This window comes from Schistocerca nitens, chromosome 8, assembly GCF_023898315.1.
Source record: "Schistocerca nitens isolate TAMUIC-IGC-003100 chromosome 8, iqSchNite1.1, whole genome shotgun sequence".
Lineage (NCBI taxonomy): Eukaryota > Metazoa > Arthropoda > Insecta > Orthoptera > Acrididae > Schistocerca > Schistocerca nitens.
This window is the reverse complement of record NC_064621.1, coordinates 461,350,797-461,927,512: the sequence shown is the minus strand read 5'-3', so window position 1 is coordinate 461,927,512 and position 576,716 is coordinate 461,350,797. Positions and strand designations below refer to the sequence as shown.

The following is a 576,716-nucleotide window of genomic DNA, read 5'->3' as shown; positions in this document are numbered from 1 at the left end:
ATAATAATAATTATTATAAGGTGGCAATTTTATTTAAGCACTGCTTTTTACTCTTTCGATTGTTGCGAGTCAGCAATAGTACAATGCTGCTCGCTTTGGAGAATACACATTTTATAAGAATTATTTGGTCCAGGAAACACTTTTGCGATCACGGTTGCGATTTAGACGGTATTCATGTAATTGTACTGATTAAAAGTTATCGTTTCCGAAAGACGCAGGTTCGATTAAAGCTGTGTGCGCTTTTGCGCGTATAATGAAAATATTCATAACACGTCGCGTAACAAAAAGAAACATGCGAATTACAACCGTGGTCAAACGAAGAAAATATATGATGACATAAATGTTCTTCACTGTTATTCAGGACAGGCTCAGATTAGACCTTGCAATTTTTAGTTATAGGAAATGACAAGACGTTACACCTTCGAGATATTCGTTTTGAATAACTTGTATTTACCTTCTCTCTCTCTCTCTCTCTCTCTCTCTCTCTCTCTCTCTCTCTCTCCCCTTTTTACAGCCTTTATACCTTCACATCGATTAAGGAACTTTTCCTTCTCTACTGACCAGTACGAGAACAAAATTCAGACTCAACAAAATGTCTTACATCAAATTATTACATGCTTAACCCTTAACAATCATATATAGTTTCGTAGTACAAACAATGCTAATTTATTCCGTGCATTAGAGAGTCTTTGATACACTGAGCACAAAAATGAAAATAATAAAATTATAATTACATTTTTAATATCATGAATACTTCTTTAAATCATGAAAATAAGGTTTGACATCGTCGTAATATTGATTTTCATCGTTGTAGCACTACAAGATATGTGGGTCCTTCAGGGATGTGGAACAAGTCATAGTCTGCCTTAACAAAATACATTATTTTATTAACAGTCAACTATTTCTAAGTTACTTAATACTATTTGTTCTTATGTCTGCTGAATTCAAAGTAATTTATTATAAGGAAAGCCATTATTTTCAAAAGAGCTGTTACTTCCTCAGTCATATTAATTATCTTCTGTTGGTAGAAGATATAATATTTACTTGATTACAGTGGTATTTTTGAAAGAAAATAATGGTAAGAACAGAGGTTATTTACAATACACTACTACTTGCCATTTGAGTAACTAACAGGAATTTTTTAATTCTTAAATCTACATAATCTGTATAACTGGCTGATCAGGTACATTTTTAATTTTCTTTTAAGTTTCTGTGGATTCCGTATTTCTTGCTTTATGTTGAGCTGGGAACCTTTAACATCTTTCCACCACAGTGTTTAACTCCACTCTGACCCACAGAAAAGGAGGCAAAGTCCAAAGGAGAATTAATTTTCTATCGTATATTGTGATTGCCCAGTTCACAGTTTAGCTGAAACTAATTTTCATTAGCATCAAAAACAATCGAGGAGTAAATGTTGTGGAAAGTGAGTGAAAGAATTCAAAGACACTTCTTAAAAGAAGTGCATGTAATATATACATTCTCACTGCCGCTGGAGCCAGACAAACATGGTATTTACTTTAGGTGCATCCGATAAGAAGATAACAACATGATACAGAAATGAGTGAAGGTATGCCGTAACATCTGTCTTTAGATCAACACAATGAAAAATACTTTAGAATGAAACACATTAAACAGATCTTCTTGTTTACTTTATTTATGTGTTGACTCCATTAAAACTTACCCAGATGGATTCTGAAGGATTTCTACATAGTGTTTCATTTAGTGTATGAATATTGTCTATTTCTGATGCTAGTAGATTTTATTTGTTTGAAACTGAATATTTATTTATTTAAATTGATCTCTCTTAAACTGGACCAGGGTTACACACACACACACACACACACACACACACAGTATTGTTACACCATAGTTACATAATAAAATGACAATTTTAATATGATTGAATGTCTGAAGTGGCAGTACTGACCATGAACTAACAAAGTTAATACTGCAATTACTTCCACTACTGCAGCTGCAGCCATTAATAATAATAGTAATAATAATGATTATAATATTAATGTTAATAATAATGACAGTAACTGTGCATTAGTAACAATAATGATAGAGGCAGATAAGAGAAGAATTTACAGGTCTACAAAATAGATGTTCTCTGATGTAGTGAGTTCTGGGAAAAGAAAATTTAAGGAGATGACCTCAGCTAAGAGTACTGATGAATGAAGAAGATAAGTTGGAAAGACGGATTTACAAGGGTAACAGGTGTGGACAGGAACAATGGCAATCTTATTGTTGTTTTAGTAGTTATGTGATTACGCGTCTTCTGAAACTGGAGATGTTATTTAGTTCTCTGATACAAGGCAGGAGCTTGCCCTAGAGCCGAGTTCCTGCTGCTGACAAGGTCTTCTAGAAGATTGCTGAACAATGGAGTGAAACAGAAAGGATTTTGCTGTGATGGGAACAGTTGTTTTGCCATGTTGTTCAGACAAGAGTGTTAAGATGGACCAATTTGAGGGACAGTATTTCTTGATAAGATAGTAGAGAAGATAGAGGGTATGGAAATTTTTGTGCTTGTCTGTGTGCAGCCAGGATAGCTGTGAAAATTTGATTCCGTATTTCTAGATTTCTGGAATGCATTTGACACGGTGCCCCATTGCAGGCTGTTAACATAGGTACAAGCATATGGAATAAGTTCAGAGATATGCGAGTGGCTCGAAGACTTCTTAAATAATAGAACTCAATACGTTGTCCCTGACGGCGAGTGTTCATCAGAGACGAAGGTATCATCAGGAGTGCCCCAGGGAAGTGTGATAGCACTGCTGTTGTTCTCTAGATACATAAATGATTTGGCAGATAGGATGGGCAGCAGTGTGTGGTTGTTTGCTGATGACGCCATGGTGCACGGTAAGGTGTAGAAGTTGAGTGACTGCAGGAAGATACAAGACGACTTAGACAAAATTTTCAGTTTTTGTGATGAATGGCAGCTAGCCCTAAATGTGGAAAAATTTAAGTTAATGCGAATGAGTTGGAAGGACAAACCTGTAATGTTCGGATTCAGTATTACAAGTGTTCAGTGTGACACAGCCTAGTTGATTAAATATCTGGGCATAATGTTTCAGAGCGATATAAGGTGGGACGAGCATGTGAAAACTGTAGTAGGCAAGGCAAATGATTGACTTTGGTTTATTGGGAGGCTTTTAGGAAAGAGTGTTTCACCTGTAAATATACGTAAGACACTGGTGCAACCTGTTCTTGAGTACTATTCGAGTGTTTGGGAACCAGTTCGAGCAAAACTTAGGTGTTACAGAGATGCTTCGGGAACTCAAATGGGAATCCCAGGAGGGAAGGAGGCATTTATTTTGGGAAACATTGTTGAGAAAATTTAGATAACCAGCATTTGAAGCTGACTGCCGAACATTTCTGCTCCCACCAGCATACAGCGTACATAAGGACCACGAAGATAAGATACAAGAAATTAGGGCCCATAAGGAGGCATATGGACAGTCGTTTTTCTGTCGCTCTGTCTGTGAATGGAACAGGAGGGGAAGTGACAAGTAGTTGTACATGGTACCCTCTACCACACCCCTTACAGTGGCTGGCAGAGTATGTATGTAGATGTATAAGTAGATCAAAGAATCAGACATCATAGATATAACGAAGACAGGCATTCATAACTATTTCCAGGTACTGTGAGCTTTCCTGAAAAAGGCCCTGTAGGATAACATCGCTGTAATCAATAATGGGAAGTATAAGTGTTTGTACAAGGTTTCCCCCCCCCCCAGATCAAGTCACCATGTTCCATAGATCCAATGAAGGAGAACCTTCAAAAATACAGACTGAATCAAGGTATTATTAACAAAAGATAAACAAATAGCAACAATATATACACTGCATTTACAATAATCTGTTATATACGGCATTTGATTTCAGGACATAAATGTAACCTAGTACATTCAAAGGAAAGCTGCTGCTGCTTCCTTAGTCAAACATCAGTTTTTAACCATTTTTTCAAAGTAATTGGATGGTCATTTGTATAGGATAGCACTATATATGCACATGATCATGGCCATTGCCGAACTGTGCTCATGGGCCAACTAGCCAGAGAAAATTTGAATCTCGTAACAAATAAATACCCCACTCATACGGTTATAGTTGGTGGGGACTTCAACCTTCCCTCGATATGTTGGCAAAAATACTTGTTCAAAACCGGTGGTAGGCAGAAAACATCTTCCGAGATTGTCCTAAATGCTTTCTCCGAAAATTATTTCGAGCAGTTAGTCCATGAACCCATGTGAATTGTAAATGGTTGCGAAAACACACTTGACCTCTTAGCCACAAACAATCCAGAGCTAATAGAGAACATCATGACTGATAAAGGGATTAGTGATCACAAGGTCGTTGTAGCTAGGCTCAATACCGTTTCTTCCAAATCCACCAGAAACAAACACAAAATAATTTTATTTAAAAAAGCGGATAAAGTGTCACTAGAAGCCTTCCTAAGAGACAATCTCCATTCCTTCCGAACTGACTATGCAAATGTAGACGAGATGTGGCTCAAATTCAAAGATATAGTAGCAACAGCAGTTGAGAGATTCATACCTCATAAATTGGTAAGAGATGGAACTGATCCCCCATGGTACACAAAACAGGTCCGAACGCTGTTGCAGAGGCAACGGAAAAAGCATGCAAAGTTCAGAAGAACGTGAAATCCAGAAGATTGGCTAAAATTTACAGACGCACGAAATTTGGCACGGACTTCAATGCGAGATGTCTTTAATAGGTTCCACAACGAAACATTGTCTCGAAATTTGAGAAAATCCGAAGAAATTCTGGTCGTATGTAAAGTACACAAGCGGCAAGACGCAGTCAATACCTTCGCTGCGCAGTGCCGTTGGTACTGTTACCGATGACTGTGCTGCTAAAGTGGAGTTATTGAATGCAGTTTTCTGAAATTCCTTCACCAGGGAAGACGAATGGAATATTCCAGAATTTGAAACACGAACAGCTGCTAGGATGAGTTTCTTCGAAGTAGATACCTTAGGGGTTGTGAAGCAACTCAAATCGCTTGATATGGGCAAGTCTTCAGGTCCAGATTGTATACCGATTAGGTTCCTTTCAGATTACGCTGATACAATCGCTCCCTACTTAGAAATCATATACAACTGCTCTCTCACCAATAGATATGTACCTACAGTTTGGAAAATTGCGCAGGTCACACCAGTGTTTAAGAAGGGTAGTAGGACAGACCTATATCATTGACGTCGGTTTGCAGTAGGGTTTTGGAGCATATACTGTATTCAAACATTATGAATCACCTCGAAGGGAACGATCTATTGATACGTAATGAGCATGGTTTCAGAAAACATCGTTCTTGTGCAATGCAGCTAGCTCTTTATTCGCACAAAGTAATGGCCGCTATCGACAGGAGATCTCAAGTTGATTCCGTATTTCTAGATTTCCGGAAAGCTTTTGACACTGTTTCTCACAAGCGACTTCTAATCAAGTTGCGGGCCTATGGGGTATCGTCTCAGTTGTGCGACTGGATTCGTGATTTCCTGTCAGGAAGGTTGCAGTTCGTAGTAATAGACGGCAAATCATCGAGTAAAACTGAAGTGATATCAGGTGTTCCCCAGGGAAGCGTCCTGGGACCTCTGCTGTTCCTGATCTATATAAATGACCTGGGTGACAATCTGAGCAGTTCTCTTAGGTTGTTTGCAGATGATGCTGTAATTTACCATCTAGTAAGGTCATCCGAAGACCAGTATCAGTTGCAAAGCGATTTAGAAAAGATTGCTGTATGGTGTGGCAGGTGGCAGTTGACACTAAATAACGAAAAGTGTGAGGTGATCCACATGAGTTCCAAAAGAAATGTGTTGGAATTCGATTACTCGATAAATAGTACAATTCTCAAGGCTGTCAATTCAACTAAGTACCTGGGTGTAAAAATTACGAACAACTTCAGTTGGAAAGACCACATAGATAATATTGTGGGGAAGGCGAGCCAAAGGTTGTGTTTCATTGGCAGTACACTTAGAAGATGCAACAAGTCCACTAAAGAGACAGCTTACACTACACTCGTTCGTCCTCTGTTAGAATATTGCTGCGCGTTGTGGGATCCTTACCAGGTGGGATTGACGGAGGACATCGAAAGGGTGCAAAAAAGGGCAGCTCGTTTTGTATTATCACGTAATAGGGGAGAGAGTGTGGCAGATATGATACACGATTTGGGATGGAAGTCATTAAAGCATAGACGTTTTTCGTCGCGACGAGATTTATGAAATTTCGGTCACCAAATTTCACTTCCGAATGCGAAAATATTTTGTTGAGCCCAACCTACATAGGTAGGAATGATCATCAAAATAAAATAAGAGAAATCAGAGCTCGAACAGAAAGGTTTAGGTGTTCATTTTTCCCGCGCGCTGTTCGGGAGTGGAATGGTAGGGAGATAGTATGATTGTGGTTCGATGAACCCTCTGCCAAGCACTTAAATGTGGATTGCAGAGTAATCATGTAGATGTAGATTGCAGAGTATACTGTGGTTGACTTCAGTGGTTGCTTCACAAATCCATGGCATTTCAATCAACTTTTCCAAAACTGCTCTTTTGATTTGCTCAAGAGGCAACTCAGCCCTCAGCCTTGCAACATATCCCTTGTTCGCACCACCCTCCCCCTCCCCCCATGTTAAACTCTACCACTACTTCTCTTCCAACTGCATTCCCTCTCACTCCTTTCCTTTCCCCTTTGATCCCATTTACCCCCCCCCCCCCCCCCCCCCCGTCTCCCCCATCCCACCATTTTTACTTTTGTTTTCCACCCCAGCTCCATTAGTGGAACTTCTCTTTACCCTTCTCTGGGTCCTCAACCTTCTCCTTTACTTCTCTCGATATAGGCCCAGCAGACCCCTAACTTGTCCCTGCAAGCAACTATCTGTTACACAATAGGATAATACCTGCATCTGTAGCCAAGGTCTCTAACACATGTCTGTGCAGTGGCAATGACACATCAGAGGTAAGTCGGTTCAAATCCTGTTTGTGGATAGCATTTTCACTGCCAGTATTTCGTTGGCAAGGGAAGGACAGGTGATGGTGTAAAGTTACTGTCACCAGTCCTTGCACCAATGTCCTGGATTAAATTCCAAACTTTTCTGCAGCTTCTCATGAAGTGTCACTGTACTTGGTGATCCGTCCATCAGGTAGGCCCCCTTGATGCTATTCGAGGAGTAGGCTATGTGCTGGCACTGGGTTTCACCCTGTCTCTTCCGGGTTTCACTCTTTCCCTTCGTCATCATCATCATCTTCCTAAAATACTGCACTATGCATTTATACATCAATTCACTCATCTACACTCTTCAAATAGACATATGACACAACTCACACACGTCTACAAGGAAAGAAGTCAATGTGCACAGAGACGTCCTTTCTGCTCGGTGGCTGAACCCACCCCGTGGGATATCCCAGCTAACTATGTCATAAGACATTTAAATTTAATTTCTACATGCACAATCTATCATGGCCTTCTTCAGTCTATTCCCCCCTTTCACCATTCCATATCCATTTTATTTACCTGGTAAAGACCATTATTCAGAGTCACAGCATTGGGAAATATAATGGCTGTGTATGTATATGATGGTCTTAATGAAGGACTCTGTTTCAAAGCTGAACAATTTCCCTTTTGTTACTCCATTCCTGTGTAATGCATTGTGCTGCCACCTTTATTTTGTGAGCGATAGTCTGTCCCCTGATACAAACTGAGTAGGATGGTTTGTTCCATTAGAATATGCGCCTTGTGTGAAACCCAAATTTTGCAGCATACAGTTAGAGTAGACAAAATATCTAAACAGCCTCGGAAAAGTAGTATATTTTGTTTACTGTTTTAAAGCAGCTTCTGTTCTAGTTAATTCGCTACAGAGACTTAAGTCTGAATCGTCCACTTGAGATCCCAATAAATCTGGCTGCTCCTCAGAATTCTACGTATGGCCATCTGCACGATCTAAAACACTGCAGGGTGTAGAGGAAGTGTTGTATACTCTAGAGGTCTTGCAGTAAATGTCTCACAATGCACAAAAGATCACAAATTTGAGTCCATACCTTCCTTTTACTTTTTAAACTGTATTTCAGCTGCTGCCAAAGGACTCTGTCTGATGGAATATCAAATATAGTCTGTTTCAGTTTCTAACCCACTAGTAAAAGCAAAAGCTTCTGCCAAAGAACTCATGGGTATGTCAAGATCAGAACAGTTTATGTTCGAGTTTCATCGCTCTGTGCTGAATAACTACCACTGGGCGCCATGGCACCAGCTGCTGTCCAACCAGTAGATCGCAGTACAGCACACAAAAAGACGTTTCTGCTCTTTCATTTTTATCACAAATTGTATCTTATTGTAGTTTGATTTTCTGCACAAAGTAACTTTGCTAAACAGAGTGAATACCGTGCAGTTACACAAGATCCATAGGTTGCTATGAATGTATTTATCAAGTCTCAATTTCTTATTTGAACTTCTAGTATTTGTTGTCCTGTTACGTCCTGGATTTTGCACAATTCTGTCGTATGAAAGTTGTTTAATTGTTATAAAACGAAGTCACATGAAGAAAAATGTCTTAACATTTGTGAATGGTCTCTCATTGCTGTAGTAGTTGCTAAGGCAGATATCTCACAAAGTAAAAGATGAGAGAGATCATAATTCACTCATGAAGTAACCTTCCTGCAGTTGAATTTAGGACTGTCACTTATTATGCAAGAATTGTTCAGAATATGCCATCAAAATTCAAAGTAAATATCTAATGAACTTAATAGGAGAAATTAGCTCCAGCACTGTAAGTCTGTAGACTATCACTAAGTTCACAAAACCAGAGAAGGAAAGTTGCTGCTCACCATACAGCGGAGATGCTGAGTCACGATAGGCATAATAAAGATTCACACAATCATAGCTTTTGGCCATTAAGGCTTTTGTCAGCAGTACACACACACACACACAACTGCAGTCTCAGAGAGCTGATACTACTCTGTGAGCAGCAGCACCAGTGCATGATGGGAGTGGCAACTGGGTGGGGGTAAGGAGGAGGCTGGGGCGGGGAGGGGGAGGGATAATATGGTGGGAGTGGCGAACAGTGAAGTGTTGCAGTTTAGGCGGAGGGCAGGAGAGAAGGTGCGGAGGGGGCAGGGGGTAAGTAGCGGAAACGAGAGAAATAAAAAGAAATTAAAAGACTGGATGTGGCGGTGAAATGACAGCTGTGTAGTGCTGGAATGGGAACAGGGAGGGGCTGGAAGGGTGAGGTCAGTGACTATCGAAGGTTGAGGCCGGGAGGGTTACAGGAACATAGGATGTATTGCAGGGAAAGTTCCAACCTGCACAATTCAGAAAAGCTGGTGTTGGTGGGAAGGATCCATATAGCACAGGCTGTGGAGCAGTCATTGACATGAGGGGTATCATGTTTGGCAGCGTGTTCAGCAACAGGGTGGTCCACTTTTTTTTGGCCACAGTTTGTCGGTGGCCATTCATGCTGACAGACAGCTTGTTGGTTATCATGCCTACATAGAATGCAGCACAGCGGTTGCAGCTTAGCTTGTAAATCACATGACTGGTTTCACAGGTAGCCCTGCCTTTGATAGGATAGGTGATGTTAGTGACCGGACTGGAGTAGGTGGTGGTAGGAGGATGTATGGGACAGGTCTTGCATCTAGGTCTATTACAGGGGTTTGAGCCATGAGGTAAGGGATTGGGAGCAGGGGTTGTGTAAGGATGTACGAGTATTTTGTGTAGGTTCAGTGGACGGCGGAATACCATGGTAGGAGGGGTGGGAAGGATAGTGGGTAGGACATTTCTCATATCAGGGCACGATGAGAGGTGATCGAAACCCTGGCGGAGAATGCAATTCAGTTGCTCCAGTCCCGGATGGTACTGAGTTATGATGGGAACGCTCGTCTGTGGCTGGACTGTGGGACTTTGGGAGGTGGTGGGAGACTGGAAAGATAAGGCACGGAAGATTTGTTTTTGTACAAGGATGGGAGGATAGCTATGATCAGTGAAGGCTTCAGTGAGACCCTCGGTATATTTAGAGGAGGACTGCTCGTCACTGCAGATGTGACGACCATGGGTGACTAGGCTGTCGAAGTGAAGGTACTGCTGGTGGTTAGTAGGTTTGATATGGATGGAGGTACTGATGTAGCCATCTCTGAGGTGGAGGTCAACATCTAGGAAAGTGGCTTGTTGGGTTGAGTAGGACCAGGTGAAGCAAATGGGGGAGAAGTTGTTGAGGTTCTGGAGGAATGTGAATAAGGTGCCCTCACCTTCAATCCAAATAGCAAAGATGTCATCAGTGAATCTGAACCAGGTGAGGGGTTTAGGAATCTGGGTTTTTAGGAAGGATTCCTCTAGGTGGCCCACAAATAGGTTAGCATAAGGTGGTGCCATGCGGGTGCCCATAGCCGTACCGCGGATTTGTTTGTAGGTAATCCCTTCAAAGGAGAAATAATTGTTGGTGAGGATATAGTTGCTCATGGAGACTAGGAAGAAGGTTGTTGGTTTGGAATCCACAGGGCGTCTGGAAAGGTAGTGTTCGATAGCAGTAAGGCTATGGGCATTAGGAATGTTAGTGTACAGGGAGGTGGCATCAATAGTGACGAGCAGGGCACCGAGTGGTAAAGGGAAAGGAACTGTGGAGAGTTGGTCGAGGAAATGGTTGGTATCTTTTATACAGGAGGGTAGGTTCTGGGTAATAAGTTGAAGGTGTTGGTCTATGAGAGCAGAGATTCTCTCAGTGGGGGCACGGTAACCGGCCACAATGTGGCATCCTGGGTGGTTGGGTTTATGGACTTCAGGAAGCATGTAGAAGGTGGGAGTGCGGAGAGTGGTAGGGGTAAGTAGAGAGATGGACTCTGGGCAGAGGTTCTGGGATGGGCCTCAGGATTTGAGTAGTGACTGGATATCCTGCTGGATTGCTGGAATGGGATCACTGTGGCATGGTTTGTATGTGGAAGTATCTGACAGCTGACGGAGTCCTTCTGCCACGTAATCCTTACGGTCCAAAACAACGGTGGTGGGGCCTTTGTCTGCAGGTAGGATTATAAGATCGGGATCAATTTTTAGATGGTGGACTGCGGTTCTTTCTGCGGATGTAAGGTTAGTATGTGATTTACGAGTTAAGCTGCAACCACTGTGCTGCATTCTATGTAGGCATGACAACCAACAAGCTGTCTGTCCGCATGAACGGCCACTGACAAACTGTGGCCAAAAAACAAGTGGACCACCCTGTTGCTGAACACGCTGCCAAACATGATTCCCCTCATGTCAATGACTGCTTCACAGCCTGTGCCATATGGATCCTTCCCACCAACACCAGCTTTTCTGAATTGTGCAGGTTGGAACTTTCCCTGCAATACATCCTATGTTCCCGTAACCCTCCCGGCCTCAACCTTCGTTAGTCACTGTCCTCGCCCTTCCAGCCCCTCCCTGTTCCCATTCCAGCACTACACGCTGTCATTTCACTGCCACACCCAGTCTTTTAATTTCTGTTCTTTCCACTACTTACCCTTTCCCCCCTCCGCACCTTCTCTCCTGCCCTCTGTCTAAACTGTAACACTTCACTGTCCGCCACTCCCATCATACTATCCCTCCCCCTCCCCGGCCCAGCCTCCTCCTTACCCCCACCCAGTCGCCACTCCCATCATGCACTGGTGCTGCTGCTCGCAGTGTAGTATCAGCTCTCCGAGACTGCAGACGTGTGTGTGAAAGTTGTGTTTGCATGAGTTTGTGTGTGCTTGTGCGTATGTGTGTCTACTGCTGACAAAGGCCTTAGTGGCCGAAAGCTGATGAATGATTGTGTGAATCTTTTTATTGTGCTTATCGCAACTCAGCATCTCCGCTATATGGTGAGTAGCAACTTTCCTTCTCTGGTATTGTTACATTCCATCCTGGATTTCCCATTGTTTGACTAAGTTGACAAACATTTTTACATATGGCTTCAAAGGTGTCGTTTCCTTGGTCATTGTTTTGTGATGGCACCAAGACATGCCAAGTGCATGAGTATCGGATGGTAGCACCTATATATTCAAATAACTAATGGTCTATGTATCTCAGAGTAGTGGAAGTATGTGTAGTTACTATCATTTCAGTTGGATAGCAGATGTTAATAGTTGTTATGCAGTTATCTGCAGAATTAATATAATTAAAACAATGGACTTTGCAGTCATTTTTGTATCATTATCAGCTAATAAATTGAGGACTATTTTTGTTCATACCCAACTCCTTGTGCCTGCTGAGAGTCCCCTGTTCTAATATGTTTGTTGCAGTGTGTATTCTGGTACTGTGCATTAATTTGTATTTCTTGATTGATTTGATACTGGTGTACATGAAATTGGGTACAATATCTTGTTTGATGTTTTGACCTTTGCTCTTTGCAACTTTACACACCAACTGAAGATGTTGTTGTTGTTGTTGTTGTGGTCTTCAGTCCTGAGACTGGTTTGATGCAGCTCTCCATGCTACTCTACCCTGTGCAAGCTTCTTCATCTCCCAGTACCTACTGCAACCTACATCCTTCTGAATCTGCTTAGTGTATTCATCTCTTGGTCTCCCCCTACGATTTTTACCCTCCACGCTGCCCTCCAATGCTAAATTTGTGATCCCTTGATGCCTCAAAACATGTCCTACCAACCGATCCCTTCTTCTAGTCAAGTTGTGCCACAAACTTCTCTTCTCCCCAATCCTATTCAATACCTCCTCATTAGTTACGTGATCTACCCACCTTATCTTCAGCATTCTTCTGTAGCACCACATTTCGAAAGCTTCTATTCTCTTCTTGTCCAAACTGGTTATCGTCCATGTTTCACTTCCATACATGGCTACACTCCATACAAATACTTTCAGAAACGACTTCCTGACACTTAAATCTATACTCAATGTTAACAAATTCCTCTTCTTCAGAAATGCTTTCCTTGCCATTGCCAGTCTACATTTTATATCCTCTCTACTTCGACCATCATCAGTTATTTTGCTCCCCAAATAGCAAAACTCCTTTACTACTTTAAATGTCTCATTTCCTAATCTAATTCCCTCAGCATCATCTGAGTTAATTCGACTACATTCCATTATCCTTGTTTTGCTTTTGTTGATGTTCATCTTATATCCTCCTTTCAAGACACGGTCCATTCCGTTCAACTGCTCTTCCAAGTCCTTTGCTGTCTCTGACAGAATTACAATGTCATCGGCGAACCTCAAAGTTTTTACTACTTCTCCATGAATTTTAATACCTACTCCGAATTTTTCTTTTGTTTCCTTTACTGCTTGCTCAATATACAGATTGAATAACATCGGGGAGAGGCTACAACCCTGTCTCACTCCTTTCCCAACCACTGCTTCCCTTTCATGCCCCTTGACTCTTATAACTGCCATCTGGTTTCTGTACAAATTGTAAATAGCCTTTCGCTCCCTGTATTTTACCCCTGCCACCTTCAGAATTTGAAAGAGAGTATTCCAGTTAACGTTGTCAAAAGCTTTCTCTAAGTCTACAAATGCTAGAAACGTAGGTTTGCCTTTTCTTAATCTTTCTTCTAAGATAAGTCGTAAGGTTAGTATTGCCTCACGTGTTCCAACATTTCTACGGAATCCAAACTGATCTTTCCCGAGGTCCGCTTGTAGCAGTTTTTCCATTCATCTGTAAAGAATTCGCGTTAGTATTTTGCAGCTGTGACTTATTAAACTGATAGTTCGGTAATTTTCACATCTGTCAACATATACTGCACCAAAGTGGAGCATGTGGCTGCCAGCGAACAGACGGCATTAGGCATGAACCCTTCCCGTGTCTGCTGATGGCCTCACAGCAGTCAACGTGTTAAGTCAGATCACTCAAATAGATACCAGATAAAAGAGGTGGTGTTTTGAAATTGATCTTGAGGTGTGTTTGATAAACAGAGGCACATGATTTAATGGCGAAGTTTCACCTGTCATATAGTATGTAAAAATATTATTTACAAACAAGATGCATAAAGAAACATTACGCATGGAAAAATAACAGTGAGATAAAATGCGAAGCAAGCTGTGTTGAGTAGTATTATTTACAGTAATAACTAATTTCATGAAAAACTGCAGATACTATTTGTGATTATGCATTTGATTAAGCTACAGCATAAATATATGTTGCAGCTACATAGTGTAAATTTCACTTCATTTTATACCGGAAAGCTAAAATAAAGATGTCATGGAAGTTTTATCTGCAATTTCTCAGAAATTAACAAACAACAGTTTGCATCATTACATTTCCCCAATGAAAAGTGCTCGAAGATTGTTTTCAATGGACGTGTTGATATGGATTTTTTCAGCCTAATGAATCTTATGTTATTTTACTAATTGTGATATGGGGACCAGACAGCACAGAACAGGTATCTCATACAACAAAGAAGATCTTTGCACTGACTGTCAGCTGCTACAACACTTTACAAAATTCATGAGACAGGCAACACAACAGTCAGATCAGTTCAGAAATCATTCAGTAAGTCATCAGGAGATGGACTGGAATTCAAATTAATATTGCTTTCACAGAAATATTGGATTGAAAATGGAGTACTACTTAGGGTATTAGTGTTCTCGAAATTGTATGTGGATACTTCCCAGACAAACTTTCTGATAGCCTAAAGAACTGTTAGAGTGAAACTATTAGAACTATATTAAGATCACAGTGCAAGAGCTCAAGGAAGCAGGTAAATACTCCTCCCTTTGCTGAGTTTGGTTAATCTATTATTGTTATTTGGAATTCTCTCTGCTAAGGTGTACTGAAAATAATAAACCTTATGCACAAGGCACATTGTGCATTCCACTTTTCTTGGCAAACTGTCAGCAGCACCTATATTTTAATCATTGTGAGTAGATGATATTAGTGCATAAGTTCATAGCCTTTTATGTTTTGCATGTTGGTATTCTTGTTGCTGTGGGTTTATTTATTAATTCCTATTTTTTACTTGTAGTTCAGTGTTGCTATTTGAGTTTACATATGGCCATTTGGAGGTACTGAGTGGAGCTGTGGACACTAGAAAACTGAGTGCTAGGTGGAGAAATTGGAACATTTCTGGCATTATCTGTCTGAGTTCAGCAGAAGTGTGACAGCAGCAGAGGCAGCCAGAAACATTTGCACTATGTATAGGGAAAATGCAATTGGACAGGGCACGGCATCGTTTTGATATTAGTTACTCTCCACCTTCGGGGGTTTGATTGAATATCGTTTAAACATATTAATCCACAATGGTCCACTCAGTGTACTTAAGAATTGGCAAATGTGATGAACTGTGACCATTCTATCGTGCAACACTTGCATGTAAATGGGGACGGTTCCAAAATCGAGTGTATGGGTACTGCATGCTCTAAGCTAAAATCACAAAAATCAGTAATTGGCCCTGTGTGCATCTCTGCATCAACAATTGGCTTGTGAACAACACCAACCATTCCCCTATCCTGTATCACTATTGGCAATTAGAAATGGTGTCTTTGTGCTAGCATAAGGAAAAGAAACGAATGGTTCAGCCCAAACAAAGCAGCAACTCCCCGTACAAAGACCTGTGCACGTTCACAAACGATAATGTTTTGCATGTGGTGGAACAGTGATGGTGTGATTTACTACAAATTGCTTTCTTGGGGTTTAACCATCACTGCTGACATTTATTGTCAACAACTGAGACATCTTGCAGATGCAATCCAAGAACAACTACCAGGAAGATTGCATGAAGTGATGCTACTCCATGATAGTGCCTTCCCGCATTCTGCTTGACTGACAAAACAAGCTATACAGTAGGTTGGCTGGGAAGTCATTCACCTACCTTACTCACCTGATCTTGACGCCTCAGATTTTTACCTTTTCTTCTCTCTTTAAGGAATTTCCATTCTGGATGAAAATGTACTCCGAACATGGAAAAGTTCTTTGCCTCAAAACCAAGTGATTTCTACAGTAGTGGAATCAAAAAGTTACCACAGCTTCGGGAGACTGTTGAAGACTAGAAGTCTGTTATATGTATCTGTTGTGTTTCTTAAACTTATGGAAAAACACTACAAACTTATGCACCAACCCAATACCAATAACTGCATAGCACCACCACTATTTTTGGATGTTACTGCAGAAACAAGCAACTCAGCTGCAGCAGTTGAAGAGGCAGGCAGCTGGCGGGTACTATGGTGTCAGCATGCTGGTGCAGCAACTGGGTTGTTACGCATTGCGAGGCAGGCTAGGCTAAGCACCACTATCCTAACAACATAGTGGTATGACTGGGCTCTTCCAGGTCCATGGATTTCTGGTCCCGAACAAGGCTGGGAGCAGCGTGTCAGCACAGCAAGTGCGCCTTATAAATAAGTCAATTTTAGCAGAGGTATCAGCAGTCTGCAGTGCCTACTATGATGATAGGGCTACACTGGGTGCCTGAGCAATGCAGGGCAGCAAGCGACCATCATTAAATTGGGCATCTAATGCCACACCGTGTTCTAGCATCAAGTGCTCCTTCCTGCTGCAGGGCAGCAGATCAAGACTGGGTCAGTACAGCCACTCACCCTTCTGGGCTGGTATGGGCACCTTGTGCCAAGCGCCACCACCCTCAGGGGCAAGCTCAAACACCAGAGCCTGGCATCCCCTGCAAATATTCTGGCAGTCTTCCATGCCACTGCACCACCCATGAGCAACTGAGGTGCACGCTACTGGGTGAGTTCCTGGTGCCAGCACTTCTGGACACAAAGGCAAAGGCCCACTGGCCACCACCGCATACCACACTCCATCCTCATCACATGCCGAGTGGGGATGTGGTTGTTGTGTGTGATGCTACAAACGTAACTTCATGAGTTTTATTAAAATCATTAACTTTTGATGTTAATGTAAGAAAAGACAGGTTGCTACTTACGATAAAGAGACATGTTAACCTGCTGACAGGCACAATTGAAAGACACTCACGCATAAGCTTTCGGCCACAGCCTTCATCAGTAAAAGAAAGGGAAACACACATTATTCATTACCACAAGCAAGCACACCTCATGCACACATGACTGCAAACTCCAGCAGCCTACCTGGAGTTTCCATTGTTTGATTTTAACTTTTGACATTGTTTATCTGAGCTGGCATTGACCTGCATTCTCACCACAACTCAATACTGCATTGCAACCCAACCCTGTACATAATTGGTCTTGTCTACTTCAGCTAATGTCAGAAAATTCAACCTCCTCACTGCACGATGTCACAATGGCAGCTCGCACTGTCATCAAAAAGTGAGAGAATGAACATACTGTTTGATTCTACTTTCATGTGCAGAGGAGATGGGTTCTAAGTGGCAGATTCATCTGAATTGCTGGGCACATTAATAAAGCTGTTAGAACTTGGTGATGTGTTACAATTTCACGGAAATATCAGGGAACAGTGTTTTGAAAATTAGTGGCAGTGGTGTGTCTCATGCATGGGGTCGAGATGGATAATGAGGCATAAAATATAAGTTACATATTGTAACTGTGTGAGAGCTGGTGTGAATTGATAGTGTTTATGCTTTTGTGTATTGGGATAAAGGTTCCACAATGACAGAGACCAGGACACAGGGTTTTGTCCAGCAGGGTGTGGTGCAGCTTTCACTTAATGAGATAGCACAGTTGAGAGCAAACAAGATGGTGTTACTATGATGAATTGTGATTAAAGATGAGCAGTTAATATTAGTCGGGCAGCCTGATTCTCAGATAGATCCAGCTGCCATCAACTTAATTACTCTCTTTTGTTTCTGGTAAGGCAGCTGAGAACATGATGCCTTTTTTTGATGACCTGTTGTCATCAGCAAAGGCGGGTAGTTGGTCGATGATCAGTTACTGCAGGTAATGAAATTATGGTTGGCTTGGGGATTGAAGGTGATTGTTAGGTTTATAGCAAATCAGTGTCTGGATTTCAAGAGAGTTGTCCTACTGAGAATGCCACTTACATGTTCACTCACCAAATTTTATGTGGATTAAGACATTTGACTGTGTGCCTCACAACATTCTCTTATATAAATTGAAATTTTATGGGATTAATGGTATAGCCAGCCAATTGACAATGTCATATCTATCCAAAAGGATGTGGACTTTTTACTTGGTGATTCAACCATTGTAGTCCAAGGACATAATGCTGACTGGTGAGAAATTATGTATGGGGTTCCCCAAGGCTCAATCTTTGGTCCACTATTTTCCTCATGTATGTAAATGATCTTCCATCTAACATACAATCACAATTAGTTCTCTTTGCAGATGACACTAATAATGTAACAAATCCAAGCAAGCGTAAGAAGAAATAGTAAACAAGCTCCTTAAAAGTATCATTGACTGGTTTTCTGTGAATGGTCTCACCATCAAATTCACAAAGACTACTGCACAACTAAAGGTACTACACCAGTGATAAGTGTAACACATAGGGAGGAAATAATAAACAGGGTGGAGACCAAAATTCTTAGGTGTCCATATTGATGAGAACTGAGATTGGAAAAAGCAAACTTTGGAACTCCTAAAATAACTTAGTTTAGCCATATTTGCACATAGAATCATTGCAAATATTAAGAAGAGACAAATCACTAAGTTGACATATTTTCATTCAATAATGTTGTGTGAAATAATCTTTAAGAAAGAAAACCTGCATTGCTCAAATTATGCTGTAAGAATAATATGTGGTGCTTGTCCATGATCAGCTTGCACACTTCTGTTTAAGGAGTTGGGCAATCTGACTACTGCTTCATGTATATTTATTCCCTCATGAAGTTTGCTGTAAATAATCCACTGCAGTTCAAGCCATAGTTAAAAATAATGAGGATGCTGGGTTCAACAGGTGCAGAAATGTATCTTAAAGGAAAAGCTTTTATGGTGTTATAGGTATTTTCAATAGAATACTAATAAAATATGCCTTGACTGAAATGTGTATTGCATTTTGCATTCCTAGCTCATGCCATTCTTCCATCAACAATAAAACGCTCCAATTTCTAATACTTATGTAAGAAAGATTATAGAGAGAACATCAACAATTACTCACTTGGTTAACTGAATAACCTGTCATCATCTACAGAAGGTATATCAAAGACTCCAACAGTATCATCATGTTAAGACTCTATTGCAATATTTGCCTTGGGACAGTGTTTACAATGATTGTTGCTATTATTTGGCTTAATTTCATGATTGTTGCTATTATTTAGCTTAATTTCATGATATCAACATTAACTTGCTACCAAAACAAGTCAACATACAACATGGAGTTAGGAACACAAAGAGTATTATGCCAAACTAAGAGATTTCTGGATTATCAAACTGATATTAATGGTATTCTAGTTACCACAGTTAGCTTAAGATCCTCCCTAAAGTTATCTCTGAGGTAAAACAACTAGCAATCAAACCCAATGTTTATAAAAGCATTGTGGATTCTCTTCAGACACTAAAAATTACATTCTTTCTACACTAATGGTTAATGTATAATAATTGTGGTGTGTATTGTGTACTGAACCAGGGACGTAGAAACAACGGAGAGGCTTTGTCTCGCCATAGCCTTCAGTGGTTCACAACCCCACAACAGTTCACCCACCCGCCTGCTGCCCCACACTGAACCCAGGGTTATTGTGCAGTTCAGCCCCCCAGTGGACCCCCCGTCCCCCCTTGGGAAAATGAACAATGGCCTGGGTTTTGTAGTTGAATCCATCTCACACATTTCGTTTGTCAGAGAAAAAAAGAAATAAGTGTACTTGATACATTTTTCCTGTAAACTTTTCAGGTATTTATACAGACAGAACAATTTTTGTCCACAAGTGATCATGTGGATGACTAATATAACTGGTGCAGCTAGTTATGAAGAAAAATTCTAAAGTAAACTCTGAGCTTGGAAGGAAAGGGCCTTAAATCCAAAAAAGTAATTTTGAGAAAATTGATTTTAAAGTTTGAATGAGTATGACAAATATTTTTTTTTTCTTTTTCCTTTAAACTCATTCGAAGATTTTTATTAAATAATTCATGTATTAAGTTACAACCTATCACTAAAAAAAACGCTACTCAGTTTCTCACAGTCGTCCACAGAATCATTAACTGCGCTTTCTCCCACAGCAGGTTCTGGAATCTTGTCAACTGAAACATCAGATACTGACAGACTGTTCACCAGCCACATAGATCTTCAGGACTAATAATGTCTCACCAGTGTTTAAGGAAGTCATCCTTTTTTGTGTGTGGGTTTATTAGCAATGGATATAAGTTGGTGGAAGTTGCTTTGGAGTAACAGGTGGCCATCCTTTCACATGAATTGTGATTTCCCGGAATTATGCTTACAATTGTTCTGCATCAGCCAAGTGGTTTACTTTGTGTTACTGAAAGATTTCACTTTGATCCAATTAAGTCACCACTATTCTTATTTTTTTTATCCCTTTTTTTGTCAGTTGTTGAAGATTGAAGAAGTCTGAATATTTCAAGTCCTGTACTATGTAAGGCATGGTTTTCATATTTCACAGCTACTTTTATCTGGCAATTTGAAATATTGCCAGCCACTCCTGCATGCTAAACAGAGGGACAAATTTTTTGGCATTTTCAATTGCTCTGTGTGTTGAATTCACCTCCATGTGTCTGTGGTGATATCACCTTCTCACTGTCCTCATGTCCCACTCTCTTTGTGTGCTGCCCTCTGCTAAGATATCCACCCCTTTCCTGTTCCTCTCCTTTGTCAGCCCCACACCACCTGCACCCTGCCCCACAGCCTCCCAAAGCTACACCTGTTGGCAGTATACTCTCTGCACACTCCACCAGACAGCGCACTCTTCTCTCCCCCAACCCGTAACCTGCTATCCCTTCCCCGCCCCCTCCAGACTTCTGCTTCCATTCTACGTGACAACTGCATTCTGTATGAGCTGCCAAATATGGTGGTCAAATGTGTATGAGGTGTGCTTCCTAGTGTGAATGAATGTGCATGTGTTTCCTTTTCTGACGAAGGCTAGTGTGCAAGTGTCTTTTCGTTGTGCCTGTCTGCAACTTAATGTGTCAGCTTTATGGTAACTATCAATCTATCTTTTGCTTATATTGTTAATAAGTAAAATTTGGCATAGTAAGCTCATACACTGTCAAATTGTGGACACGTTTTCTCTGCTGTAGTACAATTGACTCACATCACAACATGGTATTTCCAGAGCTGACTGTAAGTCAAAAGTAGCAAACATACAACCAGGATATATTCAAATCCATTGCCAATAAGCCCTAAAAATCTCTACAACTGGTATTATTCCGCAGGAGCTGCATGGCTGGTACAACATCTGATGATTTAGTTGGCAAGATTCCAGAACTTTCTGTAGGGTTCAGTACAAGTGATGATTTTGACAATGTCTGTTAAAATATAGTAGTACTTCTTTACTTGTTAATTGTAGCTTAATACATGTACTACCTAATAAAAATCTTAGAAAGAGTTGAAATCCAAAACCAGATTCTCTATAAATACTTGTACATTAAAACTGATTTATCTCAAAATTATTTTCTGGACTTAATACTTATTCCTTGTAAGCCTGTAATTTTTCCCTTCCAACATGTGTAGATCAAGTAGTTATTGTAGATGGCATTAGCAAACATAAGGAACTCATTCAAATCCAATACAGCAACTACAACATTACACATGCAACCATAATAAACAAACTGTAATAAACACACAACAGTAATTTACTCGTAATAGAAATACTCAAAATAATTAAAAACCAACAAGTACCCAACATTATACACTACTGGCCATTAAAATTGCTACACCAAGAAGAAATGCAGATGATAAATGTGTATTCATTGGACAAATATATTATACTAGAACTGACATGTGATTACATTTTCACGCAATTTGAGTGCATAGATCCTGATAAATCGGTACTCAGAACCACCACCTCTGGCCATAATAACGGCCTTGATATGCCTGGGCATTGAGTCAAACAGAGCTTGGATGGCATGTACAGGTACAGCTGCCCATGCAGCTTCAACACGATACCACAGTTCATCAAGAGTAGTGACTGGCGTATTGTGATGAGCCAGTTGCTCGGCCACCGTTGACCAGATGTTTTCAGTTGGTGAGAGATCTGGAGAATGTGCTGACCAAGGCAGCAGTCGAACATTTTCTGTATCCAGAAAGGCCCGTACAGGACCTGCAACATGCGGTCGTGCATTATCCTGCTGAAATGTAGGGTTTTGCAGGGATCGAATGAAGGGTAGAGCCATGGGTCATAACACATCTGAAATGTAACATCCACTGTTCAAAGTGCCGTCAATGCGAACAAGAGGTGACCGAGACGTGTAAACAAAGGCACCCCATACCATCACCAGTACGGCGATGACGAATACACGCTTCCAATGTGTGTTCACTGCGATGTCACCAAACACGAATGCGACCACCATGATGCTGTAAACAGAACCTGGATTCATCTGAAAAAATGACATTTTGCCATTCGTGCACTCAGGTTCGTCGTTGAGTACACCATCACAGGCGCTCCTGTCTGTGATGCAGCGTCAAGGGTAACTACAGTCGTGGTCTCCGAGCTGATAGTCCATGCTGCTGCAAACGTTGTCGAATTGTTTGTGCAGATGGTTATTGTGTTACAAACGTTGACTCAGGCATCGAGACGTGGCTGCACGATCCGTTACAGTCATGCGGATAAGATGCCTGTCATCTCGACTGCTAGTGATACGAGGCCCTTGGGATCCAGCGCGGCATTCCATATTACCCTCCTGAACCCACTGATTCCATATTCTACCAACAGTCATTGGATATCGACAAACGTGAGCAGCAAACAACGTTTCACCAGGCAAGGCCGGTCAACTGCTGTTTGTGTATGAGAAATCGGTTGGAAACTTTCCTCATGTCAGCACGTTGTAGGTGTAGCCACCAGCGCCAACCTTGTGTGAATGCTCTGAGAAGCTAACCATTTGCATATCACAGCATCTTCTTCCTGTCAGTTAAATTTCGCGCCTGTAGCACATCATCTTCGTGGTGTAGCAATTTTAATGGCCAGTAGTGTATGTGTGAGAAGATGGGGTGCTTGGACAGGAACAAACCATTCACTTGCACTAACCAATTACAAATTAACAACAAAAAAATCATTAACCTCAAATTAAATAAAACCTCCAAAATTCACATAAAACTGTTATCATTAAGCTCACTTAACCTGCTATATGATACCCACAATCAGCAAAACATAAAAGAAACCCAACACAAAACTGGTATTATTATCTACAATCAACCACAAAGAAAGCAATATAGAGGGAAAAATTTTTTACACAGTACCCATATCTTTATCTTCAACTAACGAGTACAGCTAAATGTAGCAACCACGAAATGACAAAATTAAAATAAAAGCACCAACAAGCCAATTTGAATGTATAGCTGGTAGAGTTAACTTCCATTAACATATATAGCTAAAATAAACCACAAAATAAATTCACCACAAAATTCCAAGGACTTAGTAAAAAATTATAAACCCATAAATATCTTTTGCAAGTGCCTTCATACAAAAAATTCAAGAGCTGGCTGGCTCTGAGCACTATGGGACTTAACAGCTATGGTCATCAGTCCCCTAGAACTTAGAACTACTTAAACCTAACTAACCTAAGGACAACACACAACACCCAGTCATCACGAGGCAGAGAAAATCTCTGACCCCGCCGGGAATCGAACCCGGGACCCCGTGCTCGGGAAGCGAGAACGCTACCGCGAGACCACGAGCTGCGGACTTCAAGAGCTGCACAGAAGAAAAACAGAAGATGAAACACCATTCTATATGCAAATCAGTGTCATAAAAAATTAGTACAACAAAATTAAATGTGTACCCTACCTGCCTCCCCCAATCACCACTCCAAACTATTACTTGCAAAATATCAATTTACCTGCAATAAACACACTCTCAACCAAATAAAAACCAATTTACAACCATGAGCTCATTAACCCTCTGCTCATGTGCAGAGAACCAAACAGGAGAACAACATTAATTTTTTAAAAAAATAGGGCAACAAAACAATATCGTGAATGGTATCCTCAATTTTCCAAATCATACACCCCTGCGAATCGACCTACATACTGTCTTCCCGATAGCACTACATGAATTCACTTCTGTTACAGTTAGTAGAAACTTTTATCATATTCATAGCTTTTCTGCATTTATGAGATTTAACATAATCAGCCAACATACAGTTTTGCCAGAAACCATGTTAGTCATACATTTCCTCATTCAACATGTGGCTACTGTACTTCACAGTAGGGTGCATGGGAATTACACAACTAGCTCTAAATACAATTTATAATTAATAATGTACCCCACAACTTTCCACATGTTAAAATTTTTTACAAGAGAGAACCACAACATACAAAACCTACATAAAAATGCCCTCTTCTCATACATCAACTTTTAAATCATATGTCACAACATCATTACTCCATGAGTCAAGTCAAATTCTGGGTACTAAATGCTTCAGTCGACCAGATAAAGTGCTGAATAAGATCCTCTGTCATACCTTTGGAGTATGCAATCTGAGGTGTAAACTGATAACCACCAGAACCATATATCTGCTCTCATCAACTCATTCGTTATGACACTCCTTCCTGGGGGTATTAAGCAAAAAATAATTTTAAGGACCACGATACGATTGCCACCCCAGACATATACAAAGCCAGTTTTCAAAGAACTGAGAATAATTATTACTCCCATGCATTTACATTTTTGGTTCATGAAATTCAAACCAAGGAAAGTTCAGGTTGGAAAAGTAACAATATTATGACAAGACTAGATTGCTACTCGCCATAAAGAAGACACATTGAGTTGCAGACAGGCATGATTCTGGCTGCAGCGGCTGAAGATAATAGTCGTGTGTATGAGCTGTGCTTGCATGTGTGAATTCATGTTTGCTTTCCTTTCTGTGGAAGGATTTGAACAAAAGCACAAATGTGGAACAGTCTTTTCATTGTGCCTATTTGCAACTCAACATGTCATGTCTACAGCATGTAACAATCTATCCTTTTCATAATATTACTGATTCACTAACTTCATCATTAGAGACAGTTTAATCTGTAAATAAGAATGCCCATCTATTTCAATTTCATAAAAACGCACATGTGTCACCATTACAGCCCTACAACATGGTTACATTCATTCAACAAGCTGGTGAATGACTAAATTTCATGACAATGTGAGGACTATAGTCAGCATATTGCATAATTGTCAGGATCAGGAGTGGGGGATAAAGAAGGATACTGGCTCGGTATTGTTTATCTTCAGTTGTTGAATTTATGGAGATCAATATATGTTGAAACTGTGATTACAATGCTGACAATGCTTGTTAACTTAAAATTAATTCTTATCACTATAAACTACCCTGCAATATGTACACTGTCTTTATTAATACGTGCAACATGTAATTGCAATGATAATACAACATTTGTGATAGCACATGATTCATACTATGAAATAATCTAGCAGATAATGTAACAAGTCATTGTTTTATGCGGCATTTAACAATATGACTACAGTAAGCTGCATTAAATAATTCCACTAATGCAGATAAGTCTGTTTTTGTTTCTAGTCTCTGCCAACCTTAGGAATCACACAATACTATGTTCAATAACAACTTTATAGCCTTTGCAGTCACTATGTTCTTGTGGTTAAATGAGTGGAGGAATATTTTCTGGTGCATGGCAGGTGAAATCTTTGATTACTTTTCAGAAAGGGAAAGTTACCATATCACAAGCACACAGATAATAGTCACTGAACTGAATGAAGCAAGTGGAGCTTGCTCTCTCCACACTGACCCTCTACTCACAGCAGGGACAGGTCTAATTTCTTCCACTCCTCGCGCTACTAAGGTTCAAGAAATAGTTGACAAATAGTGTACTACCTTGGATACATGTCATTATCCTCATGTTTGGCTCAAATCAGATGAAATGATGGTAGGGTCAAATCCATCTCTATGTATCAATCTACTTTACTTAAACATACTAAGTACACAAACTAATAAGTCTGTTCAGCCTTCATCAGACTGCATACTTGTACAGCATTTAAAAAACGACGCTTTGCGTATAGGAAAGAACATGTATGTACAATTTTTGTTTTAACGCAAAATACTAAGCCCTCTCACTGCCCACTTACAGAGAACTTAATTTCATCGCTGATAAACGTAAAGCTTTAGGGAAAAGTGTATTCTTGTATTTAACGAAATAAAAATCATTTCAGAAATGCAGTGAGAGGACCAAGTTTGCCTAACAGGGAAGTTACTGATGTGAAATTCTCGCATCATTAGGAAACTTTTATCATCAAATGTAGGCAATAATTACTCCTTGCTCCAACTAAATGCTGGATTGTTCTTTTGGAGAGAATTTCTCTGAAAAAATTAGGATTGTTATTGTGCAAATAACTTTGTTAAAAGTGAGCAGTTCTGTGGATAGGCTCTAAATCTAGTTATAAATCTATTACTCATTTGTCGCAACTGTATGGAAAATTTTATAATGGGTTATAAATAAATAAAATTACTATTCTAGAAGTAGGGTAAAAACTGTTCTTGACAGGGAAGGAATACATCTGATTTTATTTGTATATACCTATTCGCTTCAAATTCTTTACACATCAGTTTAAAGTAATAAAAACTGTCACATCTATGAAATTAAATAAGCAACCTATTTGATTTCTTTGAACAATTAATATTTATAGAAATATGATTTTAACTGAAGTGTACCGATACAACCAGGCATCAGCTACCAAGATAAATTCAAATGAATATTATAAATTGAATCAGGAATAGCACAAAATAATCTCTTCAAATGGCAAATGGAGCTTAAGTGTACAAGATGTGTAAAATACTTCAAATCACTATATTTGCATACTAAATTTTATGTTTACACAATGCAATTATATAACATACTTATTAACTCCAACATGCAAGGGAAAATATTCAATACTAACAATCCTGTTTGTACCAACTGAAGCAGTCTCAGAATCACGTGAGATCTGTTCGAAAAGATAAGAGACTGTAGAAGCAATTAGAGGGCTCCAAACAAAACAGATTCCAATCTATTGAATGACCATACTTGTCAGCCTGAAATAGAAAAAGCTGAGGCTTTGGAGCCAAATTCAGCCAGCAAAACTAAGAGTGCTAAAATACAATCATATGTACTATGACTACCAACTCTCACTTAACGAAAATATCTCCATATATTGAAAGTGATGATAAATGACATAAATAGATTGCAATGTTCAAAGTGGAAAACAGGAAAATATTTATTGTAATTTATATGTATATCAAGGTAATGTTGAAAGGGTGAAATTCAGGTGACGTGCCTTACAATGTGTGGTCAGCAAGCTACCGCAACAAAGATAAGAACAATATTGCTTTCTTCCTGAACGGGCAACGAAAATATTATGTATCATTTATGAAGTGTTATGAGTATTTGTTGTAATTTCTCCTTCTATAAAACAGATTTCAAAATGTCTACATTAAAAGCGGCATTCATGTTCTGTGGTGTAAGTTATCACTTTTGGTAAAGTGGAGTGTTACCAAATGTCTACTTAGCCAACAAATGATGATCACCACAGTGATAGTATTCTTATCAGCTAATTATGGGGTTTTGAAGTTTTTCATTGTTTGTGTATGTACACTGATACGCAGGGATTCCACCATCTTCAAGGTGGGACAACAATGGCAATTTTGACACACACTGCAGTACCTGTTGGCTGGAGGTTATTCTGTGCTATGACATCCCAGATCTGAGAAGTCGGGTGCACCACCCAATAAATCAGGCGTCTTGACAATGGTGCTGATGCTACAGAGGACGTAAGACTACTCGTTCGTTGCCAGATCTAAGAAACTATTATTAATGTCATATAGAATGGATTTAAGATCATACTACACGTATGAACATGAACATTTTATGAAGTGTTGCAGTATTGTAACAAAACTAACAACATTGTATTTCAGAAGAAGTGCTTTCTATTATTCAGTAGAAAGTTGAAGACATATTAAAAACTTCTAGATTATAGTACAGGAACAGCTGCGATGGTGAAGAAGGCCACATTAAGAAGAAAATGCATGGTTTGTTTCAACAATTAATCAAGAATCAGAAATTCAAAATTTTAGAGTATCGGCACTTGTAATGTGAACAAACACTATTTCAGACACAGTTACATTTCAGTTGCTGCATGAAAATTTAAAGACATGATGTTACTCATTTTTTTGCATGCTTCACACACCCACAAGAAATACTGATTATAGCACTCAGATTATTAAAATGTTATAAATGTCATTCATATTGAAAAATGTAATTTCTGTTTTACTTCTACATGTTGTAAAAAGTTTCTAGTATATTACAAACTTAGTGCAATTACCTATTCAGTTTAACAGGCAACTGAAGTCATCAGAAACTGGAAAAGTGTGGCTCATCAGTTGTAACAAAACAACTCTGAAATACTTAGCAGCTTACAACCAAACCTAGATCTCGCACTACACAACAAATCAGTCTGTCACGGCAACCAACATTTCAGGTGGGGGGAACCATCACAAACTCACTTTTGTCTGTGAATTCTGTGGTGGGAAAACTGTTGCACCACCCAATAAATCAGGCGTCTTGACAATGGTGCTGATGCTACAGAGGACGTAAGACTACTCGTTCGTTGCCAGATCTAAGAAACTATCATTAATGTCATATAGAATGGATTTAAGATCATACCACACGTATGAACATGAACATTTTATGAAGTGTTGCAGTATTGCAACAAAACTAACAACATTGTATTTCAGAAGAAGTGCTTTCTATTATTCAGTAGAAAGTTGAAGACATATTAAAAACTTCTAGATTATAGTACAGGAACAGCTGCGATGGTGAAGAAGGCCACATTTTCAGCTGCTTCTTTCTGAAACTTAATTTTAAGTCTGAAGGCTGCTGCTTTAGCTTGCTCGGTATCTTCATACTCTGTACCATCTTTCTGTTTCCCACTAGCGGTCTGGAAATAAATATGTGTGTAACTACAGTCAGATTAAGAACAATATGTAGGGCACCTATGTTATGATGTGAATAAAAAACAATTTTACACCTTCATTTAAATATAAATAAATGTCACCTTGCACCCTGCACAATTCTCAAGTCTCTTTGGGCAATTTCTGAATAATTAACAATTCACAAATGTACCAGTTCCTTAAATGTAGGGCATGTTCACGACATCCATAGCTCCAAGTTACGCTTATAACACTCTAAACTACAAAGTGGTACTTTCGTTTTTGAACAAGAATATTTCTTGATATTTTTACAACCTGAAACGCCGCAGTACTTCATAACAGGCACTGCTGGAGCTTTCTGAGGTTTGATAGGAAAGTCTGCACCAGGCGGCATTGCTAGTACTACACCCAACGTTCCATTATAATAGGTCTCACATGGCCCTTGCTGACGTTCTGTCCTGTGCTTGATAGTTGCTTTTCCCGATTTTGATTCCTGCTTCTTCAATAATCGTTCCATTGTCTTTTTCTTATCTTTCTCGCGCTTCTCGTTTGCTAACTGCTTTCGTTTTTTCGATTTTAATGCTGCCTTTTCAATAGCTTCTGCTGTCATTACCTTTTCTTTATATCCAGAAGGCAACGCCAACAGCTGTTCAGATTCAGGCCCACATTCTTTATCGGTTTTCCGCTCGAACATAGCCCTCTGTCTTGCAGTCATCAACTTGGGATCCTTCGGCTTAATTTTCTTCAGTTCGTCATCAACTTCTTCCAGCTTACCAGATTCTATTGCGTCTAACCACCTCTCCTCTTCACTCGACGTTCCACTTTCCTTTCCTTTGACTCTCTTCTTTTTTGATGCTTTCGGCGAAGACCCTTGCTTTTCGACAGGTTTCGTAGGAGACGACTTATCTTTAGACTTTTCTTGCACATTCGTTGCATTCTTTTCAGCTGCTTCTTTCTGAAACTTAATTTTAAGTCTGAAGGCTGCTGCTTTAGCTTGCTCGGTATCTTCATACTCTGTACCATCTTCTGCAGTTTTGCGTTTCTTATGCCTCTTATGCTTGTGTTTCTTGTGCTTCTTTATTGGTGTATTGTCAATTACACCTTCATCGTCGGAACTGCTTTCTTTCCTTTTCCCCATCTCTCGCAAGTGTGAGGAAAATATTGCCTCCGAAAAGATGCAGTAGAGACACTTTCACACAATGCTGCCACGATTCCACTGCATCTGTTGCTTCCTATCCAAGCGTTAACTAACTTTGGTAAACATACTGATGTTTAGTAAATATTTACAGTTTTCCAGAGCAACTCTCGCCAAAGATATGTCACTTCACCATAATGTAGATCCAAGTTTAACAAGTTCTGTAGACTCTGCTGGCATGGCTGTGAATCAAAGAGAGACATAATTAATCTCTTCGGTTATACCCTAGAAACAGAGTCACTATGAGGTTTCGGCTGATCGACGTTTAGGGCGATATATTGTTCACTTGACGGAACGTCAAAACACTTGGCGCTACATCTGAGATGACGCAGGCTGTCAACGCAACCGAACGTCAAAGTTTCCTGGGAAGAATTATTTGACATCGATGTTGATATGGAAACGGAGGCTTAGTCTCCTAACATTGACATGCTAATTCACATTATCGTAGTGAATTTGGTGCTTATTTGATGTGTTGTGACACACTCCAAAAGTTCCATGACGATTTTTCCCTTGACTGTTCTCCTACAAGCGAGGTAAGATACCTCAATCCGAAAAAAATATTTATGTATCTGACTATGTATGCGCACAGAGAAAAATCCTACACCATGGTGCACAAACAATAACATAAGTCGATTAAACAGTTTTCATTAAATAATGATTTTTTCCCTTTTATGAACCACGGAACTTGCTGAGGTGCGTTGAATTCACTGCCTTAGTGATACAACATTGGTGCGACCACGATAAAGGAGAATATGTCGAGAAACCAACGAACGTGATTCCTTAACAGGGACAGCACACTCTCCAGTGGTTTCAGAGCAACAGCCTGGATAACCGACTGATCTGGCCATGTAACGTTAGTTATTGTGACCGGGAGTACTGGGACTGTGACTAACTAAAAACTAGAGCTGTTATTTTTCCAGAAGCCATACAGCTCTTCTCTATGGTTAAATGATGATTGCATCCTCTTGCGTAAAATTGCTTCCCCATTTAACTCTCTGGATAGAGAATACTCAGGTGGATATCGTCATTAGGAAGAACAAAATTGACATTCTACAGACAGAATATTGGATGTTAGATCCCTTAATAGGGTAAAGGGGAGGGTAATGGGTAACTTGAAGATAGACGTCGTGAACATTGGTGAAGTGCAGTGGCAGGAAGGCCAGGACTTCTGATCAGGTGACTACAGGGCTATAAATACAGGATGTAATAGGGGTAATGTAGGAGTGGATCGGATAATGAAAAAGGAAACAGAAGTGTGGGTAAACTACTATGTTCAGAATAGTGAACGGATTACCATAGCCAAGACACATACAAAACCTAGCGCCCATCACAGTACTACAACTTTCTATACCAACTAGCTTTGCAGATGTAGAATCGATGAAACAATGTATGATGAGATAAAGAAACTATTCAGAGAGTAGAAAAAGGAAGAGAAGCAAAAATAGTAGCAGAATATGGACTGGTGGAAAGGAATGAGACAACTCTCTGGTAGAATTTTTCAAAGAAATTAATTTAATATCACAAAATTTATATATTTAATCATGTACACTCCTGGAAATGGAAAAAAGAACACATTGACACCGGTGTGTCAGACCCACCATACTTGCTCCGGACACTGCAAGAGGGCTGTACAAGCAATGATCACACGCACGGCACAGCGGACACACCAGGAACCGCGGTGTTGGCCGTCGAATGGCGCTAGCTGCGCAGCATTTGTGCACCGCCGCCGTCAGTGTCAGCCAGTTTGCCGTGGCATACGGAGCTCCATCGCAGTTTTTAACACTGGTAGCATGCCGCGACAGCGTGGACGTGAACCGTATGTGCAGTTGACGGACTTTGAGCGAGGGCGTATAGTGGGCATGCGGGAGGCTGGGTGGACGTACCGCCGAATTGCTCAACACGTGGGGCGTGAGGTCTCCACAGTACATCGATGTTGTCGCCAGTGGTCGGCGGAAGGTGCACGTGCCCGTCGACCTGGGACCGGACCGCAGCGACGCACGGATGCACGCCAAGACCGTAGGATCCCACGCAGTGCTGTAGGGGACCGCACCGCCACTTCCCAACAAATTAGGGACACTGTTGCTCCTGGGGTATCGGCGAGTACCATTCGCAACCGCCTCCATGAAGCTGGGCTACGGTCCCGCACACCGTTAGGCCGTCTTCCACTCACGCCCCAACATCGTGCAGCCCGCCTCCAGTGGTGTCGCGACAGGCGTGAATGGAGGGACGAATGGAGACGTGTCGTCTTCAGCGATGAGAGTCGCTTCTGCCTTGGTGCCAATGATGGTCGTATGCGTGTTTGGCGCCGTGCAGGTGAGCGCCACAATCAGGACTGCATACGACCGGGGCACACAGGGCCAACACCCGGCATCATGGTGTGGGGAGCGATCTCCTACACTGGCCGTACACCACTGGTGATCGTCGAGGGGACACTGAATAGTACACGGTACATCCAAACCGTCATCGAACCCATCGTTCTACCATTCCTAGACCGGCAAGGGAACTTGCTGTTCCAACAGGACAATGCACGTCCGCATGTATCCCGTGCCACCCAATGTGCTCTAGAAGGTGTAAGTCAACTACCCTGGCCAGCAAGATCTCCTGATCTGTCCCCCATTGAGTATGTTTGGGACTGGATGAAGCGTCGTCTCACGCGGTCTGCACGTCCAGCACGAACGCTGGTCCAACTGAGGCGCCAGGTGGAAATGGCATGGCAAGCCGTTCCACAGGACTACATCCAGCATCTCTACGATCGTCTCCATGGGAGAATAGCAGCCTGCATTGCTGCGAAAGGTGGATATACACTGTACTAGTGCCGACATTGTGCATGCTCTGTTGCCTGTGACTATGTGCCTGTGGTTCTGTCAGTGTGATCATATGATGTATCTGACCCCAGGAATGTGTCAATAAAGTTTCCCCTTCCTGGGACAATGAATTCACGGTGTTCTTATTTCAATTTCCAGGAGTGTATATAACTTCAATGTTTTCTGTGACTTGTCCTGTACTTACATCTAATAACATAGCAAGTTTCTGGAATAAATAAAAATCAAACTGAATAAACATTAAAATCGAGCAATAATTGCCAAGAGAAGGATTAATAATCATGTGAGCAAGATGTATATGTGGAAGATATTTGGAGACACAGGAAGTTTTCAGATTTATTTCACAATGGTAATGGAGAAATTTTGAAAAAAGATTTTAAACGAGGCAATTACAGGGGACCCGGACCACTATTTATTGGTTATGAACTGTAAGTTAAAATTTAAAAAATTGCAAAAAGATAGGAAATTAAAGAGATGGGAACTGGCTAAACTGAGAGAACGAAACACTATTGAAAGTCTCAGGCAATATTTGACTGATTCAGTGGGAGGCGATTAAATAGGCGAAAAGATAAGGGTTACTACAAATACACTCCTGGAAATTGAAATAAGAACACCGTGAATTCATTGTCCCAGGAAGGGGAAACTTTATTGACACATTCCTGGGGTCAGATACATCACATGATCACACCGACAGAACCACAGGCACATAGACACAGGCAACAGAGCATGCACAATGTCGGCACTAGTACAGTGTATATCCACCTTTCGCAGCAATGCAGGCTGCTATTCTCCCATGGAGACGATCGTAGAGATGCTGGATGTAGTCCTGTGGAACGGCTTGCCATGCCATTTCCACCTGGCGCCTCAGTTGGACCAGCGTTCGTGCTGGACGTGCAGACCGCGTGAGACGACACTTCATCCAGTCCCAAACATGCTCAATGGGCGACAGATCCGGAGATCTTGCTGGCCAGGGTAGTTGACTTACACCTTCTAGAGCACGTTGGGTGGCACGGGATACATGCGGACGTGCATTGTCCTGTTGGAACAGCAAGTTCCCTTGCCGGTCTAGGAATGGTAGAACGATGGGTTCGAAGACGGTTTGGATGTACCGTACACTATTCAGTGTCCCCTCGACGATCACCAGTGGTGTACGGCCAGTGTAGGAGATCGCTCCCCACACCATGATGCCGGGTGTTAGCCCTGTGTGCCTCGGTCGTATGCAGTCCCGATTGTGGCGCTCACCTGCACGGCGCCAAACACGCATACGACCATCATTGGCACCAAGGCAGAAGCGACTCTCATCGCTGAAGACGACACGTCTCCATTCGTCCCTCCATTCACGCCTGTCGCGACACCACTGGAGGCGGGCTGCACGATGTTGGGGCGTGAGCGGAAGACGGCCTAACGGTGTGCGGGACCGTAGCCCAGCTTCATGGAGACGGTTGCGAATGTTCCTCGCCGATACCCCAGGAGCAACAGTGTCCCTAATTTGCTGGGAAGTGGCGGTGCGGTCCCCTACGGCACTGCGTGGGATCCTACGGTCTTGGCGTGCATCCGTGCGTCGCTGCAGTCCGGTCCCAGGTCGACGGGCACGTGCACCTTCCGCCGACCACTGGCGACAACATCGATGTACTGTAGAGACCTCACGCCCCACGTGTTGAGCAATTCGGCAGTACGTCCACCCGGCCTCCCGCATGCCCACTATACGCCCTCGCTCAAAGTCCGTCAACTGCACATACAGTTCACGTCCACTCTGTCGCGGCATGCTACCGGTGTTAAAGACTGCGATGGAGCTCCGTATGCCACGGCAAACTGGCTGACACTGACGGCGGCGGTGCACAAATGCTGCGCAGCTAGCGCCATTCGACGGCCAACACCGCGGTTCCTGGTGTGTCCACTGTGCCGTGCGTGTGACCATTGCTTGTACAGCCCTCTCGCAGTGTCCGGAGCAAGTATGGTGGGTCTGACACACCGGTGTCAATGTGTTCTTTTTCCATTTCCAGGAGTGTACATGCATAATGCATAGGATGTTGAATTTAACTGACAAAAAGAGAAAATATAAAAATGAAGCAGGCGAAAGGGAGTACTGTTGTCTAAAAATGAGATAGACAAGAAGTGTGTAATGTCTAAGCAGCAGTGGTCAAATACAAGGATGTAGAAGCATGTATAAATAGAGGAAATATATATATATCGATTATAAGGTGATTTGGAGAAAAGAAGAGCCACGGTAGGAGTATCAAGAGCCCTGACGGAAATCAACTACTACACAAAGAGGACGAACAAACTTTTAATAGCCAAGATTGAATTAAATAATATTTATTATTAATGACCAGTCTTGACTGTTGAAACTCTCATCATCCAATCTCCAAAAAAGTTTTTGCTTTAAATAGAGTTCCATGATAATGATGACATACCATGAGTGATAAACTCTAAATGGAACACAGTTTATACCCAAAAAAATTTTAAGATGAGAAGAGAACAATTTCAGCTGCTGAAACCGATAGTCAATAGAAATATTAATTAACGCTATAATGTCTATATAAAGTTTTTTCGAGTTAAATATAAGTTACTTCTTCCATTTTGTCAGTATGAGAAACTTTAATCGAAGAAGAGAAAGCTGGAAGATGCATGGAATATACAGAGAGGTAGTACAAGAGGAATTAACTTGAAGAGAATGTTATACAAAGGGAAGAGGAAGCATATGAAGAGGAAATGAAGTATACGATACTTTAAGAGGAACTGACAGAACATCGAAAGATCTAAGTCAAAACATGGAGTAGACGACATTCCCTCAGAATTATTGCGATCCTTGAGAGTTCCATAAGTGATAAAATTATCCCACCTGGTACGCAAGATATGTAAGAGAGTAGAAATATCCTCAGACTTCAGGAAGAACGTAATAATTCCAAATAAAGCAGTTGCTCAGAGGTGTGAATATTACTGAACCATCAGTGTAATAAGACATGGTTGCAAATTACTGACATGTTTTATTTACAGAAGAACGGAGAACTGGTAGAAACCAATCTTGAGAAAAATCACATTAGGTTTCAGAGAAATGTACGAATGTGCAAGGCAATACAAATCCAATGACTTATCTTAGAAAACAGGACAAAGAAAGGCAAATCTATATTTTCAGCAGTTGTGGAGTTAGAGAAAACCTTTGACAGCGTTCTGTTCGGAGATGATACTTCTGTGTTAGTTGAAAATTAGTAAGCAGAAAAAGTTTTCGATTTGATCAGTATCATCAATGCTTGAAACTTGATTTCAGCTAAATGGGTTTAAATTAAAAATATCTGAAACTCACATGATTTAATTTAAAAGCAAGGAGCAGAATAAGATTGTTTAAACAACTAAGACATTGAAGAAATCCGAATGTTTTTATTCATTCACTGCTGTTATGGTCACTGGGTACAAATTTACTCATCTGATGTTCAGCAGTTCAACTTTATTTACAGTACGAGAAAACTCATCTTTGTTACACAGTTATTTAAAACAGTTACAAATAATAAAATCACAAATGTTGAAACAACACACATCAAAATAAACATATCAATAGAGCTAAAGGGCTTCATAGACTCTGAATGGTGTCATGTAGAAGAGACCAAATTCAGACTCCAACTGAGCAACAAAATTTAGCATTCCGTACAAGGCAACGAAAATGGCCATGAAGCATGGATGGTAATTCAATGTAGCATTGAAGCCGTTTGACAGATGAAATAGATACAAAAGTTTAAAAAACAAAGCATATTAAAAAGGAAGTGATACAACAAAGATTATTACAAATATGCTAAAACAAGAGAATAACGATGAACATAAACCAAAATCGAAAGTAAAGTGTAGGGGTGGGGGAGTTGGCAGAGGAAATTGGGTGGCACAGCAGTCTTATGTCATATTACATAAAACTGAAAATCAGTATGTATTACATTTTACAAAAGAAAGAAAATTATAAATTTAGTCTAGTAAAATAAAGTACAAATATCTAAAATTAAGAGAAGGAGAAAAGGGGAAACAAAGTGGCATAAACTTTATTTATTGATGTAATCATTTACAGTAAATAGGGTAATGTAGTACACAATTAAAATATATACATTTTTACAATGAGTAACAAGAATAAGAATGTAAAGATATCAGTATATAGGGTAATATTGCTCAACTGGTGCACCCAAGGGAGAACTGCGGTATTTGGTAGGTTTATCCAAATAACACAATTTGTTTTGCACACACTAACTCTTTATTTTTTAAGTTATCAACCAGTTTCAACACAAATAAAAAAACTTTTTTCAAAATGGGTTTTCAACCTTTTTTCAAAACTATCTTTGGTACTATTAAGGTAAATCGTTTCCTAATCTGTACCCCATATAGCCAATTCATACTTAGAATACGAATTCAGCAATGACATAATAAATACATGGAATAATGTAACAAAATGACACAATATAATGTAAAAATGGAATGTTACTTCCATAATTACACTTGAGGAAATTATGCATAGGAAAAAAATAGAAATTCTTAATAAATTAAACTGCTTAGATTAGCGTATCGAAAATCAGTTTGTTTGAACACAGATAGCACTGAAATATTTCTTAATTTTACTTTTCATGAGAGCACACAGGTCATATGTCAAACCTTTAAATTTCATACACAGAGTCAAATCTACTTCTCGTTATTCCTTACACAGCTGACATAAGTAGTTCACTCTATCATGTCTTCAATTTTTTATTCTTGTTAAACTTTTCACTTAGCTTTCACTTTTTATAGGTTTGTGCACAGGTTTCTTCTTTCTGCTTGCCTTTTCTCTGGCTTCTGTTTCCTTTCTGTAAAGACCTGATATCATTCCACTTTTTGTTAGATCATTTCGTATCTTTCTTGATAAATTATTCATCAGATACAAGATAACACTTTAACTGTTGACTGTTAATTTCCGCAACTGTTGCAATATTGTATTCATTCCACACACACATGTTGTAAGACCCTTTTCTCCACTTTTCATTGCACTCACTTAGTGTTTTTGGGCAGTTACTTTACATGGTATGTGAACTGAGGATAGTGCGGTTTCATGCACGTCATATACAGAGCGGTCCATTGGTAGTGACTGGGCCAAATATCTCACGAAATAAGCAGCAAACAAATGAACTACAAAGAACGAAAATCGTCTAGTTCGAAAGGGGGAAACCAAATGGCGCTATAGTTGGCCCTCTAGATGGCGCTGCCGTAGGTCAAACGGATATCAACTGCGTTTTTTTAAAATTGGAACCCCCATTTTTTATAACATAGTAGTACGTAAAGGAATATGAATGTTTTAGTTGGACCACTTTTTTCGCTGTGTGATAGACGGCGTGGTAATAGTCACAAACGTATAAGTACGTGGTATCACGTAACATTCCACCAGTGCAGACGGTATTTGCTTCGTGATACATTACCCGTGCTAAAATGGACCGTTTACCAATTGCGGAAAAGATCGATATCATGTTGATGTATGGCTAACGTTGTCAAAATGCCCCACGCGCGTGTGCTATGTATGCTGCTCGGTATCCTGGACGACATCATCCAAGTGTCCGGACCGTTCGCGGGATAGTTACGTTATTTAAGGAAACAGGAAGTGTTCAGCCACATGTGAAACGTCAACCACCACCCGCAACTCTCGAAACGTTGGTGTTGAGAATGCTACATCAACATCGATTGCATCTGTACCATATTTTCATGCACCAGGAATTGCATGGCGATGACTCTGAATGTCGTGTACAGTTCTGCCACTGAGCACAAGAGAAATTATGGGACGATGACAGATTTTCTGCATGCGTTCTATTTAGCGACGAAGCGTCATTCACCAACGGCGGTAACGTAAACCGGCATAATATGCACTATTGGGCAACGGAAAAATCCACGATGGCTGCAACAAGTGTAACATCAGCGACCTTGGCGAGTTAATGTACGGTGCGGCATTATGGGAGGAAGGATAAATTGGCCCCCATTTTATCAATGGCAATCTAAATGGTGCAACGTATACTGATTTCCTACGTAATGTTCTACCGATGTTACTACAAGATGTTTCACTGCATGACAGAATGGCGATGTACTTCCAACATGATGGATGTCCAGCACACAGCTCGCATGCAGTTGAAGCATATTTCATGACAGGTGGATTGGTCATCGAAGCACCATACCACGGCCCGCATGTTCACCGGATCTGACGTCCCTGGATTTCTATCTGTGGGGAAAGTTGAAGGATACGTGATGTCGTGATCCACCAATAACGCCTGACAACATGCGTCAGCGCATTGTCAATGCACGTGCAAACATTACGGAAGGCGAACTACTCGCTGTTGAGAAGAATGTCGTTACATGTATTGCCAAATGCATTGAGGTTCACGGACATAATTTTGAGCATTTATTGCATTAATGTGGTATTTACAGGTAATCACGCTGTAACAGCATGCGTTCTCAGAAATGATAAGTTCACAAAGGTACATGTATCACATTGGAACAACCGAAGTAAAATGTTCAAACGTACCTACTTTCTGTATTTTAATTTAAAAAACCTACCTGTTACCAACTGTTTGTCTAAAATTGTGGACCATATGTTTGTGACTATTACAGCGCCATCTACCACAAAGCAAAAAAAGTGGTCCAACTAAAACATTCATATTTCTTTACATACTACACGATTATGTAATAAAAAATGGGGGTTCCTATTTTAAAAAAACGCAGTTGATATGCGTTTGACCTATGGCAGCGCCATCTAGTGGGCCAACCATATCGCTATCTGGTTTGCCCCTCCAAGCTAGGCGAGTTTCGTTCTTTGTAGTTGTTTCGTTTGATGCTTATTTCGTGAGATATTTGGCCGGGTCACGATCAGTGGACCACCCTGTATATATGATCAGCAGTAAACTAATGTTCATTTAGTGTTTCCTCACATTTATCAAAAATTTTATTAACAGGCTCTTTATTAAACCCCTTCCATCGTGCCATTGAAATTGCATGGGGAAATCGCAAGGACAGAGAGGATTGATTTTTCATAAACCTGCAATACCTTATTACCTGTAATACCAAATTTTACTAGCTAAAATTTTTCTTCTTGTTGAAGTGATGCAGTACATGGTACTTCCCAGCAAGCTGTTAGCCAAATTTCCTTAATTCAGTAATAGTTACTCCAAAGAAATTAGACTCTAAATTACTTATATGCTGTGCTAATTCATCTTCCATATCTGCTGCCATATCATTAGGTCTACCAAATTTTTATATTTTACCCCTTATATTAAACCCTTCAAAGATGATGCAGTGTGGGCTATGGTATATTATAACTTCTACATGTTTCATTAAATTCAACTTCAACATTCCGATGCCTAAGTAAAGCTTGGTCCATATCCTCCTGCTTCCATTTACTGCACAGTTTGTTCTTGATTGTGATCAGCTGAAACAAACAGTTTGTAATTGGTATATAATTTCCATCAACGCCTAAATGATACTGGTACGATTAACACACCCTTCACACGTACAACTTTGGCAGTAAAGCCTTCACCGTTTCAAACCAGAACTATAGGCATAGAGTCAAAGTTTTCTACCTTTGATTATACTTAAATGAAAGGCAGAGTACCACGAAAAAAGCCATGATACAAAACAACTACTTTAGCATCACATTCTTCTCCAAAATTGCTTACAAATAAGCGAGAGAACGTAATAAAAACAGTCAAACAAATTTAATTAGTAATTATTTTCCCGTCACCACAGCCAGCTGTCATCTCACTTGTTCTTACTTATTCACAGGCCGATTTAGTTCAATTTTACACCACGTGAAGTCGAATTTCATAAACGTGCGATCAAGTACAGCTAAAGTATGACTTAGGCTGTAGTACAACAAACACAGGCTTACCTTAAAACTACATTATGAAAGTTGAGGAGGCAAAAACTGTTCACATTAGCGTTTATGCATGCCAAAATTAGAATAAGGCAAAATGTTGACAAAGTGTTGAAGGACGTAAAAAGCATACACATCAACAAAATGATAAAAGAAAATGTAGTCTAAATTAGATTTACACATTTATGAATGCTGATGATGATGAAGTCCCATACTCCTTCACAAAGTGTAAGGGATGATGCGGGAGACCCACACCACTGTACTAGGAGGGGGATTAGTGGAGGTGGTTTGCCATTGTGTTCTTCTGACCATAACGGGGATGAATGATGATGATGAACACGACACAACAACACCCAGTCATCTCGAGGCAGGTGAAAATCCTTGACCCCGCCGGGAATCGAACCTGGGACCCCGTGCTCGGGAAGCAAGAACGCTACCGTGAGGCCACGAGCTGTGGACATTTATGAATGCTAAGTATCTCGATAACAAGTAAACATAAAGAGGGGGATGATGGGGGTAGGGGTAAAAAGCTGTAGAAAGAACGCCAAGAGGAGGGTGTGAGATTGATGGAATACAAAAAGTAAAAATGGTGAAAGACTTAAACAGGCACAAGAACCATACATGAGGGAATGAACCTAAGCAGGAAAAAGTGTAAGCATGGTATATACACTCCTGGAAATTGAAATAAGAACACCGTGAATTCATTGTCCCAGGAAGGGGAAACTTTATTGACACATTCCTGGGGTCAGATACATCACATTATCACACTGACAGAACCACAGGCACATAGACACAGGCAACAGAGCATGCACAATGTCGGCACTAGTACAGTGTATATCCACCTTTCGCAGCAATGCAGGCTGCTATTCTCCCATGGAGACGATCGTAGAGATGCTGGATGTAGTCCTGTGGAACGGCTTGCCATGCCATTTCCACCTGGCGCCTCAGTTGGACCAGCGTTCGTGCTGGACGTGCAGACCGCGTGAGACGACGCTTCATCCAGTCCCAAACATGCTCAATGGGGGACAGATCCGGAGATCTTGCTGGCCAGGGTAGTTGACTTACACCTTCTAGAGCACGTTGGGTGGCACGGGATACATGCGGACGTGCATTGTCCTGTTGGAACAGCAAGTTCCCTTGCCGGTCTAGGAATGGTAGAACGATGGGTTCGATGACGGTTTGGATGTACCGTGTACTATTCAGTGTCCCCTCGACGATCACCAGTGGTGTACGGCCAGTGTAGGAGATCGCTCCCCACACCATGATGCCGGGTGTTGGCCCTGTGTGCCTCGGTCGTATGCAGTCCCGATTGTGGCGCTCACCTGCACGGCGCCAAACACGCATACGACCATCATTGGCACCAAGGCAGAAGCGACTCTCATCGCTGAAGACGACACGTCTCCATTCGTCCCTCCATTCACGCCTGTCGCGACACCACTGGAGGCGGGCTGCACGATGTTGGGGCGTGAGCGGAAGACGGCCTAACGGTGTGCGGGACCGTAGCCCAGCTTCATGGAGACGTTTGCGAATGGTCCTCGCCGATACCCCAGGAGCAACAGTGTCCCTAATTTGCTGGGAAGTGGCGGTGCGGTCCCCTACGGCACTGCGTAGGATCCTACGGTCTTGGCGTGCATCCGTGCGTCGCTGCGGTCCGGTCCCAGGTCGACGGGCACGTGCACCTTCCGCCGACCACTGGCGACAATATCGATGTACTGTGGAGACCTCACGCCCCACGTGTTGAGCAATTCGGCGGTACGTCCACCCAGCCTCCCGCATGCCCACTATACGCCCTCGCTCAAAGTCCGTCAACTGCACATACGGTTCACGTCCACGCTGTCGCGGCATGCTACCAGTGTTAAAGACTGCGATGGAGCTCCGTATGCCACGGCAAACTGGCTGACACTGACGGCGGCGGTGCACAAATGCTGCGCAGCTAGCGCCATTCGACGGCCAACACCGCGGTTCCTGGTGTGTCCGCTGTGCCGTGCGTGTGATCATTGCTTGTACAGCCCTCTCGCAGTGTCCGGAGCAAGTATGGTGGGTCTGACACACCGGTGTCAATGTGTTCTTTTTTCCATTTCCAGGAGTGTAGTTCAATATGGATCTCATCTATGTAAGCAATTGGCCATCAAAATAAATTGAAAAAACATAGACAAATTGACCCTGTTTGTTCGCTACCCACTTCTGATGGACCATTGGAACGATGAATCTAAATTTCAAGCTCCTCTAGAATCTGCAGATCCCATCGTTTAGGCTCAATATGAAAGATTTCCATGTTGTCATTAATTAAAGATTGTACCTGACCGTTTTTTAAACGTGAACTGTGGGCACTGTTGTTCTTGTAAGTGTGTTCCCTAAAATGCCTGTCAAAGTTCCTTCTAGTCTTCCCTATGTAAATGCTATCGCACAAGCTACAGTTAATTTTGTAAACTCCAGGTTTTTAAAGTTTGTTTGTTCTGCTATTAAGGCTGTGGCATAAAAATAAACAAAGTCTTTTCATACAAACATATTTTTACGTTGACCTTCGTAATAGTATGGCGTATCTTATCACAGTCAGGGTCAAAAGAAGAGAAGGAAGCAAATTTAGTTTTTTCAACAAAAGTTAGGACAGATGGATATTTCTGATTGAGAACTTTATCCCCCATTACTCGAATGAAGTTTTTGGCATGTCCATTAGCCATTCGAAGTTGAGTGATAATATAATTTTTTTTCTAATCGCACCATCCTTAAGCTGTAGTTTGGCAAGCTTAACAAACATAGAAATGAAATATGTCCCTTATGAGCGAAGGGATTATTTGAGTCCATATCAGTGATTATATTAGTGGTTGTTGGTTTATGATAAATATCTTTAAGCAGTTATTGACATAGCCAAAATATTTAAATGACGTTGATCTTATACGTCAACAGTAAACTAGATTTTAGAATGCATGTGACTGTAGGCAAGGGCAAATTACTAATATTGTCTTTGCTACCTAGATCGAGCACACAAATGTAGTAGTAGTAGTAGTAGTAGCAGTAGCTTCATTCATCCATAGATCTGTTTTCACAAGGATAGCCCACAGGACATGTCAAAGTATTTACAAGTTTAGATCAATTTAAAATAAGCTAATTCATATACATATATATTTACAAAATTCTAGTTAGAGACAATCATTAGGTTTACTCGTGGTATACAATACTTTTCTTACAAATAACTTATTAAATAATGTAATGCCACACTGTTCACTCATATCTCACTATCAGTCACTGCACACACTATACACACATTGTTTCATAACACTTCACTAACTACTCACTACATACACACACACACACACACACACACACACACACACACACACATACATACACAAACACACACACACACACACTGGTGATCTCTGGGCCATTTTCTGTACCACAAATTCCCATTTGCTATCCTGAAAAAACTGAGTCAGTATCCCTCCATAATGATTGAGATGTTGTACTCAGAAATAATAAGAGGTGTTAGTATTGTGCTATGCATAGCTTGGGGGTAAGTATTTCTAGAAAGGAAAGAAGAAGGAAAAAAACATAAAGTGAAGGTGTTATGTGGAATGTTGGCTGTTTTATAAGCATTATTATTATTATTTGTTTGTATAACTTTTTTTAATCAAACCCCTTCTCTGTTTTATCTGAGTAATCCTTCAATGTATAAAATGTATTGCATAACTGGTACTTTTTAGCTGCCTTTTTAAATAAGTGTATTTATGCAATTTCTCTAACCTGTTTTGGAAATTTACTGTAAAGTTTTATTCCTTGGTAGAAAATGCTGTTTTGAGTCTTATGTCCTTTTTTTTTGTAAATGTATATCGAGTCTATCTCTTGTTGCATGGTCATGGACAGAGCTGTTTTTCCAGTAATGTCATCTACGAATCTGTGATAAAGTGTTATATTCCTGGCAATGTCAGGGTGAACGCTAGAAAAGTATATTTTTCTCATCACTAATTAAATTATTCACTATGATACCTGAAAGGGAACAGCCCATGGCCAGTCCTATCGTGGTTGTAAATCTTACCTTTGAAAGTGAAGTAATTGAAGGATAAAGACAGCCATATTAATTTCAAAAGTTCGATAGCTTCACGAAAAATTAATTTTGTTATACCTGACAAGATTGTCTCTCATAGCCTCAAGCATGTCGTCGATGTGGATATTAATGTATACATAAGTGATGCTGAGAGAGGTAATAAGTGCATCTCCTGCAACAATGTCCCTAATAACTATTGACATTTCGTAACTGTTTTTTATAGTATAGGTTTGAGCTATCATAAAATCATCCATAAGCTTTCTATTACAAAAGTTATTTACCTCAACGTTTAGAGGTTGACGACCACTAACAATGAGACTGATAGGAAAAGTAATCTTATGAAGCTTAATTTGAAAGTGGAGTTCTGGTAACGGCAGATACATAACCAGAAGCTGTTCTTTACTAATAGCAGAATCAAGCAGAAAAGGGGATGCATTCACACGGTTTTTCAGGTCTAAGTGAAATTGTTGAAGACTATCCTTCTTTATCTCAATAATCTCATTTACATCAAAAGAATCGAGAGTTTCAGAAATGGAATCATAATCGGAAAAAAGGGCAAATGAATTTCCCTTTTCTTCTTTTGTGACAAGAATATAGTTTTCGTGCTGTTTAACCCTAAAAATCACTCCAAAGGGATGCATATAATATGGAATATTTTGTTGTTTTTCTAAAACTTAAAAGTTTTCACAGCAATATCTGACTGCAAAAGTTTAGAAATTTTAGCATGCTGACAAGCACTTCTGACATTAGTAATAACTACTGTTAATTTTTGAAGGCAGATTAAATCCTATACTTTATCTTAATGAATTCTATTTATCAACCGAAAATGAAACATTGGTGAAGTTAACCACTCTTTCGACAAACACATGTTTACCGGCATGACAGGCGTTTTTCGTGTTTACATGTACTTCAGGTGCAATAAGGAAGTGCAATTTATGATGGTTTTTGACTTGAATAAACGATTTTTTCTCAATAAGACGTCATTTTCAAATTGGAAAGTAGTCAAGCGATTTGGAAGATGATCCCACAGGGCTAAAGATAAGCGACTTGCAATATCCTTTTCCTTATAGGCTACCCTGACTTCATTCTTCAACCACATTAGTTCGAACTTATTTTTAATTCACTGTGTGCTCATCGACTTATTACAAACCTTTCAGGTCGCATATTTTGATGCAACCTTGTTTGATGGCCATGACTTTTTGAAGCATATTTTTAACTGCTTAGCCATATTCTTCCTTTTGACTAGTAAAATTGTGTCCACTCTTCAGCAGCACAGGTAGGCACTACGACATTTGGTGTGACATAAAGTCTCATAAGACGCATGAAACGATTTTTTAAATTTGATTTTTTTACTTGTATACTGCTGTCATTCTCAATGGGGAAAATTTTGTCACTTGATGTCCAGCAACGCAACTTTATTGAGACATTTTTAGTAATCTCATCTTAAGATTACCTGCAGATAAGATACAAAATCATGAGTAAAATGGTAATTTAAAATAGTTGTCAAATAATAAATTGACAATAGTTTATAAGAACATACATGAAAATGAACATACGAAAGGAAATATGGGGTTTCATACACATTATATGGCATCATGTTGAAGTACCCAATTTCAGAGTACAGTTGAATAACCAAACTTGACATTACATACAAGGTAACAAAAATGTTCATGAGAAGGCGTCGATGGTAGGACAATGTAGCACTGAAGGAGTTTGACAGATCAAAGATACAAAAAGTTAAAAAAACAAAGCATTTTAAAAAGGAAGGAATACAAAAAAGACCATAAAATATATTATTACAAATATGCCAAAACAAGAAAATTACAATGAAAATAAAAACGAAATGTAAGGTTCCAGAAAGTGGTGGGGTAAAAGTAGAGGAAACCGATTGGTCCAGGAGTTATATATCATATTGTATAAAACTAAAAATCGATATGCACTACATTTTACAAAAAAATGAATATTACAAAGTTGGTTCAGCAAAATGGAGTCCATATGGCTAGAATTATGAGTAGGAGAAAAGGTGGTACAAAGACACATATTGATAAATTTTATTTATTATGTGCACTCATAGACAGTGAATGGAGTAATATAGCATATAATTAAAATGAATACCGTTTTATTACTAAGGAACAAGAATAAGAAGCAGAAAGGAATCAGTATAGAGTATTAAACTGTAAAACAGAGATAGACGTAAGTATTTACATTATCATTTGTGAATGCGAATATTTGAATGAAAATGAAACGTTTACAAAGTGGTGAAGGATACAAAATGCACGTACATTAATAAAATGATAATAGTAAATGTAATGGATATAGTTGTTGTTTTGGTCTTCAGTCCAGGGGCTGGTTTGATGCCACTCTCCATGATACTCTATGCTGTGCAAGCTTCTTCATCTCTGAGTAACTACTGCAACCTACGTCCTTCTGAATCTGCTTAGTGTATTCATCTCTTGGTCTACCTCTACGATTTTTACCCACCACAATTGGCTCCAATAGTAAATTGGCGATTCCTTGATGCCTGAGAATGTGTCCTACCAATTGGTCCCTTAGTCGGGTTGTGCTACAGTTTCCTCTTCCCCCCAGTTCTGTTCAGTACCTCCTCATCAGTTACATTATCTACCCATCTAATCTTCAGCATTCTTCTGTAGCACCACATTACGAAAGCTTCTATTCTCTTCTTCTCTAAACTATTTATCGTCCATGTTTCGCTTCCATACATGGTTACACTCCATACAAATACTTTTAGAAAAGACTTCCTGACTCTTAAATCTATACTCGATGTTAACAAAATAGTTTTCTTCAGAAATGCTTTCTTACTCTTAGTCAGTCTACATTTTATATAGTCCCTACTTTGACCGTCATCAGTTATTTGCTCCCCAAATAGCAAAACTCATCTACTACTTAAAGTGTCTCATTTCCTAGTCTAATTCCCTCATCATTACCTGATTTCATTCAACTACATTATCTTAGTTTTGCTTTTGTTGATGTTTATCTTAGTCGACATTGGATTCATGCATTTATGAATGTTAACTATCTCGATAACAAGCAAGGATAAAAAGGGGGATAGGGTAAAATGTTGTAGAAAAAACACCAAGAGGAGGGCATAAAATAGCTGGCATACAGAAAGTAAAAAAGGAGTGAAACAGTCACAAGAACCATATATGGAGGTATGAACACATGCAGGAAAAAGAGTAAGTATGATATACAGTGGAACCTCGAAATTTTCTATGTAAGCAATAGGGCATCAAATACATTGAAAAACCATTACTGAACTGACCTTGTCTGTTTGCTACCCACTCCTGAAGGATTATTAGAACGATAAGTATAAATTTCAAGTTCCTATAGAACCTATAAATCCTATCCTTCAGGCTCAATATGAAAAATTTCACATGGTCATTACTTAAAGATTGTACCTGACCGTTTTTTAAATGTGAACTGATGGCAAAGTTGTTCTTATAAGTGTGTTCCTTAAAATGCCCATCACAATTCTTTCCAGTGTGCCCTATATAAACGCTGTCATACAAGTGACCATTAATTTTTTATACTCCAGGTTCTCTTTAAAATTTGTTTGTTCTGCTATAAAGGCTGTACTGAAAAAATAACCCAAGTCTTCTTTATGCAAACATATGTTTACATTGGCCTTCATAAAATAATGGTCATTTTTAACACAGTCAGGGCCAAGGTAAGATAAGAAAGCAAATTTAGTTTCTTCAATAGAAAGTTTAACAGACGATTATCCGTTTTTCTCTTTTTAATGCATCTTCTGTTAAACTTTTGTTATTTCATAACTATTTCAGATAGATGTGGTACTCATGAATTTTCTAACTTTTCGCCAGATACTTTGAAGATGAATCTACTCGAAAAAATTAAATAAAGATGAGCTGCTGAAGATAAAGGGTTTAAATTCTTGTTCAGTGATCATAATAACAGTGTATAAATGAAAAGTTTCAAATTTGTAACATGGTCACATGGCTGTTATGTAACTTTATGTCACACCTTAAATTCATAGTGCCTATCTGGGCAACTGAAGAAGTGAAATGATTTTATTCTGCCGGTAGGAAGATCATGGCTAATCAGTTTAAAACATGGTTCAACAAGTCATGCCTATTCAACAAGGTTACACCAATGTATGCAAATTTAAAGGTTTGTTATAAATCAATGAATGGTCGGTGACTTAAAAATAAGTTTGAACTGATGTGGTTGAAGTGTGAATTCAGGGCAGCCTATAAGGCAAAGGATATTGCAAGTCACTTAGCTCCAGCGCTGGTCACTTAGCTTCAGAGCTACAGGATCATCTTTCATATGAGTTGACATTTTTCTATTTGGAAATGTATCTGCTTTGGTTGATGGCGTGTCGTTGTGGGAAAAATCATTTACTTAGGTCAAACATCAGCATAAACTGCACTTCTTTGTTGCACACAGAGTACACATAAACACAAACAATGCCTTTCATACCAGGAAACATATGTTTTCTGAAAGAGTGACTAACTTTCGAATGTTGCTTTATTTGTTGATGAATAGAATTTATTAAGGTAAGGCCTAGCATTTAATGAATGTGCAAAAATTAACAATAGTGTTATAAAAATTCTATTACTAATGCCAGAAGTGCTGGTGAGCAATCTAAAATTTTTAAACTGTTGTTGTCAGACATTTTTGTGAAAATCATTAAACATTTGAAAAAAAGAAATACTCCATATACTAAGCATTCCCTTGAGATGACCACCAAAAAATTTAATGTTAAGTTGAGTGTAAATAATATTCTTGTAACAAGAGTAGATAAGGGAAATTTAGTCATCCCATTTCTAAAATTCTCGATCTTTTTATGCAAATGAGTTTATTGAGGTAAAGAAGAACAGTCTTCAACATGTTCACTTCTGAAAAATCGAGTGAATGCATCCACCTTTATACTTGATTCTACACTAACTGAAGAATGGCTCGTAACTATGTATCTGCACTTACTAAATCTCCTCTTTCAAATTAGACTTCATAAGATTAATTTTCCTGTCATACCAATTGTTAGTGGTCGTCAAGCTCTAAATGTTGAGGCAAATAGTGTTTGTAATGGAAAACGTAAGGAGGCTTTTATGTTTGCTCAAATCTATACTGTAAAAACCAGTTACATAATGTCAATGGTTATTAGAGACTTAGTTGTTGTAGGAGATGCACTTCTGGCTTCTCTCAACATCATCAACTTGTATACTAACATTCACATTGACAACATAGTTATGGTATGGTAGATAGTCTCAGAAGTTCCATGCGGCTTTTCGCGGATGATGCTGTAGTATACAGAGAAGTTGCAGCATTAGAAAATTGTAGCGAAATGCAGGAAGATCTGCAGCGGATAGGCACTTGGTGCAGGGAGTGGCAACTGACCCTTAACATAGACAAATGTAATGTATTGTGAATACATAGAAAGAAGGATCCTTTATTGTATGATTATATGATAGCGGAACAAACACTGGTAGCAGTTACTTCTGTAAAATATCTGTGAGTATGTGTGCAGAACGATTTGAAGTGGAATGATCATATAAAATTAATTGTTGGTAAGGTGGGTACCAGGTTGAGATTCATTGGGAGAGTCCTTAGAAAATGTAGTCCATCAACAAAGGAGGTGGCTTAAAAAACACTCATTCGACCTATACTTGAGTATTGCTCTTCAGTGTGGGATCCGTACCAGATCGGGTTGACGGAGGAGATAGAGAAGATCCAAAAAAGAGCGGCGCGTTTCGTCACAGGATTATTTGGTAACTGTGATAGCGTTACGGAGATGTTTAGCAAACTCAAGTGGCAGACTCTGCAAGAGAGGCGCTCTGCATCGCGGTGTAGCTTGCTCGCCAGGTTTCGAGAGGGTGCGTTTCTGGATGAGGTATCGAATATATTGCTTCCCCCTACTTATACCTCCCAAGGAGATCACAAATGTAAAATTAGAGAGATTCGAGAGCGGACGGAGGCTTTCAGACAGTCGTTCTTCCCGCGAACCATACACGACTGGAACAGAAAAGGGAGGTAATGACAGTGGCACGTAAAGTGCCCTCCGCCACACACCGTTGGGTGGCTTGCGGAGTATAAATGTAGATGTAGATGTGGATGTAGAAAAAATTGCCAAGCATGAAAAGTTAATTTTGGAAGAACGTATGTACTTTTGGAACCAATATGATTAGTTTTATCCTTGAAGTACTTCACCTTCAATGGTAAGATTTACCACCACAAGAAACAGACTGGCCATGGGCTGCTCTCTTTCAGGAATCGTTGTGGATGTTTTAATTAATGATTTGAAAAAACAAACTTTTTTTAGTTTTTACCCCAATATAGGCAAGAATATGGCACTTTATCGCAGGTACTTAGATGACATTTGTGTGCTCTATTGAGGTAGCAAAGACAGTGTTAGGAAATTAGCCTTTGCATTCAATGAGATGCACGATAAAATCCAGTTTACTGCTGTGTTGGGAGACCAATATAGATTAATTTTTTGATTTCACAGTCACTAGGGACAGTACCAATCTTCTAACAGATATTTATCATAAGCACACAACCACTGACATGAACTCAAATCATTCCATCACTCATAAGCGGAGACATTCCGTTTCTATGTACAATAGGCTTCCAAATTGCAACTTAACAATATCCTATTAGAAACGAAATTAATATTATCGTTCAAGTTGGAATGGCTAATGGATATGACTAAAAGTTCATTCAAGCAATGGGGGATAAAATTCTCTACAAGAAAACACCAACTGCTATACCTCCTATTGAAAAAATAAATTTGCTTCCTTATGTTATTTTGGCCTTGGCTGTGATAAAATAGACCATGCTTTTAAGAAGACCACGATACAAACATTTTTGTGTAAAAAAAGTTTGGGTTATTTTTACCCCATAGCCTTAATGACAGGACATACAAATTTAAGAAACCTGCAGTATACAAAATTAACTGTAGCTTGTCTGACAACGTTCACATAGGGAAGATTGGAAGGAAATTTTGAAGACATTTTAGGGGATACACCTGTCCAAAAAGAACAGTACCTTCAGTTCACATTTAGGAAGCAAAGTCCAGGTACTATCTTTGATCAATGACAACAAGGAAATCTTTCACATTGAACCTAAAGGACGGGATTTTTACATTCTTTGGATCTTGAAATTTATATTCGTCGATCGCAGAGTTCTTCAAAAGTTGTTAGCGAACGAACATGGTTAGTTCGCCAGTTGTTTTCAATGTATTTGATGGTCTATTGGTTACACAGAAAATTTCTGTATTGTGCTACGTTTACTGCTTACTCTTTTTCCTGCATAGGTTCGTTACTCCATGTACGCTTCGTGAACCTGTTTCAGTCTTCCCCCTCTTTTGCGTTTTGTATTCTATCTATGCCACATTCTCCTTTTCGAGTTTTTTCTACATCTTTTTACAACTACCTCCATCCCCCTTCTTTATCTTTGCTTGTTACTGAGATATTTTTCATTCATAAATATGTGAATACAATCTAGACTATATTTTCTATTACTATTTTGTTAATGTATATGCATTTTAAATTCTTCATCACTTTGTCAACATTTTAACTTCACTCAAATTTCGGCATACACAAATCCTAATGTTAACAATTTTTGTCTGTTTAAGTCTTGCAATGTAGTTATATATATCCCGATTTGTTTATGCTTCTTATTTTTTTACTTATTGTGAAAGATAGTATTCATTTTAATTATATGCCATATTACTCTATTCATGGCCTATGAGGACATATAGTAAATAAAGTTTGTCAGTGTGTACCATTGCCCCCTTTTTTCCTACTCTTAGTGTTAGCTACACATATTCCTTTTTGCTTGACTCATTTTATAATATTCTTTCTTTTGTAAAATGTAATGCATATTGATTTTCAGTTTTATGTAATATGACATATTACTACTGTGCCACCCAGCTCCCTCTGGTTTCTCACTCGCCCCTATCCTTTACCTTAGCTCTCAATTTTATATTCATTGTAATTCTCTTGTTTTGGCATATTTATAACAATATATTTTATGATCTTTCTTCGATTACTTCCTTTTTAATATGTGTTTTTTCGTATCGATATTTGATCTATTGAATACTTTCAGTGCTACAGTGTGCTACCATATGAACCACCTCGTAGGGTCATTTTTGTTACCTTGTACGTAATGTCAAATTTGGTTTCTCAGTTGTACTCTGAAACTGGTTACTTCAACACGATGCCATTCAGTGTGTATGAAGCTGCTTACTTCCTTTAGCATCTTCCTGTTTATGCATAGTATTTTAAACTTTTGACAACAATTTTAAATTGTCTCATTACTCATTACTTTTGTACCATCTCTGCAGATATTCTGCAGTTGAGTTTACTCAAAACATGCAAATAAATTTTGATTGTTGAACATCAAGTGAATAAATTTTCCTTCCATGGCCACAGCAGCAGTCTACAAATAAAAAAATTCAAATTTAACTAATGGTTGCATTCTCTTATGTGACTTTATGTTAAATCTCAAAAAGTAAGAAAGTTCACTCAATAAAATTCTTAGGATTAAATTTGGATAAAAATTTTAGCTAGCAAGCATGCATTGAGAACCTAGATAACAAACTGAGCAGCTTTGCATTTACAACGCAGATATTATCAGCTGCTACTGACATGGACACACAAAAATTTGTACATACAAGTTACTTTAATTCTACTATTAGTTATGGCATTGTTTTTTGGGGAAGCTCACACACCAGGCAGCTATAATTAAACTTTTCCTCTTTAACACATTATAATACAGAAAGTAATTACTATATGAGTATCAAACTTGGTAGCGTTCATGTCCAGAGTTTGGGGTGCATGATCTCCATGTGTCACAGCGCCACTGTCCAGTTCCAACTATGGCCACCAGCTGCCATGATCAGTCATCATGATTCAAACCTCACACACCTGACCAGCAACAGCACAGTGCACTTGTTTATGTGTCAACAAAAGCTTGGACTAAAGGAGCAGGGCATTGTTAGTGAAGTTCTGTTATCAAAACAATAGTAATACTGAAACTTCCTGGCAGATTAAAACTGTGTGCCGGACCAAGGCTCGAACTCGGGACCTTTGCCTTGTAGAGCACTTACCCGCGAAACTCAAAGGTCCCGAGTTCGAGTCTCGGTCTGGAACACAGTTTTAATCTGCCAGGAAGTTTCATATCAGCGTACACTCCACTGCAGAGTGAAAATCTCATTCTGGGAACAATAATGCTGCAGCTCCACTTCGAGAAAATCGTCGGTTGAAAGCATTACGAAAGGGTTCTCCACCTGCTGTGTGGAGCATGATGTAGGAGTTCAAATCAACTGGAGAAAAGGGCTACGCTCTGGGAAGAGGCCGGCGACCGGTTGCACCACAGGTGGTTGATGAAATCACTGTTGCTATGGCAGACAACACTGAGCGCAATTGGCATTCATCAGGCGGTGCACATACTGTGTCATATGAGTTGAACATCCATGGTCCACTCTATAGAAGGTGCTTCGAACCATTCTCAAATAGTATCCATACAAGACCCATATTGTACAGCAGCTTCCACCACAGGACGCACAACGACGTGTTTACTTCGCTCTCCACTTTCTCGCAAGGATTGAAGTTGATGAGGACTGGCTCTGGACCATATTATGGACAGACAAAGCTCATTTTTCTCTGACAGGTGAGGTGAACACACTGAAATGCCGAGTGTGGGGATCTTCACCTCCAGTCTCTGTGCATGAAATTCCTCTGTATGGTGAACGTGTTACTGTATGGTGTGCCTTCATGGCTATGTCCATCATTTGCCCATTCTTTTTTGAACAGGTTGGCGCTCAAGGACGAAAGACGTGCAGTGTGTCTAGCCAGCGTTACTGCGATATGCATCATCAGCATGTCATACCTGCCCTACAGGAGAGAGACTCACTGAACTCAAGAGTTTTCATGCAAGATGGGTCCCCACCACACATCGCTTGTGAAGTCCACCTGCTTCTCCGAAACACTTCTGGAAACTATCGAATTATCAGCCGATCGTTTTCAAATGCTTGGCTGGCATGATCATCTGGTCTCGCTCCCTGTGAGTTTTCGTTGTGGGATTACCTGAAGGACAGGGTTTACCAGGGGAACATTAACACATGTGCTGATGTGAAGTGCAGCATACCAAGAGAGGTAGCCAGCATACCTATGGTCATGCTTTGATTTGCTGTGCAGTATGCAATCCTGTACCTTCAGACTCCTCTGGACGCTGATGAGCGCCATATTGAGCCCCTTTTGTAGCAATAATTGTACTGGTATCTAATGGTGTGGTGTACCGCAGCAGTCTTTTAATTGAATTGATTCTGCATTATTTCTCTTCCCTATGTCCTTGACGTTAATGCCACCAGGTTTGGTCTTCATATAGTAATTAGTTTCTGTGTTATAATGTGTTAAATAGGGAATGTTTAACTATAACCCCACAGTAGAGTGGATACTAAAGGGACAGGAGAAACCAATTCGCAATATTTGCACTTTATGTAATAAAGAATCATATCATCCATTATTAAGAAAATTTCAAATATTGCTTTTCCTTCCCTGCATAGTTATGAGATTTTTATCCATTTCTACGTATATCAAAAAGCAATTATTTGAGGGAAACCATTAAGTTCACACACATGGCACAAGAACATTCTCAGTAAATGGGAAGAAAAAGTTATAACAAATTGAAAGAGAACAAGATAATGGAGATGAATTTGGGTCCATTAAAAAGAAATTTATATGAGACATGGACACTGAAATGCTACAGAGTAAAACAAACTCCATCGTCATACTTTCAGAGTTTGTTCTAGGATGAATTCTAACTATTTTAGTGTAAGATACTCTCTGTCTCAGGTAGCTCATTACAGAGTTATTCCATGACGTTTGCTTTGTTGCCCCATTTAGGTTTGTATCTGTGTTGCACTGAAAATAGTGCACGACAGCATGGATGTTGACAACACGTATTGTTCATTTTTACTTATAATACATGGCATATCAAAATCCTCAATATCTACATATTGTCTTTTACCTTGTTCAATATAAGAAATGTGTTCCACAGCAGCGAAGATGAGCAAGTGCTCATAGCTATTAAGATATGGATTTAGAGCCTACGTTTACCGGACTTTTTTTCTTATTTTGGTCCGTACTACCTCCTCTCAGAATATAGAAAGCGAAGAGCTTACATTAGAAGAGATGTGTTTCACAGTTCCAAGATGAACAAGTGCTCATAGCTTTTAAGGTATGCATCGGTACCAAACGTTCTACATCGATAATCAACCAAAATTCCGACTTAATTCGAACTATGTGTTGTCATCCAGCAGAACTGGCGTAAACGTTAATTAAAAGTAACACCAGAACTATGGAGCACAGGAAAAGCATAACTGTGATAGCTAAAATGTGTAGTTTTCGTTAGATCGTTGTTTCAAGGGTCCTGGATTCCAAGCTCAAGGATGAATTTCTTTTACTGTATTATGCCTGAAAGTGTTATATGGGACTGTTAATACTTCTGCACGTGTGATGCAATTCTTTCTTAGTTCTACTGTTCTAATGGTCTACTTTGTCCTGTGAAAATACAAAGGCTCTAGTTGCTTCCTCACGAGTGGTGCCTGTTCTGTTGCACATACCCAACAGAACACACCTGCCTATACAAATTTACTCTATAGGTTTGTTACTTTCAACTAACGAAACGAAAGCAGACTTCCAAAAGAATATTGCTAAAAACTTCGAAAAGTCCTTTTACATACCAGGTAAATATTATCCTATATAACAGTTCAATGCATAAACAGTTGAAATATGTTGTCTTCAATGTGTTTTTAAAACACATCCGACCAACTCACCCACGTGATATCTACAAACCTATCCCTCACTGATATACTTTACCTGTCCTCTGTCATTCTCATGTTCTTTTAATAAACGTTTACTCCTGTTCTACTGGACGACAGCATGTAGCACGAACTAAATCTGAGTTTTAGTTTATATATTATCGAATACAACATTTGGTACCGATCTGATTGTCAGACATGTCGGGGTCTGGGTGTAAGCTTATTATTTGTACACACACATGCACAACAACATGGGCTGATCCCAGTGGAGGTTCGAGTCCTCCCTCGGGCATGGGTGTGTGTGTTTGTCCTTAGGATAATTTAGGTTAAGTAGTGTGTAAGCTTAGGGACTGATGACCTTAGCAGTTAAGTCCCATAAGATTTCACACACATTTGAACATTTTTTGAACAACATGGTTATTAGTTTCTCTACAATGTGCATAGATCATTTCCAGATTCTCAATGCGTCTGTAGTCTTCTGTTTCTGGCTGGGACTGAGAGACTGCGCATATGCACTGGCTTTGACTAAAGCTGCATTTTTTCATTAGTGTCATTTCTTGTTCATCTGAAATGTTTTTGCTCTTGATAATGTATTGCACTGGTTATCTTCCGGAGTAAAACATTCTTGAGACATATACTGTTGTCCATTACTTTATATTTTAGGTCGAAATCAACACCAATTCTGAAACTATGACGCAATCCTTCAATTTCCAGTTTTTTAACTGCAGAACTTTTGTATCACAGGAAAGCGTTTTTTAAGGAGTTGTATTGTATTGTATTGTATTGAACTGGGGACCTAGAAACGACAGAGAGGCTTCGTCCCTGCTGTAGCCTCAGTGGTTCACAACCACACAACAGGCTACAGCAGCCCACTCACCCCACCTCCGCCCCACACCGAACACAGGGCTCTTGTGTGGTTCAGCCCCCAGTGGACCTCCCCAGGAACGTCTCACACCAGATGAGTGTAACCCCAGTGTTTGCGTGGCAGAGTAAATTATGATGTACGTTTACGTGGAGAAAATGTTTGTGCAGCAGTTGCCTACATAGTGTAACTGAGGCGGAACAAGGGGAACCAGCCCACATTCGCCGAGGCAGGTAGATATCCACCTTAATAACCATCCACAGAATGACCAGCACACCGGACCTCGACACTAATCTGCCAGGGTCTTCGTGGCGAGGACTGGCATGTCTTCCTGCCTGGAAAGCAGTGCGTTAGACTGCACAGCTAACACGGTGGGCTTTAAGAAGTTAGTGACAGTTAAATCTGTAGTACCACCTCTTAGTTTGCAAAGCTGGAATCATGGTCTTTTATCATTACACAACATTCCATTTTCGTCACTGGTTCCTATTATGACTTTACTTTTGTATTTAATAGTGGCACGTCCAAACCTTTGGATAATAGACTTCAAAGTATACTATTCACTAGATTTTTCAATTTGTTAATACAAACTTGCATAACAGTTCATTTCCTTTCACTCTGTCTGCAGTGTCTTACACTAGTATATCTTCTGTCTCACCACTCATTGTTCACTGCATGCCAGTCTGTATTTAGGCCTTCTGGAAAGTTTTTGTCGATCAGCTTGTATTTTTTTTTCAATAATGCACTTTATTTTACTGACGCAATCATTGTTTATACTTGAGCTGGATACTGCAGCGATTTTAGGATCTTCATCAACGTTATGTCCCATTGCAAAATTATCACCTCCTGGTTTTGCAGGCTTTTTACCACTGTTGAGATTGGTGATAGTGGTGCATGGTGCTTCTTTGATTCATTCCAGTTTTGTATTTGGAATTTGCCTTGGATGGAGTGATGTTTGCCTGTTCAGTTTTGGCCATATTACCTGGTACATCAAATTCCAAAGTATCTATACATTGTCTTTCCACATGTCTTAATGATTATAATGCTTCTTTACTTTGTTTTGTTGAGTCTGGTGAGAACCTCTTTAACCTGTAATTTGTATGAATCACAGTACCTAATTATCCTTTTGTTTATTTAGACGACTCAGCCATCGATTACCTAAGCAAACTCGTTTGTCAGTGGGGCAGGCTCCCCTACTGCACTACACTATGTACGTCCATGCTCTTGTGCGCTCAGCAATATCGATAAGCAAAGTCTATATTAACCACATTGCTGTCTACATTAGTTACTGCAAGCAGCCCCACCCAGATTCTCCTCACACTGGTGACCCTGACATGATTTTAACACACAAGCTCCGCCATCGACCAAGTCACCTGATTATTTGAAACCATGCCATTCTCTGACGTCATGGCAGAAGTATTTGTTCAGTTACGGATTTCCCATTTTGGATGTCCTGTCTCTATCACGACTGATGAAGGCCACCATACTCTTCACTGAACTGTGCAACATGGTTGGTATTCAGCACTTCTGAAACACAACATATGACCCTCAAAGAAATTGTTTAGTGGAGCACTGGCACCACATATCCAAAGTAGTGTTCATTTGTCCAGTGGCAATTGGATGGAATCCCTGCCATATGTAATCTTAGACATGCATTCAGCGTATATTGAAGACCTCCAGGGTCCCCTTAGCAGGGGACCTATACAGTGAACCTCTCATACTATTGACAAGCTTTGTATCACCAAAACAACTGACTACAGAAAATTAACTCCCTACTCTTACCTGCATGGTCAAGCAGCTCATCACACACCTCAGGATACCACCCTCCACTCCCCTGGCCACATGAATGACACAAAATATTTTTATGCATAAACCTTGAGGATTGTGATTATATCATGCTAAGGAGTGCCACACTCTGCTCTGCCTTGACCACCTTATTCCAGCCCCCACAGTGTGATAAAACGAGACAACACAACATTCAGAATTCAACTCCATGGACAATGAAAACTGTTACAGTGAATTGTCTCAAGCCTGCGTGAATCCTACACGATGCGACCGGTGCAGCTGACGATGGTACCACCTACAGAAACGCCAATTTGCACACTGCCCAAGAGAACGTCAGTGCATCGGATATATAAGACGAGAACTAGAGGATGTTTCAGTGAAACTAGTCCATCCCTTCCTCGTTGTCGAAGGACAGTACAGGGAAAGGCAGGCTGACAGAGGGTATCTTCCTAGACAGTTCAATCACAGCTGCAAACTCCCCACTGACATTGACTCTGTCGTGTTTATGTCCTGTTACCCCACTGATAATGCAACCATGCCTTGTGCAAGCAGCCAGGCATAGCACCACTGGTTACATGTGCCTGTGCGTAGCTCAAGTAAACCGAGAGCTCCACACTTCTGCAGACAAACTCTGGTCAGTGTGCCACTGTGCTGTTCACATGTTACCAGAATACTGTAAATAAAGTGCACATTATCTGACTTGCTGCCTACATTATCCAGCATCGAAGCATACTAGTGTTGAGTTTGTCTCTTTTCTTGGGCGCCATGACCGACCTCACTTGAACTTTTCAGTCAAGAGAGTTAATTTGGAGTTGGAATGGTCGCTTATGTCAGGTGCAGGGTCACGCATTGGTGTGGTTCCTGTTGATTCTCTCAATAGGTGGGATTATACTAGGCCCAGCCTTCACCTCAACAGGAAGGGGAAGGGTAAACTGGCTGGGAAAATAGCGGGAAAGTTAAAGGGGGGAGGCACTGTCATGAGTGATAAAATAGCAGTGGTTATAGGGTTCAGAAAAGACCCTCTTTTAGGGTAGTGGGGACACAAAGAAACCAAATTTTAAGAGACGTTAGGATTAAGACAAACCTTCAGTTCGAGAAAGAAACCAAAAACCTAATGCTAGCTTATTACATCAACATAAACAGCCATTGGTTAAGAATTTTGAACAGTCAGCAGATATTTTAACTCTACCCAATTTTAACTCAGTCAATGTGAAATGTCAGCTATCTTTATTGCATCAAAATATTCGAGGACTGAGAAATAAAATTAATGAATTTATTATCTGCATAGATGAATTAGAGTCTTGAAACCCAGCTGATATAATCTGCCTCTCTGAACATCATGTGACCACTGATATAGAACTTTTAAGTGTTACAGGGTTTAGGTTAGCATCTCACTTTTGTAGATCAGAAATGGAGAAAGGAGGAGTTGCCACATTCATTGGGAACTGTCATAAATGTAAGAACATAGACTTTCATAAATTTTGCCCAGAACAGCGTATGGAAGCATGTGCAACAGAAGTAGAATTTCACAAAAGATCCTTCATAATATTAAGTGTATATCGAGCACCTGCAGGTAACTTTAATCCGTTCGTAAACCACCTTGAAGCTGTACTGGCCCATTTATCAACCAAAACCAAAGAAATAGTGGTTGCTGGTGATTTCAATGTAGATTGCCTTAAAGAATCTCCCAATAAGAACTTATTTGAGTTAGTAACACTATCATTCAACTTAATTCCCACTGTAAAGTTCCCCACTAGGGAAGCGAATTGCTCACAAATAGCCATTGATAATATCTTTATAGAAAAGTACAATGAACAAAATTATATTACAAAACCAATAGTCAATGGCATCTCAGATCCTTTAATGGAGTTCCTTCTGTTAAATGTTAACACTGAACAGGAGATAAAATCTGTTAAATCTGAAGTCAAGAGAGTAATCAGTAACCCAAAAATTGATTATTTTAGGAACTCGTCAGAGACATTCACTGGACAGATATATACAGTGCTCATGGCATGAATGAAAAATATAACACTTTTGCTAATAAAGTGCTTACCTTATTCGAACACTGTTTTCCCCAAAAACTTACCAAGGTTAGAGCAAAGTCTACAAAGAAACCATGGATTACTCAAGGAATAGGGGTATCTTGTAAAACAAAGAGAAAACTGTATCTGTCAATCCGAAACAGTTCTGATGTTGATGCTATAGCACATTACAAGAAATACTGCAAAATATTTAAAACTGTAATACGGACATCAAAGCAAATATATTACAAGGAAATGATAATCATATCAGATAACAAAATAAAGACAATATGGGATATAGTGAAGGAGGAGACTGGTAGAACCAGACATGAAGAGGGACAAATAGCATTAAGAGTAAATGATACATTGGTGACAGATGTGTATAGTGTTGCAGAACTTTTTAATAAGCAATTCATAACTGTTAATGAAAATATGGGGTTGTCAGGTTCTGTAGATGCTGCTATGGAATACCTCAGACCAGACATTTCAAGTAACTTCCATAATATGAATTTGACCCTCACTACCCCAGCAGAAATAATGTCCATCATAAAATCTTTAAAATCAAAAGTAACATATTAAGCTATCTGTGTAACCAATCGTTTATCAGTGGAATATTTCCTGAATGGTTAAAATATGCTGAAGTTAAGCCACTGTTTAAGAAGGGATATAAAGAAATAACATCAAATTTCCATCCTATTACACTTCTGCCAGCATTCTCAAAAATTTTAGAAAAAGTAATGCACAATCGGCTTTATAACCATCTTTTCTCAAATAACATACTGTCAAAGTCACAGTTCGGATTTCTAATGGGTTCTCATGTTGAGAAGGCTATCTACACTTACAATGAAAATGTGCTTAATTAATTAGATAAAAAATTGCTGGCAACTGGTATGTTTTGTGATCTCTCAAAGGCATTTGACTGTGTAAATCATAATATCCTTTTAAGCAAATTAGAATATTACAGTGTAACAGGAAATACTGCAAAATGGTTCAAATCTTATATCTCTGGCAGGAAACAAAGGGTGTTATTAGGAAAGAGACATGTATCAAGCAATCAGGCATCATCCAACTGGGAACTAATTACATGTGAGGTCCCACAAGGTTCCATTTTAGGCCCTTACTTTTTGTATATATATATCAGTAACCTTTCATCAGTAACATTACCAGATGCCAAGTTTGTTTTGGTTGCCGATGATACAAACATTGCAATAAATAGCAAATCAAGTGTAGTCTTAGGAAGATCAGCTAATAAAATATTTGTGTACATTAATCACTGGTTCCTAGCCAATTCCTTGTCACTAAACATTGAAAAAAACACACTGCATGCAGTTCAGAACTTGTAAGGGGTGTCCCACAAGTATATGCCTAACATATGATGACAAGCAGATAGAAGAAGTGGACGACAGTGTTAAAATCTTGGGATAACAGCTTGATAATAAATTCAACTGGGAAAAGCACACCACAGAACTGCTGAATCATCTTAACAAATCTCTATTTGCAACGCGAATTGTGTCAGACATAGGGGATATAAAAATGAAAAAGCTGGCATACTGTGCTTACTTTCATTCCATAATGTCATATGGTATTATTTTTGGAGTAATTCATCAAGCCAAGCTAAAGTTTTCTGGGCACAAAACGTGCAGTAAGAGTTATATGTGGTGTTAACTCAAGAACATCCTGCAGAAGGCTGTTTAGGGAACTAGGGATACTGAATACTGCTTCCCAATATATTTATTCTTTAATGAAATTTGTCATTAAAAATATATCACTTTTTCAAACTAACAGCTCAATTCATGGAATCAATACTAGAAATAAGAATAATCTTCACAAGGATTTAAAGCCACTTAGTCTTGTACAAAAAGGTGTGCATTTTCAGGAGCACACATTTTCATTAACTTGCCAGCAGACATAAAAAGCTTAACAACGAATGAAATTCAGTTTAAGAGAAGCCTAAAGGATTTATTGGTGGCCAACTCCTTCTACTCCATTGATGAATTTCTCCTGCACCATTTCAGTGCAGTAATGTGTTCATTGTAAATAAGTATTATAGTAGTTTTATTACACGTTAATATTTGTAAAATGCATCTTTCATATAGTGTTCATTAAAAAATGACGATCATTCCACTTGGGTCCTGTGGAATGGTACATTAGCTTATTTGTTTGAGTTGTAAATATTTGTCATGTATTGTTGTTTTTCTGACATGTTCTACATCCTGGAAGACCTCCTCACTACAGATCAATTGGAATGAAAGTAAATCTAATCTAATCTAAAAAGACGAGCATCCCAGTCTGGATCCTCCCCACATATTTGTTATCACTGGAAAGTTCTTTGTCTGCTTTAGTAAGATTATTCACTAAGTCAACGAAATCAACATCACTTTGCTGCCCAAAGTCTTAAGTTCGTTCATGTTTTACTGCATGTTTACAATGCAATCTTCTCTGTTGCTGATACACATTCAGTGTGAGATATTTTCCCATATCAGAGACCGCAATAAGATCCATCGTCTTTTTTTGTTTTTCTCGTATTTAGCAAAAAACATGCCCTTATTGTGCGCCATCTTGAAAATACTTATGGATCGATCCAGGCAAATATTTTCTTAAGCCTCTATACAGTGTCTATACATTGACATTATTTCCAAAATGGCTTCTGCTGAAATGAAAATTGGATGACCATTAATTTTATAGCGCAAGTCACGCCATAAGAGCTTAGACAAGACTTAAATACAGGAGAAACTAAGTACAAATGTTGAATCCAAAAATGTATTCCTATGCCAAGCCAACCAAAATCTGCCGCATAAATATCATCTGCAGATGCACCACTTCAGAGGTTTTAAAACTGTACTGCATTCATTAATATAGGCATTCCAAGTCTTTACTTTCACAGCTGCCACACCATACTTAGAGGCTATTTTCTGCATGCAATCGACAATTTTTATAGTTCTTGTCTTCTCAAACAATGATGTCTATACAATTCACTTTCTTTTGGTTCCATATTAAGTTTGTTTATTTACTCATCCAAAAATCTTTCAAGTTTTGAGGGCTCATTATTCGTTTGTAAATACTGTGTATGAACACACACACACGCACACACACACACACACACACACACACACACACACACTGTTACAGAAAATTTAACAGTTATATCAGGTTGTTCTTCCGGAAAATGGGTAAGTGTACCTGTTGACCACTGTTCTAACATTTCTTATGTAAGAAAATGAAAAACAGAAATTGAACAGAGTACAGTAGGAACTCTTCCACAATAGCTACGATGTATTGATGATGTTTCAAAATACAGCCACCAGTGAGCAACCGAATGATGCTATTTCAAAATGGTTCAAATGGCTCTAAGCACTATGGGACTTAACATCTGAGGTCATCAGTCCCCTAGACTTAGAACTACTTAAACCTAACTAACCTAAGGAAAACACGCACATCCATGCCTGAGGCAGCATTTGAGCCTGCGACCATAGCAGTAGTGCGGTTCTGGGCTAAAGCGCTTAGGACCGCTCGGCCACATCGGCCGGCATGAGGCTATTTGGTGATGGAGTGTGGAAAGTAGCGTCCCAAAGGAGAATTGAGTTGAACTTTTTGTGTCACTTGAGTGATGCACCTGAAAACTGAGTGGTCACTCATGCAACTGCAGTGCTACTGCAGTGGGGCAGGGGCATCATTTTAGCTGCTGTGTGAACCTGTCTTTAGTCCATCAATATTGCTTGATTTTTGCATATTGGTTTACATAAGCTATCTGTTGCTGTATGGCCATTGTATATGACAATACTTCTTACTATGTTTTATACAGATTGCTTTCTTCTAAGTGTTCAGTGTAGCATCGTTATAAATGCTGCATCTTTATATGTGGTGGGACAGTATGATAAGTTGTCTGTTATGTCGCCTTATGTGTATTTCCTGTATATGCTGAGAGTACGTTTTTGTTGGAAGTTTGTGATTCTGAGCTCAAGGAACTTTATGCTTTTATTTTTTTCATGCTCTACCGTGAATTTTGTGTTTTTGTGGAGAATTGATTATATATAAGGAGTTCTTCAACCTCCTCTTTCGTGCCATCATATAGCAGGAATGTGTCATCAACATTTCTCCAATGATAAACTCTTTTCCTTTGGAGCCTATTGTTTTCTTAAAAATGTTATTTTTGAAATGATTGAGAAATATGTCTGCCAAAAAAACGAATAGTAGAAGCGTCGAATCATCTACAGCCACACAAAGAAGGACTGAAAAGTTTGTTATGTCTTTTTTTGTGCACATATGACACACAATACTTCTACTATTCGGTGAGTAGTCTTCTTTAAGTCCAGTGCACATTGTCCATTAAACATTCCAGAATGCATTTCAAATAGCAGCTTTCACATAGGCTGTCATCAGACCAATATGTGATATCACATTGAAGTTTATCGGAAAGAAAATTTTGATGATGTAGTCCTCTGCTATCATTGGAAGTTAACCTATTTTCGTCGCACTTGCTCATGTTATAATAGTTTTTCCTTACTCTTTATTTTATTATTCCGCTTTGTTTTCATTGTAAATTGCAAACATTCATGGTGACTTGGATATTTTTTTCCACTGATTGCTCTACCACAAGGGAGGCCAGATATCGGAAAGTGAATAATTCTTTAGATTTTATAGCAACAGGACAGAGCTTGAAAATAAATGTCAATGTTCTAAAATGTTGCTTCACTTACCAGCACTTTACCACAAGAAACTGATCAGAACATATGTTATGAAATTTGCTTTGTTCATTAATAAATTTTACTGTTGTTAGTTCCTCACTTCCAACACTAAACTCTGACTTTTTGTGTTAGTGATGGTAACTTATAATGTCACTTTCACTGTTTATTACTGGACTAAGTGAAATGACATGGCATTCAGTGTGAATAAACCTTAAAGGTGGCATGATGTAACATAGTGTGATATGACACTCTAGTGTGAATGCATTTGCTCCTAAGTTATTTGCCTTGTGCTAGAACTTTCTGTACGATATTTATATCTGGCAGGAAAGTAATAATCTACTGCCTATGCAAGACCCATTTTCTGCTGGTAAACTTCTCCATTAAAGGTAAAGTAATTATGTGATAATATTAATTGCAATATATCAGTGACTTCTGATATTTCTGAGATTGATAACTTTTTATGTTTTACTACACTTTCAAAATTATCTTTGTTTTTCCTGAGTTGGTACATTTGTTAGTTACATTGAAAGAAGCAAAACTAGCATCTCCAGGATTTCTATAGCATTAATTTTAGTTTTTAAATCACTTTTGTTCTTTACTGAGCATAAATTATCAAAGGTAAGTACAACTTCAGAATGTCACTCACCAACTGAGAATTTTTCCAGGAAAGTGTACTTTTAGAATTAACAATAGGTCTTATTGAAATATAAGTTGTATTAATTCTGGATTGAGTTCTCAATCTTGGGGCGATGAGATTCATAGATGTGTTTGCTTGTTGTTCTGTGAATATGAAACTGAATTCATTAATTATCTTGTTACAAAAACTCTCTATAGACAAGATAAAATAAATACCTTTACTATTTTCAACAAACGTTTCCGACAGACTTTGCTGTAATCCCCTGGTCTTCAAGAATTTTTATTCAAGAAGACAGCAGCAAAGTCTGTCGAAACCGTTTGTCGAAATAAAGAAGTATTTTTGTGATCTTATAGATAGAAAGCTTTTCACCAAGTAAAACAGATCGCTTCTTCTCATTTTTCAACATGGGAAAATTTAATTGTATGAACTATCATTGCGATTTTTCTCTTTGTCTTGTTTAAGCTTAGTTCTGATGTTTTAAGAAAAGAAATTCATTCTCTTGACGATGTAATAATCTTTATTCCTAATTAGTACAGAGATTCTTTTTTCTCCTTTACAACAAGGGTGTTACTAGTAACCGAGTGAGGTGGGGCACTGGTAGCACACTGGACTCGCATTCAGGAGGACGACGGTTCAATCTCGCGTCCGGCCATCCTGATTTAGGTTTTTAATGATTTCCCTAAATCTCTCCAGGCGGATGCTGGGATGGTTTCTCTGAAAGGGCATGGCTGACTTCCTTCCCCATCCTTCCATAATCTGATGAGACCGATGACCTCGCTGTTTGGTCTCTTCCCCCAAATAATCCAAAAAATGTTATTAGTACTGAGTCTCATATTTATGCTGTTTTCGAGTTTTTTGTCTTCATAAACTACTTTGAAGTGTCCTTAATAGTTACTTGTGTCCTTCTGAATGATTTTATGTATGTTGCCTGCTGAATCTCTTATGAGTTCTAAATGTGTTAAGATAAAATATCACTTATACCCTTTAAGAATTGATGCAATTACTATGCAAAATGAGATTTCTATCAAGGCGACAGAAACCAGTGATGCAGTTAGTAATTTCCTGAAACTTTTTTGAGATTATAGTCGCCAACAAACTTGAAAAAAGTGTTCTTTTACAATATATACAGACAATATGCATTCCTGCTGAAATGAAAAACTAAACATATCATGATATGTTACTTATAATAATACTGCTCATTGATTCCATTTAGTCCTTAGTCCAGTAAGTAGTAACGAAATCCACATTCACAATATCGACAGCAACACAGATTGCCATAATTATTTACTTTGTGATAATTGTAAGACAAATCAAATATGAAAACTAACAAACAACTACTGTACAAGGTGTCACCAAAATATATATATAGTTGTTTGCAACACCACACCGAATTCCTGAGATGTTAATGAATTAATTCGTAAAGTCTTATGATTTAGTATCACCACTGACACTTAATCTTTGAAGTGCCTCCATCAAAAAATCAGGGTGTGATCTGTTGCTACTGATCGACAGCAAGCTTAACTTCCTTGCAATAATTAGCGAACGAATATAGAGGTTCCTCTCACTGATGCATTTTGTTCAAGCTGGTGCAAACCATTCTGAACCAGTGCAATGACACCTCTGTTGTGACAGAACTCACTTATTGATTTTCCACTTTAAAACAAAATTGACAGAGTAATCACTGAATGTATATTGATTCTTGTGCTGCTATTGACAAGGCCATGTGTTTGCACTCGAGAATGAGCATATCCTACAAGACCAGGAACTTGATTTGCATAAAACCAAGTATTATTCTCGTCATCAAGTATAATACACACTTGCTTCTTATTGTATACAAGTCTGCTGTTGACAAAATCTGTAATCGACTCCATATGTATAGAATAAAGATATACTATAGAAAATATTTTTAGGCAAATTATGTAGTAGGTTCAGCCAAAATTTCATCATAAATATTTTTCCTCTTCTCATTTATTTCATCAACAACGTCACTGGACTGGCCACAAGACTGTTGAAGTGAATATTGTACATTTCCTTACTTTTGTTCGCTCTATGTACACCAGAATGAATATTAAGCACATGTTCTATAACTGACAGTGTGTAAATTCATATTTTCTGGCAAAATATTATTACCAGATAATCTTTCTGAAACATGATTTTTCTACAATACATCACCAACTTTAAATAATTTTTCTAGGCATACTGCTTAGAAGTGGCAATGTAAATAATTATGTTCTTTCGTTTCTCTACTACATCATCTACTATTACTTTTAAATATAGACATTCCTTTTCCTTTTCTTGTAGTTGTATAGCAAGTTATTTTTCTTTTCATTCTATTTTTAGTTTATTTTCGAAATCAGGGTTTGTTGTTCTTTGTGTTTGTCTTCTTGAACTATAGTCTTATATCACATTTTCTTATTAAAGGTAAAACATCATGTGCAACCCAGTTCTTGGGTAGTCTGGCTTCTTTTTTTATTTAAAAGTTAGTGAGGACAAGCTAGCTTCATTGATAAACATGGTTTTTATGTCGACTTCTGAGGGTCTCTCCTGGATATCTTGGGTAAATATCTAAATTGCACCTTATCAATATCAAAGTTTTTATAAAACCTTATTTTCTACTATCATACTCCAAAATTTTAGCCACATCTTTAGCTTTAAAACAGGGATTATTATTTTCATCAATTACTAACAAGACTTGATTATTATTATATAAAAGCATTTCTTATTCTGACAAATGTTTACCATAGATACTTCTCAAATACAACCTGATGTAGTTGGGGTGAAGTCCATCTGCTATATTTTAAATTTTGTTAGTTAAATTTGAATATTAGCTTGTATAGTCCACATTCTTTGGTAAGTATATTTCATTTTTTGACCCACCTCAGCAACATGCCAGGAAATTTTCTCATTATTTATTTAGATTATTTTTTAATAATCTAGTTTTGTAATTTTATTAAGAGAGTGTGTAAAACTGTTTCATTATATATCTGAATTTATTTTCCATGAAATGTCTATTTTACCAATATCTCACAAATTGAATAATTAAACATAGTAGAAATGCTAGTGACAGAAAAAAATTAAGAGGGTAAATATTTAATCGATACAGTTATCTAGTGCACAGTAACAATAAAGGGGTTCATTTATTAATATAAATTATATTTAGTATAGGGAAAAAAGAAACTAGTGCATATTTTTACTTAAATCGAATAAAAATTGTTTCTGAAAAATGTTAAAAATGTGAAGTGGAGAAGTCTGTTAATAATTTTTATTCACACATGTACACATGGGATAAACTCTCACATCTTTGTAAGTAATGTGACAAAAAACTGTCACGAAAATATCTCTAATTATAAACAAGTTCTTTGTGTATATGGAAAATATGTTCCAGCTATCTATTACAAGAAGGATTTAAAAATAATTTCCAATGATGAACATGCTAGACTACTGTTATCTATGTAAAATGATGGGTGCGTTAATTCAACCAAGAAATGAATTAAATGTCAAGAAGTTAAAGAGTTTGGTTGTTTTTACGTAACTCCTCCATCTTGGGTCAACTCTCAAGTAGATGTAAAATTTGTCAACGTCAGGATAGGAATAAAAAATGGTGTGTAAATGTGGAAAAGAAATAATTAAAAATGATCTCAAAAAATTTTATTGTCAACCAAATATATACAATTAACTGAAATTTAAATTTAAATTATCCCTTCATTTCGCTGTTTTATGAAGCTAACGTTTTTCAAAAATCTTATAAAATTTTGTCTACATAAATAGAGTGCTTACTGAGACAACTTACGCTCACTCAGCTTCATGATAACTGTAGAAGAAATAATTTAATTAGATTAGTGGGTTAATAAAAGATGATTTAATTAATTTAATTATATCACATGATTTACCTACATGAAATCTCAGTAGTACAAATGTTATTGAGCTCAAACCTTTACCTAAAATTCTTGGTATTAGAATCTACCGCAAATTAATGAAATCAGAATTAATTAATTCAATTGGGTTCTAGAATTTCTTTCAAAATTTTTCCTAAAGTTCGAATCATGTGCCTAACATAATTTAATTTTACAGATTTGATGATTACATCTTTGAAAAAACTCGATCACTTAAGCAAGCAAAAATAGTTCAACTGGACCAAATTTACCCATTCAGTAATAAAGTATGAGCAGCAAAAGGAGGAAAACCACCTAAAAAGGATTTGTTTGAGATTAAAGAAATAATATCCAAAAAAAGTTCAAAGCTTGGTCTGTTGATTATAAAATCATCTTTAACGAAGCTAATGTTAGTAAACGCAACGCCAACAGTGAGAAATAAGATCATGTAACAAAATAATTCAATTTCATGGTACAAGCAACTAAGGAGAGAACTAATTAGAAAAGGGAATATGCCGAACATAACTGTCACAAATCCTAAGATGTTTCATCCGATTTCTACAGGGTATAAGGCATTAGAAAATACTAAACAATTTCTTCGTGTTTTGTGCTACACAATCGCAGATATACTATCACTGACAAGTTTATTGAAATAGCAGATACCACATTTAACATTCAAGTACCAGTACCTCGAGGCAGAGGCAGTAGAAGTATAAAACAACAAATTTAGCTGACAATAAAGACTAGAAGGCACATCATAAGAGTTACTAATAATGACAATCTGTGCTGTCCTAGAACAATAACAGTGGCATTAACATATTGGACAAATATTATTATAGGATGAGAACTAACTACAAACAAAATTAAGAAAATTAGAGAATAAGGAGATAAACACACATTACAAAAATAGCTAAACAGAATATTATGTAACCAATTAGGTGAATACAACGAAGAAAGATATACTCTAAATGACATTAATAAAGTCAAGTAATTGCTAGATATCCAATTAAATATTGTACGTGCTGAGAATTTCAATACACTTATCGATCGTGGTCCTGAGAAGGCAATAAAGATATATGTGTATGAAAATGACAACCATATTGATGTAATTAACAGTATGTCAGCATTCTTCTGATCATCATATTACTGCAGGATATGTAATAAACCATATAACAACAAGAACAATCTCAGCTGTACAATAGAGAAAAATCGGTACACTATGCAAAGGTACAGAGCACAGTACTGCAGAAAGTAAGTTATATCGTTAAAACTGTAATAGACTGTAACAATGAGGAATGCTTAAAGAATCCCCAAGAAGTTTATGATACAGATTATAAATATAAAGAATGTAAGCACATCTACTTGAGATCTAAAGAACGTAAATGTGGCTTTGACTTACATTGAAATTCAAAACATATAGTAAACATTAAAAATCACAAATGTACCATGCAATATATATTTAAAAGAGGTGATATTTGTGAAAGAAAATTGCTGAGGATTTTATAGTCAGTGGTCGTCAAAATTGTAATAAAGGTGGTTGTTTTATTAATGGAGAATTGAAAGATTATTAACGTTCTAGTGCTTGGTATGGTATAAATAGTTATAGGAAAACAGTTCAAATGTTGTGAAAATGTAACATAAGAGAGAGTTCCTTGTACTTGTACAGAAAGATGCATGTGGTTTGATTATGAACCTCATCAAGAAACTGGTATACATGTTCTAAATCTACTAATAGTTCACAGTTTTTATGGTGATGCTGTTTATAAATTTAGGACAAATTATGAATTTTGTAGATACATGATATGTGATAAATGTTATAATTACACATTTATAACTCATTACACTAAATGTTACGATTCACATTTCATTCTGAATTATTGTGTTGAAAATACAATAAGAGCATATACTGTCCACACTGGAACTAAACTGATATTTTTGGAGATAAAGCGCTTAGAAGTAAAAATTATATATAGCAGCAATTTTGTACAAGGCCTCTTAGTAGTTTCTCAAAAACATTTGATTTGAAAGATTTATTCAGTATATAGGAAAATGAAAATTACGTACAACCAATCCCTGGTATTGAATATTATTGTGTTGACACTATGAAACCAAATGAAAGATAAATATTTCTCAAATGGTGGTTTAGTCAAAAAATTAAGGAAAATTATGTGATCAATATGAGGAAAGAATTTACCGAATATTGTAATTCTGTAGATATTCTTAGAAGAAGTTGTTTAGAGAAAAGGAAACAATTCCTATAGATAGCTAATATTGATCCATTCCATTATTTAATAATTTCTGTAGTTTGTATGGGTATATACAGATCTAAATACTTGCCCAAAAGGAAGGACTACTGTACTGGGTAAAGAACAAAAAGAAAAATTGTAGTAAAGAATCCATAGCTTGGTAAAGTAGTTTAAACAATAATAGCATGTTCTTAATGCTGGTGAAGTAAATGTTGTTGGGGCTAAAGCAGATGGAATTAATAAAGAAACCAATATTGTTTATCAATATATGGTATGGCTGTAGAAAATGTTTTAAAGGTGAGACAGTTAACAACAGAACAAAAGAAACAGTTATGACCTATATCAAAAGACTTTAATAAGAAGTGCTGAAATATAAAATGCCGGATGTATTTTAGTAAAGATGTGGGACTGTGATTCGCTTAACTCAGAAGTGTATAAAAAACTTAGAGACATTGAAACAGTGACCTGAAGTTGTCAAACCATTCAATCAAAGAGAAGCTTCTTATGGTAGCAGAACTAACAAAGTAAGAGTAAGAGCCAAAGCAGGTGGTGTTACAACACAAAACTAAAATATATCGATGTACATAGTCTTTATCTGGCTGTGCAATATTATGATTATTACTCTAAGTGACACCCTTAGAAAAATATATAGAGTGAGATATTATATGAGAAATCGTATGGGTTTATAAAATCCTTGAGGCATGTATCACCTTGTTTTGCCAGTACGAATAATGATCAACAAAAATGAAAAACTGTTGTTTCCTTTGTGTCAAATGTAGAGAAGAGAAAATAAATAAATGTGATCAGATCGTTGATAGAATAAGATTTATTGGAATTAAGACAAGTGAAGAAGTAAAAAAGCTATAAAAATATACAATTTTTAGATATCTGTGAAGTGTGGGATTTAGAAATAAGAGCAACATTATTTTTAAAAATTATCTGGAAGCCTTTATGAAAATAACATTATAAACCAGTCCCTACGAGTTAGAAACTAATGAAATGTGCAGGGTGATTATAATTAAATTTATACTTTCAAAACGCTGTAGAAATAACACCACCGGTCAGAATGACATCAAATTGCAACAGAATATTATCCGAGAAGAGGGAAAATGTATGGCAGAAGAGAAAAAGTTGTGTGAATATTGATCAATAGATGGTGCTGTATATGTTAGAATACATAAGTGAAAACATCTGTCATGCACACGATCCATTGAAGTTGGTATAAACACGGCAGGTACACAGCTTTTCCTCCTTTCACGTCTGCGACGTTCGCCATGACTGTCTCAGAGCAGGATCGCACTCTGATTGTAAAGCTGTGTTACAAGAATGATGACTGTGCACACCTCGCTCTGCAAGAGTTCCGGCACTGAAGGGTTTGAAAAAAGGCGTTGGTCTAATGATTGCGGTGAGTCTCGAGAAAATGATTCATAAATTCGAAAAGACGGGTGCTTTTGGTGTGCAACCTGGTAAAGGGAGGAAACGAATTGCTTCGACGTCAGCGGAAGCAGTGGCCACAGCAATGCGGGAGCAGACGAGTGGTAGTGTGCAAACATGTAGTGCGTGGAGAAGTGCCTGAACATTGGACATACCAGTGAGCACGGTGCGTAAGATCCTACGAAACACCCTTCTTTGCTATCCACTCAAAATTACCCATGTACACGAGTTATTTCCTGTTGACCTGGCAGCAAGAGAGACCTTTGGTTTAGAATTTCTTGCTCACATGGAAGTGGACAATGATTGGTCGTGGACGATTTTGTGGAGATGAAGTCCACTTCTGTCTGACAGGATATGTCAATACAAAGAATTGTTGAAATTGGGCAACAGAAAATCTACATGCAAATCAACCAGTATCACTTCATCCTGAAAAGTTCACTGTGTGGTGCAGGTTTACAACATCATTTATCATATATTTTTTCGAAAGACAGTTGCTTCCAGTCGTGTTACCTGTACCATCACTGGTAACTGCTAAGAGTGTCTTTTGTGCGACTACGTCATTCCAGCTCTCTAACAGCGTGGATGTGTGGATGGGATCATTTTTATGCAAGATGGCGCACCTCCACACATTGCAAATACAGTTAAGCAGCTGCTGAAGCACCATTTCGTGATGCTAGAATTATCAGCCGCCATTTCCTACAGTCTGGCTGTCCTGATCACCTGATCATAATTGGTGTGACTTCTGGCAGTGGGGCTATCTGAAAGATGTTGTGTTCAGCGTTACAGTTGTTAACTTAGCTGCATTAGAGGAACACATTGCGCATCACGATCTGAACATGACACCGTGCCGGCCGTTGTGGCCGAGTGGTTCTAGGCGCTTCAGTCAGGAACTGTGTGACTGCTATGGTCGTAGGTTCGAATCCTGCCTCGGGCATGGATGTGTGTGATGTCCTTAGGTTAGTTAGGTTTAAGTAGTTCTAAGTTCAAGGGGACTGATGACCTCAGATGTTTAGTCCCATAGTGCTTAGAGCCATTTGAAGCATTTTGAACGATGACACCGTAAACACTTCGATCAGTTGTGAAACATGGTGTTTCTCGAATTCAACTTGTTGCAGAAAACGATGGACAGCATATTGAACATGTTTTGCACCAGTCACACAGAAATTAATAATCCGATTTGATTTTGATTGATACTTTTTATGCGGTTTTTGGCCTCCAGACAATTAAAAATTGATGTGATTGATGCTTTTTATGAGGTTTTTGGCCTCAGGACAAATGGGATTTTTGGCCTCAGGACAATTAAAAACGGATTTTTCCCACCCAATGTCCTATGACCTTGCCATGGTGGATGGGCCTACATAACTAACAATATCACACCTGTACACCCAAGCACACTGAGTGATAAATTTTGTTTAAAGTCAAACATACACCTTAGGGATTGTTGTATGATTCATTAGCCATTTGTAGTCGACCACTACTGAGTTATGATGCTTACAGTGCCACCTATTACTACATTTTGTAACTATTTATTTTTCTTCTGCCATACGTTTTCCCCTTTCTCCGATATTATTCCGTTGCAATTTGGCGTCATTCTGACCAGCAGTGTTATTTCTACAGTGGTTTGAAAGCTTAACTTTAATTATAATCACCCTGTATATAAAATATGTTAAAGATAAAATAGGTACTGACTGAGATGTTGATAGAATAAAAGTAAACCCAAGAAAACGAGCTGTTGCTAAGATATATCTAAATTTATTATGATGAAAATTTGGGCAAAGGCAAAATATGAGTCAATTAAGTATATAACAGATTTACAAAAAAATTATCAGATACTACTGAATGATTGATCAGATAATATAGATATAAATTTTATTAATGAGCATATGGTATGGATGAAGTACAATTTCAAGGATCATTATGTAGAAAATAACACAGCTACAAATACTTTTATAGCAGCATTCACCATATCAAATGCAAGGCCAGGTTTATATGGTATGTTAGAGAAGCTAGGAAAAGCTGAGGTATGTTTTGATGTGGATGGTGTAGTATATATTGATATGGTGAAAATACTGTGGGAACAGGTTGTATACTAGGAGAATGGACTGATGAGTTAGGAAATAACTGGATTATAGATTAGCCTTCAACTGGACCTACAAGTCATTATTTTGAGAAAAACGATAAGCACACAGATATTGAAGTAAAGAGTTTCACATTAAACCATAAAAATATTCAAAAGTTGAATGGCAAATCTATGAAAAAATTGACTGAGAGTGAAGTGAAGGAAAAGATACAATTAGGGTACAATCACATAACAAGTAATGTAGACACTAAAAGTTTAATAAACATACAAGTTAAGGAAGAACTCTCATTTCAGTATGACAAAAGAGTAGTTATAGAAAATTAATTTAATTTACCATTTAATAGCTTTTAATAAATTAAAGTAATTTTTCTGCATCTTCCAATGTAAAAATAAAATCTATATTTGCTGTTTCATTATAACAATGGAATAAATTTATTAGTCGCATTCTCTGTTTTATACATCTCTAGATTTAGATTTTTTGGTTACTGAATAAGAAACTTTTAAAAATAACATATAAAGTTTAGTACAATTTTTTAATAATTTAGGTGAATTATTTGTTGATAAATGAAAATCAATATGCTGATAATTCATTAGTTTTACAGTTATAAAAAGGAGAGGATGTGACTTGTCTATTTCTTCCCATTTTTCTACATCTGTTTTCTCAAATCTCTCTTCTTCTCGATAAGCATTATATTTCATACTTCTCAAATGTTCCATAACTGAAGATGGTTTAAAACAATATTTGCAAATATTGCATTTAACTTGTTTCTCTTTTGGTTTAATATTTCTTTCAACAAAATGTTTAAATTCATCCCACACATTAGTCATATTTGTCCTTGTTTGGAAGGTTAATCGTTGTTAATCAAATAAAATTTTACTCTATATAAATGGAAGCTCTATTAAAGAAGCTCAGTAACACATTTGTTTAAGAAAATTGCTGAGTTAGAATTAAATAATTTATGTTTCATTACTGGCTGTGAACATTTAAGAACTAGATATTGTGAAAACATTTGTATAGACCTTGATAATAAATTTATAATTGTTTTGCCAAACAGATATGAATTTGTGGTTGGGATTTTATATTTTTTAAAGGTGATATAAGGGAACGAGGGTGCTTACACATAATGATAATCAATGTATTGATACTGAGTTTTTAATTTAATTTTTTTCAATTTTTATTTATATTTTCTGATCCTTTTTGGTTTTGTATGTGCTTGAGTAGAATAGCAACGAAATAACCTCCAAGTGCAGATGCCAACTTAGTAGTGAGATCAGTATCAGCTAGCCTTGTGAAAAACGTTTCGCCTCTGTGGCCAAAATGTGCAAACATTGCAGGGCGTCTGATGCTATGATGTAAGGATAGCTGTCGCAATTTTTTGGGGTCATTAGGCACACAACCGAGACTACCTCTCATGGGTGTTACTACTGGAAGCCCGTTCAGTGGTGTGAGATGTGTTAGGATTGGAGTAATGGATTTTGCTCGTCTCCTGGAGGAAGGCTGTAGAGTATACTGGGGTATATCTAATTGGTGTATGTGAACGCTACCATTTTCAGTTGGTGATTCTTAGCTTTTTGGTCCATACTTCACATGGAGTGTTCTGTGATCTTCAGTGAAGTGTGAGGAAGGTTCGATTCGGTTTGTGACCATGAACGGTAGAGATTGATTTGGGCTCCCACTGTGAAGGAGGAAGGCCAATTTGGTCTGCTGACGTGAAGGGAACAGTTCTTAATTTCCTCAATGGCGGAAAACGAGAAGAGATGGTTTTTCGCTTCAATATCTGGATAGACGGTGGGTCCAGATGAAAGAGGGAGATGGAGGTTCACCATTCGACAAAACACAAAGGTGCACTGGTTCACTGCATTCAACATTGCAACATGCATATGCTGAGCATATTGCAGCAGTGGCATTATGAATATTTTAGGTGAATTTCGCCACTATAACATGCTCTTACAGCCCTAGCAGTCACTCACAGATATAAGCATTTCTGGTAGTTTTCAGCAGCAGTTCATGACCACTGCCAGTCATATTATATACAGCCAGATCGCTTTAACTGGTATTAAAGTCAGAGTTAAAGGCAATCAACATTGTCAGGCAAGTGTTTCCAGTGGCCCAAAGAAGCCACCAGCAGCGAGACCAGAGCACCATCAAGACCATCAACGACTCCACATCTCTCCCCTCGAGCGAGCATCCAGATGAAGAAGTCATGCTCAAAGATGATTTAGTAACGCTGCTCACAATGGTCCTGGTGGACCTCTTAAAGGATCGCCGTGTTGAAGTCATAAAATCAATAGACAGAGCTTCTAAACGACTCCTAGAGAGGGTAATGATTTCCACACAAGGCAGAAACACAGTTAACATAACATTAACTGATGGGTGGGGTCCAGAGGCCCAGCTGTGTACGACTCAAAAGAATACGCCCACACCCCTCACCCAATGACACTGCACGACATTCCACACCATACTCAACAAACACACCACAAAGAGCACACACAACAGGAAGCCAACCCCTCCTACCCCTCCACCCTCAAACCAGCACCAACCACAGACAACAAAACAGGATCTAACGATCTGAATCTCCTCTCCACAAACATGGGGGGGAATCAGGAACAAATAATCACTATTCACCCATATGTTCGATAGGAAAAACGTTCCCATAGCCACTGTAGCGAAAAACTGGCTCAAGGCCAGATTAAAATGTGATTTACTCAAGATTCCCAATTTCAGGAAGGACTTACAAAATGACTGGGTAGGTGTGGCCATCTGCGCCTGCGGCATTATCACAACAAGGTAGATCACCTTTCCCGCCACCTTCGACATCATAGAAGTCCTTGCAGTCCAAATAACAGGTAGGAACAGGAGGTGCTTATATAACTCTCCTGGGACAGTGCTGTATACCCAATTTATTCGATACATCGCGTCATTTGACCGCACCTTACTACTAGTGGATTTCAGTGTTAGACACAACAGGCTAGGGGACAAATGGAAAATGGCAACGGTCGCAGGCTTTTCGATCTTCTGACTACCGATCCGATCCTACGATTACTACTTTACGGAGTGACATTCATAGGTCATAATAGTACATCAGCCCCACACCATGTCCTGTTCAGTCCTGATCAAGACGACACTATGCATCTTCCCAGAATAGCCGACTCAGTACCAACCAACCACCTTCCAATATTATTTCTGCGTCCGCTAACCGCCCTCTCCCCCACACCCCAACAGACAAACTAACCTAATACATGCCAGTGAAAACTAGAACAAATACCAGGAATTACTGACTGAAGAAAAATCCATCGTCTTGACCATCACTGACGACAATGACTTGCAGAAAACGACCAGCAGAATCGAAACTGCAACCAAAAAAGCATCACAAGAAGCAATCCCGACAAAACTAGAGAAAACTGGAGAAAACTGGAGATCATCATTCGTCCAAGCAGCACTAGTCCTCATACGACAAAGTATACGACTACAAAGACAAATGAGACCAAATGACAGCCTTGACTTAAAAAGACAATGGAAAAGACTCAACGGCAGAATAAAAAGAATAATTTCTGAACATAGACAATGACAATGGGACGACGTTTGCAGCAGACTTGACTACAAAAACGGGGGGAAATTGTTGAGGCGATTCAAAGCACTAACAGGGTGACACCAGGCAGCCACCAAAGCCCTAATCGTAACAACGAACCCACAACAGACCCCCTCGAACAGGCAGAAGCCTTTAAGCAAGTCCTACAGAAAGTCCTTCCCCGCCCAAATGATAATAAATTCGACTATCGGTTTAGGCTGCAAGCAGACACCCAGCTGCCACTCTTATTGGATAAAAAAATGGTTCAAACGGCTCTAAGCACTATGGGACTTAACAGCTGAGGTCATCAGTCCCCTAAACTACTTGAACCTAACTAACCTAAGGACATCACACACATCCATGCCCGACGCAGGATTCGAACTTGTGACTGTAGCAGCAGCGTGGTTTCGGACTGAAGCGCCTAGAACCGCTAGGCCACGGCGGCCGGATCTTACTGGATACCCCCACAATTTAAACAGAAGAACAGAAAACCCTCACCAGTAATATCAGACACAGAAACTGAAGACGCAATGTACTCTGGACGCAACTCAGCCCCAGGACCAAACAATATTAGTTGCATACATCTTCAAAAAGCCCCCTCTCACATCCTAATTCCTTTCCTGTCGCTCATTTTCAACTATCGTTTACATAACGAGCAATACTGACCAACTGGAAGACCAGCCAGACAATCATGATAATCAAACCAGACAAACCTAAGACTGACCTTAAATCCTACAGACCAATATCCCTACTAGACATAAAAGGGCAAGATTTACAAATGGATACTAACCAACTGCCTAAGGAATTCTAACTACCTAAGAACATATATCGAAAACCAAGGACTATCCTCCTCTTGCAGGCAGGTTTCGGACACAACCATTCAACAAGTGACCCACTCCTCAAACTGGCTGACAGAATAACCATAGGATTCCATCAGTGACACTGCACCCTTGCAGTATCCCTTGATATCGAACGAGCAATCGAAGAACTTTGGCGCAAGGGCTTGCTATTCAAACTGGTCAACATGGGTATCCCACCTAAAATGGATAGACTGATAAGAACATATATCACTGAGTGGACCTGCAGACTGTATGTAACAAACCAATCTTCTGAAGTGTTCACGTCACATTCTGGTTTCCCTCAGGGTGGCATCTGGTCCCTCTATATGCAACTGACTTATGTACCGTAACACCTCAAAATGGTACAGCAGATGGTAGGCTGATGGTAGGCTGATGACACAGCCTACTGGGTCCCTGAGCTATGAACAACAACCATACAATGCAAGACGCAATCGTACCACCAACTACTAGAAGTGTAGATGGCGAAATGGAGAGTATGATCAAACCTGCTGAAGACTCAAACAGTCCTTTCCAGGCATAGGCATCTTACAAAAAAAGTCAACAAGATGAAGACATCAGACTCCCATATCGGACACTCCCTTAAGGCTCAGTGATACAGCCAGGTACGTTGGGATCTTTCTGCATAAACACCTCAACTGGAGACCCCACTTGACACACCTCCTGAACAAAACCTGACTAAGAGAGAACCCAATCCGCCAGGTACAAGATCGCATCCAACGTTGCAGCACACAAACTGCAGTCCACACCTTCGAAACCTTCGCAAGACCAATTCTGGAGTATGCAGTAGCCTACCTGGGAAGCATACACTCCCAAATAGCAAACAGATTATACAGCACAGAGAAGTACAAGGTCGCATCCATGGCTGCAGCACACAAACTGCAGCCAACACCTTTAAAACTTTCATACCACTGGTTCTGGAGTATGCAGTAACCACATGGGAAGCATAAACGCCCAAATAGCAAACAGATTATATAACAACGAGAGGAGACATCTGTGCAGTATTGCTAAACTCTCCTACATCACGCCAAGCAACGAAGTCTAACTAACAATCAAGGTGGAACCACTCCAAACCAGGCTGTTCAAGCTTCAAGCACAATGCAGTAGACACATACTGAACAAAAGGACCAACACTGAAGACCTCACCTCCACCAATTATAGAACCCAATGAAAGCCAAAATTCAGATACATCACCCTTCCAGTACAATAGCCCTGAATACTGCCAAAACATACCTAGACTTAGCTCCTTTCCTGGAACCACCTCACCTAGACGAGAGCACAGATAATTGAAACACATACACACACACACACACACACACACACACACACACACATATATGTATCCCCCCACGCCTCCAACATACAGACACACATACACACACACCACCACAACAAACATATGAGTGTGAAGCTCTCAAGGAGCTGAAATCAGTTCTAAGAAAGTCAACATTATACATAGAAATTGTAAATACCAACTAAGACTCTACACTTCAATCTGTAAAATTCATCCTCCATTAAGCATAAGTTTACCCCAACCCACCCCACTCCTATCGCTTTCCCTACTTCTTTTGAAGGGTTATTTATTGTATATTTGTCAATATATGGGAGAATTTATGAGTAGTGGTCAATTCCATTCCAGTTGAAAATAGCCGGCCTTTGGTGGCCGAGCGGTTCTAGGCGCTTCAGTCTGGAACCGCGCGACCGCTACGGTCGCAGGTTCGAATCCTGCCTCAGGCATGGATGTGTGTGTTGTCCTTAGGTTAGTTAGGTTTAAGTAGTTCTAAGTTCTAGAGGACTGATGACCTGAGATGTTAAGTCCCATAGTGCTCAGAGCCATTTTGAAAATAATGAGATGTTAGCGCATTACATGAATGATAACGAGAAGCAAGACATGGATTGATTGTGACGAGAGAAGGAACAGAGATTTCGGTATGAATCAAGTTCAGAATAGGGGGGTAGACAAGTCTAATGGTGACCTCACCAACTTTTGTGTGGAACAGTCAGATAGTAAGGAGAAGGCATCGTCTGATTATCAGGAACTGAATGGTGCTTTTTCTGACAGTGAGGATGAAGGGGAATAGGTTCACAATATTTGATGCTGTAATCATCATACAAAACGCGACTGCATGAGATAGTGAGAGATCGGTTTCACCACCAAAGAGATGTAGTGAAATGAGTTTACGCACGTCTACTCCAGAATTAGTGCAAGGGAAGATACACAGATTGATGAACCTTTCGAATTTTTAAGGCAAACGAAAGAAAAAAGGTGGAAGGAAGTAAAGCAAATACAGAATTTTTTAAGACATGCAGAGAAAAAAGGCAGAAGGAAAATAAAGACAAGAAGAAAAGAAAAGACAGGGATTAGAGAAAGAACTGAAGAAAGATATAGGCGATATCAAAGACACGGTGACGAATATTCAGACGATGCTGACAGAGTCAAAGCATATCGCAAATGACTCGAGGAAAGGCGCAAGGGTTGCTCGCATTGAAGCATTATGAGCAAGGAAATAGGCGCTAGAAGTGAAGAGTTACGTGAAGCAACCGAAAAAAGCAGTTTGTCAAAGGAAGAATGTGCTAGCCACACTACTGGAACATGGGAAGAAAATAATAAAAGAAACACAGGAAGAAATATAGAAAAATTCGGAGAGTATAAGTCAGCTGGAACAGCAGCAGGAAGGATTGACAGGAGTATGGGAGGATCACCCATATATTAGGGAACAGTCGGGCGAAATTATCAAAGAATTTAAAGAGATGCAGGATCTCGTAAAACTCACTGGGAGCTGATCCATTAAAAAACTGATGAAGAACAGCTAACGCAAAATGCGAATGAAATAGGAGGAGAATACAGGAGGAGCAGATTCAGATATAACGAAACATTTCCATAGAACAGATCACCAGTGTTATGTTAAGCTGTTACGTATCCACCACAAAGAGGTGCACCACGAGCCATGAGCCGTGACATCACCTCTGAATCATCGCATAATTGTGTCCCTATACGGAGATTGTATCATAAAAGAGTGACGAAAACAGTGCAGGAAGATACAAGAATCACTTGGAAAAGGTACCACACACCACATTGAAGAAATACAAGTCTCTGAACAAGAGAAAGAACGATCATAAATAATAATATGGTCTTCTACCATGAACATTTTATATCAATTCAAAATTTTCAAAACAAACGGGACACCCCAACTCTTGGATTGCACAGTTTGATGGATTGATGTCCCCTTCCTGGTTATTATGAGACAAATTGGAATTTTTCTGTGGACATATGGAAGAACCGGTAGCCGAAAAGGTGCATGGTATTGCAGCTACCTGCACATCTTCCCAAGAATTCATGGATGCTTTCCTCGCCAGGCATCGGTTACAGGAGACTCAATACAGGATAAAACAGGAAGTCATGATGTGCCAAAACCTAGAATAATCGGTATTCAAGAGCCCTGTGAAAAATTTCGAATCATTTGATCAGGCAGTATAGCGCCAGTGAAATTATTCATTCCTATTACATGAATCTGCAGTTCAGTTACCATAAGTACCTGCTGGAAGATGTTCAGAAAATATTGAAGCATTTGAAAGCATTCTCTAAGAGCTGTAAATAGCATATCAAATGCACAACGTGAGAGAAAGAGGAACAGTTACGACGGAAACTTCCGCGTACCTCAAAATAGGAATAATGTTATAAGTATAATAATAGAAACGTAGCATCAGGAAGAAACTGTTGTGGGCGACAGCAAGCCGAGGTACCCCTGAGGATAGACGAAATAATTGGAACCATTGTCGCGAAGGGAATCGTAACCAGCATTTTGAACGAAATTGGATGGCAACGGGCAGGAGACAACAACAGGTCGAGATTGTCGAGGTGGAGCCTTGTAATGTGAAAAAAATGATTTAATAAATAGAGTTGAATGTAGTTGCTTTATTAAAATATCTGTGCTTATTTTAATTTTTCTTGGCGATCGGACTTCGCTGACCTAGTTGAAGCTGCAGGCGGCAGCGCAGTCGGGAACACCGGTGCTTGTCGTAATCACGAAAATCCTCTTCCTTTAGTTATACTCTTCACTTCAGTAAATAAAATGCTTGATACTGTTTTTTTAACACCATATTATTCACGCACACATATGATACATCGAGATCGCAATGCTTCACATCTAAAATCGCACATCCTTGTTGTCCTTCTACATACGAGAGAGTCTTAGTGTGTCTGTCTAAAATAAAAAACTGTACAAAAGAAAAGGCTTTTCATTTGTCTGCGCCTTACCGCGCATTTTTAATGAAAATCTTTGCTAATGCTCCTGTTCTATCGGTGTTTCATTTTTGTTTTGTTCTTAAATAAATATTATCTTATACAACCTTCTAAACCTTCTAACAATCATCATAATGGGAACCTACCTCACAACTGAAGGGATGTAAACGTGGAACAGGCCCAAAAAGTGCCTGTGGTGGCAATCAGAACGAGCCGAGTAAACTTATTAAAGCATGAGGACTTGGCCAGTTACTGTTAGAGGAGAAAGAATAAAATACAAGGTAAGATATGCACCCTATTGAGCAGGTTACAGCAGCAGATTTAAAGCTGAAAGATATTTCTGACAGAGGTAGCTATATCACACCACATCAGAATCAGCATGTTGGAGGTATTCTGAAAATCATTTTTGGTTGGTTCTGTTTCTTAAGAAGGTGAGAATAAAAGGCGCATTATCAGGGAAACCTGCAGACATATAATGCCAGACGCAACTAGAATCCAAGTACCCGGGACACACATTGGAGACAAACTTCTTGGTTGCATTGAATTTGGCAATTAGCTTCATTGTTGGCATGGATTTCTTTAATATAAAGGTAAGTGAGAAGTCGTACTACAGAAAGAAGTAGGCATTCAGGTACGATTCGAAGAGAATGCTATTAGAGCACAAATTCCCGGCACTTGCCTTAAGCTGAGCTATGCAATTAGGGAAGATGTGGAAGAATGCTATAACCAAGAAACACGCGACCAAGACGAAAAAGAGATGAGGGAAGTTGCACAATTTGTTATTTTGGATTAAACACATGAACTCCAGAACATTACAGACGAAAAGAGAGGAGAATTATGTAACATTTTGATAGCGAATGCAAAAGTATTTTTACCAAAAGTCAGTACAATAAACAACACTGAATACACGTTCATCATACAGGAGCACAAGACATTCCTTGTACCACTGTGTCCAATTTAATGCAAACAGGTACAAAGTGTTTTGGAGATTAGGAAAATGCTAGCTGATGTTATGTATGAGCTTGCTACATCAACTTACAATAGCCCATTCAGGGGGCTGAGGAAAAGATGGATCTGTAAGACTTGTCCTCGACACACGCCAAATTAACACAATCAACTAGCCAGAAACTGACAGACCAGAGAAATTAGAGGAACTTCTACGACATTTTCATGGAGTGACTATATTTTCGGCGGTCGATTTGCACTCTAGTTTCTGGCAGGTAGCCCTACATCCCAATTGTGGAAAATACACAGCATTTCTGGCATTCAGCAGATGCTATGAATTTAGGCACTTTCTATTTGGATTGAACGTATCTTTTTTTGCCTTCATATGTGGTCTGGACAGCATTTTGAGTGTTTCTCTGAGACAGAATGTGGCCACTTATGTGGATGATCTCCTGGTAGCAGAAGCGTCGTAGGATGAACATAATAAATGTTAAGCCTGATACTACAGACTTTTAGGTTGCATAGAGTGTCCGCAAACATAATTAAGCTATGTTTCAGAACTTCACAGTTCAAATTTCTTGGACACATTATGATGGCGGAAGCCATATCTCTCATCCCAAAAAGATGGAACTCACTGAGGAATTTGTGACAACAACTACAATTATGTTAATGTGACTACATTAACATCACCACGAGTCTGACAACTTATGGGCAAGAATAAATAATTTTAGTCATTAAAATTAGCATTGATGAAAGCACCGATATTGTCTCAAACAATTTGTTGGAAGAATTATGTATAGCCACATTCATACAAGCACAGAATTGGATATCTTGTTATTCCAACAATGTGAACAGAAAGGAAATGTAGTCCACAAGATAGCTGGATTTGGGAGCTAAGCTTTATCTAAAAGCAAAAAGAACTACTCTGTCACCAGCTGGAGGCTCTGGCCGTCATTTGGGGGTTAAAAAATTCAGCTTCTCTGGGAGAAAAATGAAGATCTTCATGGACCATAAGGCCCTCGAATTCTTATTAACTGCAAAACTCACTCACAAAAGATTAGCACAACAGGTGCAACGCCTCCAGGAATTCGATTTCACCATTATGCACACACCAAGCAAGACTAACAATATGCGGATTCATTGTCACACTCACCGGTTGGTTTAATGGAATGTGCGGATTAGGAACTTAAAGAAAACCATTTCTAAATGTGGAAAGCAGCTTTTGAAAGGTATTAGGAAAGAGCAGGACAGGGATCCTGCACAACTTACTCTGAAAAGACAGTGGAAAGATCGAATCCAGGGAGCCATTAGGCGATTCTGTCTACTGAGAAGAGGAGTTTTGTTCTACTGGGGCAGTGTAGGGGATTCAGTTGGTGGCTGTTCATACCAGAGGAACTGATCAACAATGTTATATGACATAAACATCTGAGTATACTCACTTTGGACCCAGGAAACGTTTCTTGAAGTTGTGTACACTTGCTATTTCACAAATATGGAGAGAGGAGGATTAGAGGGGTCCTGACTGTTTGTAAGCACTATGGGAAGGCAAAACATTCCACATTAACAATGCAGGCACCCCGCCTATGCACATATTGTGGTTTTTGTTGTATTGTGATGGTTTTTGAACTGACTTCGAAACCTGTGACACTTTCGCCATTGAAGGAAGATATGACTTCACAGTTTCAAGAGTGCTCTGCAGAGCCTTCTTGTTACAGGTTGCCATGTAGACCTTGTAATTTCGAATAACGGTCTGCAATATAGATTAGAGAGGTGGAAGGCTACATTGAGTAGATCCAGAATTAAGCTTATGTACATGTTGTCTCTGCACATGGCCTCGAACCCCTTGGAATGTGGTGTGAAACACCTAGGGAACTTGTGTAGGATCTACAGCGTGAAACAGCACTCCTTGTGAGACATAATCCTCCAAGAATTCCAGGACATGTTGAATGAGATGCTTCATCGTATTATGATGTTGGCTCTAGTCTCTGTGTTACAAAACTATCAACCGATAGACGTCATCCTAGAAGTAACTGACTTTCCGCCCAGGACACGAGAACTAGTGGAGCAGGCACTCTGCAAGATTCAGTATGCAGCAAGGAAATGGACGGGGCACTCCAACAAGAAACTATGAGTGTCCAAATTTCGTGAGGGTCAGAATATCCTTGTGAAGTGTTTTAGGCTGTCAAATAAATAAAAGCAGATTTGGCACAAATTCTTCTTGGTCTATAGTGGACCAGTGCAGATCTGCAGAATCGCACACGCCAATGTGGTAGAGCTGGAAATCATTAAGATGAAGTTGTCTCTGGAAGGCCATCACATTTATAACGTCAAGGCTTTGCTGCGTAGGAGAAGATGGTATAGATGCAAATTAGGCTACGATTACTTTATTTTAGTTTAGATTTTTGTTTAATAAGAAGTGGGTCTTTCTAGGTGAGTACCTTCCACTGACGGCTTGTGTCTTCCCAGGGTAGCAAGAGTTACTGTGAATGTCTTTCAGCTCAACTGAACCAAAGTGAGATGCATATATTCATGTTTTTTTCTTTTGTGACTGCTGTGTTCAGAAAGAAAATGGGAAACTGTGATGCAGACTCAAACTAAGCAAAATTTTTGCTATATATAGTACATATAAGACTTTGCAGAGGTGTGCTCCCCTGTTTTCTGTCTTTTTTTCTGTCTGACAGAATCAGAAAGTTTCATCATTTTACACCAAGTGTGAAGTATTTGTGTTGTTTTTTTGTCCTGAACTTGATCTTCTACTCACTTGTTGTTTACCTTGTTGCGGTTGTTTATGTCACTGTAACTGGGCTACACAGGAACTGCGTGTTTGCCTTTGCTTTCTCTGGAGTATTAATTGTAACCACACTGTAGACGGGTATTTAATGTGATGTCAACAGTGTAGTGTAGACAGTCCTTCATTGAGTGTCTTGTGAATACCACTTGTCACAGTATATGTGCGAGGTGATTCATTTGTACAGCGACGAATTACACAGCACCAAATTATTGGGTAAACCAAAGTAGGAATCTTACAAACTGCCCGGGCACGACAGAAGTTTATGTTTTATGTGGACCAATGGTTGTAAACCTGAGAACACCATATTACAATTGTTGTGTGCAGCTTGTATTATGACATTAATGCACAACCATGAGTTGCAGGAAGCAGGAGATGTGTTGAGAATTATACTGAATATGACCAAGTACGATATTTACCGCAAAGAAACTGAACGACGACATCTGCCAAACAAACTGAGCTGATCGTCGCCAGTGTAATCTAGCGATGTGGAGTACTTGACATTATGAAAATCCTCATTTGATCATAATAAGTCTTTTTAATCAATAGCAATATTTAGTGTGACTGAGACCACTTGTTATATGTTTATGTAAGCTCGATAATAAATTACAATTTTTGCTATCATTTTTGTTGTTTGTGTGTGAGATTGTCAACAGGTTGCACTGCTGTTGTACAGCAACATACATCACAGATAACATTTTAATCAAGTTTTTGAGTAGTCTAGTAGAATATGTGCACAGATATGCTGTAATTTTGTAATGTTATCTATTGTCAAGAGCATGTTAGAATAAGAAAAACGGTGCTTAGCGGTGGAGTGAATAATTAGTCGTAATCTTGAGAAGTAATCGGTTATAGGTGAAGGGATTTAACTGCATGCATGCACACCGTCACAAGGTAAAAAACAGGATTTGGTAGTCTACTATGAATTCTCTGCACCAAGGAGAATCACACCAACTACACATTGACGCCATCATGTATATATTATAAATAGTTGATGAGTATTCTGTTGATATTCATTTAATTATTAAACATTTAGGAATTCATGTTTTGTATGGATATATTCATTGTACTTCTTTTACTGTCACTAACAGATTGGTTCAAATGGCTCTGAGCACTATGGGACTTAACAGCTATGGTCATCAGTCCCCTAGAACTTAGAATTACTTAAACCTAACTAATCTAAGGACAGCACACAACACCCAGTCATCGCGTGGCAGAGAAAATCCCTGACCCCGCCGAGAATCGCACCCGGGAACCCGGGCGCGGGAAGCGAGAACGCTACCGCACGACCCGAGCTGCGGACCACTAATAGATCACTGGTGGCATGTATGAGGTGTACAGACTTGAGCCTAGCACATGATGGCATAGACACATGATGCAACAAGTCAGCTTGGTGCAACTGGGGAGGCACGTTGGCAACTACCCAGTGGGCAGCTAGGCCCAGCTGATGGCAGACAGCTGACCATCATTCTGGGCAGCTCCTGGCAGCCTTTGACACAGCAAGAATTCAGAGGTGTGTGGCCTCGAGAAACTGTGTAGAAGCAGTTACGGAGAGCAAGAGTAATGATGTGCATGCCAGGCGCATGGCCCTGGTGTTGGCAAACACTGATCAGAGCAGACAGCATGGCGCTTGGGGCAGCGTAAACACAAAGGGCTTTCCTTGGACACAACTAAGTCTGGAGGAATTCCAGAAAGATTAACTCCACTTTGACAGACCATTTACCATGATCCATTACAGCGACATCTTGCTGTATTAACATCCCACACCCTTTACCGATTCCTTATTCACAGTTGAGTTCCTGAGATTCATTTCTTTTCCCAAGTTGTAACCAAAAGCAGTTCTGCATTGTTAGAGTAGCTACAACATATATCTATTTTTCTCCTAGGGAGGAACGTCACCTCCTATCACCATGAAAACAGAATCGATCAGGACCAACTCATATCAATAATTGGCATTTGGATAGTGATAACATGCCTATTGTGTTACTTCTTTTCTCCGTGTATACCTTGCTCACCATAGAGACACGTTTTGTGAGCTGCTCAAGAACAGGATGACCAATTAAAAGGAAATCATCATTGATGTTGTGTCAGAGAACGCTTTACTGGAACCATTACGACTGTCTACCCAGACTGTCACGACTGCCTGTTCTTGACACTACATTGCCAATAGGTCAATGAGAGTACACTGTCCCATACCATGCTGTCTTCGACAGGAAGAAAGAATGTCCTGTGATGCACGCAGCTGACCCTTAATGATGGACACTAGTGCAATGAGATCCTTGTCACTGCCCATGAAGCCTTATACAATATGCCTGCCCAACAACTTCAGCCATAATTCTCCATTCAGTCTGAAGTGATAGTGTCAAGCAAAGTGAAATGAAAGGTTCTTGTGGAGTCGTGTGACCCTTTCAGTGCTACAGTTGCTAGAATGTGAGGTTGTTAAACGTTCCTCATCTCACTCACATGCAATCGTCGTAACTTTGTGCTGTATTTGTCAACTATTTTCTGTGTAACTATTTGTATTATTTCTAGTAATAACTTATTCTTAATTTTAATGTTCTAACACTTTACACTGTTTTAGGTTTACACTTGATGACCACATTTGACACAAATTCTCTTTGTATTTATTTTTTTGACCATGTGGCCACTCATGTCATGCATTTGTTGTAGCTGTCCCCATGCGTATTTAATATTTGCAGTTAACACATACACTATTTCTTATGTTTATCATTACAAAACTAATATGTTTCAATTCAGTGATATCATTTGCTATCACACATGCTTCTCACATCTAGTTGTTTGCCTATATTTGCAAGATTCACGTTTAGCCTTCTGTTTTTACAGTTACTCAATTGTGCATTTACGCTAATTAGTGTCACGTTCGATACTCATTTCATATTCGATTATTTTCGTGTTCATTAACGTATAATAGTCCAATTTACACCAATATTTGTTGTTGTTGTTGTGGTCTTCAGTCCTGAGACTGGTTTGATGCAGCTCTCCATGCTACTCTATCCTGTGCAAGCTTCTTCATCTCCCAGTACCTACTGCAACCTACATCCTTCTGAATCTGTTTAGTGTATTCATCTCTTGGTCTCCCTCTACGATTTTTACCCTCCACGCTGCCCTCCAATGCTAAATTTGTGATCCCTTGATGCCTCAAAACATGTCCTACCAACCGATCCCTACCAATATTTATCCTATGTTATTACACATTTCTTCTTATTAGTATTACTTACACATGTCACACAGCACTTGTCACAGATGTTATCGCATTTGTCATGAGTGAAGAATTTTGGCAAGAGGAAATTATTGACTGCTTGGGCCTTACATCAAATTAAAGTTCCATTTCTTTGGCTTTCATCGGGGAGACCATTTTTCTGTGGAGTTACAGAGATTCTTCAATACTCTGAATTTTTAGGATAATTGTTCTCTAGCCTCAGTAAAAGTGTTGGGTTTTTGCCTCACTGAATACTTTCCATCTGTGTTTACTATTGTTTAACTGTGACTGTGTTGCCTGCAGAAACCAAACGGTTCTATAAAATGTCAGCAACGTCCAGCATGGCCATCAGCCCCATATTCAGCAGTAAAGTAAATATATGGATATCTGTTAAGCTCACTGTGCGTGACTGTGTGTTGGATGTTGGTTCATTATGTTTCATCTTTGTCATAGTTGGCAAAGTTGACCCCCTTCCCATTTTCTTATTTATTCAGATTAATTGTTACGTGAATTATAGTAATGTTGAGATTTTTGCTTGTCCATGCCCCACTATCATGATTTAAGTGAAACATGCCCCAATGCAAAAAATTGCTATGAATGGAATGTTATGAAAGATGGCAAGTTTTTTGGACACACTTTTTCTCCACTGTGCTCATTTACTCAGAAGGACACATGTAACTAGGGTACTTTCATTAGGTTAGGAAATCTCTGTGGTCAAAGAAGCTTACAAACAAAGGTGGACAATGGTTGTCGTACTGAGTTCAATAATAGCTAGTTGCATAAAGTAATCAGAGGTGGTGGAACTGAATGCATGTTTTTTGGACAGTCAGCATTCATCATGCTACTCCAGACAAGTGTAAAATGAATGTGCGCAACGGCAAATAATAAAGGCAAAAAATGAAGATTTGGCCCTGTCTGACTACCCCCTGAAGCAGGTCTTATCTCTTAATTCCATAAATTACAATCTAAACATAAACGAATAATGAAGGCAACTAATCCTACTAAATGATAAACGTTGTTCCTTCTTATATATTTATTGTCGATAAAAGAACATTTAGATTACAAGGTTTACATTTCGTAAGTAAAATTACTAATCAATTACCTAACTCTGCCCCTTACTATGACTGCGCTGTCTAATATCAATAATGCGAAATGACTGACATCATCTACATACCAAACACTAGAAGACACTACTTTCAAAAATGATCTACGGTGGTGTGGAACTTCAGTGGAAATAAACTAACGTGATCACAGCTGATTAGCTTTTATAGCCCTAATAAGACGAAGCAATCTGCGATATCACCGTATGTACTGCATCCGGTACGTCGAAGTGATGGTTCTCGTACTCGTCTGCGACGATGGAAGAATTCCAGCCACAAATAAACTCTTTCAAACACTAGGAGGGCAGAAGACGGTCCTCTGCCTTATATACTCTAATACTGTCTTCTCCTCTCTGTGTTCTAGAGACGAGAAACTTGAACTCCCAACCACAAGGATGGAGTTCAGATAACGTCTCAACATAAGTATAGGCAGAAGAAGTGCTCTCAATTACTGAATGATGCGTACTCAACGACGACTTACAACCTGGATGTGAAGTCCGGAATCGTATAGGTTCGCAACAGAACAGTTCCTAACTGTTCTAACTATAAACTCTACTGAGAGCGAAGTCAGCAAGTCAGTCTGTACCAACAAAAGCTGATATCGAGCGACCGTCTCACACAGGCACTCACAAAGAAAGACCCCATCTCTCCAGTGCTGACTTCCCAGCAAGGCTCGGCTCCCCACCATCGTAATTCCGAAAACGAATCGTATTCCCGAAACCACGGAATATTCTCCCTCTCTACAGATTCTTCCGAACGCTGACCAACCATATTTTAGTCTTTTGTCGTCCAGCTCGGACAGTTTGCGAGGAAAAACCTATACTCATACAATGGTATGCTTCTGAGTAAAAATCCTTGGAAATAACCCAGCCTGCGTGGTTTCCGAGGTGCCACTATTTCGTTCCTCTCACCTGCGTCCAAGATTTTCAGCGTTCGGAAGAATTATCCGGTAATCCTTCAGGTCCCTACTACAATAGCGGCCAGCCGTCACCCTATTGTGCACCAGAGCTCTGGTGCCATGATGTCCATCAAGCTAATTCCTGCGTTTAAGCAGGACCAACACCTGTGCAGGCCTTCCACCCAGAGCTTGAGTTCTGCCTGTCGTTTCATCTCCACTGGCGTCCCAACCTCTACTAGTATAGGCAATCATTTATTACGCCGTTTTTATAATAAAGACACTCCGTCACCTTTCATGCAATAAGCATTAACAATTATTTACAAGGTATATGTAACAATGTCAGTCTCCTTTATATATTCATATCTACGATGTACAACCTATCACATGATACCCAATTGTGGTTGTAGATCACGGCAAAGTATGTGGATGAGTTCTTGTAAGGTGCGAAATTATAGCCACCTTAGAACCACCGCTGCTGGGCCAGAGCTTTTTCTTTTTATTTATTGGGATTTTCCTGTATACAAAGGTTTTTCTCCGACATAACAAATACCAGGAAATTATATACCTGTTACGATCTTAACTTATCTCCTTGGGATGTCCCACCACATCCATTTGTACTGCCTGCAGTTTTTTATATGTTTCAGATTAGTAGTCCATGTCTCCACTCCATACATAGCTATGCTCTCTAGTATCGATTTATATGTGATTCTTCTGGTTCAGTTTATTACATTTCTGCTCCATAAGATTGAGCTAAGCATCCCAATTGTCTTCCTTCCACTGATAATTCTTTTATTAATATGAAACCTCTGAGTTTTCCCTCCATCTCTAAAATGGATCCCAAATAACAGGGAGTATCAACCTTCTTAGTACTCTTTCTCTCTATGTATATATCATCTGGATCATTAGTGAGCTATTCTGTTTTCTGGCAATTGGTCTCCAATCCCATTTTCTGTATTCCATTGCAAACTGATTACATATATAAATTGCCTTCTCCCCACCTTTTGCTATAAGTACTTGATCATCAGCAAATAGTAGGTGATGTAAATAAACTCAATCTTCAATTTCTAGCTCCATCTCATTGTCTTTATAAGAATAAGTTTTAAGACTTATGTCCATATAGATTTTAATTAATGTTGGTAACATGAGACAGCCAACTAACATATCCTTGTTTGTTCTAAATTTCAATGGAAGTGTTATCAGTTTTCACTTGGCATATGTCATCTTTATATATATCTTGTATTATTTTAATTAAAGTAGCCTTTATGTTTTTGTCATACATAGTGCTCTCCAAAGTAGTTTTTTCACTACAGTATTATTTCCTTTTTCTAAATATATGAAAATTAATCCTATGTTTTTTCATTTTTTCCCTATGTTTCTATAAGATCTGTCATGATGTTAAAATTGATCTATGCATGATCTACCAGTTGTGAAGCCAAATCGTTCTTCTTGGGTTTTAAAATTTACTTCTAGCTTATTTTTAATTATTTTCCCAAATTTTTTTATTAACATGTTTATAATACAGTTTACTCGTTAGCTGTTCATGCTTTTGCTGAATTACCAATTGCTCTGTTTCCTGCAGAGATCTTCATGATGTTTCCTGTGGATTTTTCTATGAATCACTCTCAGTCAGGCCTGGGAAAACGATTTTGCCTAAGTGGCCGAAATGAGCCAGCACTCAGGGTCGCTGACGCTTCGTCGTCAGAATAACTGTTGCGGTTTTTTTTTTTGGTGCGGGGGGGGGGGGTGTCATGTAGGAACCCAAGCCATGCTGATTCCCATGGGTGCAAAATAACAGTGTTTTGATAGGTGATAGGGTCGCCGGCTGTGACACTTGGTAGTGTAGCAGTGGATACTTATTCAATGCTGTGAGTTGTTTTAGTATTAGAGGAACGGATTTTAATAGTCTTCTGGAGGGAGACTGTAGGGTACACAGAGAGATATGCAATTGGTACACATGACCACAAACATTTTAAGTGGTGATTCCTACCTTTTTGGCACATACTCCACCTGGAATGTTTTGGGTGCTTGAGTGAAGTTTGAGGAAGCTTAGATTCAGTTGGAGGACATAAAGGAGAAGGTCGGTTTGGGCTTTCACAGTGAAGGAGAGAGGTCGATTTGGTCTTTCACTGTGAAGGAGGAAGGCCGATTTCGTATGCCACCATGAAGGGATGAGTTCGTTTTTCATGCAGTGGCCGCTGTCGAGGAGAGATTGTTTTTCATTTCGACACCTGGTCGTGAAAGTGGATCCAGATGGGAGAAGGAGAAGGAGGTCCACAGATCGACCCAAGGCAGAGTCCCATCGGCTCCCCACAGTCAAGATTGCAACCATCATATGGTGAACATATTGCAAGATTGGCATTAGGCATCTCTACAGTGAATATCATCGTTGCAATGTGCTCTTACAGCAGCAGCAGTTACAGTCCGATATAAGAACATTGTCGTAGTTTTCAGTGGCACTGTACAACCACTGTCAATAATATTACCTGCAGAAGATCACGTTAGGTGGTATTAAAATGAAGAGTAATTTGTGCCCCCCCCCTCATATATAACTTTGTCAACTGTATACCAGCACAATTCATTTTATGAAACAAGAGTGTGAATGTATTTGATGTGATATGTTGATGTATGTTCCATGTCACTCATTTTTATGCCATAATACTGAATACAATTTGTTGCTCAATTGGCCAACTTTCCTTTGATCAATTGTTAGTGTCATTAGTATGTATCTAGAATAATAGGAGTAGTCATGGAATAAATACATTATGTTAACTTCAGTTTTACTACACAGCGCCAAGCAATTTGACATTTGCATTTAGATTCTGTTGTGTATAAATTGTACAGTAATGTAACTGGGGGTTGTTCTGTGTTTTAGGGGTCTTCAGACGCAGAAGTTCATCAGGACATCTCATAACTTCTTATTATTTAGAACAATCATTATGATTCATTGCTTCTTTATCTGAAATTGGCTCAGAAACACTAGCAAAACAAGCAAAATCAGCATTAAAATATTTGGTTTTCTTTCACATGATGATTTTCTAGTTTCTGACAGCACAGGATCTGTATCTGATTGATCAGTGCCAGTATCTACATTGCCATTCAACGTCTGCTCAGTGTCAATTCAAGATAAACGACATTTCTATGAAAATCAGCAGGTTGTGTTGGGTCCAATACTTTTTCTGATTTTTTTTCTATGTGTTAGGTACTATTGCTGGCTGAGTCTTTTCCATACCATTATTATCAACTGGATTACTGTTCGTGATGCTGTTCCCACAAATGCATTTTGAATTTTCAATTAATGGCACATCACAGGCCTTCACAATTGTCTTTGGTGAATTTGTTTTATTAGATGATATACTTTAGAATCGTTTCAGTATCCAACAAAATATGTTTTTTGAATCTGTCTTCTAACTTTGTTAGTTTATCTATTGATTCATGTACAAATGTTCAACATCCATAGATTCGAAAGTGACTCATATTTACGTCATGACCACCCCATAATTCTTAAGGAGTGACAATTTGAGCAAATTGTTTTGCAGATCGGTTCTTCAGATAAATCACTGTGTTAGCAGCTTCAGCCCAGAACTGTTTGTCTCTAAAAAGTACGAATTCTGCAGGGGTTGATAATATATCTAGTAATTTATTGAAATATTCTTGTGTGTGGATAAGGGACATTCTCTGTCATATTTTCAATGCTTCCCTTCAGAAAGGTGTTGTTCCCAGTAGACTTAAGTATGCCATTGTGAAGCCCCTGTACAAAAAGGGTGATAAAGCTGAACTATCGACCTATCTCTTTGCTGACAGCTTTCTCCAAAATTCTAGAAAAGCTAATACATGTAAGAATTACTGTTCATCTCATGAAGAACGAAGTTCTCAGTAAGAGCCAGTTTGGCTTTCAAAAGGGCCGTTCAACAGAAGATGCAGTCTACGCACTTGCAAATGAAGTCCTAGAAACTCTTAATGAAAAAATGCTAGCACTTGGTGTCTTCTGTGATTTATCCAAAGCGTTTGACTGTGTTGATCACCAGATTCTCTTGCAAAAAGCAAAATTAGTAGGAATAAGTGGTGTTGCAGGCAATTGGCTACAGTCGTACCTCCAAGACAGAAAACAAAAAGTTGTGTTGAATAGCTCGGGTGGAGTATGTGACACTTCCTCAGATTCTGAATGGAGTACCATTACATGTGGAGCGCCCCAGGGCTCAATTCTTGGGCCACTATTATTCCTAATTTTTATAAATGATCTACCATCATGTACAAGCCTGCCGTGTAAATTTACATTATTTGCTGATGATACCACAATTTTTATGAGCAGTAGAACAGACAACAATCTTGAGGAACTCATTAATCACATACTCTCAGATATGGTTAATTGGTTCAAGGTGAATGGGCTCTCATTAAATTCCAGTAAGACCAGCTTTATTCAATTCTGTACAAAAACAGAAAAAGAGAGAGAGATAAGTGTGACATGTGGTAATCAACCAATAGTTAGAATGGAAACAACAAAATTTCTTGGAGTGCACATTGACAAGAAAATGAACTGGTCTTCACATATTATTGACCTCTGTAAGAGGCTTAGCTCTGCTACCTATGCTTTACGGGTTGTCACTACATGTGTTGAACCTAACACTGCAAAAGTGGGATATTATGGCTATTTTCATTGTCTCATTGAGTACGGAATTATTTTTTGGGGCAACCAGCCATTAGCAAGGAAAGTGTTCATTGCACAGAAGCGAGCTTTAAGAATTATATGTGGATTGCGCCCAAGAGACTCTTGTAGAAATAGTTTTCGTAATCTTAAAATATACACAACTACATGCCAATATATTTTTTCTCTCATGTGTTTTGTTTGTAAAAATATAGAGATATTTCAACCAAACAGTAATTATCACGAGCATAACACACGGAGGAAGAATGACATACACAGTGAACTCAGAAATTTGAGCTTGGCACAAAAGGGTGTCCACTACACTGGAGCAAAACTCTTCAATGCTCTTCCTCCCAAAATAAAGACAGAGATTCATAACAAGAGTGAGTTTAAGAAAGCACTAAAAATATTTTTGCTAGAAAAAGCTTTTTACAGTCTAGATGAATTTTTAACTAAATAAATTGTAATATTTTAATATTATATAATACAAGTTGACATAATGCCACTATGAATTTTATTTAACCTGAGCTCTGTAACTGTGTGTGCTCCATATCTGTGTTCTGTAGTGTTTTAATGATTCTAAGAAAATATGTATTTTCTTTTTCTGTATTGCTGCCCAAAGAATTTACTGTATAAATTTTTATATAATTATGTACTCAAATTTCTGTATATGCTATTAGATTATCAGATTGTATTTGTAAAAAACTGACTCGTTCCACGTCCTTGTGTATCCAACACAGTTGGACCTATGGAACACGAAATAAATCAAATCAAATCAAATCAAATCACTCCTGTAGATGACATCAGTCTTGCTTTTCTCATGATTGTTGATTCATGTGTTTTGCAACTCTGATTTGTTCTGGTGATTAAGGAATTGTCATTTCATGTCGAATTCCATTCGCCTTAGAGACTAGCTTCAAACGCTGGTTGACAAACTCTTTCTGTTATCTGTTCGAAGTATTTTAATTTTTCAACCAGTTTCATTTTCTACCTGCACTTTGAGCTTAACGAAAGTATTGCTGACTTAGTTTGTTGATTTTTATTGTGGTACTCTCTTAAATTCTTGCTATATCGTCTGTAAAAGTCCACAAACATCAGAATGTAGTAAGGAGATCTTTCGCTCTTGTGTTTGATGTTTTAGGAACAGACTGTGGAGTCTTGAGGGTATTTTTGTTCCGCCATTGCAATGCGTATTTTTTTCACGAGATGTGTTTTGCTTTATTGAGGTAATGCATTATCAATGGTCTTTAATTAAGTTATTTAGATTTGTATTTGCTTTAAGATCGAAAAACAGTTCGTTAACAATATGTTGATTTTTTCTTACGGTGATTTCTGTTTGTTTTCGCGCTTACATCAGGAAATGCCATCTGCTAGTATATATTTGATGTTATTGTACTTTAGAGATTGATATTTGTGATCTAATTCTTAGCTTCCCTGCAACACTATGCATTTTTTATATTTTACAGAGCACACTTTTTCGCACATCACTGTCTTCTGTTTGTTTTTATACTTCTAAGTATGTATTGTGGTTTGTGCCTTGTAATATTGCCAACACAACCTTGCCATTAATTTGTCTTTGTCCTACAGTTTTTTTTAGTTTATTGTATCTGTGTAATTCTATTTGATTGAGTTGCTGTGTATTTACATACTCTGTAAGGGTAGGAAAGGAATAATGATACTCTTACAGAGTATATAAATACACAACAAAATAATTAAATAGAATTATACACATAGAATAAACTAAAGAAAAGAGTATAGCTCAACATTACAAAACATAAACCACAATACATACTTAGAAGTTTATTTGTTTGTTTACTGTCCATATAAAAATCAGTTTTTGGACTTTATCACAGATTTTAGTTCACATATACAATGGTTTAGTTAACATACATAAGTGCACATGTTAACGCAAATAGTGAAGGTCAGAAATTATCATTTTTGGGGTGTTACAAAAAGAAACTTCTGCTATATACACTGTTTTTACACAAAGACTTGGAATAAAATTGCATATGTTAATATAGTGTGTGAAAATCAGAAATTATCATTTTTATGTTGCAAAAACAAACTTATGCTAAATACACTGTTTTACAAAGGGAAGTTACAACTTGAAATATTCTAATGAATAACAGCTTCCTCTATAAATAAATGTTTCATTTTTTTCTTTAAAATGTTTAAATTAGCTGTCTTGAGGTCAGATGGAAGTCTGTTATAAAAGATGGTTCCTATTGTATGTGGACTATGGTCCGCAGCCACTGTTTTTTACTTGTAATTCTGTGTCCATTACTGTTTGTTACATTCTGTTCTAGATTTTGTTTCACAAACATTATTGCCTGTAGTATGTACAAGAGTAGATGGTTAGTATTTTAAATTTTCTGAAGCTTTCTCTGCAAGGCTCTCTCCTGTTTACTTTTTCTACCACTCCCACTGCCTTTTTTGTGGTCTGAAGAGCCTATCTGTATAGACAGTTAGTGCGCAACCTCATGTCTCAATACCATACTGAAGATGTGGATGTATCACTCTGAAACACATTTGTCTGAAGTTATCATGATCCAGGAAGGCTGAGACCCTTTGCAGTAAATATATAATTGTACTGATTTTCTTACAAATATGGTCTCTATGTTTCCAGAATGAGATTTTCACTCTGCAGTGGTGTGTGCACAGATATGAAACATCCTGGCAGATTAAAACTGTGTGCCGGACCAAGACTCGAAATCGGGACCTTTACCTTTTGTGGGCAAGTGCTCTACCAACTGAGCTACCCAAGCACAACTCACACCCCGTCCTCACAGCTTCACTTCCGCCAGTACCTCGTCTCCTACCAATTGGAAGGTAGGAGTCGAGGTACTGGCATAAGTGAAGCTGTGAGGATGGGGTGTGAGTTGTGCTTGGGTAGCTCAGTTGGTAGAGCACTTGCCCATGAAAGGCAAAGGTAGTTTTAATCTGCCAGGAAGTTTCATGGTCTATATGTTATTTTATGAGAGGTGTTCATCAACCGAAAATTTGTGTAGCTAAGAGCCAGTGGAGGTGCAGATGGAGTTCTACTTATGTTCTGGCTATAGCTAAGTATAAATAGCATTGTCACTGTCTTCTCTTTATTTACGAGTACCTTACTTGTAGTAGGATAAATTGACAGAAAATTATAATTAATTTCACTACTGTCTGTAGTAGTTTGAGTATCATGACTCCAATTGACAAAAGATGTGTCATCAGCATAACTTGCAGCCTTGCAGTTTTCGTGTTCAGTTAAATCATTTATGTACATAAGAAATAGAAAAGGGTCCAATATACTTCCTTGGGGTCCACAACATTGAAGTTTCATATGGGTTGATTTCGTTGTTACCACTGTTAATTCTGTTTACAAGTTACTCGACATACTGTTTCATGTCTTTCAAATAGGAGGTAAATAGTTGTAAGGCTACCCCTGTCATACCATACGCTTCTAATTTATTCCCAGTATCAAAAGTATTACTCATATCCAGGAAGATGCCTGTTATCTTGTCTCCTTCATTGCTACTGCTGTTACAGTAGATCTTCCTATTCTAAAACCATGTTGTACATTGTTAAATAGGTTATCTTTTATGAAATGTGCCTCAAATTTGTTGTAATATTACTTTCTCTCATAACTTCCCAAGCTCTGGAATTAATGATTTTGGCCTGTACTGTTTCATGTCAGAACAAAAAAAAAAAAAAACAGAAAACAGTAGTGTGTGAAGAAGTGTGATGTGTGCAACACAAAAAAAAATACATAGTGCTGCAGAGCAACTAAAAATTAGACCACAAATATCAGTGTTTAAAGAAGGAAAACATTAACAATATGGTAGGAGACGGCATTCCCGATGTAGGTGAGAATTCAAGCAGAAATCACCATAAGTAAAAGCCAACATGTTGTTAACGAACTGTTTTTCAGTCTTTAAGCAAATCGAAATATAAATAACTTCATTACAGACCACTGACCGCAGACTACTGACACTCAATAAAACGAAATGTGTCTGGTGAAAAAAAACCCTCTTTCTTGTAGTTGCAGCGACAGAACGAAAATATCCTCAACCAATTATAAAACAACTACAGACAATATGGCAACAAAAATGAAGAAATGATTGTCGAGTCTGTTTATACAAGAAATACATGGATTTAAATTGATATCCGTCCAGTTCAGTCCATCAGTCATTTTTCCTTTTAATAAATACATGCTTACCCAGTTCAAATGCTCCAATCTTCGCTGTCACAGATTATAACTTCGCGTAAAATATTCTGAAATTAGAATCAAGAACAGCTACCAGCATAAGTAACTTAGAAGTAGAGTTCCTCAGTGTAGTGAAGCAGCTTAAATCACTTAATAAAGGGTCCTCCAGATTGTACACCAGTTAGATTTCTTTCAGAGTATGCTGATACAATAGCCCCATACTTAGCAGTCATATACAACCGCTTGCTCAATGGAAGATCTACTTCTAAGGATTGGAAAGTTGCACAGGTCACACCAGTAGCCAAGAAAGGAGAGAAGAGTAATCTGCTGAAATACAGACCCATATCACTGACATCAATTTGTAGTAGGATTTTGGAACGTATACTGTGTTCAGTCATTATGAATTACATCAAAGAAAACAATCTATTGACAAATAGGCAGTGCAGATTCAGGGAGTATCGTTTCTTTAAAACGTAGCTGGCTCTTTGTCCACACAAAGTAATGAATACCATTCACAAGGAATCTCAAATTGTTTTCTTGATTCCATATTTATAAATCTGCAGATGGTTTGGACACCACTCATCATAAGAGAATTTTAACGAAACTGTGTATCTACAGAGTATAGGATTAGATTAGTGATTTCCTGTCAGGAAGGTCTCAGTTAGTAACAATTGATAGAAAGTCATCAAGCAAAACAGAAATGATATTTTAAAGTGCAGTGTTTGCAGATGATGCTCTCATTTCTCTTCTTGTAAAATCATCAGAGGATCAAAACCAATTGCAAAAGGATTTGGACACAATATCTGTATGGTGCAAAAAGTGGCGACTGACTCTAAACAATAAAAATCTGAAGTCACCTAGACAACAACTAAAAGGAACCGCTAAATTTCGGTTATACAATAAATCACATAAATATAAATGCTGTCAGTTCAATCAAATACTTAGTGACTGCAATTACTAATAATTTAAATTGGCACAAACAAATAGATAACGCTGTGGGAAAGTGTACAATTAGAAGATGCAACAGACCCACTAAGAAGACTGCCTAGCTATGCTTATCTACCTTGTTCTGGAGATATTGGTGTATGGTATTGGACCCACAACAGGTAGGATTGACAGAGGACATCGAAAAATTGCACAAAAGGGCACCTTGTCTTGTATTATTGCAAAACAGGGGAGAGAGTATCACAGATATGACATGTGAGTTGAGAGTGGCAATCAGTAAAGTAAAGACGTTAATTATACGGCAACACATTCCCATGAAAATTCGATCACCAACATTCTCCTCCAGATTCGAAAATATTTTGTCTTGCCCACATATATAGGCAGAAATGATCATCCTTGCTATATAACAAAAATCAGAGTATACACAGAGAGACCTTAGTGTTCATATTTCCCATGCGCTGTTCAAGAGGGGAAAAGTAGGGAAATAGCTTGAAAATTGTTGAGTGAACCCTCTGCCAGGCACTTAATTGTGAATTGCAGCTAATCAAGTAGATGTGGATGTCAATGTACCTGATAAATGTCATGAATTTGTGCTGCAGTTGCTATTGGAGGTCCAAAGGATCATTATTAAATCATTTTTGTTGTATATGCCATGCTGTACATTAACAAGTAATGTGCAAAATCCATGTCTTGTTGTTTGACTGACCGACAATAAGATGTATCTGACCCCTGCAACTTATGTAGCATCGTTCATAGTTATATCTGTATTCTTATCATTAGCGGTAACTTCTAGATAAATGTTGCTTAAGTAACCTGTTCCATTACTGATCAGACTGATCAGGTAATGCGATAATATGATGGTGATTGCGTATGCGTAATGGACTTGATTTTGGATGAGGCTGATTAGTGGAGGGAAGAGTACAAGTCGTTCTAAAGAACAACCTATTCTACTCCTGCATTTTGTACTTATTTGCATTTTGTTTGGTACTTAAAGCAGTGCAACACTCACACGAGATACGAAACGAAAAGGGCTACAACATGACTCAAAGAGTTAACAACAAAATTAATTGAAATAATACAGAAATACCCCCACATGAACCATGGACCTTGCAGTTGGTGGGGAGGCTTGCGTGCCTCAGCGATACAGATAGCCGTACCTTAGGTGCAACCACAACGGAGGGGTATCTGTTGAGAGTTCAGACAAACGTGTGGTTCCTGAAGAGGGGCAGCAGACTTTTCAGTAGTTGCAGGGGCAACAGTCTGCATGATTGACTGATCTGGCCTTGTAACACAAACCAAAACGGTCTTGCTGTGCTGGTACTGCGAATGGCTGAAAGCAAGGGGAAACTACAGCCGAAATTTTTCCCGAGGGCATGCAGCTTTACCGTATGGTTAAATGATGATGACGTCCTCATGGGTAAAATATTCTGGAGGTAAAATAGTCCCCCATTCGGATCTCCAGGCGGGGACTACTCGAGAGGACGTCGTTATCAGGAGAAAGAAAACTGGCGTTCTACGGATCGGAGCATGGAATGTCAGATCCCTTAATCGGGCAGGTAGGTTAGAAAATTTAAAAAGGGAAATGGATAGGTTAAAGTTAGATATAGTGGGAATTAGTGAAGTTCGATGGCAGGAGGAACAAGACTTTTGGTCAGGCGAATACAGGGTTATAAATAGAAAATCAAATAGGGGTAACGCAGGAGTAGGTTTAACAATGAATAAAAAAATAGGAATGCGGGTAAGCTACTACAAAAAGCATAGTGAACGCATTATTGCGGCCAAGATAGACACGCAGCCCACGCCTACTACAGTAGTACAAGTTTATATGCCAACTAGCTCTGCAGATGACGAAGAAATTGAAGAAATGTATGACGAGATAAAAGAAATTATTCAGATAGTGAAGCGAGACGAAAATTTAATAGTCATCGGTGACTGGAATTCGGTAGTAGGAAAAGGGACAGAAGGAAACATAGTAGGTGAATATGGGCTGGGGGGAAGAAATGAAAGAGGAAGCCGCCTGGTAGAATTTTGCACAGAGCACAACTTAGTCATAGCTAACACTTGGTTCAAGAATGATAAAAGAAGGCTGTATACATGGAAGAAACCTGGAGATACTGACAGGTTTCAGATAGATTATATAATGGTAAGACAGAGATTTAGGAACCAGGTTTTAAATTGTAAGACATTTCCAGGGGCAGATGTAGACTCTGACCACAATCTATTGGTTATGATCTGCAGATTAAAACTGAAGAAACTGAAAGAAGGTGGAAATTTAAGAAGATGGGACCTGGATAATCTGACTAAACCAGAGGTTGTACAGAGTTTCAGGGAGAGCATAAGGGAACAATTGACAGGAATGGGGGAAAGAAAAACAGTAGATGTAGAATGGGTAGCTTTGAGGGATGGAGTAGTGAAGGCAGCAGAGGATAAAGTAGGTAAAAAGACGAGTGTTACTAGAAATCCTTGGGTAACAGAAGAAATATTGAACTTAATTGATGAAAGGAGAAAATATAAAAATGCAGTAAGTGAAGCAGGCAAAAAGGAATACGAACGTCTCAAAAATGAGATTGACAGGAAGTGCAAAAATGGCTAAGCAGGCATGGCTAGAGGACAAATGTAAGGATGTAGAGGCTTATCTCACTAGGGGTAAGATAGATACTGCCTACTGGAAAATTAAAGAGGACTTTGGAGAAAAGAGAACAACTTGTATGAATATCAAGAGCTCAGATGGAAACCCAGTTCTAAGCAAAGAAGGGAAAGCAGAAAGGTGGAAGGAGTGTATAGAGGGCCTATACAAGGACGATATACTTGAGGACAATATTATGGAAATGGAAGAGGATGTAGATGAAATGGGAGATACGATACTGCATGAAGAGTTTGACAGAGCACTGAAAGACCTGAGTCGAAACAAGGTCCTGGGAGTAGACAACATTCCATTAGAACTACTGACAACCTTGGGAAAGCCAGTCCTGACAAAACTCTACCATCTGGTGAGCAAGATATATGAGACAGGCGAAATTCCCTCAGACTTCAAGAAGAATATAATAATTCCAATCCCAAAGAAAGCAGGTGTTGACAGATGCGAAAATTATCGAACTATCAGTTTAATAAGTCACAGCTGCAAAGTACTAACGCGAATTGTTTACAGACGAATGGAAAAACTAGTGGAAACCGACCTCGGGGAAGATCAGTTTGGATTCCGTAGAAATATTGGAACACGTGAGGCAATACTGACCCTACGACCTATCTTAGAAGCTAGATTAAGGAAAGGCAAACCTACGTTTCTAGCAGTTGTACGAAATAATTCGAAACATATCCGATGATTACGAGTTCTTTGACATCAGCTGTGTTAGATATAGGTGTACTACTTATTAGTGACGTATAACGGGAGTACGGTGGTAACAAGATTGGTCTGGACTCCTCGTAGTCTCATTCTCCCTGGCGCGGGAATCTGGTTACTCGTAACGATGTTGACGAGCATTAGGTATTACATATAATAAACTGTGGCATAAGGATGTAGACAATGTGATATGTGGAGGTTTGGGTCAGTCCGGGGAACGCGCATGGGTAGCTGAAATGGTGACAGCGATCACTCACGATAAGTGGGAAATCCACGTTCAAGTTCCAGTCATGTCACTAATAGTACATCTGCACCTAATGCAACTGATCTCACAGAATTCGCAATTTATTTCGTATAGCTGTGGATCGGCAATAAAGACTTTTCTTTCGGACATGCAAGCAAGGCTCACTCCCATTGTTCAGCTACATCGTATCGCTCGCATCCTTCTCGCTTGCCATTTAAAGGACGATCCACACCGAAAGTCAACGCAACGAACAGAAGGCAACAAAAACTAAGTCCCGATGGAACCTTCACTAAATGTGACGAAAACAAAAGCAAACAATAAAATAAAGATTTAGAAGCCCCAAAGTTTGCTATTACAACAACGGGGCGATGGCACTCTGCTGGACGAAAGTCGAAGCCAACACTTCCTAGCAGATAATTGTTGAAGTGCCCTCCCGTTCAGCCTGTGTGAATTCCGGTATTTGAAATGCATTGGGCTATGTTTTGGCGTTGCGTTGCCGTCAGGGCCAACGAGATGAAGCGGTTGCCTTTCCGTGAAGTCATGAGTGAACCGACCCCCATTCATTCTCTATTTGGTATATTTAAGAGCAGTCGCTACATTGATATATTATCAGATTTCGCTTCAAGTTTACCTAATACATCCGCAGAGTTTGAAAGTTTATAGAATTTATAACAATGTTGTCAAATACCGTGCCACGCAACCGCATCAATTCACTGTCTAGACAGTACACTGTGATGTTTGTAATTTGTGACATGACGATGGCTGCCCTGAAACGCCAGTAATTTGTTTTCGTCAAAGTGCTGTAGGTTGCCATACTAGTAAGTCCCGGCAGTAGATACGAAAGTTATTGATGTGTGTTGGAAATCAGTTTGTTAGTGTTTATATGTGAGTATTGTGAAACACCGATACTGTGGAACATTTCGTCCTCGAAATTTATAATGAAAGTCGCTGATTGTGTACGGCGTGAAGATTGGATGGTAATGGAAACAGCCAGAGTATGTTCTACAGAAAGTAGTGGTGATTTCGTTTTTGCTTAGATGTTGTTATGGAATTTGCAGGGATATGATCAACAGAAACAGTCTCCAGGCTGCCTGTGAAGCTGCAGCCCGTGTAAACGCTGTTCTATTTGCGAAAGGGAAACTGAAACAAGCGGCGCCACAGTTGCCTAAGGTAACGCGTACTGTAACTGCATAGATCATTGTTGTAATACCCTCAAAAGTTTGCTGAATGCTGCCAGAACTGTACATAGTTGACGAGTTGCTGCTACATTCAGTATCGCTTCTTACAGCGATGCGAATTGTGTTACAAGGGTAGGCCTATAGAATCGAAGAAAAGAATTTGAAAGCTTTAGGAGCCCGCAGTCATGGATCTAAGTAACTCTTAACCCTGTTCACTAGTAAATTTCCCGTCTTCGGCTTGTTATCGGTGGATTTCACACTAACTTTGATGGTTAAGAAAGTATTAGGCTTAGGCCTACATCTGATTTCATAGTAGTAAACCTGCTAGAAGTCATTTCGGAGTTATTAATGAGTGAATTATGTGAAATAATTGTACTGCGTTTTTTTGTGAAGTGTCTAAGGTTACACTTTCACAGTTCAAACTGTCACCTGAGTTGCATTTTTATGGGTTCATGATGACTTGTTGATGGAATGATAATGACTTGTTTAAGTAATTTTCAGGAAAAATTGTGAAAAAATTCCTCAGTAATACATCTTGGGAGGACAGTAAGTGTAAGCTCTCTGGAGCATTGATTCGGGGAATGAGAGCTAAATGACCATATTTACCTTTCAAATCTGTGTTGTGTTGTCAGTGACAGTTTACAAGGTTGAAAAAGCTAAGCCACACTTGCTATTCTTTCTATGATAACAGACGTTCCATCTCTATCTGCTGGACTTTCAACAGGGATAGTTCCATAGATTATTAATTTCCTAATGGCATGCCCAATTGATTTCATAATGCCATGACTGACTCTGTCATTTTGATTGGAAGAGTTTATCTGTCTCTCCTGATACTATTAACAAATCACTAAACACACCAGGTGTAGAACAGTAGAGCACTGTATGAAAAGGACTTCAGGATGTCATATGTGTAATTTTTGGGGAAACACATCATCAAGCGATTGTGGCCAGCTTTTTTAAATTGATGTATCTCAGATGCATGTATTACATGTTAATCAGTTGGGACGTTGTTATTACGCCCTCAGCAGTTTTTTACATGTTTTAATACTCACTTAACAGCTCAGTATCAGAATGATATTCCAGAATCTTTGAAGTCAGTCCTGATTTTTTTTCCCAGTAGTTACTTTGTAGCATGTGAATGGTTCAGCTTTACCAGATTGCAGCAGTTTTAATTAAAATTGCTTGAAAGTACCAGTCAGTGAGCCCACAAGTGATCAGTGACCTCTACATCTTCATCTATACTCGGCAAACCCCCATGAGGTGCATGACAGAGGGTAACCTCATATCAACACTTAGTGTAACTACAGAGTGAAGGCTTTTGACATTCACAAGTTGGCTGAGCTGTAAACATTTTTGTGTTCTTTCAGCCATTTTTGCCTTGCAACTGATGTATCAGCGTGGTCATACGAATGTAACATTGTATGGTGTTTGTCAGAGAAGCAGAGTATATTAAAAAGGGAAATTCATTCCAGTTTTGTCGATGCACTGTACAAGTGTCTACTATTTTACCCACGCCAGTCTCATTGACATTTTTCTTTACAATCTTTGGCTTACATTCTTTAATTTTCTGATTGCATCTGATATGGTCTTATTATTTCACATTATTCATTCAGTTATACTGGTTGCATTAGTTCCTGGCAGACATCATGCTTCTGTGGGGTTGGAATGCTGTGTGTGTCAATCCATAAACAGTTACCACTCTCAATGGGATACATGTTCCATCTGAACTAACAATGTCCGTTCAGTCTGGATGGTTTTAGGTAGCCCTACTATTGATAGAGTTTTGATTTTTGGCCTTTTAAAATTAAGGATAGAAGGCAAAGGCTTAGAAAGTATTCCTGGAAGTTTTGATTAGAATAATGGTACAGAGCTGTTCTTTTGACTTCTCTTTTAGAAGTAAGGAGGGAGGGATTCTTGCTGAAGGGTGAGATGTAAAAAATATGAATTCGGATTTGCTTTATGGATTGAAATTGGACTGAGACTCGAGCCCAGTACATTCTGGGTTTGTGCCCTTGTCTGGTACACAGTTTTAATCCCCCAGGAATTTCAGATCACTGCACACTTTGCTACAAAAAGAAAAAAAAAATTAATTTAGAAGAATAATTTGGCCGATTCTGATCGGCAGAATTAGCTACCAACCAATAGGAGAATTTTGATTTTGTTCATTAAGTGCTTTTTTTTATGTGAATTGTAATATGTAAGACTTGCCAATGACTGCATCATGTGCTGGTAACAGAGAACTGTAGTTTTTGATTTCAGACTGTTTTTGAAACATTAAAAAAAATGACGTTTAACTAAGTTTGCAAAACTGGTTATTAATTCATTTTGTTACCGAGCGAGGTGGCGCAGTGGTTAGCACACTGGACTCGCATTCGGGAGGACGACGGTTCAATCCCGTCTCCGGCCATCCTGATTTAGGTTTTCCGTGATTTCCCTAAATCGCTTCAGGCAAATGCCGGGATGGTTCCTTTGAAAGGGCACGGCCGATTTCCTTCCCCATCCTTCCCTCACCCGAGCTTGCCCTCCGTCTCTAATGACCTCGTTGTCGACGGGACGTTAAACACTAATCTCTTCTTCTAATTCATTTTGTTGTCAGTGTGAAACTTTTGAAGGCTACCGCATGGTTTTCTCAATCATTTACTCACATTTGGTGTATCGTTAAAATAAACATAGGAATGAGATCATAAAAGCATAACAGGCATGCATATGTAAACAGAACAGTGTAGTTGATGCCTAAATTCCTCAGTATTTTATAGCTGTTTGCATACTGCAGAAAGATACCATGTATAATGTGTGCGGCAAACAACATTTGTTGTTATAGGCCTATACAAAATTTGACAAATATCAAATGTCAAGGAATGAATGTTAGTTAAGGAATGTTAGATTTCTTACATTTAAATTTTGGGTAGTTTCATAAGTAGTATGTAACCGGTGAAAAAGTCTTATATTAGTATTACTTATGCTGTTGTCACTGCTTTCTTGCCTTTCTTTTTTGCATGAAATTTGAAATCTAAATACAATGATACGGACATGGCGTGTATCAATTACACTGTACAGGGTGAACTAGAACTCCACTAACAAACTTTCAGAGACACCTTTTGAATATTTTAATGTTAGGAACCCACAGTTCTTGGCAGCTCTTTGTAGAGTTACTGCCTCTCATGTGATATCAGTTAGCAGTTAGTTTTGTATCTATATTTCACTGAAAATAATGCTCAACAGTGCAAATGTTGACAGTATCACTACGGACAGGTTTACTGGCGAAGAGTTGGCCAATATGCACCTCATTGCATGAAGTGGAAGATTGGCACAATGCTGAGCTTTTCCTGCGCCAACAGCAACTGCTTCACAGAGTACTTTGTCATCTGTCAGAAGATTGTTGCACTCCTTGTCAAAATACAATAATATTACTACACACTCAGCATAATACACTGCTTGAAAAAAAATTAGTTCACCCTTTTAGAGGTTTCCAATTCACTCAAGATTTATTGTTGCAACAGTGCATAAGGAGTAATGCAGACACTGACTCAAGCAACCAGTTGATCATACAGATGGCAAGTACTGTTCTGGGATACATTATTCCGTACCTACTTGATCTGTTTATGTTGTTTTGTAAGAATTGTTAGTTGATGAGTCACTTCTCATCCCATCGTATACTATATGTGCCAATTGGAGACAAGTCCAGAGATCATGCTGGCCAGGGAGGTTCCTGCACATTTTGCAAAGCATGTCGAGTTTCATGGGCAGTTTGTGGATGAGCATTATCCAGTTGGAACAATACATCTCTTTCAGGTTGCAATGGCAAAAGAATGGGTTTAACAACATTCTGCATGTTCTAAGTGCTGGTTAGCATCCCGTCCAGAAACGTGAAAGGTTACCGCACCCCAGACCTTAAGGCCCAGGATGGTGCTAATGTGTATTGGATGAATGCACTTGACACAGCTCACCAGTCTATGTCGTACATGCAAACAATCATCTCTTGCATTCAGGCAGAAACTGCTTTCATTGCTGAAGACCATGGCATGCCAGTCCATCTTCCAAGTGATCCTCTGAAGGCTCCAGTCGAGCCATGCACAGCAATGTGTGGCTTTTAGCTAACAAGTGGTGCGCAACAGTTCATGTTGACATGTCTGAGCTAACAAGCCATCTTATGTGTGCCATAGTAGATGTACAATCTGCCACTGCTGCCCTTATAATACGATGATCCTGCCACACGTCTGTGCTGTGTGGACGTCCGATCTATGGGTGTGAGAATGTTCACGTGACCACCGATACCAGCATTGTTACACAACTGGCGCAGCATGTCTAACTTGTGTGACAATTCTCTGAAAGGACCATCCTGCCACTCAGAAGGCCACAGTGTGACCCTTTCAAACTTGCTCATTTGGCTGTACAGTGTGTATGGTAAGAGAAGAGCTCTGACAGTTGATGTGGCCGTGGCACGTCACATCGTGAGCTTTTGTTTATGTTACTGTAGTAATGCCCCAGTATTGCCATAGTGCTGGGTGACCACTACTGACTTGCTGTCCATCTGTGTCAAATACTGGCAACTGTGCAGCCATCTGTCTGAGCTCTTCTCTCGTCGTACGGAGTATAGGAATCATGAGTGGGTCTCTTTGGCATGGATGATTGCTTGCCTCACATGTTTGCACCCCACTACTGAGCCTTCTGGTTGTGAGCATTGTCTATTAAAGGGTAGAGACAGATGGCATTCTGATAGATATACTGCCAGGCCATATGTTGACAGACAATCCTGAAACCATTATCAGTACATCCAGGTGGCATATGCTGTCATCGGATCAAAATCGACAGTTACTTTCCAGGTGTACTAATTTCTTTCTGGCAGTGTATATTGTGATTCTGCCTCTGTATTAAATGAGCATTTATGAAAAAAGTTTAAAAAGAAAACTTTTAATGTGATCACTTAATAAACCTTGTTGCCTGAGAAGCTTGATTTCTATACTAGTAAATGGTTTGCTTCAGCTAATTTCTCTTATATTTTGTTAAGAAATGCTACTCTGAAATTCTGATTTGTTTCCTGAAGCTTTGATTGCTGCTATACCAGGAGCAATTAAATGCCTCTTTGTTGCTGTTAGTAAATGCAGAGGATGAAAACTTGATTTTATCCTTCTCTGTGGTTCTCTCCGTGTTCCTTGCAACAATCGTCCACCACATCATAGGGACTCAAGATCTGCAACTTGCTTTAAATGTTCAGTAATGTGAATTTGTGCTTTTCACAAAAAAAATGTAGTATCAATGAGTCATATTTGGAATCTATCAGCTCGTACAGATACCTTGGTGTAACAATATGAAATGGAACAATCACGTAGTTTCAGTTGTAGGTCAAGCAAGTGACAGACTGCAGTTAAGTGGTAAAGTATTAGGGAAAAAGGGCCACACTACAAAGGAGATCGCATGCTAAACACTCTTATTACCCATCCTAGAATGTTAATGATGTGCGAGACCTGTATTAGGGAAAAAGAGCCACACTACAAAGGAGATCGCATGCTAAACACTCTTGTGACCCATCCTAGAATGATGAATGGAACAGGAAAAGCCTAATAATTGTTATTTGGGTACGTACCCTCTGCCGTGCACTTCACAGTGATATGTAGAGTATGGATATAGATTTAAAAGTAGGTATGTTCACCCTGAGGGTTTCTTGGTGAAACTATTATTATGTTTATGAATTTTTATCACTTTCCTGTAAAAACGGGTGTGGTAGTCCTTCACAGGGAGAACCCGGCTTTCAGTGAATTTTATAATGTGGTTGGCTCCCAGAAGCAACCTGCTCTTATTGCATAACACTCTGTACGCTGTCACGAGACTTGGGTTGGTGAACCAGGCCGGGATTGAATCCGCATGGTGGATTAATGATTGTGGACTGGCATACCAGCCAGCCTGATAGTTTTTAGGCAGTTTCCCATGTTTCTTAAGGCAAATGATGTACTGGTCTCCATATTCTGCCACAGAGTAGACATACAGATATGGCATAAAAATGAAATACTTCACATACACAATAAACTCTACCAAAGTAATGACTGTTTCTTTATACAAAAATGTCACAGTAATAAATCACACTAATGCTACATGAAAACAGCTCTCTCTCTCTCTCTCTCTCTCTCTCTCTCTCTCTCTCTCGTGCACACACACACACACACACACACACACACACACACACACACACACACACACACACACCAGCGGCAAAATGCCCCTCTCTGAGCTCAGCAATGATGAATCTGCTCATGTTTATTAAAAGATTGAGTGATTAGTGGGGTAACAGCTGTCTCATTTTATGTTTCTTGGCACTTAAAAATTTTCCCAAAAATTTTGCTGTGTAAATGTATTCATACTCTTTTTAACATGCGACTCACTCCTCACTCCCACAAGCTCCCCTAACTGTAACTTACTCACAGCCACTATTCCATCACTGTAAGTTGCTTATACCCATATATATAATTAAACAAAATTGATTGTACTGTGGACACATTTTTATTTTTATGAATGTTTTGCAGCAAATAAATTGTTTTCCACTTTTGAGCCAGTGGTGTTGTGAACTTATGTCTGGTGCCCTTGGGTATATTCATCTTCTTCCGCCATAAGTATTTATCTCTTGACCGTGTATATAACAGTCTTTAATCGGGCTTCTTCTTCCGATGCAGGCTGCTTGTTGACCTGACATTGAGTTGATGTGCCGAAGAAAAGAAAACTTTCGTGGTTTTGCACAAAAACGAATTTTTAGACTTGATATTTTCATAGGATTATTATTCAGACAGCACATTGATTCACACGAAAAACGTCTTCTCTCCACAAGAACTAAAGACAGAGTCTCTATTAATTGACAAAAAATTGAATGAGGTTTCCCTCATTTGTTACCACCTTCTGTCATACTTAAATACATCTTTTGCTGAAGTTTACAGCGGTCGCACTAATGTTTTTTGTCAATGCTTTCCTTATGTACCAATACACCATCCACTTCTACTTGCCGATTCTGATTCACTCATTTAGCCCAATTCATTGTCATTGTTTCTTTGTGTCTCAGTCAAGTCTCTTGTCTCACAGCCAAAGTCTCCATTGTTCTGTCCTCCTCCTCCTCCTCCTCCTCCTCCTACTACTACTACTACTATTATGGTCTCTCTATCTAATTCAGTTCTTTCCATAGCTGCTGTCTCTTTTCACTGTCACTATCTCTCTCTATCTTGTTCTTACTTTCATAGACTTTGTGTCTCATTATCACTCTCTCTCTCTCTCTCTCTCTCTCTCTCTCTCTCTCTCTCTCTCTCTCTCTCCCCCTCCCACTTGCATTTTCTTCTGTTTTTTGTTCTTTTTTTCTCACTGGCCTTGTGTCCTTCACTCTTTTCCTTGCACTGTTCTATTACTGTCAGCTATATTCCACTGCCACTTCTTCCTTCTGTTTCTCTCACACTGTCTCTCTCTCTCATTCACTCTTTCTATAACACAACCACTGTCTATTATCTTCTAGTATTTATTACTTTTCTGTCTCTTTTCCTCTGCCACTGCCTCCTCCTCTCTCAGCATAAAAAGTGCAAATGAGTTCACATGCGAAAATTTTTGCGAACTTTTAAAAGGTGCTGAGGAAAGTAAAATGAGGCTGCTGGTACCCCACTTTTCATTTATAGTCTTTTAAACAAAAGTATTGGCCTTTGTTGTGCTCCGATTGGAGTATTTTTCCTCTTGTTCCCTTCTTTTCCTGCAATAGCAGGGCAGTCATTTGTGTGAAAAGAACTTCATCCATCAGTAAAATTTTGGTAGTTTACTTACGTAAAATTGAAATAATGCAATACTAGTTTTAAAGCCCAAAATGGATTTTAAGTGCATAAAAGTTTTGCGTGTGCTTCAGTACTACATGGGGTTTCCAGAACCCTTCTGATGATAACAGAGACACTTTACAGCATATTTCTTGTTGCTACATCATTTTATAAACTATGTTTTCGCCTTGTACCACATTTTACATGTGTATTTTACATGTAGACGTGGGGTAACTGTGAACCTATGTATCTCAGAAACAGATAAAGATGTCAAGAAAAATTTTCAAGATAGGGACATTAGGAATGTATTGTAAAAATTTCAACTGTATGATGTGGATAACCATATTGGAATCCGTGGCTTGGTTTTATTACCCAAAAACCATGTTGGTTTTTATTGGTTTCTAAGGAACCATGAACTACATGGTGCCTCCATGAGCTCTTTAAGGCACACCATAGACTACATCTAACACAAAAAGAACCAACTGATTTGCTCCAGTTGTCTAAGCTGGAAGAAGTTTGTTATTTTCAAACTTTGACCCTGTACTGTATCACAGTTAAAGTAAGATGATTCTTTCGTAGGGTGCACAAGGGCTATCCAGTATACTTGACTCTACCTTGCTATCATCAATAGCACCGGAAGTATGAGCCCTGGAAAAATCCCGTTTTTATGCACAGTGTGTTATAACATATTTGGCAGCAAATGCTGTCACATGTGTGCCAATAATTACAGTTCAGAAATTCTTCTATGAAGTTGAAGGAGTTCTCAAGAAGATATGATTTCAGTTTTTGTGTGAACTTAATTTTACCGTCCATTAAATTCTATATGTCACTTTGTAGATATTCAAATATTTATAACTGAATAACTTGCCACTCTCTGTGCCATACGACGGCAGAGTGATCAATGCAGCAAGTCATTTCTCCTTCCATCATTACATTTGGAATATTACTGTTGTTTTGAGCTACGCTTGATTGTTGATAACAAACTGTATAAAATAATAAGTGTTCGTTGATGCTGTTGTGACAACACCCAACTGTTTAAAGAGCTGTCTGTAGGATGATGTAGAATGAGCACAACGTGTCATCCTTATTACTTTGTTGTTAAGTGCCAGTAACCCACACACCCCTGTGAGAAAGCTCACCTCTTTCTGAATGGCGAGTTACCTCAGAATATGGTGCCAGAGACATTAGTGAATGAAAAAAGTCAACTTTTTTACATTTCATCTCCAAAATCTGATATCCAACACAAAATTTGCAGAACGTAGATGTTTTGGAAGATCTGAAACATATGACTTCCACTGAAGGTTCTTATCAATACAAACACTAAAAGCTTAGAATACTCTCTGTCACTTAAAGTTTCATCCTTGTGTGTAATTTCTGATGGTTTAGTCAGGCCTTGCGCACTACAGAATTGCATGTATCATGCAGGTGACAGTACTTTTGCAGAGAAACAGTTATCAATTTCCAACAAAATGTGATTCACATTTCAAGTGTTCAGTTTTCTCCATTAGGCTTCATTACAATACTTACAATATCAGCAATTAGTACTACTACTGCTTCTGGAGTTGACAGCCCTGCAGCCAGGCAGATGCGCATGTACGAAGCTCTCACTAAGTTAAGCGATTAATATTGAAATAAGAGGCATTTAGTTAATATTACATTTTAGACTAGGGCATTTACCTCTTATCTAATCTATCTATTGAAGGTTTCGCTTTTTTAAACGTAATTACATCGAAAAGGAAGTATTTTGTAAAGGCTGACAGTTGCAAGATTGTTTATATACTTAGGCGTAAATTTCGTACGAGCGTAGATATTTGTTTTTGAATAGACTTAGCGCTTCAAAGCTAAATAATTCGTGTCTCTCATCCAGAATTCGTGTGGTTAATTTAAAGTTTCTGAAGCAAGTGTATAAGTTTGTTTACATTAGTGTTTAGTTACATATTAGTACAGGTTATGAAACTATTGCGTTGTTGAAGTTATTTTCTGCTTTTGTGTTACGTTTTACTATCAAACCATGTGTGACAAGTGTGGTGGTTGCCATAGAAATTTGAAAGAGGGTATGTTCTATATAGACTGTAGGTTGTGGTTTCATTGGGGCGAGTGCAGTGGAGAGGAAACGAGGGTAGATAAAGAGGCTCTTCCATGGCATTGTAGGGTATGTAGAAAGGACAGAAAAATCGCAGAACAGGAGGCAAAGATTTGTGCCCTTAAGGCTGAATTAGAAATCGCGAATTTGGAATTATGTAAGCTAAGGGAGGAAAAGGACTCTGGGCGCTGGGAAAAGGTAGCAAGCAAAGGGCAAGAAAGGGAAACAATTAATAAAACTTCTGAAATTCAGTTAGCAAATCAGTTTGGCTTGCTATCTGAAGTAGTGGAGCAAGGGCCTCATTCAGATGTAGTTGAATGTAGGTTGAAGCAGAATACTAGCTTAAAGAAAAAAGACAAGTCGGAATCAAACCAGAATAGGAAAAGAAAAATTCTGCTTATAGGTAGCAGTCATGGGAGGGGTATGGGCCAACAGCTTCAGGAGAAATTAGGGACAGAGTACCAGGTACAAGTTTTGTGAAACCAAGTGCTAGCATTAGCCAGGTGACAGAAAACTTAGGTCAGCTATGCAAGGACTTTGAGAAGGAAGCGCCATGATCAGCCCTGGGTAAACACTGCTGTAAGGCGTATTAACACAGATGAACGGGATGCTCCAGACACCGGCAAAGTCCCACATGAGTGTTGTTCCAGCTGATGCTATTGGTAGGTGGGGTTACACTACACATGGCCTGCACCTTAATAGTAAGGGGAAAGATAAGTTAGCTTCTCTATTAGCAGATACTGTAAGGGGGGCCACAGTCACACAAAGGGTGATCCCTGTGGTTATTGGGGCCAGGCAGACAGGTTTTTTAGGTTAAAGCCAAATTCCTGACAGGCAACAACCAAGGAAAATAGAAGAAAAGAAACTTCATGCACAGCAAATAGGGGAATAATAAGTAAAGTAGATGAGCTGATAATGTGTCTAGATGATCTCAAAAATAAGAATAAGATTGATATACTTTGTTTGTCTGAGCACCATGTATCTGTGGGGATTGAAAATGTCAGTATAAATGATTATAATTTAGCATCTTACACTTGTAGATCTAGTATGGATAAAGGAGGAGTTGCAATTTTCATAAAACAAGGGTATAAGTACAGAACTGTTGAAGTAAGCAAATTTTGTGTTGATCAGCACTTTGAGGTTTGTGCATGTGAGCTTCAGCTAGATAATGTTGTGTTTATATTAGGAACAGTGTACAGGTCTCCACTAAGAGATTGGGAGCTATTCATGAAAAAGTTTGACTCCCTATTATGCTGTCTGTCAGACAAAAAGAAGTAGTTATTAATTTGTGGTGATTTCAGCGTTAACTTTCTAAGCAATTCTAATAGGAAAAGTGAACTAGAAGTGTTGTTAACAACACATAACTTAGAATCAGTGATCAATTTCCCTACACGTATAGCTCAGGACAGTAGTACTCTAATAGATAATGTATTTGTACAGCAAGAGGATGTAGAACAAACACATGCTTTCCCTGTGGTAAATGGATTATCTGACCATGATGCACAACTGATTAACTTACAAAACCTAACAGGGCGTACACTACAGAAACCATTAAGTAAAAGTGTGAGGATGCTGAACCTGGTATCTATAGATCACTTCAGAGAAAGTTTAGGAAATGTAAACTGGGAAGATGTATATAATGAGCCCAATGCTAATGATAAATGTAGCATATTTCTTGATAAATTTATATCCCATTTTGAACATTATTTTCCAAAGAAAATTACTAAATGTAACACCACAAACTTTTCAAAGAAACCTTGGATTAATATAGGTATTAAAGTGTCTTCAGAAAGAAAAAGAAAACTGTATGAGACAGCAAGAACTAGTAAAGATCCAGAAGTAGTTTTGCACTATAAAAATTATTGTAACATGCTGAGAAAAGTTGTAAGGAAATCAAGAAAAATGTATGTTAGAGAAGAAATTAACAACCCCAGCTATAAAATCAAATCAATATGGAATGTTGTTAGAAGGGAGACAGAAAAAGTAACCACTGGGATAGGTAGTATTACTGTTAAAGAGAATGAGACCATATTAACCAACAGTACACAGGTAGCCAATGTATTTAACAATCACTTCTTAAGTGTAGGAGAAAAAATTGGTGAGAATAGTTCAAAAGAAAAAGCCAGGCAGTACATGGAAGAGTCAGTTAAAAAAAAAAAATATAGATTAAGTTTCATCTAACAACCTCTTGTGAAATAAGGAAAATTATTAAATATTTGAAAAATAAATGTTCTGTTGGAGTAGATTACATCTCTAACAAGTTATTAAAGCAATGTGGAGCAATTACAGCTGATACTTTGAGTCACATGTGTAATGCAGACAGGTTAGAATATGCCATTGTCAGGCCTCTCTGCAAAAAGGGGGAAACCACAGATGTCAATAATTACCGGCCAGTATCCTTGCTTACAGCATTTTCAAAAAATTTTGAGAAAGTAATGTACTCAAGACTGGTTAGCCATCTCAACAGTAATGGGATACTTAGTAAATCACAGTTCGGATTTCATAAATGCTGTTCCACTGAGAGTGCAATATACAATTTCACTGTCCACATAATAGAGTCTTTAAATAGTAAAATGTCACCAGTGGGAATATTCTGTGACTTACCCAAAGCATTTGATTGTGTGAACCACGACATTATTTTAGAGAAATTACAATTCTGTGGTATAAATGAAACAGCATATGAGTGGTTTAAGTCATATCTATGGAACAGGAAGCAAAAAGTCTCTTTATATGCTTCAAGTAATTCAAAGGAGTTTGCCACTTCATCTAACTGGGGTGAAATTACATTAGGTGTCCCACAAGGTTCAATTATGGGTCCCCTCCTGTTCTTGGTATATGTGAATGACCTCCCTTCTTATGTGAAACAAGATGCTGAACTGACACTGTTTGCTGATGATACAAGCATAATTATTAATCCAGTAAAAGAAAGTCCGATAGAAAATGATAGAAATAAGGTCTTTGGAAAAGTCATTAATTGGTTTTCTGCGAATGGGTTTGCTCTGAACTTTGAAAAAGCACAGTACATCCAATTTTCTGCTGCAAAAGTATAATTCCTTCAATAAACATAACACACCAAAAGAAGTCAGCCAGAGTAGAGCATACTAAGTTTTTGGGTGTACATATAGATGAGAATCTTAATTGGAAAAGTCATATTTTGGATCTCCTGAAGTGACTAGTTTCAGCAACTTTTGCAATCAGGATGATTGCCAATTTTGAGGCTGTAGAAATTAGTAAGCTAACATACTTTGCATACTTCCATTCTCTGATGTCATATGGATTAATATTCTGGGGCAACTCAACACTTAGGCAAAAGGTATTCACTGCTCAAAAGAAAGTAGTTAGAATAATGTGTGGGCTTCATAGTCTCAAATCTTGTAGGCATCTGTTTAAAAGGTTAGGAATTCTTACAACTGCTTCACATTACATTTACTCAGTAATGAAATTTTTTCTCAACAACATGGACCAGTTTAAAATCAACAGCAACATTCATGATTACAATACCAGAAAAAAGAAAGACCTGCACTGTCCTTTACTTAACCTAGCTTTGGCGCAGAAAGGGGTAAAATATGCTGCTGTAAAACTTTTTGATAAATTACCAGATGAAATAAAATGTCTGACAGAAAGCAGTAATAGTTTCAAAAACGAACGGAAATCATACCTCCTTGACAACTCCTATTCCATAGATGATTTCTTGAATATGAGTAAATAAATCTGGAGATATAATATACACATTTTGTGCCATTTAAGGGAATGGGATAGATAATAGAAATATATAGGTGTAACATAAATAAAAACCCCTTGTTTCCTGTGTGCATTTCTTGTGCATTTGATACGTTCCACATCATAACGGTTTTTCCGTGCTATTGATCAATGGAACACGTAACTAACTAACTTTTATTTGAAATGGCAGAGCCTTCACTTCATTTATCAAACCGGTTACAACAAAGCAGTTGCCAAGTATTTAAGATTTTGGAGTTCTTAGATATTTATGTACCCACATATTTTTGTATTTATACTTTTTACTCTTTTTATTTATTTTCAGTTGTTGATTTGTAACAGTTTTAATATTTTGGGCATAGTCCACATCAATTCAGGCAAGCTAGGAAAAAATCTTCCCATCATAGTCTCAGATGTTATTGATTTAGCATGTGTTAAAATGAAGGACTAAGTAAGGAACACGTATTTTCTTGTTTTCTAAAAAAAAAAATAAAAAATAAAAAAAAAATAATAATTGTGCTCCAGATACAGCCCTCCGAAGATGACACTGTGCATACCATTTTGAAGATGCGAATTTTGGAAAAAATTTTAAAATGCTCTGTCTCTGGAACAGTTGTAGATAATTTTTTTTAAATATAATTGCTTTATGATTACAAAGAAATCCTCCATTTGGACTTAACTGTCAAAGTTCTTTTACTATTGTGTTCTGAACTTTTTTTATAATCTATGGATTTTTTTTCTTTCAAAAAGGCTAATCTATAGAATTCTGATATATTTTATTTTATTTTTTTTTTTTTTCTGTTGATTAGTACCAAATAGTTCTACATTCCCTGAAAATGAGAGCTTCCACCTTTAGGTTAAAAGGTTTTATAAACAATTGAAATATTTTTGCCATACATAAAACCTGTTTTATTACCACATTATCACATAACAGGCTCATAAAAATCAAAACCTAGCCTTATTTAACATAATTTTAGTTTTGAAAGATGAGTAAGAAACTCATTTTTGAAGCATTTTAAATGGTTCCAAAATTTACGTGAAAGGTCCAAAGACTTAAAGGTTTCAATTTATTCAACTTCTGTGCACTCTGTGTTTTTTTGAAATTAGCCAATCTATGAACTAACAATGTGTTCCTCCACAGCTTCAGTATCTTCCTTTGATATAGAGTGATGCCTTACTGTTAAACCAATAGGAACTGGAGAACTTACAATCTTCAAAACATTGTGAACAAGAAGTGAGTGCTGATGGTGTTACTGGTCTCCTTCAAGTGGAAATCTATATCCAGCAGTTGGTCCATGTGGTAGCATAAAGTTCATTACAGTTTCGTTTAACTCATAACTGGTGTCTATAATCACTGCAATCCACCAGTCACGGTCATGCGCACATGCCACAAACATCCCCCTTCTCAGGTTGTGTATCTGAATATTATCCTGCTGTTTCTGAAGTGTTGGCCGAACAAACAAAATTTCTTCTTTTTTGCTCATAAAATTGCGTGCAGTATGAGTTCGGCCATCCCTTTGACTCCAAAAATGTGTCTTCTGAATTCCTTTCATGGGAATAGTTTGTTTAGACCATTCTTCTTTTTTCTGCTCACGGAATTCTTCGATTTCCTCTTTGGACAAAATAATGAGGGCTGTGGGTGTGTAAGATTACACGATTCTTGTAAAATCCTCAGCATTCTGAATCGCAGCTGTATTTGGTCCGGAAAGATTATAGTTTGTAGCATGGTGCTTCAGCAGGCCTCACACACCATGACAAGGCCCCTTCCCATGACCAGTAGCACTGTATAGCCAGTCAGTTGGCACAAGCGACTTAACTCAATTCAAACTGCCGGTAACGATTTTTAAAATGATTAGGAGCATCATCATAAGTCATGATGATCTTCTCTGCCCCTGTTTGCAGTTGAACTTTGCGCATTGCTAGCAAAGCATGTGCTGAGTCACGACTTGTGTCATAACTGCAACACTTGTGGTCTTGTTCTGAAAATACGTCACGCCTGTAAAAATTGAAACCTGGTCATTACTCCAATGACACCCTTGTAATTCGTGTATGAGAATTACAGACCAGTTCTCAGCAAAATCACAGTGAAGCACTAAACATACTTCTTCAGCCTGTACACACCCTTTCACGTCTGCAATGCGTTATTGTTTAAGTTCTTCAGATGCTGGTGTGTTACTGCTTTCACTGACCATTTACCAAGTTCATCAATGAAAGTGTCAAAGATGACAGTTTTCTTAATTAGTTTATTTACTTCCCATGTTGCATATGTAATTTCTGCAGAGTTATCTGCTACGTCTTCCAGGCCAAGTGTCTGTAAAGACAGTCCTCCCTTTCCAGGGCAGTCACCACATTCTTGAAACAAACAAGTCTCTCGCTCTACGTCACAGACTACTAATGACTTCACATGCTCAACCAAGGTGTCATATGTCACGCGCTCCAGTAAGTTTTTCAAAGTTACCACACACAGTTCAAAATTCGCACAGTACACACATAAACAGACACTGGTGAGTGTGGAACTACCCACTTAGGTCATAGTGCATAAAATTTTGATCTTCCAGTATGTGAATTTGTATAGTTGTTTTTATAAGTATAAATATAGTAAATATAAATCTTCCAATATGTGAAGTTGTATAGTTGTTCCTATAAATTGCAGAAGTGTCTTTAATACTGCGAGTCATGTTCCGCTTCACTTTCACGACTTTTTGACCTTCAACTGTTACAGTTATAGTGTCTTTTTTGTTGGCACTCTGGTGAGAGCAGTCCCATTTATCTTCCAGATAAAATGACTGCACTATTTGAACTTGAGCTGCTTCTACAGAATGACCATAATAGGGATCTGGTCTTTCAAAGACTCCTTTTACAGACCTCACATTTCTTGATTTCTCTACCATGTACTTTGATACTGATGGAACGTGGTTTAACCCATTAAGTCCCAAATTAATTTTTTTTAAAAACTGAATATTTTATTCCTTAATTATAATGCACATAGTGTAAGAACCACAATAAGTACAAAAACAGCCAAAGAATATTTATACATACTGATATAATGGCCATCCTCAAAATAGGACACTGGGATCTAACAGTATCGTATACCATACTAAACTGTATTCAAGTCTTAACTATTTATTTCTTGTGAAATGGTACAAAACACTTCACACACAGTGTTATACGGCATTTAACACAATATGGTTTTGGTTTCCCGTTGCATTTAGCTCTTACACGTCTTCTTTGCATGCTTCTTTCGTCAATCATATGACCAATTCCATCAAACCTGATGTCTGGTATCATTCTCAACTGACTTCTACATCTACATCTACATCCATACTCCGCAAGCCACCTGACGGTGTGTGGCGGGGGGTACCCTGAGTACCTCTATCGGTTCTCCCTTCTATTCCAATCTCGTATTGTTCGTGGAAAGAAGGATTGTCGGTATGCTTCTGTGTGGGCTCTAATCTCTCTGATTTTATCCTCATGGTCTCTTTGCGAGATATACGTAGGAGGGAGCAATATACTGCTTGACTCTTCAGTGAAGGTATGTTCTCGAAACTTTTAACAAAAGCCCGTACCGAGCTACTGATCGTCTCTCCTGCAGAGTCTTCCACTGGAGTTGTATCTATCATCTCCGTAGCGCTTTGGCGATCACTAAATGATCCTGTAACGAAGCGCGCTGCTCTCCGTTGGATCTTCTCTATCTCTTCTATCAACCCTATCTGGTACGGATCCCACACTGTTGAGCAGTATTCAAGCAGTGGGTGAACAAGCGTACTGTAACCTACTTCCTTTGTTTTTGGATTGCATTTCCTTAGGATTCTTCCAATGAAACTCAGTCTGGCATCTGCTTTACCGACGATCCTATCTGGATTCCGGCGGCTATCTGATGTGGTGAAGACTGCCAGTCTCGCTAGTGGGATGAAAGCAGAGCTCACCATCTGCAGCATCGTCGACAGGACTGACTGCGGACCTTTGGTACAGAGCCGAGTGGAGGGTCTGAATCAGAGACTGAGACGGTTCTGCGACCATGTGGGCTGCAGATTCCTCGACTTGCGCCATAGGGTGGTGGGGTTTCGGGTTCCGCTGGATAGGTCAGGAGTCCACTACACGCAGCAAGCGACTACACGGGTAGCAGGGGTTGTGTGTCGTGGACTGGGCGGTTTTTTTAGGTTAGATGGCCTCGGGCAAGTACAGAAAGGGCAGCAGCCTCAAAGGGTGCGGGGCAAAGTCAGGACATGCGGGGGCCAAGCAGCAATCGGTATTGTAATTGTAAACTGTCGAAGCTGCATTGGTAAAGTACCGGAACTTCAAGCGCTGATAGAAAGCACCGAAGCTGAAATCGTTATAGGTACAGAAAGCTGGCTGAAGCCAGAGATAAATTCTGCCGAAATTTTTACAAAGGCACAGACGGTGTTTAGAAAGGATAGACTGCATGCAACCGGTGGTGGCGTGTTTGTCGCTGTTAGTAGTAGTTTATCCTGTAGTGAAGTAGAAGTGAATAGTTCCTGTGAATTATTATGGGTGGCGGTTACACTCAACAACCGAGCTAGGTTAATAGTTGGCTCCTTTTACCGACCTCCTGACTCAGCAGCATTAGTGGCAGAACAACTGAGAGAAAATTTGGAATACATTTCACGTAAATTTTCTCAGCATGTTATAGTCTTAGGTGGAGATTTCAATTTACCAGATATAGACTGGGACACTCAGATGTTTAGGACGGGTGGTAGGGACAGAGCATCGAGTGACATTATACTGAGTGCACTATCCGAAAATTACCTTGAGCAATTAAACAGTGAACCGACTCATGGAGATAACATCTTGGACCTACTGATAACAAACAGACCCAAACTTTTCGACTCTGTAAGTGCAGAACAGGGAATCAGTGATCATAAGGCCGTTGCAGCATTCCTGAACATGGAAGTTAATAGGAATATAAAAAAAAGGGAGGAAGGTTTATCTGTTTAGCAAGAGTAATAGAAGGCAGATTTCAGACTACCTAACAGATCAAAATGAAAATTTCTGCTCCGACACTGACAATGTTGAGTGTTTATGGAAAAAGTTCAAGGCAATTGTCAAATGCGTTTCAGACAGGTACGTGCCGAGTAAAACTGTGAGGGACAGGAAAAACCCACCGTGGTTCAACAACAAAGTTAGGAAACTACTGCGAAAGCAAAGAGAGCTTCACTCCAAGTGTAAATGCAGCCAAAACCTCTCAGACAAACAGAAGCTAAACTATGTCAAAGTTAGCGTAAGGAGGGCTATGCGTGAAGCGTTCAGTGAATTCGAAAGTAAATACCGACTTGACAGAAAATCCTAGGAAGTTCTGGTCTTACGTTAAATCAGTAAGTGGCTCGAAACAGCATATCCAGACACTCCAGGATGATGATGGCATTGAAACAGGATGACACGCGTAAAGCTGAAATACTAAACACCTTTTTCCAAAGCTGTTTCACAGAGGAAGACCGCACTGCAGTTCCTTCTCTAAATCCTCGCACAAACGAAAAAATGGCTGACATCGAAATAAGTGTCCAAGGAATAGAAAAGCAACTGGAATCACTCAACAGAGGAAAGTCCACTGGACCTGACAGGATACCAATTCGATTCTACACAGAGTACGCGAAAGAACTTGCCCCCCTTCTAACAGCCGTGTACCGCAAGTCTCTAGAGGAACAGAAGGTTCCAAATGATTGGAAAAGAGCACAGGTAGTCCCAGTCTTCAAGAAAGGTCGTCGAGCAGATGCGCAAAACTATAGACCTATATCTCTGACATCGATCTGTTGTAGAATTTTAGAATATGTTTTTTGCTCGTGTATCATGTCGTTTTTGGAAACCCAGAATCTACTCTGTAGGAATCAACATGGATTTCGGAAACAGCGATCGTGTGAGACCCAACTCGCTTTATTTGTTCATGAGACCCAGAAAATATTAGATACAGGCTCCCAGGTAGATGCTATTTTCCTTGACTTCCGGAAGGCGTTCGATACAGTTCCGCACTGTCGCCTGATAAACAAAGTAAGAGCCTATGGAATATCAGACCAGCTGTGTGGCTGAATTGAGTTTTTAGCAAACAGAACACAGCATGTTGTTATCAATGGAGAGACATCTACAGACGTTAAAGTAACCTCTGGCGTGCCACAGGGGAGTGTTATGGGACCATTGCTTTTCACAATATATGTAAATGACCTAGTAGATAGTGTCGGAAGTTCCATGCGGCTTTTCGCGGATGATGCTGTAGTATACAGAGAAGTTGCAGCATTAGAAAATTGTAGCGAAATGTAGGAAGATCTGCAGCGGATAGGCACTTGGTGCAGGGACTGGCAACTGACCCTTAACATAGACAAACGTAATGTATTGCGAATACATAGAAAGAAGGATCCTTTATTGTATGATTATATGATAGCAGAACAAACACTGGTAGCAGTTACTTCTGTAAAATACCTGGGAGTATGTGTGCGGAACAATTTGAAGTGGAATGATCATATAAAATTAATTGTTGGTAAGGCGGGTACCAGGTTGAGATTCATTGGGAGAGTCCTTAGAAAATGTAGTCCATCAACAAAGGAGGTGGCTTACAAAACACTCGTTCGACCTATACTTGAGTATTGCTCTTCAGTGTGGGATCCGTACCAGATCGGGTTGACGGAGGAGATAGAGAAGATCCAAAGAAGAGCGGTGCGTTTCGTCACAGGGTTATTTGGTAACCGTGATAGGATTACGGAGATGTTTAGCAAACTCAAGTGGCAGACTCTACAAGAGAGGCGCTCTGCATCGCAGTGTAGCTTGCTCGCCAGGTTTCGAGAGGGTGCTTTTCTGGATGAGGTATCGAATGTATTGCTTCCCCCTACTTATACCTCCCGAGGAGATCGCGAATGTAAAATTAGAGAGATTCAAGCGCGCGTGGAGGCTTTCAGACAGTCGTTCTTCCCGCGAACCATACACGACTGGAACAGAAAAGGGAGGTAATGACAGTGGCACGTAAAGTGCCCTCCGCCACACACTGTTGGGTGGCTTGCGGAGTATAAATGTAGATGTAGATCAACTTTATATGATCATTCCATTTTAAATCACTCCTAATGCGTATTCCCAGATGATTTATGGAATTAACCACTTCCACTTGCTGACCTGCTATTTTGTAGCTAAATGAAAATGGAACTATCTTCATATGTATTCGCAGCACATTACACTTGTCTACATTGGGATTCAATTGCCATTCCCTGCAACGTGCGTCAATTCGCTGCAGATCCTCCTGCATTTCAGTACAATTTTCCATTGTTACAACCTCTCGATACACCACAGCATCATCTGCAAAAAGCCTCAGTGAACTTCCGATGTCATCCTCAAGATCATTTATGTATATTCTGAATAGCAACGGTCCTATGACACTCCCCTGCGGCACACCTGAAATCACTTACTTCGGAAGACTTCGCTCCATTGAGAATGACATGCTGCGTTCTGTTATCTAGGAACTCTTCAATCCAATCACACAATTGGTCTGATAGTCCATATGCTCTTACTTTGTTTATTTAATGACTGTGGGGAACTGTATCGAACGCCTTGCGGAAGTCAAGATACACGGCATCTACCTGTGAACCCGTGTCTATGGCCCTCTGCGTCTCGTGGACAAAGAGCGCGAGCTGGGTTTCACACAACCGTCTTTTTCGAAACCCATGCTGATTCCTAGAGAGTAGATTTCTAGTCTCCAGAAAAGTCATTATACTCGAACATAATACGTGTTCCAAAATTCTACAACTGATCGATGGAGATATAGGTCTATAGTTCTGCACATCTGTTCGACGTCCCTTCTTGAAAACGGGGATGACCTGTGCCCTTTCCCAATCCTTTGGAACGCTACGCTCTTCTAGAGACCTACGGTGCACCGCTGCAAGAAGGGGGACAAGTCCCTCCGCGTACTCTGTGTAAAATCGAACTGGTATCCCATCAGGTCCAGCGGCCTTTCCTCTTTTGAGCGGTTTTAATTGTTTTCTATCCCTCTGTCGTCTATTTCGATATCTACCATTTTGTCATCTGTGCGACAATATAGAGAAGGAACTACAGTGCAGTCTTCCTCTGTGAAACAGCTTTGGAAAAAGACATTTAGTATTTCGGCCTTTAGTCTGTCATCCTCTTGTTTCAGTACCATTTTGGTCACAGAGTGTCTGGACATTTTGTTTTGATCCACCTACCGCTTTGACATAAGACCAAAATTTCTTAGGATTTTCTGCCTAGTCAGTACATAGAACTTTACTTTCGAATTCATTGAACGCCTCTCGCATAGCCCTCCTCACACTACATTTCGCTTCGCGTAATTTTTGTTTGTCTGCATGGCTTTGGCTATGTTTATGTTTGCTGTGAAGTTCCCTTTGCTTCCGCAGCAGTTTCCTAACTCGGTTGTTGTACCACGGTGGCTCTTTTCCATCTCTTACGATCTTGCTTGGCACATACTCGTCTAACGCATATTGTAAGATGGTTTTGAACTTTGTCCACAGATCCTCAACACTATCTGTACTTGAGACAAAACTTTTGTGTTGAGCCATCAGGTAATCTGTAATCTGCTTTTTGTCACTTTTGCTAAACAGAAAAATCTTCCTACCTTTTTTAATATTTCTATTTACGGCTGAAATCATCGATGCAGTAACCGCTTTATGATCGTTGATTCCCTGTTCTGCGTTAACTGTTTCAAATAGTTCGGGTCTGTTTGTCACCAGAAGGTCTAATATGTTATCGCCATGAGTTGGTTCTCTGTTTAACTGCTCAAGGTAGTTTTCAGATAAAGCACTTAAAAAAATTTCACTGGATTCTTTGTCCCTGCCAACCATTATGAACGTTTGAGTCTCCCAGTCTATATCCAGCAAATTAAAATCTCCACCCAGAACTATAACATGGTGGGGAAATCTACTCGAAATATTTTCCAAATTATCCTTCAGGTGCTCAGCCACAACAGCTGCTGAGCCAGTGGGCCTATAGAGACATCCAATTACCATGTCTGAGCCTGCTTTAACCGTGACCTTCGCCCAAATTATTTCACATTTCGGATCTCCGTCAATTTCCTTCGATACTATTGCACTTCTTATCGCTATAAACACACCTCCCCCTTCACTGTCCAGCCTGTCTCTGCGGTATACATTCCAATCTGAGTTTAGGATTTCCTTACTGTTTACGTCTGGTTTCAGCCAACTTTCTGTCCCTAGTACTATATGGGCGTTGTGACCGTGTATTAATGAGAGCAGTTCTGGGACCTTTCTATAGATGCTCCTTCAGTTTACTATTAGTACATTAATATTGTTATTCCCTGTTACATTTTGCCTACTCCTACCTTGCTGTGTCTCAGGAGGCGTCTTGTCGGGCCTAGGGAGGGAATTCTCTAACCTAAAAAACCCACATGTGCACTCCACACGTACTCCGCTACCCTTGTAGCCGCTTCCGGCGTGTAGTGCACGCGTGACCTATTCAGGGGGACCCTACATTTCTCCACCCGATAGCGGAGGTTGAGAAATTTGCACCCCAGATCTCCGAAGAATCGTCTGAGCCTCTGGTTTAAGCCTTCCACTCGGCTCCAAACCAGAGGACCGCGACCGGTTCTGCGAACAATACTACAAATAGTTAGCTCTGATTCCATCCTGCGAGCGAGGCTTTCTGCCTTCACCAATTCCGCCAACCGCCTGTACGAACAGAGGATGACCTCTGACCCCAGACTTGATGGGTATTCCATTGGACGTCCAATATTCGGTCTTCCAAGTGTCCAATTTCAGGTATGTAACCATAACAGCATATCTGAAATCCAGTAAATCCTGTGCATTTTTCCCATGTACTAGTCTGTAGAAGAGTCAGACATTTACGAGGGCCATTTCCAGCAAACGTGTAATAGGACCCAGTACCATTTTTTCCCTCTAATTACCGCCGCATATTTTACAACTAACCAGTCATGGTGGTCAACACCTCCCATGTACGCGTTATACAACTTCAAAACGGCAGGTTGTTGCACTTGTGCCTTCTTACTTGCTTGTCTACTGTACTGCGTAGCTGCTCCCAAAGGTTCAACTTGGTCAAAATGTGTACCAGTTGAAAGGCATCTGTTGTCGTGCCATCGAGCAAATAAGACTTCACCATTCCTGTCAAACTGGTAGTCATAGTTTCCTCGAAATGTCTTTTTTAGTTCTTTGCTGCTCAGTAGTGGACAGTCATCAACTCGATTCTCTCTGACAGTCCCAGTTGCTCGAAAACCCAAATTTCTCAGATGAATCAGAAGATCTGTACTAGTGAAGAAATTGTCAAAGTACACGCAATGATTCTCGGTTTTTTCAATGCAGTCCAACATGTTTAGCACTACTCTTGATCCCAATAGTAGGTCATCCCTTGCAGTATCTTCTAGATCCTTTCCACAGTATAAATCAAATTTGAAACAGTAGCCACTTGCTCCACAAAGAGACCACAACTTAGAGCCAAATCTAATAGACTTGCCTCGGATAAACTGTCCATCTGGAACTGTATTATGTACTAATGAGTAACATATTCAAAATATACTTACATAATACACAGTAAATTTCAAAGTAACTTTATATATATATATATATATATATATATATATATATATATATATATATATATATATATATATATATATAATAGAGGGAAACATTCCACGTGGGAAAAATATATCAAAAAACAAAGATGGTGTGACTTACCAAACGAAAGCGCTGGCAGGTTGATAGACACACAAACATACACACAAAATTCAAGCTTTCGCAACCAACGGTTGCTTCATCAGAAAAGAGGGAAGGAGAGGGAAAGACGAAAGGATGTGGGTTTTAAGGGAGAGGGCAAGGAGTCATTCCAATCCCAGGAGCGGAAAGACTTATCTTACGGGGAAAACAGGACAGGTATACACTCGCATACACACACATATCCATCTGCACAAACACAGACACAAGCAGACGTTTGTAAAGGCAAAGAGTTTGATATATATAAAATTCAAAGGCCTTAGGATACGTCTGCTTGTGTCTGTAAATGTGTGGATGGATATGTGTGTGTGTGTGCGAGTGTATACCCGTCCTTTTTTCCCCCTAAGGTAAGTCTTTCCGCTCCCGGGATTGGAATGACTCCTTACCCTCTCCCTTAAAACCCACATCCTTTTGTCTTTCCCTCTCCTTCCCTCTTTCCTGACGAAGCAACCGTTGGTTGCGAAAGCTAGAATTTTGTGTGTATGTTTGTGTTTGTGTGTCTATCGACCTGCCAGCGCTTTTGTTTGGTAGGTCTCATTATCTTTGTATATATATATATATATATATATATATATATATATATATATATATATATATAAACAAAGATGATGTGACTTACCAAATGAAAGTGCTGGCAGGTCGACAGACACACAAACATACACACAGAATTCAAGCTTTTGCAACAAACTGTTGCCTCATCGGGAAAGAGGGAAGGAGAGGGAAAGACGAAAGGATGTGGGTTTTAAGGGAGAGGGTAAGGAGTCATTCCAATCCCGGGAGCGGAAAGACTTACTTAGGGGGAAAAAAGGACGGGTATACACTCGCGCACACACACACACATATCCATCCACACATATACAGACACAAGCAGACATATTTAAAGACAAAGAGTTTGGGCAGAGATGTCAGTCGAGGCAGAAGTGCAGAGACAAAGATGTTGAATGACAGGTGGGGTATGAGTGGCAGCAACTTGAAATTAGCGGAGATTGAGGCCTGGTGGATAACGGGAAGAGAGGATATATTGAAGAGCAAGTTCCCATCTCCGGAGTTCGGATAGGTTGGTGTTAGTGGGAAGTATCCAGATAACCCGGACGGTGTAACACTGTGCCAAGATGTGCTGGCCGTGCACCAAGGCATGTTTAGTCACAGGGTGATCCTCATTACCAACAAACACTGTCTGCCTGTGTCCATTCATGCGAATGGACAGTTTGTTGCTGGTCATTCCCACATAGAATGCGTCACAGTGTAGGCAGGTCGGTTGGTAAATCACGTGGGTGCTTTCACACGTGGCTCTGCCTTTGATCGTGTACACCTTCCGGGTTACAGGACTGGAGTAGGTGGTGGTGGGAGGGTGCATGGGACAGGTTTTACACCGGGGGCGGTTACAAGGGTAGGAGCCAGAGGGTAGAGAAGGTGGTTTGGGGATTTCATAGGGATGAACTAAGAGGTTACGATGGTTAGGCGGACGGCAGAAAGACACTCTTGGTGGAGTGGGGAGGATTTCATGAAGGATAGATCTCATTTCAGGGCAGGATTTGAGGAAGTCTTATCCCTGCTGGAGAGCCACATTCAGAATCTGATCCAGTCCTGGAAAGTATCCTGTCACAAGTGGGGCACTTTTGTGGTTCTTCTGTGGGAGGTTCTGGGTTTGAGAGGATGAGGAAGTGGCTCTGGTTATTTGCTTCTGTACCAGGTCGGGAGGGTAGTTGCGGGATGCGAAAGCTGTTGTCAGGTTGTTGGTGTAATGCTTCAGGGATTCCGGACTGGAGCAGATTCGTTTGCCACGAAGACCTAGGCTGTAGGGAAGGGACCGTTTGATGTGGAATGGGTGGCAGCTGTCGTAATGGAGGTACTGTTGCTTGTTGGTGGGTTTGATGTGGACGGACGTGTGAAGCTGGCCATTGGACAGGTGGAGGTCAACATCAAGGAAAGTGGCGTGGGATTTGGAGTAGGACCAGGTGAATCTGATGAAACCAAAGGAGTTGAGGTTGGAGGGGAAATTCTGGAGTTCTTCTTCACTGTGAGTCCAGATCATGAAGATGTCATCAATAAATCTGTACCAAACTTTGGGTTGGCAGGCCTGGGTAACCAAGAAGGCTTCCTCTAAGCGACCCATGAATAGGTTGGCGTACGAAGGGGCCATCCTGGTACCCATGGCTGTTCCCTTTAATTGTTGGTATGTCTGGTCTTCAAAAGTGAAGAAGTTGTGGGTCAGGATGAAGCTGGCTAAGGTAATGAGGAAAGAGGTTTTAGGTAGGGTGGCAGGTGATCGGCGTGAAAGGAAGTGCTCCTTCACAGCGAGGCCCTGGATGTGCGGGATATTTGTGTATAAGGAAGTGGCATCAATGGTTACAAGGATGGTTTCTGGGGGTAATGGATTGGGTAAGGATTCCAGGCGTTCGAGAAAGTGGTTGGTGTCTTTGATGAAGGATGGGAGACTGCATGTAATGGGTTGAAGGTGTTGATCTACGTAGGCAGAGATACGTTCTGTGGGGACTTGGTAACCAGCTACAATGGGGCGGCCGGGATGATTGGGTTTGTGAATTTTAGGAAGAAGGTAGAAGGTAGGGGTGCGGGGTGTCGGTGGGGTCAGGAGGTTGATGGAGTCAGGTGAAAGGTTTTGTAGGGGGCCTAAGGTTCTGAGGATTCCTTGAAGCTCTGCCTGGACATCAGGAATGGGATTACCTTGGCAAACTTTGTATGTGGTGTTGTCTGAAAGCTGACGCAGTCCCTCAGCCACATACTCCCGACGATCAAGTACCACGGTCGTGGAACCCTTGTCCGCCGGAAGAATGACGATGGACCGGTCAGCCTTCAGATCACGGATAGCCTGGGCTTCAGCAGTGGTAATGTTGGGAGTAGGATTAAGGTTTTTTAAGAAGGATTGAGAGGCAAGGCTGGAAGTCAGAAATTCCTGGAAGGTTTGGAGAGGGTGATTTTGAGGAAGAGGAGGTGGGTCCCGCTGTGACGGAGGACGGAACTGTTCCAGGTAGGGTTCAATTTGGATAGTGTCTTGGGGAGTTGGATCATTAGGGGTAGGATTAGGATCATTTTTCTTCGTGGCAAAGTGATACTTCCAGCAGAGAGTACGAGTGTAGGACGTAAATCTTTGACGAGGGCTGTTTGGTTGAATCTGGGAGTGGGGCTGAAGGTGAGGCCTTTGGATAGGACAGAGGTTTCGGATTGGGAGAGGGGTTTGGAGGAAAGGTTAACTACTGAATTAAGGTGTTGTGGTACCAGATTGTGTTGATTGGAATTTTGAGGTTTTGGAGGGAGTGGAGCTGGAAGTGGGAGATTGAGTAGATGGGAGAGACTGGGTTTGTGTGCAATGAGAGGTGGTTGAGGTTTGCTGGAAAGGTTGTGAAGGGTGAGTGAGTTGCCTTTCCGGAGGTGGGAAACCAGGAGATTGGATAGTTTTTTGAGGTGAAGGGTGGCATGCTGTTCTAATTTGCGGTTGGCCTGTAGGAGGATGCTCTGAATAGCCGGTGTGGATGTGGGAGAGGAAAGATTGAGGACTTTTATTAATGATAGGAGTTGACGGGTGTGTTCATTGGCTGAGTTGATGTGTAGGTGAAGGATTAGGTGGGTGAGGGCAATGGATTGTTCAGTTTGGAACTGGTATAGGGACTGATGGAAAGAAGGGTTGCAGCCAGAGATGGGAACTTTAAGTGTGAGGCCTTTGGGGGTTATGCCAAATGTCAGACAAGCCTGAGAAAACAAAACAGATTACACTTGTGACAGGATACTTTCCGGGACTGGATCAGATTCTGAATGTGGCTCTCCAGCAGGGATACGACTTCCTCAAATCCTGCCCTGAAATGAGATCTATCCTTCATGAAATCCTCCCCACTCCACCAAGAGTGTCTTTCCGCCGTCCGCCTAACCTTCGTAACCTCTTAGTTCATCCCTATGAAATCCCCAAACCACCTTCCCTACCCTCTGGCTCCTACCCTTGTAACCGCCCCCGGTGTAAAACCTGTCCCATGCACCCTCCCACCACCACCTACTCCAGTCCTGTAACCCGGAAGGTGTACACGATCAAAGGCAGAGCCACGTGTGAAAGCACCCACGTGATTTACCAACTGACCTGCCTACACTGTGACGCATTCTATGTGGGAATGACCAGCAACAAACTGTCCATTCGCATGAATGGACACAGGCAGACAGTGTTTGTTGGTAATGAGGATCACCCTGTGGCTAAACATGCCTTGGTGCATGGCCAGCACATCTTGGCACAGTGTTACACCGTCCGGGTTATCTGGATACTTCCCACTAACACCAACCTATCCGAACTCCGGAGATGGGAACTTACTCTTCAATATATCCTCTCTTCCCGTTATCCACCAGGCCTCAATCTCCGCTAATTTCAAGTTGCCGCCACTCATACCCCACCTGTCATTCAACATCTTTGTCTCTGCACTTCTGCCTCGACTGACATCTCTGCCCAAACTCTTTGTCTTTAAATATGTCTGCTTGTGTCTGTATATGTGTGGATGGATATGTGTGTGTGTGCGCGAGTGTATACCCGTCCTTTTTTCCCCCTAAGTAAGTCTTTCCGCTCCCGGGATTGGAATGACTCCTTACCCTCTCCCTTAAAACCCACATCCTTTCGTCTTTCCCTCTCCTTCCCTCTTTCCCGATGAGGCAACAGTTTGTTGCAAAAGCTTGAATTCTGTGTGTATGTTTGTGTGTCTGTCGACCTGCCAGCACTTTCATTTGGTAAGTCACATCATCTTTGTTTTTAGATATATTTTTCCTACGTGGAGTGTCCCCCCCCCCCCCCCCCCCCCCCTCTCTCTCTCTCTCTCTCTATATATATATATATATATATATATATATATATATATATATATATATATATATATATATATATATATAAGCAACAAAATCTGGTAAAATTACAATGTTCTAAAAAGAAAATACATCAGCAGTAGCAGAGTTTCATATTGCAACGTGCAGCAATACAAATAACTGAAACAATAACACCAAGTCCCAGTGTCCTATTTCGAGTACACCAAATTTTATAGCAATGGAAAACAATGAATATAGCTCCAATTGAGCTAACAATGCAAGTAGTTTAAAAGACATATTGTTGACTGTAAATAATCGCAAAAAGATCTTTGCCACATATTTCAAATATTACTAAATTGTCGATAAAGTAAATACCTGTAATAACGAAAAATGTGCCTTAGTATTCAATAATCAATTAATGGTAGGATTTATTGCTTTTAATTTCCTCTAAGCATACATTTGTTATAAAAAGCATCAACAAATGACGTAGAACAGTAATAGATGCAAATTAATAATTTATTGTGTGTTTATAAATAAATATGTGCTCTGTCCTCAAAATAGGACACTGGTACTTAATGGGTTAAAATTGTTTTCTTTGAAAATGTCTCTGGAATAATAGTTAAAACTTGCACAATATTCAAAATCTGAATTGATATTTGTGTAAAATTCCTGGCAAGAGGTGCAAGAGTGCTTTGGTTCGTTTTCTTCTGAAAGTGAAATTTCTGCTTTGAAGAGTGTGGTCAGTTTTGCTGTATTGTATTAATCCCTAGCTTTTGTAATTTCTCTGCGCTTTCTTGATGCATAGAGCTTATGACTCGACTTACCGACCACAGTTTCTTAACAGGGCTAACACCTACCTCTGTAGTTGACTGATTCAGGGTATTTAATTCTTCCTCTATTGATGCAAGATCTGCATCATCTGGAAAGTTGTCACTGGAAACATCTTCACTTTGAAACAGAGTCTTCAAATGAGAACACTTATTCCCAACCTGAACAAAGTTTTTTTTTGAGTATCACTCTTTTATGGATATGCAAGTAGTCAGCATTTCACAAAACACACAGCAACTGTGTCAACTAGCAAATGCCTTACGAAAACACAGAACTCACTAGATGGTCTCGGATTTCTTAGACGCCTCTTTTGTAAACAAATTAACACTGAACAACCACAACAAAGAAACTGACAAGAAACTGTAACAAACTGTAAGAAATATCTGCAACAATGAAAGTGAAAAGAAATAACTGCAACAAAGAAAGTAAGTAGAAATAAACATTGTAACAAAGAAATTAGTAAGAAACAACTTCAGTGAAGACATACATTACCCTTGAAAATTAAAAAAAAGAAAGATTTTTTAAAAATAAAACCTGTCCAACTTAAAAGTGGAAGCTCTCATTTGCAGAGAATATATTACTACATGCTACCAATCAACAGAAAAAAATCTAACTTTTCTGGATTGGCATTTTTGGAAAAAAAAATCTGTAAATTACAAAAAAAAAATTCAAAAGGTGGCACTAAAAGAACATTGACAGAGATGTCCAAATGGAGGATACCATTGTAATAATAAAGCAATTATCTCTCAAATAAAAAAAAATTCTAACAAAATATCTAGAACTGTTACAGAAATACAGCATTTATCTGAAATTCGCATCTTCAGAATGTGTTTGCAGTGTCATCTTTGGAGGCCTGTATCTTGGGGCAGGAAATTTTTTTGAGAAAACAGAAAGTACATGGTTCTTACTTACTCCTGAATTTTAACATATACTAAATTCAATAACATCTGAGACTATGAAGGTAAGCCCCTGCCTTAAGTGTTGATTTACTTACTGGATGTAAATTGTGATGGCAAACTAATTTACAGTGTAGCCCAAAATCTAGGTTGGGTGGAGAGGTGCAATTTGGTTGTGAGTTGGTGAAGCCAATGGATTGTATATCATGGGGAGTGAACTGTAATTGTTGTTGTGACACATATTTTATGCACATTGGGTTTTGGTGATTGGTTTATATGTATCATTTTTATGACACGAGTCAAAGGAGATGGAAGGTATTGGCAGGTTAAATATTTCCAACATTTTCTTTAATCTCCCTTCTCACTATGACTTTCACTATTTTAAAATTTCATCTGTTGTGGGCACTTGTTGTCGAGTTCCGCCCTTTTATGCTGGATCTTAACGTGGTGTTTTGTCCTTCGCCATTCATTAGCAGTCACCATTTTTTCTTATCATGACTGAAGGATTAACAATAATGAAAATTCATTGAAGGAACAATACAAAAATTAAGGGGCAGACAACCATTTGCCTATAGTAGACTGATGTGCAGCACATAGACACATGTAACAGGCAACAGTATTCACTATATTTCGAGCTCTGGCTCTTTTTTTAGCAAAAGTACACACACACCACTGCAGGCTCCTGCAGCTACAGTGAGACTGATTGTGCATTTGGACGTCTGTGTGCATGTGTGTACTTTTGCTAGAAAAGAAGCCAGCACTCGAAAGCTATTGAATAATGTTGTGTGTTACGTGTGTCTATTCCCAGTACATCAGTTTGCTGTAGGTGAGTTGTTGTCTTTCCCTTATTTTATGTGTAATTTAATGATTGGAACTGTCTGTAGTTGAAAAGAATTCTCAGTAACAATGCGTAAATTTTTATAAATGGTTGTTAGACAGACATTGATGGCATGTGGATTGAAATATTAAACCTTGACATCTAAATAAAGATATGGACCCTGCTAATCTCAATTCTGTTTTCACATGTGCATCTCGTAACATGATATTGTTAAAATTTGCTGTCTTCCTACATTTTGATTTTCTGTCATAGTTACTGCCAGAAGCTTGAGATTCACTGCCATCTCTTGTATGCTGCAGCTGGTTGAAACACAAGTCTTCAAAGATTTTTAGTGAATGTAGCCATTGTGTGTCAAGTTCAGTTTGTAGTAAATATAGTAATGAAAGTTCTGGCAGAATGTGAGTAATTTATGAGTAAAGGAGACCATTCACAGAACAGCACAAGCCTTGAGTCATCAACAGGCATGCACAAAAGAGAATCCGGTGTCCCTACATTGTGCCAGCTAGACACACAATGTTGGAATTGCAGTTTGGTAGGTGGACGAGGTGGTTGGTTGGTTGTTGGGATGTTTAAGGGGGACTTAACAGCTAAGGTCATCAGTCCCCCAGGACGAGGTGGGGTGGGGGTTGTGGGGAGGGGTGGATTCAAAATAACTCATTTTCTATAATAATGTTTGTATCTGGTTAGCAGTGACAGTCCTTGTTTTTCTCAGTATATTTTTCCACTGACTTTTGTACCATGTGAAATGCATACCAGTGTATAATGATGTATCAAGAAAAATATTAGCCTCCAATAAAGCTTCCCGATGAATATGTTGACAATGAATTACATTACTTCTTTGGATCACACAGGTGCATGATCAGCATGGTAATCTAGCAGCCATGAAAAATTGGGGCTGACTATCATCTTACAAATATATCCTGCAATTTGAGTTTGGTGCCCAAACGACAGAAGCCAAAACCTATATTAATAGATGAGTTTTCAACTGCCCTCTGAAACCAAAAGTAGTTTCCTGAGGCTATATTTGAAATTTAACCAAGACTGTCACTTTTCAGGTGTCCTTAGATGTTTATCTTCCATAAGTTTTTACTTGTGCATTTGCATTTGGCTTCTTTGCTAATTTCAAAATGTTCAGATATAAATGTATTAAATAAACAAAGAATAAATTATAAAAATGCGAATTATTCACTGCCGCTCTATGTTGTTATTCTTGGCAAATGACTGCAGAAAGTATTTCCATGAACCTTTAATGAGTTTCATGGCATATATTAAGCCAATTGTGAACAAATATTCTGTGGATGCTGTGTTCAGTTTCACAAGAAGGTACTGTGGTTTTTCTGCACCCCTTCTCATCACTGCATATTGTTTTATTTTCTACCATTCTCTCTTTATATCATTCCTTTGTACAGTGGTTTTATTTTCTGGTTTTGTATCATTAAATGTACAAACAAAACAGGACAGAACAGTTAAAAGAATTACGACAGCAAAGTTTCATGTAGATCTATTTTTATACTCTACAAATTGGTGTGCAAAGTGTGCGCAGGGTATTTTTTATTGTAACGTATGTTGGTTTTCATGCTCCATTCACAGATGTGGTGCAGTATGAAAATTGCTTAAATGCCTCAGTGTGAGCATTTATTGATCTTAGTTTATCCTCGCAGTACCTGCAAGCAACATAAGAAGTGTGTGATAAGAGAAATGAGACTGATTTTTTTATCTACCAATTTTTTTATATGTTTTTTCAAACAATATTGTCCCCTTCATAGTAGATTCATTTGGCAGCTATACAGTGGTGACATCATTGTTCCCATCTTGGTAGGAGTTTCGAAAGATTTCAACTGGTAGGTCCTGTACCAAGTCAGCCACAATCTTTTGAATGTTCTCCAGAATCCCAAAATGATGCCCTTATATATAAATATATATATTTCAATTTTGGGAAAAGAAAGAAGTCACAAGCACAGAGATCAGGTGATTAGGGGGCTGAAGAGCAACAGAAATGACTTTTGAGGTAAAAAATTCCATGATGGAAGTGGCCGTGTGACATGAGGCATTATCATGATGAAACATCCACTTATCTGCAATCTCTGATCTCTGTTGATTCACCCTTTTCCTGAGCCTTTCTGTGTAAAATACCTGGTTGGCAGTTTGTCCTGGAGATTTGATCTCACAAAGTTGAAGGTCCCCCTGAACAAGATTAATCTTAAACGTGTTCTCGGCCTCCCAAAAATGATTTGCGCTAGTAAAAAACTTGTGCTCTTCATAAGGAATGTTCCCCAAAGGCCTCTTTAAACAAGGTCACACTCGTGGATCCACCAGGTTTAATACACAGGGACTGAGCATCTGGAAGGGAAGAATATAACAGTCTACACAAGTAGAACAGCTTTGCCAGATCACTTGTGGTGTTGTCAGTCTCCTTACTTTTCTGAGTCACCTTGTATATGGGGGATTCATTTATATTTTTTAGATGAAAACTATTTTTATTATTTTATAAATGTGGTTTCAAGAGAGATGAAGCCTCCTTGTTTGAGTTTTTCCCTGTTCAGTGTTTGGAGCTTTATGATTCATCATCCTGGTGGTCAAAATCTGTATACGCACTTCTTTATGTGCTCTAGATGTTTTGTTTCAGCCCAACCTGCTGAGGATCCCACATGCTTGAGCTGTACTGCAGTATTGTTCTTTAACGTTTCTCGCAAGTGAGTGTTTGTGGTGTTCCATTCGGTGTCCTCATTGTTATTGCAAGTTATTTGTATAGAGCGTGCCTCATTCTAATTATTATTCATTATTTGTTTAAGAAAAAGCCTGTAATATTTTTATCTGGTGAAGAGAACAACATCTATAGATCAGATGTAATTAAATTTTCCTTTGACATTTTAAATTTTCCTTTGACATTTGAGTCTCAACTTTATCTGTGATAATGATAGAAGCTGAAGAAATGAATTAAAATTTGTGCCAAGGCTAGGACTTGAGTCCAGGTCTCCTTGCTTACTAGACAGGTGTGCTAATCCATTACACTACTGTAGCAATACAGGTAACACAGCTGCACAGATTACACTAGTCCAATGCCCTCCCTAACACAAACTTCAGTTCACATCTTTGGCTTATTTTCCCTTTCTTAAATCATCACTATTGCTGAGGGCATTGGACTAGGGCAGTCTGTGCCTCTGTGTTACAAATACTGCTATGGTAGTGTAATGGCTAGCACACCTGCCTAGTACATGGTTTCAAGTCCAGGCCATGGCTCAAATTTTAAATCATTTCTTCGGCTTCTATCATTATTGTAGAACAACTTCTCTCTGTTAAGAGCTTGATGTCAATATTTACAATAGGCTGATACATTATCACCTCTTTTTTTTTTTAAATTGGGTAACACTACTTCCTAAATAACGATGTGACTTATGACATAACTTGAAACTCCAGAGCACATCTGAAGCTAATCATTTATTTATGGGTGGCTTTCCACCCATAATATAATAATAATAATAATAATAATAAACAAATAGAACACGAAGTGACACACATGTTAGATATAGAAGAAAAATTTCAGCTAACATATATAGAATACAAAGACACAAATACAGACGTTAGACCATTCTTGCATAGACCACCAAATAACCCGCAAGTCGAAACAACAATAAAAACTATCAACACAGTCATACACAACAAAATAAATGAAAACACAACTATGGAAGAGTTACAACTACTGGTTTATATAGGAACACTCATTACACTAAATATACACACTAGGCAGAGATCAGAACCAACCAACACACAGAAGAAACCCACAAAACCAGCATGGCAACACAGGCTACAGATCAGAATAGAAAAACTGAGAAAAGACATCGGACAGCTAACACAATTTATAAGAAATGAAATGTCGGAAAAAAAAACGAAAAAGGTTAGGTAAAATCTCACAACAAGAAGCGATAGAGCAATTAGATGAAAAGAAGCGGAAATTACAAGCTTTGGCCAAACGACTTAGAAGATACAAAAAAAGTGAAAATAGGACTTAGAAGATACAAAAAAAGTGAAAATAGAAGGAAACAAAACCAAACATTCAACACAAACCAAAAGAAATTTTACCAGACAATAGATAACACACATTAAAATAGACAATCCACCAAACATAACAGACATGGAACACTTCTGGAGCAACATATGGTCAAACCCAGTACAACATAACAGACATGCACGGTGGATACAAGCAGAAACAGACACATTCAAGATGATACCACAAATGCCTGAAGTGATAATTTTGCAACATGAAGTCACCCAAGCAATTAATTCTACTCACAATTGGAAAGCCCCTGGAAAAGGTAAAATAGCAAATTTCTGGCTACAGAAGTTCACCTCAACACATTCACATCTAACTAAATTATTTAACAATATGATTATAATAGAGGGAAACATTCCACGTAGGAAAAATACATCTAAAAAGACAGGGCTTGAATTTTGTGTGTGTGTTTGTTTGTATGTCTGTCGCCTGCCGGCACTTTCGTTTGGTGGGTCGCATCATCTTTGTTTTTAGATAAATTATTTAACAGTTATATTGCAGACCCATACACATCCCTTATACACTTACACAAGGAATAACTTATCTGAAACCTAAAGATCAAGCAGACACAGCAAACCCAGCTAAATATCGCCCCATAACATGCCTACCAACAATATACAAAATATTAACGTCAGTCATTAAACAGAAATTAATGACACATACAACACAGAACAAAATTATAAATGAAGAACAAATCAACAACTCAACCAATTACTAAAGATAACAGACGTATTCAGCAATGATATAAATATGGCTTTTGGAACAGACAAATTTAAGAAAAATATCAGTCAAGAGAAAACACACTAAACAAGAAGATTGCATATTGGATAACCACAGCGACTGCACAGAAGCGATGGAAAAAACAGATGCCTATAAATATCTAGGATAAAGACAAAAAATAGGAATAGATAATACAAATATTAAAGAAGAACTAAAAGAAAAATATAGATAAAGACTAACAAAAATACTGAAAACAGAATTGACAGAAAGAAACAAGAGAAACGCTATAAATACTTATGCTATACCAATATTGACCTACACATTTGGAGTAGTGAAATGGAGTAACACAGACCTAGAAGCACTCAATACACTTACACGATCACAATGCCACAAATATAGAATACATCACATACATTCAGCAACAGGAAGATTCACATTAAGCAGAAAGGAAGGAGGAAGGGGATTTATCGACATAAAAAACGTACATTATGGACAGGTAGACAATTTAAGAAAATTCTTTCTAGAACGAGCAGAAACTAGCAAAATACACAAAGCAATCACTCATATAAATACATCGACTACACCACTACAGTTTCATAACCACCTCTACAACCCTTTAGATCACATAACATCAACAGATACGAAGAAAGTAAATTGGGAAAAGAAAACATTACATGGCAAGCACCCGTATCATCTAACACAGCCACACATCGATCAAGACGCATCCAACACATGGCTAAGAAAAGGCAATATATACAGTGAGACGGAAGGATTCATGATTGCAATACAGGATCAAACAATAAACACCAGATATTTCAGCAGGCATATTATTAAAGATCCCAATACCACAACAGATAAATGCAGACTTTGCAAACAACAAATAGAAACAGTAGATCACATCACAAGCGGATGTACAATACTAGCAAATACAGAATACCCCAGAAGATGTGACAATGTCGCAAAAATAATACATCAACAGCTTGCCTTACAACATAAACTTTTAAAACAACAAGTTCCTACATACAAGTATGCACCACAAAATGTACTAGAGAATGATGAATACAAATTATACTGGAACAGAACCATTATAACAGATAAAACAACGCCACATAACAAACCTGACATCATGCTCACCAATAAAAAGAAGAAATTAACACAACTAATCGAAATATCCATACCCAATACAACAAATATACAAAAGAAAACAGGAGAAAAAATTGAAAAATACATCCAACTGTCTGAGGAAGTCAAAGACATGTGGCATCAGGATAAAGTTGACATCATACCAATTATACTATCAACTACAGGAGTCATACCACACAATATCCACCAGTACATCAATGCAATACAGCTACATCCAAACATATATATACAACTACAGAAATCCGTAATTATTGATACATGTTCAATTACCCGAACGTTCCTAAATGCAATATAACACATACCGTACAGTTAATAGGAAGTGATGCTTGATCAAGGTCCGCGTCACTTTCCATTCTTAACCAGACTTAACGTCTGAGAAAGTAAAGAAATAATAATAAGCCCCGTGGAGGCCCGGGAAAAGAATAGGCCTCCGGTATGTTCTGCCAGTCGTAAAAGGCGACGAAAAGAACAAACCACTAATAGGGCTAACCCCCCTTTTAGTGTGATTAGTTGGTTCAGGACAGAACTAAAGAAGCCTCGGACAAGCGCCGTCATGGTCGGGGACGACGCTTGAACCCTATGCCCGCCCACAATGGTAACGACACTGCTAGCCAACTGGAAAATGATTTAAATCCAAATAGAGGTGTTTTGCAGGATATGCTTCCTGCAACCACCCTAGAAGGAAAACAAAGACAGAGGATGAGATGGTCAGGTGAAGTTAATCGACACCTCATGTTCTGTTATTACCAAGCAACAAACCTAGGAACCAACACAACTGGATACAGATCACAAGTATACACAACATTTATTACCAGATACCCAGAATTAAAATTTTTAACAGAACAACGACTAGCTGATCAGATCCGTGTAATAATCAAAAATAACAGGATACCCCAGTCAGAATTAGAAAACATCAAACAACAAGTACAACAAATACTGGAACAAAATAATGTGCAATCAGAAGAAGAAGAAAATACAGTAATGGACTCAAAACATCCCGGAGCAAACAAACAAAGAACAACACGCACCAATTAAACAATCAGAGGAAAGCGAAATCTTAAGACAGCCACCAGAACAAGCACAAATAGAACACGAAGTGACACAGATGTTAGATATAGAAGAAAAATTTCAGCTAACATATATAGAATACAAAGACACAAATACAGACGTTAGACCATTCTTGCATAGACCACCAAATAACCCACAAGTCGAAACAACAATAAAAACTATCAACACAATCATACACAACAAAATAAATGAAAACACAACTATGGAAGAGTTACAACTACTGGTTTATATAGGAGCACTCACTACACTTAATATACACACTAGGCAGAGATCAGAACCAACCAACACACAGAAGAAACCCACAAAACCAGCATGGCAACACAGGCTACAGATCAAAATAGAAAAACTGAGAAAAGACATCGGACAGCTAACACAATTTATAAGAAATGAAATCTTGGAAAAAAAACAAAAAAGGTTAGGTAAAATCTCACAACAAGAAGCGACAGAGCAATTAGACGAAAAGAAGCAGAAATTACAAGCATTAGCCAAACGACTCAGAAGATACAAAAAAAGTGAAAATAGAAGGAAACAAAACCAAACATTCAACACAAACCAAAAGAAATTTTACCAGACAATAGATAACACACACATTAAAATAAACAATCCACCAAACATAACAGACATGGAACACTTCTGGAGCAACATATGGTCAAACCCGGTACAACATAACAGGCATGCACGGTGGATACAAGCAGAAACACACTCTTACAAGATGATACCACAAATGCCTGAAGTGATAATTTTGCAACATGAAGTCACCCAAGCAATTAATTCTACTCACAATTGGAAAGCCCCTGGAAATGATAAAATAGCAAATTTCTGGTTAAAGAAGTTCACCTCAACACATTCACATCTAACTAAATTATTTAACAGTTACATTGCAGACCCATACACATTCCCTGATACACTCACACATGGAATAACTTATCTGAAACCTAAAGATCAAGCAGACACAGCGAACCCAGCTAAATATCGCCCCATAACATGCCTACCAACAATATACAAAATATTAACTTCAGTCATTAAACAGAAATTAATGACACATACAACACAGAACAAAATTATAAATGAAGAACAAAAAGGCTGTTGCAAAGGAGCACGAGGATGTAAAGAGCAACTGATAATAGATGCAGAGGTGACATATCAAGCTAAAACTAAACAAAGGTCGCTACACTATGCATACATTGATTACCAAAAAGCTTTTGATAGTGTACCCCACTCATGGTTACTAGAAATATTGGAAATATACAAAGTAGATCCTAAATTGATACAGTTCCTAAACATAGTAATGAAAAATTGGAAAACCACACTTAATATCCAAACAAATTCAAATAATATCACATCACAGCCAATACAGATTAAGCGTGGAATATACCAAGGAGACTCATTAAGTCCTTTCTGGTTCTGCCTTGCTCTGAACCCACTATCCAACATGCTAAATAATAAAAATTATGGATACAATATTACTGGAACATACCCACACAAAATCACACATTTGCTATACATGGATGATCTAAAACTACTGGCAGCAACAAATCAACAACTCAACCAATTACTAAAGATAACAGAAGTATTCAGCAATGATATAAGTATGGCTTTTGGAACAGACAAATGTAAGAAAAATAGCATAGTCAAGGGAGAACACACTAATCAAGAAGATTACATATTGGATAACCACAGCGACTGCATAGAAGCGATGGAAAAAACGGATGCCTATAAATATCTAGGATACAGACAAAAAATAGGAATAGATAATACAAATATTAAAGAAGAGCTAAAAGAAAAATATAGACAAAGACTAACAAAAATACTGAAAACAGAATTGACAGCAAGAAACAGGACAAAAGCTATAAATACTTATGCCATACTAATATTGACCTACTCATTTGGAGTAGTGAAATGGAGTAACACAGACCTAGAAGCACTCAATACACTTACACGATCACAATGCCACAAATATAGAATACATCACATACATTCAGCAACAGAAAGATTCACATTAAGCAGAAAGGAAGGAGGAAGGGGATTTATTGACATAAAAAACGTACATTATGGACAGGTAGACAATTTAAGAAAATTCTTTCTAGAACGAGCAGAAACTAGCAAAATACACAAGGCAATCACTCATATAAATACATCGGCTACACCACTACAATTTCATAACCACTTCTACAACCCTTTAGATCACATAACATCAACAGATACGAAGAAAGTAAATTGGGAAAAGAAAACATTACATGGCAAGCACCCGTATCATCTAACACAGCCACACATCGATCAAGACGCATTCAACACATGGCTAAGAAAAGGCAATATATACAGTGAGACAGAAGGATTCATGATTGCAATACAGGATCAAACAATAAACACCAGGTATTACAGCAAGCATATTGTTAAAGATCCCAATACCACAACAGATAAATGCAGACTTTGTAAACAACAAATAGAAACAGTAGATCACATCACAAGCGGATGTACAATACTAGCAAATACAGAATACCCCAGAAGATGTGACAATGTCGCAAAAATAATACATCAACAGCTTGCCTTACAACATAAACTTTTAAAACAACAAGTTCCTACATACAAGTATGCACCACAAAATGTACTAGAGAATGATGAATACAAATTATACTGGAACAGAACCATTATAACAGATAAAACAACGCCACATAACAAACCTGACATCATGCTCACCAATAAAAAGAAGAAATTAACACAACTAATCGAAATATCCATACCCAATACAACAAATATACAAAAGAAAACAGGAGAAAAAATTGAAAAATACATCCAACTGTCTGAGGAAGTCAAAGACATGTGGCATCAGGATAAAGTTGACATCATACCAATTATACTATCAACTACAGGAGTCATACCACACAATATCCACCAGTACATCAATGCAATACAGCTACATCCAAACATATATATACAACTACAGAAATCCGTAATTATTGATACATGTTCAATTACCCGAAAGTTCCTAAATGCAATATAACACATACCGTACAGTTAATAGGAAGTGACGCTTGATCAAGGTCCGCGTCACTTTCCATTCTTAACCAGACTTAACGTCTGAGAAAGTAATGAAATAATAATAATAATAATAATTATTATTATTATTTCATGTGATGCAGTGGCTGATTGCAAGTCGTTTACTTGAACACCTTATTGTTCAACTGGGGAAAAAGGACCTACAGTTTAACATGGATACTGAACCATGTAGTGTTCCTGGTGACTCCTCACATCATTGAGAGGCGAAGATTAGATTGAAAGCAGACTGAAAATTTCTGTGGTCCAACCGGGATTCGATCCCAAGACCTCTTGATTTCTAGATATGCGCTTTACCACTAGACAATCAGGCCGAACTCCACTCTTGCTAAAATGGTCATCATCATCATCATCATCTTGGATAGTTTCCAGCCTTTTCCAGGTCTGTTTGGAACAAAAGCCTCTCCATCATCTTCTGTCTTGCCACCATCTCTCCGTCTTCACCTTGGTCCAATCTTCACCTTTCTTTTGGACGCATTCCCCTACTCCTTTCAGCCATCTGTCTCTTGGTCTTCCTCTTGGTCTCTTTCTATCCAGTTTCATCTTGTGTATCCTCCTGGGTATCCTCTTCCCCATTCACTTAACATGCCCATACCATCTCATCCTTGATGTCTCTATCTCCTCCTGTAATGATTTCAACTTCATTAACTCTCTGATTCTCCCATTACTTAACCCGTCTATCTTTGTAACTCCCAATACTGTTCCTCATGAATTTCGTCTCACTAGCTTGTAATTTGCTTTTCTCTCTTCCTTTCATAACCCAGGTTTTTTGATGCCTATGTCAGGATCAGGACATAGTATGACTGGTGTGTAACCTTTTTTCTGATTTGGGGTACATCCTTGCCCCATATCAGGCTTCTGACACACGTCCGAAATGCTGCTGCTTTTCTCCTGCACTCGTTTATTTCTCTGTTGTCTTTTCCATCTTCCTGTATCAGGTACTTGAAACTCTCCACTCTCCTCAATCGTTCCCCACCAACTGTTATTCCAGTTGTTCCTCTCTCCTTTGTTCTTGTTGTGTTAATCTTCTTACTCTTACTTCTACTAAATTTCATTCCATATTCTTGTACTATTCGTTCCCATAGATTCAACTGCTCTTGAACTTCCACCTCCTTATTCCCCCAGATCATCTGCAAACACCGTAGCTTTCATCTTTACTTTACCAATTACTTGTGCTACTGTACTTATTATATCATCCATCACTACAATGAAGAGTGATGGTGAAAGTGCACTTCTCTGCCTCAAGCCATTCTTCTGTTCAATCCAAGCTGATCTCTCTCCTCCAACTTTCACACAGCTCACACTTCCATGGTACATTTTCCTTATTCTCCAAATAATCTGTTTTGCTACTCCTCCATTATCCAGGCCTTTCCACACTTTGCTTCTATGTAGACTATCAAACACTTCTTCAATGTCCAGGAAGGTCATTAGTAGATCTATTCCATATTCAAAGTGAAGTTCCTGCAGCTGTCTTACAGCAAAAGTTAGATCCACTGTGGATCGTCCTGTTCTGAAGCCATGTTGCTCTTCTTTCATCCTTCCTAATTTTGCCCGAATTTGTGCTTCCAAAATGTTTTCAAAAATCTTTGCATAATGACTCATCAGTGTTATCCCCCGATAGTTCTTGCACTCTTTTCTATTTCCCTTCTTAAAGATCGGGATGGTTAGTCCCTTCTTTCAGTCTTCTGGGATCATCTTCTGTCTCCACACAATTTTCATTACTCAGTATAGCCATTGTATCCCCACCTCTCCTGCTGCTCTCACCATATCTATACTTAGCTCATCCAGGCCTTGTGACGTTCCTCCCTTCATTTTGCCCAATGCCTCTTCCACTTCTCCCCATGTAAGGTCTTGTTCTATTTGCTGTTCCCCCTCTTCTTTTCTGCTGGCTTGTTCCTCCTCATCCGGGTCTCCATTCAGGTTCAGGAGTTGTTCAAAATACTTCTTCCACATATTCTTGAGTTCCTCGTTATTATTTACATCTTGACTACTTTTGTTCACCACTCAGGAATAATCTGTTGTACCGGTCTTCCTCTTACTTTTAATCATCCCATATACCACATTTTTGAACCTTCCCTATCCTCCTTATCATTCTGGTCCACTGTTCAATCCACTTTCTTCTCTCCTCCACCACCCCTCTTTTTGCTTCTTTCTTTCTTTCTTGCTTGATACTCTTCTCTTCTCTCCACTGTTCTCTTCTGGAACCATGCCCTAAAAGCTCTGTTCTTCTTCTGTACTATATCCTTTGCTTTATCATTCCATCAGGGTGTTCCTTTCCATCTCTTTTTGTTGCTTTTCCTCCCACATATTGCTTCTACCGCACTTACTAATGTTCCCTTGAATCTACCTAATCTTCTTCTACTGTTTTTGGTTCATCCTTTGCGATGCTTTCCTGTACTACTTGTAGGTATTGTAGCCTGCTTTCTTCCTCCTCCAACTTCCATATCCTAGTTTTCTGTCTCTTTATTATCCTTATCCCTTTCAGGTTCGTTACCGGCAAATGGTGGTCACTATCCAAGGCCTCTAGTGGTATTACCTTAATGTCAATGATGGTTCTATTCATTTCTCTATTGTACAGGGAGTAGTAAACTATTGATTCTCTTTAAGTCTTAGCTATACCAAGTAATCTTGTGGCTCTCTCTTTCCCTGAACCAAGAGTTCCCAACCAGCAAGCCATTCCATTGACAGAACTCCAATAGTCTTTCACCTTCCTCATTTCGCCAGTCCGAACCCTCTAACGTTCTGACAACTTAAAGTTGGAGTGTGGATCAGGGTTATATCAGCTTATTCCCCCAAACCACCTTCCACTTCTTTACGAGATGACTTACTTGGAATTTGCAGCCACTCTTCTTTACGGAGAAGCTGGCTGCTGGAAACTCTCTTGACTTCTTCTCCGTCGAATAACGCTAGGTACAGAAATTTTTAGACTCTTTCTACCTGTGAAATAAGTAGACATACAAACTTTACTTTTTGTTAACTAACCATGTATTTGACCTCCTTACACAATAAAAATCTCACTTTCCAAATTAATATGTAACTTTCTGCAAGTCTCTTGTACAGTCGGACGTTAGAAACAAATTGAGTTACAGTTAAAAGGAAGTTGGGTTTGATACCACGACCTTTCTTAACATGAATCATAAAATGAGTCTTGCCTCTAACAAGGTTACGTCAAGAGTCTACAAGAGTACTTTTTCAACTGTTCTTGTTCTAATGACAATAGTCAGTGACAGTAAGCACAGAGCTGCATATAAACTCCATGGTTCTTCCTTATATACTCACTAAAACATATATGGATTGCCCGACAGGTAATTGACGGTGCCGTCCGACCGCTCCGTCTACTTTCTTCCCGCGACTGATTTTAAATCTGCACACACAAACACGCAACACGCTGTAGGTAGGATTCTACCATCCCACACTCATTGGATCTCGACCAACGCAAGCAGCATTGTCGTGATACGATAAACTGCAATCGCAATATGCTACGATCCAACCTTTATCAAAGTCGGAAACATTATGGTACGCATTTCTCCTTCTTACATGAGGCATCACAACAACGTTTCACCAGACAACGCCGGTCAACTGCTGTTTGTGTATGAGAAATCAGTTGGAAACTTTCCTCATGTCAGCACGTTGTAGGTGTCGCCACCGGCGCCAACCTTGTGTGAATGCTCTGAGAAGCTAATCATTTGCATATCACAGCATCTTCTTCCTGTCGGTTAAATTTCGCATCTGTAGCACGTCATCTTCGTGGTGTAGCAATTTTAATGGCCAGTAGTGTACATATGTTTATACATATCTTTCCTTTCCATAACTATTCTCTGTCCTCTCTTGAACAATCTTTCGCTTACTGTTTCTCTACCCTTTTTTATTTTACTTTGTTATTAAGATATGAGCATTTACTTGTGGTTTTAGTCAGCTTTACTGATATTTAGGAATTGTGAGGACTCTTTTTCTTTTCTTTATTTCCTTTTTTTTCCCCTCCAGTCGTAAACTTCAGGTGGTTATGACTTATGAGTAATCTATTTTCTATTCCTATATTTTGTACTACCTTTTTCCTAGTATGTACTATTTTCATTATTTGTAGCTTGGAAGGACTCTGGACGAAATGGAAGTGTTCTTTCAACGCTCATTTATTTCCACGAAACATAATAATGCTAGTCGTTCGTAGAATTCACACTTCCCAGAATACTTCCTATAAAATTTGTGTCTTACACTGTCCCCTTCTCCTAGGATCAGCACCTATTCCTTGCTTGTGGGTTGACCTTATGAGAGCACTTCCTCTTTCCATTCTGGTAGGTACGCCCCTTACAAAACATCCCTGTTCTTTTGCCCACAGATCGTCCTATCTCCACGTAGGTACGCCTGCCCTTTATACTTAGTGAATGCCGGGTACGCCCCCCTTATCCTTTCTGAGTAGGCCTCACAGTTCATTACCCTAGTACACATTTCTATGTATACCATAATTAAGTATCTTCTGGTAAAGAGATAATCTACTTAAACTTCACATTCATTCTTTAATATGTCATTTACCCCCTAGTGTCATCCTCTACTTATCATCTTCTATATTTTCAGTAGATACTCTGTCAACATATACTATTTACATCCCACTATCCTTCAGTTCATCACAGTATTCATTACACTGACGTTTCTTAATGATCAACCTGACTAATTCTACCCCTACTTTCGTTTTGTTTCTTCGCTCATGCCTCTCTTATTTATTCATTACCCATTACTACTTTGTAGTTGTTCGTTATGTATGTGCGCCTATTTTGGAAGGAACATCGAAGACAACTTGGGATCTGACAGTCATTACTCTGCCCGTTAACTCAGAATGTTAATGTCCCTGGGGGATATACAATTTTACACCCTTTACTTTGTCTTGGATGAGCTTAATTTCTCTCCACAGGTCGTCCATACCCTTCCTGGTATCACTAAGTTCGGAAGAAGGAATAGGCGATACGTTTCCGGATATTATTCTCTCAATAACCTTTCGATCTATAATTTCTCCAAATTGTTCCTCCAAACTAAATACATATATAATATCAGAGTTAGCTATTTTCTCTTTGAAATTTATTACTATATTATCTACCCTTGTATTGACACCTATAATTTGCAATTGAAAAATTGGCGTTAATTCATTATGCGTATCTACACTGTCTTTCAAAGTATTCATGCCCTGTCTTACATCATTATATTTAATAGTGTACACATTTTCAAAAGATCCTGTTGTTGTTGTGGTCTTCAGTCCTGAGACTGGTTTCATGCAGCTCTCCATGCTACTCTATCCTGTGCAAGCTTCTTCATCTCCCAGTACCTACTGCAACCTACATCCTTCTGAATCTGCTTAGTGTATTGATCTTTTGGTCTCCCTCTACGATTTTTACCCTCCACGCTGCCCTCCAATGCTAAATTTGTGATCCCTTGATGCCTCAAAACATGTCCTACCAACCGATCCCTTCTTCTAGTCAAGTTGTGCCACAAACTTCTCTTCTCCCCAATCCTATTCAATACCTCCTCATTAGTTACGTGATCTACCCACCTTATCTTCAGCATTCTTCTGTAGCACCACATTTCGAAAGCTTCTATTCTCTTCTTGTCCAAACTGGTTATCGTCCATGTTTCACTTCCATACATGGCTACACTCCATACAAATACTTTCAGAAACGACTTCCTGACACTTAAATCTATACTCGATGTTAACAAATTTCTCTTCTTCAGAAACGATTTCCTTGCCATTGCCAGTCTACATTTTATATCCTCTCTACTTCGACCATCATCAGTTATTTTGCTCCCTAAATAGCAAAACTCCTTTACTACTTTAAGTGTCTCATTTCCTAATCTAATCCCCTCAGCATCACCCGATTTAATTTGATTACATTCCATTATCCTCGTTTTGCTTTTGTTGATGTTCATCTTATATCCTCCTTTCAAGACACTGTCCATTCCGTTCAACTGCTCTTCCAAGTCCTTTGCTGTCTCTGACAGAATTACAATGTCATCGGCGAACCTCAAAGTTTTTACTTCTTCTCCATGGATTTTAATACCTACTCCAAATTTTTCTTTTGTTTCCTTTACTGCTTGCTCAACATACAGATTGAATAACATCAGGGAGAGGCTACAACCCTGTCTCACTCCTTTCCCAACCACTGCTTCCCTTTCATGCCCCTCGACTCTTATAACTGCCATCTGGTTTCTGTACAAATTGTAAATAGCCTTTCGCTCCCTGTATTTTACCCCTGCCACCTTCAGAATTTGAAAGAGAGTATTCCAGTTAACGTTGTCAAAAGCTTTCTCTAAGTCTACAAATGCTAGAAACGTAGGTTTGCCTTTTCTTAATCTTTCTTCTAAGATAAGTCGTAAGGTTAGTATTGCCTCACGTGTTCCAACATTTCTACGGAATCCAAACTGATCTTCCCCGAGGTCCGCTTCTACCAGTTTTTCCATTCGTCTGTAAAGAATTCGCATTAGTATTTTGCAGCTGTGACTTATTAAACTGATAGTTCGGTAATTTTCACATATGTCAACACCTGCTTTCTTTGGGATTGGAATTATTATATTCTTCTTGAAGTCTGTGGGTATTTCGCCTGTCTCATACATCTTGCTCACCAGATGGTAGAGTTTTGTCATGACTGGCTCTCCCAAGGCCATCAGTAGTTCTAATGGAACGTTGTCTACTCCCGGGGCCTTGTCTCGACTCAGGTCTTTCAGTGCTGTGTCAAACTCTTCACGCTGTATCTTATCTCCCATTTCATCCTCATCTACATCCTCTTCCATTTCAATAATATTGTCCTCAAGTACATCGCCCTTGTATAAACCCTCTATATACTCCTTCCACCTTTCTGCCTTCCCTTCTTTGCTTAGAACTGGGTTGCCATCTGAGCTCTTGATATTCATACAAGTGATTCTCTTCTCTCCAAAGGTCTCTTTAATTTTCCTGTAGGCAGTATCTATCTTACCCCTAGTGAGACAAGCCTCTACATCCTTACATTTGTCCTTTAGCCATCCCTGCTTAGCCATTTTGCACTTCCTGTTGATCTCATTTTTGAGACGTTTGTATTCCTTTTTGCCTGCTTCATTTACTGCATTTTTATATTTTCTCCTTTCATCAATTAAATTCAATATTTCTTCTGTTACCCAAGGATTTCTATTAGCCCTCGTCTTTTTACCTACTTGATCCTGTATTTCTTTCCCCCATTCCTGTCAATTGTTCCCTTATGCTCCCCCTGAAACTCTCTACAACCTCTGGTTCTTTCAGTTTATCCAGGTCCCATCTCCTTAAATTCCCACCTTTTTGCAGTTTCTTCAGTTTCAATCTGCAGTTCATAACCAATAGATTGTGGTCAGAATCAACATCTGCCCCTGGAAATGTCTTACAATTTAAAACCTGGTTCCTAAATCTCTGTCTTACCATTATATAATCTATCTGATACCTTTTAGTATCTCCAGGATGCTTCCAGGTATACAACCTTCTTTTATGATTCTTGAACGAAGTGTTAGCTATGATTAAGTTATGCTCTGTGCAAAATTCTACCAGGCGGCTTCCTCTTTCATTTCTTCCCCCCCAATCCATATTCACCTACTATGTTTCCTCCTCTCCCTTTTCCTACTGACGAATTCCAGTCACCCATGACTATTAAATTTTCGTCTCCCTTCACTACCTGAATAATTTCTTTTATCTCGTCATACATTTCATCAATTTCTTCATCATCTGCAGAGCTAGTTGGCATATAAACTTGTACTACTGTAGTACTACTGTAGTACTACTGTAGCCCCCCCATGAACCATGGACCTTGCCGTTGGTGGGGAGGCTTGCGTGCCTCAGCGATACAGATGGCCGTACCGTAGGTGTAACCACAACGGAGGGGTATCTGTTGAGAGGCCAGACAAACATGTGGTTCCTGAAGAGGGGCAGCAGCCTTTTCAGTAGTTGCAGGGGCAACAGTCTGGATGATTGACTGATCTGGCCTTGTAACATTAACCAAAACGGCCTTGCTGTGCTGGTACTGCGAACGGCTGAAAGCAAGGGGAAACTACAGCCGTAATTTTTCCCGAGGACATGCAGCTCTACTGTATGATTAAATGATGATGGCGTCCTCTTGGGTAAAATATTCCGGAGGTAAAATAGTCCCCCATTCGGATCTCCGGGCGGGGACTACTCAAGAGGACGTCGTTATCAGGAGAAAGAAAACTGGCGTTCTACGGATCGGAGCGTGGAATGTCAGATCACTTAATCGGGCAGGTAGGTTAGAAAATTTGAAAAGGGAAATGGATAGGTTAAAGTTAGATATAGTGGGAATTAGTGAAGTTCGGTGGCAGGAGGAACAAGACTTTCGGTCAGGTGATTACAGGGTTATAAATACAAAATAAAATAGGGGTAATGCAGGAGTAGGTTTAATAATGAACAAAAAAATAGGAGTGCGGGTTAGCTACTACAAACAGCATAGTGAACGCATTATTGTGGCCAAGATAGACACAAAGCCCATGCCTACTACAGTAGTACAAGTTTATATGCCAACTAGCTCTGCAGATGATGAAGAAATAGATGAAATGTATGACGAGATAAAAGAAATTATTCAGGTAGTGAAGGGAGACGAAAATTTAATAGTCATGGGTGACTGGAATTCGTCAGTAGGAAAAGGGAGAGAAGGAAACATAGTAGGTGAATATGGATTGGGGGGAAGGAATGAAAGAGGAAGCCGCCTTGTAGAATTTTGCACAGAGCATAACTTAATCATAGCTAACACTTGGTTCAAGAATCATGAAAGGAGGCTGTATACATGGAAGAAGCCAGGAGATACTGACAGGTTTCAGATAGATTATATAATGGTAAGACAGAGATTTAGGAACCAGGTTTTAAATTGTAAGACATTTCCTGGGGCAGATGTGGATTCTGACCACAATCTATTGGTTATGAACTGCAGATTGAAACTGAAGAAACTGCAAAAAGGTGGGAATTTAAGGAGATGGGACCTGGATAAACTGAAAGAACCAGAGGTTGTAGAGAGTTTCAGGGAGAGCATAAGGGGACAATTGACAGGAATGGGGGAAAGAAATACAGTAGAAGAAGAATGGGTAGCTCTGAGGGATGAAGTGGTGAAGGCAGCAGACGATCAAGTAGGTAAAAAAACGAGGGCTAATAGAAATCCTTGGGTAACAGAAGAAATATTGAATTTAATTGATGAAAGGAGAAAATATAAAAATGCAGTAAATGAAGCAGGCAAAAAGGAATACAAACGTCTCAAAAATGAAATCGACAGGAAGTGCAAAATGGCTAAGCAGGGATGGCTAGAGGACAAATGTAAGGATGTAGAGGCTTATCTCACTAGGGGTAAGATAGATACTGCCTACAGGAAAATTAAAGAGACCTTTGGAGAGAAGAGAACCACTTGTATGAATATCAAGAGCTCAGATGGAAACCCAGTTCTAAGCAAAGAAGGGAGGGCAGAAAGGTGGAAGGAGTATATAGAGGGTTTATACAAGGGAGATGTACTCGAGGACAATATTATGGAAATGGAAGAGGATGTAGATGAAGACGAAATGGGAGATAAGATACTGCGTGAAGAGTTTGACAGAGCACTGAAAGACCTGAGTCGAAACAAGGCCCCGGGAGTAGACAACATTCCACTAGAACTACTGATGGCCTCGGGAGAGCCAGTCATGACAAAACTCTACCATCTAGTGAGCACGATGTATGAGACAGGTGAAATACCCTCAGACTTCAAGAAGAATATAATAATTCCAATCCCAAAGAGAGCAGGTGTTGACAGATGTGAAAATTACCGAACTATCACTTTAATAAGTCACAGCTGCAAAATACTAACGCGAATTCTTTACAGACGAATGGAAAAACTGGTAGAAGCGGACCTCGGGGAAGATCAGTTTGGATTCCGTAGAAATGTTGGAACACGTGAGGCAATACTGACCTTACGACTTATCTTGGAAGAAAGATTAAGAAAAGGCAAACCTACGTTTCTAGCATTTGTAGACTTAGAGAAAGCTTTTGACAATGTTGACTGGAATACTCTCTTTCAAATTCTGAAGGTGGCAGGGGTAAAATACAGGGAGCGAAAGGCTATTTACAATTTGTACAGAAACCAGATGGCAGTTATAAGAGTCGAGGGGCATGAAAGGGAAGCAGTGGTTGGGAAAGGAGTGAGACAGGGTTGTAGCCTCTCCCCGATGTTATTCAATCTGTATATTGAGCAAGCAGTAAAGGAAACAAAAGAAAAGTTCGGAGTAGGTATTAAAATTCATGGAGAAGAAGTAAAAACTTTGAGGTTCGCCGATGACATTGTAATTCTGTCAGAGACAGCAAAGGACTTGGAAGAGCAGTTGAACGGAATGGACAATGTCTTGAAAGGAGGATATAAGATGAACATCAACAAAAGCAAAACGAGGATAATGGAATGTAATCAAATTAAGTCGGGTGATGCTGAGGGAATTAGATTAGGAAATGAGACACTTAAAGTAGTAAAGGAGTTTTGCTATTTAGGGAGTAAAATAACCGATGATGGTCGAAGTAGAGAGGATATAAAATGTAGACTGGCAATGGCAAGGAAAGCGTTTCTCAAGAAGAGAAATTTGTTAACATCGAGTATAGATTTAGGTGTCAGGAAGTCGTTTCTGAAAGTATTTGTATGGAGTGTAGCCATGTATGGAAGTGAGACATGGACGATAACTAGTTTGGACAAGAAGAGAATAGAAGCTTTCGAAATGTGGTGCTACAGAAGAATGCTGAAGATAAGGTGGGTAGATCACGTAACTAATGAGGAGGTATTGAATAGGATTGGGGAGAAGAGAAGTTTGTGGCACAACTTGACTAAAAGAAGGGATCGGTTGATAGGACATGTTTTGAGGCATCAAGGGATCACAACTTTAGCATTGGAGGGCAGCGTGGAGGGTAAAAATCGTAGAGGGAGACCAAGAGATCAATACACTAAGCAGATTCAGAAGGATGTAGGTTGCAGTAGGTACTGGGAGATGAAGAAGCTTGCACAGGATAGAGTAGCATGGAGAGCTGCATCAAACCAGTCTCAGGACTGAAGACCACAACAACAACAACTGTAGTAGGCATGGGCTTTGTGTCTATCTTGGCCACACTATGCTGTTTGTAGTAGCTAACCCGCACTCCTATTTTTTTATTCATTATTAAACCTACTCCTGCATTACCCCTATTTGATTTTGTATTTATAACCCTGTAATCACCTGACCAAAAGTCTTGTTCCTCCTGCCACCGAACTTCACTAATTCCCACTATATCTAACTTTAACCTATCCATTTCCCTTTTTAAATTTTCTAACCTACCTGCCCGATTAAGGGATCTGACATTCCACACTCCGATCCGTAGAATGCCAGTTTTCTTTCTCCTGATAACGACGTCCTCTTGAGTAGTCCCCGCCCGGAGATCCGAATAGGGGACTATTTTACCTCCGGAATATTTTACCCAAGAGGACGCCATCATCATTTAATCATACAGTAAAGCTGCATGTCCTCGGGAAACATTACGGCTGTAGTTTCCCCTTGCTTTCAGCCGTTCGCAGTACCAGCACAGCAAGGCCGCTTTGGTTAATGTTACAAGGCCAGATCAGTCAATCATCCAGACTGTTGCCCCTGCAACTACTGAAAAGGCTGCTGCCCCTCTTCAGGAACCACATGTTTGTCTGGCCTCTCAACAGATACCCCTCCGTTGTGGTTGCACCTATGGTACGGCCATCTGTATCGCTGAGGCACGCAAGCCTCCCCACCAACGGCAAGGTCCATGGTTCATAGGGGGGCAAAAGATCCTAACTTTACAATAAGTTCTGATTCTACATTTTACATTTATTATCAATGTCAAGTTCTAATATTTTCGATAAATCTTGAAAAGTGTCATTCTGTTTCTGACTAAGGTTAGTAAACATATCATTTATGAGTGGTCAAAGAATTTGTCAACTCGTTCTTTAAATCTACTTTTAAATTCTCTACTTTATTACTTACGGCGTCGAATTCAGTCTTCAGAGCAGCCATGTCTTCGCATAGATTACTAAATTCTTTGCTTTGATAGTTGACGTTGGTGTTTAACAAACGTAAATTTGTCATTTGAATATTTAGAGTTTCACTCTGAGCTTTTAATTGAGAATGTACTAAGTCTAGTTCTTTACTTAGACTTGTACTCTGAGCATTTAAAGCTTCACACTGGGTATTTAATAGAGAACTTAATGAGTTTAATTTAAGACTCTGAGCTGTGATTAAATTTATCAAATCAGCCCAGTCAGACACTTTGTTGCTAATCTTCATGGCCTTACCTTGGTCTTGAGTTTCCCCAACCTGTTGTATATTTTCCATACTTTTATATGCCTTAACTCTTCTAAGCATTTAAAACTAACTATAAATATGATAATTACACAATAACAATTCACTCAACTGTATCTTGTTCCACTTCGTACTAAAGTAATCAAGTTTTGTTTCATGCTCACTCGGTGTAGAATTGGTGTTCTGTAGGTGAGCGGATGTGGAGACAGATCAGCACCGGTGAACAACAGCTGGTGTCGGCGGCGTCGGGTGTATGTTGGTTTCCGCGTATGTGTGAGAGCAGTATACTCCCCGCACTGGATCTTCTTGGTTGAAGCATTCTATGCGTATTTCTTCTTAGGCAAATATGTTGAAATCTTCTTTGCTGTTTTATCATTGTGAATTTTTCATTTCTTCACCTTTTTTCCATTTAAATTTTGCTCCATTGGATACTTGATCATATTCAAATTTCTCGAAGTAATTTCCTTGTCTTATTATGTTTGGTTGGTATGGCAACACGAAACAGTTTCTTCTCATGATTTTGACTTAAAATTCCTGTTTTCTTGGTCCTTTCACACAGGTCGCCACGTTCTAACCTGCTGTGATGACTTAGAAAAGCCGGCTGTTGGAAACCCTCTTGACTTCTTCTTTGTTGAATAACGCTAGATACAGGAAATAAATCAAACAATGGAAAATCTAGGATGGAATGTAACAACCAACTCTCCACAGTTCCTGTCCCTTTATCACACGGTGCCCTGCTCGTCACTATTGATGCCACCTCCCTGTACACTAATATTCCTAATGCCCATGGCCTTACTGCTATCAAACACTACCTTTCCAGACGCCCTATGGATTCCAAACCAACAACCTCCTTCCTAGTCTCCATGACCAACTATATCCTCGCCCACAATTACTTCTCCTTTGAAGGCATTACCTACAAACAAATCCGCAGTACCACTATGGGCACCCGCATGGCACCATCCTATGCTAACCTATTCATGGGCTATCTAGAGGAATCCTTCCTAAAAACCCAGGATCCTAAACCCCTCACCTGGATCAGATTCATTGATGACATCTTTGCTATCTGGATTGAAGGCAAGGACACCTTATTCACATTCCTCCAGAACCTCAACAATTTCTCCCCCATCTGCTTCACCTGGTCCTACTCAACCCGACAAGCCACCTTCCTAGATGTTTACCATCACCTCAGAGATGGCTACATCAGTACCTCCGTCCATATCAAACCTACCTCCACTTCGACAGCTGCCACCCATTCCATACCAAGAAGTCCCTTCACACCTACAGCCTAGCCACCCGTGGTCGTCGCATCTACAGTGACAAGCAGTCCCTCTCTAAATATACTGAGGGTCTCACTGAAGCCTTCACTGACCGTAATTATCCTCACATCCTTGTAGAAAAACAAATCTCCCGTGCCTTATTTTCCCAGACTCCCACCACCTCCCAAAGTCCCACAGTCCAGCCACAAAGGAGCATACCCCTTGTAACTCAGTAGTAACATCTGGGACTGGAGCAACTGAATTAAATTCTCCGCCAGGGTTTCGATTACCTCTCTTTGTACCCTGAAATGAGAAATGTCCTGCCCACTATCTTTCCCACCCCTCCTACCGTGGTATTCTGTCGTCCACTGAACCTACACAATATACTCATCCATCCTTACACAACCCCTGCTCCCAACCCCTTACCTCATGGCTCATACCCCTGTAATAGACCTAGATGCAAGACCTGTCCCATACGCCCTCCTACCACCACCTACTCCAGTCCGGTCACTAACATCACCTATCCCATCAAAGGCCGGGCTACCTGTGAAACCAGTCATGTGATTTACAAGCTAAGCTGCAACCTCTGTGCTGCATTCTATGTAGGCATGACAACCAACAAGCTGTCTGTCCGCATGAACGGCCACCGACGAACTGTGGCCAAAAAACAAGTGGACCACCCTGTTGCTGAACATGCTGCCAAACATATCATCTCTCATCTCAATGACTGCTTCACAACCTGTGCCATATGGATCCTTCCCAACAACACTAGCTTTTCTGAATTGTGCAGGTGGGAAATTTCCCTGCAATACATCCTACGTTCTCATAACCCTCCTGGCCTCAACCTTAGTCAGTCACTGTCCTCACCCATCCAGCCTCCTCCCTGTTCCCATTCCAGCACTACATAGCTGTCATTTCATCGCCACACCCAGTCTTTTAATTGCTTTTTATTTCTTTTATTTTTCTCCTTTCTGCTACTTACCCCCTAGCCCCTCCACACCTTCTCTCCTGCCCTCCGTCTAAACTGCAACACTTCACTGTCTGCCACTCCCACCATACTATCCCTCCCCCTCCCCGCCACAGCCTCCTCCTTACGTCCACCCAGTCGCCACTCCCACCATGCACTGGTGCTGCTGTTTGCAGTGTGGTTTCAGCTCTCTGAGACTGCAGGTGTGTGTGCAAGTTGCGTTTAAGAGCGTGCGTGCGCACGCGCGCGAATGTATGTGTGTCTACTGCTGACAAAGGCCTTAATGGCCGAAAGCTTTAATTGTGTGAATCTTTTTGTTGTGCCTATCACGACTCAGCATCTCCGCTATATAGGTACAGGAATTTTTAGACTCTTTCTACTTATGAAATAAGTAGATATACAAACTTTACTTTTCGTCAACTAACGATGTATTTGACCTCCTTACACAATAAAAATCTCTCTTTCCACATTAATATGTAACTTCCTGCCAGTCTCTCATACAGTCGGGTGTTAGAAATTGAGTTACAGTTAAAAGAAAGTTGGCTTGGATACCACGACCTTTCTTAACTTGAATCATAAAATGAGTCTTGCCTCTAACACAGTTTTGTGAAGAGTCTGCAAGAGTACTTGTTCAACTGTTCTTGTTTTAATAACAATAGTCAATGATACAGTAAGCACAGAGCTGCATATAAACTCCATGGTTCTTCCTTACACTAAAAAATCTATGGAATGCGTGACAGGTACTTGTCGGTGCCGTCCGACCGCCGCGTCTACTTTCTTCCCACGACTGATATTAAATCTGCACACACAAACATGTGAGGCACAGTAGGCAGGATTCTACCATCCCACACTCATATTCAGAATATCGTGTGTTCGAGACGTTAGAAGGCCAAGTGGTTCTAGAATTTACACAGAAATTATCAAATCACTACAACCCTCTTATCCAAGCACACTTTTGAAGCCTTGTCTTTCTCTTCCAACGTGTGTGTTTAAATCCCTCATAACTATCACATTCTTCCTTCCCATCTGCTTCTCTATTTTCTCTTCAAACTCTTGCTTCTCCTAAGAAGTGCAACTCGCAACCCACCTGCGGTGCATACACTTGTATTGCCTCTGTAGTCGTCCCCTTGAATGATATTTTGATCTTCATCATCCTATCACATATTCTCTTAACTTCTTCTTTTAATCCGTCTCTTACTACTATTCCCACACCATTTCTCCTTCCCTCCTCATTTCCACTCCAGTACAGTCGGTAGTCTTTCCTCAGTTCTCACCTTCCTTCTCCTTTCAGCTAACTCCAGTATGTCTAACTTCCTTCTTTCCATCATTTCTACAATCTCCTCCACCTATCCAGTCAATTTTTGTATATTTAATGTCCCAAATTTTAGTCCTTGTTTATAGCCTGTTCATTGTTGATTAAATCCATCCTTTGCGATGCCTGTTCTATTTTTGAAAGCAAAAATCATAATCCACAATTGGCTTACTAGGCCTATTGTAGCTTCTCCAGAGCCCTGTTAGCCATCACTTTTCAGAGTTCCTGTAGGACCTTCACAGCTACCGTAGCGGTCGCGGGGCACACACAGTCCCCACTGTACCTCACTCATACAGACAATCCCCTACTTCATGGCGTTGCCCATCTCCCACGACTTGGACAAGGGGTTGGACTCGTGGGAGGCTAAAATGGTACCACTCAAAAAGTTCTTTGCACTGTTCTTTTGTATTTTTCTTTTTGGTTTTGATTGACTACATTGCAATTAACATTTTTAGTACAAATGGCAGCAGTTTTGGAAGTGTGCTTGCCAACAAATTTAATATATAACAAAATGTAAATTTAGACTAAATCTACAATGTGGGAAATGATAGATTGTTACTTACCATAAAGAAGACACGTTAAGTTGCAGACAGGCACAATTAAAAGACACTTACACAAAGCTTTCAGTCACAGCCTTCATCGGCAAAAGAGAAGCAGAAAAACACACACCATTCATACAACAAAGACCTTTCTCAAATTTTTTCATTCAAGTACTAACAGGATTCACCCTTATGGGGCTCAAGGGGGATGTGCATGAAATTGACTAAATAATGCCAACTTAAAATTTATTTTCTGTTTATTACTAGACCTCGTGGACAGTAAGTCCCCAGAGTTTCAGTGGTGAAATCGCACCTGCAGTGCCTGAAAAATAATCAAATGTGTGACACGATCTTCTCGCCACACCCACTTATTGAAGCATCACTTTCAATACTAGCACGATGAACAATAGGTCTGTAGAGTACTTTCAAGTAAACTTGTATGGGGTAAATCTAGAAGGCTATGACATATAATCTTTGGTTTTATCATCTGTTACTGTTCCGTATCTCAGAAACAATAACACACTAACAGCTTTGTTTATGAAGTACCGACTCTTGTTTTTCCTTGTGCTACTGACGGAGAATTATGCATATGTTAGATTCTTTCGTCATTTAATAATGCCTTGGTCACAAAGATTGTATAGAAAACTGGGTAAACTTCATTTGCAGAAGTTACTGAATGCAAAACATGAGAAACAGCTACAAACCAACTTTCAGGTTAGGTCCAAAGTAAAACATTTGCAGAAAATCGAGGGACAACAAACCCTACATTCACAAGAGGCTTCCAGATCGTATCCTGGATGGTGTCAAGCCCACTTACAGATTTATGGCCAATCCTGAACTTCTAAAAAAGTGTATTCGAGCCAAAATCCAGATTGCAAATGAGTCTCTAATTTCACTCGTATGAAAACAATGCCTTAAAACCACATTTTCATCTGCTGCAGCTGTCAGAATTGCAACTTGCAATGCAGTTATTGTATTTGATGATGGAAACATGGGGAGGATGAATGTATAAGAGAGAATTGGCTTTAAGATAGGAAATTTCACTAAAGAATCTAGAGAAAGATTTACAGCACCTCTCTGCAGCTGAAAAGTAAGTTGAAGATTTGGTAAGGGAAAGAAGGGAGAAAACAAGAAACAAAAAGAGAAGCCTTGAAGGGAAAGAGGACTCTAACTGCAAACCCAGGGCCTTCAGAAGAGGTGACAAGAAAAAACAGGTTGAACTTTAAATGGAATTTCCCAAAAATTAAGTTTCTTAAAGTTTATGTACCTTTTTCTCAGAATCTATGAGTGCCATAGTTATGAAATTTTGTACACTTGATTCTGTAAACCCAGTAAATGTTGTCTCAAGAGTAAATTTTGAAATTCGAAGTGAAATCTGAAATATGGGGCAAAGTGCTTGGAATTTTGCATAATTTTTAATTATACTTATGTAATTATAATTAAAGAATTATTAAAATTGTCCTGTTATATATATTCAATAAAACCTCATGGGGGAAGCTAACTGTAAGCAAAGAGATGTCTATTACTTTTTGAAAACAGAAGTTTAAATTCCACAAAAAAGTGAAATATATCTAATCCAAGGAACTTTAACAGTAAATGTGTTAATTTCATGTAAAGCACGGTATAAAATTTCATTGCTGTATATTCAAAATTTTGGATTTGGTGCCTCTTTTAAATAGTGTACCTTTTTTCACCTTAAGGTTTCTCTACCATGTACAGCCACTGAAATTGTAAATGCATTTTATACCTTATTTTTCATTTTGCAAAAGAACTTAGGAATAATCAGCTGTATTATTTCCAACATTAAGGAGTGGTTGTTGAACCAATTGCCCAGCCACTTAGTTTTCTACCTTCTCCCTGTTGATTTTTAGGCAAAGATTGATTTCATTATGGGCTAGGTCCTCAGGTCTCCAACATCTCCATCGGCATTTCTCTCATTGCCAGCTATTTCTCAGTTTCTTGAGCATTGTGCCGACAGTATGGACGAGGTATCATCATCTTGTTGGAAATACATATGTTATAAAAAATTGGACCACCCTTATTTTAAATGTCTCATTTCATGTGAGAAAGGGATGTTTCATGAAATTTCAGTAAATATCAGCCTGGAAGAATGTCTTCTCTGTCAAATTGACAAAGCAAATCTGTTAACTGAAAAATACTAATAATTTGAAGTTTGTTACATGTCAAAAGTGATGCAGTAAATGGCTTTCAGAACTGGAAACAAATTGCTGTTATCCAAAAGCTTTTTATACATCATTTCTTCATTTATAATTCATTGAAACATATTTGTAAAAGTTAATGTATATATACTAAGATGGTATCTGTTCTTTCGGACATGTCCGCGAGTAATGAGTAAAATGGGCGGGGGGCACTACGAATGTAGTGCGGGATAATACGTTGAGAATGTGGGTTTCGCGGGAGGTGTGCCAGAGATAAATCCCTGCAGTCGCGCTATCCTCTGTGTCCTCGGTTGCTCAGATGGATAGAGTGTCTGCCATGTAAGCAGGAGATCCCGGGTTCAGGTCCCGGTCGGGGCACACATTTGCATCTGTCCCCTTTGACGTATGTCAACGCCTGTAAGCAGCTAAGGGTGTTCATTTCATTGTAATAAAAGTTAATGTGTACATGATAAAGTTGGTCACAAGTGATCATGGAACTGAAGGTGGAGGAGTAGTAGCTGATTTTGAGCAGCTGATGTAATGAGATGATTTTCTGTCAATTGGATGGAGAGTGAACTGTGGTGAAAACCTCGAAATACTAATAGTCAGAGTTAAAGCAAATTGTATAGACAGCAAAAAATACTTATTTTGCTGAGGGGAAGTAGACAAAACACACAGAAAATTACATAAAACACTGCATGGATTGCCCATAATAATATCCAGCAGGCACAATATTTAGCAATTTATATTTTTGGCACATTCACTCTGATGTCTTCCCTCTTCACGATTATAGCTGTCATCTTCCAGTGCAACCTAGGCCTAGGGATGTAATACAGATTGGACTTGGGCGCAACCAAGATTTCATATGAGCATGAAATTTTATATTTACATTTAGTGGTTCACCAACTCAAAGCCAGTCAGTTGCCTTCCAGTCTAACTATTATTTAGAACATTCAGCACAATGCTACAGACCAGTCTGTCAACAAAACAAAGATTTTGACTTCACAGTCTATTTTGCATTATAATTATTTTGTCATCCAGCACTCAATCTGTCGCCTTTCAAACTAACCTAGACCTCGGAGCTATGCTACAGATCAAGCTATCACTACAACCAAGATTTCATATTTTAAATAAAATCATTAATAATTATTAGAAACATCACAAGTATGTACGAACACACAATTTAAAATGACACGGGAAATCTTAATAACTATCTTGTACATTTGCACTTGCCCATATATGAGTGCTAGGTAAAGAAAGCTAAATACAAGTTGTAGACTGTGTGCCGATGCATTCTGTTAATCTGCTGAACAGAAACATTCCTTGCTCACAGTGCACTATTCTGGAACAAATATTTTTATTAGTAATTTTATGGTGTCTCAGCTTATTGTTTGATTTGTAGTGGTTTCGTAATATGATAGTAACACAGGTCAGGTAAAATGTGTTTGTTTTTTGAAATATATGATCAATACCTACAATTTTAGTGAACCATTACATATTTCTTCTCGTGCTCCATCGTGCCACAATAGTAAACTTCCTGCGTATGTGTGGAATTAACAGTGGCATTTATTTCTCAGAACATTTCGAAGCTTTATGTAATACTTGCCTGTGTTTTGAAAATAATTTGTTTCTATTCAATATAGTCATTCCACAAATCACTGTGTTCCTGATAAAGAGTCTAATCTGATTAATGTTGCACAGGTTGGAAACACTGTACGCACAACTGCTGATCTCTTCACTTCTGAGTATGAGATAAATGATGTTCCTGTGGCAGCCCGAAATCTGCTAACTAAGGGTCTCATACAAGAAGAAATAAACTTATCTTCAGGTTAGCTGTGCCTACGGACTGTCTTGAGTTGTGTTATTATTTCCTTACGAGCCATCCCAGCCGTGTTTGTGATTTATGATAGTTCTCTATTAGGGTTTATGTGACACAAGTGTGTTCCATGACATGGGTACTAAGATGATATTTAGGTCTCACAATGTAGTAGGAAGTAAAATCTTTTAGAAATACGATAGTTGTTTTCCTGCCCGATAATCATGTGTCGAGGTCCAGGTTTCTACAGTAGTATTTGTATCTCTTTGAGAACTATCATCAATCTCATCTCCCTTTCTGTTTTTAGTTTTAATGCAGTGCAACAAATAGCCTTCTGTAGCTTCTGTGTGTTCATTTTTTTCTGTATTTTGCTCCAAACATTGGCAATATTTTTTGTTTTTTACCATTATAATTTTCTCACCTACTTCAGCATAAATTACAGTTAATGCCTGTGACAGGACAATCTGTGTATCAAACTGTGCTATTTCTCTTACCCAAGTGGAATAATGAGGGAAGATGCTGTTGGATTTTGGAAGTCATAGCGAAGATCATGAACACTGTTTTTGCCTTTTTTTGGCACACTGGTTATGCCTTTGCTTAACATTGATAATGCCATTTCCAGTTGCTTCGTATTAATTTGCATCACATGAATTTTCAAAACATGTTTATTAACTTGTCCTGACAAATCCAGTAAACCTTATTGCTTTTTGGAGTAACACCTACTGTAACATTCTCATCAAGACTTCATGTTTCAAAGGACAACACGTGGCGTAGTTTAATTCCTGTTGAAGGTTGAATGACCTCCTAAACATTTTAAAATTTGTCATTGGCAAGAAAAACTTCAAAAATAAGAAAAACTCTAGGAAGTTCCTCATTACTGTTGAAATAAGAAAATAAATAAATTAATTGCAATAAATTTGATGACAAGATGAAATTTCTAGTTCTGTGTGGTGTGAACTATCCCATGTATATTTAGTAACAAGATAGCCAATTCTAAATTATATAAAATTGGAACTAAAATAATGGCAGGAGTCAAAATAATCACTCACAATATTGGTCAGGTGTTGAGAGAGTGACAACCACATAAACAAAACTAAACATATTTCTGAGTGTTCGGACAGTGTTTTTCTTCAGTGCTAACTAATGCAAAAAAGGCACATGCACACACCCCGGGTCATTGCCCCAGCAGGCTACCCATTACCAGGACAAGTTAGGTGATTGTTGCAGTTCAGGTTGTTATGTCTGATACCCTTAAATTATGGACTTATATCTCTTGAATTATCGTGCAGCTAAGCCATATAGTGCTGATGGATTATTTCTTCTCCACTGCAACTGAATCTGTGCTAATAATCCAAAAGTGCATATCTAATTTGCGACGTGCTGCTAAACTAATAGAAAGTACTGCTTCTCAAATTTGATAGTATTGAGCCATTGATTACAGTACTTAAACTTCATTCAGTGTTCGTATACAATATGAGTTATGTATTGGATGCACTCAATAAGAGTTGAATGACAGTTCCCATTAGAATGACAGCTGAGCTTTCTTTCTTGTCCCCACGATATAATACCAAATGTCATGGTACCTGTTCTAGGGCTTGAGGTATGTCTGCAAGATAGGACGATACTGCATGGAATAAACCACCAAACTAGCAAGTATCGTGAAGCGTCATATAGAAGCTATTGTCATCCCGCCTTGCAGAAGTCCTGCATCCATCCGCATCAGATTTCATGTGCAAACAAGATCCAACTCCCAAACAGTACACAAGTCTAAACTTACTATTCAAATGTCTTTTTAAAGGTGTTGATCATCATTCATGTACTATAGATGTTGTGCAGCATACCACTTTATCAAAGTGATATGTTATACCTCATGGTTCTCTCTCTCTCTCTCTCTCTCTCTCTCTCTCTCTCTCTCTCTCTCTCTGTATGTGCGTGTGCATGCGCATGCGCGCACGTGCATAGCTCCTATAGGTTTAAATCTTATTTAGGTATTTGGATTGATCCACCTAATAGGATTTCAGTGCACACTGTGAGGGGAGAGGGGGCATGTATGTGTGTTTCATTATCTCTGAAGAAGAACAGTGCCTGAAAGTTCAGTAATGTGCAGTATTTTTGTGCCTGTCACCCGCTCACTGCCTTCACTGTGTGGTGAGTGATTTCCATTATTTGATTTTAAGCTGTGTAAGATTTAGTATGTCGTGGAAGAATTATATTACTTAAAAATGAAAGAATCCGTCTCGTAAAAAAACTGAGTAGTGATGAGGTTTATTGAATTCAATTCTAGAGTTTTTGATATAATAATTTCCCTGTTGCATAGTTATTGATTGATATGGAGTTATTTTGTATCCTCCATGAGGAGGTGTGTGTCCTCCAGGAGGTATGGTAACTGTATTGTAGCATTCTTATTTCTGGTGGTCTTATCAATATTAGTTTGTGAATGTCAAACAATAGAAAATCCAGGATGGAATAACCACAGTATTATGAAAGTGGTCGATTGCTACTGACCATATAGAGGAGATGTTGAGTCTCAGACAGGCACAATGAAAAGACTGCTATACATCTGAGCTTTCCGTCAAAAGGCTTTCTTCTAAAGTAGAACACACACACACATTCATGAAACACTTCTCACACTTATGACCACTGTATCTGTCCAGACACTGGAGATGGACTGTGAAGAACTGCACCTGATAGTAGAAACAGTCTGTGAGTGGTGAGGTTAAGGAGGAGGCTGGGTGTGGAAGGGAAGGGGAGGGGTAATGGGATAGGGGTAGGGGAGCTGTAGTGCTGATTGATGGAGCATGCAGGGATGTGATGGACACAGGGTATGACTAATAGATGCAGTCAGGTGGTTTGGGGAGGAGGGGTCAGGGGGAGAGTGGAAAAGAAGGGGAGTACAGAAAGGAAAAAGGCTAGTGGGTGTATTGGTGGAACTGGAAGACTGTGTAGTGCTGGAGTGGGGCAGGGTAGGGGATAGGTGGGTGTAGGACAGGGGATAGCAAACGTTGAGGCCTATGGGTCACGAGAACGTGGGATATATTTCGGGGAGAGTTCCCAGTTCAGAAAAACTGACGTTGGTAGGAAGGATCGAAATGGTGAAGGCTGTGATGCAGTCATTGAAGCTAAGCACATTGTGTTAAGCTGCAATGCAACTGGATAGTCAAATTGTCTCTTGACCACACTTTGTCAGTGGCCATTCACTTGGACATACAGCTTGTTGCCTGTCATTCCCATGTAGAAAACAGCACAGTGGTTGCAACATAGTTTGTAGATCACGACTGCATACCCGGGTAGCCTTGCCGTTGATGGGATAGGTGCTACCTATGACCAGGCTGTAGTAGTAGTAGTAGTAGTAGTAGTAGTAGTAGTAGTAGTAGTAGTTGTTGTTGTTGTTGTTGTGTTGATGTCGAGTGGGGGGGGGGGGGGAGATGTAGTATGGGGCAGGTCTTGAATCTAGGTCTAGTGCAGGGGTATGAGCCTTGAGGCAAGGGGTTGGGAATAGGGGTAGAGGAGGGATGGACAAGGATGTTATGTAGGTTCAGAGGGCGGTGGAATATCACTGTGGGAGGGGTGGGAAGAATAGTGAGTAGAATACTCCTCATATCCGGGGATGACATGAGAGAGGCGAAACCCTAGCAGAAAATGCGATTCAGATGCTGGATGGTACTGAGTCATGAGAGGAATGCTCCTCTGTGGCCAGACAGTGGGACACTTTGGTAGGTGGTGGGTGACTGGATATAAAAGGCATTAGGGATCCTGTTTCTGTACTATGTTGGGATGTTAACTTCAGTCTGAAGGCCTCAGCAAGACCCTCGGTATATTTGGAGATAGACGGCTCATCGCTACAGGTGCGACTGGCTTGGCTGTTTGGAAGGGACTCCTTGGTATGGAATGGATGGCATCTGTTGAAGTGAAGATGTTGCTCTCCTCAAACCTGTAAGCTATCCCAACCCCCCCCCCCCCCCCCTCTCTCTCTCTCTCTCTCTCTCTCTCTCTCTCTCTCTCTCTCTCTTTCTCTTTAACCCCACCACTCCCTGTGTTCCTACCTTGTACATGCGTCGCTAAGGCCATAAAGATAACCAGCCAGGACGCCCCATTGGGACCAGCTACTGTGTCCCCACTTAGAGAAGCTCTGCTATTGTCAACCAGTAGCTCAGTGTATTACCCATAACCTACCTTTTCATATAAAATACACCCTCCATTGACTCTCCACCGTTCCTGTTCCCGTACTACATGGCATCCTGCACATCATTATTGATACCGCTTCCCTCTACATTAACAGCCCTAATACTTTTGACCTTGCTGCTATTGATCACTACCTTTCCCATTGTCTGACTGACTCCAAACCAATAACCTTCTTCCTGGTCACCATGGGGTGTCCACATGGCACCATTCTATGCCAACCTATTCATGGTCTGTCCAGAGGAATCGTTCCTAACCACCCAGAATCCCAAACTTCTCACCTATTTTGGTTGCATGAATGATGTCTTTGTGATTTGGACTGAGGGTGAGGACATTCTATCCACCTTCCTCCAGAACCTCAACACCTTCTCCACCATTCACTTTATCTGGTCCTGCTCAACTCAGCAATCCACCGTCCTCATTGTTGACGCCCAACTAAAAGATGGTTACACCAGTACTTCCATCCATATCAAACCTACCAACCACCAACAATACTTCTACCCATTCCTTACCAAGAAGTCCCTTCAATACACCTAGCCAGTCATGGCAGTCGCACCTGGAGTGATGAGCAGTCCATCTCCAAATATACCAAGGGTCTTGCTGAGGCCTTCACAGACTAAAATTACCATTCCAACATAGTACAGAAACAGGGTCTCTAACAGTTTGTCTCTCCATTCACTCACCACCTCCCAAAGTACCACTGTCCTGCCACAGAGGACTCAGTACAAACCAGGACTGGAGCAACTGAATCGCATTCTCTGCCAGGGTTTCGACTCTTATCGATCCCTGATTTGAGGTGTCTCCTACCCACTATTCTTTCCACCACTCCCACAGTGGTATTCCACCACCCTCTGAAGCTACACAATATCCTTGTCCATCCCTACTCCACTCCTGCTCCAAACCCCTCGCCTCATGGCTCATATCCATGCACTAGACCTAGATGCAAGACCTGTGCTGTATTACATCTTCCAACAACCACCACCACCACCACCACCACCACCACCACCACCAACAACAACAACAACAACAACAATTCCAGTCTGGTCACAGCATCACCTATCCCATCAATGGCAAGGCTACCTGAGTAAGCAGTCATGATCTACAAGCTAAGCTTCAACCACTGTGTTGCTTTCTACAAGGGCAGGACAACCAACAAGCTTTCAGTCCATAAGAATGACCACTGACACAGTGTGGACAAGAGACGGCTGGACTATCCAGTTGCTGCCCAACACAGTGTGCTTAATTGTTGTGACTGCATCACAGCCTTCACCATCTCGATCCTTCCTACCAATGTCAGCTTTTCTGAATTGTGCAGATGGGAACTCTCCCTGAAATATATCCCATGTTCCCATAAGTGCAGGCCTCAATCTTTGCTAGTTCCTGTCCTTCACTCACCTATCCCCTTCCTTGCACCACTCCAGCACTATAAAGCTTTCTAATTCCACCAGTGCACCCACTATTCTTTCTCCCTTTCTGTACTTCCATTCTTTTCCATCCCCCCCCCCCTCCCTGAAACCTCCTGACTGCACCTAGTAGCTCTACCCTGTCTCCATCACATCCCTGCATGTTCCCGGAGTCAGTACTACACCCTGCCCTGCTACTGGCCCCATTCCCTGCCCCAGCCTCCTCTGTAACCCCCACCACCTATGGGTTACTTTTCTTCCTATCAGGCAAAGTTGCTCACAGTCCTGCCTCATTGGCCGGAGACATGGGTTGTGTGTGTGAGTTGTACTTACTTGAATGTGTGTATAGTTGTGCTTTAGAAGAAGGCCTTTTGACTGAAAGCGCTAATGTATAGCAGTCTTTTTTTTTGTTTTGTTTTGTTTTGCCTGTCTGCCAAACAACATCTCTACATGGTGAGTAGCAATGTATCCTTTTTATTATATTAGGTTGTGAATCCTTCATTTTTCTCTAGATACAAGAATGTATCACAGTGTTAGTGTTGTTGAGTCCAGAAGAAGGAAAGAAGCTAGAAATAAAACTGTAATTTATGTAATTTTTAGACAATTATTACAAGAGGGGAAATGTATGGAATGAAAGCAAAAAGATTTAGAAGTGGTTGGAAAGTTGAAGGAATTGATAGTATAAACAGAAAAGTGTTGCTGAGTAAGTGTATATGACCATAAATGTGTGAAATGAAATATGTGACCTTTAGCACATGAATTGGGGTTTGTAGAAAATTTATTAGTGGTAAGAACCAGGCATGTGGGAAGATGAAGAAGGAGAAAGTGTTCAAATCATATTAGCTGGAGCAATGTGTATAACAAAAACAGATTTCAACCCAGTTGTGTTGTGTTAATAGTATGTCAAATAGGTGGTTACTGGATGCAGATATGCAGTGAGGTAATCTATTAGGGAAATATTCAGATGAACTTGTTGAGGAACTGCATTCCGGCAATTCAAGAGTAATGGTCTGTAGTGTGTTTCTTTGTGAAGTTGTCGATTCAGCTGACTGTCATTTCTGAGGATCCCACTATGTGATTGGTAGGAGAAGATATATTCTCGACTGATGAGCCAAACTGAAAATTCTGTTTTTATGCTCAATATTTATCTACTCATGTAGTTGTCTTAATCAGGTGCTAGTCACTATCAGGTCTTCAACTGAACTTGTAAGACATTGTCTATAATATACCACAATTAATATCCATGCTAGACACCTGATGTAGCAGTCTGTTAGGACTTCTGATTCACATTTCTTTTCTGTCTCTTGATTTGACCTTCTTTGAAATTTTCATCCCTTTCTCTTCTTTCACTCTGATGGATAAAACAGCTTGTGATTCATTAATAGAGTGAGTGCTGTATCCCAGTTGTTACTTAAATTGAAATCGTATCCGTATTTGTTGGGTTTTAGATTTTGTGGAAACAGACAGTTAGAACAATCAAGGCGAGATGCAAGAAACATTAGTGACACATCCTATTGAAGCAGCCAAGAAAATAAGCCACTGCTGATCTCTGTGTGCAGTGTAACCATGAAATGAGGTATATAAGCTCAGTATTTTTATGCAAACTGAGTGTGATTTAAATGTCTATAGAAATAAGAGTTTGGGGATGAGGAATCAGTTCTCTTTGTTAGCTGCCAGTAAGGATGAATAGAAGCACACAGTGTCTATATTTCAGCACATAGTGGCTCATTTGCAAGTCATAGTTTGAAGGATGAAACTGCTTCTCCAGCATGAGAGTGGCATGGAGCCTTCCTTCCAGTTCCAGCTTCTCAGAGGTATACAGCTGGGAACTTGCTGCACATCATATGTTGGATTCCCATCAACCCCATGGCCTCATTTTAATTCCGTAACTTCTGTTATTGTGTATTTGTGCAATGCAGTGTAACCTAATAATGCTGTTTAGTTTTTCAGTATTGGTAGATTTATCATCTGCAAAGTGTACGATGTGTGTCTCAAAGTGCAGCCATCTGCATATAGTATTTGTACTTTTTTGTGGTTGCAAATTCTAGTTGTGGCCATTTGTGTTCAGCTGCAGTGTTCATATGTGTACTTTATCAAACAGTGAGTATGTTTGCTTGATATATATATTGATTTCTTGTTTGCCATCAGGTGCTGCAGTTTCCACACGCGGGAGGTATTTGACTATAGAAGAAAGACAAAGAAATCCAGGCTTACGTCCACTGTACCTCCACGTCCAGGCTTCTTCAAAAGAAGCTGTTGACTGTAAGTATTGCAAATGCAAATTGTTTTGAGTATATTGTTTACTTTAGAATATTTGGTTTTTACCTTTATGCACATATACTTGGGCTGCCAAAAGAACATCCCTGACAGCAAGCAGCTATGTTGCCACTCTACTAGGCAGCTGTTCGTTGTTGCACTGTCATTTGCCTGACTACCAGTGTCACACAGAAAATTGTAGAGCCGTTGCAGTGCCATGGTACTGATGCATAAAAACTGCTAATAACAATGTGGGAAAAGATACATTGCTACTTACTGTAAAAAAGACACTTTAAGTTGCAGACAGGCATTCTGGCATGAGCTGCCAGAGTTGGTGATCATGTGTGTGTGAGGAGGGCTTGCTTGTGTGTATGAATGGTGTATGTTTCCCTTTTGTTGATTAAAGCTGTGCCCAAAAGCTTTGTGTAAGTGTCTTTTAGTTGTACCTGTCTGCAACATAATGTGTCTTCTCTATGCAGTCTGCCTTTTCCTACATTGTTGCTATTCCATCATGGAGTTTCCATTGTTTAATTTTAAAACTGCCAATAGCCTTGAGGGATTGAAACATAATCTCTTCATAATTAAAAAGAATTTAAGATTAGGAAACACTTTTTGAGATAAAGTAGAGATTATGTTGTTTCAGTATTTCAGTACATATTTTAATAAATAAATGCATCTCTGACCTGCATCTCATGGACGAGGAGAGGGAACCACAGTCTTCAGTGAGTGTGTCATTATTAGCACAATTATGTCATGATTGCTATCTTTAGTCTTGCTGCTATCATACCCAAAGCTCCTGTAAGATGTGCCATGTATATGTGGCAGTATGATTCTGTGTTGTAGGAATAATGCTGTCCAGTGTCACACACACTAAAATTCTGATGTCTCTTATATTAAAATTTTTATTTCTGCCTGCAACATGTGATTTCACTTGAGCTCACACAACTTCTATTGCACTGAAATGGCAATGATATGGTGGAAGGCGCATGACACTACTACCATTTACTTCTCCAGTTTTGTTGATGTTGTAAGTGATATTATCTGATTTATGCTCTTTCACACTTTCCAGCATTTCTACTATTCTTATTTCTCTGTCAATGAATGTATACTGTTCTCCTCTAGTCAGTTCACTTTGTCACTCTTCCTGCTTCTGCATGTAAGGACTTTGTTAAACTGAACAGAGTGATGTGATGTATAATCAGATGTTATAACGGAGTTCTTTTCTGCATATGGAAGAAAAGAGTGAACGACCCACTCTTTAAATTTCGCTGCAGTCAACTCTTGGAAGTTCCCAAATTTCTTTGATGTAAACAACAAAGCAGTTGGAATAAATCCACTGATTGTTCCAGCATGTAAAAGAATGAACCAACTGCCTTTTCCAGCTGGAGCTTTTATTGTTTCTTGTGGAGTATCATCAGTCTTCGTAGTCAGTCTGGCTTGAATGATCAGCATTTACCCATATTTCATCCAGCCAAGCAGTTTAGTGAGGTTTGCACTTATAGATACTTCCTCAAAAACACAGCATCTCCAGGCAACAATATCCTTCTGTCCAAGCAGATCCCTTATTCCAGAAAACGTTTTTCCTAGGTACTCATATCCTCTGTAGTATGACTCAGAGGCTGGTTTTTCCTCTAAAAAGCAACTCACTATCTCATAGTAAGAAAGGCCAGCTTTTTCCAGATGGGAAATTCTTTCCACACGTAATAATCATGTATGTATGTCGTCACATTGTGTCCTCTTGAAAATTACCAGGTTTTGTTATTTTAGCAGCATACACTCTGGTTTTTCCTGACGTCGAAAGGACAGCATTTGGTTTCTGTAGGTCTTGAGCTCACTCCTCACTCGTTGTTTTCTTCACAGAGGTCGTTCCTATTTGCAGAGTTGTAGCTACTTTTTCGACAAAGTATGAGTGCTGCTGTTATCCTTTTCTTCTTCAAAATATTCTACAGTATACAAAAGAGCACGAGACTGTGACTGAGATTGTGCAAAAAGTATAGAAAATTACTCAGTTCTTTCAATTTGACACCCGTTATTGATTTTCCTACTCGGGTGGTAAAGGATAGCAGCTCACTGATAGATAACTTCTTTATAGACCAAGATAAGTTTAACCAGATAAATGCTCAGCCTGTTGAGAATGGTCTTTCTGATCATGGTGCACAGCTAGTTACAGTATATGACATTGCTCCATTCAGCAATACTAAACAGTCCTCCAAAGTAGTACGTTCAGTCAACGATTTAACAATTGCAAATTTCAGGGAAAGCCTGCAGCAGTTAGACTGGGATGAGGTGTACTGTGAACCTGATGCCAATTTAAAAAATAATTTATTTCATGACATTTTTGTAAATTCATTTGAAAACTGCTTCCCCAAGAAAATAGTTAAATATACTCGTAAGAAACCTTGCAACAAACCATGGCTTACTAAGGGTATAAAAATATCTAGTAACCGGAAAAGGGAAATGTATCTGACAGTAAGAAAGAGTAGTGACCCAGAAACTATCAAACATTATAAAAACTACTGTGTTATATTAAGAAAAGTTATTAAAAAATCCAGAAGTATGTGTATCATGTCTGAAATCAGCAACTCTGATAATAAAATTAAAACAATTTGGAATATTATTAAAAGAGAAACAGGTCAACCAAGAGCACAGGAAGACAGTATTACCACCAAATTGAATGAAAACTTTACGAACAAAAAGTCAGAAGTTGAAAATATTTTTAATAATCATTTTCTAAATGTTGTGGATATAGTAGGATCCAGGTGTTCATTAGAAGATGCTAGGCTGTTAATGGAAGAGGCCATACCTATGCAATTTGATACAATTGAAATCTCACCCTCTTCTCCCTCTGAAATTAGGAAAATAATAAACTTGCTTAGAAGCACAAACTCACATGGAATTGATGGCATTTCCAGCAAAATACTAAAAGCTTGTTCTCAACAGATAAGTAAGATTCTCAGCCACCTGTGTAATAGCTCTCTGGAACAGGGCATTTTCCCTGATAGACTGACATATGCTATTGTTATACCTTTTCATAAAAAGGGGGATAGATCTGATGTCAACAATTACCGTCCAATCTCCCTTCTAACAGCTTTATCCAAAATTTTTGAGAAAGTAATGTATTCAAGAGTAGCTTCACATATCTGTAAAAATGAAGTACTAACAAAATGTCAGTTTGGTTTCCAGAAAGGTTTTTCAACAGAAAATGCCATATATGCTTTCACCAATCAAATTTTGAATGATCTGAATAACCGAACACCACCCATTGGGATTTTTTGTGATCTCTCAAATGCTTTTGATTGTGTAAATCATGAAATTCTGCTAGACAAGCTCAAGTATTGTGGCATGAGTGGGACAGTGCACAAATGGTTTAATTCGTACCTAACTGGAAGAGTGCAGAAAGTTGAAATAAGTAGTTCTCATAATATGCAAAGATCAGCACATTCCTCAAACTGGGGAACTATCAATAATGGGGTTCCACAAGGGTCAGTCTTGGGTCCTTTGTTGTTCTTAATATATATTAATGACTTGCCATTCTATATTCATGAAGAGGCAAAGTTAGTTCTCTTTGCTGATGATACAAGTATAGTAATCACACCTGACAAACAAGAATTAACTGATGAAATTGTCAATACTGTCTTTCAGAAAATTACTAAGTGGTTCCTTGTAAACGGACTCTCACTGAATTTTGATAAGACACATACATACAATTCCGTACAGTGAATGGTATGACGCCATTAATAAATATAGACCTTAATCAGAAGCATATAGCTAAGGTAGAATATTCCAAATTTTTAGGTGTGTCCATTGATGAGAGATTAAATTGGAAGAAACACATTGATGATCTGCTGAAACGTTCAGCTACTTATGCAATAAGGGTCATTGCAAATTTTGGTGATAAACATCTTAGTAAATTAGCTTACTACGCCTATTTTCACTCATTGCTTTCATATGGCATCATATTTTGGGGTAATTCATCACTGAGGAATAAAGTATTTATTGCACAAAAGCGTGTAATCAGAATAATAGCTGTAGTCCACCCAAGATCATCCTGCAGACATTTATTTAAGGATCTAGGGATATTCACAGTAGCTTCTCAGTATATATACTCTCTTATGAAATTTGTTATTAACAACCAAACCCAATTCAAAAGTAGTAGCAGTGTGCATAACTACAATACTGGGAGAAAGGATGATCTTTACTATTCAAGATTAAATCTAACTTTGGCACTGAAAGGGGTGAATTATACTGGCACTAAAGTCTTTGGTCACTTACCAAATAGTATCAAAAGTCTGACAGATAACCAACAAGTATTTAAGAAGAAATTGAAAGAATTTCTTAATGACAACTCCTTCTACTCCATAGAGGAATTTTTAGATATAAATTAAAAAAAACAAAACAAAAAAAAGGTTGTTATATTAACTTAAGTATGTTGTTAAATTAACTTAATTATGTCAGGTATTGGAAAATTTGACTCGTTCCACATCATTACGAAATATCGTATTCATGATCCATGGAACTAGTATTAATCTAATCTAATATAACCACACCACTATACAGTAAAACCTCGAATTAATGAACCCGCTTTTAAGGATATCCTACTTTTAGCAAATATTTCTGTTGGTCCTGATGAAAATCCCATAAAAACAATGTTATTTCTCCTGCTTTTTATGAACACTACTTTAAGAAAAAGTCCACTTTCAAGGAATAAATATGAAACATTTTGCAAACCAAATTCAGATTTTTTCGTAGTTCTTAACATGTTTGAGTGAGTTTCTGATTTCTTTCCATTTCGTTTCCCACTGGTTGTACTTTTGTCATGTGATGCATTAAATGGTGATTGATTCAACTGGTGTAGATTGTAGTCAATAACTCAACTATCCTTGTAGCAATACCAGAAGATGTGTTGAAAGAATCGGAAATAGATTTCCATTGACTTAGGTCATATGATGTTACAGCGCAGTCACTGAGTCTGCAAAACACCAGAAGTGTAGTTGTTTGCTTACTGCAGTGCTGAAGTTATCAATTTTACTTTTGTGGAGTTATGGCTTGCAAACATTGAAAGCTTACAGTTCAGCAAAAGTTGACTATCATCCATGTTGTTGATGGCAATCCTAACATAAATATTTCTGACATGGCAATGAAATATGATTTATTGCCCTCTATGTGTGGCATATTAAAAAATGAGGAAGTGTTCCTACATGCTGATGCTAACAATACCTGTGGATCCAAAAAGGAGGAACATTCACAAGTTTACATTTAGTGATGTGGAAAATATCTTCTAATCTAGTTTCAAGGACAGAGGAGTGGAAGCATATCTATAAGTAGAAGCAGACTGCCAGAAAAGGTTCTGGAAATTTCTCTGAGGATTGACTTTGAAAATTTTGATGTACCAAACAGGTGGTTGAATTGTTTAAAAAAAAAAAAAAAAAAAAACCATAATCTGTCATTTCAGAGTGTAAGTTGGAGAGTGAGGCTCTGATCATAGAAAGTGTAAATTATTGGAAGGACATAGTTGCCTTCACTATTAATTCCCAGTGTTTCCAAAACATTAAAATACTACTTCGTACTTCAGAGCACAACAGCAGATGCTGGGGACATCAGAAATCTCTACAATTTTTTCAGCCATTTAGATGCCAAAATGGGTGCAGTAGGAAGGTATTATTATTGATCTCTGCCTTGTACACCTCAAGGAAACATAATTCCTGAGGAATGTAAATGTTGTGTTCCTTCAAACTGCACAAGTCATCGACAGCCTCTGAACCCGGGCATAATATGCTCTGTTAAAGCCAAATCCAGAGTAGCAGTTGTGCAGGAATCAATTTCATTCTTTGAGAGGAAGGAGGTGATGACACTTAGCCTTGTACATATGCATGTGTTTGTTGCTGCCTGGAATTCTGTAACTCAACAGACAGTGTTATATTGTTTCACAAAGAGTAGCTGTGGTACATTATTTGCAGCTGAACACAATGTTGTTTCAGAAGAAGAAGGAGAAGTAGCAAAACTAAAAAATGGAAACGTCATGTTGGAATATCAGCAATATAAGAAAAATATAGATTGCTACTCACCATAAAGATGATATGTTGAGTTTGCAGACAGGTCCAGTGAAAAAGAAACTTACACATTTTATGTTATTCCAGTCCGAGCTGCTGGAGATGGCGGCCATGTGTGCATGAGGTGTGCTTGCTTGTGTGAATGTAAGTGTGTGTGTGTGTGTGTGTGTGTGTGTGTGTGTGTGGTTGTTTTTCCTTTTCTGATGAAAGCTGTGGCTGAACACTAATGCGTAAGCGACTTTTCGTTGTACCTGTATATATCTCAGTGTGTCATCTACCTATTCTTTATATTGTTGGAGTAGCGGAACTGATATTTCTGAAAGTGCAACATTCCAGGATGTTGTTGCAATGATGATGTCCTGATTTCCATACCTAAGGTTGATGCAAGTGAAATGCTTATGAAGGAACACAGGTAGGAGCTGGCAGTGACAGTGAGGAAGAAGACATAGAAAGGAGGGTGCTGCCCCAAGTTTTGCTGTTGCTGTGTAAGGAATTGATACTTAATGTAGATGAATCAATTCGAACTTAATATCAACCAACTGTAGCGACTACTTCTTTCACTACAATATGCTGAAAGAATAAAACAAACAAGACTTCTTGATTTTTTAAATAAAGGATTTGGTCTGCAAGAGTTGTAACAATTGTATATTTACTGGATTTAAATTTGTAACTCAGGATATTGTTAATTTTGTAGTTAAATAGCTTGCTTGAATTGTGATTCTGGGTTACTCTTCCGTGAACTCAGGCAAAGCCCCCATTTAAGAAAAAAATATGTGGATCCCCAGAGATTCAGTCAAGGATTTCCAAAAGGCCTGTTTCCAACCCTAGCAATTGTTTGGATATCTTCATTTTGTATGTTATCCATTATTTTTTCTTTTGTGAGCAAGAATAGAGAAACTTCATTTTTGTTGCATCAGGGCAACTCTTTGCTGGTCCAGTAATTGTTATTGCCTATAATCTGTGTGTGCATACAGACAAAAAATACATTCTGTACAAGCTCATTTTGGAAGCTGCTGGATATTTTTCATCCAAGAATATCTGACAAGACTGATAACAGAATTTACAATCTATGAACGAACTGTGCTTTGACAGCTGGGTACCCGTATTTAGCAGTGACAAATTATGTTTGCAGTTGCACCCTTTTGCTAAGAAAGTTTTCATAAGATAAAGTCTGTTTACTCTATTGTGTTATATCAGTTACTACTATAGTTACTTTTAAACAAATGTGATGATAAGTTACCTGCTTATAATATGATGGATCTTTTTGCACCCACTGTCCAGGGCATTAGCCAGTCTGTCGCGGGGTGGTTGTCATGTACCCTCTTGGTTGTAGCTACCTGACAACACAGGGATCGCACTGCTCATGCCTGAGCTGCAAACACTCCAAGTATGCCAATGAGTAGATCCCCGTGTACCTGGAGCATTGGAACGCATGGCAATGGCCATCATGCAGGGCGGCACCTGTGGGGAGAGCCACTGATCGGGGTGGGTGGCATCAGGGTGGATGACCTGCAATGAAGTGGACCACGTTGTCTTTTGCTGGTGGATGAATGACCCCTGTGCTCTCTAAAAAAGGAAGGCTAAATTCCAGTGTCTAGAAGTATAGTCCCAAATTGTTTCCCTCCCTAGCTATCCAATGGCAGGAATGTAGTAGTACAGAAACAAGAGAGTCATAGTTGCCCCTAGGTTTGCATTAGAACTGGTGGGGACTCCTTTCTGACTTTCAGAGCCTCTATTTTTTGTTGACAACCTGGGGGATAAGTTTGGGGAAGTGGCGGTGCTGCCCAAAATATGAAATGGGTCAGTTCTGATTAAGTAGCATCCCAAGTTCAGTCACAGGTGTTGCTGGCCTGTGACGAGCTGGGTGATATTCCCATTTAGTCACTCTCCAAGAAAGCCTAAACATTATCCAGGGGATTATTTTTCATTGAGACCACCTATTGCAGCCAGACAATGAGCTACACACCAAATTAGATCGATGGGGTGTTCACTTCGTCCAGCGTGTCTATAGGGGACCAAAAGATAACATGGTTGCTACCGATGCCTTCGTCTTGGCCTTTGAGGATTATTCTTTACCTGGTATACCGATATGACGTCAAACCATACATCCGTCCCCCTATGCAGTGCTTTAAATGCTGGAAATTTGGCCACATGTCTTCCTGGTGCAATTCTAGTGCCACATGTAGAAATTGCGGACCTCCATTGTACCCGAATACTTCATGTACCTCTCCTCCCACCTGTGTTAGCCGTGAAGAGCACTACTGCCTCTGCTCATTGAACTGCACAGTTCTTCGAAAGGAGAGGAAAATTATTAAATAAAAGACCCTGGACAGTCTGACTTACCAAGAGGCAAAAAAGAAAAGAAATATGACTGTTGAACCCCGTTTCATTGATGTCATTCTATGCTGCAGCTATGACGTCGTCGTCCTCACTGGCAGCGGTAGTCTCTTCGTCTATGCCTCCTACAGTGGTCCCTCAGGGTTAACCCCCCCCCCTCCCCCCCCTCCCAGCTGGAGCAGCAACAGCCTTCTTTTTGGTTCCTCTCGCATGGAAGGGGTCGCTTGGGACTCTACCTTCCGAGATCTCTACCCGTGCCATAGTGGACACCAGTCAGTCCGTGGCTGAAATAGCCAAAACCTGCTGGTCAAAGAGCTTCATGCTTTTCATCTGTCCCTGGAGCTCCTTCAGAGAAGCCCTCCCAGCAAGCCCCTAAAGAGCAGTTAGAGGGCAGACAGACAAGGAAGAAGACTGTTAAGAAATGAGATACTTGTGACCACCACTCCCTACAGGTTCTGCATTAGACATCCCCTGAGGACCTTGATCTCGCCGATGCCTCAGAAGTGATGGTAATGGATACAACCACTCAGCTGATGGTTGCAGATAGCCCTCAAGTGTAAAATGCCTTTTTGGTCCCTTCATGCCTTCCCAGACTAAAGAAAGCATCATCACCCAGTGGAATTGCGGTGGTTTTCCCCCATCTGGCTGAGCTGCAACAACTCTTTAAGTATTACAACTGCATTCTGAAACCTGGTTTCTAGCAATCTGAACCCCTACCCTTTGTGGCAATCAGAGGTATTACAAAAATCATAATGACTGTAACAGTTTGGTAGGTGGCTTATGTATGTGTGTCCTTACCTCTGTCTATAGTGGACCTGTGCCCCTTCATACAGCTTTAGAAGCCGTGGTTGTCAGGATGAGGACAACACAGGAAATTACAATCTGCAATGTCTTTCCTCCAGATATTGAAGTACCACAAAATGTATTGGCTGCACTAATTTCTGAACTCTCCCACCTTTCCCATTTTTGGGTGATTTCAGTGACGATAGTCCTTTGTGGGCTGGAACCTAGATTACTGGCCATGGTAAAGATGTCGAGAATCTGCTAATTCAGCTCAACCTTTGCCTCCTAAATAGAGGTGCCCCCACTCATTTCAGTGTGGCACATGGCATATACTTGGCCAATGACCTTTCAGTTTGCAATCCTGGCTTTCTACCGTCTATACACTGGAGAGCTCACAATGACTTGTGTGGTTGTGACTACTTTCCGCTCTTCCTGTGCCTCTCCCATAGTCTCTCACCTGGACACTTGCCCAGAAGTGGCAACTTTGATGTGGTGATTCAGAATGTTACTATGATCGTTGTTTCTGTAGCTGAATCAACAATCCCTTGTTCCTCAAGTTTCCCCCAACGGAAGGTAGAGTCTTGGTGGGTGCTGGAAATTGCTGCGGCCATTAGAGATTGTAGGCAGGCCCTCCCAACATCATAAGCGGTGCCAATCAATGGAGCATCTCATTGCCTTCAAACGGCTTCGTGCCAGGGTCCGTCAGCTAATTAAAAGACAGTAGCAGGAGTGTTGGGAACAGTATGTCTCCACCATTGGAACATGAACCTCTCCTTCCCAGGTTTGGACTAATATCAGGCATCTTTACAGATATCAGAGTTCTGCAGGTATGCCTGGGATTTCCACACATGGAGCTGTGTATACTGACCCAGAAGCAATCGCAGAGCGTTTTGCTGAGCCTTATGAACGAACCTATGCGTTTGAGAATTGCCATCCTGCCTTTCGTACCCTAAAACAGCAGGTGGAACGACAACACTTACCTTTTAATACATGCCACCCTGAGCTATATAATATTCCATTCAGTGAGTGGGAATTTCTCAGTGCCCTTGAACATTGTCCTGGCACAGCCCCTGTGCCAGACCACATCCATCACGAAATGATTAAATATCTATGACTGGATTACCAGCACTACATCCTTGCCATCTTCAACCGCATCTGGAGTGATGGCGAATTCCCATCGCAGTGACGAGAAAGTATCATTGTTCCAGTGCTAAAATCTGGTAGTAAGACCTCACTAGACATGGGTAGCTTTCGTCCTATTAGCCTCACCAATATTCTATTCAAGCTGCTCGAACGTATGGTGAACCGGTGATTGTGGTGGCTTCTTTTGAGTCTCGTGGCCATCTAGCTCCATCCCATGGTGGTTTTCAGCAAGGTCGCTCCACCACTGACATCTTGGTATACCTGGAGTCTTCCATGCAAACGGCCTTTTTGCACCATCACCACCTTATTGCCATCTTTTTTGACTTGATGAAAGCATATGACCCCACTTGGCGACACTTCATCCTTTCTGCATTACACAACTGGGGTCTCCGGTGCCCGTTTCCAGTTTTTATGCAGAACTTTTTTTATCACTCTGCACTTTCAGAGTTCAAGTCAGTGCTTCACACAGTTCCCCTTGTATCCAAGAGAATGGGCTCCTGCAGAGCTCTGTATTGAGCGTCTCCCTCTTTTTATGAGCCATTAATGGTCTCGCAGCAGTTGAGGGGTCCTCGGTATCACCCTTCTTATAAGCTGATGACTCTTACATTTCCTTTTGCTCATCTACTACTGGTGTGGCTGAAAGTCAACTGCAGGGAGCTATATGAAAGGTGCAGTCATGGGCCCTCACCCACAGCTTTCAGTTTTCAGCTGCCAAGACTTGGGTCATGCACTTATGTCATCTTTGTACAGTTCACCTGCACCCACAACTTTTATCTTGATGACCATCTCCTTAATGTAGTGGACTCCTATTGCTCTTTAGAACTGATTTTCGAAGCCTGATTAACTTTGCTTCCCCATCTTCTTCAGCTTAAGCACAAGCGCTGGCAGCCTGTTAACATTCTTTGTTGCCTGAGCCACACTGACTGGGGTGCAGATCACCCTACACTGCTGCAGCTGTACAAAGCCCTTGTACAATCCCATCTTGACTATGGAAGCCTGGCGTGTGGTTTAGCATCGCCCTCAGAATTGCAGATGCTGGACCCTATACGCCACTGTGGAGTTTGACTTGTGATGGGACTTTTCCAAACAAACTCTGTGAACAACCTACTCGTGGAAGCTGGGCTTCCTCCATTGCAGATCTGACAACAATTGCTTGCCAATGAAACTGCACACATTCACAGCTTGCATAGACGGCCGAATCACCATCTCCTTTTCCCTAACATGGTGATCTATCTCCTGCAACTGTGGCCCAGATCATGGATTACAACTGCAGTCAGTGTCCAGTCCCTTTTCACTGAACTTGAGTCTTTCTGTCTACCACCTATCCTCCGGGTCCACTCAAGTACACCTCCATGGTGTCTACCAAGACCACAGCTTCATCTGGACCTATCATGAGCCCCAAAAGACTCAGTTCATCCTGCGGCCCTCTGCAACCTCTTCTTGTTGCATCCCAGGATTCAGAGGTAGTTTATACGGATGGCTCGATGGTTCATGGTCATGATGGGTTCACTTATGCTCATAGGACATACCAACTTGCACTTCTTGCCAGATAGCTGCAGTGTTTTCACTGCAGAGCTGGTGCCATCTCTCGCACATAGCCTTCCTGTGCTGGGGAGTTCTTCCTCATTTGTAGTGACTCCTTGAGCGCCTTGCAAGTTCTCGACCAGTGCTATCCTTGCCATCCTTTGGTAATGGCCGTCCAAGAGCCTGTTTATGTCCTCGAACATTGTGGATGGTCACTGGTCTGTATGGACCCTGGGATATGTCAGAATCTCGGGAAATAAACTTGCTAACATACTAACCAGAGAGGCTTCTTGTAAACTGAGTCTGGAGACTGGCATACTCGAATCTGATCTTCTATTGGTATTATGCTGCAAAGTTTTTGGGCTCTGGAATACAGACTTGACTTTCCTGAATAAGTTACATACGATAAAGGAGATGATGAATGTGTGGAGGTCCTCCATGCAAGTCTCTCTCCATTGGCCTTTGCCAGCTCTGCATCGGCTATACTTGGCTGACTCAGGGTCGCCTCCTACGTGGTGAGAACCCATGGGGAGAACCCACCTGAGTGTCGCTGCAGTTCATGTTTGACAGTGGTTCACATCTTGCTGGACTGTCCAAATTTAGCAGCCTAGAGACGAACATTTAATCTCCCTGACTCGCCCCCTTTGATTTTAGGTGACAATGCCTCAACGGCTAACATAGTTTTTAAGTTTTATCTGTGAAGGGGGGTTTTTAACACACTGTTTAGGGGTGGGTACCTTAGCCTCATCAGTCCCTCACCCTTTGTACATATAACTCTTCCTCACTCCCTCTGGTCTATCTGTTCAACTTGGTTTCGACTTGGTGTTCGTCTTTCCACCATCTGTGTTTCTCTTGCCTTGTGTCTTTAGGCTGGAGATTTTATTGTGTTGCAGAATGCCTGGCTCATTCTTTTTTGTTCTTGCAAACAGCCAGTCACGGATGTCTGCTATATTGTTTTAACACCTTCTACTGCTTTTTTTCCTTTTAGTTAATGGTTTCAATTTTGGCTTGATACTTACATTTTCTACTTCAGTGTGGTTACACACAGTTTTATGCATTTTGTTCCTTCGCCGGATTTTAGGTGATAGGATTCCGTTGGGGTATAGTTTTAATCTGAGACCTGTGTGACTAAGGAAAAAAGGTCTGATAACCTTGCAATTTAGTCCCTTTAATCTACAAACCAACCAACCAGCCAACCAATTCCGACAGCTCGGACTGTAATTGTTCTGGCCTGAGCTGCGTGAGGTATGCTTGCTTGTGTGTACAAATGGTGTGTGTTTCTCTTTTGCTGATGAAGGCTGTGGCCGAAAGCTTTATGTAAATGTCTTCTAATTGTACTTGTCTGCAATTTAGCAAGTCTACTTTATGGTAAGTGGCACTCTGTCTTTTTCTACATTTTTGATATTCATACCGGAGTTTCCATTGTTAGAGTAATTGAAGTTCATCATGTTGTGCTAACAGCGTGTTCTATCACAGAGAGGTCGATCATTGCTGCTCTCCATCACAGTTTGCAATAACGGTGCCATTTCTGAGGATGGAGAGCAGGGTAGTGGTCTTGCTCAACATCAGAGTTGGTACAACATAACTGCTTTTACAGGTTGCCCACCTCTAGGGTGGAATATGCTGCAGACAGGATTGGAGTAGGGTGTGATGGCCCTAGATGTTTCTTAATTTGTATGAGTGGTAGAAAACACTTTTGGGAAAGAAGAGGAGGATGTTCTTCATTTTAGGGCTTCATGAAAGGTAGCAGAAGCCTCGGTAAAAGTTGTTTTCCGGTCCAGTGTAATATTAACAAGACAGGGTTTGTAGCTGGACTGAAGAGGAGGTTGGAGAATGTGGGGTTTGCAGCATCAGGACAGTGTAGTCGGCAGGGATAATGTAGCTGTGCGCTATGTCTGAAAGCTCATCAAAATTTTGGCTTGTTTATGTGGCTGTTGACTACTCAGTGTCTCAACCATACAGTGATTGGTTACTGTTGCAGTATTTTTGTTACACATAAGACTTTCTTGTATCATTTCATAAAATATAAGAAATTCATCCATTATGAATAGGAGATGTGAGAGACAACTACCTTCTCGATTCTCATAGTCCATTCTGAACCAGTGCACAATTTGTCTTTTTGCATAATTGTACTCCTGTAGTGATGTTCTCAATCACTTTCTTGTGCCTCAAATATTCCAATATATTCTTACGTGGTACATGATCATGTGCTTTCTTGATGTTCGGAAAGAGTTAAAAGTATTTTATTTTTCTTCCAGTACTTCTTATAAAATTTGTGTCTAAAACAAGGTTGATAGGTGACCTAGGAGGTGTAACGTCATGTGAGTGTGGGGTCAACAGATTTTTGTATTCTGCGCCCAAGGATTGCCTTGCAGATTTTTAGGCAGTGCGAATGCAAATTTATACTATAGTAGTTCATGCATTTTTTCCCACCACCTTTTTTGAACTGGAGAGGTGATGAACCCCTATTTCCAAAGATTCTTCAAATTTATATTTAGGATATCTTTGATATTAAGATCTCATCTCTTAGTAGCATCATTATTGGGAAGTTTAAATGCATTGATGGAGTCAGAATCTGTTCTCTTCTTCTTAACAGTGGTGTTTAGTAATTTTCTATTCCTGTCATATGTTATTCTTGTACAGAGCTTTTCTTTGAATATGAAGTTTGAAGTGGCAATTATCAACTTAATGTTTAATACAGTTTTTCTCCTGTCTTAATTGGGTCACGCAGTGTTCTTGTTTCATAGAATATTCTCGCCATGGTTCTTATTTTTGACAATACAATTAATGTCATTAATGTCCTTTCTTTAAGTTTTCATATTGAGCTCTGTTTTCTGCTTGCCTAATTCTGATTTTAGCTCTTCCAGTGATAACAGAGTGCAGATTTTTTCCTGGATTTTTCGTTTTTTCTTGGTTCAGCCAGTCACAAAGTTGTTTTGCCGATTTCAGAGGGTATTTTCTCAGCAGTATTCTGAAATTGAACTTTGTGGTCTCTGCATACATCATAATAATTTGGAATGACTTTGGCATCATTTGCAGTTTTCCATGCCTTATGATCTGCAGTATATAATATACTGCACCAGTTGTAGCATCCAAGCTGTATCACATGTTTTTATGAGAGACCTTTTTCTTGAACTGAGTGTTATTCCTTATCAGGTTGTTTCTTATATACAGACTTAGTAAATAAGCTCTTGATTCCCATTCCCTAAGGATCCAATACCATTGTGTTTTTTTTAGGAGGCTGCTTGCGAAAAATTTATTTTTAACATACTCTGACTAATCAAAATTACAAACTGTTTTGCTGACAGTAACTATCTGCAAAAAGCTAACATTAGACCTATTCTAAACTTATGCCATTTATTGATCGTCTTCATTTTGATAACACTAGGAGAATTGAAATAACCAAAAAGAAATGAGTTACATTAATTTTTTGACCGTTTTCTTTTGCTTACTAATCCTGTAATCTGTGGCATCACTATTTTTAATCACCACCACCACCACCATCATCCTAACAGCATAGTTGTGAAATTTATTTCTTCATTGTCACAAATATTTAGCTGTTTTAATGTTTAGCTGTTTTAATGTTTGTTTTTCAGGATCCATACAGGTATGAAGATGTTTATAGCAAACTTGTTCAAATATAAAAAAAGTTAGTAAGATGATAGAATTTAATGCTGTTTCCTTTTGTGTTTCACAAAATTATCAAATATTCATCAGAGCAATAGACTGTTGTTGTAGCTGATTCATTGTTTCTTGTATATCTCTTGCACTAGCACAGTCCTTGGATAAATGTAAGACTACCACTATACACTCCACCAAACAATATACAAATGTTGACCTCAACAGCAATAGTTTAATTTGCAAATTTGTCAACCCTGTATTTTTCGAATGACGAATTGGGGAAAAAACCTTACCTTACAACTGGGTAAATAAGATACGTTCCAAAAATAGTAAACAGTTAGTGTTGCAAGTGTTTTGTTAATGGTGACACATTTCATGCATTATCTTCAGATTATTTGCAATTAGTTATAACAATCTTTTGACATTCATGAACATTTGTAACTCCAATCTATGGGATAGCTAAGCTGCTAAGCTAGAGGTAAGAAGTAAAGTGATTCACTTGCCTTGAACAGCAGAGACTGCATTAGTAATATTTAAAAGCCATTGATATGATGGCGCTAAGATGAAGGCGGCAATCACCAAATATAAACATAGAAAAGCCTGAAATGTCAAGTGAAAACCTGTAAATTAAAAATGTAAAATTACAACATTATTGAGAGATTAGGCTAAATGTGCCTGAGTGCGGGATTAAGAACCAAAAAGAAACTCGACAAGCCATGGCAGTATGCAGTGCAAAGATAGGTTAGCAGTCATAGCCATGAATCATTGTGGTAAATAAATACTGCTCTAGACAAAGTATATGCTGAAGCTAGTGGGCTGCACAGTATATTCACTTCAGAATGAAACTTCATGAAAGTGCCGGGTGGCGGTGATGATAGCAAAAATGGATTTAAATAAAGTAAATACTGAACAGAACCAATTAAAATGATAGAACAGAATCAAACACTCTTAAATATTAAAAATAGACAAACTAGTGGTATAGGAAGTAACTATTCCAGTGAACTGCCAACTGTTATGATGGATCTAAATGTCAATTTAAATGAATAGGGAGAAGGTGGGGGGGGGGGGGGGCTGAGGGAGGAGGTTGTGTGTGACAATGATAAGCATAGGAGATAGTAAACATATGGAGGGAGGGGGGCAAGAAATAGATGAAAAACACAAAGGGTTAAAAAATATTGCAGTAATGGGAAAACGGAATACGAAGCCACAATGGTAGGTGACAATGCCAGAAAAAATGAGGAGCAAATCCAGCAGTCACAAAAAAGAAGAGAGAAAACTACGCAAATTTTGAAAAAGCGGACATTATCATATCATAAAAAAAATTGAATTTTAATGACCAATTGATCATTAAGGCTTAAATTCTCTGATCGCTTAAGAAATTTGATTATATTGAACTCTTCCAAAATGGTTAATTATTTTCCTTTGTGTATTACATGTAGAATCTGGAGGGAATTGATCATTGGTTCACAATGGCCACTATATCTAAGGTGTTTGGCGAAAGAAGAGGTGTACTTTACATTGCTCTTTATAGTGGGAAGGTGCTTTCAAAACCATATTTTAACCTCATGACTCGTTTGTTCAATACATGTATGAGGGCAATGAGCACAAGTCAATCTATAGACTTCTTAGTTGGAAAAGAAATGTGTGACTGGTAGTTCATTGTGAATCAGTTAGTACTGATTTGATCATGGGTAGATAAGGAGATTTTAACACCATTGCCTTTGAAGAGATTGATGAGTGTTTTAAGATATGTCACCGACGAATGGTAAGGTGATACAGATGCCCTGGGGTAATTTCATGTGAAATCACAGAGTGGCCGTTGCCCTTATGTCACAGATTTTTCTGAAAATTTGGTGTAAGAATGTACATAATGAGTTAGGGTTAAAATACTGGAATTTTTTGACCAAAATTGTAATTAGGAGACCACTTTGAAATGTGGGTCCCTTCTACCATCTGGCATTGAGAAACGAAGTGCCTTGTAAGTTTGTAACTACTATAACTTTTTTATTTATGAACCAATTTTATTCAATTTGGTATCATTGGAAAGTAAAAGAATATAGCTATAATATATAAAAATTATTAAAGTGCTGTGTCTAAGCAACAAAAGTTTGAAAATTTGTAATTTCTCACCAATTTTTGTTTTACGAATTTCAGGAATTTTTTTCAGCAGAAACACAAGTTTCACCATCTGAATTTTTGTTTCAAATAATTCCTACTGACATACTTTTCAACATAAAAAAAATCAGAAGGATATTTGTCCTCTATTGTTAGATGTTATACTTCTTCAATAATGCTGTAATAATTAATTGCTTCAAATAGCTAATCAACAATACATGAAACAAAAATGAAAAATTCAGTCTAGCAGCAACACTCACATGCAACATAGGCTGTGTGTGTTATGTTTTTGTTGTTCTTCATAGTACATTCTTGACTAGTTAGAGAACAAGAAACAGTTTCAAACCATCCAGTTCTTTTCTGCAACATACACAGTTGATTAAAAATCACAATGGAAAACAAATGTTCTTTAGGTTTTGTGTCAGCAGTTGTGTGTCAGAAGAAAAGTAGTAGCAGTGAAGAGCTTGATTTAATAGATACGTCAAACCTGAATCAAGCTGATATTGAATTACTGAAGCTAAGAAGCGCATATGAAAATATTGAGTGTGTTTGTTCTTCTCACAAAAGGCTCTATTTAGGAACATTTTAAGACAGACAAAGAATTTGCTGTGACGCTTTTAAGGAGCATGGTAAAAAATTTGCTAAGAAATCTTTGAAACCTGTTTCTTTAACCATGGCAAGGAAATATAAAACCCTGACTTATCCCAGGTACCAAGCTGTGCTTAACATGCCATGAGGACATTTTATTTCCTATGGGGGATAACCTTCCAGCAATGGATGAATGTGAAGTTGAAGATCAAGAATATACACCAGATCCATCTACAGCTCTTCAAAAATTTAATGAAAAAGTTGTGAATTACTTGAAATTCCACCATTTAAGGTTACCGAGAGAACACAAGACAGGCGCCCAGAATACATTCGATCCAAGTCTCGTCGCTTTGCTTTAAAATTCCAGCAAACAGCATCAGAAGTGCTGTTCCAGTGAAAAATGTGTCTGAAGAAACTGGCACTGCTGAATGTACAGACTGTAATATTTTAATGAAAAAACTTAAAGAGAAGTTCTGTTAAAGAAAAACTACATATGCTTTAGCACCAGCTTTATGTAGTAAAGAAAAAATCCAAATGTTTCTTAACATTATCGAATACATGGTAAAGAAATCGAGGGTATTGCTAAAAGAAGATGGTATTTTGTCAAAAGGGAGTTATAAAGTGGGAAACAGAATAGGTAAGGATATGGAAAAATGTGTCCAGAATTTTTACTGTTAAAGATGATATAAGTCGCATTTCTCCTAATAAAAAAGACTGTCTGTCTGTCCCTTCAGAAAATGGCAAAAGAGTGTATAAGACAAAAAGACTAATTTTACATAATCTGGAAGATGTATGGTTAACTTTCAGAGAAAAATACCCTGAAGATATTGGGTTTACTAAAGTTTGTGAACTTAGCCCAAAAGAATGTGTTACTGTAAACAGTCATGGAATGCATAATGTATGTGTATGCACGTATCACCAAAATGTAAAACTGTTAATGCATGCTGCACATGTGAAAGAACCGTACACTGAACTTCTACAGAAACTTGTGTGCAATCTGGAAAACGAGGAATGCATGCTGCATTGCTGTTCCCGGTGTCCTGACGAATATGAACAGCACAATTTTTTAATGGAGCTGGAGTCCTTACAAGATTGTGAAAATATTGTATTGAAACAATGGGTGGAAACTGATCGACCTACACTGGAGACATTAATGAAAATGACCGATGAATTTGTTGAGTATCTCATTCAAAAACTTCAAAACTTAACACAACATCATTATGTATCAAAATATCAGAGTCACTACTTCAGATCAAGCAAAGAAACCCTCCCTGATACTACATGCATCATCATAGTGGATTTTGCAGAGAACTATACCTGTTTGCTTCAGGATGCTGCACAAGGATTTCACTGGCAGAACATTCAAGTCACCCTTCATCCTTTTGTGATGTACTTTAAAACAGATGATTGCATTAAGTCAATGTCATTGTGCTGTATAAGCAACCGTTTGCGGTATGATACACACACATTCTATGTTAGCCAGAAAACTGCTCTCACTTATAAACTGGAACAATTACCACACATCCAGCATGTTATGTACTTCAGTGATCACAGTTCTGCACAAAATAAAAACTTTAAGAACTTTTTAAATTTTTGACATCACAATCAAGATCATGGAGTAGCTGCAGAATGGAATTTTTTTGTCACTAGTCATGGCAAAAATGTGTGTGATGGAGTTGGTGGTACTATTAAACATTTAGCAACAAGAGCAAGTTTACAGCGTCCATATGACAGTCACATTTTAAGTCCAAAAGATCTGTTTACATTTGACAAAACTCATGTTCCAGGAATAGAAACCTTTTATGTTACAACAGAGGAGATAACAAAGTTCACAAACATGTTACAAAAACTATATGAGACTGGTTCTACCATTCCTGGGATAAGAGTGAATCATTTTTTCAAACCACTGAATGAAATCAAGTTGCTGATAAAGCGTGTTTCATCATCTACTAAATTCATTCAAGCTCCTTTTGGAATTCAAAACACTGCCTCTAACTCAATTAAAGAAGAAACGTTTGTCGCAGCTATCAATGATGTGGCTTGAAAAAATTTTAGAGATAAGTGAAGAACGCAGAGATGGAAAAGTCAAGTTCATGAGTCCAAGTGGCCCTTTCTCAAGTTATTCATGGCCACTTCATACTGATGTTTGCTGGATACCTAATGAAAACATTTTAATGACTTTTCCTGCTCCTGGTGCAAGCACAAGTACTGGTAATTTATATATCTTTGAATCAGACATAATATTGTCCATTGAAAACTTGTTTGAAACAATGAATGCATTTTAGAATTTTATGAATGTGTTTTATGACAATTGATCATCATTTGTGACCACTAGGTTGTTGTTGTTGTTGTTGTTGTTGTCTTCAGTCCTGAGACTGGTTTGATGCAGCTGTCCATGCTACTCTATCCTGTGCAAGCTTCTTCATCTCCCAGTACTTACTGCAACCTACATCCTTCTGAATCTGCTTAGTGTATTCATCTCTTGGTCTCCCTCTACGATTTTTACCCACCACGCTGCCCTCCAATGCTAAATTTGTGATCCCTTGATGCCTCAGAACAAGTCCTACCAACGGGTCCCTTCTTCTTGTCAAGTTGTGCCACAAACTTCTCTTCTCCCCAATTCTATTCAATACCTCCTCATTAGTTACGTGAGCTACCCATCTAATCTTCAGCATTCTTCTGTAGCACCACATTTCAAAAGCTTCTATTCTCTTCTTGTCCAAACTATTTATCGTCCATGTTTCACTTCCATACATGGCTACACTCCATACAAATACTTTCAGAAACGACTTCCTGACACTTAAATTTATACTCGATGTTAACAAATTTCTCTTCTTCAGAAACACATTCCTTGCCATTGCCAGTCTACATTTTATATCCTCTCTACTTCGACCTTCATCAGTTATTTTGCTCCCCAAATAGCAAAACTCCTTTACTACTTTAGGTGTCTCATTTCCTAATCTAATTCCCTCAGCATCACCCGACTTAATTCGACTACATTCCATTATCCTCTTTTTGCTTTTGTTGATGTTCATCTTATATCCTCCTTTCAAGACACTGTCCATTCCGTTCAACTTCTCTTCCAAGTCCTTTGCTGTTTCTGACAGAATTACAATGCCATCGGCGAACCTCAAAGTTTTTATTTCTTCTCCATGGATTTTAATACCTACTCTGAATTTTTCTTTTGTTTCCTTTACTGCTTGCTCAATATACAGACTGAATAACATCAGGGACAGGCTACAACGCTGTCTCACTCCCTTCCCAACCGCTGCTTCCCTTTCATGCCCCTCGACTCTTATAACTGCCATCTGGTTTCTGTACAAATTGTAAATAGCCTTTCGCTCCCTGTATTTTACCCCTGCCATCTTTAGAATTTGAAAGAGAGTATTTCAGTCAACATTGTCAAACACTTTCTCTAAGTCTACAAATGCTAGAAACGTAGGTTTGCCTTTCCTTAATCTATTTTCTAAGATAAGTCGTAGGGTCAGTATTGCCTCATGTGTTCCAACATTTCTACGGAATCCAAACTGATCTTCCTCGAGATCGGCTTCTACCAGTTTTTCCATTCGTCTGTAAAGAATTTGTGTTAGTATTTTGCAGCTGTGGCTTATTAAACTGATAGTTCTGTAATTTTCACATCTGTCAACACCTGCTTTCTTTGGGATTGGAATTATTATATTCTTCTTGAAGTCTGAGGGTATTTCGCCTGTCTCATACATCTTGCTCACCAGATGGTAGAGTTTTGTTAAGCATGGCTCTCGCAAGGCTGTCAGTAGTTCTAATTGAATGTTGTCTACTCCCAGGGCCTTGTTTTGACATGGGTCTTTCAGTGCTCTGTCAAACTCTTCACGCAGTATCATATCTCCCATTTCATCTTTATCTACATTCTCTTCCGTTTCTATAATATTGTCCTCAAGAACATTGCCCTTGTGTTGACCCACTATGTACTCCTTCCACCTTTCTGCTTTCCCTTCTTTGCTTAGAACTGGGTTTCCACCTGAGCTCTTGATATTCATGCAAGTGGTTCTCTTTTCTCCAAAGGTCTCTTGTATTTTCCTGTAGGTAGGATCTATCTTACCCCTAGTGATATGCGCCTCTACATCCTTACTTAGTCCTCTAGCCACTCCTGCTTAGCCATTTTGCAATTCCTGTTGATCTCATTTTTGAGACTGTATTCCTTTTTGCCTGCTTCATTTACTACATTTTTATATTTTCTCATCAGTTAAATTCAATATCTCTTCTGTTACCCAAGGATTTCTATCAGCCCTCGTCTTTTTACCTACTTGATCCTCTGCTACCTTCATTATTTCATCTCTCAAAGCTACCCATTCTTCTTCTACTGTATTTATTTCCCCCATTCCTGTCAATCGTTCTCTAATGCTCTCCCTGAAGCTCTCTACAACCTCTGGTTCTTTCAGTTCATTCATGTCCCATCTCTTCAAATTCCTACCTTTTTGCAGTTTCTTCAGTTTTAATCTACAGTTCATAACCAATAGAGTGTGGTCAGAGTCCACATCTGGCCCTGGAAATGTCTTAGAATTTAAAACCTGGTTCCTGAATCTCTGTCTTACCATTATATGATCTATCCGAGACCTTACAGTATCGCCAGGCTTCTTCCATGTATACAACCTCCTTTTATGATTCTTGAACCAAGTGTTAACTATGATTAAGTTATGCTCTGTGCAAAATTCTACCAGGCGGCTTCCTCTTTCATTCCTTCCTCCCATTCCATATTCACCTACATTTCCTTCTCTTCCTTTTCCTTCTATCGAGTTCCAGTCACCCATGACTATTAAATTTTCGTCTCCCTTCACTATCTGAATAATTTCTTTTATCTCATCAACCTCTCATCAGTCTCTTAATCATCTGCTGAGCTAGTTGGCATATAAACTTGTACTACTGTGGTAGGCGTGGGCTTCGTATCTATTTTGGCCACAATAAGGCGTTCACTATGCTGTTTGTAGTAGCTTACCTGCATTCCTATTTTCCTATTCATTATTAAACCTACTCCAACATTACCCCTATTGGATTTTGTATTTATAACCCTGTATTCATCTGACCAGAAGTCTTGTTTCTCGTGCCACCGAACTTCACTAATTCCCACTATATCTAACTTTAACCTATCCATTTCCCTTTTTAAATTTTTTAACCTACCTGCCCGATTAAGGGATGTGACATTCCACGCTCTGATCTGTAGAATGCCAGTTTTCTTTCTCCTGATAATGACGTCCTCCTGAGTAGTCCCCGCCCGGAGATCCGAATGGGGCACTATTTTACCTCCGGAATATTTTACCCAAGAGGACGCAATCATCATTTAACTATACAGTAAAGCTGCATGCCCTCAGGAAAAATTGCTGCTGTAGTTTCCCCTTGCTTTCAGCCGTTGGCAGTGCCAGCACAGCAAGGCCGTTTTGGTTAATGTTACAAGGCCAGATCAGTCAATCATCCAGACTGTTGCCCCTGCAACTACTGAAAAGGCTGCTGCCCCTCTTCAGGAACCACGCGTTTGTCTGGCCTCTCAACAGATAACCCTCCGTTGTGGTTGCACCTATGGTACAGCTATCTGTATCACTGAGGCACGCAAGCCTCCCCACCAACGGCAAGATCCATGGTTCATTGTGGGGGGTGGGGGGTGGGTGGGTAAGTAAGAGTAGGTAAGGTAAGAGTCACAAAATGAAATGTGTACATTATTTATGTTCTTTCTGTTTTAAATGATTTAACAGAACAAATACCCTTCTGATTTTTTTATTTGAAATGTGTGACAATAGGAATTTTTTGAGACAAAATTTAAAATGGTGAAACTTGTGACTTTGACGAAAAAAATTCATGAAGTTTGTAAAAAAAAAACTGACTTTAATTACAGATTTGCTCATATTTATATGCACAGTTGCAGCATTTTTATAGTTTAGTGATATAGTTGGTCCTTTTATCTTTCTGATGACACCAAACTGAATAAAATTGATTTATAAATAAGGGAGTTACAGTAGTTAAAAATTTTCAACCTACCTTTCATACGCCAGATGGAGAAAATTCTAGACATTTCAAAATGGCCCCCTGACCACAGCTTTGATCTAAAAAATCTGAAAAAAAAATTTTATTACTTTCTATTTATGTACTTTCTTACACCAAATTTTCACAAATGTCTGTGACATGATGCCACCGAGATTTCTTTATTTTGGGTGATTTTAAATGAAATGAGCCCCTGAGGAGGAGTACTCATTTGTACCAGCCAAGTTCATATTGGTTGACTTCAAATGAAATAAGTTGCCTGCTAAATTGGGACAGTAACCATTGGATTAGACAGCATATTTCAAGTTAACCAATTTGCGCCCTAATGAATTTGTGCTTAAAGGGACGTAGCGTGCTCCCATCAATCATAGATGAGAAGAAACTATGTTTATGCATAGGGGGATGATAGAAGACACGTGTATGATGGCATTGCTAGTTGTAGGTTTCTGGAATATGTTGTACACAGTGTACCCTTGTACGAACCAGAGGTTTAAATCAAGGCATTTGAGCATGTGATTGGATGCCATAACTTCATGCGTGAAAGTCAAACTGGGATGCAGACTACAAAACTCTATGGCAAGCGGGTGTACATTTTCAAGTGGGCTATCAAAAATAACAAATGTCATTGACATAAAAGTTTTTGTTGCCAAAATTTAGGCAGTTTTCTTTTTCTGCCTTTGTTTCCTTCTACTGTAGCTTCACGTTCAGTTTTACAATTACCTCAATATTCCCGAAGCTTTTGTGTTTTTTAACTCCCCCCCCCCCCCCCATTTAACATGTTCACCATCTCCTATCCTTACCATTCTCACACACGTACCCTCCCCTTCATTCCTCCTCCTCCTCCTGCCTATTCATTTAGATTGACATTTCGGTCCACCTTATAGTTGGCCGTTCAGTGAAGTAATCCCAAAAATAAGGTATCCTATTTTTTTATAAGTACATAGACCTGTTTATTTCTACAGTGGTGTACATCAGTCTACAGCTTGAACATATAGATATTTTGCAACATAATCACCATTTCTGTTGATACATTTTTGAGGTGCTGTGACAGTTTTTGCATGCCCACGTCATACCAGCTCGCCGCCATGCTGTTCAGAAAGTTATGAACCTCTTGTTTCAACTTGTCGTCGGAGCTGACTCACTTTCCGGCCAAATATTCTTTTAACCTAGGGAACAGGTGATAGTCACTGGGCGCCAAGTCAGGACTATAGGGTGGGTGGGTGATTATGTTCCACTGAAACTGTTACAGGAGAGCAACGGTTTTGCCGAGCGATGTGTGGGCGAGCATTGTCATGGAGAATGTGTATGCCCTAGCTCAACATTCCTCTTCTCCGGGTCTGAAGTGCCTGTTTCAGTTTTTTCAGAGTCTCACAGTACCTTTCAGCATTAATTGTGGTCCCAGCGATTCAGCTCCGATGACGAGGTGAAAGAAGAGGTTCATAACTTTCTGAACAGCATGGCGGTGAGCTGGTATTACGTGGGCTTACAAAAACTGCCACAGCGTCTACAAAAATGCATCGACAGAAATGGTGATTATGTCGGAAAATAGCTAAATGTTCAAGCTGTAAACTGATGTAAACCATTTTAGAAATAAATGGTTCTATGTACTTATAAAAAAAATAGGAGACCTTAATTTTGGGATTACCCTTGTATTTTCTGTGTCACCACAAATTTGTGTTTTTTTAATATTTAAGAGTATTTTATTCTATTCTATCATTTTAACTGGCTCTGTTCAGCTTTTATTTTATTTCAATCCCTTTTTACCACTGCTGCTGCCACTCACCTCTTTCACTAAGTTTCATTCTCAAGCCTGTCTACTGTGTGGCCATTTGCTTCATCATATATATTGTCTAGAGAAGTATTTGTTTACCACTGTGATTCATGGCAATGATCACTAACCATTCTTCACACCGCGTATTGCTGTGGTGTGGTAAGTTTCTTTTTGATTCCTAATCCTGCACTCACACAAGTTTAATTTCTTATTAATATTGTAATTTTACACTTTTAACATAGTGGTTTTGGATCAAGAGGGAGGTTGGATATGAGTTGCCGGCTGTGGCCTGTGACATAATGTTAATGCATGCTGTCACGTCAGCTTTTGGTGCATATATTCATAATTTAATTGTTAGTTGGTGAGGCAGTGAATTTGAAAGCAAGAAAAATAAAACTGACTTTGGTGACGCACTGATCTGTAGCTTAGCCTGAGGTATGTGTTGGATTGTAAGATGATTGTTTGTTTGTGAATTGGCGAAGGCAATGAATGTGATACTAAAAAATCTGGGTGTGGTGACTGACTGACCTGTACCTTAGCCTGTTTGAAAAAAAGGCCAATAACATCATGTTATAGTTGCCATATTGTTTACGGCATTTATCACTGGTCAAAGCCAACATCTTGCGTTGAACATTTTTCTACACTCCTGGAAATTGAAATAAGAACACCGTGAATTCATTGTCACAGGAAGGGGAAACTTTATTGACACATTCCTGGGGTCAGATACATCACATGATCACACTGACAGAACCACATGCACATAGACACAGGCAACAGAGCATGCACAATGTCGGCACTAGTACAGTGTATATCCACCTTTCGCAGCAATGCAGGCTGCTATTCTCCCATGGAGACGATCGTAGAGATGCTGGATGTAGTCCTGTGGAACGGCTTGCCATGCCATTTCCACCTGGCGCCTCAGTTGGACCAGCGTTCGTGCTGGACGTGCAGACCGCGTGAGACGATGCTTCATCCAGTCCCAAACATGCTCAATGGGGGACAGATCCGGAGATCTTGCTGGCCAGGGTAGTTGACTTACACCTTCTAGAGCACGTTGGGTGGCACGGGATACATGCGGACGTGCATTGTCCTGTTGGAACAGCAAGTTCCCTTGCCGGTCTAGGAATGGTAGAACGATGGGTTCGATGACGGTTTGGATGTACCGTGCACTATTCAGTGTCCCCTCGACGATCACCAGTGGTGTACGGCCAGTGTAGGAGATCGCTCCCCACACCATGATGCCGGGTGTTGGCCCTGTGTGCCTCGGTCGTATGCAGTCCTGATTGTGGCGCTCACCTGCACGGCGCCAGACAAGCATACGACCATCATTGGCACCAAGGCAGAAGCGACTCTCACCGCTGAAGACGACACGTCTCCATTCGTCCCTCCATTCACGCATGTCGCGACACCACTAGAGGCGGGCTGCACGATGTTGGGGCGTGAGCGGAAGACGGCCTAACGGTGTGCGGGACCGTAGCCCAGCTTCATGGAGACGGTTGCGAATGGTCCTCGCCGATACCCCAGGAGCAACAGTGTCCCTAATTTGCTGGGAAGTGGCGGTGCGGTCCCCTACGGCACTGCGTAGGATCCTACGGTCTTGGCGTGCATCCGTGCGTCGCTGCGGTCCGGTCCCAGGTCGACGGGCACGTGCACCTTCCGCCGACCACTGGCGACAACATCGATGTACTGTGGAGACCTCACGCCCCACGTGTTGAGCAATTCGGCGGTACGTCCACCCGGCCTCCCGCATGCCCACTATACGCCCTCGCTCAAAGTCCGTCAACTGCACATACGGTTCACGTCCACGCTGTCGCGGCATGCTACCAGTGTTAAAGACTGCGATGGAGCTCCATATGCCACGGCAAACTGGCTGACACTGACGGCGGCGGTGCACAAATGCTGCGCAGCTAGCGCCATTCGACGGCCAACACCGCGGTTCCTGGTGTGTCCGCTGTGCCGTGCGTGTGATCATTGCTTGTACAGCCCTCTCGCAGTGTCCGGAGCAAGTATGGTGGGTCTGACACACCGGTGTCAATGTGTTCTTTTTTCCATTTCCAGGAGTGTATATCCGAGCTTTTCATTAGCAATTTTAGACTTGCTTATGTTTATATTTGATGGTTGCGACCTTTGCTTTAACATTATCATACCAGTGACTTTTAAATATGACTAACATGGTCTCTATTGTTTAAGCACTAATAAACTGTTATGTAACAGAATTGTTATTACTAATTACAGATAATTTGAGGATACACTAACCATGCAAAATGCATCATTGTTAATGAAAGTTGTGCAACAGAGATTGTTTTCTATTTGTAGAACATTGAACAACTGTTGCTGCATCAGGCCCAAATGGAGTGGGGTAATGTGAACACAATACTAGTTCATACTCCATTTGATGTGGGCCATCCAATGAATTAAAACTATTACACATAATAAAACTCCCTTTTAATGGATCTCTGTGGGCCAACATATTTTTTCTTAAATGGAGTTTTTCCTTAAACAAGGATTTAACTACAGAGTGTCAAAGGAGTGAGCCATAATCAAAATTTGTAGGTTTTTAGGCCATCATAAATGTGCATGCCTTGGCCATCGCAGGTTGTAAAAGAATTATTAATGCCAAACACTTTTCACCAACTCACAATCAGTAGGCATTTATTTTAAAGTCATATGTAAAATCTCCAACTGGTGTCTTGATTTAAAGGCATCATCCAGAATGAAGAAGAAACTATTTGTATTCATAAATTATTTTACTTGACTAGTGGTGCAGATAAATATGATTACATTGAAAAGAAAAATCCTGAAATATTGTTATTATTGAAACCTCCATGTTTCAAATGACTGCAAGAAGTCAGGACTGATCGTAAAGAGATTGAAGACCACAAAATTCTAAACATTTGTGTTTCAGAAGTAGTTTTTTGAATCTCTAGATGACACAAATAAAAAATGCTGGAGCTGTGTGGTCAAAAGATTGGGAATGACAACACTGTTATTCAATGAAACAGAATTGCAATAACCTTAGGTGATACCAGAAACAATTACCAGTACTCTTGTGGTCCATATGTAGTCCAATTAGGGGTGCAGGGCTAGTGAGGGGGGAGGAGGTTTCTACTGGAGAATCCACATCCACATCTACATCTCTACTCTATAAACAGCTGTAAAGTGCATGGCAGAGGATATGTCCTATTGAAACAGTTACTGTTTTTTTTCCATTGGTGTATTGGAGTGAGGGAAGAGTGATTGTTTGCATACCTCCATGTATGTTGTAATTAATCTCATCTTGTCCTCATAATCCCTATGGGAGCAACATGTAGGTGATTGTAATAATTGTGTCTTTTTGTTGTGCCTATCTGCGACTCAGCATCTCCGATATATCGTGAGTAGCAACTTTCCTTCTCATAAGATTTTTACATTCCATCCTGCATTTTCGATTGTTCGATTTTAAAAGATCATTTAAAGCAGGTTCTTCAAACTTTGTAAGTAGGCTTTCTCGAGGTAATATATGTTTATGTTCAAGATTCTTCCATTTCAATTTCTTCAGCATCTCTGTGACACTCTCCCATGGATAAAAGAAACCTGTCAGCATTCGTGCTACCATCCTCGGTATACATTCAGTATCCCCTGCTAGTCTCATTTGGTATGGCCCCACACATTTCATCAATAATCTAAGATGGGTTACAATTCCATCTGTGATTCATTGGTACTACATTTGTAGTACAGATTTTTGTCACGTGAAATGCACAGTTTTATATTTCTGAGCATTTAAAGCTAGATGCCACTTTGAAATCTTGTTTCACAGGATCTCTACCATGATATCGGGTGGCAAAGTGAAGTCTGATTGGGAGCTAAGACTGCCTTTACTTAATCTTGTTCACTTTTATTGTTTCAGTACACTCGTCAACCTCTTCGGACCGAATTTCTCTTCTCGAAGCGCTGCATTTACTTCTTGAGGTCAAGAGTACAAATCCAACATCGAGTACTCAAAATGAATATGATGTTTCTGATGATGAAACAACTTATTGTATCTTGTGTTTTTGCAATACAAAACTACTCTACCATGCGGAACATTTCAATACATTGACATGGACTAGCAGTCCAAAAACAGTCTGTCTTATTTAACAGATTTCAATTGAGTCCATGTATAATGAGTTTTCTCTTGTTCTCAAGATATCATAGGCATTGTCACTGCTGCTCTTCCTGTATGGTATGCTTCGTACTTCCAATGCAGAAACTGATGGCATGGAATAAACCACTCCACCAGCAGATAACATGAACATGGTACAATGTGTATTGTTTTCCCGGCTTGCAAATACACTATGTGGTCAAAAGTATCCGGACACCTGTCTGAAAATAACTTACAAGTCCGTGGTGCCCTCCATCGGTAGTGCTGGAATTCAGTATGGTGTTGGCCTACCCTTAGCCTTGATGACAGCTTCCACTCTCGCAGGCAAATGTTCAGTCAGGTGCTGGAAGGTTTCTTGGGGAATAGCAGCCCATTCTTCACAGAATGCTACCTGAGGAGAGATATCGATGTCGGTCGGTGAGACCTGGAATGAAGTCAGCATTCCGAAACATCCCAAAGGTGCTCTATAGGATTCAGGTCAGTGCTCTTTGCAGGCCAGTCCATTACAGGGATGTTATTGTCATGTAACGACTCTGTCACAGGCCGTGTGTTATGAACAGGTGCTCAATCATGTTTAAAGATGTAATTGCCATCCCCAAATTGCTCTTCAACAGTCGGAAGTGAGAAGGTGCTTAAAACATCAGTGTAGGCCTTTGCTGTGATAGTGCCACGCAAAACAACAAGGGGCACAAGTGTGCCCCCCCCCCCCCTGCATGAAAAACATGACCACACCATAACTCCACTACCTCCGAATTTTACTGTTGGCGCTACACACGCTGGCAGATGATACTCACCGGGCATTCACCATATCCACACCCTGCCATTGGATCGCCACATTGAGTACCATGATTCATCACTCCACGCAACGTTTTTCCACTGTTCAATCGTCCAATGTTTACGCTCCTCATACGAAGCGAGGCGTCGTTTGGCATTGACTGGTGTGATGTGTGGCATATGAGCAACTGCTTGACCTTGAAACCCAAGTTTCCTCACCTCTCACCTAACTGTCATAGTACTTGCAGTGGATCCTGATGCAGTTTGGAATTCCTGTGTGATGGTGTGAATAGATGTCTGCCTATTACACATTATGACCCTCTTCAACTGTCGGCGGTCTCTGTCAGTCAGCAGACGAGGTCGGCCTGAACACTTTTGTACTGTACGTGTCCCTGCAAGTTTCCACTTCAGTATCACATGGGAAACAGTGGACCTAGGGATGATTAGGAGTGTGGAAATCTTGCGAACAGACATATTACACAAGTGACACCCAATCAGCTGACCACGTTTGAAGTCCGTGAGTTCTGTGGAGCACCCCATTCTGCCCTCTCATGCTGTCTAATGTCTATTGAGGTTGCTGCTATGGATTACCTATCAGCAGTTGGCAGCACAATGCACCTAATATGAAAATGTATGTTTTTGGGGGTGTCCAAATACTTTTGATCACATAGTGTATATCGCGTTCATCCACTTCGTAACACATGCACCTAAATGAAAAATACGCCTAAACAATAGATTATCTAACTCATAAAAATAAACTTTCTATAGTGGCGATCATCATTCGTCTGTTTGAAAAATGGGTGTGCAACACATCACTTCACCAAAGTGATACGTAACACTACAGATCCTGTCAAGATCTGACTGAATATTTATGCAGTTTCTTTCAACCAGTACTTCATTATAGATAACCATATCCTCTGCAAAAACTAGATTATTATTAATATTTCTGCAAAGACATTAATATACAACATAAACAGTGAGGGTCCTAACACACTTTCTTTGGACACACCTGAAATTACTTCCACCCTTTGCCATGCATCTCACCGTGGTTTGCAGAGTACAGATGTAGCTGTAGATCTGTTGATGGCTCTCCATCCAAGATAACTTGCTGCGACCCCACTAAAAAAATCCTCAGGCCACTCACAAATATCACTTAATACCCCCATACAGTTGTACGTGTAATAATAAGTGTAGATATGACATAGTCAAATGCTTTTTGGAAATCAAGAAATACTGCTTTTACCTGACTGCCTAGATCCAAAGCTTTCAGTATGTCATATGAGAAAAATACAGGTAGGCTTTCACATGATAGATGTGTTCAGAATCCATTCTGGTTGGCATAGGGGAGATCATTTTGTTTGAGATGCCTCATTATGTTTGAACTCAGAACATGTTCTAAGACCCTACAACAAATTGACGTCAAGGATATTGGACGGTAGTTTGCGGATCACCTCTACTACCCTTCTTGTAAGTGGATGTGACAGTTTTTTTATTCAAATGTTCGAAGATAGATAGATCACAGATAACAAAGGGACTAACTCAGCCACCAATTCAGTGTAGAATATGATAGGGATTCCATCAGTTTCACCCTCAGGGGCTCAGCATTCATTTGCTGAGTACAGGCTTGGCAACCCCAGGGTTCCTGAGCTAGGGACTCGTACCATAAGCTCTGGGTGTGCTTCAACAACCACTGTATGGCGGGGCAGTGGAGCATTCTATGTCGCAGGGAACGGTGATTTTGGCTTGACCGCCTGGATCACGAGGATGGTAAAAACCTCTATAAAAATATCTCTGTCTCAACATGTGCTGCCCGTTGATGAGATGCATCGCTGTTGAGGTGGAACAGTCATTAGCGGGCAACCGATGGCGAACCTGCTGCAACTCGGTTGTATAAGTCTTACTCAGGCATGTGGGGCTCTGTCTGAGTGGATCCTTGTTTCGCTAGCTGCTCATGGGACCCATATGGAACCCTTGAAATCATCATCTCCTCCCAGTGGGAAGGGTGTACCACCTAGGAGTATTCACACCCAATCCTCTAAACAATTTAGGGAGGCTAGCCCTCCTGGTAATTTGCATCAGTTGAATTGTAGTAACAGGGCTCACGGAGTCATAAATCAAAATGCATCTTTGGTCAGTAACAGGAAGGAGGGGACGTTTGAAAAAGTGTCCGAAAATGTGTCCCCCTTCTATATCCATAAAGGCTTGGAAGGACTTGCTGAAAGCCTGAAGTCTATTAAGTGGCTGAGGAATGGTTCCCTACTGGTCAAGACTAACAGGGTAAAGCTGATGGAACTACTTATGAAGACTGGAAAAATTTGATGACTATGATGTAACTGTTGAACTGCATAATTCCCTGAATTCTAGCAAGGGTGTGGTCACATGCCGTGATATTATGGATATCGACATAGCCAACTTAAACAGGAATGGACATTACAGGAGACAGTGGACGTAGAGCAAAGGATTCATAGGAATAATGGAGAAATTGAGAAGACCGCCAACTTCTTTGTGACCTTTAATTCACCAACCTAGCCTGACTACATCATGGCAGGTTTTCTCCAACTTAGGGTTAGGCCTTATGTACCTACCCCTATGCAGAGCTACAAATGCCAGCATTTTGGTCACACAACACTGAGTTGTGGGGGTGAAGCGACGTGCAAAATGTGGAAAGTCAGCCCAAGAAGCTGGGATTGACTGTCCATGTCCAACAATCTGTGTTAACTGCACTGGGAGCCACCCAGTCTGGAGCTGAGACTGCCCCGTTTTTGCAGAGGAATGAAAAATTCATAACTAAAAGTTACCAAGTGGATCCCCCATACTGAAGCCAAAAAGGAATATAAGGCAACGAAACCTCCCCTATTTATCACTTCTTATGCTTCCATGGTGCAGAAACTCGTTCCTAAGGTTGACGCCTCGATGCAGACATCGTCCAGTGCACAACCATCCACCTCCAGCACCTGTACTTGCATGTGTTCCTGCCAAGGCAAAACGAGTAAGGATAAAGCAATCCGAGCAACCGCCACAGAAAAGACGAGCAACGGTTCTGTAGTGAGTGTCAAGAAGGCACATGACAAGCAGAGTGCCTATCAACACTCCTGTTCCCCCTCATCCTCGAAAGGACAGGATGCAGGGAAAGGTTCACAACGTTTGAGTCAAAAGCTGTCCCAAGCGTCATGAGACATTAATCTTTCACATCTGGCTGTTGAGGAGGACATAATGGAATTAGATGCTTTGGATCCAGGAACCCCCTCCACTCCCCCTCACTCTACAAGTACTGCACCTCCATGGTGTAGTGATAGGGGTAAATTAAAACTACATTGATGAAATGGCTCCCATCCTCCAGTGGAACTTACAAGGGTTCAGGATGCATGTGGAGGACCACTGTGTCTGTGTCTCAAAGAGACTCATTTTCATCAGTCGTACACCCCTGAGCTGTGAGGCTATGTACTCTACAAAAAGGATGATCTGAGTGGAGAGAGAGCTAGAGGAGGCATAGGTAATTTCGTGAGTTCTGACTACCACTCCTCGCCGCTCTCACTTACGATGACTTTACAAGCACTTGCTGTGTCTGCACGTGCGTCATCCGTTAACAGTATGTTCCCTTTACTTGCCCCCACACGATGCACTTGATGAAGAGGTCATCACTGACCTTATTATGCAGCTCCTGTGCCCCTTCATCCTCAGTGTTGATTTTAATGTACACAATGTGCTTAGTGCTCAGCAACTACCAGCCCCAGGGGTAGAGCAATTGAGAGGCTTCTCGTGCCATCATGTGCATACTTGCTAAATGCAGGACAGAGCACTCACTCTGCACAGCAACTGACATTGATCTCTTGCTTTGCTCTACAGCTCTTGCTCACACTGCTCAATGGGAAGTGGTCGATGACTTGCATGGAAGTGATTCCTTCCCGATCTGGTTTCACCTGCCAGATGGGGGTGGAACGTGAAAGAAAAATGCTGCGATGGGTGCTCGGTAGAGCCAACTGGACACTTTATAGCCAGTTGGCTCAGCTCAAACATTGTGTGTGTGTCGAGGCATGGGTGGATCGTGTTACCAAAATGATCCATCACGCCGCTGCGGCATCCATTCCACAGTCCATGGGACAACAGAAGAGGCAACCTTTCCCTTGGTGGTGTGCTGAATGCCACTCTGCAATCAGGACCATGCGTGCGGCTCTGCTTAGGATCAAGTGTCAGCCAACTGCAGAGAATCTTGCAGCCTTTCGGGTTGCGATGGCGAAGTGCTGTCAAATTATTCAAGTGAGCAAGAAGAGACCGTAGTAACAGTTCCTGAACACCATTAATCGTTCCACCAAAAGTTCCGTTGTTAAGACCATCAGGAGAATTTCTGGGAGAGGAAGCAAGTGCCCCCTGGGTGCTGTAATGCAGAACGGCACTCTTCAAACCAACCCGCGAGACATTGGCCAGACTATGGCTGTGTACTTTGCCACAGTTACTGCAACAGCCAGTCAGGATTTAGGTTTCCAGCGCCAAAGAGCGGTTGCTGAGAGGTGTAGTTTTGACTGATGAAGATTACAACTGCCCGTTTTCCATGTGGGAGCTGGATTCTGCATTGTCAGCGGCTCGTGACACATCCCCAGGTCATGACAGGAACCATGCAGTATGCTGTGGCACCTCACAAGGCAATATAAAGAAATCCTTCTCGCACTTTTTAATGTCATTTGGGAATCAGGTCAATTTTCTGACTCGTGGCGAGAGGCAATTTTAATTCTTCTTTTAAAACCTGGGAGAGACCATATATGCCCAAGTAGTTACTTCAGTGTTGCCCTCACTGGCTACGTGGGAAAGACCTTGGAGCAGATGGTCAACTGCCACCTTGTCTGGGTCTTAGAATTCAGACACCTCCTTAGTCACTTTCGGTGTTGGTTCAGGAGGTATCGCTCCACCTTTGATAACCTTGCCCTCCTGGAGGCGGCTCCAACAGACAACAGACTTTCCTATGCTGACATCACCTTCTAGGTATATTTTTTGACATCAAGAAGGCCGTTGATACTACTTGGCAGCATTTTACCCTGGAGCAGCTTCACAAATGGGGTTTTCATGGTTGTCTTCCCAATTTTATTGAGTCCTTCCTCTCACCACGATATTTTAGATATCGAGTTGGTGATGTCCCGTATGATAACTTTGAGCAGGAGAGTGGTGTCCCTCAAGGTAGAGTTTTAATAGCATTTTGTCTATAGTGAAAAATCCTGTCCAGTGTTCTTTGTTTGTGGATGACTTCTCTGTGTTTTGCTCTTCTTCAAGCCTCACAATGACTACACGTCAGTTGCAACTAACTCCTTGACCTTTGGATGAATGGGTGCGAAGAGTGGTTTTAAATTTTCCAACTAGAAGTGTGTGTGTGTTCTTTTTAACTATTCTTGTTCCATTTTAAACTTTCCTGAGTTGGGGATGAGGGACACTGTCCTTACTTTTAAGTATTTCGAAATGTCTTAGCAACAGTACATGGGGAGTAGACAGGATTGTATGCTCCACTTTTACAGGGCATTTGTGTAATCTCGGCTCGATTATTGGTGCAGGTGTATGGGTCTGCGAGACCCTCTTATTTAAAGATTTTGTACATGGTGCACCATGAAGGGATTCGGTTGGACACTGGGACATTCAGAACAAGCCCGATAGCACGTCTCTGTGCAGAGGCTAGTGAACCGCCACTTCACATTGTGCGACAGCTACTTACAGTGCGCCAGGCTTATAAAACACTGTCCATACCATGCACACTTGCCTACCAAGGCAGCAGTCAATGAGGCCCTTTCGGATTCGTGCACAGGATTGCCTTCTAGAGATGGTTGTGGCTGGTCTTCATGTTTTACTTCGTGGTGGGAGTCGATTTCCACCTTGTCTTCTCGAGAGGCCCAGACTTATTTTAGACTTGACAAATTTTAAGAAAGATCAGATTTTACATTTCAATCTCTGTTTTTTAACATTTTAGATATGCATCATGCTTTCACAGTAGTGTACAGTGATGGCTCCAAACAAGGTAACTCCCTTGGCTGCTCTGTTGTGTTCCCCGACCATGTCACCAGGATTCTCCTTCCTGACGAGTCTACCATTTTCTCAGCGGAGCTCTACGCAATCCTGAAGGCACAGGACCAGATGCATTGTATTCAGGGCAAACGGTTTCTCATTTGCTCCGATTCCCTTAGTGCCTTACATTCACTACAGAACCTGTACCCAGCTGATATATGACCAACTGTACTTGCTCCAGTGGCTGGGTAAGCAGGTGTTACTCTGCTGAGTGCCAGGTCATGTAAGTATATGGCGAAATGAACAGCCCGATTGGGCTGCCATGGAGACCTGCAGAGGTCAGGATGTGGCACAGTGTCCTATTCCCTTGCAGGCTGTCTTTTCTGCACTACACAGGAAGTGCATGCAGTTGTGGGATGAGGAATGGCTGGCGGTGACAGCCAATAAGCTGGGGTTGGTAAAGTCAACTTCCCGGCCATGGCATTCCTCCTGTCAGTTGCTCAGGCAGAATGAGGTGACCGTCATGCGTGTTGGAATTGGGCACTGCCCTCTCACATATAGCTTTTTACTGTGGCAAGAGGATCCCCTGTTTTGTGATGCTTGTGGCATGCATGTCTCTATCTGCTATATTTTAACAGAGTGCATATTATCGTGATGCAAGGGCGGAAGCAAATATTGGTGGGGATCTGCCCTCTATTTTAGCTGATGATGAGATGAGTGTGACTGAGGTTTTAAAGTTTTGTGATGTGTTTGGACTCTGGCCTAAACTTTTAAGCTGGAAGTTTTAGTGTGTTGCAGAGTGGCTGGCTTCTCCTTTTTTTATTCTTGTGGTCAGCCAGCCACGTCCATCTGCTATATTGTTTTAGCTCCTTATACCACTTTCTTCCTGTGTTGTTAATGTTTTGCTACTGATGCAGTACTTCATTCCATGGTTCTGGGTGCGTACACACATGGTTTTCGAACTTTTGTTACCTGTGTTTTACATGCTGTTTTATCTTCCTGCTTTGTGTATTTTACTAACACTCGTCTCGATCTGTTTTTGCGCGGGTGCTAAAGACCTTGCTGTCATGCGCACAAACATGTCCATGGTCCTTCATCTGTTTCTCAATGGCACTGATGCTAACACTTACTACACCTATCTTTTCAAAGGTACAAGGATTAAATTGGAGTAACTACTCTCCTGGGTTTTTCTTTGTAAAAGAAAGTTTGGAAATGGGGTTAAGCATTTCTGCTTTTGCTTTGCTACTCTCAATTTCAGTTCCTGTCTCGTCTACGAGTGGCTGGATGGTACCTTTGGTGCAACTATTAGCCTTTACATATGACCAGAATTTCTTCGGGTTTTATGAAAGATCATTTAACAATAGTCCGCTATTGTAGTCAATCATTGAAAGCTTCATGCATTGCTCTGTTGACAGCCAAACTTGTTCAATTTAGCATCTCTCTGTCTATAGCCCTATGCTTGTGTTTTACACCTGTTATGCAGTTGTCTCTGTCTCTTTGGAAGTTCCTTTATAGTGATAGTAAACCACGAAGGGTCCCTCCCGTTATGAACTATTCTACTTGGTTCATATCTATCCAGTGCACAGTCAACTATTCTTATAAACTTGATCCATAGTTTCCCTACGTGCTCGTGTCCTGTACTGAAAGTTTCAAGTGTGAGATATGACACTGCTGCTTTTTTATCTAGTTTGTTGTACATATATATCTTTCTGCTTGTTTTAGTTGGCCTTTTATTCTTGGGTAATACCTTGTGGTCACTGGTACCAGTTTCGATGTGGAAGTCATCAAAGAGGTCAGGTCTGTTTGTTACTGTAGGATCTAATGTATTTTAATCGTGAATGGGGTTGAGAAATATTTGTTCTAAGTAGTTTTCAGAGAAGGCATTTAGTAATGTTTCACAGGGTGTCTTGTCATGCCTGCCACTAACAAAACTGTAATTTTCGTAATTGATTGTTGGGTGAGTAAAGTGTGTACCAATGATTACAGCATGATTGGGTAACCTATATACAAGCGAACTGAGATTTTCTCTAAAGTTTTAGACTACTTCAAGAGGTGAATCTGATGGTGGATAGAAGGATCCAATTTCAATTTTATGCCAATCGCTGATATTTGGTCATTGGTGACAGCTGACCCCAGTGCATTATTCATTCTCTTGTTATTCACAAACTTATGGTAATTAAATGGTAAAAATAGTATTTAATTTTATGTTCTTTTAAATTGCTTGACGGATTGTAATTCACATTCTTCTATGGCCAAACTAGAGACAGACAGAGTGTTATGTAGATGATTCTGCTTGTGGAAGGAAGGAAGGAAGATTAAGGTTTAACTTCCTGTCAGTAACAAGGTGTTTAGAGACAGAGCCCAATCTCAGGTGGCAGAAAGATGTAATGTATTCCTTTCAAAGGAACCGTCCCGGCATTTGCCTTTTCAAGGAGTTATGTTTGTGGAGGAAAGAAAAGAATATTTTATAATATTACCAGTTGGGGCTGTCAGTCTCTGTCACACCACAGGCACTTACGTGTGTAATCATTTCATTCTATGAGACTTATTTCGACTATGCCATTGTAAATATTAATATACATACTGAATTTGATATTTTAAATTTGCAGTGGCTATACAGAAGATTGAGGAGCTAATACAGCTCCACGTCCAAGGAATGGAACAGTTACCACATCAGGTTGGGAGGCCTAGCAAATTCAAAATGGGACCTCCACAACAGGGAATGCCCCCACCTCTTATGAGTTTACATACAGCCATACCTGGTGTAGTAAGTATATCTGTGATTGAAACATTAGTTTCTATTCTCTGTAATTGTGTAACCATGCCAATATTTTGCTTGCAGTCAAATTGTTTAGCAAATAAACAACTTGTATTAATTTTTGCTATGTTCTTATTGAGAATAGTATTTTTTGTGATATTTCCACATTATTCTAAAATGTCTTGATTAAGACTAACTGAGGATTTGCACATTCTTAGCAAAATATGTTTGTTGGTTCTGGCTAAGAATAAATTGAAAATTTCAGTCGTGTAAGAAATAACTGCTTTGCCCTATTGGCTGGATTTTAATTAGTGCATAACAAAATCCTCTTGTGAAAATATGACTTCAGTGTTACAGTTTTCCTTAACTTTCAGTGGGATGTGTAAAACTTTGTTGATCCATACATTTAATTAGTGGAGAATGACACTCAAAACCAAAAATGGTACGAGGACAGTCTTACAGAAGTAGTTGACAACTAAACTGACTGCTGTATGCAACCGATCCACTGATTGCTGTATCTTTGCAACCTGTTGTTCAGAAGAGATTAGAAAATATGACACATACATTTCTGTGCAGTAGTGAGTTGCTTTCCAGATAACTCTTGAACTTTGATAATTGTTTTGAATTTAAATGAAAAATTAGTTTCAATTTTTTAAAAGTGCACTTACTGTTTGCATTTGATATGTGGAGGTTGATTGCACTGCTCGTGTGTAGTCACAAATTAGGGAAGTGTGGCGTAATGTTGTTTAAATCTGTGACTGGGCTGTCTTTAAATTAGTGTCAGTTTTCATTAAACAACTATTCTGGCATATATAATAGATGGTTAAGACACTTTGCTTGTATCTAGGAAGGGACAAGTTATATTTCTATTTGACCATACTGTTTGTTACAAATGCTTCTCCCATATAAGTTCATGTGAATTATGCACGAATATTTTTTTCAACTAAGTTAGTGCTCTGCCCTAAGGTTGATAGTTAAATTGTTACCTTATAAAGACCATATAATGATAAATTCTCTCTCTCTCTCTCTCTCTCTCTCCCTCTCACACACACACTCACACACACACACACACACACACACACTCTCTCTCTCTCTCTCTCTCTCTCTCTCTCTCTCTCTCTGCATCCAGTTCATAACCTGTTTTTGGAGCAAAGATTACTGAGAAGACCCAATTTGTACACACAAAAACACTTCTACTCTCTCTTGCAAATTTAATTTTTTGGACTCATTATCAAGATTATTAAATGTTAAATGTTTGTCTGAGTCAACTGGATTTAATAAGAGGGTAATGAAGATAACTTTTCCTTCAAGGATATCAGTACTATTCTTGCACTGGAATGGATAATTGTGTTCGAATTTAATCAGGAACTAAATGGACTGGGTGACTGGTGTTGGAATTACCCATTTCTTAACTGTCTACTTACGGCCTGAATATGTATGAACTCTCACACACCATTTTCTTTTCATACTTTTTACCTATTGTGGTTTCTTAGCACAGTGTCTCATTTTTGTTTCTCAGCCGTATTGCTAATATTAAGGTGGTATTTGTATAATTCAAAAGTAGTTAGATATTAGTTCCATGGCCCTTATTAATGTATTACTATGCTCTTTTACTAGCATTATTATTTCTATTTTACTTTCATCTGCTCCTAGTTTCATTTTTGTGGAAACTTGTATTCCCATATTTTGTATTTGTGGCCTATCAATTAGTAACCTGCAGTTCACTTCAAAACGGGTATCATCAACACACAGCTTATAAATGTAAATGAATCATCAGTTTAGTGCAAGAACCCTTACTGGTTCAATGCAAACAAACTACTAAATAACAATAGATATGTAGCAAATAGGGATTTCAGTATCTGTTAGAATAGTACTAGTTTTGGATTGCACTCAGTCTTCCTTCAGAGCTTTTGATGTATGGAGCTTGCTTAGCTCTTAAATTTATGAATTACTGTTAAGAAAGATAGAGCTGAAGCTGGATTGTTTGTAATTCAAACCAGAAGTATATGAAATTCTGGCATGCTAAATAGAAACCTATTATTGACACAGCGATAGTGATTCTCATTATAACATAAAAATCCCTAATTTTCTTGCTTTGCTTCACTACTAAGGTAATTTAGAAAACTGTGGTACTGTTTGTTTCCATGTAAAATGCTTATAAAATATTTTGCACCACCTTCATGACTTACATATTTTGCATTTTATTGTCTGGAAGCCTCTAGTCCAATATTGTTTGAATCACAGAAAATTGCTATGTACAGCCACCTGTGCAGTGCAGATAAAGCAAACCCTTAAGAAATGGGTAATTCCAACGCCAGTCACTCAGTCCAATTAGATCCGGATTAAATTTGTACACAATTATCCATTCGATTTCAAGAATAGTATACAACCGTTCACTCGACGAAAGATCCATACCCAAAGACTGGAAAGTTGCACAGGTCACACCAATATTCAAGAAAGGTAGTAGGAGTGATCCACTAAATTACAGGCCCATATCATTAACGTTGATATGCAGAAGGATTGGATAACATATATTGTGCCCGAACATAGTGAATTACCTCGAAGAAAACAGTCTATTGACACACAGTCAACATGGGTTTAGAAAACATCGTTCTTGTGAAACACAACTAGCTCTTTATTCACATGTGCTGAGTGCTATTGACAAGGGATTTTAGATCGATTCCATATTTCTGGATTTCCGGAAGGCTTTTGACACTGTACCACACAAGCGGCTCGTAGTGAAATTGTGTGCTTATGGAATATTGTCTCAGTTATGTGACTGGATCTGTGATATCCTGTCAGAGAGGTCACAGTTCGTTGTAATTGACAGAAAGTCATCGAGTAAAACAGAAGTGATTTCTGGCATTCCCCAAGGTAGTGTTATAGGCCCTTTGCTGTTCCTTATCTATATAAATGATTTGGGAGACAATCTGAGCAGCCGTCTTTGTTGTTTGCAGATGATTCTGTCGTTTATCGACTAATAAAGTCATCAGAAGATCAAAACAAACTGCAAAACAATTTAGAAGCAGTATTGAAATGGTGCAAAAAGTGGCAGTTGACCTTAAATAATGAAAAGTGCGAGTGCTAAAAAGAACGCGTTAAACTTCGGTTACACGATAAATCAATCTAATCTAAAAGCCGTAAATTCAACTAAATACCTAGGAATTACAATTGAAAACAATTTAAATTGGAAGGAACACATAGAAAATGTTGTGGGGAAGGCTAACCAAAGACTGTGTTTCATTGGCAGGACACTTAGAAAATGTAACAGACCTACTAAGGAGACTGCCTACACTACACTTGTCCGTCCTCTTTTAGAATACTGTTGTGCAGTGTGGGATTCTTACCAGATAGGACTGACGGAGTACATTGAAAAAGTTCAAAGAACGGCAGCATGTTTTGTATTATGGTGAAATATGGGAGAGAGTGTCACAGAAATGATACAGGATTTGGGATGGACATCATTAAAAGAAAGGCGTTTTTCATTGCGACAGAATCTTCTCACGAAATTCCAATCACCAACTTTCTCCTCTGAATGTGAAAATATTTTGTTGACACCAACTTACATAGGGAGGAACGATCACAATGATAAAATAAGGGAAATCAGAGCTCGTACGGAAAGATATAGGTGTTCATTCTTCCTGCATGCTATAAGACATTGGAATAATAGAGAATTGTGAATGTGGTTCGATGAACCCTGTGCCAGGCACTTAAATGTGATTTGCAGAGTATCCATGTAGATGTAGATATCTTTGAAGATATAACCAGAAGGAAAAGTTATCTACATTATCCTCTTATTAAATCCAATTGACTCGGCAAAAAGCCATCTCAGAGCAGCTCAGTAGAACACGCTGAGCATATAATCATGAGCGGAGAAATGTGGCTTGCATATGCTGTGTACACACCTCACAGGATTCATTTCAAACGTAGACCATGCATGCATTGTCACTTGGGCAAGGAGGATTGTCAGCATGGGAAGTTGCGTAGGAAATTGGCGTACATCACAGCAACACTATCTGAACATTCAGCAACTATTCTGAGACACAAAGCAATGATCTGCCTCTTAGTGGTCGCCTGAGTCAATTGTACCAGCCCATGATTGCTTTTTACAAGTTAAGGCTCGTATAGTTACTTGGAGGAGAATCTGAAAAGAATGTGTGTTAGCTTTTTGGAGGCAACAGGGGGCAGGGGATTAGTTTACTCCAGACTGTACAGAACTATCTCCATGCAATCAGTTTTACTTAAGCACTAGTTACAAACAATGTTAGAAACTCCCAACACACTGGTGCACAAAAATTGTGGGTAAGAGGACTGCGGAGGTTAAACTCTTCACTGACGAGTGGTGAATTTGTCTGATGTCTGATGATCATCGTAGAGGAGTGTGGAGGCAATCAGGTACCAATGCATGTATCTTGGATGGAGTCCCATGGGTTCAGAAGGAAGATAGGTCAGTCGTGTTTGCATTTTTGAACAGCCTGCGTGTATCTCCATTTCACAGTGCTTACTGCTTTTTATTTGCCGCTCCCCATGAATTGAGATGTACACGTATTTGCAGGTATGCGAGTAGTGCAAATCATTTTTGAGTTGTTTGTGTTTGGTGGTAACATAACTGTAAGAAAAGTTTTGAATTGTCAACATAAAATTAAACTCCAGCTGCGCGGAGTGGCCGCGTGGTTTGGGGCATGGTGTCACGGACTGCATGTCCCCTCCCGTCGGAGGTTCGAGTCCTCCCTCGGGCATGGATGTATATGTTGTTGTTAGCATAAGTTAGTTTAAGTAGTGTGTAAGACTAGGGACCTCAACATTTTGGTCCCTTAGGAATTCACACATATTTGAACATTTTAATTAAACTCCAACCGAACAGGCTAGGGAGGCCCAACAATACCGATTACCCGCCGTGTCATCATCAGCCCACACGTGTCACTGGATGTGGATATGGAGGGGCATGCAGTCAGCACACCACTCTCCCAGCTGTATGCCATTTTACGAGACCAGAGCCACTACTTGTCTGCCATGTAGCTCCTCAGTTTGCCTCACAAGGGGTGAGTGCATCGTGCCTGCCAACAGCACTTGGCAGACCAGATGGTCTCTCATCCAAGTGCTAGCCCAGCCCGACTGCCTAATTTCTGTGATCTGATGACACACATACATAAGAGGTGCAACAATAAAGTAATGAGACTGACGTGGACAAAAATGTTGCTTACCGTTTTAGTCTAAGTTTCGTGTTGTCTCCTTCAAAGTAGTTCCCTTCTGATTGCACACACTTTTTCCAGTGCTTCTGCCATTGATGGTAACATTTCTGGAACTTATCTTCTTTAATATCCTCCAAGACCCTTGTTGAAGCATTTTGGACATCCTGTGTTGTTTGAAAATGCTGTCCCTTGACTGCCATTTTGACTCTTGAAAATAGAAAAAAGTCTCACGGAGCGATATCAGGTGAATAAGGTGGCTGTGGTATTACTGAAATTTGTTTTGATGTTAAAAATTGCTGTACTGACAGAGCAGTATTGGATGGTGCATTATCTTGATGCAGAATCCCATTATCAGCAATGTTGGCACTGAAACGAAGAACTCTTTTACGAAGTCTTTCTAAAATTTCTTTGTAGTAATATTGGTTAACTGTTTGTCCAGGAGGCACCCACTCTTTATGAACAATTCCCTTGGAATCAAAGAATCACACAAGCATGCATTTCACTTTTGACTTTGACGTGAGCTTTTTTTGGTCTGGGTGATCCCTTTGAGCACCATTCCGAACTTTGGCGTTTTTCTCTGGATTGTACTGAAAATACCAACTTTCATCACCAGTGATAACACGGCTCGACAGTTCTGGATTGATTTCCATTTTCTTTAACAGATTGGCTGCCACATTTTTCAGTGTTTCTCGCTGTTGTGGTGTGAGATTTTTGGGGACCATTTTTGTGCAAATCTCTCTCATACCAAGATACTCAGTTATTATTAGACAAACTGTTTCTCGATTGATGTTCAGTTCTTCTGCAATCATTTTCACGGATAATCTTTGACCATAGCGTACGAGTTCATGCACCCTGGCCAAGTTGACATCCGTCCTTGAGGTTGATGGTCGTCCACTGCGGTCTTCATCTTCAACATTCGTTCTGCCTTCACTAAACATTTTATACCAACGAAAAACTTGAGCACTTGATGTAACCACCTCTCCAAAAGCCTTCTGAAGCTTATGTAAGTTGTTGTCGCATTTTCACCCAATTTAATGCAAAAAGAAATGGCATACCATTGTGCAATATTGTTTGGTTCCAATTCCATGACGACAGACACAAACACGTGTTAACTTATTACAGCACAACTCACGACTGAGCAGTTGCATCGATGTGCCGCTTGGACTTAGAAGCAGCTTACAGACCAAGGTCAAAGATATTGTGCCTACACAAGCCTGCAGGGTTGCCACATCTTGCAAAGAAAATCTGTCTCATTACTTTATTGTCGCACCTCGTACACACACACACACACACACACACACACACACACACACACACACACACCTGTGCCGCTACGTTGTGCTGGCTGAACACACCGTGCTGTTACTGCAGTTCAATAGATGGATACGGGTGAGGTTATTTGGAATGGGATGAGTGGAAGGAGAAAAGGGCAAGACCCAGGAGGAGGGGCGGGGAGGGAAGGGATAGCTGGTGTCTCAGAGGGAGGCAGCAAGTGTGTGCAAGACAGGAATATGGGCAGGAGGACTGCGACACATGAGCAGCAGAGCTGGTTGATTGTGTGGTACATGAATACGATGATATGGGCTGGGAGGGGCAACAGGACAGAGGAAGGGGAGTCTGATGGGTGGAGGGTGTGGGTGAGATAGGTTAGTGGAAATTGTGGCCAGGTAGTTTCTAGGAACAAAGAATGCGTTACAAGGATAACCCCTGTCTACATAGTTCATAAAAGCTGGTGCTGCAGGGAATGATCTAGATGACACTGATTACAGTACAGCTGTTGAATTCAAGTATGCTGTACTCGGCAGCATTTTCTGTCACTAGGTGGTCAACCCTTTTCTTGGCCACAGGTTGGCAGTGGCCATTCATTCTAATGGGTAGCTGGTTGATTGTCATGCACACATAAAAAGATGTTTTGAGAAAAAATGCAGCAGAACTGTTAATACAGCATGACTTGAGTTCACAGGTGGCCCTGTCCTGATGGGATAGGATAAGCCTTAACACAACTAGAGTAAGACGTGCTGGATGGATGAATGGGGACAGTCTTGCATCTGTTTCTTCCACATGGATGAGACCCCTGTGGAAAGGGCTTGGAAGTGGAAGTAGCATAGGGATGGACCAGAATGCGTAGGTTGGTGGGTAGTGGAATACCATTTTAGAAGAGATGGGAAGAATCGTGCCTATGGTGTCCCTCCTATTCAGGTGTGATTATAAGATAGTCAAAGCTCTGGCAAAATACATGGTTCAGTTTCTCCATTCCAAGGTGGTATGGAGTGATGAGGGGAGTCGCCTTTGCAGCTGAATCTTGCGAGGGGGGTGGCATGAGTGTAGGGTAGCGTGAGGATGAGGAACAAGAAATTGTTTGCGGACTAGATTTCGGGCTGGGGGGTGGGAGTAGGGAGGGGGGAGGGTGGTATTGCCTGTCTGTGAAGGTTTCAGAGGCCTTCACAGTCAGGCACTAATACCCCTCCCCCTGTCACAAGTAGTCCACAAACAGATTTCTTGTGCCATATCCTCACTAGACAGTAATCCTTCACAGTATGTCGAATCGAACACCATTCAGCCATCTAAATTTCCAAATTGTTATTTTATTGGACTACCAGTTTCGGCTGTATATTACACCGTCTTCAGGCCCTATGACTGACTTGTAGGAAGATTCCAACCTCGGTTATGGGCCTGAAGATGGCGTAATATATCACTGAAACTAATAGCTCAATAAAATAACAATTTGCAAATTTAGATGGCTGAAGGGTGTTTAATTTGACATTCTGTACTGAACAGCTGAGGTCCAATAACCATCTTTCCAATGATGGACACACAGTAATCCTCCACCCTCCCTATCCCAGAATCAGATGCTAAGGAGCACCATCCTCCTCACGCTCGTAGGACCAACTGGACCAAGTCCTTCATCAAGGCTTTGAGTATCTGTCATCATTCCTTCACACCACTCTTAAGGTGGTAGTCCGCCACCCACCCAACCTATGCAACTTCCATGTCCATCCCTATGCCACTCTCAACTCCTTGCTGTAGGAGTCATATCAAAGTGGAAGACACCGGTGCAAGACCTACACGATTCATGTGCCCAGCACGTTCTACTCTAGTCCTGTCAAAGACTTAGCCTATCCCATAAGAGCCAGAGCCACCTGCGAATTAGTTGTCCCACATTAACAGTTCTGCTGCATGTTTTTTCAAAACAGCTGTTTTTGTATGTCAGACCACCAAGCAGCTAACCATTAGAATGAATGGCCTCTGCCAAAGTGTGGCCAAGAATAGAGCTGACCACTTAGAGTGGCAGAAAATGCTTCTGAGCACAACATACCAGAGTTCAAGAGCTGTGCTACAATCTGTGCCATCTAAATCATTCCCTCCAGCACTAGCTTTTCTGAACTATGTAGACAGGGTTATCCTTGCAACACATTCTTCATTCCCATAATGCCTCAATCTGTGCTAACTCACTGCACCCATACTCTTCACCCAACAGTCTCCCCTTTCTCTACCTTGTCACCCCCTCACAGTCCATGACATCATCTTCATGCACCCACTTGAAGTCACTGGCTCCAGTGCCCGTGTCTCGCATTCCTAACCCATATTCGTATTCTGTTAGAATTTTCCTTACTTTATTTATCTTTAAGGAAGGAAATTTTCATTGCGCCAAAGGGTGCCACAAGAATAGTATGTGATGCTTACCATCTTGTAGGGAACTCTTTTACGAGTCAAGTATTTTAGTTACACTATGACAGCACATATTTTTTTCTTATAAATTATGTTGAAAATAATCCAATGTTCAGAGGGATTCATGAAGTCTATAATTACAATACTTGAGGAAAAATTGTCCTTCATTATTATTCATTACAAGTTGCTTTAGCCCAGAATAGGGTACTACCAATACATTCTCTCTCTTACCTAATGGCATTAAATACCAGACACATTGCAAAACTAAATTTGAAAGTAAGCCAAGAAGTGTCCCTTCTGGTAACCTCCTTATGTTTATTCTACAGAAAAATTTTTCTGTAGAAACTAGTAGGTTATTTAGTACAAAAGTAATAATATACTTGCTACATAAATAAAGGAATGAATAAAGATACCAAATCATCATATAATTGAGGTGTTGAGTTGTCAATAAGCATGTAAACGAGGCTGAAAATGTTGTGAAGCTTTTATACTACGTCATACTTCAGAGCTAATTCACACTGTAAGATGACCGGAGCGGGTGACATGGTCGGGGTTGTAAGGCGTGGCTGGATAGAAGAAGGTGGCTGTTTTTAGCAATCTTCTTCTTTATTGCTTTATTGTTGGTTCTCCCAATACATTTTCTGGTAGCTCAGCCCCACTGCTCGTGTCGTGGTGGAGACGTGCTGATGTGTGCAGTCCGGGGCACGTGACGCCACGCCCGCTCAGTGGCTGCGCAGGTGGTAGGATGTTAGCAGCACGAGGCCTGGCCTAGCGTGCCGGCGGCTCGTGACGACGCCAGGAGTCGCCGATGCAGCAGCGGGCATCGCCCTCCGCTGGCCGATCCTCGGGGACAGCGTCACTGATGACAATGACGTAACAGCGACCGAACGCCCAGTCGGTCAAACCGAATGCCGATGCCCACCTCTGATGCCCTTAAATAGTGCAGACCACTGCTGAATCCGCCGGTTATGCGGCGCCTTGTTTATTATGAGGTTCTCGATGAGTTGGCTAATGCAACCGCGCCACACACGGCCCGCACCTATTTAATTCTGCTAATGCTGCGTTCTGGCTGTTGATGGCTGCCCCGCACGTACACACATACCGATGCTCATTGCAAAACTGTCACCTGCATAATGCGCTGGCCAGCCTTCGTCCGCCGTCTGCCGTGAGGCTGGCGCATCGCGCACTGAAACACACTAAATCACAATTTCACACCATATTTCCTAAAAATAACCCCTTATCCTCTACAATTCCTCCCTCGTACGAAAAGAATTCGTCCCCGAATTCAACCAAAAAGTCAAAACAACTACAGTTCACTTCACAAACACTACAAAATACGATTGATGCACTATTCACACTGTGTTCATTCACTTCTATCTCAGTCTAATCTTTGTTCGTAAAAATTACTTAACGTTCTGCTGCAATGCCTCAGAACTGTTCAGTGATTTTGTCTGGGCCCTTAGGTTAAAGGTTGGAAGGGGCGGCATTTGGCCTACCTTCCTCTTGAGCCGATGGTACACTAATCCTACGACAAAGATAAAAATACAGGTTGACGATCCAATAACTAGTAAGCATTGCTTATGCTCAATACGGTACTCATGCACTTGTTGAAAAAGATGTTCTATAGTTATACGTCCATTCTGAGCTGCTAGCATCAGGTCCAAAGAGGCGAGCAAAGTCGGGTCTAATGTGCTTTTCAAAAGAGTGAGATTTTCTTTCGTGACGAATTGCACCAGTTGGTTGGGTACATAGATCAGTGTGCGTGTTATGATCATGATTGTAGCTCCAGTAATCATGGCTGGTAAACGGAAAGTTGCCCCTGAAATGTCACACTGTGTGCCGTTAATTAACAGTCCCTGCCCCTGCAATTCTATTCTTTGCGTACTCCCTTGCTTACCCTGCTTGTAACAAATGCAAATAATGACTGTGTTTTCCATTACTAAAAATGCCCAATGTGGACCTACTTGCTAAAAGAACTGCACCGTGCCTGCTATAATTTCCGTAGGGCCTTCCCCGACTGGTTCTCGAGAGCGGAATAGAGAATACTCACGAGATTTGGGAACAGTGTGTAACAATTTCGCGGTGCAGATGGTAACTGGACCTGTTCGACAACGCAGCAAGTCTTGCGCAGTGAGGAACGCATGAGCTTGTCTGTTATGTGCCACTAATAGTATTTCCCGTACGGTTAATTGTACGAATTTCTGCAAAATTTCCCACTTCACTGGATACGTATGCAAGGCGTTGTTGTTGTTGTTGTTGTTGTTGTTGTCTTCAGTCCTGAGACTGGTTTGATGCAGCTCTCCATGCTACTCTATCCTGTGCAAGTTTCTTCATCTCCCAGTACTTACTGCAACCTACATCCTTCTGAATCTGCTTAGTGTATTCATCTCTTGGTCTCCCTCTACGATTTTTACCCACCACGCTGCCCTCCAATGCTAAATTTGTGATCCCTTGATGCTTCAGAGCATGTCCTACCAACGGGTCTCTTCTTCTTGTCAAGTTGTGCCACAAACTTCTCTTCTCCCCAATTCTATTCAATACCTCCTCATTAGTTACGTGAGCTACCCATCTAATCTTCAGCATTCTTCTGTAGCACCACATTTCAAAAGCTTCTATTCTCTTCTTGTCCAAACTATTTATCGTTCATGTTTCACTTCCATACATGGCTACACTCCATACAAATACTTTCAGAAACGACTTCCTGACACTTAAATCTATACTCGATGTTAACAAATTTCTCTTCTTCAGAAACACATTCCTTGCCATTGCCAGTCTACATTTTATATCCTCTCTACTTCGACCTTCATCAGTTATTTTGCTCCCCAAATAGCAAAACTCCTTTACTACTTTAGGTGTCTCATTTCCTAATCTAATTCCCTCAGCATCACCCGACTTAATTCGACTACATTCCATTATCCTCTTTTTGCTTTTGTTGATGTTCATCTTATATCCTCCTTTCAAGACACTGTCCATTCCGTTCAACTGCACTTCCAAGTCCTTTGCTGTTTCTGACAGAATTACAATGTCATCGGCGAACCTCAACATTTTTATTTCTTCTCCATGGATTATAATACCTACTCTGAATTTTTCTTTTGTTTCATTTACTGCTTGCTCAATATACAAATTGAATAACATCAGGGACAGGCTACAACGCTGTCTCACTCCCTTCCCAACCGCTGCTTCCCTTTCATGCCCCTCGACTCTTATAACTGCCATCTGGTTTCTGTACAAATTGTAAATAGCCTTTCGCTCCCTGTATTTTACCCCTGCCATCTTTAGAATTTGAAAGAGAGTATTTCAGTCAACATTGTCAAACACTTTCTCTAAGTCTACAAATGCTAGAAACGTAGGTTTGCCTTTCCTTAATCTATTTTCTAAGATAAGTCGTAGGGTCAGTATTGCCTCACGTGTTCCAACATTTCTGCGGAATCCAAACTGATCTTCCCCGAGGTTGGCTTCTACCAGTTTCTCCATTCGTCTGTAAAGAATTCGTGTTAGTATTTTGCAGCAGTGACTTATTAAACTGATAGTTCGGTAATTTTCACATCTGTCAACACCTGCTTTCTTTGGGATTGGAATTATTATATTCTTCTTGTGAAGTCTGTGGGTATTTCGCCTGTCTCATACATCTTGCTCACCAGATGGTAGAGTTTTTTCAGGACTGTCTCTGCCAAGGCCATCAGTGGTTCTAATGGAATGTTGTCTACTCCCGGGGCCTTGTTTCGACTCAGGTCTTTCAGTGCTCTGTCAAACTCTTCACACAGTATCGTGTCCCCCATTTCATCTTCATCTAAATCCTCTTCAATTTCCATAATATTGTCCTCAAGTACATCGCCCTTGTATAGACCCTCTATATTCTCCTTCCACCTTTCTACTTTCCCTTGTTTGCTTAGAACTGGGTTTCCATCTGAGCTCTTGATATTCATACAAGTGGCTCTCTTTTCTGCAAAGGTCTCTTTAATTTTCCTGTAGGCAGTATCTATCTTACCCCTGGTGAGATAAGCCTCTACATCCTTACATTTGTCCTTTAGCCATCCCTGCTTAGCCATTTTGCACTTCCTGTCAATCTCATTTTTGAGACTTCTGTATTCCTTTTTGCCTGCTTCCGTTACTGCGTTTTTATATTTTCTCCTTTCATCAATTAAATTCAATATTTGTTCCCTTATGCTCTCCCTGAAACTCTGTACAACCTCTGGTTTAGTCAGTTTATCCAGGTCCCATCTCCTTAAATTCCCACCTTTTTGCAGTTTCTTCAGTAAGGCGTAGCATTCAAATTTACAATCCTTACATGTTAATGGTATTATGATATGAATTCTCAGCAGGGTACCCGTCCGCGTACTGGTAACAGTGGCCATTTTGTAGTACAGAGATAAGTGTTCGTCTATTAGTGTCGTCAGTAGTTCCAGGAATGCGGGCAACTCCACTTGAACTTTCCGTAATCCTTCCCGAAGTTGTTCTGAAGGTAACAGTACTGGGGTTAGGTGCCCGCGCATTGTGTGCAACAAAGCCTCCTGTAGTTCCCTGGCTTCTATTCGTGCTTCCGTAATATTATCAGCAAGAAAACGGAGCAGCTTAGCGATTATCAGCTGTGAATCGATATTATCCAACCGGTACTTGATTATACCCAAGTCGTGATTGGTTGTGTCGGCTGTGCCTTAATGTGGGACTTCAAGGTCAACGCCAAAGCTCGCAATTGGCGCGTATTATTAACTACATCTTTCTCCAAACTCTCTAATTGGGTTGTGCGAAGATCTAGCATTCCCTGGTTGCTATTCACATTATCATGTAGCTGCCGTAGCATTTCATTAATACTTTTAATATCTTCTGCGTCAGCGGTCCCAAAAACAGTTTTTAGGATACGGCCATGTGCGTCTAACTATCCTCTTTTCCTACGGACATGCGGGATTCACCCTGCAGTTTGCCACAACTGAGCTTGTAAGCGTGCAAAAGCTGATCGTAGTAGCTGATATTCCCCCTGTGTGTCATTAAACATTGACATATAAGCCACCATGGAATGAAGTTCATTAAATGTATCCTCTAATTTACAGATTTCGTCATCAACTGTCCAAATATTACAGTCCACCCTTAAGGTCCATTGATGTCCAGACATAATTACATCCGCTTGTTGTGAGAACAAAGCACCACTTGATATAGGACGTACCGTCAAGGCTTCAGCTAAGTTGCAACAGCAAAACAGAATAACTATGGTGACAGATAGTGCACACCTTCCCTCTTCCCTCTTCAGCACAACCCATGACGCTGGACCTGCTGGTCTTACCAGAACGTCATGCCTCCTGAGAAACAAATGAAAACAACTCACATTAGCTCTTACTTTTTACGCGTGGCCTAAGAGCATAATAGCATGTCTGATCGCTTCCACAATTAACTTGGTTCTCCTGTTTATCTACTCCTTTCTTATTCTTTTTCTTAGATTCATATTTCTCTTCACTAGAAGTTACTGCAGACAATGAAGGAAGTTCCTCAAAATTCCCCTTGAAAGGCCTAATTCAGCTCACATGCAAAATAGTAGGGCGAATTGGAAGCTGTAATTTTACATTCGCCGGCGATGTCATCTCGATCACCTGGAAAGGACCTTGATAACAGGATACAAATTTTTTAGTTTTGCCTTTTGGCACATACAGATTAGTCACCATAACCCATTGTCCTACATGATGTTTGGGTAAAGCCGCCTTTCTATTGTGAATTTTGTCCTGTCTGTCTAACGCTTTAGTGTTCATTTTTTTTCACATGCCACCAGATTGTTTTCAACTTTGTGGATAAATCCTTAACAGCCGAAATATCGGTTTCTGGTGGGGTCTTGAGCGATTCAACCAGATATGGCATCTTCCGACTGAACAGTACTTCATACGGAGACAATCCTGTACTTTCATGCACTTTTGAGTTATATGCCACGGTTACAAACGCCAATAGGATATCCCAGTTGTTGTGTTAGCTATTGTACGATGAACTCTCTCGGTCTGACCATTAGCCTGCAGGTGTAATGCGCTCGTTCTCAATTTCTTTACATGCAACAACTTGCACAACTGTTTCATCAAATCGGACATAAAGTTTGACCCTTGATCTGTAATTATAGTTTCAGGTGTTCCGAATTTCAATATCCATTGATGTACCAAGGTGTGAGCCACTGTTTCGGCTCGCTGGTCCGGAATAGCTGTCATACACATAGTGTGAAAAATGATCTGTTACTGTTCAAACATAGCGATTACCCGCTGGTGTTTGCACAAACGGTCCCAAGACGTCTACGCCAAGTAATTGGAGAGGTCTATCCGCTTCCGGTAGTCGTTGCAACACAATTTTCTGATGACTCAATTCCGCCCGTTGAGCACGTGGAATGCAATTCTTTACATACTGATCGACATCTTGCCTATGCATTGACCACCAATAACTCTGTGCTACCCTCCTTTCCGTTGCTCTTCGATCCGAATGACCAGAAAACATTGAATCATGTGCTTGCCTTAAATTTTCGCTTCACAATTTTTCTGGTACGACTATGCGTGGACCGTTCCTAGTTTTATGGTACAATATCCCATCTTCAACGACGAACTGTCGCTGTGAGGTAAATCGTTGACAATCTGTGTCGGCGGTTTGTGCCTCCTCCCATTTTCTCATTTATTCCTCTGCATTTCATGGCACATACTTTACGACTCAGACCATCCGTGTTTCCATGCGATTTACCTGGTCAATGAATCACTTCAAAATCTTACTCACTAAGACGCAAAGACCACTTGGTCTTTAAGCCTTTACAACCACTTAAAGAGCTGCATGGTCAGTAATCACCTTGAAACGTCGTCCATACAAATAACACCGGAAATAGGTTATTGCGAAAATTAATGCCAATATCTCCGTCTCGGTTGTTGAGTAATTTTTTTTCTGCAATGTTCAGCTGTCTGGAAGAATATGTTATCGGGTGTTCCTGCCCATCTATTTCCTGAGATAATACAATACCCAAAGCAAAATTGCTAGAGTCACAAGATAATATAAACTGTTTACTAAAATCTGGAACAACCAAAACTGGCCTAGATGTTAACAAATTTTTTTAACTTTTGAAAAGCCTCTTCACATTCTGCTGACGAGTGAAATTTTGCTCCCTTCTTCAACAACTGCGTGAGGGGCCTTGCAATTTCTTCAAATTTTGGAATATACCTCCTGTAAAAATTGATGAGACCTAAATAAGACTGCAACTCTTTTACTTTTGTAGGTTTCTGAAAATTCATTACTGCCTCTACAAGTTTTGGATCTGTGCGGATACCCTCCTGTCCTATAATATGATCTAAATAACTGACTTCTTGCAACAAAAAATGACATTTTTCCATATGAAGAGTTAACCGCGCTGCTTTCAGACGATCGAAAACTTCACGCAAATGGCCCACATGTTCTTGCATGTCCTTTGAGAAAACAATTATGTCATCCAAATATACCATACACTGATTAGGTTTCAGCCCTCGTAACACGCTATCTAGTAACCGTTGGAAGGTTGCCAGAGAATTTTTGAGTCCGAAAGGCATTCGCTGATACTGAAAATGACCTGTAGGTGTTGAAAAAGCTGTCTTTGGTCGGTCTTCTGGGGCGACCTCCAACTGGTGGTACCCGCTTCGAAGATCCAAGTTCGTGAAGTACCGACACTTACCCAAATTATCCAGAGTTTCAGTGATATTAGGCATTGGGTATGCATCCAATACAGTTTTTGATTCAGGAAACAATAATCACATCAAAAACGATATGCCTTGTCCCCATCAGGTGATTTTTTACGCACTATTACGACAGGAGCGGACCAGGGACTACTACTGGTTTCTATTATCCCATCCCTAAGCTGCTGATTAATAAATTCTTCCATGACAGGCTGTAAACTTTTTGGAACACGATATGGTTGTTTATACACCGGTGATTCAGTCCAGTGGGGATGTAATGTTGAACTAACGGTGTGGCGGACAGTGTACCATGAGAATTAAATAACTCTTTATATTCTGTCAAAAGGTTCTCCATGACTTCTCTGTCTTGCTCTTCTAAATGTGCTACTTTACCCCTCAGTGCAGACCAGCTGACAGACTCCCGGCATTGTGTAATCTGCTGCGAAATCCTTGCCCAGTTCATCTTCCCCTACTGTCTCCAGATTCGCTATTACAGTACCCCGTGCTAACTGCACCTCTTCAAGGCCAAAATTATCAGCACTGACAGGCACAACCTTTTTTCATTCTATCTCCCGCACGTAGGACATGTTATGGCGCGTAAAACACTTCATTTTATCCAGCGGCTCATTCTCAGACACGGGTTCAACGACATACAACAAATTTACCGGCACGCTAACTCCAACATCTGCCCAGATTATTTTCCCTGTACCCTTCAGTATAGTATCCTGCGAGTTAACCCTAAGGGATCTAGTATGCAGTTTAGGTGGCCCACTCGACTTGTGGGCGGTTCCTTGCGACAGTAATGGTTTTTCAGGCGCAGAACCTAGGCAAAATTGTGTTCTGTCCAGTTCTACTGTACACTGTTCCAGGTTAACTTTTGCGTGATGCACAACCAGGAAATCCAATCCGAGTATGACATCATAGCTGCTGCCAACAACTGGTAGAACTTCTACCTTCACCTGGAAGTTCCTCATTTCCACTCGGAGGTTTAACACCGCTGATCCGAGTGACTTCACCTGTCCCCCACCCACGCCACTTAACGCCCAGCGTGGTGGTTTTCATTCTACTTTACCGAGTACATTTCTACTCGCCACGGATACCTGGGACCCGGTACCTAATAAAACTTTGCACAGTCTACCCCTCACCAGGCCGGTCAGAAAAAGTCTGCCACTGATTCTGCACTAGCATTAATCCTTACCCGGGGTGTTGCACAGTGGACACACCACTCCGTGTCCCGTTGAACTGAGGGGGGCGAGCCCACCTTGCGGTTACCTATCATGTTTCTGCTAGGACCCATTGTAATTATGCTCCCGATGACCCCACGTCTGCATTTCCTTGCAATCGCGTCTAATATGTCCCATCCGACCACATCTGAAACATTTTATTTCTGCATTAAACACTGCTTTCCTGTCCCGCATCTTTGTTACTGCTTCAACTTCCTCTAACGTCACAGCGATTCCGACTGCCTCATTGAAAGTCTTAGAGAATTCCATCCTAATCTTGCGGAGGTTTCGGGTTGTATTCTTCGCAAAAATGCACCTAGTGCCCTCTGCTCAGCTTCCTGCAGAATGGCTTCATTAACCCTATTGGAATCCGTTAGCTCATAGGTATTAAATTAATTTTTCGAATTCGATCTACAAAAGCTTCTATTGATTCCCCATTCCTATGATACATTCTATTCAATTGTTCCCGATAATATCTAGATGTATTTTTTCCTCCGATACCTTTCCAGCAACCCTTTTTTGAATACTTCAAATGTCCGAGCATCCCTTAATTCTTCGTGGCATGTAACGTATGCTCTGCTCTGGCATCCCCAGTTACTTTCAACGTAGCCACATGCAAAAGTGTTTCTGCACTCCAATTTCCCAATTTAGCGGCCGTGCTAAGGTTCTCAAAAAAATCATAACATCCCCTCCAGCATTTCCTGAGAAAGGGGTGACCAAAGACGCAGTGTTAGTGTCAAGAATTACTGCATTAACAGGAAATCATTACTTGCTCGCTTCTTTAGACCGAGCAAGCTCTATCTCTAATTCCGACACTCGTTCAAGTAGCTGCTGAATAGCCACCACGGCTGACACAGACTGCTCCTTCACTACCAGCTATCGAATCAAGACTACAGTAAGCCCAGAAAGAAGAACAGGAAGGGAAGACGGACTATGCTACAGTTCAGACAAACCACCATACGAAAAATTGGCACTTACTTGTCATGTTGCAGGAGTTGCTGATCCATTGTTGCCCTTCTCAGGTGCCACATATCCTTATCGATTACCAGCCACAGTTTCCTCCAAATCCAGGGAGAAGACCACTACTGTCACCGATTGTAACAGGAGTGTGTGATGCGCAGGTTGCCCGACTGATGCCACTTATAATAGGATGACTGGAGCAAGTGACGTGGTTGGGGTTGTAAGGTGTGTCTGGGTAGAAGAAGGTGGCTGTTTTTAGCAATTTTCCTCTTAATTGTTGGTTCTCCCAATACATTTTCCGGTAGCTCAGCCCCCCGCTCATGTCGTGGTGGAGATGTGCTGATGCGCGCAGTCCGGGGAACGCGACACTGCGCTCGGTCAGCGGCTGCGCAGGCGGTAGGTGGTTATGAGCATGAGGCCCAGCCTAGCGCGCCTCCTGCAGACGCGGCGGCTTGTGACGACGCTGGGAGTCGCCGGTGCAGCAGTGGGCAATGCCCTCCGCTGGCCAGTCCTCGGGGACAGCGTCACTGATGACGATGACGTAACAGCGACCGAATGCCCAATCGGTAGAACCGAATGCCAATGCCCACCTCTGATGCCCTTAAATAGTGCAGACCGCTGCTGGATCTGCCGGTTATGTGGCGCCGTGTTTATTAGAAGGTTTTCGATGAGTTGGCCACACACGGACTGCGCCTGCGTAATTCTGCTAATGCTGCATTCTGGCTTTTGATGGCTGCTGCGCACATTCACACATACTGACGCTCATTGCAAAACTGTGTCACCTGCATAACGTGCCGGCCAGCCTTCGTCCGCCGTCTGCCGTGAGGCTGGCGCATTGCACACTGAAACACACTAAATCACAATTTTGCACCATATTTCCTAAAAATAACCCCTTGTCCTCTAAAACACCTACATGGGTACAAGGCCAGAGCAATGTATATGTCTGTATGTGTATATGTGTATTCTGTGCTAGTTACCTCTAGAGGAGAATATTCTCTGAAAACTTGGCAATGGGCCCGGATTAACCGTGAAACTATAATACTCACAGTGTGTGGAATACAGTATATATGTGCCGTTATGAGGAGTGCTCAAAATAATGTTGGCTCAGAATATGCCCTTTGTCATTTTCCCAATAACTTACCAATTTAACATCTGCCTTGTATCCTTGCTGACTTCTGCTCTTTTCACCCAAGGAACAAGATAGATAATTAAGTTGAGTGGTTGAAATATGGTCACTATTTTTTTTATAAACTTAAATTTGCCATATTTCGTGACAGTACCTTTTCCATTAGATGTTTGCAAGGCGATATAAGTCTTGGCTTCAGTTGTCTAAGTATGATTCCACAATGCATCATTGCCGACTGCAGAAAAGACGTGGTTCAAAGTGTTTCTCTCATTTTGGTGTTTCAAATACAGTTTCTTCAAATGTAGTTTCTTCTTTTTAGTCAATACAAAAATAATAGTAACATAATTCAAAATTATTCTTGACTTCGACCTTCACATTGTTCTTCCATCAACACACACACAAAAAGTTAGCTGCCGACTGACTATAGTCAAAGACGACTCCAACGTCAAAGATACTTTACACAATCCACAAGTTTCCATTTGTAATCAGTCTCTTTGCTGTTCTTCGATACATTTCCTAATAGTAAACAATATGCTTTCACTCTCAAAAACAGAGGTAAATTAACATATAATAAGACAAATTATAATAAATTCTGACAAAAATATAAGAAAACATTTACACTTCGGTATCGAAAAATATGGTAAAAAAAAATAACATTTCCCAGATCCATTACAACTGCTCCCCAGGGCTTTTGTTGTTATGGATATATACAACAAAATCCCGACCACTCTCAGTAATGGATCTGTATTACACAATTAGTACACTAATGATGCCGTCTGATAACCTCTTCCAAATTTGGACTCTTTGAATCTGTGGACTTGTTACTGGCTGTTGTCGCAATGATACTTCCCCATCAATCTCACACACAAAAAAAATTCAAGTGAAGAAATTATTTGACATGACAAATATACATGGTATAAAACATACATGAGAAATATTCTAACATACAGCATACTGATTGAAAATAATAGAAAGGTAAAACTCCTTTGCTAGAATAAGATTTAATTTTTTTTTTTTTAAATATTAATGCTATTTCATTATGCTTACATATTGTACAGTAAAATTAATACTGGACATATATAGTGTAGTGTATTTTTTTTATTTGCCTTTTATATATATATATATATATATATATATATATATATATATATATATATATATATATATATATATATATATTTTAACTTCTGATTTTTTTTATTTTTATATATTTTTTATTAGTCATGGTTTTTTGTTTTTGTTTATATTTTTTGCTTATGATTTTCTTTTTAATTTTTTTTACTCATGTTTTTTTGTTAGTATTTTTTTTTTTTTTGCTTATGATTTTCTTCTTTTAGTACAGCTAAAGATACATCAGTATTACCTAAATTTTTTTTCAATTATTTATGTACACTTGCCTCTCTACTACAATATTACTACAAGTCACATTCTTATGAAGAGTACTTTTGCTCCCCACAACATCAGTATAAACAACAATAAACTGCTCATATATCATGAGGCTTTATCTAAAATTGGTTTTGAAACTTATACCTTTGCATGCATGTCCTCACATGCATGCCTTCACCCACAGGGAAGACTTAGCTTCCAAAAATTAGAAAAAATTCAGAAATGCTCACTAGGGAGACTTTTTTTGTAAAAATAGTAAAAATAAATCTTTCTCTCATTCTTTGTTACATCAGTGTTTTTTTCATCAGTTTCAATTAACATGTGACTTCAAATTATTAATTTATACATGCAAATATACATACTTGGTTGTACAGGTAGTTTTGTCCTAACAAGCATATTCCAGTGGAGGACTTTTGTTTTTGATGATAATAGATTATTTAATTTTTTTTTTTTTTTAAAATTATGATTTCTGTTTATACAGTTTTAAAGAGACAACATTCCTGAGACCAAATAATTTCTTTGACTTAGGATACACCAAACGATAAGCATTAGGGTGTGGATTTTCTATGACTTCAAAAGGCCCAATATAGATATCAAAGAATTTTTTAATTTCTGAAGTTAACATTTTTGATTTTTCATGAGATTTGACCAGAACAAGATCCCCAATTTTGAAAGTGGTTAATTTTACCCTATTGTTATGTTTTTTATTCCTCTTTTCCCCTTGTTTCCTCATAGTTTCTCTGACAATATCTTCTCTTTCTTGCATAGTTAAAGGTGTACATTTAGGAAATTCAGTAAGTTCTGATATAATATTTGGAGGTCTAATATTAAACATAATCTCATACGGTGAAAATCCTGTGGAACTATGTTGTAGGCTATTCATAATATCTTCAAAATTTCGAATGTGCTCAAACCAGGTTGGATGTTTATGGCTACAATAGGTTCGACAAAGTCTCCCAATTTCCCTCATATATCTTTCTGCAGGATTGGTGGACGGAGAATAAACAGATATAAGTATATGCTTCAATTTTGATCTTTCAATAAACTTTTTCCAAATTTTTGAGGTAAACTGTGAACCATTATCTGATAATATAGCTTTTGGTTTTCCCACCTGTGCGAAATAATCTCTTTCAATTTTTATTATAATTTCATGGCTAGTAGCTTTTTTCACTGGATATAGTTTAATTAATTTTGAAAATACATCTACCATAACAAATATGTAACAGTGACCACCTTTACTCTTTGGTAACATTCCATATAAGTCCACTGCGATAAGATCTAAAGGTTTCTCCGGAATAATGTTTTGCATCTCTCCACCACGTCTTTGATTGCTCACTTTAACTCTCTGGCATTTGTCACAGGTTGCCAATTCTTTTCTTACCTTCTTTCCAATATTGTAAAAATAAACATTTTCTTGTATCTTTTGAATGCACTTCTGTATCCCACAATGACCAAAACTTTCATGTATGTAAATGATCAGCTTATCAGCATCTGCCTCTGGCCAACACAGTTTCCAATTATCAGAATCTACATCTGTTCTCCGAAATAAAATCCCCTTATGCAATTTGTAAAATTTATCAAGTTTCTCATACCCCTTCTTGCCTAAACATTCTTTGATTAATTTCCAACTCTGATCCAAATTTTGATTTTTTCTAATTTTGTTACACATAGCTCTAATTGTTCTCTCATTTTCCACCACTTTCAAGTATCTAATTTTAAATTGCTTTTCCTCCTCTTGTTCAAAAATCTCCTTTTCTCCCCCAATTGATAACCTTGAAAGTAAATCAGCTACTACATTCTCAGAACCTTTTATGTGTTTGATTTCAAAGTCAAACTGTTGCAGAAAAATTGCCCATCTGGTCAACCTATTGTGGTATAATTTGCACTCTTGTAAGTAACTCAAAGCTTTGTGATCCGAAAATACTATGGTTTTATGTCCAATAAGGTAAATTCTAAATTTTGTAAAAGCCCAATGAATTGCCAAAAGTTCCTTCTCTGTGACTGTATAATTTTTCTCATGCTTGAGCAACATTCTGCTTGCAAATGCTATGGTACAATGTATTTTAACTCCATTCTCTACTCTTTCTTGAAATAACTCTGCTCCAAGCCCATAATTACTGCTATCAGTGTTCAAACAAAATGGTAAATTAAAATCAGGTCTGTGTAATAAGTGTTGCTTCCTCAACTCTTGCTTAATTTTATCAAACTCTTCCTGACAACTTTTATCCCAAACCCAAACAGTGCTTTTCATAAGTAACTGACTTAAACATGGTGCATTCAGACTCTGATCACTTATATGTTTTCGGTAATAACCGCATAACCCAAAGAACGACTTTAATTGTTTTTTAGTCTTAGGAATAGGAATTTCTGAAATTGCTTTAATTTTTTCTGGATCTGCCAAAATTCCCTTGTCTGTGACAACATGACCCAAAAATTTTAATTCAGAGACTGCAAATTTACATTTCTCTAATTTCAGTGTCATCCCCCCTTTTCTAAGTTTTTCACAAACTGACTTCAAAATCAAAAAATGTTCCTCCCAATTTTGCCCTGTAACCAAAATGTCATCTACATAGATTATCAGTTTAGACGCAAGTTCTTGCCCCAGTACATGATCCAAAGCTCTTATAAATTCGGAAACAGAAGAATTTAACCCAAATGGCACAACACAATATTGGTAACTCTTACCATTGTACAAGAAAGCAGTATATTTTCTAGAATTAACTGAAAGTGGTACTTGATGAAAACCCGAAGTTAGATCCAAACTTGACATATATTTTATATCTGTAAATTTATAGAGTAACTCATCAATATTTTCAGGATGGTCTGTCTGTCTGAACAAAATTTTATTTAAGTGTCTAGAGTCCAAAACCAATCTTACTCCACCATCTTTTTTCGAAACTACTACTAGAGGATTATTATATGCACTGATACTCCTTTCTATTATATTACATCCTTCCATCTTTTTCAGCTGTTTCTCAACAGCAGGTCTTTTTGATATTGCAATACTGTATGGTTTTATGAAAAATGGTTCATGAGGTTTTACCTGAAGCTCACACTGGTAACCCTTTACCCTACCAGGTATGTCACTAAAAACATCACTGTATTCCCACAGCAGATTTTCTAACTGTTGTTTTTGCTCCCCAGATAAATTTTGTGTTTCTGAAATTTTCAAATTTACGAAATTCCCAAATTCAACTTCATCAGTATCAAATCTATGAGTTTCAATATTCTCCAATCTATTTTCTTTTTGTAAATTGATACTGTCAAAATTTCCATCACTCTGATCACCAAGTGTGTTCACAAAATTTGTCTGAATGTATTCCCTTTCACTAGTTTCTATCAAAAGTTTTCTTCCAACCCAATCAAATGCTGTATTTACTTTTACTATCCAATTCATACCCAAAAGAAAATCTTCATTAAATTCCTGAATTACAAAACATCCATGTGTGAACAACTTGCCTTCAATTAAAAATGTCACTAAAGCCTGGCTTTTTACCAATTTACTGCTCTTCCCAGTAGCACCTTTTATATTTACCCCAACAACTGGCATTTCAACATAATCTTTCCCCACTTTCAATTTCTTGCTTAACCTTTCAGATATTCCCGAGATCTCACTTCCTGCATCAATTAAACATTTACCAATCCATGGCTCAATTTGAACTTTTATATAAGGACTGCAAAATTGATCACTTTTCTCAGAACCTGTATCCTCATGTAATAAATCACTTTCAATTTCCCCAAACCTATACTTATCAGAATCATATGGTATACCATTATATGTATTATTTGTCATAGTTATAGAATTTGCACAAGATACAAAATTGTCATTAGTACTCTCTATTATCTCAAATAGCCAAGAATTTTCATCCAAATCACATTGTATACTATTGAAGTATTTATCCTTCAGCTTTTCAAAAATAAAATATCTCATCTTTTTCCACCACTCAGGACATACAGTTTCACATACATTAATAAGCATCTTTCTAAAGTTCTTGTCAAAAGAAATAGTTTCACTGTTCAGCCATATATTCATAAGAAATGTGTGTGTATCATTAGTATCTGTAAAAGTTTCACTTAGGTAAGAAGTTATACATGTGTCATCGTTATTTGTGTAGTCAGATTCTTTACCAGCAACATCTAAATTCACACTTTTACATACACCCAGCTTGCGAGCTTTATTCATCCTGGTAACATCCCTGGGAATTTCTATAATATTCTCACTATTTAATCCATTTTCAACCATGTGTATACCCAACTCCCTATTTAAACTAATGAAATACCTTTCCTCAACATCATCATCAATACCATTACCATCATTATCAACAACATCATTATCATTACACATATTCAGGTCATACACATTCAAATTATCCCCCAAAATATTATTTCCCCTTTCTAAAGTTACCAGATCCCTTTCACCAACATTTTCATTCTCACAGCATGCATTCTCTCTTTCATTCACATACATCTCTGAAGTACTACAAATTACACCATCTGACAAAGTGTTGTTCTTTTCTGCCCAAGTGTAAAACTCTGTTAAATTAAATGAATCACAATTACTTTTATCTACTGTATGTTCTTGTGTATTGAAAATGTTATCTTTATCATCATTATTTTCCTCTTGAAATTTCTTCAATAAGTAACAACTAATGACCTCATGTGATAGCTTAGGTTTGGAACTGACCTGTTTGGGTTTATGATAGTCACATCCATTGGTCCTTTCATCATGCTCACCTTCTGCCTCAACCTTGCGGACCTTCAAGGGGGCGTCTACTCGTTTTTTATTTCTGGTTCCTGTTTGAACTGCTGATTATGGTTCTGCCAATGTCTCCGATCAACATTTCTGATCTCATTCCTATGCCAAACATTACCTGATTGTTGGTAGTTTCTATTGTACTGACCTCTATCAAAATTTCTGTGATTTTGATCCCTAAAGTGTTCTCTATTTTGTTGATTATTAACGCGAAAATGTTGTTCTTGTTTTGGATAAAAATTATGGTCCTTCTTTTCAAAATTGCTATATCCCCCTGAATTTTGACTGACACCATGATAATTGTTTTGTTCCCTTTTTTGAAAGTTGTCATTTCCCCAATTTTGACCATTACCTTTCTGAGTAAACCCACTGTGTGTTCTTGTTGTTACCCTATCCAACTTTTCAATATAATTGAGAAACTGCTCTACATTACTATCAGGACAATGAACTAAACTCAACTGCATTGTTGATGGCAATCTTCTCTTTAAGGTATCAATTTTGATCAAGTCATCCAAAGGTTTTGTTAAATGAATAAGTTTTTGAAGTTCACTTTTGCAAAATTGTTTCATGTTCCCATCTGATTCTCTATAGTTTCGCCCATTCAAAAATTCACTTTTGATTCTAGTTTGTTTAAGATCATCCCAAAATTTTTCCAGAAATTTTGATTCAATTCTGAAAAGGTCATCCCCAAAGTTACAATCTGGTTTGCCCAAGTCAAAGCTTCCCCTTCCAAGAATTTTTTCACAAATTTAATTTTTATTTCATCTGGTGAGTGAGGTAAAAAACAATCCCTACAATACTGTATAAAATCAACGGGATGTAAGGGTCCATCTGCCGAAAAGTGCTTCACTGGAATATTAGATACAAGATTACATGTGTTGACATTGTAATTTTTGCTTTGAAATTCAATGTCAAAATTTTCAATTTTTTCGCTAAGTTCTTTGACAGATTTTTTGTTTTCTAAATCATTGCATTCTACTTTTTCTTCTAGAGTAACCAAACGACTGTCAGTTTTTTGTTCTACATTTTGTACTAAAACTTTTGTATTATCATCCAAATTTTTAATTTCCCCTTTTATCTCATTAAATTCAATTAAATTTCTTTCCATATCTACCAGTAACTCATTTTTTACAGTATTAATTTCACCGCTCAATTTAACATCAATTTCATTTACTTTTGCTTCCACAGATTCAATTTTTTCCTCAACACTGCCAACTCTGTTCGAAAGCTCACCCACTTGGGTATTGACTGCTTGGACTTGCAACAAAATGTTATCAATTTTTTTATCCCAGTACGTCTTATTGTCGTCAACTGATTGTCTAATTTCTTTCGTGAAATTTACAAGAAAACTTTTTAAATTAAATTGATCGGTTCTTTCTGTTTCATTTGACCTGTCCTGATGTTCGAAGTCTATTAAATTACTACTTTCTACTTTAGGCACAATACTCTCGAAAATCTCATAAGTCATTGTGAAGAACAAAAATTTATACACAACAATACAAAACAAGATAAAAATATTGTTTTAACAAAATACGAGGGTTTCGTGACTTATCTGGAACACTCTTCTACTGTTGCAAAACCACGTTTTCCATCCATGTGATTGTTGACCAAAATTCTTGAAGTATTTTCTTCTGTCGAAAATTATATATATTGAAGATCTCGTGAACACAATATCCCGGTACTGAGCCCCCAGTTGAAATATGGTCACTATTTTTTTTATAAACTTAAATTTGCCATATTTCGTGACAGTACCTTTTCCATTAGATGTTTGCAAGGCGATATAAGTCTTGGCTTCAGTTGTCTGAGTATGATTCCACAATGCATCATTGCCGGCTGCAGAAAAGACGTGGTTCAAAGTGTTTCTCTCATTTTGGTGTTTCAAATACAGTTTCTTCAAATGTAGTTTCTTCTTTTTAGTCAATACAAAAATAATAGTAACATAATTCAAAATTATTCATGACTTCGACCTTCACATTGTTCTTCCATCAACACACACACAAAAAGTTAGCTGCCGACTGACTATAGTCAAAGACGACTCCAACGTCAAAGATACTTTACACAATCCACAAGTTTCCATTTGTAATCAGTCTCTTTGCTGTTCTTCGATACATTTCCTAATAGTAAACAATATGCTTTCACTCTCAAAAACAGAGGTAAATTAACATATAATAAGACAAATTATAATAAATTCTGACAAAAATATAAGAAAACATTTACACTTCGGTATCGAAAAATATGGTAAAAAAAATAACATTTCCCAGATCCATTACATGGTGTAGGGGTGCGTGACGTCCAATGTCCTCTTCTACCCTTTGATGTTTCCTACCTACTCATCAAACATGTCGGCAAGTTATAAGGAACATTACACAAATCAGTTCTGCATACCTCTTCTACATAGTCTGATTCCATGAACTTGGTGCAAATTGTTGCTTGTGTGCCTACTTTTGTCAGTTCTCTTGAAGTTACAATCTATGGTGGCCCATGATCAATACCTGCTACTTTTAATTGTACAAGTTCACAAAATTTTTGTCTTGGTGATGATTCTAACAAGGCGATATCCATCTCTTCACCTTCAATGTATAATACAAAGTTTCCTAGTATAAAATCTAGTTTATTTCAAATTCACACAGAAAACTGGTTCCATGCATGTATTCAGCCTGTAGGTACATAACAATCGGGAATGAATGTGCGACATTTCTTTTATCTGTCTCCATCTCTAACTGGATTTGTATCTCTTACTTCTTTTGTCTTTGCATCTGACACTCTAATAACCTTGATGTCAGGTAATGAGAATACTGCTTTTTCAGCTTGTATCTTCTCAAATAATTCAGAAGAGATCAGAATTCAGAACCTGTGTCTACAGTTACTATAGCCAATACTCCATATATGATTAACAGTGTTGCACTTTATCTATGTTATCTTTCCATAAGTCTGTTCTGTGTTAAGTACTTCTGCCATTAACTCTCCAGTGCTATAATAGATGGGTGGTACATTGCATGATTAATTATATGCATCTGTACAGCAGCCAAGTCACTGGGGACTTTTCGTGCCTTGTTTTAATTTTCTTCTTCGATCTTCCTTGCTATTTTTTTCTAGGTTGTCTGATGCCACACATTTGTCTTCCCATTATCTTCTCCTTTGATCATGTGGCCATTGGTTCCTTATGTATTCTCCATGGCACCAGTTTTTCTGCTTGTTTTTCCAGTGATGTCTGTTATAATTGTTCCCATTACTGTCATTGCTTTGGCAAAAATTGTGGAGATTATTTTGTATGGACACTGTATTGTTAGGCACAGTACACTTTTCCATGTGTGTGCTGTGCACTTGCACTGCTTCATGCTGCCTCTTCGTGGTGTGAACCATCTATCCTTTCCATGTTGTTGTTATATGTATTGTATGTATTTTACATTCTGCATCTCCCTCTGCATGTATGCACTGACAAATTTAAAATGCTAAGCACCTGTCCATCGTGGAGGTAGGTTTTGCTTAAATGATCAAATGAATGTAACTGGATGCATAATGTTTTTGTTGGGTACAGGTGCTTGAAACTTCCATCCTTGTAACATTAGGATTACCCATAAGTGAATTATTGACATAGCTTAGTGATATATTTGCATTGGCTACTACTTTCTGTCACAGTTACTACAATTTGGCTTTGAAACTAACAACATTGCCACATTTTGTATTGGTGGTGTTTGGTTGTTTTTATCACTTGCTCAGACTCTGTGTGGACAGCTCCCATTTCAGTTGTAAATTTGCTCATAGTTTGTTGTATACTTTAGGTTGGGATTCACATTGTTCACCAGTTTTGTACTTTGTCCTCACTGTATGTAAACCAATTTTATTTTTCATTTTGACGGGTTCTGAAATGTTTGGACAGTCTGGGTTCATTAAGTTTACAAGAATAAGAAGTGATAATTAAATAGACACCCTCGCTGCATACAGGCGTTGATGTACTTCATTGGGGACATGTTGAAAATGTGTACCCCGACCGGGACTCGAACCCGGGATCTCCTGCTTACATGGCAGACGCTCTATCCATCTGAGCCACCGCGGGCACAGCGGATAGCGCGTCTGCAGGGACTTATCCCTTGCACGCTCCCCGTGAGATCCACATTCCCAACATGTCCACATCACTACATTCGTTGTGCGCCTAATAGATGTTTGCCCATCATACTCATTACTCGTGGCAGATTAATCTACCAAGTCCCGTACGAGTTCGGGCATAGCGTGTGCGTTCGCACAAGAAGGTCAATGGCCGGGAAGCCCTATTTTAACTATATATGACAGTAGTAACTGTTCCCGAAAGAACAGTTACTGTGGATGACCATGCAGCTTTGCTAGAAATGAAATGATAATTAAATTGTGTCTATTTAATTATCATTTCATTTCTAGCAAAGCTGCATGGTCATCCACAGTAACTGTTCTTTCGGGAACAGTTACTACCGTCATATATAAGAATAAGAAGGTTGTAATTTAACAATTTGAAATGGAAAAGTCTGACACACAGAAGTAACACACTCCTTTTTTTTGTTAATCTGTTTTGTAAGATATAATACAATTACTTTTAACGTCAATTGGATCAGAAGTAAGAAGCTTCTCTGAAATTTATTTCATTTCATGAGAATTTATTATCTTTGAAGTCAGTGTGTGACACAGATAGCAGTTCAATCAAGCAATCTAATTGATATCAAAGTGAAGAAAAAGAGCTACTGTGTCAGGAACTGCACCACATGATACACAGCTGTACCTATTATTATATAATTGGCTATCGAATTTGGTCAAATTCAGACGATCTTTGGGTCATAAAAGAAATATTCAACTTGCAGTATCTAATCATTCTTGAAATATTCTATTTAAATAAATATGTGTTATAACAAACATTTACTCTCTTATGGAATATAAGCATTATTGTACCTCAGTTAACGCAATTCTTGACATTTATGAAAGCTACTGCTTACGTAGATTGTATTATGTCAGAATTGGAAAGAGTAAGATACTATTTCTTCCTCACTTCTTCCCACTTCATCCTTTTTTTTTAAAAAAGATAGAAAAGAAAAGAAAAAAGACCTACACACTACTGCGATCTGTCTCTATCCTCCACTCCAAATTTTGGCTCTAGTTAGAGTCACGTGGAAGAGATTGAAGGAGTTAATTTTGCTAGTGTTATTACTGCTTATTGTTCATGGTTATGACTTTTTACCAATCTAATATTGTTCTAGGCATTTGTATGTTGCTGCTGATGTAATGTTTACAACAGACACAAATTGCCTTGAATTTTTTATTACAGGAGAAGGTTCTGGTTGGACTAGAACATGCCCCTCCAGCATTTGATTTACGCAACAGGCTTATTGGTCAGAATGGAACCAATTTGCTTTACATACGTAATGAAACAGGTGCCATGGTGACACTCAGAGGTAAAGGATCGGGTTTCATTGAGCCAAACACTGGAACGGAATCAATGGAACCTCTTCATTTGTGTGTGGAGTGAGTATTTATTACATATGTCTTGTCAAATATTGGTAGGAAGAAATTATGTCGATGCAGGAAAGTGTATTGGTGGTGAAAAAGTGTTTCCACTGTAGGGTCCGCGAGAAGGAGAGAAGGTCTTTAACAAGTTGTGCATGATTGAATGTGGCAGTAGGGCAAAAGGTGAGGCTTTTGGAAAGGACTGATACTTCCACGAGGCTAAGGCATTTGGAGGAAAATTTCACAACTGTGTTTTGGGTCTGCTTCTGTTCTGGTTTCTGTATTGTGGTGGGTGGCAGTTTTTAAGGGTGGGCTAAATGTAATAGGTCTGCAAGACAGGGTTTGTCAGCTATGAGGGGATTTGGGGGAAGTTTGGAGGTTGTTGTAGAGGTGGTGGATAGTAGTAATCCAAGGCGGGAGTAGAAAGTGAACAGGGTGGAGAGTTTTTTTGAGGTGGCATTGTGCATGTTGCTCTAGATACAGGAGGGCAAGAGTTTGTGTGTGATATGGGATCCAGGAATTTGGGATTGAATAGCAGGAGAATTTTGTGGATGGAGAGGAGGTATTGCGTGGAGGTTTGGGCCTGATTGATGTGGTTTTGCAGGACTGTGTTGGTGAGGGTTAAGGATTGATAAGACATAGAAATGTGTCCAGAAAAAATCACAAACATACCCAAACAAGTGGGATCAATCATGAAAAAGATAAAATGGATGAAGTAAGGGGAAACGCAATTAAATCTGTGGGAGTAGGCCGACAGTGGAAGGCAGCAACTGAAATTGCCGTGAAGACACAATGAGATAAAAGAAAAATAAATAAAAAGATTGTAATGTGGGTTCCAGGTCTGCGGGTGGATAAGTGTGAGGAAGGTGGATAACAGATGTGCCTAGATAAGGTGAAGCTAGTACATGCGAACTGGAATAGAGAAGAGGAGGAGTGGGGGCTGGGGAGGTGTTGGTAGGATGAGACACAAGATTGTGTGGCACAAGGAGGATCAGGAAGTAACACATTAAAATACGAGAGTGAAGTAGGAAGAGTGATCAGTTTGAAGGTATAGGATTAATGATATCGGTGGGAGTAATGTGGGACGTAAGATACTGCACCAACAATCAGTGCAGTCTTGTAGTTGTCTGTTGTGCGTGGCCGAGATGGTTGATATGATGTGGCTCGTAAGTAGAGCGTGCAGTGCGGTTTGTAAAACGATGAGAGAAACACAGGAAAGATCATAAAGAAGGACAGACACTATACATAGTAATGCATTAGATAATAGTAACAAAGAAAACAGTGCTTGGTTACGGGATGGAAGAAAAGCCGTCAGGCAAAATCAAACAATGGAAGATCCAGGATGGAATGTAACAATATTATGGAAAGGATAGTTGCTGTTCATCGCATAGGGGAGATGTGGAGTCACAGATAGGCACAACAAAAGACTGTTAGAAGGTGAGTTTTCAGGCAGCAAGGCCTTTGTCGAAAATAGACCACACACACACATATACGCGACTGCAGTCTCTGGCTGCTGAGGCCACCACAACCCCAGGGCTTATACCTTCAAATTGGTCATTCTTCCTGCATCACACTCGCATATTTTTACGCGTTATTTCCTGTATCTCCCTGCACCACTTAAACTTGTATCTCATCCTACCAACACCTTCCCAACCCCTACTCCTTCTTCTCTTTGTTCCAGTTCGCTGGTACTGACTTCACTTAATCTAGTCAGATCTGCCATCCCCCTATCTCACACTTATTCACTCACAGACCCTAATTCACATTACAATCTTTTTATTTATTTTTTCTTTGATCTCTTTGCGTCTTCAAGACAGTTTGTTGTTTTTAGCCTGTCGCTATCAGCCAACTCCTTCAGATTTGATTGTGTTTTCCCTTACTTCATCCATTTTATCTTTTTCGTGATTTTTCCCACTTATTTGAGTAGTTCTGCAAATTTCTTTGGACGTATTTCTGTCATTTACGTATTTTTGTGTGTTTATGTTCACCACTGTGGATCGTTGCTCTTTCCATTTGTGTCAATAGAGAAAAGTATTCTTATATCTAGCCATGACCAAGTCCCACATACTATCCCTGCATTGTTGCTTGGCTCATGGAATCTCCTCGAATGGGCTTTCATCAAATTACCCAGCTCCAGCTGCCACCATTCTTTTCACAATGACATCTACATCTACATAAATACTCCGCAATCCACCATACGGTGCGTGGCTGAGGGTACCTAGTACCACAACTAGCATCTTCTCTCCCTGTTCCACTCCCAAACAGAACGAGGGAAAAATGACTGCCTATATGCCTCTGTACGAGCCCTAATCTCTCTTATCTTATCTTACCTTTGTGGTCTTTCCGCGAAATATAAGTTGGCGGCAGTAAAAGTGTACTGCAGTCAGCCTCAAATGCCCCCCCCCCCCCCCCCTGCGGGTCCAGTGATTAGAATAGGCCCGAGGTATTCCTGCCTGTCGTAAGAGGCGACTAAAAGGAGTCCCTCCCCCTCAAGGGGGTAGTTAGTGCCTGCGTCCGGAGACGGACGGTTCCACGACCTCTATTTGCGGTCCTTTTGCTTTTTCACTTCTCGTTTCTTCCTTCCTTTGGTTGGTTCCTTTCTTTGCTCTTCTCCACCTCACTGTCTTCCTTACTCTTTCCCTTGTCTTCTTCTCCTTGCCATCTCCTTGCCTTCTTCTCCTTGCCATCTCATTGCCTTCTTCTCCTTGCCTTCTCATTGCCTTCTTCTCCTTGCCTTCTCTGGTCTCCGCCTCGGCGTTTGAGACAGTCTGTTCTCTCTCTCCCTCTCTCTCTTCTTTTTCCTCTTCTTCCTTCCTCCCTGTGCGCGCCTGAAGGCCGACCCACGCATTCGCACGCGTAGCCGGTGACGGGGTAACGCGTAACTCCCCGCCCTGGGTAGACATGTAAGGCACGCACGTACCCCCTGGTAAAGGCCAGGCCCAGGGAGGGGTGATTGCCTGAGCTGATACCTTCTGACCATGCCGATTGGTCCCTCCGTCTGTTTCTCGGGAGGTGTGACCTGAGGTGTAAACATTCACCTAAGGCGGGAGTGCCCTCTGAGAGGGTCCCCACAAGGAAGGAGCGCGCCATCGGAGACGCTGGCAATCATGGGGGATTCCTCCGCAATGGATTTCACTCCATCTCTCTCGACTTCTGCCCAAAAACGGAAACTTGACCAGCCACCAGTGACAAAAGTACTACCGCCTGCCCCACAGTTCCTCGTCGTTTCTCGATCTGAGGACGGAAAGGATTTTTCCTCTGTCAACCCTTTCGTTATCCAGAAGGGCGTAGATGCCATAGCCGGATCTGTCAAATCTTGTACCAGGTTGCGTAACGGTACCTTATTACTAGAAACTGAGAGCGCCTTTCAGGCACAAAAACTGCTTCGGGCCACACTCCTGTACACGTTCCCTGTCCGGGTGGAGGCTCACCGAACTTTGAATTCGTCTCGTGTTGTGGTCTATACTAGATCCCTCGACGGATTGACTGACAAGGAGATTCAATCTTTCCTCGCTGAGCAGGGCGTGATGGCTGTCCATAGGGTCATGAAAAAGGTCAACAATGACCTTGTACCGACCCGGACACTTTTCTTGACCTTTGATAGTGTTAAGCTGCCATCGCGCATCAAGGCGGGCTAGGAGGTTATTTCTGTTCGCCCCTATGTCCCGACACCTACGCGCTGCTACCAGTGTCAGCGTTTCAATCACACTCAACAGTCTTGTTACAATGTGGCTAAATGTGTCACTTGTGGCAGGGATGCCCATGAGGGTGACTGTCCACCTCCGTCTCCTCGTTGTGTGAACTGTCAGGGTGACCATGCCGCATCCTCCCGCGACTGTCCTGTCTATAAGGAAGAACGCTGTATCCAAGAAATTCGGGTCAAAGAGAAAGTGTCCACCTCGGCTGCTCGCAAGCTATTGGCTAGTAGGAAGCCCACGCTGCTCCCAGCGGGGAAATACAGTACTGTTCTCGCCTCTCCTCGGACTACCAGGGAGGTGGCAACACAGACATGCGATCTGACCTTCAGCACCACGGTCGTCCGTTCGGCCAGTGCTAAGATCGCGCAGTCGACGTCTCCTCTTCCTCCCACCACCCCACAGACACCAGCCCCTTCATCAGCTTCTGCTAAGACGAAGACCCCGAAGTCAGATGCACGGGCCTTCAAGAAGGAACCGTCCCGTGCAGACTTCCTACGTACCTCGACCTCCCAGCCTTCGACCGGTACTTCTACCAAACGACCTTCCAAGAAGGCTCATAGGAAGCACAGTTCTCCCTTCTCCGCCACGGCGCATTTCTTCTCCTGCGCCACCCAGCGGTTGCTGCCCCAGGCCGTCATCCGTTTCGCCTGGCCGCACCGCTGGTAGCCGAACATCTGGCCGTTCACCGGCGGAGGAAGCTCCCCCTCCCGGCCATCTTCCCAAGATGGCCGATGAACCTATAGACCCAATGGACGATGACTGTCCGCCTACTGATAGCGGCGGCAGTGCTCGCTCGAAGCCAGGCCCTCAGCGGCCTTCGAGGTGACCCCTTCTTTCATCTTCCTTTTTTTCTTACGATGGCACTTATTCACTGGAATATTCGCAGCATTCGCTCCAACCAAGAGGACTTGAAGTTGCTGCTCCGCGTGCACCGCCCGCTCGTCGTAGCCCTCCAGGAAACGAAGCTACGCCCATGCGATCAAATTGCCTTGGCACACTACACCTCTGTGCGTTTTGACCTACCCTCTGTGGTAGGTATCCCGGCTCATGGAGGGGTTATGTTGCTGGTCCGGGATGATATTTACTACGATCCCATCACGTTGCACACCGGCCTGCAGGCAGTTGCCATCCGCATTACTCTCCCCACTTTTACATTTTCCATTTGTACCGTTTACACTCCATCGTCGTCTGCCGTTATCAGGGCAGACATGATGCAACTTATTGCTCAGCTACCTGCACCATTTTTGTTAACTGGAGACTTCAATGCCCACCATCCCCTTTGGGGCTCTCCAGCATCCTGCCCCAGGGGCTCCCTGTTAGCAGACCTTTTCAACCAGCTCAATCTTGTCTGCCTCAATACTGGCGCCCCTACTTTTCTTTCGGACACATCTCACACCTATTCCCATTTAGACCTCTCTATATGTACTCCCCAACTTGCACGCCGGTTTGAGTGGTATGCACTTTCTGATACATATTTGAGCGACCACTTCCCGTGTGTTATCCATCTCCTGCAGCATACCCCCTCTCCGTGCTCATCTAGTTGGACCATCTCCAAAGCAGACTGGGGGCTCTTCTCTTCCAAGGCGACCTTTCAGGATCAAACCTTCACAAGCTGCGATAGTCAGGTCGCACACCTCACGGAAGTCATTCTCACTGCTGCTTTATATTCCATCCCTCACCCTACTTCTTCTCCACGTTGCGTACCGGTCCCCTGGTGGACCGCAGCATGTAGAGACGCTTTACGTGCTCGTCGACGTGCTTTACGCACCTTTAAACGCCACCCTACAGTGGCGAATTGTATCAATTATAAACGATTACGTGCACAGTGTCGTCGTATTATTAAAGAAAGCAAGAAAGCCAGCTGGGCTGCTTTCACAAGCACCTTCAACAGTTTTACTCCTTCTGTTGTCTGGGGTAGCCTGCGCCAGCTATCTGGCACTAAGGTCCACTCACCAGTTTCTGGCTTTACGGTCGCGAATGACGTCCTTGTGGCCCCTGAGGCTGTCTCCAATGCGTTCGGCCGCTTTTTCGCAGAGGTTTCGAGCTCCGCTCATTACCACCCTGCCTTCCTCCCCCGCAAACAGGCAGAGGAGGCTAGGCCACCTAACTTCCGCTCCTCGAATCGTGAAAGTTATAATGCCCCATTCACCATGCGGGAACTCGAAAACGCACTTGGCCGATCACGGTCGTCCGCTCCAGGGCCTGATTCTATTCATATTCAGATGCTGAAGAACCTTTCTCCTGTGGGTAAAGGTTTTCTTCTTTGTACTTACAATCGCATCTGGATTGAGGGACATGTTCCCGCATGCTGGCACGAGTCTATTGTTGTCCCGATTCCTAAGCCGGGGAAGGACAAGCACTTGCCTTCCAGTTATCGACCCATCTCGCTTACCAGCTGTGTCTGTAAAGTGATGGAGCGAATGGTTAACTCTCGTTTGGTTTGGCTGCTCGAGTCTCGACGCCTACTTACCAATGTACAATGTGGATTTCGTAGGCGCCGCTCTGCTGTTGACCATCTGGTTACCTTGTCGACCTTCATTATGAATAACTTCTTGCGGAAGCGCCCGACCGCGGCTGTGTTCTTTGCTTTGGAGAAGGCTTACGACACCTGTTGGAGGGCGGGCATTCTCCGCACCATGCATACATGGGGCCTTCGCGGTCGCCTCCCTCTTTTTATTCGTTCCTTTTTAATGGATCGACAGTTCAGGGTACGTGTGGGTTCTGTCCTGTCAGACACCTTTCGCCAGGAGAATGGGGTGCCACAGGGCTCAGTTTTGAGCGTCGCTCTCTTCGCCTTAGCGATCAATCCAATAATGGATTGCCTCCCAGCTGATGTATCAGGCTCCCTTTTCGTGGACGATTTTACCATCTATTGCAGCGCGCAGTGTACGTGTTTCCTGGAGCGCTGTCTTCAGCGTTCTCTTGACCGTCTTTACTCCTGGAGTGTCGCCAATGGCTTCCGTTTTTCTGCCGAGAAGACGGTCTGTATTAACTTCTGGCGCTACGAAGAGTTTCTCCCACCGTCCTTATGACTCGGTCCCGTTGCTCTCCCATTCGTGGAGACAACAAAATTTTTAGGTCTTACATTTGACAGGAAACTTAGTTGGTCTCCACATGTGTCATATTTGGCTGCCCGTTGTACCCGTTCTCTAAATGTCCTCCGTGTTCTCAGTGGTATGTCGTGGGGAGCGGATCGAACTGTCCTACTTCGCCTATATCGGTCGATCGTCCGCTCCAAGCTTGATTATGGGAGCTTCGTATACTCCTCTGCACGGCCATCCATCTTACGCCGCCTCAACTCCATACAACGTCGGGGTTTACGACTTGCGATCGGAGCGTTTTATACTAGTCCCGTCGAGAGTCTTCATGCTGACGCTGGTGAGTTGCCACTCACCTACCGGCGCGATATACTGCTTTGTCGGTATGCCTGTCGGCTACTGGCAATACCTGACCACCCGTCTTATCGTTCCTTTTTTGATGACTCTCTCGACCGTCAATACGGGTTGTATGTCTCTGCCCTGCTACCCCCTGGAGTTCGCTTTCGTCGCCTCCTTCAACACCTTAATTTTTCACTCCCTGCAACCTTTCGAGTGGGCGAGAGCCACACGCCACCTTGGCTCCAGGCTCAGGTTCGCGTCCACCTTGACCTCTGCTCGCTCCCGAAGGAGGTTACCCCCGGTTCAGTCTACCACTCCCGTTTTGTCGAACTTCGTTCGAAGTTCATTAATATGACCTTCATTTATACAGATGGCTCTAAGACCAATGACGGGGTCGGTTGTTCTTTTATTGTCGGGGCACAAAGTTTCAAATACCGGCTCCATGGCCATTGTTCGGTCTTCACAGCTGAGCTCTTTGCCCTCTACCAGGCTGTTCTTTACATCTGCCGCCACTGACATTCTGCATATGTCATCTGCTCCGATTCCCTGAGCGCTATCCAGAGCCTCAGTGATCCGTACGCGGTTCACCCTTTCGTGCACCGGATCCAACGCTCTCTTTGGCAGCTGGTGGATGTCGGTTCTCCGGTTAGCTTTATGTGGGTTCCTGGCCATGTCGGTATCCCTGGGAACGAAGCTGCAGATGCCGCGGCCAAGGCTGCGGTCCTCCAGCCTCGGACAGCTTCTTGTTGTGTCCCTTCGTCAGATTGTAGCAGGGTCATTTGTCAGCACATTTTATCGCTGTGGCATGCCGATTGGGCTGCACTTACAGACAACAAGCTTCGGGCCTTGAAACCTCTTCTCGTGGCTTGGACGTCCTCCTCACGCCCTTCTTGGCGGGAGGAGGTAGTTTTGGCCCGGTTACGAATTGGACACTGCCGGTTCAGCCATCGCCATCTGCTGACGGCTGCGCCGGCGCCGTTCTGCCCATGTGGGCAATTGCTGACGGTCCGCCACATTTTAACGTCCTGTCCGGATTTTAACACACTGCGTCTTGATCTTGGCCTGCCGTGTACTCTAGAAGCCATTTTAGCGGATGACCCACGGGCAGCTGCTCGCGTTCTTCATTTTATCAATTTGACAACCCTCTCTAAGGACATTTGATTATGCTGTTTCCTTTTTTTTAAAATCCTATGCCTGTCAGTCTGTCTTTTATCGTGTTTTCCGTTTCGTTGCTGTTTTAAACTTGTGACTCGCGGTGCATTCCTAACGTAGTCTGGGCGCTAATGACCGTTGAAGTTGTGCGCCAAAAAAAAAAAAAAAAAAAAAAACCTCAAATGCTGGTTCTCTAAATTTCCTCAGTAGCGATTCATGAAAAGAACGCCTCCTTTCCTCTAGAGACTCCCAGTAACAAATCTAGCAGCCCGCCTCTGAATTGCTTCTATGTCCTCCCTCAATCCGACCTGATAGGGATCCCAAACGCTCGAGCAGTACTCAAGAATAGGTCGTATTAGTGCTTTATAAGCGCTCTCCTTTACAGATGAACCACATCTTCCCGAAATTCTACCAATGAACTGAAGACGTCTATCCGCCTTCCCCACAACTGCCATTACATGCTTATCCCACTTCATATTGCTCTGCAATGTTACACCCAAATATTTAATCGACGTGACTGTGTCAAGCGCTACCCTACTAATGGAGCACCTCCTCTACATCCACAAAATTCTTCTTCTATTCAGTCTCAAATTTCTTGATCTCACATCACACATTGAAACTCTTGCCCTCCTGGACCTAGAGCAACATGCACAATGCCGCCTCAAAAAACTCTCCACCCTGTTTACTTTCTACTCCCGCCTTGGATTACTACTACCCACCTCCAAACTACCCCCACATCCCTCATAGCTGACAAACCCTGTCTTGCAGACCTATTACATTTAGCCCACCCTTAAAAACTCCCACCCACCATCATACATAATCCAGAACCTAAACAGACCCAAAACACAGTTTTGAACCTTTCCTCCAAAAGCCTTAGCCCCGGAGAAGTATGCGTTCTTTCCAAAGGCCTCACCTTTTGCCCCACTCCCAAATTCAATCATGCATGGCTTGTTAAAGACCTTCTCTCCTTCGCTTGATCCCTACAGTGGAAACGCTTTTTCATCACCAACCCACCAATCAGAGTCAACCAAAGACCATTGAACTCTTCCATCCAATCATGATCCAATCCACTGCCCCCATATCACTGCCTGTTAAAAAGGTGGCCTTAGCAGCCAGAGATTGTGGTCATGTGCATGTGAGCTGCGATTGTGGGGGGGGGGTTGTCTATTTCAGACGAAGGCCTTCTTGGCCTAAAGCTCACTTTCTGACAGTCTTGCCTTCCTGCGACTCAGTGTCTGCACTGTGTGGTGAATAGCAACTATCCTTTCCATAATATTTTTACATCCATCTTGGATTTTCCTCACCCACCCAGCCCCTTCCCTGCTCCCATTCCAGCAATACACAGCCATCATTCCACCACCACACCGAGTCTTTTTTTATTTATTTTATGTTAATTTTTGTTTTATTTATTTCTATTTCTCTCCTTTTCCGCTACTTCCTCCCCCCCCCCCCCCCCACCTCTCCCCTGCCTGCAGCACTTCACTGTCCATCATCCCCACCATACTATCCCTCCCCCTTGCCACCCCAGCCTCCTCCTTTCCCCCACCCAGTTGCCACTCCCGTCATGCAGTGGTGCTGCTGCTCGTAATGTGGTTTCAGATGCCTGAGACTGCAGTCGTGTGTGTGAGTTGCATTTGCGTGAGTGTGTGGATGCGTATGTGTGTCTGTTGTTGACAAAGGCCATTGCCCGAAAGCTTTAAGTGTTGTGCCTGCGACTCAGCATCTCCGCTATATAGTGAGTAGCAACTTTCCTTGTCATAATATTGTTGGATTTTTCATTGTTTGATGTACCAGCAGTTGTGATTGGTGTTTATAGTTGCTTTTTACACATTGTAAAAGCATTTTGTATTTATTATTGCTACCAGAAGAAGCTGCATTCATCAAAAGCTTGATTTCAGTCCCTCTTTTTCACTTTTTTCTACTTAAGAAGAAATGAAGCGTAATAAAACTTAACTCGTCTAGTGCTAACTTCCCCAATTTTGCAAGATGCATAAGACTGAAAAAGCAATAATTGTTGAATTAATTATTTATGTCTATGGAACGTAAACTAATGTGACTAAAAATCTTAAAGTATTTAAATGAGTGTAATCACTTGCACTTTGAATCATGTGATTCAAAAGGAATTGTGGTGATAAATACACAGTTATGTATATGTCGAGATGATACAAAATAATTATAACCTAAGGGAAGGGCATGTCGTTGTCACCAGTCGGGCATCAACCTTCACTTGTGTGCCACTAGAACCATAGATCATTTGTTTGTGTTTGCAATTATGCTGTGAACAAGTGTCAGTACAGGCTCAAGTGTTTTTGAGCAGCTTGTATTTCTGTTTTTAATAAGTTGGCTAGGGCACATCTGTGTCTAAAAGACAACAGGACTAATTTTTATATCATTATTTTTGTACCTATTGTTTTCATTTGAATGTCACTAGTAGGCTGAATAGGGTCTATGCGTGTTGTGTGTGTGGGCACAGGAGAATCTGGCCGCAGTTCACAAACTCCAGAAGACATGGTGCCCACTGTCAGTCGTCAGCTGGCTGCTACTTTGAGATGAGATGTAGCACCAGAGGAGAAACAGGCGTGTCGCGTGGGACACCTGAGGTGTCACTTGCTGACAAAGCACTTTATAGTGTAATATTCTATATTGGTTTTATGTTTTTTGATACTAAGCAAGATAAGAGGTTAGCATTAATTATTTTCTTTATGTAGGTGAGACTGTCAGAAGCAGAGTATCTTATAGGAGGCCAAAATAAAAGTTTGTTTTCAATTTAAATGAGTGCCAGGCTCCCTACAAGATTATCATAACTGGTTTTCATCTAAATACAGTCAAGGCCAAAAGTTCACAGATCTACAACAAATGGTGTCTCTGAAAGTATTTGATGAATTTTATCCTTAGTGGATGCTGTCGGACTCCATGACTGTTCCTTTATAGGGTGTAGAAAAATATACGCTACCAGTCACAATAAAAGGTTATTTATTTGTCACACGACCGATTTCGGGCTTGCGCCCATCCTCAGGTGTTTATACATTCATGTATATGTTTATACTGTAGGAGATTACTGTATAAATACAAAAAAATTATTTGCTGGTTGCTACACAGATACGAGTGGGACAATTGTAAGTGCTAAGGCAGCATTTGATGAAAATATATCTGTACGTACATAAAGATGAAGCACCATTATTACAGTTATGCTGTGGCGATAGTTTTGCCACTTAGTTGCACATTTATTGTCATTGTCACGTCCATATTTCAGTTTTACCAAGTGTAGCTTCATATTTCATTATAGTGAAAGTGGCAAAACTATCACCACAGCATAACTGTAATAATGGTGCTTCAGCTTTATGTAGGTGCAGATATATTTTCGTCAAATGCTGCCTTACCACTTATAGTTGTCCCACTTGTATCTGTGTAGTCACCAGCAAATAATTTTTTTGTATGTATACAGTGATCTCCAACAGTATAAACATGTTCATGAATGTATAAACACCTGAGGATGGGCACAAGCCTGAAACCGGGCATGTGACAAATAAATAACCTTTTATTGTGACTAGTAGTGGATATTTTTCTACACCCTAGAAAGTATTTGAACTCTCACAAAATTAACTCATGGAACTATTCAGATTTAAATTAAATGATGTTTTAAAATGATTTTATCACTTCTGCTCTTGTGGAAAGCTGTAAGAAAAGTTAATATTAAGTCCGCCACGTAATGACAGCCAATTGTTGCCAGTCAGCGATCACTGCTTTCGTCTTCTTGATAGCTAAAAAATACTAATTATTCTCTCTTTTCAATTAAAACATTGTGATTAATGACTGGCATGTTCTTGAAATAATACAGTGAACTCACTTTTACACATATATCTCCATCAATAACCTGATACACACCTTTTTTATCATCTAGTCGAAATAACAAAAGGAACATCTGCTAGCGTTCAGTGCTACACACAATCTCTATCCAACAATAGTAACATGAGAATCAGAAACAGCAGAAGAGTGAGTAATAACTTATCTTTTCCATCTTCTATAGTTGTACAGAGATATAAATGTTTTACTTCACCGTATTCTGTACTGCGATATTGTTTATCATCATTATTGTCTTTCCCGACCATAGTATTGCCAATATATTTTTTGTAAATAATTTTATATTTTTTTCACATTTGACTTTCAGTCTGATTTGTTTGGTCTTAATCAATATTTTTATACACACTTCACATGCATTATTCTTAAACATCGCAAAAGGGACACTCCATCACCACAAAATGTGTGGCAGGTTGCATCACATTTGGATTGCTTAAGGTGGAGAGCCAGTGTGAGGAATGGCTGTCTAGCCTCATCCAGTCACCCTGAGAATGGACAGGTGGAAATTTCTTCAGCAGTGTCCAAGCTGGCACACAAGGGGAGGAAGGTTCAGTAGTTATTGGGATCGACAGGTGGCAATTTCTTCAGTGGTGTCCAAGCTGGCACACAGGGAGAGAGAGGTTCACTAGATATTGGGATCTCCTATGTCAGGTGCATTATGAAGCCCCCTTAGGGAAATAGTGTCCAGGGCTCGAAAGAACTCCCATGTGTGCTCTGTGGGTCTGCCAAGGGCCTTATTTGAGACGTGGAGGAGGCCTTGCTTGTAGCTATTGAGGATGCAGGGTGCAGTCATCAAATTGTGGCTCCTGTATCCATGACACCTACTGCATAGGATTGTAGGCCATCCTCAATTCATACCGGCAGCTGGTGGAAGTGAAGACTGCTGGCCTCACATGCAGGTGCAAGCAGACCATACAATTTGCAGTATCTTACGCAGAATTGGTGTTGGTCATTTGGTTTGGTGCTGAGTGAAGGCTTTCAACCAGAGGCTCCATTAATTCTGTTTCGGTATTGGCTGCAGATTTGTTTACCTGTGTTATGGGGTAGAGAATTGTAGCACTCCCCTTGATAGGTCAGAAGTACACACACACACACACACACACACACACACACACACACACAGAGGAAGAAGCAGCTACCCAGGTAGCATAATGCGTGTGGAGTGCACATGGGGGGGTTCTTAAGGCTAGTCAACAGCTTTGAGATCCTCTGATGAATGTTCGCCAATCAATCAATAAGCAGAGAATGAAATCAGATCATATACAAGGTACACACACTCAGAATGTCAAATTGTAACAGTAAATTGCTGAACTATTCTTAAAATGTCGTTTAGATGGGCCATATTTTATGCAAATTTTTTGCTGCAATAGTATTTCCATCAACACTGCTGCAATGTGTCCACAGTAGATGGCAGTTTTGCAGTCTGGATGGACAGTATTTGCTGATGTTGCATGCTGTTGCCAAGTAGTTGCTGACATATTGCCGAAAGGTTGTCGTATTGTCCTCCAAGAGTGGAGAATATTTTGTATTGCAGAGCAGTGTCTTTCTCTGTCCTTGCCTGTAAATGTTTCCCTCTTGGTTTCATCTTTGTTTCTCACATCTTGTACCAGCTGCACTGCAGTCACGTCACATGTTAGTAGCTTTTAAGTTTGCGTGTACATGCAGTGCTTTGTTTGGTTGTGTATAACAATGGAGAAGTGGACAAACAAGAAAACTATAATGTTAATAAATGTGATTCGTCCATGACCGAAGCTATGGGACATCAAAAGTAATGTCTACAAAAATCATAAAGCGAAAAATGGTAATTGGCAATCTGTTCACAATCACGGTTGATGAAGCATACAAAAAATTGTAAAGTCTTTGAACATATGTTGCAAACAAGGCAAAAAAGTTGCATAAGAAGAATGGAAGTGCAGGCGACTCTACAGCCACGTGGATTACATTTGATGCTATTAGTTTCATATTATCTCGAGATGTGCATGAAGCGGAATCGATAGCGTAAGAGGCAAGCAAAAACTTTATTACATGTCAACATAAATATGATTAATACATTTATATAGTATATGTCTCTCCATGCTACCCGATCCTTATTGTGTATTACATAATTCACAAGTTCTTCTCTTTCTTCTTTAGCCTTTGTAGTTGCTTTCCTGAATACTTGTTGAAGACATTATATACTGATATTGTTGTTTCACCAAGATCCTGGTATTACTTCACCCTGTATCATCATCTTTACTGTCAAAAATCCCTGTTTATGAATACAGCATCTGGCTTTGTGCATTAGGATGAAAAAAGTTGTGTAGATATGCACAAACCAAGGCAACTTTTGGTGTATTATCTGCTTGTAAGGCAGTAATATTACAAATCTGACACAATTAAGCCAAAAGTATTTTTAAGAATTCTTCTTGCTCTTTGTGTTGTATAATTACACACATATTTTGGTTTATGGACATTAACTATTGAAAATGGTTTCATAATGTTTTCCATTAATGAAAACGCATCATCTGCTATGAATACAAAAGGGACTGGCATTTTTCTGCCAGGAAGAGGCACAGTTTCAGTTAAATTTAGTGATTGGTCCAGTAACACTTCATCAAATGCAGTGTGTGTAAAATCTCTGCCATCCAAAATCCTCTCTTGCCATTGAGTGTGTACACATGTAAACTGGTAATTGGCATTGACCACTCCAAACAACATTAAACTGAAACATGGTTTGTAGTTAGAATATTTACTACCACTATTAAGTTGGCACGCAGTAGCTATGTACTTTCCATTCATGGCACTTACACAGTTAAGAATACTCCATCTATATTTAAATTCTTGGACAGTTCTTTTCCAGTCTTCGGCAAATGATGACATCTAAAAATAATGAATAAATACAAAAGCAGGATGTGTACTACATATGTATGATCCAAAGAAAAATTGTTTTTCTGATAGTGCCTAATCTACTGCAATCTGTTTTACTCCTAACAATTACTAATATAACAACAAAAATAATCTATTACTGACAGTCAATTACTAGACCTCTCCAGTCCTTTTCTGTCACGCATCTTCTTTCCCCTTCAACCCTTCTGTCTGAAGGAGGAGCCACTTGCTCTGAAAGCTTGTCAGTTACAACCGTCTTTTATGTGTGTGTTCTGCTGCCGCTTGGTGAGTAGATTTTTATGTATCCAGTTTAACAATTACTAATGATTTATACGGTGTTTTCAGGCCCAGGTAGAGACTGACACTGAGTTCATGTCAAAGGAGGGGGGTAGTAGGGTATTGCATCTACAAACACAAGCAGTGCCTTGCAGAAGAGGCCACAGAAGGAACATGAAAATTCTCAGATGGATGAACAAAAGCAAGCAGTTCAAAAATAAGCTCAAATAGTGAATAACACCACACAAAAACATAGCAACCCATTTGCAGTTTTTGATGAAAATGTTGCCAGCAAGCTACTTTGATATAATAACTTTGTTAGAGCTGAGGTTGAATTTAAAATAACTAACATGTTGTATGAAGCAGACCTTAATGTACTTCACAGTGAAAATGGTACATTTACTTCTAGTTACAGCCTGATTACACCAGAAACAGTTCTCATGATGAGGACAGACAGGCATATGCAGACATTATTGCTGCTATTGTCATACTAGAAGACGATCTGCAGCAGTGATGAACACTATAGATTTCAGTTTTGTTGTGATCTTCATCTCGTGTGTATAGTGTGCTCATAAACAAAAATAAAATAAAAATAAAAATTGTGTTCTTATTTCAAACTTACCTTAATGAAATCCTTGAAATCTTTCAGTCCTTCTGCCAAAGAATTGCATAATTCCGGTACCAGGATACTTATTGAGGAGTTGTGCCCTTTAAAGTGGTACCTCAGACTTCTGGTTGCTAAAAACCAAAGTGTGATTGCAAGTCATTTTGTTGCTGGTGCACAGGCTCTCGTGTTTGTAGTGGTTTTTGCAATTCTTGAAACAGCTGTTTGGATGAGATATTCAGAATTGTTTTTAGACATTCTAGTGATATTCAGGAATACATACATATCCGGCATCAATTCGCAAGTTAGATGTTCTGAGTCTGAGTCGTTCCACCTACTTAAAAGAGGACACATCCAAAAAGTCTGATTGCTCTTGTTCTTCTTTCTAATAACTTTATTACTTGTGGGTTTTAAAAGCAGGAGAGCCCCACTCTCTGGTACGTTGTCGTACACGTGGCTGCAACATGTGTCACTGGCCGCATTGTTGATGGACAACATTTTTGGAATATATTGTTTGTAAAAGGCAATTTTTATGGCCCATCTAAACGTACCTTAACAAATGTAAGGTACTCTGTTGATTCGGATCCAAGAGCTGGATGAAACATGAAGTAGAAAGCTCCGAAATATTGAATGAGGCATGAAATTTATACCAAAGACAGGTTGATTGCAATAGAACGGGGGGAGTGTTCATTGCAATCAGTGAAAATATTGTCTGTCAAGGTTGAAATTTTGTCTGACTGCAAAATTGTCTGGATATTGTAAGGTACCCCTTATTTGCAGATAAGACCGCATTTTACTTTATTTCCGGTTTTGCTATTTTACATATGTGAAGTGAATGTATCAGTGCTGCATTATGTACAGAGTAAGGAGCAGGCGGTAGGTTCCCATGCTGGCTAACAGAGGTGGTTGGCTATCTGCACTTTCAGAGCCAGTGGTGTGAGGTCCCTTTGCAGTAATCACTCGTGATGTCAGCAGAGAGATTTGTAGGGAAAGTACATTTGTTCTGGCGTGAATCAAGTTATTGTTGTTAATAAATGCTTGCTATCAGAAGTTGCCTTTTGCCACTTAGACATTAGGCGCTGCCTGTGGATCATAAATACAATCTTTCAGTAATTTTATACTGTCAGGAATTCTTGATATTAATAAATAAACAAATAACTTTGGCATAACCGAATGTGTACTTTCTTCTACAAACTGTACTGATTGTATGCTCAAGTTACAGACTGTGCGCCATAGTCGGCAGTCATTGATAGGATGCCTTTTGATCTAGTCATGTGGTAGACCATGCCCTCGTACTGTTAATAATTAGCTGATAATCAGAGTGAACAAGTTCATTTTATGGTGTTTCTTAAATAAATGCTCCATAATAGCATCCTGTGTAAAGATTGTTTGCACAAAAGACTTCTTCTCACTTCATTATGTAAAACATGGACAGTAGTTTTACACTTTCAGAATCCAATGGCACTGCTATGGCTTTGCAAGAGGACATAAAATTAAAAGTGTGTCTTCACATAAGAGGTAGGAGGAATTCATATGCAGTGGCTCATTAAGTCTGATCAGGGATGGACTGGCTTAAATGTCACAAAACTCGGGTGGGAAAGTGTGACCAGTTATTTTGTACACCCCTTATATCACCATTTCACTATGGACTCACTGGCTAAACGAAGACATTTCTGGAGCATTAGTACAAGTTGATGGTTCTTGCAAAGTGAGTAACCAAGTGAACTAAAGTTAATCACTGGATGTCCTTACTGGCCACACAATTCCATTGCAACAGTTCTAGAATAATTGAAAGAAAGCTTACACTAAGTAGTACAGAAGTATCTCAATAGTGTAGTATCAGTCGGAGGCGACTTTTAACTGCCGAGTATAGATTGGCAAGTTATGGATTAATTGCAAATGGTATGGACAGATAATCTTGTGAATTAGTACTGAACAAAGTTTTCTGAAAGCTTTCTGAGCAGGTGGTTTGTAAATCTACATGCAATGGAAATATTGTAGACCTTTTAGCTACAAACAGTCTTGACCTTGTTTCAGTATAGAGATGGGGGATTAGTGAACAGTGTTATCATGGTTACAATGTCTACTAAATTTAATAAACCCATTAAGAAAGCTAGGAGAGTTTTTATGCTGGAAAGAGTGGATAAACAGTTGTTGGACCATTAATGGATATAATGTAATTCCAATGTGATGGACGTAGAGGAAAATTATGGGCAAAATTTAAACACTCTTAAATTGCGCTCTGGTGAAGTGGATCAAGGATGGAAAATATCTATTATGATTTAATGAAAAAATTGAGAAAATTCTGTGAAAGCAGAGATAGTTGCACTTTCAGTTCAAAGATGAATTCAGGAAGTCGGCAGGCAAACCATACTAGAAATTGGTGAGCCTATAAAAAGATTGAAGTGAAGTGTGAAGCATACAACAGTTTCCACAGTCATACCTTATTAAAAAATGGTTCTGATAACCTAGAGAAAATTCTGATCCTATGTAAAATCGCTAAGTGGGATGAAGGCTTATATCCAGTTACACATCAACCAGTTGACATCAACCAGTTGACTTGGCAATAGGAGACAGCAAAAGGAAAGCTGAAGTTTTAAATTTTGCATTCAAAACAAGTATTCACTCAGGAGGGTTGTAAAGTCATACCATTACTTGACAGATTCCCATATGGAGGAAACAGAAATACTCACCCCCTGGTGTTGAGAAGCAACTGAAAGAGTTGAAACTAAATAAGTTGCCGGACAACATGGAATCCCATTTTGATTTTACCAAGAGTAATCTTTGGCATTAACCCCTTACTTAGCTTGCATTTATCACAAATCTCTCATCCTGCACAAAGTCATAAATGACGTAAGAAAGAAGCTAGAAAACTACAGACCAATATCCTTAACATCGGGTTGCTATAAAATTCTTGAGCGCTTACCAATTTTGAATATAGTAAATTTCTTTGAGACAGAAAAGTTCCTCTCCAGAAATGAGAAAGGATTTAGAAAGCATTGCTTGTGTGAAACTCGGGTTGCTATATTCTTACACAATATCCTGAGAGTCATGGATGATGGGCAACAGACGGAATCTGTATTTCTTGATTCCCAGAAAGCATTAGACTCGGTGATCCTTTGCAGATTTTTAACGAAGGTCCGACAACACGGAATATGCTCTCAGAGATCCGAATGGCTTGAAGACTTGTTAAGGTTATAGAATCCAGTACATTGTCCTGCACAGTGAGTGTTCATTAGAGGCAGGTGTATTGTCAGGAGTGTCCAGGGAAGTGTGATAGGACCGATCTTGTTCTCCATATACATAAACAATCAAACAGATGGGGTGAGCAGCAATCTGCGATTCTTCGCTAATGAGGCTATAGCATTCGGAAAGTGTAATTTTTGAGGGACTGTAGGAGGATACAGGATGAACTAGCCAGAATTTCTAAGAGGTAAGAAATGACAGCTTGCTCTAAACATTGAAAATGTAAGTTGTTCAAGATGAATAGAAAAAATAATCCTGTACCATTTGAATGCAGTATTGGTGGTTTGCTGTTTGACACAGTCAGTTTGATTAAGTATCTAGGCATATTGCAAAGTGATATGAAACTGAACGAGCATATAAGGTCAGTAGTAGGGAAGGCAAATGGGTGTCTTCAGTTTATGGGGGGTAAGTGTAGTTCATCATCTGTAAATGACACCATGTATAGAACACTAGTGTGGTCCACTCTTGATTGCTTCTTGTGTATTTAGAATTTTCACCTGGTCGGATTAAGGGAAGACATCAAAGCAGTTCAGAGGCATGCTACTAGATTTGTTACAAATAGGTTTTACTAAACAAGCCAGTACTACAGAAATACTCCATGAACTCAATGGGAAACCTTGGACGGAAAATGACACTCTTTTTGCAAAAAACTGTTTAGATAATTCAGAGAACCAGCATTTGTTGCTGTCTGCTGCTGCCAATGTACTTATTGCATAAGGACTGTGAAGACAAGAAAAGAGAAATTAGGGCTTGTAAGGAGGCTTATAGACAATTGATTTTTGCTCATTCCATTTATGTGTGCAACAGAAAAGAGAGAGACTAGTAGTTTACAAGGTACTCCCCACCCCACCATGCAGTGTATGATGGCCTGCGGAGTATGTGTGTACATGGAGATCAGTGTTTTGTTATTAATGAACAGCAAATTGTGAAGGCAGTAATACACCTCACTGTGAACTGTCTGATGTGTTAGTAGACAACAGTGGAAAATCCAGGAGGGAATAATGACACTCACCATATGGCGGAGATGCTGAGTCGCAGACAGACACAACAAAAGCGACTCAGCATCTCCGCTATATGGTGAGGGCAATCTATCCTTTTCATAATATTGTCAAGTTAGTAGAGAAGTTTGTATAATTCTTCATCAGTGAATGACTACCATTATTGACAGTTTGCATAATAATTTAAGATTGTTAATTTTCGGATACTGAAAAGTTGGTTTCTATTAACAGGCATCCAAAATACGATATTCTCCAAGCAGCTCGTCAGCTGGCGCATAACCTTATCGAAACAATGCAGCAAGAGTATGCTCAGTTTCAACAACAGCAGCAGCAGCAACAACAGCAGCAGCAGCAACAACAGATGGTGATGCAGCATGGTCAGTTGCATAAAGCTGTAAGATGATAGTGTAAATATTGTATCTAGCTTATGATGGAAGGAGCTTTTAACAGATTTATGATCCACCCATACAAATGATTGAATCATTTCAAATTCAGAAGTGCTGTTAATGAAATCATTAAGATCTACAAAACATTGACTTTTTTTCCAGAGATAACTTGCTAACTGTCTCTTAGTTTGACTCTCATGAAAAAGTCTATAGATATATGACCTCACAAATGAAGTCCTGTCGGAGCGAGACTTGAGTTCTTACCTTCATATCAGAAAACAGGCTCAAGCTTCAGTACTTGGTGCTCTTCTTTTCTTAATCTTCCAGTGACTGTTAGAGAAAAAGTTTCCAGTGACATCAGACAGCAATCAACTCAGCCATAACAGCTTGGTGTAAAATTCTTCAGCACGCTCCCATCAGCCATGTAGCTAGAAAATGGGAATCCCTATAAAGTGAGAAGAATTAACATACCAGAGTGACCACTACTGCTACAAATTATCTAATTATTTGGCTTCAAAGACGGAAGATATTGGTTAGCTGCTTGACCAGTTGCAGTTTTCATTCTAACAGAATCTAGGTGGATATTGTTCAAGATAAATATCAAAAGGTATTTTAGCATATAATTATTCTCAGGTTCTGTAACTAAAACGCAAAAGTACGAAATGAGAAGTTGGAAAACAACCATTAATGTTATCATATGAAAGAAGCAACACACATCAAGTTCAGTACATTTTTAAAGTAATTAGCATTGCCATCTATGCCACAAGCAAGTGATACCTGGCAGATTAAATTATCTGCAGTGAATACTTAAGCAAACATGCGATGTATGTTTTTCCTGGGCTGCTCATTTTGAACATTTTAATATTATTAACGGACTTCTATGTTGGTTCAATGCTGAAAAGGTTATGTAATTTTAATTAAAAGTTAAGGGTGTGTTACAAATGCAAATAGAAATAAATACTACAACCATGATTGTAGAATTGTGGAATTTATTTTGTTTATTGAACTGTTTTTAAGTTCGTAGTAAAAGCTAAACATTTGCTATTTAGTATAAACGAGGAAGCAAGAGCACGCTCTTTTTTCTCTCTTTTTTCTCTCTTTTATCTTAACCCAGATACTTTCCAACTAAATGTATTAGAAGTAAGCACTAGCAGTTTATGAGAGTTAGCAGTAGTTAATAATTAAGGCTGTTTCTAACAGCTGCTTCTCATTTTTAAGGTGTTTGTAGACTTGCTCCACACTCCAGAAGTTTCTCCTTCCTTGTGGAACCTATAGAACATGATGAATGCAATGTGTGAAAATGTGAAATAGTGTTCACTTCTTTCTTCATAAACATTATTGCTGCAATAATACTTGCTTTTTGTCTAGTTTTAGTGTTCAGTTACTGTTACTGGAGTTAAATATTGTTTGTTACAGCAACACAGATGCAACAGAACATGAATATGGGTGGCATTGGACAACCAGGGGTTGTAACAGTACAACAAGGTAAAACACTTTTGAGACATACATGGTGTTTACATTGCTATATGTTATGTTTTCTGTTAATATTAAGCATTTGGGCAGTTGTAGATATGTTAACAAGTCTACAATTGCAATTGACTCTTGTTTCAAAGCTCTCTTTATAAACACACATACTTGGAAGCAATAAAAAGTGGATGGCTTGAGCACTGTATGTCTTGTCAGGTCTATCTTGCAGTTATTGAAGTAAATAAATCGAAGTTTGCAAGAGTTGTAGTACTCATTAGCTGGATTACATTTCATGTACTAAGGAAGGCAAGATTTGTGGTAAACAGCTGATATGATGAATGTTGACAATAGTTTATAAACATTCGCAGTTTGTCGTGAAGATCAGTGGGAAATACAGAAATGGCAGATTCATCTTTGTTTAAAGGAACACTGCTTTTATTCAGTTCTAGATGTTACACGTCACTGTCTAACATTAGCAGAAGGGGAAAACTGTCAGATACATTTCAGTGCAGACGAGACAACACATGGGCTCCTTGTATCATCAGAATAGAGGAACCTTCTACTCATTTATGAAAAAAGACTTGTGGAAAAAAAATTGTGACACCCTTTTTTTTTAAACAACAAAAGATGGCGTCACATCTGTAGCAAACTACACATCGCTGCTTTCAAACATTTTTGGTGACTTACACAATGAACTGAGGAAAAGTGATCCAAATCCAACATTGCCTCTTTCGCTGCTTCAGCATCACATTTTCAAAACATTAAGACCTGAATATGAGTTTTATAGGTTGACCTGGTGCCATGTTCCTGTGTCTGAACAGACTACAAAGCTTCTTATTGAGAATACACATCCAATTGAGAATGTGCTAGCTGCACATGGGAAGACTCAGGATGCTGACACTACCTACATGAAATCAAAATCAGATGATTAACAGCGAAACAGAAGATATTCACAACAGCATGGAATAAGTCAAAGAAGAAAGAAACTCACTCATACCTATTTTGCAAGAAAGTTGAATATTTTATGATAAACTACTAAAAATGCATGGCTGCAGAAGAAATAAAGGTGACAGCTACCAATAATAATTCTAATTCCAGTTTAAAAGTAGGCAGCAAACCAAATACATCTTTCACTAGTGGCTAGTTAGTTCATATCAATTTTGATAGTGCTAGTTTGAATTTCTGACTAGTATGACACAAAGTATTTCACAAAATAAATGGTATTTCTCTGTTTGAAAAGTTTATGATTCCACAGTGTATACAGACAGCTGACAATAAAGTTAATTTCACACATGGAACTGGCAATATTAATATTTAAGTATGCATAAACAAGTGGATGCCTACTTTGCTAGGGAATGTTTGATACGTATCTGATGCCAGGCACCATCTCTCCTCTGTTCATCAAACTACATAACATGGAAATAATGTGACTTGTGATAACAAAGGTGTTATCTTTTTGTGACATAAGGAAGCAGTTGCAAGAACTTGTACTTCATTGTGCCTTATGAATATGCTTATTTACTATCTAGATTGACAAACAAAGATTAACTTGGAAACAATTGCAGTGTTAGAATGATAGACTTGTTTATCAAGATAAATGTGATGTACAAGATGCACTCTTTTTACTTTGATATAGCTGTTAAGTGTTCTGATGATAACTCATTTTATTTTATTTATTTATTTATTTTCTTGTGGCAAATCTTACCACAAATCATCCAGTCCTTGCAAAGATTGTCTACAAACTGTCAATGAGTTGTTTTGATGTTGATTTTAATAGAATAATCCCTGTTGACTCTGTAAATGGATTTCGTTACTATGTTATTTTCAAAGATGATTATTCTCATTTTGTTCAGAAATGCTTTACACAAAATAAATGTAAGTAGCTGACAATTTGAAAACATTGTTGAAAGAGTGTAATGCTGCTAGGCATAAGGTAAAAGTATTTTGATATGATACGGGATGAGAAAACATAACACAGTAGCTGCAGTTCTGTAAGATTGTGATGTTGAGTTTTGTCTTGTGTGAGCAAATACATCTGAGCAAAGTAGTGTTGCTGAACAAACATATCAACACTTAGTAGCATTAGCTATCTCTGTGTTATCATCTAGCAAGTTACTAAACCATTTTAGTCCTGCCAACATCAAGGTCAGTGGAGAGAAGGTTGAGAGAAAGAATAATGGACAGATTCAATGTACCCTCAAACACTGCAGGGCAGACACACAAATTACTATCAGTCAGTGTAGATGTATATGTCATTGCACCTCCTCACTCCCATCCCTCCTTGGTGGGCTAAACTACATTGGCAAGGGACTCCCCATTCTGAGACAGCTGATGTACAAGGTTGCAGATAATATAGGTGCAGCCATCAGTTATTCGCTGCTATCAAATAGAACAAGGACTACATTCTTTTATTGGTACTTTTTGAAGTACAGTGACTCGAATATTGAAGGTCAGAACAAATAGGAGGTATCGACTCATCCCATAAATAGCAGCAGACATTTAGGAGAATTTTTTCCTTGCTTGGAGAACTAGAAAGCTTACTTGAAAAATTTTATTTCTTACAGAATGAATCATAATATGTTTCAGTGTGTGCTACAGAACATTCAAGGCAAAATTTCAAAACAGAATGTACATTTTTGCAGGAGTATAAAGGCAGAAGAAAAAATTGGGTGTCACATTATTGTAAGATAAATTAGTATATAATCATACTTTTGAAGTAGAACTGTGGGCAGAAGTCATTGCCTCCAATTCATTATACTGTCCGCCTCCATGGCTGAGAGGTCAGTGTGGCGGAACTTCATATGAGGGAACTGTTTTCGATTTCTGGACACTGGATGTTGTCTTCCTCATCATTTCATCCTCATCGGCACGCAAGTTGCCAAAGTGGCATCAGCTAAAAGGACTTAGACCAGGTGGCTGGGCTCCTCACAAGTGGGCCTCCCCACAGGTGGGGCTCCAAGACTAATCACGCGCATTATCATATTGATTATACTCAAGCTCTTGTCTTTTAAGGTTTACAAATGTTTGCCTCTGAAGAGGCGTATCAGGAAGTAAATAGTGCTATCTTCTTTGGTAATGTATGCTGTGCCCTCATCAAAGGTATTTTGTCCTTTTAGAGTTACAAAAATTCTTCAGTATTTTTCCCATCAGTTCATTCTCTCCCCCCTCCATTATTGATGTGATGCTTGGCGGTGGTGATGGTTCAGTGACTGGAGCCAGTGACAGCAAACATTCTTGAGATAATGCCATTTGGCTCACTGGTTCTCTTTCCACTGACAAGGAACTGTGCATAGCTATTGGAATAAAATATCTTTTGAGAAATTCATGTAATGAAAATCAAGACAAAGTGGAACTGCGTTTTGAAGGGATTTTCTGGATCACGTGACGTCATTTTGTTTAGTTTTGTATGTTCTTATTTGTAACTGTCTCTAAGATACTCCCATTTCAATTTCAGCTTTTGAATTTGAAGAATAATGAAGGGATATAATAAAATATTGATTTATAGTTTCCTGTATGTGTAAGAATAGGTGGGCTAAGTAAAAGATATATGGATCAAGTATCTTTGCTTTTATCCATACAGTACTTCTAATTTTTCTTCGCTGATTGTGAAATGTGAAGGAATTTCTTCTATAACAAAAAGAAGATAAATACTTCATCTGTGACAGATCTGATAAAAACAGGCAGGAGACATGTAATATGTTTACTGCAGAAACTAAAGTATAGTTCCACTGGCTTGTGCTGACTGCCCGCTCATGTCAGGAATATTAAACATTACAAATGTTGCTGATGCGTCCTGGCCTAGCTCTGCATCTCATCGCAGCCCAGCTTCCAGTATCAGCACCACAATGCAAAACAGTGGGTTTGATATCCCAACACATCACGGCTTGGCCCAGCATGTTTTGGCCTGGCACTCTGAGTGAATGCTCCCTTAGACTCATGTTTAGACATACAAATAGAACAATGAGTGTCTGACTTGTTAATTCCACAGCGAGCATACACAGAGAAGATTCTACATCATTCTAACATGGGTGATACGAAACCATTAAAAATGTTGTGGGGTAATGCACTTGTATACAACGAATGTAGCAACACACTAGCCAGCACTGTTCCTTATTGTACATGTGTGAGATCATTAATGTCTCTTACATGTCTGTTTGTCCAGATCTCACTTACATTGTTCCGAAAGTTACTTGATTGGTGGCTAAACCCACTTCACCTAAGTGGAATGCTGTAAAATGCATTTTCAGATATATCTATGGTATCTCAGTCTCTTCTGCAATTCATCAGGCAGCAAACTTTTTGCCTGTGCCAAAGCTGAGTTTGTGGGCAACATTAAAACAAGATTATCAACTGATTTGTGTTGCCTCAATTATTGGTGACGCGGCTGTGCTGTATCATGGGTTTGTTTGCTGGAGAAATTGGTCACACCAATGAAGTGGAGATTGTTGCTGCCATTGAAGGAGCCAAAAAAACTGATATGCCTTAATCGACTGTTGTTGGAGATTAGTGGACAAGGGGATGCACCCGTATTATTCATTGATAATGTGAGCACCGTGGAATTAGTGTTCTAAGCACATCAAAGTACATTATTATTTCGTGTGTGAACAATATTCAACATAGGGGTATCAATGTGGAATGTGTTTGTTCTGAAAATCATCATGTGGACCTGTTTGCAAGGCCTTCAGAGTCAAATATATTTGTTGTTGTTGTGGTCTTCAGTCCTGAGACTGGTTTGATGCAGCTCTCCATGCTACTCTATCCTGTGCAAGCTTCTTCATCTCCCAGTACCTACTGCAACCAACATCCTTCTGAATCTGCTTAGTGTATTCATCTCTTGGTCTCCCTCTACGATTTTTACCCTCCACGCTGCCCTCCAATGCTAAATTTGTGATCCCTTGATGCCTCAAAACATGTCCTACCAACCGATCCCTTCTTCTAGTCAAGTTGTGCCACAAACTTCTCTTCTCCCCAATCCTATTCAATACCGCCTCATTAGTAACGTGATCTACCCATCTTATCTTCAGCATTCTTCTGTAGCACCACATTTCGAAAGCTTCTATTCTCTTCTTGTCCAAACTAGTTATCGTCCATGTTTCACTTCCATACATGGCTACACTCCATACAAATACTTTCAGAAATGACTTCCTGACACTTAAATCTATATTTGATGTTAACAAATTTCTCTTCTTGAGAAACGCTTTCCTTGCCATTGCCAGTCTACATTTTATATCCTCTCTACTTCGACCATCATTAGTTATTTTACTCCCTAAATAGCAAAACTCCTTTACTACTTTAAGTGTCTCATTTCCTAGTTTAATCCCCTCAGCATCACCCGATTTAATTTGACTACATTCCATTATCCTCGTTTTGCTTTTGTTGATGTTCATCTTATATCCCCCTTTCAAGACACCGTCCATTCCGTTCAACTGCTCTTCCAAGTCCTTTGCTGTCTCCGACAGAATTACAATGTCATCGGCGAACCTCAAAGTTTTTACTTCTTCTCCATGAATTTTAGTACCTACTCCGAATTTTTCTTTTGTTTCCTTTACTGCTTGCTCAATATACAGATTGAATAACATCGAGGAGAGGCTACAACCCTGTCTCACTCCTTTCCCAACCACTGCTTCCCTTTCATGCCCCTCGACTCTTATAACTGCCATCTGGTTTCTGTACAAATTGTAAATAGCCTTTCGCTCCCTGTATTTTACCCCTGCCACCTTTAGAATTTGAAAGAGAGTATTCCAGTTAACGTTGTCAAAAGCTTTCTCTAAGTCTACAAATGCTAGAAACGTAGGTTTGCCTTTTCTTAATCTTTCTTCTAAGATACGTCGTAAGGTTAGTATTGCCTCACGTGTTCCAACATTTCTACGGAATCCAAACTGATCTTCCCCGAGGTCCGCTTCTACCAGTTTTTCCATTCGTCTGTAAAGAATTCGCGTTAGTATTTTGCAGCTGTGACTTATTAAACTGATAGTTCGGTAATTTTCACATCTGTCAACACCTGCTTTCTTTGGTATTGGAATTATTATATTCTTCTTGAAGTCTGTGGGTATTTCGCCTGTCTCATACATCTTGCTCACCAGATGGTAGAGTTTTGTCATGACTGGCTCTCCCAAGGCCATCAGTAGTTCTAATGGAATGTTGTCTACTCCCGGGGCCTTGTTTCGACTCAGGTCTTTCAGTGCTCTGTCAAACTCTTCACGCAGTATCTTATCTCCCATTTCATCTTCATCTACATCCTCTTCCATTTCCATAATATTGTCCTCAAGTACATCGCCCTTGTATAAACCCTCTATATACTCCTTCCACCTTTCTGCCTTCCCTTCTTTGCTTAGAACTGGGTTGCCATCTGCGCTCTTGATATTCATACAAGTGGTTCTCTTCTCTCCAAAGGTCTCTTTAATTTTCCTGTAGGCAGTATCTATCTTACCCCTAGTGAGACAAGCCTCTACATCCTTACATTTGTCCTCTAGCCATCCCTGCTTAGCCATTTTGCACTTTCTGTCGATCTCATTTTTAAGACGTTTGTATTCCCTTTTGCCTGCTTCATTTACTGCATTTTTATATTTTCTCCTTTCATCAATTAAATTCAATATTTCTTCTGTTACCCAAGGATTTCTATTAGCCCTCGTCTTTTTACCTACTTGATCCTCTGCTGCCTTCACTACTTCATCCCTCAGAGCTACCCATTGTTCTTCTACTGTATTTCTTTCCCCCATTCCTGTCAATTGTTCCCTTATGCTCTCCCTGAAACTCTCTACAACCTCTGGTTCTTTCAGTTTATCCAGGTCCCATCTCCTTAAATTCCCACCTTTTTGCAGTTTCTTCAGTTTCAATCTGCAGTTCATAACCAATAGATTGTGGTCAGAATCCACATCTGCCCCTGGAAATGTCTTACAATTTAAAACCTGGTTCCTAAATCTCTGTCTTACCATTATATAATCTATCTGATACCTATTAGTATCTCCAGGATTCTTCCAGGTATACAACCTTCTTTTATGATTCTTGAACCAAGTGTTAGCTATGATTAAGTTATGCTCTGTGCAAAATTCTACTAGGCGGCTTCCTCTTTCATTTCTTCCCCCCAATCCATATTCACCTACTATGTTTCCTTCTCTCCCTTTTCCTACTGACGAATTCCAGTCACCCATGACTATTAAATTTTCGTCTCCCTTCACTACCTGAATAATTTCTTTTATCTCGTCATACATTTCATCAATTTCTTCATCATCTGCAGAGCTAGTTGGCATATAAACTTGTACTACTGTAGTAGGCATGGGCTTTGTGTCTATCTTGGCCACAATAATGCGTTCACTATGCTGTTTGTAGTAGCTAACCCGCACTCCTATTTTTTTTATTCATTATTAAACCTACTCCTGCATTACCCCTATTTGATTTTGTATTTATAACCCTGTAATCACCTGACCAAAAGTCTTGTTCCTCCTGCCACCGAACTTCACTAATTCCCACTATATCTAACTTTAACCTATCCATTTCCCTTTTTAAATTTTCTAACCTTCCTGCCCGATTAAGGGATCTGACATTCCACGCTCCGATCCGTAGAATGCCAGTTTTCTTTCTCCTGATAAGGACGTCCTCTTGAGTAGTCCCCGCCCGGAGATCCGAATGGGGGACTATTTTACCTCCGGAATATTTTACCCAAGAGGACGCCATCATCATTTAATCATACAGTAAAGCTGCATGTCCTCGGGAAAAATTACGGCTGTAGTTTCCCCTTGCTTTCAGCCGTTCGCAGTACCAGCACAGCAAGGCCGCTTTGGTTAATGTTACAAGGCCAGATCAGTCAATCATCCAGACTGTTGCCCCTGCAACTACTGAAAAGGCTGCTGCCCCTCTTCAGGAACCACATGTTTGTCTGGCCTCTCAACAGATACCCCTCCGTTGTGGTTGCACCTACGGTACGGCCATCTGTATCGCTGAGGCACGCAAGCCTCCCCACCAACGGCAAGGTCCATGGTTCATGGGGGAAGCAAATATATTTAGACCAGTATATACTAAGATAGGGCTTTTAAACTAAAGTGCTTTGTTCTGTTGTTATTTTGATTTTCTGTTGAAAAGTATTTTGTGCACCACAGTTCGATTCAAGGGAAAATATTGAGGTGAATAAACCTAATTTTTTGTTTTCAGTTCCCTCATTCTGTGACAGATAATTTTGTGTTGTGTGAAACCTCTCAAACTTTCTGCTGTAGGAGTGTGTATTCTCTCTCTCTCTCTCTCTCTCTCTCTCTCTGTGTGTGTGTGTGTGTGTGTGTGTGTGTGTGTGTGTGTGTGTGTGTGTGTTGCATACATAAAGTGTTACACTTTTTCATTGCTATAAAATATATCCTTACATCACCACAACAGCAGTAACCATCACAGTTTGGTTGTGTACGCACTAGAAAAGCTTCAGTGCCTCAAACCGTCAGTCAAAATTTTCTTTGTTGTTGGTTCTCTACTTCTAAATACATAAAAGTTGTAAGAGTTTTGGGCCTTAGTGCTTTTAGTCTGATTTCTTCTGACCTTACACGCAAAAAGAATACTAATGATGATGATGATGATGATGATGATGATGATGATGAGTATGTTTTTACACTTAGAGTGTCCTTCAAGATAGATCCAAACTGGAGTCGGACAGGGAGGCAGCTCTCACCTTTGCTCTTTTTAACTATATCGTTGATAAGGTGATCACATAATGGTGACAGGCAATGAAAGAAATTGGTAGAATACAATTGGGATGTGTGGAAAAGGGAATATTGGCATTTGCAGATGCTATTGTGATATTGTTACAATCATTAGAGAAGAGGTGGCTAATTGAACCATGCAACTACAGAGACAAGCCACGAAAACAAGTCTATAAATCTCTAGCAAAAAAGACACTGTGCTGGCCGAAAATCAAGACAGCTTCTTGATAGAAGACAATATGATAGAAAATTTTATAGGATCGAGATATTTAAATACCAAGGAGGTTGGATAGAAATGTGTCTGATGGAAGAATAAGCAATGTGAGCATGAGTAAACAAGATGAACTTAGTGGAAAAATTAACTATGAAAATCTGCAATAAGAAGAATCTTTCAATCAATGCAAAATTGAGACATTACCAAACAGTGATCTGGCTTGAATTCTTATATTCAGCAGAAAGTCTGAACCTTGCAAGAACAGGATTATTGAAGAGGGTTCTCTGGACGTTATTGGAACCTTGAAGAACTGGAAATGGTTATTACAGAAAAAGAGTAATCCAGGAAATATGGAGAGGACCTCAGACACAATCAGGAAGAGACAGAACATGGTCTTTGGACACATGCTTAGAATAGACCAGGGGAGGTTGACCCGTAAGATAATAGAATATATTATGAACAAGTGAACCAGAGTGTGCTGGATCCAAGAGGTTAATGTGGAAGAAAAGAGAATAGAGGAAACAGAGAATTGCAACGAGGTGACTTAAATAAAAAAAAAATTCAGGCTTTCACAGATTTCCATGAGAGAATTAGACCCAAAGTTAAAATCTTCATAGACAGAAGAGTGAAATAGGTTACGAAGTATGAGATTGAAAGAATATTGGGGATAAGGATAAAGACCTGAAGCAAGGAAGCTGATATGAATTAATGTGGTCTTCAAGATGGTCAAAATGAGGAGATGACTATGAACAGATCTCATTCCTTTTTCATATCTATCAGGGGCAGTCAAATGACAACAGAACACCCACCACAACAGGACAGTGGAATGGTTCCATTCAAAAGTAATCACCTCACCCTTAAGACATTTATGCCACTGGGCACGAGACGATCAATTCCTGCTTTGTACAATGTGGTTGGCTGATGACTGATTGACAACTGCACCCCCTTTGCACTTTCTTGCCCAACTGAAACTAATGCCCATGCGTGTCTTTTTTCAGGTTGCCGACAATGTGAAAATCACATGGTGAATGATCTGAGCTATATGGTACATGTTGGAGTGTTTTCCAACCAAATCGCTGAAGCATAGCTTTCGTCTGATTGGCAAGGTGGAGGTGGGCAGTATTGTGCAACAGGATGATTCTGGAGCTTGTGTAAACAGCTTTGGATTTCTTTGTTGGATGAGATGTGGGATGTTTCCCCTGTTGGCTTTGCCGTTTGTCTTGATGATTTGCTTCTCGAGTTACTCGAGTGTGGAGCCACAATAAATGCGCAGCACTATGAAGACACTTTGCAGAAACTGTGATGCGAGATGAAGTCAAAATGCCCAGGAATGGTGATGCATAATACAATAACACTACCCCTCCCCACCCACAACCAGTCGGATGAAGGCTGCACTTCAGTGATTTGGTTGAGAAATACTGCATCACCCTCCATATAGCCCACATTGTTCACCATGTGATTTTCACATCATTGGTGACCTGAAGAAAGACATGTGGATGTCAGTTTCAGTCAGACAGGAAAGTGCAGGAGTGGGTGTGGTTGTAGATCCCTCAGTAGCCGACCACATTCTATGAAACAGGAATTGGTCGTCTTGTCTCCCAGTGGGATAAATGTCTTAACACATGTGGTGATTACTTTTGAATGGACCCATTCCATGGTCACATTGCGGCGGATGTTCGGTTTTCATTTGACTGTCCATTATAAGACTGCGATAAATAAGTACTATATCATTATTATTCAAAAATATCATAATAGTCATGTATCATTTATTTTCCATTGATTTAACATAAGTTTATCTAAGTCATTTAACATGAAATTTAGTCGCAGTGACAGTTTACCAACAAAAATAATCAGTGTCTGAAAATATAATGTAACATGCATAGAATCAATAATGAAATTCATGGATGGAAGGATGTGTAAAATAAGGTAAAGGAAACCAAGCACCTGTATTAGATTGGCACCTGGCACACAGAACAGTGCAACAGAAAACAGTGTTCACACTAGCTTTAGAGCTCTTGTTCTTTTTCTAGTAAAATTACACACATTTACTTACACAGGTCTCAAACATACGCTCTTGCATTTGCGGTGAGACTGATTGTTATCAATTCTTGAGAGCAGTTGAATGGGTAGATTGGGGGGAGGGAGGGGGGGGGGGGAAGGACATTCAGTACAAGGAGAGGGTAGTGGGATGGTATAAAGTAGGTTTTTCCACAGTTGAATCAGCAGCTCTACAAAAAGACAAAAGTAGTTCAGAGGATAGAACATATAAGATACAGGGATGGGGATTTGGGGGGGGGGAGGGGAGGGGTGGAGTGAGGATAGGAGAGGAAGGTGATGATGAAGATGGAGACGGAGGAGAGGGAAAGGACAGAAGAGAGAAGGGAAGAGGTAAGATGAGGCAGTGGGAAAGAGGTCAGAGTAGGCTTAGGTGAGGCCAAGGATATCATGAGAATGCATGATAGACTGGAAAGACAAAGAGAAACTTTTGCTGGAAGCGAGTATCCAAATGGCCTGCATAGTGAAGCAGCTGTTGAAGTCACTTGCGTTTCTTGTGCAGTATGCTCGGCGACTGAATGATCAAGTTCGCAGTTTGTCAGAGTCTAGTGGTGGCCATTTGAGTTATTAGATGGTTACTTGTCATGCTTGCATAGAATGCTGTACATTAATTGCAGCATAACTGATATAGAATGGTTAAATCAAACAATGGAAAAGCTAGGATGGAATAATGACAATATTATGAAAAGGGTAGATTGCTACTCACCACATAGAAGATATGTTAAGTCACAGACAGGCACAACAAAAAAAACTATTAGACATGTAAGCTTTCTGCCGAAAGGCCTTTTTTTGAATTAAACAACACACACACACACACACACACACACACACACACACACACACACACACACACACATGTGCAAATCACACACACGTGACTACTGTGTCTGGCTGCTGAGCCCAGACTGCGATTAGCTGCAGATAGCAGAGTAGGAGTGGGGGATGATAAAAAGTGCTACTCTTGGGAGCATACAGAGGCGAGGTGGAGAGAAGGTATGGCGGCTAGGCAGAGTTGGGTGGTTAGATTGTGAGCAGATGGGCAGGGGAGTGGAAAAGGACAGAAATATAAAAAGACTGTGGGTGCACTGGTGGAGTAGAGGGCTGTGTAGTGCTGGAATGAGAACAGGGAAGGGTATAGGTGCGTGAAGGACAATGACCAACAAATGTTGAGGCCAGGAGGTTAACAGGACTGTAGGATATATTGCAGGGAATATATCCTACATTCTCGTAACCCTCGTGTTCTCAGTCTTTGTTGGTCATTGTCCTTCACCTACCTATACCTTTCCCTTTCCCTGTCTCACTCCAGCACTACACACCACTCTATTCCACAAACACACCCACAGTCTTCTTACTTCTCTCCTTCCCTGCCAACCCTTCCTTCCTTCCTCCCCCCCCCCCCCCCATCTCCCTCCTCCCCCCACCTCCACTGCTCTCTGCCTAACATCACGACTGCACCTAGCTGCTCTACGATCTCTGTACCTCTTTCCTGTATGCTTCCACAAGCAGCTCTTTACTGTTCCCCACCCCTACCCTGTTACCTGTTCCTCTCCCAACCAAGCCTCCTCCTTACCCCTACCACCCAGATTGCTTCTGTCAACACATGCTGCTGCTCGCAGTCTGGCCTTGGCAGCCAGAGACATGGCAGTGATTTGGTGTGTGTGTGTGTGTGTGTGTGTGTGTGTGTGTGTGTGTGTGTGTTGTCTAATTCAGAAGAAGCGTATTTGTGTAACAGTATTTTTGTTGTGCCTATCTGTGACTCAAGATATGGTGAGTAGCAACTTATCCTTATCATAATATTGTCATGTAACATGGCAGTTTTCACATGTGGCCCTGACTTTTATTGCATTGGAGATGCCAATGACTGTGGTGTGAGGTGGAGGCTGGGTGTGGGGGGTCTGTATGGAACAGATTTTTCACCTGGAGGTGACCACAAGGGAATAACCTATTCGATGGAGGATTGGGAACAGGATTAGGAACAGGATTGGAGTAGGGATGGACAGGGTTATTCTATAGGTCAATTGGGTGGGAGAACACTACTTTGGGTGGTGGGGATAGGATTTTGGGTAGGATATCCCTCATCTCAGGGCACAGTGGGAGGTAGCCAAAGCCCAGGTGAAAGATATGGTTTAGTTTTTTGAGGCCAAGGTGATACTGGCTGATTGGTGGTGGTGACTAGTTGACAGGTCTACTGCTGTTAGAGGAGGAGATGGGATGCAATGGTTTCTACTGCAAATGTGTCGTCAACAGATTGTGAAGCTGTAAGGAAGAGACTTTTTGACATGAAACAGGTAATGACTATCAAGTAGTGGTACCGTTGGTGGTTGGGGAACTTGATGTGAACACACACATTTATGTAGCCATCTGCGAGGTGGATGTAGACATCCAGGGAGGTGGCTGATTTAGTTGAGAGAGATCAGGTGAAGCTTATTTGGGAGAAGGTGTTGAGATTATGGAGGAAAGAGCAAAGTTTGTCCCTTCCATGATTCCAGATCATGAAAATGTCATAAATGAATATGAACCATGCAAGTTGTTTTAGGATTCCTCCAGATAGCTCATAAATAAGTTGGCATAATATGTTGCCATGTGAGAACCCATGGCAGTAACACAGATATGTTTGCTGATTTGATGTTTGAAAGTGAAATAATTGTGGATTAGGGTGTGATTGGCTAGGAGAATTAGGAAAGAGATGTTAGGATCGGTATCGGGAGCATGTTGGGAAAGGTAGTGTTTCATGGCTGCAAGGCTTTATGGACATGGGGAATATTGGAGTATAAGGACACACATCCACAGTAACCAACGAGGAATCTGATGGTCAAGGGACAGGAACAACAAAAAGACTACTAAACACATAATCTTTCGGCCTGGAGGCCTTCTTCTGAAATAGTCTCTCTCTCTCTCTCTCTCTCTCTCACTCTCTCTCTCTCTCACACACACACACACACACACACACACACACACACACACATCACTGAGGGAGAGCATACAGGTGCGGGATGGTAAGGATCTGCTTATGGCAGCATACATTGTCGAGGTGGAGACAGGGTGGGGCAGCTAGCTGCAGTCAAGAGATAAGACAGAGGGCGGATGGGAGCTGGGGAGTGGGAAAGGAGAGAATTAAAAAGACACCACCTACTCCAATCCGGTCATAGGCATCACCTATCAAATCAAAAACAGGGATACCTGTGAAACCACTCCTGATCTACAAGCTAAGCTGCAACCATGGTGCTTCATTCCACTTGGGCAAGACAACCAATAAGCTGTTTGTTCGCATGAATGGCCACCGACAAACAGTCCAAGAAATACCTGGACCATCCAGTTGCTGAACATGCTGCCCAATATGACATTCATGTTTTTAATGATCACTTCACAGGCTGGGCTATCTGGGTCCTTTACCAACACCAGCTTTTCTGAATTGTGCTGGTGGGAACTCTCCGTGCAATGTATCCTATGTTCCCGTAACCCCTCCAGGCCTCAACCTTTGTTAGTAATTGTTCCTCACCATCTATCCCCTTCCGTGTCAGTATTACCGTATATGTTCCCATAAAGGAAAAATTAATCAATATTGTCATTTATAAATAAAGTTTGATTCATTGTAGTTAATGTGAGTCTCTTTCTCTTCTTAGTGCACATTTGTCCTGCTTTTGAAAATATTCGTTCATAGGTCTCTGATGTTGCTGTGATACATAATACTTTTAAAACTAGTTGATACAGTACTGGCCACAGCAGTTTTCTTGTTTCCCACCAGTTTAAGGGATTGCTGTTTCTAGGCAATATTCCTCCACTAATTATTTGTCCAGTTTGACAATTGCCACATTTCCTGGGCCGTGACTTGCTTGAAGCTGACTAATAGTTTCATTCAACTCGTACCAGGTTGAAGAAGTCTTATGTGTCACAGTGGTAACTGGTTGAGAAATGTGATGTGTTTTTTTCTTATTGAACAACCAACACTTTCATTTCTGCAACATCCTCCACTTAGTAGCCCTGAAATGTTTTGTCATCTGGATGTCCTTCCTTTGAATTGGGGAACCAGTAACATTGCTTGACTAATCAGTTTATTGCTGGAGATAACCCAAAACCACTCTGATAATTGTTTAAGCAAATTATCAGCCAATGACTGTTTCTTGAGGACATTCTTTATTTTTGTCTTTAAAAATTTTAGTTGCTGTTCCATTAATCTTGGCAAATTTCATTTTTAAAAGTGAGACTGTTTCCTCTGAGGACACTTATTTGATTACCTCATCGAAAACTTTCAAAATCCTTAAAGTCAGTTGCATTATTTCCTAGCCTGTACCCTAGAAGTTTAAGATGATCAATTTTTTACCTAAAATAAAAAAAAAAAAACTTTGTTCTACCTTACGGCAGGTCTTGTCATGGGGGAAGCCTCGTCACAGAGGTCCACCGCATAAGTGTCTAGGGAAGTGATTCCAGTGGTGGTTTCCCGTTGTCTTCCACTGATGATGATGAAATGATAATGACGACAACACAACACTCTGGGTGTCCAGATGGGGGTTTGTCGGGGACGGCTAGCATGTCCCACGTGTCTCCTGATCGGACTATGGCTGTGGCTGCCCGGGATACTGCCCACATCGAGGCTGACCCCTCACCCGTGGTAGAGTGGGAGGTCGTCTCGAGGTGTGGCAGGGGGCGAAAGACATTCTGGAGGGCTGAACAGAAGGTCTCTTCAGTTTGTCTGACGTGACAAACCAGTTTCAGGCTCTGTCTCCGGCTGATAGGGATCTTCGGCCGGACATGGCTGCTTGTCCTGTTCCAGAGGTTGCCCCTCAGTCTGCAAGATCCGGGCTGTCGCAGAGGGTGGGCTTACTGGTAGTTGGGAACTCCAATGTTAGGCGTGTAATGGGGCCCTTAGGGATGTGGCAGCAAGTGAGGGGAAAGAAAACCAATGTGCACTCCGTGTGCATACAGGGGGGGGGGGGTTCATTCCAGATGTGGAAAGGGTCCTTCCGGATGCCATGAAGGGTACAGGATGCACCAATGATGTGTGTCGCTATGGATCAGAGGAAATCCTCTCTGGCTTTCGGTGGGTATCTGATTTGGTGAAGACTGCCAGTCTCGCTAGCGGGATGAAAGCAGAGCTCACCATCTGCAGCATCGTCGACAGGACTGACTGCGGACCTTTGGTACAGAGCCAAGTGGAGGGTCTGAATCAGAGGCTGAGACGGTTCTGCGACCGTGTGGGCTGCAGATTCCTCAACTTGCGCTATAGGGTGGTGGGGTTTCGGGTTCCGCTGGATAGATCAGGAGTCCACTACACACAGCAGGCGGCTACATGGGTAGCAGGGGTTGTGTGTCGTGGACTGGGCGGTTTCTTTAAGTTAGATGACCTCGGGCAAGTACAGAAAGGGCAACAGCCTCAAAGGGTGCAGGGCAAAGTCAGGGCATGCGGGGACCAAGCAGCAATCAGTATTGTAATTGTAAACTGTCGAAGCTGCGTTGGTAAAGTACCGGAACTTCAAGCGCTGATAGAGGGCACCGAAGCTGAAATCGTTATAGGTACGGAAAGCGGGCTGAAGCCAGAGATAAATTCTGCCGAAATTTTTACGAAGGCTCAGATGGTGTTTAGAAAGAACAGATTGCATGCAACTGGTGGTGGCGTGTTTGTTGCTGTTAGTCCTAGTTTATCCTGTAGTGAAGTAGAAGTGCATAGTTCCTGTGAATTATTATGGGTGGCGGTTGCACTTAACAACTGAGCTAGGTTAATAATTGGCTCCTTTTACCGACCTCCCGACTCAGCAGCATTAGTGGCAGAACAACTGAGAGAAAATCTGGAATACATTTCACATAAATTTTCTCAGCATGTTATAGTCTTAGGTGGAGATTTCAATTTACTAGATATATACCGGGACACTCAGATGTTTAGGATGGGTGGTAGGGACAGAGCATCGAGTGACATTATACTGAGTGCACTATCCAAAAATCACCTCGAGCAGTTACACAGAGAACCTACTCGTGGAGATAACATCTTGGACCTACTGATAACAAACAGACTCGAAGTTTTCGACTCTGAAAGCGTAGAACAGGGAATCAGTGATCATAAGGCCGTTGCAGCATCCTTGAATATGTAAGTTAATAGGAATATAAAAAAAGGGAGGAAGGTTTATCTGTTTAGCAAAAGTAATAGAAGGCAGATTTCAGACTACCTAACAGATCAAAACGAAAATTTCTGTTCCGACACTGACAATGTTGAGTGTTTATGGAAAAAGTTCAAGGCAATCGTAAAATGCGTTTTAGACAGGTACGTGCCGAGTAAAACTGTGAGGGACAGGAAAAACCCACCGTGGTTCAACAACAAAGTTAGGAAACTACTGCAAAAGCAAAGAGAGCTTCACTCCAAGTTTAAACGCAGCCAAAACCTCTCAGACAAACAGAAGCTAAACTATGTCAAAGTTAGCGTAAGGAGGGCTATGCGGGAAGCGTTCAGTGAATTCGAAAGTAAAATTCTATGTTCCGACTTGACAGAAAATCCTAGGAAGTTCTGGTCTTACGTTAAATCAGTGAGTGGCTTGAAACAGCATATCCAGACACTCTGGGAAGATGATGGCATTGAAACAGAGGATAACACGCGTAAAGCTGAAATACTAAACACCTTTTTCCAAAGCTGTTTCACAGAGGAAGACCGCACTGCAGTCCCTTCTCTAAATCCTCGCACAAACGAAAAAATGGCTGACATCGAAATAAGTGTCCAAGGAATAGAAAAGCAACTGGAATCACTCAACAGAGGAAAGTCCACTGGACCTGACAGGATACCAATTAGATTCTACACAGAGTACGCGAAAGAACTTGCCCCCCTTCTAACAGCCGTGTACCGCAAGTCTCTAGAGGAACGGAGGGTTCCAAATGATTGGAAAAGAGCACAGGTAGTCCCAGTCTTCAAGAAGGGTCGTCGAGCAGATGCGCAAAACTCTAGACCTATATCTCTGACGTCGATCTGTTGTAGAATTTTAGAACATGTTTTTTGCTCGAGTATCATGTCGTTTTTGGAAACCCAGAATCTACTATGTAGGAATCAACATGGATTCCGGAAATAGCGATCGTGTGAGACCCAACTCGCTTTATTTGTTCATGAGACCCAGAAAATATTAGATACCAGCTCCCAGGTAGATGCTATTTTTCTTGACTTCCGTAAGGCATTCGATACAGTTCCGCACTCTAGCCATCCCTGCTTAGCCATTTTGCACTTCCTGTCGATCTCATTTTTGAGACGTTTGTATTCCTTTTTGCCTGCTTCATTTACTGCATTTTTATATTTTCTCCTTTCATCAACTAAATTCAATATTTCTTCTGTTACCCAAGCATTTCTATTAGCCTTCATCTTTTTACCTACTTGATTGTCTGCTGCCTTCACTACTTCATCCCTCAGAGCTACCCATTCTTCTTCTACTGTATTTCTTTCCCCCATTCCTGTCAATTGTTCCCTTATGCTCCCCCTGAAACTCTCTACAACCTCTGGTTCTTTCAGTTTATCCAGGTCCCATCTCCTTAAATTCCCACCTTTTTGCAGTTTCTTCAGTTTCAATCTGCAGTTCATAACCAATAGATTGTGGTCAGAATCCACATCTGCCCCTGGAAATGTCTTACAATTTAAAACCTGGTTCCTAAATCTCTGTCTTACCATTATATAATCTATCTGATACCTTTTAGTATCTCCAGGATTCTTCCAGGTATACAACCTTCTTTTATGATTCTTGAACCAAGTGTTAGCTATGATTAAGTTATGCTCTGTGCAAAATTCTACCAGGCGGCTTCCTCTTTCATTTCTTCCCCCCAATCCATATTCACCTACTATGTTTCCTTCTCTCCCTTTTCCTACTGACGAATTCCAGTCACCCATGACTACGAAATTTTCGTCTCCCTTCACTACCTGAATAATTTCTTTTATCTCGTCATACATTTCATCAATTTCTTCATCATCTGCAGAGCTAGTTGGCATATAAACTTGTACTACTGTAGTAGGCATGGGCTTTGTGTCTATCTTGGTCACAATAATGCGTTCACTGTGCTGTTTGTAGTAGCTAACCCGCACTCCTATTTTTTTATTCATTATTAAACCTACTCCTGCATTACCCCTATTTTATTTTGTATTTATAACCCTGTAATCACCTGACCAAAAGTCTTGTTCCTCCTGCCACCGAACTTCACTAATTCCCACTATATCTAACTTTAACCTATCCATTTCCCTTTTTAAATTTACTAACCTACCTGCCCGATTAAGGGATCTGACATTCCACGCTCCGATCTGTAGAATGCCAGTTTTCTTTCTCCTGATAACGACATCCTCTTGAGTAGTCCCCACCCGGAGATCGGAATGGGGGACTATTTTACCTCTGGAATATTTTACCCAAGAGGACGCCATCATCATTTAATCATACAGTAAAGCTGCATGTCCTCGGGAAAAATTACGGCTGTAGTTTCCCCTTGCTTTCAGCCGTTCACAGTACCAGCACAGCAATGCCGTTTTGGTTAATGTTACAAGGCCAGATCAGTCAATCATCCAGACTGTTGCCCCTGCAACTACCGAAAAGGCTGCTGCCCCTCTTCAGGAACCACATGTTTGTCTGGCCTCTCAACAGATACCCTCCGTTGTGGTTGCACCTACGGTACGCCCATCTGTATCGCTGAGGCACGCAAGCCTCCCTACCAACGGGAAGGTCCATGGTTCATGGGGGGGGGGGGGGGGCAATAAATTATGGGATCTTTATTTAAAGTAAATCTTTGCAACATTTCGTAAGCAGAATTTAGTTTCATTGGTTTTTTATTTCTTTTATTTACTTATTTTTTTATTTAAATTTTCTTGCAGATCTGCAAATTTGCTTAAAGCAAAGGGTCTCTCCTTAAGAAAGATAACAACAAGTGTGGGATATGTGGGAGTTTCAGAAGGACGGCAGTTAATTTCATATTTAATGCATCTTCCGTTATTATGGAAGTGATTTTAAAACTGATATTGTATTTGAAATAATAGACTTTACTCAGTTTGAGTTGTCTTCTGCAGTGTGTCTGCTTCGAATTGGAGCACTTCTGTTCACTCTTCTCATCAATGAAATTTGCAGTCAGTGCACAGAAACTAATGTTATTTATTTCCATCCAAGCATCAGAGGAAAGGCAGTCTGCCTTTGCAATGGTCAAATAATTTTTAATTTTATCTGAGAGTTTGATAGTGTTTTTTGACTTGTTTAAATATAATTGGGGTGGGGGTTGGGGGGGGCGGGGGCGGATGTGCGCGTGTGTGCATGATGTGCACCACTACAGAATAAGAATGGTATTCTCTACAAATCATTTTTAAAAGCTGTACATCTAAAGCTATACTTTTATTTAATGTGAGTGACTTTATAATATTAAAAAGAATTACTTATTGGCTTTTGTAAGGGAAAAGTAGTTGAGGGTAAGGGCACCATAAAAGGGAATAAATTAGGACTTGGTCCAGAACGTGATGACACTGATAGGCTGGATGCAGCTTGAAACTCAATTTGCCTTTCTGGGATACCTTCATCCAAGGTGGAAGCAGAGTCAGTGAGGACAGTTCAGAAGAAATGATTTCTCGAATTTTGCATCAACTTATGGCGATCTTGATCGGCTTCCTTACCCACATCATTCCAGAGGTATTGTAGAATGCTTCGATTTAAGCTGTCTCTTCAGGTTTGATGATGAGCCAGAAGCCATGGAAATTATCTGCTGACAGTAGTCGCACTTTTTCCTTTTTCTTCCACTTGGGTAAATGTACTGAACATTGCTCATAATTCTTTTAGGCAAAGGCATTGTGGGCGACGTATTGTTGTGCATCACTTAAAAGTACACTGATAAAATTAAAATATTTACTATTAATGTGGCCATTTTAAATTGTAAAAGGTTAGAGCGAGAACAAATATACATGCAGCACATTCTATAAGCAGAAGTTATACAGTAGGTTGTAGAATGTTGTGATCTGCGAAACCTAGACCCACAGTTGTGAAGTTAATATTGTATACAGAAAGGAATGAAACAGTTACAGTGGTTAAGAAACTCACGAAGGCGAGCCTGATAATATGCAAGGATTTCACTGCTGAAAGATAAAAATTTTGAATAACATTCGAATTTAGGTTACATAGCATGTGAAAAGAGTTGACAGGATAATGGTGTGTATAAAGGCTGAAAGAAAGCAGCTCAAATGAACTCTAAAACCTGTGTATTAGGAGCTACAAACTTGTCTATTCATGCAGTCAGTAGTTCTACTAGTGTGTCTGTATTGTTACTGTAGAAAATAGTTGGCCATCACTTTCAACTCATTTCGACAAATTCCGCTAGATGTATCAGAATATCGATATCCATGTGTTTCTCCTAATGAATGTGGATACCTGGCTTAAGAAAGCATGCTCTCCAGTTCACTAAACATAGGCTCCACTGCTGTCCAGACTACTCACATCCATTAGTAATGAAGACAAAAAAGTCAAATATATGTCATAAATATCAAATCCCTGGAAATATGCCGAATGTGCGTTCTCTACAGACCTCTGAAAGTAGGTGGGATAGCCTATTTCAAAATTGTATCTTTCAAAATTAGATTTGACTTAGGAGCATACAAATAATGCTAGGAAAACTAACATAAACTTTCTGCCCCTTCACTGTGAAATTCAAGTGTGTAATTTCTTCTTCAAATGTAACAAAATTTCAGCTAGCACCTACCCATAATGCAGCCTATAGTGCAGCCCCCATAGATGTATTTGCTACAAAATCCACAAGCAAAGAAATTCATTTCTGGAATATCAGTTTACAAAATAATAACCACGACTTTCTCTCTAAAATATGCAATTGTGCCAACATACAGAGACTTTAAGTGTATCAGTGTGCGTGAAGTTGCAGTGGAGGCTCAAGAGATAATTTTGAAGATGACTTCCATACCATTCCTGAAAGTGAAAGACCAACTCCATGATTTACTGTCAAACTAACTTTATTACACAATAAATATAGTCCCCTAAAGACCAGAAAACTGAAGGAAAAAGCTGCACCTTGGCTAATGGAAGAGCGAAAAAGGTTCGAGATGCCGCACATCAGGCTTACAAATGACCTCCTACCCTTGAAAATAAAACTGATTACAACCAGAAAGCAAAGAGACTCAATCAATCTCAGTGAAACGATAACTGAGACATACCAATACATTAATCTGAAACATAAACACGTGATGCTGTATGGAAAAGCTTCTGTGATCAAGGGAAGAGTGGGCAAAGTAGAAGCTGCAACTGATCCCATTGTCATAACCAAATAACTAAACCAGTACTTGACTTTAGCAATAACCTTCACTGAAATGTAAATAAAACATAGACTCACTGATTATTTTGTGGAGGTAAATGGTAGTAGTGGCGAAAAATTCTTTCTTGAGCTGACAACGCTGTGGAAAAATCCTTCAGCTAGCATGTACTGTACAGGGCAGTGTCACAGTCCAAATGATCAAGCTTATTGTTGACCCACTACTGCTCACAATAACTACTGCTCCCTAGACCTTGGAACTCTTGCCTGGACAACACAGCAGAAACACTCGTTCCTATCAGGATCCAAGAACTAGAGATTTGATTGCTAAGAAGAATAGCTGGGTACATTCTGTCTGACTGGAGAGTGAATGTAGACATCAGAGAAGAACTGAGAGTGGAAAACATAAATGAGCAGATTGAAGAATACTGGAAGGAATATGCCACAAGAATGGGAGACGACCGATTACCAAAATTGGTGATAATTATTATCCAGTGAACACAAGATGCTGAGGAAGACTGAGGAAAATTGACAGTTTCAACCAAAAGAGCGTATTGTTATTGTTGAGTACTTTGTAGTTGTTTACAACATACTATAGTAGTTTAGATGAAATTGAGACGAATAATTTGATGTAGGACACTTGGCCTATCAAGTCAGGAAGCTACCGCAAACTGGCTTACCTGTACCTCAATGCATGCACGTTGCCCAAGATTTTCCGTATTCCTTCACTCTCTTCGTGCAACCTGTAAGTCCTGAAGAAAAAATGAGTAGGACCATTTTAAAAGAAATTTAATTTAGTTTAATTTTATACTGTAACAAGTTTTCGCTTGAGGCCGCGGATTTTGTATTATTTAAGAAAAATGCACAAAAATAACTTTAAATATGATCCATCTCAGAAACCGTTTCAAATAGGGCATATGTCCATATTTAATTTTTTACTTCAGATGATCGTTCCTGTCCTATCAGAATGTTGACCACTTATCCTGAGATAATGTTTATGCATGGACTATCATGTATAGTAGAATAATTATGTGTTATACATACTGTTATATTTAGTATCCTATCCCAAAGTAACTAAAACCTTCATGAAGGCTACCAACACACCAACAGCAGCAACTATAAATGCAACAGACATAGAAAAAGACATAATAGGACACCTAACAGGAACACTCACACAACAAAAAAACAGAAGAGCAACAACACAAGATGATGACTTGAACAAATCAAACAAGGATACAGAGAATAAAAAACTGAACTTGGATGGAGAGGTGCTCAGTCAAGAAAGCGAGTTGCAAGATGTATCATTGTACCAAGAGCACAGAAAATGGAGTGATGCTTCAAGTCGCCATGTGGTCTGTTCCGTGTGATCTTGTCTGCGAGAGCTATTTGCCTTGCCGGGGAGCAGTGAGCTAGCTTGCAATTTGATCCAGAATAGTGGTGGTGACTAGTGAGCTAGAGAGCTATCTTGCAATCTGATTCCTGAGAGTGGTGGGAAGAGCAGTGAGCTAGTGAGACTGCCTAGAGTGTGATCGGTGAGGGTGGTGGGGAGTCCGAGTTGTTGGGAGGGTAGTGATGCCTGGATTGATATGCTGATATGCTCCAAGCGCATGGTGGCTGAAGACTGCAGTTTTATGATCACTGGCAGCACATTCAGAGTGCGGTGCTAAGTCAAAGGATAGGAAGTAACAACTCACTCAAAAGTATGTAAATGTTTATTGAACTTCGGAAATTTGAGATATTCTTTTGAACTCGAGAGCGGAAACATGATGCTGGAAGTGTTTTCTGCCTTAATGTACTGTACTGAAGCACTGGTGTTTCATTTGCTCCACTAGCTGCATGGTCAATGTGGGGGACTGTAAAGAAAAGGCGCTCAGGTTTGATTCCCAGTTAGGCCAAAGATTTTTTTCCCCACTCTGACACTGGGTAAAGAGTTATGTTTACTTTCATATCATCATAATTAGTATTACTGTTGAGATGGCTGAATGGGTACTGCCTGCCAGCCAATAAATTGGGATGGGAGGAAACAGAGCTTTCTTTCTATTCTGTTTTCATTGAAGAGAAAAGCTTTATGTACTAGTTAGATGTGCAAATTCACATGTGCACATGGTGTATAGCTTGGGAAACATTTTCCTAAGGATGTGGGGTGGGATTCCGTTGCAGTAGCCTAGTGTCGAATTTTCATCCTGCTCATTACAGCCACCAGAGATTCATTTTGAAATCAAATGAGCTACCATTAATTTTTTTCTGAATCATCCATCATTCACTTTTTATAAAGATCTGGCTTTTTGAATCAATTCAGGGGCAGAGTGCCCATCTCAAGTACTTTACCGTTCCCCATTCATACCCTGCTCTCCCTCTCCCTCTGCCCCAACATTGTCCTCAGCCCCACCACCAGATTGCTTCTCCCATCATGTGCAGTTGCTCACAGTCTGGCCTTGCCAGATGGAGACAGTGGTCATGTGTGTGTGAGCTGCATTTATGTGTGTGTGTGTGTGTGTGTGTGTGTCTTGTCTATTTCACAAGAAGGCCTTCTGGCTGAAAGCTTACGTGTGCCAAGAGTACCTATTTCAGGCACTGCTTCTCACTATTGACAACACAGTGGCCGACGACTTGAGAGCGGCAGCTTTTGTGTAGAGTTGTCAGTGCTAACAGACAGAAATCAATTTACGACGAATGTATTCTTTAGGAAAATGCAGTGAAACTTGGTGTTAATAGGCTGTGGCAGCAGACGACTGTGAATGCATTTGCTAACAGCATGACATAGCCTGCAGGACCTGTCCTGGGCTCATGACCATATTGGTTAGACCCTAGATGACTGGAAAACTGTGTACCAGTCAGACGCATCCCAATTTCAGATAGTAAGAGCTGATGGCAGGGTTAGTGTGTGGCGCACACCGCACAAAGCCATTGACCCAAGTTTTCGACAAGCCACTGTGCAAGCTAGTAGTGGCTCCATAATGATGTGGGCTGTGTTTACATGGACCACTAAATGGAAATGGTTATGTTCGGCTACTTGGACACCTTTTGCATCCATTCATGGTCTTCATGTTCCCAAAAAAAAGAAAACAGTGCAGTTTTTATGGATGACATTACGCCATGTCACCCGGCCGCAATTATTTGCGACTTGTTTGAAGAACAGTCTGCAAAACTCGAGCAAATGCTTTGGCCACCCAGAGTTCCCAACATGAATTCCATCGTACATTTACAGGACATAATTGAGGGGGTCAGTTTGTGCCAAGATCCTAGACCAGCAAGACTCTCACAATTGTGGGCAGCCATAGAGGCAGCGTGACTCAGTATTTCTGCAGGGATCTTCTAATGACTTGTTGAGTCCATACTGCATTGAGTTGCTGCACCAGCCTGGGCAGGAGGAGGTTCAATGCGATATTAGGATGTATCCCAGGACTTTTGTTACCTCAGTGTACATTTAATAGTTGAGTTATACATAACTTTGAATGCTTTAGGTTCTTTGGTTCTGGTTTATAGACAATGAGCATAAAGTTCGTGATTGCAATAAAAAGTCTTGAATACTGGTACACTGATGTAAGTCTCTGAATATTAGTCATGTTTAGTAGTGTTGTGGTACGTTGAAGTATTGTCCTCACTGCGGTCTTCTGTACTAATGTATGTAAGTCTATAGATGCACTGAGTCCAGTTGAAGCTTTGCATTGTGGCTACTTAAAAACATGTGCCTCCCCTAAATTGACGGCTGGAAGAGCGAGCTCGGCCAGCAGAGCATGCTGGCAGGAGGTTTTGAAAGTGCCATCTCCTGCATAGGTTTGAGTTAGCAGGGTGAGCCAGGTTCGGTCAAAGAAGATGCTATTGATACCGCACGCTGTACCCTCTGAACACCTTTCATCCTTTTGTGCAGCCACTATACCTGCCCCTTGCCATGACCGTGATAGTGTATATTTGGGTGCCTGTGTGGCTGCACATGTGAATGTATTTACTTTTACTAGAGAAAGATCAAGAGCTCGAAAGCTGGTGTGATTACTGTTTTCTGTTACGTGTGTCTATGCATCATGCATTGATCCAATGTAGGTTAGTGGGTGGTTGCCTTTGCCGTTGCCATACTCTACATATGTACAGAAGTGCATACATATTATATTACTGTTTACAAATATACTTATTGCAATATTTGAATCAGTATGTTATTGTTGCTTTACAATATTCCTTTCAAGTTGTATGTATAATTGGTTCTTTGTTAAAAATAGTGAAACCATAATTCTGCATTTTGAGTATTGTCTCATTTTATTTTCTTAGACTTACCACAACAAGCTGGTATCATAGGAACTTCAGTGGCTATGCCAGTTGTATCATCCGTCCCTACTGTTTTTACTGGGCAGCAAGTTCAGCAAGCAGGTGTGTTGAGAAAATTTTCCGTTCTATGTTTTTTCACTCTTATTTGTTTCTATTTCTGCCTGATTTGTTATTTAGCTGCTGAATGAAAAACTCTACAACTCAGCATGCTGTTGGATAGACTACTTTCATCTGCTTGTCATTTTAAATAATTAAAGTTTAATGACTACAAGGACGATTCAAAGCTTTACTTGCTTCCATTACTTATATTGCTGTACTTAAGGATAGAATGTGTTACAGGCAGAGGAGAAAGAGATTGATAAATGCATACACTGATGAGCCAGAACATTATCATCACCTGCTTAAACTGTGTTGGTCCGCCTTTGGAATGTAGTAGAACAGTTCTTCTGTATGGTATGGATTTAACAAGTTATTGCTGAGTTTCCGGAAGTATGTGGCATCAGATGGCTACACATAGGTCACACAATTCCAAGATGGAATGTAACAATATATGAGAAGGATAGTTGCTACTCACCCTATAGCATAAATGCTGAGTCACATAAAGGCACAACAAAAAGACTGTCAGAAAGTTAGCTTTCAAACAAGGCCTTTGTCAAAAGTAGACAAAACACACACACACACACACACACACACACACACACACACACTCGTGCAAGCGCAACTAACAAACACATGACCACAGTCTCTGCCAGCTAGAGCCGGCTCTAGTGTGTTATTTGCATTTGTGTGAGTGTGTGCATGTGAGTATGTTGTCTACTTTTGACAAAAGACTTGTTGGCTAAAACGTAACATCCCAACAGTCATTTTGTTGTGCATTTCTGCGAGTCAGCATCTCTGCTATATGGTGAGGAGCAACTATCCTTTTCATATATTGTCACACAATTCCTGATAGGTATGGGTCGGTGGGTGCGAACTCCGTGCCTAGCACCTGATGTGTATTCCATCACATTTAGCTCAGGTGAATTTGATAACCCAAGACATTCATGTGTCTTCACTATTGTACTTCTGAAATCAATGTAGTGTGGACCTGGCCTTGTGTCATGGATAGATATCCTGCTGAAAGATGCCATTGCTGTCAGAGAAGACATTAAGTACGAAGGGATGCAATAATTTTATTGTAGCCCACTGTTGTTAGTGTATCTTGGATTACTACCAGAGGTCACAAGGAAATCCAGGCAAATGTCATCCATAGAATAACATTGCCCCTGCTGGTCTGCGTCCAAGGCATGGTGCACTTTTCGATTAGCCTTTTGTACCTAGACACGACCATTGACATGATGTAAGTAATTCAACTGAGCAAGCGACATGATTTCATTGTACCATGGACCAGTTATCCTATGTGCACTGCAGTCACAATTAACAGTGTCTTTGGGTCAATATGGGAACATGGGGCATCTACGGAAGAGGTAGAAGGATAGTGAAACTACCACTTTGTACTAAATGGCTGGACGTCCATGACTTCGCAGAATGTGGGATTCAGCGGCTTGTCTGTTCTGTTAAGTAGAGTAGATGGTTCTGTGCGGCATTTCTGCCGAAAAAGCAAAACTGGTGCACGCACAAGTGTTTCGGAGCATACTGTTCACTGTACATCGTTCAACATGGAGGTCCACAGCAGACCATCCCGATGTGTTCTCATGTTGACCCAGCAGCATGGTCAGTTACGATTGCAGTGGGCATGGGACCATCGGGATTCAACTGTTGATCAATGGAAATGTGTCGGCTCTTTGGGTGATCGCATTTTTGGTACACTAGGTCAATGGTAGTCTCCATAAATGCCATCAACATGGTGCAAGGTGGATTGAAACATGTTGTGTGCCACGGATGTAGGTTGGTGGGAACGGAATTATGCTATGGGAGGACATTCTCCTGCACTTGCATGGTACCTGTTGTAGTTGCGAAAGACACACTGCCATCTGCGAACCACCTGCATCCCCTAATGCTTGATGTCTTCTCTGACAGGGAAGTCATCTTTCAGCGGTATAATTGTCTCAGAGCCAGAACTGTGATACAGTGGTTTTAGGTGCGTTACAGTGAACTCACTTTGACTGATGTAAATCCTACAGAACCCTTCTTGGTCGCTATTGGGCACCATCACCATATAAGCAAATCAGTGGCCCTTTATTCATGTGAATTACATGACCTGAGCATACCTCCACATACCTACCAACAGACTGTTGGATCCCTAATATGCAGAATCAGTGATGTATTTCATTCCATAGACAAACAAGCTATTAAGCAGGTGGTCATAATGTTTTGGCTCATCAGTGTCTGTTTTGTGCGTGTGTGTGTGTGTGTCATAGACAGGCAAACAAGCTATTAAGCAGGTGGTCATAATGTTTTGGCTCATCAGTGTCTGTTTTGTGTGTGTGTGTGTGTGTGTGTGTGTGTGTGTGTGTGTTTTTCGACATTTAGATGTTAATTATGAATTTTGTTCATTGGATATATTATTGAGCTGCCATGTACAAGCACAAAAGGTGGACTTACTATTGAGAAGCATGTTCATAAGTTACAAACAAAAAGCAAAATTGAGCATCAATGGATCAAAGTAAGCCCAGTTGTACACAGCCATCCTTTCCTGGAGCTCGTGAAGTATTTCCCACTTAAAAGAAATACTTTCACAAATTACTAAGAAAAATAGTGAGAGCTTTGTTGTAGTTGCTATGTTTCCATGTTGTTGTTGTTGTGGTCTTCAGTCCTGAGACTGGTTTGATGCAGCTCTCCATGCTACTCTATCCTGTGCAAGCTTCTTCATCTCCCAGTACCTACTGCAACCTACATCCTTTTGAATGTGCTTAGTGTATTCATCTCTTGATCTCCCTCTACGATTTTTACCCTCCACGCTGCCCTCCAATACTAAATTGGTGATCCCTTGATGCCTCAGAACATGTCCTACCAACTGATCCCTTCTTCTAGTCAAGTTGTGCCACAAACTTCTCTTCTCCCCAATCCTATTCAATACTTCCTCATTAGTTATGTGATCTACCCATATAATCTTCAGCATTCTTCTGTAGCACCACATTTTGAAAGCTTCTATTCTCTTCTTGTCCACACTAGTTATCGTCCATGTTTCACTTCCATACATGGCTATACTCCATACAAATACTTTCAGAAACGACTTCCTGACACTTAAATCTATACACGATGTTAACAAATTTCTCTTCTTCAGAAACGATTTCCTTGCCATTGCCAGTCTACATTTTATATCCTCTCTACTTCAACCATCATCAGTTATTTTATTCCCTAAATACCAAAACTCTTTTACTACTTTAAGTGTCTCATTTCCTAATCTAATTCCCTCAGCATCACCCGACTTTATTCGACTACATTCAATTATCCTTGTTTTGCTATTGTTGGTGTTCATCTTATATCCTCCTTTCAAGACACTGTTCATTCCGTTCAACTGCTCTTCCAAGTCCTTTGCTGTCTCTGACAGAATTACAATGTCATCAGCAAACCTCAAAGTTTTTATTACTTCTCCATGGATTTTAATACCTACTCCAAATTTTTATTTGGTTTCCTTCACTGCTTGCTCAATATAAAGATTGAATAACATCGGAGAAAGGCTACAACCCTGTCTCACTCCCTTCCCAACCACTGCTTCCCTTTCATGTCCCTCGACTCTTATAACTGCCATCTGGTTTCTGTACAAATTGTAAATAGCCTTTCGCTCCCTGTATTTTACCCCTGCCAACTTCAGAATTTGAAAGAGAGTATTCCAGTCAACATTGTCAAACACTTTCTCTAAGTCTACAAATGCTAGAAACGTAGGTTTGCCTTTCCTTAATCTAGCTTCTAAGATGAGTAGTAGCGTCAGTATTGCCTCACGTGTTCCAATATTTCTACGGAATCCAAACTGATCTTCCCCAAGGTTGGCTTCTGCTAGTTTTTCCATTCGTCTGTAAAGAATTCGCATTAGTATTTTGCAGCTGTGGCTTATTAAACTGATTGTTCGGTAATTTTCACATCTGTCAACATCTGCTTTCTTTGGGATTGGAATTATTATATTCTTCTTGAAGTCTGAGGGTATTTCGCCTGTCTCATTCATCTTGCTCACCAGATGGTAGAGTTTTGTCAGGACTGGCTCTCCGAAGGTCGTCAGTAGTTCTAATGGAATGTTGTCTACTCCTGGGGCCTTGTTTCGACTCAGGTCTTTCAGTGCTCTGTCAAACTCTTCACGCAGTATCCTATCTCCCATTACATCTTCCTCTACATCCTCTTCCATTTCCATAATATTGTCCTCAAGTACATCGCCCATGTATAGACCCTCTGTGTACTCCTTCCACCTTTCTGCTTTCCCTTCTTTGCTTTGAACTGGGTTTCCATCTGAGCTCTTGATATTCATACAAGTGGTTCTCTTATCTCCAAAGGTCTCTTTAATTTTCCTGTAGGCAGTATCTACCTTACCCCTAGTGAGATAAGCCTCTACATCCTTACATTTGTCCTCTAGCCATCCCTGATTAGCCATTTTGCCCTTCCTGTCAATCTCATTTTTGAGACGTTTGTATTCCTTTTTGTCTGCTTCATTTACTGCATTTTTATATTTTCTCCTTTCATCAATTAAATTCAATACTTCTTCTGTTACCCAAGGAGTTCTACTAGCCCTTGTCTTTTTACCTACTTTATCCTCTGCTGCCTTCACTACCTCACCCATTCTTCTTCTACTGTATTTCTTTCCCCCATTCTTGTCAATCGTTCCCTTATGCTCTCCCTGAAACTCTGTACAACCTCTGGTTTAGTCAGTTTATCCAGGTCCCATCTCCTTAAATTCCCACCTTTTTGCAGTTTCTTCAGTTTTAATCTACAGTTCATAACCAATAGATTGTGGTCAGAGTCCACATCTGCCCCTGGAAATGTCTTACAATTTAAAACCTGCTTCCTAAATCTCTGTCTTACCATTACATAATCTATCTGAAACCTGTCAGTATCTCCAGGCTTCTTCCATGTATACAACCTTCTTTTATGATTCTTGAACCAAGTGTTAGCTGTGATTAAGTTGTGCTATGTTTCCATAGTATATGTATTATTCATTTGTCATCATCCTTTTATAGAGAAGTCACATTACCATACTACCAGAGTCTAAGAAACTAATTGTACATGAAGCTTTGAAACAAGTTTCATGAAATAGACTCTACAGGAGTAGTGATTTACATACAACAGTGATCTAGTGCACCAGTTTCACTGTATCTCCTTGACATAAATAGCATGTGTAGTGACACTTCCAAATTATAAAAATCACCATAAAATGAGCCATATCCTAGATAACTGCAATCACGCTTATGCAGTGAAATGGTCTATTCTGCAACACATTAAACAGAATACTTTAATGAGTTATCTAAACAATCCACTCAATTATAAACATATTTGATCATTCTTAATATATTAAGGCTTGTACGTAAAAACATATACAGGGTGTTTCAAAAAGGACTTTACAACTTAAAAAATTCGTATAAATTTATTGAAAGAAGAAATAAAGCTGGGTTTAGTGTTACTTTGCAGGGAAACACATCAAGTTTTTTCACCTTAAACTAAAGATGTTGCTTGTGTTACCCTGCACACATCCCATCAGAAGTCATTTTCTTCCCAAACTCACTGTAGCATTGCAGGTGTACCTTGTCATTGGCAGCGTAACTTCTTGCTCTAAGTTCAGGTAAAGAAGCTGGAAAAGGAGGTACAAACATGATATCCTTGATGAATCCCCATAAAAAAGTCGAATGTTGTCAGGTCTGGGGAAAGTGGGGGCCATGCAATTGGCACATCATGGCCAATACATTGACCTGGAAAGCGGTCACTGAGAAAATCCCGGACAGCCAGGTAATGGGGTGGTGCACCATCTTGCATGCAGTAAACATTTCATTCTTGGTCATCCTTGTCAATCAAAAATTGTTGTAACATATCCAGGTACACTATCCCACTGATGTTTCTCTCATGGAAAAGAAAAGGGCTATACACTTTGTTCTTGCTCAGTTCACAAAAAGTGTTCAGTTTAGGGCTATCACGAACCTGTTGCAATGTTTGATGTGGATTTTCACTGCTCCAAATTGTACAGTTGTGTGCTAACCTTGCAACTTAAGTGAAAAGTTAACTCATCAGAAAAGATGATTTTGTCCAAGAAATGTTGATTCTCATGTAATCGATTTACCATATCCGCAAACAAGTTCTTGCGAGCAATTTTATTTGTGTCTTTTATTGCTTGTACGACCATCAATCTGTATGATTTCAAATGCAAATTGTTTCTCAGCACATGCCGAACTGTCATATGTGGGGCTTGCAGTTTGCGAGATGCATGCCAGGTTGATTTCATAAGGCTGTTGGCAAAACGTTGTCTCACTCACTCAATGACGCCGTCAGATGTGCTTAGACAACCTGAATTTTTCCCATGTCTTATCGAGCACCCTGTTTCTATAAAACGTTTATGCCACTCAAAAATTGTAGGCCTACTAGGAGGGTCTTTAATGTACTTGGTACGGAAATTATACTGAACTGTTGTCAAACCAAAACACACAACTTGCACGCTTGGGTCCAGTGAAGGCAGCCATCTTTAACTTAACTGCAGCTAGCACTCCTTACAGTGCAGTTCGGCACTAGTGAACTACGAAATACAGAACTTGATGTATTTGCCTACAAATTGACAGTACAGTCACCTCTGTAGGTACTATGAATTAATTTACATGGATTTTTTCAAAGTTGTGAAGGCCTTTTTGAAATGTCTTGTATTGTTGGTCTATAACTAAAAAGGAACTACTGAGCTGACTTGCAAGAGACTAACAGCCTTTGTCATTTGGTAATAAATAATTTTGAAACTTGCCGGGAGATGTAATTTTTTTTCCCGAAAGCAATTTTAACACCTGTATGCCTGTCATTGCAGCAGTTTATCTTCCAATGATTAAAAGCGTGAAACTACAATTGACTGTATAATTTTGCTTATACTAATTATTTATTTTGAAGAAATGCTGAGACAGAGGGAATTAACATAAATAAAGGCCAGTTGGGTGGTGAGAACCAATGACATGTTGTAGTGCTAGTTCCCACCTGCGCGGTTCTGAGAAATTGGTGTCTGGGGGAAGAATCCAAATGGTGCGTGTGGTGAAACAGGCACAGAGATGACTTCTGAAATTTTCCTGGTGTATTTCTTCCTTCAGTAATTTTTGAGTTTGCAGCCGGATCCAATTAACATTCTGTCACAATATTTTGGCCCAGAGACGTCCGGCCATCCTCAGGTGAGTAGATGAAATGCTGAAGAGACCTGATGCAGTCATGGTATTTATAGCGAATTTCGTGCACGCGAATCGTTTTGGCAATGTATGGCACATGCGATAGGAGGTGACATGCACAAGGCACCGAAGTTATGTGTGCTGCCCTCAGTCGTGAAGTAAGCACAAACTAATCACTGAGTATCGACTGAGCATGTCGATTCCGTTGTGACTGCATAATTTTAATAATAGGATTCCACTTTTTATCAAGCTGAAAGCGGTTGTCACGATTCATTAAATTATTGACAAGACGTATTTCCACGTTTTCTTTAATTACAGAGTCCCAGAAGCTGGAAATCGGTGCTAAAATTTTGGTATTATTGTGTTCCATTGGATGTCCTATGGAAATGCAATGTTCTGCCACTGCTGATTTTAAAGGTTGCCACAGACGGGTGTGTCTTCAATGTTCTACACAGCGTTGCTGAACCTTTCGTGTCATCTGACCTATATATGCAGAGCCACACTCACAGGGAATTGTAAATCGTCTATAATGGATCCAACTAAGGCTCTGCTCTTTGCTGGTGGATGGAAGATGACATTGATATTATGCTTCCTAAGCAATCAGTCTATTTTAGAACATGTTCCCAGCATACAGAAGGAATGCAGTAGATTTATAGTCATCAGTCTCCTCAGAGCGTTGCTTTTTGTCATTATAATTGTGCATGGCATTCTGTATTTGACGCGAAGTATAGCCATTCTCTTTAGAAACCTTTTCCAAATGCATTAATTCTTTATGAAGGCCATCAGCATCTGAAATTACATGTGCCTGATGAATTAAAGTACTGAGAACATCGGCAGTTTGAACATACTCTCTCCTCAACTTATTTTTTATTTAATAACGAATTTTTTGAACAAACTGATGGTGTCGCCATGGGGAGTCCCTTGTCTCCTGTGGTGGTCAATCTTTTTATGGAAGACTTTGAGGAGAATTTGTTGCAAAGCGATTTAGAAAAGATTGCTGTATGGTGTGGCAGGTGGCAGTTGGTAACGAAAAGTGTGAGGTGATCCACATGAGTTCCAAAAGAAATCCATTGGAATTCGATTACTCGATAAATAGTACAATTCTCAAGGCTGTCAATTCAACTAAGTACCTGGGTGTTAAAATTACGAACAACTTCCGTTGGAAAGACCACATAGATAATATTGCGGGGAAGGCGAGCCAAAGGTTGTGTTTCATTGGCAGGACACTTAGAAGATGCAACAAGTCCACTAAAGAGACAGCTTACACTACACTCGTTTGTCCTCTGTTAGAATATTGCTGCGTGGTGTGGGATCCTTACCAGGTGGGACTGACGGAGGACATCGAAAGGGTGCAAAAAAGGGCAGCTCGTTTTGTATTATCACGTAGTAGGGGAGAGAGTGTGGCAGATATGATACACGAATTGGGATGGAAGTCATTACAGCAAAGACGTTTTACGTTGTGGCGAGATCTATTTACGAAATTTTAGTCACCAACTTTCTCTTCCGAATGTGAAAATATTTTGTTGAGCCCAACCTACATAGGTAGGAATGATCATCTAAATAAAATAAGAGAAATCAGAGCTCGAACAGAAAGGTTTAGGTGTTCGTTTTTCCCGCGCGCTGTTCGGGAGTGGAATGGTAGAGAAATAGTATGATTGTGGTTCGATGAACCCTCTGCCAAGCACTTAAATGTGAATTGCAGAGTAGTCTTGTAGATGTAGATGTAGAAAGCTCTTGAGTCCGCTGTCTTAAAGCCTATTGTTTTCTGGCAGTACGTAGATGATACTTTTGTTGTATGACCTCATGGCAGACAAGAAGTGGAGGAGTTCCTTTGTCATTTAAACACTTTACATGAGAACATCAAGTTTACTATGGAAATTGAGAAAGATGGGACTTTACCCTTTGTAGACGTGTTAGTATGCCATAAGAATGATGGGTCTTTGGGACATTCGGTGTACAGAAAACCCACACATACAGATCTATATCTTCATGTGTCCAGCTGCCATCACCCCATACAAACTGCCAGTGTTCTCAGTACTTTAATTCATCTGTCACATGTAATTTTGAATACTGATAGCCTTCATGAAGAATTAATGCATCTGGAAAAGGTTTTTAAAGAGAATGGCTATACTTCGGCTCAAATACGGAAGGCCATGCACAATTATAACAAGAAGCAACGCTCTGAGGAGACTGATGACAACTATAAATGAACTCTGTGTTCCTTCCATATGCCAGGAACGTGTCTTCTAAAATAGGCAAATTGCTTAGGAAGAATAGTATCAATGTCATCATCTGTCCACCATCAAAGAGCAGGGCCTTAGTTGGATCTATTAAAGATGATTTTCAATTGAGGAAGGCGGGTGTTTATAAAATTCCCTGTGAGTGTGGCTCTGCATATATAGGTCAGACGACACGAACAGTTCAGCAACGCTGTGTAGAACACGAAAGACACACTCATCTGCGGCAACCTTTAAAAGCGGCAGTGGCAGAACATTGCATTTGCATGGGACATTCAATGGCATACAATAATACAAAAATTTTAGCACCAGTTTACAGCTTCTGGGACTCTGTAATTAAAGAATTCGTGGAAATACATCTTGCCGATAATTTAATGAATTGTGAGAACCGCTTTCAGCTTGATAAAAATTGGAATTCTATTATTAAAATTATGCAGTCACAACGGAATTGGCATGCTCAGTCAGTACTCAGCAATTAGTTTGTCCTTACTTCACTACTGAGGGCAGCACACACAACTTGGGTGCCTCGCGCATGCCACCTCGTAAGACGTCCCGTAAACTGCCAGTATGATTCGCATGCGTGGAATATGCTATAAATACCATGACTGCATCAAGTCTCTTCAGTACTTTGTTTACTCACTTGAGGATGGCCGGACGTCTCTGGGACAAAATATCATGGCAGTGGGACAAAATATCATGGCAGAACATTGATGGGATCCGGCTGCGAACCCAAAAATTACTGGAAGGCACCGAAATCATGACTGTCATGTTGTACAGCATGCTCTGCAACAGGATATTGTGTATGCACCCTCTGCCTATTCCCATTCATCCTGAAGTGATAACTGGGTGGTAGTCATACTGCTCTAAAAGGCTGAACAGTGTTTATTTTTGCATGCCTACCACCCTGCCGCCGTTGGATAAGCAGCTGCAGCAGCAAGTCGTATACTCCTAGCTCACTCATTTGTTACATAGTTTAATTCTTAATTTCTTTGAGTGGTTTTGGTACTTGCATTGTTTGATAGATAAATTTCGGGCGTATTATAGTATTTGAGAGTTGTAGCATCGCATTTTAGTACCTGAATAGTGTAAATTCGCGTAGTCGTTTGTCTTTTGTTTTTGTTTTGAACGGCCAGTGTCGGTTGGTCACAGTCAGTGTGCTCCCTGCCGCCGTTGGATAAGCAGCTGCAGCAGCAAGTCGTATACTCCTAGCTCACTCATTTGTTACATAGTTTAATTCTTAATTTCTTTGAGTGTTTTTGGTACTTGCATTGTTTGATACATAAATTTCGGGCGTATTATAGTATTTGAGAGTTGTAGCATCGCGTTTTAGTACCTGAATAGTGTAAATTCGCATAGTCGTTTGTCTTTTGTTTTTGTTTTGAACGGCCAGTGTCGGTTGGTCACAGTCAGTGTGCTCCCTGCCGCCGTTGGATAAGCAGCTGCAGCAGCAAGTCGTATACTCCTAGCTCACTCATTTGTTACATAGTTTAATTCTTAATTTCTTTGAGTGTTTTTGGTACTTGCATTGTTTGATACATAAATTTCGGGCGTATTATAGTATTTGAAAGTTGTAGCATCGCGTTTTATTACCTGAACAGTGTAAAATCGCGTAGTCTCCTTCCGCCGCCGAGCAGTGTGTCAGCAGTGCGCAAGTAGCAGCATTACTGCATTTACTAGGCAATCTTGTATTTTAATAACCGTTTAAATTTTGTCGATTTGTTTGCGCTCTCTGTAGATTAGTTCAGACGTTCTTTGCAAAACAGTTTTTAGCATGGATAGGGACTGCAACTGCTGTGTTCGGATGCAGGCTGAGTTGGCATCCCTTCGCTCCCAGCTTCAGGCAGTGTTGGCTTCGGTCACACAGCTTGAGGCTGTTGCCAATGGGCATCACTGTGGGGGTCCGGATGGGGGTTTGTCGGGGACGGCCAGCTCGTCCCACGCATCCCCCGATCGGACTAAGACTGTGGTTGCCCGGGATACTGCCCGCATTGAGGCTGATCCCTCACCTGTGGTAGAGTGGGAGGTCGTCTCAAGGTGTGGCAGGGGGCGAAAGACATTCCGGAGGGCTGAACGGAAGGCCTCTCCAGTTTGTCTGACGAACCGGTTTCAGGTTCTGTCTCAGGCTGATACTGATCTTCGGCCTGACATGGCTGCTTGTCCTGTTCCAGAGGTTGCCCCTCAGTCTGCAAGATCCGGGCGGTCGCAGAGGGTGGGCTTACTGGTAGTTGGGAGCTCCAACGTCAGGCGCATAATGGGGCCCCTTAGGGAAATGGCAGCAAGAGAGGGGAAGAAAACCAATGTGCACTCCGTGTGCATACCGGGGGGAGTCATTCCAGATGTGGAAAGGGTCCTTCCGGATACCATGAAGGGTACAGGGTGCACCCATCTGCAGGTGGTCGCTCATGTCGGCACCAATGATGTGTGTCGCTATGGATCGGAGGAAATCCTCTCTGGCTTCCGGCGGCTATCTGATTTGGTGAAGACTGCCAGTGTCGCTAGCGGGATGAAAGCAGAGCTCACCATCTGCAGCATCGTCGACAGGACTGACTGCGGACCTTTGGTACAGAGCCGAGTGGAGGGTCTGAATCAGAGGCTGAGACGGTTCTGCGACCATGTGGGCTGCAGATTCCTCGACTTGCACCATAGGGTGGTGGGGTTTCGGGTTCCGCTGGATAGGTCAGGAGTCCACTACACGCACCAAGCGGCTACACGGGTAGCAGGGGTTGTGTGGCGTGGACTGGGCGGTTTTTTAGGCCTCGGGCAAGTACAGAAAGGGCAACAGCCTCAAAGGGTGCGGAGCAAAGTCAGGACATGCGGGGACCAAGCAGCAATCGGTATTGTAATTGTAAACTGTCGAAGCTGCGTTGGTAAAGTACCGGAACTTCAAGCGCTGATAGAAAGCACCGAAGCTGAAATCGTTATAGGTACAGAGAGCTGGCTTAAGCCAGAGATAAATTCTGCTGAAATTTTTACAAAGGTACAGACGGAGTTCAGGAAGGATAGATTGCATGCAACTGGTGGTGGAGTGTTCGTCGCTGTTAGTAGTAGTTTATCCTGTAGTGAAGTAGAAGTGGATAGTTCCTGTGAATTATTATGGGTGGAGGTTACACTCAACAACCAAGCTGGGTTAATAATTGGCTCCTTTTACCGACCTCCCGACTCAGCAGCGTTAGTGGCAGAACAACTGAGAGAAAATTTGGAATACATTTCACGTAAATTTCCTCAGCATGTTATAGTCTTAGGTGGAGATTTCAATTTACCAGATATAGACTGGGACACTCAGATGTTTAGGACGGGTGGTAGGGACAGAGCATCGAGTGACATTATACTGAGTGCACTATCCGAAAATTACCTCGAGCAATTAAACAGAGAACCGACTTGTGGAGATAACATCTTGGACCTACTGATAACAAACAGACCCGAACTTTTCGACTCTGTAAGTGCAGAACAGGGAATCAGTGTTCATAAGGCCGTTGTAGCATCCCTGAATATGGAAGTTAATAGGAATATAAAAAAAGGGAGGAAGGTTTATCTGTTTAGCAAGAGTAATAGAAGGCAGATTTCAGACTACCTAACAGATCAAAACGAAAATTTCTGTTCCGACACTGACAATGTTGAGTGTTTATGGAAAAAGTTCAAGGCAATCGTAAAATGCGTTTTAGACAGGTACGTGCCGAGTAAAACTGTGAGGGACAGGAAAAACCCACCGTGGTACAACAACAAAGTTAGGAAACTACTGCGAAAGCAAAGAGAGCTTCACTCCAAGTTTAAACGCAGCCAAAACCTCTCAGACAAACAGAAGCTAAGCGACGTCAAAGTTAGCGTAAGGAGGGCTATGCAAGAAGCGTTCAGTGAATTCGAAAGTAAAATTCTATGTACGGACTTGACAGAAAATCCTAGGAAGTTCTGGTCTTACGTTAAATCAGTAAGTGGCTCGAAACAGCATATCCAGACACTCCGGGATGATGATGGCATTGAAACAGAGGATGACACGCGTAAAGCTGAAATACTAAACACCTTTTTCCAAAGCTGTTTCACAGAGGAAGACCGCACTGCAGTTCCTTCTCTAAATCCCCGCACAAACGAAAAAATGGCTGACATCGAAATAAGTGTCCAAGGAATAGAAAAGCAACTGGAATCACTCAACAGAGGAATGTCCACTGGACCTGACGGGATACCAATTCGATTCTACACAGATTACGCGAAAGAACTTGCCCCCCTTCTAACAGCCGTGTACCGCAAGTCTCTAGAGGAACGGAGGAATCCAAATGATTGGAAAAGAGCACAGGTAGTCCCAGTCTTCAAGAAGGGTCGTCGAGCAGATGCGCAAAACTATAGACCTATATCTCTGACGTCGATCTGTTGTAGAATTTTAGAACATGTTTTTTGCTTGAGTATCATGTCGTTTTTGGAAACCCAGAATCTACTATGTAGGAATCAACATGGATTCCGGAAACAGCGATCGTGTGAGACCCAACTCGCTTTATTTGTTCATGAGACCCAGAAAATATTAGATACAGGCTCACAGGTAGATGCTATTTTTCTTGACTTCCGGAAGGCGTTCGATACAGTTCCGCACTGTCGCCTGATAAACAAAGTAAGAGCCTACGGAATATCAGACTAGCTGTGTGGCTGGATTGAAGAGTTTTTAGCAAACAGAACACAGCATGTTGTTATCAATGGAGAAACGTCTACAGACGTTAAGGTAACCTCTGGCGTGCCACAGGGGAGTGTTATGGGACCATTGCTTTTCACAATATATATAAATGACCTAGTAGATAGTGCCGGAAGTTCCATGCGGCTTTTCGCGGATGATGCTGTAGTATACAGAGAAGTTGCAGCATTAGAAAATTGTAGCGAAATGCAGGAAGATCTGCAGCGGATAGGCACTTGGTGCAGGGAGTGGCAACTGTCCCTTAACATAGACAAATGTAATGTATTGCGAATACATAGAAAGAAGGATCCTTTATTGTATGATTATATGATAGCGGAACAAACACTGGTAGCAGTTACTTCTGTAAAATATCTGGGAGTATGCGTGCGGAACGATTTGAAGTGGAATGATCATATAAAATTAATTGTTGGTAAGGCGGGTACCAGGTTGAGATTCATTGGGAGAGTGCTTAGAAAATGTAGTCCAGCAACAAAGGAGGTGGCTTACAAAACACTCGTTCGACCTATACTTGAGTATTGCTCATCAGTGTGGGATCCGTACCAGATCGGGTTGACTGAGGAGATAGAGAAGATCCAAAGAAGAGCGGCGCATTTTGTCACAGGGTTATTTGGTAACCGTGATAGCGTTACGGAGATGTTTAATAAACTCAAGTGGCAGACTCTGCAAGAGAGGCGCTCTGCATCGCGGTGTAGCCTGCTCGCCAGGTTTCGAGAGGGTGCGTTTCTGGATGAGGTATCGAGTATATTGCTTCCCCCTACTTATACCTCCCGAGGAGATCACGAATGTAAAATTAGAGAGATTAGAGCGCGCACGGAGGCTTTCAGACAGTCGTTCTTCCCGCGAACCATACGCGACTGGAACAGGAAAGGGAGGTAATGACAGTGGCACGTGGGGTGCCCTCCGCCACACACCGTTGGGTGGCTTGCGGAGTATGAATGTAGATGTAGATGTAGATGAATCAGGATGAATGGACGTAGGCATAGAGTGTATAAAGGCAACACATGATATCCTGTTGCAAAGCATGCTGTACCGCATGACAGTCATGTTTTTGGTGCCTGTTTCACCACACTTGCCATCTGGATTCTACCCTCAGACACAAGTTTCTTAGAACTCTGTAGATGGCAAGTAGCACTACAACATGTCCTTGGTTCTCGCCACCCACCTGGCCTTAATTTACGTTAAGTCTTTCCATCACAGCATTTCTTCACAGTAACTACTCCGTTCTTCACACCATTTTAGTTTTCTACCTCTTCCATTTTTTGACTCATCTATTTTTTTCCATCCCACCCCCCACCTTTGTTACATACATTTCACTTAACTTTTCACTCTTATTAACTCATGCGTGATGTTCTAGTAGTAATCTCTGTCTTGCATATTACCCTGTCTTCCACATTTAAGCTCTCAGGTTTTCAAATCTCATCTGGTGCAGTCCCAAACAGCCCGTCTGTAAGTCTCCCTTGACCCGGGGCTCTGGGTGACTTTTCTGAACTATTCCCCTTTCCTTAAACCTCTCCAGTCCTTTTCCTTCACTTGTCTTCCTTCCACTTCATCTCTTCTGCCAGAAGAAGGAGCCACTGGTTACAAAAGCTTGTAAAAATTAAATTCTTTGTGTGTGTGTTTTCCACTGCCACCACTTGGTCAGCAGATGTTTTGTCTATCCATTTAAATTGTATTGATTACACTGTATTGATTATTTTTGTTGTTATAATTATTTATTTAGTTTTTATGGTGACCCAGCTCTGATCGATATAGGAAGTCGTGACTATCAGTACTCCAAACAATATTCTGCACACAGTAAAGAAGCCTGCTTTAGCTAACTCGAAGTGAAATAGCAGCCTGAAAGTGAAGCATTTAGGGCATACTGCAGGATTAGACAGAGATCAATGTTCATTGTGGTCTATAGTTAAGCACGTTTGTTTCAGTTGAAGGGCTGAAAGCAGTGAACGGTGGTTGCTGTGTTTTTGATCTTGGCCACAACTCAAGCTTCCAAAAATGTTAGATAATGTTCAGATCTTTTTGGGTGGGCCACTCCAAAGATTCCACTTCACTTTCTTCAAAGCATGAAGCTGCTGGAAAAAGTATTATTACACATATGACATTGTACTGTTTACCTCAAGTGCAGATAAAGTTGAACATTGAATGGAAGGGCTGAATAGAGCGACTTTGAAACAAGTTATTAAAATATAGGACAATACGCCTGAGGTGATAACTAACACAGTGAAAAGAAAATTGTGCAAATCAACATTGAATTTATATAATCAGTTGACGAGCTCCGGTGTTTAGAACAGTTGAAGGTGTCTGGATGGACGGAAATAGAAATAAACAGAAGAGTAAAAGTGGTCTGAAATGCTTTTAGAAAATTAAATATGGTTTTTAGTATTAACCTTATGATGTGCATAAATAGGAAACCTTACAGTGTACATTATCAGTTTTTGCTTATGGCACCGAGACATGGAGATTTAATGTGAAAACCATTTAAAATTTATAGGTTGCTCAGTTAACAGTGGAAAAATGCAAATTGAAATTGCTAGGACAGAAGGAGAACAAATAAATTGCTCAGGGAACATTCTCCTTTCCTTTCTTGATCATTTCCTTATCAGTCTTCACAACAGTCTATATGTTTATATTCAGAGTTGCAGCAATTTGTAGATTACCTTGTTAATCGTGGCAGTGAGCCACCATTAAGGTTTTCACTCTCAACCTTGGCACATAACACACAAACCATTTCTCTCAGCTGACCTCATACAATGGTACCCGAGCCAAGAGAATTACATCAAACTTTTCCACTTATAACGTTCAAAAAGCTTGCTTCAGACATGGTTCAGCACCACACAAGTAAAGCAAAAATTCCAGCAATAAAATAAATAAATAAATAAAATAAAAACAAAGAAAACAGAATCACAGGGTGCAATGAATAATCATACAGAACAACAAGCTGTCTGAAACAGAAGCAAGTGAGAAGTGTTTTGATGGCGGGGTTAATGTATAAGGGGCATTCAAAAAGAAACGAGCCGGAGAAATATTTACAGAAACCAGTACCTGTATGTTAGAAGTATTGACCCTGCCTGTTGAGACACTTGTCCCACTGTGACACAAGGTAGCGAATGGCTGGCTCATAAAATTCCCAGGGCTGTGATATTAACCAGTTCTGCACACACAGCTGGAAGTCGGCATCCAAGGTGAATCATTTGCCACCACTCGTGCCAGGAACGCGTTCCCTTCCTGAGTACAGTGCTGCAGATGAGCAAGACAGTGGGCCATTCGACATGCTTCCTGGCGTGGTTGAAGACCAGGGGGTACCCTTTGGGCACACACTTTGCACATGTGCATTTGTTCCTTCATGATGGTGTGAACACTACCAACACTCAACCCGACCATGCCGGCTACGGCTTTCAGTGTCAATCAGCGGTCCTGGGTAATGAGTGCTCCAGATTGCACATCATTGGCTTATGACACCCATCCTTCTCGCAAGCGCTTGTGCTATGTCTTGACCCTTGCAAGGGACATGCAGTATTCGCCATACACTTGTGACATTCGTCGATGAATGTCCATTCCTCCTACTCCTTCCGCTGTCAGAAAACGAGCAACACCTCTTTGCTCTTCTTTTGACGCCTCTATGTCACTGTTTGCAACGTGACTGGCAGCGTTGGACAATTAATGCATGCTGCTGCTAGCTGTGTATAGTCAAGAGACGTGCACGCATGCCCTCTAGTGACGGGCTGTGGACTTCCACACTCTGGTAGGAACCAAACCTCGTTACACACGCCACTATATTACCCTCCTGTCACTGGTTTGCGCATTCCATTTATTTTTGAATGCCCCGTATAATTATTAAACATGGTGGTTACTGCAGCTACACGTCTCGTGGGAATGGCAGAATGCTTGTTGTGCCTCCCCCTTGGACCTCACTTCACTACTTGATACATAGCTGCCAGTCCTAAAGTGATTTGAGCAGATTATAGTAATTTGATGTGTGGAATTTGTCTGCAGCCTTCATGTAAGTATTAAAGATGTAATCTCCACGTAACAGCTGTAAATATTTTTATTCATTGTGATTACAGTTTCAGGTGTTGCTCATTTTTAAGCAGAAATCACAAATGGTGGACATTCAAAACTGCAATAGCAATACATAACAGCTTTGGCAGTTATAAGTGGAAACTACTATATTTAAGAATAAAGTAACAAAAATAGTGGAGTGTTCCGATTAGGGGTTAACGTGAGAGACATATTTTAAAACGTGAAAGAATTATCTGCATTGAGCAGTGTTACAGCATGAACTGTGAAGTTATCTCATTTGAAAATTAATATCCAAATAACTACCCATTTCCTGTTGCAGGTGACATCTATTCCTATTTGTGTTTTGTTTTCTCCATTATTGAAATTAAAGCTGAAGTTAATTTTTGGGAAATATTTTAACATTTTTAATGCCTTTTGAGAAGTTTGCAAGAAATATGACTCTTTGCATGAATATCTCTTTTGTGCAGTTGGACAGTTGAGTGGTCCACCTCCTCCAATAATGGGTGTGCCACCACCACACTTAAACCAGCAGATGATTCAGTCACAGCAACAGCAGCAGCATATGTTGTCACAACAGCAGCAACCTCCACCAACATCACAACCACAGCAGCAACAACCACATCCACAACCTCATTTACCACCAGTTCAAGTGCAACTTCCTCCACCTGGTCTACATATTCCGACACATCAAGGTCCACTTGTCCCGCCCCAACAGCATACCACGCAGCAGCAGCAGCAGCAACAACATCTACAGGTATGATTTTGTTGTGTTGCATAAAAGAAGATAGTCATTTCATGAATAGAGAGCAGAAAGTAGATTGAAAGTTTTTTATTGATACAAGATAAAATTCATTTGTACACACTTTCATTTCTTCCCTATAAAGTGGAATCCAGATTATCTTATCTAGTAAACATCACATTTACACTTAGGTGTAGTTTACACGGAGATACTATGTTGTGAAACTTAAGTTTCAAACCTTCTGGATGGAAAAATATGTACAATTAGGGATATACATATATAAAGGATTGGTGTGAACAGTTAACACTAGCTTTCAAGCTCTTGCTCTTTTTATAGTAGGCACACACACACACACACACACACACACACATTCCGTTTTGAGATCTTCTAACTTTTTTTTACAGAAAACTGTCAGTCAGCATTTCAGTAAATGTGACATGAAGTGTGGGTCACTGACAAACTGGTTGGTTTATGGACAGTTACGGTATGCTCAAGTGCTTGATGGACTTTGATTATAATCCTTGTGAGAATAAAGTGTGCTTCATTGTTGTATTTGAGACAGTTCTTCGTAATATTAACATTGATGGATTAATGATGTCGGTGTTACCAAGAAAAATATATCCTGGAACAAATAATATAATTGATAAAGATCCCTGCCTGCAATTTGAAAATGCTTAGCTCTGAGGGATGAAGTAGTGAAGGCAGCAGAGGATCAAGTAGGTAAAAAGACGAGGGCTAGTATAAATCCTTGGGTAACAGAAGAAATATTGAATTTAGTTGATGAAAGGAGAAAATATAAAAATGCAGTAAATGAAGCAGGCAAAAAGGAATACAAACGTCTCAGAAATGAGATCGACAGGAAGTGCAAAATGGTTAAGCAGGGATGGCTAGAGGACAAATGTAAGGATGTAGAGGCTTATCTCACTAGGGGTAAGATAGATACTGCCTACAGGAAAATTAAAGAGACCTTTGGAGAAAAGAGAACCACTTGTATGAATATCAAGAGCTCAGATGGAAACCCAGTTCTAAGCAAAGAAGGGAAAGCAGAAAGGTGGAAGGAGTATATAGAGGGTCTATACAAGGGCGATGTACTTGAGGACAATATTATGGAAATGGAAGAGGATGTAGAGGAAGATGTAATGGGAGATAGGATACTGCGTGAAGAGTTTGACAGAGCACTGAAAGACCTGAGTCAAAACAAGGCCCCAGGAGTAGACAACATTCCATTAGAACTACTGACGGCCTTGGGAGAGCCAGTCCTGACAAAACACTACCATCTGGTGAGCAAGATGTACGAGACAGGCGAAATACCCTCAGACTTCAAGAAGAATATAATAATTCCAATCCCAAAGAAAGCAGGTGTTGGCAGATGTGAAAATTACAGAACTATCAGTTTAATAAGCCACAGCTGCAAAATACTAATGCGAATTCTTTACAGACGAATGGAAAAACTAGTAGAAGCCAACCTTGGGGAAGATCAGTTTGGATTCCATAGAAATATTGGAACACGTGAGGCAATACTGACCTTACGACTTATCTTAGAAGAAAGATTAAGGAAAGGCAAACCTACGTTTCTAGCATTTGTAGACTTAGAGAAAGTTTTTGACAATGTTGACTGGAATACTCTCTTTCAATTTCTAAAGGTGGCAGGGGTAAAATACAGGGAGCGAAAGGCTATTTACAATTTGTACAGAAACCAGATGGCAGTTATAAGAGTCGAGGGGCATGAAAGGGAAGCAGTGGTTGGGAAGGGAGTGAGACAGGGTTGTAGCCTCTCCCCGATGTTATTCAATCTGTATATTGAGCAAGCAGTAAAGGAAACAAAAGAAAAATTCGGAGTAGGTATTAAAATCCATGGAGAAGAAGTAAAAACTTTGAGGTTCGTCGATGATATTGTAATTCTGTCAGAGACAGCAAAGGACTTGGAAGAGCAGTTGAATGGAATGGACAGTGTCTTGAAAGGAGGATATAAGATGAACATCAACAAAAGCAAAACGAGGATAATGGAATGTAGTCGAATAAAGTCGGGTGATGCTGAGGGAATTAGATTAGGAAATGAGACACCTAAAGTAGTAAAGGAGTTTTGCTATTTGGGGAGCAAAATAACTGATGATGGTTGAAGTACAGAGGATATAAAATGTAGACTGGCAATGGGAAGGAAATCATTTCTGAAGAAGAGAAGTTTGTTAACATCGAGTATAGATTTAAGTGTCAGGAAGTCGTTTCTCAAAGTATTTGTATGGAGTGTAGCCATGTATGGAAGTGAAACATGGACAATAAATAGTTTGGACAAGAAGAGAATAGAAGCTTTCGAAATGTGGTGCTACAGAAGAATGCTGAAGATTATATGGGTAGATCACATAACTAATGAGGAGGTATTGAGGTAGGACATGTTCTGAAGCATCAAGGGATCACAAATTTAGCATTGGAGGGCAGCATGGTGGGTAAAAATTGTAGAGGGAGACCAAGAGATGAATACACTAAGCAGATTCAGGAGGACGTAGGTTGCAATAAGTACTGGGAGATGAAGAAGCTTGCACAGGATAGAGTAGCATGGAGAGCTGCATCAAACCAGTCTCAGGACTGAAGACCACAACAACAACAACAACAACAAAGTATGTGCTCCGACGTCAGCAGGAAGTGATCCTGAAGATACTGATGAAATAGGAAGCTTCAGTAAAAGCACAGGTGTCCAAATACAGAAGTTACCAAAAGAATACAATGTGAAGATAATAGCAAAAATACAAAATTCAGAATTTAATATGTTTGAAGTGAAGAGCTTTGTTAGCTGAAAGCTGGAGGAAAGAAACTTCCAAAGTAAATAGCATCACAAATACCTAAAAAAAGATGGCCAGTGATGGAGTTTGGAATGCATTATGGATACTGTTGATATAACTGAATTTTCACTTGCCAAAATAAGTGCAATACAATCTGCAGTTTCAATTACAGTCCTAATGCTTCTTGCATTCAGTATGTTAATTCCATAATGCACTTAAACTCTCTTAAGAAGATGCATGAAGTGTTCTGTTATCATTCTTCGATTTACAAAGCAGTTTCTGAGTCTTCCACAGTTGTTCTTTCAACAAGGTCATTGAACACCAGAGCTGATGTCTTCTCTTCAGCCAGTCATGAATCCAAATATCTTCGTTCCTTCTCTTTTCTTCTGATTTAAACAAACATGAACTCTGTGCCACTACTAATCTAGCCATCCAATTTTCATGTCTAATAATGACAATAATGCTTCAAAACTTATAAAATGTGGAAACTGTAGTGTAATGATATTTCTGTGTTGACAGCCATTTATGGAACTACTTGTGCAACATTACTTTCAAGAAATGAGTATCATAACATAGTGTCTCCATGTAATTAATAGAGGTTTTGGTAATTAATAGAGTGCCATAATTTACATATACTGTTGTTACTATATGGTGAATTTTATGGCTGAAGTATTTGCAACCAAAGAGACTGGGGAGATAAAGGAGCACACTTACATCAATTTCTCATTATCATACATTTTGTTGTTAACTTTCTACATAACTAAAAACTAATTTAGACAGTATTTGTTGAAAGGAGTATCGGAAAACTTAATGTATGCTGTTGTTCTCCCCATATTTTAAAAACCATTTTTTTTTTATCTTTATGAAACTAAAGAGTTAAACCTAAGAAATTGTGACTGTAGGTCTCAGTAAGAGAGAGCTACACGAATCGCAATACATGAGGGGTGACTGCTGCACTTGAAGCTGTGACATGATATGTTACTTAAGTTCTCCAAATTACTGCTATATGATTTAAAAGATATCATATCTTCTATTAAAACAACTGTAGCATTTTATGTATCTTCCTGCTGTGCTAATTATCTTTTTCCCCCCTGCGGGTTCGGGGGTTAGAATAGGCCCGCGGTATTCCTGCCTGTCGTAAGAGGCGACTAAAAGGAGTCTCAAATGTTTCGGCCTTATATGATGGTCCCCTCTCGGGTTTGACCTCCATCTTTCTAAATTATTCCGAAGAGCGAGCCAATTGGGGAAGGGCGCCTTACATGGTGCACTGTATCCGTCGTGCGTTTAGACCTTTAGCCGGCTTTTTCGTCGTTGCACTGGTGTCCCGCTCGTTTTCCATCTCTTGGGCGAGTATACGTCCCTGGGTGCGATTCCCACGCTGCAATCTGCAGTGTTTCTTTTACCTGCGACGACGACCTTGGACAGTTTTGCACCTAAGATCCAGCACGGTAGCCAGCCCGTTGTGGTGGGGCCGCCATGTACCCTCTTGGTTGTAGCCCCCTGACAACACAGGGATCGCTCTACTGATGCCTGCGCCGTTAACTCCCCACGTATGCCAAGGAGTAGATCCCCATCTCCTTGGGGCATCAGGACTCCCGGCAATGGCCGTCCTGCCAGGTGGCTATTGCTGCGGCTGGGTGGCGCCCGTGGGGAGGGCCCTTGGTCGGAGTAGGTGGCATCAGGGCGGATGACCCGCAATGAAGCGTGGTACATCATCTCTCGCTGGTGGGCCTCCACCAGCAGTCTCTAAGCGATCGAGGTCTAACCTCAACGGCAGGAAATATGAACCACGATCATTTCCCTCCCTCGCCACTCCATGGGAGGAACGTATGGCAAAAGAAGGCAGTGGAGACTATTCAGCCCGGTTCCTTGTGTGTACGCAAGTTGATGAGGAATCGTTTATGTCAACCAAGCCCCAGTTTTTTGTGGAGCATTTAGAGGACAAGTTCGGGGAGGTGGAGGGCTTGTCCAAGATGCGCTCTGGTTCTGTGCTCATCCAAACGGCATCCTCTGCCCAGTCACGGAGGTTGCTCAATTGTGACAAGTTGGGGGATATTTCAGTTAGCATCACGCCGCATAAGAGTCTCAACATGGTCCAGGGTATTATATTCCACAGGGATCTTCTTCTGCAGTCCGACGATGAATTACGCGCCAACCTCGAACGACGAGGTGTTCACTTCGTCCGGCGCGTCCATCGAGGTCCGAGGGATAATCAGGTAGCCACCGGTGCCTTCATCTTGGGCTTTGAGGGTGATGTATTACCCGAAAAGGTTAAGGTGATGGTTTACCGTTGTGATGTGAAGCCATATATCCCTCCTCCGATGCGGTGTTTTAAATGCTGGAAGTTCGGGCACATGTCATCTCGCTGTACTTCCAGCATCACGTGTCGGGATTGTGGACGTCCTTCGCATCCTGATACTCCATGTGCCCCGCCTCCTATCTGTGTTAACTGCGGAGAACACCATTCCCCCTGCTCGCCGGACTGTCGGATCTTCCAGAAGGAAAGGAAGATAATGGAATATAAGACCCTGGACCGCCTGACCTACACCGAGGCACGGCGGAAGTTTGAAGGGCTACATCCTGTGCCCATGCCATCCACCTATGCTGCTGCTGCAACACCTGTTCGAACCTCTTCAGTGTCGTCCCGAACAGTTCGGACTCAGCTCTGTCAGAATTCACCGCCCCCCTTGGTTGTGGGGGGCACTTCACTCCCTGTTGCTCCTGCTCCATCTACTTCAGGAGCAACACCACCCCAACCATCGGGGACATCTGTTCCCCCTTCACAGCCGGAGAAGCGTGAGCCTTCTTCGGCTCCTCTCGCCCGGAAGGGGTCCCTTGGGGCCCTCCCATCCCAGGCTTTGCCCAGTGCCAAAGCGGACACCCGCAAGTTTGCCAAAAAACCACCGGTCGCTGGTCGTAGGGCGTCGCGGTCGTCTTCAGTCCCTGAGACTGACCCAGTGAGGCCCTCCCAGCCAGAACCACCAAAGGCACAGCGCGCAAAGCAGTCGAAGAAAAAGGCTCCCAAGAATCCTGAAATTGCGGTGGCACCTGTCCCACCGCAACCTTCTCCCTCTGCGTCCGAAGATGAGGTGGAGATTCTGGCATCCGCTGAGGACCTGGATCTCGCCAGTCCCTCGGACGCAATGAATGGCTGTAGTACAGGTGGTGATTCAGTAGCAGCAGGGGCCCCAGAGGCGTAATCTGCCTCCCCAGTCCCTTCACGCCTTTCCCATCCATGGCCAATACCATCCTCCAGTGGAACTGCAGCAGTTTCTTCCACCATCTAGCTGAGCTCCGCCAACTTATCAGCCTTCACCCTTTCTTCTGCATTGCTCTCCAGGAAACTTGGTTTCCAGCAATGCGAACCCCCGCCCTCCGTGGCTATCGGGGTTATTATAAGAACCGAGCAGCTTATGAAAGGGTGTCTGGTGGCGTCTGCATATATGTCCTTCACACTCTGCACAGCGAGTCTGTCCCTCTCCAGACGCCTTTAGAGGCTGTCGTTGTATGCGTGTGGACGCCACAGGCTGTTACCGTCTGCAGTCTTTACATTCCACTGGATGGTGATGTCTCGCAGCATGTCCTGGCTGCACTGGTCGCCCAATTGCCGCCACCTTTCTTGCTATTGGGCGACTTCAACGCCCATAACCCTCTGTGGGGTGGGTCAGTGGCAACAGGTCGAGGCGCCATCGTTGAGCATTTATTGTCGCAGCTCGATCTCTCGCTGTTAAATGATGGTGCCTTCACACACTTCAGTGTGGCGCATGGCACCTACTCCGCCATTGACCTTTCAGTCTGTAGCCATAGCCTCTTACCGTCTGTCCAATGGAGTGTGCATGATGACCTGTGTGGTAGTGACCACTTTCCGCTCTTTTTGTCACTACCACAGCGTCACTCTTCTGGGCGCCCTAGCAGATGGGCTATGAATAAGGCTGACTGGGACTTGTTCTCCTCCACTGCCGCTTTTGAGCCTCTCTCTACTGATGACATTGATGCTGTGGTTCAATCGGTCACCACCGGCATCGTTACTGCCGCCGAATCTGCCATTCCCCGTTCTTCTGGGTCCCCTCGGTGGAAGTCTGTGCCTTGGTGGTCACCTGAGATCGCTGCAGCGATTAAAGATCGCCGGCGGGCGCTCCAGCGTCACAAGCGACATCCCTCCATAGACCACCTTATCGCCTTCAAACGGCTGCGTGCGCGGGCCCGCCTCCTTATCCGCCAAGGCAAGAAGGAGTGCTGGGAGCGGTATGTGTCCACCATTGGCCTCCATGTCACTCCATCGCAGGTCTGGGCCAAGATTCGACGCGTCTACGGCTATCGGACCCCTGCCAGCGTCCCTGCGCTCTCACTGAATGGAGCAGTTTGTACTGACTCCGACGTCATTGCAAATCGCTTAGCAGAGCATTTTGCTATGAGTTCCGCCTCTGCGAATTACCCCCAGGCCTTCCGCTCCATTAAAGAGCAGATGGAACGTCGGAGCCTTTCGTTTCGCACCAACCACCCAGAATCTTACAATGCTCCATTTAGTGAGTGGGAATTTCGCAGTGCCCTAGCTGCTTGCCCTGATACCGCTCCTGGGCCAGATGGCATCCACCGTCAGATGCTGAAACACCTTTCAGTGGACTGCCAGTGGCGCCTTCTCGCTCTTTACAATCGTCTTTGGGTCGAGGGGGAGTTTCCGTCGCAATGGCGGGAAGGCATTGTCATCCCCGTTTTGAAACCTGGAAAGACCCCTCTGGAGGTGGACAGCTACCGTCCCATTAGCCTCACCAACGTTCTTTGCAAGTTGCTTGAACGGATGGTGAGCCGGCACTTGCATTGGGTACTGGAGTCTCGGGGCCTTCTGGCTCCGTCTCAGGGTGGGTTCCGTAAAGGCCGCTCCGCCACCGACAATCTGGTGAGCCTGGAGTCGGCCATCTGTACTGCCTTTGCCCGCCGTCAGCACCTGGTCGCTGTCTTTTTCGACATGCGGAAGGCGTACGATACGACATGGCGTCATCACATCCTTTCTACGCTTCATGGATGGGGTCTTCGTGGTCCTCTGCCGACTTTTATCCGCAATTTTCTGTCGTGTCGTACCTTCCGGGTGCAAGTCGCGGCCTCGTATAGTTCCTCCCACATCCAGGAGAACGGTGTGCCACAGGGTTCTGCTTTAAGTGTCTGCCAAGATTCGACGCGTCTACGGCTATCGGACCCCTGCCAGCGTCCCTGCGCTCTCACTGAATGGAGCAGTTTGTACTGACTCCGACGTCATTGCAAATCGCTTAGCAGAGCATTTTGCTATGAGTTCCGCCTCTGCGAATTACCCCCAGGCCTTCCGCTCCATTAAAGAGCAGATGGAATGTCGGAGCCTTTCGTTTCGCACCAACCACCCAGAATCTTACAATGCTCCATTTAGTGAGTGGGAATTTCGCAGTGCCCTAGCTGCTTGCCCTGATACCGCTCCTGGGCCAGATGGCATCCACCGTCAGATGCTGAAACACCTTTCAGTGGACTGCCAGCGGCGCCTTCTCGCTCTTTACAATCGTCTTTGGGTCGAGGGGGAGTTTCCGTCGCAATGGCGGGAAGGCATTGTCATCCCCGTTTTGAAACCTGGAAAGACCCCTCTGGAGGTGGACAGCTACCGTCCCATTAGCCTCACCAACGTTCTTTGCAAGTTGCTTGAACGGATGGTGAGCCGGCACTTGCATTGGGTACTGGAGTCTCGGGGCCTTCTGGCTCCGTCTCAGGGTGGGTTCCGTAAAGGCCGCTCCGCCACCGACAATCTGGTGAGCCTGGAGTCGGCCATCCGTACTGCCTTTGCCCGCCGTCAGCACCTGGTCGCTGTCTTTTTCAACATGCGGAAGGCGTACGATACGACATGGCGTCATCACATCCTTTCTACGCTTCATGGATGGGGTCTTCGTGGTCCTCTGCCGACTTTTATCCGCAATTTTCTGTCGTGTCGTACCTTCCGGGTGCAAGTCGCGGCCTCGTATAGTTCCTCCCACATCCAGGAGAACGGTGTGCCACAGGGTTCTGTTTTAAGTGTCTGTCTGTTTTTAATAGCCATTAACGGGCTTGCTGCGGCCGTGGGAAATTCTGTCTCCGCTTCCCTGTATGCTGACGACTTCTGCCTTTACTACAGCTCTACTGGCATTGCAGCTGTTGAATGTCAGCTACAGGGCACTATCCGTAAGGCGCAGTCTTGGGCTGTAGCTCATGGGTTTCAGTTTTCGGCAACCAAGACCCGCGTTATGCATTTCTGCCGGCGCCGAACATTCCATCCTGAGCCGCGGCTTTATCTTGCCGACGAACTCCTTGCTGTGGTGGAGACCCACAGGTTTTTGGGGGTGGTTTTCGATGCCCGGTTGACTTGGCTGCCTCATATCCGGCAGCTCAAACAGGCGTGTTGGCGGCATCTCAATGCTCTGCCTTGTTTGAGCCACACCCGCTGGGGCGCCGACCGCTCTACCCTGTTACGGCTCTACCAGGCGTTAATCCAGTCCCGTCTGGATTATGGGTGCCTGGCTTATGGCTCAGCATCCCCGTCTGCGTTGCGGGTGCTGGACCCAATTCTCCACAGCGGGATACGCCTTGCCACTGGTGCTTTCCGCACCAGCCCTGTGGACAGCATACTAGTGGAGGCAGGTGTCCCTCCACTGCGGTTACGACGCCAACACTTACTGGCTGCTTATGCTGCCCATGTTTTTAGCTTGCCCGGGCATCCAAATTACCGTGTGCTGTTCCCGCAGTCAGTCGTCCATCTGCCAGAACGTCGGCCCCGGTCGGGTTGTCCGATCACCGTGCGCGTCAAGGAGCTTCTCTCCGGGCTTGGATTTTTCCCTGTTCCACCTCCTTTCCGGGCCACTTTGCATACACCCCCATGGTGTGTTCCTCGCCCTTACCTTCGGCTCGACTTGGCACAGGGCCCGAAGGACTCAGTCCCTCCAGAGGCCTTCCGCCGCCGCTTTTATTCCATCCTGGCCACGTATCAGGGCTCTGGGATTGTTTACACTGATGGTTCGATGGTTGCTGGTCGTGTCGGTTATGCGCTCACTCTAGGGGACCATTCCGAACAACGTTCCTTGGCGGCTGGCTGCAGCGTTTACACTGCTGAGCTGGTCGCCATCTTTCGAGCCCTAGAGTATCTCCGCTCCTGCTCAGGTGAGTCCTTCGTTATCTGTAGCGACTCCCTGAGCAGTTTACGGGCTCTTGACCAGTTTTTCCCTCGTTCCCGTCTGGTGATGGCTATCCAGGAGTCCCTGTCTACTCTTGACCGTTGCGGCCGCTCTGTGGTCTTTGTTTGGACCCCAGGCCATGTTGGGATCCCCGGGAATGAGAATGTTGACCGCCTGGCAAAAGAGGCCACCAGTCAACCACCTCTGGAGATTGGTCTCCTGGCGACTGATTTGCGGGCACTATTACGCCGCAAAATTTCCGATTTATGGGACGCTGAATGGCGCAACCTGCCCGTACCAAACAAACTCCGTCGTATCAAGGCGTCGACGACTGTATGGCGGTCGTCCATTCGGGTCTCCCGCCAGGAGTCTATTGTCCTCTGCCGGCTGCGCATTGGGCACACTCGGCTGACACACGGCCACTTACTGCGCCGTGAGGACCCACCTCTGTGTCGCTGCGGCTCCGTTTTCTCTGTGGTGCACATTTTATTGGAGTGTCCGCTTTTAGCTGTGCTCAGGCAGACGTTCGCCATGCCTGACACGCTCCCTGCCCTTTTATCTGATGACCCTGCTATGGCTGGCTTAGTTTTACGTTTTATTCGGGCAGGGGGTTTTTATCATTTAATCTGAGTGTTTGTGTTTTATTTTATTGTTTTGTGTTGATTCTGGCTTTTGGCCTACGGTTTTAAACTCGGTTTTTAATGTGTTCACGGTGGTTGGCTTTTCCTTTTTTTTTCCTGTGGTCGGCCAACCACCGTCACACTCTGTGTGATTTAATTCGTTTTGCCTGGTCTTTATCTCCGTTTCTCTTGTTCTGTGTCGTCTGTGTTCTGTTAATCGTTTTTCTTCTCTGTGGATGTTTTTAGGATTTGGAAAAAGGGACCGATGACCGTAGCAGTCTGGTCCCTTTAATCCCACAAACCAACCAACCAACCTAATTATCTTTTTCTACAATTGTGGTATTGGATATTTGTGATTTCACAAGGAAAGTATTTGGGCTCGAACAAACACCTTTACTCCACACCCTCCACTCTCCCTTAAAGGTCCCTTATTGCATGGGTGATATCAGCAAACCTCTGCAGTTGTCAATTAGAGGCTGCTGAATATGCCCTGCTGAATTCGACCTAAGTTATATATGTGGTGAAGTATCAGATGGGTCAGCAACTGGTAATCAACCCTGCTAATGTACTGCAGTTGGCTGAAGTTACAATGAACTCTTCATTGTGAAGATGGTATTGATGTGGAAGATGAATTATTCACATGTTTTCTGGTATCTGTTATAGTGCAAAATTATTACCACTCATTAGAAACTGTTGTACACTAACTCACAATTATGATGCTATTGACAATGATGACAAACATTTCACTGCAAGCAGTAGTGATATGGCAAGTTCAAGAAGGAGCTGTGGAAGCAGTGACAATGAATTCCATCCTTATCCTGACAAGAAATTTAAACTCGTAAACATTGTCTTGATGTTTAATGACAACACACTAGACAACGTATAAGATGATTACCATGTCAGAGTTCCAACATATATGACAAGCTCGTGTAAAGATACCCTAAACTGAAGGTTAAAAGCAATATTAAAAGAGTACTAGACTAAGAGACAAAGAAAAGAGACGTGAATACAGTTTTCAAGGGAAATATTACGCTGCAGTTCAGTATCGTCAAGCAGCATGTAATGGCAAAAAGGTAAGGATAATGAAGAAAATGATGATTCACAAAACTCAGAAATTTGTTGCTGAAGCCAATGCACACATCATGACATAAAACATCCAAGTGGGTTCTTTATGGAACTGTGACCAGGGTCAGTTCAACTGTGAGCTGTATTCCGAAAGAAGGCTATCCATGAAAGGAGAGAGAGACTATTTCAATGTTGCAGTCAGTTAACAATGCAACACAAAGCTACATTATCAATGTTGCTATATCAGTGGCTGGACAATCAGCAGAGGAACTCTGTATATGCTTCCTAGAACAAAATGGAAAGCTTGAACCCTGTGTCAAGGGAAATAGATGAACGATGCATTCCAAATGTCTTTATAGATGTGTATGTGGGAAGATGATGAAAGAACATCTTAAGATGTTTGCATTTATTGTTAAGATATCTGCGTTGCATGTGGTTTCTACAGTGACATCTGCTATGATATCTAGTGTGTGTTTGCAGAATCTTGGAGAAATAAATCACTCATCAGCACATTTAGAGGTACATAATGGTCCTATAACCAAAATTTCACATAGCTATGTTCATGCAAAAGCAAATACTTTCCTTGTTAGTGAATTCTTAATGTATGTAGCACTGACACTATCATAGCATTGTGTTAGTGAAACGTTCAAAAAGGGAAAAAAGTATATTATTTTTATGTTAATGTTTTGGTAGTGATGGTAAGCTTTAACAGCAACATAGCCCTGTAAGTTGCTTTCATCAAGGCCCTGTTCAACACGTGGAATTTGTGAATTTTTAAATATTTGCCATTTCAGATTTTGTAAGCAGAAGAAAGATGCTAAAAGCAGTTAGTGCTGCTGCTACTACTACTACTACTAATAATAATAATAATATTCTGGCAGTGAAGGTGCTTATAATCCAGGAATTTAGGCGTCTGATTTGTTTTGATTTGTATGTGCCATACTACTTCATAATTAATGCATGCTCTGATTCAAGTTCAAGAAACAGTATCATTGCTTATTATTTTTTTGTGAATTTTCACATGTTTTCATATCTCACCATTTTCATCAGTAAAAATACTTATAAAGTTTGAATACAAAGTTTTGTAATTTAGTGCAGCTGATATGAGGCTGGTGGGGGTGAGGAGATCAAGATGGCATGGTAAAGGTTATGAAATAGCTGCTGAAGTCTGACGTGTCAAGCTCAGTAGCGTACTCTGCCATTAGGCATTTAACTACACTCTAGGCCACAGTTAAGAGATGGTCATTTGTTGGAACTGGTGTATAATATGTGATGGGACTGGTATAGGCTGTACTGAGTGGTTCCTTAGGACTGGTCTTATACCTTCATTTTCCACTAGGGTGTGTCATATGTATCACTGTGTGGTAGGAGGATGTATTTCAGAGAGCCATGTCTCATCATTCATAAGTAATAATTTTAGTTCAAAATACATCTTTGTGGTCATATAATTTCGTAAGATTTGCATATGTGTTTTGTGTTATAATTGTCGTCCCTATTTTGGTGTCTCACAGGAGACATATGCTAATGTCTCAGGTTTTCCTGTTGGATTGTGCCGATAGAGGTGTCATAGTACAGTTTTAACATAATACATTGTCACAGATATCACCACCAACCTCAGCCTGCTTATTGCTTGGGCCATAATGCACCATACTGAATTCACAGCCAGTGCAGAACTTCTGATATGAACATACCAGATGAGCATTGGACATCACAAACTAAATTTCAGCCATATTTGTTTGTACTTAATTAAGTTCTTTGACAGTATTTTTTATCACTGTCTTTATCCTACTTTACATCTAGAATTTTGCCCCACCAGTTACTTTATGATTGACAGAAGAGGGTGGGTACAGTTACTACTCACCATGTTTTCTGTTCTGTTCATGGATGCTGCATGGGGAGGCTGATTGTCTATATTCTTTTGTGCGCTGTCTAATGTTTCCAGTTTTGTTGCTCTGGTTCATAAATGATATGTGTTTTGAGGAAGTATACACTCCTTAGAATTTTTAGAGAAACTCTTTTCTGTATGTAGTTTGATATGTGACAAGTATTAAAATGTGGCTCATTTGAGAGTTTTTGTAAGCTACTACTTGCTTATATAATCCAAACTTCCTAAGAATCCTTAAAATGTTACACCTGTCCCCCCCTCCTTTTCCTGCCAGAATATGGTTGTTAATTTTCTGAATTGCAGTCGTTTGGAGTTAGTATGCAGATCACTTATTCTTTAAAAAAAAGTGTGGGGACTTCTTTCTACCTACATATCTTAGTTGCCAAGTGTTGCTCCAAGTGCTAATTGTTTGCAAATATGGTTAAATTCCTCAACTGTGTTGTGACCATACCTCAATAAATGACAGTATTGGTCGTACACAACATTCTATCTGGCATTTGTTTTATATATAAGTGTGTATGTGTGATAAACAGCAACAGTCCAAAACTCCTCATCCTTGAGGTTTATCTGATGCTACATTTGTGTCCAGTGATTTCTTATGATCTATATCCTTCTTCCATTTATTTGCCTGATTAGATATATGTCATGTGAATGAACAGGCCTTCATAAAATTGAAAAGCCCACCATACATATTATTTGCCAGATGTATAGAATTACGAATAAGAGAAATAAAAAAATGCATCTGCCCAGACTATCTTGTGTTTATGTAGATGTTTTAGTTTAGTTCCAGCTGTGCAGTTGATTATTTCTTTTAAGTTTTTCATCTTTGCATTTATGAGGTGGTTAATCTAAGAAAACTATGGTTGGTTAAGTGTATCATTTGCATGATTTGTGTCAAAATTATATGATTGTCTGGTGACTATTTCCAGATTGTTAAATTTAATGGAAATGAACATATGAGCCTTTGCCATCACTAATGTTGCAAGCGAAGCACAAATTTAACAATGAATTAAAACTTTCTCTATCACACATGCTACCAGTATTTAATATAATGTTCATTTATTGACCAGAAGTAATTTTTCAGAAGAAATAATATTAGTTAATTTTTAAAATTTGTTGTGCTACCTGTCAGACATTTTCTGTTACCACAAATGATTTTTGTGGCTGCATATCTGAGCCCCTGATGTGTAGTAATGAATAATAATAATAATAATAATGTTTTCTTCTAGTGTTGTAGCTGTGGATATTATTATTCATGTCAAATTGTGATACACTTTCTTTATGACAGTTTGAATTATCAAATAATTATGTTGTGAACATTCAGTTAGCATGCTTAAAGCCTTGGAAGAGGTCCCTGCAAGATGACTGAATGAACAACACTCATGATTCTTACTGCTTAATGTCATGCAGCCACTACCTAATGCCTAAGTGATGAGTTACACCAAAAAATTATGCTATCTGTGAGAGCAAAATTTGTGAAGTAAGTGTTTGAGAAGCCCCTTAACATATTCCTACTAGTTCAAGGGGCTAGTCAGTTTTCTGAGAGCCTTTGGAAAAAGATATACATTGTTGGCAATTTCTATTGTTTACACTCTTCTAACTGAGTTATTTATAACTCTTGTGTTAAACTCTGAGGATGTATATTAAATGGAAGGTCATTCGAAAATGTAATGGATAGCAATGTACATAAAACTGAATCCATTTGGACTTCATTCATAACTTCTATCTAATGACTAAGATTTTTCCCCTTCTAGAATTATATGGATCATTAAACAAAATTGTTTCCATTCTTTTTGCTAAATATGATTCAAATCACTTGTTTATAACATAAATTCCGTAAGACTTTAGCTTGTTAGAGTTCTCAGTGAAAGTCTTGTAAAGTAAAATTCGGAATCTTGCAGTCACTCCTTTTTGTAACAAACAACAAAATAGATGAGTTCAGTCTGCTGACTGGTTTGATATAATTTCTGGTTTGATATAATTTATCAAAGCTTTATGGAGCTGTTTCATAGTCTCAGATATCAAAACTCAAAAACTTATTGCACAATGCTCCTCTCTTTTTGGCTTTACATGTAATTTTGCAGATCACATTATGGTGTGTGGAGGAGGTTTCTTTGTATATCACTGTAACTTCCCCCTTTCTTGCTCCAGTTGCAAATGGTGAGTGAGAGGAAGTAGTTTTAATAGATTTCCATGTGTGCTCAGTTCTCATTTAGTGAGATTATACATAGGAAGTCGACTCTTCTATATACATATGCACTCCACTTTTAATAGTATACCATATTGTGACACGCAACACCTCTCTTGTGGTGACTGCCACAGGAGTTGGTTGAGCATCTCAATGATTCCTTTGTACTTAATAAATAAACAACATATAGCAGAGATGCTGAGTCACAGAAAGGCACAAAGTCTGGGAGCTGGAGCCAGACTGAAGCAGCAGCGTATTATGGTAGAGAGAACCAAATGGGGATAAGGAGGAGGCTGGTACAAGGAGGGGGAGGGATAGCAAGGTAGAGGTGGTCAACGGTAAAGTGCTGCAGGAATTGTGCAGGGATGAGGTGGAGAGTACGGCAGTTATGTGCAGCCTGGAGGGTGGGGGAGGGGGGGGGGTAGTGGAAAAGGAGACAAGTAAAATGTCTGGGTGTGTTGGTGGAATAGAGGGCTGTGTAGTGGTGGAATGGGGATAGGGAAGGGGCTAGATGGGTAAGGACAATGACTAATGGAGGTTGAGGCCAGGAGGGTTACGGGAACATAGGATATATTGCAGGGAGAGTTCTCACCCATGCAATTCAGAAGTGTTGGGTTGGTAGGAAGGATACAGCTGTTACAGGCTATGAAACAGTCACCAAAATGAAGGACATCATGTTTGGCATTGTGCTCAGCAACAGGATGGTGCACTTGTTTCTTGGCCACAGTTTGCCAGTGGCCATTCATGTGGACAGACAGCTTGTTGGTTGTCATGCTGACATAGGGTGTAGCATTGTAGTTTCTGCTTAGCTTGTAGATCACATGACTAGTTTCACAGGTAGCCCTGCCTTTGAAGGGGGACTGGTGATGTTTGTGATTGGACTGGAGTAGGTGGTGTGGTGGGAGGGTGTATGGGGCCAAGTCTTGCATCTAGGTCTATTACAGGGATACGAGCCATGAGGTAATGGGTTGGGAGCAGGGGTTGTGTAGGGATGGACCAGAATATTGCATAAGTTCAGTGGGCAGCGGAATACCACTGTGGGAGGGGTGGGAAGGATAATGGGTAGGACATTTCTCAGTTCAGGGCAAATGAGAGGTATTCAAAATCCTGGCGGAGAATGTAATTCAGTTGCTTCAGTCCTGGGTGGTACTAAGTCACTGTGACCAGACGGTGGGACTCTGGGAGATGTTGGATGACTGGAGATACGGCACAGGCAATATTTTTTGTACAAGGTTGTGAGGGCAATTAGTATCTGTAAAGGCCTCAGTGAGACCCTCCATATGTTCTGAAAGGGACTGCTCATCTCTGCAGATGTGATGGCCACGGGTGGCTAGACTGTATGGAAGGGACTTCTTGGTATGGAACGCGTGGCTCCTATCAAAGTGGGCGTATTGTTGGCGGTTGGTATCTTTCCTATGGACAGAGGTACTGATGTAGCCATCTTTGAGATGGAGGTCAACATCAAGGAAGGTGGTTTGATGTGTTGAGTAGGACCAGGTGAAGCAAATGGGGAAGAAGGTGTTGAGGTTCTGCAGGAATGTGGATAGGGTGTCCTCATCCTCAATCCAGATCATGAAGATGTCTTCAGTGAATCTGAACCAGGTGAGTGGTTTAGGATTCTGGGTGTCTAGGAAGGATTCCTGTAGATGGTGCATGAATAGATTGGCTTAAGACAGTGCCATGCGGGTGCCCACAGCCGTACCCCGGCTTTGTTTGTAGATTATTATTATTATTAATAATATCGTATGCATCAATTATAGTAATACACATTTAGCAAAACAAAGAAATAATTATGAAAATGAACATGTGAAATTATATAGAGTACACAAGTTTTAAAACGGCTCAGTTTACACTCAGATGTTAATGGACCTGATCCAGTGGAGTGCCTCGTGGGATGCTTGATGAAGCTTCTCAATGCCACCAGGGAAGCGTCTGATTGGACATTCATTCACAATGTGGCTCATTGTTTGGGTGCCACAGTCACACACACTGTCACTTGAAAAGCCCCACTTGTGCATGTTGTATTTGCACCTTCGCTCTTCAGTCCGATATCTGTTTAACTGCCACCCACACCTCCCTTGTTTGGTGGAAGCCTGGAACTGGAACTGTTGGACTGCGTACAAGTTCGTGGTTTCGGGTTCTTGTAGCTTGCCACTCACGCTTCAACTCTGTGTCCTGGTTGAATCCTGTGGATAACATTTGGACTCCCATTTCATATGCTGGTGTTCTAGATTTGAGGCGTTTCCTGGGCAGTGATAGCAAATCATCATGAAGAGGGATCGAGTTGTTTTCAGAAACTTGCTGACAGAGGTTGTAAAGAGCATCCTTTCGTCGGAGGTCTGGTGGACAGATGTTTGAAAGCACTGGTAGCCAGCAAGTAGGTGTAGACTGGACTGTACCACTAATTACTCTCATAACTTAGTTCAGTTGTGCGTCTACTTTCACTATGTGGGCACTTCGGAACCAAACTGGTGCACAATATTCTGCTGCAGAGTATATCAGTGCAAGGGATGCTCCTCGGAGGACTGATGTGTTTGCTCCCCATGTACTGCCTGCCAGCTTTCTCACAAGGTTCACTCGTGTTTGTATCTTCTTGACCAAGTTGGAAAGGTGTTTTTTGTATGTTAAAGTTCCGTCCAAAGTGACTCCCAGGTATTTTGGGTTTTCGTTGTATCTGACTGTGCCAAGAGGGCCGAACTGTGGACTGATCTTTGCTGATGAAAGGCGATTAGAGAGGTGGAACAAGCTTACCTTGGTTTTAGAAATATTTGGTCTCAGTCGCCATGTCTCCAAATACTCATAAAGTTTAGTAAGGCTGTTTGTTAGGTGTCTTCACATTCAGAAAGGTCTTCACTCTGATATGAAATTGCCAGGTCATCTGCGTATTGAAATTTTCGGCAGGTCAGCTGTGTAGAGGTTGAATAACACTGGAGCAAGAACAGAGCCCTGAGGTAATCCGTCATTGAGTACATGCCATCTGCTTTTCTCTTCTCCTTGATGTACTTTAAACCGCCTATTTCTTAACATGTTACTTAAGAGGTTGCCTAGAGTTTTGCAAGGAACTGTAGATAATCCCTTCAAAGGAGAAGTAATTGTGGATGAGGATATAGTTAGTCATGGTGACTAGGAAGGACGTGGTTGGTTTGGATTCCTTCGGGCATTGGAAAGGTAGTGTTTGATAGCGGTAAGGCCATGGATTAGGAATGTTGGTGTAAAGAGAGGTGGCATCAATAGTGATGAGCAAGGCACCATGCGGTAAAGGAACAGGAACTGTGGTGAATCAGTGGAGTAAATGATTGGTATCTTCTGTACAGGAGGGTAGGGTGTTGGTAATAGGCTGAAGGTGTTGGTCTTTGAGAGTAGAAATCATCTCAGTGGGGGCACAGTAACAGTCCACAATGGGGCAACCTGGGTGGTTGGGTTTCTGGACTTAGGAGGCATGTAGAAGGTTGGAGTGCGGGAAGTCCATCTCTCTCCTCACCACTACTACTCCCCGTACTCCTATCTTCTGTATGCTCCCCAAAGTCCATAAACCCAACCACCCAGGACACCCCGTTTTGGCTGGGTACTCTGTCCCCACAGACAGAATCTCTGTTCTTCCTTTTCGCTACCTCTCCTCTCCCCCACACTCCGTCTAACCTCATGACTGCACCTAACTACCCTACGCTCCACTTTGTCCCTGCACGCTCCCAGCCGCACTTTACTGTCCCTGACCCCCAGTCTGCTATCCTTCCTCCTCCCCGCACTAGCCTCCTTCTTAACCCCACCCAGTTGTTTCTCCCATAATGTGCTGCTACTTGCAGTTTGGCTGCACCTGCCAGAGACTGTGCCTCTCTGTGACTCAGCATCTCCGCTATATATGCTGAGTAGCAACTATCCTTTTCATACAATGTAAACTTTCACGGCCGGTATTGACTTCACTTAAAACTTCCGGGCTGATAGGCCGTGGTCGAAGTATAAAACTGTCTCCTAACGTTTCGTCTCCGACTGCGGGAGACATCATCGGAGGTGATCCGATGATGTCTCCCGCAGTCGGAGACGAAACGTTAGGAGACAGTTTTATACTTCGACCACGGCCTATCAGCCCGGAAGTTTTAAGTGAAAACTATCCTTTTCATTATATTGTTACATTCCATCCTGGAATAAACCTCTTTATAAGACACAGGTTCTTTGGGTGTTCACTATTTCCTCTAAGGACAGTAGAAGCAGAATTATCTCACACTTTTTTCATTGTTTTGTTTTCCATGATGTCATAATTAATTAAATGTTTTATCACCACTAACTTATTTTACTATTAAGTAAGTGTAAAGCATGTTGTTACTATTGCATACCTGAATTTATCATTGAGGGGAACAGGTATTTTTTCCTTTGTGACTGCAAGTGAGGTTGTGATTGTTATCTAGTTAGTGGAATACTGAATTTTGGGGTTCACCCATGTATAATTAGTGATTAATTACATCTGAAATGGCGTGTTCCGAGAAACAAGTTCTCACTCTTAGGATAAGAGTACAAGAATCTTCATATATTAAAAATTTGCGAACTGTAGACACTAAACCATTGAATGGACAGTGTTTAGTCAGAACACTAGACCTGCGGGAAATATGATACCAGTTGAACAGCATGTCATTGACAAATTTGGATTGAAGTTTTACCTCAAAATTCTAACACTTTTACTCCACCCGAAACAGGCCATGAAGGCCCAACAGTACTGACCGGCCACCGTGTTGTCCTCAGCCCACAGGTGTCACTGGATGCGGAGATGGAGGGTCATGTGGTCAGCACACCGCTCTCCCAGCTGTATATCAGTTTATGAGACAGGAGCTGCTACTTCTCAGTCAAGTAGCTTCTCAGTTTGCCTCACAAGTGCTGAGCGCACCCCGCTTGCCAACAGTGTTTGGCAGACCAGGTGGCCACCCAGCCAATTGCTAGCCCAGCCTGACAGTGCTTAACTTTGATGATTCATTGGAACCGATGTTACCACTGCGGCAAGGCCATTGGCTCTATCACTTTTAGATTACTGTTGTGGTTGATAACATTGCATGCCTGCCCAGAAATGTGTCCTAGTGTGTGAGTTCCTAACTTTTCTTCATTTATTTCACTTGTTTTGTTTCTAAACACTGGAATAAATTATGAAATCTCACTTTGAGGAGGTAATCGGCACTTGAGTTGCATATTTATAAATCCTTTGCTCTACAATGTCCATGCTATACATTTGAGTTTTATAAAAGGTAGCAGTTTATGTTTCCATCTTTCGTTCTTCACTCACTAGTACTTAAAGATGTAGTGTGCTGAGCATAATGGCATTGTTACTCTTCTTTCCGTGGTACTCTTTCAATATGATTTTGGCTTATCAGTCTTTTTTCAGGATGTTGTAGGAATGTAATGCAGAATTGTTCTTCACGCAGTTGGGCTTCTTGGCAAATATTGTTCAATGTTTCCACTAAGGACATTTTCTTCTGTTGAAGTTTCTTGGCAAACTGAAAGGATGTGGAAAAGTTGTGTGTTGTCCTGTTCATTCTTTGGTTTAGAAATGGCTCCATGAGGCGAACTATGACACAATTTCCAATGGCTGATTATTTTGTCTGTCTTCCTCCTTGATAAAGCATGGAAAGACATTGGAAATGTTCTTGGCTACCGTATTTTCAGCTATCTAAAACTTGAATCTATATTCATTGGGCTTGTTTGGGCTAAACTGGGTAAAGCAGCACTTTGCTTTTGGAAGTTACTGCTCATAAATTATAATATTTTCATCATGGCAGTAACAGCGGAGGCAGTTTGTCCCCTACTTCATAAATAAGAATACTCTTACCAGCAGGGGTGCAATGAGCCAAGGATAACTTCTCAGTGAACTGATGGTATCTGACATGTTCACAGAATCTCTTTTTAGTCATTTTTACCTTTGATAAAATTAGGGCCCCAAGAACCTGGCCAAAGTTCATCCAGGGAAACGCCTTTAGAGCTAAAGGATCTCAGGCACACATGATACCTGTCATTGCCTCTCAGTTCCTCCAGTGATACAATCCAGTTGGTATTTTTTGTTTCGTTCTGAGCATTTGAATTTGTGTTTCTTTTTTTATGATACACAGCATCAATTCAGAAATGTGAAGGCAATGATAGTGCAGTCATCCACTGGGTGGCAGTCACATGCAGTGGACCCCCTTCTCTCCTTCAGGATGTTAAAAACAGCCCTTATCCTGAATGATGACATGTTAGCACTCTTCCGTTCCATTCAGTGTCTAACTGCCATCTTCACTGGTGTGACAGATGACTGCTGAGACTGTGCTGAAAAGGATGAGATGAGATGGGAAGACATCTACTGATGGTAACTCCTCTGGGCCTCACTATGTTTGTCAGCTGTCTGTGGCATAAACTCACCACTGAACTCAGTAATTAAGTTTCTGACTCGGTATCTGAGTTCTCCAGAATACACAAAATCTTTTAATTAGTATGACAACACTGATTCAATATAATAAACGGAAAATGCTTGTTATGGCACAATAATAATAATAATAATAATAATAATAATAATAAAAGTAGTAATAATATTAGTAATAATTATAATATCTAACTGATAAGATGAGTAAATCATGAAATATAACTGAAAAGTTAAGCTCAGTGTCCATCGTGGAAGCCATTCTGACAATATGTGTGTGATCATTCAAGGTAGCAATCGTTGCCCAAAGCAAAATACAATGCAAGTGCCTTTGTAATGATGAGAACAGCAATATTCGAAAAAGGAGTAACATCAGGGGTCAAGTGACCCATATGTCTGTGCTTGATATATTTCATGAAATTTCCATGGAACATGGAAATACAGCAAAATGAAGTACACTATTGCCAAAAGTAGAAGAATGAGGAAAAGCCATGAAGTTTGGTGGAAAAATGTTAAAAACTGAATTCATTTTTGTTTAATTTGTCAGGAGGGTTGTACACTTATCCAGAGGATGAGAACTTGCTTTTGAAATGTTATCTTTGCTGGACCATATTTACTTGAGTATAAGACGACCCGTAATATAGGACAACTCCCATTTGTTAAAGAGGTTCCTTGAGAAAAATATATTTCTAACATATTCTAACTAATCAAAATTACACACGTTTATTGATGTAAGGTATCGCCTAAACAGTTAACATTACACCTATTCTAAACTTACGTCATGTATTGATTGCCTGCTTTTTGGTAATACAGTGAGAAATAAAATAAACAAAAAGAATTAGTTTACATTTTTATCTTAATGGTCCTTTTTGTTTACTTAGCCTGTCATCTCTGGTATCACTATTTTTGATCATTATCGTCATCATCCTAACAGGATAGCGGTGAAACTTGTCTTTGTTGTCACAAATATTTGGCTGTTTCTCCTGTATATGTTGCTATTTCTGGGGTTGTGGCTCTGGTGAGACCTAAGAACACTGACACCCCCACCCCACCCCACCCGCCCTCCTCCGATTCTATGCTGACGTGAGACATTGTCTGTCCACCCCTCTCTCAATGGCTGTGAGAACCAACAACTGATACACCCCTATTTTTCCTGTCTTACCTCATCAAGAGCATCAACAGGTCGCAGCATGACATATGTAAGTACGCCACTGGCCCAAATCTACACTTTTAGCATCTCCTGCATAAATGTATGCTATTGTTGGGTATTTATCCATTTCATTTCTGAGTGCAAATGGATTCAGGCAAACTGCAGTTTAAACATGTTAGATGTTCATTAAAAAGCCAAGATACGCAGTACGTTTTCCCATTTTTGGCAACATGTAATTTGTGCCCACTCATTACTCCCCTCCCTGCACACACATCCTAATTCATAGCCAAGCTAGTCGCTGTGCCCCTTCAATGATCTCTTGTGCTGCACGTGAGCAACTTGGATGACGATATCTTCTAATGTGTGGGTCATATACAGCAACAGCAACTAATCTATAAATAAAAGATCGCAATCACGCTTCAGTCCAGTTTTCGAACTTTCATCCTGAGATGTAATTACGTCTGATGATAATATCTCAGTGGGTCTTTCCACTGTTGTTTCTTGCAATAATTGCAGTCAGTTTTAATGTGTTTTTTTTTTCATTTTTTAGGTATTTTATTCTGGATTAATTTTCTTTCTCATTTCATCTGAATGTCATCATCTTGTTCTAATGCTGATTAAAAGCTGGTAACATTTTCCCTGGTACTCTAATACATGAACAGTAACTGAATTTATTATTTCCAACCCGTTTAGTAAATCGTTATATTTCCTACAAATGAATAAAATATCAACTTGGGTTGAGAATTAAGTAATAGTTTTTGAAGGAGAAGATTTTTGCCTTCGAACGTTACCTGTACTCAAAAAGCAGCATAAACCTATGAATACTGTATCCATTTTATTGTAAACATGTTCAAATACAACAAAAGTTTGTAAGTTGATAGAATTTAATGTTATTTCCTCTGTTGTTTCACAAAATTACCAATTTTTAAGCAGAGAATTAGATTGTTGTATTCGCTAGTTAATAGTTCCTTGAATACGCCTTGCACAAGTGCCATGAGTCAAATGTCACATGACTGTATGAGTCAGGTCAATATTTGCATCGAGTGCTTTGGCATATTGGGAAATCTTGAGCCTATTTGAATGCAAGCATTGTTTGCTTACCCCCCTACCTTTCGGTATTGTTCAAAATAAATTTGTATGAAACCTTAATAGTCAAAGATTCATATGCAAATGTAAGACAACCACTACATTAATCTATTACACAATGTAAAAACGTTGATATCAGCAGATATGGCTTAATCTGCGAATATAAGATGACGCAGTGGATTATCGGATGAAAAATTGGGGGGAGGGGGACTCATCTTATAATTGGGTAAATACAGTATATTGTCGCAGAAGAAGCTGAGTAGCACCATATTGTAATGGTTATGATACTAAACTGTTACATGGAGGGTTGTGAGTTCAAAACTCACCTTCACTGTAAAATTTTAATTTCTATATTCGGTTCCAGTACATTCTAGGAGTATCCACAAATATCAAGAATCATTGTACGGGAATGTTCTATAGCTGTACATATACCGTATTTACTCGAATCTAAGCCGCACTTTTTTTCCGGTTTTTGTAATCCAAAATACCGCCTGCGGCTTAGAATCGAGTGCAAAGCAAGCGGGAGTTCTGAAAAATGTTGGTGGGTGCTGCCACAACTAACTTCTGCCGTCGAATATATGTAGCGCCACAAAGGCATGATTTGTAGGCACAAAGATAAATACTGGCACCAAAACCTCTGTGTCATAAAAAAAAAAAAAAGAGAGAGGAAGGAAGGAAGGAAGGTTGAAGACGAGCCTTTTTCCTCCGCCCCGAGTTTCGACCACTGCATTTTGGTACATTATCCAACGAAGTAAATACAAATTCTGTATTGTTCATCTTCGAATGTAGCTGCATTTCAATGTACTACAAAAATGCGACTGGCAAGACTGTTTGGGATGTTTGTCAATATGGCCAACTCTGCGTTCTGAATTTTTTCCTACCTGTGAGAAGAGATGGTTGCTAATAGGAGCTTTTATGAATTGTGAATCACATGCAGTATTCTCTTCACCATAAGAATAATACAAATATAAACATTTTGCCATGTATTGTTTAGTGTTTGCTACTATCTCATTTAAATCCTGTCTGCCTAATAAACTACGAAACTAGAGTGAGACAACAGCAAACCCGGAAGAATATACATATCATGTAATGTTTATATTCGTATTATTCTTATGCCTAATAGTGATACAGTCAGAAATGAAGCACGGCAATTGACTAGATTTTTAAATCTAAGATGACTAATTTCTGTGCAGAATGTAATGAACTAAAAAGCCACCTGCAAAGATTTTCAAACGGAGAAAAATTTTCGTTAAAATTTCGTTCAGAACATCATCTATCATACGCAGTCTATTATTTGGTTCTTGTTGATCGTTATCAAAGAAAGCAGTAGTGTAAGTAACAACAAATGTTTCGCTAATGAGACGATTCCTCTCTATTTTTTATTTGTAAGCGGCGGTAGCGCGCACAAAAGCAGGCCATGCCGCGAGCGGCGACAGGCCGTAAACACGCACAATCAGAATGCGACAAACAATGCATGACACAGTACAGTAATGCATTTTCAGCTTAGAGTGACGTAAACACCTATAACAAAGAAAACGGCGCTTATCATATCAAAGAAAAATAAGCAATCAATTCAAACCAGACGAAGCACGTGAAAAGGAAGGGTACCCGTATAAATACGGACGGAGCGCCTGACGCATAGCAATGTCTACCTGGTAAAGCTTAACTGCTAAGCTTACGACTCGAACCAAACTACTGCAGCTGTATCGTCATTCATTCGACCTAAATTGTCTCTCATATCACAATTAGACGAACTTTGTTTCGATTTGGAGGTGGGACCTAAAACCTTTCTCTCCCCTTGAATTTCGAGTCTCAAATTTCAGGTGCGGCTTAGATTCGGGAAAATTTTTTTTCCTTGATTTCGAGTCTCATTTTTCAGGTGCGGCTTAGATTCGAGTGCGGCTTAGATTCGAGTAAATACGGTACTGTATGTGTTCTGGCCAGAGGCAGTTCATTCTGCACTCTTGTATGTGCAAGTGCTGAATAAACCTTCGTTAAGTGAAGTTATTGTTCGTCATTCATCTAATTACACCTTCTTCTACTTGACATTATTCTGGTGGAGGCACCGGGTGTTGGAACTTGTGATAGAGCACATTATAGATGACACAGTGGTTCCCATCAGGCCATGACAGACGCCATTTATGTGGCGAGAAACCCGAGTTCGAGCCATATTCAACAGATCGCAATCTATCGGAGACAGAAGAAGAAGAGGACGTTACAATGACAGCAACTGTGTGTCACCACATGAGACATCCTTCCAGGTTCTCTGGTGACAATGGCCAAGATCCAAACAAGTGGCTGAAGGTATATGAGCGTACAGCCAAATTTAACAAATGGGATGACACCGTGTGTTTGGCTAACGTATTTTTCTACTTGGAGGGCACTGCCAAGCAATGGTACGAGAACAACGAGGAGTAGTTCACAAGCTGGTAAGTATTCCAGCTGGAACTGCGCAAGTATTTCGGCGACACACAATGACAGAAGTGCAAGGCTGAAGATAAATTAAAGTGCAGGGCACAGCGTCCAGGAGAAACTACAGCATCCTGCATTCAAGATGTCTTGGAGCTGTGTAAAATAGTGGATACTAGAATGAAGGAGGAAGACAAGGTTGCACATCTCATGAAGGGTGTTGCTGAGAACATGTATTAAGCCCTACTCCTGAAGGAAGTTTCGACAGCAGACGACTTCATAAAATTGTGCCAGTATATCGAGACAATGCATCAAAAAAGGATTACACGCAAGAAGTTTGAACGGCTTCCAAATGTCGTATCGATGCCTGTGATGGAGGAAGCAACTGATTTCACAAGTGTTCTTTGTCAGATAGTGAGAGAGGAAGTTCAGAAGGCACTTGGATTGCATGGCGAGCTAAAAACCGAGATGCTTGAAGAGGTCATAAGGGAGGAAGTGGAACAGACATTGAACCGAATCTCTCGTCCTTCATTTCCCTTTAAAATGGTGAAAAAGTCAAGACCCAGGCAGAGTTACATTCCTACAATGCTGCATGAGGAACCTGTTTGGGCACCAAGGAAGACTTACGTGTGAAGGACCCAGGATAACCAACCAGTATGTTTCCACTGCGGACAACCTGGACATGTGGTGCGCTATTGTCGAGAAAGGTGGCGAATATTTGATGACGTCCATGCCAGAAGACAGCAGACTGATCTTAGCCGACATCAACTCCAACACGACGAAGCTGAACAAGGAGTTGTGGGTGCAGGACAACGTAGGTCACCATCGGCGCAAGTTAGCCGCTTGGAGAGGTCGCTCTCCAACATGCTGATCAAGGTCTCCGTTGCTGTTTAGAAGCTCCAGCTGATCACCTAGCCGCCACAACCTGGAAAACTGAAGGGTACTACCTTCCTTGGAGGTGAGGCCGCCGAAGAGAAAAATCCTCCGCCATCAATCACTACAAAAATGATAGGAAACTAAGTCGATATCCTTATGGATCGCCGACCAGCCCAAGCTCGTGTGGACTCTGGAGCATCATATTCAGTCATTTCGGAGCAGTACCGTCACCAGTTGCAGAAAACCATATTCAATGACAGCAAAACGTCTCTGCTGAAAGTGGCTAATGGGAAATATTTCAAACCTACAGGAAGATGTACCATTTGTTTGAGTATAAGTGGCCATACACAGCCCTTAGAATTCATCGTCTTACAAGAGTATAGTCATGACGTCATTCTCAGATGGGACTTTTTGGAATTCTCAGACAATTATAGATTGTGGTCGCTCGAAAATTATGCTAGACGAGATGAGATACTGTGGACAGGAAGATGAGCATCCGAGTGTGTGGAGACTGTGTGCGCTGGATGAAGTGATTATTTCTGCAGTCGGCGCTAGAAAGGTAACTGTCACGTGTCATGCCATGCATCAACCCATGGATCTTGTAGTGGAATTTAAGAGAAGCATACCATGGAAGAATAACTTGGTCATCCCAGCCTTTGTCACCTTGTTTAAGAATGGATTCAGTGAATTGTGGGTAGTTAACTGTCACCGAGAACCACAGATCCTTCCAAGACACATGTGCATAGCAAATGCTGAGCCATTAAGTGAAGATCAGCTGAGCATCATAGAAACTTCCCACGCCGAGTCTGTGGGCAAAATTAGCACTACCACTACGAGACATAGTCTTCTAGCTTGACTATCACGAGATCTCACTAAGGAACAACAGAAGAAGCTACTTGCCATTCTTCAAGAGTTCTCTGAATTCTTCAATCCACAGGTGAAGAGAAAAGTAGACAAATTGACGGTGAAGGATCGGATTAGCACTGGAGACCGCCAACCAATAAGCCAGAGAGCATACCATGTGTCAGCAATGGAACGTCGAATAATTCACGATGAGGTGGAGAGAATGATGAAGAATGACATCATTCAGCCTTCGCATAGCCCATGCTCATCACCTGTGGTCCTCGTCAGGAAGAAGAATAGCAGTTGGTGCTTTTGTGTTGATTACAGGAAGCTTAATAAGGTAACTAAAAAGGACATTTACCCTCTTCCACATATTGACAATACACTAGATTGTCTGAAGGGGGCTAAGTTTTTCTCAACCATGGACATGTACTCAGGATACTGACAGATCGAAGTAGATGAGGCTGATAATGAGAAAACTGCATTCATCACCCCTGAGGGCCTGTATGAGTTTAAGGTAATGCCGTTTGGTTTGTGTAATGCACCAGCAACTTTTGAACTGATGATGGATAATCTTCTACATCACCTGAAGTGGACGATGTGTCTTGTTATTTAGAAGACATTATAGTGTTCTCAGAGACATTTGATGAACAGATGAAAAGACTGAGGGCCGTTCTCAAGTGTCTCCAACAAGGTGGACGAAACTTAATCCAAGAAAGTGTCTCTTTGAAGCAAATGAAATCAAAATACTTGGACACCATGTGTCAAACGAAGGTGTGCGGACAGACCCAGAAAAGGTGAGATCTGTAAAGGAATTTCATATTCCTAAAAGTATTAGAGATTTGAGAAGCTTCTTCGGATTACTTCCTTATTGCCGTCGTTTTATCAAAGACTTTTGTATCAAAGCCAGGCCACTCCAAGAGTTGTTAAAAGCTGATGCTAAATTTATCTGGGGTGATGCTCAACAAAATTCTTTCTATTTGCTGCGAAAAGCTCTGACGACTGACCCTGTATTTGGTGTGTATGATGAGAGAGCACCTACAGAGCTACACGCAGATACCAGTGGGTATGGGATCAGTGTTGTTCTGGTGCAAATTTCAGATGGAAAAGAGAAGGTTATAGCCCATGCTTCTAGGACACTTACAAAAGCCGAGAGAAACTACTGAACTACAGAAAGAGAATGTCCAGCTGTGATCTGGGCCATGTGCAAATTTCGACAGTATCTCTATGGAAGGCCTTCACAGTTGTTACAGACCATCATTCACTTTGTTGGCTGACAGGTCTTAAGGATCCAACGTGACGACTAGCCAGGTGGGCACTACGTCTTCGAGAGTGACATTACCATGTGTACAGAAGTGGAAGAAAACGCCAAGATGCCGACTGTCTCTCAAGAAACCTTGTGCAAGACCATAAAGACTTCGATGAAGATAGTGACTGTCTCACTGCACTCCAGGATCTCTCTGCTAAGCAGGAGGAGGACACCAAGATATCTCAAATTATGCTTGCCTTAGATTGGTCAGAGGACATGAAAAGACAATTTAAGGTAGTTAATGGATTACTTTGCAAGAAAAACTTTGATCCATTTGGAAAGAGCTGGCTACCAGTGATTCCTAAACATATGCACTTAGATGTTCTCCAGTAATTCCATGAGACACCCGAGGACAGACATTTAGAATTTATGAAGACATGCGATAGAATCCGCAAGAGATTTTTCTGGCCAGGGCTATTTAGGAGTGTCCATCACTATGTGTTGCACTGTCAAGAGTGCCAGAGGAGAAAGGCAGGTCCTCAGAAACCACCTGGCCAACTCATACCAATTGCACCAGCCGAAACGTCTTTCCAGCGAGTTGGGATTGACCTCCTCGGACGGTTTCCAACGTGTGCTAGTGGCAATAGATGGATTATTGTTTGCACTGATTCTGACACACTATGCCATTACAAAAGCTGTGAAAACAGCCGCAGCATCTGAGGTAGACAAATTTATCATGAAAGACATTGTATTAAAACACGGTGCCCCAAGGTCGCTAAATTCCGAATTGAGGGAAAGTTTTTCAATCGAATCTTATGACGGAGATAAACCGTTGGTGCAACATTACTCATCACATGAAGACTGTCTGCCATCCGCAAACTAACGGGCTTACTGAACACCTTAATAAAACATTGGGCGACATGCTATCAATGTTCGTCAATGTTGAGCACAGCAACTGGGATGAGGTGCTACCTTTCGTGACGTTTGCCTACAACACCGCCAAACAAGACACCACCAGGTTTACGCCATTTTTCCTGGTGCTTGGGCATGAAGCGCTACAATGATGGACACTGTGTTTCCGTTACATCCTGATGATGTGGACGATAACTACATCGGCCAGGTGTTAACCAGAGCTGAGGAAGCTTGGCAGTTAGCTCAACTCCACATGCTGCAGGCTTAAGAAAACGATCGCTGGAGGTATGATGCAAGCCACCGCCCTGTTGTCTACCAGCTTGGTGACCTCATCTGGATCTTCACTCCTGTTTGGAAGATTAGTCGCTCTGAGAAGCTCCTCAGGCGCTGCTTTCGACCTTATAAGGTTGTAAGACAGTTGTCTGATGCTACTTATGTAGTTGAAGATTTCGACCCCGACACTAGACGACGAAAGACCAGAGATTGTGGCCGGTTACTGTGCCCCCACTGAGAGAATCTCTACTCTCGTAGACCAACACCTTCAACCTATTACCCAGAACCTATCCTCCTATATGAAAGATACCAACCATTTCCGTGACCGACTCTCCACAGTTCCTTTCCCTTTACCACACGTTGCCCTGCTCGTCACTATTGATGCCACCTCCCTGTACACTAACATTCCGAATGCCCATGATCTTACTGCTATCGAACACTACCTTTCAAGACGCCCTATGGATTCCAAACCGACAACCTCCTTCCTAGTTTCCGTGACCAACTATACCCTCACCCACAATTACTTCCTCTTTGAAGGCATTACTTACAAACAAATCCGCGGTACAGCTATGGGCACCCGCATGGCACCATCCTATGCTAACCTATTCATGGACCATCTAGAGGAATCCTTCCTAAAAACCCAGAATCCTAAACCCGTCACCTGGTTCAGATTCACTGATGACATCTTTGCTATCTGGATTGAAGGTGAGGATACCTTATTCACATTCCTCCAGAACGTCAACAACTTCTCCCCCGTTTGCTTCACCTGGTCCTACTCAACCCAACATGCCACCTTTCTAGATGTTGACCTCCACCACAGAGATGGCTACATCAGTACCTCAGTCCATATCAAACCTACTAACCACTAGCAATACCTCCAATTTGACAGCTGCCACCCGTTTCATACCAAGAAGTCCCTTCAGTACAGCCTAGCCACCCATGGTCATTGCATCTGCAGTGAAAAGCAGTCCCTCTCTAAATATACTGAGGGTCTCACTGAAGCCTTCTTGACCATAATTATCCTCCCATCCTTGTACAAAAACAAATCCCCCGTGCCTTATCTTTCCAGTCTCCCACCACCTCCCAAAGTCCCACAGTCCGGCCACAGAGGAGCATTCCCCTTGTAACTCAGTACCACCTGGGACTGGAGCAACTGAATTACATTCTCTGCCAGGGTTTCGATTACCTCTCATCGTGCCCTGAAATGAGAAATGTCCTACTCACTATCCTTCCCACCCCTCCTACCGTGGTATTCCGCCGTCCACCGAACCTACACAATATACTTGTCCATCCATACACAACCCCTGCTCTCAATCCCTTACATCATGGCTCATACCGCTGTATTAGACCTAGATGCAAGACCTGTCCCATACATCCTCCTACCACCACCTACTCCAGTCCGGTCACTAACATCACCTATCCCATCAAAGGCAGGGCTACCTGTGAAACCAGTCATGTGATTTACAAGCTAAGCTGCAACCACTGTGCTGCATTCTATGTAGGCATGACAACCAACAAGCTGTCTGTCCACATGAATGGCCACCGACAAACTGTGGCCAAAAAACAAGTGGACCACCCTGTAGCTGAACACATTGTGAAACATGATAACCCTCATCTCAATGACTGCTTCACAGCCTGTGCCATATGGATACTTCCCACCAACACCAGCTCCTATGGATCCTTCCCACCAACACCAGCTCCTGAATTGCGCAGGTGGGAACTTTCCCTGCAATACATCCAACATTCCCGTAACCCTCCTGGCCTCAACCTTCGTTAGTCACTGTCCTTGCCCATCCATCCCCTACCCTGTTCCCATTCCAGCACTACACAGCCATCATTTCACCACCACAAGCAGTCTTTTAATTTATTTTTATTTTTATTTCTCTGCTTTCTGCTACCCACCCCTCCCCCTTCTGCACCTTCTCTCCTACCTTCTGTCTAAACTGCAACACTTCACTGTCTGCCACTCCCACCATACTATCCCTCCCCCTCCCCGACCAAGCGTCCTCCTTACCCCCACCCAGTCGCCACTCCCATCATGCAATGATGCTGCTGCTGGCAGTGTAGTTTCAGCTCTCTGAGACTGCAGACGTGTGCGCAAGTTGCGCTTTGTGTGTGTGTGTGTATATACTGCTGACAAAGGCCTTAATGGCCGAAAGGTATGATTGTGTGAATCTTTTTATTGTGCCTATCGCGACTCAGCATCTCCGCTATGTGGTGAGTAGCAACTTTCCTTCTTTCGTATTGTTACATTCCGTCCTGGACTTTCCATTGGTTGAATTTATTGCAAGATTTGTTCTGCCAGTTGGCACTGAAATAGCTTTCATCAGTTGTTGCTGTCATTGTGGAACAAGTGAATAAAATGTGATACTATAATAAAGTTAAGCCAATATCATTTGGGGACAAGAGATTCATGCCATTTTTAGCTTTAAACTGGTACACTGAGATGAACAGAACTGCTGTTTTGTGGAAAAATTCAGTCACCTTTCTGCCACAGAATGAGTGATCACTTTTTTAATTAGCAAACGCAGAAAAAAAAATGTTAACAGGAGCGTCCAGCTCAAGCAAGAATGGGCATTTCTTATGTGCACTGTTACACAATATTATCAGGTGTTTTTTTATGTGCGCTGTTGTGTGCTAATATCAGTACCTTCAAATAGCAAATTTGGTTTATGATATGATATGATGTGGTTGAACGACCTCTGAAAACACTATTACCCTGAAATACCACAACAACAACAACAAAAATTATGATTAAAAATAATGAGCTGCTTTTGGGCATGGTGGCAAAGTCATTTTCCGTTGGCTGTATTGTTGTTTCATTTTGTGGCCGTAACTGTAGCACCAAGATTTATCACCAATAATGATCTTGGAAAACAAATTGTTGAACAGTTGGAAACTTATTATTTTAAAGGCTAGCATGTTGTCACACAAGTCTTTATTTGATGGCCAGTCAGCACTTGAGGCTGAAATTTGATAGGTACACAAAACTTTCTTGAGCAATGACAGAGCAGTACTATACTTGAAAGGATTTGATCAACACACCATTATTGAGAAAAACATGTACTACACAAGCTCCACTTACGGCAGCATTATTTTGGGTATCCCTTTGTATAACCTTCCACCAAGAATTGAAAGTCATTGATGAAAAGCACAGCCTCTGCTTTTGAGTGGTTTATCCATATTAGTTTCTTTATATGTGGTTACAGAGTAAAATGCTGTGTTGGCATGTCAATTAATGCAACGAATGGTGTACATTGAAAACAGCGCATTTGTCAGGTATTTCCTTTACTAATATGTTCATTTGCATGCCTTATAATACATGTGTAGGAGTAGAAGCAATATGAACATTGATTAACTGCAAATAAGGCAATAAAAGCTTGTGATTTCATAGTGTTATAAAAATTTTACAACAGTGATACAACTTGTGAAAAATATATAAAATTGGTTTGATTCTGTGATGTAACAGTTCTGCTGACATAGAGCTTGCATTCTTAACAATTTATAAAGATTAGATACTGCAGCTATGAAACCTGCCTTGTTAGAATATTTGTAAGAACTTCAAATGTAATAACGGTTAAGCAGTGCCCAAAATAGTAAAACCACTCCATTTTGTAAATAAGAGTGTGTTGCTCTCAAGTAATAATAGCAGATAGCTGCATGGGTCGTTGGTATTTGGAATATTTACACTTGAATACTGGATGCAAAACTTAAATGTTTGCAATGGTAACTTTATGTAGAGGCAGTGAACACGTGAGAGTTTCCATGATGCAGTAGATAAATTCAGTGGGTGAAGGTAGATCGACACTGTTCTGTTTTACACTAGCTGAGTACCTGACATTGCTTAGGTATGTATTTATTCCAACTCTATTAGCCCGTCTCCTCCTTTCACTCTGTATGTCTATCTCTTGTGCCCTCCTATCTGTCTATCTGTTCCATCATCCTCTCTGCCCATCTCCTAGTGCCCCCTCTCTCAGTCCACCTTCAACACTCCACTCTCTCTGTGTCCTCGTGCTCCTTCCTCTCTTTGTGTCCTCCTCTCTCTGTGTCTTCCTCCTCTCTCTGTGACCTCCTGTTCCTCCCTCTGTGTTCTCCTGCTCGTCTCTCTCTGTGTTCTCCTGCTCGTCTCTCTCTGTGTTCTCCTGCTCATCTCTCTCTGTGTTCTCCTGCTCGTCTCTCTCTGTGTTCTCCTGCTCGTCTCTCTCTGTGTTCTCCTGCTCATCTCTCTCTGTGTTCTCCTGCTCGTCTCTCTCTGTCCACCTGTCCCTCTCTCTGTCCATTTGCGTCTCCGCACTCTCTCTGTCCATCCGCTCCTAGTCTAGGCGTCAAAACTCCAAGCAAACCTCCATCAAGGATATGTGTGAAGAGGATACAACAATGGTTGAATAGAAAGATAGCAGACTGGGTGAGAAAGAAATAGACAGTGGCATTTGGAGAGGGGGAGGATGAGACAGAGACAAAAGGCAGTGGGACAGAGAGACAATGAAAGTGGCAGAGGAGGAAAGAGTGATAGGGAAAGTGAGCGAAAGAGGTGAATACAGTGACGGTGGGGAGAGACAGACAGGAGAAAGTGCCAATGGGAGGAAAAGGTGACACTGTTGACAGGGGCAGCGAGAGGGAGATGCTGTGTACGAAAGCTTCAATATAAAGAGGTTATGTGTAAACACATGTAGAATGTTGTGCGTTAAAAGAGCGCGAATATGTTCGCAAGCCGAAATTTTTGGCGATTAAGGCAGAATGAGGATTGGGCCAGCCAATTCCCTGATTCTCCCACTTTTTTGTCAGTCTTTTAAGGGGGAGTGTAATCACCTTTTTTATGCTCAGACCCAGACAGGAGCATTTGTCAGCTGGTGCAAATATATAGAGTCAGAACCAATATTCTAATTAATATTTCACTCTTCAAAATGAAATCCAACATTGTCTCCCAAAAATAAAATTAAAAAAGAATGAAAAATAAATAAAAATTTAATGCACATGGAAGCAGTGTAACGTTAGCAACCATATAATTTTGTGTTGAATCATATATACTTATTGTGCTACCTGCAAGCAAACTATGTGCCAAAAAATGTCTTCAAGCATGCTGATAAATTTAAAACATTGTAGACTGAGCTCTCGTAGTTCATCATTGTATTGAGAAACTTACCCCAGATTTGAAAATGCCATAGAATAAATGTCACACATTATTGGAAGATAATGCTGAATATGTGAGAATATGTACCAAGTAAATCTAATCTAATCTAATCTAATGCCAATGACGCCTTGTACAAGATAGCATAGGATAGCTGTTTGGTCTTTTGTGCCTGACTGAGCTTTAGTGTGCAATATTTCATCGATTAATTGTTTTACCCTTTTAACAACACATCATACATGTACTGTTAGTTTGTTTTGTCTCGTTTTTAGAAATATTATTGTACTAGTGACCTGTCACTGCTTTGCATGGGTAGCATTAAGCATTTAAGGCCAGGCTAATTCCCCAGCATGATGGTTGTTCTGTTCGTGGGTCAATGTGTAGAATAATGATCGAAAATCAGAGAACAACAGTAGGTAACTGAATATATAAATTAAGATTTAAGCAGCATGTGCCAATTGCCGGTGTTTAGCTGCACCGAAAGGTATGAGCTAACAATGAAAGCCATACTTTGAAGGTCCTGTGCCTCCATGCGGCTCATTTCTCACCAAGGTGGTCACACCTGTCCACTATGAGTGTCAAAATCACTACAGTAGTTCTTGAGTATAGCCTTCACAGACAGACAGAAAAAGTTGGGGACTGAAATTTATCATAGCTCAGCCAATTAGCTCCAAATATTTGTAAATTATGAATCAATATATGTACAGTGATTAAAAAAGAAATGCAGCACCAGGGAGTTGTGCGACATAAACAAAGTTGGAAGGTGTGTTTCTACATCTGAAAATGACGTCTGTTCAAATTTCGTGCCCGTCGCATGAGAGTGGCACTAATAGTGCCAGTTTGAGGGTGCAAATCAGTTTTGGTTGAAATGTCCATTGTAATGGTCATTGGCATTAGTTACCTTTGAGATTAGACATGGTGAGTTGACGTCAGTCAAGAATGCCTTTAAGGTGACAAAGATGCTGTTATTAACACCTCACTGAGTTGGAACAAGCTTGTATAATACAGCTTCAAGAAGCTGGGTGTTCTTTCTGTGATATTACAGGCAGACTTGGCAGGAATGTAGCCACTGTACGCGATTGCTGGCAGCGGTGGTCATGGGAATGTACAGTCCCAAGGAGATCAAGCCCGTGATGGTCATGTGGCACGACCAGAGGGAAGACCATTGTGTTTGGTGTATGGCTCTGGCACATCATACTGCATCTGCAGGAGCAATTTGAGAAGCAGTAGACTTCACAATGACACAGCAAAATGTTACAAATCAATTATTTCAAGAACAGCTCTGAGCCAGATGCCATGTAGCATGCATTCCACTGTCCCAAAACTATTGCCATCTACAACTTCAGTGGTGTCAAGCGAGAGTAGGGTGAAAGACTGTTGTGTTTTCCAATGAAAGCTGGTTCTGCCTCGGAGCTGGTTCTACCTCGGTGCCAGTGGAAGCCTTGTGTTGCTTAGGAGGAGGCCAGTTGAGGGCCTACAACCAACCTGTCTGTGTGCTACAAACATTGGACCTGCACGTGCAGTTATGGTCTGGGCTATGATTTCGTATGACAGGAGGAGCAGTCTTGTGGTTACCCCATGCACCCTGAATGCAAATTTATCAGTCAGTCAGGTGGTTCGAGCTGTTTTGCTGCCATTCGTGATGAGCATTCCAGGGGGTGTTTTCCAGCAGGATAACACTTGCCCACATACTGCTGTTGAAACCCAACTTGCTTTATAGACTGACGCCATATTACCTTGGCCTGTCTTCAATCGAGCACATGTTGTACATTATCAGACAACAACTCCAGTGTCATCCTCAAGCAGCATTAACCATCACTGTATTGACTGACCGAGCGCTATTGATTGACCGAGCGCAGCAGGCATGAAATTCTATACCACATACTGACGTCGAGCATCTGTACAACACAATGATGCATACATGCAGGCTTGCATTCAACATTCTGGTGGTTATACCAGTTATTAATTTACCAGATTGTTCACGTTTGCAATGGCTTATCTCGTGTTTACATTAACCTGTGATCTTGCAATGTTAATCACTTAAATATATTACCTAGACAGATGTATTCCCGAAATTTCATTACTCTACATACATTACTTTTTGGTGTTGTGATTCTCTCTCTCTCTCTCTCTCTCTCTCTCTCTAATCAAAATCCCTACAGTAGTTCCTGAGATTTGCCTTCATATATTGACAGAAAAACCTGGTGGGGGTCCTTAATTTATAACATCTATAGAAGGAGAATATATTTATAGATTCTGGTTAAAATAATATTCTGTGGCTCAATGTCCTAGTACAAGTCTTTCAGTGGGATGTCACTTCAATGACTTGCATCTCCCTAGCCAGATATTCAACCAGGAAAATGTGATCTAGAGTTTAATATGGAATCTGAACCACATTTCGCTTCTGATGACCACGTCATTGAGAGGTGAATGGTAAGTTAAAAGAGTGAAAAATCCTTCGTGCGACTGGATCCCATGTCCCTTCGGCTTTCGGGCACACGTTTTACCAACTCTGCTCAAGCTTCGCGGCTGTCTGGAGTTGTTGTGGCTGAACTGCTAGATGGCAATGTCACAGTTTTCACAGTAATGGCTGTCTTGATTCATCATAGCTCAGCCATTTTCTATGGAATATTTATAAATGATATACATGAATCTTCCTCGTGAATCAGTGTATCTATTATTGATATCTGGATCCGAATCTCTAAAACATTTCCTGAAATTAGCCGCATGCATAGACAGAAGCAAGCATTGAAATTCAGTTTATGTATCTGGAGATTGTTGGTTTCATTCTGTCCTCCAACTTGTATGAGGTTTTAACTTTGCTTTTGTATCTAATGACACTAGTACAGCAGTTGCAGCAAATAGTCTGTAGACTGAAAATGGTCGATAAATAAGTATTACTTTAGCAGCAGCTAATGCTGGCCTTTGCAAGATTACATTCTTTTAATTTATGAAAGCTGTGTAGCACAATCAGCAGGAAAAAGGTAGCAGCTATTGAGTGCTAGGATGAAAACAGAACCAGGTATAAGCTCAATACCCAGTTTTTCATTATGGAAAATGGGGTGCAGTTGCACAGAATGCATACAGCTCAGTTGTTGTTGCTGTTAAGCACCCAAATCTGAGAGCAGCAGTCGTGGCATGTCCACAGAGAAAAATATTTTAATAAATGGGCATATTAGCAGTTTTTGCATGTGTAATGGAGTGAATATATGTGTATAAATGAGGGTGGGTAGGATGAGTGCTTAAATGGAGATCTTATGGTACAATTAATCAAGTTTTGAAATATTTTAATCATATTTCTTGTGAACATTTTAATAAGTGCACAAATAACTATAATGTTGGGTACTCTAAACCCACAATAATCATAATCATCATCAACAACAACAATGAACAACAACAACAACAGCATTAATTTTTTAGTTAGATATCATACGTGTGCCTTCATTAGTACTCAGTGAAGGGGACACATTCCTGTTTTATGTCTTCAATTTACAGCTTGAAAAAATATATTTTCTTTAATAAATTCAGACCCTGTTATGTCCTGCACATCTAACCATGTGTGCTCTCATTTCTTTTGTTTCTTGCACAGGCCATTCTTCAACAGCATCATCAGATGCAGCAGCAGCAGCAGCATCATCAGCAGCTCCAGCAGCCACCTCTCCAGGACCAGCAGGAAGCAGCACTCCAGCATGTGCCACCTCAGCAGATGTCCATTCATCTGCAGCAGCCGGTTTGTAACTCTCTTCAACCTGTTATGCAGGCCGTGCTGCAACAGCAGCTCCATCATCAACAGCAGCAGCAGCAGCAACAGCAACAACACCAACAACAACAGCAACAACAGCAGCAGCAGCAACAACCATCACAGCAGCATCAGTTGTTGCAGCAGCCCCCGCAGGTTCTGCTTCAGCCTCCACCGGGCCAACCCCAAGGGCTTGTGGCACAGAATGGACAAGTTCTGATGCTGCCCCAACAGCAACATCTGCAAGGTCAGAAAAAAGTGCCTCTGTAGTAATTTGGTGTTGAAGTTTGTATTAATCAATATCTTTTTAAGTTTTGCTTTATACTTTTTTTTAAAAAATTATTTGAAGTTATGCTTTTGTTATGTTGTTACTTCACTTACGGACTCTTTCACTGTTCACAGCTAAAAACTTTTAAATTCTAAACCCCATCCATCCTCCATGAAACCACAAACCCAAAGACCCAAGAACATGTAGTTGCTCTTAAGAATTTTTTCTATCATTTGACCTCTGTAGGTGATTTGTACGTGTGAAAAATGCCAAACGGCACTATGGTATGGAGTTTACGTTAAAACAATAGGTCCCCCACTTATTAGCTAGGTAAGTTTGTTCAAATGTCAGAGGAAGAAAGGACATAACACTATCTGTAAGACTCTGGCCGATAACACACTGGGGTATTCAAACCTCTCTTCGAGCTGAAGACAGCTTTACTATTACCTAGCCTAGTGCGTTAGTGAAGAACCACTCTCTCTTTAATGATCAGGGCATTACAACGTGGTGTGGACTTCATGAGGCGCTGAAAGCTTTGAGAAGTCTCCCTGAACCATGACTGCTCATCTAACATACACTACTTGCAAAGACTGATTGGAGACAAGTCCAAGGCACACACATTTTGCTTAGTGGCATCCAGTATACACCAAATATTATTTACACTAGGTTTTCCTGTGTGGATGCAACATATAGGCATGCATTTGTATAGTGTGGTTCTCAGACAGTTTTGACACAACTTGGCAATGATGAGGCAGTGAATATCTTTCCTGAAGATACACAAAGCCTGTGGGTTGTTGCAGATTAACAAATGGATGTACATAATTTTGCAGTAGGTTTATGAACCTGACAGTGGTGTTAGATGACAGCAGCTTTGTCAGCGGCACCATTTCGTATCACAACACCCCTCAAACAGTGATATCTCCAGAACTGCCCTTAAAAACTCCTAGTGACTCACTTTTTTGATTGTTGTCACATCTTGTCTCTGAGATAGTTTTCCTTATTTTTAATTTTCTTACTGCCATTCAGTTTTATAATATATTATGTACTGAACATAGAGACCCAAAAAAATCACCCTCAACCTACATGGACACCCCTTCACTTTGATGGTAGTTGTTGTAGTACATGGGAAGAAGTAGATCATTTTTTAGAACTTGTGGACATTTTGAATACAAAAACCGTTTGACATTGTGTGAATCTATAATGACATTGTGTGGATCTATAACGAAGTGCTGAAATGCACATTGTGCTTAATTGTATCATTTGATTTGCTTAGTTTACACACATATCTCGAGAATATTGTGATACGATTATCTTTCACTGCTCCTATGTACATTTTGTCATTAGCAACTGTTGTGTATATCTGTAGCTATATGGAAGTGGGCAGCTTGTATGCTAGCTATAGACTCTCCACAAGGCAATATTTCTAAATCAAAATCACAAGGCAATACACAAGAAACAGTTAGTAATCATTTATTGTAATAAGATGCATCAACATATACTCAGATTTGGCTTTCAGAGAAGACGTGGGACAGATGTAAAGTTCTTCACTAAGCTAACCTAACACGGTAGATGATTTCTAACTAATATAATTGAAGTTTGGTACAGACCACAGTTCAGGGAATTGAAACTGAGCCTCTGAATAGGTAAACATTTTGACTATCACTTTGACAAATGATCATCTCTCGGCAGAAACTGTCGAACAACTAGAAGTAGTTGTCACAGTAGATAACTTGTTGGCAGTTGTAGAACTGAAGAACTGCTGAGTGATACTTCCAGAAACTGGTGATAATTGGCCAAATGTCTGCTTGCAGTTGATTAAATCATGTGCTCAGCATATGAATGTCATCCTTTGAACTATTTTGTGGATGCATCAGATAGTTCTGGTTTACAGTGCTCTTTGTGGTGACAGACATAACTATTGGGGGATTAATGGTCTATTTGATTGTCTTGTGCAGAAGCACAAAACAGTTCCTGGTATGAGTGCCATCTAGAAGGCAACTGACCATACTATTTGTGTCACTCCGTTGTTTTGCCTGGTGCCGCTGGCAAAGACACAGCAAAAGATATACATAAAGCACATGAATTTATTAGAGTACAACAATGCTTTTCCATTCTTCTGTAAATTAAGCTGTGTGTGACATTGTTGGGGTGAGACTTAGTGTAGTGGTGGTCATAAAATGGTAAGTGGATCCTTCTGTCGCCTACCAGACTCATCTCCTGATGTAAGTGAAAACATTAGAGAAAACCGCAGTTCACTTGTGTAACCAAAAACCTTAGAGAACATCTCGGTTCACTTTTACTTAAGTTGCCCAACCATACTATAATCATCAGTGGAGATTTTAATCATCCAACAATCAATTAGGAAAATTACAGTTTTGTTATTTGTGTACGTGACAGGACATCCTGTGAAACATTACTAAATGTCTTCTCGGAAAACCACTTAGAACATGTAGTTTTGAACCCCACTCATGATGGAAATACACTGAAGCACCAAAGAAACTAGTATAGGCATGCATATTCAAATACAGAGACATGTAAACAGGCAGAATACGTACTGCAGTCGACAACACCTATATAAGACAAGTGTCTGGTGCAGTTGTTAGATTGGTTAATGCTGCTACAATGGCAGATTATCAAGATTTAAGTGAGTCTGAATGTGGTGGTATAGCCGGCACCTGAGCGATGGCACACATCCCTGAGGTAGTGATGAAGTGAAGATTTTCTCATATGACCATTTCACAAGTGTACCGTGAATGCCAGGAATGCGGTAAAACATCAAATCTCTGACATGGCTGCGAACGGAAAAAGATCCTGCAAGAACGGGATCAACGACAACTGAAGACAGCTGTGCCATCAGTGTGTGTCAGCATGCAAACCATTCAATGAAACATCGTTGATATGGGCTTTCGGAGCCTAACGTGTACTCGTGTACTGCACAACACAAAGCTTTACTCCATGCCAGGGCCTGTCAATGATGATATTGGACTGTTCATGACTGGAAACATGTTGCCTCGTCGTACGAGTCTTGTTTCAAATTGTATCGAGCGGATGGACGTGTATGGTTAAGGAGACGGGTAAGGAGACAACCTCATGAATCCATGGACCTTAAATGTAAGCAGGAGTGTTCAAGCTGGTGGAGGCTCTGTAATGGTGTGGAACGTGTGCAGTTTGAGTGATATGGGACCCGTGATATGTGTAGGTACGACTCCAATAGGTGACACTTACAGAAGCATCCTGTCTGATCACCTGCATTGTTCATTGTGACAGACTTGGGCAGTTCCAACAGGATAATGCGACACCCCACATGTCCAGAATTGCTACAGAGTGGCTCCAGGAACACATGTCTGAGTTTAAACATTTCCACTGGCTACCAAACTTCCCAGACATGGACATTATTGAGCATATCTGAGATGCCTTGCAACACGCTGTTCAGAAGAGATCTTCCACCCTTTGTACTCTTATGGATTTATGGACAGCCCTCCAGCACTACTTCAGATATTAGTCAAGTCCTTTCCACGTCGTCTTGCGGCACTTCGGCGTGCTCACGGGAGCCCTACATGATATTAGGCAGGTGTACCAGTTTCTTTGGCTCTTCAGTGTATATTGGATGTAATGGCAACAAATAGACTGACCTCTTTGAGTATGTCCACATCAAAACTGCTGTCAGTGACCATGACACGGTGTGGCAACAGTGATTACCAAAATACAAAGGGCAACTAAAATAAATGGAAAGACACATGCGTTCAGGTGTAACCACCTCATTACACTCTGGATTTCTATAATCTGTCATGAAAGAATAATTTGCTATGATTGGGGTTGTTAGGGATGATACTGAAACTGAAGGAGGTATGAATTCTAAGGTGTTTTTTTTTTTATTTTTTAAAAATTTTTTAAATTGAGCAACAGTTTTTTGTTGTCTGACTGAGTTTCCATTTCTACTCTTAAATGTAGTCTTTCAGTGACTGTACTAGCTGCTCTATGAGTGGCTCGTAGCAATAGTCGCAGGTTTTTATCTTAGGTTCTAGCCAGAGTTGACCACAACTCCTGATGGTATGTGCTCCCATCACCTGAAAATACAGTCAGATGAAAATAATGTTGATTTTTGTGTCTGCGAGTGATTTAACAGTATCGAATTGATGGGTAGAAAGATGACAAGGCAGGTTGACAGGGAAACGTAATCATGAAGTTTAGCAGTGAAGTTTAATTATTTCAATATACCAAGAAACTACATGTAGGTTGAAGCATAATTAACCCTTTCCACTCCAATTTCGAGTGGCTTTCGACAATGTGAATTTTGTTCTCCGCTCCAATGTCGAGCCTCATTCGACACATTTTTCGCAGCTCTCACATGCTTAATTCTCGATTCTGACACTACTAGGCATCAGTGGTGCTTAGTGCTGCCATGTAGGGGAACCTGTGTTAACTCGTTGTCAAACTGTTGCAGTTGTGTTGAAAGGAATCTTACAAGTATTATGTTCAAGTTCATACTTGTGCATTGTCTTGATTCCTCATTTTCAGTTCTTTTTGAGGAAGAGATTTTACAGCTTTTAGAGGAATCCCTGACAATGATACTATGAGTGATTTTGATGATGAGGATGGTTCATTTCAAAACAATCCTAGTGAAGATGACGATGAAAACAGTGAAAACGTACATTTTTCAAGTAATTCAGCAGGAGATTTGTGGCAAATGTGGAGCGAAAATGACTGACTTTACAGATTTTCCTTTTGATGATTCAGAGTAGGGTTTTATCACTGAAACTGGAAATTTTCCATCATCCCCAGTTGGTTTCTTTCAGTTAATTTTTATAGACAACCTATTTCAACTGGTTGCAGACCAAATGAGCAGGTATGCTACAGCAAGAATATGTGAAGTGACACCACTTCCACAACATTCTGTGTGGTGGGACTGGAGAAATGTTACCAAGGAAGAAATGAAATGCTTCCATGGTGTGCTGCTGAATATGGCATTACAGAAGTGTAAGAACTTGCAGGACTTTTAAAAGAGAATGGTTACAATCATCCGACTTCTTTTCAGACTGTTTTGCTAACAGACAATTTATGCAAATTTTCTGGGTACTTCATGTTTCTAATCCCAAGAGTGCTACACTTGTCAACACTCAGGTTCAGTCAAGTCTTAAGTAAAGTGGGAAATGTATTGCATTACTTGTCTCACAAGTTTCTTGAAATTTGTCATCCACATAGGTATTTAGCTGCTGATGAATCTACAGTATCATTCAAGAGTCGTATTTTATTCAAAATGTACAATCCCCTAAACCCAACAAAATGGGGGCTCAGAGTAGTACAACAACAGTCATTGATTCATATAGACTTGAATTTTTCCGAAAGAATAGTTCTTCAGTTGCAGGCTAATATCTGAAATGCTACAGGTCAATCAGGGTATCATTTGTACACTGACCATTTTTATACAGGTGTTGCATTAACTGATGAACTGTTGAAACAGAATGTGCGTCTCACAGGAACGATCCAGGCCAATTGCAAAAACCTTTCAGCTGCAAATAAGAAAGGAGTTCTTCGTAGATGAAGAAGCATAAAGTAAAATGCCTCCGCAATGACAAAATGCTGGTTCTGGCATGGCAAGATAAACAAACTGTTATCACACTTTCTACAAAAGCAAATAACTCTGTGTCACTTATAGAAAAGAGAAACAGAAAGGGGAGGGAAGAAATAATGAAATCAAATGTGATTATTGATTATACTTCGAAGATGGACAGAACTGATCGATCTGATGAGCATTTTATTTCCATTTATGATTTTCTAATGAAAAGTCTAAGTGATGGTGAAAACTGCATTTCTGGTGGGTGGAGGTAGTACAGGGTTATTACAAATGATTGAAGCGATTTCACAGCTCTACAATAACTTTATTATTTGAGATATTTTCACAATGCTTTGCACACACATACAAAAACTCAAAAAGTTTTTTTAGGCATTCACAAATGTTCGATATGTGCCCCTTTAGTGATTCAGCAGACATCAAGCCGATAATCAAGTTCCTCCCACACTCGGCGCAGCATGTCCCCATCAATGAGTTCGAAAGCATCGTTGATGCGAGCTCGCAGTTCTGGCACGTTTCTTGGTAGAGGAGGTTTAAACACTGAATCTTTCACATAACCCCACAGAAAGAAGTCGCATGGGGTTAAGTCGGGAGAGCGTGCAGGCCATGACATGAATTGCTGATCATGATCTCCACCACAACCGATCCATCGGTTTTCCAATCTCCTGTTTAAGAAATGCCGAACATCGTGATGGAAGTGCGGTGGAGCACCATCCTGTTGAAAGATGAAGTCGGCGCTGTCGGTCTCCAGTTGTGGCATGAGCCAATTTTCCAGCATGTCCAGATACACATGTCCTGTAACGTTTTTTTCGCAGAAGAAAACGGGGCCGTAAACTTTAAACCGTGAGATTGCACACAACACGTTAACTTTTGGTGAATTGCGAATTTGCTGCACGAATGCGTGAGGATTCTCTACCGCCCGGATTCTTACATTGTGTCTGTTCACTTCACCATTAAGAAAAAATGTTGCTTCATCAGTGAAAACAAGTTTCGCACTGAACGCATCCTCTTCCATGAGCTGTTGCAACCGTGCCGAAAATTCAAAGCATTTGACTTTGTCATCGGGTGTCAGGGCTTGTAGCAATTGTAAACGGTAATGCTTCTGCTTTAGCCTTTTCCGTAAGGTTTTCCAAACCGTCGGCTGTGGTACGTTTAGCTCCCTGCTTGCTTTATTCATCGACTTCCGCGGGCTACGCGTGAAACTTGCCCGCATGCGTTCAACCGTTTCTTCGCTCACTGCAGGCCGACACGTTGATTTCCCCTTACAGAGGCATCCAGAAGCTTTAAACTGCGGATACCATCGCCGAATGGAGTTAGCAGTTGATGGATCTTTGTTGAACTTCGTCCTGAAGTGTCGTTGCACTGTTATGACTGACTGATGTGAGTGCAATTCAAGCACGACATACGCTTTCTCGGCTCCTGTCGCCATTTTGTCTCACTGCGCTCTCGAGTGCTCTGGCGGCAGAAACCTGAAGTGCGGCTTCAGCCGAACAAAACTTTATGAGTTTTTCTACGTATCTGTAGTGTGTCGTGACCATATGTCAATGAATGGAGCTACAGTGAATTTATGAAATCACTTCAATCATTTGTAATAGCCCTGTACTTGTAAACAGCTATTTGCTATACAAGAATCACTGCGAGAAAAACAACTTGTAAAAAAACTATCTCACAAAGTATTCTGTAAAAGTGTTATAAGAGACTTGGTTGGTGAAGAAAGAAATCCAGGGCAGAAACGGGTCGTCGTTTAACTTCCGATGACGAGAAACACTTGAATGGACTGTTGCACAGTATCAACTAGCTTCCTGGTAACAAGCGTAAGGATTGTGCAGTGTGTTCAGACAAAAAAAGGAAAGGTGACGGGTGTGAAACTGTGTATTACCGCAAAACATGCACACGAAACCCAGCATTCCACCCTGACGAGTGTTTTAAAAAATAGCATACGTTGAAAATTTTTGTACTGTAATGTTTTAGAAATATATTTGGATGAAAGCACATTCTTTGTTTTAATGTATACCGTACTTGTTGGTCCGTGGTGTTATTGTTTCCACAAAGAGACCACACAATTCTCTGTGGCCAGCTTGCTCCCAGGTGGAATTGATTTAAATAAGAGTGTGCGTAGCCGCCTTGTGTCCACCTTATGGAGTGCAAAGGGTTAAGTGTAAATGTCACAGAGTTGGTAAAAAAAGGACAATCAAAACAGTTCATTTTGGGAAACTTTTCAGTCCTATTCCCTATTCCCATTCCTACCTTTCACTCTTATCTTTGGGCATTGATTTATTGGATGTTCAAGATTGGCAATGGCTCAGAACTTAGAATGGCTCAGAACTTAGTGCAGACTTCAGTGTAAGATGCTTTTGTAATTTTCATATTGAAACTATGTCTTGAAATTGAGCAGTAAATCCAGAGAGATTCTGATCATACGTATACTACACCAGTGGCAAGGAGCAATAGTATCTTCACTACATGTGAGCAGTGTTAATGTTACTGATGACAGTGCCATTGATGCCGAGTACTAAATATGGTTCTCTAATCTCCTCCACCAAAGAAGATGGAGCTCAAGTTGATTCCATGTTTCTAGATTTCTAGAAGGCATTTTACACTGTTCTTCAAACACAGCCTCTGATCAAATTTCATTCCTATGGAATGTCATTTCAGTCGTATGACTGGAACCAAAGTGATATTTAGGGTTCTCGAAAGAAATGTTATAGGTGTGCAGCTGTTCTTAGTCTATTTAAATTACTTAGGAGACAATCTGAGCAGCCCTCTTGGATTGTTTACTGTTTATGCTTTTGTTTATGTCTTGTAAGGTCATCGGAAGGTCAGAATGGATAAGATATCTGTATGGTGAAAAAGGTGGCAGTTGACTCTAAACAAAAAAAGTGTGAAATCCTCCACATGAGTACTAAAAAAAAGTTCTGTTAAATTTAGGTTACATGATAAATCGTGCAAATTTAAAGGTTGCAGATTCATTTAAGTACTGAGGGATTACAATTGTGAACAGCATAAATTGGAACCATCCCGTAGAAAATGTTGTGGAGGGAGGAAAGCAGTGACTGTGCTTTATTGGCAGAACACTTGGATAATGCAAAAAATCTACTAAAAGGCTGCCTACACTAAACTTTGTTGGTCCTCTACTGGAATATTGCCGTACAGTATGGAATTCTTAGCAGGTAGGAGCAATGGACGGCACAGAAAAAATTCAAAGAAAGGCAGCTCATTTTATGTTATTGCAAAATAAGGGAGAGTGTGTCATACACATATAAGTGAGTTGGGGTGGCATTCATTTGGGAAATAATATTGATATTGTGGAGGAAAGAAAAAAGACTTGCTTCTTTGGTAACTGACACAATAACATTGCATTAGACAATGAGTCATATTGTTGTTGTTGTTGTGGTCTTCAGTCCTGAGACTGGTTTGATGCAGCTCTCCATGCTACTCTATCCTGTGCAAGCTTCTTCATCTCCCAGTACCCACTGCAACCTACATCCTTCTGAATCTGCTTAGTGTATTGATCTCTTGGTCTCCCTCTACGATTTTTACCCTCCACGCTGCCCTCCAATGCTAAATTTGTGATCCCTTGATGCCTCAAAACATGTCCTACCAACCGATCCCTTCTTCTAGTCAAGTTGTGCCACAAACTTCTCTTCTCCCCAATCCTATTCAATACCTCCTCATTAGTTACGTGATCTACCCACCTTATCTTCAGCATTCTTCTGTAGCACCACATTTCGAAAGCTTCTATTCTCTTCTTGTCCAAACTGGTTATCGTCCATGTTTCACTTCCATACATGGCTACACTCCATACAAATACTTTCAGAAACGACTTCCTGACACTTAAATCTATACTCGATGTTAACAAATTTCTCTTCTTCAGAAACGATTTCCTTGCCATTGCCAGTCTACATTTTATATCCTCTCTACTTCGACCATCATCAGTTATTTTACTCCCTAAATAGCAAAACTCCTTTACTACTTTAAGTGTCTCATTTCCTAATCTAATCCCCTCAGCATCACCCGATTTAATTTGACTACATTCCATTATCCTCGTTTTGCTTTTGTTGATGTTCATCTTATAGCCTCCTTTCAAGACACTGTCCATTCCGTTCAACTGCTCTTCCAAGTCCTTTGCTGTCTCTGACAGAATTACAATGTCATCGGCGAACCTCAAAGTTTTTACTTCTTCTCCATGAATTTTAATAGCTACTCCGAATTTTTCTTTTGTTTCCTTTACTGCTTGCTCAATATACAGATTGAATAACATCGGGGAGAGGCTACAACCCTGTCTCACTCCTTTCCCAACCACTGCTTCCCTTTCATGCCCCTCGACTCTTATAACTGCCATCTGGTTTCTGTACAAATTGTAAATAGCCTTTCGCTCCCTGTATTTTACCCGTGCCACCTTCAGAATTTGAAAGAGAGTATTCCAGTTAACGTTGTCAAAAGCTTTCTCTACGTCTACAAATGCTTATAATGGTGGCTCTGTGATGTGGAAAGAAATGAAAGATATACATTTTATTGAAATGCAGGTGAAAGATGTACATTTTATTGAAATGCAAGAGCATAGTATCATATTATGGCACTTCATAACTTTAAATCAGAGGCATAATGTAAATATTATGAGAAGATTAAATTTCTACTCACCGTATACAGGAAACATTGAATCACAGGCAGACACAATGAGATGACTGCTGTACATTTAAGCTTTCAGCCAAAAGACCTTCTTCTGAAGTAGACAACAAACACACAAGCACAGCTCACACAACTCTCACACCTACCACTGTCTCCTGCCGCCGTGGCCGTACTGCGGACTGCAACTGTACTCCTCTTGTGACTCACTACCACCCAAGACTAAGACTGGAGCAACTGAACCACCTTTTCCACCAGGCTTTTGACTTCCTGCCCTGGAATGAATAATATCCTGCTCATTATTCTTTGCACCATTTCCACGGTGGTTTCCATTGTCCACTGAAACTACACAATATCCTTTCCATCCCTCTCACAACCCTGCTCCCAACCCCTTGCCTCATGGCTCATATCCCTAAAAGATATCTATGTGCAAGACCTGTCACATACATCCTCCCACCATCACTTACTCCAGCACTGCACAGGCATCGCCTATCCCATCAAAGGCAAGGCTACCTGTGAAAACAGCTATGAGATGTACCAACTAAGCTGCTACCACTGTCATGCTTTCTATGTGAGCATGACAACTAACAAGCTGTCTGTCCCCATGAATGGACACCAACAATATGTAGCCGAGAGGGAGCTGGAGAGCATCTAGTTGTTGAATATGCTACCCAACACAATGTGCTCCACTTCAGCGATGGCTCCACAGCCTGTGTGATCTGGATCCTTCCTACCAACACCAGCTTCTGAATTGCACAGATGGAAACTCTGCCTACAGTACATTTTACATTCCTGTAATCCCCTCTTGGCCTCAGCCTTCATCAATCCCTGTTCTCCACATACCTATCCCCTTTCCTTCTTCCACTCCAGTACTATACAGCATTCTATTCCACCAACACACCCGCTAGTCCCCCCCCCCCCTCCCCCCTCAAAACCTCCCAGCTGCACCTTGTAGCCCTACTCTGACCTCACTATGTTCCTCCACGTTCCCACAAGCAACACTACACCTTCACTCACCCTACCGTGTATCCCTCAACCTCCCTGCCCCATGCTTCCTCCTTAACACCTCATCCACACCAGATTGATGCCCTCATTAGGCACAGTTGTAGTCTGCAGTTTAGCCAAAGTGGCTAGGGGCATTAGTCGTATGTATGTGCATTGTGCTTTTGTGAATATGTGTGTGTGTGTGTGTGTGTGTGTGTGTGTGTGTGTGTGTGTCTTCTACTTCAGACGAAGGCCTTTTGGCCAAAATCTTAAATGCACAGCAGGTTTTATAGTGCCTGTCTGCAACTTACTGTCTCCGCTATATGATGAAAAGCAATCTACCCTTTTCACAATTTTTTTGCTATTCCATCTTGCACTTCCCATTGCATAATATGAATACCAATATAAATTGAAGTGTTAAGAAATCTTTTATGAAAATATTTATGTGGATTGTAGCCTTGCAAGGAGCTGAAACGTGTACGTTAAAGAGTACAAATCAAAACAGAATAGAGGCTTTTTGGAAAAAGAGGGGTGAACGCATCCAAAACTGTGAATTTGGTAATGGAGGGCTAAAAATTATAGAGCAAGTACATGACACCATAATTTTAACTGCATTAACAAATTTATTCATTGCAAAGTTCAGTTATTATAGACAGTGACCGGATAATCTACGATGAAAAACTATCGGTGGATAGAACCAGATCAGCACCAACATTTACCTGTCAACAGTTCAGAGGCAAAGTTAATTGTTTTATTTTAGGCTACAGTTCACATTTATACAGACAAGTCACAGTTCACATTTAGCTTTATTCTGTAGTAACTTGTCAGAGAAAACTACACTGTTGTAGTTTAGTTAAGTCAGTCCATAATGAGAATCACCATGTCCAACAATATCTCCCTCCAGTGACAATAACATCACACATCTTTTTAATTACCACACAATTCAGTTAAAATATTCGTTAATCTCATATCCAGAAATTGCTTGAAAGATTTTAAATATTGATTTGATTTGATTAATGTAGGGAGAGAAAAACAACAGTGGTCTTAACCCACTATTGCCCTTGTGGAAACTGAGTTTATTGTGTGTTTTCGCTCTCTGTGATTCTGCTGAAGTCAGCTGATACTCTTAAGAAGTTGGAGGAGACCCTTTACTAGTCCTTTATAGATACCAGTTTCTTCAGGCTCTACTGAGCCAAATCTTCAGTGTCTTCCACTCTCCAGAACTTTGCATTGGAAGATTAGATGTGCTGCAGTTCCATCCTCCTCACCATATAGTCTACTTCTTCCTCTATACTCATCATGTGAGGTATTTCTTAAAGTTGTCTTACCAGTCACGAGTCCTGCCGTGAGTTTAAACTGTTTCCTGTTCAAGTTCAGGATTACTGAACTCTCTTGAAACATGGTTTCCCATAAACCAAGTTCGTTAAGTGAAAAATTTGAATTTCGTGCTATTCCACAAAGATGCTTCTCCAGTTCACTGCAGCAGCTACTTTCTGCTTCAGCAGATACAAATACTGCAGTAGCTTGTGACATAGATGTTCATATTAGACAGCTTTCTGTGATAGAATTCTTGAATGCAGAAGGTGAAACACCCATTCACATTCATGAAAGACTGAAAATGTGTTCAGTGAGAATTCTTGAATGCAGAAGGTGAAACACCCATTCACATTCATGAAAGACTGAAAAATGTGTTCGGTGATACAGCAGTAGAAATCAGCGCTGTAAGATGATGAGTTCATTGCTGTAATGAAGCTGAAGGGAAACACTGTTGGTTGGTGAATCATGACCCCATGCCACAGTCAGCGAGTTTGATGACATTTGTAGTGACCACCTGGTGACTGCAGATGATTTGTGTTACATTACTTCCCTCAGTAAAGGCAGTGTGACGATGGTTATTCAGCAACAGGGATACTCAAAGGAGTGTGCAACTTGATTACTTAGAATGTTAACCAACCAGAATAAAGAGAGAAGGAAAAAAATTGCCTCCCCACTCTTGCAGCACTTCTGTTTGGAGGGAGAGGAGTACCGAGAAAAAGTTGTGACGAGATGAAATGTGTTTTTTTTTACCAAAATCAAAGAGGTAGTTAATGAAATGGCTTCACAGAAACTCACCAATGAAGAAAAAGTTCAAAACTGTGTGATCAGCAGGGAAAGTTATGGCTACAGCATTCTGGGATGCAGATGATGAGATTATGGTGTTTTTTAAATATATAAAGAAGAGCAAGAATGCGTAATAAATTCTGCCCAGTACGTCAGAACTCCCAAATAGCCTAAAGCACATCTTCAGAAAGTTAGCCCAACAGAAGCTATGTTGGATGTTCATCTTTTACATGACAATGCAAGACCACACACCAGTTGTCACACCACTGAAGGGATTGGGAAAATTGGATGGCAGGTCTTGCCTCATCCCCCATACCATTGATACAGATTATATTGAAAATTCATAAATTAATGACCAGTGTCATAGTTCTCAATCTACATAGTTCAATTGAAATTGCTGGCAAAAAGAAGAAGAAGAAATAGGAGGCATTACTTTTTACTAACGCTCATGCAAGCTGCCACCTGATCCAGCAATGTTTTTTGATTTTACTGTTGAATTAGTATTGGTTAAGTCAGGTTCTGGTCCCATAAATGGAGTCATCGTGCCTTTCTTGGTGGCCAGTTTACCAGCTTGTTCATTGTCACTAATTCCTTAGTGATTAGGAACCTATGGCAGGTTTATCCTTTTGCTTTCCCCTAGTCTCCAAAGGGATCATGGCATTGTGCAACTATCTTTGATCTTGTTGCAGTGGCCGATAGAGATTTCAGAGCTGCTTGGCTGTCTGATGAATGTAGGTGCTGCAGTCCTTGTAGCATCTACGCAAATCCTCCTTCATGCAGACTCTGTTAGTGGGTATCTCCATCTAGAATACAGTGGCCAGCTTCCATAAAGAGACTGCTCTCTTTAGTCTAAACTGCACCCCTTATATTCTGGTCCCAGCACCTTCATCTGTTTTTGGCCTGTCAGTAACCAGACTGTCTCCTGAACGGTGTCCTGGTACATTCTTCCACTGCTCTCTTCTTCCAGTTGCTATATTGAAAGATTTATTGAAGCATTTGGAAGCTATTGTAATGACATCCGACATTTTCCCAACCATTTGTATATTTACCACTCTCACTATTATTAGATCAGTCCAGGGGTGGATGCCAATTAATAAGTGGGTGCTGAGACAGAGAAAAAAATAATAAGAAGCATGTTCTCAACTCTGGCTTAATCGTTTTCAGTTCAGCAAGTCCTTCGCAGATAATGATACAGCGAGATGAGGCTAACCAGTATTCTTCTGATGTTCCAAGTAAACTCCACTCTCTGAGTAGGCTGGCATCAGTGCGGTGTCCCTTAAGCTGGCTCAGTGATGACACTGCTTACATGTGCAGCACAGGGTGTGACTTTGAACTGGCAGCAGATTGGCAGGGCAGTCATGTGGGTTACTACCACCCTCTGATGTTGACTACCTGGTGTGGTGTCAATAGGGTAAGAAAACTCCCATCTTTAAAAACTCCTCACCAGTGTTGTGTCTGTTTAATTGAATGTGGCCAACTGTTGTGGAGGTACTAGAATCTTGAGATTGGGGGCCTCAGCTGACACCTGAGCAATTCGTCACTGATCGCTTGGAAAAGCATAAACTGTTTCATTGCCCTGAACATCAATGTGGAAACAAGAATCCTCTGAGGTGTCGAAGGCTGAATGAGTGCTAATGTGTATGTGAGAGAGAGTGAGTCTGCATTCGAATGCTTAGCCATTGGTCTGTACACAAATTCGACTCATGTAATTTGAAAGGAACAGAGACCAGCGGTCCAACTTTTGCACTGTGCGTGGAGGACTGGGTTTGAAGGGCTGAACAACGAGGTGAGAAGCTGGTGACCAGTCACCAAGTAGAATTTTCTTCTATATAAATATCGGTGAAATTTGGTCATGCCATATATGATAGCAAGACCTTCCTTCTCAATCTGGTGAGTAGTTGCAAGTAATAACTCAATTTATCTAACACAGCTTGCAGTTCACTGACATTCCTAGGAATTGGAAAGTGCTTTGTGGCTGCTGAGTGAGTGCTGACTGCAAAGAGTGGATAATCTGATTGTTGATCACATGCCCTAAATATTCAATCTGTGTGGAAGAAGGAGCACTTGTCTTTACTATACTTTAACCCAGCATCAGAGAGTACTCTAAACAATGTCATGAGATTGGAAAGATTATTTTAGGAATACAATCTGAACCAACTGTCTTCCAAATAGTTTTAACAAGAAGGAACTGTTACTGTGGACTGAGGCAATAATGCTGAAAAATTTCAGGTGCAGACACAGCTGATCAGTAACCTCAGAAACTTAAATAACCACATGTGGGTGTTGATCATAAAAACTTGTTGTCAATATGTCTCAAAGGGGAGCTGCAAATAAGCATCGCAAAGATCAGTCTTTGAGAAGAAGAACCTACACCTAGTGTGTCCATGAGTTCTTCAGGACATGGCAAAGGAAAAGAGTCAATCATAGTTGTGGATTTACTGTTACCTTGAAATTTGCATATAAACATAATGTTGTGACTCGCCGATCATTCAAAGTGCCGCCGCGCAATTACACGCGTCCTCTATGTGCGGCGCTGTCTGCCAGCCATGCAGCAGCTGCGCCACCTAAGCGGCCAGCCGAGCAGCGGCCGCTAGACTGGGACTCAGTGCTCATTCGAATGTTAACGTGTACACATGTCTTGCTTGTCAACTTACTCTGTGACTTATATGTGTTGTGTCGTTCTGAAATATATTTGTTAAACTTGACGTTATAACACATAATCTGCCTGAAGGTTTCTTTATCACAAACGGTACTGCCCACTGACTGGCTGCTACAGGGGAAGTCACACCATTGTCCTGCCAAGGTAAGAGCCCTTGTGCCCCCTGGTCTCTGTTAGCAGAAGGCATCGGCTGTAATCAGCAAAACTGGTTGTGCATTGTCTTTCATGGTAATGTGAGCCTCAAAATCAGTAGCTTTGCCCTGGCCACCTTGCAAAATGTCACTAAATTCATCTGTATACACAAAATTGTACATAGAGAGAACATTGTCTTGAATGTACAAACCAAACGGATAAGACAAGTCGATGCCAAAAATATATTGACTTCCACACGAGCACAAAACAGTTAATGAAACGGTCTTTGTAATGTTACAAACTGAGGCAGGTAGGCTGCAAACACCTCGTATAGGAATCTTATGTCCACCATAATCATAAAGAGTTGCCTTTGGCTTATGTAGCTTAGGTTTGACTAACAGTTCATAAGTGCTTCTGTTTAAACAACTCACTGACACACCAGTGTCTTGAACTGCATGTGTATTTTGGTATTAGCAAACAGTGGAGTGACTGACTACTTACTGGCCTGATGCTCAGTGGAAGAAGTGTGAAGCTCCTTCACTGTTGCAATGGACTTTTACAGTGTAACACAAAAACACTACTGGGCTTGGAAAAATTGTACTAACGTTCATGAGAATGTGCAAATTGTGTGTTGGACTTGCATTTCTGCAAACAAACAGTTTGAATGTGACCTGCCTGCTGGTTGTGCGCGGAGAAACACTGGGGCAGGATTTAACAACGCTAATCTGTGGCCTAGCATCTTTAGCTTCTCAAACAGAGCCTTTGGAGAAGTATCCTTACAAGTTTTGGTATCCAAATTGATACCTTTGTGGTCCTGAAGAGCTCAGCAGCTTCACCTCCTCTCAAAGAGGGTGTCTTGGCTACCGTCTCTGTAAGTCACTCCATGGTTCCATCCCTTCACAGACAAAGATAAGAGCACATGTGGCGAGATAGACCCTCCAGAATTTGGATCTGGATTTGTGTCCTCCCAGTCATTTCAAAGAGAGCCATCTGAATAAGCTCCATCTGCTGTGAAGGGATGTTGACCAGTGGATGTCCCTGCTCGATAACTGTCATCTTGCCATGGCTTTTTCTGGACCCATTTATCCTGAGAATTTTGTGTGTTAGACTTCTCCCTTGGTCTCTTGATCCCTGTCTTTGAGATAGAAGGGGTCTGATTACCCCCTTCATTCTGAGACATTCTTTTTTCCAGAAGTCTTAGTTTCAGGACCTTTTAGATCCTTCCATTTATCTTCTTGTTTCTTTTGTTGTTTGAGGAGTTTCCTCCTCTGAGACCCAGACAAGGATTTGATTGTGACCTTATGCAACTTCTGAGTAACAGTTTCCCCTTCTTGGACTGACCATATAACCAGTTGTGGAAACAGCTTCCAGTTGTTCTATCCAAGATGCTTGTGTATTTGAAGTTTCAAGAAATCCACCAGTTTTTGTTTTATTTTCCGTGTTTTCCATTGTGGTCCCACGCACATTGGGGATCTGCTCGGTCGACACCAAGGAACCCCATGTGGTGCAAGGCTGATTACTCAGGGAGCTCGCTTGGTACCCCTGTGGCTCTATTAATGACGCATCTTACCATGTGCCACACACCCTCGGCACCGATCACACAACACGTAGGATTGGGTATATTGATAATTGGGGAAGGACTGTGGGAGTGAATAGGCAAGAGATAGTTGGACATTCTTCATCTGTTCATCCATTGAGGCCTGTCAGGCGTAAGAGACCCTGCCAGTAGCTGTGCTACTGCCAGCATAGCTTCCAAAGGTGCTAGTCTCTCTGCTGTAATGGACAGTGCTTGTACAAGGTGATCTCCCCTGCAGAGCTATTACACATTAATATTATTTAATTTTGCAGGTGTCAGTGCACATATTTTCGCATAAAGAATGTACATAGCAGTGACATTTGTCAACGCTGAGCTCTGGGAGCAGACGTGACATGTCTTACTCATGAGCTTTCAAACTATGAAGTGCCAATTTTGGGTGAAGTCTGACCACTTAAAGATGGCCGTAGAATAAACTGTTGTTTTGTAAACTAGATTATGCTTTGTAAATCGGCTGGGCTGTAGTTTATTGTTTTGGATGAAGTACAAGAACTAATGTGAAAGAGAAAAAATTGCTGGTAGAAATTTATGAATATATATAGACTTTATTATTTTTCCATGATCTGGATCCCCTTGTTTACATGTATGAGCACCATAATGCAAATGAGGGTAAATTACATGAAATTATTAATTAGTCAGTTAATTAGTCAATGCTATATGTCATTTTATATGGAAAAAATAAAGTAACAAAAGTGTGTAGTCGATGCTTGGAGTGTAACAATAGTTATGGTGAAATCTGCCATGGAGAATAGTAATAGTCAGTGATGTTAGTTATTACATACCTGTATGTTAATTAATTTCAGACGAGTCACAGTATTTCAAAAGGAAAATGGAACCGCCAGACTTTCTGATGGTGTGGGTCACTTTTCCCAAATGAACTGATTAGTTTATAAGGTTTTCCAGATTTTGCATATTGTGAACTGTAGTACTGTACTGTCATCAGTTAATTATATTTTCAAATTATGAGTGCCCTAATGACAAATAATTTCATCAGTGTAAATAGAACAACCAAAATAATAACCTGGGCAATAAATTCAACTAAAAGTAAGGCTAATTAAGATATTGAGATTTTTGTGTAAGTGTTACATGTGAATAGCTAAATGACATTTAGGGTGGGGGAGGTGGGTGGCGATTGTTGTTTGTTGGAGTAGAAAAAAAATAACAGATGGGACGAATCCACGTTCATATGTAACACTTTCCAAATTTTTGTTATTCCGTGCTGGACTTTCCATTGTAAGAAGTGTAGGAGGTATATTGTGATAAGAAACTGACACTTGTGATTTTCTCTTAGGTCCTCACACAATTCTACCGCCAACCGCAGTCCCGCCACCAGGACAGCAGCAGTTACCTCCTCCACAGTTTGGCAGCACAGTACTTGGTTCTCCAAGTCACATGTATCTCCCGCAGCAGGCTCAGCCACAACAGCCACCCCTGCACCAAGGCCCCCAAATGCATCAACAACCCCCTGCTCCTGTCCCAGCTCCTGGACCTGAGCCCCCACAGCCAGTCCAACATCCACAACAGCAGCAGCAACAGCAATCACAACAGCAGCAACAGCAGCCTCAACAGCAACAGCAACCACCTCCTCAGCATCAGCCTGCATCACAAGGATACCAACCACAGCATGCCATGGCTACAGTATCATATCCTTACCAGGTAAGTACTAAATTGGGCCTTTTACTGAACCATGGACCTTGCCGTTGGTGGGGAGGCTTGCGTGATTCAGCGATACAGATGGCCGTACCGTAGGTGCAACCACAACGGAGGGGTATCTGTTGAGGCCAGACAAACATGTGGTTCCTGAAGAGGGGCAGCAGCCTTTTCAGTAGTTGCAGGGGCAACAGTCTGGGTGATTGACTGATCTGGCCTTGTAACATTAACCAAAACGGCCTTACTGTGCTGGTACTTCGAATGGCTGAAAGCAAGGGGAAAATACAGCCGTAATTTTTCCCGAGGACATGCAGCTTTACTGTATGATTAAATGATGATGACGTCCTCTTGGGTAAAATATTCCAGAGGTAAAATAGTCCCCCATTCGGATCTCCGGGCGGGGACTACTCAAGAGGACGTCGTTATCAGGAGAAAGAAAACTGGCGTTCTACAGATCGGAGCGTGGAATGTCAGATCCCTTAATAGGGCAGGTAGGTTAGAAAATTTAAAAAGGGAAATGGATAGGTTAAAGTTAGATATAGTGGGAATTAGTGAAGTTCGGTGGCAGGAGGAACAAGACTTTCGGTCAGGTGATTACAGGGTTATAAATACAAAATAAAATAGGGGTAATGCAGGAGTAGGTTTAATAATGAACAAAAAAATAGGAGTGCGGGTTAGCTACTACAAACAGCATAGTGAACGCATTATTGTGGCCAAGATAGACACAAAGCCCATGCCTACTACAGTAGTACAAGTTTATATGCCAACTAGCGCTGCAGATGATGAAGAAATTGATGAAATATATGACGAGATAAAAGAAATTATTCAGGTAGTGAAGGGAGACGAAAATCTAATAGTCATGGGTGACTGGAATTCGTCAGTAGGAAAAGGGGGAGAAGGAAACATAGTAGGTGAATATGGATTGGGGAGAAGAAATGAAAGAGGAAGCCGCCTTGTAGAATTTTGCACAGAGCATAACCTAATCATAGCTAACACTTGGTTCAAGAATCATAAAAGAAGGTTGTATACCTGGAAGAATCCTGGAGATACTAAAAGGTATCAGATAGATTATGTAATGGTAAGACAGAGATTTAGGAACCAGGTTTTAAATTGTAAGACATTTCCTGGGGCAGATGTGGATTCTGACCACAATCTATTGGTTATGAACTGCAGATTGAAACTGAAGAAACTGCAAAAAGGTGGGAATTTAAGGATATGGGACCTGGATTAACTGAAAGAACGAGAGGTTGTAGAGAGTTTCAGGGAGAGCATAAGGGAACAATTGACAGGAATGGGGGAAAGAAATAACGTAGAAGAAGAATGGGTAGCTCTGAGGGATGAAGTAGTGAAGGCAGCAGAGGATCAAGTAGGTAAAAAGACGAGGGCTAATAGAAATCCTTGGGTAACAGAAGAAATATTGAATTTAATTGATGAAAGGAGAAAATATAAAAATGCAGTAAATGAAGCAGGCAAAAAGGAATACAAACGTCTCAAAAATGAAATCGACAGGAAGTGCAAAATGGCTAAGCAGGGATGGCTAGAGGACAAATGTAAGGATGTAGAGGCTTGTCTCACTAGGGGTAAGATTGATACTGCCTACAGGAAAATTAAAGAGACCTTTGGAGAGAAGAGAACCACTTGTATGAATATCAAGAGCTCAGATGGCAACCCAGTTCTAAGCAAAGAGGGTTTATACAAGGGCGAAGTACTTGAGGACAATATTATGGAAATGGAAGAGGATGTAGATGAAGACGAAATGGGAGATAAGATACTGCATGAAGAGTTTGACAGAGCACTGAAAGACCTGAGTCAAAACAAGGCCCCAGGAGTAGACAACGTTTCATTAGAACTACTGATGGCCTTGGGAGAGCCAGTCATGACAAAACTCTACCATCTGGTGAGCAAGATGTATGAGACACGCGAAACACCCTCAGACTTCAAGAAGAATATAATAATTCCAATCCCAAAGAAAGCAGGTGTTAACAGATGTGAAAATTACCGAACTATCAGTTTAATAAGTCACAGCTGCAAAATACTAACGCGAATTCCTTACAGACGAATGGGAAAACTGGTAGAAGCGGACCTTGGGGAAGATCAGTTTGGATTCCGTAGAAATGTTGGAACACGTGAGGCAATACAAACCTTACGACTTATCTTAGAAGAAAGATTAAGAAAAGGCAAACCTACGTTTCTAGCATTTGTAGACTTAGAGAAAGCTTTTGACAACGTTAACTGGAATACTCTCTTTCAAATTCTGAAGGTGGCAGGGGTAAAATACAGGGAGCAAATGGCTATTTACAATTTGTACAGAAACCAGATGGCAGTTATAAGAGTCGAGGGGCATGAAAGGGAAGCAGTGGTTGGGAAAGGAGTGAGACAGGGTTGTAGCCTCTCCCCGATTTTATTCAATCTGTATATTGAGCAAGCAGTAAAGGAAACAAAAGAAAAATTCGGAGTAGGCATTAAAATTCATGGAGAAGAAGTAAAAACTTTGAGGTTCGCCGATGACATTGTAATTCTGTCAGAGACAGCAAAAGACTTGGAAGAGCAGTTGAACGGAATGGACAGTGTCTTGAAAGGAGGCTATAAGATGAACATCAACAAAAGCAAAACGAGGATAATGGAATGTAGTCAAATTAAATCGGGTGATGCTGAGGGAATTAGATTAGGAAATGAGACACTTAAAGTAGTAAAGGAGTTTTGCTATTTAGGGAATAAAATAACTGATGATGGTTGAAGTAGAGAGGATATAAAATGTAGACTGGCAATGGCAAGGAAATCGTTTCTGAAGAAGAGAAATTTGTTAACATCGTGTATAGATTTAAGTGTCAGGAAGTCGTTTCTGAAAGTATTTGTATGGAGTGTAGCCATGTATGGAAGTGAAACATGGACGATAACCAGTTTGGACAAGAAGAGAATAGAAGCTTTCGAAATGTGGTGCTACAGAAGAATGCTGAAGATAAGGTGGGTAGATCACGTAACTAATGAGGAGGTATTGAATAGGATTGGGGAGAAGAGAAGTTTGTGGCACAACTTGACTAGAAGAAGGGATCGGTTGGTAGGACATGTTTTGAGGCATCAAGGGATCACAAATTTAGCATTGGAGGGCAGCGTGGAGGGTAAAAATCGTTGAGGGAGACCAAGAGATGAATACACTAAGCAGATTCAGAAGGATGTAGGTTGCAGTAGGTACTGGGAGATGAAGAAGCTTGCACAGGATAGAGTAGCATGGAGAGCTGCATCAAACCAGTCTCAGGACTGAAGACCACAACAACAACAACAACAACAACAACAAAACAACTGTTACTGTTGACTTTCCTGTGACATTAACATGAATCAAGAGACCTGTTCCACAATACTTTGCATCACCCATTGAATAATAACACAAATGGTTATTATTTTAACTTGATGTATGAAACAAGTTTCACTATACACTTTTTGCTTAAGTTCCACATCTCTACTTTTTATTTAAACAGTAGTATCATAAAATGTAAGTCAGTTTTCTCGATTTTGCTACCATAGAACTTAGTACAAGTAATAACAAACTCAGTGATTATATGAGATGGAGACAGTAAAATCACTTCTCAGCCAAATCTTTCAGCAGATGTGGATTGTCTTGACACAGCAGAGATTATTTCCTGTGCTATGAGCCTGCAGATTTGTATCTGAATTTATCTTGTCCTGATAAAAGTATTCCTATGTTATCAGAAATCCAAAGAATTATTTTATTACGTACAAGAATATGTGTTATCCCCCAAACTATTGTTATTTCCACTTTTCATGAGCACATTGATTTTGCTCTGCCAGAAAAAAACAAGGATAATTGCTGGAACTGTGGCACAGTGTGGAATATATTTTTATGTGTGGATGTATAGAGTTCTTTCTTGGTTAAATTGTTAACTCATAGAATGGAGCAAAATAATTTTCTCATTCCTTAACTCCGACAGAGATCTTTGCCCACCACAGTTGGCACTTAGTGCTAGGAGCTGACAGTGGCTGTTGGCACATGAGGTGTGTGTGTGTGTGTGTGTGTGTGTGTGTGTGTGTGTGTGTGTGTGTGTATTGCTATTGTTCTTTTTTTTCCTACATCTGAAGGAGGACTCTGCCTGATAATTTATAATATTTAGTAGCCTTCTTTCAATATGCCTGTCTGACACTCAACATCTGTTCTGTAGTATCAACCTACCCTCTTTCATATTGTAAAATTTTATATTTTACAGGCAAGTGGTCCCACACAGGTATGTAATAGAATTTGTTGTTGAGGAAGGCAGTTAATAATCGTTGCTTAGCAAGTACAGTAGAACTCCAGTTACCCAAACGGCAACTATCTGGATCACCAAGTAACCAGATCACTTTGAGCAAAAATTAATTTGTACTGTATGACTACAATTGTTTATTTTGTTCAATAATTATTACAGTTTACAGCACACTGCGTATTTATTATCATTATAAAATCAGTCAGCATGAATGTATTCAGACAAAATATTCCAATGAACACTGATTAAAGTATGCACATTGTTAGCAGACAAACTAAAAGTCCTTCAACAATTAGACAAAGGCTTTAGTAGCAAGCAATTAGCTGAAGTGTTTAATGCGGGAACATCAACAATTTCAGACATAAAAAAGTCCTCAATTTTAAACTTCTGAAGATGAGAATTCGCTGTGGAAAATTATAAAAATGGCAGAAAAAAAGAGGTTGAGTAGGCCATATTAAAGTGGTTTTTACAGCAGTGCCCCTTGGAAAACACCCTTTCAGGGCTGATTGTTTCAGAAAAAATCGAAACTTTTAGCCAAACAAATCGACAGTTTGTTTTCATTTAAAATGAGCAGTGGCTGACAAAATTTCAAGGCAAGGCATGGTGTACATGAGTTGGATTTAAGTAGTGAAAATCTGTCATCAGACCCAAGAACAACAGAAAATTTTATTGAAAAAATTCAAAACTGAAGCAGAACCTTATGACCCTGAATTTTTGTACAATGCAGATGAGGCAGGCCTTATTTTGGAAGGGTTTATTTGAAACAACTTCAACTTCTAAAAGGGGAACTAGTGCTCCTGGCCATAAGATTAGTAAAGATGATGTAACCGTGCTGAACTGTACTAACTCTACAGGAAACCACAAAATACTCCTTATGTTGGTACAAAAATCTAAAGAATGCATGGCTTTCCCGAAATATTAAACTTCCCAGCTTTTTCAATAATCAGCCAATGGTCTGGATGACAGCTACTGTGTTTTTTGAATGGTACATTTAAATTTACATACATGAAGTAAAAAGTACCAAGATACCATAGGGAAAGAAGGCAGTAAGGTGCTGTTAATTCTGGACACTGCACCCACCCATTCCACAGGAAGCCTTCTTGATAGAAAAGATGGGATGTTTAAAAACACTCTTCCTGCCACCAAACATGACAAGTTTACTGTAGCGAATGGACCAGTTGGTTATTGAAACTATGAAGTACCATTACAGAAGACAACTTTTGAGGAAGCTTTCCATAGAAGATGCAAATGTACAAGGCAATGTGGCCCAGTACCAAAAATTGATTTTAAAAAAAACTGCTCTTACATAGTGATAGAAGCATGGAATTTGGTGGAGACAAGCACATTAAAAAGAAGTTGGAATAAATTGGAAGGCATTTCAACCAAAGATAAGGTACAGAAAAAAAAAAAACAACATGAAAAGGAAGAGGAAGAAAGAAAAGTGGCAGATGTCGAAATATTACTTGAGGATATAAGAAAGATTCTTTTTAAAATTCCTGGACATTCATATAGCAGCTTGTTTGTGATTCTTTGGACCCTGGATTCCAAATTCTCTGTGTCGATGAAATCATTCAAAGTATGAGATAAGAAACTGATGCCCAGGAGGATGACATTGTCACTGAACTGAATGTGGGACCATCAGCTGCTGAGGCGTTTATGTGTATTCACACTTTGCTAATATGGATGGAGGGGCAGCCTGAGTGCGACCATATGCAGCTGCTTACCCTCAAGCGGATGTGAGACTTGGCTGAATGAAAACGATTCGAGACAGCAAAACAACTGACTATGACTGATATGTTCAAAAACTGATGTTAGATGTAAGCACATTACAGAACCTAAACATCATTATTTTGTAGTCTTTAAACTAATATTTTAGTAGTATGTCTGCACAAATTTAGTTTTTTTTTAGAGTTCTACTGTAATAGGATATTTTAGGATATTTTTTTAGTGATAGTCCTGAAATAATTCCAGAAGACAATGAATAATTCTTTCGCAGCTGTTCGTACTGCCTCAGATTTCTAAAGCTTTTTGGATATTTAGATTTAAATTTCTTAGTTTTGTGATCTGCTCAATCATCTATCATATTTTTACAATTGAGTCCTCTGACCTAGACTTCCAGATTGAGTTTCTGTATGCCATGAACTCATATTGTTGTTGTTCTGGTGGTGGTGGTTGTCGTCTTTAGTCCAAAGATTGGTTTGATGCAGTTCTCTGCACTAGTCTAACCCGTCTAAACCTCTACACTTCACCTCTCCTCTGCACAACTATGCAATCTATGTCACTTTGAACCTGTGTGCTGTTAAGACTTGATCCTCCTGCCCCCCCCCCCCCCCCCCCGCCCTCCCCCTCTGCCCCCGATACACACACATTATTTTTAACCTGCCCCATACTACTCTCCATTATAAAGTTGATGATTCTTTTATTCCTCATGATGTGTCCTATTAACCAGTCTCTTCTTTTAGTCAAATTGTGCCATAAATTTCTTTTTTCTCCAATTCAGTTCATTATCTCCTGATTAGTTATGTGATATGCCCATGTAATCTTTAATATTCTTACGTAACATCATATTTCAAAAGCTTTTATTCTCCTCCTCCCACATTTAACTTCCATAAAGGACTACACTCAAAGTAAAGACTTCGAAGCACTTAAATTTATATCAGATGTTAACGAATATGTCTTCTTCAGGAAAATTTTCCTTGTTATTGCCAGTGTAAATTTTATATCCTCTTTAATCTGGCCATTGTCAGTTATTTTGCTACGCATACAGCAACTCATCCACCGATTTTTGTGTCTCATTTCCTAACCTAATTCCCTCAGCATCACCCGATTTAATCTGACTACTTTCAGTTTCCTGTATTTTGCTATTGTTAATGTTCATCACATAATCTTCTTCTTCTTCTTCTTCTTCTTTCAAGAGACTACCCATTCTGTTCAACCGCTCTTCCAAGTCCTTTGCTGTTTCTGAGAGAACTACAATTTCGTCAGCAAACTATAACTTTTTTCCTTCCTGAATTTTATTTCTCATGCCAGATTTCTTCTTGGTTTCCTTCACAGTTTGCTTAGTGGACTAACTCCCCCTGTATTTTCAGTAGAGGTCACAGGTGCATTCCTTTTGCACTTCTTAAACACATTGAGCACCTGTTCCTGTTGGTCAAATATTGCATGACATTGGCACATTGGGGAGGAAGCCATGTTAATGAATAACAACCCCAGTTGGTAAAAAGTTCTTTAATTCACGGCGTGTTTCTGCCATTATATTGAAATAATTTTGTAGTGGAATCCGTAAATGATGTTGTAAATGCAGCCGAGTGCTGACATAATGATATAGTGAATACTTAAAAATTTACTGGACAGGAATGTAGGAACTCTACACGAAAAAATTTTTAACACACACAAACATTGTATTCGTACAAAAAAAATTAAAAGAAAAGTATAGCTTGCATTGTGCTGTCATGAAGCAAAGCCAAATGATTACAAAAGTAAAATTCAGTTATATTCAAGTGATGTGCTCGGTAATATACTAGGAAACAATAAGTGTGTCGTGATAATAAGAACTGTATGTTTTGATACATTAAAAGTCTTAGCATGCTTTATAGCATTAAAACTCGTTTTAGACATGAGCTTAAGGTAGTTACTTTGATTTATTGAAATACTAAAATAGTTGTAATGGACAGTGGACCCAGGTAAAGTGTAAAGTTATGTCTACCAGTGTCAGCTGATCTATTATAGAATACAAGTAATTGTAGAGACTGTGGCGTGTTATGGACTTATCACAGATTAGTAACTGGATAATAATATATTTACTAATACCTGAACACAGTTACAAAATTGCAGAGTGCCCTTAATGGAAACTACCAATAATGGGGTGACATACGTACAGGAAATGCAGTTCCTTGCGTACCCTGCTCACTGAGCACCTTCCCCTGGATCCAGGGAGCAGCAGTTATTCACCAGTTTAGTACACAATTGTGGAGCATCAACACACTGCAAAGATGGAGAAACAGTTAATAGGGTCATTCCATGCAAAGTGGTCGAATTTTAAAAAAATGTCCCACATGACTGTCATGGATTTTGCTGAAATTTTGTGTGAACATTCATGCTTGTTCCCATTAAACATTGGTAAAGTTTTACTTTCACCAGTACAATACTTCCAGAAATATAGTCATTTGTTTGATCCCACCCCTGAATTTTCGGGAACATTGAGACAGTATCTCATATTTTCGATTAAGAAGCAAAGCGAGGCTATCTTGTACAGCTTTTTGCGCTCTATGAAGCAAAATAATAATAAAAGATTTCTTGAGAAATTTTCATATGGATAAAAAAAAACACATTTGAAAAAGGAGTGAAGTTAACTGTGCCCATAATAACTTACCAATAGAGGGTTTTAGAGTATAAAATTTCATTCTGATACTGCTTTCCAATAGTTTACAAATTGAGGGCAAAGTTGAAATTTTTTGTGAAAATGCAAAAATGGCTATTTGTAGCCCTCTTTTACAGAGAAGAGTTTTCTGCAGACACCTTTAAACCATTGTCTAAGAACATATTCTAAACCACCTAAACAACTAGATATGGTTCAGCAATGCGAGCATGTCGGGCCCTAAAAAACAACAAAGTGGAGGTGCATTTAAAATACACTCATATATCGCTGGTCCTCAAATTAAATCTGACATCTTTCATTATATTCTACAGTTGTTTAGAACTCTCTGGAAAATGTAATGTCCAATGTCCTGATGACTAGGAAAGAGCGATCAAGTCAGAACAACTCAAAAACTTCAAAAAACCGATGCCTTTTGTCACAGATCATCATGACATATTTCAGCCTGTTTTTCTGCTACAATAACTACAGAATCAAGCTAGTTATAAACTTCAAAATGTAATTGTGATTTACTTCAAAATTTAACTGTGATTTACCGAGCCACTGGACATTGCATTATCAAAATTGCTGCATAACAACTGCAAAACATATCATAAAAACTATCTTCAAGTTTTGCACTGTGTAAGTTTTGGGAAAGTTCATAGCAGTCAACCTGAAATTTTTTTGTGAAGGATTCATATTCTAGACAATTTTGAGTATTTCTTTTTACTGTGAAATGTTATTGAAATGTAAGTTAAATTCCAGTTTAAAGTATACCATATTTTGTGTTGGTATAGTTTGCGACTTATATCAATCAGTGTAAAATTGTATTGATGTGTTGCTATGGTCCATGGTGGCTTGTTTCTGTGGAGCATGTAGAAAATGCTATTCAAACATTAAGAAACAAAAAATGTGCAGGTTGGGATGGAATACCCACCAAAGTTATAATGTGGTACACAATAGAATTGCAAACCCATGAGCTCGAATAATAAATCAATGTTTTGAAGAGGGCTGTTTCCCAGAGGTACTGAAATATGCTGAAGTCAAACCACTCTTCAAGAAAGGATAAAGAGAGATCATGGGAAATTATCGTACTATTTCAATTCTCCCAGTCCTATCTAAAATATTTGAAAAACTTGCTGCTGCACAAATTCAAATCTTCATATGGCACATATTATTTTTCTGACTGGAAAAAAATATCTCAGGGTGTTCCACAAAGCTCCATATTAGGCACAGTCCTATTTCTCTTCTGTATAAATGGCTTACCATTAAATATCAACTCCCCATCAGTTCTGTTCGCAGATGATACTTCTGTCTTAGTTGAAGATGAGGATTCAGAAAAAATCCCCAAATCTTTGATCAGTACCTTAGAAACTTGGTTTCAGCTAATTGGGTTGAATCTAAACATATCTAAGACTCATGTGATGCAGTTCAAAACCAGTCAGTCAAAATGTGAGCAGAGTAAGATTGCATACAACAACCAAGATATAGAAGAAGTTGACTCTGTCAAATTCTTAAGTTTAAATGTAGATAAAAATTTGAGCTGGCAGGCACATATTGAATACCTGGCAGACAAACTGAGCAGCTTTGCATTTGCAATGCAAATATTATCAACTGCAACTGATATGGACACACGAAAAGTAGCATATACAAACTACTTCAAATCCATTATTAGGTCTGGTATTGATTTTTGGGGTAACTCGACAAACATAGTGTGGATACTAAAAATACAGAAAAAAATTATTCGAAATATGTGCACTGCAAGTAAAAAAGAACCATGTCGACCATTATTTAGAAAACTTAAAATATTAACTCTGCCATCCTTTTACATATATGAGATTATTATATTTTTTTGTGCAATGGACATGGTTTACTCGAGGGAAAACATTTTGTCCATTCACATGATACTAGAAACAAAGAAAATTTTATGCTCCCCACCCACCGCCTCAGACGTTATGCCCAGGGACCTCAGTACATGGGTTTTGCGCTAATGGTCTCGCAGTCGCATTCTCGCTTCCCGAGCAGGGGGTCCTGGGTTCGATTCCCAGTGGGGTCAGAGATTTTCACCTCCCTCGAGATGACTGGGTGTTTGTGATGTCCTCATCATTTCATCATCATTCATGAAAGTGGCAAGATTGGACTGAGCAAAGGTTGACAATTTGTACAGGCACTGATAACCGTGCAGTTGAGTGCCCAACAACCCAATCATCATCATTATCATCATGATCATCATCATCATCAATACATGGAAATGAAAATTTGTACTAAATTAAAAGGGAACTAGTTGATGATGAATTTAGGCTCACTTAAAAGAAAGCTATATGAGGTACTGACACTGAACTGTTATCACTCAGTGGATGAATTCATGCAGGGCAAGCTGGAAATTTGAGCTGGGTACAATGAGTTACATATTCCAAGAAATATCCTTATAGTGTTATTATTTATTGTAGTGCTATTATTTATGAATGTAAAAGTCATTGTAGCTGTATTATAAATTTTTGACATGTCTCCTGTACACAAACCAAATGGATTGCAAATGTACATCATGAGATGAATAAAACAATTCGCAAAAAAAACACTGTTGGTTTCTCGTCGAGTGAGAAAATTGGCATCGCACTTGCCATAGTGACCACGCCTGGTAGCTTTGTAACAGCAGCCTCTGGTGTTTTTTTTATTTACCATAGACTCCCAAGCCTGATGATACATTTCTTTAAATATTCGGAGGACAAAGCTAGAAGAGTTCTCTTTTAGTATCCTAAGTTTCCTTCCTTCCAGCTACTTGAATTTTTTACTGGTTTCATTACTTTGCTATAGAATGGCATGAGAAAAACTATACCGCAAGCTAAGCAGTGTCACTTGAGAGTGCTGGAATAGTTGCAGTAATGAGCTGTTCTAGAGTCCACCACTTGTCACTCCCTGATGGCCAATAAAACGAATTTGCTGGTCCATGTGGGTGCATAAGTGTATTAAAGGATCCATCTTCTCAGCAGAAGTCTTACAGATAATTCCAGTCCACCACTATTTTTCATAAATACATGCAGCATATTGTCCAGCCGGAGGTCCGATGTCAATATATCTATGTCACTAGTCACTAATTCTGGCTAGAAAAGATGATGCATCGTTTGAAAATCTATTGATGTGAATTGCTGTTCCATCAGTTGGCAAAAAATGATAATTTTCTCTAGTTCCTGCCAAGGATGCCCATGTTGAAACCATCCTTCTTGTAATACTTTATTTCATTCAATTTCTTCTTTGTGATGAAAGCAAGTTTAAAGCCATAATGTTCTCAGTTCAGAAGTGAAACAGATCAGACTTTCAGCTAGGACAATAAGTTTCACGTATTTATGAAAATGAATGGTATATTGAAAATTTCTGTGAGGCATCTGCTGAGGAGAAGTATGCTTTAATAAGTTTTATACACCCAAATGGCCCAGCAAATTCATTTTATTCGCCAGCAAGGAGTGACAATTGCTGGATTCTGGAACAGCTCATATTAAATTTATTAGAGCACCCTCAGTAACATCGTTTGATTGGCAGTATAGTTTTTCTCGCGATATTCTGTAACAAGTTAATGAATTTTAGGATCTTGAAGGAAACATAAACTTAGGATCCTAAAAGAGACCTCTTCTAGTGTTGTCTTCTGACACTTAAAGATATGTATCATCAGGCTTGGGAACCTGTGGTAAAAAAACTGACCAATGGCTGTTATTACACAGCTATCGGGCATGGCCCCTATGGCGATGGGAAAGCTGGTTTTCACACCTGACAAGAAACAAGCAGTGTTTAAGCCACCATGGACTATAGATATACATTTACACAATTTTTCATTCATTCATGTAAACTGCAAATTATATGAACACACAATATGCTGTACTTTAAACTGGAATTAAACTAGCATGTCAGTAGCATTGCATTGTAAAAAGAAATACTCAAAATTCTCTAGAACATGGTCCTTTCCAAAAAAATTCCCAAAACTTACACAGTGAGACAGTGATGTAAAACTTGATGTGTTTTGCAACTGTTATGCAACAATTTTACTAACACAATATTCAGTGTCTTGGTAAATCACAGTTAAATTCTGAAGTTTATAACCAGTTTGTTCTGTAGTTATTGTAGCTGAAAAACAAGCTGAAATATGTCATGATGAATTGTGACAAAAGGCAGCCATTTTTTGAAGTTTATGGAATTGTCCTGACTCAATCTCTCTTACTTGTCATCAGGACTTTCAACATTACCTTCCTGAGAGTATTCTAAACAATTGTAGAATATAATGAAAGATGTCAGATTTAATTGAGGACCTGTGATATATAGGCATATTTTACTTGCACCTCCGCCTTGTTGATTTTTAGGGCCCTATATTCTCGCACTACTAAACCATATTGTTTAGGTGGTTTAGAAAATGGTTTAAAGGTGTCTCAGAAAACTCTCTTCTGTAAAAGAGGGCTAAAATTAGCCATTTTTTGTGTTCTTACAAAAACAGGCAACTTTGCTCTCAGTTTGTAAATGATTGGAAAACAGCATGAGAATGGAATTCTGTATCCTTGTATTGGTAAATTATGATGTGCAAAGTTTCAGGTTTATCTTGCAATTACTTCCAGAGGTACAAAAACCTTAACTTCACTTTTTTTTAAAGTACATATTTTTTCAGCTGAATTTTCTGCAAATTATCCATATGAAAATTGCTCAAGAAATACTTTTTTTATTATTTCACTTATTAGAGCACAAAAAGTTGTACAAGATAGTGTAGTTTTATTTCTTTCAAGAAAATAATGCCAGAGATATTGTATCTTAATAGTTGTGCTATGGGGTCAAACAAATGACTGGAAGTAGTATATTAGCAAAAGTAAAACTTTGTAATGTTTAATGGGAGCATGTGCAAATGTTCACACAAAAGTTTAACAAAATCCATGATGGTCATGGGGGAACCTCTAGACCACTTGGCGTGGAATGACCAAATGTGCTTTCAAGTGTGTCATACGTTTACAAAATATTTGCATGTGAGAAATTCACTGGAGGAAGCATCAAAGATATATGCAATGCCAGAAAATGACACATCGACACACCTGGAGTTATATAAAAATTAAGAAATTGATAATCTGAGACATATTGCACTTGCATCATGTGATTTTTCCAGAAACACTCAGTATGACTTGGAAGTTACTTGATAATTAAAAATTAAAAGACTTATTGTGAGAATAATGGAAAGTCCATAATGGAATAGCAACAATATGGAAAGGGAGGATTGCTGCTCACCTCCTAGAGGAGGCATTTAGTCGCAGATGGGCATAGTAGAGAATGTTAGAAATATTTAAGGTTTTGGACGAAGTTCTTCTTCTGAATAGAAGAAGAAGAAGAAGAAGAAGAAGGACTGTTCAAAAGCCGAAACATTTGTAGCATTCTTTTTCATTGTGCCTTTCTGAGACTCAGTGCTTCCTCTATGTGTTGCAATCTGCCTTTCCCCTGTTGTTATTGTGAGAATGGTTAATTTCTCGGAGATAACTTATATGCTATAGTGGAACTGAAGCTCATAGCCTATGACCAACTCAATAGATTCTCTGGCTGTCATTCTTCATACTTTGCATGACTGAATATTGATCAGTTGGACTTTCCTATGAATGATCTAAAATTTCTGTCTCAGTGAATTTAGAAACATAACTCTTTGTGTGTTCTAATGATATTGCTTGGATTAAATGCTTTGTTCTTTGAGGTAAAGTATTTTTGTTGGAACTGTTTTGTAAGAAGTCTGAATGTGCAGGTGCAGCATTGCACTCTTGTAAGTCAGTGTGGGGGTATTAAAATTGGGAATGTTTGATTTCTCACTGAAGTGCATGATGAAAATATTTGAAGAGACAGTCTATTTTCAGGTGTATGCAGGAAATACCAGAACAGTATCAACTACTGAAAGTGCACACTCATGTGAATCATGTGAAATTTTGTGACAAACTGGAATTCCTTTTAAAACTGTGATCTCCTGCATATTTAATTGAAAACTACATGTCACTACTAGTAATGCTTTTCAGAGTATCAGTTTTTTCATTATTTGCATTGGTTTGGATCACCCAGTGTTTACAATACTATTCTGTCCAATGCTGTAGGGAAATTGCAACAGAACAACACATCTGACAACAAACTCTGTTGATTACTGCTCATTAATGTCCATTTTGTGTCCCACTTTCATGAAAGGTGATATGCTTTCATACAGACTTCATTTCTAATCTGCCATGTTGAGTTTTTCTAAAAGGCAAGAATCACATTTTCTTTTACTCCACCTTAACTATATACATATGGCCAAATCTTTGAGTGAAAGCTCCCCAGAAGTACAAGAAAAGTGTGTTATATTTTCCTGTTGTACTCTTTTTTTGTGCTTCAGATGAATGATTGTTGATATTCCTATAATCTCTTTTGCAGTATGTCCAGAATTCTGGACCTCCCGCCATGACATATCCAACTTTTAGCCGTCTGGACCAGCAGCAGCCTCCACAGCCGTTGCAGCAGCCTCAAGGTCATGTCATGCCAATTCAGAATCAGGGTCCACCAATGCAGGGACAGTTGCCACCAATGCAAGGCCAAACACTATCAATGCAAGGACAAACTCAGACATTGCAGATGCAGAATCATATGGCCCCTCTGCAAGGTCATGTGCCCCCTGTTCAAAACCAAGGTCCACCACTTCAGAATCAGGTTCTACCTGTACAAAGCCAATGTCCTCCTGCACAAAACCAAGCACCTCCAGTTCAGACTCATGGAGGGATGCAGTTGCATAGCCAGGGGGCACTACAAATTCCAAATCAAAGTACTGTAACACTCCAGAATCAAGGTGGTCCCCCTAATCAGGTGACAGCAGTGCAAGGGCAGGGCCCTTTGCCAGTGCAGCAAGGTGCTGGTGTACCTCCTGTGCAATGTCAAAATCCCCAATTGCAAGGCCAAGTATCACTGCAAGGACAAGGCAGTTTGCAGATGCAGAATCAGATGCAACAGCCACCTCAGGCATTGCCTTGGCAGACACCGACCCAAGCTCAATCCCAGCAGCACCAAGGAACGGTCACCTACCAGCAGCAACATCACATTCAGACACAACAATCAGTGAAAACTGGGACCAAAGGAGGCCAGAAGAGACGATTCACAGAAGAAAGAGAGGATTCAGGTGATAACTTCCAGGTAAGTTTAATTCGTTTGTTTACAGGTACCTAAATAATTTAAATTTTTTGATGACATAGGTTTATAACAGTAAGCCTCCTACCATTCCCAGCCCAATTATTGAAAGAATCAAACTTCAGCCAAAAGCTAGTTTTTCATACATCTCAGTGTTTGTGATATCTTCTGAGCCCTGTGCAGTACAGGATATAATTTTGCAGGTACTTCCAGTGATATATTTGGATACTGCTGCAAAATGTGTTGCCATTAGATTTAGTAGTGAGAAAGTAATAAATTAAAATGCCATCGTTGGTGATGAAGTTGTAGTGCATGAACAGTGAAAATGTAGTAAGGAATAAACTTTTCTCCTGTAATAACTTTTGGCGGAGTGTGGGGGGGGGGGGGGGGGGTGAAGGTTTGAAATTATGTGTACAGTTGTGGTTGGAAGTTGCTGAGCACTTGCACTTGCACTTACCTGATAAATATAGTCTTAATTAGTGCGTTATTAGTTATGCTGCCTCGGGACACACAGAGTTTGTAACTTTAATACTTGACTTATCGTGTTAAATTTTTAATGTAAGATCACACTTCTTAATTGGTAGCTAATGGCAGCATTTTGAATTTTGTCAATAATTATATTAAATAATGAATATCAAATTTTTCTTGCACATGGAAGTGTTAAATAGGCACCTGTAACTGGAACTAGGAAAATTCTGGGTGAAATACGAATTAAGACGGGAGTAAAGGTAACCAGTGACTGTACAGTCATGGCGATGAGTTATTGAAAGGCGCATAAACCAGGCTGAAATCAATATTAAGTTATCAGACAGTGTCTTTCTTGGATCTGCTTGACTAACAATACATCCACAAATAAGTCGTTCTGACATTGCGGCCTGACTGGACCCAGACTTTCATATGTGATATGAGCCCCTCTCTATCTCAGGACATTTAATTGTATCTCCTCCCTTTCCCAACTACCAAAAAGGACAGAAAAAATCTAGTTTTATAGTTCATCATCATGTCCTGTTCCATCACAAGCATATCCTATCTCGCTAGAGGTAGGGCCACCTTTTGCATCTCTGCTGTAACTTTCGCATAGCCTTCTATGTGGGTATGGTGCCAACCAGCTGCCCACTTGAACCAGCAAGCCATTGTAAAATTATCTACAGTAAGTTATCAATCTATTACTGTACCGATAATGCTATATATCCAATGTGTATTTGTAACTCGTCTGTATCAGATACAGTCCCTCGGAAAGTTATGAAAAACATTAAGAACAACTTATTTCTTGGCACTTTTTAAACATATTCCATTGTGGAACAGGAAGCAGCCTCAGCCATTTTCATACTGCGTATTAACAGCATGACAATCAGAGCACAACAGTGCAGAGACTGTGACTGTATACAATTTTTGAAATAAAAACTACATAGCTAAAGTGTGATTAAGAAAAATGTTGATGGCTGTTAATGCATTAGAATATGTTAAAGTTTCATTTAAAGTAACTTAGTAATAATATTTCTAATACATAAGTAGGACCTACTTCCAAGGGCATAAGACCATCAGTGTATGTGTGCTGTGGCTTCTGACGAATCATCAAGTTTGTGTTTTTTATATCATGTTTATTCTAATGATGAACAGAGTGTAGTAGCATAATTTTACTCTATTTACTTATCAGTGGGAGACAGAAACAGAAATCAGGCTGACGAAACTGCAAATATTTCTCAGCGTCTGTGGACAATACACATCATGTACTCACCATGTTATGTGTACACTTATCTTTAGTTGTGCAGAACCAAATATCATCCCATAGCCATGGGGCTGTTTCATGCTCCAATGTCTTGCATGGATTGAGGAGCAGCTGCATGGGATTTAGGAGCAGGTGCATGGTGGAATGTAAAAGCATCAATCTTCCCCTATCCTTTACAATTCCCGAATGGTATTCAAAGAGCCAAAATTTCTCTAATTTTAGTGTTACTGACATTACACAGATTGTGTGTTATAGGAAGCAGTATGCTTCTCGATTCCTTTTCGAATGTGGGCTCTCAGAAGTTTGTAAGACACTGTGTAATCCAAAATCTCCTAATGCAGTTCTTTGGACATTTCTTTGAGACTCTGACACCTCCCAAACAACTCCATGATAAATTTTGCACCTCTTTCTTGAATTGTTTGTGTCTTTTCCACCTACCTGTGACCAATAAAAGCACGCTGGTGGTTGAACGAGGTTTCTGTCAGTGACCTCTTTGATGTGTGACTTGCTCCTCCTCAGGATTCTTTGAGTAAATCTGAGTCTGGCTTTTGTATTCCCCACAGTTAGATTTATGTGGTTGTTCTAGCTTAAATTGTTCCAGAAAACTGCTCCTAGATTGTTGAAGGTTGTAACTGATTGCAATGACAAATTGTCAGTCTTGTAGTCATACAATATCAGATCTTATCTTGTATTTACAAGTATTACATTACATTTATTTATGTTTAGGGTCAGCACTAATTATTTGTAGGTTTATTTGCATTTTATAACAAGTATCTAATGATGAAGCAACCATGTAAACAACTGTGATGTCTGCGAATAGCATTAGATACAAATGGCAAAAAACTTCATTTGATAGGTATTGTACATATATCATGAGTAGCAATGGCCCTGTCATGTTATCTTGAGGTATACCAGACACCTTAGTAGCTTTGTAGGAAGTGGCCAGTCCAGTCACATATCTGTTTGGATATTCCATATGTGCATATTTGGTGTCCTAGGCAATGGTGTGGAACAGTATCAAACACTCTCAAGAAATTGAGAAATCCTGCTTCACCCATGGGATTGAGTGACACTTGAAGCTTTTGCTTGGTATTTGACTCCCAGTGAAGGAAAATTGGATACCTGAAGCCGACATGCATCATTGGCAACACTTATTTTCCATTGGTCCTGCTCACAGTATTCCATTTTGATCACTGATTAGCGCTGACTGTTCTCATCTGAATATTTTGAGTGTATTTTTTATTGTTTTATTTCTTACTCCTGTGCTTAGAGAATAAAAAACAAATAGTATATACTTTTTAGTTTTTGTTTCACCTGAAGACACACACATCATAGAAACCTGTGAAATAAACCTAAGAACTTTTAAATAATAATGACCATGTGATAACTTAATTCACCACAGGTGCTGTGCAAAATATGACAATTATAACAGAAAGAAAACAGGAAGGGAATGTTTCCTTTTTTGTTAAAACAATCATGAACTCAACAAGAGAAAATTGTGTTGTAAATTACTGTCTTCATGTCAAAGAGAAATGTTTAGAGTTTAGGTCCTCATTAAAGAAGAAGAAGAAGAAGAAGAACAATGGCAGGTTATCAGAAGTTAAGTGAGTTTGAACGTGGTGTTATAGCCAGTGCACACGCGATGGGACATATCTCCAAGGTAGCGATGAAGTGGAGATTTTCCCATACAAACATTTCACGAGTTTACTGTGAATATCAGGAATCCGGTACAACATCAAATCTGTGACATGGCTGTGGCCAGAAAAAGATCCTGCAAGAACAGGATCAATGACGACTGAAGAGAATTGTTCAACATGACAGCAGTGCAACCCTTCCGCAAATTGCTGCATATTTCAGTGCTGGGCCATCAACAACTGTCAGCATGTGAACCATTTGGCGAAACACCATTGATGTGGACTTTCGGAGCTGAAGGCCTACTTGTGTACCCTTGGATGACTGCACGACACAAAGGTTTACACCATGCCAGGGCCTGTCAACAACAACATTGGACTGATGACTGGAAACATGTTGCCCGGTCGGACGAGCCTCACTTCAAATTGTATTGAGCGGATGGACGCGTACTGGTATGGAGACAACCTCGTGAATACATTGCCCCTGCATGTCAGCAGGGGACTGTTCAAGCTGGTGGAGGCTCTGAAATGGTGTGCGGTGGGTGCAGTTGGAGTGATATGGAACCCCTGATACATCTAGATATGTCTCTGACAGGTGACACGTACTTAAATATCCTGTATGATCACATGCATGCATTCATGTCCATTGTGCATTCTGACATACTTAGGCAATTCCAGCAGGACAAAGCGACACCCCTCACATCCAGAATTGCTACAGAGTGGCTCTAGGAAAACACGTCCGCTGGCCACCAAACTCCGCAGACATGAACGTTATTGAGCACATCTGGGATGGCTTGCAACGTCTTGTTTAGCAGAGATCTTCACCCTCTCGTACTCTTACGGATTTATGAACATCCGTGTAGGATTCATTGACTCAGTTTCTTCCAGCACTACTTCAGACATTAGTTGAGTCCATGCCACGTCGTGTTGTGGCACTTCTGCGTGCTCGCGTGGGCCCTACATGATATTAGGCAGGTGTACCAGTTTCGTTGGCTCTTCCCTGTAGTCCACTCTACTTTTACTTGATTAATTTTTCTTTTGCTTTTTCCTTCAAGTAATTTAATTTGAAAGAAATAATTAGTGGCTTGATCCATTTTATGATGTGTTGCTACAACTGGCATCCTCATTCATTAGGGCCGTGTTAATGTTGGCACTGTGACTGGTGGAAACATACAGCAGTCACAACAGCAGCAACAGCAACAGCAGCAACAACAACAGTCATCAGCCCAGCAGCAGCAACAAGCTGCACGACAGGGAATGGGGTGAGTACAAGTGGTACATTAATGTCGATAAAAATCCTTTTTCATTCTTTTTAAATTGTTTTATGTAACTTGTATTAATTTTTTTATGTGTCAGGAACATCTTTCCATAGAGGGCTATTTCAAAAATTTTGAAAATATTTTGTTCATTGAAAATATGGAGACATAATTTGATAATTTCCTTTTTAATAACGGAAACTGTGATAGCTAAAATACTTGGCAAGCACAAAAAGTAGTATCATTTCTATTAAAAAAAGGCCATTGGATTATCATAATACATTTTCTTAAATAACACATTTTCTTGAAAGATTTGTTTAAATACCATAGGTTTTTATGCAGTTAATCATTAAAAATAAAACATGGATAGCTCATATTCACAATATTTGAGTTTCTGTGATATGTTGATAAAATTGTGTAAATAGTGGAGAATGACTGGTAAAGATAGACATTGGGTCATTTCTTTTACAGATCTACGAGGGGGAAGATAAACAGTTAGTGCCTTGTCAGTTACTTACAGCTGACTGAGGGCACTCATTTCATAAATTTAGTATAAACTGTATAAAACAGCATTTTAGTATTTCAGTTCCTATATGATGGCACTGTAGAATGTATATTGATTTAATAAAACATTTCATAAATTGGTTGCAAGTGAAGCTTTTTTCATAAATAAGGAAATTTGAATTTCTTTTTGTTTTATGTATAGACTCTTACAATTGTGGGGTAACGTGTACAGCATTCTGCCACAAAGTTTCCATCACGGCTTTTATTTCCAATCCAATAACTTTGACCATATTGATTTAGATGTATTTATACTTTGTATTTTGTATGCTGTTTTCCTTTCATATGCGTGGTTCGTAAGAGAGATGGCTTCCAGTAGCTGTAATTTTGACCTATTAAATTAAATATAAAGAAGTTATTATTATTATTTTTTTTAGTTTTGTCCCATATTGTTTTCATTTTATTTTGTAAGATCTGATTCAGTAGCAGTATAGTTTGCTTTCAGTTTTTTCACATATATTACAAGATGATTGATATTCTCTCATTATTTGTTCTTAACAGAAATTACTGTTCATAATTTATTTTTAGGAATGCTGAAACTGAAATTTGAGTTCGGAGTAGACCATCACACATCACAGCCTTTTAGCTGTGCATATTTCATTTTCTTTTTCAGTATACTTTCACCGTTGAAAATAGTTTATTAATGAAGGGTCTTTAAGAACAGACCACACAAGAATGCCGTAAACATAAAACAAAACAGTAAATGTGTTTGTTTAAAATAATATTCATTTAGTAAAATTTGTTCTAAAAGTTCGGATTTTTTACAGCAGTCCTTATGGAGAAGTGCTATGACTGCTCCAATTGCTAAAGGTACAAAGTACGAAAGTGATGCATCAAAGCATCATTGTGTTTGAAGGTTGTGGGTTTAACTAATAAAAAAAAAAAGATGTGCTTAGTTTTGTGATGTGTTAATGTGTCAATTAAGAATGATTTAGCAATTGAACTATTTAATGATTTAAGCCTTTGTTCATATTTCATTTTAGGAATGCAGGTACTGCAAATTCTCAATAAAGCATCAACTTACAGTGTCCTGTGTGTGTTCCTTATGTTTCATATGTTATGTATCTTTTCTCAGTTATCATTGTTGCAACAAGTTCAACAGTGCAACTTTGCAGTTCATTTTTAACAAACAGTGTAAGAAAAGCTTGTATAAATTTGCTGTTGTTAATTAAATATATTATTACAAGAAAATCTATTATTATTATTATTTAGAATTTATTTGTTGGGGACTAAATTTGTGCTCCAAAGCAACAAGTGAAAAGATTAATATACTAAATGTATGTAGTGAAAGTTGAGGTCCTCGTATCTTTCAAACGGAATGTTGCTTATAAAAAAGAAGTTCCCAGTGTTTTAATTAATGCAATGATTTTAATGATCCTAAAAGTTTAATCAGAATTGGTGTTCTTGGATGACACCTGCACGAAAATGGCATTTGGCATAAATTCATGAAATATGAAGCTCAAAAGGTGGTTTAATATTTCACTGTGACTCATAATTACAAGAAAAATCAGATCATAACTGCATACAGTTACAAATAAAATTTTTGCAATGAACTTCAGAAGCATGAAACAGTATTATCAGAAGCCTGAATAGAATATTGAAATTGGAATCTGTGAAAGAGAAAAAGAGAAATGTTCTGATTTGGTGCTGGTGCAACAGTTGTAGGTAGTAATCAGTTCTTGTAGCTAGTACATAAAATGAGAAATGAAGAAATTAATTTACACATAAAGAAAAATATACACAATAAAAATTGGAAGCCATCGCAGGAGGAGAAATGGGTGGGGGGTGTTACGTATGAATGAGTGTAGTGAAACACAAGAATTGAGCGAGTCCAGTTTGCAAATTACACATGCCAAATAATTACTCCAATATACAATCTACTAGTTTTGTAAATTACAAGCTATGTGGGTTCCTTCATAGGCTATCTGATGTTTTAACAGTAAGTTTTACTAGCTCTACAAAATATATTCAGCAAAACATATTTAACTTCAAAATTTACTGTGATTTTTTTGAAATGCCACATTAGTTTTCCCATGTGTTACGATGGAAAGGTAGTATTTTTTATCGTTCATGTCAGCAGCTGTTGATTTCTGTGTTTAATGGCTAGTAGATAGAAAAGAAATAAAACAATAAACATCATCCCTACTAATTTTGCTAGATGTTGTAAGCAGGCCATCAAGTTGTTGATACCGCCGAATTAGAGAAACTTCTTTGTTATGTTTTCTTATTGTTGACTCTATAATGTATAAGGATAGGTGGATTGGATTAAGTAGAAAAGGGCATTCAGAAAGGATGGAAATATGGAAGCAAAACAACAGGAGCTTTTAATATACCCACAACAGAATAATGTAGAACATAATATTGCAGCCTAGACCTGTGTGACACAACCAAGTTTTATTATTAGTTTCCCTAGAATTCTTGTTTGTTGTATCAAATCATTGTATGCAGATTTTGATATTGCAGATCTTTATATTTTTTATTTTGTTTCTCATTTTGTTGGAAACACTGCTACTACTACTACTACTACTACTACTACATTTTCTATTCCTACATCTTTTATTACCAGCTCCCACCCCTACCCCAACAGGGGCAAAGAAGTATTGTTTTCAACAAGACTATCATTTCACTGTCAGTTCTATAGCAGCATGTAATAAAAGATACTGGATTCATTTTTTCTGTGTATCAGTAAAGGGCTTAAAAATCAAAGATGTGCAGAATAGAGCACCTATAACATATTATAGCTGAGAGTACAACGTGTCATATTGTCATCATGGAACTTTTACTATTCAGTGAAATCTTCTAGTTTTTTCAGTCATGTAAGAGCATCATTTTGATGTATTTTTTGACATGTTCTTATTCTTGATCATCAAATGAAATTTTTTAATCGTGTTTTTACCAAGAAGTATTTGCGTATTTTATTGAATTTATTCTCAGATTTTTGTTCAGTATTGAACACTTACTGAACATTTATTTTCTTTGGCCCCTGTTAATAACAGACACCTTTCATCCACATTCATTGCATATGTTTGGAACAGGGAAGTCCCATTTTAATAGTGTAATTCATCATACCAAGAGTTCCTTCTGTCAATTTTGATTCTCCATTCTTCAACATATCTGTACAAAATACTTTTAGTTCAGCAGCTGCCAAATCATATCCACATGCGATTCTTCAGTTTCTCTTGGCGTAATTCATGTCGAAATAGTTCACAGATGAACAGCTGGATGTCAGTGCCCAATGGGTACGTTGCCATTGGACACCGACTTCTCATTGTTCATCCATGAACTATTTTGTTGTGTCCACATAAGTGTTAAAGGCATGTGCTTGTTATGATTCCCACTGTAGATATAGTTCTGTGACATTTGTTTTCTTATAAAGAGTATATTGGGTAATATTGCCACCAGCTATTGGCAACATTTGTCAGCTATGTGATTGAACTACTTATCCCTCCCACCGTAAGTCTGTACACACTCTCAAGACTAAATTGAAGGACTTCTTAATTCAGCTACATCACAGTTAGATATGTGTAAACACTGTATTCACAACTGCTGACACTTTTTTTAACCCACATTTCCTAATTGCATACACTTCTCACATTCCATCGCTTTTCTGTCTCCACTTTTGATAGTATTTTTTTACCTGCTCCTTTTTTTGTTCACCCTTCCCTTGTTTTCATTACACGTTCAGTTAAAATGTCATAAAGTAACGTTAGGAGTTGATCTCATAGGTCTAGAGATCAGATTTCCAAATTTTCATGTATTCCTCATTTACCTCATAAATTAATTATGTAGAAAAAGACAGACTGCTACTTATTGTAAACATGACACAATGTAAACACGACACTTTAAGTTGTGGACAGGCACAATTAAAAGACACTTACACATATGCTTCCAGCCACAATCTTTCTCAGGAAAAGAGAAACATACACCGTTAACTAACACAAGCAGACACACCTGACACACATGACCGCCAGCTCCAGCAATTCGAGGCTGAGCTGCCGGAGTTGTGCTTGATTATCTGAATGAATGGTGTGTGCATCTCTTTTTCTGCTGAAGTCTATTTTAATTGTGTCTGTCTGCAACTTAATGTGTCATGTTTATGGTAAGTAGCAATCTATCTTTTCCTACATTGTTAATATTCCTACCTGGAGTTTCTATTTCTCATAAATTCTATGTTTGCTCTTTCCCACAAAAATCACAAACTCTCTGTCATTAAACCATACATGGAAACTAGTTTGTAATAGTTACACCCAAGACTTCAGTTTGATTGTATACCACTGCTAAATACATTCTAAGAATTTATCCTGCTGAAGTACATTTATTATCTTACACCCACATCACCATATACTTCCATACATTCATGACCCTGTGTCATCTCACTTACATTGCTTTCAACATCTTTGAACATCACCCTGGATGACAAAGGGCTAAATGCAGTGTCCAAAGAGTTCTGTTGTACATTGACAATATCATTTGTGTGTCTTGGTATTGTCTGGAATTTTAGCTCATACTAAGCAAACATGGCCCATTAATATATCCTTGCTCAATGCTGAATATGTACTCACCTCGTAATCACCAAACCTATGATTCACTTGTTTTATCATGTAAGCAGTGTAATCTTTGTAAATATTTTTCTATCTTCAAGAAACACTTCTACAAACTAACAAGAGAGAAAGGGGACATGGGGACGATTATCTCTTGTTATGCTGAATTATCGTGAGTTGCATAGTCGCAGCTTCTTAGTGTTCAGCCTTCATCAGATGAATTCCTCAAGGGGAAAAAAAAGAACCTCTGAGGAATGCTGGTCTGAAATGCAGTGCTGAGTTTGTTCTAAGGACCTAAATGTGTTCCTCAGTGCAACATCCTGCCACTCGCCATTCTGCATTCTGTTGTAATATTATTTAGTTTAGTGAAAGTCATCATATGGTTCATACATGTTGGGATTCATGCAATGTCTTAACTAACTACATCTACATCTACATCCATACTCCACAAGCCACCTGACGGTGTGTGGCGGATGATGTGTTCCACAGTCGCAGTTACCTGGTGGCCCTGCCTCTTCCACAAATCACATCATCTACTGAATGAGTATTCCTTGGGTGTATTTGAGCTTATTTCACCTTTGTAAATTATAAGACACATCTCCTACTATCATGAAAACATACATTCTATGTGAGTGTATATGTTTGGGCTGTTTACTTTCATTTTATTGTGATGACAAATCCTATACCATTGTGAGATGATCCCTGTATGAATAAATCAAACCAAATCATTCTGTCTGCATAGATACACTGTAGCCTTAAATTTAAACAAAAGGTTTGATTGTTAACATATTATGTTTCAATAAATTGTCTCATGAATCTTTCCTAGTTTCCTCCTTGCTGTGTTTCCTATATGTCAGCCTCTCCTTTATATGCATTCTTTCTCTTGTACTGTAGAGTTGTGGATGAATAATTCTTCCAATTAATGCTTCACCACTTCCCATAGTTTCCTTTTATGGCCATCTCATGGAAAGGCTTCTAATTCTAAACCCTGTAGGCTCCATAATTGACTAAATTTTACAATCTGGACAAATCTTCCGCTTCCGAGTTTTTGTATGTACTTGGCCTGTGCTTTTCTTTTTTTTAAAAATTGACAATGTCCTTTCATGATGTCCTTCAAATCTTCAAAGTGACAAACATATTCTCCCCCACCGATTCCCCCCTGTCCCTCTCCCTTCTCTTTTGGTGTGATTGGGGTGTGTGTGGTGTGTGTGTGTGTGGGGGGGGGGGGGGGGGGCGGCGTGTGATGCTTTCATTAACATAAGACTGCCGTATAAACAATGAGGTATCACTATACTGCTCAGTGCTATTCATGCTTAATGCCAATGAAATTTAACCAAGTAAATAAGTAAAGCAGCTGCTATTTTGGAAAAAAAGGCTGCTGTTTCCTCAGTTTTATTATATAGCTATTTATCTGCTATTAGTAGGGAAAAGAAAAAATAGTTTTTATTTTATGGGTTATATCAGTGTTATTTTATTCCACTTTTGTAGTTATTTTCTGCCGATTTTGGAGATATTTTTGCGAATTGTGGTATTAGTTCCTGAAGAACCTTGTGTTCTTCCTTTTGTCTTATATCATGGTTTTTCAGCGTTATGTTGAAAATGAAATGATTATTATCAATTACATATTCATTAACATAACAGATCTAATTTATTTACATTAGTAAAGAACAAATCATTTATACTCAACCCATTAAATCCAATCAATTAAAGTAAAACTAACTGTTGAAAGTTTTTCAGAAGAAAGCATTGCCAAAGTTCTCTTCTGAGACATTATGCCACTGATCCTTCATATTTCACTACAATGTAAAGTAGCCATCACAGATATAATTTTGATCATGGAAAATAAAGTGCCTTTAGCACAACATCACACATTTGACAATGTCCACATATCCTGCAGACATGGAAAGTTGCTTTTCCACTAAATTATGAAGCAATTTGTAGCCTTTCACAATATCTTACATGGTTGAGACCCACCATTCTATGTACACACAATATATTCTTTGCCATGTTAGCATTAATTGAGTTCATTTACATCCTGTGGCTGAGAAGAAATAACCTAGAACTGTGAACACATAAGTAATACATGGATCTATGACCATAAGAATAGTTAGCTTTGTTTGACAGTGCATCCCAGTGGATTTCGTGTTTCCTTCACTCTACCTGAAGTATTTGTGCCTTCATATTATTTAAAAAGCATCAAAAATTTGTTTTCACATCATAATGAGACAGTCTTATTTTTAACTTGGAATAAAATTAATGTTTTTATCTGGTGATGTCAAATGTTCATATATTTTTGCTTGCCAATCCGTAGATATTTAATGTCCTGCATTAATTAAACTGCATATTTTTGCAGTATGCTATTATAAATACAAAAATCACAAATTACAGCACTGTAACTTCACAAACACATAAGTCAACATCTCACCCACTCGGTTTTCTTTCATCGGCCATTCACAATGAAGAACTCGTGATGTCATTTATCTGGGTTTCAGCTGGTGTTCAATATTATTTTTGATATTTTTTGTATCAAATTTGTGGTGACAGCATGATCTGCTGTGTAGGTTGGGACCTTGGTTAGACTGAAAGGTATAACTGTCATGATGATTTGTGTGTTCACAAAATCAAAGTGCCCCATTTGGTGTTTTTAATATTTTTACTTCCGTACTACAGAAATATCAGGTGTAAATATCTCTCAGAAAGGTGCCATATTTTGTACGATAGGTTGTGCAAAAGTGTTGGGCTACGTCACATTGACAACTAAAACTGATACTGGAAGGCAATTTCCTTCACATTACACCTAGAATCTTAGTTCTTTACTCAGAAAATCAACCATTATTTTAGGGTTCTTGCAGTTCTCAGAATTGAGAAAAAAGTCAAAATGTAATTACAGCATTCATATTTACAATTTTTATATGTGGGAACATGAAAAATCCCAAATTTTGTGGCATTTCAAAAAAGACCCAGGATTTCCCGATGTCACTTAAAATTGCAGGTTTTGCTTTATTTTTGGCTTTATTGTTTTCAATTAATTTTCTCATCTTGGCTATTAGTAGTTTGACATTGACTTGATCACAGTGGTATTTGTCAAAGAAAATATTTTTTGTATCTGTAAATACTAAATCCTGTTTATAATACATTATAACTTGTCATACTGCAAATGTTGCTTCATACCATGTGGCTTACAGAATCTTTCTGTCCCTGAATCTAGATTTTGGATAATTTACAGAAAGATTAGCTAATGAGGTATGGTTTGAATTGGTAGAGATTCCCACTTTCTTAGTTTATGTTAGGTGACCGGTCGTTGAATATACTACCACTAGAGTGCATAACTCCATTCTGTATCCTGGTCAAGGAGGCAGAGTCTACATAAACATTATTTTTGTGTTCTGTGACTATGTATATCACATTTGAAACTAATTTTTTGTTGTCAGTGACAAAAACCATTAAGGAGTAAATATATTGTGAAAATAGTGTAAAAATTCCAAGTTCCTTAAAAAGGCTGCAAGATGTGTGCTTATCTTCTTTACAAAGTATTCTTAACTGCTTTCTGCTGCTGAACAAGCACTTTATTTGCTTCAGTTGCATTGCCCCATAAGATAATTGCATAAGACAATAGGGATTGTAGATCTGTAAAATAAGGCAATACTCTTACCTTTAGGTCAACACAGTGAGAGGTTATTCTAAGGGAACAAAACCCTCAAGTGAATTTATTGATAGCTTTGTGATGCACGCAGTCAATGGTTTTGACAAAGTCACAGAATATACTAACAAAATAATTTTTTGTTGTCCTCAGACACTTTTGAAAAAATTGGCAGAAATGATGTAGCTCTATATAATAAGAGCTGGCTTGTTATCTCCAGTTTTGTAGATGGATGTTACTATAGCATATTGTAGTCTATTAAGAAATATACTCCAAGTGATTAACTGATTACAAAGGCAGCTTAAGGTAATCCTATCAAGTCAGTTCAATATTTGTTATTCTGCTAGAAACACCATCTTAGTCACCAGAATCACTATTCGTTGGTGACATGATGAATTCTGCTATCTCCTGAGGGATCATATATTTGAAACTAATGTGTAGATCAGTGAAAATAATCAATTATTGGAACTATAATGTAAGTCCATAGAAAAAAAAATGTAGCCACCAAGTGGCAGCAGGAGAATACATACATACATAAGAGGTATTACAATTTGCAAGCTTTTGGAGCCAGTGGCTCCTTCTTCCAGCAGAAGGGTAGAAGGGGAAGGAAGAGGGATGAAGGAAAAGAACTGGTGAAATTTAGGGAAAGGGATAGAGTTCATAAAAGTCATCCAGAACTCTGAGTCGGGGAAGATTTACTAGACGAGAAGGAGAGATCTTCCAGTGCAGTCACCAACAATCAGTCTTTCCTTCTCATCCTGTCTGGTAAGTATTCCCTGACCTGAGGTTCTGGACGACTTTTCCCAGTAGACCTTTTCCTAAACCTCTCCTCCTCCTGCCAAGAGGAGGAGCCACTGGCTCTGAAAGCTTGCAAATTGTAATACCTTTTATATATATATCCTCCTGCTGCCACTTAGTGAGTAGATGTTTTATCTATCCAGTTACATTATGTTTTCTGAAGCTAATGTCTGTTGGTGATATATGCAGTGTCTTCACATTTCTGTATTTGGTTGTTTTTTACTTGGTGCAGTGTTTGTAGCCACTGTGAGGAAGTTCTCATTGAATTTGAATGACTAGTTTTGTTCTGTTTCTTGTTAAATGATTCAAATAGTTTTTGCCTTATTCTGTCAGTGTTTTATGTTTTGAGCATACTACATAAGTGAGGGGTGATTTTAATAACAGAGTGGAGGATTTGACCATATTGGTGGTAATACTGTTTCACATCTTGACTTATACTTGTTCACAGTATTACATAGAGCTCTCTCTTCTTAACACAATATACTTTTCATCTTAGGAGTTACCCACCCCTTATCCTTGCCTTTGTTCAAATTTTTCCTTATTTTTTTTAAGGGAAAACAAGACTAAATGTGCTTTGGAAATATGTTTGGTAGGAAGTACAGTCCTGGCTAATAATTCATTGTTTTACACCTGCACCAACTTTGGCAGCAGTAGTAACTGTTTTGGATTTTGATATTGAACTTATTACATCAGTTTGAATCACAAGTATTATACACACATAATTGCCAAACTTGTCAGCTGTGTCATTTTTATTTATTAATTTGTTAACAAAACTACAGTATCCTATGTTTATGTGTTTCTGATATTTTTACTGCCTGTCAGAACCACTGCTCAGACTGACAGATGGGAATATTTGATTTCATATTCTGGTGCTTATTACCTCTTCATTGGTACTACATATAAAAATATTTTTATGGCTATTTGGTGTTAAATAAGACAAATGAAGAATTGGAGTAATTGCTCCACTATAATTCCATTAAGTGTGTTGTTGATAATCACATTTTCCTTTTACTGCAAAATAAAAAGGAAGTTGAGGGTTTACCATCCTATAGATGAGGTCGTTACAGATGGAGTGCAAGCTGGTATTGGAAAAGAAATAGGATGCGTCCTTTTGAAAGCAGCAGTCCCAGCATTTGCCTTAAACAATTTAGGGAAGCCAATGAAAATCTAGATATGGGTGGCCAGATGTGGATTTGAACTGTTATGAGCCTAAATGTGAGTCTGCTGTCCTACCACTGTGCCACCTCACTCAGTCCCAGTAAAATGTTGAATGGGACATCATATTCATATTATGCTGCTCACTGAAGATGTTGTGTCATTTTTGGGGGACTTCTTGTACCTTAGATCATACAAGTTTTAATATAATGTCTGTGCTGTATTCCATTAAGGTAAGTATACGAATACTTTGCTTCTTTTCTGTGATATTTTTAATCTCATACATATGGATTCCTGTAAAAGTATACTCATAAGACACCAGATTATATGTTGAACTGTTGTTGACGTGATGCAACTCATTAAACTAAAGTAGAAGGATGCCTAAAAAGGAAGTTGGTAGAAAGAAATATATTGAAATGAGCAAGACTTCCGTGGTAGATCACAGAGAGAATTTACTAATCAGAGAAACAAAGCATCAGAGAATGTATAGACAAGTGTTTTATTTTTGTGATGGTTCTGCTGAACACAGAAGAAAAAATATATTAGGAACCTACTACACCTGGTAGTACAAAAACTCATGTACTTATATTTTTGTGAATGTACTTGTAAATTCCTCCTACAATCTATAAATAATTTTGTTTTAATTAATGATATGAATATAATAGAGGGAAACATTCCACGCGGGAAAAATATATTTAAAACAAAGATGATGTGACTTACCATACGAAAGCGCTGGCAGGTTGATAGACACACAAACATACACACAAAATTCAAGCTTTCGCAACCACCGGTTGCTTCGTCAGGAAAGAGGGAAGGAGAGGGAAAGACGAAAGGATGTGGGTTTTAAGGGAGAGGGTAAGGAGTCATTCCAGTCCCGGGAGCGGAAAGACTTACCTTAGGGGGAAAAAGGACAGGTATACACTCGCACACACACACCTATCCATTCGCACATACACAGACACAAGCAGACATTTGTAAAGGCAAAGAGTTTGGGAAAACGCTTTGCCTTTACAAATGTCTGCTTGTGTCTGTGTATGTGCAGATGGATGTGTGTGTGTGTGTGTGTGTGTGTGTGTGTGTGTGTGTGTGTGTGTGTGTGTGTGTGTGTGTGTGTGTGTGCGCGAGTGTATACCCGTCCTCTTTTCCCCCTAAGGTAAGTCTTTTTGCTCCCGGGATTGGAATGACTCCTTACCCTCTCCCTTAAAACCCACATCCTTACGTCTTTCCCTCTCCTTCCCTCTTTCCTGACGAAGCAACCGTTGGTTGCGAAAGCTTGAATTTTGTGTGTATGTTTGTGTTTGTTTGTGTGTCTATCGACCTGCCAGTGCTTCCGTATGGTAAGTCACATCATCTTTGTTTTTAGATATAATTTTGTTTTAAGTTATACATAATAATATTTCACACTTTGTGGATCCATTTTCAAGGGCTGTGGCTCATAAGCATCAACTTGTGTCCCTTTGTGGTTTCTTGTATTTGATGACAAAAATATTATATAGAGTAAATATAAAGGGAACTATGATAAAATGGATTATTGTTGTGGATAGAGTTATGTATTACCATAAATAGTATATTGTAACATAGTTCTAAATCACAACACTTAAGGATACTACACAATATAACATTACATGTCAGCAAACCAATGATCAAAGTTTGTGTCCGAAGATGTTATAAAACTGCTACATTGAAAGTTATAAACTTTCAGAGGATACTAAATTGTTATGTATTAGGGTATCATACTCCTGTTCATTTCAGAGAATAGAGTCACAACTGTATTAGATCTACAAATTTGCTTCCGCCGTTTTGCAATAGACGGCAGTAGCAGCAAGTGGGGTTCAGGTGGATGGTCATAGGCGTAATACAATAAGCTTAGGCATCTGTAAAAATAATGCCATAAAAATATTAGTCGATTTGGGATTGCATCATAAGGTTATTCTTGATTAAGTACATCAACTTCTGTACCCATTTCTCGCCATTTGTGGGAAGTTTTAATTTTATGATTTAATATGAAGAAATCTGTGGCTGTGGCTCTTAAAATGCTGCATAAGACCAATGGTGAGGGAACTATTAGTGGAAGAATGTGCAGAGAATGTTTTCAATGCCTTAAGAATGGTGATTTTGATGTCGAAGACCAGCATGGTGGGGGAAGACAGAACATTTTTGTGGCTACTGAAATAGACGAAGACAGTCACAGGACATCATTATTGAAAGCAGTTGATGCGTTCAAGCCTGCACTGAAACACAAACGGCCACAAAACAGCGATAGGCACGTAAAGGTAATTTTGCAGCAGGTCAGTGCTCGACCCCATGACATAAAACCCGTCAAAATAGACATGGAAATGTTGAAATGAGAAGTCTTATTCCTCCTACCGTATTCTCCGTACATTGCTCTCTCTGACTAACACCTTTTTCGATCAGTGGCATACAATCTGGCTGACCAGCACTTCTGATCGTATGAACAAGTGCAAAATGGAATTGATTCATGGGTCCCCACAAAAGATGCCCAGTTCTTCCGCCACGGGATTTGTATGCTACCCAAAAGGTGGGAGAATGTAGTGGCCAGCAATCAGCAATACTATGAATCATAATTTTTTTGTAAGTTTTCACAATAAAGCCCCGAACTTCGAGAAAAAACGGCAGAAGCAAAGTTGTAGACCTAGTATTAAACAGTTTTATGAATCATTTTTGTACAGAATACATGGCTCTTGGGTCTGATGCTAGGTTACATTTTGTAAATCCAATATTTCTTTGAGTTACATATGCATGACTTTCAGATGAGGCTTCCACAAGAAGTCCATTGTAGTGGGGACACTGGCTGTTGCTACTTGCCAGCAGCTTTACGATGCTGAGCAGTTGTGTCAAAGAAATATTGTGGGCTTTGCGCATTGTGAACTGATTTCAAACCCAAGAGCCATATACTGAACAAATCTGCCAGGAAATCATGAAGAGTCACGGCATTATACACAAACTTTTATGTTGAGTTTGCTGACAATGAATGTCTTTTTTTTCCCCCCTTAAGTGTTATTTAGCACTGTGTTACACTTCATTATTTTCTGTTTTTGTGTTGCCACTTTACATAGCACTGGTATGAAAGACATCTACCTGTAACAATAATCTATTTTTTATCATAATGTTATTTGTATCTGCTTGATGTGGCATTGTTTTTGTTGATTCAGGACAGCACCTACAACAATATTTGTAAACACTGTAAGAGTGAAAGCATCTCAAGATGGAGACACAGGGTAAGAAATGTTATTGTGTATAATTTAAAATAAAATTAATTTTGTGACTGAAGGTGGTATTTGTCCATAGACCCATTTGAATTACCACAGTCATGGTTATTTCCGACATAATAATTCCTTCATCACAGAAACTTCCACTATGTACATAAAGGAGAATGGGAAGTGCCAGTTCCTCAAATTTCTTGTTTGAAAATAATTGATTTTCTCACTAAAAATGAGTCCTAACAGTCTTTGGAAACTTGTACCATGGATAATTTAAAGAATCGGTGTGTTGAGCTGAGTAGAACCTTTAGTAGATTTGCTTAATGCTTAGTGAAGCAGAAAGATGGGAGCATAGGATGATATAGAAAGCTCTGGCAAAATGTATTCAGTAGTAAAGAACACAACTCACCAGGTAGCAGCACGCAAACACACACACACACACACACACACACACACACACACACACACCTGTGCTGCTACATTGTGCCGGCTAAACACACAATGATTGCTCAGAGGGAGGCAGGAGGCGTGCTGGACAGAGATGCAACACACAAGCACCAGAGCTGAAAGGCTCATGTCATACATGACAATGATGAAAACGACATGGAGGAGTGGATTGGGAGAGGGTGCAGGACAAAGAAAGGGGAACCTGTTGGATAGAGGGTTTGGGTGCACAGGGTTAGCAGAAACTGAGTCCAGGAGGATTACAAAACCAAAAGATGTATTACAAAGATAACTTCCATCTATGTCGTTCAGAAAAGGTGGTGCTGGGAGGAGGGAGCCATATGGTATAGGTTCTGAAGCAGCCTTTTAAATTGAACATCATGTGGTCATCAGCATGTGCCGCCACTAGGTGGTCAACTCTTCTCTAGGCCACAATTAGGTGGTGGAGGCCATTCAATATGTTGGACAACTCGTCAGTGCTTCCAGAATGAGATTTTCACTCTGCAGTGGAGTGTGCGCTGATATGAAACTTCCTGGCAGATTAAAACTGTGTGCCCGACCGAGACTCGAACTCGGGACCTTTGCCTTTTGCGGGCAAATGCTCTACCATCTGAGCTACCGAAGCACGACTCACGCCCGGTACTCACAGCTTTACTTCTGCTAGTGTCTCGTCTCCTACCTTCCAAACTTTACAGAAACTCTCCTGTGAACCTTGCAGAACTAGCGAAAGGCAAAGGTCCCGAGTTCGAGTTTGGAAGGTAGGAGACGAGATACTGGCAGAAGCACAGCTGTGAGGACCGGGCGTGAGTCGTGCTTCGGTAGCTCAGATGGTAGAGCACTTGCCCGCGAAAGGCAGAGGTCCCGAGTTCGAGTCTCAGTCGGGCACACAGTTTTAATCTGCCAGGAAGTTTCATATCAGCGCACACTCCACTGCAGAGTGAAAATCTCATTCTGGAAACATCCCCCAGGCTGTGGCTAAGCCATGTCTCCGCAGTATCCTTTCTTTCAGGAGTGCTAGATCTGAAAGATTCGCAAGGAGCTTCTGTAAAGTTTGGAAGGTAGGAGACGAGATACTGGCAGAAGTAAAGCTGTGAGTACCGGGTGCGAGTCATGCTTCTGTAGCTCAGATGGTAGAGCACTTGCCCACAAAAGGCAAAGGTCTTCGAGCTAGAGTCTCGCTCGGGCACACAGTTTCAATCTGCCAGGAAGTTTCAACTCGTCAGTGGTCTCGCCCACATAAAATACTGCACAGAAATTGCAGTACATCTGGTATACAAAATTGCTGTTTTTGCAAGTGGCTCTGCCTCTGATGGGATAGGACAAGCCTGTGACAGGACTAGGAGTAGGGTAAGTTGGAAGGGTGAATCGGACAGGTCTTGCAGCTGGGTCTTCCACAGAGATATGATCGCTATGGCAAGAGGTTAGGAGTGGCATAGGGAAGGACCAGGATGTTGTATACATTGGGCGGGTGTTGGAACACCACTTTAGGAGTGGTGGAAAGGATTGTGGGTAGAATGTCCCTCATTTCCAGGCATAATGATAGATAGTCAAAGCTCTAGTGAAGGATTTTGTTGAGTGCTTGTTAATGACGGAAAGCTTCTACTATCATTTACTCCTAGGTGCAGGCATTTGAAGGACTTGTATGTCTTACTACAGAAACATAAAGGTATGTGTCAGCTAGCAAGTAAACTTCTATGAGTCACTTGCAGAAACTAGTTTTGTATGTTCTTTCCTGTGGAAGCACCACCAAGTAGACTTCTGCAACTTTTGTCAACAGGCATATGTATCTTCTGAAAGTTAGTGGAAACAGTACTTGCCAGTTGTTAGAAGTTTTCCCCAAACTTGCAGACATTTTATGTTCGACACCGATATGAAAAGGTCAATGTCGAAAAGGAGAAAGGTGTGAAATCAGAAGACTGAAGCAAACATACCATTGGAACTGATAAACCTATATAAATGGCAGCTGTCAGCCAGGAAAGTGCTAAATGAATTTACCAATTACTTTGTTTTATCAGAAGGGGAAATAAACTGGCAGTAGAGACGTCTTTAAATTTTAGATGAATTTTTAAAACTTAGTGTAAATATAAATGCATTATGTTTGTAATAAATACAGTTTGCGAAAATCAAAGAGCAATTACATCGTGATCTCTTGATCATACAGCTTGCAGCATTTTTATTGCCTGTTCTCAAACATTTTATTATAAAACAGACAAGAGGTTTTCAAAATATACGTATGACATTCTCAGCAAGTTTTTAGTCTGAGCAAAGTCTTCTGATTTTTGTTCATTCAATAGGTTTCTTGATAACTTAAATATGTGTGCCTCTGAATCCATTTCTTTGCATAAAAATTTCTTTTTTTCTTAACTCTTTGTTTTTCATCTCATTTTTTCTTCAACAATAATAATACATCAGTGGTGGTGGCTGTTCTGGTTCTTAAGCATGACACTGTAAAGTTACATTTTCCTATATGTGGAAACACTTCTGCAAGTATTTGTAGCAAATTCCTGAAATTAACTTGCCCAAGTGACTTGCAGAAGGAAACTTGTGCAAATTTTTGTTCTGCTGCAAACACCTCAGCAAGTGCTTGCAGAAGTTACTTGCTAGTAGACATGTGCCTTAAGAAGTAGCTCAGTTTTGGCCATGTGTACTGAATAACTGACTATGTAATTATGTTTTGTACTTCAGTATTACAGCATATGCCTACTTGATTATAATTGTAGGAAATTTTAACAGTTATTTAGTTGGCTATCACAGCACTCACTGCACATTTTTTAACTATGCCACTAGTTGCCATTACCAAAGATTGAAACTAGATGAATACACCCATTATTCCATACATTATGACTGAACAGTCATGAGTTTATTAAGTACTTGCTTTCACTGATATAAAATGCCAAATTTCAAATACTCTTTGCTGCTTGTTGGTTGATGTGTAATTGTTTTCTTTTACCAGGATTGGTTTGACTGCCTTTTGTCCAATTTAAAATAGACTCAGATAAAAATCAACATCACTAAGAACAGATAAAGGCAATACTGTATTGAGATGGTTGTGAAGTCACTGCTTGATTCCTCTCCAGTTTATTAACCCATTTATAATCCTCCATTTTCTTGAAGACATTGAACTTTCCTTCTGTTATACATCCTGCCATTGTTGACCTTGCTATGTCAAACTCTTGCACATGCCCATGCAGAAATAATGATAGTAATGTTTTCTTAATTAAGTTATCATTCATATAACATCAAACAAATTAAGTTTGTGACTAATCTCAAGCATATATTCCATAACGCTGTCAGAATGAAACTTAGTACTTTAAAACATTAATTATCCTAACTGAATATAAGTTATCTATAAATCTCACTGCAGGTAGTGGATATGCGTTAAGTGTGTCGTAAGTGGTTCTGTGGAAACTGACAGACAGTGCACAGTCCTTATATCGTTGTTGAAACCTGTCTTGAAATCGCATTTCGTTTAAGATATGTTAAAGGAATGAGTGTCATTGTGTGAGTAATTTCATTTACGTAATCCAATAAATTACAACTTCTCCAATTCTGTCTCCCTCATTGCTATATGCTAAAGTTGTTCGTCTTCTCATATCATTTAGAGAGCCTCATTTAACTTCAGTAGGAATATTTGCATTGATACACTTCCTGTGAGGAGGGTACTCGTTGAAATTGTAATTCATTTTTGTGCTGTATACAGAGAGTAGTTCGCTTACATGGGTTGCGGAAACGTTGTTGTACTCACCATTTTAACCCTTGGATTATTCACTACAGTCTTCTTAATCATCTCTTCTCTCTTCTGTATTACAGCTGCTCATTGTTTGAAGCACACCCTGTGCATTTTGTATTAGCTGTTTATCTGCACCCTATCATCAGTTTGTGTAGTCTGACCCATAAATGGGTTGATATATTATGAGTCATTTGGAAGTATTGGCCAGTCTTAAACTGTAGATATATCTACATTTAAAATGTTATTGAATGGTATCTTAATACTTTTGTCAACATTTTTTACTAAAGATGGTGCCATGTGTGTAGGACAACGACCTGTGCCAGAGGGCAGCTGAAAGTTTAATGTTCTCTATAAATGTAATTAACTGTGTTCTTACTCCCAGAATGGATGAAATGATGCAACGCCAGCAACAACCTGAACAGCAGCAGCAGCCACAGCAGCAGCAGCAACATCCACCACAGCAGCAACAACCACAACAGCAGCAGCAACAGCAGCAGCAGCAGTCACAGTCACAGCAACAGCAGCATCAACAGTCGCAGCCACAGATACTCACATCAAGTACGTCCAATATGGGGACACAACAAGGTTCAGGCACACTCAACTTGGACAGGGACAAGCAGCTCATGCCTCCGCCCCCCCTACCTCCATCCTCTGCCACAGGTTGGTCCCCATCCCGAAATGTAATCACACCTGCCTGGGGCTGCCTTGCTTAAATATGTAATGTATTTTCAGTCAAACACTATTCCATGAGTGGGGAAGCCTGCATCTGGGGCTGAGGTAAATTTTCTCAGGTAGTTTGTGGTGTGCGCAGGTTGCCTACCCTGCCCGAGTTTGTTTGTCCATTGCTTGCAGGAGAGTCCATTCTCATTGTTTGATGCAGTGTTAATATTTTTGTTCCAGGATTGCCCTTACATCTAAAATTGTTACCACAGATGTACAAGACAAAATAGTGGTCTTTGTAGTTCAATTCTTTCTTTTCAGCTGTATTTTTCTTCTGGTTGTACAGTGATATCACCTGAAAGCTTTTATATTTTCGGCACTGCCATTTAGTTTCTTATTGGACACACACCGCTGTTCAAGAGTTGTCTGATCTGCTGATTGCATTTTATTTTACCAGCTTTCAGTAAATCCTCTCTCTTTTCTCACGCCTGCATTCCACTGTTCGAAAACTGATTGGTAAAGTACATCACAGTTAACTTGTCAGTTTAAGCAATTAACATGCCCGTTCAACTCATCACCTCCATACTTCCAGTCAACCTGAGCTTTTTGAGAAATTTAATTGTTTTTCCATTGATTCCTAACATCTCGACTCAGTATCTGTGCTCGAATGCATTTGTCTGCTGAACATCTTTGGCTGTTTTTGATCTTTTAGAGTTGATGTTAAATCTCTTCCATTAAGTGTTCTTCTTTCCTTCCCTTTTTCTTTTTTCTTGCTGTATGACTGCATGTGTATTCTAGATTGCCAGCAGGGGTTGCAGAGGTCAGTGGAAATACATTACAGTTGTAGAAAATGTGAATTCAAAAATATTAGTTACATTTCCAGTGCCTTTGCTGAGTTTGGATAATGTCTGTGTTCAGGTAAGGTACAGGTAATTGCTGGCCTAGAAACAAGAAGAATCTATATTTTGAGGTGAAACTTGCTTGCAAAGGCAAGAGTGTAGTTTTATATTATGTGTGTAACATTTACCGAGGTATGTATTATTCGTCATTCAACTTTTCTGTCATCTGATTCTAAGGGAGTCTAGGAACTGGAGGCCTGACACCAAAACTCAAGAACGAGTTGCTTTGATCTGTATTTTTGTTTCATTCTATTAACTCCAAATGTGTATTTATTACACTTTCCGTATCAAATGCCTTAGGTTGCAGACAAATTGGACAGATGCAGCAACAGTAAAGAAGTACTGTATACAACTGGTACGTAGTTTGTGGTATGAAAACAAAATGCAAAACCATATGTTCTGGTTTTGCATCACATAATGGGAAGCTATTGATTCAGATGAATAAAAAGTGAAGTAATTTGGAATTTAATGCTGAAGATGTTTACGCCAGTATTATTCTGTGTAGTGTGCGAAACACACCTTTCCCCTGTCCTTTCCTGTCTTTTATTTAATTATGCTGATGATGGGTCTTTATGTTTTGTGTGTTAGTAAGCTGATTTACAAAATAAACAATTCCAGTAATTGAAATTTTTTACTGTAGAGACAATTATATTAGAGAAAAAGCAGCAATTTCATCAAGTATTTCAAGAACTATATGTAATGTTGATACAGGTAATGGAAAATTTAAGAACACCAGTTGTACATAATTAGAGTGATTGAAAAGATTAAAATGGACAGGGAAAATGGTGGCATTGAGGAATTCAGAGCAAAAACATTATTTTGATACGAACATTAACATAAGATCTGCTATGTTAAATTTATCTAAACTGTCTTTGTGAAATACTCTGATATTGAACAGCTTCATAGAACTTCATGAGTGAAATTTGTTTAAGTACTGAAAACACTGATTGTAGCCTGTAAGGAATAATGGAATCTTGTCTGATCGTGTCATGATGTGTTTGTCGTGGTTTGGGATTCTGGGTGTCCTTTTAATGCCAACATTTTCACAAAATAAGTATAGATACCAGAATCTTTAGTTTTTCATATTATTGTGTCATTTGCTCTGCCAGTGCTTTGTGAACACAGATTTTTCATTATTTTGATGTAAAACTACCTTTTTTTTTTTTTTTTTGCAAGATAAAATAAGTTTCGATTTGGAAAGACAATGAATGAGAGAGAGATGAGTGAACATGGGCGTGAAATGGCCATATCCAAATGGTACAACAAATTTGCCTTTCATACTAAGAAAACATAATTCCCATACCTGAAAACTGGGGGGGGGGGGGGGGGTGTCAGTACATGAAAATTTTGTGTTTTAGAAGGAAACTGGTGAAGTGAATTTTTATATGACAGGAATATGATCTCTCTGAGAATGCCAGATTATTGTTGCAAATAGGACACAGAAGACTAAGGAGGAGGAGGAGGAGGAGGAGGAGGGAGGGGCCGGGGTTACTTGACAAGAGATAGAAAAATAAAATAGGGATTTTACAATAGAACTAAAAGGAAACATAGTTGCAAACGTTTCACTGTGGATTCTGAGACTGATGTGGTGGTTGTGAGCTGCTTGTTCTCAGATATTAGCAGATTCGTGGAAAATATATCTGGTATGTGAAAGTGTATCAGATTGGGTCTGTAAGCTGTAGCTGATGTTTAATAATTTCATAATGTGTGCTTTAACTATATTATGAAATTTATTGTTCTAAATTTTTTTCTTAAGTAGTAGTGAAAAAAAATGTGCTAGGATTTTTCATAATTGTGCAACAAGTGGACATCATTTTCAGAAATAACTATCTTCAGAACATTCATGTGCTTTACAGCCTACATTTTCAGTAGAATATGGTGACAAACCTTATAGCTTACCTTTATGGAATTGTGCCTTATTTGTTAACTTTTGGTGATAGAAGATATACCATTTTGCAGAATGTAAAACTTGTTCCAATATTAATATATTTTATTGCAGCCACAATGAATATTATCTACATATCAATTCACAGCTATTCTCTGGATGAGAGTGTGTTTTAAAAGTTTCATATTTGCATTTTGGTAATAATGTAATTACTAAGAGACATTAGTAACTCGCAAAGATAAAAATCACCTCACATAGGTAAAATACAGTACAAGTGACTCATTGATAGTGCACACGTGGGGAAGGAAACTGGGTCCTACATTTTATCCATATTAATATATTGTATTCAAAGAGCTAAAGCTTATGGGTTGAAATATCTGTAAATACAAAAACTGATTGAAATGCAAGAAAATTTCTCTATCTTTCTTGTAGTAAGTAATAAAAACAACAATAATAATAATAATAATAATCATAATAATCATAATTTATCAGAAACCAATTAAAAGTAATTAACTGTTGCATACGAGTGTAAAAATATATGGCACTAAATTTCATTCTTTACATTTCCACTTATTTTTATCGACTTCTTGCATGCACGTACACACACACACACACACACACACACACACACACACACACACACACAGTGAGTCTGAAATAACACCTCGTCTGACTAAATGTATAAAATAAAGATACTTTGACAGGTTATTGCAGTGTGACTATGTAGTTGTTAGAATTTTGTTGTTTTATTTTTTTTTTTTAAGTGTTCCTGTGCCTATAACTCTTACGTGCTAATATTATCTTTGTCTTCCAGTTTACCTTTCCTCTCAAGAAAATGCTTGTATATGGTCTATTTCAGTGACAGCCTGCAGGTGCAGTTTCATCATGAAATAATTTCTTCATTTTCTGTTTTGTAATCAAGGTTTTCTTTCGTCTGCTCAGCACATATCACTAAATTGAACTTTTTTGTCCTGTTAATATGTTTAATAAGATTCTTATGGTTGTTACATTAGGTGATAAACGGCAAGCAGATCAGGAAACAACTCCAAACAAGAAGGTGAAAGGAGAAGGTACGCTTTAGTAAATGTAATTTCTTTAATCCATTACAGTGTAAGTACTGATATGAATAAAGAGTAAATTACTCAATCATGTTCTGGGTGTGTGGCCTGTCATCTGGTCACCTTGCCAGACATCTTCAGGTGCACTGTCATAGACTATCTGAACTATCTTCAATGACTCACCTGAATATATCTGACTAGTGTCCAGAAGAAATATTGTGTAATAGAAAAGCAACAATGTCTAATATTCAATAAGCTGGGAAAATTTCAAGATTCACAGAAAATCCCTATGCCACATGCAGATATCAAAATATCGTTTCTCTTGGAAAAAAGTTATATTGTATGTTATAATGCCAACTAAAAAATTAAAAATTGAACAGAGCAAAAATACAAAACTATTTCACTCCAAAATGTAAAAGAAATATTTATAAATGTAGTGTAAAAACTACGGTAGTAGCTGTAATGGTGCTGAATCTCTTTGCATTTGTATTATGAGCTCCAGCGATGAATTCACCTAGAATCCTTAGCAGTCGCGCTGAGTGTTTTTGTAACATGATGATGAGTGAGTGTGGTTTGTTTATGCTTGTAAGATGATTAGCATTGACCCACTTTCCTTTCATCCTGTGTATTCATCACATTGCCTTCAGTAATTTATGAAACATACCTCTTTGGTCTGTACAGTGCACCTTTGTATTGGTATAAGTGTGCAACGAAGTTTTCTTTCACTGCCTTTATAATGTCTCCCACAAACAATAATACACAAGTGTAACTGTAGTACTAGTAATTAGATCTTCTTTCCGCAACCATGTGGAAGTCCAGGATTGCATCATAGATGCCTTTACCTTATTTTAAGCTGTATTGATTATCTTAGGATACTTCAGTTTTTGTTTTATGTTTCTGTATATTAGTTGAGTCAGTGTTACATTACTTGGTTAACAGGTTTTGATCACCACATTACAGTCTCTCTTTTTTTCCTTCTCCTCCTGACACTCGTACTGACTGTTAATCCTGAAGGTATTTTATGCACTTTGTAATGCTGCTTGAGCTCAAATCCTTAAGTGACATGTCACATTTTTACCACACAACTGAATGGCTTATGAGTTCCCTTCCAGGATATGTCTTACCTTATAGTGCAGCTGGTTGCTCCTTACATCCGCATGGACCGTTGCTCCATTCTTTCAGTTAGCTGCTTCCTATTTAGTGGATAGCTGTTTCACAACTACAGACACTTTAATGCAGGTTGCCTATGCTGAGTGACCAGTTAGTAGAGGTCTGACAATGTAGCACCTATTTTTGCCGAAATTCACATGTAATTTATTTTTTGTTTGTGAATGATTAGATGTACAAATTTAAAAGGATTTCACGCTAGATGCCTCGGAACGAAAAATTGTAATTATGTAGTATTTTGACTGGAATCTTTGGTTTAACAAAAACTTCTACAGTCTTTTTCCAAAATGGTCTTTGCTTGTCTTCTTCTTTTGGGTCAATTTGAGATTTCAACAAATGATTGTTTCTATTGAGAAGTTGCAGTCTCCTGCCAATGAACAGCATGTTTCTCTGATTTAAGGCACTTCTCGACATTATTTTTTTCCTCACTCAATTTGCTAACTCAGAATCTGTGGAATACTGATTTCGTGGTCATTCATAGCCGTGCGACCCATACTTGGCAACACTACGCACAGAACTTACAAGGTACTTAGTGTAAAAGTAGAACCAAAATAACTATTTGCATGCGAGGGGAATACTTTACGTGGTCTAAATACATTAATAGATTTTTTTTTTTCACTGTAGTGCAGAGAGAGGGCATTATAAACTGACAGTAGGCTGCACATGTGAACACGCTAGAATTCTGACTGTCAAAAGGAGAGGAGGGGGTAGGAAAACATCTCCTGCCTTCCTCTTGTAGAGCAATCAGCCTGCATTTGTGTTTTGTGTTTCTACGAAAGCAGAACATACACACGGTCATAGGAACCACTGATCCCTTTTGGTATTGCAAGGGTCATAACAAAACTCTGTGATGGACCATACATAGTCTCTTCACTCATTTCAAAATAAGAAAAGAAGACAATGAGTAACACAAAATATTTGGTAATAGCTACTGCTTAATTGCTTGCTGATGCTGGTATTGTCATAAGTAGGTATCTCAGGCCCATCCTCTACCGATATTTGACGCAGCCATGGTTCAGAACACACAATACCAACTCTTGAATTTTAGCTATCGGATCAATGCACGCATTTCTTAGTTATAACAAGGAAAAGTCCCCATTGCACCCCCTCCCCCCTCCTTTTCAAATATACTGGTAAGAGAGCCTAATGAACAGCCCATCATAAACTGCACCCAGATCAAGCATGAAAACAGGAAGAAGATGTACTGAACTGTGACACAAAAAGCAAAATAGAAACAGTGAATGGTCCAAGAACAAGAAGGGCAATATAGACAAGCTGGGAAGAGAAATGGCATTGTGGTTAAATGCTTATAGTGTTACACTGCCAAGCAAGTGAGCCATGTCCAAACGTTCCTCATGCCACATTCCTTTTTCTTTTCCCTGCTGTTCGCTTTATTCAAATTTGTGTCTGTGTGTGGTGTGGTGTCCATTTGCAACAGGTGTAAGGTAGAGTCCTATAATGACAGTTGATTCTGCACAACTACTCTGTTAGCAGCCGAAAGGAAGTGGCTTTCGATTGGGAAACACAAACATTTGATGACAAGGTGACAAGTCAACCAAAGCCTCCACTGGAAAACAAATTTAGTATGTAATACATGGCAGTAGTGACAGTACATGGGTCATATAATAGGAATTTCTTATCAATATTATGCAAAGGATAGTTGATACTCACCGTATAGCAGAGATGCTGAGTCGCAGATGGGCACAACAAAGAGAGTGTCACAAAACAAGCTTTCGGCCAACAAGGCCTTTGCTAAAATAGATCACACTCACTCACACACACACACACACACACACACACACACACACACACACACACACACACACACAGACTACAGTCTCTGGCAGCTGAAGCCAGACTATGAGCAGCAGCAGCAGCAGCGCACAGTGTGAGAGAGAACTGGGTGGGGGCAAGGAGGAGGCTGGGACAGAGAGGGGGCGGAATAGCAGGGTAGGGGTAGGGGACAGTTAAGTGCTGCTGGGGAGTGTGCAAGGACAAGTTGGAGAGAAGATAGGGCAGCTAGGTGCAGTCAGGAGGTTAGACAGAGATCTGTAAGGGCCCCAGTGAGGCCCTCGGTATATTTCGAGAGGGACCACTCATTACTGCAGATGTGATGGCCTAGGGGGCTAGGCTGTATGGAAGGGTCTTCTTGGTATGGAATAAGTTTGATATGGACAGAGGTACTGATGCAGCCATCTTTGAGGTGGAGTTCAACATCTAGAAAGGTGCTTGCATCTAGGAAGGTGGCTTGTTGGATTGAGTAGGATCAAGTGAAGCGAATGGGGGAGAAGGTGTTGAGGTTCTGGATTAATGCGGATAGGGTGTCCTCGCCCCTGATCCAGATTGCAGAGATTTCATCAATGAGTCTGAACCAGGAGATGAGTTTAGGATTCTGAGTGTTCAAAAAGGACTTCTCTAGATGGCCCATGAATAGGTTGACATAGGACAGTGCCATGCTGGTGCCCATGGCTGTACCCCGAATTTGTTTGTAGAGAATGCCTTCAAAGGAGAAGTAGTTGTGGGTGAGGATAATTGGTCATGGTGACTAGGGAAGGAGTGTTGGTTTGGACTCCATCGGATGTTGGGAAAGGTAGTGTTCAATAGCAGTAAGGTCATGAACATTAGGGATGTTAGTGTAAAGGGAGGTGGCATCAATAGTGTTGAGCAAGGCACATGTAAAGGCTGTGGGCACTCGCATGACACCATCCTATGCCAACCTATTCATGGGCCATCTGGAGGAAACCTTCCTAAACACCCAATATCCTAAACCCCTCACCTTGTTCAGATTCATTGATGACATCTTTGCAATCTGGATTGGGTGTGGATACCCTATCCACATTCCTCCAGAACCTCAACACCTTCTCCCCCGTTCGCTTCACCTGGCCCTACTCAACCCAACAAGCTACCTTCCTAGATGGTGAACTCCACCTTAAAGATGGGTTCATCAGTACCTCTGCCCATATCAAACCTACTAACCACCACCAATACCTCCACTTTGATAGCTGCCACCCATTCCATACCAAGAAGTCCCTTCCATACAGCATAGCCACCTGGTGGCCATCGCATCTGGATTGGTGAGTGGTCCCTCTCAAAATATACTGAGGACTTAAGAATGTAATTATGCTCCCAACCTTGTACAAAACATATCTCCTGTGCCCTACCTTTCCAGTCACCCAACACCATCCAGAGTTCTAGCATCCAGCCACAGAGGAGCATTCCCCTTGTAGCTCAGTACCACCTAGTACTGGAGTAACTGAATTACATTCTCCAGCAGGGTTTTGACTACCTCTCGTTGTGTTCTAAAATGAGGAATGTCCTGCCGACTATCCTTCCCACCCCTCCCACAACGACGGTATTCTGCCATCCATCGAACCTAGACAATACACCATCCCTACACAACCCCTGCTCTTAACCCCTTACTTCATGGATCAAATCCCTGTAATAGACCTAGATGCAAGACCTGTCCCATATATCGTCCCACCACCACTTACTCCAGTCTGATCACAAACATCACCTTTCCCATCAAAGGCGGGGATGCCTGTGAAACTAGTCATGTGATCTACAAGCTAAACTGCAACCACAGTGCTGCATTCTATGTCAGCATGACAACCAACAAGCTGTCTATCCAACCTGTTGCTGAGCACGATGCCCAAAGTGACTTTCTTCATTTCAGTGACTGCTTCACAGCCTGTGCCATATGGATCCTTCCCATCAACACCTGCTTTTGAAATCTGCAGTTGGGAACTCTCCCTGCAGTATATCATATGTTCCCGTAACCCTCCTGGCCTAAACTTTCATTAGTCATTGTCCTCACCTGCCTAACACCTTCCATGTTCCCATTCCAGCACTACACACCCCTCTACTCCACTGACACACCCAGTCTTTTTACTTCTCTCCTTTTCTGTTACCCACCCCCTTCCCCCTGCCCTCCATCTAACCTCCCGACTGCACCTAGCTGCCCTATCCTCTCTCCACCTCTTCCCTGCATGCTCCCTAGCTACACTTCACTGTCCCCACCTCTACCCCCCAGTCCCTCCCCCTTTCCACCCCCATCTCCTCCTTACCCTCATCCATCGTGCACTGCTGCTGCTCATAGCCTGGCTTTAGCTACCAGAGATGGTGGTCGTGTGTGTGTGTGTGTGTGTGTGTGTGTGTGTGTGTGTTTTGACAAAGGCCTTATTGGCCGAAAGCTTATTTTGTGACATTCTTTTTGTTGTGCCTATCTGCGACTCAGCATCTTCGCTATATGGTAAGTATCAACTGTCCTTTTCATAATATTGTTACAATCCATCCGGGAATCTCTTATTGATGCACCTAATTTTTATGACTGGTGTAGGTGTTTATGTGAATGTGATCACTCCTAAGGCAATGATGAAAAGATAATAGTTTGTCACATGGGCTGCAACAAATTAACACTACAGTTTCACAGTCACACAGTTTCTGTGTGCTCTGTAAAAATATGTTTTTAATGTTTTGAAAGTGTTAACTCTTGAATTCCTTTGTTGTAACATAGTTTACAGCCGTTTATTATTTGTTTACATTTCTGTGAGATGTCTATGTGGTATCTCACCTGCTGTCACTATTCATCACATTTACTTGTGATTGTAATGTATTCTTACCACATGACTCATGTTCTATAACCAATGTGTAGTATGACAACAGCCAAGACTGCAGAAAGAGAGCAATCATTTCAGTGACTGGACGGACAATTCATTATGTGGGAAAATAAATAAATAAATGGCACGATGGAGTTTTGAACATGGCTCACCCACTTGGCAGTCCAATACTATGACCACTTACCCACTATGCTGTTGCTGTTTCAGGCAGCTCTTTTTCACACTTCTTGTTTTTGGACCGTTCACTGTTTCTATTTTTCTTTTTTTCCTCCCTCCATAGTTCAGTACACCTCATTCCTGTTTTCATGCCTGATCAGTGTTCAGTTTTTGATGAGCTGGCCATCTTACCACTAAATCTGAGGGGAGTGCAATGGCGAGTTTCCCTTGTAAGATGCTAGGTCTCACGTCTGAGACCTGTGTTGCACTACATGGTATCTTATACAGACTGTTGACCTGTCCACAACTGACACAAAACAAGTACATTGAATGCACTTGTACGTCATACAATTTTTGTTTCGTAATTCCGTAAATTATGGGGAGGGGGGCGATGAGCTCTTGACACAAAGTTCAGTCATGTCTCGGATGCGTGTGAGCGGATTCAGATCTGGTTAGTTGGGAGCTGGCACATCAACTGTAACTTGCCACTGTGTTCCTTAAACCACTCCAGCACATTCCTGGCCTTATGACGTGGCACATTATCTTGTTGAAAAATGCCACTGCCGCCAGGAAACATTATCATCATGAATGGGTGTATGTGGTCTGCAATCAGTGTAAGATATTCCTTGGCTGTCATGGTGCCTTCCATGAGCTCCATCCACTAGACGCATGGATGCCCACATGAAAGTTCCCCAGAGCATAATAGACCCACCACCAGCTTGTCTCCATCCTGCAGTACAGTATCAAGGAGCTGTTCCCCTGGAAGATGATGGATTCCCACCCTCCCGTTGGCATGATGAAGATGATGTTGGGATTCTGCCAGCATCCAGTGCCAATGGTCTCGTGCCCATTTTAGTCGTAACTGTCGATGTTGTGATGTTGACATTGGCACATGCATGGGTCATTGAGTGCAGAGGTCCGTCATTAGGAGAGTTTGCTGCACTGTGTGTTCAGACACACTTCTAATCTGCCCAGCATTTAAGTCTGATATTAGTTCTGCCACAGTTCACTGCCAGTCCTGTTCTACCAGTCCGCCCAGCCCACAATGCCCGACATCTGTAATGAGGAGTGGCCATCTAACCCCGGTGATGTCTGGATGTGGTTTCTCCTTGGTTTCACCATGTGTTGAAGACATCACAGCACTCCTCAAACACCCGACAACAAGTACAGTTTCTGAAATTCTCATGCCAAACCTCTAGGTCATCACAATCTGCCCTCGGTCAAACTCGAATAGATCATGCACCTTCCCCATTCTACACACAGGCAGCACGCTCACTGATACTGCATACACTGTCCATGTGTCTGACTAGCAGTCATTCCTCGCCAGGTGACCCTGCTATTGCCTGGATGGGTTTATATCGACAGTATGTCAGTGGTCATAATGTTCTTGCTGATCAGTGTATATTGGTGTTTCCACTGGGATTGAAGCACATGTGAGTTGAAAGTTTATGACTGTAAATCCTCTTCACAGGTGGCTCACAAGAGCTGTAGATGGTTATTCTCAATACACATTTATCTGGGAACAACCTGTGATTCCTTAGCATCCAACCATACCAGAAGCAGTTGATACAAAGTTGTTGGTCCAGCTGTTTCAGGTGTCACCACTGTTAGAAGTTACATTGCACATTTGAATGGAAACTGTTGTTATGTAAATCAAACAAACATCCAATTTACACTTCACCCAATTGAAGCGGCATTCTGTAGTCAAGCCTTGGGTCCATCCCTACAATTTTTATGCATGACACTTCCTCCCAAGACCAAATTAATTATTTCTTGATGCATCTAGTGGTCTCCTATCCCTGCCTTTAGTCAAGCTGTCCAATAATTCTCTTTTCTCTGCAGTTTAATTCCATATTTCTTCATTAATTATTCAATCTGCCCATATAATCTTCAGCATTCTTTTATATCACACTATATTTCAGAGGGTTTCTAGTCTCGTCTTGTGTATACTGTTTATCGTCCACATAAGGCAAGACAGCCAACAAATACTTTCAGAAAAGACTTTCTTGAACTTAAAAATTTATATTCAGTGTTAAGAAATTTCTCTTTCAGAAGTCCTGTTTGTAGTATTTTGTGTTTTATATCTACTCTACATCAGCCATTGTCAGTTATTTTGCTTCCGAAACAACCATAATCATCTACTGACTGTACTACCTCATTTCCCAATGCAATTTACTCAGCATCACCTGGTTTAATTTGATTACACTTCATTATCCTTGTTTTATCCAACACTCGATGAAACCATTTGCTGTCTGTAATAGAATTACAATGGAACTGGCCAGCCTCAAAGTTTTTATTGAACTTGAGTACTTTTCAGATTTCTTCTTGATTTCCTATACTGCTTGTTCACACAGATTGAACAATGTGGAGAGTCAGCTGCTGTACTGCCACAATCTCTTTTGAATTTATTTCATGTCATTTAACTCTGGTTTCTGTGCAAGTTGTAGATAGCCTTATCACCAGCATAAGGCTGTCATTGAGTTAGAGATTAATACCTCATAAGGTACACCACATACACTGAGGCAACAAAAGTCATGGGATGCATCCTAATATCATGTCTGATCTTTCAGAGATGGTGCAGCAGTTTGATGTGGCATGGTCTCTACAACTTGTTGGAAGTCCCCTACAGAAATATTGAGCCATGCTGCCCCTATAGCCATCAATAATTGCGAAAGTGTTGTGAGTGCAGAATGTTCTGCATGAACTGATCTTTCATTATGTCCCATAAATGTTCCATGGGATTCATATTGGGTGATGTGGGTGGCCAAATCATTTGCTTGAATTATCCAGAATGTTCTTTGAACCAATCATGAAAAGTCGTGGCCCAGTGACATGACATTACTGTTTGGGAACACGAAGTCCATGAATGGCTGCAAATGGTATCCAAGTAGATGAACATAACCACTTCCAGTCAATGATTGGTTCAGTTGGACCAGAGGATCCAGTTCATTGCCTGTAAACACAGCCCACACCATTATGGAGCCACCACCAGCTTCCACAGTGCCTTGTTGACAACTTGGGTCCGTGGCTTGTGGGGTCTGCACCACACTCGAACCTTACCATCAGCTCTTACCAACTGAAATGGGGCTCATCTGACTAGGCTGTGGTTTTCCAGTTGTCTAGCATCGAACCAATATTGTAAAGAGCCCAGGAGAGGCACTGCATGTGATGATGTACCATTAGCAAAAGCATTTGCGTCGGTCGTCTGCTGCCGTAGCTCATTAACGCGAAGTTTTGCCGCAGTGTCCTAAAGGATACATTCGTCGTATGTCCCACATTGATTACTGCGATTATTGATTGCATTTTTTCCTGTCTGCTAGCACTGAGAACTCTACACTCTGTTAGCACTGAGAATTCTACGCAACTGCCACTGGTCTTGGTCATTAAGTGAAGGCCGTCGATTACTGCATTGTCTGTGGTGAGAGGTAATGCCTGAAATGTGATGTTCTCGACACTCTCTTTACACTGTGGATCTTAGAATATTGAATTTCCTAAGGATTTCCAAAATGGAATGTACCATGCACCCAGCTCCAACTACCCCTCCACAACCAAGAGTCTGTTAATTCCTGTTGTGCGGCCATAATTGTGTTGGAAACCTCTTCACATGAATCATCTGACTACAAATGACAGTTCTACCAATGCACTGATCACTATCCCATAACTATTGTCATCTCTGTGTATGATTCCAGTGGTATCCTGTAACAGAACATGCCATCAAAGTGTCTTCCTTTAATCCGATCTGATGCAGATCCCAAACACTCGAACAATACCCAACAATGGGTCACACTAATGTCCTATATGTGTCTCCTTTACAAATGAATCATACTTTCCTAAAATTCTCCCAATAAATCAAAGTTGATCATTTGCAGTCCTTATATGCTCATTCTATTTCATATTGGTTTGCAGGGTTACACCTAGATATTGAACCAACGTGACTATGTCAAGCAGCACACCACTAATTCTGTATTCGTACATTATTGGTTTGTTTTTCGTACTCATCTGCATTAAATGACATTTAGAGCTACCAGCCATTCATCGCATTAACTAGAAATTTTGTCCAAGTTATCATGTATCTTCCTACAGTCACTTGACTACGACACCTTCCCATACTCCACAGCATCACCAGCAAACAGCCACAGACTGCTGCTTACCCTGTCCACCATATCTATAATTTTTGTATATACAGGGCGGTCCATTGATCATGACCGGGCCAAATATCTCACAAAATAAGCATCAAATGAAAAAACTACAAAGAATGAAACTCGTCTAGCTTGAAGGGGGAAACCAGATGGCACTGTGCTTGGCCCCGCTAGATGGCGCTGCCATAGGTCAAACGGATATCAACTGTGTTTTTTTTAAAAAATAGGAACCCTTATTTTTTATTACATATTCGTGTAGTACATAAAGAAATGTGAATGTTTTAGTTGGACCACTTTTTTCGCTTTGTGATAGATGGCGCTGTACTAGTCACAAACATATGGCTCACAATTTTAGTCGAACATTTGGTAACAGATAGGTTTTTTAAAATTAAAATACAGAACGTAGGTACGTTTGAACATATTATTTCGGTTGTTCCAATGTGATACATGTACCTTTGTGAACTTACAATTTCTGAGAATGCATGCTGTTACAGCGTGAGTACCTGTAAATACCACATTAATGCAATAAATGCTCGAAATGATGTCCGTCCACCTCAATGCATTTGGCAATACGTGTAACGACATTCCTCTCAACAGCAAGTAGTTCGCCTTCCGTAAAGTTTGCTGACGCATGTTGTCAGGCGTTGTCGGTGGATCACAATAGCAAATATCCTTCAACTTTCCCCACAGAAAGAAATCTGGGGACGTCAGATCCGGTGAACGTGCGGGCCATGGTATGGTGCTTCGACGAGCAATCCACCTGTTATGAAATATGCTATTCAATTCCGCTTCAACCGCACGCGAGCTATGTGCCGGACATCCATTATGTTGAAAGTACACCGCCATTGTCATGCAGTGAAACATCTCGTAGTAACATCGGTAGAACATTACGTAGGAAATCAGCATACATTGCACCATTTAGATTGCCATCGATAAAATGGGGGCCAATTTTCCTTCCTCCCATAACGCCGCACCATACATCAACCTGCCAACTCGCTGATGTTCCACTTGTCGCAGCCATCGTGGATTTTCCATTGCTCTATAGTGCATATTATGCCGGTTTCCGTTACTGCTGTTGGTGAATGACGCTTCGGGCTAAATAGAACGCGTGCAAAAAATCTGTCGTCGTCCCGTAATTTCTCTTGTGCCCAGTGGCAAAACTTTACACGATGTGCCAAGTCATCGCCTTGCAATTCCTGGTGCATAGAAATATGGTAGGGGTGCAATCGATGTTGATGTAGCATTCTCAACACTGACGTTTTTGAGATTCCCAATTCGCGCGCAATTTGTCTGCTACTGATGTGCGGATTAGCCACAACAGCAGCTAAAACACCTACTTGGGCATCATCATTTGTTGCAGGTCGTGGTTGGCGTTTCACATGTGGCTGAGTGCTTCCTGTTTCCTTAAATAACGTAGCTATCCGGTGAACGGTCCGGACACTTAGATGATGTTGTCCAGGATACCGAGCACACCAGGATACATAGCACACGCCCGTTGGGCATTTTGATCACAATAGCCGTACATCAACACAATATCGACCTTTTCTGCAATTGGTAAACGGTCCATTTTAACACGGGTAATGTATAACGAAGCAAATACCGTCCGCCCTGGTGGAGTGTTATGTAATACCACGTACTTATACGTTTGTGACTATTACAGTGCCATCTATCACAAAGCGAAAAAAGTGGTCCAACTAAAACATTCATATTTCTTTTTGCGCTACACGAATATGTAATAAAAAATGGGGGTTCCCATTTTAAAAAATGCAGTTGATATCCATTTGACCTATGGCAGCGCCATCTAGTGGGCCAAGCTAGACGAGTTTCATTCTTTGTAGTTTTTTCATTTGATGCTTATTTCGTGAGATATTTGGCCCGGTCATGATCAATGGACCGTCCTGTAGAATATAACACCAGTCCTATCACATTTCCCCTGGGGAACTCCAGTTTATATCCTTGTCTCTGACAAATACTCACCGTCGCGGACATCATACTGGGTTCTGTTACTTTGAGACATGCACATACCTGGGAAACTATTCCAAATGCTTGTACTGTCATTAACAGTCAACAGTGTGTCACCATGTTAAATACTTCATGGAGATCGAGGAATATGGTATCTGCCTGTTACCCTACATCCATGGTTCACAGGATCTCATGTGAGAAAGGGGCAAGCTGAATTCTGCAGGAGTGATGCTTCCTAAAACTGTGGCTGATTTGTGGACAGAAGCTTTTCCCTCTCAAAGGAATTTATTATATTTGAATTGAGAATATGTTCAAGGATTTTGCAGCAAACTAATGTTAATGATATTGTTCTGTAATTTTGCGAGTCTGTTCTTTTACCTTTTTTATATACAGGAGTAACCTGCACTTTTTTCCAGTCACTTGGGAGTTTGTGTTGAGCAAGAGGTTTGCGATAAATGCAAGCAAACTAAGTAAGGAGCTAATGCTGTAGAGTACTCTTCATAAAACCAAATTGGGATTCCATCAGGACTTGGCAATTTATTTAATTTCAACCCTTTCAGTTGTTTCTTTACACTGACAATGCTTATTACTATGTCCTCCAAAAAGGAGTCTGTGTGATGGTCAAATGATGGTATGCTTGTACAATTCTCCTGCATAAACGATTTCTTAAATGCAAAATTTAGGTAAAATGTCAGCTTTACTTATGCTGTCTTCTACTTCCACACCAGACTTGTCAACAAGTGACGATACCAAACTAGTCAACAAGTGACTGGATAGAAGTTGTAGACCTACTTAGCAATTATATAGGATCAGAATTTTCTGAGGTTCTTGGTCAGATCTGTTGCTAAGGTATGACAGTGGTAGTTGTTGTAAGCTTCGCGCATCGATCTTTTTAGAGATGCACAAATTTCTATTAACTTTTGCGTGTTTCATTTGCTTGTTCTCTTTTTTGAACCAAGAGTGCAACAGCCTTTGCTTCTTCAGCATTTTTTGAATTTCATTGTTAAATGATGGTGAGTCTTTTCCATCCTTAATCTACTTACTCAGCACATGTGAAAGCAGCCGTGTGATCTACCAACTTAGCAGCAACCACTTTGCCAAATTCTCCTGTGTCAGTTCTAAACAAATAGGAAAATTAGTAGGGTTGTTTTAATGCTTCAGGTGTTCTAAGTAATCTCCTCCTACTTTAGTACAACACCCAGAACGATCATACAACCATTTGAAACTGTCATAAAAATCCCTGTTTGGGACATTGGTCAACTTGTAAATCAATAAAATGAGTATGTTACAACTGGCATCCTACTGAAACTAGTCAATTTGGTTGGAGTGACAGACTGTCTGGACTGTTTGTAGTGCAGCCCGAGGTCTTGGTGATAATTTGATTGTGAGTTGGCAGAACCAACGGATGTCAATAAAGGTTGTAACAGATTGACCTATAGTGTAGACTAATGTTTATGTTCGTGCCGTATTTAATCGGTCAGTTTCAGTCAAATGCTAGTGTTAAGGTACTCATTTTAGTTGCTCATATTCAACTCACTTGACACATTTGTAGTTTCTTTTGCCATGGCAAACCATCACAGAGCCATTCTGCACCTTGTCATTTTGTGGTAAGTTCATATTGATAACACCAAGTCTTGTCACCCAAGATGATTTTTTCCAGAGAAGAATTCTCTGCAGTTTTCATTTCAGTCAAGTCATAGCATGTGTTTGTGTGGTGTTGATTTTGTATGGGAGTCAAGGTGTGCAGGACAGACTTTGCACACATTTTTCTCTTCTTTAAAATGTTCTGGAGAATGTCTTGAATACTTGATTTAGAGATGTTATGTTCGTTGCTCTATTGCAGTTTGTGAAACAAGTACGTTAGCACACCACAGCTGTGTGGCCAACACTTAATGCTTGTCTGACTGGTTGGATGCAAGTCTGTTACTTGTTAGTTCAAGCTACACTGATGTTAAAAAAGGTACTGGCAGAAGTAAAGCTGTGAGGACGGGGCGTGAGTCGTGCTTGGATAGCTCAGTTGGTAGAGCACTTGCCCGCGAAAGGCAAAGGTCCCGAGTTCGAGTCTCGGTCCGGCACACAGTTTTAATCTGCCAGGAAGTTTTATATCAGCGCACACTCCGCTGCAGAGTTAAAATCTCATTCTACACTGATGTTGCTTGTAAGCAAGGAATAAAATCAGACATGGAACTTTTTGGATGGACAATGTGTGTTGGCTGTCAAAAGGAATGGTCACTGCCAAACTGTGACAAAGACACAGCTGAACCACCCAGCTGCTGAGTGTGGCACCCAGTTTGATGTGCTTGACTTGGACTGCTTCACAACCAGTGTCATCTGGATTCTCCCCACCAACTCCAGCTTTTCTGAACTTTTCAGGTGGAAACTCTCCCTGCAACATATCTTTCATTCCCATAACCCTCATGGGCTCAACCTCTGCTAGTCCCTGTCCTCCACCTGCGTCCCCTTCCAACCATGCACACACCTTCTATCCTGCCAGCACACCTGCATAATTCTTTCTCTTCCTCTTCTCTCCCCTTTTCCTCCTCCACTCCAGCAAGGTGTCCGTATGTTGCAACAGCCTCTGTCCTGTCCCCACCATGTCTGTGCACAGTCCCAGGCACTGCACACTCCTTCCTGCATCCCTACACTGCTAGTACTCCCCTCCCTGCCCCACACATTTGTATCCTCTTTACCCACACCAGCAAACATTGTTGCTAACCTCAGACATTAGTCACAATGAGGCTTTAGTATCTGGAAATGACAAGAGCTGGCTTTGTGTGTGTGTGTTTGTTTGTTTTTGGAGAGAGGGGCTGGATTTCTTTTATTTTGTCTATGCCTGATGAAAGATTAGTGTGACAGCTGATAAATATATAGTAGTCTTCTTTCAGTATACCTGTCTGTCACTAATACCTCCTCTATTTGGTGAGTGGTATCTATCCTTTTCGCATTGTTACTCCATCTGGGAGTTTTGATAGTTTTATTTTGTTTTAATTTCTGGGTGTTCCCAATAGGTGGTAGTAACTGCCTGCCACATGGGGTAGCCATGTGGTCTGAGGCGTCTTGTCACGGTTCGTGCGGTTACCCCCATCGGAGGTTCGAGTCCTCCCTCGGGCATGGTGTGTGTTGCCCTTAGTGTAAGTTATTTTAAGTTTGATTAAGCAGTGTGTAAGTTTAGGCTCGATGACCTCAGCAATTTGGTCCCATAAGATCTTACCACAAATTTCCAGTAACTGCCAGGATAAAACTGTTTACTGTATTGTCAAAATGTTTCCAGGAAAGGAAGGTAACTTCTGTTTCTTTATATTAATTTTGGACTAGAGTGTGTTTAGAATATGCTGTTACATGCTAATATAGCCTAAAGTATTGAATAACTGGTTTGGTTTATTGAAGTTTTCTCGATGGACATAATGTTCTATCATTACACCAAAAAGATGTTGGAATAGTATGAGTGATTGTTTATTTCAGCACAACAGTATTGCAGTGTATGTTTTCTGGTGTCACACTGGATGTGTGTTTGACCCTATCCTTTCTCATTGCAGTGGCATTATTTTCATAATTTTTAAGTGTTTAATATTGCTTTTTCTGAGTACTGCAAATACTGCAGTTGTTTTCTAGCCTAAATGGAATTCACTTTGAACATGTCCATTGAGTTTGGTGAATGACATTAATTTTTAAATTTCATTCAATGCATTCACCACAAATAGCAACATTTCATTCATAGAATCTAAGTTCAGGACCGACAAAGTTAAATTATGACAGATCACATGTATTAGGTATCTGTTCTAATTCTGGATGTTTCAAACCCATCCTAATCAGTGGCAGGTTACTCATTGCTAGCGTAAGAAAGACAGCACAGGAATGTATCCAGGCACACAAACACATTAAATTTTACTCCAGGCTGGAGAGGCATTTGAACATGCCTCACTTCATTACCAGACTGTATCAGATAACAAGGTCTGAACTTCTATTTCGTTTTGAGCATTTTACTTTTAGAGATAATTTTATAATATAGTCACAGAAATTTTTTGGTAATCTTGTACCATCTACAAATATGAGGGTTGTCCGTAAAATAAGGATCTGCAACCGCGAGGAATGCAGTTACGCAGAACCCAGTAACACTGGCATGTAGCTTGTTTTTCGCTCTCCCATTTCCCATATCGTTTCCCAACTGTGTGAAGTCTACGGAGAATGTGTAAGAGTATACAACTTGAGCTCAAATGGTGAAGAGAATTCAGAGACAGAAGTACAAATGTCCAAGATGAACAGCATTCGGGACAGCCATTGGTTTCAGATGAAATGATTGTTAAAGTGGAAGAAGCAATGCTGAAAGGTCGAAGGGAGCTCTGTGAGGTGATCCCTGTTGTCAGCAGGAACAGCATTGACAAAGTTTTGGCAGACGATTTAGGATATGCTGTGGTTTGTGCAAGGCGAGTCCTGGGAATGCTTACAGAAGACCACCAACAGAAATGTGTGAAAGACACAGCGAATTTATTCAGGCCTACACAAATGATGGCGAGGAATTCTTAGACACTATTGTCACCGGCTACGAGATCTGGCTCCACTGTACAACACTGGAAATGAAACAGCAATCCCATCAGTGGAAACAGCCAGCATCACAGAAGCCGCGGAAGTTTAAAGAAACACTGTCTGCTGGCAAAGTGATGGTGAACATGTTTTGGGACAGGAAGGGGTTATTGTGTGAATGCCTGCATGCCTGTACAACAATCAATGCAGACCGCTACCGTGAAGCATTGAAGGAGCTTCGCCACACAATCAAAAACAGAGGCATTCTCACAAAGGTAGTGCATTTCCATCAGGACAACACTCGTCTGCACATCGCCTGTGTCACAACAAATTTGGATGGGATACTGTCACACACCCACTCTACAGCCCAAACATAGCCCCCAAGTGACTTCCATCTCTTCCTGAACCAAAGAAATGCCTGGTTGGGGCACATTCCACAACCAGAGAGGAGCCGAAAGAAGAGTTTTTATGGTGCGGTGGGAGAGTTCTATGAAGCAAACGTACAGAAGATGGTACACTGCATGCAAAAATGCATTGATCTCAGTGGTGATTAAGTGAAAAAAACCGGTAAAAGTTTAAGCTTTGCACACTGCATTATTCAGTGCCAATAAACACGTTTTTCATAGTGAAAAATAATTAGGAACCTTATTTTATGGACAGCCTTCATATGAAATTTTATATGAAGTTGTTAAAAATTTTAATTTTATGTCTTGTTTCATGTAGAGATATAATTCAGAGGAAATGCTATCATTAAAGTATTATATGTTTCAACACCTAGGTTATGAAGAGGACCAAGAAACACCTGAGGCAAGTGCAGAACATAATACTGCTTCCAATGGTAACAACAACAACAACAGCAACAACAATGCTGTTACCAGTAGCTCCACAAGTGGTGGCAATAGTAGTAGCAGCAGCAGTAGTAGTACTACTAGTGCTAATAATAGTACTACTATTCCAGTTCAGCTGACCTCCACTTCTGCTACCAGTCGTACGGAATATCACAGAAGAAGTGGAGGCAGTGATCGTACAGAACAGAGAGACCGCACAGACAGAAGCACTGGGAATAGTGGTGCAGAAAGACCTTCATTCAACCATTATTCTTCCAAGCCTCAGATGTATAATGCTAGCTTACCGTTTCATGTGCATGGAATCAACATGTACACTTCTCCCCCTCCTCCACCCCAGCCATCACAACCTCAACAAACACCTCCACCACCCCCACCACCACCTCCCAACCCATATGGACCATATTATAGCCCACAGAGTCAGTACCAGTATGCTCCATATTGGATGATGCCCCAGTAACACAAATATTTCCCAGCTGTCATGCACTCTTCATATATTGCACAGTGATAATAGATGTATGTTTGTGTAAGTAAAATAATTTACTATGGAAATAGATTTACTTAAGTGTTGGAAGTAATTTCACATTATATTACATGTCAAAGGCAATGTAATTGTTTGGAGCTCAGTTATCTACTTTGTGCAGCAACAGTAGATAGTGTAAATGAAAAATATTTGTGCATATATGTTGTTAGCAGTTTGAATTGTATTCTGTATGTGAAGGCCTTCAGATAATTTGTTGTACATTGTGTTGTAGCAATAGACATTTAATGTACATTTTCCAAGTTAAGTATTAAAAATTGCCATGCTCCTCCTGAGATTTAAAACCTTGTGACACTGCCATCCAATTGGATGCTTATAATGAAACAAGTAGACAGTGTTATGTTACGGACACCACAAGAATTAAAGCAGTGTGTAAGTGTTTGTGTTATCCCACAGTTACTTCAAGTGTGTGTTTCCTGTACCTCTTTGCTGTTTGATATCACTTTCCCCACACCCTTAAACTACCGTGATATTTGTATAGACACCAATTATTGAACTATCATATGATGACAATTGCTGCATTATGATATTTGAATTTATATAATTTTTATCTTTTTTTTTTAAAAAAAATTTGTCATTGTAATAGTATTCTTTAGTTCAACTTGGATAAAGTCTTGTTGTGAACTGTCCAGTTCATCTTTTTTGTTCTGCCGTGAGTGCTCTTTGTTATTACAATATTTGTTAAAGAAAAATACATTAAAATGCATTTACCAAAGCAATGAGTTTACTTCTTTATTGCAACACTTTAATAAAAATTACAATTATGAGTATAACTAGCTGAGTTTCCAGGTGTCTGTTGCTCGGCTCCTCTTTAATTAAGTAGCAGAGTACTCACATATATAATTATATTATACATGAAATTTTGATAGATGTTGAGTATATTACTCTAAAATATTAGTGATTTTGAGCTACAGTATAAAATATGCAATGCAGCATTTTACTTATTTCAGGCTTTCCTTCCAGTTGCATTCTGATGACTTCTTTAGAAATATAGAAGTGTCTAAACATCAGCTTTGATTATAAATGTGATGACAGTAAGTTCCAATGATACAATAAAATGTAGCCATTATGTTCATGTGGAAATAGCCTTACATCATTGTGACATTTTTAAATGCCTTTGACCTATAAAAAAAAGTAATTTGTTTGGTTGTTCTGTTTCCTTTTCATTATGAAATGTTTAAAATTAATTCGGTGTACAAGAGCATTTGATAAGGGAAATAAGTGGATATCCTCTTTCCTCCCCCCCACCCCCTCCCCTCCAATTTAACACGATCAAAGCCGTTCAGAACTATATTCTTGTTCTCCCACCAAGGAAACATCCTGGGTAGTATTGAGAAATGAACCTAGGTCCTCTGCACAGCAGTCATATGTGCTGCCTACTCAGCTACAAAAGTGGACTGATGGTGTAGAAGAGAAACTTAATTGAGTGGAGCAGATGAGTAAGAGAGAGAAAGACTGTGAAACTGTAAATAAGTGTAATGTAGAACAGGCAGACAAACATACTCTTCCTTTTAATGATGCTAAATCCTTGTTACATGTGAACAACTTGACAGTAGTCAGATGAAGAATCTGAAGAAGCATCCACATCGCTGTACAATGATGATGACGTACAATATCAAAATGAACAACTGGAGAACCAACAACAAGAACAGCTTCAACAAAAGGAATAAAACATACTGTGCAGACCATGTCCTAGCTACAGCTGCACCAGCAAATTGTGAAAAATCTACACTACCGGCCATTGAAATTGCTACACCAAGAATAAATGCAGATGCTAAACGGGCATTCATTGGACAAATATATTATACTACAACTGACATGTGATTACATTTTCACACAATTTGGGTACATAGATCCCGAGAAATCAGTACCCAGAACAACCACCTCTGGCCGTAATAATGGCCTTTATACACCTGGGCATTGAATCAAACAGAGCTTGGATGGCGTGTACAGGCACAGCTGCCCATGCAGCTTCAACACGATACCACAGTTCATCAAGAGTGGTGACTGGCGTATTGTGACGAGCCAGTTGCTTGGCCACCATTGACCAGACGTTTTCAGTTGGCGAGAGATCTAGAGAATGTGCTGGCCAGGGCAGCAGTTGAACATTTTCTGTATCCAGAAAGGCCGGTACAGGACCTGCAGCATGCGGTCGTGCATTATCCTGCTGAAATGTAGGGTTTCGCAGGGATCGAGTGAAGGCCAGAGCCACGAGTCGTAACACATCTGAAATGTAACGTCCAGGGTTCAAAGTGCCGTCAATGCGAACAAGAGGTGACAGAGACGGGTAACCAATGGCACCCCATACCATCACGCCGGGTGATACGCCAGTACGGCGATGACAAATACACGCTTCCAATGTGCGTTCACCGCAATGTCGCCAAACACGGATGCGACCATCATGATGCTGTAAACAGAACCTGGATTCATCTGAAAAAATGACGTTTTGCCATTCGTGCACCCAGGTTCATCGTTGAGTACACCTTCGCAGGCACTCCTGTCTGTGATGCAGTGTCAAGGGTAACCACAGCCATGGTTTCTGAGCTGATAATCCATGCTGCTGCAAATGTCGTTGAACTGTTCATGCAGATGGTTGTTGTCTTGCAAACATCCCCATCTGTTGACTCAGGAATCGAGACGTGGCTGCATGGTCCATTACAGCCAGGTGGATAAGATGCCCGTCATCTCGACTGAGTGATACGAGGCTGTTGGGATCCAGCACGGCTTTCCATATTACCCCCCTAAAACCACTGATTCCATATTCTGCTAACAGTCATTGGATCTTGACCAACGCGAGCAGGAATGTGGCGATATGACAAACCGCAATCACGATAGGCTACAATCCGACCTTTATGAAAGTCGGAAACGTGATGGTACGCATTTCTCCTCCTTACACGACACATCATAACAGCATTTCACCAGGCAACGCTGTCAACTGCTGTTTGTGTTTGAGAAATCGGTTGAAAACTTTCCTCAAGTCAGCACGTTGTAGGTGTCGCCACCGGCGCCAACATTGTGTGAATGCTCTGAAAAGCTAATCATTTGCATATCACAGCATATGTAGCATTTGCGTATCACAGCATCTGTAGCACGTCATCTTCGTGATGTAGCAATTTTAATGGCCAGTAGTGTAGTTGAAGGCATTTTTGGAGAAGAGGGCTTTTCCATCTCAGGTTTCACCATCTTGTGAAAGACTTTTTTCCAAGAAAAGTTTCATTTCATTTGTTTCAGACTGTTCAAGTTTCAGTTCCGGCAACTTATTTCCTAAATTACACTCCTGGAAATGGAAGAAAGAACACATTGACACCGGTGTGTCAGACCCACCATACTTGCTCCGGACACTGCGAGAGGGCTGTACAAGCAATGTTCACACGCACGGCACAGCGGACACACCAAGAACCGTGGTGTTGGCCGTCGAATGGCGCTAGCTGCGCAGCATTTGTGCACCGCCGCCGTCAGTGTCAGCCAGTTTGCCGTGGCATACGGAGCTCCATCGCAGTCTTTAACACTGGTAGCATGCCGCGACAGCGTGGACGTGAACCGTATGTGCAGTTGACGGACTTTGAGCGAAGGCGTATAGTGGGCATGCGGGAGGCCGGGTGGACGTACCGCCGAATTGCTCAACACGTGGGGCGTGAGGTGTCCACAGTACATCGATGTTGTCGCCAGTGGTCGGCGGAAGGTGCACGTGCCCGTCGACCTGGGACCGGACCGCAGCGACGCACGGATGCACGCCAAGACCGTAGGATCCTACGCAGTGCCATAGGGGACCGCACCGCCACTTCCCAGCAAATTAGGGACACTGTTGCTCCTGGGGTATCGGCGAGGACCATTCGCAACCGTCTCCATGAAGCTGGGCTTCGGTCCCGCACACCGTTAGGCCGTCTTCCGCTCACGCCCCAACATCGTGCAGCCCGCCTCCAGTGGTGTCGCGACAGGCGTGAATGGAGGGATGAATGGAGACGTGTCGTCTTCAGCGATGAGAGTCGCTTCTGCCTTGGTGCCAATGATGGTCGTATGCGTGTTTGGCGCCGTGCAGGTGAGCGCCACAATTAGGACTGCATACGACCGAGGCACACAGGGCCAACACCCGGCATCATGGTGTGGGGAGCGATCTCCTACACTGGCCGTACACCACTGGTGATCGTCGAGGGGACACTGAATAGTGCACGGTACATCCAAACCGTCATCGAACCCATCGTTCTACCATTCCTAGACCGGCAAGGGAACTTGCTGTTCCAACAGGACAATGCACGTCCGCATGTATCCCGTGCCACACAACGTGCTCTAGAAGGTGTAAGTCAACTACCCTGGCCAGCAAGATCTCCGGATCTGTCCCCCATTGAGCATGTTTGGGACTGGATGAAGCGTCGTCTCACGCGGTCTGCACGTCCAGCACGAACGCTGGTCCAACTGAGGCGCCAGGTGGAAATGGCATGGCAAGCCGTTCCACAGGACTACATCCAACATCTCTACGATCGTCTCCATGGGAGAATAGCAGCCTGCATTGCTGCGAAAGGTGGATATACACTGTACTAGTGCCGACATTGTGCATGCTCTGTTGCCTGTGTCTATGTGCCTGTGGTTCTGTCAGTGTGATCATGTGATGTATCTGACCCCAGGAATGTGTCAATAAAGTTTCCCCTTCCTGGGACAATGAATTCACGGTGTTCTTATTTCAATTTCCAGGAGTGTATTTCAGTAAGCAACTCTTCCAAACAGTGGCGGCATGTACAAACATTTTATACAAGATTAAAATGATACAATAACTTACGACAATTTCAAAAGAAACTTTTCAGTGAGCATATTGTAATAGGATGTGTAAAACACTCTCAAGCATAAATGTACTGGCAATGTGTGTTTCCGCTTCCATTTGTCGCTAATGCTATTCCAGGAAATAATTTTTTTCTCATTATTGAAAAGATCTTCATGTTGCTGATATAAATAGTGTTTTTGGGGAAGAAGAAGAAAACAAGACAGTGGAAAGTTCAATCTGCTGTTGATGCAGTGGTAGCCATGTGCCTCAGGCTGCCAAGAACCTGGGGACAGAACTTTTCTACAGAAAATCACACAATACCATTTTGTGGTTGTCGCTCACTGAAACAGCAGTGGGTTAGTATTGGATTTTAAAATTTATCATCCCTAGTCAACTACTTTACCGTGAACAGGACCAGGACCAGGACCAGGAATTGTTTTGCAGTTAGCAGGAACAAGCATACACACCTTTACTGCGATAAGTATTTCACCACTTTGGCTGTTCTCAAAAAACTTAAATCAAAAATAAAGAGTCAAAGATACAATAATAAAAAACAGAGCAAAGGGCATACAGTTATCTGAACAGATGACACTGAAACATGACAAGGAGTTACGTTGAGATGGTGACAAAACTGTCCAGTGGAAAGCCTCCAGAGATGTTACTTATGCTTCAACTGCAACAGATAGTTATCCTGTCTAAGCTTGTTCACAGATAGATCAAAATATAGAACAGATAGTTAGGATCCCCACTCATGATGGAAATATATTGGATCTAATGGCAACAAATAGACCAGAAGTCTTTGAGGATGTTCACATCGAAATTGGTATCACTGATCATGACACAGTTATGGCAACGATGACTACCAAAGTACATAGGACAACTAAAACAAGCAGAAAGATATATATGTTCAGTAAACTATATAAAAAATCAGTGTATGGCTAGAGATAGAGAAATACTGAATGAAATGCATTTGGATGTCAAGAGATTCGTGGCTGATGCCTTCAATAACTGCCATTGCAGAATATTGTCAAATGAACTTTCACAGAACCCATAGAAATTCTGGTCGTATGTAAAGGCTGTTAGTGGCACCAAAGTTAGTGTTCAGGAACTGAAATTGAGAAAAGCAAAGCAAAAGCTGAAATGCCTAACTCCATTTTCAGATGTTCCTTTATAAAAGAAAAACCATGAGAATTGCCTCAATTTAATCCTTTTTACCACTGAAAAGATGAATGAAATATGTTCTGGCATAAAGTCAAGCACCAGCACACTAGTCGGGAATGTTAGAGCAGAAAGGGCTGTGCGGAAGATGTCAGCCAATAGCACACTGACCCACCCCTCTCTAGGACGACACCACGACAGCAGCGGCTTCTAGGCAAAGATAACATAAGCGCCACTCCCGAATGGTTGCGGCCACTTCTAGAGCATCGTTTATTTTGCATGTCTCTCTCGGCTTGCGACACATCTGTATTTTCAAAGTTAAGTATTGTCTAGGACGACACCATGACAGCAGCGGCTTCTAGGCGAAGATAACATAAGCGCCACTCCCGAATGGTCGCGGCCACTTCTAGAGCATCGTTTATTTTGCATGTCACTCTCGGCTTGCGACACATCTGTATTTTCAAAGTTAAGTATTGTCATTTATTTTCTGTAATAAAACTCTTTAATACAATTTGCTTGAATTGTTGTCTAGGGATCCAAGAAAGCAGGTTTCCTAGACTTCCCATATTTGACAACTAAGCAGGATACAACAAAATAAGTATTAGTGTCAGTGGTGTAGGAAAACAACTGAAATTGTTAAAACTGAACAAAGCTATAGGTTGTGATGGAATACCTGTCAGATTCTATACTGAATTTGTGGCTGAGTTAGGCCCTCTTTTAACTATAATCTAACATAGATCTGTTAAACAAAAAACTGTGCCCGTTCTTGGAGAAAAGAGCAGGTCACACGGACTTACAATAAGGGTAGTAGAAGTGATCTACAAACTACTGTTCAGTGTCCTTGATATCAATTTGTTGTAGAATCTTAGAACACATTCTGAGATCAAACATAATGTGGTATCTCAAACAAAATGATCTCCCCCATCCCAACCAGCATGGATTCTGAATACATCTATCACATAAAATCCAACTCATATTTTTCTCACATGACATACTGAAAGCTTTGGATCAAGGCAACCAGGTCAAAGCAGTATTTCTTGGTTTCCAAAAGGCATTTGACTCAGTACCCCACACCTATGCTTATTGTCAAAAGTATGATTGTAATGGGATGTCAAGTGAAAGTTGATAGTGACTTGAGGACTTTTTGATAGACAGGATGCATCATATTATCTTGGATGGACAGTCATCTTCAGATGTTGAAGCAACTTTGGGAGTGCCCCAGGAAAGTCTGTTGGGGACCCTTGCTGTTCACATTTTATATTAATGACCTTGCGATCAATATTAATAGTAACATCAAGCTTTTTGCAGATGATGCAGTTATCTATAATGAAGTACTATCTGAGAGAAGCTGCATAAATATTCAGTCATCACGATAAAATTTGAAAGTGGTGCAAAGACTGGCAGCTTGCTCTCAATGTTCAGAAATGTAAAAGTGTGTACTTCCCAAAAAGAAGGGGGGAAAAAACATAGTATCCTATGACTATAATATCAATGAGTCACTGTTGGAATTAGCCAACTCGTACAAATTCCTGGGTGTACCACTTTGTAGGGATATTAAATGGAATGATCACATAGGCTCATTCGGAGGTAAAGCAAATGGTAGACTTTGGTTTATTGGCAGAATACTGGGGCAGTGCAAACAGTCTACAAAGGAGATTGCTTATAAATCACTCATTTGGCCAATCCTAGTATACTGCTAAAGTATGTGGGACCCATACCAAATAGGACTAAAAGGGGATATTGAATGTATACAGAGAAGGGCAGCTCAAATGGTCACCCGTTTGTTTAACCTTTGGGAGAGTGTCACAGAGATACTGAAGAAACTGAACTGGTAGACTCTTCAAGATAAGACGTAAAATGTCCTACAAAAGTCTATTAACAAAGTTTCAAGAATATACCAATGCATAATTTCGCGTGGTATATATATTTAAAAAATTTTCTTCACTTCCAGGGTGTCCAGTGGTTCAAAATTCACAAGCTTTTGGCCATGTTCTCCTTGGTCATTGTCAAGTAGTGACTATTGAATGACTTGCTCCCATTCTTATATTGCCGTGCTGTCTTCAGTGACATCACTCGTGCTCGCTCCAGCACTATATATGGTAATCTTTCCAATGGCTAGGTTCCAAGCTGTTGTCAGAAATTTTTAATGTCGTCGCTTCTTTTATAACACTGTCCCTACACTAGTAGTCAATGTAATAACAGATGTCTCGGCAAATGCGATACAGTGTCCATTTTCTAAAGCATGTTCTGCCACCGCTGATTTCTCAGGATACTGTAGGCGAAAACATCTCTCGTGTTCTACACGGCACTGTTCAATAGTATGTACAGTCTGTCCGGGGTATAGAACTGTCCACACCCACACGGTATTTTATACACTCCTGGCATTCTGAATCCAACATTGTCTTTCACAGGCCTCATTAGCTGTCGAATTTTAGCTGGTGCCCTAAAAAGCATATCAATTTTATGCTTCTTTAGAAGCTGGCTAATTTTCCTGTTATTGAGCCACAGAATGGCAAGAATGCAAGCTGCTTCTTGCCCTCCTTGGAGGTCTTCTGCTTATGTTTCTACAGCAAGTTGGCTTGGAAAATCTGGCAATTGTTGTAGCCGTTTTCTTTGAAGACTTTCCATAAGTGGCTCAGTTCCTTCAGAAGGCTTTCAGCATCTGAAATGGATTCTGCTTGATGCGCCAATGTTCTCTGAACAGAACTTTTATGAGAAGGGTGGTGATAGCTGGTAGCATGCAGCACCATTGGATCACCAACGTACAGACTAGTTAAACATCTGGACAGACTTCTTACTCCGCACGTTGGTCATTGTGAACACCACATCAAGAATATGACAGACTTCATCAGTCGAATTAAATGCTTGCATCTCAGAGAAAGAGATGATATGGTTAGCTTTGATGTGGTGTCTTTGTTGACACGGGTTCCCATCAAAGACTGTATAGATTTGCTCCCCCAGTTATTTGATGACACTGTTGTGGATTTATCTAAGCACACTCTGATGTCATTGTATTTTTTGGCACACTCTGATGTCGTCGTATTTTTTGTATGATGGACATTATTTTAACCAGACGTATGGCGTCGCCATTGGAAGCCCATCAGCTCTAGCTATAGGCAACCCTCCTTTTCATGGAGTACTTTGAGAGCATCACCCTGGAGACGGCTTCTGCAACACCTAGTTCCTTTTATCATTACGTCAAAGACACATTCATTGTCTGGCCTCATGGGTGTGAAAAGCTAGGAGAATTTTTTCAACCACATCAACAGCATCCACGATAACATCAGCTTCACAATGGAAGTAGAGACAGTTGAAGCTTTGCATTTTCTAGACGTACTCAACTGCCAGAAAGAAAATGGGTGTCTCAGCCACAGAGTTTATCGAGAACCACCCACACAGACCATATCTGCTTGCTACCAGCTATCATGCAAAAAGTTCTGTTCAGAGGACATTGGTGCATCAAGCGGAAGCCGTTTCAGACACTGAAAGCCTTCTAAAGGAACTGAACTGCTTACGAAAGTCTTCAAAGAAAGCAGCTGCAACAACTGCAGATTTTGCAAGCCACCTTGCCGAAGAAACATAAGCAGAAGACCTCCGAGGAGGGTATGAAGAAGCTTGCGTTCTTGCCGTTCTGTGGCTCAACAACAGGAGAGATTAGCCGGCTTCTAAAGAAGAATAAAATCTGAATGGTTTTTAGGGCACCAGCTAAAATTTGACAGCTAATAAGGCCTGTGAAAGACGATGTTGGACTCAAAACACCAGAAGTATATAAAATACCATGTGGGTGTGGACAATTCTATAACAGACAGACTGTATGTATTATTGAACAGTGCCGTGTGGAACACAAGAGATGTTTTAGCCTACAGTAGCCTGAGAATTCAGTGGTGGCAGAACATGCTTTAGAAAATGGACACTGTATTGCATTTACCGAGACATCTGTTATTACATTGACAACTAGTTTTAGGGTCAGTGTTTGTAAAAGAAGCGACCCTGTTAAAAATTTATGACAACACCCTCAATAAAGATGGTGGGCTGCAGCTAAGCATAACTTGGAGCCCATTGGAAAAGTGACACACAATGAAAGCAGTACCATATATGGCGCTGGAGCGAGCACGGGTGACACCAGTGAAGACAGTGTGGCAATACACGAGGGTAGTTTGAAAAGCTCTCAGAACGCAATAGAAAAAAGTACTTACATCACTGAAACTTTTTTTTAATTTTTTAATGTAGTCTCCTTGTAAATTAATACACTTGGTCCAACGATGTTATAGTGCCTTGACCCCATCTCCAAAATGAGTTTCCTTCAGGCCTGCAAAATAGTTGTAAAACTCCGGCTATCAATTCTTCATTTGAAGTGAATCTCCGTCCACACAGAAGAATATTTATTTCTGGGAAGAGATGGAAGTCTGACGGAGCCATATCAGATGAATAAAGCGGGCGTGGCAACAATTATTACCTTAGTTTGTGTAATTTTGCCATTACGATGGCACATGTTTCTTATCCAGCATCAAGAGTCGTGGCACCCATCTTGCAGATAATGTTTTTCCATTTCTAATTCTCCAGTTAAAATGTGATATACCTCTTCAGATGACATCTGGTGAGCGTGAGCAATTTCATGCACTTTCAATCGGCGATCCTCCATGACCATTTTGTGCACTTTTGCAATGATTTCTGGAGCAGTGACACATCATGGCCGACCACTGCACAGATCATCATCTAAGCTCTCCTGACCGAATTCAAATTCATTTGTCCACTTGGTAACAGTTGAATATGAAGGAGCAGAGTCCCCCAGTGTATTCTGGAAATCGGCATGAATGTCCTTTGCTTTCATACCATTCTTTACGAAATACTTAATCACTGCTCGAATCTCGATTTTTTCAATCACCGCAAATCGGTACACGGGAAGAACAACAGAGCCATATCACCGTCACAGCTCTCTTCCAAGAGCACTGATGTGGCTTGTGTTTACAGGCAAAAGTCTAATGAATATCACGAGAACAACTCATTGTGCTAGTGCTGACCTCTCATGGTGATTCCCAGAACTTTTCAAACCACCCTCATAAGAAAGGCAGCAGCAGCCATTAGATAGTTACTACTTGACAATGGCCAAGGAGAACTTGGCTGAAAGCTCGTGGATTTTAAACCACTGGACACACGTGGAACCCCCGAGAAAATTGTTTTAGTATATATCGCTGCAAAACTATGCGTTCGTATATTATTGAAACTTTGTTAATAGACTTTCTCAGGATAATTTACATGTCTGTCTTGAAGATTTTCCCACCCCCATTTATTTTTGTTTTGCATGTGGTGGTATAATTTTACCGCAAATATATCTGCAACCACAAACTCATTTGTGTAATATCTTTCTGTAAATAATATATGGCCCTCAAATAATAATCCATTTACTAATCTCATTAAGACAGTACACAAATGTGTGTTCTCAATTGTCACTGCATTTTTTTCTGGCATAAATGTCAATATTATAGGTGTTATCTTTGGGAAGAGACTGTTTTTATACCTTTATACCATACTTGTGGTGCTTGCCTGGAATATAATGGCAAAAATTAGTCTTTCTCTCTGTGGAGATATATATATATTTATCAAATACAATGCTTTTGCAAGGTTTAATAGCATTTTTGAAACTATCAACAATCACTTTTATGATATTTTGAATTTTGTTCACCTGTTATATTGTCCAAAAAATGTAAAATTCCAATATGGATAAAAACAATCACATTTCATATGTTTTTTTTATGTGTGTGCTTGTATGCATGTCCTTTTTAGATCAATGTAGTCTCATTTCTTGTTGTTGCACTTTACTGTGATAAGCAGTATGTCAGTATACATATTCATTTTGCCTCTCATAACAGTCTGCCAGGCCTGTTGGTATCATTCACTGCTAGATAAAGAATTTATGTATTGTACAGAATATCTATTTGATCCTTTAACCATCATTCTTAATATATAATCAGTGAAAAATAATTTGTATTGCTGAACTTCTTTTACCTATTATCTGCAATTCCTTATTTCACCATCTCCCTCCAACAATGAATCAGACTCAAAATCTTTTACTTCCAAGGTAGATTTGCTCACTTCACTAACTAACAATTCACCTTTATCCCGTACATAAAGAAAATCCTCCTCACAAGGGTTTGAAAGTAATCTTGGTCTTTTATTTTTTCTGCTTCTATTTACAGATTCGTCAGATGAATAACTTATTGCCATATCTGTGCAATTTATTATTTACATAGGCAAGAATTAAATAAACACAAATGCCAACCATCTTTCTAGTTACACATACTGCATCGAAAACAGCCACCAAAATTACTCTCAGAAAAATGGAAAAACAAATAGAGGGACAATTACCTGAAGACCAGTGCACAGTTCTAGAAAATGTGTGGGAACAAGAGAAGCAATATTGGCACTAATGTAAGCGATAGAGGAACAGTTGAAAAAAGGCAAGAGTCCATTCACAGCATTTGTAGATCTTGAGAAAACATTTGACGCTGTCAACTGGAATGTTTTATTCAGTATCCTTCACCAAACAGGAATCAGCTTAGAGAGAGGCGACTTATATATAACACCTACATTAATGAGGTCAGAGTAATTCACTGTGGTAATGAAGAAGAACCAGGTAGCATTCAAAAGAGGGTAGCAAATACAGAAAGCAATCAACAGGATAAGAGAAGAAGTAAACAAGAGTAACAATTCATGGAGATAAAGTAGAATGCTGAGATTTGCCAACGATACGGCACTAAATGTGGAAAGTGAAGGAGACTACAAAAAAATCCTGAACATAATTGATAGAATATTGGAGGAAGAATTCCATATGGCAATAAATGCACATAAAACAAAAGTTCTAGTTTTCAGTAGGCACAAAGGAAGCAAGACAGTGGTACAATTGAAAAATGAAACAATTGAGGAAGTGAACAAATTTAATTACCTGGGAAGTAAAATCACGAGTGATGGAGGAAGCTACAAGGAGATAGTATACAGAATTACCCAGGCCAAGAATGCTTTATGAAGAAAAACATATTCAGTACAAAGAATATAAGTGTTGATGTGAAGAAATAAATGTTGAAGACCTGTATGTGGAGCATTGCAACATACAGCAACAAAGCTTGGACAATAAGATGGAAAGAGGAGAGGAGACTGTGATGCAGAAGAAAGATGAAAATCAGCTGGAGATAAACGATCACAAACGAGGAAATTTTCATTAGAGCAACAGAAAACAGATGGTTCATGAAACACCTAAAAAGAAGAAGGACTCAGCTGATAGGCTATATACTCTGACATGATGGTGTATCGGAGAGGGAGAGAGGAGAGTAAATGAAAAACTGATGGAGTTGTAGATGGCAGAAATTAGAGAGGAAGACCCAGACTAGATACATTAAACAAACAATGTGAATTGTCCTCCATACTAGGAGATGAAACAGAGGGTGGACAAATGAGAAGAATGAGGAGCTGCTGACAACCAACCTCACGGCTGCTTGTTATAGACACTGAGAGAGGAGGGGGGCAAAAATGGCAAGCGCAAATAAATTCTTGAAGAGGAGCCTGGTACAGGTGAAGAAAATCGCTTTATGATTCAGTATGAACTGGTATGTATATAATTCAACAAGTAACTGCAAACACACTAAATACACTTCGTTCTGATGTTCTGTCAAAATATCCATTCACCAACAATATCTCTAGCAACACTTTGCACTGATGGTTATGAACAACAATGCACTTATGCAGTCAGGTACAAACCTCATATTGCACCTTTTATTCTGAAGCTAGTGTAAGTCTATTTTTTAAATAACTATCACGTAATTTATGATTAATTAAGTGTACACTTATTTGACATAATATCTCTTTTTTTCATCTCTCTTTTTTTAAATGGACTTACACCACCTTCAGAATAAAAGGTCAGTATATTAAAATAGTTGTCTAGGACATCTGAATACAACCACTGTGGAAAACTGGAAAAGCTGCCTGATGAAGTAATGCATGAATATGCACTACGCTTAACAATTATCAGTGCCGGTATGAAAATGTTCATCTTCAAGTTAGAATGTAGTTCTGTAATTCATCTTCAAGTTAGAATGTAGCTCTGTACTGACCAACGCACTGGCTATTTCCTTGTACATTTGTACACCCTGGTGACAAATGTTAAATACAGATTTAGGCTGACATCACAATTTTTTTGAGTTACAAGCATAGATTATAATGTCCTTATAAATATTCCCCCACACCTACAAATAATGTATTTACGCGAGTATAAGACAAACGCCCCCTCTTTTTTAAGACACTCCCTGAGAATAAATTATTTTTTAACATATTCTGACTAATCAAAATTATAAACTTTTATTGATACAAGGGATCTGTCTAAAAAGTTAATATTACACATATTCTAAATTTATACCATTTGCTGTTTGTCTACATTACGACAAAATTTCTGCCTGCTTAAGCATGCGTGCCCTAGCATGCCTGAGAATATAAATCTGCGCAAGCATCAGGACTGTACAAGTAGCTTGATCAAATTTTTACATCTACATCTGCAAGTATATCTATACTTTGCAAACAAAACCAGTGGCCATTTGTGCTGCCCTTCTCAGTATACATTCAATACCCCCAGTTAGTCCTACCTGGTATGGGTCTCACATCGTTGTTGTGGTCTTCAGTCCTGAGACTGGTTTGATGCAGCTCTCCATGCTACTCTATCCTGTGCAAGCTTCTTCATCTCCCAGTACCTACTGTGACCTACATCCTTCTGAATCTGCTTAGTGTATTCATCTCTTGGTCTACCTCAACGATTTTTACCCTCCACACTGCCCTCCAGTACTAAATTGGTGATCCCTTGATGCCTCAGAACGTGTCCTACCAACCCATCCCTTCTTCTAGTCAAGTTGGGCCACAAACTCCTCCCCAATTCTATTCAATACCTCCTCATTAGTTATGTGATCTACCCATCTAATCTTCAGCATTCTTCTGTAGCACCACATTTCGAAAGCTTCTATTCTCTTCTTGTCCAAACTGGTTATCATCCATGTTTCACTTCCATACATGGCTACACTCCATACAAATACTTTCAGAAATGACTTCCTGACACTTAAATCTATACTCGATGTTAACAAATTTCTCTTCTTCAGAAACGCTTTCCTTGCCATTGCCAGTCTACATTTTATATCCTCTCTACTTCGACCTTCATCAGTTATTTTGCTCCCCAAATAGCAAAACTCCTTTACTACTTTAAGTGTCTCATTTCCTAATCTAATTCCCTCAGCATCACCCGACTTAATTTGACTACATTCCATTATCCTCGTTTTGCTTTTGTTGATGTTCATCTTATATCCTCCTTTCAAGACACTGTCCATTCCGTTCAACTGCTCTTCCAAGTCTTTTGCTGTCTCTGACAGAATTACAATGTCATCGGCGAACTTCAAAGTTTTTATTTCTTCTCCATGGATTTTAATACCTACTCTGAACTTTTCTTTTGTTTCCTTTACTGCTTGCTCAATATACAGATTGAATAGCATCGGGGAGGGGCTACAACCCTGTCTCACTCCCTTCCCAACCACTGCTTCCCTTTCATGTCCCTTGACTCTTATAACTGCCATCTGCTTTCTGTACAAATTGTAAATAGCCTTTCACTCCCTGTATTTTACCCCTGCCACCTTCAGAATTTGAAAGAGAGTATTCCAGTCAACATTGTCAAAAGCTTTCTCTAAGTCTACAAATGCTAGAAACGTAGGTTTGCCTTTCCTTAATCTTTCTTCTAAGATAAGTTGTAGGGTCAGTATTGCCTCACGTGTTCCAACATTTCTATGGAATCCAAACTGATCTTCCCAAGGTCGGCTTCTACCAGTTTTTCCATTCGCCTGTAAAGAATTCGCGTTAGTATTTTGTGTCCATGACTTATTAAACTGATTGTTTGGTAATTTTCACATCTGTCAGCACCTGCTTTCTTTGGGATTGGAATTATTATATTCTTCTTGAAGTCTGACAGTATTTCGCCTGTCTCATACATCTTGCTCGCCAAATGGTAGAGTTTTGTCAGGATTGGCTCTCCCAAGGCTGTCAGTAGTTCTAATGGAATGTTATCTACTCCTGGGGCCTTGTTTCGACTTAGGTCTTTCAGTGCTCTGTCAAACTCTTCACGCAGTATCATATCTCCCATTTCATCTTCATATACATCCTCTTCCATTTCCATAATATTGTCCTTAAGAACATCACCCCTGTATAGACCCTCTATATACTCCTTCCACCTTTCTGCTTTCCCTTCTTTGCTTAGAACTGGGTTTCCATCTGACCTCTTGATATTCATGCAAGTGGTTCTCTTGCAAACTCTCTCACATACTTGCGCAATATTCTAGAACTGCTCACGAGTGATTTGTAAGCAATCTATTTTGTAGACTGATTGCACTTCCCCAGTATTCCACCAATAAACCAAAGTCTACCACCTGCTTTACCCACAACTGAATGTATGTGATCATTCCATTTCACATCCCTACAAAGTGCTACACTCAGGTATTTGTATGAGTAGGCTGATTCCAACATTGACTCTTTGATATTATAGTCATAGGATACATTTTTTGATTTTTGTTTTGTGAAGTGCACAATTTTACATTTCTGAACATGAGTAAGCTGCTGCCAATCTCTGCACCACGTCAAAACTTTTAGATCAGACTGAATATTTATGCAGCTTCTCCCAAATAGCACTTCATTACAGATAACTGCATCATCTGCAAAAAGTGTGATTTTACTATCAATATTGTCTGTGAGGTCATTAATATAAAATATGAACAGGAAGGGCCCCAGCACACTTCCGTGGGCCACATCCAAAGTTATTTCTACATCTGATGATTATTCTCCATCTGATGATTATTCTCCATCTGAGATAACATGCTGTGTCCAACCTCCCAAAAAGTCCTCATTCCACTCAAAAATTTCACTTGACACCCTATATGATTGTAAGGGTAGCACTGAGTCAAATGCTTTTCAGAAATCAAGAAACACTGCATCTATCTGGTTGCCTTGATATAAAGCTTCCAGTATGTCATGTGAGAAAAGTGCGAGTTGGTTTTAATATGCTCGATGTTTTCAAAATCCAGTTGGTTGGCACTGAGGAGAACATTCTGTTCAAGATACCGCACTATGTTTAATCTCAGAATTTATTCTAAGATTCTACAACAAATCGATCTCAAGGATATTGGTCAGTAGTTTTGTGGACCACTTCTACTACCCTTCTTGTAGACAGGGGTGACCTGCGCCTTTTTCCAAGAACTGGGCACAGTATTTTTGTTCAAGGGCTCTACAATAAATTATAGTTAGAAGAGGGGCTAACTCAGCCACAAATTCAGAATAGAAAGTGACAGGGAGTCCATTGGGGCATGGAGCTTTGTTCAATTTTAATGATATCAGCTGTTTCCCAACACCACTTACACTAACAATTATTTCATTCATCTTTTCAGTTATACAAGGATTAAATTGGGGCAATTCTCCTGGGTTTTCCTTAGTAAAGGAACATTTGAAAATGGAATTAAAGCATTTCAGTTTTTCCTTTGCTACCCTCAATTTCATTTCCTGTCTTATTCGCTAGGGACTGGACACTAACTTTGGTGCTGCTAACAGCCTTTACATACAACCAGAATTTCTTTGGATTTCGTGAAATGTCATTTGACAAAATTCTGCTATGCTAGTCATTGAAGCCAGCCAAACATATTTCATTCAGCAACTCTTTATCTATAGCCCTACACTTTGTTTTACACCTGTTATGCAGTAATCTCTGTTTCTTTACAGGTTTCTTTACAGTGACTGTGCACCATGGAGGTTCCCTCCCATTATAAACTGTTCCCCTGGGTACACATCTATCCAGTGCATGGTCAACTATTCTTTTAAACTTGAGCTCTAGTTCCTCTACGTGCTCCTGACCTGTGCTGAAAGTTTCAAGTTCCTCATTGAGATATGGCAAAGCTGAATTTTTATCTAGTTTGCTGAACATAGATATCTTTCTGCTTGTTTTAATTGTCCTTTGTACTTTGGTAGTCATTGTTGCCACAATGGTCACATATCAGTTTGGAAGTGGACATCCTCAAAAACGTCTGGTCTATTTGTTGCCACTATATCCAAAATATTTCCATCACGAGTGGGGTTTCTAACAATCTGTTCTAGGTAATTTTCAGAGAAGGCAGTTAGTAAAATTTCACAGGATGTTTTATCATACCCACAACTAACAAAACTGTAATTTTCCCAATTAACTGCTGGATCATTGAAGTCTCTGCCGATAATAATTACAGTGTGATTGGGGAACTTATATACACTATGTGATCAAAAGTATTCAGACACTCCCAAAAACATGTTGTTGTTGTTGTTGTTGTGGTCTTCAGTCCTGAGACTGGTTTGATGCAGCTCTCCATGCCATACAGTAAAGCTGCATGCCCTCGGGAAAAATTACGGCTGTAGTTTCCCCTTTCTTTCAGCTGTTCGCAGTACCAGCACAGCAAGGCCGTTTTGGTTAATGTTACAAGGCCAGATCAGTCAATCATCCAGACTGTTGCCCCTGCAACTACTGAAAAGGCTGCTGCCCCTCTTCAGGAACCACATGTTTGTCTGGCCTCTCAACAGATACCCTCCGTTGTGGTTGTACCTATGGTACGGCCATCTGTATCGTTGAGGCACGCAAGCCTCCCCACCAACGGCAAGGTCCATGGTTCATGGGGGGCCCAAAAACATATTTTTCTCATATTACATGCATTGTGCTGCCCCCTATTTCCAGGTACTCCATATCAGCAATCTCAGTAGTCATTAGACATTGTGAGAGAGCAGAATGGGGCACTCCGCAGAACGCAGAACTCACAGCCTTCAAATGTGGTCAGGTGATTGGGTGTCACTTGTTGCATACATCAGTATGCGAGATTTTCACACTCCTAAACATTCCTAGGTGCACTGTTTTCGATGTGATAGTGAAGTGGAAACATGAAGGGACACTTGTACAGCACAAAAGCGTAGCAGTCGACCTCGTCTGTTGACTGACAGAGACCGCCAGCAGTTGAAGAGGGTCATAATGTGTAATATTCAGACATCTATCCAGACCATCATACAGGAATTCCAAACTGCATCAGGATCCACTGCAAGTATTATGAAAGTTAGCCGGGAGGTGAGAAAACTTGGATTTCATGGCCAAGCGGCTGCTCATACACCACGCATCACACTGGTAAATGCCATTTTCAGCCAGGTGTCCGGATACTTTTGATCACATAGCGTACAAGTGAACTGAGGTTTTCCTCTAAAGTTTTTGGTTACATCAGCAGATGAGTGGTGGGCGATAGAACGATCCAATTATTTTGTGCTCACCGCTATATTGAGTCTTGTCCAAACAATCTCACATGCAGCTTCAATTTCTATCTTGGTGGATTTGAGTTTCTTCACTACTGCAACAAATACACCTCCTCCATTTCCCATTTGCCTATCCTTTCGATATACACTTAAATTTTCACCCAAAATCTCACCAGTATCAATTTTGGATTTCAACCAGTTTTCTGTACCAAGTTTTATGAGCACACTCCACTGCTTTTCATGAGCACTTCAAACTCTGGCACTTGGTTGCAAATTCTTTGGCAGTTTACCATTTGGATTTTAGTACTCTCATCAGTGGGAGAAATTTCTTTCGATCTCACGCTGACTCTTCTGAGTTTCCTACAGCTATGATTACCTGGATTGGATGGAGAGTTGCCTAATCTAAGCGATGCCTCGCTTGGTGTAAGGAGTGTATACATTCGATGATTGAACAGTGGAAAAACATTGTGTGGAGTGATGAATCACGGTACACAATGTGGCGATCCAATGGCGATGGCAAATCCCCGGTGAACATCATCTGCCAGCGTGTGCAGTGCCAACAGTAAAATTTAGAGGCAGTGGTATTATGGTGTGGTCTTGTTATTCATGGAGGGGGCTTGCACCCCCTGTTGTTTTGCATGGCACTGTCACAGCACTGGCCTACATTGATGTTTTAGGTACCTTCTTGCTTCCCACTGTTGAAGAGTAATTCCTGGAGGGCAGTTGCATCTTTCAACAAGATCGAGCACCTGTTCATAATGTGTGGCCTGTAGCGGAGTGGTTACATGACAATAACATCCCTCTAATGGACTGGCCTACACAGAGTCCTGACCTGAATCCTATAGAACCCCTTTGGGATGTTTTGGAATGCTGATTTCATGCCAGGTCTCACCGACTGACATTGATACCTCTCCTCAGTGCAGCACTCCGCGAAGAATGGGCGGCCATTCCCAAAGAAATCTTCCAGTGTTTTGACTGAATGCACCACACACACACACACACACACACACACACACACACACAGCTGCCTGAGTAGCAGCTTCTCATGTGTAGTGCACATCTTACCTATTTAGGTATTTAGGGGGATCCTACAGTTCTCAACCCTATGGCACAAGTCTAGGTAGTTGTAGCCTAGCTTGTCACAGATCCTTCAAAGTCTCTGGTTCAGTCCTTTCACTTGACTCAGAACCAAAGGGCCACAATCAGTTCTGGGGACAATGCTGTAAATTGTGAGATTCAGTGAAACACTATGCCCAAGGCGGGTCTTCTCAACCTTCTCTGCCAGTCACTGGAATGTCCCAAGAATGACCTCAGAGCTCAGATCACAGGCATCAATTATTTGTCCCAATATGAGCCACCATCTACATTTGGTTGAACCCTGTTCCCTCAATAGCTGCCAGAATAGCCTCTTCAACATGTTGAATGAGGCTTCCAGGCATACACACTGATTGCACTTGGTGTCCTTTCTTGCCCCTTGCTGCCATTTCCCTATGGGATACTGTCATTCGCCATAAATTTGAGCTGCTGACCATTAATGGAACCCTATCCTTTTGCGTTTGCCTCCTCCTGCAACTGGACAAAACAGGTTTCCCAAAACAGTTGAAGTGAGTCCCACTGGCTCATTTTCAGTGAAACACAGCACCTGAAACTTATTGGTTAGGGGACTGGTACAGCAACCCAAGTTCTCCCTGGTGCCTGTCCATCCTGTACAGGACGGCTAGATCCACCACTGACATGCCACTTGCAATCAAGTGGACAGGTAGTGACAGATCCTGTATTTTCTGTAGAGGAGACAGGATCCATAGGAGAGTACAGTACTTGAGGTGCCTCTCTGGTACAGGTATCACAGGTACACAACTCTCAGTAGCTCTTCCAACACACCGATTCACAGCAGCTGCCAATCATTTGACAGTTATCAGGGTGATTTCCAGCTGCTTACAAATGTCAACTAATTCATCCTGTGTTTGAGAACAGCATTCACAATGGGGCTGCATTATGGCTGGTGCAATGTATTACAAGGCATCTGAATTGTATCATCTTGCTCTAAAGCTAATTTAAAGCTGGTAACGATTTTCTCTAGTTTTCTAATGTGTGTTCAGTGACAAGATTTCTCATTTACAACCCATTTGGTAAATCATTAGATTCTCTTAACTAAAGAAAATATTGACTTGGGTTCATAATCAAGTAATGGTTTTTGAAGGACAATTTTTTCACCTTTCAATGTTACCTTTTGTCCACAGCTCGTGGTCTTGGGGTAGCATTCTCGCTTCCCGTGCATGGGGTCCCGGGTCGATTCCCGGTGGGGGGGATTTTTCCTGCCTCAAGATGACTGAGTGTTGTTGTGTTGTCTTCATCATCATGATTCATCCCCATTATGGTCGGAGGAAGGGAATGGTAAACCACCTCCGCTAGGACCTTGCCTATTCGGCGGTGCGGGTCTCCCGCATCATTCCCTACGCTCCTTGGAGTATGGGACCTTGACCTCCTCCTCCTCCTCCTCCTCCTCCTCCTCATCATCATCAATGTTACCTTTACAAGCAGCATAATGTAACCATGCATATACACTGAAGAGCCAAAGAAACTGGTATACCTGCCTAATATTGTGTAGGGCACCTGCAAGCACACACAAATGCTGCAACATGACACAGGATGGACTTGACTAATGTCTGAAGTAGTGCTGGAGGGAATTGACACCATGATTCCTGCAGGGCTGTCCATAAATCCGTAAGAGTATGAGGGGATGGAGATAACTTCTGAACAGCATGTTGCAAGGCATCCCAGATATGCTCAATAATGTTCATGTCTGGGGAGTTTGATGGCCAGCGGAAGTGTTTAAACTCAAAGTGTGTTCCTGGAGCCACTCTGTAGCAATTCTGGACATGTGGGGTGTTGCACTGTCCTGCTGGAACTCCGAAGTCTGTCAAAAAGCACAATGGACATGAATGGATGTAGGTGATCAGACAGGATGTTTACATATGTGTCACCTGTCAGATTCATATCTAGACATATCAGGGGTCCCATATCACTCCAACTGCACACGCCCCACATCATTACAGAGCCTCCAACGGCTTGAATAGTCCCCTGCTGAAATGCAGGGTCCATGGATTCACGAGATTGTTTCCTTACCCATACATGTCCATCCGTTCGATACAATTTGAAACGAGACTTGTCTGACCAGGCAATATGTTTCTAGTCATCAACTGTTGAATGTCAGTGTTGACAGGCCCAGGTGAGGTGTAAAGCTTTGTGTCATGCAGTCATCAAGAGTACATCAGTGGGCCTTCGGCTCCAAAAGCCCATATCGATGATGTTTCATTCAGTTGTTCGCACTCTGACACTTGTTGATGGCCCAGAATTGAAACCTGCAGCAATTTGCAGAAGGGTTGCACTTCTGTCACGTTCAACAACGATCTTCAGTCATCGTCGGTCCCGATCTTGCAGTATCTTTTTTCAGCCGCAGCAATGTCGGAGATTTGAAATTTTACTGGATTCCTGATATTCACAGTACACTTGTGAAATGGTCGTACTGGAAAATCACCACTTCATTGCTGCCTCAGAGATGCTGTGTCCAATCGCTTGTACGCTGACTATAACACCGCGTTCAACTTACTTAAATCTTGATAACCTGCCATTGTAGCAGCAGTAATCAATCTAACAACTGTGCCAGACACTTGCTCTCTTATATAGGCATTGACGACCACAGTTGGTAGATGTTAGTAAGGAATATGCTTGTTCCTCCATGTTCAGGACTTAAGAACTAGGCAACTAGTTTCAATTGTGGCTGTCACTAATTAATCCAGAATAAAATAGCTGATGTCATTGGCATATCAGATGAAATGAACATTTTAAATGAAGAATGAACTATGAGAAATTTTCATTCAGGACTGGATGTCATAATTCTTGATTGCTGACCAAAACGGAATGCTAAAACACTTTTTGTAGCAATATTTGACCATCCAAAAAAAGAACCTAACAGAGTGTGCCAAACTGTTACAAAGGTTTAGCTTAATGCTAGAAATAATAATCAGAGGAGTAGGTGGAAATTAACCAGAATAGTAAAAGATCGATATTATCTTTGCGATGAGGACACTTTAGAAGTGGGAAATCTGACATGTCAATTGGAACATCGACCAAAGTCATCATATTTAGTGCCATCTGACCACCTATTCCCCAATCTAAAATAATTTGTGGCTGGAAAATGTTTAGATTTTAATGAAGAGGTTATTCAGCTGTAAATGGATGAAATTAAGTAAAAAAAAAGGTCATGTGTGATCTGTAGAATTGTAATTATGTATATAGAAATATGCTAATATTTTGGGAATCAAAGATCTCAATGATCTTTGGCTGTTGTCGGCATTGATACTGACACTGTATCAGTCCCAGGGATACCAAGGCTTTTGAGATTGTTGTAATTTCAAGTTAGAAGTTGGATAGCAAATGACAAAAATTTTTTCATGTGATATAATTACAAGTTAACAATATTTGGATTCTTTCATTTACTTTTATTGAGATCCTTTATTCTTGCCAAGTTTCATGATTCTAAACCAAAGGGAAGTACCCTCTAGGTTTTGATGAGTGAGTGTATATCAAAATATGACATAAATGTCCAAATCTTTTGAGTGCATTGACTTAGAAACTTTGGTTTTTACATCTCCAAGAGACCTTGGACCTTAATATGTGACATATATTTCAACTAGATAAGTCTGCCCATTCCTGAGACAAAGGGGTTTTGAACAGTCGGATACACAGACTGACTAACAAACTGAAGTGATACTATAAGGGTACTGTACATAACAATTACTGTTACTCTCCCCTGTGTGTGTGTGTGTGGGGGGGGGGCATATACAAAATTTAATTTTAACAATGTCTTTGGCATTTAGTTGAGATTGTGCAACAATTAGTGCTTCAGTTTCAAGAAAAGAAATTTTAAGGAGTTGGACATCATCCTCACTCACAGTTTTTCTGCACTGCCAGTACAGTTTTAAAGACTTAACAGCACACAAGTTTGTCAGTTAAGGCAGTGTCTATCTTCACACTAATCTGCATCATGTACGTTAATAAAATTACAAACGGAGGAAATGATTGGCCATTACTTACCTTCAGGAAGCAAACTTCCAATACTGCTGATATACACTTTTGAGATGCAAAAAATACTTTTCTAACTTTTGAAACTATTTGTTTCTTCCTCAGTGTGGAGTGAAGGATATGTTTGGGAAGTTTGGAAAGGAACAGCAGGTAACTCCAATGCCAGGATGAGAGGGTTCCATCTGCCGTTAGGGCGACTGGAAACAAACAAGACATATTGTTGAGTTATGATGTCTGGGATTTTGTTACTGAGCAATTAATTTGGAAAGCTTGAAGCTTGTCATGTGGGTTCTACACTGTAGGGAATATGCCTAAAGTATTGGGTGAAGCTATACTGGATGAGTCAGGATGAAAGGTACATGCTTTGAGGGGTGATACTAGTGGTGATTCTGAACAAAAAAAACTCCTAACAAACATATGCCCTTTTCTTAACAATTTCTGGGTAAACCAATGAAAACATGTAGCATTGTCCTTATTAACCGTGTCCGTACACAGTTCACTTGTGCATGGAAGTTATTTACCTCAAGTCTCAGTCCAACAGTGCTTGTCGTAGTGCACGGTACTACAGTGTTGTTACGTGAACAACGAATACAGTTTTGTGTAGTGAAAACACCATGGATCTTCACACATGCATAGTATGCTGACATGGTGTTTGTCTATGGTTTCTCAAATGGGAATAGAGCTGCGAGAATACCAACAGCGATTTCCAAATCACAGAGTGCCAGCTACCAGGGTGTTTCATGGATTGTGAGAGCATGGTACGCTTCCCAGCGAAATGTTGTCTCTGAATGTCCCATGCAACAAACTTTTAATGAAGTTGAGAACATTCTTCAAGTAGTGGAACAGAACCCTCTACTAGCTCTAGAAGAATTGCTGCCCAACTTGGTATTCCACAAACACGAGTGATACGCACAGTACAAGAGGACAGTCTGTATCACTTTCATCGGCAGAGTGTACATCTGCATGAAGGAGATGCTGCCACCCAGCAAGAATTCTGTCAATAGATCATTGCCAATGAGCAATTAATTCCACGTATTCTGTTCAGTGATGAGTCAACATTTACCCGCAACAGAATCAACAACACAGACAAATCTCATGTATGGGCAAATGAAAATGTGCATGCTACTGTGGAAATGAATTTTCAATGACATTTCTCAGTCAACATGTGGTGCGGTATTACTGATGACCAACTCATCAGTCCAGTTGTTTTAGATAACCGTCTTACTGGAACACAGTATCTTGAGTTTCTTCAAAATGTGTTACCAGAATACGTGGACGATATCCCTTTGACAACACGAGCTCGTACGTACTTTCAGCATGTAGGAGCTCCTACGCAAGCCACACGGCCAGTGACAAGTATCTCAACACAACACATCCTGGTAATTGGATTGGTCACCGTGGAGTCATTGCTTGGCCACCGAGATCACCTGATCTTACCCCATTGGATTACTGTTTATGGGGGTGGCTGAAGAGCGACATAGTGCAGAGTGGACACAAGAGAGGAACTCCTCGCTCGTATTTTACGCACTTGTGCCCAGGTAAAGGAATGCAAAACTGAGCTCCGATCGGCGAAACAACACCTGTCTATAAGAGCAGCAACATGCAATGAATTTGATTATGGGCTGTTTGAACATCTTCTGTGAGGAAACATATACAATTAAACAAACCATAACATAACAATATCTTAATTTACTGTAACCTGCACCTTTCCCATTCCTGGTTGTTTTCATTGGTTTACCTGGAGACAGTTAAGATAAGGACGTATGTTTATTAGAAGTTTTTTTGATCAGAATCACCAATAGTATTACCTGTCAAAGCATGTACCTTTCCTCCTGACTCACCCTGTATATAATGTCAAACATTCACCGTCTATCTGAACAGATGACAGAGTGTGTGAGGTTCTTACAGCAGCATGTAGCAACTTCACCAAATACTTATCTTGGCATGTAATACTGTTTTATTACATTACTCATTTAGTCACTTCTAGAAGGAATTAGTGGTGTTCAATGACACCTCTTTGGCAGCATGGATCAATGTAAGTTAAGGAAGTGAATGGTGGATACTGTACTAAGTATTATGGAGAACTTTAATCACGAATTCCTAGGTTCCAAAGACCAACAGATAAATACTTATTTGGCAATAAACAAGTGGATCCTTCAAATTTTATGTGGTTGATATCGATGATGAAAGTACAGACATTGTGGGACAATTAGCAATATTACGTTGGGTATGAATTTGTTTGTTTGGTGGCTTTCCATATCATACAGTCCAAGCTCCTAGGCTGCACTGAAATAATAAAATGAAATGAAATGACCACATGGCTTTAGAGAACCGACCTGTGTTGTTTGGTTGCCTTGTGCAGGTCTTTCTATTTGATGCCACTTCAGAGACTTGCACATCAATGATGATGAGGACAATACCGAGTCTCTAAGCAGATAAAATCTAGAACCCACTGAGAATCAAACTCAGGAACCCCTGGTCGAGAGACAGCAGTGCTAACCAACAGAAATGAGCAACAGATATTTAAAAAAACATTTGCCCAGCAATAAGGCAGATAGTATGAAGGAAGGTTTGTGTAATTTGGCATGAATCTATTTTTACCAGTATTCTGACAAATTGGAGTTTACTGCTGAGAAGTGAGCACAATGGTATTCGTTGATATGTAAATGGAGCAACAGCTGAGGGGAGAAAGCTGCTGATACACTCCATTTGCAAACATTGTTGATATGAGTTAAAATTCCTGTGTTCACACATTATACTTGAAGGTCATTAGAAACAGTTTGTTACTTATCAATAAACCTAATTGGAAACTATACAGAAATGTTACACCCTGAAGCACAGGTTCAATATTTATCAAACTTCATAGAGATGTTCATCATACAATGGGCAATAAATGATTAAACTTTCATTCAACTTGGAACTGATGATGTCCATTGTCAACACTAGTATGAGGTGTGACCCCCTTGGGTACGAATAAACTCTTGTATTCATTGTGAAATGGAGGAAAAGAGCGTCTGAATGTTACCTTGAGGAATAACTTGTCACGTCTGAAACACACAATGTGTCATGTTTGTGAAGATTGTTGGCTGGAATCTACATGAAAATATAAGAAAGTTGGCCAAAAACAATGGAAACAAAAGGAGAAATGCATGCTTGAACATAAATGCATGTGCTAGCCAAGCCTTCAGGTTATGCTGGTGTATTTGACTATGAACGGCACATGTTTAATGTCCTCAATACATTGCAAATGTCAGTTGTGGTCAGAACTGTGTTCTGTGTAGTTGTGAATGCATTATGTTGGAAACAAGTGAATTTGAATGTGGGAAAACTGTTGGTGCTCGTATGCTGGATGTTTCAGTAACCAAGGTGGCAGAAGTGTTTGGTATTTATACGGCATACAGGGAAGCGCAAAAACATCATCCACTGATGAGTGTGAGCGAGTTGTGTCGAGCGATGATGACAGATAGTCACTGAAGGGGATTGTGACAAAATGTAAGAGGATGACAGCTGCAAAAGTCACTGTAGAACTGAATGTCACACTTGCAAACCCTGCCAGCACCAAAACATGACGACGGAGTTTCCTGTTGGGAATTGCAGGGTGAGCTGCAATTCCCAAACCACTCATCAGTGATGCCTGTAACACGAAAATTTGGTGTGGAAGCCATAAAACCTGGACTGTGACCCAATGAAAGAAAGTCAGTCAGTCATGTGTGTCTCATTTCACACTGTTTCAAAATTCTGGCTGAGTTTACGTTCCAAGACTGATACATGGCGGGGGTTTGGTGATGGTTTGGCCAGCCAGATCATGGGTCCCATGGTTACTCCGCAAGGCTATATTACTCTTAAGGATTATGTGACCATTTTGGCTAATTACGTCCATCCTATGGTACAATGTCTGTTGCCCAATGGTGATGCTGTGACAGGGCCCCTGTTCCCATGACTGGTTTGGCAAGCACAAGGATGAACTGTCGCTTCTCCCTTGACCACCACAGCCACCAGATCTCAATATTATTGAGACTTTGTGGTCCACTTTGGAAAGAAGAGTGCGTGATCACTACCCTCCTCCATCATCACAACTGAACTTGCTACTACTTTGCAGAAATAATGGTATAAGATTCTCTTGAAAACCACACAGGACCTGTATTTATCAATTCTGAGACTCAAAGCAATTTTGAACTCCAACGGTTTTCCTACACCATATTAGGTGTGGTAATGTGTTTTGTTTGTGATATTTCCATAGTTTTGTCGATCTTGTATAATCTTCCCATCACATTCCAGGCATGCTCTGTGGGTGACATATCAGGTGAGAGTGTACAACAGTCAAGGACTGATATATTTCTCAAGGTGTTGGTGGTGCAGACAGCTATATCCTGCTGAAATATCCTATTTGGTACAAAGGCCATTAATAGTATGACAACAGGTTTTACCATTCCTGTCACATGCTGGTGAGCATACAGCCAACCTCCTTTTACCGATTACCAAATAAGCTATGTTGTCATATTAATAAGCTCCCCAAAACACGATCCCACGAGTTTGAGAGGCAAGGGTCCCAAAAATAGCTGCTTCCTATGACCTTTCACCACATCGTCTACGGGTGCTTTTGCATTGACCTGACAGCCCTAATAGGAAGCAAGACACATTGCTGAACATCTCAGAATGTTACAGGAAACTCTGGCTCTACACCAGGGAAGTCTCTGTTGCCTGTGGTATGGTGTCCACGGAAAACAATGCTCGGCAATTAGAGACATACTGATTTTTAAAAATGGTTCAGTAAGATTGATTTAAAACCATTTTAGTAATGGGTTTAAATGAAACATTTGAATCGACTGGGGAAAATATTATTTATGGAGCATATATTTCAGGCTCAGAATTTACAGTTATTGTACGAGGTGCATTCAAGTTCTAAGGCCTCCGATTTATCTTCTAATTAACTACTCACCCGAAATCAATGAAACTGGCGTTACTTCTCGACGTAATCGCCCTGTAGACGTACACATTTTTCACAATGCTGACGCCATGATTCCATGGCAGTGGCGAAGGCTTCTTTAGGAGTCTGTTTTGACCACTGGAAAATCGCTGAGGCAATAGCAGCACTGCTGGTGAACGTGCAGCCACGGAGAGTGTCTTTCATTGTTGGGAAAAGCCAAAAGTCACTAGGAGCCAGGTCAGGTGAGTAGGGAGCATGAGGAATCACTTCAAAGTTGTTATCACAAAGAAACTGTTGCGTAACGTTAGCTCGATGTGCGGGTGCGTTGTCTTGGTGAAACAGCACACGCCCAGCCCTTCCCGGAGTGCAGTGCAGGAAGGAATGTGTTCTTCAAAACATTTTCGTAGGATGCACCTGTTACCGTAGTCCCCTTTGGAATGCAATGGGTAAGGATTACACCCTCGCTGTCCCAGAAGATGGAGACCATCATTTTTTCAGCACTGGCGGTTACCCGAAATTTTTTTGGTGGCGGTGAATCTGTGTGCTTTCACTGAGCTGACTGGCACTTTGTTTCTGGATTGAAAAATGGCATCCACGTCTCATCCATTGTCACAACCGAGGAAAAGAAAGTCCCATTCATACTGTCGTTGCGCGTGAACATTGCTTGGCAACATGCCACACGGGCAGCCATGTGGTCGTCCGTCACCATTCGTGGCACCCACCTGGATGACACTTTTCACATTTTGCAGGTCGTCATGCAGGATTGTGTGCACAGAACCCACAGAAATGCCAACTCTGGAGGCGATCTGTTCAAAAGTCATTTGGCGATTCTCCAAAACAATTCTCTCCACTTTCTCGATCATGTCGTCAGACCGGCTTGTGCGAGCCCGAGGTTGTTTCGGTTTGTTGTCACACGATGTTCTGCCTTCATTAAACTGTCGCACCCATGAACGCACTTTCGACACATCCATAACTCCATCACCACGTCTCCTTCAACTGTCGATGAATTTCAATTGGTTTCACACCACGCAAATTCAGAAAACGAATGATTGCACGCTGTTCAAGTAAGGAAAACGTCGCCATTTTAAGTATTTAAAACAGTTCTCATTCTCGCCGCTGGCGGTAAAATTCCATCTGCCGTACGGTGCTGCCATCTCTGGGATGTATTGACAATGAACGTGGCCTCATTTTCAAACAATGCGCATGTTTCTATCTCTTTCCAGTCCGGAGAAAAAAAATCGGAGGCCTTAGAACTTGAATGCACCTCGTATAACTAGTTTCAATCCAAAAGCGTTACTCAAATAGTTTGTTTCCTTTATTCCAGGCAAAAGTTTTACATTTGGACTAGGAGACAAATGCAGCAAAACAAAGATAATAGTGTCACCTCAAGGCTTGAACAGAGAGATCACTTGATATGTGAACTAAATTTACAAAGTAATTGACTCAGTTTGCAAATAAGCAGAGGACTATTACATTGAGTCCTCACTGAATGAAAAATGGTATTTTTCGGAGGATCTTGTATATCTAATCTATCAGAATTGTATCTGAGGTTCCACTACACTTTCATCAGTTGTTCTGTCTATATTGGAGCCAACATATTTCAGTCCTCTGTGTGGTTCTGACCATGAGCAGACAAGTTACACTCCATCTCAGCTGATGTTGGTAGTACATTGAAAATACTGGATACTGAAGCGCACAAAGGTTGCTTAGTGCACAGTCGTCACCACCAGCTTGACAGAGACTCTTAATTAGCAACAGCCCAGAGTTAAGATTTTGAAAAGAAAGCAACGCCAGCTTTAAATTCAGAATCAAATTACCTATTGTTGCTGCATATAGTCCACTGCTTGACTTTCCTGATAAGTAATAAGAACTACTCCCTTATACTGTGACTCCAGAAGTTTTGCTACTGCATGGATCATTTTGCATCTAAACACTTTCCTACATCTCATGGCAGCTTTTATAACCAATTGGTCTTCTGTAGCTCTGCCTTTATGTGAGCTGAAACCACAGTTAAAAGCTCTCATGCAATTCAGACAAAACATGATTATCTGTTTCTGTTCTCATTATAGCACTATACATTGGTTTCATAGGCTCTTCCAGTTTCTGCCATGTCTCACCATCTAACATCACAGCCTTCTCGGACTGTACATTGGAACAAAAAATTGGTTCCAGTATATCTCCCTTGTTCTTTAAAAAGCTATCAAAGCATATTGCTACAGCAGTCCATCACGTTCGAATGCAAGTTTGAGTGTGGCAGATGATTTACTGTATTTTGCTTTTATAGGATGATGCAGCACAATATGCAAATCTTGTTGGTGTAAAAAGGTTGGCTGCAGCAAGCATATTTCGAGCACTGCTTGTTATAAATGCAAAGAACTTTCCATTGCTTATCTCGTCGATGTCGGTGACAGTATCAGCACAATATTGGGCAGTTTCCCCTTTCTCTCCAGGACAAATGTTCTTATAGAATCCTGAATCTGGACTGATTATTACAAAATTAACTACACTGTGGTCCACAAAATCTGCCCAGCCAACCATAATTAATGGGACCGAATGTGACTTCTGGATATCCTACATAACACTTCTCTGCAAACACTGGTAATCAGCAGCCAGAAGGCCACCTCCAAGTGCATGACATGTAAATGATTCATAATTAGGTTCTATCTTCTGGAAGGGCATCTTGCCAATATTTGGATTTCAACAGTGGGAACAGTACATCTGTTGCAGTCATTGTCCTAGCAATACTTTCATCAACTTCTTCATCCGTGACAGTTATAAATGAAACGGCAGACAATGGTGTGGGCGATGTTACATCAGTCAGCTTAGACACCTCTGCAGATGACGACGTACTCATTGACATAGAAGGCGGAGGCTCAACATTATTTTTTTCAATTTCAATTTGCAACTGCCTCTGTTTCTTTCTCACTGTAGGTTGTGATAAAATGGTACATTTAACAGATTGCAAACATACCTGACATTCACTGAGATGCTGGAGCAGTTCTGACAGTAATGATAGAGCTTGTCGCAATATTTACTGGGTGACACAGAATAACGAGAATGTTTGAAATGAGTAGTGGCAGCCATGGGCAGGTGGCAGCACTGTGGGTTCATGACAGTTAGCGAGTAAACAGACCGCCATTCACCATGGATCAGTGGAATGGATAACAGCATGCATTAACCATAAAAATATTTTATAAAAACAATGATAGTTTGGCAGCGGCACACAGGGAGTTTCGACATTTTTATAATTTAAGATGTCATGATGCTGTTCTGTTGAAACAAACAATAAAATGTTGGGTTAATAACTTTGAAGAGACTGGATCTGCCCTCAAGAAGAAACCAACAGGACAACCAAGAAGTGTGCGTTCTCCAGTGAACATGCTGCACATGAGTCTGTCTTACACAGCCCACAGTGTTCAATTTGTAAGCAAGCAGCAGTGGTTGGAATGTCCCGGGAGAGTGTTTGCAGAATTCTTCATCTTTATTTAAAATTTCATCTGTACAAACTACAGATGGTGCACAACAATTGAAGAACAATGATTACCAGTTACGATTAGTTTCTGTCAACAAATGACAACAAAAATTAACAATAATTATGAATTTCCAAACAAGTTGTGGATGTCAGATGAGGCACATTTTCATCTCACAGGTTATGTGAATAAACAGAACTACTGTTACTGGGCAAACACAAATCCAAATAACGTTTATGAGCGCCCTTTACACGCTAGTAGAGTGACAGTATGGTGTGGTGTTACATCACATGGGATTATCAGACCGTATTTTTTCGCAAATGAACAAGGAAACACAAAAGCTGTCAATGGTGGTCACTACGTAGAGATGTTACGAATTTATGTTACACCTACATTGAACAACTTTCCAAATGTTCAAGAAGCCAGGTTTCAACAGGACATATCGGCATTGCACACTGCATGGCAATCAATGGCATATGTGCAAGAATGTTTGGCAACCATGTGACCTCACAATTCGGTAACATTCCCTGGCCTCCTAGATCACCACATTTATCCTAGTATGTGATTTTTTTCTTGTGGGGCTACCTCAAGAGCAAAGTCTATACGACTCGGCCAGGAACCCTGGATGTGTTAAAACAGAGAATTCGGGTTGCAATTCACAGTATCCCATCTGAGATGTTGCAACGGTCAATGAGGAATCTCAACAGCAGATTTCACGAATGTATTCAAACAGGAGGATGGCAGCTAAAGGATGTAATTTTTTTAAAAAATGATAAATGCCATCAATGTTTCGTAAATGGCAAAGTTGTAAGGTTTCAATTACTATGAATGCAATTTCTTTCCTTCATCACTTCTAGTTTTATTCAATTGTGGAAATATTCCCATTTTTCTGTGCCACCCTGTACATCTGGCTTCTGTTATTCCATCCACAGTTTGCGTTTTGAAGTGATTCCATGCACTGTGATGAGGCTGCATCACTGCAGAAGGCTTGATAACTATGACGGCCACAAATATTTCTACAGATATATATGAATGAGGTGTGACCAATAAGTTACTGTAATTTTTGTTTTTCTTGAAGAATTTTTATTTATTCATCATTAACTTTGTACCCTTCAAAGTAATCCCCCTCATATATAATAAACTTGTGCCAGCAGTTTTCCAATCTTGGAAGCACTTATGGAACTCACTTTTTGTTATGGTTCTCGGCCATTTCAGCGATTCTATTTTTGTGTCATTAGCGATAGCAAAATGATGTCCTTCCATGATTCTCTTGAGCCTCAGAAATATAAAGAAGTAGCAGAGGGTCATGTCTGGCAAATATGATGGCTGAGGCAACGAACAAGCTCTGACGTGAGAGGGGGAGCATTATCATGATACAATATCTATGAGTGGCTTTGCCACAATTCTGGTCTTTTCTTTGGAATGCTTCACACAAACGGTGCACAACTTCCAGGTAGTATTCCTTATTGACTGCACAACCATAAGGCAGGAACTGATGATTGCACTATCCCATTATAATTGAAGAAAACGGTGAGAATAACCTCAACATGTGACTTAATTTGTCAAAATTTTTTCGGTCTTGGCTGTTCAGGCAGTTTTCACTCTGACAACTGGGCCTTAGTTTCGATGTCATACGTATGTTGTTGCTGTTGTGGTCTTCAGTCTAGAGATTGGTTTGCTGCAGCTCTCCATGCTACTCTGTCCTGTGCAAGCTTCTTCATTTCCAAGTAACTACTGCACTCTACATCCTTCTGAATCTGCTTAGTGTATTCATCTCTTGGTCTCCCTCTGCGATTTTTACTCTCCACGCTGCCCTCCAATACTAAATTGGTGATCCCTTGATGCCTCAGAACATGTCCTGCCAACCGATCCCTTCTTCTAGACATGTTGCGCCACAAATTCCTCTTCTCCCCAATTCTATTCAGTACCTCCTCATTAGTTACATGATCTACCCATCTAATCTTGAACATTCTTCTGTAGCACCACATTTCGAAAGCTTCTATTCTCTTCTTGTCTAAACTATTCATTGTCCACATTTCACGTCCATACATGGCTACACTCCATACAAATACTTTGAGAAAAGACTTCCTGATACTTAAATCTATACTCGATATATACCCATGTTTTGTCACCTGCTATAACCTTCTTTATGAGTTCTGGATTACTGTCGACTCTATACAGCAATTCCTAAGCAGTGTCTCTGTGATGTCGTTTTTGGGCAAATTTCAACAATTTTAGAACAAACTTTGCTGCTACACGTTTTGTGCCCATAACGTCATCTGAAAAATTGCTTGGCATGAGCCAGAGGGTATGCCACCATTATCAGAAACCTCTCTGACGGTGATTTGGCAATTTTCCAGAACCTTTTTCTTTACTTCTTCCACATTGTCATCAGTATCTGATGTGCTAGGGCATCCAGGGTGGTTGTTGTCTTTAACATCTTCTAAATGCTAGTTGTAATGTTTATGTTCCGACACAGGACATCACGCTGCCATCACACATGAAAACCCGCACCACTGCGTGGTACATGTGGTTGAGTGGCTTGTTGGTGGCACTGACTGCATTGCGACACAGGCATCACCGAGAAAACCTTCACAGAACAACTAACAGTAAGAGGAGTCTGGTTTTGGACAGTGAGCAAGTATCTACCACAGCGAGAGCTTAGTAGCAGTATTGGCCATTGGATTTAACTGCATGGCATGGTTGTCGGCAACAATAAGGAAGAGGGTGTTGCAATATGGTGAGACTGGTCGCAGTTTGCTTCAGGCCTATCTGTCTGGCTGTTACCAAAGCAGAAGCTGGAGACAGCAGAATTGGCTGTGTGAGTGTGTTACTAGACAAGGCTGTTGTCTTGTGTTGTAAGTCTGCAGATGTTATTCAGTGGTGTACACTGCTGTTTGTACTGGGTGAATTCAGCCTGATAAGAACACATTATGAAACCAGCACTTGCCTTCTAACTGTGCTTCATATCTGTCAATTCTTGATTCCCTAAGTTTTTCAGATGTGTATTGTTTTGACCATTGGATTTGATGTCATTTGATTTTTCGTTTTCCTCAGGGAGTCATACCTAGTGATACGTGGCTGGCGACCACGGGGCCCCGAGCTGAGTCCTGGCATTGCTTCCACTTACTTATGCCAGGCTCCTCACTTTTATCTTTCCTATCTGGCCACCCTCGGCCAGCTCTTGTTCTTTTCCGACCCTGACGCTATTAGGTTTCGAGGGCTAGGGGTCTTTCATTTTCCAACCTATACTTCTCATGCAGCGTCTGACCTGGAGCGGGCGGCTGCAAAAGGCGTCTGTATCCCATGTTAGGGGCGGCCTCCAGAACTGCGGAAGGCAACGGAATACCACTGCAGATTATCTTCCCTGCATAATGTGGTCTCCATTTTATGCACAAAAAATGGCTTCCTCTCATGTTAAATCAGTGTCCGGAGGTAAAATAGTCCCCCATTCGGATCTCCGGGGGGGGGGGGGGGGGGGGGCAAAAAATCAAAACAAGAATTGGTACCTGGAATGTCAGAACTCTGCTACAAACAGGAAAACTAGAAAACCTTAAACGAGAGATGGAAAAGAATCATATGGACCTCGTAGGAGTTGCTGAGGTAAGATGGAATGGACATGGAGAGTTGCAGTCAAATGAATATGTATTCTACTACTCAGGAGGAGAAGTAAAAGGAATTAATGGAGTAGGAATGATTATGACAAAGGAATTGGCTAAATGTGTGGATTATGTAGACTATGCAAATGACCAGGTTATTGGTGTAAGGCTGAAAGGAGTACAAAAAGATTCACTGATTGTCCAGGTGTATATGCCAACTTCAGAACATGATGACCAAATTGTAGAGGAAACGTACAGTGTAATAGAGAGAATAATGGACGAAAATAAAAAATGCTGCAAAATAGTAATGGGAGACTGGAACGCCATTGTGGGAGAAGGGAAAGAAGGAAACATAGTAGGCAGTCATGGTCTTGGAAAGAGAAATGACAGAGGTGAATGGTTAATTGACTTCTGCAGGGAAAGGCAGCTGATAGCGGCAAACACATGGTTCAAGAACCATAAGAGGAGGCTCTAAACTTGGAAATCACCAGGGGATAAATACAGAAACCAAATCGATTTTATACTGGTAGAAGAAAGATACAGGAATGGAATCAAGAAGGTGCACACATTACCAGGTGCAGATATTAATAGTGACCACAACTTACTTATGGCAGAAATAGAAATAAGAATGAAAAAACTGAAAAAGGCGACAATGGTGAAGAAGTGGGATTTAGAGAAGATAAGGTCCAACAAAGAACAAATTACAGAAATGCTGTCTCGGGACTTTCTAAACACATTACGAGACAAAGAAGCACCTGATAATGCCAACGAGTACTGGAATATGCTCAAAGAAGGAATCATTAAAGCAGGACAGCAAAATATAGGATATGTAAAAGGGAAAAGGTCAAAAAAACCATGGGTCACACAAGAAATGATTTTCAAGATGGAGGAGAGAAGAAAATTGAAAAACAAGAACACTGAAGATGCAAGAAAGATATACCGAAGGTTAAATAACGAACTGCGAAGAGAAACAGAGCAGGCTAGGAAAAAATGGCTAAAAGAGGAATGTGATGAAATTGAAGAACTGGACAGGAAGGGAAGATATGACTTACTATGCAACAGAGTAAAGACTATGACATGGGAACAAAACAGAGCAGGAAGTGCTACTATGGAAATTTTGAGTAAAGACGAAGAGGTAGTGTACAAAGTTCGTGACGATGTCCTCCAGAGATGGGAAGAATATATAAAAGAGCTATATGACACAAATAGCAAACCAGAAACTCTGGAACTTGAATCACACAACAGTGTAAGTGATGAAGAGAAAGGACCGACCATCATAATGGAAGAAGTAAAGTCTGCCATTGCTGCAATGAAAAATGGCAAAGCAGTAGGTACAGATACAATACCGGGAGAAATACTAAAATGCTTGAACCACAATGGAATAAGAGAAATATTGAGGTTATGTAATAAAAGATATGACAGTGGTGAATGGCCTGAGGACTTTTTGACAACAGTAGTGATTCCATTACCGAAAAACAAGGAACCAAGAAATGCAGCGAGCACAGGACAATCAGCCTCATTTCACATGCAGCCAAAGTGATGTTAAGAATAATTAATAAAAGACTTGAAAAAGTAATAGAGGAGAATCTCGGCGAGGAGCAGTTTGGCTTTAGATGGAATACGGGCACCAGAGATGCAATAGGGCTCCTATGAATCTTGGGAGAAAGGTTTGTTGAAAAAGGAAGAGACCTATATATGTGCTTCATCGATTTAGAAAAGGCATTTGACAATGTGGTTTGGGACAAGCTGGCGACTATTATGAGGGAAAAGAGAGTGGACTGGAAAACCAGAAGACTTATAAACTCATTATACCTTAATCAAAAAGTTTCAGTTAAAGTGAGAGGAGAAAGTACAAACTGGATCAGACTAGGGAAAGGAGTAAGACAAGGATGCTGTTTATCACCTACTCTTTTCAACCTGTACTTGGAAAATATGATTGACCAATGCTCATTAGATGACAAAGGAGTAGAAATTGGAGGAAGAAGAGTAGGATGCTTGAGATTTGCTGATGACATGGTCCTTCTAGCCACAGAGGAAAAAGAATTACAGGATTTGGTGGACACCATTGCAACTAACGGAAAAAAATATGGAATGAAAATTAACACAAATAAAACAAAAGTATTGGCAATAGGAGGAAATAAGGAAATAAAAATTGTGCTGAATGTAGAAACACCAGAACAGGTGCAAAATTTTAAGTATCTTGGAAGCAGGATAGACACCGACTGGAAGTGCACCACAGAAATTAAAACAAGGATAGCAATGGCAAAAGAGGCGTTTTATAAGAAAAGGAGAATCTTCTGCAGCGGTCTGGACAGAGAACTCAGAAAGAGACTCATAAAATGTCTTGTATGGAGTGTTCTTCTATATGGCGCTGAAACATGGACTATGAGGAAAAAAGAAAGAGAAAGGCTGGAGGCTTTTGAGATCTGCACATGGTGGAAGATGGAAAGAATAAGTTGGATGGACAGAGTAAAAAATGAAGAGGTACTGAGAAGAGTGGGAGAGAAAAGACAGTTACTAGATATAATAAAGAGAAGAAAAAGAAATTGGATTGGGCATATATTAAGAAAGAATGACGGACTGATAAAAACAGTTTTAGAAGGTTATGTAGAAGGGAAAAGGAAGCGAGGAAGGAAGAGATTCCAGATACTGGATGACATGCTGGATGGTACAACATACAGCAGCCTTACGAAGGAAGCAATGGATCGTAGAAAATGGAGAGGCAAAGGACCTGCTAATATAGCAGATAACTGATGATGATGATGATGATGATTTTTCATTGTGTTCTATGCAATCAACTTGCTCCTTATTTAACTGTCACATTGCAGGTGATTCTTTCTTGGATTGCATTTTTATTATAAAACTTCTCTTAAACATTTGAAGTAGAATTTGCTCCTTGAGTAATGGTTGTGCATGTAACTTTTCATATGTGTGTATTTTAAATCAATTTTTTATTGCAAAGCAGCACTGATACTTCATGTATTTTTACTGTGTGAGCATTTTGGTGTTGAGCACATTTTCCTTGTTGAGTAGCTACGAAGCAGATTTGTTTGCCCGTACTGTAACAATTGTGGTCTGGAAAAAGTAATTACTTTTTAAATTTATAAACTGTGCTATTTCTATGAGAAAATAAATATTAAGAAATTGTTTAAATAAAATAAAAATTATTTTAGCAAGGTACAAGAATTATTCACAGCACAACCCAGTCCTGCCATTCTCTCTAGCGGCATACCTTGGTACCAGAGCATGGCTGTGTTATTGTGAGCTGTTGGGGGTAAAAATAATTGCTTAGGCAGTATTTTAGTGTTTTGGTGTGGGTTCCTTGTTGTGGCAAATACTCTTGGTTTCCGATCTGTTTCAGAATGACAGAAAAAGAGAGGTGACTGGAGTGATGGATTTGTGCAAGGCTAAACTGCAGTATGAATTGGAAATTAGAAAAACAGATACTGGTGGAAACACAGCTAACATGGTGGATCATCTTTGTGAGGTAGTCAACTTACCTGCGGCCACAAAGCACATGCAGTTGGCAGAGGTGAGTAAGACCATTTTCGCCATTCAGTCTGCTTTCTAGCTTCAATGAAAGGCATATTGGAAGTAAGTGTCCCTCACATTTGCAAACTGGTGGAGTTCGGTCTCAGGTGTTGCACTATATGAATAGGATCGAGGATTTGCATAGCGTCAAGATTATAGACACATTTGAGAAGCCCATTTTTCCACTGCACGATCAACTGAATTGTTTGCAAGATAGAATTTAGGTGTTGTTGGACAAAATTCCAGAAGGTTGTGATAACAAAAGGTACGGTGAAGTAGGCAATATCGAGCGTGTGTGCATGGGACAAGGTGAATGCACGTCCAATATCTTCACTAAACTACCAAAGCCTCTCACTGGCTTACTGTGCGCGGGTGGCATTCAGTCTGTTAAAAGCAGTCAGGACATTGAAAGTACCTTACAGTTTTTCTTAGATTTGCCAGAATAGGGCGAGGCATTAGGCTTGAGCGATTTTCAGTATTACAAGTTGCTCGTACTGATGGTTTTGGGCCATTTAGAGTAAATTTTATGGGAGGTTAAGGAAACGAAGCTAGCATTTGCTGATTTTTGTCAACTGATCTCAAACTGGTTCCTTTTCAGTAGAATGCATCATGAGTTAACAAGTAAGTTGTATTTGGAAGAACAGCACTCCTGTGAAAACTTAGAGGATTATGTGTGTAGGATAAAAAGAGGTGTTAGGTCTCTGTCTCTGAAAAGGAGATTGTGAATAATATTTTGGAGGGAATGTGTTCTGAGAACAGGGTGTGAGTGTGTGATGTTCAGTGCATGTCCAAGCAATTTCAGCCAACTGGAGCAATTCTCAACACAGGTTGCATCTATCAGGGAAGGCGATAAGAAGTGCTATGGAGGGAGCCTGGCAAGAGTGGAATGGGAGAACGATAAACAGTTCTGGAGCGCTGCACATGAGAGGGAAGAAAGGAAATGTTACGCATGTAATCATTTGGGATTTTTGGGAAGGAATTGTCCTAGTAAACAGGGAGAAGTTAATAGATGACACCAGCAGAAGGGGGTGCCATGGTTAGTCTTGCACTATAATAAGATAATTGCAGCACCCACAATTCGACTGCAAGAAAACACCAACCAGTCTTATGTTTGCATTTAAGCTGAATTCACCTCTTTTCAACCTGTGGGCTTTAAATGATTTATTACCAGAGAGAGTTGAGCTAAGCAAATTCATGAGCTAAGAAAAATTTAAAGATTAGTCACCAAAGACTCACTCAGTGCAATAATGATGGGAGCGGCCCACTGCTTTGAAGCCATAAGACCAGGTATTTTGTTAAGAACTTTGGGGCAGTAAGCAAGGGTGTCGAAAATGTTATTTCTAAGTTGTTGCCTCACTTTAAGGGCCTGGTTGAAATTGTGAGATTCATCACTCCAGTTACCTTACTAATGAGGGACCCAAAAATCAGATGTATTTACAGAGTTCACATTTCTCAGACAAAGCCACAGCAGAGTGGGATAGGTAATTATTTATGTAAATTGTATTTTGTAGTAATTATAGTCTGATTTAAAGTAGTTGTCACTTGACAGGCAACGGACTGCAGGGCTCCCGCCACCAATAAACCAATGGCAGCCGGCTGTCGGCTGCCACTGCGTTGCCACTTTGCTCTGCTGAGCTCACTAAGGCATTGTGCCAGCCAGTCCTCAGTGAGCCGTTGTAGATGTGCAGGTGAGAGATTTGAGTGACTTGTAGCTTCGTGTGTTTACGATGTCTGATGAAAGTAGTCGCAAGAGAGGGAGGCCGAGGCTGCAAACTCCTCGGAAACCTCCAAAAAGTGGTGGACATGGCGTCGTTATACGCAGTCAGGCACGTGAATACGTGTGTTCCTTAAGGGAGTACTTTGAGAGAGAGAGGGATGCAGGAGGGCCTCTCGTTCCTTTGGATGAGGTGGTGGAGCAAACTGCAGCTGCTCTGCAAGTTAGCGAACGATCAGTAATAAGAATCTGCAAGGAGAAATTCACGAAAGAAGGCTCAAGTGAATCATATAAATTGGAGACACCTGGGAAAAAGAGGCGACTAGAGAAGAGGGTCAAAAAACTTGACTCTTTTCAAGAAGATGCCATTCGTCGTCAAATATACGCATTTTATTCGAGGAAGGAGTATCCAAACACTCAAAAAACTACATGCTACCCTCTCAGCGGCTGACCTGTTTCAGGGTAGTAAATCGTCTTTGTTACGAGTCATGAAAATGTTAGGATTCCGCTATAAATCCATCTCTGGCAGAAAGCTACTAATGGAACGCCAAGATATTGCAGCTTGGCGATGCCACTTTCTTAGACAATTAGTGGGGACAAACTATGATATCGTTTGGCTTGATGAAACGTGGGTGAATGCAGGACACAGTTTAAAAAAAGACTGGACAGACGGTACCATCAGCGGCAGTATGGCAGCTACGATCGGCAGAGGAAGAAGGATAATTGTAGCACATGCTGGAAATTCAAAAGGTTTCATTCCAAATTGCCTGCTGCTATTCAGTTCAAATAAGACCTCCGACTACCACGAAGAGATGAACCACAATAACTTTTGTGAAATGGTTTGAAGACTGTGTGCTCCAGAACTTAACAAAAAACTCTATCATTGTTATGGATAATGCTCCTATCACTCAGTAATACAAGATAAAGCACCCACAAAGGCAACGAGGAAAAACGACATTGTTAGCTGGTTACAGAAACATAAGGTACAGTTCGACAGTAATTTGACAAGGGCAGAGTTATTAGAACTTGTATCGCAACACAAGCCAAAGAACCGGATGAAGTAGCAAAAAAATACGGGCATAAAGTACTCAGATTGCCTCCTTACCATTGCCATTTCAATGCAATAGAGCTGATTTGTGCTCAGGTTAAACGGCATATTGGTGCAGAAAATAAGAAATTCACATTAGCCGAAGAGGAACGCCTTTTGAAAGAAGCAATTGCAATTGTGACATCGGAAGGCTGGAAGAAGGTAGTGCATCACGTGAAAGGAGTGATACAGGACGCATGGAACAATGAAGGTATCTTACAACAAAGTGTCGAAGACTTGATTATATCTGTCAATACGAGCAGCGACACGGATAGTTCCACTGACTCTGACTCTGAATTGAGCGGTGTTTTCGCATTGCCTCATTAGTGTGTAGTGTACTTACTGCCATTAAATATTGTGTTCGTGAATTTATTTCAATTAATTCTTATTCTTTTGTGAGATTAAGAAATACTGTTTGGCCAGCTCTCGTCATCTCCTTATGGTAAGTTAGACTGAATTTTAATTCTATTTCATTTTGTATATACACCAAGATGTTATCCAATGTGTAATAGTTTTCGAGATTTGCAATATAAAGAAGAAAACTTTTCTGGACGCGAAAATTTCTCACACTTCAATAGTTAATGTAACAACGGCCCTAATTAAAATTAAGAAAAGATATTTGATACGCTTATGGATACCATTGAGACCGATACTGTACGTAAATTTCAAAATATCTGCATAATATTTATGGGAGATATAGAGATTTTAAACGTCATACTTGTTTCGAGTTCAGTACTGATAGGGTTGCTTAAAAACGCTGTTTTCAGAAATTTATATACAGGAAACGTAATGCACTACGAAAACTTTTAAGGACTTTTTGCCGAGTGCATTATTTTGGTAATGAATGGAAAAAAATATTTTGCTGTGACACCAATAGTTTTTCAGTAATGATGTGATAAGTTAGAAGCTGTTTGCAAAATCGAGAATTTAAATGGTTTCAAACAAATTAACGTAACTCTTGTCCTAATTAAAATTAAGAATAGATATTTGACAGATTGAGAGACATTGTAGAGATATACGTCATATGTGGGTTTGAAATTTTTTACTTACTTTTTGTAGAAGATACAGGCTTTAAAACGACTTTCTATCGCCGGGGGTAGCGATGCGCTGAGGCGGCTCCAGCGCTGAGGCGGCTCCCTCCAGCCAGTGCTTGACGTGACAACGCCGCAACTTTGCAGCGCAAACGTCAAGTGACAACTACTTTAAATCAGACTATAGTGTTCAAGTATGTTACATGGCCAAAGGTGCTCGATGTGGCTTTAATGCTTTGTGCTAGTTTTGCAGACTGATGTTACCTTCTCTGGTCCTCAGAGGTTTTAGTGGGGTATATGTGACATCCCAAGATGTCACACAGCCACCACACACTAAAACCTGTGCCACTGCATGACATACAGGGTTGATCAGCTCAGTGGAGACACTGCGCCACGTGCATCGCAACACAGGCCCCACCGACCGAACCTTCGCTGAGCAGCTAGCAGTACAAGGAGTCTGGTTTTGGATGGTGAGTGAGTATCTACCAGGACCAGAGCTCAGTAATGGAAGTGGCCATTGGATTTAACTGCACGTCCTGGTGGACGGCAACAAAAAGGTAAAGCGTGTTGGCCAGAGACTTGCAATACGTCGAGATTGGTCGCAGTTTGTGTCAGGGTATCTGGCTGGCCGTTACCCAAGCAGAACCTGGAGGCAGCAGAATTGCCTGTTTGAGTGTGTTACTAGACTGGGCTGTTCTCTTGTGTTATTAAGTGGTGTGTGCTGTTGAGCATATGGAGTGAATTCAGCCTCATAAAAACATACTATGAAACTATTACTTGCCTTCTAACTGTGCTTCATATCTGTTAACTCTCAATTCCTTAAGTTTCTTAGATGAATATTCTTTTGGCCACAGGGTTGGATGTCATTTGATTTTTTTTTTTTTTTATGTTCAATGTGGTCAACCTATTCCTTATTTAACTGTCACATTGCAGGTGATGCTTATTGATGCTTATTTGGATCGTATTTTTATCATAAAAATTATCTTAAAGATTTGGAGTAGAATTTGCTCTTTGAGTAATGATTTTGTGTGTAACTTTTAATATGTATATATTTCAAATCAATTTTTAATTACAAAGCAGCTTTGATACTTCATGTGTTTTCACTGCAGTGGAATTTCATACTGTTATGCGAGCATTTTGGTGTTGAGTAAATTCTTCTTGTTGAGTAGTTACAAAGTTGATTTGTTTGCCCATACCGTAACAGTTTTGTTCTGGAAGAAGTAACTGTCCTTTAAATCTCTAAATTGTGCTATTTTTATGAGGAAATAAATATTCATAAAATGTTTAAATAAAATAAAAATTAATTTAGCAAGGAACAAGAACCGCTCACAGCTCCCACCCAGTCCTACCACTTCCTCTAGTGGCATAGTTTATACCACTTGTACACTATTGTTTTACTCATAGTAGATTCGCCAAAAGCAACAGTCAATATTTCGAATGTGGTGCTGCACTTTATTCCACTTCTCAAGCAAAATTTAATTCAAATTCTTTGATCCATCTGTTTGGTAAGTAAAAACTCACCAAGCACTCAAAAACACATACATTCTTTTTGACTGTCAACAATAAACTAAATATTCAAAACAGCTGAAAATGCAAACATACATCAGGAACGAGTGTCTCAACAAGATAAAAAAAGTTTTGAAAATCAGATTATAAAGCCTACCAATTAAAAATTTTCCATTATATTTTGATCACACTTCAATTTACCTGCGCAAAAAATAAATAATCATGTCATTGGATCAAATGGTGCTTTTCGCTAGCCCCAGGACATGTTGGTCTTGTAGGTCACAGCAGTTTAAGCAACCAAACAAACCTGTTATAAAATAATTTAAGCATACACTTATTGCAATTAAACCATGTAATACACTATTTTTACTTGTCTAATGACAACTGAAACACTCAACCCAGCTTTAGGTGCGCTGTTCCTGTGACTTCATGGTGGCACTCTGCCTGTAACTTGTCTGGATTTCAGCTGTTATCATCCATCTAGTTATCAGAGCCAGTCGAAAAATCCTATGATCTTCTTGTGGAGTAGTTCTTCTGGAAAGGCTCTTCAAGCCACACTGTTGTCTTGGGTCTGTCTCATTACCATTCATTTGGCAGTTGATGTGCTACAGCCAATTATCTGGATGGTCTGCTGCTATGATGCTCCTGTGTCCCACATGCCAATGATTCAACCTTTCTCTAAGTCCACAAGATGGCAATAAGCTGCATGTGCACATATTTTTTTTGGGTTTAAGGGCGCTCAACTGCTGAGGTCATTAGCACCCAGTCACTGTTGTGAGAACACATGGAATCTGGTAAAACTCAAGGGGATGGGGGGACACCAGAAGGACCTTACAAATATGCAGATAAAATAAGTAAAAATTGTTAAATGTCTTTGGACAAGCCAGTTAAAGTTATAAAACGCAGAATACGAGCAGCTGCTCGAGCGTCATCAGCTAAAACATCCGGTAAAGTAGATGGCAGGGACAGGACAACACGAAATTGACTAAAACGGGGACACGACAATAAAACATGGCGCACTGTTAATGCCTGACCACAAGGGCACTGCGGGGCTGGGTCACCGGAGAGCAGGTAGCGGTGGCTAAACCGGCAATGCCCGATCCGCAACCTGGTCAGAAGGACCTCCTCGCGCCGAGATGGTCGGGAGGATGTTGTCCAAGCAGTTGGGAGCGGTTTTACTGCCCGGAGCTTGTTTCCTTGGAGGGATACCAAGCATCCCACCACAACGACACAAGCCTCTTACATACATCCCCACGAACGTCAGATGACGGGACACAATGGGAGGCTGGCCGAGGCAGGAGGACTGCAGCCTTGGCTGCAGCATCCGCAGCCTCATTCCCAGGCACTCCTACATGTCCGGGAACCCACAGAAAGCTGACAGAACCACCATTATCAGTGAAAGAATGGAGGGACTGCTGTATCCGTTGAATCAAGGGATGGACCGGATAGGGAGCTCCAAGGCTCTGAAGAGCACTGAGTGAGTCAGAGCAGAGTACATACGATGAATGGCGGTGGCGGCGGGCATACTGAACGGCCTGATGGAGAGCAAAAAGCTCGGCCGTAAAGCTGGAACATTGGTCGAGGAGCCGGTATTTAAAGGTGGCGGCCCCGACGACAAAGGCACAGCCGACACCATCGTCAGTTTTGGAGCCATCGGTGTAAATAAAGGTGTGACCAGCAAGTCGAGCATGAAGTTCGACAAACCGTGAGCAATACACTGCAGCCGGAGTACCCTCCTTCGGGAGTGAGCTGAGGTCGAGATAAATACGAACCGGAGCCTGGAGCCAAGGTGGTGTCGGGCTCTCACCCTCTCTGAAGGTGGTAGGGAGGGCAAAATCCAATTGTCGAAGCAGGCGACGGAAGCGGACTCCGGGGGGCAGCAGGGCAGACACATACAACTCGTACGGACGGTCGAGAGAATCGGCGAAGAAGGACTTGTAAGAGGGGTGGTCGGGCATAGACAACAGCCGGCAGGCATACCGACACAGCAGTACGTCGCGCCGGTAGGTCAATGGTAACTCGGCAGCTTCAGCATAAAGACTCTCGACAGGACTAGTGTAGAAGGCTCCGGTCGCAAGACGTATCCCCCGATGGTGGATGGAGTTGAGCCGGCGTAAGAGGGATGGCCGAGCGGACGAGTAGACGAAGCTCCCATAATCCAGCTTCGATCGGACTATGGACCGATACAAGCGAAGCAGGACAGTGTGATCCGCTCCCCAAGATGAACCGCTAAGAACTCTGAGGACATTAAGGGAATGTGTACAACGGGCCGCCAAAGAAGAGACATGTGGAGACCAACTCAGTTTCCTGTCCAACGTGAGCCCTAGAAACTTAGTTGTGTCCACGAATGGGGGAACAACGGGACCGAGATGTAAGGATGGCGGAAGGAACGCTTTATATCGCCAAAAGTTGATACAAACCGTCTTCTCTTCAGAGAACCGGAAGCCATTTGCCACGCTCCATGAGTAGAGGCTGTCTAGACAACGCTGAAGGCAGCGCTCCAGGAGGCATGTTCTCTGGGCACTGCAGTGGATCGCGAAGTCATCGACAAAGAGAGAGCCTGAGACATTAGGTGGAATGCAATCCATAATTGGATTGATCGCGATGGCAAAAAGGGCTACGCTCAAGACGGAGCCCTGAGGCACTCACATGTGCACATCCAGACATATTAAGGATACAGTAATGTAAGGTTCTGGGCCCGTTTAAGGCCCAAGCAACACAAGCTGTCATGTGGGATGCCAAGCTGAGAGGAGTGCCACGTGTGCCGCAATTATTAGGTTTCCGTACAGGACATATCATAAGTAGTAATAGCCACTTGTTGCACCAAGTATACAGGGGCCCCAGGAGCACGAAAGTGCAAGATTTGCATACAGTGTGTATCACAAATAATAGTGAAAACTGAAACGGGTGAAAGCTTACAAAGGATATGGGATGGGGGTGTGGAGGAGGGGTGGCAGCAAATGAAAAGGTGCTTGGGTGAAAAAATGTTCTCAAACCGGCCCTGGTAAGACTTATTAGTATACTTCTATGGCCATTATCTGAAAGGTTACAGACTATTCAGGAAAGATTCATATCAACAATGAAAATATTGCTTTCATACAGCAGAGGAATTTCTGAGAACCCTTCTTTTGTTGTTATTGCGGTTTTCAGTCTGCAGACAGTTTTCATGCTAATCTGTGCTGTACCAGTTTCTCTCTCTCTCTCTCTCTCTCTCTCTCTCTCTCTCTCTGCATAACTACTACAACCTGCACACAGTTTGACCTCTATACTGTAGCCACATATTTATCTCCCAACTATTGCTTGATGCCTCAGGGTGTGTCCTAGCATCTGATCCCTTCTTTTAGTCAGCTTGTGGCTATATTCATTTTTGTCCCAATTCGACAAGTTACTACTGATTAGTTATTCCATCCACCCATCCAATCTTCAGCATTTTTCTGTAGCACCACGGTTCAAAAGCTTATATTCTCTTCTTGCCGGAACTACTTATTGCCAGTGTTTCACTTCTGTAAAGGGCTACACTCCAGAAATATTTTTAGAAAAGACTTTCCAACACTTAAATTTATATTAGCTGTAAATATATTCCTATTTTTCAGAAATGCTTTCCTTGCTATTGTCGAGAACCATTCATGTTCCATGTATACTGGATTGACTATTTTCTATTTTCATTATTTATTTCAGTCGTGTATTTGCCAGAATTTTTAGCTTGAATTACATACACAAATGAACAGTTGAAATGGACACACCTACTTAAGAAGCTGTTACCCATTATTGGTCTAATGACATCAGTGACACATCATAGCTTGAAAAATATGAGGCAATGGATGAATTAGGGAATATCTCCAGATCCATGACAACTCAGCTGCTGCCCACAAATCAGAACTGAGTTCAAGGTGCACATATCTTTGTTGATGCTGTTCCAGGTGCGGTCAACAGGTATGATTTAGTTGACCTGAGGTACCACACAAGCACCTTCGAGTCTGTGGAGAATTCATTAATCCATTCTCACAAAATTTGAGAGGAAGGGAGTAGTGCATTGTCTCACCAAAGGTGGAGCTTGTCTGTGGATTGTTGTAGGCAAACAAACAAGAGCAAATAACTGACCAGTAAGTTTCTATATCAGTCATCTGAGCAAGACAATGCCAGACATGTCAGAAAAGAAAGAAGGAAGGAACAAAGGTAGTTCAGGATCTGACATACAGCTGACAGCAAGGTCATTAAGGATGAGGCATAAGCTCTGGTTAGAGGAGGATGGTGATGGACACTGGCTGCATTTTTCTTTATTTTTTTTTTTCAAAGTAACCATCCCAACATTTGTCTTAAGTGATTCCTAGAAACCACATAAAACCTAAGAGTGGATTTGAACCTCCATTCTGCCAAGTGTGACTCCACTGTCTTAGCTGGTGTGCTGTCTCACTTGGTACGTATCAGAAGTTCCATTTTATGATGTTAAAATGTTCCCCATATGTAAATACCTTAAGCACTTGCTTGAACAGTGCTATGTTGGCAAATTGCAGTTTTTGATGTACATTCATACTTTTAAAGTGTCCCTGGTGTGCATGAACATAGATAAGACTAGGAAACCTTTTATGATACTTCAAACTTCCAATGGGAGTTTTTGCAAACCACACTAATCCCTGAGTGAAGTGAAGTGGGGTGAGTAGAGAAACATGTGTGAGGGCACTGCCTTCTGCACCAGATAGCGAGGAGTTGGTTTTGGTTCATATGGCTGTTCACTAGTTGTTAAACATTGGATTGATTTGCTGACCCATGGCCTGTCTGTATGCTGTTGCAATCTGTAGCAGAGTACCATGACGCAAGTTAACAAAACATTGTTGCCCACAACAGATGACTCTGGCAGCAGTGGTTTTATCTTAATCAAGGTACTCACTGTACACCCTGGATGTAGTATGTGAAAAACCCAGTGGCTGTATGATCTCAGAGATGGAGTAATCTTTGCTTTGAACACCCCTAATTTGGCTATTATTGAATGAACTAATATTACACTTCTTGCCGCCCATTCTGTGCTTGACTGTCATGACAACTGATACAAGGTCTGTGGGCTTCACAGATCAAAAAAGTATGCAAATACTAAGAAACCTGACTGACAAATAATGTGAGGGGGGGGGGGGGGGGGGGGCAACAGTACACCAGCAAGTCCACAGACCATCTGATCAACAATACTTCAGACTCAGAAATGCTGGTAACTCTGATTGGAAATCAGTGTGTACATATATGTGTGACAAGAATGTTTTCACAAATCAGGATAAGACAAGAGAAATACAAACTATGTTGGGCTATCAGAAGAGGGAAGTAGCAGTCTCAAAAACGTATTGGTAAAAACAGACACAACTATATCGCAAGCAAAGAAGTGCTGTTACAATGATAATGGCCAACAGATAAAATGGCACCCACAATGAATACAAATGGGAATTTGAAAATCTGTGTCAGGACCAGGATTCAGGCCTGGATTTCTTGCTTTTCACAAGTAGCTGCATTACTATTATTGCTATCAAAGCATGCCTCCCAGTCAGAACCAAATTTTCAGTGTAACTTTACGTTCCCTTCAATATGCCAAACAATTATACACAAAGATTGTTCCACAACTAAGTGAACAGCAGTTAAGCTAACTTAATACTAGGTACAGAAAGCTGGCTACTAACCAAAACTGGCAGCAATTTTTTGCTATGAATATAAATCTTATTGAAAGGTTTTAATGGGAATTGTAGGTGATGCGATTATAGCAGTAGACAAGAAACTGGAATCCACTGACATAGAAACTGAAGTTGTATCCAAGATCATCTGGCCAAGCCTCAGTATCAAGTTGGGGGAAGAACCTACAACTGGGTCCATCTATCGATCACCTGATGTAACTGAAAACTTTTGAGAAAACAGCATCTATCTAGCACATATGATCTCAATCATACCATTATCAATGGAGGAGACTTCAAGCATCTGACAATAGACTGGGACAGTAACAGGTTTGTAATTAGTGGAAGCAATACAAAGTCATGTCAAATGGCACTAAATGCCTTCTCTGAAAACTATTTAGAACAGAGAGCTCAGAAACCCATTCACAATGAAAATCCATTAGATCTAATGATGACAAATGGATCTGACCCATTTGAAGATGTACACACTGCAGCTGGTATCAGTGAACGTCATGCAGTTGTAGCAACAAAGATTACTAGACTCACAAGAATCCATTAAATCAGGTACTATGCCGCAGGAAGACTTTTGTAATTTGTACCTAAAAATGTGATCATACTTTCAAAAATCCTTCCAAACATAGCAGAAAAACCTCCCACCATCCATACTATGTCTGGAAATGGAAATGTAAAGAAGTTGTCTAATTTTACTATTTTAATTCACAACAGACTTCTGGCATCATATTCTGGGGCATTTCTTCAATGAGGAAGAAAGAGTTTGCTGCATAATGTGTCATAAGAATAATAAATGATACCTTCTTTCAGACATTTGAACAGGCTGGCAACATTCACTCTCTTATGAAGTTTGTTGCCAACAATAAGACACAGCCTGAAAACAACAGTAACATTCATAAAAATAATACTAGAAAGAGGAATGATGTGTAGTAGTGCTGTTGATAAAATATCAATACATCAAGGATTTTTCCAAAAAGTGTGTGTTTTTTATCTTTTGCCTTGATATAACGACATAGAAATGGCAACATCAAGTGCCAGTATTTTTATTTTGTATTATATTTTTTTCACAATTTTTGGTAAATATTTGAAGGCATTCTTTTGAAATTGTAGTAGAGCATAATTTTAGTTTCATTGTGTGAAGGAGTCTTACTACTTTTTGAGTTTTCATCACATTCAGTCTTTCACTGTGTGAAGCAAGCACAGGTGGCACAAAAGTAGTAATCTGACTGCACTGGTGGGAGGCGACGTAAATGGAATAACAAGATTTCCAATGTGAAAAAAAGCACACCAGTTGCATTAAAAAACAATTTTTAATGCAACTAATGTGCTATTTTTCATAAACAGTTCCTGAAAATGATGAACAAAAGCCTAAATGACAAGACTGGTCTTTGCATTGGGAGGAGACGTGTAATGCTTACGTAATTGGTGCTTGGCACTACCAGCCAGCAGAAACTGCAACGTTTAACTTCACCACACAATTTTGACACTACAACTGTTAGGTCGTTGGTGTTTGCAGAATGAAAAAACAGTGAAGTTGACATGAAGTGTTCCGGACAAAACCAATATGTGACAAAACCAAACGATGGACCCATTGAACGCCTTTTACTGTGCCACTTACATACAGTTACCATTGTTAGCAAAGTGGTTATCACCAAGCTTGAACGTGCATAATTTTCCTTTCAATTCTTATTCTAAGGGGGATAGGCAGGCTGTTAGATTGTTGATGTACAGAATATCTAATAATACATCAATACTTAAATATACATCTCTATAACTGGCAGTATATTTACAATGTGCTGCTGATATCTTCATGGGCTGGCACATCGATATTATTTCCATCGATATATCGATACTTTTTTCCCGACATATCATGGGCCGATAATGATATTTTTTTAAAATATCGATATATTGGATTCCCGATATTTTTAGAAATATCAACAGTCCTAATGTGTGATATCCTTCACTCAGCCATACAGAGTGCAACACAGACAGAATCGAGATACACAAACATAAAAACCATTGACCTCTTCCCCAGTGATGAGAAGAGTCTAACAGATAATAAAATTAACTTCACACAAACTGATTCCACATCTGCTTGGCAACTCCTAATTCATACAAGAATTTCTGAATAACCATTCTCTATTTCTTACCTTTTCTTTCCTGTCAAAAAGATTTTTTTTTCCTTAATGTAGAAAGCTGGAGACATGTTTTCTAATTTATGTGTCAGCCAGTCTAATTTCTCACACCCAAGCCCCTCACAAAGTTCTGAAGGTGGTTGGGTTTGGATCAACTATCACAGTTTCAGTAAAGATATTGAATAGCTGCTTCTAATATAATGTGCTGTTGTAAGTTTCCATAAACTGCAACTCTTATAAACTGTCAACATGACAACAAGCTGCAAGTTGGCAATGATAAAGAAAGGAAAATTAGTGTTTATGCCCATGCCATGATAACATTGAGGTCATTATACATGGCATACAGCCTTGTATCAGACACCGATGGTGAGCATGGCTTTGTTTTAATAAACCAAGCCAGCATTCACTTAAAGTAAATAAAGGAAATCACAGAAAACCTAAATCTTGATGGTCGGAGATGAATATGATCCTTCTGAATGTTATTCCAGTGTCATAACGACTGCACCATCTCCCTTGGTGTGAGCCATGGAGTCTAAATATGAGCATTTCTGTGCAAATTCATACCCTGAGCAATTTATTTTGCATTTGTTGAGTCTTCTTATGTCATAGACACTGTCAGCTGTTCGTCCAATGGATTCAAATATGAAAGAAAATCCCTCAAAGATTAAAACTGGTCCAAGTACCTACGTACATCTGTTTTCAGATACATGCACCTTGCTTTTGGAGAATAAGTGAAGCTGATACGCAATCCACCTGCCAACAAATTCGGTCTATCATAGAGCTTGATCAAGAGTTATATCTACAATTTTACAGAAGAATCTTCACGTCAGGATTTTTTGCAATTACTGCACAGTCCAATTCAGGGACATCAGCAGCTTGTCAACACACGTTTAACAGTTTTAATTCTGGTGTCCAAATTGATATTCACCATTGTAACTAGTGAAGAAACATAGTTGTACCATTTGATCCAAAAATTAAACAGCAGTTTCCCATCTGCATCTTTCTCAGTCATTTTCATCCAACAAACTGAAGAGAACAAGAACTTTAGGCAAAAGACAAGCTTACACCTTTCCTTGCTGCAAGCGGAGCATTACCACTGTTACACTTTAAGAAGGCAGGTCAATAAGTGCAGGCTCCTTATTGTGGAGTACACCTTACTGAAAGTTTTAAAAGAACCTGGGAGAATCAGCCTAAAATAAACTTGCATGGAATATTATTCCACCAAACCAATATGGCACCTCATAGGGTGGATCAAACACAAGAACTGCTCAAGGTTCCATGGATCCAGGCACTTCAGCGCACACACACACACACACACACACACACACACACACACACACACACACACACACACACAAAAAAAAAAAAAAAAAAAAAAAAAAAAAAAAAAAAAAAAAAAAACCACACAAGGAAAATTACCTTCAAACCTTTCAACAGAAGATACATATGGTAGAAAACAGAAGTCAGATGCTTATTACTTAGTCTCCCTCCTGACTGAGGAACTGAAATATTTCCTGCCATTCATTTATTATATGCCATTCGATTAACTTCTATTACTTGTTATCTATCTCTTCCTTACAATAAAGAAACCAAATGCACTTTTTTTTATAAAAAAATAAAAATTTCATCTTTTATTTGTTCCTTTTATTATCTTATGTTTCTCACCTTACAGCATAGTATTCGTTTCTGCAATTTGTGAGTAGATACGCCTTTGCTGTCTCACAAAGAGTGAATTTCCTTATTTTCAATTTAGATTTTCATTAGCAGTACCTACCAGCTGTGTCCACCGTAAGTAATACAAAATTACTAAATATCTGGAAGTGAAAGCAAAACATTTTACCCATCCTTAAGATCAATTAGGTCACTGTAACCAACTGCTGGAAAATGTTTGCATTGCTTGCATATCTGTGAACAAGTTCTGCTTAGATTAAAGGAGAGCAGAAATGAAAGATTAAGCCATATGGGAAAAAACATTATATTGTCAGACAAAAATAAAACACTAACTAAAATATAGGCTGTCTGTTCAAAGGTATACATCAGAGAAATCAGAATATGCTGTTGGCTAACATTCAAAACTGTGTTGTTCAAACTTGTGTATTATAATGTGCTTGGATCCTCTTTGGCATACTATTCGTGAGGTGGTTGAGATACAGCTGTTCAAGCCTGCCTCACATTTCGAGGCTGCCCTCCTGAGGTCATCCAGTGAGTAATGAAGCTTTCTGCAACTATACACTGCAAGTTTCAGCTCGTCTCTAACATGCTCAATCATTTTTCACAGCAGCAAATTCTGTGGGCCATTCTATTCAGTTGATTATTGGACTTCAAGGAAGATTTTCAAAAGCTGAGCACTGGGTGCTCATATATTACTGTCTTGAAACACGAAACCAAAATATGTTTACTGCAAGGCCAGACATTGATTGGAGGATACTGATCCGGTACTGCACACCCCTCAAATTACATTTTTATAGAAACGAGAGGCATTTGACATCTGTAAATGCTACAAACCCAAACCACCTCTCTGCTGAACCTATGGAACTGCTTGCCTGGAGATGTGTTTTGGTACCTTGCCACCTACACAATGTCCTATGATGATGATCAGGTTTCAGAAGAATCTGGCACTTGGTGAAGAGAACCTGAGGCCACTGATCCAGGTACTGTTTCAGGAGTTCACTTGCCCACATTCTTCAAATATCTCGGTGCTACACGATTTTTGTATTGTTGACATAATGCCTAGAGACTAAACTGATTATGGAGAGACAATTGTGTACTGTCTAGGTCAGCACATTCCTTCTATTTGCCTCCAAAAAGATGAGACACAGTTCTGTTGCATTCTTCTTTGAGCACCTATAGAGCTGTAATTTGTAGATAGTCATCAGCTGGAATGATTACCATGAGTAACAACTATGAAATAGATCTTCCATGTTTTTGTGTCTCACAATTGCAGATGAATGTTCAAATTTTGTGGAGTATGACAATTCAGCAGGCAACTTCCAATACTAATAACCCTTCTTGTTATAAAGTGACACATTACGTGCTTTAAATTCTAAATGACCCTTTGAGGCATGTCAACAGACCGAAGAGTGTACACAGGCTGTTCTGCACCATTCACTTCTGGAGACATAGTGGGCTCTAATGGACTGCACTGAGGAAGCAGGTCCACTTTTACATCCATTACACAGGTGAATCTACATAGTTCTTTCCTCTTCTTGAAAAAGTATTGGGAAAAAAGTATCTGATCAAAACATGAACTCTGTAATTCAAGAAGGTGGTGCAAAACTTTTCGCAAGAAATCTTTAATGCAAAAGACTCAAACATTTCTGGCAACACATTAGAGCAATGTTCTTTAGCAAGCTGCCTGCAAATAGGATTCGAGAAATTAAGAATTTTTTTTTCAAGGACCAACAATGACACATCATATCAGTATGTAAATTAGAAGCAATGGTACAAAAAATCTTGTGCCAGCGAGTACAGATAGTCATTGTAAATACCTCCTATTCTTTTAATACACAGGTAATTGTATTCTCTGATATCCATTGGTATAGTCAAGTAAATATTAAACAATGGAAAGGCCAGGTTGAAAAATCAAAAATATTGAAAAGGATAGATTTCTACACCATCGAGATGAGACGTTGAGCTGCAGACAGGCACAACAAAAAGACTGACACACATTAAGCTTTCAGCCAAAGCTTTCTTCAGAAAAGAAAATACACACACAGTCACACAATCAGACACACCTGTCACACCCATGATCCCTCCCTCTGGCTACAGCAGCCAAGACAGCAGTCATGTGTGCGTAGGGTCTGCCTGCTTGTGTGAAGCAGGCCTGATTGTTTGAAGAAAGCTTTGGCTGAAAGCTCAATGTGTAAAAGTCTTTTCATTGTGTCTGCCTACAATTTAACATGTCATCTTTAAAGTGAGTAGTGATCTATCCTTTTCAATTTTGTTCATGTAGTTATTAAGTATGAAGCAGTAGAAAACAGTATTTGTTTACTATAACAGAAGCAGCAGCAAGTTTTTTCAAAGAAGTGGCTTCCCTAATGATTTTATATACATTTATTGCCTATGGGAGAGCAAGTGGAATGTAGAAATTTAATGACAGTTAATTAGTAATAAATCATACTGAATTAATTTCTGACATCTGTATTTCTCTGTTAGTTTAAGCCCTTACTTGTTTCGCACTCCTGAAGTTGCTCTTTCTAATGTGATCTGTAAGAATGCGAATATGAATGCATACATGCTGGTTACGTAAGTAATTTGACCCAGTTATAGAAAGACCAGGTAAAAATATGTTTTTAGGTAGTAGAAAGTGCAAGAAATATAACAAAGAAGCAAATAAAGAACAGTTTAATGCAAGCTTCGACTGCTGACCAGAACGTAAAAGAGCGTTAGTTCTGCACTACTATTATATGTGATAAGCTATGGCTTGTGCTTCACTTGAAGGTATTAAAGGCATTAAATGGTTATGACAAGATGCATGCTACATTTTCTGTTGTATCCAGGTCAAGTAAACACTTCAACTTACACACCATGCTGTCATCAGGAATGTTTTGATGTTATTTAGTAGTGGGGTGAACTATAAACTGAAAATGAGATATGAAACGATAAAAATGAACACAATATTTATCGCTTTGAGATTTTCCTCACTGACAATTTTTACTTGAGCATATGTACATTCAAGCAGATAGCGCTTTATTTATTTTATACTTACAGTCACTGTCAGTGTGCTTTTCGCTTGTGATTGACTTCATTAGTGGATAAGAAATGTTGGTAATATTTCAGCCATGCATAAATAATACCAATGGAACAGTAAACTGAAGTCAGGAGAAGAGGTAGAAAGGGGAGAGATGTCTTCAGATTCAGCAGTGAGTGCACAACAGCCTCAAATATAAACAGTGGAAACAAACCCAGGAGGTAGACTGATTCAGCCTTGGACATTAGTGGTAATGCCCAAGTGCGTTCCATGCCCTGTAAAAAGTACAGTGTCATGCAGTTAATTCAGTATACAAATGCTAGCAGCAGTACACTTAAAAATAAACCTCGTGTTAAATAACTTGGAATAATTTTTATTGCACATGAGAAAGTTAAATGGACACATGTGTGTGTGTGTGTGTGTGTGTGTGTGTGTGTGTGTGTGTGTGTGTGCGTGTGTGTCAAGAGCAAAAGAAAAGAATTTAGGATTTCAAAATACGCCATCAATTATACAAATGTTAAAACACACACACATTTATTCAGGGCATTTTATGTCATTTGATTGATTGATTTATTTATTTTAGCAGCTAAACATACGTTTCTGTGGAATAAATAAATCAAGTTATGGTAGTTGCTAATGACTATATGCTCCATTTTTCATTATGCAAACCTAGAAACATTAACTTCTGTACTGTAAAAGACAAACTGTTACTCAGTTACTGTTTCAATGATAGCATGCCTCCTTTTCATACACTATCTATTGACATAAAATTTCTGTGTAAACAGTAAAACACTTTATTTCACAACATTGATATAGTACAAGAAAACACCTTTTACTTAATATTATCCAAGTTTAGAGCAAAAATGGAAATTCAAGATTTACCTGTACATCAAACAAGCCCGACAGGCTAAAGAAAGAATACACTGAATGCATAAGCAGCAGTAGTATCTTGATTGGCAACTCGGCTGCAGTGAAGATCAACGGAAAAAGAGAGTAATGACCAGCAACAGCCAGCAGAAGATATGCCTGGGCTTCCTTCTTCCATACCACAGCCATCAAGCTGCAAATAAAAGATATTTGTTACAGTTTTAAACTGTTAACAATTAAATTACATCACAACTTTTTAATCAAAATGAACAGCATCACAAGTTCTCACTACACCAGACATTGGCTAGAGCGGTTTGGGTTGTAATGCAAGAAACTGGTATTCAGTTTGGCCATTGTGGATTGTAAACCACTCTACTTCCTCCCTTAGACTACCAAATATTATCAGTTTTCATTAGCGGAAATGTGCTTCCACCATAATGATTAAAGTGGTTATTGCTGGGCTGAGCACCATTATACTGATAGTGACCAGTGATCTAGGCTAATGTATTTCATTAATTACATACATGATGAAAGCCCGCTGGAACAAGGTGCTTATATAGTTACACTCTTATCATTTTTTTACTCTGCTGTTTGCTTACATAGTGCATGGCTCCTAATCTGTCAGTTTTTCTATCGGCAATAAGTGGAGATGAGAGAAAGCTGAAACTGCTAAAATACACACATCAAAAAAAGTTTTGCACCACTCCAGTTCCCAGAAATCCTGAAGACAGACACTGAATGTGGATATTGTGTCACAGGCACAGTCCCTTTGGCTGTTCAGAGATGTCAATAAACAAAGATGTAAACAACCATGTCTGAGCAGTGTCTATTAGACGGAGGGGGTCTGACAGCCAACCAGTTCCAGTCATTCAACCAGGAAGGAGGTACATGGCATGCGTTGTCTGTAGTCCAACCATGCCTAGACAATCAATACTGCTGTTCAATCGCGTCTGCATTGTTACTTTGTGCCAGGAAGGGCTCTCAACAAGGCAAGTATCCAGGCATCTCAGAGGAAACGCCCTCAGGGGCTCAGCATTTGTTTGCTAAGTACAGGCTTGATGACACTGGGGTTCCTGAGCAGGGGACTGGTAAGTGCCACCAGTCCCCTGCCACTGTAAGCTCTGGGCATGCTTCAGCGACCACCGTGCAGTGTGGTGGTGGAACGTTGTGTGTCTCAGGGAATGGGGATCTTGGCTTGACCACCCAGATCATGAGGTTGGAATAAACCTCCAATAAAAAAAATAAAAAATAAAAAAAAAATAAAAAAAAAATCTCAAGGTGTGCTGTGCGCTGATGAGATGCATGGCTGTTGAGGTGGAACAGTTGTTAGTGGGCAACCTCTGGGGAACCTACCTCACCTCAGTTGTATAAGGCTTACTCAGGCACGCGGGGCTCTGTCTGAGTGGACCCTTATTTCCCTAGCTACTCGTGGGACCGCGATGGAACCCTCGAAATCTTCTCCTTCTCCTCCCAGCGGGAAGGGTGTACCACCTGGGAGTTCTCACACCCATTCATCAAAAACAATGAGGGAGGCTAGACCTCCTGATACACAACGTGTTATCAGTAATGGGGCTCAAGGAGTCATGAATCACAACAACTTTGTAGTCATCAACAGGAAGGAGAGGACGTTTGAAAAAGTGTCCCCCTTCTATATCCATAAAGGCTTAGAAGGGCTGGCTGGTACCCTGAAGTCTATTAAGCGGTTGTGAAATGCTTCCTTGCTTGTCGAGACTAACTGGGCAAAGCAGGTGGAACTTCTTATGAAGTCACAGAAATTGGGTGAGTATGACATCATTATTGAGTTGCATAACTCCCTTAACTCCAGCAAAGGTGTGGTAACCTGCCGTGATATTATGGACATAGACATTGCTGAACTGAAACAAGAATGGACACCACAGGGGATCATAGATGTGGAACAAAGGACATGCCAGACCAATGGAGAGACTGAGAAGATTGCCACTTTTATTGTGATCTTCAATTCTACAACACTACCTGAACACATCATGGCAGGTTTCCTCCGACTTAGGGTTCAGCCTTATGTACCTAACCCTATGCAATGCTTCAAATGCCAGTGTTTTGGCCATAAAGCACTAAGTTGCAGAGTCGAAGCGACTTGTGGGAAGTGTGGAAAGGCAGCCCATGAAGCTGGGACTGACTGTCCGTCTCCAGCAGTCTGCATTAACTGCTCTGGGAGCCACCCAGTCTGGAGCCAAGCCTGCCCTGTTTTTGTAGAGGAATGCAAAATTCAGGAAATCTAAGCGACCAAGCGGATCCCTATGCAGAAGCCAAAAAGGACTATCAGGCAATGAAACCCCCTGTTTTTGCCACTTCTTATGCTTCCTTGGTGCAGAAACCTGTCATTAAGGTTGACGTTTTGACTCAGACGACGTCCAGTGTACCATTATCTACCACGAGCACCTGTGCTTGCACCTGCATGTGCCAAAGCCGAGTGAAAGATATAGTGATCCAGGCAGCTACAATGGAAGAAACCAGTAATGCTTCCACAGCATACAGCCCGAAGACACCCCAAAAGCAGAGTGCCTCTCAATGCCAACTTTCTTCAAAGAAAGGTGGCTCTCACTGCCCTACTTCCCCCTCATCCTTGCTAGGAAAGGGAGCAGGGAAAGGAACTCAACATTCGGGTCAAAAAGCTGACCCGAGCACCATCAGACATCACTCTGGCACATCTGACTGATGAAGAAGACACCATGGATTTTGTTGCCTCATCACCAGACCCAGTCAGTCCCATCACTCCGCCTTGCTCTACAAGCGCCTCATCACCTCAGCGCAAAGAAAGAGGTAAATCAAGACCACGTTGATGAAATGGCTCCCATACTCCAATGGAATAGCAATGGGTACAGGACTCATTTGGAATAATTGAGACTTCTTGTACAGGACAGACCCTTTTGCCTTTGCCTTCAAGAGACTCATTTCAAAGAGACTGAGACACCTGTACTTGGAGGCTATCACCTTTACAGAAAAGATGACCTTACTGGTGATAGGGCAAAAGGTGGGGTTGCAGTGTTCATAAAGGACACTTTTGACTCCTCACCTATTCCCTAACAACAACACTACAAGTGGTTGCTGTTCGGATAGTGGGCCATGTTGACTTCACTGTGTGCTCTTTGTACCTACCATCTCATGGTCCTCTTGACAGTGGGGTCCTCACTCATCTTCTTGATGAACTCCCCCACCCATTCCTCCTTTTGGGGGACTTCAATGCACACAGTGCACTATGGGGTTCTCACACCGCTTGCCCAAAGGGTCGGGCACTTGAGGACCTACTGCACACAACAGATCTCATACTTTTGAACATGGGACAAACTAAACATTTTAGCACCGCTACAGGTTTGTCTACCTCCATAGACCTCTCCTCCTGCTCACCTGCCCTTCTCACCTGCTCCTGGGGATACTGCTCAATGGGCAGTGGACGATGACCTTCATGGTAGTGACCATTCCCCTATCTGGATCCATTTGCCTGATGTAGCAGATCCTGAAAGAACGCCACAAAGAAGGTTGTTCTAAAAGGCTAACGGGATGATTTACAGGCAGTTAGCTGCTTTCAAGCAATGTGATGGCACCCAGGACTGGGTGGATCACATTACAGCTGTGATTCACCATGCTGCTGATGCATCCATCCCAAAGTCTATGAAAACACCTAGGAAGCGGCATCTCCCTTGGTGGAACAGTGAGTGTCATTTTGCAATCAGGCACAGCAATGCGCAGATTCAATCGATGCTCTACAGATGAGAATCTTGCAAACTTTTTAATGGCGCGTGCAAAGGTGAGGAGAATATTCGGGAGAGTAAGCAGAGGTCTTGGCAAGAGTTCCTGAATTCTATCAATAGGTCCACACCCGCTTGTAAAGTATGGAAATCCATTAGGAGGATCTCAAGGCACAACTCTCGACCACCAATACGAGCTGTAAGAATACAAGGGTCTCTTGTAACATCGACAAGGGATATAGCTCAAACAATGGCTGAATCATTTAAGCCCATTACGGCCGATTCCAGCCAAGATCCCACCTTCTGTCAACATCGGGAGGCACAGGAGAAGGTTGATCTTGATTTCCGTTCCACCAACATGGAAGAGTACACCCAGCCTTTCTCTCAGCAAGAGCTGGATTCTGCATTGTCAGTTGCTTGTGATACAACCCCTGGAAACAATCTGATAACCTACAGCATGTTGCAACAGTTGGACCGATGGTCGAACGAAGTCCTCCTTCAGCTCTTCAATAAAATTTGGATAACTGGCGACTTTCCCAACTCATGGAAGGAATCTATTTTAATCCCAATTTTAAAACCAGCTAAGGATCGGACAGACCCTCGTAGTTGTCGTAGTATTAGCCTGACAAGCTGCATAGGAAAGACATTGGAGGTATGGTCAATTGGCGCCTAGTGTGAGTTCTAGAAACCAGGTCCCTACTCAGCTGCTCACAGTGTGGGTTCAGGAAGTATCGCTCCACTCTCGATAATCTGACCCTGCTCGAAGCTGCAATTCAACAAGCTTTCGTTTGTAAGCAACACCTTATGGGTGTTCTCCTCAATTTGGAAAAGGACTACGACATTACTTGAAGGCATAATATTCTGTCGCAGCTCCATCAGTGGAGATTCTGTAGACATCTACCGACCTTCATACAGTCCTTTCTCTCGGACAGATATTTTAGATTCAGGGTTGGGAATGTCTTGTCTGATCATTTTAAGCAGGAGAATGGTGTCCCCCAAGGGAGTGTTTTAAGTGTCACAGCTCAATAGTATTACAAGCACAGTGCGACGTCCAGTACTATGTTCCTTATTTGTGGATGACTTCTCCATCTTCTGTGCATCCTCCAGCCTCGCCACGGCTACTCAGCAATTGCAACTGACTATGAAGCAGTTGGAGGAATGGTCTTGCACCACAGGTTTTAAATTCTCATTAGAGAAAACAGTTTGTGTTGATTTTAATCATTCCTGCTGTCTGTTTAATTTGCCCATTTTAAACCTGGGGGTCACCGTTCTCACTTTTAAGGAACAGGTGAAGTATCTGGGTCTTATCTTTGATGAGAAGTTAACATAGTTGCCACACCTTAAAGAACTGAAACTGAGATGTCTCAAGGCCTTAAACATCCTAAATTTGTCAGCCATAGGTCTTGGGGAGCTGACAGAGTGCATCTGCTCCAACTAAATAAGGCCTTTGTGCGACCCCGGCTTGAATACGGAAGCCAGATCTATGTGTCAGCAAGGCCTTCATACCCTAAAATGCTGGATGCAGTTCACCACGAGGGTATTAGGCTGTCACCAGTGGCCTATCGCACGAGCCCTGTTGGTAGTTTGTGTGCAGAGGCTCGTGAGTCTCCGCTGTCTATTCACCATCATCTACTTGTCATACGCCAAGCATATAGGGCACAGTCCGTTCCTACATCACCAGCATCCAGTTACATTGTTCAGCCGCCACTGGAACGACTGTTCAATCATCGACCACAAGCATCATGGCCATTTGGGATCCTTGCAAGGGAGAGCCTTGAATTATTACAGGTAGGGGGCATTAAGGTCCAAAGCCAGGGGTGGAGTGGGGCATCTCCCTGCCTACTACCGAGGCCTAGATTGCTTTTAGAACTGACTGCTTACAAGAAGCATTGTACCCCAGACCATGTTTTTAAAATAAAATTTAATGAAATTTTACATAGCCATTCAGATTTTATTACCATCTACACAGATGGTTCTAAGCAGGGAGATGTTTTCAGTTGTTCCATCGTGTTCCCCGACATTGTCCTCAGGATAGGGCTCCCAGAACAGTTTTCAGTTTATTACGCAGAACTGTTTACTATCCTGTGGGCAATGGAGCAGATGAGACAGCGCTGTGACAAAAAATTTATCATCTGCTCTGGTTTTCAAAGTGCCCTTCTCGCTGTTGGACAGATGTACCCAGCAGATCGGATGGTGCAAAAAGTGCAGGACAATCTCCTTCTCCTGCGAAGGCGAAACAAGGAAGTTATTTTTTGCTGGGTTCCAGGGCACACAGGCATCCAGGGAAACGAACTTGCTGATGCTGCTGCTAAGCAGGCTTGCTCCCATCCTCCTCCTGCCCGCTGTTCAGTCTCTCTGCGGGCTGTCATTTCATTTGTGACTAGGAAAGCCATATGTTGGTGGGAGTCCCAGTGGCTAGAAGTGAGGAACAATAAGCTATGTTCCATCAATACTTCAGTGCGACCATGGGTCACCTCCTTCTGCTCGCAAAGGTGCAAAGAAGTAGCCCTTCCACACCAGACGGCATGGACCTCGTTTGCCACTAGAGGTCTCTCCAGCCTTCGCGCCGTAAGCCATGGCTGTGCGCGCACTCCTGGCCTGCATATAATGTGAGGGTGGAGCACGTGGTTCCAGCAGCCAATAGCAACATACTCTATCAGGTATTTAAGCCCCTGCTTCTCGCTCAGCAGACGTCTGATATTCGCTTTAGTCTATCGACATCTCACCTACAGATAGCGAGTTTACTTGGTTTCCGTGTACGAGTGGATGTTGTGGATTCATGAAGTTTCACATGTGACCCTGTTGCTATTTGCGTGTTCTTTTCTTGTTCGTCAGGTCTTGCTCGGTCGTCCGTTGTTGTTCATGTCCACCTTCCCCATTTGTTTTGTTTGTTCAGGGGCCGCCCCCATTTAGTCCCACCAAGCTTTCGTTCTTGGCAACCCCGTGACTGTTCCAGTCATGTTTACAACAAGGCGCACCCAGTATGTGAGAGATGTGGGACACAGCTGTCAGTACAACATCTTTTAACTGAGTGTGTTTTATATCACGATCCGAGGGTTGAACTGGGTCTCTCACAGGGTCTTCCCTCTATTTTAACAGATAACGAGGTGAGTATTGTTCGTGTCCTAAATATTGTGTGGTGTCCAGAATTCTTCCCAAAATACTTGGTGTGATATCTTAATGTGTCACAGAGTGGCTAGGTCGTATATTATTTTTAAGTCATCATCCAGCCATTGTTATTTGTCCCTTTTTTAACAGCATCCTTACAGGTATTTTCTCCTTGATTTTATTTAGTTATCCTGCTGTGTCGCTGGGGTTTTATTACGGGCTTTTCTGAACCTCATCTTTTTGAGGTTGCTTTACATTTTCTGTGGTGGGATCAAACATAGTTTTACAGTTTACTGATCTCCTTCCATAGATTATGAAAATCTTCTTCGGTATAACATTAATGCAAGGGCGCTGATGACCTAGGTGTTTAGTGCCCTCCACCATACATAATAATAATAATAATAATAATAAATGCAGACTTTGCAAACAACAAATAGAAACAGTAGATCACATCACAAGCAGATGTACAATACTAGCAAATACAGAATACCCCAGAAGACATGACAATGTTGCAAAAATAATTCATCAACAGCTTGCCTTACAACATAAACTTATAAAACAACGTGTTCCTACATACAAGTATGCACCACAAAATGTACAGGAGAATGATGAATACAAATTATACTGGAACAGAACCATTATAACAGATAAAACAACGCCACATAACAAACCTGACATCATACTCACCAATAAAAAGAAGAAATTAACACAACTAATCGAAATATCCATACCCAATACAACAAATATACAAAAGAAAACAGGAGAAAAAATTGAAAAATACATCCAACTGGCTGAGGAAGTCAAAGACATGTGGCAGCAGGATAAAGTTGACATCATACCAATTATATTATCAACTACAGGAGTCATACCACACAATATCCACCAGTACATCAACGCAATACAGCTACATCCAAACATATATATACAACTACAGAAATCCGTAATTATTGATACATGTTCAATTACCCGAAAGTTCCTAAACACAATGTAGCATATACCGTACAGTTAAAAGGAAGTCACACTTGATCAAGGTCCACGTCACTTTCATTTCGAACCAGACCTAAGGTCTGAGAAAGGAGAGAAATAATAATAATAATAATAATAATAATAATAATAATAATCATCATCATCAGCTTGAACCAAAGCGATGTTATTCGGACATGGAGGAGATACAGAGAGACAGGAACTGTTGATGACATGCCTCGCTCAGGCTGCCCAAGGGCTACTACTGCATTGGATAACTGCTACCTACGGATTATGGCTTGGAGGAACCCTGACAGCAATGCCACCATGTTGAATAATGCTTTTTGTGCAGCCACACGACATCGTGTTACAACTCAAACTGTGCGCAATAACTGCATGATGCGCAACTTCACTCCTGACATCCATGGCGAGGTCCATCTTTGCAACCACGACACCATGCAGCGTGGTACAGATGGGCCCAACTACATGCCGAATGGACCGCTCAGGACTGGTATCACGTTCTCTTCACCGATGAGTGTTGCATATGCCTTCGACCAGACAATCGTCGGAGACATGTTTGGAGGCAACCCAGTCAGGCTGAACGCTTTAGACACACTGTCCAGCAAGTGCAGCAAGGTGGATGTTCCCTGCTGTTTTGGGGCGGCATTATATGGAGCCGACATATGCTGTTGGTGGTCACTGAAGGCGCCGTAATGGCTGTACGATATGTGAACGCCGTCCTCTGGCCAATGGTGCAACAATATTATTGGCACCATATTGGCGAGGCATTCATCTTCATGGACGACAATTAGTGCCCCCATTGTGCACATCTTGTGAATGACTTGCTTCAGGATAACAACATCACTTGACTAGAGTGGCCAGCATGTTCTCCATACACGAACCATACAAACATGCCTGGGTAGATTGAAAAGGGCTGTTGGGGGCGATATGACCCACCAACCACTCTGAGGTATCTACGCCGAATTGTCGTTGAGGAGTGGGACAATCTGGACCAACAGTGCCTTGATGAACTTGTGGATAGTATGCCACGACGAATACAGTCATGCATCAATGCAAGAGGACGTGCTACTGTGTATTAGAGGCACTCGTGTGTACAGCAATCTGGACCACCACCTCTGAAAGTCTTGCTGTAGGGTGGTACAACATGCAATATGTGGTTTTCATGAGCAATAAAAAAGGCAGAAATGATGCTTATGTTGATCTCTACTCAAATTTTCTGTACAGGTTCCGGAACTCTCAGATCCGAGGTGATGCAAAACTTTTTTGATGTATGTAGAACAAACCTCTGGGGTCTGATGGAATGCCTACCAGATTTGATACAGAATTTGTGGCTACAGGAAATTGTGCTTAGCATATGGAAGAAAGCACAGTTCATATCCAGAAGTGATTCACAAACTTATCATCCAAAATATTCCACACAAGATGTATTACAACATTATGACCACACACTTAATAGCATCTTGATTCACCATTAGAATGCAATACAGCAGGGATTCTGCATGGAATGGCTTTGATGAGTCTATGGTATGCTTGGGTGGTATGGTGGGCACTGGATGTCAACACTTAGTTCACACATTTCCCTTAAATTATGGTTTTTGGGTACAGAGTTAGTACTCGATAGCGTCCCACATGTGTTCCATTGGGTTCAACTCACATGAATTTGGCGGCTAACACTTTGATTTGAATTCAGTATTGTGCTCCTCAAACCACTGTTACGTGATTCTCGTTTTATGACATGAGCAGTTACACTGCTGAAGATGCTGTTGCAGTCAGCGAAGACATCAAGCATGAATGGATGCAGGTGATATACAATAATGTCCATGAAGTCCGCAGCGGACATGATGCCTCTGTTTACTACCAGAGGTCCCATGGAAACCTAGGTGAATGTCCACTGTGGCATAATACTGCCCTCAACGGCACATATCCGTGGTGTGGTGCATTTTCTGATCAGTCATTCGCCTGGATGATGGTGAATCCAGACACAACCACTGAACTGGTGTAACAAAATCTGTGATTCATCAAACCAGGCAACATGTTTCCACTGCTCCACAGCTCAATCTTGATGATCCTGTGGCCACTGCAATTGTAACTGATGGTGTCACCAGGTCAACATGGTAACACAAAGTGGACATCTGCTTAGACGCTCCATGTTCAACAATGTATGCTGAAAGGTATTCTCTAAAACACTTGCACCTGCACCTGTATTACAGTCACTTGTCTGTCACAGATCATCACCTATGCTGCTTTACAAAGCAGGCAAGCCTCCAACCTCCACATTCTGTGATGAGGCTTGGACATCCAACACCTTGTCGCCTACTCGTGGTTTCAGCATCCGTCAACCACCACTTTCCATAGATATTCTTGACAGTAGTAAGTGAACAGACAACTTGCTTTGCCGCTTTTGAGATGCTGGTTCCCAGGTGCCAGGCTATAGCAATCTGCCATTTGTCAAAATCACTTATGTCAATGGATTTCCCCTTTTGCAGTTTATTTCGTTGCTAGAATGATTCCCCTCTATCTCTGCTCCATTTCATGTGCAATTCATTCAATAGGTGGCATTCAATCCCAGTGGTCATGGAGTTTTGTTTAGCTCATCTTTGTATGTGGCACTGTGCAACATCTAACCACACAATAAAAAACATTTTATTTATAATCACATCAGCTCTGTACCTGACTGAGAAATTTTTACCTTTATCTTATACTGGTTTATCTTATGAATACAGTTTCCAGCATGGAAGAAACATTAGAGTTTAAATACTGAGTATAAATACTGAGGTTGTTAGAGAGAGCACTAACTTAGCTGGATGATGATGGAAGAGAAAAGTAGCTGTGGCCACCATGAAGGAACCACCACAGAGGAGGAGGAGGAGATTACTGTTTAACGTCCCGTCGACAATGAGGTCATTAGATGGGGAAGGAAATTGGCCGTGCCCTTTCTAAGGAGCCATCCCGGCATTTGCCTGAAGCGATTTAGGGAAATCACGGAAAACCTAAATCAGGATGGCCGGACGCGGGATTGAACCTTCGTCCTCCCGAATGCGAGTCCTGTGTGCTAACCACTGCGCCACCTCGCTCGGTAACCACCACAGAGTTTACCAAAAATGATTGAGGGAAATCATGGAAAACCGGAATCAGATAGCCTATGGACGTTCAAGCCCTGATCCTGCTGAATATGAGTCAAATGTTTAGTTAATATTTCACCTCACTTGGTTCCTATAAGTTCGAATTTGCTCATACTACTAAAATGGAATGTGCAACATTTTCTGAAATGATTATAACATATACCCACTGAAATCAAACTGATTTTGTTTTTTTCTGGTGTAGAAGTTCCTTTACACTTTCCCCAATAACATCCATAACCTTTGAAAGATCTCTCAATAAATAAATATCTACCATCATGACATGTTTTTAATGGTACTCATAATTTCAGCAAGTTATAACATGTGCCCTAATTTCATCTGATTATTTTGTGTTTGAATATAATGAGCAAGACATGATTAAAAGTCAAATATTTTTGTTCTGAATGATGATGTGATTATTCAGCTCCAAAACTTACTGTATCAATTGAATTTGTAAATGCATGGCTTGTAAGGTGGGGTCAATTTTATCAATATAGAGTGATTGCAACTGTTTAGCCCAGCATATATAAACTTTTACAGAAAATTCAGTTCCTGCACTTTAAAATCAGCAATATGATCTGTGTAGTGCCATCATTAGTGTGCTACTCTCTGATTGTTATTATGGTGCCTACATCTGAAAATATGACTAATTAAACAATATCACCTTGCAAAAAGCTGCTTCTATTCTTGTTATAAAATCAACCTCACTAGGACATGTGGCTTGAGGTGTTATTTACATTAGCTTGCTATGCCTTGCCTAATAATTGTGTAAAAGCATGTGGATGAACTGCAATTTTTCTCCAATACACAAACAAGTTTCTGATTCTGAAACTTCATAATAATTTAAAGAGTTTACCAAGATATTTTTCTCATGCTGTACTGTTTTTAATAGTAATTGCACACAGACTGTGAATAATTATATTAACAACTAACCTTAAGGGTATTATTACCATGAGAATAGCTTTCTCATGGACGTGCCATCCAAAAATGAAGGAGGCCCCAGCACACAAGATAACACAGCGCACAAAATGAAGTGGGTTGCCAGGTGAATACCACAGCTTCATAATTGCTGGCTGGAAGATGAAAATGAAAATTTTCCGTTAGACAAATTCTCATAACAACACACAAAAACATCACTAAGTTAAATTAAATATATATCCTGTAAATGATGAATTGGCAGCATCATTATGGATTTTCTAGTATAATATTTACCTACAACGGAAACAATCAATGACAAAAAGTAAGATAATTACAGAGCTTTCATCTCTGTGAGTTCGAATATTTGTTGATAAGGTAAGATTTGCAGGAAGAGGGGCTGAGAGAAGTGGCTCTTGGGCAGGGAGAGTGACATATAGGAACAAGAATATGAAATTTCTGCTCAATCATGCAGACAATCAATTTGTTAATGGTAATGTACATTCATTTTCAAACACTTGACTTAATATACTTTTAATAAATTCTTTTCACTCCCTTACTAAAATCAATTTCCCAGTGCATCAGGGATATAATAAAAGAAATAACACTGATGTGCAGCTCTTTTATAATACAGAAGATACTGTTCTTTATTTAGAAGATGTACAAGAAAATAAAAATGCTTGCATGTCAGAGATAATAGTGCTGAAAATAAAATCAAAACGATATGGGGTGTCATTAGAAGGAAAATGGGGAAGTCCAGTAACTAAAAATAATGAATGTATGGTCCAAGATACCAAACATATAGCAAGCCTTTTTAACAATCACATTCTAAGTGTGAATGAGAAACTTAGAACAGGCAGCTCCAAGAGAAAAGCACTACAGTATATGTGACAATCAGTATGATAAGCATTCTGTCCATTTGAGACTATGTTAAGTTCTTCCAGGAAAAAAATATGAAAAGCACATTTATTTGATATAGCTACTGTATTCAGCCATGTATTTAATGCATCACTTCCACAAAGTATCTTTTCAGACCCACTCAAGTATGCCACTGTTAGGCCCCTCTTTAAGAAACATAGCAGGTTTCACTTTTAGCATCCATTTTAAAAGTTTTGGAAAAGCTAATGTATTTTAGAATGGTTGAGCATATCTGCAAATATAAGATTCTGAGTCAGCAACAAATCATATTCCAGGAGGGGCTCTCCAGCAAACACGGTATCTACCATTTCACTGACTAATTATTAAAATATCAAACAATGGAAACTCCAAGTAGGAATATCAAGAATGTAGGAAAAGACAGATTGCTACTTACCATTATGAAGACATATGAAGTTGCAGACAAGCATGATTAACACTTTAACTGCTCTGGCCTTTGTACCTGTCCCTGTGTGCGCATAAACACATTCCGAGTACACAGGGACAGGTATAAAGGCGTGCGCGTTAACACGTCCAGAGCAGTTAAAGGATTAAAATACATTCACATAAAGCTTTCGGCCACAGCCTTTGTCAGTAAACACACACACACACACACACACACACACACACACACACACACACAAAAAAAGCACACCTCATGCACACACGACTGTCAACTCCATTGGGCCGAAATGCAACATCATGTGGGATGCAAGCAGCAATCTGGAGAGGATGAGCAACGGGAAGGGGAAGGGATAGTAGTGTACGGATCAGGAGAGAGACGAACACTGTCTGGTGGAGTGCACAGGGACTAGACTGCCAACAGGCAGAGTGTCAGGAGGTTGTTGGGCAGGGATGTGGGGAGGAACAAAAAAGGAGAGGAGCGGGAAAAGATGAACAGATGTGTTGGTAGGGGCTGCAAATAAACAGGGTGGGCGACGAGAATGGGGAGGAGATGACAGGACAGAGGGTGAGGAGACCGTTGGGTGGAGGGTGTGGGGACAGTATGTTACCATAGGTTGAGGTTGAGGGCGGGATGATTATGGGAGTAGAGAATGTGTTGTAACGGTAACTCCCATCTGCGCAGAACAGAAAAGCTAATGGTGGAGGGAGGATACAGACGGGCTTGCTTAATGAAGCAGTCACTGAAATCAAATGTGTTATGTTCAGTTGCATTTTGTGCCACAGGGTGGTCTACTTTGCTCTTGGCTACAGTTTGGCAGTGGCCATTTATCCTGATGGGCAGCTGGTTGGTAGTCATGCCAATATAAAAAGCTGTGCAATGATTGCTGCAGAGCTGGTAATTCAAATGGCTGCTTTCACAGGTGGCCCTGACCTTGATGGGATAGGATAAACCGGTGACAGGACTGCAATTGGAAGTGCTGGGTGGGTTGATTGGGTGGGTTTTGCACCTGGGTCTTCCACTGGGATATGATCCTTGTGGCAACAGATTGGGATTGGGAGTGGCATAGGTATGGACTAGAATGTTGTGGAGGTTGGCTGGGGGATGGAACATCACTTTAGGAGGGGTGCGAAATATCTCAGGTAGGATGTCACTCAATTCAGGGCACAATGATAAGTAACTAAAGCCCTGGCAAAGGATGTGGTTCAGTTATTCCAGTCTGGGGTGGTACTGGGTAATGAAGGGGGCACTCCTTTGTGGCTGGTTTTTGGAAGTAATGGGATGATGAGCGTTGTACATGGAAATGGCATTGGAGCTCTGTTTGTGAACTAGGTCTGGGGGATAGTGCCTGTCTGTGAAGGACTTGGTTGAGGCCCTCAGCATACTAAGCAAGGGAGTTTTTGTCACTCCAGATACACCATCCATGGGTAGCCAGGGATCCTTTTGTGTGAAAGGGATGACAGCTGTCAAAATGGAGGTACTGTTGGTGGGTTTAATGTTGACAGAGCTGCAGGTTGAGCTCTCAGAGAGGAGATGGTCACCATCTGGAAGGTGGCCACTGGGTTGAGGAGGACCACGTGAGGCAGATGGGAGAGAAGGTGTTGAGGTTGTGAAGGAATGAAGATAAGGTGCAGGATGTTTGACCCTGGGTCCAGATCATGAAGATATCATCAATGAACCTGAACCAGACTAGGGGTTTGATGTTTTGGGAGGCTACGAGTGTGTCTACCAGATGGCCCATAAAATGTTTGGCATTGGAGGGTGCCATGCGGGTGCCCATAGCTGGGTCATGGATTTGTTTATATACCATCCCTTCCAATGAGAAGTAGTTGTGGGTTAGGATGAAGTTAGTAATGTGTATGAGGAATGAGGTAGAGAGTTTGGAGTCTGAAGGACATTGGGAAAGATAGTGTTCAATAGTGGTAAGACCATGTGCATGAGGGATGTTGCTGTACAGAGAGGTGGCATCAACAGTGACAAGTAGGGATGGGTTGGGTTGTTTGGGGAAGGAGACCAGACAGCGAGGTCATCGGTCTCATCGGATTAGGCAAGGACGCAGAAGGAAGTCGGCCGTGCCCTTTGAAAGGAACCATCCCGGTATTTGCCTGGAGCGATTTAGGGAAATCACAACAAGTAGGGATCCAGGAGGTACAGAGGTGGGGATGGTGGAGACTAGGTGAAGGAAGTGGTTGGTGTCTTTGACATGGGAGGCTAGATTACTGGCAATTGGTTGGAAGTGTTGGTCAATGAGTCCCGAGATTCTTTCAGTGTGGGCACAATAACCAGCCACAATGGAGCGTCCAGGATTTTTGGGTTTGTGGATTTTGGGGAGCATGTAGAAGGTGTCATAGGGGTGAGGGGGGAAATGGATTCAGGGGAGATGCTCTGGAAAGTGCCTAAAGCTTGAAGCAGGGATTGGGGTTTGTGTTGGACTTCTGAGATAGGATCACTCTGGCAGAGTTTATAGGTGGAGGAGACATAACTGGTGGGGGCCATATACCAGGTAGTCACTGTGATTCATAACAGTGGTGGAACCTTTGTCTGCAGGTAGGATGATCAGGTCAGGATTTGTTTTGAGGTTGTTTATGGCTGTTCTTTCTTCTACTGCTGCAAGGTTGGTGTTCTGAGAAACAGAGCTGGGGAAGGATGGTGAGGCTAAGCTGGAGGTAAGGAATTCCTGGACGGTGACCAGCAGGTGATTAGGTGGGAGGGGCGGGGGGGGGGGGGGGGGGAAGGATCACATTTAGATGGTGGTACAAACTGAAAGATGCAGGTTTCAATGTTGGAATCAGGGTGGTTTTGGTTGGAGAGATTGGCGGCAAAGAAGTGCTTCCATTGCATGGATCGGGAGAAGGAGAATAAGTCTTTGACAAGTCCAGCATGGTTAAATTTGGGTGTAGAACAAAAGGTGAGGCCTCTGGATAGGATTGAAATTTCTGTGGAACTAAGGGTTTTGGTGAAAAGGCTAACAACAGTGTTACAGGAATGTTTTTGCTCTGGATTTGGTAGAGCATTGGCAGGGTGTTTTGGGGGTGTGGCATGTTGAAAAGGTCAGCTAGGCAGAGTTTAGCTGCTATGAGGGGTGGTCAAGGAGGATCACTGTGGGTATGATAGTGATTGGATAGATATCAAGATGATAAGATTTCACCTACTGTGATTTTTTGTGATCTCTCTACGACATTTGACTTTATAGTTTTCAAAATACAATGAGTAAATGGTTCACTACATTTTTAAATAAAGGGTTGCGTTAGATAAGTCAAGTAGCTCTCATGATGAATCTTTTGAATGGCGACAAATTACAACTGGTATTCCACAGGATTCAATTCTGCTACCAACCCAATTCTTGAGACTGGAGATTACATATGTAAATAAATTTTCTATTAGACCAACTCCTTCACCCTTCCCTGTCTGTCCATCTCTTTATGCCCCTCTCTCTGTCCTCCTCCTCCTCTCTCAATCCACCTACTCCTTCCCCTCCTCTCAATCTGAACATATCAGTATGTGACATAAATTGCACACACATATGTCTGAGCCTCTGCAGTTTTACACCATACAGCTCCAGAGAGGATGCTAAATTTGTGTGTGGTATTCAGCTGCACAGCTTGAATTTCAGTCCCGAAACACGCTGGCAAAACTACTGGCTCGCTGCAATGCTCATTCTCGCGACCTGGTTGACACAATGAGCAGCACAAATAATACTTTTAAAAGTATTCCAAGTCAACTAAATGCATGATATAAATACCAACACGACATTTTTACATCATTTCTTCTTAACCACACACTATTTCTGTACAAATAATGGGCCGCGTACTCAATAAATTTGGTTGAAATTTCTCCAGGGGCTTCAATGCTATTAATAACAATGCAGCATTCCCACCCCTATGGAATGCTGTTAGTTCCTAACCCCAAAGGTTTTCTTTCCAGACGGTAAGGAATAACCAGTAAACCCCCAAGTCTTTAAAAAATTGAAGTCCCCTGCATAAAACAGCTTCAAATTCTGATTACTTGACAAAGTTTAGGAGAGGTTTGAAATTATGCTTGAAGTTTGTTGGGAGTCACTATTTGGTCTCGCTGTCAAACACTGGAAGAGTAAAGTCCAGGTAATTTGCACTTTGTTTTAAGAAAACCTTGTTTTTCATACAAATCTGAGTTTATGATGTAATACCTCCTGAACTATGAGTCATACAATAATATAATTTTGCAGGTACATTCAGTGGTATATGTGGATACCGCCTGCAAAACGTGCCACAAGTGGAGTAAGTAGTACAGAAGTAGTAAGTTAAAACATGATGCCTTATATGGAAGGTTTTCACACATCTTTATGTTTATGACACATCTCCTTAATTGACATAACAGGCACATTTAGTCACATATGTTGATACTGTCTGCAAAAGTGTTGTGAATACAGTTAGTAGTAAAGAAGTAACAATTAAAACATCATGCTTGACCTGGCAGTTTTACTGTGTTGTGAGGGATGTCATCGAGAAAATTTTTTGTAAGTGTTTTAAATTATGTGTAAACTTTGTTGCAAATAGTTAATTGTTCTAATTCTCTAATATTGGATGAATATAGTCTGGATATTTGCATGTGGTTCATTATACTTCTTTTTCATCCTTAGCACCATATTATTGAAAGGGAGTTGGTTCTTACCCCCACAGACCTTCTTTCCAGATAGGAAGTGATACATGTACTAATTTTGGTTGAAATCAATCCAGTAGTTTAGGAGGAGATGTTGAACCACATGAATAAATACATATATTAGAAACAGAGATTCCATGACTTACCAAACGGGAAAGCGCTGGTAGATAGGCACAATAAAAAACACACAAACACACACACAAAATCTCGAGCTTTCGCAACCCCCGGTTGCTTCGTCAGGAAAGAGGGAAGGAGAGGGAAAGATGAAAGGATGTGGGTTTTAAGGGAGAGGGTAAGGAGTCATTCCAATCCTGGGAGCGGAAAGACTTACCTTAGGGGGAAAAAGGACAGGTATACACTCGCACACACACACCTATCCATCCACACATATACAGACACAAGCAGACATATGTTGCGAAAGCTCGAAATTTTGTGTGTGTGTTTGTGTGTTTTTTATTGTGCCTATCTACCAGCGCTTTCCTGTTTGGTAAGTCATGGAATCTCTGTTTTTAATATATTTTTCCCATGTGGAATGTTTCTTTCTATTTTATGAATAAATAAATACATACATTCATTTTTAGAATATTAGAGATATGTGACTTTCCGTCTTACACTCATAAAGCAGAAATAGTGTTCTTTCCTGAGGAAATAAAGATCATAATCAAGCCAAATGAGATGTAATAACAGAAGGAACAATAAACAAAATATTCAAAAGTACTATTGATCGGTTCTCAGTAAATGGTTTATCATTTAACTTAGAGAAAAACACTGTTTATTCAATTCTGTACAAGGTGAGTTATATAAATATCATTAACAATAAAGCACAGGGGAAAAGAAGTGAGTAAATATGTTTAAAATTCCTGAGTGTGTATATTGAACAGTTGCTCTAAAATGCTTGGGTTAAGTAACATATGCTCTATATGTAACTGGTGATTTTTGAATGAAAGCATTAAAAAACCAGCTTCCATTGACTGAAACCAATGGAATAACTTTTTGCAGAAATTCCACACACAGACACAAAGTACTAACTGCATAGAAATGTGCAGCATGAATAACATCTGGCATGAATTCACGAACCTCAAGTAGGCAATTGTTTAAAATATTAAGCATCCTGACAACAGTCTCGTAATATGTCACTCTGTTATGAAGAACCACTCACAGTCAAGATGTAATAGAAACATGAAAGTCTCTTCAGGTTTGTTGACGGATCCTAAAATCAACCTGACTCGATATTTCAGCAATCCAACTGATCACTATTTTCAGGAGAATGCTGCTTCTGCTGATGAGTCCCACTGAAAACTGACACCAGGCTGCAAATCAACATCCTATATAGGCCACCGTTCAGTACACGGTGCATATGCCGCCCATCACGGTTGCTGTCTCCAAGACTGGGAGGTGGCGCCACCCTTAGTAGAACACTGGCAGCAACAATATATCACACTCAGGGCCACACCAAAGAATGTTAAATTTTGATGCAGGATAGTACAGGATTCCATGTCCTGCTAAGAGGAAACCCATTGTCTCAATTAATTAAATTATCCGCCAACCTAATTTCAATTGCCTCTTTACAGACACTGTTCCAAAAACCAGAAATGTTGGCAGCTACCAGAGTTTCATCAAATTTCATACTGTGTCCCTCATTTAAGCAGTGTTCTGCTACTGACGATTTTTCCAGCTGTTGTAGGCTCCTATGACGGCAATGTTCCACACACCTGTCATGAACTGTGCGAATCAAGTGGCCAATGTAATCCTTCCACATTGACACAGAATTTTGTATACACTGGGTTTCCTAAGCCCCAAATCACCTTTCACAGAGCCGAGTAGTGCCCTAATCTTAGAAGGTGGACCGAACACACACTTAATGTTAAAATTCCTTAAAATTCATCCAATCTTAATTGATATGCCTCCAGCATAAGGAAGAAAGGCCACCAATCTACGTTCCTCTTCATACACCTCCAGTGATGGTCCAAATTACCTAGCTTGACAAATCTGCTTCTCGGAGTACCCATTTTCCTTAAAAACAGCCATCAAATGTGCAAGTTCTTGGGTAAAGCTGTCCGCGTCGGAAATGACACGTGCTCTGCGTACCAAAGTCCTAAGGACGTCACTGTGTTGGTGTGGTGGATGACAACACTTAGAATGCAGATACCAATCTGTGTGCGTTGGCTTTCGGTGAACACTGTGTCCCAAAGTACCATCTGGTTCTTTTATAAACCATAACATGAACCATAACATAAACCATAACAGCAGATTTCAGACTACCTAACAGATCAAAACGAAAATTTCTGTTCCGACACTGACAATGTTGAGTGTTTATGGAAAAAGTTCAAGGCAATCGTAAAATGCGTTTTAGACAGGTACGTGCCGAGTAAAACTGTGAGGGACGGGAAAAACCCACCGTGGTACAACAACAAAGTTAGGAAACTACTGCGAAAGCAAAGAGAGCTTCACTCCAAGTTTAAACGCAGCCAAAACCTCTCAGACAAACAGAAGCTAAACGATGTCAAAGTTAGCGTAAGGAGGGCTATGCGTGAAGCGTTCAGTGAATTCGAAAGTAAAATTCTATGTACCGACTTGACAGAAAATCCTAGAAAGTTGTGGTCTTACGTTAAATCAGTAAGTGGCTCGAAACAGTATATCCAGACACTCCGGGATGATGATGGCATTGAAACAGAGGATGACACGCGTAAAGCTGAAATACTAAACACCTTTTTCCAAAGCTGTTTCACAGAGGAAGACCGCACTGCAGTTCCTTCTCTAAAACCTCGCACAAACGAAAAAATGGCTGACATCGAAATAAGTGTCCAAGGAATAGAAAAGCAACTGGAATCACTCAACAGAGGAAAGTCCACTGGACCTGACGGGATACCAATTTGATTCTACACAGATTACGCGAAAGAACTTGCCCCCCTTCTAACAACCGTGTACCGCAAGTCTCTAGAGGAACGGAGGGTTCCAAATGATTGGAAAAGAGCACAGGTAGTCCCAGTCTTCAAGAAGGGTCGTCGAGCAGATGCGCAAAACTATAGACCTATATCTCTGACGTCGATCTGTTGTAGAATTTTAGAACATGTTTTTTGCTCGAGTATCATGTAGTTTTTGGAAACCCAGAATCTACTATGTAGGAATCAACATGGATTCCGGAAACAGCGATCGTGTGAGACCCAACTCGCTTTATTTGTTCATGAGATCCAGAAAATATTAGATACAGGCTCCCAGGTAGATGCTATTTTTCTTGACTTCCAGAAGGCGTTCGATACAGTTCCGCACTGTTGCCTGATAAACAAAGTAAGAGCCTACGGAATATCAGACCAGCTGTGTGGCTGGATTGAAGAGTTTTTAGCAAACAGAACACAGCATGTTGTTATCAATGGAGAAACGTCTACAGACATTAAGGTAACCTCTGGCGTGCCACAGGGGAGTGTTATGGGAACCATTGCTTTTCACAATATATATAAATGACCTAGTAGATAGTGTCGGAAGTTCCATGCGGCTTTTCACGGATGATGCTGTAGTATACAGAGAAGTTGCAGCATTACAAAATTTTAGCGAAATGCAGGAAGATCTGCAGTGGATAGGCACTTGGTGCAGGGAGTGGCAACTGTCCCTTAACATAGACAAATGTAATGTATTGCGAATACATAGAAAGAAGGATCCTTTATTCTATGATTATATGACAGCGGAACAAACACTGGTAGCAGTTACTTCTGTAAAATATCTGGGAGTATGCGTGCGGAACGATTTGAAATGGAATGATCATATAAAATTAATTGTTGGTAAGGCGGGTACCAGGTTGAGATTCATTGGGAGAGTGCTTAGAAAATGTAGTCCATCAACAAAGGAGGTGGCTTACAAAACACTCGTTCGACCTATACTTGAGTATTGCTCATCAGTGTGGGATCCGTACCAGATCGGGTTGACGGAGGAGATAGAGAAGATCCAAAGAAGAGCGGCGCATTTCGTCAAGGGTTATTTGGTAACCGTGATAGCGTTACGGAGATGTTTAATAAACTCAAGTGGCAGACTCTGCGAGAGAGGCGCTCTGCATCGCGGTGTAGCTTGCTCGCCAGGTTTCGAGAGGGTGCGTTTCTGGATGCTTCCCCCTACTTATACCTCCCGAGGAGATCACGAATGTAAAATTAGAGAGATTAGAGCACGCATGGAGGCTTTCAGACAGTCGTTCTTCCCGCGAACCATACGCGACTGGAACAGGAAAGGGAGGTAATGACAGTGGCACGTAAAGTGCCCTCCGCCACACACCGTTGGGTGGCTTGCGGAGTATAAATGTAGATGTAGATGTAGATGCATATCTAAAAATGGAAGCATCCCATAACTTTCAACCTGCATGGTAAATTTAATGCGGGGATGAAGACAACTGAAGTGGTCCAAACATCTTATGGAGATATGTGAATGATACCTTTTTCATCTGGCCGCATGGACATTATGCTCTTAATAGATTCTCAGTATGTGGTGAGGTTCCACTAGACAATTCCAGAAATTTTTTGGAAAATATGTGGCATACTAACATAAATGTCAGTATGGAATTAGGAGGTTCTACCATTAATTTTCTATGTGTCAACTTAAAAATTGGAAATAGCAGCCACAAATTTATAATTTACTGAAAAGACTTCTTTACTGACACATTTATCCCAGCTTCCTCTCTACATCCTTCAGCCAACATACATGCAGCATTCCACCCCATGATCCACCATCTCCTTTTTATCCACATGCCCATGTCTATGACCAGGAACTCAAACAATAGAAACAGTAGCCACAAATAATGAATTTGATTCCAACATTACTGACAAAATTCTCAATAAAAAACTGAGGAAGAAAGCCAGTCCCTACTGTAACCCGATTGATTGAAAAGGAAATTGTGAGATTGATTGAAAAGGAAATTGTGTTGTTTACCTTTTAAAGGCAAAACTTCACACTGTTTAAGCAACATTTTAAATGCAAAGGGTTTATCTGTGTTTTTATATGACCCACAGACATTGGGTAGATGTCCTGTCAATCCAAAAGATAAACAACCAGCCATCATGAAAATTGGGGTGTACAACATCATATGCCAAGAGTGTCAGTCCTGCTATATTGAACAGACTGAGAGGTCGATCTGTACTAGGCTCGGACAGCACTACAGAAATTACAGAATCCAGTTTCATTCTTTGCAGAAAACTGCTTAGACAAAAACCACACATACATGATACATTTAGCTCTACATCTAGAGGGAAACGCCACGCAGCTCACTCAATTACAAACATTAGAAATGGCGTGTACTGCCAAATTTATTATTGAATGATCAAAATAATTTCAGTTATTCATCACTTTCTGACAGTGTTACAACCTCTAGATAGGAAAAGAACCTTGCTGCCTCCATTGATGAACACAAAATGACAAAAATTCCATTCCTGTTCACAGCCATACTCCAACGAATGTTTAGTCGTAGTTATTATAAATACTGTCCTCATGAATTTTGTAAGTCCATATGTAACTGTGTAGAAATTGTCACCAGAGATAACTTTTATAGCCTAAATCAAAAATTGAGAGATTAAGAAGTTGACATGTTTATCTTTGCTTCATTCCCTTCTTTGAGATCAGTTGTGTACTTATAACCCAAACGCTAGGTCGTGTAGTAATAATAAATTTTGTGGAACAAGGCTAGAAAAGTGTTTTGTTTAGTTAATGTGACGATAATCAGCTTACTTTATGGACACATTACAGCTGCTTGTCTCCAATGACAATAATCTCTTAGGCAGGTACAGTACAACTTATACATTCCAGCTCCCTTAGGCAACCACAGAAAGATGACTGCCAGAGGTTGTCAAAAGCTCTGTTAATATCTATCACCATCAATACAACATACTGAAACTGAGTGCCTGCCACAAGGACATCCATTTATATATTGTGCCTTTGTTACTGCCTCTACTAAATCTATGCTGGTGAGGGTTCATGCCATATAGTAGTCTGCAGTGTTGCAATCTTCTGAAATATATTTTCTCAAATATCTTATCCAGAAAGTTTAAAAGAAAAACAAGTATGTAATTTAGGTATAATCAGACCCTTGTCTTTCTCTTCACTGATAATCACCACCTCAGCATTCTTCCAATCTACGGGTACCCATTCCTGTAAGGCAGGGCACCTACTGGAATGCTGTACAAGTGATCTGCCATGTGGAGTGGCACAAGGATTTCATCTAGCTAGCAACTTCACCTGTTGATTTTGTGCACAAATATCCATGTATTTATACTCATAGCAATGCTGAATACAGCAACATGAATGCTCAAGATAAAGGGCGGGAAAGGATTGCTAGAGAAATATCGGAGACAGGTACAGTAATTGAAATTCATTTAATTTATTTGTGGAAAAGAAAGAAGCTATACAACAACAAAGAAGAATGTACTGTTTTTTCTGCTTCTCTTTCTTCTGATTTGCTGGATGTAATGTAAAATCAGAACCTTTTGGTATGTAACTGTACACATACTTTGTTCCCGCAAGACAATACACCATTTGGGCTAAGACAGAAACTGAAACATTGTTTATTGTGTCCAACTTCTTGGACACTGAGGTGGCTGGTAATAATACAGTTAATTAGAACACTCTGAACAAGTAATACATTATTAATTACAATGAAACTTATCTTTGCTCACCAGGCCTGGCTGTAGCTATGAAACTGCACACAAAAACTTGTGGTTCAGAAGAGAGTAAATGAACCATAATTACTGATGGCAAATTGATACAAGTTCAGAATAGCCATACTGTGACTTTACCACAGTTACTAGAAAACGCAAACTCATAGACAACTGTTGACAAAGCTCTGAGAGCATTGGCACTTAGGCACCATTGACAGGAAATGGAAGTCTCTTCACTCCCCGACAGTTGACATATGCTGCGTCATGGTAAGTAGGAAGCACAATTATGTTACTCTGACAGGAACTTCCTGGAAGTGAGCAGAAGTGCCTCCTGACCTCTGGTGATGATTTTTATGGTGGAGGCACATTGGTGGCACCTCAGAACTACGGGAGGCACGATTTCTTCCTAGCGTCTCACTGGCGCCTCGTGATACTACTTTTCTCTGCAGTATCTCTGTAGTGATCGATACTTCTTGTGCTGCTTTTGATACTTAATGACACCACATTGTTTATAGATTTCTTTTGTTTTCCTGGATTATGATGTGAGTTCACAATAAGTTGGCCTACATTCTACTGCACAGATGACTTAGAATAAACACCATTATGAATCTGTATAAAGTTATGCAACATACAAATACCTTGAACTATCACACTAATTTTATTCAAATCACAGTTAACTGCAGTATCCAATACCTGGAACTCTGAGGCTAACTTACCAAAATATTGTAACTTGGACACACAACACAACCAAGAATGGTAGTACAACTTTATTAGACTGTGGCATATAAGCCAATCACCATAACATATACTGAACACAATAAGGTGAGGCAAATGCCTGCAACTAGTAATAACATGATAACTGAACCTGAGTGCGGCATGGCAGGGTTTAAATAGGCACTTGCCCATGCCGAGCTCTATCAGAAGTCCACAGTATTGCACTTTCATGGCACACTCTTGCAGATGACAACACACTGCTAATGTGTGCGACTTTCAAGTGTGTGTGCATTATTTCATTCCTCTTCCCTTGGGGAACAGATCAGATTCACAAGATGTCCATGGTGTCTTCCTCCATGAAGCTCTGACTGAGGTGCCATGCTGATACTGTGGCACATGGTCGGAATTGCTTGGGATGTAGGCAGTGTCGCAGTCCACTTCTTGTGTCAACCCATACGATAGGATGGGTGATGTCGATGCGTACTTTCGTGTCCACATCAGGTCCAGGGCGTGCAATGGTGGTGGTGCCCCTACAGTTGGCAGCTGAGGCGGAGGAGAGCCTCCGGTGTGGACAGCAGCTGCATTGGTAGTGGTAGCGGGATTGGAGAAGCTGAGAAGCTGCGCCAGGTTCCTCCACTTTGTGACGGGGGACCCCTTGTATGTCATGGCAGGGACCCCGACTCCACCATATCAGGTGATTCATCGAGCGACTCAGACTGGCATGGTGAAGTCTGTGTCCCGGCTGGGGTTGACCGGTCGTTCACACACAGGCATAACTCACCATAATGACATGCACAGAGGCCCTCCTCCATATGGACATCGCAGAGACGGCAGCTTCGGCATTGGGAGAGGATGGCAGGAGTTCATCCTGGGTGATGACCAAACTTGTGTGCCCAGACAGCCACCGTGGGCTGGAAGCGGAACGATGGCTGCATGGGTTGGCGTCCCTGGCCAGGCCGCAGGAGATGCAGGAGCATCCGGGGTTGACACCCATGGAGCATTTTGGTGGGGCTGTTGTCACCAAACGGCGTGAACCAATAGGAAGTTAGAAACTGACCCAAGGCAACATTGGACAGGGACCAAGTCACGTACATTTTCATTTGCATTTGGATATTCTAACTAACCTTTGAGCTTCACCATTGGTCTGTGCGTGGAAGGGTGGGGAGAAAATGTGGAGAATTCCAGGGGCATTGCAGATGGAGGCAAACTCCTGCGACACAAATTTAGGGCCGTTATCAGAGACGAATGTTGCCAGAAGTCCTTCGACGGAAAGAAATTGCGAAAGGGCTGCCACGACAGCAGAGGCCGAAGTTGAGGGACAATGAACAACAATGGGAATTGAGGGACTGCATAAATTACTATTAGCCAGTAAGGGCTGGCAAAAGTGATGTGAAGACTGTCACAGGCCTGCGAAAGTTGCTGCCAGAGAGACAACATTGCCCCCGGGACAGCTTGTTGTGTAACTTTGTGCAGGTGCGCTTGATCAGAGTCAGATTAACTTCATCAGAAATACTAAACCTGAAAAGGTTAAAGCTGTCCAACAAACTAAACATATTTTTGGTGCATGTATTGTCCACCACCAGAAAAGTCAGCGGACGAACCCCAGATTTATATATGACTGGGACCAAGAAGCTACCTAATATCAGAATGCTTTGTTTATTGTATTACTGTATGTGACACTGGCGCTAAAGGGGGAGAACCCAAGTCCACATACATTGGCAAGTTGAGTAATGACATGGCAGCACCAGTGTCGACTTGCATGTGCAGAACCTTCTGATAAAAGCTGCAACGGATATTGTTGATACACAATTGTCATCCATGTTGGTGACTGCAATAGGCTGTTGGAATTTTTGCTTTGCAAACAGGAGCACTGCTGTGTGTTCTGTTGTACTGGTGGCAAATGGCTCACTGCTTAGGATAGCCCATCCTATCATGAGTGACAAAACATTACGGACAGGAGGGAAGTGTGGAGCAGTTGCATTGTTGTCCATCACTGGACTTGCTGTGCTGATGTGCTGTTGCTGTGGCCCTGGCTGCCACAGTGAGTTAGGCTGGCTGCTGTGATGTTTTGCTCATGCACAGATCACTGCCATCACATTGTCCCTCTGTGAACTATCCGACAAACGGTGAGGGAACTGGTTTGAACTTCTGCAATCTCTCACCATGATTCAATTTGAGTACCCACAGCCCTCGAGACCTCAACTGACTGTGCAGTAGCCAAAACTCTGAGAGGGAGGGGTTTTCACATCGAAGGGACCACTCACAAACCTCACAATCGGGGGCTGCCAACCAAGTGACTACATCACGAACCATTTGGTAGGCATACGACTCCTTATGTACATCAGTGACAAAGTGACAATGATGGCTTAAACCATGAAGCTCAGCTGCCCGAGACTTATAGGAATGTTCCAGTTTCTTGTGACATCGATAGAACTCAACACAAGTGGCAATGATGTGTGTCTGTTTACAACAGTATTTCGAAAGATGGTCGCACATGTTATCAAAAGAGAGTGAAGACAGATCCTGCAGGGGGGTCAGTTGGCAAAGGAATTAATACATGCAAGGCAATAATCAAGGGAAAAAAAATTGCATAAGGTAACATCAGTCAATCCAAATGCTTGAAAATTCTGTCACAACCATTTTTTATGGGCCTCCCATTCTTCAACAGATTCACTGCAAGCTGGAAATGGTGGGCGATAAATGACCAGCTAGCGATTCGTAAAACAGGAGGTGCAAGGGGCGACAGGCGATATAGATTGAGATGGACCTGAACTGGCCAAAACAGAGGCAACCGTTTGCAATGTCTGGGTTAGATTGCATTGGACTATGGTGAACGCCTCCTGCTATTGATTAAAATGCTGCATCACTGCAGTAAGAACCTCTTCCTGCTCAACCAGCTGGCATAAAAGCTCATCAGTAGCGCAATCAGACATTGTAGCTGCAAAAGAGGACCAACTACAACTAGAGATGGAAAACCGCAAGGAGAAAAATCCCATCCTCATTGCCACTTGTGTTGTAACTTGAACACAACACAACCAAGAATGTCAGTACAACTTTATTAGACTACAGCATGCATGCCAATCACCATAACACAATGAACACAATAAGATAAGCCAAATGTATGCAAGCATAGAGCAGTAGGGTTTAAATAGGCACTTGCACGTGATGGGCTCTATCGTGGTGCAATCTCATGGAAGACAACACACTGGTAATGCACACGTCTTTCAAGTGTGCATGCATTACTTCACAAAAGAACATTCTTCTGACCTTCTTTCCCTACGTAATCTGAAATAAAATATGTGACTTTTGGAAGTTAATTCTCTGTGAGGGTATGATTTCATAATGTGTTATCAAAAGAATTTTCTTTTAATACTCGCCCATGACTGTTGGGGTCATACTCCCCAATGTCAATCAATAAAAATAATTGATCTGCATCTAAAATCGCTAACACGCTTATGGAAGTAAAACCTTTGTAATTACAAAATGATGATGCAGATTTAGAAGGAGCTTTAACTCTGAAGTGTTTTCTGTCCAAGCAACCAAAACAGTTTGGTAGTTTCTGTTGTTGCCAAAAATGACTAGTAGTTTTCTTCCAGATTTCCTGAGTTAGTGTTGGTAAATATTCAGGCTGCAAATTTCCCATATTGTCTTTAACATAACAACCACAATTGCCTGCGTAAGACAAAGGTCCCGAGTTCGAGTCTTGGTCCGGCACACAGTTTTAATCTGCCAGGATGTTTCATAAAGCTTCCACTGTTTGAAAAAAATGTTGCTGTGTTACTAATAAAAAATCACTTCTACTGGTGTTGAGAAACATCTCTGCCATGTATCTGCCAAGCAATGTATCACATCACTTGTCACTCCACTTTGGTGGGTGGCCCGTCCGTGAGGCACCTATTGTACTGTTCATATAGGTAGACGTTGGTTTGCATCACTTCTGTATGAAGCCTGTAAAATCCTGGAGATTTTTTTCTGTTTAGCCATCAAATTGACTGCTTTTTCTTGTATGGGAGAATACACAACCTTATTATTTATACATCTGTCTCAAAATATTGTTTTCTAAACTGTTCTTCTGCACTGTTACCAGGTTTCTGTTACCCTCCCATCATTTCATCTGAGTGCGAATGGAATGTTTGTGATCATATATTCTTGCTGACTAATTTATTTCTAGGTTAGTTTTCAGAAATAATCTCCATCATTCTGTTCTCCACAATTCTCCTCTGAAGTACTTTTTAGTGTGTTGAATTCTTTTTTCTTGGGTCATGATGCTCTGGTGGAGCTTTTTGGTTCTCCTTGTTCCATATCTTTGTTTTTGCAGTGTCTTGGTCCAGACACAACGTTCTCTCCTAGAAGGGCATTTTTTGATAGGTATTGACGTTCCAAGGGTGCTGCCAGTTCTTGCTCTTTCAAATCTACTTCATCATCCAGTCATTTGGCTTTCTGGGCAATGAAAAATTTGTCTCATGTCATCCCAGTTAGCTTTCTTGATGTACTTTGCCCTTACGCACACTTTTTTGTGCCTAGATTTCCATTCCATTGATGATATAGTGTATGATACTACAATGCTATTCCATTCTCAATCTTTCAGGCTTTTAAACAGCCAGTTGCTGCTATACTTACTAGCTCACACAGTTGGAAGCCCTGTGCCAGGTGAGATGCACGAGTTATGTGCTCTCGCAAATATAAGTTATTTAAATTGTAATAACAGTTACTTTAATACTGATTACTCATTAAATACTTGTATCAGCGTGTTTTAAGCATAATTTCACTTTTTCTAGATATTATTTCAGAAAACATGAAAAGATTGTAAAGTCAGATTGTAATAATCTTTTGTTAACATTCGGCACAGAGAATCTCATTTAGCTATTCTTTGTCCCCCCCCCCCCCCCCCCTTCAATTCCCTGTGAAATTTAACTACAGCATATCCCTTCATTATTTAGTTCACAATTTCAGAAGGTAGTGTAAATTCTAAGTCATTAGACAGTGGGACAAGAGGGTAAAATTGCTACCCTTCAGGCTGAATTAGATATGGCTAGGCAAGATATGGACAGGTTATGGATGTAGAAGGCTAAAGAGATGTGGGAAGTGGCAACAGCTTATAGAAGGAACAGGCGTAGAGTTTCATCTGATATCTTTGTGGCGCATGTGACCCGTTGCTTCAGTTGGAAACTGACGATCCTCAGGCAGATGTAGGTGTAGACAGGGCACAACAATAACAAATTTGAAAATAAGAGTGTAGTGAAGTTAGTAAAGGGAATGCTAGATTTGTTGTTAGGCAGTTCTCACTCTAGAGATGGAGGCCAACTTTTGCAGGACAAAGTAGGATCAGAACACCAAGTCATTAAATTTTTAAAATCTAGTGCTGGTCTGGGTCAGTTGGCAAATGATTTAAGATCACTTTTAGGACAGGGGCCACAGAAAGAAATAATGTTTTAAAAGAGATCATTTTTGAAAGAAACCCTCAATGTGAGAAAGTAATGTAACAATATAATTCTTGCATAATGTGACAGTGCAAACAGCTGTTGGTGGAAAATCTTCAGTAATCATCAGAAATTTAATTTCCACACAATTAAAGGTCAGTCAGTGCAAAATGCTAGTAACATTTATTGGATCCAAGTATTTGAGGATTGACAAGCAAAATTAATGAATCACCTATCTGCAATGATGAATAAGTCATCCAGCCCAGCTGACTTAATCTGCCTCTCTGAACATCACATGACCATGGTATAGGTGTGTTAAACATTACATGAAACTGTATCTGTCTGTCAGAAACAGCTTTGATGTTTGTGTTACAACTCATTACTAGGACTCAAATTTTTAGGTGCTACAAATCAGGAAATTAATTATTTTTTATGTTTTAAAAATACTTGAGATATGTGAGAAAAAGTAAAAAATATGTAATTATAATTCAGTTTATGTGAATATGAACAACACACAGTACTCATGAATGCAGTTTACGCTAAGCCTCACTGATTGCTGAAGAAATACAATATACAATGAGATTCATCGTCAAGTTGTGCCTCACAAATGACTGATGATTATCCAGAAACACTGCCTTATACTATGAAAATGAGCACTCCATCTCACAAGATGTCGGCCTGATAAATTTATAGCAGGGCACATTGCTCACACTCACATTGATATCCGCTTCTCGATGGTCATCTAACACATTTGAAATTTTGCACCCATTTAAACGCACTAATGTTTTCTAACACACGTCTGAATATATTTTGTAATTTTGCGCTACAGATCCACTAAGACTGTTTTCTTTTGATGCCTTAACATGTTGAACTGTTTCTGACAGAAGAATTACTCCCTTTCAAGTTTGTCAATTCTGCTGCTAAGGAAGCAGAAGTTAGCAGATATATGTACCAAGTCATTTTTCAATGTGCCAGTTAACATTTCCTCAAGGATTCCAATTGAAGTTACATCATCTTTGTTCAATACATTAACTACTGTGGCAAAACCATGAAAATTTTCTGCATGATACTGGACTGCAACAAGCCAAGTTTCCCAATGCATTATTACTGGGGTGGATGACAGTCATATTTCAGGATTTGCAGTCTTGAACAAGTGAATTCTTCTTGGCAACTTCATGAACACTCTTTTCCCATTACGAATCAATTAATCCACATTAGGATATACTGTTCTAATTTATTCACATAGTCTGTGAAAACCACGCACAATGCATGTAACATAGCTCACTTTAGGGTAACTCACAACAAGACCTCATATTTCCTTCTTCACACATACTACAGCATGTTCGTAACTATAACATGTCAAACTTCCCACCATATGGCCACAAAATTTGCACTGCTTTATTAAATAATCTAGCAACAGTCACATGGTTCACAGTAGTCATTTATTGGTTTGTTAGCATAGAACTTTTCTTTGAAAACAGTTCATTATTTTTTAAATACCCAACAATGAGAGCCCAATTTCCCTGCCAGTAGGGTCCGGAGTTTTGACTAATGTAACCCATATTTTCTCATTTTCCTACACAGAATGAATCTGTTGTAAGTTTTGTGGTGACACTTTGGAAGATACTCTGTTCTCAATGTTGACTCTTCAAGAGTGGAAACATTTGAATATTTATAGAGAAACGTCTTTAACATTGGATTACTTAACTTAGAAACAGCTATGTCGACTAACACAAATGTCCTACATGAATCTTCACAATAAAATGAAAATGCAACATGGCCTGCAGACAAAACATGGAACAGCATCATTAGAAATTGTTTTTTCATCAGGCATGAAACTACTTCTATATGTGTCTTGCCCCCAGCTGTCATGCAACTTGAAACTGCTATTCACCTCTTACTGCTGGCCACAACATAGTTGGCAGAACAGGACACATCTACCTGAATTAAAATTACCCTTAAATTTTGTAACATGCTGCTTCAAATTATAACTTGTTGCTTCTACGATAGGTATTGTAAATCAGGTTTGCTTTAAATACACCCTGTAATGGTCATAAGAGTTAGTTACCTTTGAGATTGGATGTGGTGAACTGATGCTGGTCAAAAATGCCTTTAAAGTGACAAAGACACTTTTGTCAACACCTCACAGAGTTTGGATGAGGTCAATAATAGTGCTACAAGAAGCTGGATCTTCATTCTGTGATACTAGAGAAAGGCTTGGCAAGACTGTAGCCACAGTACGATTGCTGGCAGCGGTCGCAAGAAGGCCAGATTCTGTACAGTGACATGACACTATTGAGAGGGAAGACCATCATGTTCGGCATATGGTTCTGGTGCATCACACTGCATATGCAGCAGAAATCTGAGCAGCAGCACCACAGTGACAACTGTTACAAATTGAGCCAGATGCCATGTAGTGTGCATTCCTCTGACCCCAGACCTCTGTCATTTTTGACTTCAGTGATGTCAAGTAAGAGCTCACTGGAGTGCAGGGTGGAGGCTGTTGTGTTCTCTGATGAAAGCTCATTCTGTCTTGGTGCCAATGATGGCTGTGTGTGTAGGTTAGAAAGAGGCAAATTGAGGGCCTACAACCAACCTGTCTGCCTGCTAGACACACTTGATCTACACCTGGAGTTATGGTCTGGGGTCGATTTTCGAACAAAAGCAAGAGCACTCTAGTGGTTATCCCAAGCACCCTGACTGCAAACCTCTAAGTCCATCTGATGATTCAACCTGAACAGCATTCCAGGGAGTATTTTCTAACGTGATAACACTTGTCCACGTACTGCTATTGTAGCCCAACATGCTCTACAGAGTGTCAATTTGTTGCCTTGGCCTGCTCAGTCACCATATCTCTCTCCAACCGAGCACATATGGAACATCATTGGATGGCAACTCCAGTGCCATCCACAACCAGCATTAACTGTCCTGTTCATTGATTGAGCAAGTGCAACAGGCAAGAAACTCCATGCCACAAACTGATGTCCCACACCTCTACAACACAATGTATCCATTTTTGCATGCTTGCATTGAACGTTCTGGAGGTTATGCTGTATTAACGCACCTGCATTTCACATTTGCAATGGCTTATCTCACATTTACATTAACCTGTGATCTTGCAATGTTAATCACATAAGTATGTTAATCAGACAACCATATTCCTGAAATATCGTTACTCTACATGAATAATTTTTTGGTGTTGTGATTTTTTCTGTCAGTAAAGTATTGCCTTACACTTCACAACACCACTAATGAACTACACTTGAGTGGGTGGGGAGTAAGGTGAGGGACATGGTGCAACATGGCTATGTACAAAGAAATCCTTGGTTTTTTATGGTGTGTGTGTGTGTGTGTGTGTGTGTGTGTGTGTGTGTGTGTTTGTGTGTGTGTGCGCGAGAGAGAGAGAGAGAGAGAGAGAGAGAGAGAGAGAGAGAGACCAATAAGATGGTAAACACATAGCTGCAAGCTGATATGAAGAAACAGAATAACATACACACTGCATTTAGGATAGCAAATGTTTATATTGGGATTAAATAGCCCACATATTCTTCTTTGTTTAAGCAATGCAAAACAGAGATGAAGTTAAAGATCTGTTGTTGTTGTTGTTGTTGTTGTTGTCTTCAGTCCAGAGACTGGTTTGATGCAGCTCTCCGTGCTACTCTATCCTGTGCAAGGTTCTTCATCTCCCAGTACCTACTGCAACCTACATCCTTCTGAATCTGTTTAGTGTATTCATCTCTTTGTCTCCCTCTACGATTTTTACCCTCCATGCTGCCCTCCAATACTAAATTGGTGATCCCTTCATGCCTCAGAACATGTCCTACCAACCGATCCCTTCTTTTAGTCAAGTTGTGCCACAAACTTCTCTCCTCATTAGTTATACACTCCTGGAAATGGAAAAAAGAACACATTGACACCGGTGTGTCAGACCCACCATACTTGCTCCGGACACTGCGAGAGGGCTGTACAAGCAATGATCACACGCACGGCACAGCGGACACACCAGGAACCGCTGTGTTGGCCGTCGAATGGCGCTAGCTGCGCAGCATTTGTGCACCGCCGCCGTCAGTGTCAGCCAGTTTGCCGTGGCATACGGAGCTCCATCGCAGTCTTTAACACTGGTAGCATGCCGCGACAGCGTGGACGTGAACCGTATGTGCAGTTGACGGACTTTGAGCGAGGGCGTATAGTGGGCATGCGGGAGGCCGGGTGGACGTACCGCCGAATTGCTCAACACGTGGGGCGTGAGGTGTCCACAGTACATCGATGTTGTCGCCAGTGGTCGGCGGAAGGTGCACGTGCCCGTCGACCTGGGACCGGACCGCAGCGACGCACGGATGCACGCCAAGACCGTAGGATCCTACGCAGTGCCGTAGGGGACCGCACCGCCACTTCCCAGCAAATTAGGGACACTGTTGCTCCTGGGGTATCGGCGAGGACCATTCGCAACCGTCTCCATGAAGCTGGGCTACGGTCCCGCACACCGTTAGGCCGTCTTCCGCTCACGCCCCAACATCGTGCAGCCCGCCTCCAGTGGTGTCGCGACAGGCGTGAATGGAGGGACGAATGGAGACGTGTCGTCTTCAGCGATGAGAGTCGCTTCTGCCTTGGTGCCAATGATGGTCGTATGCGTGTTTGGCACCGTGCAGGTGAGCGCCACAATCAGGACTGCATACGACCGAGGCACACAGGGCCAACACCCGGCATCATGGTATGGGGAGCGATCTCCTACACTGGCCGTACACCACTGGTGATCGTCGAGGGGACACTGAATAGTGCACGGTACATCCAAACCGTCATCGAACCCATCGTTCTACCATTCCTAGACCAGCAAGGGAACTTGCTGTTCCAACAGGACAATGCACGTCCGCATGTATCCCGTGCCACCCAACGTGCTCTAGAAGGTGTAAGTCAACTACCCTGGCCAGCAAGATCTCCGGATCTGTCCCCCATTGAGCATGTTTGGGACTGGATGAAGCGTCGTCTCACGCGGTCTGCACGTCCAGCACAAACGCTGGTCCAACTGAGGCGCCAGGTGGCAAGCCGTTCCACAGGACTACATCCAGCATCTCTACGATCGTCTCCATGGGAGAATAGCAGCCTGCATTGCTGCGAAAGGTGGATATACACTGTACTAGTGCCGACATTGTGCATGCTCTGTTGCCTGTGTCTATGTGCCTGTGGTTCTGTCAGTGTGATCATGTGATGTATCTGACCCCAGGAATGTGTCAATAAAGTTTCCCCTTCCTGGGACAATGAATTCACGGTGTTCTTATTTCAATTTCCAGGAGTGTATGATCTACCCATCTAATCTTCAGCATTCTTCTGTAACACCACATTTCGAAAGCTTCTATTCTCTTCTTGTCCAAACTAGTTATTGTCCATGTTTCACTTCCATACATGGCTACACTCCATAAAAATACTTTCAGAAATGACTTCCTGACACTTAAATCTATACTCTCTTCACCCTATACTCTATATTTCTCTTCTTCAGAAAGATACTGAAACATGGGAATTTATGTAATTACAGAAAAATGTTTAAAATATATATTTTAATAACAAAATATTTATTTACCTAATAATCTGGGCCCTACTTACAAGAAGCCGTACTGCAAATTAATGACGATAGCCATACAGATATCAAAGTAAATACGTTACGAGAAAAGGATAGTCACATTCGGTAGGAAAGACATAACAATATGAGCTATAGTGAAGTAGGAGGCTGGTAGAAGAAGAAAGTAAAAGAAAAAGATAGCATTAAAATGTGTGCAGTGTTGCCAAACTTTTTAACAAGCACTTCGTAACTGTTACTGGAAAGATGAGATTGTGAGGTTTAGTAGATGGTGCCTTGGAATATCTCAGATTAGCCATTATGAACAACTTCAGTACTATGAATATGACCCTCACTACACAAGTAAAAGCTAAAATCGACCATAAAATCTTTATAATAGTCAGGGCTGCTTGAAACTTGAAGCTGGGAGGGGTGCCAGATGTGCCATATCTCTATGATTTCTATACAGGACATATCATAATTAGTATTGAAAACTGACATGGATAAAGTTGTACAAGGGAAAAAGGGCAAGGGGATGCCAAATGATAAGTCACTTGTTTTGGAAAAATGTTTTTGACCGGTCCTGTGAATAGTTATGATAAAATTTCAACACAGTTAATTAAAATTATCACTTTATAATGGCCTCAAGGTCAAAATTGCATTTGTGAAATAAATAATTTCTACAGTCAATGGCGAATATGATGACCTTTAAAAATAAATAAAGAGTGTTCTTCCAAGTTTAGTAAAATATTGAATTATTTGTGTAACCAGTCATTTATCAGTTGAACATTTCCCAGATGGTTAAAATATGCTAATGTTAAGCCTCTGTCTACAAAAGGAGACAAAGAAATACCATAAAATTTCCATCCAATTTTACTTATGCAGCATTCTTGAAATTTTTATTGTTGACCTTCTGAATACAAATAATATACTGTCACAGTCATACTACAGATTTATAAAGGGTTGAAATACTGAGAAGGCTACTCACAAAAACAGTGAGTACTCACACAAACAATGAGAATCAACTTACTGCATAAGACAATACTTTACAGGCTAATGGTGTATTTTGTGATCAGTCAAAGGCTTTCGACTGTGTAAATCACAATATCCTTTTAAATAAATTACATCATTATAGTCCAACAGGAAATGCTGCAAAACTGTTCAAATTTTTACCCTCTGATAAGAAAGAAATTGTGTCAATATGAAAGAGTCCTGTATTAAGCTAACAGGCATAATCCAACTGGTAATTAATTACATGTGGTGTTTCACAAGGTCTGCCTTTGGGACCTTACTTTTTCTTGTGTGTATCAATTCTCTTTCTTTAGTAACATTACCAGACACCAAGTTTGTTTTGTTTGCAGATGATACAAACATTGCAACTGTTCTGGTGTAACCACAAGTGCCGGAACGAAGATGCGGAATTGGACAGCGCTGCGCGAGATGCAACCCCTGCAAGAAGTGAATAAAAGCGCCACTCCTGCCAGTCTCGGCCACTCAAATTGGCTCCGTATATGGATAGTATAGGAACAATTGTAGACCGGACTCAGTATTGCAGATTCAGTTATCAGTGACAGGTGTCATCTTGCAGGAACTTCGTCTATAGTGACGAACATTACTGTTTGCATGTTACTATCCATACCGATGTAATTCAAAAGTTAAGTATTGTCAAATCTGTTTTATAGAAAGAAAACCACTAATATTATTTGTTTGAATTGTTGTGTAGTATTCCGAGAAAGCAGCATTCCTGTAGCCTCCCTATAAGTGATGAGTGAGCAAGATCCAACAGATTTCATGAATGTAATTTTTATATACATTAATATATGGTTGCTAACCAATTCTCTATCATTAAACATTGAACAAATACATAATACACATTTCAGAACTTTCAAGAGGTTTGCTCCAGTATATAGTGAAAATATGACAACAGGTAGATAAAAGAGGTTGACAATGTTAAATTTTTGGGATTACAGTTTGACAATAAATTCAACTGGGAGGAGCATACCACATAACTGTTGGAGCACGTAAACAAATCTTTAATGTGGATGTTGTCAGAAATAGGTGACAAAAATATAAAAAAACCTAGGGTACTTTGCTTGTTTTTGTGCCAGAAGTCAAATGGAATCATTTTTTGGGGTAACTCATCAAATCACACTAAAGTTTTGCGAGTCTAAAAATGTATAATAATACAAATTGGTTGTGATGTGAACTCAAGAATGTCCCACAGAGAAATATTCAAGGAACTGGAGATAATGAATACTTCCTCACATACCAATGGCTTAAAGAAATTTGTCACAATTAACATACCTCTTTTTCAAACCACCAGCTCAGTTCATGGAATCAGTAACAAATACGAACAATCTGTGGTGACAGGCAAATCAGTAAGAAATACGAACAATCTGTGGTGACAGGCAGTCACGCGGCTGTCATTGCGTGATCAGCTGATGGGTTACTACATGTTAACCGAGATCATGCATTGGCTGCTAGGAGCGCTGAAGTGTGGTTACTCCTCACCAGGGCATGCAGATGTTCCGTCATTTTGAGTGATGTATTTTAGACTATTCAGTTGTAGACTACTTTCTGAGGTTCTTGTTCTTAGTGTCTGTCAACGAATTGTTTCCTCCAGTTTATTTAATCATATTTTCATGTGATTTCTGTACTGTGTAAGGATCCCAATTACATAAATAAAGCGCACTGAATGTAGGAGCCACCTGAATGCAATTCTTCCACAATAAGAACATGAAATTAAGCCTCACGCACAGCAAGACTTGCGAAATTGGTCAACCCGGTGTGATTTGTGGTCAAGAATATGATTCATGAGGCTCAAGAACATCACATTCAATAACAGAAACATGCAGAGACAGATGCACCCACAATCTCAATACTGGCAGTGCAGCTACCACCATTCTGGCTTCATGACTGCGTTATGGTTCGCTTAGGTTGAGAAGAGCATTCTTTGTGTCAGTGTGGCATCTGATTCCACAAAATTTGCTTTAGTGGTTAGTCAACTGGATCACTGATATGCATCCAAAGTGCAAGATATTATAACATCACCACCCAGCACAAAAGCATACCTGAAACTCATGATGGGATCTGTGACTGGACTGAGGACTTTTTGGCAGGGAGGATGCAACACGTTGTTTAGGATAGTGTGTCATCATCAGATGTAGAAGTAATTTCAGGGTGTCCCAGGGAAGCATGTTGCGACTCTTCCTGTTCATGTCATCTATTAATGACCTTGCAGACAATATTAATAGTAACCTCAGACTTTTTGCAGATGACACAGCTATTTGTGTCTGTTAAAGTTTCAAGAAACAGCTTTTAAAGATAACTCTAGGAATATACTACAATGTATAACTCACTTAGGATTCATGAGGATAAGATTAGAATAATTACTGCATGCATGGAAACATTCAAATACTCATTCTTCCCACACTCCATCCATGACCTGGGTGCCTTGCTGGAAGACATATCACAATCACTGAAGTTCATAGTGCATTTGAGGTATCGGATCTCTCACGTTTCAGGCAGCAACCTGACATGGCAAGCAGCAAACGTTCATCCATAAAGAGTTGAAATGATGCACCCATGTCATGCTACAAAAAGAGGCATCAGGACCGTGCTCATGTCACCATATACTGGACCACACCGCTCAGTAGCAAGACAAAATACAACGATGAATATTTTCCTTAATGGCAAGAGAAGTTTCTATAGACTGGCTTAAACTAGTGTTCATTTTGGAAGAATCTTTAGATGCTCACCTTCCCCTGCACCCATCAACGCCATTGTTTGATAGCACACAGCCACCTCCTGTCACCCCCATGATGCAGATGCAATTTCAGACATAGTCCGTATGTGAGATGCATTTCCCGGCAGGTTCCAGGATGGCAACTAATGACAATGACACTCTGCTTCCCTGTGAAGGGCTGTGTGGTGAATGTCGTTTGCGTAGCTGTCACTACGTGATCAGCTGTTTGCTTACTACATGTCAACTGAGTTCGTGTGCCAGCTGCTAAGAGTGCTAATGCATGGTTACTTCTTGCTGCAGTGTGTGGATGTTTGTGGTTTTGAATGATATATTTTGGACTATTCTGTTGTTGACTACTTTTTGAAATTCTTGCTCTTAGCTTCTGTCAAGGAGTGACAGGTCTGCCTGAAACAACCAACCAAATCGGCTGTCACTGAGCACTGCCTCAAATACAGTCATGAGATGAAATATGATGATACCAGTGTTGTGGTGCAAACACCAAATTTCAGGACAGCATAATCAATCTATTGAAACAAAGACATTAGAAAATCCAATAAACGGGGATGGCCCCGTGGGCGCCACCCAGCCACAGCAAGGATCGTCTGGCACGGCGGCCATTGCCAGGAGTTCTGGTGCCCCAAAACGATGAGCATCGACTTCTGGGCAAACACGAGGCGTTAACAGCTCAGGTACTAGCAGTGTGATCCCTGTGGTTTCAGGGGGCTCAGCCACATGGATCCTTAACAGCCCCACCACATGCACTGGCTACCATGCTGGTGACCTAGCAGGAGGGGAGCCAGGGTGCAAAGGGAGAGGGGAGGGGAGGGTGAGAGGAACCTCTGCCATGGAAGCTAGGTACGGAGTTCATCCCCAAAAGGCTCACACTGAACGGAAAATTTTGGAAATGGAGGTCAAACCCCAAGGGGACCAAACACGCCGAAAAGGAGATGGAAACGGCAAACTAAACAATAGCACAGACCAAAACCAAGCCAGGAGGATAGCCAGGGTGACATAAAGAAGTCCACTAAAGGGAAAAGAGGGGGCAGGGACAAAGGAGCAAGGAGAGGGAGGGAGAGGAACAGGAATGGTAATGCAGCCTTCAAAGGAAAGGAAAGGAAAGGAAAGGAGGCTGCAATAGCTCGCGGCCCTGTGCACGCCACCCACGTACCCACAAAAGGACTGTGGACCCGCTGGGGGGGGGGGGGGGGGGGCACAGGCGAGGCAGACTAATGTCTGGTAAAGACAGAGAAGGGTCTAATGACCCGTGGCCGCAGAGAGGAGGGCAAGGAAGCGAAGAACATTGAGTTTACGAAAACAGTCAACCTTCAGATGATGGATATGGGGCAACCACGTAAGCTTGTTGTGAAATACGCACTCCGTTGCTGTTGTTTTCCAGAGGGCACTGATTAGCAGCTAGCCCAAATACAGAAATCATCCACATACAGAGCAGGAGTGACCAACAATTCAGCCGAGGCTACAAGCCCATTAATAGTGATGAGAAAAAGGACACTTAATATGGAGCCCTTTGGAACACCTTTTTCCTGCATCCATAGAGAGCTGAGGACAGTGCCAACCTGGATTCTGAACGACTGATGGGACAGGAACTGGCAAATACAAATCAGGAGGAGGCCCCGAAGACCCCACTCATGGAGTGTAAGGAGGATGCAATGGTGGCAAGCTGCGTCATAGGCCTTATGGAAATTGAAGAAAATTGCAACATGGTTGCAGCACTGAGAAAAGGCCTGATGAACTGCTGTTTCCAATCAAAGCAGACGATTGATCAGAGACCGCACCTCCAAAAGTTGCACTAGTAAGGGGAAACAAGGTCCCAACTGAGCCAACGAGTCACCATCCATTCTAGTAACTTACATAGGACATTGGTCAGGCTGACTGGCTGGTAACTATCACGGAATGACAGATTCTTGCCAGGGTTGAGGACAGAAACCACAATACTGTCTCTCCATTAAGAGGGGAAAATGCCTTAGTGCCAAATACAGTTAAACACCTGGAGGAGATATTGTCGTTGTCGAGGATTGAGGTGATTAAGCAATTAGTTACTGATGGAATCAGGGCAGCTGAATCATGGGAAGAAGAAAGGGCCAGAAGCGGCTCCCATTCAGTAACAGGTTCATTGTAGGATTCCACTTGATAAGTGGTAAAACATATGTGGGAAGTTCCAGAGAAGGTAAGCAGCTGGATAGGAGGCTGGCACCAAAGCCATTGCAAAATGGGTCATGAGGTGTTTCGTGAGAACTGATGGATCTGTACAAAGACCATCTGGAAGGGCAAGGCCCACAATGGACGACTGCCACTGACAACCTTGGAAGGTGCTCATACCTGTGACAAAGGGATAGAAGAACCTAGAGAGGAAACAAAGCATTCCCAACACAAGTAATGAGCTCTGGCATGAAGACATTTAAAGGTGATAAGGCCGGTGGAGGGCAGGTGCAACTTAAGATGCTACAAGGTGTGACAATAGTCACGGATAGTGGTGACAGTGGCCGTGCTCCACCACAGAACTGGCCAATGCCGAATGGGACCTGTCAAGCAGGGAACACCAACACCAGCAGTGCGAATTATCTTATCGACAGATCATGGATGATTTCATCAATATAACCAGACAAAGAAGATGGAAAAAATGACTTGGGAGGTATATAGAGACCAATCAGCACGATGGAAAGCTCAGTGGGATAAACTGGTCATTAAGAGTTGGGAAGCGAACGAGAGAATAATGGGAAGTGGTCACTATCACAGAGGTCATCATGTAGCGACCAGTGTGAGGAAGGAAAAAGGAAGGGGGGAAGAAAGCGAAAGATCAATGGCAGAGAAAGTACCATATGCAGCACTAAAATGAGCAGGGGAACCATCATTAAGAAGGCACAGGTCATGGTCTGCAAGAAATTGGTCAGTGAGTAGCCCCAACTAGATGAAAGAGCACTGCCCCACATAGGGTGATGGGCATTTAAATCGCCAAGGAGGAGGGAAGAAGGGAGGGAGGGGTGAGTTGCTTAAGGAGGGAAGGAGGGCTGCTGGAGCAGCAGATATGGGTGGCCTGTCAGGAGGGGGAAAGAGACTGCAAACAGTGACTGGAGAGTCCAAGTGGACAAGGACAGCAACTGCTTCCAATGGGTTACGAAGTGGGACCCATGTACTAACAATATGCATATGACCAATGGACAGGCACCAGCGGAAACCCTCAAAGGGTGACCCAGTTCTGACAGAAAGCACGGAATTCATGAATGGTTGGTGAGTGAGCGTCAGTAAAATGAAGTTCCTGGAAAATAACACAAGCTGCTAAGTAAAAGGCAATATGAGACTGCAACTCTGGGAGGTAATGGTAGTATCCATTACAGTTCTATTGAATAAGCACAGAGTGGGTATCCAAATGAGAGGCGAATGGGCTGGAGTCAATCATGCCACCAGTTCACCAACTATCACAAAAGAGAATGGGATGACATCCATAAATAAGAGGTCAGATACAGGTTACGAGGGGGGCAGGTGGCACCTCTGGGAATATCGGCGGACCTTGTCCTGGACATGTTTTTTCTTCTTCTCTTTCATATACTGAGGAGGGCAGGGCACAGAGGGAGAGCAGGATTCTGCAAGATTTGGAACCAAAAGAATGGGTGACCTTGGGGCGCACAGACTGTGTGTCTCAAGGGCAAGTTTCAGTAGCAAGCCTCCAGCCTGAGGAACCCCAGAGGGGGGGATGCCAGGAGGGAGCTCCATCACCAGCGAGCGCCAACGGAGGTGGGCCCTTCTTCAGATGGGGAGGGGGAGCGCCATGTAGAGGGAAGGGTGTGGGAACAGCAGGGGAGGGGGAGGGGGAGAGGAGAGGAGGACAGGACTGGGCTAAGGAAGGGGGAGGAGGGGGAAAGGATGTAACAGAGGCCAAAGTAGAAGTCATTCATACACAGGATGAAGTATGTCAAATTTCTGATGAGCCACAGTGTAAGACGAACGATCCAGGGACTTAAACTCTTTTATCTTCTTTTTTGTTTCTTATAATCTGGACAATCTGGTGTGTGGAGATAGACGGACATGGTGGAACACAGGAGCTTCTCTTATGGAACAGGTGACTACAGTCAACACACAGAGGGTGTGCCATATATCAGGAAGACATGTGCCTGAAACGCAAGCACTGAAAGCATTTCGTGGTTGGTGGAATGTGTGGCTTCTCATCATGCCCATAATACATAACTTGATCTTCTCTGGGAGAGTCTCCCTCAAATGCCAGAATGAAGATGTCTGTATCAGTGTGATTGTTCTTACGACCTTTCTGCATGTGCTGAATAAAATGAATGCCCAGTCATTCCAAATTGGCCTGTAGTTTCTCATCAGTTTGAAGGATGAGGTCCCTATGAAAAATGACTCCTTGGACCATGTTCAGAGACTGATGAGGTGTAATGTACAGTGGGATGTTGCCAAGATGATCACAAGCACAAAGAGCTGCAGATTGGATAACAAAATAAGTTTTGATCAACATGGAGCTCAACCGCATATTACTTAGACACTCTACTTCTAAAAACTTGTCTTTGATATTTCCCACAAAAAAGAATGGCTTTTTGGTGGTGAATGTGTCCCTGTCAGTCTTAATACAGATTAAATAGTGTGGAAAGGGTTTCATGCCAAGCCGGTGAGCTTGGCCCTCTTCCCAGAGTGTATCCAGAGAAAGAAAGGCTGCGGGGTCATAAGAAGCAGGCTTCAACAATCTGTTACCACTCAAAGAGATGGCTGTAGGAGAAAGGCCAGATTTTTGGAACTTGATATGCTTCATATGAAAAGCACCTGCCCTGATACCACCCACTCTGATCAGGGGCTCTCCCTACACCCACTCCAATCAGGCACAGTTCCCAATGGGCACCACCCAGCCACATGAAGGGCCATCTGGCATGGCAGCCATTGCCACGAGTTCCTATGCTCTGAAATGACAAGCAACCACTCCCAGACATACATGAGAAGGTAACAGCTCAGGTATTAGAAGTGTAATCCCTGAGTTGTCACGGGGCTCAGCCATATGGGTTCATAACAGCACCACCACGTGGACTGGCTACACCTGCTGGTGACCTAACGGGTCAGATGGAGACTACGGCAGAAAGAGGGGGAGGAAGGGAGAAGATGAAACCATGCTGTAGAAGCTAGGGAGGAAGTTCTTCCCTAAATGGCTTGCACTACAGATAGAAAATTTAGAAGTGGAGCTCAAACACAAAAGAGGGACCAAAAATGACAAAAAGGAAGGATGAAAGGCAAGAGGAACAAAACCACAAGGAATACAGGAAACTAGGTATATAGCCTGGTCAACATAAGTAAGAAGACCACGAGGGAGGCAGAAGGGGGAAGTGGGGAACGGGCGAGGATGGTGAGGGAGGGGCACAGGGAAAGAAATGCAGCCTGGGAGGGAAGGGGCTGCAATAGCTCGGGGTCCTGTGGGCGCCATGTATGAACTCATGAAAGAACCAAGAGCACCCTTGGGAGGAGGGGAGGGGAGGGGGGAGGGGAGGGGATGGGAGATGGTGAAACTTGTAATGTGTCACTTCAGGAACCCTTCCCACACACTACCAATGAAAAATGCATCTGGTCTGAGCAGCAAAGTCCTGACCAACTTAAGGAAAGCATATCAAGGAGCAGCCAAGCATGTAACAATGCATGGGATGGAGCAATATGGAACTGAATGTTAAATGGCAGCAAATTCTGATTTTGCCTACATGCAAAGAAATGCACACATGTACTTATGAGCAAAGGGCCTTTATTTTGGTTGTTGTTTTCTATTATTCAATAGTAAAGATGCTTTTTTAATTTAATGAGACTAATTTTTACATTCGCTGCTGCCCTTGAATCCGATATCATAAACATTCGTAAAGAGGCACAGTTTACATAGTTCTCGCTTGGAGAAATGTTACGTAATTTTCTTTCAGCACTTTATCACGTGTTGCGTGTTGTATACGAACTTTTCTTCTGACAAGTGTTCCAAAACTGCTTTGTTCCTCAGCTGTTGTCTTCATTCTGATTTTACAATTACTTCTGCCCTTGCCTCCACATCCATTACTTCCATGAATTGTTCTTTACTGGTAGCTCAAAATGGTATTGTCTTGAACTTACATGTTGCATTTATTTTCCTACAGGATAGAATCAAACTTGTTAAAAACTGTACAAATGGTTGAGAAATTTAAATTCCTACATTTTATTTTATTGGGTATATGAATTCCCATATACAATCTATTGAAGTGAAAAAAATGCTTCTCTGTTTATATTTAAATATTCATGACTTTGTATAAAGATAGGGTTTAATAAAGTTACAGCATGCCAAGCAAATAGGAGAGTGCCTTGATAAGTCTGGTAAATTTCCATGAAAGAATGGAAATTTTTTATCATGCCTTCATGGTTGGTAAGTTAGTTTATTCCAATGATTGTGTAAAGAATTTCAACAATGTTCAGTGTACAATTCATTGTTCGCAGACATCAGACTGAAAATGGAGAACACCGAGTTTCATGCTGTCACTAACATATTGGAGTCGACGGACATACTAGATACATTCACTAGGTTTTAACCATAAAATCCGACGGACCTATGTCATATGTTCTTCAATTCTGACTTATTTATGTGTAATTTAAATGCATGTTTTACGTTTGTAAGTGGCGGGACAAATTGTTTGGCTTGTCATAAGTGTTTCCAGAATGAGATTTCCACTCTGCAGTGGAGTGTGCGCTGATACGAAACTTCCTGGCAGATTAAAACTGTGTGCCGGACCGAGACTCGAACTCGGGACCTTTGCCTTTCGCGGGCAAGTGCTCTACCAACTGAGCTACCCAAGCGCGACTCATGCCCCGTCCTCACAGCTTTACTTCTGCCAGTACCTCGTCTCCTACCTTCCAAACTTTACAGAAGCTCTTCTGCGAACCTTGCAGAACTAGCACTCCTGAAAGAAAGGATATTGCGGAGACATGGCTTAGCCACAGCCTGGGGGATGTTTCCAGAATGAGATTTCCACTCTGCAGCGGAGTGTGCACTGATATGAAACTTCCTGGCAGATTAAAACTGTGTGCCAGACTGAGACTCGAACTCGGGACCTTTGTCTTTCGCGGGCAAGTGCTCTACCAAGAGCACTTGCCCGCAAAAGGCAAAGGTCCCGAGTTTGAGTCTCGGTCCGGCACACAGTTTTAATTTGCCAGGAAGTTTTGTCGTAAGTGCATTGTTGATGGCTAGTGCGTGCCAGTCTCTCGTGAGTAGTACCAGTGTTACGTGAAATGCACTCACGCTCAGAATATTGTTGAAGGTTGTTTTGTTCTATGTCGGCTGCGGTGTTGTGCTATTGTGTGCATCCTTCCTGTGTGTAAAAATACATAAATAGTGAAAATGGCTAACAGATAGTGTTTATCAAAGTTAGAGACTGAAGAAACCTTGAACAATGGCTCAGAACTTAACGATCTTTCGGACAACATCAGCGATTTTTCAGAAGACGACAATTACTCATGTGAGCTGGAGAGTGAAACCTGTGCTGCTGATAGAAACGATGGCAGCAAGTATGAAGAAGCTAATGCACAAGTTTTTATTAGTCAGGTTTGTCATTCAGTTCAACAGCCTGCCCTTCATAATGAATGGTGTCATTTTAATGCACCCCCTGAATTACCTCTGTTTGAAGAAGTGAGTGGAATTCAGATTCCTGTTGATACATTATCAACCGAACTAGACTGTTTGTTGCAATTTTTTGATCACATCATGTTTCTAAAAGTAGAGTTGGAGACAAATACATATGCTACTGATACTATTTCTGAACTTCGCCATTAGAACAGTATCAAACCACAATCTTTATGGAAGAAATGGAGAGCAGTGAGGATACATGAAGTATCTCAATTTTTTGCAATCGTTTTGCATGTGTGTGTCATTTGCTTCTCAGCTAATGTCACGAAGCATTTTTTGCCATATTCAGGATGCCGCATGTGAACAATAATGCACTATAGACACCTCAATAAGAATCAGGCCATGACCTTCTGCATAAAATAAGACCTGTTTGGGACTTTTTCACAGAAAGATGCACAAAAGTCCTTTTTCTGACTGTGGATGAAGCAATATGTCCCCTTTGAAGAAGAATTGGATTCCCTGTTTATATGAAAGACAAACCAGAGAAATATGGGATACAACCGTATGTTGTAAGTGATGCCCAAACAGGTTACATGTGCAATGCTGAAGTTTATACTGGAGGAAAAGGAAATATTGACAATTCTGACAAATCCCTGCTGCTGAGGCTGTGTTCCTCTTACTTGGGAAAAGGACATGTGGTATACATGGACAGATTTTATACAAGTCCTGCATTCCTTGAAGAACTATGGGAAAGAAATACACTGGGAGTTAGAACTGTGATGAAGAACAGGATAAGTTTGCCTAGAGACCTAATAAATCAAAAACTAAAGAAAGGAGAAATGACATTTCGTCACAAAGGACACCTTTTCTGCTTGAAATGGAAAGACAAACGTGATGTACACATGTTGTCGACACAGCATAAGATGACTGCTTCACATGTCAGTGTAAAATCCATAAGTGGATGTGTTGAGGTAGTAAAGTCAGACGTACTAGACTACAAAAAGTGTGCATTAGTAGATTATAATTGTACATTAGCAAAGCAATTGGTTCACAAAGGAGGAGCACAACTAAATAAAGACACGTATTCAGCATCTGGAGTTGCAAGTGCAAACAGACTCACAGAATGTCACTTTCCTGAGAAACTGCCACCAACAGACAAGAAAACAAACCCAACTAGAAGATGCAAGGTCTGTTGGGACCAAGGGAAAGTTGTAGGAAAGTGTAGTGAGGAAAGAGACCAGATACTACTGTAGGCCATGTAACACAGGCCTTTGTGTTCCTGAGTGTTTTGAAAGATTTCATACCTAAGTGAAGTACTCTAATTTGTAAAAATGAGGAATAAAAATATTTCACAATAAAAAACTTTACCTAAAAATGAAGCATTTAGTATTTCCTGCTGACAAGTGAATTTAAATAAATAGCCTACCATTCCCTATGACTTATGAAAATTTTGTCGACTTCGGGGAAAAATAAAAATGCTGAAAAACAGTGTCTTTGGAGTAATGTCTACAAATCCCTATATAACTTATTTGTGCTGAACATATACATATTCATAAACAGGAATGATGGAAGGTTAAGCTGATATACTGCCCAAAGAGGTAAGTGGATTAGTAAATTTAATAAAAAATTGTAAATTGTAGCAAATTTCCTCAGGATCCGGGTATTAACTGGATAGCCATCCCGTGTTAAACATTTTCATTTGAAGGATTGGTCTGCTGCATAAATCAAAACAGAATTGGATGAAGTTCACATGGACTCTGCACCATCATTTAAGACCATTTACTTTTGGATTAATGAATTTAAACCTGGTCAGACAAGTACTGAGGCTGGAGCATGCTCTGGCAGTCCAACTGAGGTCACCACAAAGGAAACCACTGACAAAATCCATGATATGGAAATGCAAGACCATCAAATAAAAATTTGGGAGATTGTTGAGACTGTAGGCATCTTAATTGAGTGAGTACATAATATCCCGCAAATAGGTATGAAGAAGCTGTGTATGAGGTGGGTGCCACGATCGCTAAGTCGACAAAAAATGCTCCTGGCACAACATTTTAACACAATGTCTGGTGATGTTTAATCATAATTAACAAGACTTCCTGTATCGACTCGTGTCTGTCAATGAAACCTGGATCCATCATTACACACCACAGCCAAAATGGCAGTCAAAATAATGAACAAAGGATGGTGACAGTGGATCAATGAAGGCAAAGACCATTTTGTAATTGCTGGTAAGGTGATGACCACTGTTTTTTGGGATTCTTAATGAATAATCCTCATGGATTACTTGGGAAAAGACAGAACCATAGGTGGACCCGATTATGTTTTGATGTTTGATCGTATGAAACTCATGTCGGCTGAAAAAAAGATCAAGACTGGCACACATAAAAGTGCTCTTTCACCAGGATACTCCACCATCCCACACATCAGCGATAAGGATGGTGAAAATGCATGAATTGGTGCCTCATACCCTATAGTCACCAGACTTCTTCCTGTTCTCCAACTTGAAACTTTGGTTAGCTGGGAAGAAATTTCCAGCAAGTGAGCGATAGTGGCATTCAATGAGTATTTTCCAGAGTTTGACAGAACCTATTTTTCCGGTTGTATGAAGAATCTGAAGGTCATTCGTCCAAGTTTATATCCTCATCTACATCTACATGATTACTCTGAAATTCACATTTAAGTGCTTGGCAGAGGGTTCATCGAACCACAAGCATACTATCTCTCTACCATTCCACTCCCGAACAGCGCGCGGGAAAAATGAACACCTAAACCTTTTTGTTCGAGCTCTGATTTCCCTTATTTTATTTTGATGATCATTCCTACCTATGTAGGTTGGGCTCAACAGAATATTTTCGCATTCAGAAGTGAAATTTGGTGACCGAAATTTCGTAAATCTCGTCGCGACGAAAAAGTCTTTGCTTTAATGACTTCCATCCCAACTCGTGTATCATATCTGCCACACTCTCCCCCCTATTACGTGATAATACAAAACGAGCTGCCCTTTTTTGCACCCTTTCGATGTCCTCCGTCAATCCCACCTGGTAAGGATCCCACACCGCGCAGCAATATTCTAACAGAGGACAAATGAGTGTAGTGTAAGCTGTCTCTTCAGTGGACGTTACATCTTCTAAGTGTCCTGCCAATGAAACGCAACCTTTGGCTCGCCTTCCCCACAATATTATCTATGTGGTCTTTTCAACTGAAGTTGTTCGTAATTTTAACACCCAGGTACTTAGTTGAATTGACAGCCTTGAGAATTGTACTATTTATCGAGTAATCGAATTCCAACGTATTTCTTTTGGAACTCAAGTGGATCACCTCACACTTTTCATTATTTAGCATCAACTGCCACCTGCCACACCATACAGCAATCTTTCCTAAATCGCTTTGCAACTGATACCGGTCTTCGGATGACCTTACTAGACGGTAAATTACAGCATCATCTGTGAACAACATAAGAGAACTGCTCAGATTGTCACCCAGGTCATTGATATAGATCAGGAACAGCAGAGGTCCCAGGACGCTTCCCTGGGGAACACCTGATATCACTTCAGTTTTACTCGACGATTTGCTGTCTATTACTACGAACTGCGACCTTCCTGACAGGAAATCACGAATCCAGTCACACAACTGAGACGATACTCCATAGGCCCGCAGCTTGATTAGAAGTCGCTTGTGAGGAATGGTGTCAAAAGCTTTCTGGAAATCTAGAAATACAGAATCAACTTGAGATCCCCTGTCGATAGCGGCCATTACTTCATGCAAATAAAGAGCTAGCTGCGTTGCACAAGAACGATGTTTTCTGAAACCATGCTGATTACGTATCAATAGATCGTTCCCTTCGAGGTGATTCATAATGTTTGAATACAGTATATGCTCCAAAACCCTACTGCAAACCGACGTCAATGATGCAGGTATGTAGTTTGATGGATTACTCCTACTACCTTTCTTAAACACTGGTGCGACCTGCGCAATTTTCCAATCTGTAGGTGCAGATTCATCGGTGAGCGAGCGGTTGTATATGATTGCTAAGTAGGGAGCTATTGTATCAGCTTAATCTGAAAGGAACCTAATCGGTATACAATCTGGACCTGAAGACTTGCCCGTATCAAGTGATTTCAGTTGCTTCGCATCCCCTAACGTATCTACTTCTAAGAAACTCACGCTAGCAGCTGTTCGTGTTTCAAATTCTGGAATATTCCATTCGTCTTCCCTGGTGAAGGAATTTCAGAAAACTGCGTTCAATAACTCCACTTTAGCGGCACAGTCGTCGGTAACAGTACCATCGGCACTGCACAGCGAAGGTATTGACTGCGTCTTGCCGCTTGTGTACTTTACATACGACCAGAATTTCTTTGGATGTTCTACCAAATTTCAAGACAATGTTTCGTTGTGGAACCTATTAAAGGCATCTCGCATTGAAGTCCGTGCCAAATTTCGCGCGTCTGTCAATTTTAGCCAATCTTTGGGATTTCGCGTTCTTCTGAACTTTGCATGCTTTTTACGTTGCCTCTGCAACAGCGTTCGGACCTGTTTTGTGTACCATGGGGCATCAGATCCATCTCTTACCAATTTATGAGGTATGAATCTCTCAACTGCTGTTGCTACTATATCTTTGAATGTGAGCCACATCTCGTCTAAATTTGCACAGTCAGTTCGGAAGGAATGGAGATTGTCTCTTAGGAAGGCTTCTAGTGACACTTTATCCGCTTTTTTAAATAAAATTATTTTGCGTTTGTTTCTGGTGGATTTGGAAAAAACGGTATTGAGCCTAGCTACAACGACCTTGTGATCACTAATCCCTGTATCAGTCATGATGCTCTCTATTAGCTCTGGATTGTTTGTGGCTAAGAGGTCAAGTGTGTTTTCACAACTATTTACAATTCGCGTAGGTTCGTGGACTAACTGCTCGAAATAATTTTCGGAGAAAGCATTTAGGACAATCTCGGAAGATGTTTTCTGCCTACCACCGGTTTTGAACAAGTATTTTTGCCAACATATCGAGGGAAGGTTGAAGTCCCCACCAACTATAACCATATGAGTGGGGTATTTATTTGTTACGAGACTCAAATTTTCTCTGAACTGTTCAGCAACTATATCATCGGAGTCTGGGGGTCGGTAGAAGGAGCCAATTATTAACTTAGTTCGGCTGTTAAGTACAACCTCCACCCATACCAATTCGCATGGAGTATCTACTTCGACTTCACAACAAGATAAACCACTACTGACAGATACAAACACTCCACCACCAATTCTGCCTAATCTAGCTTTCCTGAACACCGTCTGAGACTTCGTAAAAATTTCTGCAGAACTCATTTCAGGCTTTAGCCAGCTTTCTGTACCTATAACGATTTCAGCTTCTGTGCTTTCTATTAGCGCTTGAAGCTCAGATACTTTCCCAGCACAACTACAACAATTTACAACTACAATTCCGACTGTTCCTTGATCCAAGCACGTCCTGTATTTGCCATGCACCCTTTGAGATTGCAGCCCACCCCGTACTTTCCCGAGGCCTTCTAACCTAAAAAACCGCCCAGTCCACGCCACACAGCTTCCGCTACCCGTGTAGCCGCCAGCTGAGTGTAGTGAACTCCTGACCTATTCAGCGGAACCCGAAACCCCACCACCCTATGGCGCAAGTCAAGGAATCTGCAGCCTCAAAGGAGACTGTGGAGAAGTAATGCAAACTGTTTATGAAACAACCTTTTTTATTGCTTTTTTACCAGACTTATCAAACCACCCTCATAAAATACTTATGCCCTTGCCTCTACATTCATTTCTCCTTGCACTATTCTTCTCTGGTAGCTCAAAATAATATTGTCTTGAACTTAGATACCCCATTTATTTTTCTAAGGGACAGAAGCAAACTCGTTAAAAATTAATGAAATGGTTTAGAATTTTCAAATTTTACATTTTGCTGCAACAGGAACATAAATTCCCACACTGTATGTGTGGAAGTAACTGCTATTCTGTTTAACTGTTTATATTTAAATACTCATGATATGTTCCACATCCACGAGGATCTCCTCAGCACGGATCTATGGAGCGTAAACTAATCTAATCTAATGAAGGTTAGGCTGTAACAAATTTACAGTATACCAAGCAAATATATATTCCTAAGGTAGTAAGTTCCAAACTCTCATGTTTTGTGAGAACAGAATTTACAGAAATCTAATATACTTATTTATCAAAAAAAGTTTTAAAATGACACCCACTTACCAGTATAGACACCAGAGTTAACATGAAAGTCATTTTCGGAGAGACAGAAGGCAGTATAGTGTGCTCAAATTCTTGCACAAGCCCACCTGTCATCACAGCAGAGCTATGTTGCAAATTCATTCCTAATTTCCTGCCTGAAACCAGCAATTAAAAGAATGTATTAAATATTTCCATAAGATACACGGTGATGGTGATAGGAACACACAAAATTTTTGCTTGCATACACTTCTGTATTTGATAAAATAATAAATGGTATACTACATGAAATAAGGGAAAGACAACCACTGGCCATGTGATGCATAGGAACACATAACAGAAAATGGTATTGCTACTAGCTTTTGAGCTCTTGCTCAGACCCTCTGCAGTGGGTGTGAGCATTTGGGTATCCACGTGGATGTGTGTGTGAATGTATGTACATTGGCTAGAAAAAGAGTAAGAGGTCAAAAGCTAATGTGAATACTGTTTTCTGTTATGTGTATATGCCACACATCAGTCCACTATAGGTGAGTGGCCACCTTTCCCTTACTTTAGATATTGTTTCATGCAGAAAGTTCCATTATAATATCAGTGTATTATTTTATGTATAGAATCAATACAACAATGAGAATGAAATGATCAGTACTAATAAAGTAACATATTTTTAAAGCTCAAGAGTATGGTATGCTCTTGAGAAGCTACTAAAATTGTTACAAAATGAAGTGATATTTGTTCCACTGTTTTCACTTAGTTCTTTAAGAGTACTCATACAATTAGGACAAAAAACACACACCTAGCTACATCATAAAGGAAAAAAACCTAATGTCATATGCTTTAATGAAACATGCCTTAGCAAAGTGGGTGTAGACTTGTCTCCAGAAGCAGTAGGATTTTGAGACACTGAATCTGTGTCCAGAGAAAAATGGCTGTTTTGCCATCTTGAAACATTTTTGCCACAATACCCCTACACTCTCCATCTGAGCCGGTGATCCGTGACTAATGATCTATATGTCAAAAGGTAATTAATGTCTTAACTTACTTGAGCAGTACGCAGAGTTTCAGAAAGGATAGTTTATTCTCACTTTAGTGCCTGTGTGCTTATTATTTATTCCATGCACATATAACTAAGCTAAGACAGTAAGTATTAACAAGAGTTGTTGTGAGTGTAGTATACAGAGATTCATTGTTAATCCTATGATCCAAGTGGAAACTATTAAGTTAAGGCGAATCTATCAAGGGTGCAAATTGAAAGTGTATTTGAGGATGATGCTTACCAGCTGAAACAGAGAATAAACACAAACTTCTTCAACGTACAGAAATTCACCCTGTCTGTCCATTATGAGTACATCTCATCACCCAATTTTGAAACCAATCATCTCCTGTCCCTTCAGAAATTCTTTTTGCCCTCCGTATTGCAAAAAACAGTGTAATTAAGGGAGCCAGCATCATTCAAGATGGAGCAGCTCAAAATGTTTGGTAAAGCTGAAATATGTTGTCAGATGTTTCCAGAAATCTTTTGTTCTGCAGAAGTATGTGCACTGTTGTTCCAGACTGGGTTCAGGAACAATATTCTCACCAACAGAGCTATCCCAGCACAAGTTATGACACCAATCCCTCTTTTTCCACCACGTTAATTATAGAAGGATTTCTCTCTCATTAAGTTTCATAAAAATTTCCCTTCATGTCATGCCAGAGTAGAGTTCTGGAGGATGGCTTCACCATAGGCTAGTATTTATTTCCAGAATAAATCATTTAGTCTGCAGTAGATTGTGCACTAAGTTTTTAAGGGAAATACTCGAGAACAACAAGAGTTCAGGATCAAGTCTTGGTCTAGTACAAAAATTTAATCTGTTGGGTAGTTTCACAACTTCTACAGGACCTGACAAAAAAGTGAAGCACTCAGAAGTGAAAGAGCAAATGAAATGAAACTTCAAGGGTCAAGAGGGTACTGATGTTACTTGGATTATTACAAAACTGAGTCAAATTTGCTATGAACTTGGCAGTATGGCCCACTATCAGTATGATATTGTACTTCCTCTGGCCTGCTGGGAGTGCCTCAACATCATGAAAACAGCTCTCAGAGACATGTGACATGTGCGGATGAGCACTGTCCTGTTGAAAAATAGCACCACAGTACTAACGTAAGAGAAATGACACATGAGGACAGAGGATGTCGGTGGTGTAGAATTGTACTGTGAGAGTCCCTCAATTACTACCAGCCATGACATGAAGTTGTACCTGATGGCTTCCCACACTACAATCCCAGGAGTAACCACATTGTGCCTCTACAAAATACTGGAAGAATGGTACCTTTCTCTATATTGGCGTCATAGTCTCCAACATTGGTCATCTGAGGTAGTGAAGAACCACAATTACCGACAAACTGTATCAGCTGATTGATTATAATTGTAAATCATCAGTATTGTAGTCACAAGAAAACACATTTTTTTTCATTTTGTGAAATTCATAATTTTACATTTCTATACATTCAAAGCAATTTGCCAATCTGGGCAGTATTTTGAAGACCAGACAGTACTTCATTATAGCATCTGCATTATCTGTGAAAAGTCTGAGACTGCTGTTAATATTGTCTGCCAGGTCACTAATATATACTGTGAAAAACAAGGGTCCCAACAGCTTCCCTGGGGCATACCTGAAGTTACTTCAACTTCTTTCAGTGCTCTGCATCCAAGACAACATGATGCATTCCAAGTACCAAGAAATCCACAAACCAGTCACAAATTTTGTTTGATACTACATACAACTGTACTTTTCTTAATAAACATTTGTATGGTACTAAGTCAAATGCTTTTCAAAAGTCAAGAAACACCGCATCTACCCAGTTCCCTTGATGCGTGGCTTTCAGGATATCATGTGAGAAAAGTACAAGTTGTGATTTGCAACATTGATGTTTATGGAATCCATGCTGACTGGCACAGTGGAGGTCATTCACTTACAAGGGGACCCTCCATACTGTAAATCACGGATTTTGATGCGCTTCAAATATGTTGCACAGGCACTTACCCTGAGTACCTGGCTATCTGGTTTTTTAGCGATGGGCCTTGATTTTTGAGAAAATTGATTTTGAAGTTCATTGCATGCTTTGTATACCCGTAACATTACATACATACTGAGCAAGTCAGCGTAGCGCAGCGGTAAAGGTTCACGGCTACCACGCTGGAGATACCGTGTTTGAATCCTGCTCGCGTATCTCTCTCTCTCTCTCTTTTCTTTTTTTCCAAAATTGACCAAATTTTTTAATTTTATTTCAAGGAATATCAACAGACAGTGTAAGGTGTGCAAAATAATAAAGATATATTCTGTTATTATTTTTTTAAATATTCATTCAGTTTATGGTTCACAGTTGGAGTTCCAAATGTTTGTATGATGGTCGCTTCTTGTATTACCTGAAATCGATCTCCGCCCATCATCGCCCCTCTCTCATGAATACCATTAACCGTAACGGGAACCCCAGCTCCTAGTTGTGGCCAATGAGGATGCAAGTCGCATTCCTTTACGTTCGCATCTAACTACAGCGTCAGTTGCTCGCAAAGTGTCTCTAGTGTTGTGTGTTAGAAAAATTCTGCGAAATGAAAGAACCAAATGTTTCTGCAGTAGTGCAGACAGAAGATGATCCACAAGTAGAGGAGTTGAAGGAAGAATCAAAGGGCAAAATCACAAATGCCATTAAATATGCCAAAAATCTACTCCGAAAGCAGTATTCAAACACGGTACCTCCAGCGCGGTAGCCCTGAACCTTTACCACTGCGCTACGCTGACTTTCTCGGAATATATGTAATGTTACAGGTACACAAAGTGCACAATGAAATTCAAAATTGATTTTCTCGAAAAACAAGGCCCATCACTAAAGAACCAGATAGCCAGGTACTTAGTAAGTGCCTCTACAACATATTTGAAGCGCATCAAAATCTGTGATTTACAGTATGGAAGGCCCCCTTGTTAGAGATATCTGATTAAATTGATGTAGGATTACATTCTAGAATTCAATAATACTGTAGATGAGCATCAGTGAGATCTGATGGTAGTTTTCTGGCTCACTTCTGTTACCCTTCTTGTAGACAAGTGTGGTGACCTGTGTTTTTCATTTTTTAATCACTGGGTACAGTTTTTTGTTAAAGGTTCTATGGTATACTAGGGTTAAAATGGAAGCTGAATCCGCTACAGATTCTGTATACAGGCTGAGAGGGATCCCTTTGCCCCCTGGGGCCTTGTTTAATTTTAATGGTTTTAGCTGTTTGTCAAAGCCACTGACACTCATCTTTGCAGTGAAGTAAGGAGTAAACTTAGGCAGTGCATCTGTATCTTCCTTAGTAAAGGAGCATTTGGAAATGGATTTCAGTATTTCTGCTTTTGCTTGCTACCCTAAATTTCAATTCCTGTGTGATCCATGAGTGACTGGACACTACCTTTGGTTCCTTTGACAGCCTATACATTGACGGCTTCAATATGTTCTCTTGACAACCAAATGAGGCTCATTTAGCATTTCTCAATTTATACCCATATGCTTTGCTTTACACCTATTGCGCAGAAGTCACCCTTTCTTTAGAACTGCCTTTACAGTGACAGTATACCAAGTGGGTCTCTTCAATCATGAACTGTTGTGCTAGGTGTTAAGGCCTTGTTGTTACTGCTGTAATGGTATGCTGAGTTTGTGAGCTCATGAAACGGCTTCTGGTGCAGTACACCACTAAGACAATTTCTCTCTGCCACTATTACACAACTATGACCCAGGGTCAGGTAACAGAATAGGTGTCTGTTCACTGTCTAAGTAAGCCCTGTACGACGATCTATAACCAAGTGGGTGAGAGCTGCTATTCTATCTTCTGAGTAGGCTTCTCTCCACTGTCATCCAGTCACTGGCGGATTGTACTTGGCTGCCAATTGGCCAACGTGAAGTTGATATCTTCATCCTCAGCACCGCCCATTGCACTGGTGGAACTCGCGCAAGTGGCAAGTCTCTATGGCACTGGCACCAGCTCGCTTCTTTGTATCTGTGGTGCTTTTGCCCTGGCAGTGTCTTGTTTGGATGACACAGCACTAAGTACACATCTAGTCAATGCATGATCAACTATTCTTTTAAACTTGATCCGAATTTCTACATACTCCTGCTCAGAGGTAAATTTTTTGAGTTCCTCTTTGAGGTGTGACAAGAGTGCCACTTTATCCAGCTTACTAAATTTGTCAGCCTTCTTAATTTCTTAGCTGCCCTTTTTTCTTAAGTAATGATTGTTGCTACAGTTACTGCATGGTCACTGATGTCAGCTTCAATGTGTAGGTCAGGTGTATTTGTTGCCATTATGTGTAATATATTTCCAACATGAATGGGCTCCTGAACTATCTGCTGTAGGCAGTATTCCAAGAAGACATTTAATAATGTTTCCTAGAACACCTTCTCATGACAATCATTTTCAAAATTGTAATTTTTGCCAACTGATTGTTGGCTGATTAAAGTCTTCTCACTAATAACAGTGTGATTGGGGAACATTTGTACTAGTGAACTGATGTTTTCTCTCAGTTTTTCAGTTAAATCAGTTGGTCAATAGAAACATCAAATTGGAAGTTTACGCCCATCCTTGATACACCTTCGTAACCTGTTAGTTCATCCCTATGAAATCCCCAAACCACCCTCCCTACCCTCTGGCTCCCATCCTTGTAACCGCCCCGGTGTAAAACCTGTCCCATGCACCCTCCCATCACCACCTACTCCAGTCCTGTAACCCGGAAGGTGTACACGATCAAAGGCAGAGCCACGTGTGAAAGCACCCACGTGATTTACCAACTGACCTGCCTACACTGTGATGCATTCTATGTGGGAATGACCAGCAACAAACTGTCCATTCGCATGAATGGACACAGGCAGACAGTGTTTGTTGGTAATGAGGATCACCCTGTGGCTAAACATGCCTTGGTGCACGGCAAGCACATCTTGGCACAGTGTTACACTGTCCGGGTTATCTGGATACTTCCCACCAACACCAGCCTATCCGAACTCCGGAGATGGGAACTTGCTCTTCAATATATCCTCTCTTCCCGTTACCCACCAGGCCTCAATCTCCGCTAATTTCAAGTTGCCGCCACTCATACCTCACCTGTCATTCAACAACATCTTTGCCTCTGCACTTCCGCCTCGACTGACATCTCTGCCCAAACTCTTTGTCTTTAAATATGTCTGCTTGTGTCTGTATATGTGTGGATGGATGTGTGTGTGTGTGTGTGTGTGTGCGTGCGCGAGTGTATACCCGTCATTTTTTCCCCCTAAGGTAAGTCTTTCCACTCCCGGGATTGGAATGACTCCTTACCCTCTCCCTTAAAACCCACATCCTTTCGTCTTTCCCTCTCCTTCCCTCTTTCCTGATGAGGCAACAGTTTCTTGCGAAAGCTTGAATTTTGTGTGTATGTTTGTGTGTCTATCGACCTGCCAGCGCTTTTGTTTGGTAAGTCACATCATCTTTGTTTTTGGATATATAAATCATAATCATAATCCTAATCATCATCATCATCATCATCATCATCATCATCAACAACAACCCATGTCGTTCCAACTTGTTAGATTGGTTGGCAAATGAGGCTTCATCAACTATGGTTCTTAAAACTCTCCTTATTTGATGCTGTCTCAAGTATGTCCTCTCTGCTTGATGCCAGATTCACCAAGTTCTCGCACCTCAGGCTTGGTCTTCCTCCTGGTCTTTTACTCTCTATCATACAAGCCACAGCTATTTCTTAAATAAAAGTAATTCACATCCCACAGTTATGGTTGTATAGCTGGTGATGACATCTGTACCACATAATCATTTTAATACTAATACAAGAAGAAAATTACATACCAACAAAGGCTGCTGCCTTGTCAGCTACATTGTAGAGAGCCCAAAAATTCGGTGCCCAATATGCATGACACAAACCTCGTTTGAAAGGGAATAGGCGTGACATGACCTGAAAAATACAGGATAATGTTTAATGTAAATGGTAACATGAAAGCTGAAGCAACACATACTTACTGAAGCATCTGCAAACACCCACCTGTGCAAACTGACCCAACACTATGAACGGTCCAAATGAGATCATAAAAATGCTTGCAACCACCACTGAAAGTTGACAAAATTTTGTCACTGAGAATCTGCTCCAAGTCACTGGTTGAGTTGAATCAAAACAGTAATTGCGAAGCAAATATATAAAATATGCTGGTGCTACATATGCAAAAATATGCTTCAAATTGAGAAGGATACAGAACCAGACTGCAGATTCCATAGTGCAACCCTGAAATGTAAACAAAGCCAAAGATAATCACTTAATATTACCTGAAGAGATTCATATTACGACATGAAGATATCTAAACATTTCTTGATTCACTCATAGAAATTTTGAAGGTAGCAGGCATAAAATACATGGACAAAAATGTTATTTACATCTTGTACAGAAATAAGACTGCAGTTATGAGTCAAAAAACATGAAAAGGAAGCCATGATTGAGTAGGGACTGGGACAGGGTCGTATCCTACCGCCAACTTTATTTAATCTATACACTGAGCAAGCCATGGAGGAAATCCAGGAAAAATTTGGAAAGGGCATTAAAATTCAGGGAGAAGAAGTACAAACTTTTGTGATTTGTCAATGACACTATGGCTAAGGACGTGGAAGAGCAGTACGGATAGTGTCTTGAAAAAGAGATAAGCTGAACACCAATAAAAATAAACAATGGTAACGGGCTGTAATCAAATTAAAGCACACAATGCTGTGGGAATTAAATTAGGAAATGAGACAGTAAAAGTAATAGATGAGTTTTGCTGTTTGGGCAGCAAAATAACTGATAGTGGGAAATGTAGGGAAGATATAAAATGCTGACTGGCAATAGCAAGAAAATCATTTCTGAAGCAGAGACTTTTTGTAACATATAAAATCATTTTAAGTGTTAGCAAGTCTTCTCTGAAAGCATTTGTCTGGAGTGTAATCTTGTACGGAAGTGAAATGAGGGTGATAGGTAATTCAGACAACAAGAAGAATGCTGAAGATTAGATATATAGATTGTGTAACTAATGAAGAGGTACTGAATTGAATTGAGGGAATTTTTTTTTGTATAATGTAACTAAAAGAAGGGATTGGTTAGTGGGATATATTCTGAGACATGCCAGTTTGGTAACAGAAGGTATTGTGGGGGAGATGGGGAGGTAAAAACTGTAGAGGGAGACCAAGCCTTGAATAAATGAAACAGGCTCAAATGGATGTGGGTTGTGGTGGTTATTTACAGATAAGGAGGCTTGCAAGGATAGATTAGCATTAAGAGCTGCATCAAACCAATCTTCAGACTGAAGACTACAATAGCAATACTTCTTGACTTCACTTGTCCTTGTCCACACGCATACAGGGAGAAGAGATGCACACCAATAAGGTGGGGTTTGTTTTTGTTAAACCTGGTAGGTCATCACATCAATTCAGATGGTCACCTGGTTAAGCTAGTGTCTTTTTTAAATTACATTACATAAATTGTAAATGTTGCAGGAAAGTTTAGGATTGAGACCACTCACCGGCTCTCCTATAATCCTAAAGTATTACATAAATTACAGGGTGACAGTTATATAACTATATGAAATAAAATCATCGTAACTTCTGAACGGTTTGCATTAGGACATTCAAACTGCATGGTTGGCCATGGGGAAGATGGGAATTAGTATGCACTGCATGGTTTAGTTTAGTGACTAAGCCCACTTTCATTTGGATGGGTTTGTCAATAAGCAAAATTGGCACATTTGGACTAGTGAGAATCCACGTTTTACAATCGAGAAGTCTCTTCACCCTCAACAGGTGACTGTCTGGTGTGCAATGCCCAGTCACAGAATAGTCGGTGCGATATTCCTTGATGGCACGGTAACTACTGAATAGCACATGAAGGTTTTGGAAGGTGATTTCATGCCCATTATCCAAAGTGCCACTGATTTTGACAATATGCGGTTCATGCAAGACAGAGCTCGACCCCATTGAAGCAGGAGAGCGCTTGATGTCCTGGAGGAGCACTTTGGAGACCACATTCTGGCTCTGGGGTACCCAGAGGCCACTGGGATGGGCCTCGATTGGCTGCCATTTTCATGAGATCTGGCCGCATGTGACTCCTTTTTGTGAGGCTATATTAAAGACAAGATGTACAGCAATAACCCCAAAACCATTGCTGAGCTGAAAACAGCCATTCAGGAGGCCATCAGCAGCATCAATGTTCCGTCATTTCAGCAGGCCATGCAGAATTTCGCTATTCGTCTGCACCACATCATTGAAAATTATAGCAAGCATGTCAAACATGTCATAACCTAAATCCGAATACCTGTAGTGACATTTACATATTGAATACAGTGTGTGCACAGCGTATTTTGGAACTAATTAAAATTTTTTTCATATAGTTCAATAACTGTCACCCTGTATCTTCCATTACCCCCATTTGGTACCCACTTAAGTCGACATTCTGAAGTCTTTCTTTTCAAACCCCTTTAACATGTCCACGTCATACTACTAGTTGTTAATGTTGAACAAAATCCCTTCCATATCATTTTGCAACATTACACCCAGATATTTAAATGAAGGGACAGTGTCAAGCAGGACACTACTAATGCAGTATCCAAACATTACAAGTTTGTCTTCCTACTCATTTGTATTAACTTACATTTTTCTACATTTAGAGCTAGCTACCATTCATCACATCAACTAGAGATTTTGTCTAAGTCATCCTGTATCCTCCCACAGTCATTCAGCTGTGACAACTTCCTGTACACCACAGCATCATCACAAACACACACAGATTGTTGCCCATTATGTCCACCAGATTATTCATGTATACAGAATAGAATAGCAGTCCCATCACACTTCCCTGGGCAATCCTGATGATCCCTTTGTCTCTGATGAACACTCGCCGTTGAGGATGAAATACTGAGTTATATTATTTAAGCAATCTTCAAACCACGCACATATCTGGGAACCTATTCCATATGCTTGTACCTTAGTTAACACACTGCAGTGGGACACCGTTTCAAATGCTTTTCGCAACTCTAGAAATATAGAATCTGCCTGTTGCTCTTTGCCCATAGTTTGCAGTATATCAGGTGACAAAAGGGCAAGCTGAGTTTTGCACGAAAGATGGTTTCTAAATCCATGTTGATTCATGGATATAAGCTTCTTTGTGTCAAGGAAATTTATTATATTCGAACTGAGAATATGTTCAAGAATCCAGGATGAGATTTTCACTGTGCAGCGGAGTGTGCGCTGATATGAAACTTCCTGGCAGATTAAAACTGTGTGCCGGACCAAGACTCAAACTTGGGACCTTTGCCTTTGCGGGCAAGTGCTCTACCATCTGAGCTACCCAAGCACGACTCACGCCCCATCCTCACAGCTTGGGTAGCTCAGATGGTAGAGCGCTTGTCCACGAAAGGCAAAGGTCCCGAGTTCGAGTCTTGGTCCAGCACACAGTTTTAATTTGCCAGGAAGTTTCACATTCAAGAATGTTGCAGTAAACAAATATTAATGATATTGGTCTGTAATTTTGTGGGTCCATTCTACCCACTACGTTTATACTTAGCATTCTCTGTGCAGGCAGCCAGAGAAAAGTCTCACTTAATAACATGCTGTAATTTAAATTAGGTCAACCATGACTTCCTTATAAAACACTGTTCAGATAACAAGGGTGACTACTCAAATGTGGGGAAAACAAAATTCCCTGAGAATTCCAGGTATGGGGAGCAATATGGCATCATATGAAGTTCCTGGTAATTAATGATAAGTGGAAGGGGGGGGGGGGGGGAGTATCTCACAATAACTTTTTTTCCTGTCAGCTGAGATATTTGATCACAGTTTATAACTTCGATAATTTATATGGACTCTTATTCATACAATTAACGTACTTTGAAATATTAAGTACTTTAAACTTTGTGATCTATAGAAATCAATAAAATTAAACTCCAGGGCTAAGTTGAAAACACAGAATTCCCTGAGATTTTTTGGAATTCTTGAAATCCCCTGAGATTTACTTAATTTTTCCGGGTAAAATGTAATTTCCTGAAAATTCCACATTTTACAGAAGAATCATCACCCTGGATAAACCATAATCAATGAGCTGTCATTGTGTGATGAAAGTCCAGGAATTCGCTGTACTTTATGACAAACATGCATCTCAATATTCAGTCAAAATAAAGAGTTCTTGCTCAATGACTCACGACAGAATCGTTCCAGATTATCAAAAAATCCAACTCTGCAAGTGGAAGAAATCAAACACATATACTTCGTTAAGTGTACATAAAAATCTACATCTGTACTCTGTGATCCACAGTGAAGTGCATAGCAGAAGATAGGTTCCACTTTACCAGTTATTAGGGCTTTTTCCTCTTCCATTCACATATGCAACATAGAAAAAGTGATTATTTATCTGCCTCTGTGGGTAGCATAACTGATCTAATTTTGTCCACATGATCTCTATGGGATCAATATGAAGGGGGTTGTAATATACTCCAAGAGTCCTCATTTAAAGCTGGTTCTTGAAAGTTTTATTAGTAGACTTTTCTCAGGACAGTTTTGTCTATCTCCAACAGTCTGCCAGTTCAGTTCTTTCATCATCTCTCTGAAATTCTCGTGTGAGTCAAACAAACCCTTTTCTGTATACATTCAGTATCCCTTGCTAGTCCTATCTGGTACAGGCAAAGTCCTACTTGGTACAGGTTCCACTCCACTGAGTAACAATCTAGGATGGGTTGCACAAATGATCTGTAAGCAGTCTCCTTAAAGACTGATTTCACTTCCCTAGTTTTCTACCATTAAACCAAAGTCTGCTACCTTCTTTGCCCATGACTAAGCCCATGTGATCTTCCCATTTTCTGTCCGTATAAGGTGTTTCACCCAAGTACTTACATCAGTTTACAGATACCAACTGTGACTCATTGATATTGTATTCTTAGGATACTATTTTATTTTGTTCTGTGAAAAGTAAAATTCCAAATTTCTGAACATTTAAAGCAAGTTGCCAATCTTTGCATCACTTTGAAACCTTAAAAAGGTCTGACAATATTTGTACAGCTTCATTCAGACTGTCACATTGTAGATAACAGCATCATCTGTGAAAAGCAAGGGACCAAACACACTTCTCTGGGGTACAACCAGAGTTACTTCCACGTCTGTGAATGTCTCTCCATGTTGCATCTTCTCCTCCAAGAAATCCTTGATCCAGTCACAAATTTCATGTGATACCCAATACAAACATGTTTTTGATAATAAGCACAGGTGTGGTACTGAGCCAAATGTTTTTTGGAAATCAAGAAATACTGCATCTGCCTGACTGCCTTGATCCATGGTCTTCAAGAAATCGCGTGAGGAAAGTTAGGCTTTACATGATCGATGTTTTCAAAATTCATGCTAGCTGGCACCGAGGAGGTCATTCTGTATGGGTTCATTATGTTCAAGCTCAGAATCTGTTCCAAGATTCTACAACAAATGGATGTCAAGGATAGTGGATTGTAGTTTTGTGGGTCACTTCTGATACCCTTCCCAAAGACAGGTGTGCCCTGTGCTTCCTTCCAGCTGGCCAAGATGTTTTGTTCGAGGGATTTACAATAGATTATAAGTTCACAAAGAGACTAACTCAGCCAAAATTAGGTGTAAAATCTGATAGGGATTCTATGGGGCTTCAAAACAGAGTTAAGCATTTCTGTTGCTACTCTCAATATCAGTTCCTGCCTTGTCCCTGAGTGACTGGACACTAACTTTGATGCCACTAACAACTTTACAAACAACCAGATTTCTTTGGGTTTTATAAAGATCTTGCAATATGCATATATTTCTTGATGTTTACTTAGCGGATCAAATATTCCATCATTTTTTGGGCTGCATCTAAGATATTCTTAATTCTTGCTTTAATATGTCAGCTGACAACCTTTCAGACATTCTCAAAGTGAGCTGCTTGCATGATTTTTAAATCACTTTACACTGTGGACTATATGTGCATTTGTCAGAGTGGAGGAGAGGGGGGATTGGTATCTAACAGTGATTCCCTGCCTAGCTCGAGTATTGACAGGGAGAACACATCAGAAACACTTGGGCTACATATTCTGGCTGCACCTTGTTCCCATGCGAAGTGCTCGCACTGCCGCCAGCATATCATGTGGAGCTGGGCATTGACAAGACAAGGTCGGAAAGTATCACAGCTTAGCTCTTGCTAGCGAGTCAATGACTGGTCCTTGAACCCTATAATCATGAGCTGTCTTTGAAGCCTTTAATCATTTGCTTTTGAAAAGTAGAGTTTTGACCTTGCCTGTGCAATGTTTGTGACTGGATTGCTCTCTGCAGTGTTGTTTATGCTTACGATGACTCTGCCATACTCCGGACTTGTTTTGGTTAGCTGTTCACTTTGTGAACTCCACTGTCATCGACCTCCAGAACCGGCTGCTGTTCCAGCGGTCTATGTGTTCCAACGTGAGTGATCATAACTGTGTTCTACTTACACAGAGTAAAATGGAAAAGAGTGTACTCAGGAAAGGCTAGGTTACAGAATTAGCACAAAAGTGGCAGAACAGAGGATGGCTTCATGCAGAAGCAATAACAAATGGGTACAGGATCTGACGTGGAGAGCAATAAACAAAAAACACAGATTTTTAAGCCTTTATGAAACAAAGTAATAGTTTAATACGTAATTCTACTCCAGGGATGCACCACTGATGAGATGGTGGCCTGCCCCCCACTGTTCATTCTTCTCTCTCTCTCTCTCTCTCTCTCTCTCTCTCTCTCTCTGTGTGTGTGTGTGTGTGTGTGTGTGTGTGTGTGTGTGTGTGTGTGTGTTTTCTCTCCTTATCTTTCATTCCCTCCAAAAAAGCAGAGGGCAGGACCTTGTACAACTTAGTTCTTTCAAACCATGCCAATCTAGCTGGAATTGGTTTAGGGGAAGCAGAGGGCAGGACCTTGTACAACTTAGTTCTTTACAACCATGTCAATCTAGCTGGAATTGGTTTAGGGGAGTCCAAATTCAGAATAATAATGTGTTTGAAGCCATTTTGACTATTGTTTGACTGTGACTGTCTCAAGAAATATGTAAAGGTCTTTTTAAATCACTACTACCAGCCACAAACTTTGTCAACTATTGTATTACTTATGTATTTAGCGACATGTTTCAAGGGTTAAACCTCATCTTCAGAGTAAATGGCATTACAAAAACAACTTCACAATAAGGTAATACTGATGTTACATAGTTTTTTTTGTAAATGCTGTGGTCATCTCTGTGGTCATCTTTGTTCTTTTGGTGTGGCAGCCTCATTGTGATGCATTGTGGTGTTTCCATTTCCGTGGCTCTCTTGGTCACTGATCACAAATTGTCTCTAGCATAGCCGTAACTTGGGAACATGATCACAACGAGACTGCCACACCAGAAGAACAAAGATGACCACAGCATTTACAAAAAGACTATGTAACATCAATATGACCTTATTGTAAAGTTCTTTTTGTAATGCCATTTAGCCTGAAGATGAGGTTAACCCTCGAAACACGTCGCTAAATAAATAAGTAATGCAATAGTTGACAAAGTTTGTGACTGGTAGCAGTAATTTAAAAAAAACCTTTAAATATAATAATGTGTCTCGTGGCAAGCTATTTTTGAAATTCTGCACTTGCACAACAATGCAGCAATGGCAACAAAAGCCGCATGTGGGCATACAGCGAATGAAAGTGTTTAGTCGGCAGTGGTTTTGTATTCTATAGTATACACCCTGTGTCAGCGAGCTTAATCAGCCATTCATCAATGTGCTCAACTTTCTGTGACAGAGGTAAGCAACAATTTCATGTGTTTCTGCGAACTTGCAAGCATTTATTTTGGGATCATCACTCAATAATAATATATGGGAGGCATAAAATTGAAACAAAATGAATATTTGTGAAACAAATGTGCCGAATTTTTTTTTTTGCTGTGTCCCTTATGTAGTCACAGTGAGGAGTTTATGGCCCTCAGTACTTCCAAGTCTGTACACACCCATTTTACAGTATCTAGGTACATGATGAGCACAATTATTCTATTGTGAAAATGTGAAAACGGTAATACCCTTTTACACTACCCCATTTTATGGAAATCCAGAGCTACATGATTTGTCTATTTCAGTGCTGCACACCACTATTCCCCTACTCTGCCCACACAACATTCAGCTTACGACAGGTTTGGACGTGTTTCGTGCGAAGTCATTTTATCCACAGAATTGGGTTCATTCTAACTGTATCATCCAAATAAGAAGAAGAAGAAGAAGAAGAAGTAGTTTGGGAATGTTTCCTGTACTTCATGAGCCAATTCTTACCAATTTTGAGTCAAGAAAAATGAATATGGCAATGAAAAATTTTCCTTAGCTCTAGTTCCTGTGATACACACTAGGGGGAAGAATTTCATGTAAATGTATTAAGAGATAAATATACATTTTAATTACATATGTTAACAACCGCCACCCCCCAAACCATGGACCTTGCCGTTGGTGGGGAGGCTTGCATCTCACAGTGATACAGATAGCTGTACCGTAGGTGCAACCAGAACGGAGGGGTATCTACTGAGAGGCCAGACAAATGTGTGGTTCCTGAAGAGGGGCAGCAGCCTTTTCAGTAGTTGCAGGGACAACAGTCTGGGTGATTGATTGACTGACTTGCCCTGGTAACACTAACCAAAAGGGTTTTGCTGTGCTGGTACTGGGAACGGCTGAAAGCAAGGGGAAACTACAGCCGTAATTTTTCTCGAGGGCATGAAACATGTATGGTTAAATGATGATGGCGTCCTCTTGGGTAAAATATTCCAGAGGTAAAACAGTCCCCCATTCGGATCTCCGGGCGGGGACTACTCAGGAGGACTTTGTTATCAGGAAAAAGAAAACTGGCGTTCTATGGATTGGAGCGTGGAATGTCAGATCCCTTAATCGGGCCGGTAGGTTAGAAAATTTAAAAAGGGAAATGGATAGGTTAAAGTTAGATATAGTGGGAATTAGTGAAGTTCGGTGGCAGGAGGAACAAGACTTCTGGTCAGGTGAATACAGGGTTACAAATACAAAATCAGATAGGGGTAATGCAGGAGTAGGTATAATAATGGATAAAAAATTAGGAGCGTGGGTAAGCTACTACAAACAGCATAGTGACCGCATTATTGTCGCTAAGATAGACACGAAGCCCACGCCTACCACAGTTTATATGCCAACTAGTTCTGCAGATGACGAAGAGATTAATGAAATGCATGATGAGATAAAAGAAATTGTTCATATAGTGAAGGGAGATGAAAATTTAATAGTCATTCGGTAGTAGGAAAAGGAAGAGAAGGAAACATAGTAGGAGAATATGGAATGAGGGTAAGAAATGAAAGAGGAAGCCACCTGGTAGAATTTTGCACAGAGCATAACTTAATCATAGCTAACATTAGGTTCAAGAATCATAAAAGAAGGTTGTATATATGGAAGAGGCTTGGAGATACTTGAAGGTTTCAGACAGATTATATAATGAGAAGACAGAGATTTAGGAACCAGGTTTTAAATTGTAAGACATTTCCATGGGCGATGTGGACTCTGACCACAATCTATTGGTTATGAACTGTAGATTAAAACTGAAGAAACTGCAAAAAGGTGGGAATTTAAGGAGATGGGATCTTGATAAACTGACAGAACCAGAGGTTGTAGAGAGATTCAGGGAGAGCATTAGGAAACGATTGAGAGGAATGGGGGAAAGAAATACAGTAGAAGAAGAATGGATAGCTTTGAGGGATGAAATAGTGAAGGCAGCAGAGGATCAAGTAGGTAAAAAGACGAGGGCTAGTAGAAATCCTTGGGTAACAGAAGAAATATTGAATTTAACTGATGAAAGGAGAAAATATAAAAATGCAGTAAATGAAGCAGGCAAAAAGGAATACAAACGTCTCAAAAATGAGATCGACAGGAAGTGCAAAATGGCTATGCAGGGGTGGCTAGAGGACAAATGTAAGGATGTAGAACCTTATCTCACTAGGGGTAAGATAGATACTGCCTACAGGAAAATAAAAGAGACCTGTGGAGAAAAGAGAACCACTTGTATGAATATCAAGAGCTTAGACAGAAACCCAATTCTAAGCAAAGAAGAGAAAGCAGAAAGGTGGAAGGAGTATATAGAGGGTTTGTACAAGGGTGATGTACTTGAGGACACTATTATGGAAATGGAAGAGGATGTAGATGAAGATGAAATGGTAGATATGATATTGCATGAAGAGTTTGACAGAGCACTGAAAGATTTGAGTTGAAACAAGGCCCCGGGAGTAGACAACATTCATTTAGAGCTACTGACAGCCTTGGGAGAGCCAGTCCTGACAAAACTCTACCATCTGGTGAGCAAGATGTATGGGACAGGTGAAATACCCTCAGACTTCAGGAAGAATATAATAATTCCAATCCCAAAGAAAGCAGGTGTTGACAGATGTGAAAATTACCGAACTGTCAGTCACAGCTGCAAAATACTAACGCAAATTCTTTACAGACGAATGGAAAAACTGGTAGAAGCCAACCTCGGGGAAGATTGGTTTGGATTCCATGGAAATGTTGGAACACATGAGGCAATACTGACCCTACGACTTATCTTAGAAAATAGATTAAGGGGAGGCAAACCTACGTTTCTAGCATTTGTAGACTTAGAGAAAGCTTTTGACAATGTTGACTGGAATACTCTCTTTCAAATTCTGAAGGTGGCAGGGGTAAAATACAGGGAGCGAAAGGCTATTTACAATTTGTACATAAATCAGATGGCAGTTATAAGAGTCGAGGGGCATGAAAAGGAAGCAGTGGTTGGGAAGGGAGTGAGACAGGGTTGTAGCCTCTCCCCGATGTTATTCAATCTGTATATTGAGCAAGCAGTAAAGGAAACAAAAGAAAAAAAATCGGAGTAGATATTAAAATCCATGGAGAAGAAATAAAAACTTTGAGGTTCGCCAATAACATTGTAATTCTGTCAGAGACAGCAAAGGACTTGGAAGAGCAGTTGAACGGAATGGACAGTGTCTTGAGAGGAGGATATTAGATGAACATCAACAAAAGCAAAATGAGGATAATGGAATGTAGTCGAATTAAATCGGGTGATGCTGCGGGAATTAGATTAGGTAATGAGACATTTAAAGTAGTAAATGAGTTTTGCTATTTGGTGAGCAAAATAACTGATGATGATCAAAGTAGAGAAGATATAAAATGTAGACTGGCAATGGAAAGGAAAGCGTTTCTGAAGAAGAGAAATTTGTTAACATCGAGTATAGATTTAAGTGTCAGGAAGTCATTTCTGAAAGTATTTGTATGGAGTGTGGCCATGTACGGAAGTGAAACGTGGACAATAAATAGTTTGGACAAGAAGAGAATTAAAGCTTTAAAAATGTGGTTCTACAGAAGAATGCTGAAGATTAGATGGGTAGATCACATAACTAAAGAGACGGTACTGAATAGAATTAGGGAGAAGAGAAATTAGTGGCAAACCTGGACTAGAAGAAGGGATCGGCTGGCAGGACATGTTCTGAGGCATTGAGGGATCACCAATTTAGTATTGGAGGGCAGTGTGGAGGGTAAAAATGATAGAGGGAGACCAAGAGATGAAAACACTAAGCAGATTCAGAAAGATGTCGGTTGCAGTAGGTACTGGGAGATGAAGAAGCTTGCACAGGTCAGAGTAGCATGGAGAGCTGCATCAAACCAGTCTCTGGACTGAAGACCACAACAACAACAACAACAACAACATGCTAACAACATTTAAAGTGTATTTGAATTTTTTAAAATGGTAGTTACATTTTATGAGTTGTAAATTGCTGGAAGAATACCTCGCAGATGGTTGGGTCTGCAGAGAATCATGTGGTGGCTGCTTGAGATTGTCATCTTTTAGTGTGCCTCTAGTAATGGAGTTCCGGAGCATTCCTACACAAAGACCGACAGTAATCTGCAAGCACTGCTTCATTCCAAGGGTCCTAATATCTTTGTTCCGTAACAGTAATGTCCTGACAGAATCTGTCTCCATGTTCATCATGGACACTCCACAACTAGGAGGGAAGAAGTCCAGGTGGGAGTGGAGAAAATGGATTTTAAGGGATATATTGGATCGAAGATTATGGTAGTTTTTGCAGGAGTACTGTCACCAACTGGTTGTAGTTATCATCTCCTTTGTTGCCTAAAAATCCACGAACAACTCCCTTGAAGGCTTCCCAAGTTTCCTTTTCTTTCCCCTTCAATACTTGAACAAATTCAGGATCCTTTACAATTTCTCAAATTTGTGGCCCGATAAAAACACTGTCCTTAACTTTTGCATCACTTAATTTTGGAAATTTCTCTCTCATGTATTTCGAGGGATGTCCTTCTTGGTTCATATATTTGACAAAATTTTTCATCAAACCCAGCTTTATCTGCAGCAGTGGAGGAACATCTTTTGGGTCTATGAGAGGCTCGGCAATGACATTTTTCTCACTAGGGTTAAGTTTTCTTGCAGGCTACTCCACTTTAATACGATGCAATTTCCTATCCCTACTGCCCCACATACATAAGAAGCAGCAATGTTTTGTGTACCCCAGTTGCATTCCTAAGAGTATGGTAATGACTTTTAGATTCTCTATTTGTGTTTATGATATTTGATTGAGTACAAGAGGGCTGTCATATTTGCGTATGTCTCCTTCATGTGAACTGGATGACCAACAGGAATAAAAGGAAGACAATTGCCATTGTGAAATAACACAGCTTTTAAACTAAGCTTGGAGTAGTCTACAAATAGAATCCTTTCAGTTGGGTCATGGTTCAAATTCAAAGATTTCACTAAGCCATTAATACCACAGCAAACAACAAGTGACATCACTTTCAAGAGGATTCCATTGCTGTAGTCGAGACCCAAAAATTTCTGCCTTCTCCTTTGACAGGTCAAGGCCTCTGATGAGATCACTCAATTCCGCTAGACTCAGTCTGTATGGTTTATCACCTTTTCCTTCAAAATCAAGGTCACAGGATGTGGAAAGCTTGTTTGGTTCTTCTTCTTCTTGTTCCACACTGTCTTCATTTTCTATATCAAACACACAATTTTCAGTTGGAGTAGGAACTTTATCAAAATCTACCCCTCTTCCTAGACCTCTCCAGTCCTCTTCCTTTACCCCTCTTCCTTCCTCTTCAGTACTTCTGCCTGAAGAAGGAACCATTGGCTCCAAAAGCTTGTCCAATTATAATATTTTGTGTGTTTATTCTGTTGCCACTTGGTGAGTAAATTTTTTGTATTTATACTATTACCTAATTTTGTCAAAAATTGATTGTTTTCATTGTTTAATAACCAATATTTTAGCAACTGAATGTCCCCCACATCTGAGGCAAATTTTCCTGCGAATAATGGAGGGTTTGTCTGCTGAAATAACAGTTGCGTTGGTTGTGTTTAATGCAGCTATTAGATGAAATCTTGTGAATATGAAAATAACAATTTGCCACACTAGGAAAATTCAAAGACATGCTGAAAAGTAACGCCTTTGAATTTTTTATTCTGTTCTCAACATTGTTTGAGATATTACATGTTATGCATATTACTTGGTTGACTTTCCCACTTCACTGACACAAGCTGCAACCCTCTGCCACTAGAAGGTTCCAAATTGTAGTGAATAACATGGCAATGTGTAACATAACTACATCAGTGCATGATGGTGCTGTAATCGAGTTTCTTGGTGCAGAAAAAGTGTCTCCAATTGAAATCCACAGAAAAATGAAAGCTGTGCTTGGTGATTACCCTAGCAACATCATTAATGTGTGATGGTGAGTTGTCCGTGCTCACCATTTTGACCCAAGAAATGAGAGCATTAGAGTTCTACCCATATGCATCACAGATGCCAAAAAAGCTAAGGACCATGTAAGCAGGCAAAGTGATTATCACAGAGTTCTGTGATGTTCAGGGTATGGTGTATTTGGAATCCATGCCTAAAGGCACCACCATAAACCCTAAGAGGTACTGTGAGACCCTCACAAACCCAAAAGCACGAATTCCAAGACTTTGTCCACACATGGAGTACCCTCCCCTTCAGGCCACACACAAGCACTGCACTGTCATTGATCATCCTCCTTACAGTCCTGAGTAGGCCCCATCCAATTTTCGCCTGTTTCTAAAAATTAAACACCTCCAAAGACTTCACTTTGATTGTGATGAGGAGGTGCAAGCAAAGGTGAGGTTGTGGCTCCATCAACAAAGTCAGGCATTCTACAGTGACAGTTTCAACAAACTAGTCTCTCACTGGGAGAAATGTATTCATCCCCAGTGTGATTATGTTGAGAAACATGTATGTTCACTTGAAGAGTAAAGATGTAGAATGTTAATAAAGTTTGCTTTATTTAATAAGCCTTAATAGTTTTCACATAAAAAAATTCACAGGCTTTGACTTTCAGCACATTGTCATATGTGGACACATTTGGTTTGTTATTGTGAGGAAGCCAGGGATCGAAATGAACCATGTAGAACAGGCATAGAATGAAGTAGTCACCACAATACTTTATTTATTGAACACTAAACATCCTGATTTTATTCTCTTGGGGTTATCAATACGGTCACTGAGTTATAATTATACATGGCACATCATGTATCATGAAACAGGGAAATTCATTCTTAAAATGGTTCTTTAATTTGAAAGGTGCACTGAATATATTTTAATACTAGCAGTCCATAGATGGGATGATGGGAAAAAAAAAAAAATCAGAAGAACAGCGCATGGTAAGCTGAGGACATTGCATTTTGCTTCCGTAAAATGGGGTGAAACAAAGTTTTTTGAACAATGTACATCAGGTTGTTCCAGGTCAAGTGGCACCCCATGGGCATTTGGGTACTCTCGCAGGCAATTGTGGGCAAACAGTTGATGCGTGGGCACTCAGGCAGCTGAGCTGTAGTCTATGCAGTTGTACCCCCTTGTTAAGCAACCACAGGCAGGGTTCGCCAAGAGCCTCACACTTCTGTTGGGCAGCTTTCACTACTTGCACTTGCCTGCAGGTGAGCTGATGGGCATTCGAGGTTGCCCAATTTAAATGTAAATTTTATAGGTCTAACTAAAAGTGTGCCTGATATCATGCAGTACATGCTCATGCAAACATTAGATTAGTCCATTCTACAGTGATAAACAAACGAATATAAGATGGATTAATAAAATGCACATTACTTTTGTAACTTTCAGTTTGCACTGTTTCTAAAAATGATTTCAGTTTGTTGAAATACACGCATTCATCATAGACTGACACGCTAGTTCCATAGTTTGACTTTTCACTTGGTTCTAAAATATGCAGGTAACGCAGCCTGTCACATGAAATGTCTAGTGTATCAATTTCTTATTTACAACAAGAAAATTCAAATGTTGACATCTGAATTCAAACACAATTTCTTTGCTTCCATTCATCGTTCTAAGTATTTACTTATAAAATACTTTTTTGTGAAACTGCTAAAAAATCTCGCTACTTATTGCATGGAAAAAATTACAAAAAAATCAGAAAGATTTACTAATTTTTAGAAAAAGTTGGCCTTTCTCCACACATAAAGAGAAATATACATGACAGTAACTAATCTCCAATATTATCATGCCCCACACTAACCTGTAACATTCTTGCAATTGACATGAGCAAGACACCAAACAACATGCCATTGTATTGGAAGTGTATGTGGTCAACCAACAGAAGGCCAGCATTGCACAGAAGCAGGACTTGCAGGACTGTAGCCGGAGACTTCCAACGAGATTTCCATTTACTGCTTTTTCTAACTCCACTTGCACTCAAATACTGGCAGCACCTGCCACAGTTGTTGCAATAAATTACTTCAAGTACCACAGAAATATAGATAGGAAGGCAAAAGATTTGTAAAAGAATCATAGCAGATTGCTGAGATGTCGCATACATGTTACAAAGTCGTGAACACACTGTACCTACCTACATCAAACTTTTGTATCAAACAAGCTATATTACAAAATATTGAGCAGAAGTTAGAAAAATATTTGAATTTTACTGAGTCACACAATGATTCAGCAAGCAGCAACAGTTACTTAGTATAACTGAGGAAGCAGACCAGAATACGGCCTGTTTAACACTAGAGAAAGCAAAAGTTTACTGGTATCCAATGTTAACAGTCTATGGTAATGCTTTCAGACAACTGCTTCTCTTGTTAAAGTATATCTTTGCAAATTTCTTATTTCTAATAGTCCTTGTAAATCACTTACAGTTATGAAATGTTCTGTCAGGTTAAACTTGGTGCTGGATCAGGACCCAAAGCCCACACTTTATTTTTTTGTGCAGTGCTCTTACCAAACGAGCTATCCAGGCCTGCCTTTACAGATTCACTTTTCACAGTACTTCTTTCCTACTTTCCAAACTACACTGAAGCCCTACTGTATACTTTGTGGGCTACCGTTTTTGAAAGAAGTGGCTTAGGGGATTAAGCTTACACTCTCTAGCACTGTGTACAGCATTTTGAAAATTTTTGACAGATTAAAACAGTGTGCTGGACCACAACTCAGACTGAATGTGTAAGAAGTTTGTCATTTATATTATAAGACTTTTTTGGATATAGCCATGTAACTGTAAGAGGATAACAAAGTCTTACACATAAGTTTTTCTCGATGTCTCAAATAGATGCACTAGAACTGATGGAAAAATTCTCAATTCTGAAGGTGCATGCTCATGCCCAGCAGCACCATAGTCACCTACACAGGACAAAAACTCCAGCCAGGATCTGTATGGGAGACAACACTGGACTACTTAGTCAGTTCATGGTTGCGTTTCGAGCCACTCTTAATCTCCACCTGAATCAACTGCCGCTGATGTACTACTGACCCGAAATTTCAAATAGATGCAAACTGTTCTGGTATTTGCGCAGCTGCTGACAAATTTGCAGCTTTTCTTTGTAAACTCGTAAGAGAGAGTGTGTACAGCTTATAATGCAATGCTGATTACCTTACTGCTTTCTAACATTCTTGTACAAGGTAGGAAAGAGATCATTAGATGTTATGAGCTTTCTGAGTACTGCAACATCAAATAACATTGATTTGGAGTTTCATGTTCTTGGAACACTAGGAAGGACACCACAAATAGTAACTTCAGATGCCCAGCAAATGGAAAAACAAATGAGCAACATAGGCAGCAAATGGAATTATTCTGGCTGCTCAACACACTGGTTTCACACAACTTGTGACCATTTGCGTTCCTATCATTGCACAAGACCTGAGAAACTGGGACTTTTACGTTTTCTGGCTGCATTAGAATTTAGTGACATTCCAATTAATTGACTCCTATGGTGCCAAATGGTTTCAGCTACTTGGTAAAACTTTTCAGTTAGTGGATGTGGTAGACTTGTATTCCCTGAAGTCTACAGTCAGCTAGGGACCTATTTATAGTTAAAATGGCTCCGAGCACTATGGGACTTAACATCTGAGATCATCAGTCCCCTAGGATTTAGAACTACTTAAACCTAACTAACCTAAGGACATCACACACATCCCTGCCCAAGGCAGGATTCGAACCTGTGACCGTAGCGGTCGCGCGGTTCCAGACTGAAGCGCCTAGAACCGCTCAGCCACACTGGCCAGCGCCTATTTCTGGCAAAAGTGCCATGTGGCACCAGTCTTTCTCCAACTTCACCAGAAGGCATTCATATGTTGCAACTGATTTAAGTTATCACAGCTGCGGTCAATCCTTCCCCCTCCAAAACCAGAGTAAACAGTGCAATATTGGTTCTTTCGTTTGTAATGTCATTGTTTCAGCCAGTTGAGTCCTTAGTGAAGCCAGATTCGTCCTGTTAAAGAGACACCAAAAGAAGAAATGTTTTTCAAAGAATTGTGGAGTTGTTCTCTGTAAATGGACTATCACATACTTCAGGAAAACACAGTATATTCACTTCTGAACAAACAAACAGAAAAATGTTAACAGGTAATGTACAACATGAACAATAGTGAGTGAAAATGAGACAAAGTTCCAGATTTTTAGAAGTACTCACTGATTAGATTGGATCAACACTTGCTCCATAGATCATGAATATGACACTTCATACTAAAGTGTAGTGTGTCAGTTTAACAATAGCTTTCTTTTTGTGGCACCTGAATTTTTAAAATGATTGTAAAATTACTAATTCATATCTAAAAATTCACCTATGGAGTAGGAGCAGTTGTCATTCACTTTATTTTTAAATGCTTGTTGACTATCTTTCAGACTTTTGATGCTTTATGCTAAGTGATCAAAGACTTCTGTAGAAGCATAATTTAATCCCTTTCTGTGCCAAAGTTAGATTTAGCCAAGAATAGTGAAAACCAACCTTTCTCCTAGTGTTGTAGCTAGAAACTAATAGCAACTAATAAAAACAAAAATCTGAACTGGAAGAATAATGTTATTGCGCTTCTCAAATGGCTAAGTTCAGCCATTGTAGCTCTTCATATAATTGCTCATATTTCAGAGACATACAAATCAACATCTTAATATATTTTTCATATTTCCAGTCATTAATGCCTCACAGCACAATTTTCTATGATAATACATAACTTACAAAGAAAATGACAGCATCAAAGTGAGAATAACATGTGGAAAAGAAGCACAATCATCTTGCAGTCACATCATCAAGTAGTTAGGCAGTCTAGCTGTGTGGAGACAATATGTACTCAGTCAGTAATGATTAACAAAAACAACCACAGCTGTGTTAATACACATTTACTGGATTATGATCAGTTTTGTTATTTTAGGACAACATCTAGCAGCGGAGTTGTGCCAGTATCATCACATAAAAGGGTCTGGTTGTCACACGTAAAGTTAGAGACAAAATTTGGAAACAACAATCACATGCTGTAATGACATTACAAGTGCCTTATTGTTTTTATTTTCTTTTTGAAAACTGATCTGGACAATGTCTGCAGAGTAGAAATTTGCAAAACTGTTATTCTTCGCCTGTTTTCTTATAGAAAGATTGAACAGTCTCTGTTGTCTTGCAGGATTTTTTGGCCCACAGGAGAGCATCATAAACATGCTGAAAAACCTGAACGTGCAGATAACTTAAGATAGGTGCAAACTATTATGCAAAAGCCTATTTAGTTTCAAGAACCAGAATGGATTGGGAAGAAACCCTAACATGTTATATAATGGGAGGTTTCCACTGCCATATGCTTCACAGTGGTTTGCTGAGTGTGGATATAGATGTGGAAATGAAAGTACTGATCAAAGAGAGCTGTTGGAAACAATTTCTTTCTATGCTAGATATAATTATTTATGTAACAAAAGTAGTATAGTACAAAAATGGACAAAGATTATTTACAAAGACACAAAAGAACAGATTGTGTCAAAAGAGTTATTTGCATGTTTAGAATGATAATCATAAAGGCAACAAACTGAAATATTACCCTTTCTAGGAAATTGTAATGTTTCCCCTAGTTCATAATTGAGTATCTACAAATAATAAACATTTGCATGTGCAAGACAATTGTGTGTGATTTTTTTTTTTTTTTTATATATACAGCACACACATTTATTAGGTCTACAATTCATTCGACTTTAAATATTCGAAATTTCACAATGACATATGCCTGTTTCAGTTATCTTTCCAAGTAACTATAAGCAAATTTGTACACAAAAATTACACCTATCTGGCATCATTTAGTGGAATCAAACACTACACAAGATCACTCTGTAACTATAACTGAACATTTAGCTTATACAGTACATTCAGCTACCAATTACACTTACTCTTTTGTACCAAAAGCTAGCATGAGGTCTGCTACAATTACAGACAGTCTTTGGAACAAAACTGTAGAATAGGATGCATAATTGAGGTTCGTAACTTTTAGCATTTCAGGATCAAAGAATTGTGCAATGTGCGACAGAATGTACTCAAACCAGGCGAAGAAAGGTGGGTAATCAAGCGTCCACTCTGAAGTTGTGTCATTGTACCACTCCTTGATCGGTAGGCTATGAGTTACGGCGAGCCAATTACGATGAACTTCAAAATCTGTTGAACGGCTAAAAATTAAAAGGAATCAGTTTACCACACTGCTCACAAGTTAAGCCCTTATCATATTATACCCTAGCTTATAAATGTTGAGAAAATCATGAGATTCTGTCATGCTTCAGGGACTATTCCCAAAATTTTATTAATTTTTTAATACTCACTATGTTGGGATAAGCAAAAGTTTTACACTGGATACTAATAAAAATATATACCAAAACATTTCGTCTGGGTATATTCTTGAAATTACTTTATCAGCGAATGGTTAGCATCTGTCTCCTATCATTGTAACAGTATTTCGAGACCGCTGTTCGCACGCTACACTGACTACCTCTACAATCAACGTGTCCCATCAGCGCATGATTACCGCGGCAATGTTGACACCGTGCATCGTTTACCAACAAAACCTCGAATACATAAAGTTATCGATAGTGTAGCTGACGACAGTATCATCGTAGAGAGGTATCGAGTATTATCTGTTACCTGCCCTCTAATAAAGTGTCACGAATGTACTTTCACAGCGTGCGGGCCCATCCATTGTAGCCAACATTTCGGATTCATCTTCCCTAACATTGTAAAAATGCAAGAGGTTTCTTGTCATTTTTTAAAGTAAGAATTGGGCAGGGATAGCTGTGCTTTGGGTTTACGTAGCAACACGGACGACTGCGTAAATGACGGTTGTAATAACTAGTCAGATAAAAGTGACCGAAAAACGTAGGAAAACTTTCATACCGACAGTGAATGAATTAAGGATACTGCCGAAGATCGTACAAATATTGATTTCATTTTTTTAAACAAGCTTTCATCTTGTCTTCAGA

The 576,716-nt window shown here is 40.4% G+C and overlaps 3 protein-coding genes and 1 non-coding gene across 12 annotated transcripts; 2 read left to right on the top strand and 2 right to left on the bottom strand.

The window, feature by feature from the left end:
- Positions 1-24,805: 24,805 nt before the first annotated feature.
- Positions 24,806-30,210, bottom strand: LOC126198849 (INO80 complex subunit B). Its single transcript, XM_049935435.1, has one exon. It carries the CDS (start codon positions 30,020-30,022, stop codon positions 29,102-29,104), a length of 921 nt encoding a protein of 306 aa, XP_049791392.1. The 5' UTR covers positions 30,023-30,210; the 3' UTR covers positions 24,806-29,101.
- A 77,758-nt stretch (positions 30,211-107,968) lies between these two features.
- On the top strand, positions 107,969-437,425 carry LOC126199369 (uncharacterized). Of its 6 annotated transcripts, none has more exons than XM_049936270.1 (18): positions 107,969-108,174; positions 108,256-108,367; positions 170,271-170,397; positions 178,116-178,229; positions 217,650-217,807; positions 249,047-249,243; positions 269,531-269,676; positions 271,102-271,170; positions 297,601-297,699; positions 316,265-316,551; positions 356,291-356,516; positions 375,496-375,860; positions 390,873-391,622; positions 396,111-396,238; positions 410,101-410,166; positions 414,705-414,880; positions 418,780-418,836; positions 436,164-437,425. In XM_049936270.1, exons 2-18 carry the CDS (start codon positions 108,260-108,262, stop codon positions 436,688-436,690), a joined length of 3,600 nt encoding a protein of 1,199 aa, XP_049792227.1. In that variant the 5' UTR covers positions 107,969-108,174; positions 108,256-108,259; the 3' UTR covers positions 436,691-437,425. The 6 variants fall into 6 exon arrangements, with proteins under 6 accessions (XP_049792227.1, XP_049792223.1, XP_049792225.1 ...); XM_049936266.1 differs by having other exon boundaries at positions 356,120-356,516; XM_049936268.1 differs by having other exon boundaries at positions 108,235-108,367; positions 356,120-356,516.
- Positions 432,866-432,940, top strand: Trnas-cga (transfer RNA serine (anticodon CGA)). The gene has a single exon. It is a non-coding gene; the product is annotated as a tRNA-Ser (tRNA).
- A 56,463-nt stretch (positions 437,426-493,888) lies between the features above and the next one.
- On the bottom strand, positions 493,889-576,375 carry LOC126198868 (probable dolichyl pyrophosphate Glc1Man9GlcNAc2 alpha-1,3-glucosyltransferase). 4 transcript variants are annotated; one of them, XM_049935467.1, is made up of 10 exons: positions 576,063-576,375; positions 575,640-575,912; positions 571,521-571,713; positions 555,989-556,225; positions 555,796-555,901; positions 548,975-549,108; positions 507,177-507,316; positions 495,323-495,500; positions 494,459-494,715; positions 493,889-494,330 (listed from the first exon to the last, which is right to left on the bottom strand). In XM_049935467.1, the coding sequence occupies exons 1-9, from the start codon at positions 576,119-576,121 to the stop codon at positions 494,467-494,469; spliced, it is 1,569 nt and encodes a 522-aa protein (XP_049791424.1). In that variant the 5' UTR covers positions 576,122-576,375; the 3' UTR covers positions 493,889-494,330; positions 494,459-494,466. The 4 variants fall into 4 exon arrangements, with proteins under 4 accessions (XP_049791424.1, XP_049791423.1, XP_049791425.1 ...); XM_049935466.1 differs by lacking the exon at positions 493,889-494,330 and having other exon boundaries at positions 494,370-494,715; XM_049935468.1 differs by lacking the exon at positions 493,889-494,330 and having other exon boundaries at positions 494,370-494,715; positions 576,114-576,375.
- Between the last annotated feature and the right edge of the window lie 341 nt (positions 576,376-576,716).

Bases quoted from the DNA above. Each gene is read 5' to 3' on its own strand.
- LOC126198849 (XM_049935435.1), bottom strand. From the start codon at position 30,022: ATGGGGAAAAGGAAAGAAAGCAGTTCCGACGATGAAGGTGTAATTGAC.
- LOC126199369 (XM_049936266.1), top strand. From the start codon at position 108,260: ATGATCAACAGAAACAGTCTCCAGGCTGCCTGTGAAGCTGCAGCCCGT. The intron at 297,700-316,264 runs GTGTGTTGAGAA...TCTTTTGTGCAG, and splicing joins GCAGCAAGTTCAGCAAGCAG to TTGGACAGTTGAGTGGTCCA. The intron at 356,517-375,495 runs GTCAGAAAAAAG...ATTTTCTCTTAG, and splicing joins CCAACAGCAACATCTGCAAG to GTCCTCACACAATTCTACCG.
- LOC126198868 (XM_049935467.1), bottom strand. From the start codon at position 576,121: ATGTTTTGGTATATATTTTTATTAGTATCCAGTGTAAAACTTTTGCTT. The intron at 571,714-575,639 runs GTAAGTGTAATT...CAACTGTGGCAG, and splicing joins CTAGCTTTTGGTACAAAAGA to GTGCTGCCAGTATTTGAGTG. The intron at 555,902-555,988 runs GTGGGTGTTTGC...TGTATTTTTCAG, and splicing joins TGTTGGGTCAGTTTGCACAG to GTCATGTCACGCCTATTCCC.